This window comes from Ranitomeya imitator, chromosome 1 (genome assembly GCF_032444005.1).
Source record: "Ranitomeya imitator isolate aRanImi1 chromosome 1, aRanImi1.pri, whole genome shotgun sequence".
Lineage (NCBI taxonomy): Eukaryota > Metazoa > Chordata > Amphibia > Anura > Dendrobatidae > Ranitomeya > Ranitomeya imitator.
In genome coordinates this window covers 870,160,354-870,737,069 of record NC_091282.1, presented here as the reverse complement: position 1 = coordinate 870,737,069, position 576,716 = coordinate 870,160,354, and the positions used below count along the sequence as shown (strand labels likewise).

At 43.7% G+C, this 576,716-nt stretch overlaps 3 protein-coding genes across 3 annotated transcripts; 1 reads left to right on the top strand and 2 right to left on the bottom strand.

Moving 5' to 3' along the window:
• Positions 1-168,670: 168,670 nt before the first annotated feature.
• Positions 168,671-210,890, top strand: PAQR3 (progestin and adipoQ receptor family member 3). The gene is made up of 8 exons (XM_069742734.1): positions 168,671-168,776; positions 170,923-171,131; positions 174,466-174,628; positions 191,435-191,590; positions 194,971-195,168; positions 195,253-195,343; positions 203,600-203,743; positions 205,183-210,890. Exons 2-7 carry the CDS (start codon positions 170,947-170,949, stop codon positions 203,740-203,742), a joined length of 936 nt encoding a protein of 311 aa, XP_069598835.1. The 5' UTR covers positions 168,671-168,776; positions 170,923-170,946; the 3' UTR covers position 203,743; positions 205,183-210,890.
• An 18,938-nt stretch (positions 210,891-229,828) lies between these two features.
• Positions 229,829-570,916, bottom strand: BMP2K (BMP2 inducible kinase). The gene is made up of 16 exons (XM_069742721.1): positions 570,168-570,916; positions 440,726-440,844; positions 394,419-394,524; positions 385,043-385,185; positions 378,289-378,410; positions 355,490-355,571; positions 343,569-343,701; positions 340,196-340,299; positions 339,155-339,234; positions 336,930-337,090; positions 336,608-336,789; positions 331,727-331,822; positions 309,631-309,803; positions 279,931-280,091; positions 260,849-260,950; positions 229,829-234,667 (listed from the first exon to the last, which is right to left on the bottom strand). Exons 1-16 carry the CDS (start codon positions 570,313-570,315, stop codon positions 233,274-233,276), a joined length of 3,306 nt encoding a protein of 1,101 aa, XP_069598822.1. The 5' UTR covers positions 570,316-570,916; the 3' UTR covers positions 229,829-233,273.
• LOC138658178 (uncharacterized protein C1orf50 homolog) lies at positions 378,633-379,381 on the bottom strand. The gene has a single exon (XM_069745700.1). The coding sequence runs from the start codon at positions 379,366-379,368 to the stop codon at positions 378,817-378,819; it is 552 nt and encodes a 183-aa protein (XP_069601801.1). The 5' UTR covers positions 379,369-379,381; the 3' UTR covers positions 378,633-378,816.
• Positions 570,917-576,716: the final 5,800 nt, after the last annotated feature.

The window sequence follows — 576,716 nt, the reverse complement described above, 5'->3', positions numbered from 1 at the left end:
ATGTGCTTTCTTTTCCAGGAAGTTTTCGACCGCTGAGCGTAATTATGATGTGGGCAATCGAGAGTTGCTGGCCATGAAGTGGGCATTCGAGGAGTGGCGTCATTGGCTTGAAGGAGCTAAGCATCGCGTGGTGGTATTGACTGATCATAAGAACTTGGCTTATCTCGAGTCTGCCAAGCGCTTGAATCCTAGACAGGCCCGTTGGTCGTTATTTTTTGCCCGCTTCGACTTTGTGATTTCGTACCTTCCGGGCTCTAAAAATGTGAAGGCGGATGCTCTGTCTAGGAGTTTTGTGCCCAACTCTTCGGGTTTATCTGAGCCAGCGGGTATCCTCAAGGAAGGAGTCATTGTGTCTGCCATCTCCCCTGATTTGCGGCGGGTGCTGCAAAAATTTCAGGCGAATAAACCTGATTGTTGTCCAGCAGAGAAACTGTTCGTCCCTGATAGGTGGACTAATAAACTTATCTCTGAACTTCATTGTTCGGTGTTGGCTGGTCATCCTGGAATCTTTGGTACCAGAGAGTTAGTGGCTAGATCCTTCTGGTGGCCATCTCTGTCACGGGATGTACGTACTTTTGTGCAGTCCTGTGGGATTTGTGCTAGGGCTAAGCCCTGCTGTTCTCGTGCCAGTGGGTTGCTTTTGCCCTTGCCGGTCCCAAAGAGGCCTTGGACACATATTTCGATGGATTTCATTTCTGACCTTCCCGTTTCTCAAAAGATGTCAGTCATTTGGGTGGTCTGTGATCGCTTTTCTAAAATGGTCCATCTGGTGCCCTTGGCTAAATTGCCTTCCTCCTCTGATTTGGTACCTTTGTTCTTTCAGCATGTGGTTCGGTTGCATGGCATTCCTGAGAATATTGTTTCTGACAGAGGTTCCCAGTTTGTTTCAAGGTTTTGGCGAGCCTTTTGTGGTAGGATGGGCATTGACCTATCCTTTTCCTCGGCTTTCCATCCTCAGACTAATGGCCAGACCGAACGAACCAATCAGACCTTGGAAACATATCTGAGATGTTTTGTTTCTGCAGACCAGGATGATTGGGTGTCCTTTTTGCCGTTGGCTGAGTTCGCCCTTAATAATCGGGCCAGCTCGGCTACCTTGGTTTCTCCATTTTTTTGCAATTCTGGGTTCCATCCTCGTTTCTCTTCAGGACAGGTTGAGTCTTCGGACTGTCCTGGTGTGGATTCTGTGGTGGATAGGTTGCAGCAGATCTGGACTCAGGTAGTGGACAATTTGATCTTGTCCCAGGAGAAAGCTCAACTTTTCGCTAATCGCAGACGCCGTGTGGGTCCCCGACTTCGTGTTGGGGATCTGGTTTGGTTATCTTCTCGTCATATTCCTATGAAGGTTTCCTCTCCTAAATTTAAACCTCGTTTTATTGGTCCGTATAGGATTTCTGAGGTTCTCAATCCTGTGTCTTTTCGTTTGACCCTCCCAGACTCCTTTTCCATACATAATGTATTCCATAGGTCGTTGTTGCGGAGATACGTGGCACCTATGGTTCCATCTGTTGAGCCTCCTGCCCCGGTTTTGGTGGAGGGGGAATTGGAGTATATTGTGGAGAAGATTTTGGATTCTCGTGTTTCTAGACGGAAACTCCAGTATCTGGTTAAATGGAAGGGTTATGCTCAGGAAGATAATTCCTGGGTTTTTGCCTCTGATGTTCATGCTTCCGATCTTGTTCGTGCCTTTCATGCGGCTCATCCTGGTTGGCCTGGGGGCTCTGGTGAGGGTTCAGTGACCCCTCCTCAAGGGGGGGGTACTGTTGTGAATTCTGTGGCTGAATTCACTCCTGTGGTCACAAGTGGTACTGCAGCTTCTGAGCTTCCTCCCTCAGGTGTTCTGGTGAGCTCGTTAACTGCTTCATTACTTAACTCCGCCTGATGCTGCTATCCTTGCTCCTTGTCAATGTTTCAGTGTTGGATCTGAGCTTCTCCTGATTGTTCCTGTGACCTGCTGCTCTGTATAGCTAAGTGCTTTTTGCTTTTTTGTTGCTTTTTTTCTGTCCAGCTTGTCTTTTGTTTTGCTGGAAGCTCTGAGACGCAAAGGGTGTACCGCCGTGCCATTAGTTCGGCACGGTGGTTTTTTTTTTGCCCCCTTTGCGTGGTTTTGCTTTAGGGTTTTTTGTAGACTGCAAAGTTCGCTTTACTCTCCTTGCTCTGTCCTAGAATATCGGGCCCCACTTTGCTGAATCTCTTTCATCCCTACGTTTTGTCTTTTCATCTTACTCACAGTCATTATATGTGGGGGGCTGCCTTTTCCTTTGGGGAATTTCTCTGGGGCAAGTCAGGCCTATTTTTCTATCTTCAGGCTAGCTAGTTTCTTAGGCTGTGCCGAGTTGCCTAGGTAGTTGTTAGGCACAATCCACAGCCGCTTTTAGTTGTGTTTAGGATAGGATCAGGTGTGCAGTCTACAGAGTTTCCACGTCTCAGAGCTCGTTCTTGTATTTTTGGGTATTTGTCAGATCACTGTGTGCGCTCTGATCGCTAAGCACACTGTGTTTCTGGATTGCCTTCATAACACCTGTCATTAGCAAACATAACAGGTTGCCACGTAATAAAGAAATAATGATCTTAACTTGTTGAACTGGGTCACCAGAGGAGCGGGGTTTCAGAGCCAGAAATAGTTTACAATTATTTGTAAAATTCAAAAACTTTGCTCTATCGCCAGAAAATAACTCAGGAATAGGAATCTTAGGTTCTAACATATGATTCTGAACCACTAAATCTTGAATATTCTGTACATTTATAGCGAGATTATCCATCAAAGAGAACAGACCTTGAATGTCCATGTCCACACCTGTGTTCTGAACCACCCTGATGTAAAGGGGAAAAGAGAGACAGAACACAGTGCAAAGAAAAAAAAATGGTCTCAGAACTTCTCTTTTCCCTCTATTGAGAAGCATTAGTACTTTGGGCCTCCAGTACTGTTATGAACAGGTAATTCCGAACCACAATGGACATAGAAGTACAGAGCACACAAGTGACCTGACAATTACCAAAAATTAAGGACGAGCTCTGAGACGTGGGAACTCTGCTGACCGCAATCCCTAATCCTAACACACCACACTTGAGGTAGCCGTGGATTGCGCCTAACGCTCCCTATGCAACTCGGCACAGCCTGAGAAACTAACTAGCCCTGAAGACAGAAAAATAAGCCTACCTTGCCTCAGAGAAATTCCCCAAAGGAAAAGGCAGCCCCCCAACATATAATGACTGTGAGTAAAGATGAAATACAAACACAGAGATGAAATAGATTTAGCAAAGTGAGGCCCGACTTACTGAATAGACCGAGGATAGGAAAGATAGCTTTGCGGTCAACACAAAAACCTACAAACAACCACGCAGAGGGGCAAAAAGACCCTCCGCACCGACTAACGGTACGCAGGTGCTCCCTCTGCGTCTCAGAGCTTCCAGCAAGCAAGAAAAAAACAATATAGCAAGCTGGACAGAAAATATAGCAAACAAAAATAACACAAGCAGAACTTAGCTTATGCAGGATAGAGAGGCCACAGGAACGATCCAGGAGGAAGCAAGACCAATACTAGAACATTGACTGGAGGCCAGGATCAAAGCACCAGGCGGAGTTAAATAGAGCAGCACCTAACGACTTAACCTCGTCACCTGAGGAAGGAAACTCATAAGCCGCAGTACCACTCTCGACCACAGGAGGGAGCTTGGCCACAGAATTCACAACATTTCTGACAATACAATTCTGCCGCCTCTTGACCCTGAGACAGGGCCAACAAGGTCTTCTCAGCTTGATCCACAGAATTAGGTTCATCATATAATATTCTGAAAGCCTGAAAAAAGTAGTCAATATTAAGCAAAGCCGGATTCACAGATTCCAGGGAAAACGCCCAATCCTGCGGGTCGCCACGCAGCAGGGAGATTACGATTTTTACCCGCTGAATGGAATCACCAGAGGATCAAGGTCTCAGGTCAAAAAACAGTTTACAGTTGTTTTTAAAACTCAAAAATTTAGACCTGTCACCAGAAAACAAATCAGGAGTAGGAATCTTCGGCTCTAAAGGAGGAGTCTGAACAATATAATCAGAAATATCTTGCACCCTAGCAGCAAGCTGGTCTACACGAGAAGCTAATTCCTGAACATTCATGCTTGCACCAGGCTCCTCAGCCACCCAGATATTAAGAGGGAAGAGAACACAAAACAGACTGGAAAAAAAAGTGGCTCAAGAGCTTCCTTCCTTTCTTCTGAGATGCATTTAACTCATTGTGGGCCAGTTGTACTGTTATGATCCGGTGACCTTGGAGCTGCATGAGAACTTTCACTGGAGAAGGTGGCACTATACTGACCGCAATCCTGAACTTAACAGCGCAACTAGAAGTAGCCGCGGAGTGTACCTAACACACCTAGACACCTCGTCACAGCTGGAGGACTAAATACCCCTAAAGATGGAAATTGGAATAATATCTTGTCTCAGAGAAAATCCCCAAAGGATAGACAGCCCCCCACAAATATTGTCGGTGAGTCGGAGAGAAAAAAACATACACAGGCAGAAAAACAGGATTTCGCACAGGAGGCCACTCTAGCTAGATAGGACAGGATAGGACCGAGTTCTGTGCGGTCAGTATTAAAACCCTTCAAAATCATCTACAGCAGAAAATACAAAAAAACTTCCTACATCTAACTAAAAGGTGTAGGAGCGTAAATCTGCAACTCCAGTGAATCCTACAATCAGAGCAGGAATAAAACTGAAACAAGCACACAGCAGTGTGCCACAGATACAAAAAACCAAACACTTATCTTTGCTGAATTTGGCAGCAAGCAGGAGAAGCCAGAAAGTGATCCAACACTTCACAAGGAACATTGACAACTGGCAAGGGCTAAAGGATCCTGCACACCTAAATATCCCAGTCAGAATTGTAATCATCCGATACACCTGGCCGGGACTGCGAGTCAGAGACAACTGCATTCCCACCTACAACCACTAGAGGGAACCCAAGAGCAGAATTCACAACAGGGCGTAGCATGGAGGGACAGTGTAAGGGCACAGCCAGGAGGGGACAGTATGTGGGGGTCATATTTTGTGCAGACAATATAGTGAGGGGCAATTTTTTTTATTCAGGAGCATTATAATGACACTTCTATCTTTAAGGGCATCATGTGGAGATTTTCTGCAAAAGAGAGGAGAAGATGGAAGTCTGCAGAGATGGCTGTGGATTAGAAAACTCATCATGGAGTCTGGACAAGATGAAGAAAAGAAGAACGACTCCAGAGACAACGTCATCTATAAGCTACCTGGATGTAAATGTTATTTGTGATACTGACAAATTCTCATGTTTTTATTTATGTTAGGAGCATTGAAGGGGATGTCCAGGTTTGTAATGAGTCTGCAGTCATTCTTAGTGACTGTAGACTTCTGAATTCTCACAGTGCACACTGCACGCTGTCAGGATTCTGGCGATTTACATACATTTACATACATGTGGTCACGTGCTAGCAAATGCCAGAAGGGCCAGTGGCAGTCCGCCAGCGCCGACTCACCCCCCCGCCAGCGCCCCCGCATTCAACTATACCGGCGTCTATGATGCCGGTACAGTTGAATGCAATGATAGAGGAGAGAGCGTCTAAAAGCTCACCGACACAAGAAGAGGACTTAAAAATCCTCCAAAAAATTGAAAAAAGTCACAGAGAAAAATGCAGAGATGTTTACCTGCTGAAGCCTCCAACCAAATGCACTGCAGGGTGCAGCGGACCTGATTAATGATAGCAAACACACAGGTGCAAAAAATACCGATGAAACAACCACTTTCAATCAATTGTTGGCTGTTTGGCATTAGTGCACAGAAAGATAAGCGATAATAGTCTGTATGTGGCGTTGTTCACACAGGCAATGCAGAGCATCTGGTTTACAGCCTATTACTAACGCACATATATGCGGGCCGCCCAGTGCTACAAAATGCATGCTGTGCGAACAGGGGCCAACAGTTTACAGAGCCATCTTGGTCCGACTGCACCCTGCAAGATAAAGTGCAAAAAAATCACATATCAATGTATGTAAGGTATTAGTTTATATTGGGGCCTCAATACGTAAGCTGGCAACCCGCGTCAAGGGTCCTTACATTTTGCCAGCCCTAACGCTAAACATGGAATAAAAGCTCACCGACACCAAAAGAGGACTTAAAAATGTTCCAAAAAATTGAAAAAAGTCACAGAGAAAAATGCAGAGATGTTTACATGTCGCTCCCTCTCCCATCATTCTCTGCTCTGCCTCTAACACTGCGGGAGCGCGATGATGTCATATCATCGCGTACCTGCTGGGTGTCGGGCGGGCAGTTTGCAGCTGCTGAGACCGGAGCCGGGAGCAGCGCGGGGGACGAGGAGAGGTGAGGAGAGTGTTTTTTTTTTTCAAATACTGATGAGTGATAACTGGATTGTGGGGCTATTGGGGGGGCTGTATTACATTCTATGGGGGCTGTGCTGTATTACATTCTATGGGGGCTGTGCTGTATTACATTCTATGGGGGGCTTTTTTACATTCTATGGGGGGCTTTATTACATTCTATGGTGCTGTGCTGCATTGCATTCTATGGGGGCTGTGGTGTATTACATTCTATGGGGGCTGTGCTGTATTACATTCTATGGGGGGAATTTATTACATTCTACTGGGACTGGCTGTATTACATTCTATGGGGGCTGGCTGCATTACATTCTATGGGGGCTGTGCTGCATTACATTCTATGGGGGCTGGCTGCATTACATTCTATGGGGGGCTGTATTACATTCTATGGGGGAGGGCTGTATTACATTCTATGGGGGGCTGTATTACATTCTATGGGGGCTGTATTATATTCTATGAGGAGGTGGGCTGTATTACATTCTATGGGGGCTGTATTACATTCTATGGGGTGCTGTATTATATTCTATGGAGGGGCTATATTATATTCTATTGGGGGCTGTATCATCAGAATGAAGTTCCATAGCCTTTGGTCGTCTCATCCCTTCATTATCTACGAGATCCAGTTATGTAGGTAAAGTAGCGGCTTTCATTGGTACTGCAACTAAAAGCAATAAATAGGACTGAGCTGTAATGCTGGAAACAGCTGTGATTAAATGTTATATAGTCGTGTTACACTCCCCTCACTTCTTGTAACCTGCAAGTGTACAAAGATATTATACAGTCATCATGTGACAAGTGGGCCTGTGTGACTTCAAATGCCAGGGCTGAATTTTAGTCCCAGTCCGACCCTGCTGACTAGACATGTGTGGTCTCAGTCAATGAAAATGAACTGAGTGAGGCCGGGAACATCTAGTCGGAATGTGCGCAGAAGTATACAAATCACATGCTTGTGCTGACATGACTGTCCACCGGCAAGTGAGAATCCTAAAAGTGTGCAGTGCATTCGTTGTGACAATTCAGAGGCCTGCAATGTCAGGATTCAGCTCTGCAGGTTTCAGTAGTCATCACATGGACACTTCACTCATATGTGACTTTCATACTTGTGGTCCTGTGACATTGAGCTTCTCTTCTGCTTCTCTCAGTTTTTCACTGAATATTGAGAGCATTAGGGAGAGCGGCTCATCAGTACATGACTAACTGTGCAAATCGCATATGTTCTGGGGGGGGGGGGGGCGCCAAAATGAATTCTTGCCCCGGGTGCCAGAACATCTAGATACACCTCTGCTCCTACACATGGCAAAGCTAAGAGCTTGAATTCCACTATCTACAATCTGTTGGCCATGGAAATGTTGCCTTTTTCCGCCTTGTGGATACAGACGGTTTCCAAAAGTTAATGACCGCCGCAGTACCCCATTACCAGTTCACCAGTCACCATTGCTTCTCTAAGAAAGCTGTGCCTGCCCTACATCAGCATGTCGCTGACAACATCACCCAAAGGCCGTGTGTGATAATGGTGCAAACCTGGTGGCGTTTCTATGCCATGGCAACCTCACACACATGCCTTGCATGGCTCATATCCTCAACCGGGTGGTACATCAATTTCTCCATTACTATGCCACTATCCCACCCTGAAGGTCATTGACTTCCATCGCTGTAGAGATTTTTTGACCTACCAGTTAACAGTTTGAATAGCGATGTTCTGACATGGTGGAATTCCACTCTGCACATGTTGCAGCAGCTGTGGCAACAGCGACAAGCCCTGGCGCAGTATGTCCTTTTGCATAGCCTGGGCCAACGCAGTCCGGATGTGGTGCAAATCACGCCTGCGGAATGGGCAAAGGTGAAGGACCATTGCACCTTTCTGCACAATTTTGAAATTGCTACTAAGATGGTAAGTGAAGATGATGCCATCATCAGCATCACTATTGCGGTCATCCACATGCTGCAGCACACTTTGAAAAGTCTGCATGAGGAGGTGATGGTCGCAGAGGAAGAGATGGAAGAAGAGAAGGATGCGCAAGGGATAACAATATCTTACATTTCCAGACTGCTGTCGCACAGATGGGTACCATGCGTGGGTGGCTTACAGCGATCAACGGGGGCTCATGGTCCCAGACAAACTGTTAGTGAAGATACAGGAGCCAAGGAACAAATTGAGGACGAGGTGATGCACGCGCAACAGTCAAGAGATTAAGAGAATAATGATATGCTATCTGTTGTCTGTGGTTGTCTAAAAAAGGACAGGGGAAGCAACGTTGAGTGTTACCCCGCCACCCACACAGCATGGACTTTTGACCTCATGGAAGCGTCCGACACATGAGCACCTTCTTGCTGCACTTTCTTCAACATGATGCCTGCATTCTTAGGGTACAAATTGTACTGATTACTGGGTTGCCACTCTGTTAGATCCACGGTACAAAAGTTAATTTATCTAGATGCTTCTTCCCCTGGAAAGGGATGCACGTATGCTGGAGTATCAAAATACATTTGTAGACAATCTTAAGAGTGGTTTTCCTCAAGACAGAAGGGAGGCACACACCGTCCATCCCAGTTGTAGATGTCCAACCCCGGTTACGTCAAGGCGTCATCGCCTAAACATTAGCAGCAGCAGCAGGTTAAGTGGCATTAGTTTTTTCTGTGAGTCGCTTAACACATTTTTTAGACCAGCCTGTGCATGACTGCAGAAGATGGTGCAGGAGTATCTAGAGCTCAATATCAATGCCATCAGGGTGGGTTTGGATCCTTTTACATTTTGGTTGTCAAAAATGGAAGAGTGGCCTGAGCTCGCATGTCTCCCCCGGCAGCTAGCATTCTCTCAAAACATTCAGCTGTTCTCTTGAAGTGTAGACTGCCTAACTTTTATCAAAATTTACAGGTCAAGGATCTCCATTGACCTTTGCACCCCCGATTGCAGATTGGGCAGACTAGGCGATGGTGTTGTTTTTAGTGTAATGTATTGTTCTTGTGTTATTGAAGTCTGTGCCATCTTTGTGGTGTCTTCTGTGCCTGCTGTTGCTACTGCTGCTGTTACAAAAAAAAAATTTCAATGTGGAGACTCCAAGTTGGATCTCCATCTGGTGGGTTGCCTGTAGCAGAAGGTGTGTCAGAGGCTTATTTTACTGCTTCTACTCTGTGGAAATTGATGCCACTTTAGTGCTGTGTGACAATTATTTTTTGAAATGTGGAGACTCCAAGTTTGGTCGCCACCTGGTGGGTTGCCTGTAGTAAAAGGTGTGTCAGAGGCCTATTATAGTGTTTCTACTCTGTGGAAATTGATGGCACTTTAGTGCTGTGGGACAATTATTTTTGAAATGTGGAGAATCCAAATTGATACCCATCGACTTGTAGGATCATTGTATGTGGGTATATCCCCAAAAATTGGAGAATCTCGACATTTTATTGATTTGGAATAGCCTACTTTTACTATTGGCCTATTTTGGTGGTTACCAACAATACACACCATTTATAGTAGTAGTACCGTTATGTGGTCTCAATTATGGGTCAATTAGGATAGGACTTGTTCTTTTATTTCCTGCTTTCTCCTCAAACCTTAGGGGGTAATAGGGACATCAGGGACAGCCGCTGAGAAGCGGGGTTACCACTGTTGTCCTATGTAGGGTGCCAACCTTTGCAGGTAGGCAGGAAGTGAGAACAAGTCCCTGACTAGGGTCTTGGTAGCGAATCTTTATATTTCTTTCTATAGCTATAGATATCTATAGTGTATGCATTATGTCTGCTTGAGATAGCTATTTTTCCTGTTTTTTAAACAGTAACTAATAAAGATTTATTATTTTAAAGGTTTATACAAGTCGCTCTTATTTAGACCTCCGGTCTGTAATCCAATTCCCTTTTCAGTTATACTGAAGTGAAACAAATCTGTATCAAAAGTAAGGCGGGCCAGACCCTCTCTGTACTGCCAGTGAAAGCTCTGCTTCCTTGCACATAGGAGACGCTTTGCTGTATAGGAGTTTGTTATTGCTATTGGAGATTTATCTTTTTGTGCTGTGTGCTAAAGCTAAGTAGTTAAAGGTTGGAGAGGGAGTTGTAGTGTTCTGTAGTTTGCTGTTGTATGTGTTTGTTTATCCCCCATTCCCTTTTCCCATTTATTTTCCACTTCCTTGTCCCTATCTTTCTCCCTATTGTTGGATAGTGCTTTTGTATGATAGAGGTTTTCTGTTATCCCTGTCTGGTCTTTGTTTCTGGTTTACCAATCACTTCTGTCCTCTGCCTCATGACTTGGGGGAGGGGACAGATTGGAGTTTTTACAGAAGCATAGTAACATCAGAGACTCGGTCCTCTCTACCTTTAAGAGTACCCCCGGGATAGGGATAGTTAGGGTCCTAGCTCCAGGGACAGTTTGAGGCCCCTCTTCCTTACTTCAGACCGTCACCGGCTGACAAAATGCCTACCTGGTGCTGCATCTCAGATGTTCGCTTTTTATCTCTGTACATATCTTCTGGTAATAAATTTATTTCTCGGCTCAAATGGCTTTCTTCAGCATTTTACCGATGTCTGCATCCTGCTTGATACCTGTAGCTTTTGACATTCGTCTTTCTTGGATGATCTTTTGGGACTATTCTGTTAACCATTGCTGTGGGAGGTCACTTTTGATTCTTGCTTATTGTCTTTCTGGCTTCTTCAGTATAATAGTATTTAGGACAGCATGGTGGCTCATTGGTTAGCACTAGAGATAAGCGAACCTTTTAAGGTTCGATTCGGTTTGGATCGGCAAACATCCCAATGTTGGCCAAACATGAACTCCATTGGCTTCTATAGGAGGCAAAACAAAACGCATACACAACACCTTCAGGGGGCAAAAAAGCTAACAAAAAAACTAAAATCAGGGGCAGACACCAGGAAAAGTGTCATCTGTTGACCCATCAATTCCGATATAAATAAATAATTTTAAAAAAATGACGTGAGTTCCCCTGTATGTTTGATAACCAGCCATGCAAAACTGACAGCTGCGGGCTGCAACCCTCATCTGTTAGCTTCAGCAAGGCTGATTATCAAGAATAGAGGGGTCACCACACTCTTTTTTAAATTATTTAAATAAATAATTAAAAAAAACAGCATGACAACCAGCCAAGCTAACTCTGACAGTTGGGGACTGGTATTCCCACTCTGGCAAGAGGCTATGAATATTGGCTTCCCCATCTTAAAAATAGCAGCCTGCAGCCACCCCAAAAAAGGCTTAGATGCATCAATTCTGGCACTTTGCTCAGCTTTTCCCACTTGCCCTATGGCGGCTGTACGTGGGGTTCATATTTGTGGGGTTGATGTCACCTTTGTATTGTCAGGTGACATCAAGCGCACTGCTTAGTAATGGAGAGGCGTCTATAAGATACCTATCCATTACTAATCCTTTAGTTATATTGTAAATAAACACACAGCCAGAATAAAGTCCATTAATTAAAAAGATGGCACAGACACCTGTAATGAATCTAAATGAACACATACTCACGTAATCACTCAGTCCCAGAATCTATGGTCACCTGGTACAGAATTAAAATAACAAACCACAATAATCCTTACCTGTCCACTGAGAATATAAATGCTTGGGAATCCAAACACAAATCCAAATTGTTTGTGCTGAATTTTAGATTGGAGAACGTTTTCCAAACAAGTTCGCTCATCTCCAGTTAGCACTGTAGCCTTACATTGCTGGGGTCCTGGGTTCAAATCCATCCAAGGACAATATCTGCAAGGAGTTTGTATGTTCTCGTGTTTGCATGAGTTTCCTCCAATTTCCTCCCACACACACTGATAGGGAATTTAGTTGGTGATCCCCAATGGGCACAGTGCCGATAATGTCTGTAAAGCGCTATGGAATTAATGGCGCTATATAAGTGAGTAAAATAAATTAAAAAAAATATGTGTCCACAATTCCTCAGGCTTTCTTTCTTTTGTTGCCAGTGATATAAATCGGATGTGCAGATCATTCCAACAAGCAATAGTAATTTGCAAAAATTCAGGCATGCATTTTTTAACTATGTCAGTCTAAATGACTGCTGTGAAATTATTGCACATGCATGTCACCAGTAGCCCAACCCTATCTATGACAAAGTGAGACACAATGCATAGACCTGCAATAGGAGTTGTTTGACCCCGACAGGCTTAATTAGGGGTTCTGGTCTCTAATCATCTTAATGAATGATAGACGACAAATTGTGTTAATATGAAAATTCTGAATGTCATCTGGTAATCTCTGCTGTAATGGCAATCAATTCATCATCTTTCCCATCAGGACATTGTCAACTGTTTGTTCATTTAGCTTCCTGTTCATTCACAAACAGTGAAGATAGACAGCAGAGCCCAGTAAATATCATTTATCATTGCTTCAAGCAAAATGAAAATGGTGATACGAAGATACAAAAATAATTGGTGTCAAAAGACACAAATGTACTGAAAGTAAATAATTAGCACATTATTTGTCAGCATTGTAAAAGTTTCTAAGGTAAAAATATAAATACAATGATGTTTTAATGCTGCTTATTAGATAGAGCATAATATGCACGGTATATATTTTATGCATAGCATACTATATACATCATGTTAGATTAATTTAAATCATCTTTTGGATATGGTCACCTGACCGTATAAGTCCGAGTGCTGTTTGTAAAAAAAACTAACCTAACCCGAACTGCAGTAGGACCAAGGATATTCAATAGGCAGCATGCACTCTTCTCTTCCGTTTTTTTAGATGAGACTCGCCTATTGGAGTCTGTGGGGACGCAAAAGAAAGAGGATCCAATATGGGTCATCCAGAAAGCATCTGATTTTTATGGATACATTGCAATTCTTACCCAAGAAAACAATATTTGGTTGCTGGTTTACAAACAGAGATACAATACGGATTATCGGATGTAAAATAGGAACACATGTATGGCATATAGATGTAAAAAACAACAACATGAGAATAGCATATGGATGGAAATACAGAAGAAAAATTGTTAGTTTTTTCTGGATGAACATCAGACAATTTTTCTTAAACTCGTCTGAACCTTGAATTTGAGTGTGCTGCCAGACATATGCATTTGTCAGTGACTCACATTGTAAAAAAAATATACTGTTTGGTATACTTTTCCTTATCTTCTTGTTGTAAAATTGTAGCTAGTTTATATACAGTAAAAAGTAGGTGAGACAGCTTAACATATGACAGATGACAACACTATAGTCATAAAGTGGGTGCATTCACATCTACATTCCACCAATGTTTATAAGCTCAACAAAATATGCATATTGGCAGAAAGAAGAAACATATTATAGAGAACTGTGTTTCTCATTGCTAACTACATTGTATTCTTTTATATGATCACTTAAGAAGCATTTAAGGAACTGTTTCAACTTCTTAACCCTGCTGTTGTCTTCGGTCAAAAACGACCGACCTTGAACTTCAATATTCTTTAAAATATTCAAGATGCGGCTCTGAAACCCATGGCCGACCAACCCATCCTCATTTAAGTCAATCAACCACAAGTTTCAGAACCGCATCTTCAACACCCCCAAAAATACCAAAGTTCAAAATCGATCTCCCCAGACCGAAGACAACAGCAGGGTTAAAGGGAACCTGTCAGCATGTTTTCGGACCCCAGACTAACGTCCTCTATGTATACCTATAGTATAGACCAGAAAAAGAAAAAAAGTAAGCGGCACAGCTCGACTTTGCAGAGATTATAAACTCAATGTGAAGAGTTTCCCAACAAAAGGTAGTCCGATCAGGTGAAAGGCGGTGCTTGCGTGAAACAAAGTGTCCATGTAAATAAAAAAATAGAAAAAACGCAATAGCACTCACCAATCAGTGGCAATTCAAACGTCCTTTATTAGAACATGCAGCAAATCATCTTCACGGTTCAAGGGAGGGAGTGAAAGTAGGAGTGCGACAGGTAAGACGACGACGATCGTTTCGCGCTAATACCAAGCGCTTCCACGGCCGTGGAAGCGCTTGGTATTAACGCGAAACGATCGTCGTCGTCTTGCCTGTCGCACTCCTACTTTCACTCCCTTCCTTGAACCGTGAAGATGATTTGCTGCATGTTCTATACCTATAGTATACCTTTGTTTTATAAGTCCGTACCTTTGTTTTATAGAAATATAGAGCAAGCCCCTTCCTTCCTGGAGGCATGACACGTGCAGCAAGGTCTTGATGATGATCGAGATCTTGGGCGGGGGACCAGGTCACCGATAACAATTACTGAGAGTAGGCTGTAGGCAGCCGGGAATGAGGCAGAGTGGACAGAAAGTTGTAAATAGAGGTCAAAACCCCCGCTCTCATTTACATGAAAATGTACCCATAAAATCGAGACACAGACTTATAAAACAAAATTATGGAAGTCATCAACATTACAGGGACTTTACATAGATCATGCTAGTTTGTCGTCCAAACAATTACTGACAGATTCTCTTTAAATGAGTAAATTTGCAGAGTACTTGTAAAATTAACTAACTTTGCACTTTACCTCTTACTTACACTCCATTTTGGAGGAATTTTTAACTTTATAATTTACCGCATTATACCTAGGTTACAGGCCATTTCTTCAGTCTATCAGATCCCCTGATTAAACTATAAGCAAAACGTGCATCAGGGTATTGGGCAAGTGTGGTCTGTTTTTTTGGTCCATTAATTATGGCTTTGTCAAGGGTACTTTTGCTTTCGTACTGCTGGACATTGCCAGGAGCTCTCTCTTCTTAATTATTTTAAATTATGTTTATAACAATGCTCAGTTGCTTAATCGTGTTTTGAATTCTTACATTGTTTCTCACTATCATGAACTTAAGCTAGCACAGAGTTTGAAATGAACCCTTCTTTCCTGATTTGCATCAGTTAATATAAAGAACATGCCCACAACGGGGAACATGTAGTTTTCTTTTTATTGTGATTAAGGTCTGAGCTTTGACTAGGCCACTTCAAAACATTTACACGTTTCCCCTTAAACCACTCAAGTGTTACTTTTACAGTATGCTTTGGGTCATTGTCTTGTTGGAGGGTGAACTTCTGTCCCAGTTCAGGTTTTGTTCAAGAATATCCATTTTTTTGCACTATCCATCTTACCCTCAACTCGGACCATTTTCCTTGTCCTTGCTGCTGAAAAACATCCCCACAGCATGATGCTGCCACCACAATGTTTCACTGGGAGCATTGTGTTCTTGGGGTGATGAATTGTGTTGGTTCATTTTTCGGCAAACTCAAAACAAGTCTTACAGTTTTTGTGTGTAAGTAAAGGGTTTTTTGCCTACTCTTCAATGAATGCCACCTCTTTGGAGTGTGCGGCTTATTGTGGTTGTATAGACAGATCCCCAGTATTTCTTTGAGAACTCTTCAGCTCCTGAATTCAGGGTTACATTTGGTCTCTGTGCTGCCTCTCTGATTAATGCCCTCTTGCCTGGGCTGAGAGTTTTGGTTGGTGCCCCTTACTTGGCAGATTTGTCATGATGCCATGTTCTTTCCATTTGATAATAATGGATTTGATGGTGCTACGGGGGATCATCAGAGATTGGGATTTTTTTTTTATAACCCAACCCTGACTTTTACTTCTCAACAACTTTGTCCCTGACTTGTTTGGAGATCTCCATAGTCTTAATGGTGTTGCTTGGGTAGTGGTGCCTCTTGCTTAATGGTGTTGCAGACTCTGTGGATTTTCAGAAAGGGTATATTTACATTTGTGTGATAATTAGATTGCACACAGGTGAACTTCCTTTCACTAAGCATGTGAATTATGAGGGTAATTGCTTGCATTAAAAAAATGTAGGAACTTCAAAACAAAATTTGCACATGCAAATTTTGAGTTATTTAATTTAACTTAAGCCTATATTATTCTGACTTCACTTCACCAACTCATGCTGATGCATCACACACAAATCGGATTACAAAAATATTTAAACACAGGCTATAATGTAACAAAATAGGAAAAAAGCCAAGGGGGTGATTACTTTCCCAAGCCGCTGTATACACTTTTTCATCACATTACACCATTATGGGATGTACCACTTTCCACACTGTTCCTTTCTTTCTGGGCCTTATGGGGTGTTTTAAATTTTTTTCTTTAACCACTTAACGACCTTGGCTGTATTAGGCTGTGCGTGTTTGATGCCGCCAGGTGTCAGCTGATTCCAGGGCCGGACTGGCCATCTGGCAATTCTGGCAAATGCCAGAAGGGCCTGTCTGATCGTGGGCTGCCTTGTCTGCTACATTGTTAGAAGAATCGGTGTTCTCAAGATACCCTTAAGAGTTATGATGGAGCACAAAGTCGCTGATTCCGTCACTTACCCCAGCAGACCACGGGTATCATTAGAAATATTGGTCTTGTGGTAAATCTTGCTTTCCTCCATCCAGGGTAATATTAGTAATATATCCCATCTGGAGCTTGGGGATGGGGACAACATGAGCCTGTGTGATTTCAAATGCCAGGGCTGAATTTTAGCCCCAGTCCGTACCTGGCTGATTCTGACAGTAGTGCCCACAATTTAACCCCCTAAATACTGCAATCACTGATGATCGCAGCATTTAGCAGGCCTGCAGAGAGAGGGAGCCCCCTCTGCACTCTGATCGACGTCATCAAAGGTGACTCGATCGTTGTCATTGTGACCCGATGTCACCATGATGGCATCCTGGTCATCAGCCTATGGCAAGGCTTGTGTCAGTGCAGCCATAAGCCATTGCAATGCTCGTGCATCAAAAATTAAAAAAAGAAAAGGAAAAACAAAATTGTAAAACTATTTTTTATCTGAAAAGAATATAAATATAATATAATTCTAATATCTCCTCCATGCCACGCCATACTGATGCAGTAATTGATGCAAAAGGAGACACGACCAAATTTTGAGTGCATTTATTGAACATACATTTCAGTAGGCCAACATTTCGTATTTTAAAATCATATTTTAAGTTAGTGTTATAAAGCATTATAATTTACTGAGATAATGACTTTTTGGTTTTTATTGACTGTAAGCCATAATCATCAACATTAACAGAAATAAACACTTGAAATAGATCACTCTGTTTGAAATATACAGTATGAGTTTCACTTTTTGTATTGAAGAACTGAAATAAATTAACTTTTTGATGATATTCTAAATTTGTGAGAAGCACCTGTGTATACACTGGATATAGCAGCCACATAGTATATAGCACAGGCCACGACATATTCTTGAATACCCGATGCGTTAATACAGGCCACGCAGTATATAACAGTGGCCACGAAGTATATAACACAGTCCAAACAGTATATAACACAGCCCACGCAGTATATAACATTGCCCACATAGTATATAACACTGGCCACGTAGTATATAGCAGCCATCCAGTATATAACACAGGCCACACAGTATATAACACTGCCCACATAGTATATAACACTGCCCACGTAGTATATAGCAGCCATGTAGTATATAACAGACATGTAGTATATAACGCAGCCCACGCAGTATATAACATTGCCCACATAGTATATAACACTGCCCATGTAGTACATAGCAGCCATGTAGTATATAACGCAGCCCACGCAGTATGTAACACAGCCCACTTAGTATATAGTGGTTAAAAAAGACTTAAAATAAAAAAATAAACATATATTCACCTTCCGAAGGCCCCTTGTAGTCCTGGCGCCTGTGTGCGGTGTACGCGGAAACTTCCGGTCCCAGGATTGGTATGAGCGCAGGACCTGTGATGTCATCGCGGTCACATGACTGTGACATCATGGAAGGTCCTTCTCGCATAGCACGTTGGCCCCGGAACCTGCCGCTTGCTCTGCCGAGGACAGCGCTATCATGCCGTTCTGTCTGTATCTGGTTTTCGGCGTTACAATGCATATGTTTGCTTTAACCCTTTACTCTTTTCCCCCTAATTTGAGCACGGATACTGTTAGCTGTTACCTTTATGGGGCCTTCTCTGTTCCCTGCTCTGCTGCGCAGTCGTACATGGGTGTTTAGGTATTTGCCCTGCTGCATACCTTTCTCATGTGCTGTCCCTGGTTGCTGCTGTGAAGCTGTCTGCGGGTTGTGAGGTCATTTGCAGCTGGTGCATGATTTTCCACGTGGGTCAGTGCATGCGGTTTCAGTCAGGTGCCCTGAGCCTCAGATCCTGCACTGTGTGTGCTGTGATGGTTTCTGTTTGTGCTTAGGGTGTGTGCGGCCACACCTCCCCTGCTTTTATCAGGGTTAGGGTGTGTACTTGAAATGCTGTCCCCAGCCAATTGCTGAGGTGCAGCTCATGTATAAAGTTCCCCTGCCCTATGGGCAGGGCCTAAGCTAAACTCACAAAGCTCCTGAATTTTGCTATGTGTGTTTGCGTTCCTGCACCTCTCCCGTCTATGTTTTGGTACCAAAGTCCTTGCCTTGATTCCTGTTTTGTCCTGTTCTGGCGCCTGTCCTGGAGACGGTATATCCAGGCCCGAATCCTTGATCCTGTACCTGTCTGAACTGTGTCGGCTGTGATAATGTTCCTGGAATCCCTCTGCATCTGGAGCCTCACTCACAGTGACTTTGAGTCTCTTGAAACCGGTGTTTCTGCTGAGCATCTACTACTCTGTGCTCTGACTACCAGGCGGTGTTTACCCCGTCTGGCCCATGTCCAGTACGGCGGTGTTTGCACCATCACGCTTGAGTTCCTTCCTAGGTCCGATGCCCAGAGCCTGATGACCGCAGTCTGGAACCTGATGACCGCTGTCTGGAGCTGGGAGCCGGATGACTCTGGTGGTGCCTGTAGGTCTTTTCGGATGTCCGGAATAGAACGACTCCTGTTTGAAGTCTGCCGGTGACCCTGGGTCCAGATGTCCTGATGTTCTGTCGGTTCCCTGATGTCCTGCCTGTGTCTTGATGACCTCATGGACCCTGATGTCCTGATATCCTGTCTGTTCCCTTGTGTCCTGATGCCCTGCCTGTGTCCTGATGTGTTGAGGTCTTTCCTGAGTCCAGATGTCCTGATGTTCTGTTTGTATCCTGATGTCTTGCCCGCACCCTGATGTCCTTGTGTACCCTGATGTCCTGCCTGGGTCCTGATGTCCCGCCTATGAGTGCCTCGGTGATCCGTTGGTGCCTTGGGGTCCACTGGGTGGTACCCTTCTGAGGTGTGGAATCGGGAGCCTGACATCGTCATGTTTTGTTTATGTACTGCGTGACTTTACTTTAGTAAACTTTACTTTCTCTTTACCTGAAGTATCGGTGTAATCAAGTCCTACGTGTTTCTTTCTTTGTCCACATGCTCAGCTGCCACAGAACCCCGGTCTCTGCCATCCCCCTAGTTCGGATAGGCCCAGGTCCCCCTCTGCAGTTTAAAGGGTCCGTATTGCGTCCCCGGGGGATGCGCGCCCCACGCCTTCTGAGGTTGGTCGGCTTGGGGGCGTCTATGAGCTGGGTCGCATCTGCGGCTGCAGCTGACCGTCACAAGCGCACCACGTCGGAGGGTGAGAATAACCTTTTCTTTATTATTATTATTATTATTATTTGTAACATTAGATCTTTTTACTATTGATGCTGCATACACAGCATCAATAGTAAAAAGTTGGTCACATAGGGTTAATAGCTGCGTTAATGGAGTGCGTTACACCGCGGCATAACGCGGTCCATTAACGCTGTCATTAACCCTGTGTGAGGGCTGACTGGAGGGGAGTATGGAGCGGGCATTGACTGCGGGGAGGAAGGAGAGGCCATTTTGCCGCCGGACTGTGCCCGTCGCTGATTGGTCGTGGCAATGGTCATGGGCATTTTGCCACGACCAACCAGCGACTTGGATTTCCATGACAGACAGAGGCCGCGACCAATGGATATCAATGACAGACAGAAAGACAGCCAGACAGATGGAAGTGACCCTTAGACAACTATATAGTAGATGGATCCATTGGGGTTTCATCTGAATTACGTCACTCAGAGATTTAGATGGAAACCCCAATGAAACTGCTCAGCGTAGAATGTAGGGTAAATGTCATCCCAAGCATTATGTAAAATGTTCCCAGCAGCTTCAACTCAATCCACAAAAATAGCAAGTCCCCTCTCAGGTCTGTCATCTGTCAATGTAAATATAGGAGGAATCCAGATTACTGGAAGCACAAAGGCTCTAAAAAAACACTATGGCTCCTTGTACCCCAAAAGAAATCCAGGAAATTCTGGACTCCCAAATTCAAATGTCCCCCTACATTCTGAGCCTCACATTGTGCCTACCACATTTAGCATCCACATGTTTGCATTTCTGTAGTGATGAGAAGTCTCTCCTCTGTCTCCTGGGAACCAGAGACTCCAGGGTTAAGTCTTTGCAGTCTTTTCTCCCAGTGAAGCTGGAAGCAGGAAGTAACACAGCCACTCTGCTGCACAGTCTCTGTATATTAGCCTGGCAGTCTTTCTGCAGTAGCAATGCTACACACACACACTGAGCAGTTTACTTGTCACACTCAGGGGTCCTGCTTGTCACTACGGTCACCGGGGCTGCGCGTTCAGGTCACTGTCAGGGGATACGTCTTCTCTGATTATGGAGGCTTCCAAGTCCACACTCTCACATCCAGTCTTCACTACGGCAGGTAGCTCAGCCTCAGTGCCCTCACAGGGAGCACTCTTTCTCGGGGAGCGCGGCGCTGCAGCCTGCTCTCTCTCTGGCACGCTGTCCCCTCTGTCTCACACGCTCTGCTCTCCTGATCTTTTCTGACCACACCCCTCTCTCCTCCTCTCTGCCCCAGCAGTCACATGATCCCCTCTGTCCAGGGCAGAAAGTCCTCCCCCCACAACCCAGCTGTCCGACTAAGTGGTTCCAGGTAAGGAGCAGGGAAAGCAACCTCCTTACAGTAGTTTTCAACCACAAATGGGGTATTGTTGTTCTTGCACAGCAAATTTTGGGGTCCAATTTCTCCTTCTATTATTGTGAAAATGAAAAAATTTGGGGCCAAAACAAAGTGTTGTTGGAATTTTTTATTTCATTTTCACAGATCAACATATGTGGATTGTTAAGTATTTAATTTGGTTTAAGAAGTAATTTATAGCAGAGGCGTAGCTAGAGCTTTTGCCGCCCGGGGCTGCTCCCGAGTTTGGCGCCACCCCCTCCCCCCCCCCCCCGCTCAATACTCATAAAGTTTACTAAAAATAGTTTTCCTGTTTTGTAGAACTTAAACTGGGCCTAATGGTGTCACCCCCACATGCCAAACCTGTGACTTTTAATTAATTAATATCAGAGAGAACAAATGACTGCCATACACAACAGAATCCACTATACCAAGACCAATAATATCACATACAGGAAGAAACACCACCACACCATGACCAGACCACATAGTGACCGAATAATACTATATACGAGGGACAAATACCGCCTCACCACACCATGACCAGATCACATATTACCACCACTTGGTGACCAAATAGCACATACAAGGGACAAATACCACAACACCATTTCCAGACCACATATTACCACCACATAGTGACTGAATACTACAATACTGATCAGTAATAAAGAAAAAAAAAACACAATACTATCACCATAAGTGCCAGTATTCACAGGAGATCTGTACTTAGTATGCAGTGTCTGTGTAGAGGTAATACAAAGATCACTGGTGGTATTATACACAGGAGCTCTGTATATAATGTATAGGTAATACAGTGATCACTGGTGACATTGTACACAGGACCGCTGTATATAGTATATAGTGTATAGTGTCAGTGTATAGGTAACACTGACTCACCAGTGACGTCTCTAGATGAAGTCCTTCATTCATCTTTCATCCAGCACAGACCGCCATCATTTCTCCCAGCCAGCACTCGTTTCTGCAGGAAATAACACAGTTATCTCGAGCTCCGCTTGCAGAACACATTACTTAATTTTTAACAACTTCTACATTACACCACATGAAGAAAAAAAGGTGATATAGTGTCACTCTGCACAGTAACAGGACCGCCCCCCCATTTAAAACAGTATACTCAAAAAATAAATTAAATACATCACTGCAGTAATAACATCCCTTAATTAGCCCCTATGGTAATACTATTCCCCACCCTGGCCCCGTTTATCTCATTCCTGGCTCCAGCCATATGTTCTCCCATCCTGCCCTCATGAGTATCCATTCTACACCATATGATCTCCCCATCCTGCCCCATCAGTCTCCATCGTATCCATCCTGCCCCATGATCCAATCCTGCCCCATGTCTTTCATTCTGCCCCGTGTCTCCAATCATGCCCCGTATCTACATTCTGCCCATGCCTCAAGTCCTGCCCCCAGTGTGTCCAGCAATCTGCCCCAGTGTGTCCAGCAATCTGCCCCAGTGTGTCCAGCATATTACCCCCAGTGTGTCCAGCATATTACCCCCAGGTTGTCCAGCAATCTGCCCCAGTGTGTCCAGCATATTACCCCCAGGTTGTCCAGCATATTACCCCCAGGTTGTCCAGCAATCTGCCCCAGTGTGTCCAGCATATTACCCCCAGGTTGTCCAGCAATCTGCCCCAGTGTGTCCAGCATATTACCCCCAGTGTGTCCAGCAATCTGCCCCAGTGTGTCCAGCATATTACCCCCAGTTTGTGCAGCAATCTGCCCCAGTATGTCCAGCAATCTGCCCCAGTGTGTCCAGCATTGCCCCAGTGTGTCCTGCATTGCCCCCAGTGTGTCCAGCATTGCCCCCAGTGTGTCCAGAAATCTGCCCCAGGGTCTCCAGCATTACCCCAGTGTGTCCAGCATATTGCCCCCAGTGTGTCCAGAAATCTGCCCCAGGGTTTCCAGCATTGCCCCAGTGTGTCCAGCATATTGCCCCCAGTGTGTCCAGCAATCTGCCCCAGTGTGTCCAGCATATTACCCCCAGTGTGTCCAGCAATCTGCCCCAGTATGTCCAGCAATCTGCCCCAGTGTGTCCAGCATTGCCCCAGTGTGTCCTGCATTGCCCCCAGTGTGTCCAGCATTGCCCCCAGTGTGTCCAGAAATCTGCCCCAGGGTCTCCAGCATTGCCCCAGTGTGTCCAGCATATTGCCCCCAGTGTGTCCAGAAATCTGCCCCAGGGTCTCCAGCATTGCCCCAGTGTGTCCAGCATATTGCCCCCAGTGTGTCCAGCAATCTGCCCCAGTGTGTCCAGCATATTACCCCCAGTGTGTCCAGAAATCTGCCCCAGGGTCTCCAGCATTGCCCCAGTGTGTCCAGCATATTGCCCCCAGTGTGTCCAGCAATCTGCCCCAGTGTGTCCAGCATATTACCCCCAGTGTGTCCAGCATATTACCCCCAGGTTGTCCAGCAATCTGCCCCAGTGTGTCCAGCATATTACCCCCAGTGTGTCCAGCAATCTGCCCCAGTATGTCCAGCAATCTGCCCCAGTGTGTCCTGCATTGCCCCCAGTGTGTCCAGAAATCTGCCCCAGGGTCTCCAGCATTGCCCCAGTGCGTCCAGCATTGCCCCCAGTGTGTCCAGCATTGCCCCCAGTGTGTCCAGCGATCTGCCCCAGTGTCCAGCATTGCCCCAGTCTGTCCAGAAATCTACCCCAGTCTGTCCAGAAATCTGCCCCAGCCTGTCCAGAAATCTGCCCCAGTCTGTCCAGAAATCTGCCCCAGTCTGTCCAGAAATCTGCCCCAGGGTCTCCAGCATTGCCCCCAGACAGACAGAGTCAGACAAAGAAAAAAAAAAGTAAAATGCTCACCTCTCCCGTTCCCAGCGCAAGTCCGCTGCACTCCTTCCTACTCCACTGATTTATAGGTATTGTCTATCAGAAGTAGTTGGTCACCTAGGCAAGGAGCACTTGCTTGCAATCAATTTGCACAGATCTGAAGCTGACTAGACTGCTGGATCGGACCACCTTCAATGCCTGTGCGTTCCTCCGATGCTGCAGGAGAAAAGCTATCATTGCCTACAGCATGGCAAAGTACACAGTTCAAACTAATGGCCTAACCATTCCGCTGGTCTAAACTATTACTGATCAGCAGACCAACTTCCTCTCAGCAAGCAGAAAGCCTGGAAGCATGGGAGGAAAGATTAGGCAACTCTTTAAGATACTTTCTAATTATAAATTTTAATACGTAGCTATAGAAATCACTGCCTGTTTTATGAAAAGAATAATTTATCTCTAAATATCTTTTGATCTTTAAGTCTAAAGATCAAAAGTGGTTGCTTTACAAAGTCTGTGCTAAGCTCCCGAAGAATACAAGGATGTATTTTACTCAATTTTTACTTTTTGTTTTCAACTATCCACAACTATTGTTTATGAAGTAATATTTCAATAATAAAATGAAAAATATTATGCCCTTGCCAGGCTGTGTAATTTCAGAACCAAATTAATTTCCTGACATTTTCAGTAGATGAATGCTTTTATCACAATATTTTCTTCACTAAAATTACCTTAACCTTTTGAACTGCTTTCAGATGCCAATCATAGCTACACTATGGCTTTTTTTCAGTCAGGGGTCAAATAATGTATTTTTTTATTGAGGTTCTCTTTATAATATTATACTACACATGAAAACAGATATACTATTAATCAGTTTTTGCTTGTCTGCATTGTTAGATTTTTCAAGATAGCCAATAAGTGAACCTAGGCACATTTATTCTTTGGGGGATATAAACTCTAAAGGGCATTAATGTTATTTCAAAAATATGACCCTATTAAGATCTCAAAAAAGAAAAAAAAATAACCCACAGCATTACTGATTTTAATTCTCCAAGACACAATTTTATGTGCTGCAGAACATTGGTTTTATTGATATTTTATCCAGTAAAAGCACTTTTGTTCAGATCCCAACTGATTAAAATGATGAGCTCTGGTGCATTTTCTGAATCCCAGTATAATGATTCTTTAGCTAACAAGACATCTTTTGTGTGCAATGTGTTTTGTAGGAAAAAAAATGCCACAATGTACTTAGTTTACAGTTGGAGGAACATATACAGAACATATTACAGTAAAAAATGTATCACAAGTTTTACTTTCATTCTTAAGGCCCTCATAGGCCAACATCGGTGAGTCCGCAGATATAGAGACTAATGGTTAGATGACTGTCTTGGGAGACAAGGATCCAGCATGCCTGATTTTGGACTGCAAATTCTTTTGTTCTGTAAGAGATAAGCCTCCACATAGGCGGATTATATTGAGGGCAATCTGGGCTACCACCTGGTGCCCGAGGCTGCGGGGGGGGCCATGACCAGATTATAATAATTATGCTTTCTGCTCCGCCAATAGAGCGCACATATCCTGGTGGTGAGTTGTCATGGAGCTCCACTGCCGATGATACAGAATGGAAGCGCAGCTATAGTAGAGTTTCTGTTGCCTCTGCTATGTTGTGCAGCGCGATTATGTCATCAGCCAGTGCGCACCAGTATGTACGCAATGGCCACATGCAGAAGTATAGCCTCGGGGACTGGAGCAGAGTGCCGGGGGAACGGAAGCAAGGTGACTATGTACAGGTGCTTCTCACAAATTTAGAATATCATCAAAAAGTGAATTTATTTCAGTTCTTCAATCCATTGGCAAATATATGGCTGTAGTTTTTTGGTAACATAGTAACATAGTTATTAAGGTTGAAGGAAGACTTTAAGTCCATCTAGTTCAACCCATAGCCTAACCTAACATGCCCTAACATGTTGATCCAGAGGAAGGCAAAAAAAAACCATGTGGCAAAGAGTAAGCTCCACATTGGGGAAAAAAATTCCTTCCCGACTCCACATACGGCAATCAGACTAGTTCCCTGGATCAACACCCTAACAAGGAATCTAGTGTATATACCCTGTAACATTATACTTTTGAAGAAAGGCATCCAGTCCCCTCTTAAATTTAAGTAATGAATCACTCATTACAACATCATACGGCAGAGAGTTCCATAGTCTCGCTGCTCTTACAGTAAAGAATCCACGTTGTTATGCTTAAACCTTCTTTCCTCCAGACGTAGAGGATGCCCCCTTGTCCATGTCTCAGGTCTATGATTAAAAAGATCATCAGAAAGGTCTTTGTACTGTCCCCTCAAATATTTATACATTAACATAAGATCACTCCTTAGTCTTCATTTTTCCAAACTAAATAGCCCCAAGTGTAATAACCTATATTGGTATTGCAGACCCAACAGTCCTCTAATAACCTTGGTCGCTCTTCTCTGCACCCGCTCTAGTTCAGCTATGTCTTTCTTATACACCGGAGACCAGAACTGTACACAGTATTCTAAGTGTGGTCGAACTAGTGACTTGTATAGAGGTAAAATTATGTTCTCCTCATGTGCATCTATGCCTCTTTTAATGCATCCCATTATTTTATTTGCCTTTGTAGCAGCTGCCTGACACTGGCCACTAAATGTGAGTTTGTCATCCACCCATACTCCCAGGTCTTTTTCATTGACTGTTTTGCCCAGAGTTTTAGAATTAAGCACATAGTTATACATCTTATTACTTCTACCCAAGTGCATGACCTTACATTTACCCCATTAAAGCTCATTTGCCATTTATCAGCCCAAGCTTCTAGTTTACATAAATCATCCTGTATTATAAAATTGTCCTCCTCTGTATTGATTACCCTGCAGAGTTTAGTGTCATCTGCAAATATTGAAATTCCACTCTGTATGCCCCCTACAAGGTCATTAATAAATATGTTAAAAAGAAGAGGGCCCAATACAGACCCCTGTGGTACCCCACTGCTAACCGCTACCCAGTCCGAGTGTGCTCCATTAATAACCACCCTTTGTTTCCTATACCTGAGCCAGCTCTTAACCCACTTACACATATTTTCCCCTATCCCCATTATTCTCATTTTATGTATCAACCTTTTGTGTGGCACCGTGTCAAAAGCTTTTGAAGAGTCCATATACACTGGGTTCCCTTGGTCCGGTCCGGAACATACCTCTTCATAGAAATTGATCAGATTTGTCAGACAGGAACGGTCCCTGGCAAACCCATGTTGGTTGTTGTGAATTCTGTTGTCAGGCTCCCTCCTGTGGTCATGAATGGTACTTCGCATGCTTCTGTCCATGGACTTCCTCTGGTGGGTGTTTCTGAGTTTCCTTCCACAGGTGACGAGGTTAATTCGTTAGCTGGCTGCTCTATTTAACTCCACTTAGATCTTTGCTCCATGCCACCTGTCAATGTTCCAGTATTGGTCTAGTTCACTCCTGGATCGTTCTTGTGACCTGTCTTCCCAGCAGAAGCTAAGTTCCAGCTTGTATTTCTTTGGTTTGCTATTTTTCTGTCCAGCTTGCTATTTTTATTGTTGTCTTGCTTGCTGGAAGCTCTGGGACGCAGAGGGAGCGCCTCCGCACCGTGAGTCGGTGCGGAGGGTCTTTTTGCGCCCTCTGCGTGGTCTTTTTGTAGGTTTTGTGCTGACCGCAAAGTAACCTTTCCTATCCTCGGTCTGTTCAGTAAGTCGGGCCTCACTTTGCTAAATCTATTTCATCTCTGTGTTTGTATTTTCATCTTTACTCACAGTCATTATATGTGGGGGGCTGCCTTTTCCTTTGGGGAATTTCTCTGAGGCAAGGTAGGCTTTATTTTTCTATCTTCAGGGCTAGCTAGTTCCTTAGGCTGTGCCGAGTTACATAGGGAGCGTTAGGCGCAATCCACGGCTATTTCTAGTGTGTTTGATAGGATTAGGGATTGCGGTCAGCAGAGTTCCCACGTCCCAGAGCTCGTCCTTTATTATCAGTAACTATCAGGTCTTTCCGTGTGCTCTTAACCACCAGGTCCATTATTTTCTTGACCACCAGGTCATAACAGTACAGGTGGCCCAAAGTACTAATGCATCTCAATAGAGGGATAAGAGAAGTTCTGAGACCATTTTTTTTTCTTTGCAGTGTGTTTTGTCTCTCTTTTCCCCTTTACCTCTGGGTGGTTCAGGACACAGGTGTAAACATGGACATTCAAGGTCTGTCCTCTTGGATGGATAATCTCACTACAAGGGTACAAAACATTCAAGATTTTGTGGTTCAGAATCCGATGTCAGAGCCTAGGATTCCAATTCCTGATTTGTTTTTTGGTGATAGATCTAAGTTCTTGAATTTCAAAAATAATTGTAAATTGTTTCTTGCCTTGAAACCTCGCTCCTCAGGTGACCCTGTTCAACAAGTAAAGATCATTATTTCTTTGTTACGTGGTGACCCTCAAGACTGGGCATTTTCCCTTGCGCCAGGAGATCCGGCATTGCGTGATGTTGATGCGTTTTTCCTGGCGCTTGGATTGCTTTATGACGAACCTAATTCAGTGGATCAGGCAGAGAAAATCTTGCTGACTCTGTGTCAGGGTCAGGATGAAGCGGAGATATATTGTCAGAAGTTTAGAAAGTGGTCTGTGCTCACTCAGTGGAATGAATGTGCCCTGGCAGCAATCTTCAGAAAGGGTCTCTCTGAAGCCCTTAAGGATGTCATGGTGGGATTTCCCATGCCTGCTGGTCTGAATGAGTCTATGTCCTTGGCCATTCAGATCGATGGACGCTTGCGTGAGCGTAAAGCTGTGCACCATTTGGCGGTACTATCTGAGCATGGGCCTGAGCCTATGCAATGTGATAGGACTTTGACCAGAGCTGAACGGCAAGAACACAGACGTCGGAATGGGCTATGTTTTTACTGTGGTGATTCCACTCATGCTATCTCCGATTGTCCTAAGCGCACTAAGCAGTTCGCTAGGTCTGCCACCATTGGTACGGTACAGTCTAAATTTCTATTGTCCGTTACTCTGATTTGCTCTTTGTCATCCTATTCTGTTATGGCATTTGTGGATTCAGGCGCTGCCCTGAATTTGATGGACTTGGAGTATGCTAGGCGCTGTGGTTTTTTCTTGGAGCCCTTGCAGTATCCTATTCCATTGAGAGGAATTGATGCTACGCCTTTGGCCAAGAATAAGCCTCAGTACTGGACCCAATTGACCATGTGCATGGCTCCTGCACATCAGGAGGATATCCGCTTTCTGGTGTTGCATAATCTGCATGATGTGGTCGTTTTGGGGTTGCCATGGCTACAGGTTCATAATCCAGTATTGGACTGGAAATCTATGTCTGTGTCCAGTTGGGGTTGCCAGGGGGTACATGGTGATGTTCCATTTTTGTCTATTTCGTCTTCCACTCCTTCTGAAGTTCCAGAGTTTTTGTCGGATTATAGGGATGTATTTGATGAGCCCAAAGCCAGTGCCCTACCTCCTCATAGGGATTGCGATTGTGCAATTAATTTGATTCCTGGTAGTAAGTTTCCTAAGGGCTGATTGTTCAATTTACCTGTGCCAGAACACGCCGCTATGCAGAGTTATATAAAGGAATCCTTGGAGAAAGGCCATATTCGCCCGTCGTCATCACCGTTAGGAGCAGGGTTCTTTTTTGTGGCCAAGAAGGATGGTTCTTTGAGACCTTGTATTGATTACCGCCTTCTTAATAAAATTACAGTCAAATTTCAGTATCCTTTGCCGTTGCTGTCTGATTTGTTTGCTCGTATTAAAGGGGCTAGTTGGTTCACCAAGATAGATCTTCGAGGGGCGTATAATCTTGTGCGTATTAAGCAAGGCGATGAATGGAAAACAGCATTTAATACGCCCGAGGGCCATTTTGAGTACCTGGTTATGCCATTCGGGCTTTCCAATGCTCCATCAGTATTTCTGTCCTTTATGCATGACATCTTCCGAGAGTACCTGGATAAATTCCTGATTGTGTATTTGGATGATATTTTGGTCTTTTCGGATGATTGGGAGTCTCATGTGAAGCAGGTCAGAATGGTGTTCCAGGTCCTTCGTGCGAATTCCTTGTTTGTGAAGGGGTCAAAGTGTCTCTTTGGAGTTCAGAAGGTTTCATTTTTTGGGTGAATTTTTTCCCCTTCTACTATCGAGATGGACCCTGTTAAAGTCCAGGCCATTTACGATTGGACTCAGCCGACATCTGTGAAGAGCCTGCAAAAGTTCCTGGGCTTTGCTAATTTTTATCGGCGCTTCATCGCTAATTTTTCTACTGTTGCTAAACCGTTGACTGATTTGACCAAGAAGGGTGCTGATGTGGTCAATTGGTCTTCTGCAGCTGTAGAGGCTTTTCAGGAGTTGAAGCGTCATTTTTCTTCTGCCCCTGTGTTGTGCCAGCCAGATGTTTCGCTCCCGTTTCAGGTTGAGGTTGATGCTTCTGAGATTGGAGCAGTGGCTGTTTTGTCACAAAGAAGTTCTGATGGCTCGGTGATGAAGCCATGTGCTTTCTTTTCTAGAAAGTTTTCACCTGCTGAGCGTAATTATGATGTTGGTAATCGTGAGTTGTTGGCCATGAAGTGGGCATTCGAGGAGTGGCGTCATTGGCTTGAAGGAGCCAAGCATCGCGTGGTGGTCTTGACAGATCACAAGAATTTGACTTATCTTGAGTCTGCCAAACGGTTGAATCCGAGACAGGCTCGATGGTCGTTATATTTCTCCCATTTTGATTTTGTGGTTTCGTACCTTCCGGGCTCTAAGAATGTGAAGGCTGATGCCCTGTCAAGGAGTTTTGTGCCTGACTCTCCGGGTGTTCCTGAGCCGGCAGGTATTCTCAAAGAGGGGGTAATTTTGTCTGCCATCTCCCCTGATTTGCGGCGGGTGCTGCAAAAATTTCAGGCTGATAGACCTGACCGTTGCCCAGCGGAGAAACTGTTTGTCCCTGATAGATGGACTAGTAGAGTTATCTCTGTGATTCATTGTTCAGTGTTGGTTGGGCATCCTGGAGTCTTTGGTACCAGAGATTTGGTGGCTAGATCCTTTTGGTGGCCGTCTTTGTCACGGGATGTGCGTTCTTTTGTGCAGTCCTGTGGGACTTGTGCTCGGGCTAAGCCCTGCTGTTCTCGTGCCAGTGGGTTGCTTTTGCCCTTGCCGGTCCCGAAGAGGCCCTGGACGCATATTTCTATGGATTTTATTTCGGATCTCCCCGTCTCTCAAAAGATGTCGGTCATTTGGGTGGTTTGTGATCGCTTTTCTAAGATGGTCCATTTGGTACCTTTGTCTAAATTGCCTTCCTCCTCTGATTTGGTGCCATTATTTTTCCAGCATGTGGTTCGTTTACATGGTATCCTGGAGAACATCGTTTCTGACAGAGGTTCCCAGTTTGTTTCAAGGTTTTGGCGATCCTTTTGTGCAAGGATGGGCATTGATTTGTCTTTTTCCTCGGCTTTCCATCCTCAGACAAATGGCTAAACCGAATGAACTAATCAAACTTTGGAAACATATCTGAGATGCTTTGTTTCTGCTGATCAGGATGATTGGGTGTCCTTTTTGCCGTTGGCTGAGTTCGCCCTTAATAATCGGGACAGCTCAGCTACTTTGGTTTTGCCGTTTTTCTGCAATTCTGGTTTCCATCCTCGTTTCTTTTCAGGGCAGGTTGAGTCTTCGGACTGTCCTGGTGTAGATACTGTGGTGGATAGGTTGCAGCAGATTTGGACTCATGTGGTGGACAATTTTACATTGTCCCAGGAGAAGGCTCAACGTTTCGCTAACCGCCGGCGCTGTGTGGGTCCCCGACTTCGTGTTGGGGATTTGGTTTGGTTGTCGTCTCGTCATGTTCCTATGAAGGTTTCCTCTCCTAAGTTTAAGCCTCGTTTCATTGGTCCGTATAAGATTTCTGAGGTTATCAATCCTGTGTCATTTTGTTTGGCCCTTCCTGCTTCTTTTGCCATCCTTAATGTGTTCCATAGGTCGTTATTGCGGAGATACGTGGCGCCTGTGGTTCCATCCGTTGATCCTCCTGCCCCGGTGTTGGTTGAGGGGGAGTTGGAGTATGTGGTGGAGAAGATTTTGGATTCTCATGTTTCGAGACGGAAACTCCAGTACCTGGTCAAGTGGAAGGGTTATGGTCAGTAAGATAATTCCTGGATTTTTGCCTCTGATGTTCATGCTGCCGATCTGGTTCGTGCCTTTCATTTGGCTCATCCTGGTCGGCCTGGGGGCTCTGGTGAGGGTTCGGTGACCCCTCCTCAAGGGGGGGTACTGTTGTGAATTCTGTTGTCGGGCTCCCTCCTGTGGTCATGAATGGTACTTCGGCTGGTTCTGTCCATGGACTTCCTCTGGTGGGTGTTTCTGAGTTTCCTTCCACAGGTGACGAGGTTAATTCGTTAGCTGGCTGCTCTATTTAACTCCACTTAGATCTTTGCTCCATGCCACCTGTCAATGTTCCAGTATTGGTCTAGTTCACTCCTGGATCGTTCTTGTGACCTGTCTTCCCAGCAGAAGCTAAGTTCCAGCTTGTATTTCTTTGGTTTGCTATTTTTCTGTCCAGCTTGCTATTTTTATTGTTGTCTTGCTTGCTGGAAGCTCTGGGACGCAGAGGGAGTGCCTCCGCAGCGTGAGTCGTGCGGAGGGTCTTTTTGCGCCCTCTGCGTGGTCTTTTTGTAGGTTTTGTGCTGACCGCAAAGTAACCTTTCCTATCCTCGGTCTGTTCAGTAAGTCGGGCCTCACTTTGCTAAATCTATTTCATCTCTGTGTTTGTATTTTCATCTTTACTCACAGTCATTATATGTGGGGAGCTGCCTTTTCCTTTGGGGAATTTCTCTGAGGCAAGGTAGGCTTTATTTTTCTATCTTCAGGGCTAGCTAATTCCTTAGGCTGTGCCGAGTTGCATAGGGAGCGTTAGGCGCAACCACGGCTATTTCTAGTGTGTTTGATAGGATTAGGGATTGCGGTCAGCAGAGTTCCCACGTCCCAGAGCTCGTCCTTTATTATCAGTAACTATCAGGTCTTTCCGTGTGCTCTTAACCACCAGGTCCATTATTGTCCTGACCACCAGGTCATAACAGTTGGTATTGGGTTATGAGGTTATACCTCTTCAGATACTCCAGTATAGCATCCCTTAGCTTACCCTCCAGGATTTTACCCACAGTAGAAGTTAAGCTTACTGGTCTATAATTTCCGAGTTCAGTTTTTTCCCCCTTTTGAATATTGGCACCACATTTGCTATACGCCAGTCCTGTGGTACAGACCCTGTTATTATGGAGTCTTTAAAGATTAAAAATAATGGTCTATCAATGACTGTACTTGGTTCCTGCAGTACTAGGGGGTTTATCCCATCCGGGCCCGGAGATTTGTCAATTTTAGTGATTTTTAGACGCCGACATACTTCCTGCTGGGTTAAGCAGGTGACACTTAATGGGGAATTTTTGTTATCACTGATCATATTGTCTGCCATGGGATTTTCTTGTGTAAATACTGATGGAAAAAAGTCATTTAGCATATTGGCTTTTTCCTCATCCTCATCCACCATTTCACCCAGACTATTTTTAAGAGGGCCAACACTATCATTTTTTAGTTTCTTACTGTGGCAGCTGAAAAAATTGAATATATTTTGATCCATCAAGTATTACATTTTTAGCTCCTTTTTTGTGTTATATAACACACCCAAAAATCACTGAAACATTTTCCTGGGCTACATTTCTCAGCCATACAGGCATCAGGAAAGTTCCCAGCTACCCACCCACAGGCCAAAATGCTGCTTGCAATGGAAATGTTGCCATTTCAGCTGGTAGACACGGAGGATTTCCGCTGACTCATGGTGGCAGATCTCCCTCAGTACTAGGTCCCTAGCTGCCACTTTTTCTCTTGGTGTGGTGTCCCTGCCTTGTACCAGCACGTGTCCAGCACCGACACGTGGACAAGCGCTGGTGCTTTTGCAGCTGTGTTTTTCCTACCAAGAGATGCAGAAATAGTGCAGAAATTTTACTCAATGTGTGCACATATCCTTATCTGTATTATATTTTTCACCAACTACTTGATTTATTAAAAAAATCAATTTTGGTTTACTTAAATTATAGATTTTTTACATCCTTTTTAAATTTTGCTTTGCATACAAGCCATTATATAGGAAAAAAATGTTTACCTTTTTTTCCAGTAAAATGTAATTTCTCCTCAGTTTGGAATGTTTTTTGCCACTCTTTTAACCCCTTAGCGACCGCCGATACGCCTTTCAACGGCGGCCGCTAAGGGTACTTAAACCACAGCGTTAATTAACGGCGCTGTGGAAAAAGTGAATAGCGCCCCCCAGAGTCGGATTTTCTCCGGGGTCCCCCAGAGAACATGATTCGGGGTTTTTTTTACCGACACCGCATTTGCGATCGCCGGTAATTAACCGTTTACCGGCGATCGCAAAAAAAAAAAACGTGATCTCTTTTTAATTTCTCTGTCCTCCGCTGTGATCGCACATCAGAGGACAGAGAAAGGGGGTCCCAGATAGCCCCCCGATACTCACCTATCTCCCCCGGTGCTCCTCGTGGCTCCCGGTGGGCTCCGCCATCCTTAAAATGGCGGGCGCATGCGCAGTGCGCCCGCCGGCCGGCCCCGGCAGAATCTTTGGGGTCTCGGCTGCCGGGGGTAGCCGAGATCCCAAAGAGCATGATCGGGGTCGATTTTACCGACCCCTGTTTTGCGATCGCCGGTAATTAACTGTTTACCGGCAACCGCAAAAAAAAAAAAAAAGCAAAGTGTAATTCTCTGTCCTCTGATGTGATCGCACATCAGAGGACAGAAAAATAGGGGGATTCGGGGACCCTATCATACTTACCGGTGTCCCTGGGTCCTCCTGCTGCTCCTCCTGGCCGCCGGCATCTTCTGGGCAAAAGAAAATGGCGGGCGCATGCGCAGTGCGCCCGCCATCTGTCTCCATCTGCCGGCCGGCAGGAGAAGAGCAGTTGGGGCTAAAATTAGGGTTAGGGTTAGGGTTAGGGCTAGGGTTAGGGCTAGGGCTAGGGTTAGGGCTAGGGTTAGGGCTAGGGTTAGGGCTAGGGTTAGGGCTAGGGTTAGGGTTAGGGCTAGGGTTAGGGCTAGGGTTTGGGCTAGGGTTAGGGTTAGGGCTAGGGTTAGGGCTAGGGTTAGGGTTAGGGTTAGGGCTAGGGTTAGGGCTAGGGTTAGGGCTAGGGTTAGGGCTGGGGCTAGGGTTAGGGCTAAATTTAGGGTTAGGGTTGGGGCTAAATTTAGGGTTAGGGCTAAATTTAGGGTTGGGGCTAAATTTAGGGTTAGGGTTGGGGCTAAATTTAGGGTTAGGGTTGGCGCTAAATTTAGGGTTAGGCTTCTTTCACACTAACGTCGGTACGGGGCCGTCGCAATGCATCGGCACGACATACCGACGCACGTTGTGAAAATTGTGCACAATGTGGGCAGCGGATGTAGTTTTTCAACGCATCCGCTGCCCAATCTATGTCCTGGGGAGGAGGGGGCGGAGTTACGGCCACGCATGTGCGGTCAGAAATGGCGGATGCGACGTACAAAAAAAGTTACATTGAACTTTTTTTGTGCTGACGGTACGCCAAAACACTGATCCAGTGCACGACGGACGCGACGTGTGGCTATCCGTCACGATCCGTCGGCAATACAAGTCTATGGGCAAAAAACGCATCCTGCGGGCACATTTGCAGGATCCGTTTCTTGTCCAAAACGACGGATTGCGACGGATGCCAAACGACGCAAGTGTGAAAGTAGCCTTAGGGCTAGGGTTAGGGTTGGGGCTAAAATTAGGGCTAGGGTTGGGGCTAAGGTTAGGGTTAGAGTTGGGATTAGGGTTAGGGTTTGAATTAGGGTTGGTATTAGGGTTAGGGTTGGCATTAGGGTTACGCTTGGGATTAGGGTTAGGTTTGGGATTAGGGTTAAGGTTAGGGTTGTGATTGGGGGTGTATTGGGATTATGGTTAGGTTTGAGGTTAGGGTTGAATGTGTTGTGTTGGATTTAGGGTTTTGATTAGGGTTATGGTTAGGGTTGACATTAGGGTTGTTTTGGGGTAAGGGTTGTGATTATCGTTAGGGTTAGTGATTAGGATTATGGATCAGGTTGGGATTAGGGTTAGGGGTGTGTTGGGTTTAGGGTTGGAGCTAGAATTGGGGGGTTTCCACTGTTTAGGTACATCAGGGGGTCTCTAAACACGACAGCCAATTTTGCGCTCAAAAAGTCAAATGGTGCTCTCTCCCTTCTGAGCTCTGCCGTGCGCCCAAACAGTGGGTTACCCCCACATATGGGGCATCAGCGTACTCGGGATAAATTGGACAACAACTTCTGGGGTCCAATTTCTCCTGTTACCCTTGTAAAAATAAAAACTTGGGGGCTACAAAATCTTTTTTGTGGAAAAAAAAATATATATATACTCTGCATTATAAACTTCTGTGAAGCACTTGGGCATTCAAAGTTCTCACCACACATCTATATAAGTTCCTTGGGGGGTCTAGTTTCCAAAACAGGGTCACTTGTGGGGGGTTACTACTGTTTAGGTACATCAGGGGCTCTGCAAACGCAACATAAAGCCCACAGGCCATTCTATCTAAGTCTGCATTCCAAAACGGCGCTCCTTCCCTTCCGAGCTCTGCCGTGCGCCTAAACAGTGGTTTACCCCCACATATGGCACATCAGCGTACTCGGGATAAATTGGACAACAACTATTGCAGTCCAATTTCTCCTGTTACACTTGTGAAAATAAAAACTTGGGGGCTACAATATCTTTTTTGTGGAAAAAAAAATATTTTTTATTTTCACGACTCTGCATTCTAAACTTCTGTGAAGCACTTGGGCATTCAAAGTTCTCACCACACATCTAGATAAGTTCCTTGGGGGGTCTAGTTTCCAAAATGGGGTCACTTGTGGAGGGTTTCTACTGGTTAGGTACATCAGGGGCTCTGCAAACGCAACATAACGCCCGTAGACCATTCTATCAAAGTCTGCATTCCAAAATGGCGCTCCTTCCTTCCGAGCTCTGCTGTGCGCCCAATCAGTGGTTTACCCCCACATATGGGGTACCAGCATACTCAGGACAAATTGGACAACAACTTTTGGGGTCCAATTTCTCTTGTTACCCTTGTGAAAATAAAAACTTGGGGGTTAAAAAATCTTTTTTGTGGAAAAAAAAATATTTTTTATTTTCACGACTCTGCATTCTAAACTTCTGTGAAGCACTTGGGCATTCAAAGTTCTCACCACACATCTAGATAAGTTCCATGGGGGGTCTAGTTTCCAAAATGGGGTCACTTGTGGGGGATTTCTACTGTTTAGGCACATCAGGGGCTCTCCAAACGCGACATGGCGTCCGATCTCAATTCCAGACAATTCTACATTGAAAAAGTAAAACGGCACTCCTTCTCTTCCAAGCTCTGCGGTGCGCCCAAACAGTGGTTTACCCCCACATATTGGGTATCGACGTACTCAGGAGAAATTGCACAACAACTTTTGTGGTCTAATTTCTCCTGTTACCCTTGTGAAAATAAAAATTTGGGGGCAAAAATATCATTTTTGTAGAAAAAATGCGATTTTTTATTTTCACGGCTCTACGTTATAAACTTCTGTGAAGCACATGGGGGTTCAAAGTGCTCACCACACATCTAGATAACTTCCTTAAGGGGTCTAGTTTCCAAAATGGTATCACTTGTGGGGGGTTTCCACTGTTTAGGCACACCAGGGGCTCTGCAAACGCAACATGGCGTCCGATCTCAATTCCAGACAATTCTACATTGAAAAAGTAAAACGGCACTCCTTCCCTTCCAAGCTCTGCGGTGTGCCCAAACAGTGGTTTACCCTCACATATGGGGTATCGACGTATTCAGGAGAAATCGCACAACAACTTTTGTGGTCTAATTTCTCCTGTTACCCTTGTGAAAATAAGAATTTGTGGGCGAAAAGATCATTTTTGTGTAAACAAAAGCGATTTTTTATTTTCACGACTCTACGTTATAAACTTCCGTGAAGCACTTGGGGGTTCAAAGTGCTCACCACACATCTAGATAAGTTCCTTAAGGGGTCTAGTTTCCAAAATGGTGTCACTTGTGGGGGGTTTCCACTGTTTAGGTACATCAGGGGCTCTCCAAACGCAACATGGCGTCCAATCTCAATTCCAGCCAATTCTGCATTGAAAAAGTCAAACGGCGCTCCTTCACTTCCAAGTTCTGTGGTGCGCCCAAAAAGTGGTTTACCCCCACATATGGGGTATTGGCGTATTCAGGAGAAATTGCGTAACAAAATTTATGGTTACATTTCTGTTTTTACACATGTGAAAATAAAAAAATGGTTCTGAATTAAGATGTTTGCAAAAAAAAGTTAAATGTTCATTTTTTCCTTCCACATTGTTTCAGTTCCTGTGAAGCACGTAAAGGGTTAATAAACTTCTTGAATGTGGTTTTGAGCACCTTGAGCGGTGTAGTTTTTAGAATGGTGTCACACTTCGTTATTTTCTATTATATAGACCCCTCAAAATGACTTCAAATGTGATGTGGTCCCTAAAAAAAATGGTGTTGTAAAAATGAGAAATTGCTGGTCAAGTTTTAACCCTTATAACTCCCTAACAAAAAAAATTTTGTTTCCAAAATTGTGCTGATGTAAAGTAGACATGTGGGAAATTTTATTTATTAACTATTTTTCGTGACATATCTCTCTGATTTAAGGGCATAAAAATACAAAGTTTGAAAATTGCAAAATTTTAAAAATTTTCGCCATATTTCCATTTTTTTCATAAATAATCGCAAGTAATATCGAAGAAATTTTACCACTAACATGAAGTACAATATGTCACGAAAAAACAATCTCAGAATCAGCGGGATCCGTTGAAGCGTTCCAGAGTTATAACCTCATAAAGTGACAGTGGTCAGAATTGTAAAAATTGGCTCGGTCATTACGTACCAAATTGGCTCTGTCACTAAGGGGTTAAGTGGAGTAAAAGTGTGACACCATTGTTCTCAACAGTGATCTGGGAGTCAGAGATGCTTCCAGGGGTCTTCCCCATGCTGGTCTCCTTCCATTCAGCACCTATCTCATCCATTTGAACATTTTCACAGACCCCAAACATCTTTGTAGGGTCTACTGGAAAAAGCTTAGCTTTCCCAATGACTCCCATTATACTCATTATTCGAAATGAGCATGAGAGTATTAGGAATTGTTTGGTTTGAGCTGATGTGAGGGCTCATGCTGTATATACATGTAGGAGGCTATATGGGGGCTCTTACTGTTCATTGGGAGCTATGTGGGTGATCATACTGTATATAGGGGGTTATGTGCTGGCTCATACAATATATGCAGGCTATGGGCAGGTTCATACTGTATATAGGTAGCTATATGCCACACACTTTAAAAATAAGATCAACCAGACAAGGCAAGTCTTCATTGTCCAACCACCACAACCGCTTTGTATACCAGACCAATGCCCAAACCCCATAACCTCCCTATCCAACATCACTGAAGGGGTGCTTATTTGTCTCCTCTCCAAATCGCACCTCACCACCTGTGCGCTCGACCCCATCCCATCGTACCTCCTCCCCAACCTCACCACCGCACTTATCCCATCCCTAACCCACCTCTTCAACCTATCACTATCTTCTGGCACCTTCCCTTCTGCTTTCAAACATGCCACAATCATGCCTATCCTTAAAAAGCCAACCCTCGATCCAACTGCTATGTCCAGCTATTGCCCAATATCGCTGCTCCCATTCACTTCCAAACTCCTGGAGCAGCATGTCCACTCTGAACTTTCCTCCCACCTCTCATCTAACTTGCTCTTTGACAATCTACAGTCTGGTTTCCGCCCCATCACTCAACTGAGACAGCCCTGACCAAAATCACTAATGACCTACTTACCGCCAAAGCTAATGGACAATACTCTGTACTCCTCCTCCTAGACCTGTCCTCTGCTTTCGACACGGTTGACCACTGCCTCTTACTATAGATCCTCTCCTCCTTTGGCATCAAAGACCTCGCCATATCCTGGATCTCCTCGTACTTTTCCAACCGCACATTCGGCGCCTCTCACTCCCACACTACCTCCTCATCCCACCCTCTCTCTGTTGGAGTCCACCAAGGCCCCGTACTCTTCTCAATCTATACACTTGGCTTGGGACAACTCATAAAGTCCCATGGATTCCAGTACCACCTCTATGCTGATAACATTCAGATCTACCTCTCTGGCCCAGACGTCACCGCTCTGCTCTCCAGGATCCCAGAGTGCCTATCAGCCATATCCTCCTTCTTCTCCTCTCGCTTCCTCAAACTCAATGTGGACAAATCTGAACTCATCATCTTTCCTCCAGCCCATAGGTCTTCCTTACCTGACCTATCTATCACAATCAATGACATCATGCTTTCCCCCGTACCGGAAGTCCACTGCCTCGGAGTAACCATCGACTCTGCCCTGTCCTTCAAACCGCACATCCAAGCTCTTTCCACCTCCTGTCGCCTCCAGCTCAAAAATATCTCCAGAATCCGTCTTTTCCTCAACCGTCAATCTACTAAGATGCTTGTGCACGCCCTCATCATCTCCCACCTTGACTACTGCAACATCCTTTTCTGCGGCCTCCCTGCTAACACCCTTGTACCTCTGCTGCCTGACTAATTCATCTCTCTCCGTGCTACTCCTATGCTTCCCCCCTCTGCAAATCTCTTCACTGGCTCCCATTCCCTCAGCGTATCCAGTTCAAATTACTAATTCTGACCTACAAAGCCATCCACAACCTGTCTCCTCCATATATCTCTGAACTAATCTCCCGATATCTTCCCTCACTTGATCTCCGGTCCTCCCAAGACCTCCTTCTCTCCTCCACACTTGTTCTCTCCTCATCCAATCGCCTCCAAGACTTCTCCCGAATATCCCCCATCCTCTGGAATTCTTTGCCCCAACACGTCCGACTATCAAACACATTCGGATCCTTCAGACGGAACCTGAAAACCCATCTCTTCAGGAAAGTCTACAGCCTGCACTGACCCCGCTGCCTCCTCATCACTACCGAAGCCAACGCCTCACCAACACCGGAGCTTCTGCAACCCTCAACCTACTGTCTCCTTCCCCATAATCCTGTAGAATGTAAGCCCGCAAGGGCAGGGTCCTCGCCCCTCTGTATCAGTCTGTCATTGTTAGTTTGTTTACTGTAAGTGATATCTGTAACTTGTATGTAAACCCTTCTCATGTACAGCATCATGGAATCAATGGTGCTATATAAATAAATAATAATAATAATAATATGGGAGCTCATACTGTATATAGGGAGATATGTGCGGGCTCATACTGTAAATGTGGCACCCCTAGGGGTATTTGCCACAAAAAGAGTTACTGACACTGATTACAAATACTAAAATAGCAAGACTGCACTACCACCTCCGGCCAGAAGGGGGAGCTCCAGAGACTCCCCTTGATCCATTCTGGTCTGAGAGAAGAACTGGCAGTTGGGCTAAGGAGCTGAAAGTGAGAGGTCATACAGCTGAATTTCTAACAGCCCTATGACGGTTTCCAGGCCCAAATCACCGGCTTGAGGAGAAAAGGGACAGAGAAAAAGGACATTGTGAGAACCAGGTAGCATTAATCACTACCCAGAACAGGCGCAAAGACGGATACCGGATCCGTGGCTGTATTCATTATATATAATACAGCAACCGGAAAAACGTGAGGTGATATCAGCTTCACTAGGGCCGGACGCAGCAACAGACACAGAGTTCAGCGGTACTCCTGGAGGGGGTAAGCCGATAAATGGACTCGGGTTGCCCGTTGAACCAGGACCCGGAGGGGACAGATTGGGCCGGCAGCCAGTTCACATACAGCAGCAGGGCCACATAGAAACTGCATACAATAAGAGGCGAAGACCCTGGCAGGGTCAAAGTAACTCAGAGTTCCCATACAGACTCCGGTGACAGGACTGGTTGTAAATCCCTTTATGTTGAAGTAAACTGGTTAAACGTTTCAGTGCCTCAGTCTTTCATTTGGACAATAGCCATCTATCCAGGATCGGGATCATCACCGCTGGGAGAACCTGCTGCTGATCAAGTAAGTGCCTGTTCCCTCACGATACCCCTTACACTGTGCATTGCCTGAGACCACAGCACCGGGTCAAGCCACCCGTGACATCCCCCTCAAGAGACAGACCCCATTGGTCCGGTGCTGGGTACCCCGGTCTCCTGGGCGTCACATATATAGGAGAGCTTTGTGGGGGCTCATATTGTATATAGGAGGCTATATGGGGGCTCATACTGTATATTGGGAGCTATGTATGGGCTTATAGTGTATATAGGAGCTCTGTGTGGGGCTCATATTGTATGTTGGGGGCTATGTGGGGGCTCATACTGTATATAGAAGGCTATGTGGAGGCTCATACTGAATACAGGTGGCTGTGTGGCATATTGCCTGGGCCTGTGAACTGTTATATTCATTGCAGTATGGCTTATAGCGTAATTTTCTTGTTCTGATTGAAGGAATTCCCCAAATGACCAAAAGAGGGTGGAAACTAGTCAGACAAATATGCTATTAAGCTAAGTACACAATTGTTCAGGCCATATAGGGTATATGGATGTTTTGTGGTTTAAATTGCACTGCCACTTGTTCATTTATGATCTGAATAGTTATTATTTGTTTGACAAGGACATCATATATGGTTTTTTTTCTGGTCAGATTGTTGAAAATATTGATGATATACCCCTCAGCCAACTAGTATCTATGTTGTATATATTCATATATGTTCAATATATATTATCTGATCACCTATGGAGGATGCCTGGTCAGTTAGAGTAGTGGTGGGACTACTTAGGGGCAGTCAATGAGGAGCAGGGGCGCCATACCGTTTCAACCTAGGGTGCCAACCTCCGCTGTCAGGAAGGGAACTGTGGTGCGCTAAACTAGTCCCTATCTCCCCTCATTTCTGGTACCTGGGGGGGTCACATCTTCTAAATTGCTCAGTGACCTGGCTGCTGTTAATCTGCCTCTAAGTCTCAACAATAGAAGTCAGGCAGCGGCTTTCTCATAGAGGACACAGAGCAAGTGCTCATCTGTATGGGAAAATAGGTCAAGAAATCTAGAGGATGAATATTTTGTTAACTAAAGTCTATCTGGGGGACTTTACTCTTACTTACCCAGTTTTTGGGCTAATTGTATACAAGATTAAAATATTCATGTATATTACTGTATAAACAGTTGATAGTTTGCTCATATTTTTACAGATGTACAAGAATTTTTCAGACTATGTGATGTTGATTTCTTTTGATGCCACCTTTGAGAGTTGTGCTGTTCCGATCACAACTTTAAAGGGATTGTCCAATTTTTTTGGTTCAAAACTTGTGAATACTCATATTGTGGGTTTCACTATTGCGAAAAATTGTTATTTTTGCAAATATAAAGATGCAGAATATTTTGTAATGCCAATTTTCTAATATTTATTTAGTAGAAACTGAGCAACAATTCAAATAACTGTAACATGTCTAACACTATTGCGAATTTTAAACAGTTACAGAAATTGTACTACAAAATTTGGTCCTCATTCAGTGAAAACTTTTTCTTGCTTGTCTCTTGTGCTCCTGCATTATATCATCTCTTATATTTGTCCAATGTTCATCTGCAAGCATTGATGGATTCCATTTTCCTTGATATCCTTTCTCCATATCAGCAATATCTGAGTGGAATCTCTCACCATGTTTGTCGCTCACTGCTCTGCATTTTGGTGAAAAAAGTCTAGATTCAAATATAAGATATCAATCTTTAATCCTGGGTCAGATGCATCTCTGGCACTCCTGACTTTAGGCGCAGTGCACCTGGCAGGCACAGGTTAGCAAAACCACCTATAATATCTAATTATCAGTCAGCAGTGACCTTCATAGGGATGTATTAAAAGTGAGTAGAAATCGAACAAAGTCCAGCTCACCATGATCGACATCCTTGGAAACTCAGAGCACGGAACCGCTGTGTCAAGGCGTAGAGAAGTCAGGGAAGAAATGAGGAATCCAGCTCAACGAGATAGTGAAAAAACTCTTTTCTTTATTCACTTGAAAAATGTGTTCAGTGGAGGATAAAAACATCAGCCATTGCAAAGAATAAAATGCGATATCAACGCGTTTCTGGTGATCAAACACCCTTAGTCAACCTATTAAAAGTGAGTACACCAAATCTGATGCAAAACAAAAACCAATTACTAAAAATAAACATAATAAAACAAAAAGTACCCAAAATTCACAACTATTGCCAAATAACCTCCAGATTTCAGGACATAATTATTACTAAACATTAAAATTAAGAAAAAACTTAATTGTAAGGCTAAGTTGATCATATTCACTCAAATTCAGACATTAAAAGTTCAGCAGAAGAAATGCATTGGCATAGAGAAAAGCAAGGTTGGCAGATAATATTATCATATCATATTAGAGATTATTATTACTGTTCCGGCCACATAGTGGCTGAGAGGCCATTTCTAAGAAAACCCTCTTATTTGTAAAAAAACCCTACTTATTTCTCTGGAACATCTGCAAACTTGCATTATTCATTCATAAAAATAGAAAAATAAACAACTGTGATGAAAAAACCCCAGTAGGTACAAACCTTCAAAAGTGAGAACCTTCAGGCTCAATGAGCCTGAGAGGCCAGGGAGGTCACACTTACTCTCTGCAAGGACAAGGGTAAAACTGGGTGGGAGTCTTTCAAGCAGTACCTAAAGATAGGAAGGTACTGGGTGGGATGGGATCTCCTGCCATCTTGGAATGGGGGGGAACAAAAAGGTTGGAGCTGTGCCTGTCAGGCCTATTGCGCCTTATGCAGAGTTAAAGACATGTTACAGCCAAGTTCCTTATATATTTTGAGATTTTCCACCAACTCTTTATAGTTATCTGCTCTTGAGTTTCCTTTTTCCTTGTCCTGCAACAAAGAGAGAAACTCTTCATCTTCAAGAAGCTTACGAATCTGAGGTCCAATAAAGACTCGTTCCTTTTATCTTTGCGTCTTTCAACCTTGGAAATGTATCAATGAGATACTTAAATGCTTTTGCCTTTTTATCCATTGCCTTTGCAAAGTTCTTCATTAGGCCCAACTTGATATACAATGGTGGTAACAAAATCTTATGTGGTTCAACAAGTGCTGGATGCTGGACAATTTTACTCCATGGATGAAGTGAATGTCGGAGTGGCTAGTTTTTTTTATTATTTATTTTATTATGCACGACTATCCCGCTCACACAGAAAGCAGCAGTACTTTGTGTATCCACCCAGGAGACCAAGTAAGAGGGCCACAAATGTTGGTCATAGTTCGGGCACCTCAAGAACTGTTTCATGTTGTCATAGGTTTATTTCATGTGGACTGCATAACTGTAAGTGAATGTACGCATTGCCATTATGCAACAAGACGGCTTTTAGGCTTGTTTTGGATGAATCCATGAAGAGCCTCATTCTCTGGATTATGAGTTACCTTTAACTGTTGATGTTGTTGCATGCCACAAGATCTCCTTCCATGAAGAAGTATTGGACAAGATCTTTATCACGGTTGGGGAAGAAAGAAATCTGAACATCGTCTGTTAAGAGATTCCACTGCTGTAGCCTGGAACCAAAAGGTACCGTCACACTGAACGATATCGCTAGCGATCCGTGACGTTTCAGCGTCCTGGCTAGCGATATCGTTCTTTCCTGCACTGGCTGTGAGCGCCGGCCAGCCGTAAAGCACAGCAGTGACGTCACCGCTCTGCTTTACGGTTGGCCGGCGCTGACAGTGCAGGAAAGCACAGCACCGGAGGACAGACACCGGAATGTAAGTATGTAGTGTTTGTTTTTTTTTACGTTTACACTGGTAACCAGGGTAAACATCGGGATACTAAGCGCGGCCCTGCGCTTAGTAACCCGATGTTTACCCTGGTTACCAGGGAACCGACATCGTTGGTCGCTGGAGAGCTGTCTGCGACGCTGTCTGCGACGCTGCAGCGATCGGAATCATTGTCTAGATCGCTGCAGCATCGCTAAATGTGACGGTACCTTAAGAGATCAGCTTTACTCTTGGTCAGACCCAAATCTCTAACAAGATCATTATAACTGTGTTATAAGGTGTGGCACAGTTGAGATTGGTGACAGAAAGTCTGGGTTGTGAGTGTGCTTCATGACACCAAGCACCTTCTTCTTCCTCACTTGACTCCATTGAAAATGTCTCCAGTACTTTTGGAACTGGCAGATATTCTGTATGTGGTACTCAGCATATTGCAGATGGAATATTTGGATACTGTAAAGTACACTTCTTCTTTCTTGAAACTCCTTTCCTATTGGGGGGCACCATGCAGAAATAGCAATTGTTAGTGTGATTGGTTGTCTCTCTCCATATCATTGGGACTGAAAAAGGCGTAGATTGCCTCTTCCCATGCAACCACAAGGTATGATGTGATGCACATCTATTGTAGCATATGTGTGGAGCCCAACTCTTGTCATGATGTCCTATTCTGCAGCCAAAATAAAGGTGGTAGGCTTTCCTTATCATGGTAGTCAAGTTTTGCCTTTGTGGCGCAAAAGTGACTTCTCTGCATCAGCAGCAAAAACTATGCACCTTGTTAATGCAAGAACGAGGCATACTGCACACCTTACTCAGAGAGCATTTATAAATGCAGGTGATGCAATTGTAATTAGGATAATGCATCAGACCTGAGTTGGCGTTTTTCAATTCATCACCCTAAGAAGATAGAATACTGAAGGCTTAATAGACTATATAGACGATGTAATAGACCAGCTACTAGCAATGCAATAATGATGATGAAATAATAAAGACACCATTTTTCTATAAGCCCGTATGAAAGGTGTTATAGGTAATTACAACCTCTTCTGGATCTTGAAAATTAGAGCCAATCAGCAAATATAAGCATCATATTAGTTTTCAGCACCGCAAAATTAGTTAAGTTCAACTGTTTTCGTCTCTGAACCAGTTTGGCTGTAGGACAGTGTAATGTTTCAAATAGAAGACTCATTTTTAACTGCTGAATAAAGATGTAGCCAATCCCCACTTCCACGAAATATTAGGTTATTTATTTTTTCTTTTTGAGTTTTTAAAAATGTAATATTGATTCTATCAGCTATTCTGCTAAAAGAGGAGTGTCAAGCTTATCATTTTATGGTTAGTATCACATAATGTTTGGACTTCACTTTAAGCAGGACTGTTGCTGTTTTTTTTAGACATTAAATAGTCTTAAAGTATGATGAGTGGGGAGACATTTTTTGCATTACTCCTTATTGTTATTTCATTCCACATCTACACAATTATTTCTTAAAGTTCAACACCATTTGCACAATCATATATGGCCCCATTTTTTAATATGGTTTATGTTCTAAATACCTCAAGCCCCGAATGTTCCTGGATACTGTAGAAATGAAGTTTTGCTTCTAGAGCATTATATCTGTATATACAAGGCACTTGACAAAGGTGCAAGGCTAAACATCCTCTATGCACTTCCATAAAAGCTCTGAGGCTACTACTTTCTTGAAATTGTCAGTTACACATATATTCAAACATTTTGAATTTCAATTTGCGGGTCACAAAAAAATAATTGCGCTGGACTGTTTCCCACACTGCTGAAGCATTAGAGAGTTGGCTAACATCATTTTGCATTTATAGAAACTTGATTCCAGCTCACCCAGTTGCTCCATGCGCATCCACCTGGGGCCCAGACACGGGCCTCGCCCTGGCCTCACATCAAGGAAAATAGAAAAAATTGGAGTCCGGCTCAACAGGACTGGATTTTCCTTTTCTTTTTCAAAAGAAATTATAGTGCATACAAAAGAAAAATGTACATGGTCGACATGACCCCAGTCGACACATTTCGACTAAACTAGGCAGTCTTACTCATGACTCATTGCTGCACAGACCTCCCCATAATTCGCTGCAGCTATGACATATTAGTGAATACCATACCTTGTACAGTGGAGCACAGTTTGTACAGCAGAGCTGTTTTCCATCTACAGAGTCACTAAGTAAGTCTCTCTCTACTCTGTAGAGTGTAAGCTCTAAATGTCAGCAGAGTCCTCTCTCTGTCCTGTAGAGTGTGAGCTTTAATGGTGAGCCCAATTCTCTCTCTCGCCTTAAAATTGTAATCTCTTATGATCAGCGGTGTCCTCTCTCTCTCTCTCTGACCTGTAAAGTATAAGCTCTTATGGTAAGTGGGCTCCTCTCTCTCTTAGTTGTAAAGTGTAAGCGATTGTGGTCAGCATTGTCCTCTCTCTCCGGTGGAGTGTAAGCTTTTAAGGTCAGCAGAGTCATCTCTCTGCCTGGAAAATTGTAAGCTCTTATGGTCAGCGGGGTCCTCTGTTACTCGCATGTAAAGTGTAAGCTCTTATGGTCAGCGGGGTCCTCTGTTACTCGCATGTAAAGTGTAAGCTCTTATGGTCAGCAGGGTCCTCTCTCTCTCCTGTAGAGTGTGAGCTCTTATAGTCAGCCCAGTCCTCTCCGTGTCCTTAAAATTGTAAGATCTTACGATCAGCGGTGTCCTCTCTTTGGCCTGTAAAGTGTAAGCTTTTAACACTAGAACTACTGATGGAGTCATTTTGACTCCTTTCATTTTTTATTTCTCTTCTGTGACTACATTTTTCAGAATTCCGGCTTGAAACTCGGTGACTTTTCCTCAAATATGATGTGAAAAAAGATTTTGTGAGAATAAATAATTTTGGTAAAAAATGTGCGCGTTTTTTTCAAAATTTACCAAGAACTACTGAAGGGAGTCATTTTGACTCCCTACTATATTTTGAGGTCCTTTTGTCACTAAAGGTTGCTATAAAGTTTTGTGCATAATTTTTTTACTCTGTCTTATTTACCCTGATGTTCATATAGATGTAGTTCAATTTACATGTCAACTTTTCACATTTTCCTTGTGTTTTACCTGCTTGTATTACTGTGTAATGCTGAACAAAATAGCTTGTTTACTCTAGGCTCTTATCTTATGCTAATGAAGGGTGGTGTTTTTCTAAGGTCCTAGCAGGAGACAGTATTCTGGATAGTAACTTTACTTTCAGTTCAGCTGAAGAGACAAAGAGAACAGACGCAGACATACGAGCTCTGAAGACTCATACAGGTATGAATTGTTATGAAATAGTTTAGCTGTCTGTCAACTGATTCAGCCCACCTACTTTTGAAGGTGGCAGAACAGTTATTATTTCTTTTAGTTTTCATTTCATTTCTATTTTTCAGCAGGGAACTATATAGAATTATGGAATTTGTGAGGAATATGGAGAGAAGACGTTTGATAAAGCCTCAGGATATTCTGGCTCCTTTGCAATCCATACCGGAGGATGAATCGGAATCCGAATTGCAGGAACATGTATTTGATTCTGACAGTGATGAAGATTTCATTCCTCAGAACATATCAAGTGAATCTGAAGACTCAGAAGGAACAAATCCAGAAGGTAAGTAGTTATGTGTATTTATTTGTTCTTCCACACACTGAGTTAGGGCCTGTGCACACTAGCAGAATTCTGGCTGAATAGCCATCTGGATATTCTTGCCGCAATACAGGCCGTACCTGCCCGCTCATGCCTGAAGCTCCGCTCCGAACCCCGGGCTGGAGCCGCTGTCAGGGACAGAGCAGCGCTTGCTTACGCGCGAGCACGGCTCCGTCCCAGACAGCGGCTCCAGCCCAGGGTTCGGAGCGGAGCTTCAGGTATGAAACTCCGCTCTGTACCTGAGCGGGCAGGTACGGGCCGGATTGTGGTGAGAATATCTGGTCGGATATTCCGCCGCTAATCCAGCCAGTGTGCACGGACCCTTACAAAACAAAAATTCTAAATATTCATCAACTTTTTTCCAGATATTCCAAGCACATCAACTGGGGATCGGGCTCATGCAGTTATGTTGCCTCGTGACCATCCTCCTGGTCGTGGACAGAAAAAATCAGCAAAACGTCCCAGAAATGAAAGAACAACAGATAACGATGGCGGCGAAGGTAATGCAACAACAAACACCAGAGAAGGCAAATCTGAAGGAATACTAGTTTCAGCGGATGGTATTCAATGGAAACCTGTTGAAATTGGACAACACTTGCCTGGTAGGCGTGACAGCCAAAATATTCTTCGAGAAGCACCTGGCCCTACAGGATACGCCAGAAGAAATATCATTATCGATAGTCCTTTGAGCGCATGGCGTTTATTTTTTGATTCATATATATTGACACATATAAAGAACTGTACGCTTGCAGAAGCATGCAGGAACAATAATTTACAGTTTACTCTATCTGATGAGGAGCTAGATGCATTCATTGCGATATTCTATGCTCGTGGAATATCTGGCACGAACCGTCACTCGATTAGCAGTATTTGGTGTAATGACTGGGGAATACCGTTTTGCAAAGCGACAATGTCTAGGGACCGCTTTGTTGAAATTATGAGGTTTCTCAGATTTGATGAGAAATCTACTCGATCGGAGAGACTGCAAACGGACAAGTTTGCTCTATTTTCTACTGTGTGGGACAGGTTTATTGAAAATTGTATTGCGTGTTACAAACCTGGCCCATACATAACGGTGGATGAGCAACTTTTCCCAAGCAAAACTAGGTGTCCATTCACGCAGTACATGCCTTCCAAACCAGATAAATATGGCCACAAATATTGGCTAGCTGTTGATAAGGAGAGCAAATATCTGGCAAATGGCTTCCCTTATCTAGGCAAAGATGACACACGCCGTGCTGAGGACCGTTTAGCTGACCATGTGGTAATGAAGTTATTGGACCCGTTTTTGAAAAAAGGTCGCAATGTTACAACCGATAATTATTTAACTTAATTAAAATTAGCTAAACAGCTAAAAAGCAAAGGAACAACCATCGTGGGAACACTGAATAAGATAAGGCGAGAAGTGCCTAAAGAAATAAAATCCATGAAAGAGGAATTGTACAACACTAAAGTGTTTAGAAATGAAGACAATTTTACACTTACAGTATATCAAGGAAAGCCCAACAAAAATGTTGTCATTTTGAGTTCCGTCCATCCAGATGTTGTTGTTGCGTCTGATTCCGCTAAAAAAACTCCAGAAACGGTAAAGTTTTACAATGAAACAAAATATGGAGTAGATGTAGTGGATCAGATGGCACGAAAATATACCACACGAACATCCACAAGGAGATGACCTGTTCATGCATTTGAAAATGCCTTAGACTTTGCGGGTATAAATGCATGTATAATATTCAAGGAGATTACCCACCAAAAAATGTCACGCAAGGCATTTTTGCAAACGCTTGTGAGAGAGTTGAGTGGTCCTTATGTCACAGATAGGGAAAAGGGTTCCACGTCCCAAGTTTCTACATGTTCAGAAGTGATGGTTCAAACAAAATTTTGCCAGATCAAAGAAAAGTGCAAGAAAAATAGATCTGTCGGCAATTGTAAGACTTGTGGTAAGTCTTTGTGTGGGCAATGTACTGCCATAAATCAAAGGCAATGCCTAAAATGCGAAACACCAAATGTTTAGAAGGTGAATTCTGCGCCATATTTTCATTTTTATGCTCCTCCACCTACATTTTCTCTGCTTTTTGTTCTTCAGTTGTTGTTTATATGTGTGCACTTGAATAAAAAAAAATGTTTGAAAAACGTCTATTATAATTATTGTTATTTTCTGTAGAAAAATAAGAAAAGCAGAAAAAAAACAATCAAAAGCATTACTGTTGGATCTCACAATAATAATACATTACAAAAAATATAAATATTAATAAATAACCACAAATGAAACTCTAAAAATAAATGAAAACAAGCAAGGAGTCAAAATGACTCCTTTCAGTAGTTCTAGGCGGGGTCACGAGTCCAGTAGTCCTAGTGCTAAGGTCTACAGGGTCCTCTCCTTAAAATTCAGATCTTATGGTCAGCGTGCTACTCTCTTTCTCTCTCTCTTCTGTAAATTATAAGCTAGAATCGTCAGCAGAGTCCTCTCTCTAATGTGGAGGGTAAGATTATAAAGTCAGGGGTGTGCTCTCTCTCTTGCTGGTAAAGTGTAAGCTCTTCTGGTCAGCGGAGTCCTCTCTTTCTTTCTTGTAAAGTATAAGCTCTTATGGTCTCTCCCCATGTGTATTTTAAAAGCAATTTCAAGCTTTCCAGTAAGGAAATTTGTGGAAATATATTCACTGCTAATCAAATTGTGGGTGAAAATTCATCAAAGTAGGTAAATTCGAAATCCAAATGATTCACTCATTTCTACTACTAGCAAACAGAACATGACACACCATACTACTATAACTACTTATGGCTGCAAAAAATATTGAAAATTAGCATTTTTTAAAATTATATTAACGTTTTCCATTTTTTTTAATGCTATTTGCACAATGTTTGTTTTAGAATGTACATTTTGTTCTCATTGATATTATCTTTTTATTCAATGCATTGGAAATCAGAATAACACTCATGAATTCCATAATTGTTTAAATTCCCTGTATCTTTCTTTTGTCAGAAGCTTTGAAGTACCATATGCTTAGATTAAAATCTGAGGTCCACAGTTGGACGGCCTCTGTCTCGCCTTTATCAATTCAACAGAGGACAAAAGCCCTGCTGATTTAGATGATGAAATAAAGATGAGCTGCGAGGCTTTTTATGGAGAAGGTAATAGTTCCATTGTAAGCACATAGAGCAATGATACTGACACTGGAGATTTGATGGACTGCATAAGGAAACAAATAACAGACACATGTAAGTGTCACGTAGCACTCACATACACAGAAGTGCATTTTACTCATAAATGGGAGGACTTCCTTAGAGTCCTCCAAAACAATTAAGCAACATTTTGTTATCCTAGGCAGGGGGCCTGACTGAAGCAACCCTGCAGGCAGACATTGGCAGGCTGATTTATGCCAACCCTTTGCTTTATTAGCCGACGTTGCTCTGGCCAAAGAAGTAACATGCTCATAAATATTTTGAACTGCACAATACAGAATAATAGTTGCACGCTGTCCACACATGGAAAAAAAAAATGCAAGCCATAACTACCTCTTCTTTTAAGCTCATCTTGCTTTCAGCCAGCTGAATATAAATATTCCTCTATCTCATCAAGCTCTCACTGTTTGGCCTCCTCTGACTGATATTGGCTCATCATACTTAATCTAGGGTGAAATTTCCTCGTCTGAGCTAAATTACTTGCAGCCATCAAGGGATGCGATATTTATTTTTCGTGGGGCTAATGACCTGTCCCCCGGACCCACCCATTGATGGTTATTTACTAGGGCCCAGATGCTTGAGCTCAAAATGAGTGCTAATGTCAGCAGGTGCCATCCCTCATTCAGCTCTCTGATTGAATTGGAGCGATCCCATTGACATTGACTCTGTGACTTTTAAGGCTATTACCCTCAGCAAGAGATGAACCTCACATCATTGCAGCAGCACTGACAGCTGATTAGCGACAAATTACAAGCACGGTAAAGCTAAGATGCTATTCCATGTTGGTGGGACGCTCTAGAAGGCGCGTGAAATGAAATCAGCCACTGAACAGTAAGAACAATGCGTTTTGAATATGCTATATTCACATCTGTAAAACGAATGACAGTTTTTTCTTAGATTTGACATATATGCGCCAAGTGTTTTATTGTAATTACCAACAGCAACACAAAAAAGTTAAGCCCCGTCACACATAGCGAGATCGCTAGCGAGATCGCTGCTGAGTCACAAGTTTTGTGACGCAACAGCGACCTCAGTAGCGATCTCGCTATGTGTGACACGTAGCAGCGACCAGGCCCCTGCTGTGAGATCGCTGTTCGTGTCGGAATGGCCTGGGCCATTTTTTGATCGTTGAGGTCCCGCTGGGTAGCACACATCGCTGTGTTTGACACCTTACCAATGACCTCGCTGACAGGACGTCCCATTGAATCATCATGAAATAGCATCGTTCTACAGGTCGCTACAGGTCGCTACAGTTCGCCGCATCGCTGCTGCGTCGTTGGGGAGATCTCACTGTTTGACATCTCACCAGCGACCACATAGCGACGCAGCAACGATCCCTGACAGGTCGTATCGTTGTCGGGATCGCTTAAGCGTCGCTATGTGTGACGGGGCCTTTAGTCTGGGGCTGTTGGAACAACTACTAGCATTACAGAAGCCAGTCTTTACTATTACACTTTATTAGTGTTGTAAATCAAGTGAGCCTTATAGATTTATTCCCATTCTTACAGCCATGGTTCCTTAACACTTTATGAGCCAATATAAAATAGGTTCCAGGTATAAAAAAGATTGACTATCCCTAAGACCTAACTTACTCTTATCGTGTACCTGTGCCAAAAAGGGCTTAAATTACACTATTTCTATTACAACTCTACATTTTCACAAAAACTCAAGACATTTCCTTCTCAAAATTTGTATTCATTCTTCAGGGTGAGTATGGAGAAAAGAGGTTGAAATTATACTAAATGACAAGGTCAAAAACTTAAGTTAAAGAATACATGTCTCTAGTCATAAATATGAAATTATTACCTGTTATTGTTATTGTAAGGGGTCATTCTCATCTGTATATAAATTGGACAAGTACAGTGCGATATAAAATCATATTGCACTTTGACTAATGTTATTCAATGATTCTGTGCTTTTGTGCAATTTGTTTTTCTTACTTTGAATCTGGATGAGGAAAAATTGCAGCATGCTGCAAGTGGCCACACATATCGGACGAAACTCGCCAATGCAAGTCAATGGGTGCGAGAAAAAATTTGCAAGACACACAGACCATGCGTGTGCTGTCTGATTTTTACACACACATCTTAAAGTAAACCTGACATTTCATCAGTCAGGTACAGTAAATTCACAGCTCGAATCATCAGAATAGAATAGGTAGAATAGATATATAGATAGATAGAAATACGTCAGTGAGATATATAATTAGTATAGTGTCTGTGTAGTTTTCTGTACTTGTATTTAGCTAATAAATAAAAAATGAAAAAATGGTATTTTAATAACCAGCTAAGGGAAAGCAGACAGCTGTAAGCTGGTCTTATTAGACTGGTAAGGGGTCAATATCTATGGAACTTCCCAGCCTATTAACCCCTTCCCGACCTTTGACGCATACGCTGCGTCATGAAAGTCGGTGCCATTCCGACCCATGACGCAGCATATGCGTCATGGAAAGATCGCGTCCCTGCAGATCGGGTGAAAGGGTTAACTCCCATTTCACCCGATCTGCAGGGACAGGGGGAGTGGTAGTTTAGCCCAGGGGGGGTGGCTTCACCCCCTCGTGGCTACGATCGCTCTGATTGGCTGTTGAAAGTGAAACTGCCAATCAGAGCGATTTGTAATATTTCACCTAAAAAAATGGTGAAATATTACAATCCAGCCATGGCCGATGCTGCAATATCATCGGCCATGGCTGGACACACTAATGTGCACCCACCCCACCCCTCCGATCGCCCCCCCAGCCCCCCGATCTGTGGTCCGCTCCCCTCGGTCCTGTGCTCCGCTCCCCCGTCCTCCTGCCCGCTCCCCCTGTGCTCCAATCACACCCCCGCACAGCGATCCCCCCCCGCACAGCGATCCCCCCACCCCGTGCTCCGATCCACCCGCCCGCACAGCGATCCCCCACTTCGTGCTCCAATCCACCCCCCCATGTTCCGATCCACCCCCCCGTGCTCCGACGCCCCCCCCCCCCCGTGCCCTGATCTCCCCCCCCCCTTATACTTACCTGGCCTCCCGGGGACCGTCCGTCTTCTTTCCTGGGCGCCGCCATCTTCCAAAATGGCGGGCGCATGTGCAGTGCGCCCGCCGAATCTGCCGGCCAGCAGATTCGTTCCAGAGTGAATTTTGATCACTGAGATAGGTTATATCTCAGTGATCAAAATAAAAAAAAAGTAAATGACCCCCCCCCCCCTTTGTCACCCCCATAGGTAGGGACAATAAAAAAAATATTTTTTTCCACTAAGGTTGGGGTAAGAACTAGGGTTAGGGGTAGGGTTAGGGGTAGGGTTAGGGGTAGGGTTAGGGGTAGGGTTAGGATTAGGGTTAGGGTTAGGGGTAGGGTTAGGGTTAGGGTTAGGGGTAGGGTTACGGGTAGGGTTAGGGGTAGGGTTAGGGGTAGGGTTAGGGTTTCGGTATGTGCACACGTATTCGGGTCCTCTGCGGATTTTTCCGCTGCGGATTTGATAAATCCGCAGTGCTAAACCGCTGTGGATTTATGGCGGATTTACCGCGTTTTTTCTGCGCATTTCAATGCGGTTTTACAACAACGATTTTCTATTTGAGCAGTTGTAAAACTGCTGCGGAATCCGCAGAAAGAAGTGACATGCTGCGGAATGTAAACCGCTGCGTTTCCGTGCAGTTTTTCTGCAGCATGTGTACAGCGATTTTTGTTTCCCATAGGTTTGCATTGAACTGTAAACTCATGGGAAACTGCTGCGGATCCGCAGCGTTTTCCGCAGCGTGTGCACATACCTTTAGAATTAGGCTATGTGCACACGGTGCGGATTGGCCGCTGCGGATCCGCAGCAGAGTTCCATCAGGTTTACAGTACCATGTAAACATATGGAAAGCCAAATCCGCTGTGCCCATGGTGCGGAAAATACCGCGCAGAAACGCTGCGCTGTATTTTCCGCAGCATGTCAATTCTTTGTGCAGATTCCGCAGCGTTTTACACCTGTTCCTCAATAGGAATCCGCAGGTGAAATCCGGACAAAAAACACTGGAAATCCGCGGTAAATCCGCAGGTAAAACGCAGTGCCTTTTACCCGCGGATTTTTCAAAAATGGTGCTGAAAAATCTCATACGAATCCGCAACGTTGGCACATAGCCTTAGGGCTAGGGTTGGGTTGGAATTAGGGTTGTGGTTAGGGTTAGGGGTGTGTTGGGGTTACGGGTGTGTTGGGGTTAGGGTTGTGATTAGGGTTACGGCTACAGTTGGGATAAGGTTTAGGGGTGTGTTGGAGTTAGAATTGAGGGGTTTCCACTGTTTAGGCACATCAGGGGGTCTCCAAACGCAACATAGCGCCACCATTGATTCCAGCCAATCTTGTATTCAAAAAGTCAAATGGTGCTCCCTCACTTCCGAGCCCCGACGTGTGCCCAAACAGTGGTTTACCCCCACATATGGGGTACCAGCATACTCAGGACAAACTGCGCAACAATTACTGGGGTCCAATTTCTCCTGTTACCCTTGAGAAAATAAAAAATTGCTTGCTAAAACATCATTTTTGAGGAAAGAAAAATGATTTTTTATTTTCACGGCTCTGCGTTGTAAACGTCTGTGAAGCACTTGGGGGTTCAAAGTGCTCACCACATATCTAGATAAGTTCCTTGGGGGGTCTAGTTTCCAAAATGGGGTCACTTGTGGGGGGTTTCTACTGTTTAGGCACACCAGGGGCTCTGCAAACGCAACATGACGTCCGCAGACCATTCCATCAAAGTCTGCATTTCAAAAGTCACTACTTCCCTTCTGAGCCCCGACGTGTGCCCAAACAGTGGTTTACTCCCACACATGGGGTATCAGCGTACTCAGGAGAAACTGGACAACAACTTTTGAGGTCCAATTTCTCCTGTAACCCTTGGGAAAATAAAAAATTCTGGGCTAAAAAATTATTTTTGAGGAAAGAAAACGTATTTATTATTTTCACGGCTCTGTGTTATAAACTTCTGTAAAGCACTTGGGGGTTGAAAGTGCTCACCACATATCTAGATAAGTTCCTTTGGGGGTTTAGTTTTCAAAATGGGGTCACTTGTGTGGGGTTTCTACTGTTTAGGCACACCAGGGGCTCTGCAAACGCAACGTGACGCCCGCAGACCATTCCATCAAAGTCTGCATTTCAAAAGTCACTACTTCCCTTCTGAGCCCCCACGTGTGCCCAAACAGTGGTTTACCCCCACACATGGGGTATCAGCTTACTCAGGAGAAACTGGACAACAACATTTGTGGTACAAATTCTCCTGTAACCTTTGGGAAAATAAAAAATTCTGGGCTAAAATATTATTTTTGAGGAAAGAAAACGTATTTATTATTTTCACTGCTCTGTGTTATGAACTTCTGTGAAGCACTTGGGGGTTCAAAGTGCTCACCTCACATCTAGATAAGTTCCTTTCGGGGTCTAGTTTCCAAAATGGGGTCACTTGTGGGGGGTTTCTACTGTTTAGCCACATCAGGGGCTCTGCAAACGCAACGTGACGCCCGCAGAGCATTCCATCAAAGTCTGCATTTCAAAACGTCACTACTTCACTTCCGAGCCCCAGCATGTGCCTAAACAGTGGTTTACCCCCACATATTGGGTATCAGCGTACTCAGGAGAAACTGGACAACAACTTTTGCAGTCAAATTTCTCCTGTTACCCTTGGGAAAATAAAAAATTGCGGGCTAAAAAATCATTTTTGAGAAAAGAATTTTTTTTTTTTATTTTCATGGCTCTGCGTTATAAACTTCTGTGAAGCACTTGAGGGTTCAAAGTGCTCACCACACATCTATATTAGTTCCTTTGGGGGTCTAGTTTCCAAAATGGGGTCATTTGTGGGGGATCTCTAATGTTTAGGCACACAGGGGCTCTCCAAACGCGACATGGTGTCCGCTAATGATTGGAGCTAATTTTCCATTTAAAAAGCCAAATGGCGTGCCTTCCCTTCTGAGCCCTGCCGTGTGCCCAAACAGTGGTTTACTCCCACACATGGGGTATCAGCGTACTCAGGAGAAACTGGACAACAACTTTTGAGGTCCAATTTCTCCTGTAACCCTTGGGAAAATAAAAAATTCTGGGCTAAAAAATTATTTTTGAGGAAAGAAAACGTATTTATTATTTTCACGGCTCTGTGTTATAAACTTCTGTAAAGCACTTGGGGGTTGAAAGTGCTCACCACATATCTAGATAAGTTCCTTTGGGGGTTTAGTTTTCAAAATGGGGTCACTTGTGTGGGGTTTCTACTGTTTAGGCACACCAGGGGCTCTGCAAACGCAACATGACGCCCGCAGACCATTCCATCAAAGTCTGCATTTCAAAAGTCACTACTTCCCTTCTGAGCCCCCACGTGTGCCCAAACAGTGGTTTACCCCCACACATGGGGTATCAGCTTACTCAGGAGAAACTGGACAACAACATTTGTGGTACAAATTCTCCTGTAACCCTTGGGAAAATAAAAAATTCTGGGCTAAAAAATTATTTTTGAGGAAAGAAAACGTATTTATTATTTTCACTGCTCTGTGTTATGAACTTCTGTGAAGCACTTGGGGGTTCAAAGTGCTCACCTCACATCTAGATAAGTTCCTTTCGGGGTCTAGTTTCCAAAATGGGGTCACTTGTGGGGGGTTTCTACTGTTTAGCCACATCAGGGGCTCTGCAAACGCAACGTGACGCCCGCAGAGCATTCCATCAAAGTCTGCATTTCAAAACGTCACTACTTCACTTCCGAGCCCCAGCATGTGCCTAAACAGTGGTTTACCCCCACATATTGGGTATCAGCGTACTCAGGAGAAACTGGACAACAACTTTTGCGGTGAAATTTCTCCTGTTACCCTTGGGAAAATAAAAAATTGCGGGCTAAAAAATCATTTTTGAGAAAAGAATTTTTTTTTTTCATGGCTCTGCGTTATAAACTTCTGTGAAGCACTTGAGGGTTCAAAGTGCTCACCACACATCTAGATTAGTTCCTTTGGGGGTCTAGTTTCCAAAATGGGGTCATTTGTGGGGGATCTCTAATGTTTAGGCACACAGGGGCTCTCCAAACGCGACATGGTGTCCGCTAATGATTGGAGCTAATTTTCCATTTAAAAAGCCAAATGGCGTGCCTTCCCTTCTGAGCCCTGCCGTGCGCCCAAACAGTGGTTTACCCCCACATATGGGGTATCTGCGTACTCAGGACAAACTGGACAACAACATTTGTGGTCCAATTTCTCCTATTACCATTGGCAAAATAGGAAATTCCAGGCTAAAAAATCATTTTTGAGAAAAGAAAAATTATTTTTTATTTTCATGGCCCTGCATTATAAACTTCTGTGAAGCACCTGGGGGTTTAAAGTGCTCAGTATGCATCTAGATAAGTTCCTTGGGGAATCTAGTTTCCAAAATGGGGTCACTTGTAGGGGAGCTCCATTGCATAGGCACACAGGGGCTCTCCAAATGCGACATGGTGTCCGCTAACAAATGGAGCTAATTTTCCATTCAAAAAGTCAAAAGGCGCGCCTTCCCTTCCGAGCCCTGCCGTGTGCCCAAACAGTGGTTTACCCCCACATATGAGGTATCGGCGTACTCGGGAGAAATTGCTCAACAAATTTTAGGATACATTTTATCCTATTGCCCATGTGAAAATGAAAAAATTGAGGCGAAAAGAAATTTTTTGTGAAAAAAAAGTACTTTTTCATTTTTACGGATCAATTTGTGAAGCACCTGAGGGTTTAAAGTGCTCATTAGGCATCTAGATAAGTTCCTTGGGGGGTCCAGTTTCCAAAATGGGGTCACTTGTGGGGGAGCTCCAATGTTTAAGCACACAGGGTCTCTCCAAACGCGACATGGTGTCCGCTAACGATGGAGATAATTTTTCATTCAAAAAGTCAAATGGCGCTCCTTCCCTTCCGAGCCTTACCATGTGCCCAAACAGTGGTTTACCCCCACATGTGAGGTATCGGTGTGCTCAGGAGAAATTGTCAAACAAATTTTAGTATCCATTTTATCCTGTTGTCCATGTGAAAATGAAAAAATTGAGGCTAAAAGAATTTTTTTTGTGAAAAAATAGTACTTTTTCATTTTTACGGATCAATTTGTGAAGCAGCTGGGGGTTTAAAGGGCTCACTATGCATCTAGATAAGTTCCTTGGGGCGTCTAGTTTCCAAAATGGGGTCACTTGTGGGGGAGCTCCAATTTTTAGGCACACGGGGGCTCTCCAAACTTGACATGGTGTCCGCTAAAGAGTGCAGCCAATTTTTCATTCAAAAAGTCAAATGGCGCTCCTTCCCTTCCAAGCCCTGCCGTGCGCCCAAACAGTGGTTTACCCCCACATATGAGGTATCAGCGTACTCAGGACAAATTGGACAACAACTTTCATGGTTCAGTTTCTCCTTTTACCATTGGGAAAATACAAAAATTGTTGCTGAAAAATCATTTTTGTGACTAAAAAGTTAAATGTTCATTTTTTCCTTCCATGTTGCTTCTGCTGCTGTGAAGCACCTGAAGGGTTAATAAACTTCTGGAATGTGGTTTTGTGCACCTTGAGGAGTGCAGTTTTTAGAATGGTGTCACATTTGGGTATTTTCAGCCATATAGACCCCTCAAACTGACTTCAAATGTGAGGTGGTCCCTAAAAAAAATGGTTTTGTAAATTTCGTTGTAAAAATGAGAAATCGCTGGTCAAATTTTAACCCTTATAACTTCCTAGCAAAAAAAAATTTTGTTTCCAAAATTGTGCTGATGTAAAGTAGACGTGTGGGAAATGTTATTTATTAACTATTTTGTGTCACATACCTCTCTGGTTTAACAGAATAAAAATTCAAAATGTGAAAATTGCGAAATTTTCAAAATTTTCGCCAAATTTCCGTTTTTATCACAAATAAACACAGAATTTACTGACCTAAATTTACCACTAACATGAAGCCCAATATGTCACGAAAAAACAATCTCAGAACCGCTAGGATCCATTGAAGCGTTCCTGAGTTATTACCTCATAAAGGGACACTGGTCAGAATTGGAAAAAACGGCAAGGTCTTTAACCCCTTACCGGCATCGGACGTACTATACCGTCCGATGCCGGCTCCCCTGCTTTGATGCAGGGCTCCACGGTGAGCCCGCACCAAAGCCGGGACATGTCAGCTGTTTTGAACAGGTGACATGTGCCCATAATAGGCGCGGGCAGAATCGCGATCTGCCCGCACCTATTAACTAGCTAAATGCCGCTGTGAAAAGCAGACAGCGGCATTTAACTACCGCTTCCGGCCGGGCGGCCGGAAATGACGTCATCGCCGACTCCCGTCACATGATCGGGGGTCGGCGATGCTTGTGAATGGTAACCATAGAGGTCCTTGAGACCTCTATGGTTACTGATTGCCCGTCGCTGTGAGCGCCACCCTGTGGTCGGCGCTCACAGCACACGTGCAATTCTGCTACATAGCAGCGATCAGCAGATCGCTGCTATGTAGCAGAGCCGATCGTGCTATGCCTGCTTCTAGCCTCTCATGGAGGCTATTGAAGCATGGCAAAAGTTTAAAAAAAAAGTTTAAAAAAATGTGAAAAAAATAAAAAAAACATAAAAGTTTAAATCACCCCCCTTTCGCCCCAATCAAAATAAATCAATAAAAAAAATATCAAATCTACGCATATTTGGTATCGCCGCGCTCAGAATCGCCCGATCTATCAATTAAAAAAAAGTTTTAACCTGATCGCTAAACAGCGTAGCGGGAAAAAAATTCGAAACGCCAGAATTACGTTTTTTTGGTCGCCGCGACATTGCATTAAAATGCAATAACAGGCGATCAAAAGAACGTATCTGCACCGAAATGCTATCATTAAAAACGTCATCTCGGCACGCAAAAAATAAGCCCTCAACCGACCCCAGATGATGAAAAATGGAGACGCTACGAGTATCGGAAAATGGCACAATTTTTTTTTTTTTTTTTTTAGCAAAGTTTGGAATTTTTTTTCACCACTTAGATAAAAAATAACCTAGTCATGTTTGGTGTTTATGAACTCGTAATGACCTGGAGAATCATAATGGCAGGTCATTTTTAGCATTTCGTGAACCTAGCAAAAAAGCCAAACAAAAAACCAATGTGGGATTGCACTTTTTTTGCAATTTCACCGCACTTGGAATTTTTTTCCCGTTTTCTAGTACACGACATGCTAAAACCAATGATGTAGTTCAAAAGTACAACTCGTCCCGCAAAAAATAAGCCCTCACATGGCCAAATTGACGGAAAAATAAAAAAGTTATGGCTCTGGGAAGGAGGGGAGCGAAAAACGAACACGGAAAAACGAAAAATCCCCCGGTCATGAAGGGGTTAAGGTCAAAATAGGCTGGGTCATGAAGGGGTTAATACCAGCTCACAGCTTTCTGCTTAGCCTTTACTGCTTTACTGGTTATTAAAAAGGGAGTACCCTAAAAAAAAATGTGTGGTCCCCCCAATTTTTAATAACCAGCAATGGCTAAACAGGCAACTGCAAGCTGATATTAATAGGCTGGAAAGGACCATAGATATTGGCCTCTTCCCAGCCTAATAAGACCTGCCATCAGCCACCCCAGAAATGGCAAATCCATTAGAGGTCTATTAATTGACCTCCTACTCACTTGACTTTCCACTCTCCAGTCTATTCTTAATGCAGCAGCCAGGGTCATCTATCTGGCTAATCGGTATTCGGATGCCTCCGCTCTGTGCCAGTCATTGCACAGGCTGCTGATACATTATAGAATGCAATTCAAACTGCTTATTCTTGCCCACAATGCACTCCACAGTGCGGCACCCCCCTACATCTCCTCCCTCATTTCTGCTTATCAACCTACCTGCTCGTTACGCTCCGCAAGTGACCTTCGACTAACATCTGCACTAATCCATACCTCCCACTCCGAACACCAACACTTCTCCCGATTTGCATGTTCTACTTACATCGTTTTAAACGCTCCCTAAAATCACATCTGTTTAGGGCGGCTTATCACGTTCCCTAATCAAAGTCCTTTTATATATAGTCCATTCTCTACTTCTCTGATCATAACACTCCATCAAACTCCATCGCTCCCAAAAGCACTACAAATATTAGCTGGTGAGCAGTTCATGCAGCCTTTATCTACCTCACACTTCCTCAAGATGACTGGACCATTATTGTAAATAGGCTACTGTACTTTGTCCCCCCCACCTCATTGGAGATCGCAAGCTCTGAGGAGCAGGGTCATCATTATCTTTGCATTAATTATTGTATTATCATGACCGCGTATGGCAATACGGGTTTCTTTCTTTGACAAATACCCCATTCATCAACCAGAAACTATAAAAACATACACCCCCTGAAATAAAAACATTATTCAACAATTCTTTGGATAATATTGGCCACAGCAGCCAGTTTATTAACAAATGATAACATATAACAAATGCATATCAATAATTTGATATAAACTCTACATGAGGGGAAGGTTCTTGGAGCTAAAATATCTGGCTTATATTTGGCAATAACCAACGAACTTCAACCACCATGTTACCCTCAGCCGTAAACCACCAGCTCGAGGGCACCTCGAGGGCATCTCTCATTGAAAGTGACAGTTTTCCCGCACTTTTTTTTGCAATTACCCCTAAACACGCCCCTTTTCTTACCACCACCACCAATCCCATTTAAACCCCACAAAAAGCCTTTTTTGAAACCCTCTCCTAGCCAACAGCAGTCATGGGGGGCTTTCATTTAGCTTCGCCTATTCCCGCCCCCATCTTGACCGCGTATGGCAATACGGGTTTCTTTCTTTGACATATACCCCATTAATTGACCAGAACCTATAAAAACATACACCCCGATGAAATAAAAACATTATTCAACAATTCTTTGGATAATATTGGCCACAGCGGCCAGTTTATTAACAAACAATCACATATAACAAATGCATATCAATAATTTGATATAAACTCTACATGAGGGTAGGGTTCTTGGAGCTAAAAAATCTGGCTTATACAGTTAGGGCCAGAAATATTTGGACAGTGACACAAGTTTTGTTATTTTAGCTGTTTACAAAAACATGTTCAGAAATAAAATTATATATGTAATATGGGCTGAAAGTGCACACTCCCAGCTGCAATATGATAGTTTCCACATCCAAATCAGAGAAAGGGTTTAGGAATCATAGCTCTGTAATGCATAGCGTCCTCTTTTTCAAGGGACCAAAAGTAATTGGACAATGGACTCTAAGGGCTGCAATTAACTCTGAAGGCGTCTCCCTCGTTAACCTGTAATCAATGAAGTAGTTAAAAGGTCAGGGGTGGATTCCAGGTGTGTGGTTTTGCATTTGGAAGCTGTTGCTGTGAGCAGACAACATGCGGTCAAAGGAACTCTCAATTGAGGTGAAGCAGAACATCCTGAGGCTGAAAAAAAAGAAAAAATCCATCAGAGAGATAGCAGACGTGCTTGGAGTAGCAAAATCAACAGTTGGGTATATTCTGAGAAAAAAGGAATTGACTGGTGAGCTTGGGAACTCAAAAAGGCCTGGGCGTCCACGGATGACAACAGTGGTGGATGATCGCCGCATACTTAATTTGGTGAAGAAGAACCCGTTCACAACATCAACTGAAGTCCAGAACACTCTCAGTGAAGTAGGTGTATCTGTCTCTAAGTCAACAGTAAAGAGAAGACTCCATGACAGTAAATACAAAGGGTTCACATCTAGATGCAAACCATTCATCAATACCAAAAATAGACAGGCCAGAGTTAAATTTGCAGAAAAACACCTCAAGAAGCCAGCTCAGTTCTGGAAAAGTATTCTATGGACAGATGAGACAAAGATCAACCTGTACCAGAATGATGGGAAGAAAAAAGTTTGGAGAAGAAAGGGAACGGCACATGATCCAAGGCACACCACATCCTCTGTAAAACATGGTGGAGGCAACGTGATGGCATGGGCATGCATGGCTTTCAATGGCACTGGGTCACTTGTGTTTATTGATGACATAAGAGCAGACAAGAGTAGCCGGATGAATTCTGAAGTGTACCGGGATATACTTTCAGCCCAGATTCAGCCAAATGCTGCAAAGTTGATTGGACGGCGCTTCATAGTACAGATGGACAATGACCCCAAGCATACAGCCAAAGGTACCCAGGAGTTCATGAGTGCCAAAAAGTGGAACATTCTGCAATGGCCAAGTCAATCTCCAGATCTAAACCCAATTGAGCATGCATTTCACTTGCTCAAATCCAGACTTAAAACGGAAAGACCCACAAACAAGCAAGACCTGAAGGCTGCGGCTGTAAAGGCCTGGCAAAGCATTAAGAAGGAGGAAACCCAGCGTTTGGTGATGTCCATGGGTTCCAGACTTAAGGCAGTGATTGCCTCCAAAGGATTTGCAACAAAATATTGAAAATAAAAATATTTTGTTTGGGTTATGTTTATTTGTCCAATTACTTTTGACCTCCTAAAATGTGGAGTGTTTGTAAAGAAATGTGTACAATTCCTACATTTTCTATCAGATATTTTTGTTCAACCCTTCAAATTAAACGTTACAATCTGCACTTGAATTCTGTTGTAGAGGTTTCATTTCAAATCCAATGTGGTGGCATGCAGAGCCCAACTCACGAAAATTGTGTCACTGTCCAAATATTTCTTGCCCTAACTGTATTTGGCAATAACCAATGAACTTCAACGACCATGTTACCCTCAGCCGTAAACCACCAGCTCGAGGGCACCAAACAACCCATTCAGGGAAGATTAACCAGCAAAAAGATCCCAGGGTAATACCCCATCCAGAGCCCATAGCCGAATGCCAGATCAACCGCACCTCATTTTAACTGTCCAGAATTTCCTCAAAATTCCTTCCTTGATGAATCAGCCTCAACTCCAAGAACCCCGCCCCCCGCCAACCAAGAACAGCCCTGACCACCTCAGGCTCGTGAGCTCCCCAACACCGCCAATGCTCTCTCAACACCTTCCTGTATTGCGAGTGCCCACAAATCAATCCCTATGTCATTCAAATGTGTGTGCAAACTGTAAAGCGCTGTGGAATATGTTAGCGCTATATAAAAATAAAGATTATTATTATTATTATTATTCAAATCCACCCCATCATCCCTCCAAAAATTGCCAACCCCGGATTCCAGTTTGAAGTGTTTCACACTTATGCCACCATTCCTAGACACAAAACTCGACACGGCCCTATTCAACTTAACCCTCGCCCTTAATTCCCTTAAATGATCTGGCCGTCCTCCACGTCTTTCTAGGAACAATATCCGACGAAACTGTCCACACTCCCGGAAACGACATCCACAATCTTAGAAAATCAAAGCGAATATGCCTAATCAATTCTCTGATTGGCTTAGTTCCTAAATCGTTACCGCCCAAGTGCACGACCCAAATATCAGGAGCTCTATCCAAACCAGAAGCTCTCGAAAATTCACTTTAAACCCTGCCCCAGACCATGCCTCTAAAACCCAGCCAACGAATGACAACTTGATCCCTACCGAAGCCTAATTGCCTACCGTCGGGCTTCACGTCTGCCCGTACGGCCCCCCAGTGCACCAACGAATGTCCGAAGATCCAGGCTAAGAAAGGGGAGCAACACAAAAACCATTCACTTGAAAAAGCAATGACCATAACTGCCCCCATCTCCCCTCAATAGTACTAACACACATAAGTTAAATAATGATCAGAGTGCCATCTACCAATCTGCCGAATTGCCTCGGCCCCTAAACCCCTCCTATGCGCCTCTGATGCAGCCCCGATCCTAAAAGAATGAGAACCGTACATATCGGGTGGCAATCCCAACTCTTGTAACCCTTTATTCAAAATGGCAATAAATTGGAATCGGGACAGAAATGCTCCACCTGCATGACACAGCAATGGACCCACCCTTCGCGCCTACAAGCGCCAGTACAAATCCAGACATCTATGTGGGCACATCAGGGCCCCTTCCACCTTACCAAGCACTACACGCTTACCTCCTTCTTAAAATGGGCTCCCAAAGGGCCCTCAAAACACACATACACTTTGCCCTTTGCTCGATCGTCCAACTTAATCGCATCCCCTTTTTCTTTTTCAGTTTGTATGGACACGGATACAGCCGAACTTGAGGCCCACTCACCTACAACTGATACTGGCGGCTCGCTCGCAGGCTGTGATCCAACCGTTACACCCGGAAACCATGCCCTCACTGGCGTTGTCGCTGCTGTGCCCTGCGCCCCCGCATTGCCCAGTACCCCACTCTCCAATCTTTGCAAAACCTGTGCAATACTAATCAAAATTTTTCGAAGGCCCCGATCCCCATCCCCGCTATAACTAGCTAACAGCTGACCCTCTGACCCTGGGGCCCTCCTACCCACAACATCTTGTAAAGCAGCCCCTGTGGGTGACAAATCACACACATAATCATGCTCACCAGGCTGTATGGGTGCTGTGTCCCCGCCAGCTGTTAATCCGGATTCCAGACACCTTAGATCCTCTCGGCAGTCACTGTCCAAGTCAGAATCCCCCTCTTCTTCTTGAGGCCCCTGGCCCATTCCCCTGACCTCCACGTCATCAGAGGAGACTGGTGCCCTTGGAGTGCTGTGCCGCGGGCCCATGACGTCATCCGTGCAAGCCACCAAGAAGATGCGGCCTGCTCTTCCTGTCTCAGCTGCCCGTCTCCAGCAGCCTGTGAACCCGGTGAAGGCCGCACTTCCGGTCCAGCGTGCGCGCCTCTTTTTCCGACTCCGCTGCCCTGCGCCCGCAGGCCAGTTTGGTTGATTCCTGCCGGGGTGGGCACGTCGGGGCGAAGCCGCGCGACTGCGCCCGCTGTCAGCTGTCCGCAGGGTCGCTGGAGGGGCTCCTGAGCCTGCACCTGCTGCCCGCCACGATGTCCGGCGACAGTCTCTCCGGGGGTCTTGTCCTCCTGCCCTTCCTGCTCGACTCCTGTGAACCGGAGGCCCCAAGGATAGTATACAGCTCCTCCGGCAGCCACCCCCCACGCCGAGAGTGGGCCATGTCCAGGAGCCTATCCATCAGATCATCCACTGACTCAATAAGGTAAAACTCACGAATCTTCCTCTCAAATTTAACTTCCTCTCAGATTTTCCAGCTTGCTCTCAGATTCTCTCATTGAAAGTGACAGTTTTTCCGCATCTTTCTTTACAATTGCCCCTAAACACGCCCCTTTTCTTACCACCACCAATCCCATTTAAACCCCGCAAAAAGCCTTTTTTGAAACCCTCTCATAGCCAACAGCAGTCATGGGGGGCTTTCATTTAGCTTCGCCTATTCCCGTCCCCATCTTTAACTTTGTTATGACTGTTGTATATGAACTGTTAAATTGTAAAGCGCTGCGGAATATGTTGGCGCTATATAAATAAAGATTACTATTATTATTATACTCGCATGACACTCGTTCTTCTCTTCTGGATCAACACCAGAGCGATTTTTTTTTTCTTGCACAGATGAGGGAGCCCTAAAACTGGAGATTTCTTTCTATTTTTTAATTCCAGTGCCTCTCCATTTTTGAGAAATAGCCCTCTCTTCCTTGTATGTAAATCTAGTCTTAATCACAAAGGATGCATGATCCTCAATTCTTATTGCGGATCAAAACAAATAAATATTAATGGCAAGTGTCAAGTACTCCAACTACACGCGTTTAAAAATATCAAAATTCTGTTTTTATTGTTTGGTTTTTGATGGAGTAGGATACAGATGTGTCTTTTATATAATTTTAAAATAAGAAGAGTATTATAGAATCCTAGAACAGTATCTTAACTTTATCACTTGACTATCACCTCCATTAGTTAACCACAATTTTTAACATATTTCCTCTTACTGTCATGAATGTGACAGATTGGACAAGGGAAAACATAACTTACAAAACTTACAAACACAACCTATGAATGAGTGAACAAAAGTGGGTTATTCCCTTGTTGACACTCCAACATTTAGAGCAGATTTGCACACTTTGAAGCGGCAACAAAATATATTTGTAGGGACACGTGTGGAATCCGCTATGTAATCCAGCTTACATTTATTCTGGAAAAAACACTCACCAGCAAGATGGAATGGAGGAAGAACGCCAATATGCACTTGTTCAGCGGAGCCCTATGTCTGTTGGGGACTCCCAAAGTAGATGAGTTCCCTGAAGGTACCTTGCAAAATGGGATCACTTTTGGGGGACTTCTGCTATTTGGGCACTTTAGGGGAGCTGCAAATGGTGCCCACAAACTATTCCTGGAATCTCTGCACCCCGAAAGCCAAATGACGTTTTTTCTTTTCTGAGCCAGGCCATGTTCCCAAACACAAAAGAGAATAGTAAAACCAAAAACACTCAGTTTGAAAAAATGTTGCAGTAATCCGCAAGTGCTAGTAAAAGATGTAAAAAACAGGGTATTTGGTTGATACGTTTTTTGCAAAAAATGTATACTAAGCTGCTCTACCAATCTTCACGGTATACCCTTATCAGAGCAGTCCTAACTAATGTATGCAATCCCTATCTGATGTATTTAAAAACCTGATCATCTGTATATAACCTGTGTGAACAGGGTTCAGAGAGGAAAAATCCATGTGTGCATACAGGGTAGAACAGCTTTTGTGCAGATAGCCCAAGAGGAGTGGTGGAACTGTTCCCAAACAGTATAATTATATGACCATAAAGAGAGTATTACTGCAATGTAATATTTTATGGGGAACTTAATTCTTATTAGCAATAGTAAAGATGAAACATTTTGGGGACAATTCATTAAGACTGGCATTGGGTACACTAGTCTTAATGAAGGAGATCGCTGTAGTACAATGCACATAATTGAGTAAGAATCACATCTGCAAACTTGTGTGCACCACTACCACGTATTTAGTCCAGTCAGGGACTGCAGGATATTTCTAGAGTACCCTTTTCATAAATTTAGCATAACTGGCCAGCACTGGCATGTAAACACCAAATGTCACAATTTTTTTTTCTGCTGACACCCACAAACAATTATGGCTAGTTTTGCACTCTAAAAGCCAAATAGTGATTCTTCCATGTTGAGTCCTGCTGCGTGCACAAAAAAGTACTTTCTGACCGCATATTGGGTATTCCCATATTTGGGAGAAATTGCATAAAAAAGTGTGGGGTCCATTTATTCCTATTGCCCCATGTAAAATGAAAAATATTGTGGCTAAAACAACATTTAGTTGGAAAAAATATATAGTAATTTTTAATTTTGAAGTCCCAATTTTATCAACTTTTATGACACACATTTGACTCCACAAAGGGCACTACACCCTAGATAAAATCCTTGAGGGGTGCAATTTCCAAAATGGGGTTATTTGAGTGGGGTTTTGGTTGTTTCAGCACCTCAGAGGCTCTGCAAATTCAGCATGGTGACCACAATCAATTTCAGACAAAATGGAGCTCCAGAAATCAAATAGTGCTTCTTCTCTTTGAAGTCCTGCTGAGCACACAAACAGTAGTTTTGAACCACAAATGGCAGATTTATCTCCAAACACCATCCGCCTCACAGCATGGAAGAAGTCACTTATATAAAGTTATAAAAGAGGATTTCTCAGCAACAACACATCTGATATGAGGCATAGAGGTAAGACTGTTTTCAGCATTGTATAACCTGTATGCCCATATTAATAGTTTAGATAGGTGAGATATGATGACAGATTCCCTTTTATTTCTGTCTAGCAATCTGGCCTTCCAGAGACAATTCTGGGTTTATGTGATGAAAAACATCTATCTTAGTCTAGCTGTTCACGGGATTTGTAGAAGTCTTAACCTCTAAGGGTATGTGCACACGTATCTGTGAGGCCTGCGGATTTTTCCGCAGCGGATTTGATAAATCTGCAGTGCAAAACCGCTGCGGATTTTACTGTGGATTTATCACGGTTTCTATTGCGGATTCCGCTATGGGTTTACGCCTGAAGTTTTCTATTGGAACAGGTGTAAACCAGCAGCAGAATCCGCACAAAGAATTGACATGCTGCGGAATGTAAACCACTGCGTTTCCGCGCATTTTTTTCCGCAGCGTGTGCACTGCGGATTTCGTTTCCCATAGGTTTACATTATACTGTAAACGCATGGGAAACCGCTGCGGACCCGCAGCTGCAGATCCGCTGCGGATCCGCAGCAAAATCTGCAGCGTGTGCACATACCCTTAACGAGCACCACAGCTTAAACCTGCCAGCAGGAGTTTGCTAAATAAACTACAGGCATTGTTAGGTTGGCAGTGTTATACTGATTAAAATGATACTTTGGGTGAAGAAATCCTTCTTGTGGTTTCAGCTAATGATATGTCCGTGCTCCGAGGCGGGACTGTAGGCAGAGTTATCTTGGTGCACTAGGTCAAAGAAACCAAGGAAAGAGCTGCCCACAGGCTGCTCAAAAGCACCAACATGTTCTTCATCATAGAGACAGACTGTTTGTGCTTCGGAACAACAAATAATGATGAATTGAGACTGGAGAGTGGGTACGGCAAATCATGATGAATTAAGACTGGGTGTGGGTACAACAAATGATTATGAATTGAGACTGGGGGTGAGAGACAGCAAATGATTAAGAATTGAGACTGGGGGTGGGGTGCAACAAATGATTATGAATTGAGACTGGGTGAGAGCAAATAATGAACTGAGGGGGTATCCTGTTACTGTGCAGGGTGGCACTATATTGTTTTTTCTTCATCTGACGTAGTGTAGAAACTGGGGAAAAAGTGGGGAATGTGCTCTGGCACTGGTACTCTAGATAACTGTGTGTTATTTTCTGCAGAGGCGAGACCTGGCTGGAAGAAGTGATGGTGGTCTGCGCTGGATGAAGAAAAGCGAAGATGAAGGACTTCAACTAGAGATGTCACTGGAAAGTCAGTGTGTTACCTGTGCACTTACACTATACACTTTATACAGAGCTCCTGTGTATAATGTCACTGGTGATCACTGTATTACCTGTACACTGACACTATATACAGAGCTCCTGTGTAATCTCACTGGTAAGTCAGTGTGTTACCTGTACACTGACAGTATACTCTGTATACTATATACAGAGCTCCTGTGTATAATGTCACTGGTGAGTCACACTATTACCTGTACACTGACACTATACTCTGTATACTATGTAAAGAGCTCCTGTGTATAATGGCACTTAAGGTAATATATTAGCATTCTTTATAATGAGCTGCATTGTAGTATTCGGTCACTATGGGGTGGTAATATGTAGTCTGGTCATGGTGTGGCTATATTTGCTACTTGTATGTGGTATTATTCATTTATTATGTAGCGGTAATATGTGGTCTGGTCACGGTGTGGTGGTATTTGTCCCTTGTATGTTGTAGAATACAGTCACTATGAGGTGGTAATATGTGGTCTGGTCATTGTGTGATGGTTTTTGTTCCTTGTATGTGGTATTATTCAGTCATTATGTGGTGATAATATGTGGTCCGGCCATGTTGTGACGGTATTTGTTCCTTGTATATGGTATTATTGATCATTTTAAAAAATGTATGTGACACATTACCTTAAAGAAAAATATTTAAAAATATACATAAGAAGAGTATTGGGTATTTTAGGAAATGTTTAATAGGTTAGAGTAGAGTAGGTCCTGACCTAAAGAATCTACCTTGTCATGGTGGCGGCTTAAAAAATATTTTCACCAGATCAAAAACTGATGGTTATGTATGTGATATGGTGTTTGATGGGAACTCTTAATGTGTGATGACATGATGTAGAAGTGGAGTATTTCTAAGAGTGGGAGGTGGGACTGTGGAAGGTTTGAGAGGTGGAGGCAGAGCTGGGGTGAAGTCTGGGAGGAGTCTCAAGAGGGCCTGAAAATGTTGCTAGTATGGGCCTTGAAATTACTGGAGGCAGCCCTCACGTCGAATGTCCACACATAGCACCAGCCTAGCCAAATTCAAACAAATGGTATTTCTTCTACAACACCCACATTTATAAGCTAAAATGAGGTCAAGTATAGAACCATGTGATGATTATTTATTAACTTATTTTAAAAAGTGCATATTTCAAAATCCATCATTACAAAACAGAAAGACTACAAAAATCAATAGTGGTATATCACCCTTCAATGGTGCAACAAATTTTCTTTTCAATATACAACAGCATAGTCCCAAGAGTGGATCATGCATAATACAGTAACTTTAGATAACATACATATTCCAAATTGTTACCACATAGTGCAAAATGAACACCATATCCTATCATACTAAACAAACAGCCATAATATTTTGACATTTGACTACAAGTCCACTTGGACAGCACACACACTCTTAGGCCGGAGTCACACTACAGCGAGATACGGCCGAGTCTCGCAGGTTAAATACAAGCTCTGGCACCGGCACTCTGGAGCGGAGCGTGCGGCTCCATGTATTGCTATGCGGCCACACGCTCCTCTCTGGAGTGCCGTCACCAGAGCTTGGTTTTAACCTGCGAGACTCGGCCGTATCTCGCTGTGTGTGATCCCGGCCTTACTGCTAAACTGGACAGCTCTACAGGTCCCAGCCATCCTAGTCAGGTGGCTGGAAAGAGCCTGTGCCATCCATGGCAATTGTGTATTTTAGGCAGAGTATATTTTGCTACAAATTAACCCCTTCCCGACCCATGACGCCACGTAGGCGTCATGAAAGTCGGTGCCAATCCGACCCATGACGCCTATGTGGCGTCATGGAAAGATCGCGTCCCTGCAGATCCGGTGAAAGGGTTAACTCCCATTTCACCCGATCTGCAGGGACAGCGGGAGTGGTAGTTTAGCCCAGGGGGGGTGGCTTCACCCCCTCGTGGCTACGATCGCTCTGATTGGCTGTTGAAAGTGAAACTGCCAATCAGAGCGATTTGTAATATTTCACCTATTATAACGGGTGAAATATTACAATCCAGCCATGGCCGATGCTGAAATATCATCGGCCATGGCTGGAAATACTAATGTGCCCCCACCCCACCCCACCGATCGCCCCCCCAGCCCCCCGATCTGGCCGGTACACTGCTCCGGCTCCCCTCCATCCAGTGCTCCGCTCCCCCCCGTGCTCTTGTCCGCTCCCCCCCGTGCTCCAATCACCCCCCCGTGCTCCAATAACCCCCCTGCATTCCGATCCACCCCCCCCGTGCTCCGTTCCACCCCCCCGTGCTCCGTTCCAGCCCCCCCGTGCTCCGTTCCACGCCCCCCGTGCTCCGTTCCACGCCTGCCGCTCTCCGATTCCGCCCCCCGTGCTCCGATCCCCCCCCGTGGTCCCCCCCACCCCATCATACTTACCGATCCTGCCGGGGTCCCGTCCGTCTTCTCCCTGGGCGCCGCCATCTTCCAAAATGGTGGGCGCATGCGCAGTGCGCCCGCCGAATCTGCCGGCCGGCAGATTCGTTCCAAAGTGCATTTTGATCACTGAGATAGATTATATCTCAGTGATCAAAATAAAAAAAATAATAAATGACCCCCCCCTTTGTCACCCCCATAGGTGGGGACAATAAAAAAATAAAGAAATTTTTTTTTTCCACTAATGTTAGAATAGGGTTAGGGTTAGGGGTAGGGTTAGGGGTAGGGTTAGGGTTAGGGGTAGGGTTAGGGTTAGGGGTAGGGTTAGGGGTAGGGCTAGGGGTAGGGCTAGGGTTAGGGTTAGGGGTAGGGTTAGGGGTAGGGTTAGGGGTAGGGTTAGGGCTAGGGTTAGGGTTTCGGTATGTGCACACGTATTCTGGTCCTCTGTGGATTTTTCCGCTGCGGATTTGATAAATCTGCAGTGCTAAACCGCTGCGGATTTATGGCGGATTTACCGCGTTTTTTTCTGCGCATTTCACTGCGGTTTTACAATTGCGATTTTCTATTTGAGCAGTTGTAAAACCGCTGTGGAATCCGCACAAAGAAGTGACATGCTGCGGAATGTAAACCGCTGCGTTTCCGTGCAGTTTTTCCGCAGCATGTGTACAGCGATTTTTGTTTCCCATAGGTCTACATTGAACTGTAAACTCATGGGAAACTGCTGCGGATCTGCAGCGTTTTCCGCAGTGTGCACATACCTTTAGAATTAGGCTATGTGCACACGGTGCGGATTTGGCTGCGGATTGGCCGCTGCGGATTTGCAGCAGTATTCCATCAGGTTTACAGTACCATGTAAACATATGAAAAACCAAATCTGCTGTGCCCATGGTGCAGAAAATACCGCGCGGAAACGCTGCGTTGTATTTTCCGCAGCATGTCAATTCTTTGTGCGGATTCCGCTGCGTTTTACACCTGTTCCTCAATAGGAATCCGCAGGTGAAATCTGCACAAAAAACAATGGAAATCCGCGGAAAATCCGCAGGTAAAACGCAGTGCCTTTTACCCGCGGATTTTTCAAAAATGGTGCGGAAATATCTCACACGAATCCGCAACGTGGGCACATAGCCTTAGGGTTAGGGTTGGAATTAGGGTTGTGGTTAGGGTTGTGATTAGGGTTATGGCTACAGTTGGGATTAGGGTTCGGGGTGTGTTGGGGTTAGTGTTGGAGGTAGAATTGAGGGGTTACCACTGTTTAGGCACATCAGGGGTCTCCAAACGCAACATGGCGCCACCATTGATTCCAGCCAATCTCGTATTCAATAAGTCAAATGGTGCTCCCTCACTTCCGAGCCCTGACTTGTGCCCAAACAGTGGTTTACCCCCACATATGGGGTATCAGTGTACTCAGGATAAGCTGCGCAACAATTACTGGGGTCCAATTTCTCCTGTTACCCTTGTGAATCTAAAAAAATGCTTGCTAAAACATCATTTTTGAGGAAAGAAAAATGATTTTTTATTTTCACGGCTCTGCGTTGTAAACGTCTGTGAAGCACTTGGGGGTTCAAAGTGCTCACCACATATCTAGATAAGTTCCTTGGGGGGTCTAGTTTCTAAAATGTGGTCACTTGTGGGGGGTTTCTACTGTTTAGGCACACCAGGGGCTCTGCAAACGCAATGTGACGCCCGCAGACCATTCCATCAAAGTCTGCATTTCAAAAGTCACTACTTCCCTTCTGAGCCCCGACGTGTGCCCAAACAGTGGTTTACCCCCACACATGGGGTATCAGCGTACTCAGGAGAAACTGGACAACAAATATTGGGGTCCAATTTCTCCTGTTACCCTTGGGAAAATAAAAAATTCTGGGCTAAATAATTATTTTTGAGGATAGAAAACGTATTTATTATTTTCACGGCTCTGCATTATAAACTTCTATGAAGCACTTGGGGGTTCAAAGTGCTCACCACACATCTAGATAAGTTCCTTTGGGGGTCTAGTTTCCAAAATGGGGTCACTTGTGGGGGGTTTCTACTGTTAAGCCACATCAGGGGCTCTGCAAACGCAATGTGACGCCCACAGAGCATTCCATCAAAGTCTGCATTTCAAAACGTCACTACTTCACTTCCGAGCCCCGGCATGTGCCCAAACAGTGATTTACCCCCACATATGGGGTATCAGCGTACTCAGGAGAAACTGGACAACAACTTTTGGGGTCAAATTTCTCCTGTTACCCTTGGGAAAATAAAAAATTGCAGGCTGAAAGATCATTTTTGAGAAAATAATTTTTTTTTTTTATTTTCATGGCTCTGCGTTATAAACTTTTGTGAAGCACTTGGGGGTTCAAAGTCCTCACCACACATCTAGATTAGTTCCTTTGGGGGTCTAGTTTCCAAAATGGGGTCATTTCTGGGGGATCTCCAATGTTTAGGCACACAGGGGCTCTCCAAACGTGACATGGTGTCCGCTAATGATTGGAGCTAATTTTCCATTTAAAAAGCCAAATGGCGTGCCATCCCTTCCGAGCCCTGCCGTGCGCCCAAACAGTGGTTTACCCCCACATATGGGGTATCAGCGTACTCAGGACAAACTGGACAACAATATTTGGGGTCCAATTTCTCCTATTATCCTTGGCAAAATAGGAAATTCCAGGCTAAAAATCATTTTTGAGGAAAGAAAAATTATTTTTTATTTTCATGGCTCTGCGTTATAAACTTCTGTGAAGCACCTGGGGGTTTAAAGTGCTCAATATGCATCTAGATAAGTTCCTTGGGGGGTCTAGTTTCCAAAATGGGGTCACTTGTGGGGGAGCTCCAATGTTTAGGCACACAGGGGCTCTCCAAACGCGACATGGTGTCCGCTAACAATTGGAGCTAATTTTCCATTCAAAAAGTCAAATGGCGCGCCTTCCCTTCCAAGCCCTGCCGAGTGCCCAAACAGTGGTTTACCCCCACATATGAGGTATCGGCGTACTCGGGAGAAATTGCCCAACAAATTTTATGATCCATTTTATCCTACTGCCCATGTGAAAATGAAAAAATTGAGGCGAAAAGAATTTTTTTGTGAAAAAAAAGTACTTTTTCATTTTTACAGATCAATTTGTGAAGCACCTGAGGGTTTAAAGTGCTCACTAGGCATCTAAATAAGTTCCTTGGGGGGTCTAGTTTCCAAAATGGGGTCACTTGTGGGGGAGCGCCAATGTTTAGGCACACAGGAGCTATCCAAACGCGACATGGTGTCCGCTAACGATGGAAATAATTTTTCATTCAAAATGTCAAATGGCGCTCCTTCCCTTCCGAGCCTTACATGTGCCCAAACAGTGGTTTACCCCCACATGTGAGGTATTGGTGTACTCAGGAGAAATTGCCCAACACATTTTAGGATCCATTTTATCCTGTTGCCCATGTGAAAATGAAAAAATTGAGGCTAAAAGAATTTTTTTGTGAAAAAAAAGTACTTTTTCATTTTTACGGATCAATTTGTGAAGCACCTGGGGGTTCAAAGTGCTCACTATGCATCTATATAAGTTCCTTGGGGCGTCTAGTTTCCAAAATGGGGTCACTTGTGGGGGAGCTCCAATTTTTAGGCACACGGGTGCTCTCCAAACGTGACATGGTGTCCGCTAAAGAGTGGAGCCAATTTTTGATTCAAAAAGTCAAATGGCGCTCCTTCCGTTCCAAGCCCTGCCGTGCGCCCAAACAGTGGTTTACCCCCACATATGAGGTATCAGCGTACTCAGGACAAATTGGACAACAACTTTCGTGGTTCAGTTTCTCCTTTTACCATTGGGAAAATAAAAAAATTGTTGCTAAAAGATAATTTTTGTGACTAAAAAGTTAAATGTTCATTTTTTTTTCCATGTTGCTTCTGCTGCTGTGAAGCACCTGAAGGGTTAATAAACTTCTTGAATGTGGTTTTGAGTACCTTGAGGGGTGCAGTTTTTAGAATGGTGTCACTTTTGGGTATTTTCAGCCATATAGACCCCTCAAACTGACTTCAAATGTGAGGTGGTCCCTAAAAAAAATGGTTTTGTAAATTTCGTTGTAAAAATGACAAATCGCTGGTCAAATTTTAACCCTTATAACTTCCTAACAAAAAAAAATTTGTTTCCAAAATTGTGCTGATGTAAAGTAAACATGTGGGAAATGTTATTTATTAACTATTTTGTGTCACATATCTCTCTGGTTTAACAGAATAAAAATTCAAAATGTGAAAATTGCGAAATTTTCAAAATTTTTGCCAAATTTCCGTTTTTATCACAAATAAACGCAGAATTTATTGACCTAAATTTACCACTAACATGAAGCCCAATATGTCACGAAAAAACAATCTCAGAACCGCTAGGATCCGTTGAAGCGTTCCTGAGTTATTACCTCATAAAGGGACACTGGTCAGAATTGCAAAAAACGGCAAGGTCTTTAAGGTCAAAATAGGCTGGGTCATGAAGGGGTTAAGGATTTATCCACACCATTGGTAGTATTTATTGATGTATGAGATGCAAAAATTTGGCATAAATAATTATCAGTTCATGGAGTCCTTCAGATTGATTCAATATCTGTTTGACTAGAGGTCTAAAAAAATGACATTAATTTTTGATTATCTATATAAATGCTTTATGTTTAAATATTGTTAAAGTGGTTTTCCTAGAACTGACACATCACCTATTCACATGTGAGGTAATAAATGTCTGATGACAAATGCTTTGACTCCATCAACCCCTGGGACCTCTACTAATCACAGCAATGGAGTACAATTTCCTCTGTTGAAATAAAGTGTTGGTCGACCACGTGCAGTGCTGCTTCATATGTCTATGGGACTGCTAATAATCGCTTTGTGCTGTGCTAATTAAAACAAAGGGCATATGACCTTTTGATGATCAGTGGGGGGGTGGTTTGGACATTGGGGCCCTTAGTGATCGGACACATATATCCTGTAAATAGGAAATAAGTGTTGATTCTGGGCAAACCTTTTTAATAAATTCCTTTATTTGCACAAACAAAAAAAAAACTACATTTTTGTTTTTATGGAAATATAATTTATAGGATACAATAATCCACTTTTTTTTAATTTAAAGTAAACTCTCTCCTTGATTTAGAAAACGCTTAACATCTCTTTTCCAAGGAACGTTCATTTACATAAACAGACAATCCCAGATAAAAATTTCCATTAGACAGAGGTGAAATGGATCAATTTTCTCTGCCAAGACAAATCCTATATCTTGAGCAGATATGGTCATTATTGCAGTAGCCCCATTTCAGAAATAATGTATTAAAAAATCAGCAGATAGCAGCCATTTCCAGATTTCCAATTATCTTTAAGAAAAGCTTATTCTGTGGACAATAAAGCACATTATTGCACAATATGATACAGTCCATAAAGATCGCAATGTTTTATGAAAGGTTAAAGAAAGCTCAGCACATTTAGGAGAATGTCATAACCCACAAAGTCTTTGAAGACTTAGCTGTGTGCAAAGGTCTGCCTGGGAAAAAAAAACAATCTGCTTTACGGAAGGTAATATTCATGTTAATTGATTCCGTTTTTATTTTAGAAGAAGTTGATGAATGTAAAATAAAACTGTAAATATACCATAAAGCATGCCACACTGATCAAACAGTAATGTGAAAAGATAAAAGCACCTCGCTGAGAACCTCCAAACTATTTCCCTTTACGAGATTGTTCCAATTTATCTGTGAGTATAAATGGTCCAGAAAAATGTTCAAGATGTTGATATACAGACTGATATTTAATATACAGGAAGGCTAGTTCCAGTTGCTAAATATTTCCCAATGTCATGCACTATTAAATTGCGTATTCATAGGCGTTGTTTCTAAAGGATTTACAGAAAAAAAACCAGGACCATTTATCTTATCGTCGTAGGACTAGCCCATGTAACCGTATTTGTATCCCCTTGCTCGTCAACTTTTAAGGGACCGCAGTAGTATACAGTATTTCCTAACATAGGATTTATCAGTGGGCAAATTTAGAAAAGTAGAATTCGAAAAACAGGGCTAATTGCTTCCAAAAACATCATGGGGTGGATTCATCAAGAATCGGGTCACACACAATTGAACTACGCCAGTCTTTAATAGAGTAGAAGATGCTAAATTCATGAAGATGCGCACATTACTTAATGAATTCATCACATCTTATAGGCACCATCACTTTTACTGAATTGATCAGGCGGGTATGGCTGCGCCTCCTCCTGGTTCCTCCCCATATCCGCTCATTTCGGCAAAGCTGATTGAAACTGATGTGAAAATGGCAAAAGTTTTTGCGTAACGTGATTTTTTCGCCACTTTTCTGGAATACAATTTTTGATGAATTGTCCCCCTTATCTATCTATGGGTCTGGATTTTTTTTTTAGTTCAGAGTAGTTTTTAATCTTGCATGGTCGTGCTACTAGAAATCAGTCTAGTAACTAAAGGTACCATCACATTTAGCGATGCTGCAGCGATCTAGACAACGATCACGATCGCTGCAGCGTCGCTGTGTGGTTGCTGGAGAGCTGTCTGTTATGATCAGGTAATTCAGAACCACAATGGACCTTGAAGTTCAGAGCACACAAAGTGACCTGACAATTACCAAAAACATAGGACGAGCTCTGAGACGTGGGAACTCTGCTGACCGCAATCCCTAATCCTATCACACCACACTAGAGGTAGCCGTGAATTGCGCCTAACGCTCCCTATGCAACTCGGCACAGCCTGAGAAACTAACTAGCCCTGAAGATAGAAAAATAAGCCTACCTTGCCTCAGAGAAATTCCCCAAAAGAAAAGGCAGCCCCCCACATATAATGACTGTGAGTAAAGATGAAAATACAAACACAGAGATGAAATAGATTTAGCAAAGTGAGGCCCGACTTACTGAATAGACTGAGGATAAAGAAAGATAGCTTTGCGGTCAACACAAAAACCTACAAACAACCACGCAGAGGGGCAAAAAGACCCTCCGCACCGACTAACGGTACGGATGTGCTCCCTCTGCGTCTCAGAGCTTCCAGCAAGCAAGAAAAACCAATATAGCAAGCTGGACAGAAAAAATAGCAAACAAAAGTAACACAAGCAGAACTTAGCTATGCAGGATAGACAGGCCACAGGAACGATCCAGGAGGAAGCAAGACCAATACTAGAACATTGACTGGAGGCCAGGATCAAAGCACCAGGTGGAGTTAAATAGAGCAGCACCTAACAACTTAACCTCATCACCTGAGGAAGGAAACTCAGAAGCCGCAGTACCACTCTCATCCACCAAAGGAAGCCCACAGACAGAACCAGCCGAAGTACCACTCACGACCACAGGAGGGAGCTTGGCCACAGAATTCACAACAGTACTTCCCCCTTGAGGAGGGGTCACCAAACCCTCACCAGAGCCCCCAGGCTGACCAGGATGAGCCACATGAAAGGCACGAACCAGATTGGCAGCATGGACATCAGAGGCAAAGACCCAGGAATTATCTTCCTGACCATAACCTTTCCACTTAACCAGATACTGGAGTTTCTGTCTCGAAACACGAGAATCCAAAATCTTCTCCACTATATACTCCAATTCCCCTTCAACCAAAACCGGAGCAGGAGGATCAATAGATGGAACCACAGGTGCCACGTATCTCCGCAACAATGACCTATGGAACACGTTATGGATGGAAAAAGAAGCTGGAAGAGTCAAACAAAAAGACACAGGATTAAGAACCTCAGAAATCCTATATGGACCAATGAAACGAGGCTTAAATTTAGGAGAGGAAACCTTCATAGGAATATAACGAGATGACAACCAAACCAAATCCCCAACACGAAGTCGGGGACCCACACAGCACCTGCGGTTAGCGAAACGTTGAGACTTCTCCTGGGACAAAGTCAAATTGTCCACTACATGAGTCCAAATCTGCTGCAACCTATCCACCACAGTATCCACACCAGGACAGTCCGAAGACTCAACCTGCCCTGAAGAGAAACGAGGGTGGAACCCAGAATTGCAGAAAAACGGCGAAACCAAAGTAGCCGAGCTGGCCCGATTATTAAGGGCGAACTCAACCAAAGGCAAAAAGGACACCCAATCATCCTGATCAGCAGAAACAAAACATCTCAGATATGTTTCCAAGGTCTGATTGGTTCGTTCAGTCTGGCCATTTGTCTGAGGATGGAAAGCCGAGGAAAAAGACAAATCAATGCCCATCCTAGCACAAAAGGCTCACCAAAACCTCGAAACAAACTGGGAACCTCTGTCAGAAACGATGTTCTCTGGAATGCCATGTAAACGAACCACATGCTGGAAAAACAATGGCACCAAATCAGAGGAGGAAGGCAATTTAGACAAGGGCACCAAATGGACCATCTTAGAGAAGCGATCACAAACCACCCAAATGACCGACATTCTTTGAGAGACGGGGAGATCCGAAATAAAATCCATAGAGATATGTGTCCAAGGCCTCTTCGGGACCGGCAAGGGCAAAAGCAACCCACTGGCACGAGAACAGCAGGGCTTAGCCCGAGCACAAATCCCACAGGACTGCACAAAAGAACGCACATCCCGCGACAGAGACGGCAACCAAAAGGATCTAGCCACCAAATCTCTGGTACCAAAGATTCCAGGATGACCAGCCAACACCGAACAATGAACCTCAGAGATAACTTTATTCGTCCACCTATCAGGGACAAACAGTTTCTCCGCTGGGCAACGGTCAGGTCTATTAGCCTGAAATTTTTGCAGCACCCGCCGCAAATCAGGGGAGATGGCAGACAAAATTACCCCCTCTTTGAGAATACCCGCCGGCTCAGGCAAACCCGGAGAATCGGCCACAAAACTCCTAGACAGGGCATCCGCCTTCACATTTTTAGAGCCCGGAAGGTACGAAACCACAAAGTCAAAACGGGAGAAAAACAGCGACCAACGAGTCTGTCTAGGATTCAACCGTTTGGCAGACTCGAGATAAGTCAAGTTTTTGTGATCAGTCAAGACCCCCACGCGATGCTTAGCTCCTTCAAGCCAATGACGCCACTCTTCGAATGCCCACTTCATGGCTAGCAACTCTCGATTGCCAACAACATAATTTCGCTCAGCAGGCGAAAATTTCCTGGAAAAGAAGGCGCATGGTTTCATCACCGAGCAATCAGAACTTCTCTGTGACAAAACAGCCCCTGCTCCAATCTCAGAAGCATCAACCTCGACCTGGAATGGAAGCGAAACATCTGGTTGACACAACACAGGGGCAGAAGAAAAACGACGCTTCAACTCTTGAAAAGCTTCCACAGCAGCAGAAGACCAATTGACCACATCAGCACCCTTCTTGGTTAAATCAGTCAACGGTTTAGCAATACTAGAAAAATTATTGATGAAGCGACGATAAAAATTAGCAAAGCCCAGGAACTTCTGCAGACTCTTCAGAGATGTTGGCTGAGTCCAATCATAAATGGCCTGAACTTTAACAGGGCCCATCTCGATAGTAGAAGGAGAAAAAATGAACCCCAAAAATGAAACCTTCTGAACACCAAAGAGACACTTTGACCCCTTCACAAACAAAGAATTAGCACGCAGGACCTGGAACACCATTCTGACCTGCTTCACATGAGACTCCCAATCATCCGAGAAGACCAAAATATCATCCAAGTATACAATCAGGAATTTATCCAGGTACTCTCGGAAGATGTCATGCATAAAGGACTGAAACACTGATGGAGCATTAGAAAGCCCAAATGGCATAACCAGGTACTCAAAATGGCCTTCGGGCGTATTAAATGCTGTTTTCCATTCATCGCCCCGTTTAATACGCACAAGATTATACGCACCACGAAGATCTATCTTGGTGAACCAACTAGAACCCCTTCATCCGAGCAAACAAATCAGACAACAGCGGCAAGGGGTACTGAAATTTGACCGTAATTTTATTTAGAAGGCGGTAATCAATACAAGGTCTCAGCGAACCATCCTTCTTGGCCACAAAAAAGAACTTCGCTCCCAATGGCGACGATGACGGGCGAATATGACCCTTCTCCAAGGACTCCTTCACGTAACTCCGCATAGCGGCGTGCTCAGGTACAGATAAATTAAACAGTCGACCCTTAGGAAACTTGCTACCAGGAATCAAATCGATAGCACAATCACAATCCCTATGCGGAGGTAGGGCATTGGACTTGGGCTCATCGAATACATCCCGGTAATCAGACAAGAACTCTGGTACCTCAGAAGGGGTGGATGATGAGATAGTCAGAAATGGAACATCACCATGTACCCCCTGACAACCCCAGCTGGACACAGACATAGATTTCCAATCTAATACTGGGTTATGGACTTGTAGTCATGGCAACCCCAACACGACCACATCATGAAGATTATGCAACACCAGAAAGCGAATATCCTCCTGGTGCGCAGGAGCCATGCACATGGTCAGCTGGGTCCAATACTGAGGCTTATTCTTGGCCAAAGGCGTAGCATCAATTCCTCTCAATGGAATAGGACACTGCAAGGGCTCCAAGACAAACCCACAGCGCCTAGCATACTCCAAGTCCATCAAATTCAGGGCAGCGCCTGAATCCAGAAATGCCATGACAGAATAGGAAGACAAAGAGCAGATCAAAGTAACGGACAAAAGAAATTTCGACTGTACCGTACCAATGGTGGCAGACCTAGCAAACCGCTTAGTGCGCTTAGGACAATCGGAGATAGCATGAGTGGAATCACCACAGTAGAAACACAGCCTATTCTGACGTCTGTGTTCTTGCCTTTCAGCTCTGGTCAAAGTCCTATCGCACTGCATAGGCTCAGGTTTATGCTCAGATAATACCGCCAAATGGTGCACAGATTTACGCTCACGCAAGCGTCGACCGATCTGAATGGCCAAAGACATAGACTCATTCAGACCAGCAGGCATAGGAAATCCCACCATGACATCCTTAAGGGCTTCAGAGAGACCCTTTCTGAAAATAGCTGCCAGCGCACATTCATTCCATTGAGTGAGCACGGACCACTTTCTAAACTTCTGACAATAAATCTCTATCTCATCCTGACCCTGACACAGAGCCAGCAAATTTTTCTCTGCCTGATCCACTGAATTAGGTTCTTCATACAGCAATCCGAGCGCCAGGAAAAACGCATCAACATTACATAATGCAGGATCTCCTGGTGCAAGGGAAAATGCCCAGTCTTGAGGGTCGCCACGTAATAAAGAAATAATGATCCTAACTTGTTGAACTGGGTCACCAGAGGAGCGGGGTTTCAAAGCCAGAAATAGTTTACAATTATTTTTAAAATTTAAAAACTTAGCTCTATCTCCAGAAAATAACTCAGGAATAGGAATTTTAGGTTCTAACATAGGATTCTGAACCACTAAATCTTGAATGTTCTGTACATTTATAGCGAGATTATCCATCAAAGAGAACAGACCCTGAATGTCCATGTCCACAACTGTGTTCTGAACCACCCTGATGTAAAGGGGAAAAGAAAGACAGAACACAGTGCAAAGAAAAAAAAATGGTCTCAGAACTTCTCTTTTCCCTCTATTGAGAAGCATTAGTACTTTGGGCCTCCAGTACTGTTAATGATCAGGTAATTCAGAACCACAATGAACCATGAAGTTCAGAGCACACAAAGTGACCTGACAATTACCAAAAACATAGGACGAGCTCTGAGACGTGGGAACTCTGCTGACCGCAATCCCTAATCCTATCACACCACACTAGAGGTAGCCGTGGATTGCGCCTAACGCTCCCTATGCAACTCGGCACAGCCTGAGAAACTAACTAGCCCTGAAGATAGAAAAATAAGCCTACCTTGCCTCAGAGAAATTCCCCAAAGGAAAAGGCAGCCCCCCACATATAATGACTGTGAGTAAAGATGAAAATACAAACACAGAGATGAAATAGATTTAGCACAGTGAGGCCCGACTTACTGAATAGACCGAGGATAGGAAAGATAGCTTTGCGGTCAACACAAAAACCTACAAACAACCACGCAGAGGGGCAAAAAGACCCTCCGCACCGACTAACGGTACGGAGGTGCTCCCTCTGCGTCTCGGAGCTTCCAGCAAGCAAGAAAAACCAATATAGCAAGCTGGACAGAAAAAATAGCAAACAAAAGTAACACAAGCAGAACTTAGCTATGCAGGATAGACAGGCCACAGGAACGATCCAGGAGGAAGCAAGACCAATACTAGAACATTGACTGGAGGCCAGGATCAAAGCACCAGGTGGAGTTAAATAGAGCAGCACCTAACGACTTAACCTCATCACCTGAGGAAGGAAACTCAGAAGCCGCAGTACCACTCTCATCCACCAAAGGAAGCCCACAGACAGAACCAGCCGAAGTACCACTCACGACCACAGGAGGGAGCTTGGCCACAGAATTCACAATAGCTGTCACACAGACAGCTATCCAGCGACCAACGATGCCGGTCCCCTGGTAACCAGGGTAAACATCGGGTTACTAAGCGCAGGGCCGCGCTTAGTAACCCGATGTTTACCCTGGTTACCAGCGTAAACGTAAAAAAACCAAACACTACATACTTACATTCTGGTGTCTGTCCTCCGGCGCTCTGCTTCTCTGCACTGTCAGCGCCGGCCAGCCGTAAAGCAGATCGGTGACGTCACTGCTGTGCTTTACGGCTGGCCGGCGCTCACAGCCAGTGCAGGAAAGCACAGCACCGGGGGACAGACACCGGAATGTATGTAGTGTTCTTTTTTTTTACGTTTACGCTGGTAACCAGGGTAAACATCGGGTTACTAAGCGTGGCCCTGCGCTTAGTAACCCGATGTTTACCCTGGTTACCAGTGAAGACATCGCTGAATCGGCGTCACACACGCCGATTCAGCGATGTCTGCGGGAGATCCAGCGACGAAATAAAGTTCTGGACTTTCTGCTCTGACCAACGATGGCACAGCAGGATCCAGATCGCTGCTGCCTGTCAAACTGAACGATATCGCTAGCCAGGACGCTGCAACGTCACGGATCGCTAGTGATATCGTTCAGTGTGAAGGTACCTCTAGACCTTATTCCATACTTTCAGTGGGTAAAAAAGGTGATCCTTAAAAAATTTAGCAAAAGTTTTATTTCAAGTTTCAACTTTAGAGTATGGTCGCACGTAGTGGCTGTCTGATTGCCAAGGAGCTGTTTTCCCATTGACTTGATGGATGATTGATAATAGCTGTGTGGTTTACCCACAAAACCGCATGGACGTCATCAATTAACAATCAGTGTTAATGGGTAATTTGACAACTGTCAGGACTTGCATGTTTTTTTTCCTACAAAGTGGCTGTTAAGTTGGACCGTACCCTGAAACTTTGAAGTTAATGTTCCGCCAGTCTCAACAGCAAAACAGAATATCATATGTCAAATATGTTTCTAGATCTAATAACTTGTAGTAAGAGTTTTTCTTCTCTTTTTGAAGTATAGTTATAATAGATGCAGTTTTATTCTCTATATACCAAGTCATCTGATGATTTAGATTGTTGTCTTGTTAAAAAAAAGAAAAAAAGAAAAACTCACAGCTGGGTTGCTACATGGCTTAAGGCAAAAGGCAATTTGAAAAAAAATCCTGTGCTTTGGGAGGTGGATGTTTATTAAAATGTTGCAGCTATTAAAAATATATGAATCATCATTGGCCATTCTATGTGATCCAGTACCAACACCTTTCAGGCATCTAGCACGTGACATTAGCTAAAACATAGCAATTATGACTGTCAACTCGGCTGCTCAGTTTCACGATAAATCAAAAAGTTGTAGCTTACTTTGGATCAAACACAAAAGTCCTCGCTTATTTGGGATGTGTGTTTGCTAACAGCGCCCTGAAGTGTGCATCAGTGGCTAAAAATCTTATGCCAGATATAAAGTAAATTACAAATGGAACACAATCATATATTATCAAGGATATTAGATATTTAAAGAGTCCACTTTTGCTATATATTTTTTTCTTTACTAAATGTCCTGCAAAACAGTGGGAGGCCTGGTCCCGAACACTCACTGATTGCTCAAAAAATTGCCCTGAAGCGTGCTGCATAACAGGCAAAACCTCTGAGCGCTTGCAAGAAAGCACACTCACAGAGCGGTGGATAGGCTCAAGAAAAAGTCCATAAACCAAAAAATTGTGCCAATATTTTTCGTTCATCAGGTCTTCCAATAAATTGTATCAAAAGAGATCAGAGAGTTATATATATATCCCAAAATGGCTCCAATTAAAATTACCAATTGTCCCCCACAAAAAGCTCAGATGATGTAGAAATAAATAAATAGCCATCCAAAGAACATTATATTGTATTCACTTTTTATTCCTGTTTTCCTATTTAATGCTAGAAAACATGAAATTATTTTGTAGTAATTCAATGTTGGTGCCATGAAAAATGTCTCAAACAAAACATATATACTGTGTATATATATATATATATGTGTGTATATATATATATATATATATATATATATATATATAGTCTATGGAATAATACAAAAAAATTCATCTTTGAACATCAATACTTCTTTGCAGTGAAAGGGTTCCCTCTCGTCACAGGGAATCAGCAATACCTATGACAAAATATATACACTGTATACTTCTCTATGTACTGTATATATCTACTATATAAAGCTGAATGTGTGTATGTGTGTGTGTGTGTATGTGTGTGTGTATGTATGTCCGGGATTGGCATCTGCACCGTCGCAGCTACAGCCACAAAATTTTGCACAGTCACATGTCTGGACCCCGAGAGCGTCATAGGCTATATTGTGAGGCGAAATTTTAACCCCGCGCGTTCCAATTCACCAAACAATTTTGCCCCTATCTACATAATGGGGAAAAAAGTGAAAGGAAAAGTGTTGGAGGAGTCGCAGCTACAGCCACAAAATTTTGCACAGTGACATGTCTGGACCCCGAGAGCGTCATAGGCTATGTTGTGAGGTGAAATATTAACCCCGCGCTTTCCAATTCACCAAACAATTTTGCCCCTATCTACATAATGGGGAAAAAAGTGAAAGGAAAAGTGTTGGAGGCGTCGCAGCTACAGCAACAAAATTTTGCACAGTCACACGTCTGGACCCTGAGAGCGTCATAGGCTTCGTTGTGAGGTGAAATTTTAACCCCGCGCGTTCCAATTCACCAAACAATTTTGCCCCTATCTACATAATGGGGAAAAAGTGAAAGGAAAAGTGTTGGAAGCGTCGCAGCTACAGCAACAAAATTTTGCACAGTCACACGTCTGGACCCCGAGAGCGTCATAGGCTATGTTGTGAGGTGAAATTTTAACCCCGTGCTTTCCAATTCACCAAACAATTTTGCCCCTATCTACATAATGGGAAAAAAATGAAAGGAAAAGTGTAGGAGGCAAATTGACAGCTGCCAGATGTGAACAAGGGGGACTTAAAGAATGAGAGCGATGGCGCCAAAGAGTATATACCGATCAGTTTCTAAGGTGGGGCCCCGACATGGGATACTCACCACACACGGGGATATGAACACACACAAAATGCGCCACACACTACCACGTGCTTGAACACATATTACCCTCAGCACACATTTCACCACAAATACACCAACCTCGCCACATAAAAGTCAAAACACAAAAGTCGCCACTCAAAACTCGCCACGCGCAGAACTCGCCACATGCAAAAACTAGGCTCTTGCAAAACTCGCCACAAGTGCAAAATTCTCCTCATGAAAAACTCGCCACACGCAAAACTTGCACACGCGGAAAAATTGCCACATGCACAAAAGTTGCAACACATGCAAAAGTTGCCTCACACAAAACTTGCACATACTCAAAAGGCACCACACATAATACTCGCAACGCGCAAAACTCGCCATGCGCAAAACTTGCTGCACACAACTTGCTACACTAACCTGTCACATGTAACTCGACACACAAAAAGTTGCTACACGCATGTTGCTACACAAAACTCATCTCACAAAAGTCGCTACATGCATGTCGCCACACGCAACTCAACACACACAACTTGACAAACGAAACTCGCCCTAAAACACACACAAGTCTGGTATTATCCTTCAAAAATAAAAATCTGATTAATAAGCAGACAAACTACAACAATTGCACCATATAGGAAATACGGCAGCTGTCAGTCACATGACCTGTCTATTATGTGTATGTGTGAGCTAATATATACTGCCAGGGGGAGGGCTTCCTGTTGGCTGGGGATTTATCAGGCTGCCAATTTAGCTTACAAATACTGAGGTAAAAATACTGAGCAAATAACGTGTGAACGAGGTCTAATACAGGAGGAGATGACACACAGGTATATACTATATACAGGGGAGATGACACACAGATATATACTATATACAGGAGAGATGACACACAGGTATATACTATATAGAGGAGGAGATGACATATAGGTACATATATATATATAAGAGGAGATGACATACAGGTATATACTATATACAGGAGGAGATGACATACAGGTATATGCTATATATAGAAGATGACATGCAGGTATATACTATATGCAGGAGGAGATGACACTCAGATATATACTGTATACAGGGGAGATGACACACAGGTATATACTATATACAGGAGGAGATGACATACAGGTATATGCTATATATAGAAGATGACATGCAGGTATATAATATATGCAGGAGGAGATGACACTCAGATATATACTATATACAGGGGAGATGACACACAGGTATATACTATATACAGGAGGAGATGACATACAGGTATATACTATATATAGAAGGAGATGACATTCAGGTATATATATATAGGGGAGATGACACACAGCAGGTATATACTATATACAGGGGAGATGACATACAGGTATATACTATATACAGGAGATGACATACAGATGTATACTATATTTAAGGGAGATGACAAACATGTATATACTGAGGTGATGAGGTGAAAATGAGAGGTGTGAGGTGAAAATGAAATGGTGTGAGTGCAAAATGAGAGAAGTGAGGAAAAATAGTGGAGTGATCAGAAAATGACAGATGTGAGGTTGAAATGACAAGTGTTAGGGGGGAATGAGAGGAGTGAGGGAGAAAATGAGAGGTGTGAGGGAGAAAATCAGAGATGTGAGGGGGAAAATGAAAGATGTGATTGGGAAAATGAGAGGCGTGATGGGAAAATAAGGGAAGTGAGGTGCTATAACTAACCACAGATATTTACTATGCCCAGGCAACGCCGGGCTCTTCAGCTAGCATATATATATATATATATATATATATATATATTATGGTGTTGACTGCTTGAAAAAATATGTATAGATGTGTTTAAAACGTTCTACAATTAGAGAATTAGAGACAAGATAATTAATTTGCAGGACTCCAGTCCATTGCTCAAGTTAGTAATGTTGGATGGAAGACTAGCGAATTTCCTTACTGCCCGGCATTCACAGCTCTTCTTTTGATTAGCCGGACTGGTGCGACATCATTATTGCAGCATGAAGCACACATGACATCATGCCAGCTAATCAAAAGAAGAACAGGCCTCCAGTCAACTAGTCACAGATTACTGACCTGGTCATTGTACCAGAGTTTTATTTATTATTATTATGCTTCTCTTTCCTTGCGCAGGCATGTACTACGGAGGACAGAGAATGAAATTCAATCCAATATTGCAGCCAGCATGCAGCCAGCGGGTAAGGAAAGGGTGAATCAAACACCCGAAAACTCCACCCATATGACCGAAAACCAGTCCAAATTCAGGTGACAGGTTCCCTTTAACAGTTGTACCTAGCATTACAGCTCAGTCCCATGTAAGTGACTAAAAACAATGTCCAGCACCAGGAATGAAACTATGGGTCTGTCATTTGGCTGGTTATTCAGGGTCCTGGAAGATCACCTAAAAGGGAATCTGTCACCTAATTTTGGCCCTATAAACTGCTGCCACCACCATCAGGGGTTTATCTACAGCATTCTGTAATGCTGTAGATAAGCCCCCGATGTAACCTGAAAGATAGGAAAAGCAAGTTAGATTATACTCACCCAGGGGCGGTCCAGTGCAGTCCGGTCCGATGCACGTCGTGGATCGGGGCCTTCCATCTTCATTCGATGACGTCCTCTTCTTGTCTTCCTGCCGCAGCTCCTGCGCAGGTGTAATTCTCTGCCCTGTTGAGGGCAAAGTACTGCAGTGCGCAGGGAAAGTCAGAGAGGCCCAGCGCCTGCGCACTGCAGCACTTTACGCTGCCCTCAACAGGGCAAATCAGTACACCTGCACCGGAGCCGCAACAGAAGCAAAGAAGAGGACGCCATCGTATGAAGATAGGAGGCACCGGACCTGCGGCGCCCATCGGACCCTAATTGAACCAGGACCGCCCCTGGGTGAGTATAATATAGCCTCTTTTTCTCATCTTTCAGGTGACATTGGGGGCTTATCTACAGCACTACTGAATGCTGTAGATAAGCCCCTGATGGCGGTGGCCGCTATTTATAGGGCCAAAATTGTGTGACAGATTCCCTTTAAATATTTGCTGGTATAATGGATCTGGGATAGTAATTTTAATAGATGGTGGCAAGTGTTGCAGCCATGATATATACATACATATATTATATACAATACCATACAAACGTTTTAGGCAGTTGTGGAAAAAAGCTGCTTTCAAAAATAAAAGTAACAAAATGCAAAGTGAATGAAAAAAGAAATTTAAATCAAATCAATATTTGCTATGAACACTCTTTATCTTCAAAACATAATCGCTTCTTCTAGGCACACTTGTACACAGTTTTTAAAGCACTCAGCAGGGAGGTTGTATCAAACATCTTGAAGAACTAACCACCACAGATCTTCTGTGAATGTCGGTTTGGGCAAATCCTTCTGTCTCCTCATGTAGTCCCACACATAGTTGATGATGTTGATATCAGGGGAAGAGGCCACATCATCATTTCCAGTACTTCTTGTTCTTCTTTACACTGAAGATAGTTCTTAATGACATTGACTGAATTATATGTACTCTGACACATCTGTGTCATAATAAGGCAATGTTTCTCTAGAGCAAAATCTCTCTTCTGCAAGACTTCTTTCCTCACGGGAATACCTTTTTCTGTAATAATAATTTTACTTACGGTATATAGTATCGACATATTCCGTAGCACTTTACAATTCAGAGGATACATATGTCCTCTACTATTGTATCCTCTGCTATGTTGCTTTCTTGCAGATATATGGTTAGGGATGAGCGAACACGAACTATAATGTTTTGTGTCTGTACCGGACATAGTGTCCTGTACTGAACCACGAACACAAGCTTCTTACTGTACGTGCATTTTACTGTTTGTGTTCAGTAGACTAATAAAGCTTTGTTGAAAGGCTTTAACAACAAGCTTTTCCAGGGTAGGTACTTATGATACCAATTAAGTCAAAGGCGTGCAAATGGAAGCAAGAATAAAAAATAATAATAAATATATACATTTCAATAAAATAATCAATAAGATGTAGCTACCATAAACATAGGACAATAAGAGATGAGTCACGGACAATCGGAAATTGTCAAACGGGATAAAAAAGAGAAAACCGACCAAAAAGTCCAAGAAATATTTTTATTACTGACATAACATTTAAAATCAAAAGATGACAATGGGACAAAAATGTTCAAGTACAGTACCAGATTACAAGAAAAAATATATATAAAATCATATATAAAAAATGTATAAAAAATGGCAAGTACGCGCATCCACTTATGAACTATACCTAAGTTTCACATTTGCGTTAGAATCTGCAGAGTTTAATCCGCAACCGCAAATGAAGGAAAAACTGCATGGAAACGCGTACAAACGCAGCGTCATTTAGACGCATACGGTAACGCATGCGGTTTAAAAAACGCGGCGTTGTCATGCTTTTGCATGCGTTTTCGTTTTTTGTGCGCAAGGTGGAAAATTTTACAGGAGAAAAATCTAGATAACAGACACCGCCAATGGGACTACAGAGGGCGTGTATTATGGGATATCTATATATAGTCCCTAGGACTGCTGAAATCTTAACAGTGTGCTACTGTATCCTGTGTCATGATGGATCTTTGCATGGAGAGCTTTTATTTCAACCTGGATTTAAGCATCAAGCTGTTTCTTGCCTGTGCTTTTGCTTGGGAGCAACAAAGAAATCGAGAAAGACAGAGAAGGACACAGCGTCAGTGTTTTTGGCAACACCCCATTATTGAACTCCGGGAGAGCCGTGGAGCCTATCATACGCTATATGGCAACCTTAATGCCAACCAGGACAAATTCCCGGAATATACCCGGATGTCGCAAGACTCTTTTCGGGATTTGCTTGTTCGTGTCCAAGGAGACAGGACACCCAGCTCCATAGAGCGATTCCTGCAGAGGAACGTCTGCTGGTTACATTAAGGTACGTAATAATTCTAAACAAATGCCTGTCATAATTATTGTCTGCCATGTATTCTTTGTATTTTCCTTTATGTCTTTAGCAGAACACCACCATAAATAGAATTGATTGTAATTTGTTTTTTATTTATTTTATTACAGATTTCTGGCAACCGAAGAGAGCTTATCATGCCTCCACATCCAATACCAGCTTGGAATTTCCACCCTGTCTGGAATAGTTGTGGACACCTGCCGGGCTTTGTGGAACGTTCTCTGGGATGAATGTATACCCATACCCACGGAGGACATGTTTATGGGAATTGCAGAGAAATTCAGGAGTGTGTGTGATTTCCCCAACTGTTTGGGTGCGGTGGATGGAAAGCACATACGCATTATCAAACCCGCCAGAACTGGATCGGAGTACTTCAACTACAAAAAATATTTTTCTGTTGTGCTCATGGCAATAGCTGATGCGGACTGTCGCTTCATCGCCATGGACATTGGAGCTTTTGGCCGTGGCAACGATTCCCAGACTTTCAAGAACTCGGATATGGGCCGACGTGTGTATGGCAAAAATTTTAATTTTTCACGGCCACGACCTCTCCCCAACACTCAAGGCCCACCGATGCCATTTGTTATGGTTGGCGATGAGGCCTTTCAGATGTGTGAAAACCTACTGAAGCCATATTCCAGTCGGGACTTAAACCACACTAAAAAGATCTTTAACTACAGACCATCACAGCCCCCTGACGAAGCCCACACCAAACGTGCGTAGGGGTACACTTGCGGCAGACACTGCAGCTATGGGTAAGAGATACTAACTGTACACACACCTAGATTGGGAGCCATGGGATAATGTATTTAACATTACGTGTTACTATATGTCACTTTGACAAATGTACATGGCTTTCTCTATTACTGTTAGGATAATGTAGATTATACTTGAAGCATTGGCACTTTATCAGGTCTGACTCTTTCTTGCCTTATTGCGCTGTCTGTATGCACGTGGTTTGCTGCACCTGAGTCCTCATTCTAAGAGCTCTTGTCTTGATATGACTTTGTTATATTTCTGTTTCGGTGCCTTATATGTATGATTCAAATAAAAAATTATTGTGATTTTACTTTTTGGTGGATATGTACTCCATTTCTTTTCTGTTTAAAATATTGCTGTGAGTGGTTCTATGGCTAGTGCATGTGGTGGATGGGTTATTTAGGCCTGAGGCCACCCGTATGTATATTAATACTGTCCTGAAGATTTTGTTTGCTATGTTTTCCTGTGGTGCAACGCATGCGTTCACAAACGCAAGCAAACGCATGTGCTTGTGAACGCATATGTTCACATAGACAGCAATGCGTTTTTTTGCCGCATTCCTACCGCTAACAACCGCATACGGTTCTAGGCGGCAAATTGACGCCTCTAAAATTACTACATGTAGCGTTTACCGCGCCAAACTCCAGATGACGAGATGACGCATGCGTCGTCAAACGCGGCAAAACGCAACCGATCGCAGACACATGCGTCCTTAATGTTAAATATAGGAATACACGACACATGCGGATAATTGCGGAAGAAATGCTGCGTACACAACCGCAAATAAGTAACCAGCCTAAAAAATCCAAAAAACAAATGAAGAAAAAAAAATATATAAAATGTGAAAAAGAAAAAATTGTATAATGCGTAATACCATACCAAATTGAAAAAAATATTAAATATATATTAGTGAAAAAATTGACAATACAGATAAAGCAAACTGTGTTAGATATCAATAAGTGCAAGGATAAAGTGCAAGTGCAAAGGCAATAGAATTCGAACAAATGGAGGGACTAAGTTCAGTGAGATAAATTAAAAGTACACAAAAAAGTGTCCAGTAATATACTTACACCAGTGATGCAGTCCCTACCACTGTGGATGGTGTGCCAACCCAACGTGCGTTTCGCTTAAGCCTTCGTCAGGGGGTTGGGTTGGCACGCCATCCACAGTGGTAGGGACTGCATCACTGGTGTAAGTATATTACTATTCAGATTATCATGGCGGCCAATCATTTACATACACCTTCACACCTGCTTGTTTTCCATCCATCTCCATCCTTCTCTGACTCTATGAAGCCAGAGCTGTCAATCAAAGGGGGGTGGAGAATGATGGAATACAAACAGGTGGCAAGGTGAATGTACACAATTGGCTCCGCTGTGAAGCACTAAGCGGCAGGACTTAGTTTTAACAGTCATTCTGTACTGACAGAGTCCCTTTAAGGGTCACCTTGAGAAACACTATTTATCTGCAGATATAGGGTTAATCTGCAAGTAAATGGCTTTTAAAACCAGGTTAATGGAAAAGCATTGGCTGCAGAGAGAAAATGAAGCTTAATTCTCCCTTCCGCCAGTCGCTCCCTGTGATGGTGTCGGTGCAAGGAGGGAGACATTATAGTCACAAAATGAGCGTGCTGTAATAACGTCCTGTCACCTTGACTGTAACATCCAGTGAGCCCAACCTCAGGCTGAGCTTCACTGAATGACTAACATGGCAGCAACGCATGACACCCATCAGCCAGGGCCGGCTTCAGGTTTTTGAGGGCCCCGGGCGAAAGAGTCTCAGTGGGCCCCCCCTTTAACACATACCACGATTCATGATCGCTTATAACACAGCCATGTAGTATATAACACAGCCCACTTAGCATATAACAGCCCACGTAGTATATAACACGGCCCACGTAGTATATAGAACAGCCATGTAGTATATAGCAGAGCCCACGTAGCATATAACAGCACACGTAGTATATAACACGGCCCACGTAGTATGTAGAACAGCCATGTAGAATATAGCACAGCCCACGTAGCATATAACAGCCCATATAGTATATAGCACAGGCATAGTATATAACACAGGCTCTACACACAGCCTTCGTGCACCATCACACAAGCTTTATCCACTATCAGACAGGCTCTTTACATTGCTAGACAGCCTTCTTGCATAACCATACTGGCTTTATCCATTACCGTACAGGCTGCACACACTGCCATACAGCCGTTGTGCATCACCATGCAGGCTTTATCCTTTACTGTACCGGCTCTGCACACTGCCATACAGGCTCTACACATTGCCATAAAGCCATCATGCACGATCATACAGGCTTTATCCACTACCGTACAGGTTCTACACACTGTGGAAATCCTTACACTGCCATATAGGCTCCATGCACTGCAGTAATGGCTTTATACATTGCCATATAAGCTCAGTCCACTATACAGATACCCTGAGTTACCATTTAGGTTCTTTTAACTGATGGACAGACTCCACCCACAAGATCCATGCATTGGCATACTGGCTCCATGCACTGCCATACAGATTGCACTGCCATGCAGGCTTCATGCACTGTAATACAGGCTCCTTGTGTTGCCATGCACAGGCTTCTTGCCTAATGCAGAGGCTCCATTTGTGACAGTTCCAGCTTCATACACATGTACAGAATCGCAGCTTTGCCACACAGACTCTGTACACTGCTGTACAGTCTCTGTGCACTACCATGATTCATAGTTATTTTTTATCTAAGTGGTGAAAAAAAATTCCAAACTTTGCTAAAAAATATTTTAATGCAATGTCACGGCGACCTAAAAAACGTAATTCTGGCGTTTCGAATTTTTTTCTCGCTACACCGTTTAGCGATCAGGTTAATGCTTTTTTTTATTTGATAGATCGGGCGATTCTGAGCGCGGCGATACCAAATATGTGTAGATTTGATTTTTTTTTTTATTGATTTATTTTGATTGGGGCGAAAGGGGGGTGATTTCAACTTTTATATTTTTTTTATTTTTTTCACATTTTTTTTTACTTTTTTTTTTTACTTTTGCCATGCTTCAATAGCATCCATGGGAGGCTAGAAGCAGGCACAACTCGATCGCCTCTGCTACATAGCAGCGATCTGCTGATCGCTGCTATGTAGCAGAAATGGAGGTGTGCTGTGAGCGCCGACCACAGGGTGGCGCTCACAGCCACCGGCGATCAGTAACCATAGAGGTCTCTAGGACCTCTATGGTTACCATCCTGACGCATCGCTGACCCCCGATCATGTGACGGGGGTCGGCGATGACGTCATTTCCGGCCACCCGGCCGGAAGAGGTAGTTAAATGCCGCTGTCTGCGTTTGACAGCGGCATTTAACTAGTTAATAGGTGCGGGCAGATCGCGATTCTGCCCGCGCCTATTATGGGCACATGTCAGCTGTTCAAAACAGCTGACATGTCCCGGCTTTGATGCGGGCTCACCGCGGAGCCCTGCATCAAAGCGGGGCTTCTGACCTCGGACGTACTATCCCGTCCGAGGTCAGAAAGGGGTTAATGAGAAAAAAAATGAACTTTGTTGAATTTACCAAATGGCTGCAATGAAACAAAGATTGAAAAATGTAAAGGGGTCTGAATACTTGCCGTACCCAGTGTACATTGTAAAAGAAACTTCTGGGTCACACAGAGCGCAGTGTAACCGAGAGAATTGGCAGAGCGGTGACGTCGGAGAAGGCGGCAGTAGGTAAGTATATTAATACTCTCACACTGCACACCATACACATATTCATACATTTCATGATACAAATATACATAGGAGTGCTTCTTTAAGTGCTTGCAGTGTGCATTATTGTTTGTCAGGTGAATGAGATCCCCTGAAATCTTCCCATAACATATGAACGTAGCTTTATATTTTTTTTCCATTTAGTACAATAGTTTTTTATAGAAGCATTCAAAGCTGCTTATTCTAGAAATGTAACAAAAAACGAGACCATAATAACAGTGAAACTGCATTAAGAAGCCATTTAATGACATTAGTTTTGCAACATTCTTTCCTACAGTTCAAAAAACTGATACTCCTTTTTTACAAACTTTCTCAGTCCCTTTTTTTTTTAAAAGGATGAAAAGTTTTGGCCTTTATAAGAAGTGTAATAATTAGTGAAATATCAGAATTAATACAGTTGTATATATGCTGTTGATTTCTTTATCCTAATTATCAGTAAAAAGACAGAAGTGTTAATATGAAAGAAATCAGAAAAGTAGTTTAATACTGCCACCTAGAGGAATCCTATTGTTTAGGCAATGAGTATCAGATTTTCGGATGTAAGCGGTCGCGATTATTGAAGGTGTAGACATTTTAATGTTTTTCTATATTTATCTTGTCCATACAACCAAAAAATATGCCAATACCATATTCAGGCACCTGAGTTGGGGTGTGCTTGCTCAACCGTCCATGCCAGGAATGAGATAAACAGGCAAAAAGGTACTTTAGTTTCATACTTTTAAGGTTTAAATACACAAGTCCATCAAGTTTAACCTATCTAACATGTTGACCCAGAGGAAGGCAAAACCCCATGAGGCAGATTCTAATTGCCTCATATCAGTGTAAAATGTCTTCCTGACTCCACAAATGGAAATCAGACTAATTCCCTGAATCAATGTCCCATCTTAAAAATCTAATATTCATGCCCTGCTTATTTAGTGCCGAAGATATTTGAATATTCCACAACAATGGAAAATTGCTGGTAATATGGGCTTTTCTCTTGTGCTTTAAGGGCAACATGGGGAACACTCTTTTAAGTTAAAAACCTGTATATCCTTGAAGGATATTTACTTCATGGAGCAAGTCAGGGTATATGGAGCAGAGTCAGGAGAGCCGGATATACATAGGGCAGATGCCGGTTGTGTTACATAGCCATCACTGCCTCTATCAGCAGCGATCAGCGCTATGCGTTAGATCTCCCTCCTGTGATTGCGTCTTGCCCATAGGTTGCCAAGGCTGAAAAGTGTCTGCTGAAGGCCCCATCTCAGCCATATTGATTATCCTGTGATGTTTAGCCAAGGGTTGGGCTTCATAGGAGACTGTGATTTTATAAAGAGGGAAATCTGGACTACCAGCCAGGGCCCGGCGCTCCAGGGGGTCCATGGGCAGATTGCGCTCATTACAATGTAGTGTGCGCCGCCATTGGACGCGCACATTTCAGCACAGGGAGCTTGAAAAAAGATGAGACATCAGTGGTGAGTTACTGGATGTAAACATGTATTCAGTATAGGGGTATGTTTACACTGAGCCAGCAATGGCACTAAACGACCATCAATTGGTAAACAATTACTGGTCGGCAGTCATTTACTGTGGTCCGTCTGTTCAAACAGGCTATTAAAGAGTTGGTCTGAAATTAAGTTTTATTTCATATCAAAATCTAATCTTTTTTCTAATATACTTTAATTTAAATGTCACTATCCTTCCAACACTACACTATCTAACTACTGTATATACTTGAGTATAAGTCGACCCGAGTATAAGCCGAGGCACCTAATTTTGTCACGAAAAACTGGGAAAACTTATTGACTCGAGTATAAGCCGGGTATGCATTGTTCCCTCATCCCTATCCTGGTATGCATGGTTCCCCATCCCTGTCCCTGTATGCATGGCTCCCCATCCTCGTCCTTGTATGCATGGCTCCCCGTTCCCATCCTTGTATGCATGGCTCCTTATCACCTATCCTTGTATGCATGGTTCCTATAAAAAAAACACATCCAACTTACCTTCCCTGCGCGCCCCCGCTGTATCTCATTCCGGCGCCAGCAGCTTTTCCGGCTGAGCGATCACATGTCCCCACTCATTAATGTAATGAATATTCACCTTTACTGTTCCACCACCCCAACCACTCCATATACAAGACCTCTGCCCTTCCCTAATAACCTCCCTCTCCAACATCACTGAAGGAAAACTTACCTCCTTTCCAAATCACACCTCACCACCTGTGCACTTGACCCCATCCCTTCCCACCTGCTCGCCAACCTCAATAACATGCTCATTCCAGCCCTAACTCATCTCTTCAACCTATCGCTACCTTCTGGTACCTTCCCCTCTGCCTTCAAACATGCCACCATCACACCCATCCTCAAAAAATCTAACCTTGACCCAACTGGTATGCCCAGCTATCGCCCCATATCACTGCTCCCGTTTGCTCCTTAAGCAGCATGTCCATGCTCATCTTTCCTCCCATCTTTCATCTAACTCTCTCCTTGACTACCTCCAATCTGGCTTCCGCCCCACCACTCCACTGAAACTGCCCTGACCAAAATTACTAATGACTTATTCACAGCCAAAGCTAACAGACAGTTCTCCATCCTCCTCCTTCTTGACCTGTCCTCTTCCTTTGACACAGTTAACCACTGCTTACTGCTACAGTTTCTTTCTTCCCTTGGCATCAAAGACCTTGCCCTGTCCTGGATTGCCTCATACCTTTCCGACTCCCACACTACCTCCTCATCCCGCCCTCTCTCTGTTGGAGTCCCTGAAGGTTCTGTCCGGGGGGCCCTACTTTTTTCCCATCTATACCCTTAGCCTAGGACAACTCATAAAGTCCCATGGCTTCCAGTACCACCTGTATGTGGACAACACTCAGATCTACCCCTCTGGCCCAGATGTCACCTCTCTGCTGTCCAAAATCCCAGAGTGTCCATCAGCCATATCCTCCTTCTTCACCTATCGCTTCCTAAAATTCAATGTAGACAAAACCAAACTCATCTTCTTTCCCCCATCTCGCATATCCCTCCTACCTGATATATCTATTATGGCAAACAGCATCACGCTCTCTCCCGCTCCTGAAATCCACTGTCTCGGGGTAACTCTCGACTCTCCCCTTTCTTTCCATCCAAAGGTCACAACTCTTGCCACCTCCAACTCAAAAATATTGCCAGAATCCGTCCCTTTCTCAGCCCACAATCTACTAAAACTCCTGCACATGCCCTCATCACCTTCCACCTCGACTACTGCAACACCCTCATCTGTGGCCTCCCCGCTAACTCTCTTGCACCACTCCAGTCTGTCTTCATCTCTGATGCCCGGCTAATCCACCTCCCTCCTCGCTACTCCCCTGTTTCTCCCTTCTGCAAATCCCTTCACTGGCTCCCAGTTCCACAACGAATCCAGTTCAAACTACTAACACTGATCTACAAAGCTATCCACAGCCTGTCCCCTCCCAATATCTTCCCTCACGTAATCTTCGATCCTCCCAAGACCTCCTACTCTTCCTCAAACAACCGCCTCCAAGATTTCTCCCGAATATCCCCCATCCTCTGGAATTCCACACCTCAACATGTCCGATTATCCACCACCTCGGATCCTTCAGACGGAACCTGAAAACCCATCTCTTCAGGAAAGCCTACAGCCTGCAATAACCATTCTGCCGCCTCACCACCACCCAAGCTGCCGCCTCATCATCACCCGAGCTGCCGCCTTACTACTACCCCAGCTGCCACCTCACCACAAACCAAGCTGCTGCCTCACCACCACCAGAGCTGCCGCCTCTCCACCACCAGAGCTGCTCCAACCCGACCTTCTATCTATTCCCCAATATCCCGTAGAATGTAAGTCCACAAGGACAGGGTCCTTTCCCCTATGTACCAGTCTATCATTGTAAATTTGTTTACTGTAAACGATATCTATAACTCTGTTCGTAACCCCTTTCTCATGTACAGCACCTTGGAATTAATGGTGCTATATAAATAAATAATAATAATATTCACTTGATGCCTATGGGAGTGGAGAGGGGTGAATATTCATTACTAACTATATCCCTTCTTCTGATGAAGCTGCAGCAACCTTTCCCTATGCTAAGATCGGCAGAAGTAAGATGGCGGTCGGCGTGCACGCCCCTTTATAGCCCCTGTGACGCCGCAGAAAGCAAGCCAATCACTGTCATGCCCTTCTCTAAGATGGTGGGGACCGAGTCCTATGTCATCACGCTGCCCACACTCTGTGTCCTCCTTCATTGGCTGAACAATGGCGCTGAAAGCGTCATACAAAACGCAACTTTTGCGCGCAGATCGGCGACCTCATGGCTGATCCCACACTAGGATCGGGTCGGGTTTCTTGAAACCCGATTATGCCGAAAGTCAGCGATTTTTGAATTTGTCCGATCCGTTTCGCTCAACCCTATTCATTACCTTAATGAGCGGGGACCGGAACACTGGCACCCGAAGGAGATGCAGCGAGGGTGTGCAGGGAAGGTAAGTAGGCTGTGTGCTGGAAGCCGCGACTGTGGCTGTAACTGTGTGCGCTATAAGAGAAATTAATATTTACTGCCAGCGCATTGAATATTCATTTCTCTTCAGCAGTGGGCACAGTTAAAGCCGGCTCCTGCCTCTGTGACCCGCATCACCGCCGCTATAAGGGACTTTTTTCTACTACTTCCTCTTTGATGACGCTTCATTTGAGAATTCCAGTCCAAGATTAAATTATGGCATTAAATATAGTTTAGGATGAAAATACAATTTAGTCTCAGCCCACCCCTTTATACAATGCGCGTTGAGCGATCTGTCCCATATTATATAGCATTCCCTGTTATAAATAGCACTGTCCCTTATTGCATAACATTACTTTTTGTTATGTATAGTGCCATTGCATATTAAATAGCGTCCTCTTGTTATACACTGTATAGCGCTGTTTCTTATTACAAATTATCCTCTATTATGTATATTGCTATGCTATAGATATGGGACATTATTACTGTAGGGGTTAATTACTGCTGTGATGTTTTTTATATTTGAGGATATTGTTTTCATTGGGGGTGGGGGCTCCTGTTACTGTGGAGGGTGGCACTATGTCGCTTTTTTCTTCATGTGACGCAGTGTAGAAATTGGGGAAAAAGTGGGGAATGTGATCGGGAAGCGGTGCTGTAGATAACTGTGTTATTTTCTGCAGAGATGATTCCCGGCTGGAAGAAGTGATGACGGGCTGTGCTGGATGAAGAAAATTGAAGATGAAGGACTTTAACTAGAGATGTCACTAGTTAATCAATGTGCCACCTGTACACTGACACTATACACTATATACTATATACAGAGCTCCTGTGTATAATGGCACTTATGGTAATATTAGAATTGTGTTTTTTTATTAATGATCAGTATTGTAGTATTCGGTCACTATGTGGAGGTATTATGTGGTTGGGTCATGGTGTGGCAGTATTTGTTCCTTGTATGTGGTATTATTCGGTCACTATGTGGTGGTAATTTGTGGTCTGGTCATGGGGTGGCAGTATTTGTTCCTTGTATGTGATATTATTCAGTCACTATGTGGTGGTAATATGTGATCTGATCTTGCTGTGGCAGTATTTATTCCTTGTATGTGGTATTATTCAGTCACTATGTGGTGGGAATATGTGATCTGGCCATGGTGTGGCAGTATTTGTTCCTTGTATGTGGTATTATTCAGTTACTATGTGGTGGTAATATGTGATCTTGCCATGGTGTGGCAGTATTTGTTCCTTGTATGTGGTATTATTTGGTCATTATGTGGTGGTAATTTGTGGTCTGGTCATGGGGTGGCAGTATTTGTTCCTTGTATGTGATATTATTCAGTCACTATGTGGCGGTAATATGTGATCTGGTCTTGCTGTGGCAGTATTTGTTCCTTGTATGTGGTATTATTCGGTCACTATGTGGTGGTAATATGTGATCTGGCCATGGTGTGGCAGTATTTGTTCCTTGTATGTGGTATTAATCAGTCACTATGTGGTGGTAATATGTGATCTGGCCATGGTGTGGCAGTATTTGTTACTTGAATGTGGTATTATTTGGTCACTATGTTGTGGTAATATGTGATCTTGTCTTGGTGAGGTAGTATTTGTTTCTTGTATGTGGTATTATTCGGTCACTATGTGGTGGTAACTTGTGGTCTGGTCATGGTGTGGCGGTATTTGTCCCTTGTATGTGGTATTATTTGGTTACTGTGTGGTGGTAATATGTGGTCTAGTCATGGCGTGATGGTATTTGTCCCTTGTATGTGGTAATATTCGGTCACTATGTGGTGGTAATTTGGTAATATGTAGTTTGGCCATGGTGTGACGGTATTTGTCTCTTGCATGTGGTATTATTGGTCATTTTAAAAAATGTATGCAGCAAATTCCCTTGTGTCACATACATAAAAAAATAAATAAGAAAATACCTAAAAAGAGTAATGGATATTTTAAAAAATGTTTATAGTTTAGAGTAGACTAGGGCCCTGCCAATAGAGTTTACCTTGTTGTGGTGGCAGGATTAAAAAAAATCTCTGCCAACACAAAGTATTTGATGGTGTTTGATGGGAACTGTTAATGTGTGATTGGTGAGGCCATGGTGCAGAAGATGAATTTTTCCAAGAGTGGGTAGTGGAACTGTTGAAGGTTTGAGTGTTGGAGCCTGGGCAGAGTTTCAAGGGGGCCTGAAAATGTTGCCATTATAGGGCCCTGAAATTCCTGGTGGCAGCCCTGGTCACATCACAAACCTTTCCATCACTCTCATAGCACTGTCAGCTCTGCTGTACTGCCACTCACCCCCCACTGCTTGAGATTCATTAAAGCTTTTACTCCAGAAAAGTGGTATAAAAGCTTTGAAATGTCGCAAAGTGTTTGTGCAATGCAGAGTTTTCACGCCAATATGAATCATCTCTATGAAAATATGCGGAGCTGGGTGGGACACATGCCCATCAAATTCATCAAAAGTGCCTTCTGTTTTGTACAGAAAAAATGCTACTCCTGTCCCTGGAGGCGCATGCCAATCAGAAGATGCACAAAATTCATTAAGCGGTGTGCACCTCTTAGGGTATGTTCACACGTTCCTGATTTCCATCCTTTTTTTTTTCAGGACTGTTTTTTAAAAAACTGCAGCTCTTGGCAGAAAACGCAGGTCCTTTTTTGGTCCTTTTTTTGTCCTTTTTTGATGCGTTTTTTGATCCTTTTTTTGATCCTTTTTTTTATGCAGTTTTCTATGCAGAGTCTGTGTGTTTTCTAGGAAGTTTTTTAGGGTTAAAATGGCTGAAAATACCCTAACCCTAACCCTACCCCTACCCCTACCCCTAACCCTAACCCTACCCCTAACCCTACCCCTAACCCTAACCCTATTCTAACCTTAGTGGGGTGTCATTTACTATTTTTTTTTATTTTGATCACTGAGATAGATTATATCTCAGTGATCAAAATGCACTTTGGAACGAATCTGCCGGCCGGCAGATTCGGCGGGCGCACTGCGCATGCGCCCGCCATTTTGCAAGATGGCGGCGCCCAGGGAGAAGACGGCTGGACGGACACCGGGACGCCGGGTAAGTATAAGGGGGGGAGATTAGGGCACGGGGGGGGCATCGGAGCACTGGGGGGGGCATCGGAGCACGGGGCGGTGGGATTGGAGCACGGAGGGGCGGGATCGGAGCACGGGGGGGCAGCCACACTCCGCCCACGCACTTCTGCCCGCTTCCCCGCACTTCCTGCTGCAGCGGTTCTGCACCACAAACCGCAGTAAAACCCGCAGATATTTTTTTCATCTGCGGGTTTTACTGCGGGTTTGACCTCACAATGGATTTCAATGGGTGCAGAACCGCTGCGGCTCCGAAAAAAGAAGTGACATGGTACTTCTTTTTTCCCGCAGCTATTCAGCGCGGCTTTTTTTTTTATTTTCCGCATTGTGGGCACAGCAGTTCCTGTTTTCCATAGGGTACAATGTAATGTACCCTGCATGGAAAACAGCTGCGGACCCGCAGCGGGAAAATCGCGGCAATTCCGCATGAAAAAAAGGATCGTGTGAACATGGCCTTAAAGGGAAGGTGCCATCAAAAAAAATTTTTTTTCAGAAATTGTAAAAATGTAAAGAATTAATGATTACATTTTCTTAAAAAATATTATCATTTGTTTATAATTTAGTAAAATATGAAAAATAATTTGAAAAGTTTTGGAATTTCCACTTTTCAACACTAGGGGGAGCAGCTGCTGAAATTTCAGAAAAACCTAGTGTACAACTAGCTCACATTACAGCACTGCAGTAATTATGGGCGGAGTCTGCTGACGTGTGTGATGTCTACTCTCCTCCCCTTATGGGTGTTTGCTAAGGGATTAGAGAGGATGATATTCAGGAACCCAGTGAGCAGCCATTTTGTTGGTGACTGCAGAGTATGGCTGCCGTCACACTATCAGTATTTGGACAGTATTTTACCTCAGTATTTGTAAGCCAAAACCAGGAGTGGAACAAATAGAGGAAAAGTATAATAGAAACATATGCACCACTTCTGTATTTATCACCCACTCCTGGATTTAGCTACAAATACTGAGGTAAAATACTGACCAAATAATGATAGTGTGAAGGCAGCCTTATACTGACAAGTAGACAGTCACCAAGGATGGCAAGCAGCAAGGATTCTGGGAGATATGTGGTGGAGGGAGCAGGGTGACAGCAGCACAGAGTATTTCAGGAGAGCAGTGTGCTGGTCTATGGGGGCCCCCTGTTTGGTGCACGGAGCAGCCAGGGATTGTACATAGAGCGCTGTCTTTTATACACATGGATGGACCGTCTGCTCCACAGAAATCCAGGAAACATTTCTGCGGATTCATGGCCTGGTCTGATCCAGACTTTGCATGCAGACCCCATTCCCCTCCTCAGATCCTGTCTTCTCCATCCTGTCCTGGCGATGTGTGAAAGCGAGGCGCCAGGCGCAGTCCGGGGTGACGCTGGGAAGGAAATGTAGCCATATAGTAACGATAAAAATGAGACCCCTCTCTTCAGCTGCCTCACCAGCCCTGACTGCACCTAACTGGAGGTCATGCTGTCCCCTCTATTACCCCAGACCCACGTGCAGGTGCTCAGCCAGAACCACCATAGAATGGGTCCGCTTTCTGAAGATAATACTGCCATAGTGTTCTCGCATAATACCGCCATATAGATCACACACAATACTATCAAATAGATCACACAATACTGTCATACAGTTCTCACATAATACCACCATATAGATCACACATAATACCGCCAGTGTTCTCACATAATACCGCCATATAGATCACACATAATACCGCCAGTGTTCTCACATACCGCCATATAGATCACACATAATACCGCCAGTGTTCTCACATACCACCATATAGATCACACATAATACCGCCAGTATTCTCACATACCGCCATATAGATCACACATAATACCGCCAGTGTTCTCACATACCGCCATATAGATCACACATAATACCGCCAGTGTTCTCACATACCGCCATATAGATCACACATAATACCGCCAGTGTTCTCACATACCACCATATAGATCACACATAATACCGCCAGTATTCTCACATACCACCATATGCTTCTCACAAAATACCGCCATATAGATCACCCATAATGCCGCCACATAGATCTCACATGTATTGTAAATAAAGACTCGGCCAGAATAAAGTCCTTTATTAATCTTTTTTATACCATACCGAACGCATAATCCTCGACTCCCTCATCTCCCACAACAAAAATAATAAACCACAATGGGGAAAGACACGCAGGGGGGAGAGGAGTGCATAGGAGAGGATTAGATACTGACTGCTGAGCCGTGTATCTAATCCTGTCCTGTGTGATACTGTGCTGCGCCGTGTACCTAATCCTATCTTGTGTGATACTGTACACAGGACAGGATTAGCTACACAAGACTAGATTAGCTACACAGGACAGAGGTAGCAGTGGTAGATGGTATATAGAGGCAGGCAGCAGTGGTAGATGGTATATAGAGGAAGGCAGCAGTGGTAGATGGTATATAGAGGCAGGCAGCAGTGGTAGATGGTATATAGAGGCAGGCAGCAGTGGTAGATGGTATATAGAGGCAGGCAGCAGTCGTAGATGGTATATAGAGGCAGGCAGCAGTGGTATATAGGGGCTAGTAGCAGTGGTATATAGTGGCTGGTAGCAGTGGTATATAGGGGCTAGTAGCAGTGGTATATAGGAGCAGGTAGCAGTGGTATATAGGAGCAGGTAGCAGTGGTATATAGGGGCTAGTAGCAGTGGTATATAGGGGCAGGTAGCAGTGGTATATAGGAGCAGGTAGCAGTGGTATATAGGGGCTAGTAGCAGTGGTATATAGGGGCTAGTAGCAGTGGTATATAGGGGCTAGTAGCAGTGGTATATAGGGGCTAGTAGCAGTGGTATATAGGGGCTAGTAGCAGTGGTATATAGGGGCTGGTAGCAGTGGTATATAAGGGCTGGTAGCAGTGGTATATAGGGGCTAGTAGCAGTGGTATATAGGAGCAGATAGCAGTGGTATATAGGGGCTAGTAGCAGTGGTATATAGGGGCTAGTAGCAGTGGTATATAGGGGCTAGTAGCAGTGGTATATAGGGGCTAGTAGCAGTGGTATATAGGGGCTAGTAGCAGTGGTATATAGGGGCTAGTAGCAGTGGTATATAGGGGCTAGTAGCAGTGGTATATAGGGGCTGGTAGCAGTGGTATATAGTAGCAGGTAGCAGTGGTATAAAGGGGCTAGTAGCAGTGGTATATAGGGGCTAGTAGCAGTGGTATATAGGGGCTAGTAGCAGTGGTATATAGGGGCTGGTAGCAGTGGTATATAGGGGCTAGTAGCAGTGGTATATAGGAGCAGGTAGCAGTGGTATATAGGGGCTAGTAGCATTGGTATATAGGGGCTAGTAGCAGTGGTATATAGGGGCTAGTAGCAGTGGTATATAGGGGCTAGTAGCAGTGGTATATAGGGGCTAGTAGCAGTGGTATATAGGGGCTAGTAGCAGTGGTATATAGGGGCTAGTAGCAGTGGTATATAGGGGCTAGTAGCAGTGGTATATAGGGGCTGGTAGCAGTGGTATATAGGGGCTGGTAGCAGTGGTATATAGGGGCTGGTAGCAGTGGTATATAGGAGCAGGTAGCAGTGGTATATAGGGGCTAGTAGCAGTGGTATATAGGGGCTAGTAGCAGTGGTATATAGGGGCTGGTAGCAGTGGTATATAAGGGCTGGTAGCAGTGGTATATAGGGGCTAGTAGCAGTGGTATATAGGAGCAGATAGCAGTGGTATATAGGGGCTAGTAGCAGTGGTATATAGGGGCTAGTAGCAGTGGTATATAGGGGCTAGTAGCAGTGGTATATAGGGGCTAGTAGCAGTGGTATATAGGGGCTAGTAGCAGTGGTATATAGGGGCTAGTAGCAGTGGTATATAGGGGCTAGTAGCAGTGGTATATAGGGGCTGGTAGCAGTGGTATATAGTAGCAGGTAGCAGTGGTATAAAGGGGCTAGTAGCAGTGGTATATAGGGGCTAGTAGCAGTGGTATATAGGGGCTAGTAGCAGTGGTATATAGGGGCTAGTAGCAGTGGTATATAGGAGCAGGTAGCAGTGGTATATAGGGGCTAGTAGCATTGGTATATAGGGGCTAGTAGCAGTGGTATATAGGGGCTAGTAGCAGTGGTATATAGGGGCTAGTAGCAGTGGTATATAGGGGCTAGTAGCAGTGGTATATAGGGGCTAGTAGCAGTGGTATATAGGGGCTAGTAGCAGTGGTATATAGGGGCTGGTAGCAGTGGTATATAGGGGCTGGTAGCAGTGGTATATAGGGGCTGGTAGCAGTGGTATATAGGGGCTGGTAGCAGTGGTATATAGGAGCAGGTAGCAGTGGTATATAGGGGCTAGTAGCAGTGGTATATAGGGGCTAGTAGCAGTGGTATATAGGGGCTAGTAGCAGTGGTATATAGGGGCTGGTAGCAGTGGTATATAGGAGCAGGTAGCAGTGGTATATAGGAGCAGGTAGCAGTGGTATATAGGAGCAGGTAGCAGTGGTATATAGGGGCTGGTAGCAGTGGTATATAGGGGCTAGTAGCAGTGGTATATAGGGGCTGGTAGCAGTGGTATATAGGAGCAGGTAGCAGTGGTATATAGGGGCTAGTAGCAGTGCTATATAGGGGCTAGTAGCAGTGGTATATAGGGACAGGTAGCAGTGGTATATAGGGGCTAGTAGCAGTGGTATATAGGGGCTGGTAGCAGTGGTATATAGGAGCAGGTAGCAGTGGTATATAGGGGCTAGTAGCAGTGCTATATAGGGGCTAGTAGCAGTGGTATATAGGGGCTAGTAGCAGTGGTATATAGGGGCAGGTAGCAGTGGTATATAGGGGCTAGTAGCAGTGGTATATAGGGGCTGGTAGCAGTGGTATATAGGAGCAGGTAGCAGTGGTATATAGGAGCAGGTAGCAGTGGTATATAGGAGCAGGTAGCAGTGGTATATAGGGGCTGGTAGCAGTGGTATATAGGGGCTAGTAGCAGTGGTATATAGGGGCTGGTAGCAGTGGTATATAGGAGCAGGTAGCAGTGGTATATAGGGGCTAGTAGCAGTGCTATATAGGGGCTAGTAGCAGTGGTATATAGGGACAGGTAGCAGTGGTATATAGGGGCTAGTAGCAGTGGTATATAGGGGCTGGTAGCAGTGGTATATAGGAGCAGGTAGCAGTGGTATATAGGGGCTAGTAGCAGTGCTATATAGGGGCTAGTTGCAGTGGTATATAGGGGCTAGTAGCAGTGGTATATAGGGGCAGGTAGCAGTGGTATATAGGAGCAGGTAGCAGTGGTATATAGGGGCTGGTAGCAGTGGTATATAGGGGCAGGTAGCAGTGGTATATAGGGGCTAGTAGCAGTGGTATATAGAGGCTAGTAGCAGTGGTATATAGGGGCTAGTAGCAGTGGTATATAGGGGCTAGTAGCAGTGGTATATAGGAGCAGGTAGCAGTGGTATATAGGGGCAGGTAGCAGTGGCATATAGGAGCAGGTAGCAGTGGTATATAGGGGCTAGTAGCAGTGGTATAAAGGGGCAGGTAGCAGTGGTATATAGGAGCAGGTAGCAGTGGTATATAGGGGCTAGTAGCAGTGGTATATAGGGACAGGTAGCAGTGGTATATAGGAGCAGGTAGCAGTGGTATATAGGGGCTAGTAGCAGTGGTATATAGGGGCTGGTAGCAGTGGTAGATGCATAAGAAAATAAAAACCCTGTACTTACCTTCAGTCCTCTCCCAGGAAGTGCTGACTCATGGTCAGGGCAGAGCAGTGTGACGATCTCCCTGCTCTGCTCTGAACAGGTCGGCAGTGAGCAGTGATTGCAGCCTGTGCTGTAATACTAAGTACAGGCTGCAATCACAGCTCCTGGCTGCAGATACTCACCCCGACCCACGATGCTGAAGTTGGTTTCTTATTCGTTCAGTTTCTTATTCGGGCTGAAGTTGGTTTCTTATTCAGCAGTTTCTTATTCGGCTATTTTTTATTTTCTGTTTTTTTCAGGTTTTGGTATAAAAATAAACCATTCTGAGTATATAATAATATGCGGTCATGTGTCCTTTTGTGAATACACTTAAAAACAGATACAAAATTTAGAAGGCTGGCACAAAAATGGGCATCAAAGTGGGCACTGAGGTATGGTATTGAAGGGGTTAAATGCCTTTGTGCCACTGATTTAACACCTGATTTACATATTTACTGATGCCCCACATGAAATCCATGTCACTCCAGCCTGGCACAAATGGGTTCTGGGCATCAAAACTGGCATCAAAGAGGGCAGAGAACCAATTTTCACACATGCGAATAAGTAACAGCTATTTTTAAGGGGTTAAATGCCTTTGTGCCACTAATCTAACACCTGATTTACATACCTACTGATGCCCCACATGAAATCAATGTCACTCCAGCCTGGCACAAATGGTTTCTGGGCATCAGAACTGGCATCAAAGTGGGCAAATCACCCATTTTCACAGATTTGAATAAGTAACAGCTATTTTTAAGGGGTTAAATACCTTTGTGCCACTGATCTAACACCTGATTTACATACCTACTGATGCCCCACAAGAAATCCATGTCACTCCAGCCTGGCACAAATGGGTTCTGGGCATCAGAACTGGCATCAAAATGGTCAAATCGCCCATTTTCACAGATTTGAATAAGTAACAGCTATTTTTGAGGGGTTAAATGCCTTTGTGCCACTGATCTAACACCTGATTTACATACCTACTGATGCCCCACATGAAATCCATGTCACTGCAGCCTGGCACAAATGGGTTCTGGGCATCAGAACTGGCATCAAAGTAGGCAAATCGTACATTTTCACAGATTTGAATAAGTAACAGCTATTTTTAAGGGGTTAAATGCCTTTGTGCCACTGATCTAACACCTGATTTACATACCTAGTGATGCCTCACATCAAAGTCAAATCACTTCAGCCTGGCACAAATGGGTTCTGGGCATCAAAACTGGCATCAAAGTACTCAAATCACCAATTTTCATAGATTTGAATAAGTAACAGCTATTTTTGAGGGGTTAAATGCCTTTGTGCCACTGATATAACACCTGATTTACATACCTACTGATGCCCCACATGAAATCCATGTCACTGCAGCCTGGCACAAATGGGTTCTGGGCATCAAAACTGGCATCAAAGAGGGCAAATCGCCCATTTTCACAGATTTGAATAAGTAACAGCTATTTTTAAGGGGTTAAATAGCTTTGTGCCACTGATCTAACACCTGATTTACATACCTACTGATGCCCCACATGAAATCCATGTCACTCCAGCCTGGCACAAATGGGTTCTGGGCATATGAACTGGCATCAAAGTGGGCAAATCACCCATTTTCACAGATTTGAATAAGTAACAGCTATTTTTAAGGGGTTAAATAGCTTTGTGCCACTGATCTAACACCTGATTTACATACCTACTGATGCCCCACATGAAATCCATATCACTCCAGCCTGGCACAAATGGGTTCTGGGCATCAGAACTGGCATCAAAATGGTCAAATCGCCCATTTTCACAGATTTGAATAAGTAACAGCTATTTTTGAGGGGTTAAATGCCTTTGTGCCACTGATCTAACACCTGATTTACATACCTACTGATGCCCCACATGAAATCCATGTCACTCCAGCCTGGCACAAATGGGTTCTGGGCATCAGAACTGGCATCAAAGTGGGCAAATCACCCATTTTCACAGATTTGAATAAGTAACAGCTATTTTTAAGGGGTTAAATGCCTTTGTGCCACTGATATAACACCTGATTTACATACCTACTGATGCCCCACATGAAATCCATGTCACTCCAGCCTGGCACAAATGGGTTCTGGGCATCAGAACTGGCATCAAAGTGGGCAAATTGCACATTTTCACAGATTTGAATAAGTAACAGCTATTTTTGAGGGGTTAAATGCCTTTGTGCCACTGATATAACACCTGATTTACATACCTACTGATGCCCCACATGAAATCCATGTCACTCCAGCCTGGCACAAATGGGTTCTGGGCATCAGAACTGGCATCAAAGTGGGCAAATCACCCATTTTCACAGATTTGAATAAGTAACAGCTATTTTTAAGGGGTTAAATGCCTTTGTGCCACTGATATAACACCTGATTTACATACCTACTGATGCCCCACATGAAATCCATGTCACTCCAGCCTGGCACAAATGGGTTCTGGGCATCAGAACTGGCATCAAAGTGGGCAAATTGCACATTTTCACAGATTTGAATAAGTAACAGCTATTTTTAAGGGGTTAAATGCCTTTGTGCCACTGATCTAACACCTGATTTACATACCTACTGATGCCCCACATGAAATCCATGTCACTCCAGCCTGGTACAAATGGGTTCTGGGCATCAGAACTGGCATCAAAGTGGGCAAATCACCCATTTTCACAGATTTGAATAAGTAACAGCTATTTTTAAGGGGTTAAATGCCTTTGTGCCACTGATATAACACCTGATTTACATACCTACTGATGCCCCACATGAAATCCATGTCACTCCAGCCTGGCACAAATGGGTTCTGGGCATCAGAACTGGCATCAAAGTGGGCAAATTGCACATTTTCACAGATTTGAATAAGTAACAGCTATTTTTGAGGGGTTAAATGCCTTTGTGCCACTGATCTAACACCTGATTTACATACCTACTGATGCCCCACATGAAATCCATGTCACTCCAGCCTGGCACAAATGGGTTCTGGGCATCAGAACTGGCATCAAAGTGGGCAAATTGCACATTTTCACAGATTTGAATAAGTAACAGCTATTTTTAAGGGGTTAAATGCCTTTGTGCCACTGATCTAACACCTGATTTACATACCTACTGATGCCTCACATGAAATCCATGTCACTCCAGCCTGGCACAAATGGGTTCTGGGCATCAGAACTGGCATCAAAGTGGGCAAATCGTACATTTTCACAGATTTGAATAAGTAACAGCAATTTTGAAGGGGTTAAATGCCTTTGTGCCACTAATCTAACACCTGATTTACATACCTAGTGATGCCCCACATCAAAGTCAAATCACTTCAGCCTGGCACAAATGGGTTCTGGGCATCAAAACTGGCATCAAAGGGGGCAAATCACCCATTTTCACAGATTTGAATAAGTAACAGCTATTTTTAAGGGGTTAAATGCCTTTGTGCCACTGATTTAACACCTGGTTTACATACCTACTGATGCCCCTCATTAAATGCATGTCAATCCAGCCTGGCACAAATGGGGTTTGGGCATGAAAACTGGCATCAAAGTACTCAAATCACCCATTTTCATAGATTTGAATAAGTAACAGCTATTTTTAAGGGGTTAAATGCCTTTGTGCCACTGATATAACACCTGATTTACATACCTATTGATGCCCCACATGAAATCCATGTCACTCGAGCCTGGCACAAATGGGTTCTGGGCATCAGAACTGGCATCAAAGTGGGCAAATCGCACATTTTCACAGATTTGAATAAGTAACTGATGTTTTTAAGGGGTTAAATGCTTTTGGGCCACTGATAAGACACATAAAATACACAGATATTGATGTCCTGCATCAAACCCAGGTCCTTTCAGCCTGGCAGAAATGGGTTCTGGGCACCAGAACTGGCATCAAAGTGGGCAAACAGCCCATTTTCACAGATTTGAATAAGTAACTGATGTTTTTAAGGGGTTAAATGCCTTTGGGCCACTGATATGACACTTACAATACACATAAAGTGATGCCTTGCATCAAACCCAGGTCCAATCAGCCTGGCCCAAATGGGTTCTGGGCACCAGACCTGGCATCAAAGTGGGCAAACAGCCCATTTTCACAGATTTGAATAAGTAACTGATGCTTTTAAGGGGTTAAATGCCTTTGGGCCACTGATACAACACGTAAAATTCACAGACAGTGATACCCTGCATCAAACCCAGGTCCCTTCAGCCTGGTCCAAATGGGTTCTGGGCACCAGAACTGGCATCAAAGTGGGCAAACAGCCCATTGTCACAGATTTGAATAAGTAACTGATGTTTTTATGGGGTTAAATGCCTTTGGGCCACTGATATGACACTTACAATACACAGAAAGTGATGCCCTGCATCAAACCCAGATCCCTTTAGCCTGGCCCAAATGGGTTCTGGGCACCAGAACTGGCATCAAAGTGGGCAAACAGCCAATTTTCACAGATTTGAATAAGTAACTGATGTTTTTAAGGGGTTAAATGCCTTTGGGCCACTGATACGACACTTAAAATACACAGATAGTGATGCCCTGCATCAAACCCAGGTCCTTTCAGCCTGGCCCAAATGAGTTCTGGGCACCAGAACTGTCATCAAAGTGGGCAAACAGCCCATTTTCACAGATTTGAATAAGTAACTGATATTTTTAAGGGGGTTAAATGCCTTTGAGCCACTGATACCACAGTGCATATGTCAGGAAACAGGAAGAAGTCCTGATTACTTCAATTACACATACAGCACTCTGAGCTGCAATTTCCTCTGCCTGCCCACACAAGGCTGGAATTCTAAGCCACTCTTTCTCCCTCCCCCCGCTATACAGCCGTAATGTACGACGAGCCTGCCAGCGTCATTGAAGAATTTATATGGCCCTGTGCTGCTGTCACGATGATGCCAAAAAATGTCTTATTGTGAGTGTAGTTTCAGAAGGACATGGCTAACTACACACACACACTCACAATGCAGCTGCGACCCCTTTCAATTCCCCCCACCCCTCAGCTTCACTCCTACCCGAAACAAAGCCTATGATAGAGACTGGGCAACCTGATACTAATGGTGGGCAGGGTGTGGCTTTAAACTGCAGGTGACCAATCCGGCAAAGCCACCCGTTGTCCCTCCCCTCTCACTCAGGAATGCCTTTGTCTGAGACCTTGGAATAAGGTAAAGAACTGTCCGATCAGTGCATATCATTAACCAGCCCTTTAGTGATGTCACAAGCTCAGAAGTATAAGTCACTATACTCTTAGACCAGCCATCAGTCTTGGTCGGGAAGCGATCTACCACAGCTTGGCAAAGCTGTTCCATGCATCTGGATGTATTTATCCTCCTAAGGCTCCTTTCACACTAGCGTAGTTTTGGAGAAAAAACGCATTCTGCAAAGTTGTCTGCAGGATGCGTTTTTTCCCCATAAACTAACATTACCGACGTATTGCCACACGTCGCAACCGTCGTGCGACGGTTGTGCCGTGTTGTGGCGGATCGCCGGCACAAAAAAACGTTCAAAGTAACTTTTTTTGTGCGTTGTGTCCGCCATTTTCGGCCGCGCATTCGTGGCCGAAGCCACGCCCCTCCTCGCCGCAACTCACAATGGGGCAGAGGATGCGTGGAAAAAATGCATCCGCTGCCCCCGTTGTGCGGCGCTTCCACAGCATGCGTCGGTACCTGGGCCCGACGCTCTGCGACGGGCCGAGCCCGACGCTAATGTGAAAGTAGCCTAAGCCACAGGCCAGCCAAGATGATACCATGACATAACCTGTAAGTTCTCTTTTCAACGTTAATCCTTTTTTATTTTGTAATCTGTAATGTACCGTATTTTCCGGCGTATAAGACGACTTTTTAACCCCTGCAAAGCATCTCAAAAGTCGGGGGTCGTCTTCTATGCCGGGTCCGGCATGTGCAGGGATCGGTCCTGTATGGTTCCCAGAATCTAAAGGAGAGTAGACTCTCCTTCAGGCCCTGGGATCCATATTCATGTTAAAAAAAAAGAATAAAAATAAAAAATATGGGATACACTTACCCATCGACGGCCCGCGGCTCTCATCGGTGCAAGGGCCGGCCTCCAATCCTAAGGATGCATTGATCGAAGGACCTTCGGTGACGTCACGGTCACCCGACCGGTCACGCGACCGCGACGTCATCAAAGGTCCTTCGTTCAATGCATCCTTAGGAACGGAGGCAGCCTCTTGCGCCGCTGAGAGCCGCGGGCCGTCAGAGGGTAAGTATATCCCATATTTTTTAATTTTATTCTTTTTTTTACATGAATATGGATCCCAGGGCCTGAAGGAGAGTCTACTCTCCTTTAGATCCTGGGAACCATACAGGACCGCTCCCTGCACATGCCGTACCCGGCATATAAGACGACCCCCGACTTTTGAGATGCTTTGCAGGGGTTAAAAATTCGTCTTATACACCGGAAAATACGGTACATTACAGATTACAAAATAAAAAAGGATTAACGTTGAAAAGATAACTTACAGGTTATGTCATGGTATCATCTTGGCTGGCCTGTGGCTTAGGCTACTTTCACATTAGCGTCGGGCTCGGCCTGTAGCAGAGCATCGGGCCCAGGTACCGACGCATGCTGTGGAAGCGCCGCACAACGGGGGCAGCGGATGCATTTTTTCCACGCATCCGCTGCCCCATTGTGAGTTGCGGCGAGGAGGGGCGTGGCTTCGGCCACGAATGCGCGGCCGAAAATGGCGGACACAACGAACAAAAAAAGTTACTTTGAACGTTTTTTTTGTGCCGGCGATCCGCCAAAACACGGCACAACCGTCGCACGACGGTTGCGACGTGTGGCAATACGTCGGTAATGTTAGTTTATGGGGAAAAAACGCATCCTGCAGACAACTTTGCAGAATGCGTTTTTTCTCCAAAACGACGCTAGTGTGAAAGGAGCCTTAGGAGGATAAATACATCCAGATGCATGGAACAGCTTTGCCAAGCTGTGTTAGATCGCTTCCCGACCAAGACTGATGGCTGGTCTAAGAGTATAGTGACTTATACTTCTGAGCTTGTGACATCACTAAAGGGTTGGTTAATGATATGCACTGATCGGATAGTTCTTTACCTTATTCCAAGGTCTCAGACAAAGGCATTCCTGAGTGAGAGGGGAGGGACAACGGGTGGCTTTGCCGGATTGGTCACCTGCAGTTTAAAGCCACACCCTGCCCACCATTAGTATCAGGTTGCCCAGTCTCTATCATAGGCTTTGTTTCGGGTAGGAGTGAAGCTGAGGGGTGGGGGGAAGAGAAAGGGGTCGCAGCTGCATTGTGAGTGTGTGTGTAGTTAGCCATGTCCTTCTGAAACTACACTCACAATAAGACATTTTTTGGCATCATCGTGACAGCAGCACAGGGCCATATAAATTCTTCAATGACGCTGGCAGGCTCGTCGTACATTACGGCTGTATAGCGGGGGGAGGGAGAAAGAGTGGCTTAGAATTCCAGCCTTGTGTGGACAGGCAGAGGAAATTGCAGCTCAGAGCGCTGTATGTGTAATTGAAGTAATCAGGACTTCTTCCTGTTTCCTGACATATGCAATGTGGTATCAGTGGCTCAAAGGCATTTAACCCCCTTAAAAATATCAGTTACTTATTCAAATCTGTGAAAATGGGCTGTTTGCCCACTTTGATGACAGTTCTGGTGCCCAGAACTCATTTGGGCCAGGCTGAAAGGACCTGGGTTTGATGCAGGGCATCACTATCTGTGTATTTTAAGTGTCGTATCAGTGGCCCAAAGGCATTTAACCCCTTAAAAACATCAGTTACTTATTCAAATCTGTGAAAATTGGCTGTTTGCCCACTTTGATGCCAGTTCTGGTGCCCAGAACCCATTTGGGCCAGGCTAAAGGGATCTGGGTTTGATGCAGGGCATCACTTTCTGTGTATTGTAAGTGTCATATCAGTGGCCCAAAGGCATTTAACCCCATAAAAACATCAGTTACTTATTCAAATCTGTGACAATGGGCTGTTTGCCCACTTTGATGCCAGTTCTGGTGCCCAGAACCCATTTGGGCCAGGCTGAAGGGACCTGGGTTTGATGCAGGGTATCACTGTCTGTGAATTTTACGTGTTGTATCAGTGGCCCAAAGGCATTTAACCCCTTAAAAACATCAGTTACTTATTCAAATCTGTGGAAATGGGCTGTTTGCCCACTTTGATGTCAGTTCTGGTGCCCAGAACCCATTTGGGCCAGGCTGAAGGGACCTGGGTTTGATGCAGGGCATCACAGTCTATGTATTTTAAGTGTCGTATCAGTGGCCCAAAGGCATTTAACCCCTTAAAAACATCAGTTACTTATTCAAATCTGTGAAAATGGGCTGTTTGCCCACTTTGATGCCAGGTCTGGTGCCCAGAACCCATTTGGGCCAGGCTGATTGGACCTGGGTTTGATGCAGGGCATCACTTTATGTGTATTGTAAGTGTCATATCAGTGGCCCAAAGGCATTTAACCCCTTAAAAACATCAGTTACTTATTCAAATCTGTGAAAATGGGCTGTTTGCCCACTTTGATGCCAGTTCTGGTGCCCAGAACCCATTTCTGCCAGGCTGAAAGGACCTGGGTTTGATGCAGGACATCAATATCTGTGTATTTTATGTGTCTTATCAGTGGCCCAAAAGCATTTAACCCCTTAAAAACATCAGTTACTTATTCAAATCTGTTAAAATGTGCGATTTGCCCACTTTGATGCCAGTTCTGATGCCCAGAACCCATTTGTGCCAGGCTCGAGTGACATGGATTTCATGTGAGGCATCAATAGGTATGTAAATCAGGTGTTATATCAGTGGCACAAAGGCATTTAACCATTCAAAAAGAGCTGTTACTTATTCAAATCTACGAAAATGGGTGATTTGAGTACTTTGATGCCAGTTTTCATGCCCAAACCCCATTTGTGCCAGGCTGGATTGACATGCATTTAATGAGGGGCATCAGTAGGTATGTAAATCAGGTGTTAAATCAGTGGCACAAAGGCATTTAACCCCTTAAAAATAGCTGTTACTTATTCAAATCTGTGAAAATGGGCGATTTGCCTCCTTTGATGCCAGTTTTGATGCCCAGAACCCATTTGTGCCAGGCTGGAGTGACATGGATTTCATGTGGGGCATCAGTAGGTATGTAAATCAGGTGTTATATCAGTGGCACAAAGGCATTTAACCCCTTAAAAATAGCTGTTACTTATTCAAATCTGTGAAAATGGGCGATTTGCCCACTTTGATGCCAGTTCTGATGCCCAGAACCCATTTGTGCCAGGCTGGAGTGACATGGATTTCATGTGGGCCATCAGTAGGTATGTAAATCAGGTGTTAGATCAGTGGCACAAAGCTATTTAACCCCTTAAAAATAGCTGTTACTTATTCAAATCTGTGAAAATGGGTGATTTGCCCACTTTGATGCCAGTTCTGATGCCCAGAACCTATTTGTGCCAGGCTGGAGTGACATGGATTTCATGTGGGGCATCAGTAGGTATGTAAATCAGGTGTTAGATCAGTGGCACAAAGCTATTTAACCCCTTAAAAATAGCTGTTACTTATTCAAATCTGTGAAAATGGGCGATTTGCCCTCTTTGATGCCAGTTTTGATGCCCAGAACCCATTTGTGCCAGGCTGCAGTGACATGGATTTCATGTGGGGCATCAGTAGGTATGTAAATCAGGTGTTATATCAGTGGCACAAAGGCATTTAACCCCTCAAAAATAGCTGTTACTTATTCAAATCTATGAAAATTGGTGATTTGAGTACTTTGATGCCAGTTTTGATGCCCAGAACCCATTTGTGCCAGGCTGAAGTGATTTGACTTTGATGTGGGGCATCACTAGGTATGTAAATCAGGTGTTAGATTAGTGGCACAAAGGCATTTAACCCCTTAAAAATTGCTGTTACTTATTCAAATCTGTGAAAATGTACGATTTGCCCACTTTGATGCCAGTTCTGATGCCCAGAACCCATTTGTGCCAGGCTGGAGTGACATGGATTTCATGTGGGGCATCAGTAGGTATGTAAATCAGGTGTTAGATCAGTGGCACAAAGGCATTTAACCCCTTAAAAATAGCTGTTACTTATTCAAATCTGTGAAAATGTACAATTTGCCCACTTTGATGCCAGTTCTGATGCCCAGAACCCATTTGTGCCAGGCTGGAGTGACATGGATTTCATGTGGGGCATCAGTAGGTATGTAAATCAGGTGTTATATCAGTGGCACAAAGGCATCTAACCCCCTCAAAATAGCTGTTACTTATTCAAATCTGTGAAAATGGGTGATTTGTCCGCTTTGATGCCAGTTTAGATGCCCAGAACCCATTTGTGCCAGGCTGGAGTGACATGGATTTCATGTGCGGCATCAGTAGGTATGTAAATCAGGTGTTAGATTAGTGGCACAAAGCTATTTAACCCCTTAAAAATAGCTGTTACTTTTTCAAATCTGTGAAAATGGGTGATTTGAGTACTTTGATGCCAGTTTTGATGCCCAGAACCCATTTGTGCCAGGCTGAAGTGATTTGATTTTGATGTGGGGCATCACTAGGCATGTAAATCAGGTGTTAGATTAGTGGTATAAAGGCATTTAACCCCTTAAAAATTGCTGTTACTTATTCAAATCTGTGAAAATGTACGATTTGCCCACTTTGATGCCAGTTCTGATGCCCAGAACCCATTTGTGCCAGGCTGGAGTGACATGGATTTCATGTGGGGCATCAGTAGGTATGTAAATCAGGTGTTAGATCAGTGGCACAAAGGCATTTAACCCCTTAAAAATAGCTGTTACTTATTCAAATCTGTGAAAATGTGCAATTTGCCCACTTTGATGCCAGTTCTGATGCCCAGAACCCATTTGTGCCAGGCTGGAGTGACATGGATTTCATGTGGGGCATCAGTAGGTATGTAAATCAGGTGTTATATCAGTGGCACAAAGGCATTTAACCCCTTAAAAATAGCTGTTACTTATTCAAATCTGTGAAAATGGGTGATTTGTCCGCTTTGATGCCAGTTTAGATGCCCAGAACCCATTTGTGCCAGGCTGGAGTGACATGGATTTCATGTGCGGCATCAGTAGGTATGTAAATCAGGTGTTATATCAGTGGCACAAAGGCATTTAACCCCTTAAAAATAGCTGTTACTTATTCAAATCTGTGAAAATGTGCAATTTGCCCACTTTGATGCCAGTTCTGATGCCCAGAACCCATTTGTGCCAGGCTGGAGTGACATGGATTTCATGTGGGGCATCAGTAGGTATGTAAATCAGGTGTTATATCAGTGGCACAAAGGCATTTAACCCCTTAAAAATAGCTGTTACTTATTCAAATCTGTGAAAATGGGTGATTTGTCCGCTTTGATGCCAGTTTAGATGCCCAGAACCCATTTGTGCCAGGCTGTAGTGACATGGATTTCATGTCGGGCATCAGTAGGTATGTAAATCAGGTGTTATATCAGTGGCACAAAGGCATTTAACCCCTTAAAAATAGCTGTTACTTATTCAAATCTGTGAAAATGGGTGATTTGCCCACTTTGATGCCAGTTCTGATGCCCAGAAACCATTTGTGCCAGGCTGGAGTGACATGGATTTTATGTGGGGCATCAGTAGGTATGTAAATCAGGTGTTAGATTAGTGGCACAAAGGCATTTAACCCCTTAAAAATAGCTGTTACTTATTCGCATGTGTGAAAATTGGTTCTCTGCCCACTTTGATGCCAGTTTTGATGCCCAGAACCCATTTGTGCCAGGCTGGAGTGACATGGATTTCATGTGGGGCATCAGTAGGTATGTAAATCAGGTGTTATATCAGTGGCACAAAGGCATTTAACCCCTTAAAAATAGCTGTTACTTATTCAAATCTGTGAAAATGGGTGATTTGCCCACTTTGATGCCAGTTCTGATGCCCAGAACCCATTTGTGCCAGGCTTGAGTGACATGGATTTTATGTGGGGCATCAGTAGGTATGTAAATCAGGTGTTAGATTAGTGGCACAAAGGCATTTAACCCCTTAAAAATAGCTGTTACTTATTCAAATCTGTGAAAATGGGTGATTTGTCCGCTTTGATGCCAGTTTAGATGCCCAGAACCCATTTGTGCCAGGCTGGAGTGACATGGATTTCATGTGGGGCATCAGTAGGTATGTAAATCAGGTGTTAGATCAGTGGCACAAAGGCATTTAACCCCTCAAAAATAGCTGTTACTTATTCAAATCTGTGAAAATGGGCGATTTGACCATTTTGATGCCAGTTCTGATGCCCAGAACCCATTTGTGCCAGGCTGGAGTGATATGGATTTCATGTGGGGCATCAGTAGGTATGTAAATCAGGTGTTAGATCAGTGGCACAAAGCTATTTAACCCCTTAAAAATAGCTGTTACTTATTCAAATCTGTGAAAATGGGTGATTTGCCCACTTTGATGCCAGTTCATATGCCCAGAACCCATTTGTGCCAGGCTGGAGTGACATGGATTTCATGTGGGGCATCAGTAGGTATGTAAATCAGGTGTTAGATCAGTGGCACAAAGCTATTTAACCCCTTAAAAATAGCTGTTACTTATTCAAATCTGTGAAAATGGGCGATTTGCCCTCTTTGATGCCAGTTTTGATGCCCAGAACCCATTTGTGCCAGGCTGCAGTGACATGGATTTCATGTGGGGCATCAGTAGGTATGTAAATCAGGTGTTATATCAGTGGCACAAAGGCATTTAACCCCTCAAAAATAGCTGTTACTTATTCAAATCTATGAAAATTGGTGATTTGAGTACTTTGATGCCAGTTTTGATGCCCAGAACCCATTTGTGCCAGGCTGAAGTGATTTGACTTTGATGTGGGGCATCACTAGGTATGTAAATCAGGTGTTAGATCAGTGGCACAAAGGCATTTAACCCCTTAAAAATAGCTGTTACTTATTCAAATCTGTGAAAATGTACGATTTGCCCACTTTGATGCCAGTTCTGATGCCCAGAACCCATTTGTGCCAGGCTGGAGTGACATGGATTTCATGTGAGGCATCAGTAGGTATGTAAATCAGGTGTTAGATCAGTGGCACAAAGGCATTTAACCCCTTAAAAATAGCTGTTACTTATTCAAATCTGTGAAAATGTGCAATTTGCCCACTTTGATGCCAGTTCTGATGCCCAGAACCCATTTGTGCCAGGCTGGAGTGACATGGATTTCATGTGGGGCATCAGTAGGTATGTAAATCAGGTGTTATATCAGTGGCACAAAGGCATTTAACCCCTTAAAAATAGCTGTTACTTATTCAAATCTGTGAAAATGGGTGATTTGCCCACTTTGATGCCAGTTCTGATGCCCAGAACCCATTTGTGCCAGGCTTGAGTGACATGGATTTTATGTGGGGCATCAGTAGGTATGTAAATCAGGTGTTATATCAGTGGCACAAAGGCATTTAACCCCTCAAAAATAGCTGTTACTTATTCAAATCTATGAAAATTGGTGATTTGAGTACTTTGATGCCAGTTTTGATGCCCAGAACCCATTTGTGCCAGGCTGAAGTGATTTGACTTTGATGTGGGGCATCACTAGGTATGTAAATCAGGTGTTAGATCAGTGGCACAAAGGCATTTAACCCCTTAAAAATAGCTGTTACTTATTCAAATCTGTGAAAATGTACGATTTGCCCACTTTGATGCCAGTTCTGATGCCCAGAACCCATTTGTGCCAGGCTGGAGTGACATGGATTTCATGTGAGGCATCAGTAGGTATGTAAATCAGGTGTTAGATCAGTGGCACAAAGGCATTTAACCCCTTAAAAATAGCTGTTACTTATTCAAATCTGTGAAAATGGGTGATTTGTCCGCTTTGATGCCAGTTTAGATGCCCAGAACCCATTTGTGCCAGGCTGGAGTGACATGGATTTCATGTGGGGCATCAGTAGGTATGTAAATCAGGTGTTATATCAGTGGCACAAAGGCATTTAACCCCTTAAAAATAGCTGTTACTTATTCAAATCTGTGAAAATGGGTGATTTGCCCACTTTGATGCCAGTTCTGATGCCCAGAACCCATTTGTGCCAGGCTTGAGTGACATGGATTTCATGTGGGGCATCAGTAGGTATGTAAATCAGGTGTTATATCAGTGGCACAAAGGCATTTAACCGCTTAAAAATAGCTGTTACTTATTCGCATGTGTGAAAATTGGTTCTCTGCCCACTTTGATGCCAGTTTTGATGCCCAGAACCCATTTGTGCCAGGCTGGAGTGACATGCATTTCATGTGGGGCATCAGTAAATATGTAAATCAGGTGTTAAATCAGTGGCACAAAGGCATTTAACCCCTTCAATACCATACCTCAGTGCCCACTTTGATGCCCATTTTTGTGCCAGCCTTCTAAATTTTGTATCTGTTTTTAAGTGTATTCACAAAAGGACACATGACCGCATATTATTATATACTCAGAATGGTTTATTTTTATACCAAAACCTGAAAAAAACAGAAAATAAAAAATAGCCGAATAAGAAACTGCTGAATAAGAAACCAACTTCAGCCCGAATAAGAAACTGAACGAATAAGAAACCAACTTCAGCATCGTCCCCGACCCTCGCTTCCCAGCAGCAGCTTCTCCCTGGCAGCTCCTGCCATCGCAGGCACTGAGCTGTGTGTGCGATGACAAAGGAAAATAAAAAACAAAATGGCCGCGATCTCCTCTCACAGCTGTGACGTAGCAGCCCAGGGGGCGTGCCCAAGTCACAGCTGAGAGGCAGGAGGAGCGGTCGGAGCCCGACTGTTGGCTCCTATGCCCATGGCTGCCGTAAGTGAGGTGTGCAAGTGTCGTGTCCAGACACTTACACCCACACTAATGAAAATGGCGGCCTCCAGTGGCAAAAGTAAAAATGAATAAATAAAAAAGTATTAAAGTACTACATTTACTTTTGTATTAAAAATAATTGATTATATAATCAATAATTATTAATACAAAAATTAAAATCACGGCACCCTCCCTTTAATGTGGTCCAGCAAGTCTGGCATAGTGTGAGCATGTAATATGCCAGTCTTGACGAAACAGCCCCTATGGGTTTGTACGCTAGTGTTTGGGTACATGACAGGGCTCAGAAGGGAAATGTATTCTTTGGAAATGTATATTTTGCTAGAATGGTTTTTAGCAGCTATGTCGCATTTGCAGAGCCTGTGAGCTTGTGAAACACCAGTACAAAAGAAACATTTTACTTTTTTCTCAAAAAATATGCACTTTCAGCACAAAATGTATTCACAATGGATAATAAAAAATAATAAAAACAAACAAACCACAATTTATTCCAAATAAGGAAATATAGCATGTAGTCATAAAATACTGATTGGGCACACGGTAGGGGTACTTGGCTTTCAAAACACAGATTTTGCTGGTATGGTTTTCTGGGTGCTGTGTAACCTTTGCAGAACCCCTATGGTATTAGTATGCTTAAAATAAAATCAGAAGTCTTGGAATCTATTCCCATCATTTTGTAGTCATCATTTTGACTCCAAAGGTGTTTCCTAGAAATTAGTGCGTAATGTATATTGTAAGATGACAGGTGAGTTAAAATTGCAAAATTTCTTTAGAAATGCCACTGTAAAGACACAGCTCTCAATTATTATACTGTATTTCCCAAATTTTGAAACATCCCACCTGTGGTCTTAATCTTTTGCCTGGATGTACAAAAGAACTCAGGATTGGAAAACCGCCATGCAGATTTCAGACCTACAGTATGTACACATGGTTCCTAGCGATGACTATGCAGTAATGAAGTGGGGAGAACATCTTATCAGTGCGCACATTGGAGGTCACATTGATTCTCCGGAGCCTGCGCAGAAGAGCTCAGAATTTCGTGCCTGTATAAGGGAGGATGAGGTATGCATTTCTGAGGGTGTGCTGGGCGCAGGTGCAGGATTCCGGGGCCATAACTGATGCTGATGGGAGGGGTATTATAGTATTGCAATGAGGACAGGAGGCAGGGATTTCTACCAGGCACCGCAAGCCACGAAGCCTGGAAGAAATCATTAGCATAAAGACAGAATATAACATTTCTCCACAACAACATCATTAATATGAGGCATACAGGTAGGACTAGTGTAACATTTCTATTACCTGTATGCCCATATACATCTATACATATACATGTAGGGTCATATACATCTCGGAAGTGACAGATTCCTTTTAACCCCTTAGTGACAGAGCCAATTTGGTACTTAATGACCAGGCCAATTTTTGCAATTCTGACCACTGTCACTTTATGAGGTTATAACTCTGGAACGCTTCAATGGATCCCGCTGATTCTGAGATTGTTTTTTCGTGACATATTGTACTTCATGTTAGTGGTAACATTTCTTCGATATTACTTGCGATTAACCCTACCCCTAACCCTACCCCTAACCCTGCCCCTAACCCTATCCCTACCCCTACCCCTAACCCTACCCCTAACCCTACCCCTAACCCTAATTTTAGCCCCAACTGCTGTTCTCCTGCCGCCGGGAGATAGAGACAGATGGTGGGCGCACTGGGCATGCGCCCGCCATTTTCTTCTGCCGGCGGCCAGGAGGAGCAGCAAGAGGATCCAGGGACCTAGGTGAGTATGCTAGGGTCCCCGAATCCCCCTATTTCTCTGTCCTCTGATGTGCGATCACATCAGAGGACAGAGAATTACACTTTACTTTTTTTTTTTTTTTTGCGGTCGCCGGTAAACAGTTAATTACCGGCGATCGCAAAACAGGGGTCGGTAATACCGACCCCGATCATGCTCTTTGGGGTCTCGGCTACCCCCGGCAGCCGAGACCCCAAAGATTCTCCCGGTGCCGGCCGGCGGGCTCACTGCGCATGCGCCCGCCATTTTGAAGATGGCGGCGCCCACCGGGAGACACGAGGAGCATCGGGGGAGCTAGGTGAGTATTGGGGGGCCACCTGGGACCCCTTTTCTCTGTCCTCCGATGTGCGATCACATCGGAGGACAGAGAAATTAAAAAGAGATCGCGTTTTTTTTTTTTTTTTTGCGATCGCTGGTAAACGGTTAATTACCGGCGATCGCAAATGCGGGGTGGGTTAAAAAACCCCCGAATCATGTTCTCTGGGGTCTCGGCTACCCCCGGCAGCCGAGACCCCGGAGAAAATCGGCCTCTGGGGGGCGCTATTGACTTTTTCCACAGCGCCGTTAATTAAAGGCGCTGTGGTTTAAGTACCCTTAGCGGCCGCCGTTAAAAGGCGTATCGGCGGTCGCTAAGGGGTTAATCATCGATGGGTCCCACTGTGAGCAGCTCCCGAAATAGGCTGTTCCACAAATTAATAGTTATCATGCTAATGAAGCAATAACTGCAGCCAAATTGTTTGAAGGGGTTATCCATTAAATAAAAGTGCTGTTTAATCAACATATAATGGAAAATTAAGCAGTTCCACAATTAGATGTGTTTAAAAAAAGTGTTGCTTTACAAAGATAATTTACAATGGTGCCCCTGATGGATCCTTTGCAACTGCCTGCATCTGACCATGTTGAGGTGTTTTAGTTGCAGGTGAGGCATGCTGTTTCTATTGATTCCAAGGAAGTCAGCAAAGGGAGGCAATGTAAAGGTACCTTCACACTCAGTGACGCTGCAGCGATACCGACAACGATGCCGATCGCTGCAGCGTCGCTGTTTGGTCGCTGGAGAGCTGTCACACAGACAGCTCTCCAGCGACCAACGATGCCGGTAACCAGGGTAAACATTGGGTTACTAAGCGCAGGGCCGCGCTTAGTAACCCGATGTTTACCCTGGTTACCATCATAAAAGTAAAAACAACAAACACTACATACTTACCTTCCGCTGTCTGTCCCCGGCGCTCTGCTTCCTGCACTGACTGTGAGCACAGCGGCCGGAAAGCAGAGCGGTGACGTCACCGCTGTGCTTTCCGGCTGGCTGGCGCTCACAGCCAGTGCAGGAAGCAAAGCGCCGAGGACAGACAGCGGAAGGTAAGTATGTAGTGTTTTTTTTTTTTACGTTTACGCTGGTAACCAGGGTAAACATCGGGTTACTAAGCGCGGCCCTGCGCTTAGTAACCCGATGTTTACCCTGGTTACCAGTGAAGACATCGCTGAATCGGCGTCACACACGCCGATTCAGTGATGTCTGCAGGGAGTCCAGCGACGAAATAAAGTGCTGGACTTTCTGCAGCGACCAACGACATCACAGCAGGATCCTGATCGCTGCTGCGTGTCAAACTGAACGATATCGCTATCCAGGACGCTGCAACGTCACGGATCGCTAGCGATATCGTTCAGTGTGAAGGTACCTTTAGAGAATATACTATTCTTATGCTGCTGGAAAAGACTACAGTGCTGATTTACATTATGTTACTCTGTCTCCTTAAGCCCTTTACGACCTTGGACGTCATGGCGGATGCCCGAGCACAGAATCTGTGCATGCGATCGCAGCCAGGTGTCAGCTGATTCTAACAGCTGACACACGGCTCTCAGGGTCAGGACCTCTGTTGCACCACTCCCAGCACTTTAACACCCTAAATGCTGTGATCGATCACAAAGCTTAGAGAGCAGGCAGAGTGAGGAAGCCCCCTCTTCCCTTGGATTGGCGCTCCCGTGACATCATCGCCGGGGCCCAATCATTGCTATGGTAACCAGATGCCATCATGATCTAAAAAATTTGTCTTGTCAGTGCAGTGCTCACAGTTTGTACAGCATAGAAATGTGTGATCAGCCTACAAAAAGCGGCTTTTCTACATGCATTTGCATAGATCACTGCGTTGAGAAACACGTGATGGTGTCTCCGCGGTGTTGGATGTTTTGATCTTCCCTACAACTTGAAGAAACATTTTTAGCTTTCTATGTCATTTGTGGGCATTTTTTGAAATTCAAAAAGTTGATTAACATGATAAAGTGTTTATGTACATAGGTAATCTTGATGTAGCGCTGCTGAATAGTTTTTCGTACTCATACCTCGTCCAGAGGGGTGTTGACCCTGGTATTTGTTTTTACATAAATTTACACTTTAGGCTAATTATTTCACAAGGCATTTTATTTTCCTCGGCAAAATCTTAGCTAATGTATGTTTGCAAGGACAGGGTTCTCTCCCCTCTGTACCAGTCTATGACAGTAAAGTTTTTTTACTGTGACCGATATATAGACCTCTGCATGTAACCCCTTTATCATCTACAGCACCATGGAAATAATGGTGCAAGAAAAATAAACAATAAGAATAAGAAGAATATATCACTGACAACTGTAATAAGCTATGTGCATAATGATCTTGAACAATATTTCTGAACATGTAATTGCAGTGGATGATGTAATGACACGATGGCGCAGCATCCGGGACCAGTACCGGCGGGAAAGACAGCAGCGGGCAAGAAGTGGGTCAGCAGCCCCACTCAAAAAGAAGAAATATATCTATTATGACCGTCTTTCATTTTTGGATGGCAGTATGGATCTTAGGCAGTAAGTAATAACCTCACAACACATTTTTCCTGAAAATAAATATTATTAAGATTATTTGTTAGCTTTATTACATTGCGAATTACATGTAAGGATGTGTAAATCTAGTGCAAACAATATTGTAAACAAGCAAAAATTACAAAAGGGTCCTGGAGGAGAGAAGACCCTGCCCACAAAGCATCACAAGCTACAACAAGGGATGGGTGAGAATATAGTAGGCGAGGTTAGAGATGTTCATGCAGTGGTTTGTTGGATGGGTGGTTACTGCAGGTTATCTGATTGTTTGAAGAGGTGGGTCTTCATGGTTTTTGTGTAGCTTGAAATGGTATGCGACAGTATGATGTGTTGTGATAGTGGTTTTCACAATAGGGGTGATACACAAGATAAATCTTGTATATCATTGTGGGAATAGGAGATAAGAGGGGAGTAGAGAAGGAGATCTTGTGCTGATCTGAGGTTGTGTGTAGGTACTTTTTGTGATTATATCTCACAGATGTGTAATAAAAGAATGGCTACAAAAAATAACCTTTTAAATCTTTTTTCGTTTATTTTTTTTGTTAATAACAGAACACAGTCCAACCTCACAGAGAGGGAGACCGGGTCAGAATCGGAGGCTGTGATCGATCCTGTAAGTGTAGAGGAAGAGGTGGCAGGCCCATCTTTAGATTCTTCCACGTCTATCCTTGAGGACCCATCAGCATCATCATCACTGCAGGCAGCAGCAAGTGAGGAAGATGCAGCACCACCACCCTCAGCAGCACATGATGATGGAAGGCATGAGGAACATAGCCAGAGCAGCAGCCCTACAGGCCCACTGGTGTCATCCCCACAGGCAGCTGGGCCTTTACGGAGAGCCCACCGAAGGAGAGAGCTGCAAGCCACAAGAAGTGATGTTGACGCTGGGGTCCTCAATTACAGTATTTGGCCAGGGCAGCCACGGATGATGGAGAGGAGGCCTTTGCCCGCAGCCTTGCCCGTTACCTTAGACCTCTTCCCCGTGAGGTGAGGCTACGTGTGAGAGGGTGTATGCAAATCCTGATTGATCTAAGCCCCCCTCCAAATAACCCCCATGAGGTGTTTGAATATCTGGAGCGAAGGCAGCTTTCCCAAACAAACCTCTTGCGCCTTCAATTCCCTCAACAGGAGCAGGATCAATCAGGATTTGCAGCACCTACTCCACGTATACCTCCACCTCAACCCCTCCCACCCCAAAATCTACAAAGGCCATCACTTTTTCAAATGTCAGCCTACAACCCACATTCCCAATATGGCCACTTTTCCAGACCCAGTGATGTAGGCTGGTCCCAACCTGGGTTTGGACAACATGGCCATTTTGGGGTTGGGTATTATGCGAGCCAATATGTCCGTCAGCATGAGGGCCGGAGACAATTCGCTTATGGACAACACACAACTGGCCAATATGGACAAGGCCAGTATTCTGTGCCACAAGCCACAGCATCCTCACAGGGTGAAGGATAATTGGCCCAACAAAGGCCCCCTGACCAGGACCCTGATCTGCCGCCATCTCCCCCACCAACTTACAGGGATCTGTAATGTTTTTGTTTGTTTTTTGTATATTCTTTATTTTTGTGATCTGCCTACCTTGTTTTATCTTTGTTTGGGCACTAGTTCCACTTTGTTGTGGTTACTTGTTTGAAGAACCAAACCCCCCCAAAAAAACGATATGAAAAAAATATGGTATCAAGTTAACCAAAAAAGGATTTGGTTGTTCCTAAAAAATTATTACAAAAGCCAATTGATATTTGTGTACCAATCATTATAACATCACACTTATATTCTCTAAACATATGGGCATTAAGGAAACACAACACACACAGTACTGTTTCAGTGGATGAAAAAACTATATTTGACAAAGATATATAGAAAATAAGGAAATCACAACTGAGAAACAGCATAATCTTGCCAGGGAGTAGAACCCTGAGGTGAAACAAGAAAATTGGTCAAAACATCCCTAACTTTTAGGCCAGAAAGGGGACGGCGCGGAGGAGGGCCATGTGGTGTTGGCCTAATTACACTACGCAACATGTGTTCATCATTACCATCTGAGAAGCAATCATGTATGCGGGTATAGTTGTGCAAAATTACTGAGGCTTTGATAACTTCATTGACTGTAGCCTCACTGAGCTGTATGGCAGTCTGTAGGACACGCCATGTGGCCACCAGAATACCAAAGGCGCACTCCACCAGTCTCCGCACCCTAGAAAGGCGCAAATTAAATATCCTCCGCCGGTGGTCGAGGTTGCGCCGGGGATAAGGCCTCATGACGTGTCTGGTGAGTTGGAACGCCTCATCTCCAACAAAAAAAAAAGGCAGTGCTTCTGCAGTGGAGCCTGGGAGTTGTTGTGGTGGTGGGAGGTCTAACTGGTTGTCACGTAGCCGCCGACCCATAATGGACGAATCGAAGACCCTAGAGTCTCCAGTTCGGCCATAGGCCCCAATGTCTACAATTATAAACCTGTAGTTACTGTCAACTACAGCTAACAGAACTACAGAGAAAAACTGCTTATAATTGTAGAATTGGGAGCCAGAGTTCGGCGGCTTATGTATCTTGATACGTTTCCCATCCACCGCTCCAATGCAGTTTGGAAAGTCACAATTGTCCTGGAACCCACGGGCTATTTTGAGCCAATCAGCCTGTTTTGGCTTAGGCATCACAAGGTCCTTGAGTCTATCCCATATTTGCCTACAGGTTGACCGCACAATGCCAGAAATTGTTGATCGGCCAATCAAAAACTCCAGGTGGAGTCCAGCAAATGACAATCCAGTGGTCAGGAAGCTGAAAGTGAACAAAAAACAAATATTAGGTAGGTTTCAAGAGTGCACACAAAACATGAATAAGCACAATCATATTTGCTAGTTTCATAAACATGCTTAACGCTGGAAAGTGAAAAATGTCTTTAGGGTGCTTAAATATAACATTTTCCTAACTTTGTAACATCTGCTTGTGACCTAATGTACACATATTCCTGAAAAAACAAGATAGAAACAAACACATAAACTAAAAAAGATCATCAACATACAGTATGTGAGGATGTAGAATACATACCGTAAGGTAAGGAGAAGACGTTCCTCGGCCGATATGGCTTTTCGCATCCTTGTGTCCTGATATGTGATTCCTGGCCGTAATATCTCCAACAATCTGTCAAATGTTTGGATTGTCATGCGACAGTAGAGATAGAACTTTTCTGGATGTTCCCGCAGAGCTGTATATAGCCGATGAAAATGGCCTTTAGTGAGGCGTTTTGTCAAAAGAGGATGCACCCACATTCTTCTGCTCCTCCTTCGCGGATCCACAATCACAGGATATGGCTGGCCAAACCGACGCGACAAGACCCAGTTAAACAAAACTCGCTGCGTTGGGGTGAACTGCAGGAGGTCAGACATGGTGCAAATGTTACCACAACACTCCAACAGATGGCAAACCACAAAATGGCCATATGGGAGTGAGCCACCTGTTGTAAAGGCCTTAAATAGGGTTGATAATGGTGATTTAAATCAATTTCAGCCTCCAAAATCGTTAAATGTCCATTTTGTCAGGTTGCGTGAAAAATACGCATTACGGTGGGCATACGGATTACATACGCAACATTACATGCGCAAAATACGCGACCACACCTTGCCTACGGAGTACTTACGGATCACCGTATTTCGAATTTTGATGCGTACTGCGACCGTAGAATACGGACCGTATTTTTATACGCTGAGTGTGAGGCCGGCCTTATAGGCAGCAGGTGATAGAATAGTCCCATCACTCGACGCCTGCTGTCAATGTTATCAGTTGAATATAACTCTCATTACTCTCCCCTGCTCACGCTGATCACCAGCAGAGCAGGGGAGAATGATGAAAGCCGTCTTCAGCACCCAGGGCCAGGGAACAGCGCTTACTGTAGTGCTTCTTCCCTAGCGCCCGTCCGTGTGGTACTGAGGCGGCACATGGTTTCCACATGTGTGCCACAAGCATTACACACACAGACACTGTCATCTCCTGTACATTTTTTTCCCGTACCGGAAATATCAGGACGTGTGAAACCAGCCTAAAAGATGCTTTTTATTGCAAAAAATTGTTTTTGCATCACCATATTTTGAGAGCTATAATTTTTCCAGATTTTGGACCATAGGGGCTTGTTTTTTTCAGAACTAGTTGATATTTTTATTACTACCATTTTCGGCCACATGGCATTTTTTGATCGCTTTCTATTCTGATTTTTGCCAGGAATAATGGACGAAAACCAGCAATTCAGGATTTACTTTTTTTTTTGGGGGGGGGGAGGGGGCAGGGGGGTGGTTTATGCCATTCCGCGTGTGGTAAAATTGATAAGGAAGTTTTATTCTTCGGGACAGTATGATTAAAGCGATACCTCATTCATATAGTTTTGTTATGTTTTGGCGCTTTTACACAATAAAAACTATTTTATAGAAAAAAAATTATTTTTGCATCGTTTTATTCTGAGAGCTATAACTTTTTTATTTTTCACAGATGGAGCTGTAAGGCAGCTTGTTTTTTGAGGGAAAAGATGACGTTTTCATCGTTCCATGTTTATTTATATCTGTCTTTTTTATGTGTTTTATTCCATTTTTGTCTCGGCGGTATGATGATAAAGCATTGTTTTTTGCCTTGCTTTTTATTTTTTATGGTGTTCTCTAAAGGGGTTAACTAGTGGAACAGTTTTATAGGTCGGGTCATTGCGGACGTGGCTATACCAAATATGTGCACTTTTATTGTTTAAAAAAAAATATTTGCACCAATATTTATTTATAGACACACAATATATTTATATTTTTTTTATTATTTTTATATTTTTTTCAATTATTTTATAAAAGTTCTGTTTACTTTTGTTTACTTTGTCCCAATATGGGACTCTCATTTTTTGCACTAGTATCCCCATGCTGTAGAAACTGTCAGCTCTGTACTGAGATGGAAAGTTGCTGATCATGCGCTGCACATGATCAGCAACTTTCCTAGCTCTGGTGACCCGGATGTCATCATGATGACGATCGGGACCCTGCGTTAATGCACAATAATCTATATATATAATTGCCTAAGGGTTTTTCCATCTGTCTGTCTTTCTGTCTGTCTGTCTGTCCTGCAAATCCCACGTCTCTGATTGGTCGAGGCCGCCAGGCCTCGACCAATCAGCAACGGGCACAGCATCGACGTAGGAATCCCGCGTCTCTGATTGGTTGAGGCCGCCAGGCCTCGACCAATCAGGAACGGGCACAGCGACGATGATGTCATAAAGGACGTTGACATCCCGCGTCTGTGATTGGTCGAGGCGTCTTCTGATTCAGCGACGGGCACAGTATCGACGTAGATGTCATAATGGTTGCCATGGCGACGATGATGTCATGAAGGTTGCCTCGACCAATCAGCGACGGGCACAGTGTGCCGCGAATTCTGGAATCATCATTGTCCATATACTACGGGGACATGCCCGATGCGTTAGAATCGGGCCACAATCTAGTACAATATAACAGGTTAATACATTTGGATACTCTTCCTATAAATCCTGGTCTAAGTGGGTTATTTCTCTAGGTTATATATATTAGTAGCATTATGGTATGTATCGTTCAGTTCTTTGAAGTTACCCATCATTTCGGTTTTCAAAAATTGTAAATTTGGCCTGGTCATCAAGGTGCAAACAGCCTTGTGGGGTAAAGGGGTTAATCCAAGTAGTGATCGTATGAGCTACAACTAAGGACCTTTGAACTCACGCAAAAAAAATTACACAAGTGCAGTCCAACGAGATCAGTGGTTAGACATACAGTTTGGTCCAGAAACATGGACAGCGACTTCGTGATTTGGGGTCTGCAGGACACTAAACAAATGAGATGCAATTGAAGTGTAGACTTTCAGGTTTAATTATAATGATTGAACAAAAATATTCTGTGAAACATTTAGGAATTGCAACCATTCTTCTACAAAGCCTCCTTATTTCAGGGGATCAAAAGTAATTTGACAAATTAAATTTACTATAAATAACATATTAATTTTTAATACTTTGCACAGAATCCTTTGCATGCAATGATTGGTGACGCCCATGGCTTTCAGACTTCGCAAACGCTGGGTTTCCTCCAATGTACAGTAAAGCTATGCTAGACATTTACTGCAGCTGACTTCCGTTGTTGCTTGTTTGTGGGACTTTTTGCCTTAAAGGGGTTGTCCACTACTAGTCCAAACCCTTCTTGATCTAAATGTTTGGCCCGATAAAATAAAAAAACTATACTCACCTCCCGTGCCGATGCCGTTAGTGCGGTGTCGGCACTTACTCTCCCCAGGGCTCTTGTGTGGTGTTGTGACATGTGACCCCAACGCCCAATCAGTGATAGCGTCACTGTCCCTGCCTACGTATGGATTGAACATGAAGAGGAAGCCAGAGAGAATCTGCAGCCCTGGCTTCTTCTTCAATCTGTATGTAGGCAGGGACAATAACGCCAGAGCTAATTGTGCCCCGGGGTCACGTGTCACTACACTGCGAGAGCACCAAGGAGAGTGAGTGCTGACACTGCTAGAACGACACAAGAGGTGAGTATAGGTTTTCTATTTAATCGGGGCCAAACATTAGTGCAAGAAGAGGTTCTCCTAGTAGTGGACAACCCCTTTAAGTTTTGTCTTAAGCATGTGAAATGCATGTTCAATGGGTTTGAGATTTGGTGTTTGAATCGGCCACTGCAGAAAATTTCACTTCTTTGCCTTAAAACTTCTGGGTTGCTTTCACAGTATGTTTTGAGTCGTTGTCCATATATACTGTGACGTGCCGTCCAATCAACCTTACTGCATTTGGTTAAATCTGAGCAGAAAGTATCGCCCTGTACACTTCAGAATTCATCCGGCTGCTTCTGTCTTTAGTCACATCATCAATAAACACTAGTGACCCAGTGCCACTGGCAGCCATGCGTGCCCATGCCATCACACTGCCTCTACCATGTTTTACAGAGGATGTGGTATGCTTTGGATCATGAGCCATTCCAAGCCTTCTCCATACTTTCTTCTTCCCATCACTCTGGTGCAGGTTGATCTTAGTTTCATCTGTCCAAAGAATGTTTTTCTAGAACAGGACTAGCTTCTTTAGATTTTTTTTGGCAAATTTTAATCTGTCCTTTCCATTTTAAAAGGAAACTGTCACTCCCCGGGATGTATATGACCTATTAATATGGGCATACAGGTAATAGAAATGTTAAACTATGCTTACCTGTATGGCTCATATTAACGGTCTTTTTGCTGAGAAATTTTATTTTCTTATGCTAATGATTTCTTTTAGGCCCCGGGGCGTGCAGTAAATGGAAGAAATCCCTGCCTCCTGGCATCATTATAATTTCACCCCCCTACCATGCATGTTAGTTCTGGCCCCGGAATCCCGTGCCTACGCCCTGCACTCCCTCACAAATCCATACCTCTTCCTCCCCTCTGTGGGCACTGCAGGGATCTTCTGTGCAGGCGCTGGCGACTCACTCCACTTCCTCCTGGCATAGTCATCACTAGGAACTATGTGTACACAGTGATGACTATGCAGGGAGGAAGTGGGGAGAGCACATAGAAAGGGAGGATGAGGTATGTATTTCTGAGGGAGTGCAAGGTGCAAGCGCAGGATTCCGGGGCCATAACTGAAGATGATGGGAGAGGGGTGATACTACAATTAGGAGAGGAGGCAGGGTTTTCTAGTCTAGAAAAAATCATTAACATAAGGAAATATAAAGATTTCTCAGAAACAAGACCATTAATATGAGGCATACAGGTAGGAATAGTGTAACATTTCTATTACCTGTATGCCCACATAAATAGGTCATATACATCCCAGTGAGTGACCGATTCCTTTCAAAATGGAAAAGACAGATTAAATCTTGCCAAAAAAAAATTAAAAACCTAGCTCAGTTCTAGAAAAACATTCTTTGGATAGATGAAACTAAGATCAACCTGTTCAAGAAAGGAAGAAGAAAGTATGGAGAAGGCTTGGAACGGCGCATGATCCTCTGTAAAATGTGGTAGAGGCAGTGTGATGGAATGGGCATGCATGGCTGCCAGTGGCACTGTGTCACTAGTGTATATTAATGATGTGACTAAAGTCAGAAGCAGCCAAATGATTCTGATGTGTCATATAAGTCCCGGGGGTGACACATTCCCTTTAAGGCTAATTAATGGTTTGCATCTTGTGGATCACCCTCATGAAGTCTTCTCTTTATGGTAGACTTAGATACTAAAACACCTACTTCCCGGGGAGTGTTCTTCCCTTAGGTGGATGTTGTGAAGGGGTCTTTCTTCACCATAGAAAGCATTCTACGATTTTCCACTCCAGTTATGGTATCCAAGTATTCGGTCTACTGCTACTGAGTGAAACAGTTGTCGTGTGGCAGTAGATTCGTTCCAGTGTGCCGCTGTGATTTAATACATTGAGTGTTGTAATGTCTGTACATTGAGGATGCATCAAGGGCATTGTAAATTGGCCAATGTTTGCGTATGGAAGTTAGGTGATTAATTTCCACATAATAAGCTGCCATATAAATGGCTGGGAGGAGCCTTCAGCTCAGTGTACATACTTCCTGTGAGCTGGTTCAAAAAAGTTTAGTCCAGGCTAATCAAGGCAGAGGGTGGAAGCTCCACTGCTCCTGAATACATTCCAGTCCACGCTGAGGGGACATCATTCTCCATATAGTCGCCTCCACAAAGGAAGGAAGGCTTGTACAGTCAGGAGAGATGAGGCTGATTATGTGCTTTACTGCATACTGGTCTTCCTATGTGCTTCCAGCCACAAACCAGATCCACGTGTCTGCCATGCCACAAACTTTGTCTGACCTACCCCCAGTAAAAGGGAACAGTAGATTACTTCCACACTACTAGTGTGTCGCCACGTGGAGCCAACTCGTGAACGTCCCGCCATCAGTGTAGCATTACCTGGACTGTTCTTAATATTCTCTCCAGTAGCAAGTGAAAAGAACTGTGCTCCAGCCGCCCAGAGAGGCCCTAAATGTGCTTGTTTCATAAGGAGACACCTTATTTCGTGCGCACCATATGCAGTGTAACATACTGCAAATTACACACACTTTGTATATAAGAGAGAAACTGTATCGTTTTCTCCTTCAGTAAAGTGTTACATTTACAAGCTCACATATGTCTGGCTGCTTGTAATTACATGAACATCAGGGGTGCTCCAACAACTGCACGCAGACACCACCTCTCCAGGAGGGCCCACAGGGGGGTCTTATACCATCTAAGTAAGGGTATGTGCACATGTCAGGATTTCTGGCAGAAATTTTCCTGACAAAAACCTGATATTTCTGCCAGAAATCCGCATGCTTTTTTTTCGCGTTTTTTGTGTTTTTTCTCAAATGCATAGAATTGCGGGAAAAACGCAGAAAATCCGCAAAAATATTGAACATGCTCATTTTTTTACCGCAATGCGTTTTTTTCGTGGAAAAAAACGCATCCATGTGCACAAAACATGCAGAATGCATTCTAAATGATAGAATGCATAATGTATGCGTTTTTAATGAGTTTTTATAGCATTTTTAGCGCAAAAAAATGCGAAAAAAACGCGAAAAAACCTGAACGTGTGCACATAGCCTAAGTGTCACCTTCCACCTTCCCCTACTGATAATTGTTGTGGACCTGAGGGAAGTGCATAAGGGACCTACTTCAGCTACCCTGCCATTAAAGTCTGCTGCCAGCAGAACTACATTTCCAAGCTGACCGCACTGCAAGATCTGGAACCTCCCCCATGGCTCACTGCATTGTCTTCCGAGAATGTCCACCCTTTTTGTAGTTTCCAAGCTCATTAGAGCGCTCTTTTTTTGCCGAAAGAGCCAGACTGTTGATTTGGCCACTCCTAACATTTCTGCTATCTCTCTGATAGATTTCTTCATTTTTTTCTGCCTAATGATGATCTGTTTCTCTTCCACTGACAGCCCATTTGACAGCATGGTGTGGGTTCACAGAAACAGCTTCCAAATCCAAATGTCACACCTGGAATAAGCTCCAGACCTTTTACCAGTTTAAATGATGATGAATTTACAAGGGAAAAGCGCAGTCCATTAAAGAGCTGTTAAAAAAATCATCCGATTACTTTTGGTCCTTTTAAAATGAGGCAGTTACATAATAAAGAGCTGTAATTCCTACACCCTTACTCAAATTAAGATGTGAATACCCTCAAATTAAAGCTGAAAGTCTACACGTTAAGCCCATGTTGATTATATAACTGTAACTTGAACAGGTTTTAGTAAATAGATAAAATGCCAAAACTTGTGTAAAAGTCAAAATATTTGTAGACCTAACTATATAAACTGATTTTTCAGGTTTTTATGACATGGACACTGAGCAGCATGGAACAGTTCCTGCCAGTAGCATCAGCAGCAATGCAAATTATGTACTTTTTTCGATACTAAAGGACAAAAGGTGACATTTAATTTAGTTTATGTAGTTATTAATATTTTACAACTTTCAGTACACAACTTTTCTGATTCTTCTCTTGTGGGAGTGTCTCTCCCAGTAATGTAGGCTGGATGTGAGCTCTATGTGTATTGAGGATACTGTCTTCATTAGCTCCTATATCAGCATAGCTTCTTCCCTCCACTTAATATTTCCTCTGCATGTGCTTTTCTCATTTCCTTTTCTACAGCCTATTTTCTATGAGATACTGTCTGAACCAAAAAATAAAACTATAGGTATAAAACTGTACATAGACTTTAAAATATGAAAGGGTGAATTTTCTTTCCACTTGAATTTTTTTTTTTAACTTTTTTTTTCTTTTCACTTTACTTGCCTTTTACATGCAATCCTCTAATCTCTTATATAATACACTTCCAAACATTGTATTGTGTCTGTATGTTTTATTTTAAACTGGTGTATAGGCCATTATTCCCATGTAGAATATGAACCCTGAAGCCAATCTTAGGCCTCAGGCTGCAATAGCAACCTATCGGGACTGATGAAGTACAGAGACAACCCTTTATTTTTGTTAACCATTTAGATTCCATGTTCACTATTGACTGTGACATGGAAGGTATTGAAGGACTGGAATCAGAATTAGTTCCAACCTTAGTGGTTGCAGTGTCTCAGCTTTATATTACAGTTGATGTTTCTTGCTGATGACTGTTGTGAATTCTGTGGCAGAGTTCACTCCTGTGGTCACAAGTGGTACTTCGGCTGATTCTCTCTGGGATCTTCCGTTTGTGGAGGAAAGTGGTACTGCAGCTTCTGAGTTTCCTCCCTCAGGTGATCTGGTGAGCTCGTTAGCTTCTTCTCTACTTAACTCCACCTGATGCTTTGATCCATGCTTCCTGTCAATGTTCCAGTGTAGGACTTGTTTTTTCCCTGGATCGTTCCTGTGGCCTGCTGCTCTGCAAAGCTAAGTTTTGCTAATGTTATTTTGTTGCTATTTTTCAGTCCAGCTTGCTTTATTGGTTTTTCTTGCCTGCTGGAAGCTCTGAGACGCAGAGGGACCACCTCCGTACCGTTAGTCGGTGCGGAGGGTCTTTTTGTCCCCTCTGCGTGGTTATTTATAGGTTTTTGTGCTGACCGCAAAGTTATCTTCCCTATCCTCGTTCTGTTCAGCTAGTCGGGCCTCACTTTGCTAAATCTGTTTCATCTCTATGTTTGTGTTTTCATCTTACTCACAGTCATTATATGTGGGGGGCTGCCTTTTCCTTTGGGGAATTTCTCTGAGGCAAGGTAGGCTTATTTTTCTATCTTCAGGACTAGCTAGTTTCTCAGGCTGTGACGAGGCGCCTAGGTTCTGGTCAGGAGCGCTCCACGGCTACCTTTAGTGTGGTTTGATAGGCTTAGGGATTGCGGTCTGCATAGTTTTCACGTCTCAGAGCTTGTTCTATTATTTTGGGTTATTGTCAGATCACTGTATGTGCTCTGACCTCCATGTCCATTGTGATTCTGAATTGCCTTTCATAACAGTACAAGAAGCCAAAAGTGCTAATGATTCTCAATAGAGGGAAAAAAGAAGTTCTGAGACCATTTTTTTTTCTTTGCACTGTGTTTTGTCTTTTTTTTCCCCTAGACATTTGGGTGGTTCAGGACACAGGTGTAGCAATGGACATTAAAGGTCTGTCTTCATGTGTGGATCAGCTCACGGCAAGAGTTCAAAATATTCAAGATTTTGTGGTTCAGAATTCTTTGCTAGAACCGAGAATTCCTATTCCAGATTTGTTTTTTGGAGATAGAACTAAATTTCTGAGTTTCAAAAATAATTGTAAACTATTTCTGGCTTTGAAACCTCGCTCTTCTGGTGACCCAATTCAACAGGTTAGGATCGTCATTTCTTTTTTGCGCGGCGACCCTCAGGACTGGGCGTTTTCTCTTGCGTCAGGAGATCCTGCATTGAGTAATATCGATGCGTTTTTCCTGGCGCTTGGGTTGCTGTACGATGAGCCTAATTCAGTGGATCAGGCAGAAAAAAATTTGCTGGCTCTTTGTCAGGCTCAGAATGAGATAGAGGTATATGGTCAGAAATTTAGAAAGTGGTCAGTGCTCACTCAATGGAATGAATCTGCGCTGGCAGCAATATTCAGAAAGGGTCTCTCTGAAGCCCTTAAGGATGTCATGGTGGGATTTCCTATGCCTGCTGGTTTGAATGAGTCTATGTCTTTGGCCATTCAGATCGGTCGACGCTTGCGTGAGCGTAAATCTGTGCACCATTTGGCGGTATTACCTGAGCTTAAACCTGAGCCTATGCAGTGTGATAGGACTTTGACCAGAGTAGAACGGCAAGAACATAGACGTCTGAATGGTCTGTGTTTCTACTGTGGTGATTCCACTCATGCTATCTCTGATTGTACTAAGCGCACTAAGCGGTTCGCTAGGTCTGCCACCATTGGTACTGTACAGTCAAAATTTCTTCTGTCCGTTACCTTGATCTGCTCTTTGTCATCGTATTCTGTCATGGCATTTGTGGATTCAGGCACTGCCCTGAATTTGATGGACTTGGAATATGCTAAGCGTTGTGGGTTTTTCTTGGAGCCCTTGCAGTGTCCTATTCCATTGAGAGGAATTGATGCTACGCCTTTGGCCAAGAATAAGCCTCAATATTGGACCCAGCTGACCATGTGCATGGCTCCTGCACATCAGGAGGTTATTCGCTTTCTGGTGTTGCATAATCTGCATGATGTAGTCGTGTTGGGGTTGCCATGGCTACAAGCCCATAATCCAGTATTAGATTGGAAATCCATGTCGGTGTCCAGCTGGGGTTGTCAGGGGGTACATGGTGATGTTCCATTTCTGTCAATTTCGTCATCCACCCCTTCTGAGGTCCCAGAGTTCTTGTCTGATTACCGGGATGTATTTGATGAGCCCAAGTCCAATACTCTACCTCCGCATAGGGATTGTGATTGTGCTATCAATTTGATTCCTGGTAGTAAATTCCCAAAAGGTCGATTGTTTAATTTGTCCGTGCCTGAGCACACCGCTATGCGCAGTTATGTGAAGGAATCCCTGGAGAAGGGGCATATTCGCCCGTCATCGTCGCCATTAGGAGCAGGGTTCTTTTTTGTAGCCAAGAAGGATGGTTCGCTGAGACCTTGTATAGATTACCGCCTTCTCAATAAGATCACGGTTAAATTTCAGTACCCCTTGCCATTGTTATCTGATCTATTTGCTCGGATTAAGGGGGCTAGTTGGTTCACAAAGATAGATCTTCGTGGTGCGTATAATCTGGTGCGAATTAAGCAAGGCGATGAATGGAAAACTGCATTTAATATGCCCGAGGGTCATTTTGAGTATCTCGTGATGCCGTTCGGACTTGCCAATGCTCCATCAGTGTTTCAGTCCTTTATGCATGACATCTTCCGAGAGTACCTGGATAAATTCCTGATTGTGTACTTGGATGACATTTTGATCTTCTCGGATGATTGGGAGTCTCATGTGAAGCAGGTCAGAACGGTTTTTCAGGTCCTGCGTGCTAATTCTTTGTTTGTGAAGGGATCAAAGTGTCTCTTTGGTGTGCAGAAGGTTTCATTTTTGGGGTTCATCTTTTCCCCTTCTACTATCGAGATGGATCCTGTTAAGATCCAAGCCATCCATGATTGGACTCAGCCGACATCTCTGAAAAGTCTGCAAAAGTTCCTGGGCTTTGCTAATTTTTATCGTCGCTTCATCGGCAATTTTTCTAGTATTGCTAAACCATTGACCGATTTGACCAAGAAGGGTGCTGATGTGGTCAATTGGTCTTCTGCTGCTGTGGAAGCTTTTCAAGAGTTGAAGCGTCGTTTTTCTTCTGCCCCTGTGTTGTGTCAACCAGATGTTTCTCTTCCGTTCCAGGTCGAGGTTGATGCTTCTGAGATTGGAGCAGGGGCTGTTTTGTCACAGAGAGGTTCTGGTTGCTCAGTGATGAAACCATGCGCTTTCTTTTCCAGGAAGTTTTCGCCTGCTGAGCGAAATTATGATGTGGGCAACCGAGAGTTGCTGGCCATGAAGTGGGCATTTGAGGAGTGGCGTCATTGGCTTGAAGGAGCTAAGCATCGCGTGGTGGTATTGACTGATCATAAGAACTTGACTTATCTCGAGTCTGCCAAGCGCTTGAATCCTAGACAAGCTCGTTGGTCGTTGTTTTTTGCCCGTTTTGACTTTGTGATTTCGTACCTTCTGGGCTCTAAAAATGTGAAGGCGGATGCTCTGTCTAGGAGTTTTGTACCCGACTCTCCGGGTTTATCTGAGCCGGCGGGTATCCTCAAGGAAGGAGTAATTGTGTCTGCCATCTCCCCTGATTTGCGGCGGGTAGGGTTGAGCGACCTTGACCTTTTTAGAGTCGAGCCGTGTTTCGCGAAACCCGACTATCTTAGAAGTCGAGTCGAGTGGAATCGGCCGATTATCGCGAAAAGTCGGGTATCGCCCGAAACACGAAACCCAATGCAAGTCAATGGGGGAGCATAGTCGGCAGTGAGTGGAGGCCAGGAAAACACCTACACTGCCCATTTTAATGGCAAAAACATCCATTCTTGTTAAAGAAGCTTGTCAATCGTAATTTACCTTATAATAATTGGAAGGCATTTGAAATTGGGGGTCATTTGGCTAAAGTTGTGGGGGGTAGGGCTGGTTCAAGTAATTAGTGGGCCCAGTAAATCTGGACCACGTCACGGCAGTGGAGCAGGGAGAGGTAAGTATTTCAACTTTGCAAGTGCTGTGATCCTGAGCAAGCAGGGGGGGCCCACTCGTTGGCATTGGCACTGGCACTGGCACAGGGCCCCTCAAAGTACAGCGGTGTGTTTGCACGGCGGGGGCGCCTCCCACCGGCAGCAACACTTTTGCGTACTATGAGAGGCCCTGTGCCAGTGACGTCGCCAACTAGTATTCCTCCCCCCACCTGATGAAGGAACCTGCACTTTCATCTGCACCTTCCTCTTTGTCCCCGTGTAAGGTGGTATGGTATGCGGGAAGAGGAACCTGACTTTCAGCAGGGTCACAATCTTGCTGTGTAGCGTGCACGGGGAATTTTGCGTTATGGGTCAATGTACCAGCAGACTCATCTATCACTTGCTGGGCAATGGGCAGGATGAGGAGGAAACACAGATATAGGCCCAAAGAATAAAGTGGGCTAAATGCAGTTCAAAATTGGTAAAACAGGACTAACCAGGGGGCATTGCAGTGGACGACAACTGGAATGAGAGGCTGACACAGAGAGTAGGCCCAAATCAGTAAGTAGTCGACATGCAGTTCAAAATTGGCAACCGTAGTAAACAGGCGGCCCAGCTTTGTTCAGTTGAGGAGAACAGCAAGGAGTGGCAGACACCGATAGTAGGCCCCAACCCAACTAGTAGGCCAAATGCAGTCTAACATTAACAACTACTTAACGAGAGCCTGAAAATGGAATTTCAGGACAGGAAACCAGGAGAACAGCAAGGAGTGGCAGACACCGATAGTAGGCCCCAAACCAACTAGTACGCCAAATGCAGTTGTTCCATTTAACCACAATTTAATGAGAGCCTGAAGATAGAAGTTCAGGAAAGGCAACCTGGAGAACACCTTGGAGTGTAACACACCATCTCTCTACACCCCATACCCAATTTGTAGGCCTAATGCAGCGTAGTTTCCAACTACTAAACGAGAGCCGGAAGATCGAAGCTCAGGAAAGGCAACCTGGAGAACACCTTGGAGTGGAACACACCATCTCTCTACACCCCATACCCAATTTGTAGGCCTAATGCAGTGTAGTTTCCAAGAACTACAAAACGAGAGCCGGAAGATCGAAGCTCAGGAAAGGCAACCTGGAGAACACCTTGGAGTGGAACACACCATCTCTCTACACCCCATACCCAATTTGTAGGCCTAATGCAGCGTAGTTTCCAACAACTACTAAACGAGAGCCGGAAGATCGAAGCTCAGGAAAGGCAACCTGGAGAACACCTTGGAGTGGAACACACCATCTCTCTACACCCCATACCCAATTTGTAGGCCTAATGCAGTGTAGTTTCCAACAACTACTAAACGAGAGCATGAAGATCGAAGCATTGGCGAGGAAACCTGGGGAACACCTTGGAGTGGAACACACCATCTCTCTACACCCCATACCCAATTTGTAGGCCTAATGCAGCGTAGTTTCCAACAACTACTAAACGAGAGCCGGAAGATCGAAGCTCAGGAAAGGCAACCTGGAGAACACCTTGGAGTGGAACACACCATCTCTCTACACCCCATACCCAATTTGTAGGCCTAATCCAGTGTAGTTTCCAACAACTACTAAACGAGAGCATGAAGATCGAAGCATTGGCGAGGAAACCTGGGGAACACCTTGGAGTGGAACACACCATCTCTCTACACCCCATACCCAATTTGTAGGCCTAATGCAGCGTAGTTTCCAACAACTACTAAACGAGAGCAGGAAGATCGAAGCTCAGGAAAGGCAACCTGGAGAACACCTTGGAGTGGAACACACCATCTCTCTACACCCCATACCCAATTTGTAGGCCTAATGCAGTGTAGTTTCCAAGAACTACTAAACGAGAGCCGGAAGATCGAAGCTCAGGAAAGGCAACCTGGAGAACACCTTGGAGTGGAACACACCATCTCTCTACACCCCATACCCAATTTGTCGGCCTAATGCAGTGTAGTTTCCAACAACTACTAAACGAGAGCATTAAGATCGAAGCAATGGCGAGGAAACCTGGGGCACACCTTGGAGTGGAACACACCATCTCTCTACACCCCATACCCAATTTGTAGGCCTAATGCAGTGTAGTTTCCAACAACTACTAAACGAGAGCATTAAGATCGAAGCAATGGCGAGGAAACCTGGGGCACACCTTGGGGAGGCAGACACCGTTAGTAGGCCCTACCAAAGTTGTACCCCCAATGCAGTTTTAAAATTCCTAGAGGCTGAAAACAAGACTATTGACGCTCAGCTTTTTTCAAAGGAACACAGCTGAATTGAGTGGCGCAGACAGACACAGGTAGTAGGACTTAACCCAAAAATGTGGCTCACTGCAGCTTAAAAAAGTTACAGGGGTACACAAGCAGCAGTGCTCTGGGCAGTGGAGGACAATTTCAATAGTGGACCGCAGACAGGCTTTGTACGCCTACTATTAAAAAAAGGATGCTCTATGCAATTAAAAATAGGTTCCAGGGGTCCACGGGCAGCAGTGGTGTGGTCAGTGGAGGCCTAGTGGAAGGAGTGACCGCAGACAGGCATCGAAGGTCTAAAATAATAACACATGGCTGTAGGCAATTTTAAATTGGTTCCAGGGGTACACGGGCAGCAGTGGCCTGGTCAGTGTAGTAGTATTAGAAAGAACGGACCGCAGACAGGCATCGAAGGTCTAAAATAAAAAAATTGGGCTGGCTGTAGGCAATTTTAAATTGGTTCCAGGGGTACACGGGCAGCAGTGGTGTGGTCAGTGGAGGCATATTGTAAGGAGTGACCGCAGACAGGCATCGAAGGCCTAAAATAATAACACATGGCTGTAGGCAATTTTAAATTGGTTCCAGGGGTACACGGGCAGCAGTGGTGTGGTCAGTGGAGGCCTAGTGGAAGGAGTGACCGCAGACAGGCATCGAAGGCCTAAAATAAAAAAATTGGGCAGGCTGTAGGCAATTTTAAATTGGTTCCAGGGGTACACGGGCAGCAGTGGTGTGGTCAGTGGAGGCATATTGTAAGGAGTGACCGCAGACAGGCATCGAAGGCCTAAAATAATAACACATGGCTGTAGGCAATTTTAAATTGGTTCCAGGGGTCCACGGGCAGCAGTGGTGTGGTCAGTGGAGGCCTAGTGGAAGGAGTGACCGCAGACAGGCATCGAAGGCCTAAAATAATAACACATGGCTGTAGGCAATTTTAAATTGGTTCCAGGGGTACACGGGCAGCAGTGGTGTGGTCAGTGGAGGCCTAGTGGAAGGAGTGACCGCAGACAGGCATCGAAGGCCTAAAATAAAAAAATTGGGCAGGCTGTAGGCAATTTTAAATTGGTTCCAGGGGTACACGGGCAGCAGTGGCCTGGTCAGTGGAGGCATATTGTAAGGAGTGACCGCAGACAGGCATCGAAGGCCTAAAATAATAACACATGGCTGTAGGCAATTTTAAATTGGTTCCAGGGGTACACGGGCAGCAGTGGTGTGGTCAGTGGAGGCCTAGTGGAAGGAGTGACCGCAGACAGGCATCGAAGGCCTAAAATAAAAAAATTGGGCAGGCTGTAGGCAATTTTAAATTGGTTCCAGGGGTACACGGGCAGCAGTGGTGTGGTCAGTGGAGGCCTAGTGGAAGGAGTGACCGCAGACAGGCATCGAAGGCCTAAAATAATAACACATGGCTGTAGGCAATTTTAAATTGGTTCCAGGGGTACACGGGCAGCAGTGGTGTGGTCAGTGGAGGCCTAGTGGAAGGAGTGACCGCAGACAGGCATCGAAGGCCTAAAATAATAACACATGGCTGTAGGCAATTTTAAATTGGTTCCAGGGGTACACGGGCAGCAGTGGTGTGGTCAGTGGAGGCCTAGTGGAAGGAGTGACCGCAGACAGGCTTCGAAGGCCTAACATAACAAAAATGTCAATACAATGGTATTGTCAGTGGCAGGCATTGAAGGATGTCAGCGCATAGACTAAACATTGGTGGAGCTGTGAGATAATTTTGCAAGTGGTAGAGCACTGTTTGAGCTGGGGGGGGGAACTGTCTTGTGGCCGGCGGTACAGGCCCAGGGCCCCTCATATTACAACGGTGTGTCTGACGTTGGGTGCGCACCACCACCGCCAGAGACACTTTATTGTACTAGGAGGGACCCAGTGGCAGTGCCGTCGACCAAAAGCGGGCACACCCACCTCTTCAGACAAACAGCACTCTCACGGGTGCTGTCGCCAAGTGTCGATACCACGGCCCCGTGTGGGGAGTTTGGCCATTTAGTGAGGTGTAAACATGTCGTATGCTGGACAATCAGGTGCAGAAAATTACGAGATTGGTAAAGGCATTCAGAATAGTCCACAGGCAAGACCTTTTCATAGGAAAGCTAGGTGTCGGCCGGGCAAGGTGGGGCAAAAGATTTCGAAATCCAGTTGTGGTTCATTTTAATGAAGGTTAGATCATCTACATTTTGGGTTGCCAGACGAGTCCTTTTTTCTGTTAGTATTGAACCTGCAGCACTGAATACTCTTTCTGATAGGACACTAGCTGCCGGGCAAGCAAGCTCCTGCAATGCATATTCTGCCAATTCTGGCCAGGTGTCTAATTTTGATGCCCAGTAATCAAATGGGAATGACGGTTGAGGGAGAACATCGATAAGGGATGAAAAATAGTTTGTAACCATACTGGACAAATGTTGTCTCCTGTCACTTTGAATTGATGCTGCAGTACCTGTCCTGTCTGCGGTCATAGCAAAATCACTCCACAACCTGGTCAGAAAACCCCTCTGGCCAACGCCACTTCTGATTTCTGCCCCTCTAACTCCTCTGGTCTGCTGGCCCCTGCAGCTCGTGTGAGAACGATCACGGGCGCTGTGTGCAGGGAATGCCAGAAGCAAACGGTCAACAAGAGTTGATTGTTTGGTTGCTAATATTAGTTCCAAGTTCTCATGTGGCATTATATTTTGCAATTTGCCTTTATAGCGAGGATCAAGGAGGCAGGCCAACCAGTAATCGTCATCGTTCATCATTTTAGTTATGCGTGTGTCCCTTTTGAGGATACGTAAGGCATAATCCGCCATGTGGGCCAAAGTTCCAGTTCTCAAATCTGCGGTTGTGCTTGGTTGAGGGGCAGTTTCAGGCAAATCCACGTCACTTGTGTCCCTCCAAAAACCAGAACCCGGCCTTGCCGCGCCACCAATTTCCAGTGGCCCCGGAAAAGCTTCCTCATTAAAAATATAATCATCCCCATCATCCTCCTCGTCCTCCTCCTCCTCTTCGCCCGCTAACTCGTCCTGTACACTGCCCTGGCCAGACAATGGCTGACTGTCATCAAGGCTTTCCTCTTCCTCAGCTGCAGACGCCTGATCCTTTATGTGCGTCAAACTTTGCATCAGCAGACGCATTAGGGGGATGCTCATGCTTATTATGGCGTTGTCTGCACTAACCAGCCGTGTGCATTCCTCAAAACACTGAAGGACTTGACACATGTCTTGAATCTTCGACCACTGCACACCTGACAACTCCATGTCTGCCATCCTACTGCCTGCCCGTGTATGTGTATCCTCCCACAAAAACATAACAGCCCGCCTCTGTTCGCACAGTCTCTGAAGCATGTGCAGTGTTGAGTTCCACCTTGTTGCAACGTCTATGATTAGGCGATGCTGGGGAAGGTTCAAAGAACGCTGATAGGTCTGCATACGGCTGGAGTGTACGGGCGAACGGCGGATATGTGAGCAAAGTCCACACACTTTGAGGAGCAGGTCGGATAACCCCGGATAACTTTTCAGGAAGCACTGCACCACCAGGTTTAAGGTGTGAGCCAGGCAAGGAATGTGTTTCAGTTGGGAAAGGGAGATGGCAGCCATGAAATTCCTTCCGTTATCACTCACTACCTTGCCTGCCTCAAGATCTACAGTGCCCAGCCACGACTGCGTTTCTTTCTGCAAGAACTCGGACAGAACTTCCGCGGTGTGTCTGTTGTTGCCCAAACACTTCATAGCCAATACAGCCTGCTGACGTTTGCCAGTAGCTGCCCCATAATGGGAGACCTGGTGTGCAACAGTGGCAGCTGCGGATGGAGTGGTTGTGCGACTGCGGTCTGTGGACGAGCTCTCGCTTCTGCAGGAGGACGAAGAGGGGGTGCGAACGGCTACAGCCAACTGTTGCCTATACCGTGGGCTAGGCAGAACTGTCCCAAACTTGCTGTCCCCTGTGGACCCTGCATCCACAACATTCACCCAGTGTGCCGTGATGGACACGTAACGTCCCTGGCCATGCCTACTGGTCCATGCATCTGTTGTCAGGTGCACCTTTGTGCTCACAGATTGCCTGAATGCATGGACGATGCGCTCTTTAACATGCTGGTGGAGGGCTGGGATGGCTTTTCTGGAAAAAAAGTGTCGACTGGGTAGCTCGTAGCGTGGTACAGCGTAGTCCATCAGGGCTTTGAAAGCTTCGCTTTCAACTAACCGGTAGGGCATCATCTCTAACGAGATTAGTCTAGCTATGTGGGCGTTCAAACCCTGTGTACGCGGATGCGAGGCTAAGTACTTCCTTTTTCTAACCATAGTCTCATGTAGGGTGAGCTGGACTGGAGAGCTGGAGATCGTGGAACTAGCGGGGGTGCCGGTGGACATGGCAGACTGAGAGACGGTGGGAGATGGTATTGTTGCCGCCGGTGCCCTAGATGCAGTGTTTCCTACTACGAAACTGGTGATTCCCTGACCCTGACTGCTTTGGCCTGGCAAAGAAACCTGCACAGATACTGCAGGTGGTGCGGAAAATGGTGGCCCTACACTGCCGGAAGGGATGTTGCGTTGCTGACTAGCTTCATTGGCCGAGGGTGCTACAACCTTAAGGGACGTTTGGTAGTTAGTCCAGACTTGCAAATGCATGGTGGTTAAATGTCTATGCATGCAACTTGTATTGAGACTTTTCAGATTCTGTCCTCTGCTTAAGGTAGTTGAACATTTTTGACAGATGACTTTGCGCTGATCAATTGGATGTTGTTTAAAAAAATGCCAGACTGCACTCTTTCTAGCATCGGATACCTTTTCAGGCATTGCAGACTGAGCTTTAACCGGATGGCCACGCTGTCCTCCAACAGGTTTTGGCTTTGCCACGCGTTTTGGGCAAGATACGGGCCCGGCAGATGGAACCTGTTGCGATGTTGATGCCTGCTGCGGCCCCTCCTCCTCCGCTTCAGAACTGCTGCCGCCTGCACCCTGTTCCCCCAATGGCTGCCAATCGGGGTCAAGAACTGGGTCATCTATTACCTCTTCTTGTAGCTCGTGTGCAACTTCGTCTGTGTCACCGTGTCGGTCGGTGGTATAGCGTTCGTGATGGGGCAACATAGTCTCATCAGGGTCTGATTCTTGATCATTACCCTGTGAGGGCAATGTTGTGGTCTGAGTCAAAGGACCAGCATAGTAGTCTGGCTGTGGCTGTGCATCAGTGCACTCCATGTCAGATTCAACTTGTAATGGGCATGGACTGTTAACTGCTTCACTTTCTAAGCCAGGGACGGTATGTGTAAAGAGCTCCATGGAGTAACCCGTTGTGTCGCCTGCTGCATTCTTCTCTGTTGTTGTTTTTGCTGAAGAGGACAAGGAAGCGACTTGTCCCTGACCGTGAACATCCACTAACGACGCGCTGCTTTGACATTTACCAGTTTCACGAGAGGAGGCAAAAGAGCTAGAGGCTGAGTCAGCAAGATAAGCCAAAACTTGCTCTTGCTGCTCCGGCTTTAAAAGCGGTTTTCCTACTCCCAGAAAAGGGAGCGTTCGAGGCCTTGTGTAGCCAGACGACGAACCTGGCTCCACAGCTCCAGACTTAGGTGCAATATTTTTTTTCCCACGACCAGCTGATGCTCCACCACTACCACTACCCTCATTACCAGCTGACAATGAACGCTCCCGGCCACGACCTCTTCCACCAGACTTCCTCATTGTTTTAAAAACGTAAACAAACTAACGGTATTTGTTGCTGTCACACAACTTACACGGTGAGCTATAACTTCAGTATGATTTAGCTACCCCTTTACAGGTGAGTGAGACCACAACGAAAATCAGGCACAATGTTACACACTCTGTTGTTGGTGGCAACAAATGAGAGAGATGCCACACACGCAGGACTGTCACTGAAGCACAAATGTAAATATTAATCTCCCACTGATTTGTTTTTTGTTTTTTTTTTAGGGAGACTTTAGGAAAAAAAATTAATAGAATAAAATGATTTTTTCAGGAAGAATTTAGAAACCAAATAAAATAAAATGATTTTTTCAGGGAGAATTTAGAAAACAAATAAAACAAAAAAAGGCTTTCTATGGCCCACTGAGTGAGAGATGACGCACACAGGAGTCAGGAGTGACACACAAGCCCAGAGGCCAATATTTATCTCCCACTGATTGATTTAGTGATTTTTTCAGGTAGATTTTGGAACCCAAATCAAGCTAAAAAAATAATAGGCTTTCTATGGCCCACAATTGGAGAGAGAGAGAGAGATGGCACACCCAGGAGTCAAGACTGGCACACAAGCAGAAAGGGCAATATTAATCTCCCACTGATTTGTTTTTGTTTTTTTTTCAGGGAGACTTTAGGAAAAAAAAATAATAGAATAAAATGATTTTTTCAGGAAGAATTTAGAAACCAAATAAAATAAAATGATTTTTTCAGGGAGAATTTAGAAAACAAATAAAAAAAAAGGCTTTCTATGGCCCACTGAGTGAGAGATGACGCACACAGGAGTCAGGAGTGGCACACAAGCCCAGAGGCCAATATTTATCTCCCACTGATTGATTTATTGATTTTTTCAGGTAGAATTTAGAACCCAAATCAACCAAAAACATAAATAGGCTTTCTATGGCCCACTATTTGTGAGAGAGATGGCACGCTCAGGACTGGCACACAAGCCCAGAGGCCAATATTAATCTCCCACTTTTTATTTTTTTTTCAGGGAAAATTTATAAACCCAATAAAAAAATAAATAAATAGGCTTTCTATGGCCCACTATCTGAGAGAGAGAGATGGCACGCTTAGGACTGGCACACAAGCCCAAAGGCCAATATTAATCTCCCTTTTTTTTTTCAGGGAGAATTTATAAAACCAAAAAAAAATAAATAAATAGGCTTTCTATGGCCCACTATTTGTGAGAGAGATGGCACGCTCAGGACCGGCACACAAGCCCAGAGGCCAATATTAATCTCCCACTTTTTTTTTTTTGTTCCAGAGAAAATTTATAAACCCAATAAAAAAAATAATAAATAGGCTTTCTATGGCCCACTATCTGAGAGAGAGAGAGAGATGGCACGCTTAGGACTGGCACACAAGCCCAAAGGCCAATATTAATCTCCCTTTTTTTTTTCAGGGAGAATTTATAAAACAAAAAAATAAAAATAAATAGGCTTTCTATGGCCCACTATTTGTGAGAGAGATGGCACGCTCAGGACTGGCACACAAGCCCAGAGGCCAATATTAATCTCCCACTTTTTTTTTTTTTTGTTCCAGGGAAAATTTATAAACCCAATAAAAAAAATAATAAATAGGCTTTCTATGGCCCACTATCTGAGAGAGAGAGATGGCACGCTTGGGACTGGCACACAAGCCCAAAGGCCAATATTAATCTCCCACTGATTGATTTATTGATTTTTTCAGGTAGAATTTAGAACCCAAATAAAGCAAAAAAAAAAAAAAAATGGGCTTTCTATGGCCCACTGAGTGAGTGATGATGCACACAGGAGTCAGGAGTGGCACTCAAGCCCTGAGGCCAATATTTTTCTCCCACTGATTGATGTAGTGATTTTTTCAGGTAGATTTTAGAACCCAAATCAAGCAAAAAAATAAATAGGCTTTCTATGGCCCACTGAGTGAGAGATGGCACACACAGGGATGGCACTCTAGCAGAAATGTCAATCTTAATCTCCCACAAAAAAAAACAAAAAAAAAAACAGGGAGTGTCCAACAATTACTATCTCCCTGCAGTAATCTCAGCCAGGTATGGCAGGCAGCAATAAGGAGTGGACTGATGCACAAATTAAATAAAAAGTGTGGACAAACAAAAAAGATAGCTGTGCAGAAAGGAAGGAACAAGAGGATTTGTGCTTTGAAAAAAGCAGTTGGTTTGCACAGCGGCGTACACACAGCAATGCAGCTATCAAGGAGCCTTCTAAGGCAGCCCAATGAGCTACAGCGCTGAGGGGAAAAAAAAAAAAATGTAGCTTCCACTGTCCCTGCACACCGAAGGTGGTGTTGGGCAGTGGAAATCGCTACAGCACAAGCGGTTTGGTGGTTAATGGACCCTGCCTAACGCTATCCCTGCTTCTGACGAAGAGGCAGCAACCTCTCCCTAAGCTCAGATCAGCAGCAGTAACATGGCGGTCGGCGGGAACGCCCCTTTATAGCCCCTGTGACGCCGCAGACAGCAAGCCAATCACTGCAATGCCCTTCTCTAAGATGGTGGGGACCAGGACCTATGTCATCACGCTGCCCACACTCTGCGTTTACCTTCATTGGCTGAGAAATGGCGCTTTTCGCGTCATTGAAACGCGACTTTGGCGCGAAAGTCGCGTACCGCATGGCCGACCCCGCACAGGGGTCGGATCGGGTTTCATGAAACCCGACTTTGCCAAAAGTCGGCGACTTTTGAAAATGAACGACCCGTTTCGCTCAACCCTAGCGGCGGGTGCTGCAAAAATTTCAGGCTAATAAACCTGATCGTTGCCCAGCGGAGAAACTGTTTGTCCCTGATAGGTGGACGAATAGAGTTATCTCTGAACTTCATTGTTCGGTGTTGGCTGGTCATCCTGGAATCTTTGGTACCAGAGAGTTAGTGGCTAGATCCTTTTGGTGGCCCTCTCTGTCGCGGGATGTGCATACTTTTGTGCAGTCCTGTGGGATTTGTGCTCGGGCTAAGCCCTGCTGTTCTCGTGCCAGTGGGTTGCTTTTGCCCTTGCCGGTCCCGAAGAGGCCTTGGACACATATCTCTATGGATTTTATTTCTGACCTTCCCGTTTCTCAAAAGATGTCAGTCATTTGGGTGGTCTGTGATCGCTTTTCTAAGATGGTCCATCTGGTACCCTTGTCTAAATTGCCTTCCTCCTCTGATTTGGTGCCTTTGTTCTTCCAGCATGTGGTTCGTTTGCATGGCATTCCAGAGAATATTGTTTCTGACAGAGGTTCCCAGTTTGTTTCGAGGTTTTGGCGAGCCTTTTGTGGTAGGATGGGCATTGACTTGTCTTTTTCCTCGGCTTTCCATCCTCAGACTAATGGCCAGACCGAGCGAGCCAATCAGACCTTGGAAACATATCTGAGGTGCTTTGTTTCTGCTGATCAGGATGACTAGGTGTCCTTTTTGCCTTTGGCTGAGTTCGCCCTTAATAATCGGGCCAGCTCGGCTACCTTGGTTTCACCGTTTTTCTGCAATTCTGGGTTCCATCCTCGTTTCTCTTCTGGACAGGTTGAGTCTTCGGACTGTCCTGGTGTGGATACTGTGGTGGACAGGTTGCAGCAGATTTGGACTCAGGTAGTGGACAATTTGACCTTGTCCCAGGAGAAGGCTCAACTTTTCGCTAATCGCAGACGCCGTGTGGGTCCCCGACTTCGTGTTGGGGATCTGGTTTGGTTATCTTCTCGTCATATTCCTATGAAGGTTTCCTCTCCTAAGTTTAAACCTCGTTTTATTGGTCCGTATAGGATTTCTAAGGTTCTTAATCCTGTGTCTTTTCGTCTGACCCTTCCAGATTCTTTTTTTATACATAACGTATTCCATGGGTCGTTGTTGCGGAGATACGTGGCGCCTATGGTTCCATCTGTTGAGCCTCCTGCCCCGGTTTTGGTGGAGGGGGAATTGGAGTATGTTGTGGAGAAGATTTTGGATTCTCGTGTTTCAAGACGGAAACTCCAGTATCTGGTTAAATGGAAGGGTTATGCTCAGGAAGATAATTCCTGGGTTTTTGCCTCTGATGTCCATGCTCCCGATCTTGTTCGTGCCTTTCATGTGGCTCATCCTGGTCGGCCTGGGGGCTCTGGTGAGGGTTCGGTGACCCCTCCTCAAGGGGGGGGGGGTACTGTTGTGAATTCTGTGGCAGAGTTCACTCCTGTGGTCACAAGTGGTACTTCGGCTGATTCTCTCTGGGATCTTCCGTTTGTGGAGGAAAGTGGTACTGCAGCTTCTGAGTTTCCTCCCTCTGGTGATCTGGTGAGCTCGTTAGCTTCTTCTCTACTTAACTCCACCTGATGCTTTGATCCATGCTTCCTGTCAATGTTCCAGTGTAGGACTTGTTTTTTCCCTGGATTGTTCCTGTGGCCTGCTGCTCTGCAAAGCTAAGTTTTGCTAATGTTATTTTGTTGCTATTTTTTCAGTCCAGCTTGCTTTATTGGTTTTTCTTGCCTGCTGGAAGCTCTGAGACGCAGAGGGACCACCTCCGTACCGTTAGTCGGTGCGGAGGGTCTTTTTGTCCCCTCTGCGTGGTTATTTATAGGTTTTTGTGCTGACCGCAAAGTTATCTTCCCTATCCTCGTTCTGTTCAGCTAGTCGGGCCTCACTTTGCTAAATCTGTTTCATCTCTATGTTTGTGTTTTCATCTTACTCACAGTCATTATATGTGGGGGGCTGCCTTTTCCTTTGGGGAATTTCTCTGAGGCAAGGTAGGCTTATTTTTCTATCTTCAGGACTAGCTAGTTTCTCAGGCTGTGACGAGGCGCCTAGGTTCTGGTCAGGAGCGCTCCACGGCTACCTTTAGTGTGGTTTGATAGGCTTAGGGATTGCGGTCTGCAGAGTTCCCACGTCTCAGAGCTCGTTCTATTATTTTGGGTTATTGTCAGATCACTGTATGTGCTCTGACCTCCATGTCCATTGTGATTCTGAATTGCCTTTCATAACAGATGACATAACTAAAGAAGCCACAAAGCACTGTATCACAGGTCAGATGACCCACAGCGGCATCTGGAAACAGGAACACTTTGGTGCGCTTCTGGAAAGTTCTTCCATATATCTTTATGACAATTTGGGATTTATGGAAAACCCATTCAATGCAGCCCATATTTTCCATGAGATTTAATAAACAATGTTTTACCGAAGAGTTTTTGTATGAAAGCTGTAACGGGGTCTACCAAGCTGGGGTACCTCTTTCAGTACCACCCCGTGTTTCAGGAAGTCCACTCTGCTTTGACTGGAGTCTGAATGAAGGACGCTAGCTGGAATTACTTGGTTACATGGGCGCATATAAAAGATCACTGCTTCTCCATGTATTTCCAGTCTGACAACACTTTACTCACAGGACACAGAATATATCACACAGATAGAGGGCAGGCCAATAGAAAAGCGGCAGGCCAGACATACATTACAATAGCTGCAGGTGGCCGGAGCCTGACGATATTTACTGTAGGAATTACAAAGGTGGGGGGCGGACAAAAGGGGAATATCGTGTCCCCTCTGCCCAGGGGCGCAGCCTGTGGGCTGATGCATTAGGGACATGCATCTCACATGGAACCTATTATACATACATATAACTGCACAACATATTCTGGGTGCTGAGTGGTTCCGTAACACGTAACAAAAGCATTTTAGCTATCATTTTTCTAGGGCTGCCCTTTTCATTTCAGAACACAGCAGCAGACAGGTGAATTTACTAAATAGCATTAAAGGGGCTGTCTATGACTGGAAGCCCCCTGCTTGATCACTTCTGTGCCCCATATAAAATAAAAACAATCTTTACGCACCTTCCACAATGGCGCCGTTCCTGTACTGTTAGCACTGCAATTCTCAGCAGGTCATGTAAAATTTTAGGTCATGTGACCCCTGATTGGCAGCAGCCTTTATGAGGCCCCTTCATATTTCCATTTTTTATGTCCATTTTTTATGTCTGTATCTGGCGTGTTTTTTAAGGACTGCAAATATTCAATGGTTGTGCATACATGTCAGGTGTGAAAAACCCGCAAACATGCTGCACAAGTGTACACTGATGACATCAGTGTGTCATCAGTGTGACACGCACCAGCGTCTGGGAAAAAGCAATACAGTTCGCACTGTTCCCAGGCGCCGGGTGCTGAATCCAATTCTCATCTTCCTCACCTGGTCTCCCTGTGATCGACGAGACCAGTCGAGTCCGATGATAGTTGTAGTCAGCAGCCGCTGTCTGTGTATCGTGCGTCACTGATGTGACTGCTCACCAAAACATCTGGATCATTGTGGGACATGCCCATTATTGGATTATCCACATAAAGTATAAGGGTATGTTCCCACGGTCAGTAAAAGCTGCAGATTGGGTGCTGCGTACATTCGCAGCGTCCAACCCGCAGCGTCCAGATGTTACAGCATAGTGGATGGGATTTCAAGGAATCCAATCTCCTCTATGCGTGTGCCTGCGCCCGCAGCTTCCCTGCTGAGACGGACATGCAACGCCCAGTCTCCGCAAGATAAATATCACTCGTCCAATGTGTTGGGCGCAGTGATTCTGCACAGTTCAATGAACACATGCGGAATCACCTGCGTTAAAAAGCCGGCAGCGCTTTGGACGGAGTGGACATATGCTGCGTTCAAAGCGCTGCTGATTACTGACCGTGGGGATTTAGCCTAAGTTTGCTTTTTTATTTTTATTTTTGTGGAATAAATGGGTAGAAGAGGGTCGAGTAGTTTTTATTTCAGATAAAGGAATCTATGTGTTTATTTCTATTAAACTACTTTGCTCTGTGTGTGTTTTTATTACATTTGACTATGGGTTTGGAAATGGGGGTGTCTTATAGACTCCCCTCCATTAATAACCCTTGGGCTTGATGTCAGTGGCCATAAAACAGCTGACATCAACCCATTACCCCACTTGCCCCCGCACCAGGCCAAGTGGGAAGAGTGGAGGCTAAGTGCCAGAATTGGCGCATCTAATGAATACGCAATTTCTGGGGCACATTAGTGCTGATGGTCTTGGTATGGAAGGGGGACAATACCCATGGACTCTTCCTAGGCCTTTAATATCAGCGCTCAGCTGCCTGCATAGCCTTTGCTGGTAAGTAAATATAGGGGGTCCCCACGTCATTTTTTGGGAGGGTCTTCCCTATTATAACTAGTAAAGGCTAAGCAAACAGCTATGGAGCTGATATTGATAGCCTGGGAACCTTTATTGCTATAGGCGTCTTCCAGAATATTAATATCAGCCGCCAGCCGTTGGCTGTTTCTTAAGCTGGTTATAAAAATAAGCTGATTTTTTTATTTCTTTCTTTATTTAAAAAAATAAATACAAGTACAGAAAAATAAGATTTCAAAACATTGATTACAAATGACACTGACATATTTCTAATTATCCATCTATCTTTTTCCAGTACAGAAATCACCCTGACATGTGAAGAAGGCAGAAACTCTGAAGAGCTGCAGCCATTCAGCGTCCGCTCATTAGCTAAATAAAGCTGCTTTGTTTTTGATACTTCCTTTTATTTGACTTTGACAAAACTTTATTGATACAGTCGTGTGTGGATTACATGTATTTTTAGAGCGTTTCCGTAGCAGAAACACACTAATACGCTTATGCATTTTTAACCTGTAGATCTTCCACATCTAATACAATTCTGTGGAAAAAATGTGCACATAAACTCGGCAAGAGAAACTGACATGTTGCCGATTTCACATACGCACCGCAGCTCAGTTTACAAAATGTAAAAAACAGCACAGTGGGTGTGAGATTTCTATTAATCCCATCCACTTTGGTGGAACGGTAAAATGCTGCGTTTTCTGCTCAAAAACTCATCAAAAACTCATTGTGGCAACATAATCCAGTAGTACATTAATCAGAATGCATCTGCCCCCTGCTTTCTAAAATAAAGGGGCAGCCTCAAATAGGTATTCTTAAGATTTGTAAATGTATGACTAAAGAATGCTTTTAGCTATAAGGGCAATATATATTGAAGATTCCTGAGTAGCTGGATTACTAAGGATAGTGATGATGAACTAGGCAGAAGGCCAATGATGGACAGGTTTTACTACAGTAATTGCACATTAATTTCAAGGGCAGAGTGTAGGTGGCAGATTTATGGAAGGAGAATTCTCTTTTTTATTTCATAAATGATCATTTGATGAACAATCATTAAACATACATCCACATTATGATATGCCATTAACTTTTTACAAGTCTGAGACTGTGAAAGAAGAAAGGTGGAAGTATCCGGTAAAAGTGACAATATCAAAAATGCACTCAGAGGTCGAAATATAACCGTACGAGACAACTGGGAACCATGCAATAAATCCTGCTTCACATGTAGGACAATTCCACTTTTAATTTGCAGTCACATTGGGAGATCTTTGAGAGCTAAAAAATTAGGAAACTGATGTATGCCCTAATGTAAGTTGGAAAAGCATTGTTAGAAGACTGTGAAAAGCAAGAAAATAAAAAATGTACCAGCAGACCATATACCGGAAATCAATTAAGTAGCTTCTTATTGCCCAGCGGCTGATACATGGTTCTCCATTTACAAGAACGAGTGTAATATACTGCAAAAAAAAAAAAATGAATGAGGGGTAAGTTCACACAATGAGATAGTGTTGAGGGTGTTTGACATGACTTTCCAAAATCAAAGTAAAATTGGTACATTTTTGCCTAGGTTTTGGAAAATAAAAGAATACATACTGTGATCATACCCTTAACCCCTTCACCCCCAAGCCTGCTTTCACCTTTATGACAAGGCCAAATCTGACAAGTGTCACTTTATTTTGTAATAACTCTGGAACGCTTCAACGAATCCCACCGATTCTGAAAGAGCAGAGCAAGGGTTAACAGGTTCTTTATGTATAGGAACAGTAGTGGTACAGTAATGGTACAAGCAGGGGGGTAAAGGCTGTGATTGGAGAATGGGGGAAAGTCAAAATGCACAAGAATGTAACAGGTTAACTTATCAGTCTCTGTGCGCTAGAGGAAGGTGGCTGGAAGATCCCTCGGCGGCGCCTCAGGCGGCATGAGATGTCTCCGATCTGGTCCCTCAGATGAGCGATGCACTTTCTCCTTCCAACGACGAATCCTCCGGGTTCTTTGGCACGCAATCTCCTGATCCGTGCGCACGGTGGGGAGGAGGTGATGGTCGGCGGCACAGAAGTAGAAGCAGACAATTCAGTGAGCAAGGCTGCAGTAGGAACACACAGTCCAGCGGACACAGGCACGGGTTGGTCCTCAGCAGGCACCGCAAGGATGGGACTAAGCGGTGCCTCGGAGCAAAGGTTCGTACTCTATCATGTTTACTACCCAGGAGGCAGTCTCTCTGGGTTGAGGGTAGGACGTGTCAGCAGTCTGGCTAGCTGGGGGTATAGGCACAGCTAGCGGGCGTGGGTTCGTGAAGAGGGAGTTAACCATCTTACTACTCACTACTACTCCCCGCCAAATGTCCCGTTTTCCCGCTCAAACTGCTATTTATGTCCGATCCGCCCCCTTCAGTCAGGTGTTATGACCTGGTGGTTAGGAGCACCCGGAATGACCTGATAATTAAACCTCATACAGGACGAGCTCTGGGATGTGGGAGCTCTGCTGACCGCAAGCCCTAATCCTAACACACACACTAGAAATAGCCGTGGAGCGCTCCTGACCAGACCTAGGCGCCTCGTCACAGCCTAAGAACTATCACCACGCAGAGTGTGCAAAAAAAAAAAGACCTCCGCACCGACTCACGGTGCGGAGGGGCCACTCTGCATCCCAGAGCTTCCAGCTAGCAAGACAAAATCATGAAAACCAGCTGGACAAGAAAACAGAGAACAAAATAAGACTATAAGGAACTTAGCTTCTGCAGGAGAAGGCAGGTCACCAGAGAGATCCAGGAGCGAACTGAACGAATGCAAAAACATTGACAGCTGGCATGGAGTAACGATCTGAGAGGAGTTAAATAGAGCAGCCAACCAAAGGATAAACCATGTCACCTGTGTAAGGAACCTCAGAAGCAGCAGCTTCACTCATAGCCACCAGAGGGAGCCCATAGACAGAACTCGCCGAAGTACCATTCACGACCACAGGAGGGTGTTCGACAACAGAATTCACAACAGTCAGGTGCCCTGAACTGCTCCAGTCCACAATCTCTTCCCCCTGAAACACTGGTGAAAGCCTTGATGATTCCGGCCCAGATACGCTGGAGAGACCGTTAGCTTGGCTCTCCACCCTACAACTTCATGATAGTGATAACATTTCTTCAATATGACTTGTCTTTATTTGTAAAAAAAAAATCTGAAGTTTGTGTCACAGACTGATCCTTACTTAGCCATGTCGGCGTGCGCATGCGCCGTACGTAATGTCCGAGACTTGTAACAGCTGGTGCTCATGATATATATATATATCTTAGCTGACACACATATAGCCACGGCCCCGCGAAGAAGCCTACACGAAACGGGCATAGGGGCTGGTGGTCAAGAGATATCACGGTAACCGACATGGGTAAGGATCAGTCTGTGACCTTCTATTATATTGTCCACTACTTATAGGCACATTACATTATACAGCTAGGCCTGGTTGCCTTATGAACTTGATCCTGCCAGTCATTTACTGATGTTCTCCTGACTTATTATTTTATCCTGCGTCCTTCGCTTAAATTTACCTATAATATTTCTGTAATGACTGATTTTATAGATTACTCTGTGTGATTCACAATGTCTTTTTGTACTAATAAAATGATTTTTTTCTATATACTTTATGGCAGATTCTATGACTCCAATTTTTCATGAAGCAGCTGACGGTTAGACAGACTCTGTGCGTGACCCTGTCTGAGTTATACATGAGTTGAAAAATATAAAAGGAGAACTACCACGCTACAGACCTAAAAGACAGGCAGATGATTTGCAGAAATCGCAATTCGATCACTGGTAGAGAAGTGTGTGTGAGAGTTTGTCACTTAGGGTTCATACTCACTTGCGAGAAACTCAGATGAGTCTCGCACGTCAATACCCGGCACTGAACCCGGCACTCAGGAGCGGAGCGTGCGACAGCATGTATACCTATATGGCCGCACGCTCTGTTCTGACTGCCGGCAGCAGCGCCGGGTATTAACATGCGAGACTCATCTGAGTTTCTCGCAAGTGAGTATGAGCCCTTAGGGTATGTGCACACGTTGCGGATTCTCTGCAGATCCGCAGCGTTTTTTGAGGTGCAGAAATGCTGCAGATCCACAATTGATTTACAGTACAATGTAAATCAATGAGAAAAAAAAAATGCTGTGCACACTTTGCGGAAAATCCGCTGCGGAAACGCTGCGGTTTAAAAGAAGTAGCATGTCACTTCTTTTTTGTGAATCTGCAGCGTTTTTGTACCCATTCCATATTTTTCCCTTTTTTTTTTCTTCAATAAAGGTACATGCATAAGATCAGTAAATGCTGCAGGCTGGATGCTGCATACATCCGCAGCGTCCAGATGTTACAGAATAGTGGATGGGATTTCAAGAAATCCCATGTCCACTATGTGTCCATAGATGCCTGCAGATCACCAGCAGAGATGAACATGTAGAGCGTCTTACCAGACCGCAGTATGTCACTCGTGCAATGTATTGGACGGGGTGAATCCGCACAGTTCAATAAACACAATCGGATTCACCTGCGTTCAATAGCCGGCATCGCTTTGGACGCAGTGGACGTGCGCTGCATCCAAAGCACTGTCAATTCCTGATCATGTGCACATACCATTAGTTGCTCTATGGGGTTTTCACTTTGACAGCTCGGAGCGCTTATAAAGCATAGCAATGCACGAGCATTGCCATGCTTTGTAAACTGTCAGTGCTGCACTGACACACAATCTTAATACACAATGCTCTGAGCACGGTGTAACAAGTTTGCCTACTCTGGTGACCCCGATGTCATCAAGATGATGGCAACCATCGTCCCCTTGTGATAATATCGCGAGGGTGCCGATCGAATGGCAGAGGGGGCCTTCTAAATGCTGCAATTGATATCAATTGCAGCATTTAGGGGGTTAAATTGCTGCAAGCAGTGCGGCACTGCTTCTGGCAGTGAGTGCCAGGTGTCAGCCATCATACCAGTTGAACATCCGGTGGCAATCGCCCACGCATGACCTTTAAGTTTGGCGATCCCCATGACGTATATATACTTCATTGGTCAGAAACACCACAATATAAAACGCAAGTCAGTTAAACTTCTGGAATATCAATCTTACATTATATATATTATAGTATAGTATTATATTCTAGTAGAAGTGATTGCGAATCAACTTCACCTACCAAAGCAGGTGAATATCTTACACACACGTGATAGCCAACGGTATCTTGACTGCTGGGCTCAGGATTAAAATGGGACTGCAGACAGCGTGCACACGGCGTACTGTGAGGATTCTTCAGTGTCAGGGGCGGCAGGAGCACAAGATTGTGATTTGTATAAATGATGCGGTCACGTGCAGACTAGACATGCATGGAGTGAGGCAGGCATGTCTGGTCGGACTGTGGCCAGAAGTATGCAACTCGCAAACTTGCGGCCAGATGACCACCCGCTCCAGAGGATTCACAAGTCTGCGGTCACGTACTGACAAGATGCGACGAGTTCATTCGGCGGCGTGGGCCTCTAATGCCTTCGGCACATCTTATTCCTGCACGCATTTCATGAACATCGGCGTACAAAGCCCCAGCCCCCTTCTCATGCCTCATGATTTGCCCCATGAAATTAAAAACATCTTTACGCCATGCCCCACACTGCCTCAGCTCCCAGACCCCCATCTCACGCCGAATCTGGGGTGAGACTAACAAACGGTGCACATTTTTTGCGTCTTTTCATTTTTTGGGGGGGAAACATTTGGCCCCGATTCAGCATATAGTTTTTTTTAAGTACTGTATTTTTTTGTCTTGTGGCAATAGTTGCCAGTTTTTGCTCCAGATTCCTAAAAATGGTGCCCGCGATTCATTAGCTTGGCGCAAAGTAAAAAAAAAAGAAAGGACTTTGTTCCAGTCTCGGATTTTCTGACTTTTGGAGAAAAAACTCCCCCAAAAATGCTCCAATTTGATGGCGAACTTAAAAACGTACAAGGGGGGATTGGAGAAGGGTTGCGCCAAATTTGGCAACTTTTATGACAGTCGCAATTGACGAATCAGGAGAAAGCGTCCGGAATCGCTAAACTGCGCCCGGATAGCGGGGAACCAACGTTGATATGCGCCTGCTCGCCTGTAGCAGCAGCCCTGGGGGTCCGCAGCAGCCCTGGGGGTCCCCGCAGCAGCCCTGGGGGTCCGCACAGCCCTGGGGGTCCGCAGCAGCCCTGGGGGTCCCCGCAGCAGCCCTGGGGGTCCGCAGCAGCCCTGGGGGTCCGCAGCAGCCCTGGGGGTCCCCGCAGCAGCCCTGGGGGTCCCCGCAGCAGCCCTGGGGGTCCGCAGCAGCCCTGGGGGTCCGCACAGCCCTGGGGGTCCGCAGCAGCCCTGGGGGTCCCCGCAGCAGCCCTGGGGTCCCCGCAGCAGCCCTGGGGGTCCGCACTCCTGTCACAGTACACACGCCCCCTGTGCCTGGCAGCAGTAACAGCCGCCGCCACGTTACTCCTCGGGAGCTGTTCAGCCTCCCGTGTATCTGGGTACTGCCGCTTTAAACAGCTGGAGAAAGCGGCGGGGCGTGATGACGTCACGGCTGCAGCTGGCTGGCCACGTACGAGCAGACGGAGCAGGAGGCTACAGTCAGTGTTCTTATGTTCTATGAGGGCGCAGCGAGGAGCAGGGCAGAGACCGGAGGGTGAGTGTGGCCGGTGCGCTCCGTGCCCCTCCGGGGAATGCTGACACGTGCCGGCGCCATTGTCCGCCGCAGCCTCACCATGAACTTTGCTCTGGACTGTGCCCTGTGTAGCTGGCACTGTACCCGCCGTGCTCATCCTTGTCTCTGTTATACAGGAATGGGCCCGTTACATGAAGCATAACGGTGTATCACGTGTGCTCCCTCTCTGTGATGGATAGGGGATACCCCCCAATCTTTAGCGCCCATGGTGTGACTCCATCCATGTATATGGGCGAGCGCAGCGCTCCTCTATTTCTAGCAGTCCTATAAGAGTGAATGGAGCGGCTGATCAGCCTCTGCACAGGGGGCTTTTCAGTGCCCCAGTTCTCGGGATCAGTGGGTGGGGGCCCCAGCGATCAGGAAGTCCACACTTATGGGGTGGTCCGGTCTTGAGCGACGTGTTTGCAGTCACTGACCGCAGACTTGTGACTCGTCATATAGTGCGCACTGTGAGCGTTCTCCGGTGTCAGCCCTGGGAACGGCGGTCATGTGACTGAAGGGTACTCCCGGCCACATTCTGGCTAGGTGGGCACGGCCTCGCCCCATGCAGGTGTATTGGATAACACTGAACAGTCTAGTCGATTGTGGCTGGAAGTGCGCATATCGCTTATTTGTGGTCATGTGGCCGGCACTGTTACCGGAGAACCCTCCTGCACTCGGTGTGACTGCAAACTACTTCAAGACCAGACAACCCCTCTACGACCTATGACGTATAGGTACGTCATAGGTCGCCTCCCTCGCTTTGATGTGGGCTCTGGTTTCAGGCACTTGACAGCTGATCTGTACAGCTCTGATGTGCCCTTAACAGCCGCGGGTGGATCACGATTAACTTGGTTATTGCCGCTGTCAGTCACTAACAGCGGCATTTAACTTGCGTTTAAGGGAATCTCATCACAAACACCATCCTCTTTTTCAAAAGACTGACCGTCACATCCAAACATAGACTAAGTGTGAACAGGTGCTGAACCTAGAGTCGCCAACTCATATATAGTCAAGTAAATAAGGCAGCACACTGCAGCGCTAAAATATGCAAACATGAAACACGCAAATTGAACTGCATTACTGCACTAGAAATATGAAAAATGGAGCGTTTAGCGCATAAAAATGGCCAATTTTATGTGTACCTGGTAGCCCCTTTACGGCATCTCTCTTATACCAGGTCCTACACTTGCCTTAGGTCCAATACCCCTCCACAGAGAGAGAGAATTTTAGTCTAGGAAGAGGTTTCACATGCACCCATTCAGATGGAGACGTTTATTCTCAGCGAGGTAAGGCAAGTGTAGGACCTGGTATAAGAGAGATGCCGTAAAGTGGCTACCAGGTACACATAAAATTGGCCATTTTTATGCGCTAAACGCTCTCATTTTTCATATTTCTAGTGCAGTAATGCAGTTCAATTTGCGTGTTTCATGTTTGCATATTTTAGTGCTGCAGTGTGCTGCCTTATTTACTTAAATACCATCCTCTGGCGCCCCTGTCACATGATCGCGGTGTGCCGAAGGATTGGCATGACAGCCAGGGGTCAGCAGAAGACCCCGTGCCTGTCGCTGCAGATCTGCTGTGGACAATGGCTTCCTGTGTGCACTGTGTGATCGGTTAGTGATTGTTCAGTGTGCATCATAAATAATCTATTATACCACCAGCAAACAAGTTGCTGATCGCTGGTCTTCTAGTGCCTCAGGTGGTCAACTGTAAGCAGACCCTTACTCAGATGCAGCCATACACATTTAGCCCACCTGGGCTATTGCAGTCATTCAGCCCGGCCATTCATGTTCAGTGGTCAGGAAAGTCATTCAGGGACGAAAACTTTAAACACTGCAGACTTCTTACCAGACGATGGCGCTCTATCATCAGTAGTTTGTCACTCACAGATGAACCCCACCATTCTCATCATAATGGGGGTCTTGATTGCCTTAACCCATTTGATCATAGTCATCTATGTTATTAATAGGGCTAAATATATTTAGTGGGAAAACCCATCTCAGTGTTGACTAATGGAATGGAGCCGGTGCCCGTACAGTCAGACCTTTTACCTGTACCATTGTAGCAGGACAGACGGTGTGCGTTGTTTCCACTGATCTATGTGTTTTCATCTTCTGTTTTCTAGAACTGGTGTAGAAACTCTTCCACCATGCACCATAAACTGCTTAAGAGTGCCCATTACATAGAACTGGGCAGTTACCAGTACTGGCCAGTCCTGCTCCCCAGGGGAATCCGACTTTACACCTATGAACAGATCCCCATCTTCCTGAAAGACAATCCGTACATTACTGATGGCTACAGGGCATATCTTCCGTCCCGTCTGTGTCTGAAGAGGTCAGATAAGTATTGCCTGCTTTTAATGGGGCGGTTACTTACTACTGTTAGGGTATGTGCACACGCTGCAGATTTTGCTGTGGATCCGCAGCAGTTTACCATGCGTTTACAGTTCAATGTAAACCTATGGTAAATGCAATCCGCAGTGCACATGCTGCATGTCAATTCTTTGTACGGAATCCGCAGCGGTTTTACACCTGCTCCATAATAGAAAGCCGCAGCGGAATCCAAAAAACAAAAACCGCGGTAAATCTGCGATAAATCCGCAGGAAAACAGTGTTTTTGCACTGCGGATTTCTCAAATCCGCTGCGGAAAATTCCGCAGTGGACCATTTCTACGTGTGCACATAGCCTTATTGTGCCATGACGTGGTGAAACGCTGTAATGGGGAATCTCACCAGCAAAGTTTCCCTTTAATTTTCTTATCATCTGGTTTTTGCCACCTAATCTGAGAGCAGCATAATGTAGAGACAGAGACCCTGTTCCATCAATGTGTCACTGGGCTGCTTAGTGTAAGTATTTTGTTTTGTTTTATAAAATCACTGTTTTATCAGCAGGAGATTTCCACTAGAAGACTAGCAAACTTGCTGCCATGTAGTCCAACCAGACCTCCACCACTGATCGGCAGCTTTCTGCCTATGCACAGTGTACACACAAAGCTGCCAATCAGTGGTGTGGGTGAGGTTATACAGAGCTCAGCATTCAGAAACCTTGTAGATCTGTGGCAGATAAAACAGTGATGTTATCAAAGTTGCAGCAATGCAGCCCAGTAAGGCTACTTTCACACTTGTGTCGGTGCGGGGCCGTCGCAAACCGTTGGCCCGACGTACCGACGGACGTTGTGCTAAATTTAGCACAACGTGGGCAGCGGATGCAGTTTTACAACGCATTTGCTGCCCATTGTGATGAGCGGGGAGGAGGGGGTTGAGTTCCGGCCGCGCATGCGTTTTTGTGCGTCGCGTCCGCCAAAACACGACGGATCTGTCGCACGATGGATGCGACGTGTGCCCATCCGTCGCGATCCGTCGCTAATACGAGTCTATGGGCAAAAAACGCATCCTGCGGGCACATTTGCTGACGGATTGCGACGGAGCCCAGAAGACGGAAGTGTGAAAGTAGCCTAAGTGATGCAGAACTGGATTTGGGGTCTCTGAGAGGTTCAGGCAAGAATTCCAAACTGGCCATCATAGTGAGCTCACTGACGGATTCAGGTAGCTCTCTCTGCACCCAGCAGCAGATAGTGCTACATAGCAGCTATTGAAGGCAAACATTTTTACCAAAAACCCAATTGTAAATGATTTGCGTGTATTTAAATGGGTTGTCACATGAACAAAGTACATTTTAATTAATTTCAGAATACAAATAAACTCCACAATTGGATGTTTCACATGTTCCTGTGCTGAGATAATCTTCTATTTGGGCCCCTCCGTAATGGCTGTGTCTGACTGTGATGATACCACAGCTCCTAGGCAGGGGAGGAAGCAAACGAGTATACAGATAGGACAGTATAGGATCACAGCTGATTCTTTCTGTGAGGTTAAACAAGTTTTTAAACAGGAAAATACTTTACCACACAGAAAGCGGCAGCTGTGATCCCGTACTGTCTTGTCTGTATACTCTTTTGTTTCCTCCCCTGCCCAGGAGCTGTGGTATGATCAGGCCATGTTCCTGTACGGTCAGACACAGACATTACACAGTACACAGCAGGGGCATACTTATAAGATTATCTCAGCACAGGAAACTTATTGTGAAACTTATTTTTATTCCAAGATCTACTGATTAAAGTTTACTTTTGTTTGTGGGATAACCCCTTTAAGTAAGGAAAAAGGATCCCAAACATGGACAATCCCTTTAGTCTGCTAGCTTGCTGCAATAACATAACATGCAGACTCATTATGTCTCTTAGGGCCCGCTCATACAAACATATATTTTCTCTCACTCATTTTTGATCAGAGTGTCAGTTTACAGTGATCCAATTGTCTCGCATGAAAGAATCATGTCGCAGGTGTAGAGAGGATGGAGAAATTAAAGGGCCTCTGTCACCCCCTCCAGCCGTTAGAAACTAAAAGAGCCACCTTGTGCAGCAGTAATGCTGCATTCTGACAAGGTGGCTCTTTTAGTTATTGGTGCAGTCAAAGCAGAAATAAAGCGTTTTATAATTTCCCAAAAATACCTGTCTTTAGTCGTGGAGGCAGGTCTTAACCCCCCTGCTGCACACGCCACATTGCCGTCACTCAAGGCTTCTTCGGCGCCGGACGCCACCCCCTCCGCGCTGTTTTCAAGTCAAATCTGGCGCCTGCGCTGTTTGTTCTGCCTAGGGCAGGCGCAGTGAGCGCTGCCGTCTGACCTCAGATGCCGTCTCGCAGACTGCACCTGTGCGGCCACTCAGCTTGTGAATCCCAGCCCCGCAGTGTGCATAAAAAAAAAAAACGGATATCCTGCAGTTTTACAAAGATAAGAAGTATGCCTTATGAAAAAATCTGATTATTCACCATATTGAAAGGAATTTATTAAAACAAATTTATTAAAACTGGTGCAAAAGAAGACATTTCCACACACAACTCCTTATTTTTCTTTCCATTAATTTAGGTAAATCATACATATTATGTAAATAGTATTTTTTTTTTTTTTTTTTAAAGGGGACCTGTCAGCAGGTTTTGAGACCCTAAACTAAGGTCATCTATGTACACTGCAAGGTCACTTTCTTTTGAATTAGAAGTCTGTTTCTCTGTTTTAGGGAAATCCACCAGCAAATTTGTGTGCAAATGAGCCATCAGTGCAGGGGCTGGGACAGCATTTAATGCTCTCTGACCTCCTGTCAGTAAATGACATGTCCCTCTTCTCTATGACCTTCTCCCCACACAAGCACTGTAGTCCAGGGGGCGGTGCATGCGTAGATTTGTAGTCCTGGTCTGGATTATCAGGACCACCATGGGAATGACAGCTCTTGTGAGATATTGCAGGAAGGAGAAGGTCACGGAGACGAGTGCATGTCATTCACTGGCAGAGGCCAGCAGCAATGGAGAAGGAGGGAGAGAAAAACTCACCCATGGATTATCCAAAACGGAGACACAGATTTCTAAAACAAAGGTATGGCCATAATCAGCATTACAGGGACTTCACATTGATGACATTAGTTTGGGGTCTAAAAACCTGCTGACAGGTTCCCTTTAAATCCCTTATGTTACAGCAAACCATAGGACTCCTGCAATACAATTCATAACTGCACAAAATGCTGCGCTTATGAGGGCAGGGGAGTTTACGTCATGTAATATTGTGTGTACTAGTATTTCACAAATGTGTCTAATAGGCTAACATTGGGATCTTTCTGCAGCCTCTTCATTTTATCCAATGAGACTGTCAACATTTGGAGCCATTTGTTGGGTTTTTTGCTCTTCTTCACTCTGGGTGTTTATGACATGATGTCAGTTCTGCCATCAGTGAATGCTTCCAGGGAAGACTTTGTGATCTGTTCCATTTGCCTGTTTTGTTTCCAGGTAAGCACTTATTTGCTTTTAAGTTTTTAAAGGAGCCCATACCTACGTGATCACTGCAATTCCTCTTGCTCTGTATCTCAGGGATGATGATTCACTGTGTAGTGGCAAAACAAAGTTCAGCAGTGGATAGAGAGCCTAAATGAAGAGCCATAGGTTTAGTAAAGTGGAAGCCACAGTTCCAGAGGAAAACGGTCCTATGTGGTTACCATGTAGTGGGCACCTATCAGTTACATGGCTTGTTTTGTGATTCGAGTAGACACCACTCTATCCATTACACAGTACTAGCTCGGATAACATCGACTCGATCATAGTAGGCGAGCATGCCAAAGATTCCTAAGTATGCTCAGAAAACACCCTAACCAGGCACGTGCACTCAACAATACACAGCACTTTTCAAAACCAAGACCAATATCTATTTATTGGTCTCCTGTACAGTTCAGGTTGGGAAACGTAAGGATCAGAAAGTTAGAACTCAGTGGCCCTGGCTGTTCCGCTATCAGTTAAGCCAAGCTCCTGGTGGTGATTGTGCAGGCACAGCTCCATATAATCTCCATGACGTACTGGTACGTCCATTTGTGGGGACATACCTGAAAAGCTGACATACCAATATGTCCTACGTTGGGAAGGTTGTTAAATAGCCCAAACTGGCTAATACGTGGCTTCTCTAAATTCTACGCAAAATGTCAGTTTTAATGACTACTGCAGTCTCAGGATTATTCAAACCCTTCAAGACAGGCGTCTTTAGTAATTAGTAAAGCACATTTGGGTGTTATGACCTGCTGCAAATGACACATAGCCAGGCACCAGTTTCCGGCAGTGTTCCTGAGAAACCATGGCATAATTGCTGTTATTTTGCAATCCAGATGCATATGTCAGTCGCCAAATGTTTGTTTCCTGGAATAGCAAACAGATCTAAGCACGATTATAGATTCATATAATTGGGAAATTTAAATTTAATGCTGATGCTGCTCAAAAAGAAGTTAAAGGCGTACACCCGTTTCCAAGATCCTATCCCAATATGTAGTAGGTGTGATTATATTAGCAAATGCCTCCAACTAGGAATGTATAGTTTTTCTGATTTGCTATGTCGCTTTCCTTATGTGCAGGCATTGCAGGACCTTAGGTATCCATGGTTATGACTAATAGCAACTAGCTAACTAACTCACTATATCAGTGGTCGTAACCATGGATACCGAAGGTCCTGCAATGCCTGCACATGAGGAAAGCGAATTATTATTATTATTATTAATAATAATAATAATAATAATAATAATATTACACCTACCTACTACCTGTCACCGAAGAAGTGACTAGGTTCCTTTCTTCTTCTCGCCCTACAGCCTTCACCGGTGACCATATTCCTTCAAATCTCCTTCAATCCTTCTCCCCAATTGTCACTACCCACCTAACTAAAATATTTAACTTCTCTTTCTTCGGTATCTTTCACTATTCATTCAAACACTCCATCATAACCCCTTTACTTAAAAAGCCATCCCTGGACCAGAACTGCACTGCAAGCTACAGAACTGTCAGTAATCTTCCCTTTATCGACTCCTAGAACGCTTTGTCCACTCCTGTCTCATCTGCTAGCTCTCAGATAACTTCCTTCTCGACCCTTTACAATCTGGTTTCCACCCCTCACACTCTGCTGAAACTGCCATTGCTAAAGTCTCTGATGACCTATTAACTGCTAAATCCAATGGTCACCACTCTGCTGTTTCTCCTAGATCTCTCTGCAGCATTTGATACTGTGGATCACCAGCTCCTCCTCACCATGCTCCACTCTATCAGCCTCAAGAACATCGTCCTCTTACCTCTCTACCACTCCTTCACAATATCTTTTTCCGGCTCTTCTTCCTCTACTCTTCGAATTGCTATCTGGGTTCCTCAAGGCTCGATCCTAGGCCCTCTACTCATGTCTTTTATATACCTGCCCCCATTGGTCAAACTATCAGTCCATTTGGTTTCCAGTAGCATCTCTATGCTGATGACACCCAGTTATGCACCTCTTCACCTGATAGGACCCCCACTTTAATACAAAATACCAGGAATTGTTTGTCTGATGTCTCTACCGTCATGCCCTCCCTCTGTCTGAAACTCAATCTCTCCAAAGCTGAGCTCTTTTTGTTTCCTCCCGTTACTAACCTACTTATACCCAACTTTTCAATTTCCTTGGGTGGTTTAACCATAACTCTTATTCACTCTCGTCTGGACTACTGCAACCAACCCTCTTCTGATCAGTCTCCCTGTAACTAAACTTTCTCCTCAATAATCCATCCTGAATGGAGCACCTAGGGACATATTTTTGTCCAGCTTTATCACCAATGCGTATATTATTAAAAAAAATAAGGATTATTATTATTACAAGCCTATCACCTCGATTCACTAATCTAACGCTCTCCTGTGCCCTTCTTATAAGTGTTAACCCCTTTACCCCCCAGGGGGTTTGCACGTTAATAACCAGGCCAATTTTTGCAATTCTGACCACTGTCCCCTTATGAGGTAATGACTCTGGAACACTTCTGTGGATCGCGGTGATTCTTAGAATGTTTTCTCTTTACATATTGTACTTCACGGTAGTGGCAAAATTTCTTTGATATGACTTGAGTTTATTTGTGAAAAAAGACGGAAATTTGGTGAAAATGTATTAAAATTTTGCAATTTTCCAACTTTGAATTTTCATGCCCTTAAATCACAGAGATATGTCAAGCAAAAAATTACTTCAGATCCAACATTTTTTAAAGATAACAAGGAAAAACTGGACCCCAAAACTTGTTGTGCAATTTCTCCTGACTATGCCGATACCCCATATGAGGGAGAAAACCACTGTTTGGGCGCACGGCAGAGCTTGGAAGGGAAGGAGCATCATCTGAATGTAAAATTTCTTGGAATCATTAGCTCACGTCATGTCCCATTTGGAGAGGCCCTGATGTGCCTAAACAGTGGAAACCCCCACAAGTGACCCCTCAAGGAATGTATTTAGATGCATGGTAAGCACCTTGAACCCCCAGATTGTTCGCAAAGGTTTATAACATGGAGCAGGTAAAATACTAAAATCACATTTTCCTCACAAAAATGTTTTTACACCTAAGTTTTTAATTTTTGTAACGCCTAATAAGAAATTTTTTTCCAACAAACTGAGGTCCATTTTGTCCTGAGTGTGTCAATACCCCATATAGATCATAGAATTTTGTGCCATTGAGCAGTGAAGAAAAAATAACTACATTTTTACCACTAAAATTTAGTTTTAGCCCCAGATTTTACATTTTCACACAAGTGGGTTAAAATGGCACCAGAATTTGTCCCACAATTTCTACTGAACGTGGCAATCCCCCATATTTGGCTGTACAGTACTACTTATAAGGAGAGACTCGGGTGGGACGGAGCGCTATTTGCCTCCTGGAGCTCAGATTTTCCTAGAACAGACTCCACATACAGAACCTCTTATTGCTAGAAGAGCAGAATCCCCCTGAAGTGACCCCATTTTGGAAATTATACCCCTTTGGGAATTTATCTACAGATGTAGTGACGATTTTGACTCCATGGTTATCTTACAGAAACCAGCAGCAATGAATGTTGCCGAGTGAAAATTGCAAACTGCCGTTGTAGTCACCAGTATGTTATGCCCAGCCCGTGCTTCTGGAGACATGACCTGTAAGTTAGGCGGACTCTTATCACTACAGAAATGCCAAAGGCGAAATTATATGTGGTTTAGGTGCACTGGGGTATTAGAAGGGAGGGGTACATTTAGATTTGGGGGGCACAGAATTTGCTGAATTTCTTTTGGCAGGTGAAGAGCCATTTTGCTTTTCCAGAGCCTTTGTACTAGCAGTAACATGGAAGCCCCCTATGTTTCTGTTAACGGATCTGAGTGGGGACTTGCTTTTTTTGTGGATTGAGTTGAAGCTTTTATAGGGAACATTTTATATAACACTAGCTGAAGAGCCCGGCGTTGCCTGGGCATAGTAAATATCTGTGGTTAGTTAGAGCACCTCAATTCTCTTATTTTCCCATCACGCCTCTCATTTTCCCAATCACATGTTTCATTTTCCCCCTCACACCTCTCATTTTCTCCCTCACTCCTCTCATTTTCTCCCTCACTCCTCTCATTCCCGCCTAACACTTGTCATTTCGACCTCACATCTGTCATTTTCCGATCACTCCACTATTTTCCCTCACTCCTCTCATTTTGCACTCACACCTTTTCATTTTCACCTCACACCTCTCATTTTCACCTCAGTATATACATGTTTGTCATCTCCCTTATATATAGTATACACCTGTATGTCATCTCCTGTATATAGTATATACCTGTATGTCATCTCCCCTGTATATAGTATATACCTGCTGTGTGTCATCTCCCCTGTATATAGTATATACCTGTGTCATCTTCTCCTATATATAGTATATACCTGTATGTCATCTCCTCCTATGTATAGTATATACCTGTATGTCATCTCCTCCTGTATATAGTATATACCTGTGTCATCTCCCCTGTATATAGTATATATCTGTGTGTCATCTCCTCCTGTATATAGTATATACCTGTATGTCATCTCCTCCTGTATATAGTATATACATGTAGGTAATCTGCTCCTGTATATAGTATATACCTGTGTGTCATCTCCTCCTGTATATAGTATATACCTGTATGTCATCTCCTCCTGTACATAGTATGTACCTGTATGTCATCTCCTCCTCTATATAGTATATACCTGTGTGTCATCTCTCCTGTATATATCTGTGTGTCATCTCCCCTGTATATAGTATATACCTGTGTGATCTCCTGTATTAGACCTCGTTAACACGTTATTTGCTCAGTATTTTTACCTCAGTATTTGTAAGATAAATTGGCAGCCTGATAAATCCCCAGCCAACAGGAAGCCCTCCCCCTGGCAGTATATATTAGCTCCCACATACACATAATAGACAGGTCATGTGACTGACAGCTGCTGTATTTCCTATATGGTACATTTGTTGCTCTTGTAGCTTGTCTGCTTATTAATCAGATTTTTATTTTTGAAGGCTAATACCAGACTTGTGTGTGTTTTAGGGCGAGTTTCGTTTGTCAAGTTGTGTGTGTTGAGTTTTGTGTGGCAACATGCGTGTAGCAACTTTTTGTGTGTCGAGTTGCATGTGACAGGTTAGTGTAGCAAGTTGTGTGCAGCAAGTTTTGCGCATGGCGAGTTTTGCGCGTGGTGAGTTTTGTGTCTGGTGCCTTTTGAGTATGTGCAAGTTTTGTGTGAGGCAACTTTTGCATGTGTTGCAACTTTTGTGCATGTGGCAATTTTTCCGCGTGTGCAAGTTTTGCGTGTGGCGAGTTTTCCATGAGGTGAGTTTTGCACTTGTGGCGAGTTTTGCATGAGCCTAGTTTTTGCATGTGGCGAGTTTTGCGCGTGGTGAGTTTTGAGCTGCGACTTTTGTGTTTCGACTTTTATGTGGCGAGGTTGGTGTATGTGTGGTGAAATGTGTGCTGAGGGTGGTATATGTGTTCAAGCACGTGGTAGTGTGTGGCGCATTTTATGTGTGTGTTCATATCCCCATGTGTGGTGAGTATCTCATGTCGGGGCCCCACCTTAGCAACTGTACGGTATATACTCTTTTGCGCCATCGCTCTCATTCTTTAAGTCCCCCTTGTTCACATCTGGCAGCTGTCAATTTGCCTCCAACACTTTTCCTTTCACTTTTCCCCATTATGTAGATAGGGGAAAAATAGTTTGGTGAATTGGAAAGCGCGGGGTTAAAATTTCACCTCACAACGTAGCCTATGACGCTCTCAGGGTCCAGACGTGTGACTGTGCAAAATTTTGTTTCTGTAGCTGCGACGTCTCCAACACTTTTCCTTTCACTTTTTTCCCCATTATGTAGATAGGGGCAAAATTGTTTGATGAATTGGAAAGCGCGGGGTTAAAATTTCACCTCACAACGTAGCCTATGACGCTCTCAGGGTCCAGACGTGTGACTGTGCAAAATTTTGTTGCTGTAGCTGCGACGCTTCCAACACTTTTCCTTTCACTTTTTTCCCCATTATGTAGATAGGGGAAAAATTGTTTGGTGAATTGGAACGCGCTGGGTTAAAATTTCGCCTCACAATATAGCCTATGACGCTCTCGGGGTCCAGACGTTTGACTGTGCAAAATTTTGTGGCTGTAGCTGCGACGGTGCAGATGCCAATCCCGGACATACACACATACACACATACACACATTCAGCTTTATATAGTAGACTAGCTGAAGAGCCCGGCGTTGCCTGGGCATAGTAAATATCTGTGGTTAGTTATAGCACCTCACTTGTCTTATTTTCCCATCACGCCTCTCATTTTCCCAATCACATGTTTCATTTTCCCCCTCACACCTCTCATTTTCTCCCTCACTCCTCTCATTCCCCCCTAACACTTGTCATTTCAACTTCACATTTGTCATTTTCTGATCACTCCACTATTTTTCCTCACTCCTCTCATTTTGCACTCACACCTTTTCATTTTCACCTCACACCTCTCATTTTCACCTCATCACCTCAGTATATACATGTTTGTCATCTCCCTTATATATAGTATACATCTGTATGTCATCTCCTGTATATAGTATATACCTGTATGTCATCTCCCCTGTATATAGTATATACCTGCTGTGTGTCATGTCCCCTATATATAGTATATACCTGAATGTCATCTCCTTCTATATATAGTATATACTGTACCTGTATGTCATCTCCTCCTGTATATACCTGTGTGCCATCTCCCCTGTATATAGTATATATCTGTGTGTCACCTCCTCCTGTGTATAGTATATACCTTCATGTCATCTTCTATATATAGCATATACCTGTATATCATCTTCTCCTATATATAGTATATACCTGTAGGTCATCTGCTCCTGTATATAGTATATACCTGTGTGTCATCTCCTCCTGTATATAGTATATACCTGTGTGTCATCTCCTCCTGTATTAGACCTCGTTCACACGTTATTTGCTCAGTATTTTTACCTCAGTATTTGTAAGCTAAATTGGCAGCCTGATAAATCCCCAGCCAACAGGAAGCCCTCCCCCTGGCAGTATATATTAGCTCACACATACACATAATAGACAGGTTATGTGACTGACAGCTGCCGTATTTCCTATATGGTACATTTGTTGCTCTTGTAGTTTGTCTGCTTATTAATCAGATTTTTATTTTTGAAGGATAATACCAGACTTGTGTGTGTTTTAGGGCGAGTTTCGTTTGTCAAGTTGTGTGTGTTGAGTTGCGTGTGGCGACATGCATGTAGCGACTTTTGTGAGATGAGTTTTGTGTGGCAACATGCGTGTAGCAACTTTTTGTGTGTCGAGTTGCATGTGACAGGTTAGTGTAGCAAGTTGTGTGCAGCAAGTTTTGCGCGTGGCGAGTTTTATGTGTGGTGCCTTTTGAGTATGTGAAAGTTTTGTGTGAGGCATCTTTTGCATGTGTTGCAACTTTTGTGCATGTGGCAATTTTTCCGCGTGTGCAAGTTTTGCATGTGGCGAGTTTTCCATGAGGTGAGTTTTGCACTTGTGGCGAGTTTTGCAAGAGCCTAGTTTTTGCATGTGGCGAGTTCTGCGCGTGGCGAGTTTTGAGTAGCGACTTTTGTGTTTCGACTTTTATGTGGCGAGGTTGGTGTATGTGTGGTGAAATGTGTGCTGAGGGTAATATGTGTTCAAGCATGTGGTAGTGTGTGGCGCATTTTGTGTGTGTGTTTATATCCCCGTGTGTGGTGAGTATCCCATGTCGGGGCCCCAACTTAGCAACTGTACGGTATATACTCTTTGGCGCCATCGCTCTCATTCTTTAAGTCCCCCTTGTTCACATCTGGCAGCTGTCAATTTGCCTCCTACACTTTTCCTTTCACTTTTTCCACATTATGTAGATAGGGGCAAAATTGTTTGGTGAATTGGAAAGCACGGGGTTAAAATTTCACCTCACAACATAGCCTATGACGCTCTCGGGGTCCAGACGTGTGACTGTGCAAAATTTTGTAGCTGTAGCTGCGACGCCTCCAACACTTTTCCTTTCACTTTTTTCCCCATTATGTAGATAGGGGCAAAATTGTTTGGGTAATTGGAACGCGCGGGGTTAAAATTTCGCCTCACAACATAGCCTATGACGCTCTCGGGGTCCAGACGTGTGACTGTGCAAAATTTTGTGGCTGTAGCTGCGACGGTGCAGATGCCAATCCCTGACATACATACAGACATACACACATACACACATTCAGCTTTATATATTAGACTAGCTGAAGAGCCCGGCGTTGCCTGGGCATAGTAAATATCTGTGGTTAGTTATAGCACCTCACTTGTCTTATTTTCCCATCACGCCTCTCATTTTCCCAATCACATGTTTCATTTTCCCCCTCACACCTCTCATTTTCTCCCTCACTCCTCTCATTCCCCCCTAACACTTGTCATTTCAACTTCACATCTGTCATTTTCTGATCACTCCACTATTTTTCCTCACTCCTCTCATTTTGCACTCACACCTTTTCATTTTCACCTCACACCTCTCATTTTCACCTCATCACCTCAGTATATACATGTTTGTCATCTCCCTTATATATAGTATACATCTGTATGTCATCTCCCCTGTATATATTATATACCTGCTGTGTGTCATCTCCCCTATATATAGTATATACCTAAATGTCATCTCCTCCTGTATATAGTATATACCTGTGTGTCATCTCCCCTGTATATAGTATATATCTGTGTCATCTCCTCCTGTATATAGTATATACCTGCATGTCATCTTCTATATATAGCATATACCTGTATGTGATCTCCTCCTGTATATAGTATATGCCTGTAGGTCATCTGCTCCTGTATATAGTATATACCTGTGTGTCATCTCCTCCTGTATATAGTATATACCTGTATGTCATCTCCTCCTGTATATATATGTACCTGTATGTCATCTCCTCCTCTATATAGTATACACATGTGTCATCTCTCCTGTATATAGTATATACCTGTGTGTCATCTCCTCCTGTATTAGACCTCGTTCACATGTTATTTGCTCAGTATTTTTACCTCAGTATTTGTAAGCTAAATTGGCAGCCTGATAAATCCCCAGCCAGCAGGAACCCCTCCCCCTGGCAGTATATATTAGCTCACACATACACATAATAGACAGGTCATGTGACTGACAGCTGCCGTATTTCCTTTATGGTACATTTGTTGTAGTTTGTCTGCTTATTAATCAGATTTTTATTTTTGAAGGATAAGACCAGACTTGTGTGTGTTTTAGGGCGAGTTTCGTTTGTCAAGTTGTGTGTGTTGAGTTGTGTGTGGCAACATGCGTGTAGCAACTTTTTGTGTGTCGAGTTGCATGTGACAGGTTAGTGTAGCAACTTGTGTGCAGCAAGTTTTGCGCATGGCGAGTTTTGCACGTGGCGAGTTTTGTGTGGTGCCTTTTGAGTATGTGCAAGTTTTGTGTGAAGAAATTTTGCATGTGTTGCAACTTTTGTGCATGTGGCAATTTTTCCGCATGTGCAAGTTTTGCGTGTGGCGAGTTTTCCATGAGGTGAGTTTTGCACTTGTGGCCAGTTTTGCAAGAGCCTAGTTTTTGCATGTGGCGAGTTCTGCGCGTGGCGAGTTTTGAGCGGCGACTTTTGTGTTTCGACTTTTATGTGGCGAGGTTGGAGAATGTGTGGTGAAATGTGTGCTGAGGGTGATATGTGTTCAAGCACGTGGAAGTGTGTGGCGCATTTTGTGTGTGTGTTCATATCCCCGTGTGTGGTGAGTATCCCATGTCGAGGCCCCACCTTAGCAACTGTACGGTATATACTCTTTGGCGCCATCGCTCTCATTCTTTACGTCCCCCTTGTTCACATCTGGCAGCTGTCAATTTGCCTCCAACACTTTTCCTTTCATTTTTTCCCATTATGTAGATAGGGGCAAAATTGTTTGGTGAATTGGAATGCGCGGGGTTAAAATTTCACCTCACAACATAGCCTATGACGCTCTCGGGGTCCAGACGTGTGACTGTGCAAAATTTTGTGGCTGTAGGTTCAACACCTCCAACACTTTTCCTTTCACTTTTTTCCCCATTATGTAGATAGGGGCAAAATTGTTTGGTGAATTGGAACGCGCGGGGTTAAAATTTCACCTCACAATATAGCCTATGACGCTCTCGGGGTCCAGACGTGTGACTGTGCAAAATTTTGTGGCTGTAGCTTCAACGCCTCCAACACTTTTCCTTTCACTTTTTTCCCCATTATGTAGATAGGGGCAAAATTGTTTAGTGAATTGGAACGCGCGGGGTTAAAATTTCGCCTCACAACATAGCCTATGACGCTCTCGGGGTCCAGACGTGTGACTGTGCAAAATTTTGTGGCTGTAGCTGCGACGGTGCAGATGCCAATCCCGGACATACATACACACATACACACATTCAGCTTTATATAGTAGATTTGGGATCACATTTATCCGGCGCTCTATGATGACCACTTACTTTTTGGATTCCATCTAAATCTCTGAGTGACATGATTCAGATGAAACCCCAGATGGATCCATTCACTATAATGAGGCAGCAGAGTTACTGCGGACTCTTCCTGACCTCTGTTCCACGGTGTACTTTTCAGAAGTGCACAAAATTGTGGCCGACACCACTTTTATGCAATCTTAAAAGGACGGACACCGCTAGATCACAGGTCAGACGGCATCCACAGTGCCTCCATCTGCCTCATTATCCCCGTTCTGCCATTAGACGTACTATTCCGTCCATGTGACCCAGGCCCTACTTCCCACGGACTGAATAGTACGTCATAGGCGATCGGCCGCGCTCACGGGGGGAGCGCGGCCAATCGCCGCCAAGTGTCAGCTGATTATTACAGCTGACATCCGGCACAATATGCCATGAGCGGTCATGGACCGCTCCCTGCACATTAATCCCCGGAACACTGCGATCAAACATGATCGCAGCGTTCTGGCGGCATAGGGAAGCTCGCGCAGGGAGGAGGCTCCCTGCGTTCATCCCTAAGACCCTCGGAACAACGCGATGTGATTGCATTGTTCAGAGGGTCTCCTATGTCCTCCTCTGTACAGGCCCCGGATCCAAAATGGCCACCGGGCTCCTTTCGGGTCCTGCAGGGAGGTGGCTTGCAAGCGCCTGCTCAGAGCAGGTGCCAGCAAGCCTCCCTGCAGTGCCTGTCAGATCACTGATCTGACAAAGTGCACTACAAAGTGTCAGATCAGCGATCTGACCCTATAACATGATGCCTCACCCTGAGACAAAGTAGAAAAAAAAAATATTTACGTGTTAAAAAAAAAAAAAAAATCCAATAAATACATTTCTTTAAATAAAAAAATAAATAAAAGTACACATACTTAGTATCGCCGCGTCCGTAACGACCCAACCAATAAAACTGTCCCACTAGTTAACCCCATCAGTGATCACTGTAAGAAAAAAAAAAAAAAACGCTTTATCATACCGCTGAACAAAACGTGGAATAACATACGATCAAAAAGACAGATATAAATAACCATGGTACCGCTGAAAACGTCATCTTGTCCCGCAAAAAATGAGCCTCCATACAGCATCATCAGCAAAAAAATAAAAAAGTTATAGTCCTCAGAATAAAGCGATACCAAAATAATTATTTTTTTTATAAAAGTTATCGTATAAAAGCGCCAAAACAGAAAAAAATGATATAAATGAGGTATCGCTGTAATCGTACTGACCCGAAGAATAAAACTACTTTATCAGTTTTATCAAACGTAGAACAGTATAAACGTCCCCCCCCCCCTCCCCCCCAAAAGAAATTCATGAATATCTGGTTTTTGGTCATTCTGCTTCACAAAAATCGGAATAAAAAACTATCAAAAAATGTATCGTGCCCGAAAATGGTACCAATAATAACGTCAACTCGTCCCGCCTTAAACAAGACCTCACATGACTCTGTGGACCAAAATATGGAAAAATTATAGCTCTCAAAATGTGGAGACGACGAAAACTATTTTTTGCAATAAAAAGTGTCTTTTAGTGTGTGACGGCTGCCAATCATAAAAATCTGCTAAAAAACCCACTATAAAAGTAAATCAAACCCCCCTTCATCACCTTCTTAGTTAGGGAAATATAATAAAATGTAAAAAATGTATTTATTTCCATTTTTCTGTTCGGGTTGGGGCTAAGGTTAGGGTTGGGGCTAAAGTTAGGGTTTGGATTACATTTACGGTTGGGATTAGGGTTAGCGGTGTGTCAGGGTTAGGGGTGTGGTTAGGGTTATGATTGTGGTTAGGGTTGGAATTAAGGTTAGGGGCATGTTCAGGTTAGGGGTGTGGTTAGGGTTATGGTTAGGGTTGGAATTAGGGTTAGGGGTGTGTCAGGGTTAGGGGTGTGGTTGGAATTATGGTTAGGGGCATGTTTGGGTTAAGGGTATGGTTAGGGTTATGGTTAAGATTTGGGATTAGGGTTAGGGGTGTGTTTGGGTTAGGGTTTCAGTTAGAATTGGGGGTTTCCACTGTTTAGACACATCAGGGGCTCTCTAAACGCGACATGGCGTCCGATCTCAATTCCAGACAATTCTGCATTGAAAAAGTAACACAGTGCTCCTTCCCTTCCGAGCTCTCCCGTGCCCCAAAACAGGGGTTTACACCAACATATAGGGTATCTGCGTACTCAGGACAAATTGGACCACAACTTTTGCGGTCCAATTTCTCTGTTTACCCTTGGGAAAATAAAAATTTGGGGGGCTAAAAAAATAATTTTTGTTGGAAAAGAAATGATTTTTTATTTTCACGGCTCTGCGTTATAAACTGTAGTGAAACACTTGGGGGTTCAAAGTTCTTACAACAAATCTAGATAAGTTCCTTGAGGGGTCTAGTTTCCAATATGGGGTCAATTGTGGGGGGTTTCTACTGTTTAGGTTCATCAGGGGCTCTGCAAACGCAATGTGACGCCTGCAGACCATTCCATCTAAGTCTGCATTCCTTCCAAACGGCGCTCCTTCCCTTCCGGGCTCTGCCTTGCGCCCAAACAGTGGTTTACCCCCACATATGGGATATCAGTGTACTCGGGACAAATTGGACAGCAACTTTTGGGGTCCAGTTTCTCCTGTTACTCTTGGTAAAATAAATTGGAGCTAAAGTAAATTTTTTGTGAAGAAAAGTTAAATGTTCATTTTTTGTTAAACATTTCAAAAATTCCTGTGAAATACCTGCTGAAGGGTTAATAAACTTCTTGAATGTGGTTTTGAGCACCTTGAGGGGTGCAGTTTTTAAACTGGTGTCACACTTAGTTATTTTCTACCATATAGACCCCTCAAAGTGACTTCAAATGTGATGTGGTCTCTAAAAAAAATGTAAAAATGAGAAATTGGTGGTCAACTTTTAACCCTTAACTCCCTAACAAAAAAAAATTTTGGTTCCAAAATTGTGCTGATGTAAAGTAGACATGTGAGAAATGTTACTTATTAAATATTTTGTGTGACCTATCTCTGTGATTTAAGGGCATTAAAATTCAAAATTGGTAAATTGCGAAAAAATTTTCAAAATTTTCGCCAAATTTTGTTTTTTCACAAATAAACGCAGGTAATATCAAAGAAATGTTACCACTATCATGAAGTGCAATATGTCACGAGAAAACAATGTCAGAATCGCCAAGATCCGTTGAAGCGTTCCAGAGTTATAACCTCATAAAGGGACAGTGGTCAGAATTGTAAAGATTGGCCCGGTCATTAACGTGCAAACCACCCTTGGGGGTAAAAGGGGTTAAAGGGAATCTTCCGCCAGAGGTTCCGTCTGAATCACGTATTTCAGAGATTTACACGGAAACCCCGGTGTAAGTGCTCGGCGCAGAGCGCAGGATAAATGAGCGCCTAGCCTTACTATGATCTTTGGGAGGCTGAATGAAAAGATGAACAGCAGTGGTAAAACAGTGGTTTTATTCCACTTTTTGTACGGCGGTATGATGATAAAGCATTGTTTTTATTTTTTATGGGGTTCACTAAAGGGTTAACTAATGGGACCGTTTTTATAGGTTGGGTCATTGCAGACACGGTGATACCAAATGTGTAGAGAGAGATCTATCTATATAATTGTATAAGGGGTACTTCCATCTGTCTGTCTGTAATGGAAATCCCGCAATGCTGATTGGTCGTGGCCTCCCTACTCTCCTCCAGTCAGTGCCCCCTCCCTACTCCCCTCCAGTGAGCGCCAGTGTGTCACCCCATCCCAGACAAACTTTTTACTATTGATGCTGCCTATGTTGCTTACGCAGCATCAATAGTAAAAAGATATAATGTTAAAAATAATAAAACATTGTGCTATTCTCACCTTTCGACGTCCACCGAGACCCCTAAGTCATCTGGGTAATTTTGCAAAGCATCACTGGGAACGGAAGCTGGCAGCAGCATCGCGCGCATCGTCACAGCTTTGCTGGACGCCGGAGGGTGAGTGTATAACTATTTTTTTTTTAACAGGAATATGGTGCCCACACTGCTATGAACTACGTGATCTGTGTTCTATACTGCATGGGCTGTTATATGCTACGTGGCCTGTGTTATATATTACATGGGCTGTGCTATATATTATGTGGGCTGTGTTATATACTATGTGGCTGTGCTATATACTACATGGCTGTCTGTTATGTTGCCTGTGTTATATACTGCGTGGGCAGTGTTATATACTGCGTGGGCAGTGTTATATACTGCGTGGGCAGTGTTATATACTGCGTGGGCAGTGTTATATACTGCGTGGGCAGTGTTATATACTGCGTGGGCAGTGTTATATACTGCGTGGGCAGTGTTATATACTGCGTGGGCAGTGTTATATACTGCGTGGGCAGTGTTATATACTGCGTGGGCAGTGTTATATACTGCGTGGGCAGTGTTATATACTGCGTGGGCAGTGTTATATACTGCGTGGGCAGTGTTATATACTGCGTGGGCAGTGTTATATACTGCGTGGGCAGTGTTATATACTGCGTGGGCAGTGTTATATACTGCGTGGGCAGTGTTATATACTGCGTGGGCAGTGTTATATACTGCGTGGGCAGTGTTATATACTGCGTGGGCAGTGTTATATACTGCGTGGGCAGTGTTATATACTGCGTGGGCAGTGTTATATACTGCGTGGGCAGTGTTATATACTGCGTGGGCAGTGTTATATACTGCGTGGGCAGTGTTATATACTGCGTGGGCAGTGTTATATACTGCGTGGGCAGTGTTATATACTGCGTGGGCAGTGTTATATACTGCGTGGGCAGTGTTATATACTGCGTGGGCAGTGTTATATACTGCGTGGGCAGTGTTCTATAGTCCGTGGGCAGTGTTATATACTGCGTGGGCAGTGTTCTATAGTCCGTGGGCAGTGTTATATACTGCGTGGGCAGTGTTATATACTGCGTGGGCAGTGTTATATACTGCATGGCTGTGCTAAGCGCAACGTACATACATATTCTAGAATACCCGATGCGTTAGAATTGGGCCACTATCTAGTGTGTGCACACACACACACACACTTTTTTTTTTTTTTTTTCTTCACTCAAATATTTATTTAGAGATACAATATCTTTTGATTTTTTTTTTTTTTAATTAATTAATTTTATTTTTTACTTTTTTCTAACTTTTTTACTTTGTCCCACTATGGGACAATAATTTTTTGCAGGCTGATCACTTCTCCATGCTGCAGAATCTGTGAGCCCTGCACTGACAGACAAACTTGCTCATCACACACAGGTCATGGTCAGCAAGTTTGCTAAGTCTGGTGATTCGGATGTCGTCATGATGACATGGGGGTCACATGGCAACGATCGGGACCTCGCATCAGGCCGCGGGGTCTCTGATCCAAAGACAGAGGGGCTGTCAGCTCTCTGCCTGCTTGTGGAATGCTGCGATCGTGTTCGATTGTAGCATTTCGGCTGTTAAAGTGCCTGGAGCTGACACTGGCAGCGATCGCCTGCACCCCCGCCCGTGTATGTGGGTGATTGCTATCAGGGCTGTGGATTCAGTAAACCAAACCTCTGACTCCGACTCCTCAACTCCACCAAAATGGGCTCCGACTCCACGACTCCGACTCCACAGCCCTGATCGCGATGACTTAAAGTTCCGTCCACGGTCAAATAGGCCCATGGCACATAGAAGGAATATTACATCTGATGTCAGAAAGGGGTTACCGTAATCATAATGTGCTCCTTCCTATTCATCTGTCTCCACAGCCTCTATGCACCCAATAGCACACGGTAACATATTCTGGCTGATGTCCGGATCATGCAGCATAATATTAAAACCCTTATTATAATAATGATGGCTGGACCGTACATAACAGCACGTTCTACCTATTGTGTCCCCTATTTCCTTACAGATTGTAGGCTTGTGAGCAGGCCCTCACTCCTCCTGTAACTGGTGACATGTGTTACATTGTATTGTATTTATTGTCTGCATATGTTGATACTTAATTGTAAAGTGCTGCTGAATATGTCAATAAATATATATCAAAATTATTATTCCCACCTATTGTGATGGGATCTTGGAGATGGGAATACCCCTTTAAATCCTCCCTCCCCTATTTATGTTCCCATTGAAATTACTATAATTCAAAAATAAGTAAATGCATGAATTGTGAGATCCATATTCCGAGCAGACTCTGAAGATGAGATATTTGTCATTCTAATCTGCCGCACCAGATTATTTCTTTGTATCGATGTTTGGCGCATTGTCCTTACTACACAGAGTGCCCTTCATATCCTGTGTACGACTGTATGCAATGTCGTCGGCCCAGATCTATCCCGATTTCTTAGTTAGCGTCCAGCGTTCCTGTAGTGGCTGTGTGCGTTACATGTACATCTTTATCCTGTAGGTGTGCATGTTATGCTCGGTGGGATATCACCTCTTTTGTTGTCACCGCTCGGAGAAAACCAGCCGGCGATGGATGGCGCTGGACTACGCTGGCATTTCTATCGGCATCTTGGGCTGCTATGTCTCTGGGGTGTTTTACGCTTTCTACTGTAACAATGTAAGTAATCCTTCATTCCCAGTTTTCATAGTTGATCAGTGAAGGAAACCATTCATTTCCTGGCTCTAATCAATGAAGCCATCACATTGGTTCCCAGTGCCTGAGGCAAGGTTTTATTTTGTATTCTCCAGACCTTGAGTCTTATTTATCTTGCTAATGAGCACTGTTGGGAGCTGAAGTCCACATAATTTTCATGAGTGAATTTCCATATTAAAAATAATGAGTGAAGGGACATCTGAACTCGTGCCTTCTGTGTGTCCTGTTTGAACACGCTTTGCCAAGTGCATCTGCGGCAGGAGAGCTTACACAGCAGTGCTTCAAAAGGAGCCTTCATGGCAGCAAGACAAATGCCAGCCGAGTCATTTGGGGTTCATTAACTCTATTCTGTAATTGGGGACTGGAGTAGCTCAGTGGATTGTGATCGGATTATATTTGGGATGTGGCATGACTTACGTAATCCTTACTCTTGTTTCCTCTAAAAGGGTTTGGGGCAAAACCAATTTTTGTATACCACGCTGAACAGATCCCAAGCGTGTACAACTTTCACATGGCATAGAACATCTCGTAGTTCTCCTGGGTCCTGCTGTAACATTTGAATGCTGTGCTTTGTTACCAAGATGAGCTTATCTGTAATTAATTTTCTTTACATTATTGAAAATAAGAAGAAATCACTTTGATTTAATCTGTAGTTTGCAGCCTAGCACTAACCATAGTAATGTCACGTGTGCAGGTGCAGACAGTGACCTGGAAGAGAAATGAGGCAGAATCTCGTCTGTTGTGTATGTAGATAAATCTTCCACACCCCTCCAAATATCACTGCTCAAAAAAAAAAGGGAACACTAAAATACCACATCCTAGATATCTCTCAATGAAATATTCTAGTTGCAAATTTTTATTCATTACATAGTGGAATGTGTTCAGAACAATAAAACATAAAAATGTCAATGTACGGTATATCAAAATGAATAGACGAAGATCTGGATTTGGAATGATACTCAAAATCAAAGTGGAAAATCAAATTACAGGCTGATCCAACTTCAGTGCAAATGCCTCATAACAAGGAAAAGATGCTCAGTAGTGCCTGTATGACCTCCCTACGGTACGCCTGGGCATGCTCCTGATGAGGCAGCGGATGGTCTGAGTGATCTCCTCCCAGACCTGGACTAAAGCATCCGCCAACTCCTGGACAGTCTGTGGTGCAACACGACGTTGGTGGATGTTGCGAGACATGATGTTTCAGATGTGCTCAATCGGATTCTGGTCTGGGGAACGGCCGGGCCAGTCCATAGCTTCAATGCCTTCATCTTGCAGGAACTGCTGACACACTCTAGCCACATGAGGTCTGGCATTGTCCTACATTAGGAGGAACCCTGGGCCAACCACACCAGAATATGGTCTCACAAGGGGTCTGAGGATCTCATCTCTGTACCTAATGGCAGTCCGGCTGCCTCTAGCGAACACATGGAGGGCTGTGCAGCCCTCCAAAGAAATGCCACCCCACATCATTACTGACCCACTGCCAAACCGGTCATGCAGAAGTATGTTGCAGACAGCAGATCGCTCTCCACGGAGTCTCCAGACTCTGTCACATGTGCCCAGTGTGAACCTGCTTTCATCTGTGAAGAGCACAGGGCACCAGTGGCGCATTTGCCAATCCTGGTGTTCTGTGGCAAATGCCAAGCGTCTTGCACGGTGTTGGGCTGTGAGCACAACCCCCATCTGTAGACGTCAGGCACTCAGACCATCCTCATGGAGTCGTTTTGTAACTGTGCAGACACATGCACATTTGTGGCCTGCTGGAGGTCATTTTGCAGGGCTCTGGCAGTGTTCCTCCTTGCGCAAAAGCGGAGGTAACGGTCTTGCTGCTGGGTTGTTGCCCTACAAGGGCCCTCCATGTCTCCTGGTGTACTGGCCTGTCTCCTGGTAGCGCCTTCAGCCTCTGGACACTACGCTGACAGACACAGCAAACCTTCTTGCCACAGCTCACATTGATGTGCTATCCTGGATGAGCTGCACTACCTGAGCCACTTGTGTGGGTTGTAGAGTCCATCTCATTCTATCTCATTCTACCACAAGTGTGAAAGCATAACCAGCATTCAAAAGTGACCAAAGCATCAGCCAGAAAGCATTGGTACTGAGATGTGGTCTGTGGTCCCCCCCCGCAGAACCACTCCTTTATTGAGTGTTTCTTGATAATTTCCAATAATTTTCATCTGTTGTCTATTCCATTTGCACAACAGCATGTGAAATTGATTGTCAAACAGTGTTGCTTCCTAAGTGGACAATTTGATTTCACAGAAGTTTGATGTACTTGGAGTTATATTCTGTTGTTTAAGTGTTTCCTTTATTTCTTTGAGCAATGTATATATAAAAAACAGCATAGCCTTTATTTAACAGGGTTTCAGGTGCTGTCCCTTAAAGTATGACTATGTGGGACATGGACTAGGCAAATTCTGTTTTAAGATGCAATAAAAAAGTAATTCAATATTTTTAGATAAATGTGAAAAAAAAAACCATGGCATGAGCCATGCCTCATTGTAGAAACCACAATTGGCACAATGTAAAAAGGCCCATATCGCTAGTACCGTATGGCAGATTAAAATGAAATGGGAAAAAAAAAGAAACTCTTGTGTCCAGTTTTGACCCGGTGATTTGTCTTCATTAAGGCCTATTTTGGCCTTTAAGGCACAGATTTTGCTGTCATTCTTTGTACAGTATAACACTATAATAATAATTTTTTTTTACACGTTCATTACTGCACTACCACAATATGTGTAGTTTTGCACTTGCAAATGAAGGCAGCATTTTCCTTTCTTGCAGTAAGCCATTCTAAGAGCCACATTTTTTTTCCCTGTTGCTGTTGCACCATGAGGTATATTTTTCTTTGCCCAGCAAATTATATTTGTCTGTAGTGCAATTTAAGAAAATGGTGGTACGCCTTTATAATCTGAATGTAGTTTACCAGGGGAGGCTGCAGAGGATCGGGATCACAGGAGGCAGGGTCGCTGCTGCAGGAAGCTAGTGGCAGCAGGAGCGGGGTGATGCTCCGGGCTGGGAGGAGCGGGTGTTCAGGCTTCAGTGGGCCCTAGGCTTTCACAAAATGTCAGCGGTGTCTTCGCACTTCCCATTGTTTTCACGGCGGTGGATCTAGGGAAAATGGCAGCTGGAGGCGGCGCATGCGCATATTGAGATCAGTGCAGAAACATTATTTTTAAACACATCCAATTGTGAAACTTATTAATATTTCAATTGATTAAAATGTACTTCTTGGGAAAACTCCTTTAAGGGAAACCTGGCAACATCTGTAGATTTTATTCTATAGGTGTCAAGATTGCTTAGATTTGTTTTGTTATCTTCATTCCTTGTGTTCTTTGTTGCAGTACTGGCGGCAGGTATATTTAATCACGGTGCTCGCTATGATCCTGGCTGTGTTCTTCGCACAGATTCATCCTAGCTACCTCACCCAACAGTGGCACAGACTGCGCTCTGTTATATTCTGTTCTGTGTCTGGTTATGGCGTTATTCCTACTGTCCACTGGATTTGGCTCAATGGAGGGATTGGGGCCTCTATCGTCCAGGTGGGTACTTATTAACAAGTGGGTTTTCTACATCTTTGACATTGAGTGGATTCTCTTTACTGTCTACATTTCTTCTTTTTCTAGGAGTTTGCCCCTCGTGTTATTGTCATGTATCTGATCGCAGCATCCGCTTTTCTGTTTTATATTTCTAAGGTTCCCGAGAGATACTTTCCAGGTAACAAAACTATAAAATATAACCTTATTTTAGTCCTTGCAATTTTTATAGCTTTGGGTTTGTGCTTGCCCTAAATATGTATGTCCTGATTGGTTAATGTAGTCTTTTGCTACCCATTGTCATGGGCGTAGGTTAATTTAGGGCCAAAAAAAATGTCCTTGACTTACACAATGTGTTTTGTTTTATTTATTTTAAACTTGCGTAGCGCCATTAATTCCCAGCACATTACATACATTATCAGCACTATGCCCAATGGGGCTCACTATCTGATTTCCCTATCCGTATGTCTTTGGAGTGTGGGAGGAAACCCACGCAAACATGGGGAGAACATAGACTCCTTGCAGGTTATATGATAAGGAGAAAAATTGAGTCAAAACATGTCATAAAATTGCAATATTTTATTGAAAAACAATTCCAATGAATATTACAAACAATAATAACATGGGTTTCTTAATTAGAAATCAATGATAGAATCCATAGGTGTGAACATAGGCTGAAAAGAAGGTCAGGGAAAATGTGTAAATGGAAATTGTAAACAGAGGGAAAAATGTTGCAGATATAAAATTTCACCTATAGCAATTGCATGTGCCTGAAGGTATATATAAAGTGCATACCATGCAAACATTTCCATTCAGGTCACAGCACCATAAGTATATCAATACCTTCATCCCCTGAATATCTTTCCTTAAAACATCAATATAACGGGGAATAATTACCCATGTGCATAGAGTCCCGCCTTAGCCTCGGCTTTGTACCCTGACGCGCGTTTCGCATACAAATAGTATCGCTTCCTCAGGGGACATTGTCTGATTTTCTGCTGAAAATTGCAGACATGTCCGATCTTGATCTGAAGGTCAGATAAAAATCTGCAATGAAAGTCCTTGGGTCCGTGAAAAAATCAGTCTGCACTATGATTAAATGCTGATCAAAGTAATCCGTCCATTTTTTTTCTGCATGTGAGAAAAACGGACATCTGAATGAGGTCTTAATTTGTTTAATCATCGCTATATGCCGCTCTGTGGTATGCTGTTAAGTGTAAATCCTTTTACTTCTAAAACAAAGTGGTTTTATTTTGCAAAAGTGGGGAAAAACATCTTTGCCACACAGATGGCATGAGTTTAAGAATGTGAGACACACTGGCGGGATTGCTAGTTTATGTCCACACCCACCAAATACCCTTTAAAAAAAAAATTAAAGTTAGTCAGTGTTGGTCAGTAAATGGTACCACTGAAAATACAATTCGATCCTGCAAGAGATTAGCCTTCATATACATAATTTGATGGCAAAAAGAAGACATTATGGCTCTCAGAATAGCCATGCTGAACTGCGGTGACCTCAGTGAGATCCACACTAGCACCGTGACAATTTCTTGCAAGTTCACCGGGAGAATTTCACTGCTGTGAACTCGCATTGGGAATCTCACTGATTGTGATCCTTCTGTGGTGCCCCCGCTCTATTTACTAGGGAATCTCACTGAGGGGATAGATAGTTGGGATCTCGCAGAGGTCACCGCCGTTCAGACCGGTGGGGATCAGAGCCTCAGTGACCCTCAGTAACCTCGATGACATCACCGCTAGTCACTGACGCTGTGCTCGCAGCATCTCATTCCCCAGTGGTTCTCAGCCTGGACGGTTGCATCTTGGCACAGTCCTGGTTGAAAACTGTTTATCCCCTAGACGTGGATTACAGTGTGGGACAGAATGACGGACAGGTGAGGGATATTGTTTTTTTTTATTTTTGTTTTGTTATAGGAGACAAGGGATTCAGTTGAATTTGGTGTTAGTTGAGTATAATTGTGTTTGTTGTTTTTAAATAAAAAAGTGTGTTTTGTTTCTAATAAAGGATTTTATTCTGGCTGAGTCTTTATTTACCATACAACTATAGTATTAGTAATGGAGAGGTGTGGTATAGACGCCTCTCCATTACTAATCCGTGGGTTTGCTGTCACTTGACAATACAAGGATAACGTAAATGCTCTTCACATCACATGCCGATGAGCAGTGCAGCCGGGTTGTAGAACAAAGCGTGCAGTGCACTGCTCTTCAGGTGCACGCTATTGCGATATCGGGCAGACACAGGGACTACACCACAGATAAGCAGTGTTGCTATGCCTGGGCCCACCTGAGTATCCTCCGATTATCCAGTGGGCCAGAACGACCCTATGCTTACCTTTGAATCATGTTCAGTTGTCTTTTTATTTTCTGCTGTAAGGTCTGGTCGAGCACGTACAGATGTATCCTATACCTGTAATGAATGGGCTATGTGTGCTGATCACACGTACCCTACTATGAGAATGGCTCATAACCCTGCCCAGACAGAAAATTGGACTGTTCTTATGAGGTCGACAGCTTTGTTCTATGCAGCTGTCTGCCTGTACGATCACAGAGAACACAGTGAGCGCATCTTCTATGAGAGGAGTGACTGACTGGTGGATGCGTGGTGCAAGCCAGTAGGCAGCCTTGTTTTATACAGCTGTCTGAAGAGTATGTGCCAGCAATCGCAGACCGTCACAGAATAAAGCTTCACTGTCCCTTCTCGGAGATATTACAAGAAGACCGTGGCACAGAACAATGTGCTTCCTGAGCAGACGTTATCCACACGCACCATGTGTCAGTATATCGATCATAGCATATTTGCGAGCCTGTACATTCATTTTATGCTAAAGGTGTTTGAGCCCTTTAGCATAAAATGAATGTACAGGCTCGCAAATATGCTATGATCGATATACTGACACATGGTGCGTGTGGATAACGTCTGCTCAGGAAGCACATCGGAACGTGTGAGTGAGATGGGGTCGTTGGCAATATATGCAGCCATCTGGTAATGAACCTTTCATCATGGCCGCTATATAGGACAATGTTGTCTGACTGCTGCATGCGCAGTACAAAGCAGCAGTCGCACACAATCGCAAAAAAGCGCTCACTATTTGTTCCCGGAGATGATGCCTGCATATAACATCGATGTGTCTCCGTCATACGCACTGTCTGATTTTCATTCGGAGCAGCATTATGAGTGCTGCTCCAAAGTGGGTTATGTGTTCTGCCCAGTCTATCTATACATAACCCATTTATTAAAGAAAGTATCTGGCCTGCTCAACCAGACCAAGCAGCAAGTAAGAAGACAAGTGATCAGGCAATGCAGGTTATTATTATTATTTATTTATATAGCACCATTGACTCCATGGTGCTGTACATGAGAATGGGTTACATACAAGTTACAGATATCACTTACAGCAAACAAACTAACAATGACAGACTGATACCTAGGGGCGAGGACCCTGCCCTTGCGGGCTTACATTCTACAGGATTATGTGGAAGGAGATAGTAGGTTGAGGGTTGCAGGAGCTCCGGTGTTGGTGAGGCAGTAGCTTCGGTAGTGGTGAGGATGCAGTGGGGTCATTGCAGGCTGTAGGCTTTCCTGAAGAGGTGGGTTTTCAGGTTCCGTCTGAAGGATCCGAATGTGGTTGGTAGTCGGACGTGTTGGGGCAGAGAATTCCAGAGGATGGGGGATATTCAGGAGAAGTCTTGGAGGCGATTGGATGAGGTGCGAATAAGTGTGGAGGAGAAAAGGAGGTCTTGGGAGGACCGGAGATTACGTGAGGGAAGATATCGGGAAATTAGTTCAGAGATATGTGAAGGAGACAGGTTATGGATGGCTTTTGTAGGTTAGTATTAGTAATTTGAACTGGATATGCTGAGGGAATGGAAGCCAGTGAAGAGATTTGCAGAGGGGGGAAGCGGAGGAGGAGAGAGATGAAATAGTCGGGCAGCAGAGTTAAGGATGGACTGGAGAGGTGCAAGGGTGTTAGCAGGGAGGCTTCAGAAAAGGATGTTGCAGTAGTCAAGGCGGGAGATGATGAGGGCATGCACAAGCATTTTAGTATATTGATGGTTGAGAAAAGGACAGATTCTGGAGATATTTTTGAGCTGGAGGCGACATGAGGTGGAAAGAGCTTGGATGTGTGGTTTGAAGGACAGGGCAGAGTCGAAGGTTACTCCGAGGCAGCGGACTTCCGGAACAGGGGAAAGCATGATGTCATTGATTGCGATAGATAGGTCAGGTAAGGAAGATCTATGGGATTGAGGAAAGATGAGTTCAGATTTGTCAACATTGAGTTTGAGGAAGCGAGAGGAGAAGGAGGATATGGCTGATAGACACTCTGGGATTCTGGACAGCAGAGCGGTGACGTCTGGGCCAGAGAGGTAGATCTGAGTGTCATCAGCATAGAGGTGGTACTGGAATCCATGGGACTTTGAGTTGTCCCAAGCCAAGTGCATAGATTGAGAAGAGTAGGGGTCCTAGAACAGAGCCTTGGGGGACTCCAACAGAGAGAGGGTGGGATGAGGAGGTAGTGTGGGAGTGGGAGACGCTAAATGTGCGATTGGAAAGGTACGAGGAGATCCAGGATAGGGTGAGGTCTTTGATGCCAAAGGAGGAGAGGATCTGTAGTAGGAGGCAGTGGTCAACTGTGTCGAAAGCAGAGGACAGTCTAGAAGTAGGAGTACAGAGTATTGTCCATTAGCTTTGGCGGTAAGTAGGTCGTTAGTGATTTTGGTCAGGGCTGTCTGTTGAGCGATGGGGGCGGAACCAGATTGTAGATGGTCAAAGAGCAAGTTAGACGAGAGGTGGGAGGAAAGTTCAGCGTGGACGTGCTGCTCCAGGAGTTTGGAAGTGAATGGGAGTAGCGATATTGGGCGATAGCTGGACATAGCAGTTGGATCAAGGGTTGGCTTTTTAAGGATAGGCGTGATTGTGGCATGTTTGAAAGCAGAAGGGAAGGTGCCAGAAGTTAGTGATGGGTTGAAGAGGTGGGTTAGGGATGGGATAAGTCTGGTGGTGAGGTTGGGGAGGAGGTGGGATGGGGTCGAGCGCACAGGTGGTGAGGTGCGATTTGGAGAGGAGACAATTAAGACCCCCTTCAGTGATGTTGGATAGGGAGGTTATGGGGTTTGGGCATTGGTCTGGTATACAAAAGGGTTGTGGTGGTTGAACAATGAAGACTTGCCTTGTCTGGTCGATTTTATTTTTAAAGTGTGTGGCAAAGTCCTCAGCAGAGATGAGGGAGGTTGGAGGGGGCAGTGGGGGGCGGAGGAGGGAGTTAAAGGTTTTGAATAACTGTTTAGGGTTGTAGGATAGGGAAGATACGAGGGTTGTGAAGTAGGCCTGTTTAGCAGAGGTGAGAGCAGATTTAAAAGTGAGTGTTGCATGTTTGAATATAGTGAAGTCATCTTGCGAGTGTTTTCTTCCAACGCCGCTCTGCAACCGTGGACACTTGCCGGAGCTTTTTAGTGGTGTTATTGTGCCAAGGTTGTCTATTGATACGTCGCACTCTGCCATGGATGAGAGGGGCAACCTTGTCAATAGCTGATGCAAGAGTGGCATTGTAGAAAGCGGTGGCAGTGTCTGTCGTGGAGTGAGGATATGGATGCCAGTGGTAGGATGGAGTCAGAGAGTGTGTGGGTGTCTAGGTGTGCAAGGTTTCTGTGGGGGTGCGCATGTTGCTGGACATGGATGACTGGTGAGGAGGACAGGGATGAGAAGGTGAGCAGATGGTGGTCGGATAGAGGGAGAGGGGAGGTGGTGAAGTTAAATAGAGAGCAGAGACTGGTGAATACCAGGTCTAATGTATGTCCGTCTGTGTGGGTGGCTGCGGAGGACCACTGAGTAAATCCAAAGGATGAGGTAAGGGACAGAAGTTTGGAGGCTGTTGACTGAAAGGTATCAATGGGGATGTTGAAGTCACCTATGATGATGGTGGGAATCTCAGCAGGGAGAAAGTGAAGGAGCCAGGAGGAGAATTGGTCAATAAAGGCAGTGGCCGGGCCTGGAGGTCCGGTAAGGCTGTTATACAAAAATACCATTTTGAAAATAAATTGTACTTGAAAAGTTTGTATAGAATGGATTTATTACTGTGGTGCACCCATTAGTGATAGTGCAGCACTGGGAGACCCTTTCTGCAGCCAGTTGTTGTACAGACAAACACGAGCCCGCTTCACACGTCCTGCATACTATTATGGTGCACGGTAGAGCGCTGCAGAGCGCAATATTTCTCTCCTGCAGTGTATGAATACCTTCAGGCAGACAATTGAAGGTGCCCTTATCAGCTACATATAGAGATTCTTTTAATTTAACATATTCTGATTTACTGGTAAAATGAAATATATAATTAATGTAATTGTTATAGATTGTGTTAAGTGGGAAATTTGCAGTAATTCTGACAGATAAGAACATGGCTCTTCCATTATATGTCCCTTTTGTAGTAATTTTTTTTGTGTCACTGACTGTAGTGGACTCAAAATATTTTCAAAAACGTATACATTTTATTAGATCCAGATAAAGGGATATGCAGTACTTTTCCCACCAATGACTTGTTCTCTCATACAAATAGTATCGCTTCCTCAGGGGACATTGTCTGATTTTCTGCTGAAAATTGCAGACATGTCCGATCTTGATCTGAAGGTCAGATAAAAATCTGCAATGAAAGTCCTTGGGTCCGTGAAAAAATCAGTCTGCACTATGATTAAATGCTGATCAAAATAATCCGTCCATTTTTTTTCTGCATGTGAGAAAAACGGACATCTGAATGAGGTCTTAATTTGTTTAATCATCGCTATATGCCGCTCTGTGGTATGCTGTTAAGTGTAAATCCTTTTACTTCTAAAACAAAGTGGTTTTATTTTGCAAAAGTGGGGAAAAACATCTTTGCCACACAGATGGCATGAGTTTAAGAATGTGAGACACACTGGCGGGATTGCTAGTTTATGTCCACACCCACCAAATACCCTTTAAAAAAAAAATTAAAGTTAGTCAGTGTTGGTCAGTAAATGGTACCACTGAAAATACAATTCGATCCTGCAAGAGATTAGCCTTCATATACATAATTTGATGGCAAAAAGAAGACATTATGGCTCTCAGAATAGCCATGCTGAACTGCGGTGACCTCAGTGAGATCCACACTAGCACCGTGACAATTTCTTGCAAGTTCACCGGGAGAATTTCACTGCTGTGAACTCGCATTGGGAATCTCACTGATTGTGATCCTTCTGTGGTGCCCCCGCTCTATTTACTAGGGAATCTCACTGAGGGGATAGATAGTTGGGATCTCGCAGAGGTCACCGCCGTTCAGACCGGTGGGGATCAGAGCCTCAGTGACCCTGACGTCCTGCATACTATTATGGTGCACGGTAGAGCGCTGCAGAGCGCAATATTTCTCTCCTGCAGTGTATGAATACCTTCAGGCAGACAATTGAAGGTGCCCTTATCAGCTACATATAGAGATTCTTTTAATTTAACATATTCTGATTTACTGGTAAAATGAAATATATAATTAATGTAATTGTTATAGATTGTGTTAAGTGGGAAATTTGCAGTAATTCTGACAGATAAGAACATGGCTCTTCCATTATATGTCCCTTTTGTAGTAATTTTTTTTGTGTCACTGACTGTAGTGGACTCAAAATATTTTCAAAAACATATACATTTTATTAGATCCAGATAAAGGGATATGCAGTACTTTTCCCACCAATGACTTGTTCTCGCATAGATGACGCTACTACCAGTTATTGACACATTACTAGTTAGTCCTGGAAGGTGGAGAAGATGCCGATAGAGGAAAGCTGTGCAGATGAGAAAGATTGTCTCTGCCCTAGAGCCGGCTGTGTTCTGGATACAGACTAGCTATATTTCTGTCAGGAATAATTCCAACAGCTCCATGGCACCTGTACGTGTTTCATCCAGCACAGTGATTACTGGGCATATCTTATGCACTTATTTTACTCCCTTACATAGCGCCATTAAATTCCACAGCACTATACAGACATCACCGCCGTCCCCATTGGGGCTTACTATCTAATTTCCCTATCAGTATATCTTTGGATTTTGGAGTGTTGGAGGAAACCCACGCAAAAAAGGGGACGAACATAGACTCCTCGCAGATGTTGTTCTTGGTGGGATTCGAACCCAGGACTCCAACACGGCAAAGCAACAGTGGTGCTCAATATCATAAGATGTTGTAACAACGACCCCACACCCTTGATGGTAGACTTTTCTGGCCACCAACTGCTGCTGAGGGGGTTCAGTTGTGTGGATGTTATGTCTGAATTTAGCGATAGGGTGATTAACACAAATCATGGGATGTAATGCTGAGAATTAGAAACCATGCTTTTATTTTTTACTGTGTTGTAAAGTGTCTTTTGTATTGTATTACATTTGTAAAGCTGCTGGTGACCATTTTTTTTTTTTTTTTTTTTTACACAGGACAGCTAAACTACCTTGGTTCCAGTCACCAGCTGTGGCATATTCTTGCAGTGGTCATGTTGTATTGGTGGCACCAGTCTACAGTCTACATCATGCAGTACAGGCATAGCCAACCGTGTCCTCCTCATGTGGATCATTTGTGAGGTAAGGGAAGTCACTAGAATTAAAGGAGTTGTCAGTGCCAATTATTGTCTTAACACTGTCTTCACGTGGGCACACAAGCATTAGCGACTTTTGTTAGGAACTTAAAACATTCAGTAGTCTCTAACAGTGAGCAGATCTAGAACAATTTTTTTGGCTGTGGAGTTTACATATAATTTTATCCTTGCAACTTGTGCAGTGTAGATAATTAGTCCACATCCCAAAAGCCAGACTGCAATTTTAAATATAGAGTTGGACAGTCTGAAATCCCCATAGCAAAAAAGAACGACCTTAAAAACCCAGATATAACAAAACTTCTGCAACATATTTTATTGATAATGAGTTAACAACAAGAAAGATTACAAACCAATAACCATAAAAACAAGGGGCGCACACCCAGGAAAGTCTTAACCAATGTCCAGAGGGAGTAAATGAACCATATAGTTATTAAATATACACCATTATCAGAGCATTTCATAATTGATATCCTGTATATAAGTTTGAGAAGGGTCTACAGTGCTAGTGCATCATCACACTGATATCCTATATGAGTCCAGACGTTATATAAAGTGCTAGTGCAATATGATGCATATTGTCTCAGGCAATGCTCATGGCGTAATCTCGTACACAATATCAACGTAACAAACAGGCAATCCCCACATGTATTCAAGCTTTCTAGCAGCCACAAATCATGCAGCTACAAAGACAGAAACTAAATCTCCGAGCACATCCAAATACTCGGAGACCACCCGAGCATGCTCGGGAAATCTCAAGTAATGAGTATACTCGCTCATCACTAGTAGCCATGAATGTATACCATTAGCATCATGATCTTGACTATTATATTGAACTTATACCTATGATCATATATCATCACCATCATGATGTTGTGTATGAGATTAAGCCATGAGCATTGCCTGAGACAATATGCATCATATTGCACTAGCACTTTATATAGCGTCTGGACTCGTATAGGATATCAGTGTGATGATGCACTAGCACCGTAGACCCTTCTCAGACTTATATACAGGATATCAATTATGCATTGCTCTGGTAATGGTGTATATTTAATAACTATATACGGTAGTTCATCTACTCCCTCTGGACATTGGTTATTACTTTCCTGGGTGTGCGCCCCTTGTTTTTATGGTTATTGGTTTGTAATTTATTTTTTTTTCAATAAAGTATTATTCGGTTTCACAAGTTTTGATATAGCTGGGCTTTTTTGGTTGTTTTATTTTTTCTTTTCTTCTTTAATAGCGAGCAGAATAGGATGTTGGAGAATATCCATCTCTACTTGTCATTTTATGTATTACTTAAAATGTGTCCCAATTAAATGAATAATTTACTCCAATGTTAAAGGCACAGTCTGAAAACCGTACTAATGCAGACTGGTTGCTTATTTTCATTAATAGTGTTTCATAATTTTTATTTTTCTCCAGAATCCTCTCATTTCTATTTGAGAACTTGCAGAAGAAATCCTGAATATGGATGCTGTTTTTTTCAGTTTCTTGAGAAACCCATGAGGCATCCATTCATCTGAAGGTTTGCTTGTGGAAAGTCAGCCGGCGTCCTAAGGTGACTGCACTGAGGAACGAGACGGCATTACCGCATGCTTCTTAGGGCCGGTGGGAATGAAGACACTATGGGAGGAACTGTAATGATGCGTCAGTCATAACTTAAGGACACTTCTCACTCTGACTTACAGTCACGTTATGGCTTTGGGAAGACGGTAATGTGAAACATTCCATATCTGTTGTACTTTAAGAAATGTTGCTTCATTTCAGTCTATTGGACAATGTATACAGGCCTGTATATATGTGCCAAATCGGCATGTGAAGATTATTCTCTTTCTTGCCACATCTCACTGAATACAGTAGCTCAAACATATTCGCGTTCCATCATTGAACAAAAGTAGAAAGTCCTGCACCTTTATACAAGTGAGTGTACTGGAAAGCTTGAACACAAGTTAACCTTTTATTTATTAATGTTGGGTGTGCCTTCCGTATTTATTAACTTAATTTACGCTAAATCAGATGAAGTATTAACAAATACATAGATTTCAATAAAGGTTTTTTTTTTTGTTCCCTAGATTTTTTTCCTCTGTTGAAGCAGAGCATGTGCTAGAATCTAGTTTTCCCATTTCAGCTTATTTTATTTAAATCTAATAGAAAAATGCAGGCGGAGCAGGGAAAGCGCCCGCCATTCGTTCTTCCTGCAATGTACAGCTTTCTAATACTCGCTTTTCTAACTTGCTATGTACAGTGCTGCTGCCTGTCTTAGTACCATGTAGGCATCTGAAAATATTATGACAAAGGAAATTGTTTCCCAAACGATCGCCATATATAACTTGCACATTGTAGTGACCACAGTACGCATGACACCTGCAAAGAAGGAACATTTTCAGGCAATCGACAGGTTGCTCAAGTAGATCTAATTTGCAGGTGATCGCCAATTTGGGTTTTCAGTTCCATTGGACAGCTACCTTTAAAATGCGGCCTACACAATACAGATGACACAACCCGCCCTGGTAATAAGCTGATGTTTCCAAAGAAAGATTTGGGCAAAATATTATAACTAGACGTCCCTTCTAGTGGTGGTCCACTCTCGGTAATATAGGAGGGATGCATCCCAAAGAATGTTAAATGTAAATGGACATATTGAGGATAACCATTAATTAATGTAGTAAGCAAAAACTTTTTTTTTAATGAAATTACACTTTTTTAGTTTTGAATGAGAACTATACATCTAAAATATCTATAGGAGCCGAATGAATACATTCTGAATTCCCTTGGTTTAGCAAGTATGTGGTGGTACAAACAGTGCGGGACCCACCGGTCAGTAAGCACATGGGGGAATGTGTCCAGGCTCCATTTAATACTGATCTCGTGAGAGTGGATTTTTGTGTAGATTACCTTTAAACTGCAATGATGTACTGCTGTATTGTTGGGACTATAGGTTCTCACAGTATAAAATGACAGTATAATTAATTGTCTCTCATTGCCATGTTAAACATAAGGTATATTTATATTGTAGGGCTATCATCAACGAGCATTATTAGGAAAGCCGGTTTTCCCAATAATCGTGCGGTGTAAAACAGGCTGACGATCACTCAGTGAATCTGGGTGAAATGATCTTTTTCCCTCTGATCATAGTTCTTGGCGGTGCAGGACCTGTACCTAAGGCTTCTTTCACACTTCAGTTGTTTGGCGTCAGTCACTTCCGACATAGTGACGGATCCGTCACAATTGTTGAGAAAACAGTTCTAACAGATCCGTTTTTTTGACGGATCCGTTACTTGGGGATTGTCTGGGAAAAGAATCTACTTTTTGAGCATGCGCAATTGAAAAAGCGGATTGGGGCGACGGATCCGCCGAAATGACGGTCGCGACGGATCCGTCGCCCATAGGCGGCCATTCTATGGAATGGCGGACGCGACGGATCCATCGCGATCCGCCATTTCGGCGTTGACAAAAAACGTTAGAATGTCCATCTATGTCTAGATGACGTCCGCCAAATTTCGACGGATCCGTCGCATGGCGGATGGAACAGACGACCATCCGTCACAATCCGTCGCTAATGCAAGTCTATGGGAAAATAACGGATCCGTCAAAAAAAAAAAGACGGATCCGTTATTTGAGGAAAATGGCGGTTTTAGACTGACGCCAAACAACTGAAGTGTGAAAGAGGCGTAAGAAAAATGGCAGCCTAAGCTTAGTGAATGATTTATTACACTGCTTGTTTTTCCTGTGTAATAAAGCTGTCTAACCACTGCTGATCAGCAAACATGTTGCCACTCAGTGGTCGTTTAATTCTGCGCGTCACTCTGTAAACTCCACATAGTTTAAGAAGGTTTGTGTGGCCAAATAAATATAGGAGGCACAATGGTGAACAGTTTTTAATCAAAGATCCTGGATCCTAAGACGCCGTCAAACTACTGATTACGTTGGGAATAAAGGCTGTTGGTTTCTTATTGCCTCCTGCAATGTCTTAGAATGTTTTCACATTGCATTCTGGCACCCATTTGGGTCGTGCATCATTTTCAGACATTTGCACCTACTGGAGGTGGACACCCAGACCCAGTCTGCTACATCTGGGTATTCGCCTCCAGTAGCCGTACAAGCTCGAAAATTATGCAGACTGTGCGTTCGCTCTGCCTTCATCATTATAGTCTACTGTATGTCCTCTTCAGCACACACAAGTGCTTCTCACTAAATTAGAATATCATCAAAAAGTTAATTTATTTCAGTTCTTCAATACAAAACGTGAAACTCATATGTTATATAGAGTCATTACTAACAGAGTGATCTATTTCAAGTGTTTATTTATGTTAATGTTGATGATTATGGATTACAGCCAATGAAAATCCAAAAGTCATTATCTCAGTAAATTAGAATACTTTATAACACCAGCTTGAAAAATGATTTTAAAATCCGACATGTTGGCCTACTAAAATGTATGTTCCGTAAATGCACTCAATACTTCGTGTCTCCTTTTGCATCAATTAATGCATCAATGCGACGTGGCATGGAGGCGATCAGACTATGGAACAGCTGAGGTGTTATGGAAGCCCAGGTTGCTTTGATAGCAGCCTTCAGCTCATCTGCATTGTTGGGTCTGGTGTCTCATCTTCCTCTTGACAATACCCCATAGATTCTCTATGAGGTTAAGGTCAGGCGAGTTTGATGGCCAATCAAGCACAGTGATACTGTTGTTTTTAAACCAGGCATTGGTACTTTTGGCAGTGTAGAAAGGTGCCAAGTCCTTCTGGAGAGTGAAATTTCTATCTTCAAAAAGCTTGTCTGCAGAGGGAAGCATGAAGTGCTCTTAAATTTTCTGGTAGACGGCTGCGCTGACTGTGGTTTTGATAAAACACAGTGGACCTACACCAGCAGATGACATGGCTCCACAAACCATCACTGATTGTGGAAACTTCACACTAGACCTCAGGCAGCTTGGATTATGTGTCTCTCCACTCTTCCTCCAGACTCTGGGACCTTGATTTACAAATGAAATGCAAAACTTACTTTCATCTGAAAACAACACCTTGGACCACTGAGCAACAGTCCAGTTCTTTTTTCCTTGGCCCGGGTAAGATACTTCTAGCATTGTTTATTGGTCATGAGTGACTTGACACAAGGAATGTGACACTTGTAGCCCATGTCCTGGATACGTCTGTGTGTGGTGGCTCTTGAAGCAATGGCTCCAGCAGCAGTCCACTCCTTGTGAATCACCCTATATTTTTGAATGGCCTTTTCTTAACAGTTCTTTCAAGGCTGCAGTTATCCCGGTTACTTGTGCACCTTTTTCTACTACACTTTTTCCTTCCACTCAGCATTCCATTAATATGCTTGGGTACAGCCCTTGGTGAAAAGACAGCTTCTTTAGCAATGACCTTTTGTGGCTTACCTTCCTTGTGGAGTGTGTCAATGACTGCCTTCTGGACATCTGTCAAGTCAGCAGTCTTCCCCATGATTGTGTAGCTACTGAAACAGACTAAGGGACCTTTTTAAACACTTAGGAAGCCTTTGCAGTTGTTTTTTTGTCAATTATTCCAATTTGCTGAGATAATGACTTTTGGGTTTTTATCAGTTGTAGGCCATAATCATCAACATTAACAGAAATATGCACTTGAAATAGATCACTCTGTTTGTCATGACTCTATATAATGAGTTTCACTTTTTGTATTGAAGAACTGAAATAAATTAACTTCTTGATGATATTCTAATTTAGTAAGAAGCACTTGTATGTCCGAATGCTGTTTTTGCAGAAGGTTCAGACATAAGCCCCGACAGGGTCACCGAGCTGGTACCAGAATGCACTGTGACGGTACCCTTAGACTTTAGCAGCAAACTGTTCACTGGCAGTCTACAAATCCTGGCCACTGGGAGATCCATGAAGGTAAAAATGGCTTTAGCAATGGGCAAACTGCCACATTCAGTTTGAGAACCTAAATTACTGACTTTTTCTGTAACCTAAAATCAGTAATATTTGAATGCTGCCACACACAATGTAATGCACATAATGCAAAATGTACAAGGCAAAGGACAATGTGAATGTTTGCTTTTAAGTTATGTTTACATATGGAGATAACATGCAAAACAAGTGTTTATTTGTACATGTATAAAGTTTCTGAAAAAAGTATTCACCCATTTTGGATTTTTTTGGTTTATTTTGTAACAACAAAATTGTAATTACCGTAAGTTGCCATGCAAAGGGTTGTCTAGTAGTTGCTGACTTCTCCTTCTCACTCGGAAGGTTTAGGTAGTGGCTGGGTATACATAGTGTGCAGAGCTAGAACACCACAGTTCCATATACTGTGTAGTGGCCAGTCCCGGCGCTGCAGCAGGGCTCATATTCACTTTTATGGGAACCTGACAGCAGTTACATGCTGCCCCATCTATGGCCGGCTCTCAGCTGCCTGCTCAACTAGCCTCCCATGCGGCTCTGTCCCTGGGGAGTACATCTTTTCTGAACCGCCGCAGCATTTCGGAGTCCAGCATACCTGGCTGAGATGATACGTGCATTTTTGCTATGATGTATTCTTTGATTTGTCGTGCCAAATTCTTTAAATTAGCCTTTCACCTTTTTTTTCCACCCCTACCCACAAAACGTTCTACATTTTGCAAAAATTGTGCCAAAATATCTGGTGTACATAAATTCCTCGGGGGGAGGGAGATGAAAGAGAACATTTTTCGACTTTTTCAAGAGTCACAAATTGGGCAAAAACATACGGAATACCTAATAGAGAACCTTAAGGCAAACGCCATGCTCGGGTCATGCCCTAAAAATGGGATGGAAAGTTTCCTGCCATGAAAACCATTGTGCCCTAATAAAAGGTGAACAATTCACAGGGGAATGAATACTTATTGTCGGCATTGTGTATGTACATGTCATGTTTTTTGCCTACTTAAGTTCCTGTTTGTCTAATTTATTCTCGTTGTAGAAAGCACTGCTTTTTGGGACTGTACATAATTTCCAATTGTTTAATATTTTATAAATTGTAATTTCAGTGTATTTATAAATGTGTGGTTACTGTGCAATAATATATATTTATGGTACAGTTATGGAAACCGTTGATTTTCACTGTAGCCCAACCGTTGTGTACACTTTTTTTTTCTCTAATACCAGTAAAAATATACTGATGTACAACAATAAATCATCCAGAGTCATACCAAATCATGTACAATGCTGGGGATATTAAGTGTGGAAAATGGTGTAGAACACAAAAATGCTGATGTACACCTCTGGTGTAAGTGGTATAACTGATGAATTTGATGGACGAGTGTTGCCGCATCCCGTTCTGCCCATATTGGCGTAACTGGCCAGGACTGGTGTGTAAACGTCAAGTAACAATATTTTTGAGCACCTGAAGACAGTGCAGCTGTGAGGCTTTGAGGTTGTTTTTGCTGTATCTCATTAGAACGAACATTCAAAAGATTCCCATGTCTCTTTAGCAGGGCACTGGATTGCCCCCAGTGCTATGGTCAGTTTCTATAGCTTTCAAAGATTGTACTTCCCACTCAAACCTGTTAAAATTGACTATTAAAGTGAATCTGTTCCTCACTTATTGCCACCTAATCTGAGGATCGATTAATGTAGAGACAGAGACCCTGAATCCAACAATGTGTCAATTATTAGACTGCTAGCTGTAGTTTTTATACAATCACTTAGCAGGCGATTCACTAGTGAACATCCATATTCATGCGTTCTATATAAACCCCGCCTCACCACTGATTGGCAGCTTTCTGTGTACACTCTGCATAGGCAGAAAGCTGCCAGTCAGTGCTGTGGGTGGGATTATACAGAGATCAATATTCAGTGAACTGGTAGATCTGCAGCAGAATAAAGAGTGAATATGTAAAAACTGCAGCAAGCAGTCCAGTAAGTGATACACCACTGTAATCAGGGTCTCTGCTCCTACATCATGCTGCGCTCAGGCGGCTTGGCAAAAACCTGGTGACAGATTCCCTTTATGGACACAATCATTATGTGTCAAACTTTTACCTGCGATAGTAAAATTGATATGCCACCGGTTACTATGATGAGAACACCTCTCTAAGTATGGCTTCTATTGCTTAGTCTGGGAACTGGTAAGGGTATTATTGCTTCCAATTTATAGAGTTGTAACTGCTTCAACTACTTAAAGGGAACCTGTCACCAGTTTTGTCATATCAACTAAAACTTTTCCCTTTATTTCAGTGCCAGTGATAGATTCCATAAATGCTTATATATCCCCCCCCTAAACATTTAAGTTTGCCCACGGTGTATGGTAATCAGGTCGGTCCGGATCGATGGGCATGGTTTTGTGCCTCTCCATCCCTCCTCCCCCCAGCTGCTCCTCGCTGTCCTCCTTCTTTCATTGACGCAGATGCCTCCATGCATCTTCCACATTGCCAGGCGAAATCTTGCGCACATAAATCGTAGCTTGCGCCTGTGAACTATGCTTTGACCTACTGGGGGCGCATGCACACTTATGTTTTTGGCTCAAGGTCAAAGCATAGTGCACAGGCGCAAGCTACAATTTGTGCTCAGGTGCAAGATTTCTTCCATCAATGTGGATCACGCAAGGAGTCATCAACGTCAAGTAAAGGAGGATGGCGAGCAGCAGCTGGCGCTAGGGATGGAGAGGCCCGAAACTATGCTGACCGGATTACCGTACAGAGCGGGAGAACTTAGATTTTGGAGAGTATATAGGGCAGTCAGGGGGTTATATATAAGCATTTGTGGAATGCAGCACAGGCGCTGAATAAAGCGATAGTTTTAGTTGATATGTGACGAAGCTGGTGACAGATTACCTTTAATGGGTATATGTTATACAACATTTTCATATCTGTGCAGATCATCTGAATGTGAATAGTTAAAGGGGTTCACCCTTGAACAAAAGTTGATTTTAATCAATAGATCTTGAAATTATATTAACTTGGTATGATCAGGCCATGTCCCTGTACTGTCAGACACGGCCATTACACAGTACACAGCAGGGACACATTTCTAAGATTATCTCAGCACAGGGACGTTTGTTTAACAAATCCAGTTGTTAAAATGATTATTCCAAGATCTATTGATTAAAGTCAAATGTTGTTGTTGGGAAAACCCCTTTTAAGACTGCTTTCACACATCAGTTTTTTGTAGTCTGGCACAATCCGTCGAATAAAAAAAAATGGATCTGTCGGAAATTGTGAAAAACTGATGCGACGGATCCAAATTTTTGCCGGATTCGAGTTTGTGGATCTGCCGGCTATTTTGGATTCCGGGGAGGAGCGGGAGAGAGATGGAAAATGATTATTATTATTTATTATTATAGCGCCATTTATTCCATGGCGCTTTACATGTGAGGAGGGGTATACATAATAAAAACAGGTACAATAATCTTGAACAATACAAGTCACAACTGGTACAGGAGGAGAGAGGACCCTGCCCGCGAGGGCTCACAATCTACAATGAAATGCCTGATTCTTTGAGAAAAAAAATGGAATCGGTCTCCGGATTCCATCATTTTACTTCACGTTTCATCCATTTTTCGCCGGATCTGTCGCTGTGCATTTTTTCGACGGACACAAACGTTCCTATGTCCTTTTTCTGTGGCCGCCGGAAAACAAATTTTTGACGGATCCAGCAAAAAACAGATGAAACGTGAGGCCATCCGTCGCAATCTGGCGCTAATACTAGTCTATGAGAAAAAAAAACTGATTTGGCGGCAACTTTTGCTGGATCCGTTCTTTTCCAAATTCGCCGGATTGTGCTTGACGGCAAAAACCTGATGTGTGAAAGCAGCCTTAGGAGACCATAAACATTAGCCAAAACTTTGTAAGATCAGAAGACAATCTACTATTGGCGCAGATGTTGGAGGAAAGCATACAGCATGTTGGATATCAGAAGTATAAAGCCGCTGCTAATTCCGCTCAACCCATCGAAATCACAATCTTTTTCTCTGTCAAGTGTTTATGGTGGAGTTGGGAGAAAGAGTTGTTGCTCAGGCACCCAGTTATTTCACATGATCTATTTCTAGGTCAATAAATTTAGGTAAACTGGAATGCTTATCTTTTATATCTCATGGCTCCCCTACCTTTATGAAAATGGGCTGGTGAGCGATCGTTCCTTAATCTCATCACTGACTACATCTTGGAATTTTGGATTTTTATCCACTGATGTTATTGTCAGGGCAGGTCATAGGCTGAAAAACGCCCAATCCAGTGTTTAGAACGGTCACAGGCGTTCAATGGTCAAAATAACTTGCTTCAAGGAACCGGCTAAAGAGCATTGTTTTGTTTTTTTTTCATTATGTTTTTGAATCAGATTCTGCTTCAAAATCCACTGAAAAAATACTTCAAATCTGCTTGAAACAAAATTAACATTTATGAGTATGACAAACTGCTTTAACCCCTTTACCCCCAAGGGTGGTTTGCACGTTAGTGACCAGGCCAATTTTTACAATTCTGACCACTGTCCCTTTATGAGGTTATAACGCTGGAACGATTCAACGGATCCTGGTGATTCTGACATTGTTTTCTCGTGACATATTGTACTTCATGATAGTGGTAAAATTTTGTTTGATATTACCTGCGTTTATTTGTGAAAAAAACGGAAATTTGGCGAAAATTTCGCAATTTTCCAACTTTGAATTTTTAGGCAATTAAATCACAGAGAAATGTCACACAAAATACTTAATATGTAACATTTCCCACATGTCTACTTTACATCAGCACAATTTTGGAACCAAAATTTTTTTTGTTAGCGAGTTATAAGGGTTAAAAGTTGACCAGCAATTTCTCATTTTTACAACACCATTTTTTTTTAGGGACCACATCTCATTTGAAGTCTTTTTGAGGGGTCTATATGATAGAAAATATCCAAGTGTGACACCATTCTAAAAACTGCACCCCTCAAGGTGCTCAAAACCACATTCAAGAAGTTTATTAACCCTTCAGGTGTTTCACAGGAATTTTTGGAATGTTTAAATAAAAATGAACATTTAACTTTTTTCACAAAAAATTTACTTCAGCTCCAATTTGTTTTATTTTACCAAGGGTAACAGGAGAAAATGGACCCCAAAAGTTGTTGTACAATTTGTCCTAAGTACGCTGATACCCCATATGTGGGGGTAAACCACTGCGCACATGACAGAGCTCGGAAGTGAAGGAGCGCCGTTTGACTTTTCAATGCAAAATTGACTGGAATTGAGATGGGACGCCATGTTGCGTTTGGAGAGCCACTGATGTGCCTAAACATTGAAACCCCCCACAAGTGACACCATTTTGGAAAGTAGACCCCCTAAGGAACTTATCTAGAGGTGTGGTGAGCACTTTTACCCACCACGTGCTTCACAGAAGTTTATAATGTAGAGCCGTAAAAATAAAACAAAAATTTTTTCCCACAAAAATTATTTTTTAGCCCCCAGTTTTGTATTTTCCCGAGGGTAACAGGAGAAATTGGACCCCAAACGCTGTTGTCCAATTTGTCCTGAGTACGCTGATACCCCATATGTGGGGGGAACCACCAATTGGGCGCATGGGAGGGATCGGAAGGGAAGGAGCGCCATTTGGAATGCAGACTTAGATGGAATGATCTGCAGGCGTCACATTGCGTTTGCAGAGCCCCTAATGTACCTAAACAGTAGAAACCCCCCACAAGTGACCCCATATTGGAAAATAGACCCCCAAGGAACTTATCTAGATGTGTTGTGAGAACTTTGAACCCCCAAGTGTTTCACTACAGTTTATAACGCAGAGCCGTGAAAATAAATCTTTTTTTTCCCACAAAAATTATTTTTTAGCCCCCAGTTTTGTATTTTCCCAAGGGTAACAGGAGAAATTGGACCCCAAAAGTTGTTGTCCAATGTGTCCTGAGTACGCTGATACCCCATATGTTGGGGTAAACCCCTGTTTGGGCACATGGGAGAGCTCGGAAGGGAAGGAGCACTGTTTTACTTTTTCAACGCAGAATTGGCTGGAATTGAGATCGGACGCCATGTCGCATTTGGAGAGCCCCTGATGTGCATAAAGAGTGGAAACCCCCCAATTATAACTGAAACCCTAATCCAAACACACCCCTAACCCTAATTCCAACGGTAACCCTAACCACACCTCTAACCCTGACACACCCCTAACCCTAATCCCAACCCTATTTCCAACCGTAAATGTAATCCAAACCCTAACTGTAACTTCAGCCCCAACCCAAACTGTAGCCTTAACCCTAATGGGAAAATGGAAATAAATACATTTTTTAAAATTTTTCCCTAACTAAGGGGGTGATGAAGGGGGGTTTGATTTACTTTTATAGCGGGTTTTTTAGCGGATTTTTATGAGTGGCAGCCGTCACACACTGAAAGACGCTTTTTATTGCAAAAAATATTTTTTGCGTTACCACATTTTGAGAGCAATAATTTTTCCATATTTTGGTCCACAGAGTCATGTGAGGTCTTGTTTTTTGCAGGACAAGTTGACGTTTTTATTGGTAACATTTTCGGGCACGTGACATTTTTTGATCGCTTTTTATTCCGATTTTTGTGAGGCAGAATGACTAAAAAACAGCTATTCATGAATTTCTTTTGGGGGAGGCGTTTATACCGTTCCGTGTTTGGTAAAATTGATAAAGCAGTTTTATTCTTCGGGTCAGTACGATTACAGCGATACCTCATTTATATCATTATTTTATGTTTTGGCGCTTTTATATGATAAAAACTTTTATAGAAAAAATAATTATTTTTGCATCGCTTTATTCTAAGGACTATAACTTTATTTTTTCGCTGATGTTGTATGGCGGCTCGTTTTTTGCGGGACGGTACCATGGTTATTTATATCTGTCTTTTTGATCGCGTGTTATTCCACTTTTTGTTTGTTTCAAGCGTTTTTTGCCTCGTTTTTTTTTTTTTCTTACGGTGTTTACTGTAGGGGTTAACTAGTGGGACAGTTTTATAGGTTGGGTCGTTACGGACGCGGCGATACTAAATATGTGTACTTTTATTGTTTGTTTTTTTTATATAAAGAAATGTATTTATGGGAATATTTTTTTTTCTTTATTTAGGAATTTTTTTTATTATTTTTTTTTTTACACATGTGGAAATTTTTTTTTTAACTTTGTCCCAGAGGGGGACATCACAGATCGCTGATCTGACAGTTTGCACAGCACTCTGTCAGATCAGCGATCTGACTTACAGCACTGCAGGCTTACCAAGCGCCTGCTCTGAGCAGGCACTTGGTAAGCCACCTCCCTCCCTGCAGGACCCGGATGCCGCGGCCATTTTGGATCCTGGCCTGCTGCAGGGAGGAGAGGTAAGAGACCCCTGCGGGGGTCTCAGGGAAGCCCGCAGGGAGCCCCCTCCCTGCGTGCTGCTTCCCTATACCGCCGGCACTCCGCGATCATGTTTGATCGCGGTGTGCCAGGGGTTAATGTGTCGGGGGTGGTCCATGACCGTTCCTGGCACATAGTGCCGGATGTCAGCTGCGATAGGCAGCTGACACCCGGCCGCGATCGGCCGCGCTCCCCCCGTGAGCGCGGCCGATCGCGCTGGATGTACTTTTCTGTCCTTGGGAACTAGGGCCCACCCCACATGGACGGAATACTACGTCCAATGGCAGAAAGGGGTTAATGCATGTCACATATTTTGTTCCCAACAGGTAATGTTTTCTGGATTGCCCAGGTGATGGAATTAATGCTTGAACAGGTGATGAAATTATCACCTGTGCAATACTAAGGAAATCCTAAAAACATGACCTGTTGGTGGGTCTTGAGGACTGGAGTTGAGTAACACTGGATTAAAGGGTCGTATCAATTCTTAGAATATACATCAGAGTGTATATGGCAGTAGTTTCTTCTGCAGTTATTGGTCTTTATGGAGAGGTGTCAGCAACTGAAATGTACAAAAACACATCCTATACCTACATCTCCTAATTAAAAACTTATTAAACCGTGCTAAAATAATGATTCGAAAACCCATGTAAAAAAAGTGTCTTTTCGTAGCGTTATTTTTTTTTTTACATGTTTAGCTGCTAATATTAAGGCCAAGTTCACACAACTGTATATTTGGTCTAAGTGAGGTCTGTGAAAAAACAAACAGCACTTGGACAAATGTTATTGAATGAAGTAGAGCAGATGAGAGATTTTATTGAGGGACCTAATCTGTGTTAAAAAAAAAAATAGAAGATTACAGCATGCAGTAGTTTCATCGGTGCAATGGGTGAGACTTGCCCAATCAAGTCTGTGGTTCAAAAAAAAATTGGATTCTATACAAAGCCACAGTGTAGCATCCAATTTTTTACTGACACATTGCAATTCTTTAACATCGAAAACATTATTTAGTCTTTATTTTATTTAGTTGCTTGATGTATAATAGCGGATGCCATGAGGATAAGGAACTTGAACATTATTTTTTCTTCTTCTTTTTAATGCTTATGTTAACCTACCCTTGGGAACAGCCTCAACGACACACACAAGTGCTTCTCACTAAATTATAATATCATCAAAAAGTTAGTTTATTTCAGTTCTTCAATACAAAAAGTGAAACTCTATATGAGTGTTCTATTTCAAGTATTTATTTCTGTTAATGTTGATGATTATGGCTTACAGCCAATGAAAACCCAAAAGTCATTATCTTAGTAAATTAGAATAATCAACAAAAAACACCTGCAACGGCTTCCTAAGGGTATGTTTCCACGTGCAGGAAACGCTGCGTGTCTGACGCTGCATAGAGCCGTCAGACACGCAGCGTCCAGATGTTACAGCATAGTGGAGGGGATTTAATGAAATCCTGTCTCCACTATGCGTGGTAACACGCACGCGGCAGCCCTGCGACTCCGGACATGCTGCGCGTCTTTTCAGATCGCAGCATGTCCGTATATCTTGCGGCGACGCCGCAAGATATAGCACAGGGCCCTATAGTGGAGAGCGATGATCCCGGATGTGTGCTATGAACACATCCGGCATCATTGCGTCCCAGAAAGGGGGCGGGGCTTACCGCAGAGCGGGTTTGCCGCTCCGACGATACCGCCGGCCATCCTGAACGTGGACACGCAGCCTCAGCGTTTAAAGGGACTCTGTCACCTGAAATTGGCGGGACTGGTTTTGGGTCATATGGGCGGAGTTTTTGGGTGTTTGATTCACCCTTTCCTTACCCGCTGTCTGCATGCTGGCTGCAATATTGGATTGAAGTTCATTCTCTGTCCTCCATAGTACACGCCTGCGCAAGGTAATCTTGCCTTGCACAGGCGTGTACTACGGAGGACAGAGAGTGAACTTCAATCCAATATTGCAGCCAGCATGCAGACAGCGGGTAAGGAAAGGGTGAATCAAACACCCAAAAACTCCGCCCATATGACCCAAAACCAGTCCCGCCAAATTTAGGTGACAGGTTCCCTTTAAAAAGGTCCCTTAGTCTGTTTCAGTAGGCTTCACAAACATGGGGAAGACTGCTGACTTGACAGATGTCCAGAAGGCAGTCAATGACACACTCCACAAGGAGGGTAAGCCGCAAAAGGTCATTGCTAAAGAAGCTGGTTGTTCACAGAGTGCTGTACCCATGCTTATTAATGGAAAGTTGAGTGGGAGGAAAAAGTGTGATAGATAAAAAGTGCACAAGCAACTGAGCTAACCGCAGCCTTGAAATGATTGTTAAGAAAACGACATTCAAAAATTTGGGGGAGATTCACAAGGAGTGGACTGCTGCTGGAGTCATTGCTTTAAGAGCCACCACACACAGACGTATTCAAGACATGGGATACAAGGGTTGCATTTTTTTGTGTCAAGCCTCTCATGGCCAATAGACAACGTCAGAAGCATCTTTCCTGGGCCAAGGAGAAAAAGAACTGGACAGTTGCTCAGTGGTCCAAGGTGTTTTCAGATAAAAGAAAATTTTGTATTTCATTTGTTAATCAAAGTCGCAGAGTGGAGAGGCACGCAATCCAAGCTGCTTGATGTCTAGTGTGAAGTTTCCACAATCAGTGATGGATTGGGGAGCCCAGTCAGCTACTGGTGTAGGTCCACTGTGTTTTATCAAGACCAAAGTCCGCGCAGCCCTCTGCAGACAAGCTTTTTGGAGATGGAAATTTCATTCTCCAGCAGCACTTGGCATCTGTCCACACTGCCAAAAGTACCAATGCCTGGTTTAAAAGAAACAGTATCACTCTGCTTGATTGGCCAGCAAACTCGTCTGACTAGTGATGAGCGAGTGTACTCATTGCTCGGGTGGTCTCCGAGTATTTGTTAGTGTTCGGAGATTAAGTTTTCATCGCCACAGCTGAATGATTTACAGCTACTAGACAGCTTGATTACATGTGAGGATTCCCTAGCACCCAGGCAACCCCCACATGTACTCAGGCTGTGTAGTAGCTGTAAATCATTCAGCTGAGGCAATGAAAACGTAATCTCCGAACACTAATACTCGGACATCACCCGAGCAACGAGTACACTCGCTCATCACTACGCCTGACCTTAACCCCATTGAGAATCTATGGGGAATTCTCGAGAGGAAGATGAGACACCAGACCCAACAATGCAGATGAGCTGAAGGCTGCTATCAAAGCAGCCTGGGCTTCCACAACACCTCAGCAGTTCCACAGGCTGATCGCCTCCATGCCACGCTGCATTGATGCAGTAATTGATGCAAAAGGAGTCCCGACCAAGCATTGAGTGTATTTACGGAACATACCTTTCAGTAGGCCAACATTTTGGATGTTAAAATCATTTTTCAAGCTGGTGTTATAAAGTATTCTAAATTACTGAGATAATGACTTTTTGAGTTTTCATTTCTTGTAAGCCATAATCATCAACATTAACAGAAATAAACACTTGAAATAGATCACTCTGTTTGTAATGTCTCTCTATATAATGAGTTTCACTTTTTGCATTGAAGAACTGAAATAAATTAACTTTTTTTTTTAATTCGTTTTTATTGAAAATATAATACAACATTAGCACAAATGTGCAACACAGGTCAAAGTAACAAATGCGTAATTATACAGCCATTGCAGTGTAAACAAAGAGCTCCAGTTTCAACCCTCTCCTCCCCAGTGCTCGCCCCCATCCTTTGACTGGTCAACTGTGACTCGCTGACTGTACGGCTTCCCAAGCCTGCCAATTAGTGATGAGCGAATATACTCGTTACTCGAGGATTTCTCGAGCATGCTCGGGTGTCCTCCGAGGATTTTTTAGTGCTCGGAGATTTAGTTTTTCTTGCCGCAGCTGAATGAATGGGGGTTGCCTGGTTGCTAGGGAATCCTCACATGTACTTATGCTGGCTAACAGGTGTAAATCATTCAGCTAAAACTAAGTCTCCAAGCACTAAAAAATACTCGGAGGACACCCGACACGCTCGAGAAATCTCGAGTAACGAGTATATTCGCTCATCACTACTGTCAATCCTTGGTGAACTTCTGTAATGCATTATTTTTGTGGGCTAGCATTTAAAAAAAAATAAACATGGTATTAACCACTTGAGCTATGTCCTCTTTCTTAGGAATAACATCTGTTTTCTTATCTTTAGCTAATAGGAGTCTTGTCGTTAACACAATATGAGCCATTACCACTCTAGAGGATGGGGAGAATGCATGTAGGTTTAAGAGGAGGAGCACCACCTCGGGAGTCGGCTCAACGATCTGTCCCACTGGAAGTGAAATAAGTCTAAAGGCGTGGTCCCACAAAGAAGTTATAAGTGGACAATCCCAAAACATATGATATAAGGACCCCACCTGATTACAGTTTCGGCAACATAGGTGTGAGGTGTTGGGAGCCATCGAATGGTGCTTCACGGGAGTAAAATACCAGTGAAAAACAGCTTGAAGTGTGATTCAAAGTGGGCCAAACGGCTGCCCTGCCAATTGAATTGCTCTTAACCAGTCCTGCTCAGGTATGGCCTTACGAAGGTCTTTATCCCAGGATATGAAGGGCATAGATTTTATGAATCTGCTCCTATGTCCCAAGGAATCTTAAAGGGCTCTCAAGCCCATATCTAGGGATGAGGAAGATGAGAGGGTCTTAATAATATCACTATCGACCCTATATGGGAAGTTTAGAAATTTCTTTAAAATGTATTGTACCCGGAGATATGAGAAATGGACTTTAAAAGTCAAGCCAAACCTATTTTGCAATTGGGCACAAGGTAAAAGAGTGTGATCTTCAACTACATCATTTAACCCCTTTACCCCTAAGGGTGGTTTGCACGTCAATGACCAGGCCAATTTTTACAATTCTGACCACTGTCCCTTTATGAGGTTATAACTCTGGAACGTTTCAACGGATCCTGGTGATTCTGACATTGTTTTCTCGTGACATATTGTACTTCATGATAGTGGTAAAATTTCTTTGATAGTACCTGCGTTTATTTGTGAAAAAAACGGAAATTTGGCGAAAATTTTGAAAATTTCACAATTTTCAAACTTTGAATTTTTATGCAATTAAATCACAGAGATATGTCACACAAAATACTTAATAAGTAACATTTCCCACATGTCTCCTTTACATCAGCATAATTTTGGAACCAAATTTTTTTTTTGTTAGGGAGTTATAAGGGTTAAAAGTTGACCAGCAATTTCTCATTTTTACAACACCATTTTTTTTTTAGGGACCACAACTCATTTGAAGTCATTTTGAGGGGTCTATATGATAGAAAATACCCAAGTGTTACACCATTCTAAAAACTGCACCCCTCAAGGTGCTCAAAACCACATTCAAGAAGTTTATTAACCCTTCAGGTGTTTAATAGGAATTTTTGGAATGTTTAAATAAAAATTAACATTTAACTTTTTTACACAAAAAATTTACTTCAGCTCATTTGTTTTATTTTACCAAGGGTAACAGGAGAAATTGGACCTCAAAAGTTGTTGTCCAATTTGTCCTGAGTACGCTGATACCCCATATGTGGCAGTAAACCACTGTTTGGGTGCATGGGAGAGCTCGGAAGGGAAGGAGCGCCCTTTGACTTTTCAATGCAAAATTGACAGAAATTGAGATGGGACGCCATGTTGCGTTTGGAGAGCCACTGATGTGCCTAAACATTGAAACCCCCCACAAGTGACACCATTTTGGAAAGTAGACCCCCTAAGGAACTTATCTAGAGGTGTGGTGAGCACTTTGACCCACCAAGTGCTTCACAGAAGTTTATAATGCAGAACCGTAAAAATAAAAAATCATATTTTTTCACAAAAATTATATTTTTGCCCCCAATTTTTTATTTTTCCAAGGGTAAGAGAAGAAATTGGACCCCAAAAGTTGTTGTCCAATTTGTCCTGAGTACGCTGATACCCCATATGTGGGGGGGGGAACCACCGTTTGGGCGCATGGGAGGGCTCGGAAGGGAAGGAGCGCCATTTGGAATGCAGACTTAGATGGATTGGTCTGCAGGTGTCACATTGCGTTTGCAGAGCCCCTAATGTACCTAAACAGTAGAAACCCCCCACAAGTGACACCATTTTGGAAAGTAGACCCCCTAAGGAACTCATTTGAGGTGTTGTGAGAGCTTTGAACCCCCAAGTATTTCACTACAGTTTATAACGCAGAGCCGTGCAAATAAAAAATATTTTTTTTCCACAAAAATATTTTTGCTCCCAGTTTTGTATTTTTCCAAGGTTAGCAGGAGAAATTGGACCCTAAATGTTGTTGTCCAATTTGTCCTGAGTACGCTGATACCCGATATGTGGGGGGGAACCACCGTTTGGGCGCATGGGAGGGCTCGGAAGGGAAGGAGCATCATTTGGAATGCAGACTTAGATGGATTGGTCTGCAGGCGTCACATTGCGTTTGCAGAGCCCCTAATGTACCTAAACAGTAGAAACCCCCCACAAGTGACCCCATATTGGAAACTAGACCCCTCAATGAACTTATCTAGATTTGTTGTGAGAACTTTGAATCCCCAAGTGTTTCACTACAGTTTATAACGCAAAGCCGTGAAAATAAAAAATCTTTTTGTTTTCCCACAAAAATTATTTTTTAGCCCCCAGTTTTGTATTTTCCCAAGGGTAACAGGAGAAATTGGACCACAAAAGTTGTTGTCCTATTTGTCCTGAGTACGCTGATACCCCATATGTTGGGGTAAACCCCTGTTTGGGCACACGGGAGAGCTCGGAAGGGAAGGAGCACTGTTTTACTTTTTCAACGCAAAATTGGCTGGAATTGAGATCGGACGCCATGTCGTGTTTGGAGAGCCCCTGATGTGCCGAAACAGTGGAAACCCCCCAATTATAACTGAAACCCTAATCTAAACACACCCCTAACCCTAATTCCAACGGTAACCCTAACCACACCTCTAACCCTGACACACCCCTAACCCTAATCCCAACCCTATTCCCAACTGTAAATCTAATCTAAACCCTAACCCTAACTTTAGCCCCAACCCTAACTGTAGCCCCAACCCTAACCCTAATCCTAACTCTAGCCCTAACCCTAGCCCTAATCCTAACCCTAGCCCTAACCCTAGCCCTAATGGGAAAATGGAAATAAATTCCTTTTTTTTTTATTTTTCCCTAACTAAGGGGGTGATGAAGGGGGGTTTGATTTACTTTTATAGCGAGTTTTTTAGCGGATTTTTATGATTGGCAGCCGTCACACACTGAAAGACGCTTTTTATTGCAAAAAATATTTTTTGCAATACCACATTTTGAGAGCTATAATTTTTCCATATTTTGGTCCACAGAGTCATGTGAGGTCTTGTTTTTTGCGGGACGAGTTGACGTTTTTATTGAAAACATTTTCGGGCACGTGACATTTTTTGATCGCTTTTTATTCCGATTTTTGTGAGGAAGAATGACCAAAAACCAGCTATTCATGAATTTCTATTGGGGGAGGGGTTTATACCGTTCCGCGTTTGGTAAAATTGATAAAGCAGTTTTATTCTTCGGGTCAGTATGATTACAGCGATACCTCATTTATATCATTTTTTTATGTTTTGGCGCTTTTATACGATAAAAACTATTTTACAGAAAAAATAATTATTTTTGCATCGCTTTATTCTCAGGACTATAACTTTTTTATTTTTTTGCTGATGCTGTATGGCGGCTCAATTTTTGTGGGACAAGATGACGTTTTCAGCGGTACCATGGTTATTTATATCTGTCTTTTTGATCGCGTGTTATTCCACTTTTTGTTCGGCGGTATGATAATAAAGCGTTGTTTTTTGCCTCGTTTTTTTTTTTTTTTTCTTACGGTGTTTACTGAAGGGGTTAACTAGTGGGACAGTTTTATAGGTCGGGTCGTTACGGACGCGGCGATACTAAATATGTGCACTTTTATTTTTTTTTTTTATTTAGATGAAGAAATGTATTTATGGGAATAATATTTTTTTTTTTTTCATTATTTTGGAATTTTTTTTTTTTTTTTTTTACACATTTGGAATTTTTTTTTTAACTTTTTTACTTTGTCCCAGGGGGAAACATCACAGATCAGTGATCTGACAGTTTGCATAGCACTCTGTCAGATCACTGATCTGACTAGCAGCGCTGCAGGCTTCACAGTGCCTGCTCTGAGCAGGCTCTGTGAAGCCACCTCCCTCCCTGCAGGACCCGGATCCGCGGCCATCTTGGATCCGGGCCTGGAACAAGCAGGGAGGGAGGTAAGACCCTCGCAGCAACGCGATCACATCACGTTGCTGTGGGGGGCTCAGGGAAGCACGCAGGGAGCCCCCTCCCTGCGCGGTGCTTCCCTGCACCGCCGGCACATCGCGATCATGTTTGATCGCGGTGTGCCGGGGGCGGTCCGTGACCGCTCCTGGCACATAGTGCCTGATGTCAGCTGCGATAAGCAGCTGACACCCGGCCGCGATCGGCGGCGCTCCCCCCGTGAGCGCTGCCGATCGCTATGACGTACTATCCCATCCAGGGTCAGATAAGCCCAGGGCACCTCGACGGGATAGTACGTCTAAGGTCACAGAGGGGTTAATACAGTGATCCCACCTATCTTCCAATGGTACAGGTCAAGGTCCTCTGATAATACCTCCAGAAGTTCTAAAGGTGCTTCCAGAGGCAACGCAAGGATGTGTGTCTGGGTGGAGAAGTGAACCTGAAGCCAATTTGACAGGGAGTGCCTAGTCAGTGGAAGGAGGGCACCCAGGTTCCGTGGGTTAACCAGAGCTGCCCATAGCACCGCCCTGAGATCGTGTTTGGGTCCAAAATGTGCCCCTATTTCCGACTACCTACTTCGGGGGTCGCGATTGCACCAGTTCTTCAACCGGCTGAGTTGAGTTGCTATATAGTAATCATTGACATTAGGGAGTTGTCCCCCACTGGCTTCGCACGTTGCAACAAATGTCTTGACAACCAAAGTTGTTTTCCCCCCAGATGAAGGTATTTAGGAGCTTATGAGAGCATTGAAAAAACACCTTCAAAGGTGATATCAGCACCGTGCAAAATAAATATAACATTTTGGGCAGTAATAACATCTTAAACCGTGCAATACGACCCAACCAGGAGACTTCGAATTTCCGGAGTCTGCACATCTCATTCTCAATATCTGCTAATAGGGGAAGGTAATTGGCTTTGTACAAATTAGTGGAGAATGATGTTACCAAAGTTCCCAGGTGTGAAATTTGCTCCATATGCCAGTCCATCTTCATAGTGGCCTTAAGGTGCTTCCAACTGTGGTAATGGAATGTTAAGTGGTAAAATTTGAGATTTGTTCTCATTAAATTTGTAGTAAGACAGGAGGCCAAATTTTTAAATAATCTCTAGAGCTGCCGGCAAAGACTCCAGGCGGCATGCTAATGTAAATATCACATCATCAGTATGCAACATGATGCAATGAGATTGTTTCCCCACTTCTATGCCCCAGATATCTGGGCTTTGTCTAATTGCTTGGGCAAGTGGTTCAAAAGCTAAAATGAACACTAGAGGGGAAAGAGGACACCCCTGCCTAGTGCATATGTACAGGTCCTTCTCAAAAAATTAGCATATAGTGTTAAATTTCATTATTTACCATAATGTAATGATTACAATTAAACTTTCATATATTATAGATTCATTATCCACCAACTGAAATTTATCAGGTCTTTTATTGTTTTAATACTGATGATTTTGGCATACAACTCCTGATAACCCAAAAAACCTGTCTCAATAAATTAGCATATCAAGAAAAGGTTCTCTAAACGACCTATTACCCTAATCTTCTGAATCAACTAATTAACTCTAAACACATGCAAAAGATACCTGAGGCTTTTATAAACTCCCTGCCTGGTTCATTACTCAAAACCCCCATCATGGGTAAGACTAGCGACCTGACAGATGTCAAGAAGGCCATCATTGACACCCTCAAGCAAGAGGGTAAGACCCAGAAAGAAATTTCTCAACAAATAGGCTGTTCCCAGAGTGCTGTATCAAGGCACCTCAATGGTAAGTCTGTTGGAAGGAAACAATGTGGCAGAAAACGCTGTACAACGAGAAGAGGAGACCGGACCCTGAGGAAGATTGTGGAGAAGGACCGATTCCAGACCTTGGGGAACCTGAGGAAGCAGTGGACTGAGTCTGGTGTGGAAACATCCAGAGCCACCGTGCACAGGCGTGTGCAGGAAATGGGCTACAGGTGCCGCATTCCCCAGGTAAAGCCACTTTTGAACCATAAACAGCGGCAGAGGCGCCTGACCTGGGCTACAGAGAAGCAGCACTGGACTGTTGCTAAGTGGTCCCAAGTACTTTTTTCTGATGAAAGCAAATTTTGCATGTCATTCGGAAATCAAGGTGCCAGAGTCTGGAGGAAGACTGGGGAGAAGGAAATGCCAAAATGCCTGAAGTCCAGTGTCAAGTACCCACAGTCAGTGATGGTGTGGGGTGCCATGTCAGCTGCTGGTGTTGGTCCACTGTGTTTCATCAAGGGCAGGGTCAATGCAGCTAGCTATCAGGAGATTTTGGAGCACTTCATGCTTCCATCGGCTGAAATGCTTTATGGAGATGAAGATTTCATTTTTCAGCACGACCTGGCACCTGCTCACAGTGCCAAAACCACTGGTAAATGGTTTACTCACCATGGTATTACTGTGCTCAATTGGCCTGCCAACTCTCCTGACCTGAACCCCATAGAGAATCTGGGATATTGTGAAGAGAAAGTTGAGAGACGCAAGACCCAACACTCTGGATGAGCTTAAGGCCGCTATTGAAGCATCCTGGGCCTCCATAACATCTCAGCAGTGTCACAGGCTGATTGCCTCCATGCCACGCCGCATTGATGCAGTCATTTCTGCCAAAGGATTCCCGACCAAGTATTGAGTGCATAACTGATCATTATTATTTGATGTTTTTTTTGTTTGTTATTAAAAAACACTTTTATTGGATTGGATGGGTGAAATATGCTAATTTATTGAGACAGGTTTTTTGGGTTATCAGGAGTTGTCTGCCAAAATCATCAGTATTAAAACAATAAAAGACCTGACAAATTTCAGTTGGTGGATAATGAATCTATAATATATGAAAGTTTAATTGTAATCATTACATTATGGTAAATAATGAAATTTAACACTATATGCTAATTTTTTGAGAAGGACCTGTAATGGGCAATGCCTCTGACATGGTATCATTCAAGTAAACCCTGGCTGACGGAGCAGAATACAGCTTTAATAGCAGGCAGCACCTGACCCCCAAACCCCATACGCTCCAGAAATGAGAAGACAAACGACAATCTCAATCGAATGCCTTCTTGGCGTCCAAGGCCACCACCTCCACCGGTGTCCCCCTTCTATTTTTATTACATCTATCAAATCAATTACTTTCCTGGTGTCAGCTGCAGTCCACCCTCACACAAAACCAGCCTGGTCTGGATTAATAAGGGAAGGAATGATAGGTGCCAATCTCAGAGCAATACACTTAGCATAAATTTTTACATCAGTGTTTAACAATGAAATCGGGCGGAAGTTTTGGGGCTCCTCCGATGGTTTTTCCTGTTTCGGGAGTGTGATCACAGTAGCTGTCAGCATTTCTTTTGGAAAGCTCCCATCATTTGTAGCTAGTTGTAGGGTTTTGCATAAGTGTGGAAGTAAGGTCTTCTGGAAAGCTTTATAATACAAATTTGTAAGACCGTCCAGGCCTGGGGCCTTCGCCTCTGGGAGAGAGTTGATCACTGTGATCAATTCAGTCTCTGTCAATGGTGCGTTTAAGAATTCTAACTGCTCTGATGCAAGAGTTGGGAGATTAATGCTTGACAGAAACAGATTCGTATCAGGGCCTGACTGGCTGTGGAGGTCTGCTCTTGGATCCAAGTTATACAAGATAGCATAGTAATCCTTAAATTTATTGGCGATTTCCCGAGGAGTGTATATCTTAGAATAGGGGGATAAGTTGCTCAAAAAGGGATCTTAGTTTTAGAAGTTTTAATTTTCACTCTGGATGCTAGCAGTTTACCCGCTTTATTATTTTGGGAATAATAATGGGCTCTGGTGATCATAAGAATTTATTTCATAGTTGTGTAAGAGTAATTCCCGCAATGGCAGTCGAAGATCACGTAGTTTACACATTTGGGCAGAGGATGGGGCTCTTTTGTTCATGTATTCCAGTGAACTGATCGACGCAGTAAGGTCTGATAAGCGGTTTTCTCTTTGCTTTTTAAGGATATGGCCTATTTTAATAAATTGACCCCTGAGTAACGCTTTATGAGCATTCCATATGTGGAAGTAATTAGTGACCGAGTCCACATTGAGCTCAAAGTATTCTTTCAGAGCTACTTGTGTTTGTGCCACCAGATGGAGGGTTTTTAGAATAAAGGGATTCATCCTCCACGGGGAGTAAAGGGGGCACTCAGTGCACATGATGTAGAAAAAAAACGCATCATGTGCACAAAAATTGCGGAATTCATTCTAAATGATGGGATGCTTAATGTATGCTGTTTTTTTTTGCGGTTTTATAGCGAAAAAAAAAACCGCGAAAAATCAGCAACGTGTGCACACAGCCTCAGACAGCCGCGAAACATACGGCTGCAGGGACTCGAGCACTTGCACTTATCACAAATAGTTCACTACATTTTGCATGAAGAAGGTAAGAAGAATCTGTGCTTGTGTGGTAAGTAGAATAACATTACATTGGTTTCTTTATTATGTAAGGATAAATAAATACTTTCTAATACCGTCTTATATTATTTAGAATGAATACACATGAATTTCACTCACTGAAAACTAAAAATCCAGGATCTTTTCAGAACTATTTTATTAAAAAACAAAGAGCAGGGTACAATCTTCTGCATGTCCAACATCTAGGATAATTCAATTAAACACATATCCATAATAAATGCTGAATCTTTAAAAAATCGTCTGAGTTCCTTATTGCTGTTTCCCTTTGCAAAGCATTACGGTACTTTAAGAAGAATTAAAACTAAACATTTGCTAGTTTGTAATTACTACTTTTTCTAGTTTCTGGGGAATCCATAAAAATGTGGTTGCTCCAAAATGTTCTCATAGGACTTCAATAGATTTAAAACGCAAAACTACTTTGACAGAATACAAAAATAAAAAAGCACAGTCTAGGTGCATTTGAAAAAATAATGCCAGTGATCCAGCTAAATGATGTTTAGTCTTGTCTAGTATGATTTTTTTTGTGGTATACTCAATAAGCTGATTAATGGTTTATTGGTCCATCGGGATTACTACATGACCAGTGCAAAGTGGAAGAAATAGGCCACATTCACACAAATGTATTTTAATACGTTGTTAATTATAAAAGTTCTGACAAAATAGTCTATAATTATATATTATTTTGTTACCATTTTGCACTGAGCTTTTAATACATGTGCCATATTTTGTCCCATTACTTAAAGCTGAATATTCTCCATAGGCTTCACTGATCTTTATGAGAAGAATATAGGCCCTGATTCATCAGTTTGGCGTATCTTTCAGCTAATGTTCGCCACCACAAGAAATCTTCTGCAGTTGACAGGAGTACATTTCTGTTGTAATCTTAATGGTGTAAATTGTGAGAATTTTATCACACACACTCCGTCATGCCCACTCCTAGCTAAGCTCAGCCAACTTTTCAAAAAATTGATGGAGCTGGCCAAAATTTTACATTTAAAATTATTTTACAACATAATTCTGGCGATAACAGTTTGATGAATCTGCCCCCTAGAGCTATACATTCTAGAAACAGACCGGTATAGTCTATGGGCTTGGCTTGCCTGGAATTGTAGTTCCTGCAACCCTTTTTATAATTTGGCACTGCTTTGTTGGATTTTACATGTAAATGGCCTAAAAGAGGACTCCACATACAGAATGTATCAGCATGTTACACCTCCTTAAGTCGGCTTCACACATCCAACATTCGTGATCCAGGTACGGACCATATATGAGGCGGTTTTGGGCCACGAAACCGCTACTATACAATTTGTATTTGGACTTTCCTAATACATTTGTATATAATGGCTCTCTTGGGTAGGAATAAAAAAAAATCGTCTTTTGGCTATAGAAGTTTTTCAGAGCAGATATGGAGTGGAAACTGATAGTAAACTCTCCAAATCCTCTTCATCTCAAAACAGTTTTTGCTCCAACAATTCAGCAAGAAGACTGTGTGTGTACATAGCCTTTCAAAGGTTTTGAGATTTTCTGGAGGTACACATACCTAGAACATAGAGGAACACATTATGGGAATGTTTAGAATTGTTTCAGATGAGCTCTTTCCATGTTCCTGTACTACAGCAGATGAAAAATGGAGCAATAACTGGCTTTGAAAGTTTTTTGAGAAATCTGTTGACGAAGACTGACATTTTTCTTATGACAGAACTACTTGTTAGACGTTATTATGTTATATTAGAATCTATGCAAAGCATGGAATGATAAAAAAATCTATTTGCAGAATACGTTGTGTATAAGACTATAAAAAAGAATGTGTGGCATCATTCGCATTACACTCAGACGTGTGTCACATTTTTCAGGTATCGGAAGTAAACAGTTATAGTGGTACCCTGGATATTGGCTAGAACACATTATGGTTTCCACATATCATAATTACAATGATTTGATAAAGACATTACACTTACACTAATGATTAAACAGACACTCCGCAGTGGCTCTCCAGACCGTAACTTTTCATGACAATGAATGTCACAAGTTGTAGTGGTATCAGGAAACCATACACAGTTCCCGTCTTTTAGTGAAAAATATATAATTGTAGCAAAATATTAATATAAAAACTTAAACGCCATTTGGCAACATTCATGTTTTAAAGTCTCCATGTGATGATAATTGACAATTTATGACATGCAGTGGATTCCTGGAGTGTGGGACACACATTGGTCCTCCATTGTGTGCAAACGCTACATGTCATGTACTCTATGCAATAGATTGTTTGAGCAAACATTTGTTAAAGGGGTTGTTCTCTTTCAAATATAATTTGGCCCTCGCTGCTGAACTCAATTTCTCGGGGTCCACCGGCAAGTGTCCGCCGCTGCTCCCGATGTCTGACATTGGCTGTGGTGCAGATGTCACATTGACTGTCAGCAGCCAATAGATAAGCTCCGCACCTGTGAGGGGGCATTCCACTGAACTCGGAGATTGGCCGTCCATGTCACATCAGCGCCGCGGCCGAAGCCAAATAATGGGAGCAGCCACAGAGACTTACAAGTGGACCTGGGAAAATGAGTACAATGTATTTTTGTTTTTTAAACAAATGTAGCACGGGACAAAATATATTTGCAAAAAAAAACCTTTTAAATGTGCCATATTCCAGTTCTCTCATTTAGGCCACTTCGGTATTTGGTCTTTTTTCACCTCCGTATCTGTAAGCCAAAACCAGGAGGGGAACAATCACAGGAAAAGTATAATAGAAACATATGCACCACTTCTGTATTTATCACCCACTCCTGGTTTTGGCTTATAGATACTGATGTAAAATACTGACCAAAAACTGAATGTATGCACGTGGCCTTAAATGAGTTTCCATCTCTAACAAATACACATTTTAATTACCCTAGATCTCCTCAAGTGTTCATCTGGGATTCCAGAAACAGACAAGTATGGTCTATAGACTGGTCTGGAATTGTAGCTTGTACTTATACAATCCATTTTCTAATTCTGGGCTCCTTTTAATGGATTTACATGCAAACGACCAAAAAGGCAACTCAACATACAGAATATATCATGATGTTAAACCATTCTTAGGTCAGCTTACGCATACAATATTTATGGTCCCTGTATGGACCATATATGAGGCTCTCGAGTTCGGGTTAGGAGACACACAGCTAGTCTATACTCGAATCATGTATGTTGGCCTTTGTAATTTACACAAAGAGGCCACTATAAAACAATAGTTAAAAAAAAACCCTGATGAAACCACCTCATTTTAGAAGGGTCATACACCTTTGTGTGGTTCTACATATGTGTATGTTATGCTAAAAAATAAGAACTACTTCAGAAGTGCAAGTAACAAGGAGGAATGTGTTCTCTTGCGAGACATATATTAAAGCTATTATACTTTTGCCATAGTATTTAAAATAAAAATATAAATAGGTTTCCAGACATTGTCTGGGTGTTAAAATTGTGCTAAAGAGTAAGATAATGCTTTTGTGTTATTGAAGACATCTGTAAAGTTTAGATTTAAAAAGAAAGTCGTATATAACAGCTTATATAGTCAATAAAACTTGTATTCTACTGCTTTGAAGGAAAAGGGGCTGCACCAAATGGATCTAAATCTAATGCTTGTGGGGGAGGCTGCTGGCTTTGTTGTTGTGGTAAACTTTGTAACACTAGTTCAGTAAAAGGCACGGCACCAAAGTCATCCATTTTGGCATTATCTCCACTGAGGTAGGCTCCATGCAATGAACTCTGCCTTGGCCTGCCAGCTGCTGCTGGGTGATGATCTCCACGGTTGTCTCCAAGCCCATGATGTTGAGGTTGCCTCATATCTTGAGGATGGAAGGGTTTGGCACCAAAAGGGTCCACCATGCTTTCATCTGTTTGCAAAATATTGTTGCGATCTTTAACATCATTTAGCGGAATGCTAATGTTTTCCTTTGAGTCGGATATAGTAAGAAATTCATTGCTGCTCTGCGAGTCGCGTCTTCCTCCTTTTTTGTGACGGCGGACTTTTTCAGGAGTGCGGTAATTGGGCTTGGCTGTCTTTTTTGTGCTTGATGGAGTGCCGTGGTGACGCTTTCCATTGCCGTTGGCTGATTCCTGTTTTGTGCGTCTCTGACGAGATGACATTTTTTGCAAATTGCGTTGTAGCTTTACTTTTTGCTGGGACTCATCTCCAGCTATCTCTTCAAATGGCACCAAACCAAATACGTCTTCTCTACTGGAAATCTTTTCTTCCTGCATGGTAAGAGGCTGAAAGGGTGAGCAACCAAAGACATCCACATTACCTGTAGGAAAAGGAGGTGCGATCTGACAATCTGGCATGTCTAATTTTCGATTAAAAGGTGCTTGAGAAAATACATCAAATTCATCCCTCCCTTTTTCATACATTATATTTGGTCGACCTTCCTTCATGCTTTGTTCTTCTGGAACTTTTTGTGTATTAAGACAAAAAAATGGTATAGCCCCAAATACATCCAGCTGTGGAGTAGATGACTGCTTCACATTGTCCATCCTAAGTGCCTTAGTGGTATTTTCTCTAGGGTCACTCTCATTGGAACACGCAGGTTTATTTAGCTTCACATTGGATTTCTTAGTTTTTGTGCGGTCATAATCGGAATCTGAACTGTGCTTTTCTTCATCCTCTTCATCTGAATTCATTAAAAGAGGCCTTTGTCCAATAATCTCTGGCTCTGTGTCATTGTCTTCATGGAAGATGCCTTTGTCTCCACGTAAAGTTTCTTCATCCTCTGGGTCATCATCCTCGCTGCTCTTAGGGGAAGGTGGGTCTGACTCAAAGTCGCTTTCAGAGTCTATGCCCTCTCTTGATGCCCGTTGCGAAGACTTTACCTGGACATTTTGCTGTTGTTTTTGCTCTTTTAGAGACATGTTTTGTTTTTCATTTTTGGTTGATACTTTGGAATCTTCCAAACCTATTAATGTGTCTGATATTTTTCCAAGTGAACCTATAATGAAATGAAAACAATTTAGAAACTATGGCCAGTAACACAAAGAATAAGTATATTAGTACTTCTTACATATAATCTTCCCAATAGACTTTAAACAAAAAGAATGGCTTTATTTATTTCGTATGTTTTACAGTAGGTAAAAGGATTTTTTGGAGTGTGAATGATTTGTAGCAACTAATAACCTTTGCCCCATCTTTTTAGGCATATTTTAGACAACGCTTACTCTTGTTACAGTGGCATGTAAAAGTTTGGGCACCCCTGATCAAAATTACTGTTATTGTGAACAGTTAAGCAAGTTAAAGATAAAATGATCTCTAAAAGGGCTAAAGTTAGAAATGACACATTTCCTCTGTGAGGTGATACAAATTTCCAAGCTTTATAAAAAGCCAGCCTCCTCTAACCTTGTGTTGAAAAAACAGCAGCCATGGGTTCTTCTAAGCAGCTGCCTAGGACTCTGAAAAAAAAATGGTGGAGGCTCACAAAACAGGAGGATACATAAGAGCATGGCAAAGTGTTTCCAAGTTGCCCTTTCATCAGTTTGAAATGCAATTAAGAAATGGCAATTTCAGTGAGAGATGCTCGTAGGACTGCTATAGAGGCAAATCAGAACCCCAGCTTGATTGCAAAAGACCTTCAGAAAGATTTAGCAAACTCTGGAGTTGTGATACATTGTTCTACTGTTCAGAGACACATAGCCTTCAAGGGAGAGTCATCAGAAGAAAACTTCTCCTGCATCCTCACCATAAAATTTAGCATCAGAAGTACACAAAAGAATATCTTAACAAGCCTGATGCATTTTGGAAACAAGCCCTGTGGACCAATGTGGTTAAAATAGAACTTTTTGGCCACAATGATCAAAGGTATGTGTGGGGGAAAAAGGGCACAGAATTTCAGGAAAAGAACATCTCGACACCCATTAATAGTGGGGGTGGATTAATCATGCTTTGGGGTTGTGTTGCAACCAATGGCACGGGCAACATTTCATAGGAAGAGGGAAGAATGGATTCAATGAAACTTCAACAAATTCTTGATGCAAACATAACACCATCTGTAAAAAAGCTGAAGTTGAAGAGGATGGCTTCTACAAATTGATAATTCTAAACACATGTCAAAGTCCACAATAGAATACTAGACTACGCAAGCTGAAGGTTTTTCGTGCAAATGGGGGAGTTACTAGGTACTAACCATGCAGGGTGCCCACACTTTTGCATGCCACTCTACTTAGGCCTCATTCAGATATCAGTTTTTCAGATATGTGCTTTATCTGTGTTTTTCAAAGTCTATGGTGCAATTCACATGTATGTGTCTTTTTGCAGACCATGTATCCAAAAAAAATCACAGAGATATGTGAATTATTGATCCCAGTTATGGATCAAAATTACCTATAGAGGTCTGTGGGTCCGTGAATATCGCGGACAGCACACAGATGCCATCCATCTGCGTTCCAAGTGCTGTCCTTTTTTTAACATAGCAATGGGTAGGAGAATCTATGCAATTTTTTTCTTTTCGCATACAAGAACATCACCAAAGAAGCACTGACCAAACAATGATGAAAATCTGATCTCAAACACGAATGAAAATTGGTCCATTTTTAAAAAAAAAAATGGATGTCTGAATGGTGTCTTTATAAAAGTTGTCTACTTTAAAAAAAAAACAAAAACAAACTGTTCTTCATTATTAAACCCATATTAAAGGGATTTTCCATTGTAAAGAAAAGTGAACCAGCCCTGTTTTACCCTGCTATGATCCACCCAGTGTACATGGTTTGAACAGTCATTCTTTGCTGACTGTCCCTTTAATTAATTCTGAAATAACATTCATTAGCCAAAGCAGAAAATTACTAGAAAGTTAATGCCAAAGAGCTCAATTTTTGTCTCATCAGACCACAGCACTTTCTCCCAATCACTCACAGAATCATCCAGGTGTTCATACTTACACTTATAAGAAGTACTTATTTCTCATTGCAAAATGCAAATAAATTTATAGAATTTATACAATGTGATTTTCTGGATGTTATTTTTGATATTATTTCCTTCACTGTATGTATGGGAGTCGGGGAGATAGTGGATTGCTAGAATATTACACAGTAATGCAGAAATATTGCGGTGTATTTCTGTCAGCGTAAAACTGACATGCAGCCTATTAGACCATGCTGTTTCCATAGACCGCAAACCTGGGGTGGCATTGGTGGGTCCCCTGGCTGACACAGCACCCCATTGGCAATGCGACTGCACCGAGTGGAGTGACAGCAGGAGCCTTCTCGCTGTCTAACCACTCTGATGCTGCAGTCAGCTATGACCATGGCAGCAAGGCCATTAAAGGGACAGCACCAAAGATAGCTCCAATCCTGGCTGATGGCATGGGCACCGAAGTCAAGAGCTATGTAGTTCATGGGATATAGAGTCACAAGCTGGAAAGGGGGTTAAATGTGATAAACTACTTTAAAGTATACTGTCACTTCCAATACCATGTCTTGGTAGAATTATAACCCAAAGATAATGTTGCTATTAATAATATACAAATTCTTGCATTATGAAAATGTAGCATCCATTTTAGTTTCTATTATTAAAATGCATTAAAAATGAAGAAACTTTGCCAAAGGTCTCGATTACACATTTCCTAACAATTTGATTCTATTGTTCATACATGATTTTGTGTCTCCATTATAAAAGACTATGAACAAACCTTTTGGAGGCCGGTTTTGCTGTTCTATTCCCTTTTTTAATGCGATTACTTTGTGCTAACATACCTTCTGTACTCCAGCAAGTGTAAGAATATAATGGAAGGAGAATGTGACTATATAAGGTTCAATTGTGAACTACTTATGGAGAACGGAGTTGCAGGAAAGATTGGTCATGAAGATCTGTTATGAAATTGCATCATTTTAGATGTAAGGTGGAAGATAGCCTTCAAGCACATGTTCCTGTCATTTCTAAAGTAGCAATTTGAAGGAAGAGCTGATCTATGCATTGTAATAATGTGGGATTTTGGAAAGATCATGTACAGATCTTTAAAACTGCTAATGACATTTATTACTCTTTTTTTTTATATCCTTCTAATTGAATATTTGATATTATAGAATTGATGCAGTCTTCAGAATGTGTATTTCCTTGTTTTTACAATCTTGTTTTAACCTTTCCCATGTTCATAAGTTCTCGATGTCCATCAGTAATAAGGAAGAAAGGCACGATGGTCACAGTTATTATGCGACTATTTCTCTTGTTTCTTTTGTTATTAAGCTGCTAGCTTTAATATAGCTGCACATTTGGTTTGCAGTATTAATAACACCAGGATTATAAACCTGCTTACTTTAGATTTCCCCAAGGCACAAGAACATCAAGCTGTACATTTGGTATCACTCCAAACCGGAATCGCTTATATTTAATTGGAAGCTCTAATATTTACATCTAGATTCTCAGTCCTATCTCTGACAAAGGACATTCAAATCATTAAGTAAGAACTTGCAATATTCTTTTCTCCAGCTATTCTTTTTCCAAATACTTTGGTTATAATTTGGCAGACTCAGAATTTTCTATAGCAGAATTCTGTACTATGCATCTAGATGAGATTTTGCAAACATAATTCCGAATTATGGGTCAGATTTCTGCCTCAGCCATTTTTTAAATAAAAATATGCCATTGCAGTGTTATTTCCAGTGCTGATTTAGTCATATGGCAGCAGGTTTCAGTACAGTATGAGGAGGTCCAGGCTCCTCACTTCCCTACAGGCCAGACGGGACCTATCTTGCGAAGACTCATCCTTCATTTTGCAGAAACAAATCTATAGCAGGTAGTAGAATTCTAGCTTTCCCCTTCCATGGTGTGGCCCATGGCTCCGATCCCTCTTTTACAGACGGCCTTGGAGCCTAATGCCTGAAGCCACCATCTTTACAAGTTAGTGCAGGGATTAAAAAAAAAAAGTTACTATACCTCTACAGTACACAACATAATCTATCTGTAAACTGGTGTTGATTGTTTCATCTCTGACTGCTGTTATTTGTCTCCTTTCCTTTCATGTGCATCACTACTTTTGTGTATTTTTGTGTTGTGTTTGTGTGCTAGCCTTTTTTTTCTTTTTCAAAAACAGCTTGTTCTTGATATGCTATCTTGCTCCATAGATTACGTTAAGTGCTTGAAACTTGAAGATTTTTCTTGTGATTTTTTGAACAGCCTAAACAAGTTGTTAAGTTAATACATTTATCTAGCGAACGGGTACTAAGGTAGAACCACTAGATTTCAAAATTAGGCTAGCAGATACTGGTAGATAATGAAATATAACTTTTAATCTATACTATTACCACTAAATACAATATTAGTATATATTAAAATGCTTGTCCCCAGGAACATAAAGTCCAAAGGCAGAAAAGGAAATACCTACAAGAAAATCACCAGCACCAGACTATAATGCATGTACGATAACCTCTACAGAGTATGTGAATCCTGTCTCAGTAATGATTAGTCACTAGTGATGAGCGAGTATGCTCATTACTCGGGTTTCTCCGAGCATGCTCGGGTAGTCTCCAAGTATTCCGGCGTGCTCGGAGATTTAGTTTATGTCGACGCAGCTGCATGATTTGCAGCTGCTAGACAGCTTGAATACATGTGGGAATTCCCTAACAAACAGGCAATCCCCACATGTATTCAAGTTGTCTAGTAGCCGCAAAACATGCAGCTGCGTCGACATAAATTAAATCTCCGAGAACACTGAAATACTCTGAGACCACCCGAGCATGCTCAGAGAAACTCTTGTAACGAGCACACTCACTCATCACTATTAGTCACCATTATGTCTCACTGTAATCAAAACATATATCATAGGTAGAAATATAAAGGAAGTGGGGAAAGCTCCTAAAGTGAGGATCATTCACAAAAACATTCCATTAATATATATTGGAACAATCTCACTATTAGATGTATCAGAAGTCAGATGTCCCTTCCTGTCATGGTCCTGTAATCGCCCTATGTGGCATCACCATGTCCTGGGCTGTAAATAATACACAGTGCATCACTACTGTTGTGAATTCCGCTCTTGGGCTCCCTCCGGTGATTGTAAGTGGCACTTTTGTGAGTTCTGCTCTTGGGCTCCCTCTTGTGGTTTCAAGTGGTATGGCTGCTCCTTGGAGTTAGCTGTCATCAGCTGCCTCCACTTATCGTCTCTTCTGCTCGGCTATTTAGGCCTGGCTGTTCCTTCAGCCAGTGCCACTTGTAAATGGTTCCTGGTTGGATTCACATCTTTGGATTTCCCTGTTATCCTGACCAGTTCAGCAAAGCTAAGTTTTTGCTTGCGCTTTTCTGTTCACAGATTGTGGACTTATCCGTTCAGTGCTTTCTAGGTTTGTCCAACGTTATCAGTATGAATTAATTCTGTCTTGCTGGAAGCTCTGGGAAGCAGATTTACCCTCCACACCTTTAGTCAGGTGTGGAGATTTTTTTTGTAAACTCTGCGTGGATTTTTGTAGTGTTTAATACTGACCGCACAGTATTCCATCCTGTCCTATCTATCAAGCTAGACTGGCCTCCTGTGCTCATCCTGGTTTCATTCTGTGTATGTCTTTTTCCTCTCCACTCACAGTCATTATTTGTGGGGGGCTAATCTATACTTTGGGGATTTTCTCTGAGGCAAGATAGTTTTCCTGCTTCTGTCTTTAGGGGTAGTTAGCTCTTAGGCTGTGACGAGATGCCTAGGGAGAGTTAGGAGCATTCCACGGCTACTTCTAGTGTTGTGTTGAGCTTAGGGACTGCGGTCAGTACAGTTACCACTTCCTGCAGAGCTCGTTCCATGTTGCTCCTAGACCACCGCATCATAACACACTCCCTATGCATTTCCTCTTGAGTAAGATTCTTCACGGGAGACTACAGGGGCTGGTTAGTCAAGAATAGCATCATGCCCACAGTCTAATGTCGCCAGTCGTACTCATCTGACTATGCGCAACACTATCAGCCTAATGCCTGATATCAAATCTTACCATGCTTCCTCATTGCGGTTAAGTCATCTCCAGGAACACCTCTACTACAGTACTTGTGTAAGTTGGAGCGAACTAACGGTGGTGACATGCAGACGTCACATCCGGGCCGCGCAGGTTCCTGATGTGCAAGAACCTCACTGCTGGTGAAGTAATCACAGGGGCTGAAATTATGGGCAGTTAATAGATAACTGTGCCACACAGACAAACGCCCTCAGGACAGAAAATGTATTTGAGTGGCCTTAACTGCTTGCATTGCATTGCTCTACACATAGGTACAATTATGTTTTAATAAGGATGGGGCAAGCAATATATACACTGCTCAAAAAAATAAAAGGTAACACTAAAATTCCACATCCTAGATATCACTGAATGAAATATTCCAGTTGTAAATCTTTATTCATTACATAGTGGAATGTGCTGAGAACAATAAAACCTAAAAATTATCAATGTAAATCACAACTAATATCCCACAGAGGTCTGTAGTTGAATGATGCTCAAAATCAAAATGGAAAATGAAGTTACAGGATGATCCAACTTCAGTGGAAATGCCTCAAGATGAAGAAATAATGCTCAGTAGTGTGTGTGGCCTCCACGTGTCTGTATGATGTCCCTACAACGCCTGTGCATGCTCTTGATGAGGCGGTGGATGGTCTCCTGAGGGATCTCCTCCCAGACCTGGACTAAAGCATCCGCCAACCCCTGGACAGTCTGTGGTGCAACGTGACGGTGGATGGTGCGAGACATGATGTCCCAGACGTGTTCAATCGGATTCAGGTCTGGGGAAAGGGCGGGCCAGTCCATAGCTTCAATGCCTTCATCTTGCAGTAACTGCTGACACACTCCAGCCACATGAGGTCTGGCATTGTCCTGCATCAGGGGGAACCCAGGGGCCAACTACACCAGCATATGATCGCACAAGAGGTCTGAGGATCTCATCTCGGTACCTAATGGCAGTCAGGCTACCTCTGGCAAGCACATGGAGGGCTGTGCGGCCCTCCAAAGAAATTCCACCCCACACCATTACTGACCGATTGCCAAACCGGTCATGCTGAAGGATGTTGCAGGCAGCAGGTCGTTCTCCACGGCGTCTCCAGACTCTTGTCACGTCTGTCACATGTGCTCAGTGTGAACCTGCTTTTATCTGTGAAGAGCACAGAGTGCCTGTTGTGAATTTGCCAATCCTGGTGTTCTGTGGCAAATGCCAAGCATCCTGCACGGTGTTGGGCTCTGAGCACAACCCCCATTTGTGGACGTCGGGCACTCAGACTATCCTCATGGAGTCGGTTTCTAACCATTTGTGCAGACACATGCACATTTGTGGCCTGCTGGGGGTCATTTTGCAGGGTTCTGGCAGTGCTCCTCTTGTTCCTCCTTGCACAAAGGCTGAGGTAGTGGTCCTGCTGCTGGGTTGTTGCCCTCCTACGGCCCCCTCCACATCTCCTGGTGTACTGGCCTGTCTCCTGGTAGTTCCTTCAGCCTCTGGACACTACGCTGACAGACATAGCAAACCTTCTTGCCACAGTTCCCATTGATGTGCCATCCTGGATGAGCTGCACTACCTGAGCCACTTGTGTCGGTTGTAGAGTCCGTCAAAACATCAGAAAGCATTGGTACTGAAATGTGGTCTATGGCCCCACCTGCAGAACCACTCTTCTTCACTTTATTGAGAAAGTCTTGATAATTGCCAATAATTTCCATCTGTTGTCTATTCCATTTACACAACAGCATGTGAAATTAATTGTCAAACAGTGTTGCTTCCTAAGTGGACAGTTTGATTTCACAGAAGTTTGATTTACTTGGAGTTATATTCTGTTGTTTAAGTGTTCCCTTTATGTTTTGAGCAGTGTATATATAATGCAAGCAGCCATGGATAACTTCATTAACCACTTGCAGTACATACAACCCTATCAGGAGTATTAGCAGAAAATTAGTAACAGCATCCAGAAAAATGGTAAAATAGAGACATGATATTCCTGATTATTAGACGTTCATCCCAAACAGTAAAATTGATAACAAGTAAAGGGTTATCTCCAGTCGAGCCAGGAATAATAGATTAGGGGTATGGGGGGCAGATACAGGAAAATTGCTGTCTGAAGGCAGTCAAGGAAGTAGGGGATAGTTCTACCTGTGTGCTAAGTTATGCCTATAATTAATCAAGTTAAAATATCTTCTAGTCTATCCCCTATCAGTGGTGGTTGGCTCCCTATTACCTGCGCAAATGGCGTCCCTGCTCCTGTCCAACCTTGATGCATGTTGTTGATGTGTCTTGCTAACAATGTGTCTCTTTTAATTACGGTAGTTATATCCCGAAAATGTTCTCCCACCCTCCTTCTCAGCTGTCTTTTGTTTTTTCCCACACACTCTATGCCACATTAGCATATGGCTTTATATATGACATCTTTTGGATCTGCAATTGTTTACTAGGGCAGCACGGTGACTCTGTTTAGAACTGCAGTCTTGCAGTGTTGGGGTCCACTAAGGACAACAACTGCGAGGAGTTTGTATGTTTGCCCCATATTTGCGTGGGTTTCCTCCGGGTACTCCGGTTTCCTCCAACACTCCAGTCATATTGATAGGGAATTTAGATTGTCAGCCCTATTGGGGATAGTGATGATAATGTCTGTAAACTGCTGTTGAATATGGTAGCACTATATAAGCAAAGCATAATAAATGGTCTAATCAAAAAGGTTTCTCCCATAACATTGCTCTTAAAACTCTAGCTTTGAGTTATCGACTTGCATGCCACACGGCCACTGCACCTATGGCATCCTTTGGTGGTAGACTGCAGAAAGTTGCTGTCATCTTGCGATGTGTAATGGACAGCCTGTCTTTTAATGATCTACACCTTTTGTAGGTAATTTGTGGAAATGATTTAACTAATACACTGATATCCTCATCCATTTGCAAGATAGGCCAGTGTTTTTGGAGTATTTTCTTGACTTTGTATGCTTTATTCGAGAAGGTGGTGATAAATCTGGTATTATTGTCCTCAGTGCATCCTGGGGATGGATTTAGAAGGGTGGTCCAGTCTTTGTCCAGTGTTTCTCTGTATGTTTTAGATAAAACCTTTTTTTGGGTATCCTCTCTCTAAAAACCTGTCCTTCAACTCCGTTGCCTTTTTTCTCGAATCTGGTGTTATCAGGGCAATTCCTGCGGAGTCTTATAAACTGACCCTTTGGGATCCCTCTTTTAAGAGGAGGGGGATGATTACCACCTTAGTAGTGAATTTGTGGCCTTGGCTTTCCTTTATGTTTGGGTCATTACCTCCCTATTTTCTTTCTTTTGAATCAGAATGTCTAGTAATGGCAACTTATCTGTACCTATTTCATCTGTAAAATGCAAATTCGGCTCATTCTAATTTAATTTACTCAAACTCTCCGAATTGTGCCGGGTTGCCCTTCCGCGCTGCTGAATAAAACATTAATCCAGATATGATGAAATAAAAGATGGTGGTTTAGATTACCACGTGGTAATTTCCTGATGAAGAAGTAACTTATACTTTGAAACATGTAGAATAAACCACCATCTTTTATTTCATCATATCTGGATTAATGCTTTATTCAGCGGTGTGGATAATATCCACATTCCACTACAGTCTGGTTCTGATACGGTCACTTGCTGACCCGTGGATCTGCTCTGCTGCAGCTATCTCCCACATTATATTTTTTCCTTTATTCAAAGGATCAAATCAGGTTAGTATAAGCTGATGACATACTTGTAATATAGCGTATTTTTCGGATTATAAGGCGCTCCGGATTATAAGACGCACTCCAAATTTTGAGGAGAAAAATAGGAAAAAAAATTTTTATTCAATAAAATGGTGGTGCTTCTTATAATCCATGCATCTTATTGCTTACAGGGGGTGGTGGCTGTGGTGAAGCAGGGTGGCTGCTGGAGGAGGCAGGAGTGGGGTGATGCTGCAGGCTGGGATGAGGGGGTGTTCCGATGTTCGGCGCGCCGCTGCGGGTGTCCGGTGCGGCTGCGGGGGTGTCTGGCAGTGCTGCGGGGGTGTCCAGTGCTGCTGCTGGTGTCTCCAATGTTGTTGGGAGCTCTGCCGACATTTTGTGAAAAGCCAGAGCCCCATCAGTTCCATGGTTTCCTGTGGAAAATGGCTGCCGGAGGGCGGCGCATGTACAGATGGAGATCTTGGCACCAAGATCTTGGGAGATGAGATCTCAGCACAGAGCCCCTGCAGCACCGGAGATACCGGCAGCAGCATCTGACACCCCCTGCAGTGCCAGACACCCCGGCAACATTGACGGGCACCCCCTCATCCCAGCCTGCAGCAACAGTACCGGTAAGGTATATCCGCATTATAAGACGCACCTCCATTTTCCCAAGTTTGGGGGGGGGGGAAAGTGCGTCTTATAATCCAAAAAATATGGTATATCGGATAAGACCCAATTTGCTCTTATTTCTCCTACAGCTTTATCGTTGGTCCATAAGATCAGACACACCAAGTTCCGAGCAAGTTATTTTCCCTAATAAAGTGTTTATACCTTTTAAGTTTATGTGTAAACAAATTTACATCTTTTACCAACTCAAAAGAGTCAATCTGTTGTAGGGACGATTGAGAGATCCTTATTTAAAACCGCCATTTCAGTAGGTGTTTGTTTCCTATAGGAGAGATTCAATATCTGTGGATTTCCTGGGAGCTGTGGAGGTTGGAGAGGTTGAATTGACTCCTTGAGGGGATCACATTCTTCTAAAAAATGTCCTCTTTGGGGGGATCTCCTATTGTTTTTTTTCCTACCTTGGTTCTGGCCTCAGAGTCTGATATCTCTGTGTGAGTTGATGATAAATCTGTCTAGATTTCTAAAGCCTTTGCTAGTTGGAAATGTGTATACTTTATCTTTGAACTCTTGGAAATCTCTTATAAGGTGCTTATTCTTTCTTTAAGATGATATTAGAATCTTTCCAATGTATTTTCTAAAATTGTCTCTTTGGCTGTCAAGTCCAGATCTGTGGAAATTTTTTTTTAGATTTCTATTTGGGTTTTTAATGTTTTATATAAACTTAATAAAGTTTGTTCCTCTTCTGCTAGTAATAATTGCATAAATCTAACGGAACTATGTGTGGCTTCCTTCTCCCATTTGCTCAACAGACTAGGAGATTTCTGGGGACGATTCCTGCCTTGATATAACTTTCTAAGGTTTGAACCTCCCACCATGCTGTCTGATTTTTGAAAGCTTTGGTTAGTTCCTTAAATGCGGTAAAGAAGCCTTTCACTATGTCCCTGGGGACAATCTTTTTAATATTTACTAACATAGTAAGTTTAGTTTTAATAGTATAGATTGAAAGTTATATTTTATTATCTACCACTGACTGCTCTCTATATCGCTATCTTATATGTATCTTCATAATGGTCTCCAAAATGGTCGCCCCCTTGGTCTCCTCTAAAATGGTTGCTGATTGTGCTCATGCGCACTGTGGTCCCCTACCGTGTCACGTTCCCGACGGCTATCTGTATAGTGCCGTGCGCATGTTTTAATGGCGTCATTGGGTCAAAGTTTACCCCTTATGCACACGGTGCAATGACGACTGATGACGAAGTGACTGAACAGGCGTGGGGTCCGGGATGCAATAATTGGCACCATGTTGCCGGTGCACATATATACACTAGAGGCAGGACAATTGTCAACACCCCTTTGAGAAGGCAGGTAAGCGAAACACGCATCAGGGTCATGAGGAAGGGTTTCTGTGGTCTGGACATACTATGGGTGAGCACTAAATAATCTATATTATAAATTCACTGTGAATGGTTCACTCTTTCTAGTTAATCTGATGTCTATCAGGAGGCAAGTAATGACATTTGATTGTCCCTTTCTTATCTAGTCTTTGTTAAATACACGGAGGCTTTCCTAAATGGCTTTCCCATGTCCTATTGGACTTTAACCTTTTCCTTGCATGTTTCTATGTCTCCTTTGCATGTAAATTTTCACATCCTATATGGCTTATATACGTGTGTATTTTATACGATAGAGTCTCTAATAAATGTGGCTTTTTTTATCTTATACTCCTGCTTGGTGTTTAATGGTTGCTCCGATTACTCTGTTTCACTGTCTGCTAGCCCAAATTAATACATTTGTTTGTATTGTGAAAAGCCCAAAAAATGAAAAGAAAATTACCATATACTGAGTAAAGTTTAGCCAAACTGTACCAACTTTCTCTTATAACAATAAGAATTTCCAAATCAGTATTAAATATGGGTAAATGTTCATGAAATGTTTAGCTTTGATAAAGGGATAAAGGGCTGAAATATAAGTATTGGTTTTCTCAAATTATTACAGTTCGTTCTAGCAGCCAAGGTCTTCCTTTATTTCACAAATGCAGCTTTCACTGATTATTAAAAAATATGAGAAAATATAAGTGAAAACAATTTAGAGTCAACATCTGCTGACAACGAAGAGCTTAAATTTCTCCACTTATAATCACGTCTGCAGCCCTTCAAGGACAATTGCTCATCCCTCCAGCAACAGTCAGGGGAACATCTTTAATCATACAAGATCATCCCAATCTTCAAGGAAATGTTATGTTCTGATGTTCTTTTTCCCAACATCCGATTAAACCTGATTAATGCCTTGCAACTAGTAATTACATGCCTTCTGCTGCATCGTCATCTGGGGGGTGGGAGCAACAAGCTTTAGGTCTTCTCTCAATTGGTAACATACTGATACCATCTTTTCACAGCAATTGGCCACATGTCAGGCTTAAGGATTACCGAGACATTTCACCTAAATCTACACAATTTCTTTGAGGAATGGCGGAGAAGCATCTGCTCAACATTGCTGGAGATTTGTGGCACGGATGCTGTCGGTTTTCAAGACATACAAAGACTGGAAATTAAAAAATGTCTCTGAGGTTTATATTTTGTAATATAAATCTTTGATGTAGGTCAAGCATAAAATACACAAGATCATTAAGAAAGCTGCTTGTTCAGAGGGTTTTAAGAATTACGCATTCAATTTCTAACATAGGAGATGACAAAATAAATTGGTTTGCCAAAGTATTATTTCATACAGATGCACTTTGTCACATGATGATGAACGAGGGTCTAGTATGTCACTAGAATTTCCATATAAAAAATGGGTAAAGAGTAGATTTAATCTGCGCTGCTGAATGATTCAAGGTCCAGATATGTAGCCATTAAATTGTGGATTTATTCAACACGTTTCAAAGTATAAGACTTCTTCATCAGGACAACCAAGCAGCAGGACCGCTACCTCAGCCTTTGTGCAAGGAGGAACAGGAGGAGCACTGCCAGAGCCCTGCAAAATGACCTCCAGCAGGCCACAAATGTGCATGTGTCTGCACAAACGGTTAGAAACCGACTCCATGAGGATGGTCTGAGTGCCCGACATCCACAGATGGGGGTTGTGCTCACAGCCCAACACCGTGCAGGACACTTGGAATTTGCCACAGAACACCAGGATTGGCAAATTCGCCACTGACGCCCTGTGCTCTTCACAGCTGAAAGCAGGTTCACACTGAGCACATGTGACAGACATGACAGAGTTTGGAGACGCCGTGGAGAGCGATCTGCTGCCTGCAACATCCTTCAGCATGACCGGTTTGGCAGTGGGTCAGTAATGGTGTGGGGTGGCATTTCTTTGGAGGGCCGCACAGCCCTCCATGTGCTTGCCAGAGGTAGCCTGACTGCCATTAGGTACTGAGATGAGATCCTCAGACCCCTTGTGAGACCATATGATGTTGCTGTTGGCCCTGGGTTCCTCCTAATGCAGGACAATGCCAGACCTCATGTGGCTGGAGTGTGTTAGCAGTTCCTGCAAGATGAAGTCATTGAAGATATGGACTGGCTCGCCCGTTCCCCAGACTTGAATCCGATTGAACACATCTGGGACATCATGTCTCGTACCATCCACCAACGTCACGTTGCACCAAAGACTGTCCAGGAGTTGACAGATGCTTTAGTCCAGGTCTGGGAGGAGACCCCTCAGGAGACCATCTGCCGCCTCATCAAGAGCATGCCCAGGCATTGTAAGGAGGTCATACAGGCACGTGGAGGTCAAACACAATACTGAGCATCATCTCCTTGTTTTGAGGCATGTCCACTGAAGTTGGATCAGCCTGTAACTTCATTTTCCACTGATTTTGAGCATCATTCCAACTCCAGACCTCCGTAGGATGTTAGTTGTGAGTTACGTTGATAATTTTTAGGTTTTCTTACAACTGGAATATTTCATTCAGTGATATCTAGGATGCGGGGTTTTAATGCTCCCTTTATTTTTTTGAGCAGTGTATATAAGTATACTATATATATATATATATATATATATATATATATATGTATACTATATATATATATATATATATATATATATATATATATATATACAGACACACACAGTACAGACCAAAAGTTTGGACACATCTCATTAAAAGATTTTTCTGTATTTTCATGACTATGAAAATTGTACATTCACACTGAAGGCATCAAAACTATGAATTAACATATGTGGAATTATGTACTTAACAAAAAAGTGTGAAACAACTGAAAATGTCTTATATTCTAGGTTCTTCAAAGTAGCCACCTTTTGCTTTGATTACTGCTTTGCACACTCTTGTTGGCATTTTCTTGATGAGCTTCAAGAGGTAGTCACCGGAAATGGTCTTCCAACAATCTTGAAGGAGTTCCCAGAGATGCTTAGCACTTGTTGGCCCATTTGCCTTCATTCTGCGGTCCAGCTCACCCCAAACCATCTCGATTGGGTTCAGGTCTGGTGTAGCACCCCATCACTCTCCTTCTTGGTCAAATAGCCCTTACACAGCCTGGAGGTGTGTTTGGGGTCATTGTCCTGTTGAAAAATAAATGATGGTCCAACCAAACGCAAACCATATGGAATAGCATGCCGCTGCAAGTTGCTGTGGTAGCCATGCTGGTTCAGTATGCCTTCAATTTTGAATAAATCCCCAACAGTGTCACCAGCAAAGCACCATCACACCACCTCCTCCATGCTTCACGGTGGGAACCAGGCATGTAGAGTCCATCCGTTCACCTTTTATGCGTCGCACAAAGACATGGTGGTTGAAACCAAAGATCTCAAATCTGGACTCATCAGACCAAAGCACAGATTTCCACTGGTCTAATGTCCATTCCTTGTGTTCTTTAGCCCAAACAAGTCTCTTTTGCTTGTTGCCTGTCCTTAGCAGTGGTTTCTTAGCAGCTATTTTACCATGAAGGCCTGCTGCACAAAGTCTTCTCTTAACAGTTGTTGTAGAGATGTGTCTGCTGCTAGAACTCTGTGTGGCATTGACCTGGTCTCTAATCTGAGCTGCTGTTAACCTGCGATTTCTGGATAAACTTATCCTCAGAAGCAGAGGCGACTCTTGGTCTTCCTTTCCTGGGGCAGTCCTCATGTGAGCCAGTTTCTTTGTAGCGCTTGATGGTTTTCGCCACTGCACTTGGCGACACTTTCAAAGTTTTCCCAATTTTTTTTTCAGACTGACTGACCTTCATTTCTTAAAGTAATGATGGCCATTCGTTTTTCTTTACTTAGCTGCGTTTTTCTTGCCATAATTCAAATTCTAACAGTCTATTCAGTAGGACAATCAGGCAAGAAATCCCACTTATTAAACCTGACAGGGCACACCTGTGAAGTGAAAACCATTCCCGGTGACTACCTCTTGAAGCTCATCAAGAGAGTGCCAAGAGTGTGCAAAGCAGTCATCAAAGCAAAAGGTGGCTACTTTAAAGAACCTAGAATATAAGACATAATTTCAGTTGTTTCACACTTTTTTGTTAAGTATATAATTCCACGTGTTAATTCATAGTTTTGATGCCTTCAGTGTGAATGTACAATTTTCATAGTCATGAAAATACAGAAAAATCTTTAAATGAGAAGGTGTGTCAAAAATTTTGGTCTGTACTGTACATCAGTGAGGTTTGTTCACTTTGCAAGGCCTCTTTTTCTAGGCTCACCCATTACTTCTCTTTTATTGATGGAACCAGTTAAGGATATACTTCAGTCAGTTGTTTCACCATCCAATACAGTGTAATGTCCGGTAATCATATGCACCCGATGGCCTTGGGTTTGATTATGATTTTAGAGACAAGCCTCAGTTTAAAGTCTGACCATACAACAAGTTTATGACTTTGAACTTTAACTTCAAGAAGAAATGTGTATGTGTATGGATTGGTGGGGCTTGCATTAGGTATAGGGCTGTGGGAAGATATTCATTTTTAACTCCTTTACCATCTTGGATGTATAAATACTTCCAAGATGGGCTCCCCGTTTGTTGCTGTCTCCGTCGATGAGCCCGAAACTTTTCCAGCACGACAGCTCATTTGTACAGCTGCCATGTGCCCCTATACCAGCCACATGTGGAATCGCGTTCCACCCGCGGCTGTTAACATGTTAAATGCCGCTGTCAATCTCTGACAGCAGCGTTTAACATGCACGCACCGGAAGCGTGTCACTAATCCTGCCCATCAACGCCCATGTCACATGAACATGGGTCGCCGATGGGTGGGAATGCCAATCCGGGGTCTGCAGCAGACTCCTGTTGCTGTTATTGCCGGATTGCTATGAGCACCACCTAGCGGTTGGCGCTCATAGCATGTGATAATTTTAGCTACATAGAGCTAAAAAACCCACATATTTGGTATTGCCGCGTTCAGAATCACCCGATCTATCAATATATAAAAATAATTAATCCAATCAGTAAATGGCGTAACGAGAAAAAAAATCAAAACGCCAGAATTAAATTAATATAATGCAAAAACGGTTGATCAAAAGATTGTATCTACACCAAAATGGTATCAATCAAAATGTCAACTCAGCGCACAAAAAGTCTCAGTCTCAGATCCTGAAAAATGGAGACACTACGGGTCTCAGAAAATGGCAACTTTTTTTTTCTTAAGAAACTTTGATTTTTTTTACCACTTAAATAAAAAAGAACCTATACACGTTTAGTATCTATCAACTTGTAATGATCTGGAGAATCATAACGGCAGGTCAGTTTTAGCATTTCGGGAATATTGTAAAAAAAAACAATTGAGAAAATGCACTTTTTTCAATTTAATCGCACTTTGACTTTTTTTCCCGTTTTACAGTACATCATATGGCAAAACCAATGGTGTTGCTCAAGAGTACAACTCGTCCTTCAAAAAACAAGTTCTCACATGGCCATATTGACGGAAAAATAAAAAAAGTTATGGCTCTGGGAAGGGTGAACAAAAAATGGAAACTCAAAAATGGAAAAAAAACAAGGTTGCAAAGGGGTTTTAAAGGAATGGATTCTCCCAAACTATGAAAATGGTGTTCAACTTGGACAGATCGGATTTAATATTTTGTAATAAAAGAGCAAAGTTTGGGGAATAAAGGACATCATGGTTTGCAGATATCAGAGTACCCAGATAGATGATAGCCTGAGATGTCCATATACAGTGACATGAACAGTCTATAATTTTAAGGGTAGGTCAAATTTAACATTGAGAGATTGAATATCAAAAATAAAATCCAGAAAATCACATTGTATAAATTATATATGTATATAAATGTATTTGCATTTTGCAGTGAAAAATAAGTATTTGATCCCTCTGGCAAACAAGACTTTATACTTGGTGGCAAAACCCTTGTTAGCAAGCACAGCAGTTAGATTTTTTTGTAGACGATGATGAGGTTTGATCACATATCAGGAGGAATTTTGGTCCACTCCTCTTTACAGATCATCTCTAAATCTTTAAGATTTTGGGGCTGTCGCTTGGCAACTTGGAGTTTCAATTCCCTCCTTAAGTTTGCTATGGGATTAAGGTCTGGAGACTGGTTAGGCCACTCTATGACCGACCTTAATGTAATTTTTTTTGAGCCACTCCATTGTTACCTTGGCTGTATGTCTTGGGTCATTGTCTGGCTGGATAACCCAGCCACGGCCCATTGTTAATGTCCTGGTGGAGGGAAGGAGGTTGTCACTCACAATTTTACGGAACATAGCTCCATCCATTCACCCATTGATGTGGTTAAGTAGTCCTGTGCACGTAGCGAAGAGACAGCCTCAAAACATGTTTCCATCTCCATGTTTTACAGTGGGGATGGTGTTCTTTGGGTCATAGGCAGCATTTCTCTTCCTCAAAACATGGCGAGTTGTTAATGCCAAAGACCTCAATTTTTGTCTCATCTGACCACAGCACCTTCTCCCAATCACACACAGAATCATCCAGGTGTTCAATGGCAAACTTCAGACAGGCCTGCACATGTGTGTTGTGATAGGCAATTCAGTATCACAATGGACATAGCGGTCAGAGCACATACAGTGATCTGACAATAACCCAAAATAATAGAACGAGCTCTGAGACGTGGGAACTCTGCAGACCGCAATCCCTAATCCTCTCCAAACAACACTAGAGGCAGCCGTGGATTGCGCCTAACTCTGCCTATGCAACTCGGCACAGCCTGAGAAACTAACTAGCCTGAAGATAGAAAATAAGCCTACCTTGCCTCAGAGAAATACCCCAAAGGAAAAGGCAGCCCCCCACATATAATGACTGAGTTAAGATGAAAAGACAAACGTAGGGATGAAATAGATTCAGCAAAGTGAGGCCCGACTTTCTTAACAGAGCGAGGATAGGAAAGATAACTTTGCGGTCTACACAAAAACAAGTCCAACACTGGAACATTGACAGGAAGCATGGATCAAAGCATTAGGTGGAGTTAAGTAGAGAAGCACCTAACGACCTCACCAGATCACCTGAGGGAGGAAACTCAGAAGCCGCAGTACCACTTTCCTCCACAAACGGAAGCTCCCAGAGAGAATCAGCCGAAGTACCACTTGTGACCACAGGAGGGAGCTCTGCCACAGAATTCACAACAGTACCCCCCCTTGAGGAGGGGTCACCGAACCCTCACCAAAGCCCCCAGGCCGACCAGGATGAGCCACATGAAAGGCATGAACAAGATCGGGAGCATGGACATCAGAGGCAAAAACCAAGGAATTATCTTCCTGAGCATAACCCTTCCATTTAACCAGATACTGGAGTTTCCGTCTTGAAACACGAGAATCCAAAATCTTCTCCACAATATACTCCAATTCCCCCTCCACCAAAACCGGGGCAGGAAGGTCAACAGATGGAACCATAGGTGCCACGTATCTCCGCAACAATGACCTATGGAATACGTTATGTATGGAAAAAGAATCTGGGAGGGTCAGACGAAAAGACACAGGATTAAGAACCTCAGAAATCCTATACGGACCAATGAAACGAGGTTTAAACTTAGGAGAGGAAACCTTCATAGGAATATGACGAGAAGATAACCAAACCAGATCCCCAACACGAAGTCGGGGACCCACACGGCGTCTGCGATTAGCGAAACGTTGAGCCTTCTCCTGGGACAAGGTCAAATTGTCCACTACATGAGTCCAAATCTGCTATAACCTGTCCACCACAGTATCCACACCAGGACAGTCCGAAGACTCAACCTGTCCTGAAGAGAAACGAGGATTGAACCCAGAATTGCAGAAAAATGGTGAAACCAAGGTAGCCGAGCTGGCCCGATTATTAAGGGCGAACTCAGCCAAAGGCAAAAAGGACACCCAGTCATCCTGATCGGCAGAAACAAAGCATCTCAGATAGGTTTCCAAGGTCTGATTGGCTTGTTCGGTCTGGCCATTAGTCTGAGGATGGAAAGCCGAGGAAAAAGACAAGTCAATGCCCATCCTACCACAAAAGGCTCGCCAAAACCTCGAAACAAACTGGGAACCTCTGTCAGAAACGATATTCTCTGGAATGCCATGCAAACGAACCACATGCTGGAAGAACAATGGCACCAAATCAGAGGAGGAAGGCAATTTAGACAAGGGTACTAGATGGACCATCTTAGAAAAGCGATCACAGACCACCCAAATGACTGACATCTTTTGAGAAACGGGAAGATCTGAAATAAAATCCATAGAGATGTGTCCAAGGCCTCTTCGGGACCGGCAAGGGCAAAAGCAACCCACTGGCACGAGAACAGCAGGGCTTAGCCCGAGCACAAATCCCACAGGACTGCACAAAAGTACGCACATCCCGCAACAGAGATGGCCACCAAAAGGATCTAGCCACTAACTCTCTGGTACCAAAGATTCCAGGATGACCAGCCAACACTGAACAATGAACCTCAGAGATAACTTTATTCGTCCACCTATCAGGGACAAACAGTTTCTCCGCTGGACAACGATCAGGTTTATTAGCCTGAAATTTTTGCAGCACCCGCCGCAAATCAGGGGAGATGGCAGACACAATTACTCCTTCCTTGAGGATACCCGCCGGCTCAGATAAACCCGGAGAGTCGGGCACAAAACTCCTAGACAGAGCATCTGCCTTCACATTTTTAGAGCCCGGAAGGTACGAAATCACAAAGTCAAAACGGGCAAAAAACAGCGACCAACGAGCCTGTCTAGGATTCAAACGCTTAGCAGACTCGAGATAAGTCAAGTTCTTATGATCAGTCAATACCACCACGCGATGCTTAGCTCCTTCAAGCCAATGACGCCACTCCTCGAATGCCCACTTCATGGCCAGCAACTCTCGGTTGCCCACATCATAATTTCGCTCAGCAGGCGAAAACTTCCTCGAAAAAAAAGCGCATGGTTTCATCACTGAGCAAACAGCCCCTGCTCCAATCTCAGAAGCATGAACCTCGACCTGGAACGGAAGAGAAACATCCGGTTGACACAACACAGGGGCAGAAGAAAAACGACGCTTCAACTCTTGAAAAGCTTCCACAGCAGCAGAAGACCAATTGACCAAATCAGCACCCTTCTTGGTCAAATCGGTCAATGGTTTGGCAATACTAGAAAAATTGCAGATGAAGCGACGATAAAAATTAGCAAAGCCCAGGAACTTTTGCAGACTTTTCAGAGATGTCGGCTGAGTCCAATCATGGATGGCTTGGACCTTAACAGGATCCATCTCGATAGAAGGGGAAAAGATGAACCCGAAAAATGAAACCTTCTGCACACCAAAGAGACACTTTGATCCCTTCACAAACAAAGAATTAGCACGCAGGACCTGAAAAACCGTTCTGACCTGCTTCACATGAGACTCCCAATCATCTGAGAAGATCAAAATGTCATCCAAGTACACAATCAGGAATTTATCCAGGTACTCTCGGAAGATGTCATGCATAAAGGACTGAAACACTGATGGAGCATTGGCAAGTCCGAATGGCATCACTGGATACTCAAAATGACCCTCGGGCGTATTAAATGCAGTTTTCCATTCATCGCCTCGCCTGATTCGCACCAGATTATACGCACCACGAAGATCTATCTTGGTGAACCAACTAGCCCCCTTAATCCGAGCAAACAAATCAGATAACAATGGCAAGGGGTACTGAAATTTAACAGTGATCTTATTAAGAAGGCGGTAATCTATACAAGGTCTCAGCGAACCATCCTTCTTGGCTACAAAAAAAACCCCTGCTCCTAATGGCGACGATGACGGGCGAATATGCCCCTTCTCCAGGGATTCCTTCACATAACTGCGCATAGCGGTGTGCTCAGGCACGGATAAATTAAACAGTCGACCTTTTGGGAATTTACTACCAGGAATCAAATTGATAGCACAATCACAATCCCTATGCGGAGGTAGGGCATCGGACTTGGGCTCATCAAATACATCCCGGTAATCAGACAAGAAGTCTGGAACCTCAGAAGGGGTGGATGACGAAATTGACAGAAATGGAACATCACCATGTACCCCCTGACAACCCCAGCTGGACACCGACATGGATTTCCAATCTAATACTGGATTATGGGCTTGTAGCCATGGCAACCCCAACACGACCACATCATGCAGATTATGCAACACCAGAAAGCGAATAACCTCCTGATGTGCAGGAGCCATGCACATGGTCAGCTGGGTCCAGTATTGAGGCTTATTCTTGGCCAAAGGCGTAGCATCAATTCCTCTCAATGGAATAGGACACTGCAAGGGCTCCAAGAAAAACCCACAACGCTTAGCATATTCCAAGTCCATCAAATTCAGGGCAGCGCCTGAATCCACAAACGCCATGACAGAATACGATGACAAAGAGCAGATCAAGGTAACCGACAGAAGAAATTTTGACTGTACTGTACCAATGGTGGCAGACCTAGCGAACCGCTTAGTGCGCTTAGGACAATCAGAGATAGCATGAGTGGAATCACCACAGTAGAAACACAGCCCATTCAGACGTCTGTGTTCTTGACGTTCAACTCTGGTCATAGTCCTATCGCACTGCATAGGCTCAGGTTTAATCTCAGGTAATACCGCCAAATGGTGCACAGATTTACGCTCACGCAAGCGTCGACCGATCTGAATGGCCAAAGACATAGACTCATTCAAACCAGCAGGCATAGGAAATCCCACCATGACATCCTTAAGGGCTTCAGAGAGATCCTTTCTGAATATAGCTGCCAGCGCAGATTCATTCCATTGAGTGAGCACGGACCACTTTCTAAATTTCTGGCAATATACCTCTATCTCATCCTGAGCCTGACAAAGAGCCAGCAAATTTTTTCCTGCTGATCCACTGAACTAGGCTCATCGTACAGCAATCCAAGCGCCAGGAAAAACGCATCGATATTACTTAATGCAGGATCTCCTGACGCAAGAGAAAATGCCCAGTCCTGAGGGTCGCCACGCAAAAAAGAAATGACGATCCTAACCTGTTGAACTGGGCCACCAGAGGAGCGAGGTTTCAAAGCCAGAAATAGTTTACAATTATTTTTGAAACTCAGAAATTTAGTTCTATCTCCAAAAAACAAATCTGGAATAGGAATTCTCGGTTCTAACAAAGAATTCTGAACCACAAAATCTTGAATATTTTGAACTCTTGCCGTGAGCTGATCCACACATGAAGACAGACCTTTAATGTCCATTGCTACACCTGTGTCCTGAACCACCAAAATGTCTAGGGGAAAAAAAAGGCAAAACACAGTGCAAAGAAAAAAAAATGGTCTCAGAACTTTTTTCCCTCTATTGAGAATCATTAGCACTTTTGGCTTCCTGTACTGTTGTGATAGGCAATTCAGTATCACAATGGACATAGCGGTCAGAGCACATACAGTGATCTGACAATAACCCAAAATCATAGAACGAGCTCTGAGACGTGGGAACTCTGCAGACCGCAATCCCTAATCCTCTCCAAACAACACTAGAGGCAGCCGTGGATTGCGCCTAACTCTGCCTATGCAACTCGGCACGGCCTGAGAAACTAACTAGCCTGAAGATAGAAAATAAGCCTACCTTGCCTCAGAGAAATACCCCAAAGGAAAAGGCAGCCCCCCACATATAATGACTGTGAGTTAAGATGAAAAGACAAACGTAGAGATGAAATAGATTCAGCAAAGTGAGGCCCGACTTTCTTAACAGATCGAGGATAGAAAAGGTAACTTTGCGGTCTACACAAAACCCTAAAGAAAACCACGCAAAGGGGGCAAAAAGACCCTCCGTACCGAACTAACGGCACGGAGGTACACCCTTTGCGTCCCAGAGCTTCCAGCAACAAAAAGACAAGCTGGACAGAAAAAATAGCAAACAAATAGCAAAGAAGAACTTAGCTATGCAGAGCAGCAGGCCACAGGAATGATCCAGGGAAAAGCAAGTCCAACACTGGAACATTGACAGGAAGCCAGGATCAAAGCATTAGGTGGAGTTAAGTAGAGAAGCACCTAACGACCTCACCAGATCACCTGAGGGAGGAAACTCAGAAGCCACAGTACCACTTCCCTCCACCAACAGAAGCTCACAGAGAGAATCAGCCGAAGTACCACTTGTGACCACAGGAGGGAGCTCTGCCACAGAATTCACAACAATTATGAACCTCACACTTGTGAGAGTTTACTCTATAGTTGCTAAGGTCTCCAAAGGTCCGGAATTCTGACATAATATTAAGGAAACTTATTTCTGGGTTAGAAGTGTGCATCCTTAAGTAATAGGTATACATAGCTGTGTAATAACATATTTTGCCCACAAACACACCTTGGAAGTATTGTCTCTACCAGTCCTGGCCAGGCATTTCATGGGGACAAGGAACAAATGGGAAATAACTGGGAAATTTTGCTGCACACACTAACATGTGCTATTGGGGATGTATAGAGTGCCATGATATCATAATTTTGGGTTCACCAAGCCCTACATGTGCCCCAATCAACCATAGGAAATCCCACTGGACCCTGTTGAAGGTCTCTTCAACATCTACTAGCAGGAGCCACAGTATTGCCACTTTGAGCTTAGTGTAGGAGATCAGAAACAGTGTTTTGATAGAGTTATTCCTTGACGTGCCTCTCTTGAAAACTAATCCAACTTTGTCTACATGGACAAGTGCATAACTGACTTCTTAAACAACTTGTGCCTATGAGCTAGATAATGTAGAAATCATCAAGTGTCACTTACAGCAATCTGTCTTTGGAGAGATTTCACAAAAATTCAGACAGTGGGCAGCATGTTAGCATAAAGTGAAATACTCAATGACTGACAATTGAGTGATTTGTCGGCACAAAAACTTCACTTTCAGTAAATAAAATTATCTGCACTTTTCAATGCAACATCTCAGTATCATTTAGGTACTTAAACTACGGGCACTAGACGCTATGTTAATACAATGCTAAATATGCTCCTGGTTAACAGGTTAGCTCCGGGTTAGCCACACCACTTCTTTAATTCAACTGGGTGGTGTTGAAGTGCTGAATAGGTGACAACTGAGCTCACTGACAAACCATCCAGCAAATGTATATAACAATAGTAAAGTATATTACTGCTTGTGAATGTGAAATACACAAACACATGTTCAAGTATACCGAAGGTATGCCTTCATAGAATCCTAGATTTCTCAGTCAGTCCTGCTGAGCATGATACTGGGGACAGAAATCAGATGAAACACCTGACAAAATCCAAAGATGAGAGTGAATTGTGTTTTGTAAATGAGAATTTATTTTTATAATCTTTTTTTAACTTCTAAGTCTATTTTGTACACATTCAACTTTCATGGTCAAAGTACAGACACCCATATTTTGGACAACCTGTGGGTATCCTAAACCTTATTTGGACTTCATGTATTTGGACTGTGAAAGTTGATGTGTGAAACTAGACTTAAGAGGGTGATAGGTTGCTCAAACCTAGTGTTAGGCCACGTTCAGTATTTGATCAGTAATTTTACCTCAGTATTTGTAAGCCAAAACCAGGAGTGGGACAATCAGAGGAAAAATATAATAGAAACATATGCACCACTTCTGCATTTATCACCCACTCCTGGTTTTATCACCCACTCCTAGTTTTAGCTTACAAATACTGAACGTGTGAACCTGGTCTTAAGCACCTGCTTAATTTTCTCTGTGCTGATGCTGAAAACAAACAAACAAACAAACTGAACATTTACTTCCAGCTATCACACCTGATAGGATCTAATAGGAGGAATCTTATGGAATCACTTTGGGACTAATTAATTAAAGCTTTTACTCCAGAATTCTGGTGTAAATGGTATGAAAAGTCGCAAAATTAAGGCGCCACTCAGAGTTGAACCAAATGCGACTTTTCGTGTTTTCTCACCAGCTTCTCCAAGCTCTGACAAAGTGGGCAGAGCTGAGGCAGGAAGGGGTTGTTGTGGGAATGGATGCCACAGCTTGACTAATTCATGACTAGTTGTAACTTGGCTACAACAGAAATATCACTCCAGTACCGGGCTGGAGTAAGATTTCTGTCATTCATCAGACGCTCAAGATTCATGAACGGGAGCATCTGACTTCAACACGTCTTCTCATCAAGAACGATATGAATAATGATGGTTTTGATGAATTGAGTCCTGTGTATGCAAATTGGAGAATCCTTTAAAATCCTATAAAGAACGTCAATATTATCAACATTAAACTCCTTGTATAGCATGTGATGGATTGTGGCCCTTTTTTTTAAACCCTCCGTGTATACCCATATAAAAGTCAGAGTTAAATACTGAATCTTAAAACGGTGCGATCAAGGCCTTCTGTGGAGAAAACAAAACATCAGATAATGGAAAAGCCCTTATTGTTAATGCTGTTAAGTTTTATATGTACCCAAATAGTCTTCATATATTCCATTATATGTCAGCAGTCGCAAAAAAAAATCTAGATTTTCTTTACATTACTTCTAAACATGAGATAATGAGTTGAGAAGCCAATAAATTCTAATTACTTATGAATGAACTCAGAAACTTTGTTATAAGCATTCAGCCATTGTAGTAAACAGATGCACTTGCCTGAAGCAGAAATAAATGGAACAGAACCAAATGCATCTTCAGAATATTTGCTTTGTGAAGCAGGAATTGTGACTGAGCATGGCCTGCACTCCTCTAGTTTATCTGCAAAGGAAAATGAAAAATACAACAAAAAATAAAATAAAAATGGAGGAATGCATGCATGTGTGGAACATAAAAGTAAAACCTAAGCAAAGCTAAAAAACAGACATTTATATCAAAAGATAAAGTAGATATAAGCATCAATGAAAAATTTCAAGAGCGGCATGCAACATATAAACGTCTGAATTTGTGGGTTTAGGTAGGAGTGTAAAGTGTATACCAAAGAGACAAAAATTGTAAATGAATGATATGCAGCTTTTATTTTATTGTGATTTCAGCAATCAAAAGTACACTAGGTGAGTACGGTGCTTCCATTGTGAGTCAATTTTTAGAAACTTTAAATCCACGTGACTTCTAGAATATATTTGTCTCTGATACTGAAGTCAAAGGTAGCCTTCAACTAAAACAAAAAGGATCCACTTTTTTTGCTTAAGGAACTGTTACCACTTTTAGACATAAGCTGTGTTTTCTATTCTTGTACCTTCATTATATGTAAATTTTTACTTTACTGTTTCTATTTTAAAGATTATTCATTCCTATTATGGAGAAAAACAGAGAAAGGAAGATATCTGATGATCGCAACTGCCATAGTGGTTATTAAAAAAAAAATGACAAAACATGCTTATTTTGTAAGTAATAATTTACCGTATATACTCGAGTATAAGCCGAGATTTTCAGCCCTTTTTTTGGGGCTGAAAGTCCCCCTCTCGGCTTATACTCGAGTCATACCCAGGGGTCGGCAGGGGAGGGGGAGCGGGGGCTGTCTAATTATACTCACCTGCTCCAAGCACGGTCCCTGCACGTCCCTGTCTCCCCAGCTCCTTCCTGTACTGAGCGGTCACATGGTACCGCTCATTACAGTAATGAATATGCTGCTTCACCTCCCATAGGGGTGAAGCCGCATATTCATTACTGTAATGAGTGGTAACGGTGACCGCTCAGTACAGAAAGAAGCTGCGATGGTGGGGAACCAGGGACTGCACAGCGCCAGGAGCAGGTGAGTATAACGGGGAGGGGAGCGCTGCGCAATATTCACCTGCTCCTCGTTCCGGGCGCCGCTCCGTCTTCAGCGCCTTCTGCAGTGACACTCAGGTCAGAAGACGTGCGACTCGCGACACGGGAAGATGGAGCGGCGCTGGAACGAAGTCAGGTGAATATTGAAAGTGCTGGGGGCCTGAGCGACGGAGAGGTGAGTATGTGATTTTTTTTTCGCAACAGCAAATGGGGCAAGTGTCTGTATCGAGCCATAACGTTTGTGCAGCACTATATGGGGCAAGTGTCTGTATGGAGCATCTTATGGGGCCATAATCAATGTTTGTGCAGCATTATATGGGGCAAATATCTTTATGGGTCATCTTATTGGGCCATAATCAACATTTGTGCAGCATTATATTGGACAAATGTCTTTCTGGAGCATCTTATGGGGCCATTATTAACCTTTATGCAGGATTATATGGGGCATATTTTAATATGGAACATCTTATGGGGCCATCAAACTTTATGGAGCAGTATATGGGGCTCCTGATTCAATATGGATATTCAAAAACACTTAACCTATTGATGTCTGAATTCATTTTACTTTTATTGGTATCTATTTTTACTTTTGACATTTACCAGTAGCTGCTGCATTTCCCACCCTAGGCTTATACTCGAGTCATTAAGTTTTCCCAGTTTTTGTGGCAAAATTAGGGGGGTCGGCTTATACTCGGGTCGGCTTATACTCGAGTATATACAGTACTTACATTTGGCACCTACAATCATTCAACCTGGCCTTACATGTTCAATCACACGATCGGCAAACATGGAGTGATCTTTCTGGAGATAATAAATCTAACTACTAGACAACAAAATTCATACATGACCAATTTCATCTCAGACGACTGAAATATTAAGTTAAAATGATCGTCCGTTTACCTTTACCCGAAGAATGATAATTTTAGCTGGGGTAGTACATTTTCAGTATCTAAAGTGTAATGCAACTTTAGGCATAAAAGGGTCACACTTAGACTTAGCAAAACATGTCAATGTTGCATACCACTTTCTGGGGGCAGCATAAAAGAGCTAACTTTTTACTAATCTACTGTAGTAACTATTTCACTTTTCATCTGCAAATAATCCAAAATTCATTCGAAAATCTTTATATTTTATACTAGAATTAGGGCTCTTAGTAACAACCATATTTTGGGTCCGCGTGCGATCCGACAAAACATCAGATTGCATTTGGACCAATGTTATTCTACAGAGCCGTGGGCATGCTTTGATGACATCTGAGTGCAGTCCGTTTTTCACGGAGAAGATAGAGACATTTTTCCCACCCTCTCCCCATCTCCCTATCAAACCCTCGGCCCGATTCTTTCAGATGAGAGAAAATACTATTGTGTGATTCTAGCCTTATTTTGAAAATCATTCTGCTTGAATTTTTTTTTAAATTCAGGCTGAAGATATCAGAATTAGTGATGAGCGAAGCTGCTCTGATATGGAGTTATTGAACCATGCTCGGTTGCTAACCGAGTATCTTCAGTAATCGTTGCTTGTATTGTGGCTGTCGACCAGACATGAGACATGCAGCCGGGGGGATTCCAACATATTTTTAGTGCACGTGCTCGCTCATCACTATTCAGAGTATATAATTGCTTACTTTTGGCAGGACTAACACTTTTTCTTTTTTTTATAAAACTACTTGGGGGTCCATTGTTCCCATATGTAAAAGCTACTGCAAACAAACTGAAAAATGTGTCAATCACTATCAATCAATTCTAAGCAATAATAAGTTAATAACCCCTCTTTCTGGCCTACATTAGCTTTATGCTGGACTTACTGTATATAGTACATAAACTCAAAATATGTTGTAATACAAAGGCACTTAACAAAATAGAATGAAAGAAACACTTCTTTACATAAAAAGTCCTTTTAATTTTCAGTAAAAATACAAGACGGTTTCACAAAGTTGGCGATAATATACAATATTGCATTGCATCTTGCACATCAGCAGTGTAACACATTGTACAGAGAATTCATCCTATTCGACGTCTACTCTTAACATTTCAGAGCCAGTAAAGCTAAAGGTAATTTGTATCATTAAAAGTGATTTCTCAAAATAAATCCATTTGTTAAATAGCCTGCAAACATCGGAAAAAGCAGGGCTTACCCTCTTGGAAATAAAGGCTGTCTAAAAACTACCGGTACTACCAGTATTGGGACTGTACAAAAACCTATTACCCAACATCCAACCTGTAAAAACTACAGACAACTTTGGGTCATGACGGTTTTGATACTCTGGAAAACAACTTGTACTTCAGCTATACTTTCCATGGTCTGAATAGCTGCAGTGACTTCGTATTATAACAAAGCAGAATTCCAATAAAATGTGACTCGCTCGGGAAAACCAGAAGCTATACCACAAGAAAATGTCGGTGGGATTATCAGTAGTTGAACAGAAGCCCGGGTATGTTCGCTATAGAGTGAAACAATTATGTAATGAAAGAAAAATCCCTCAGGCAATTGGAAAGCTCGTTAACCCTTTCCTGGCATGGCTATTTTCTATTTTTTCGTTTTTTCTCTTCTTCCTCAAAGAGCCATAACTTTTATTTTTCCATCGACACAGCCATAAGACGGCATCTTTTTTGCAGGACAAGTTTTACCTTTGAATGACACAATTCATTTTGTCATGTGATCTAACAGAAAGCGGGAAAAAAATTACAAGGGCGGCAAGATTCCGAAAACCGTAGAATTCCACGATTGTTTTTAATTTTATTTACCATGTTCACTATATGGTAAAATTAATCTGGCAACATGATTCTCCAGGTTAACATGATTACGGCGATACCGAACATGCATTGTTTTTTTTCTTATTTAGGTGTCGGAAAAAAATTCAAAAATGAAAATAAAAAATGTTGCTTATTTTTCGAGAGCCGTAATGTTTTCAATCTTAGGAATATGGGGCTGCGTGAGGGATTATTCTTTCGCGACCTGAGCTGGCGATTTTACTGATACCAATTTGATGTAGATAAGATGCTCTGATCGCTTCTATTGCATCTTTTTGCAATGTTGTGGTGTCCAAAGAAATGTAATTCTTGCATTTAAATTTTGTTTTCTCATCACACCATTTACTAATCGGGTTGATTAATATTATATTTTGATAGATCGTACTTTTACGAATATAACGATACCAAAGATGTGTATCTTTTGTTTCTTTATTTTTAAAGGGGCAAAAGGGGGTGATTTCAACTCTTACATTTTTAAAAACATTTCTTTTTTTTATTTTCACTGTACTTGTTACTCTCCTTAAGGGGTTTAACTTGCATTCATCCAATTGATTGTGTCATGTACAACAATACCACAGTATTGCTGACCATACCAAAAATCACAGTCTCCTATAAACACCAGCCAGAAGCTGATGATCACAGGAGGACAGTCACGACAGACAACAGACCCCAGCTGCCATGGAAACTCTGTGGTGGATCACGATCAAATCACGAGGGGGCAGATGGAACACTGTAAATGCCGCTGTCAGAGATTGACAGTTGTAATTAACAGGTTAATAGCCTAGGGTGGAGCTTCAATCCACACGCAGATGATGGCTGAACATCATATCTATCATCTGCCGGGAAAGATGCAGGATTAATTCCTGAGCCCGCATTAAAGTCAGGGAGCCAACATATAAAATAACTTTACGTCATAAGTTGGTAAAGGGTTAAACATGTAACTGTTGGCCATGCACTTGTATGTGCATACAATAAAGTGCTGCACAAATACAAAGTACACATTCCATAAGGAAAAACATATTGATATAATGGTTGCCTTTAGGTATAGAAAAAAACAATACTATTGGTCACTCCCAGAAAAACCATGGATCACATAAAAGAACAGTATTTCGAACGCTTCTGACCTCCCATGTACCAGTAGGCCCTGCTTGTTCTGTGTCTACATGGACCATACTGCCAATTTGTATTTTGCAATAAATCTCTTGGCAAGTAACGCGGAGTGCGTGAAATTGTACAATCTGTAGGTATAAGAAATTATCCAAGTATGAGGATTTTGAAAGCATCTCTTCAAAGGAACATGTTGTATGATTCATACTTTCCGTACCAAAGACACCATGAATCGTTACAAATGATGATGTTATGACAAAACCATAGTTGAAAACGGGTCAGAAACAAGGTAACTGGTCGTAGATTTAAAGTACGAAGTGTGTTTTAATTGACCCCTTACCAACTTACTGGTACGTCATATATTACCGGTACACAGAAACTGAGCCTGCATCTATGCCGGCAGATGATGAATTAATTATTCAGCCATCATCTGCCTCTAACAGACAAGAGTTGGAGCAAAACACTTGCTCCTGTGATAAAATAGACAGGGAAATGTGTTACCTGCTGCGAGCCCCTGCTGTCTTATCTGTAGCTGCCCCGTTCCCCAGCCCCAGAAGATGTGGTATCTACTGACCATGAACTGGAGCAGCTCTGCATGGTCAGACACAGCCATTACATAGTACACAGCAGGGGCACAATTATAAGTTTATCACAGCACAGTAACTTAAGTTTAACAAATCCAAATGTGCAAAGATCTATTTATTACAATGTACTTTGCTCATGGGATAACCCATTTTAAGTCCCTCTGGCTTTTCCACACCCAATAAACTAGAATGACAGGTCTTTTCTTCTGCAACTAGCGAGCTGGTCTCTAATTTATGCTGCTTACGGCTCGCGCAGCAAGAATCAAAAGAAGAGTTAGCTTTATTATTAATAAGCTTTAAGGCAAGATGAATCTAAGGTAAGTAATGTAATGGATTTTACAATGTTACTTAAAGGGAACCTGTCACCCCGAAAATCCGGGGTCAGGTAATCCCACCGGCATCAGGGGCTTATCTACAGCATTCTGTAATGCTGTAGATAAGCCCCCGATGTATCCTGAAAAGGGAGAAAAAGACGTTAGATTATACTCACCCAGGGGCGGTCCCGCTGCTGGTCCGGTCGGATGGGCGTCTCCGGTCCGCTGCGGCGCCTCCTATGTTCTTTCCATGACGTCCTCTTCTGATCTTCAGCCACGGCTCCGGCGCAGGCGTACTTTGCTCTGCCCTCTTGAGGGCAGAGGATAGTACTGCAGTGCGCAGGCGCCGGAAAGGTCAGAGGTCCGGCGCCTGCGCACTGCAGTACTTTGTCTGCCCTCAACAGGGCAGAGCAAAGTACGCCTGCGCCGGAGCCGTGGCTGAAGATCAGAAGAGGACGTCATGGAAAGAAGATGGGAGGCGCCGCAGCGGATCGGAGACGCCCATCCGACCTGACCAGCAGCGGGACCGCCCCTGGGTAAGTATAATCTAACGTCTTTTTCTCCCTTTTCAGGTTACATCGGGGGCTTATCTACAGCATTACAGAATGCTGTAGATAAGCCCCTGATGCCGGTGGGCTTACCTCACCCCGGATTTTCGGGGTGACAGGTTCCCTTTAACTTTCCTATGCATGTAAACATGTTTAAATGGTAAATCTGCTGCTTAGGATGCCAAAAGGATTGATTTTCACATTATTTTACTACATTTATATACATATTAATGAAGTGAAGTGTAGGATATACAGTATATAGAACGTTACAGCGAGTAGTAATTGAGAAATAAGATTTAGTTTGCTGCCATCATGTGGGCATAGTAACAAACAGCACGCAAACTTAGTTTCCGGGCTTTCACCCATCAAATTAACATTCCCTTTTTTAACCTTACAATTTTAATATATGACCATTGGGGCTGAATTGTAGTATCTAGCAATAAATAATTGCAGGGATTGTCCATCAATTTATTTTGTTTAAATGCATGTATTTGGGACTAAAAATGATCATTCCTGGCTATAGAATGAATTTACTGAGAAGTGTGTTTGTTCTAACAGTCTAAGCCTCAAAAGTTTGGAGATCTTTTATCTGTATTTTAGGAGTGCCTCTTAGATGCTTTATGACAACAGACTACATTAAAGTTGAATGTGTAGGAAAACAAAGCCTGGAAATACCAAACGGTGCAAAGGTTTTAATGAAACCTAATTGCAAAAATTATTTTTAGCGATAAATACATGCAAATAAGTAACAAAAAAATAAATTGTCCCCAAAAGGTGGACAACGCCTTTAACCCCTTCCCGACCTGTGACACAGCGTATGCGTCATGAAAGTCGGTGCCAATCCGACCTGTGACGCATATGCTGTGTCACAGAAAGATCGCGTCCCTGCAGATCGGGTGAAAGGGTTAACTCCCATTTCACCCGATCTGCAGGGACAGGGGGAGTGGTAGTTTAGCCCAGGGGGGGGGGGGTGGCTTCACCCCCCCGTGGCTACGATCGCTCTGATTGGCTGTTGAAAGTGAAACTGCCAATCAGAGCGATTTGTAATATTTCACCTAAAAAACTGGTGAAATATTACAATCCAGCCATGGCCGATGCTGCAATATCATCGGCCATGGCTGGAAATACTAATGTGCACCCACCCCACCGATCGCCCCCCCCCAGCCCCCCGATCTGTGCAGCGCTCCCCTCCGTCCAGTGCTCCGCTCCCCCGTCCTCCTGTCCGCTCCCCCCGTGCTCCAATCACACCCCCGTGTTCCAATGAAACCCCCCCATGCTCCGATCCCCCCCCGCACAGCGATCCCCCCCGTGCTCCGATCCACCCCCCTGCACAGCGATCCCCCACCCCGTGCTCCAATCCACCCGCACGCACACCGATCCTCATCCATGCTCCGACGCCCCCCCCCCCCCTTTGTCACCCCCATAGGTAGGGACAATAAAAAAAAAAAATAATTTATTTTTTTCCACTAAGGTTGGGGTAAGAACTAGGGTTAGGGTTAGAGGTAGGGTTAGGGGTAGGGTTAGGGGTAGGGTTAGGGGTAGGGTTAGGGTTCGGGATGTGCACACGTATTCTGGTCCTCTGCGGATTTTTCCGCAGAGGATTTGATAAATCCGCAGTGCTAAACCGCTGTGGATTTACCGCGGTTTTTCTGCGCATTTCACTGCGGTTTTACAACTGCGATTTTCTATTGGAGCAGTTGTAAAACCACTGCGGAATCCGCAGAAAGAAGCGACATGCTGCGGAATGTAAACCGCTGCGTTTCCGTGCAGTTTTTCCGCAGCATGTGTACAGCGATTTTTGTTTCCCATAGGTTTACATTGAACTGTAAACTCATGGGAAACTGCTGCGGATCCGCAGCGTTTTCCGCAGCGTGTGCACATACCTTTAGAATTAGGCTATGTGCACACGGTGCGGATTTGGCTGCGGATTCGCAGCAGTGTTCCATCAGGTTTACAGTACCATGTAAACATATGGAAAACCTAATCCGCTGTGCCCATGGTGCGGAAAATACCGCGCGGAAACGCTGTGTTGTATTTTCCGCAGCATGTCAATTCTTTGTGCGGATTCCGCAGCGTTTTACACTTGTTCTTCAATAGGAATCCACAGGTGAAATCCGCACAAAAAACACTGGAAATCCGCGGAAAATCCGCAGGTAAAACGCAGTGCCTTTTACCCGCGGATTTTTCAAAAATGGTGCTGAAAAATCTCATACGAATCCGCAACGTTGGCACATAGCCTTAGGGTTAGGGTTGGGTTGGAATTAGGGTTGTGGTTAGGGGTGTGTTGGGGTTAGGGTTGTGATTAGGGTTATGGCTACAGTTGGGATAAGGTGTAGGGGTGTGTTGGAGTTAGAATTGAGGGGTTTCCACTGTTTAGGCACATCAGGGGGTCTCCAAACGCAACATGGCGCCACCATTGATTCCAACCAATCTTGTATTCAAAAAGTCAAATGGTGCTCCCTCACTTCCGAGCCCCGACGTGTGCCCAAACAGTGGTTTACCCCCACATATGGGGTACCAGCATACTCAGGACAAACTGCGCAACAATTACTGGGGTCCAATTTCTCCTGTTACCCTTGAGAAAATAAAAAATTGCTTGCTAAAACATCATTTTTGAGGAAAGAAAAATGATTTTTTTTTTCACGGCTCTGCGTTGTAAACGTCTGTGAAGCACTTGGGGGTTCAAAGTGCTCAGCACATATCTAGATAAGTTCCTTGGGGGGTCTAGTTTCCAAAATGGGGTCACTTGTGGGGGGTTTCTACTGTTTAGGCACACCAGGGGCTCTGCAAACGCAACGTGACGCCCGCAGACCATTCCATCAAAGTCTGCATTTCAAAAGTCACTTCTTCCCTTCTGAGCCCCGACGTGTGCCCAAACAGTGGTTCACCCCCACACAAGGGGTATCAGCTTACTCAGGAGACACTGGACAACAACTTTTGTGGTCCAATTTCCCCTGTAACCCTTGGGAAAATAAAAAATTCTGGGCTCAAAAATTATTTTTGAGTAAAGAAAACGTATTTATTATTTTCACGGCTCTGCGTTATAAACTTCTGTGAAGCACTTGGGGGTTGAAAGTGCTCACCACATATCTAGATAATTTCATTTCGGGGTCTAGTTTCCGAAATGGGGTGACTTGTGGGGGGTTTCTACTGTTTAGTCACATCAGGGGCTCTGCAAACGCAACGTGACGCCCGTAGAGCATTCCATCAAAGTCTGTATTTCAAAACGTCACTACTTCACTTCCGAGCCCCGGCAAGTGCCCAAATAGTAGTTTACCCCCACATATGGGGTATCACCGTACTCAGGAGAAACTGGACAACAAATATTGGGGTCAAATTTCTCCTGTTACCCTTGGGAAAATTAAAAAATTCTGGGCTAAAAAATTATTTTTGAGGAAAGAAAACGTATTTATTATTTTCACTGCTCTGTGTTATGAACTTCTGTGAAGCACTTGGGGGTTCAAAGTGCTCACCTCACATCTAGATAAGTTCCTTTCGGGGTCTAGTTTCCAAAATGGGGTCACTTGTGGGGGGTTTCTACTGTTTAGCCACATCAGGGGCTCTGCAAATGCAACGTGACGCCCGCAGAGCATTCCATCAAAGTCTGCATTTCAAAACGTCACTACTTCACTTCCGAGCCCTGGCATGTGCCCAAACAGTGGTTTACCCCCACATATGGGGTATCAGCGTACTCAGGTGAAACTGGACAACAACTTTTGGGGTCAAATTTCTCCTGTTACCCTTGGGAAAATAAAAAATTGCGGGCTAAAAAATCATTTTTGAGAAAATAAATTTTTTATTTTAATTTTCATGGCTCTGCGTTATAAACTTCTGTGAAGCACTTGAGGGTTCAAAGTGCTCACCACACATCTAGATTAGTTCCTTTGGGGGTCTAGTTTCCAAAATGGGGTCATTTGTGGGGGATCTCCAATGTTTAGGCACACAGGGGCTCTCCAAACGCAACATGGTGTCCGCTAATGATTGGAGCTAATTTTCCATTTAAAAAGCCAAATGGCGTGCCTTCCCTTCTGAGCCCTGCCGTGCGCCCAAACAGTGGTTTACCCCCACATATGGGGTATCTGCGTACTCAGGACAAACTGGACAACAACATTTGTGGTCCAATTTCTCCTATTACCATTGGCAAAATAGGAAATTCCAGGCTAAAAAATCATTTTTGAGAAAAGAAAAATTATTTTTTATTTTCATGGCTCTGCATTATAAACTTCTGCGAAGCACCTGGGGGTTTAAAGTACTCAGTATGCATCTAGATAAGTTCCTTGGGGGGTCTAGTTTCCAAAATGGGGTCACTTGTGGGGGAGCTCCATTGCATAGGCACACAGGGGCGCTCCAAATGCGACATGGTGTCCGCTAACAATTGGAGCTAATTTTCCATTCAAAAAGTCAAAAGGCGCGCCTTCCCTTCCGAGCCCTGCCTTGTGCCCAAACAGTGGTTTACCCCCACATATGAGGTATCGGCGTACTCGAGAGAAATTGCTCAACAAATTTTAGGATCCATTTTATCCTATTGCCCATGTGAAAATGAAAAAATTGAGGCGAAAATAAATTTTTTGTGAAAAAAAAGTACTTTTTCATTTTTACGGATCAATTTGTGAAGCACCTGAGGGTTTAAAGTGCTCACTAGGCATCTATATAAGTTCCTTGGGGGGTCTAGTTTCCAAAATGGGGTCACTTGTGGGGGAGCTCCAATGTTTAAGCACACAGGGTCTCTCCAAACGCGACATGGTGTCCGCTAACGATGGAGATAATTTTTCATTCAAAGTGTCAAATGGCGCTCCTTCCCTTCCGAGCCTTACCATGTGCCCAAACAGTGGTTTACCCCCACATGTGAGGTATCGGTGTACTCAGGAGAAATTGCCAAACAAATTTTAGAATCCATTTTATCCTGTTGTCCATGTGAAAATGAAAAAATTGAGGCTAAAATAATTTTTTTGTGAAAAAAAAGTACTTTTTCATTTTTATGGATCAATTTGTGAAGCACCTGGGGGTTTAAAGTGCTCACTATGCATCTAGATAAGTTCCTTGGGGCGTCTAGTTTCCAAAATGGGGTCACTTGTGGGGGAGCTCCAATTTTTAGGCACACGGGGGCTCTCCAAACGTGACATGGTGTCCGCTAAAGAGTGGAGCCAATTTTTCATTCAAAAAGTCAAATGGCACTCCTTCCCTTCCAAGCCCTGCCGTGCGCCCAAACAGTGGTTTACCCCCACATATGAGGTATCAGCGTACTCAGGACAAATTGGACAACAACTTTCATGGTTCAGTTTCTCTTTTTACCATTCGGAAAATAAAAAAATTGTTGCTGAAAAATCATTTTTGTGACTAAAAAGTTCATTTTTTCCTTTCATGTTGCTTCTGCTGCTGTGAAGCACCAGAAGGGTTAATAAACTTCTGGAATGTGGTTTTGTGCACCTTGAGGGGTGCAGTTTTTAGAATGGTGTCACTTTTGGGTATTTTCAGCCATATAGACCCCTCAAACTGACTTCAAATGTGAGGTGGTCCCTAAAAAAAATGGTTTTGTAAATTTCGTTGTAAAAATGAGAAATCGCTGGTCAAATTTTAACCCTTATAACTTCCTAGCAAAAAAAAATTTTGTTTCCAAAATTGTGCTGATGTAAAGTAGACGTGTGGGAAATGTTATTTATTAACTATTTTGTGTCACATAACTCTCTGGTTTAACAGAATAAAAATTCAAAATGTGAAAATTGCGAAATTTTCAAAATTTTCGCCAAATTTCTGTTTTTATCACAAATAAACACAGAATTTATTGACCTAAATTTACCACTAACATGAAGCCCAATATGTCACGAAAAAACAATCTCAGAACCGCTAGGATCCGTTGAAGCGTTCCCGAGTTATTACCTCATAAAGGGACACTGGTCAGAATTGCAAAAAACGGCAAGGTCTTTAAGGTCAAAATAGGCTGGGTCATGAAGGGTTTAATTAGGTTGACAAGAGGTAGTGATAAATGTTAATGCTTATAGAAATACACATATGTACATTTTACATAGCGGATTATTTTAGACTTTTAATATGGCTTTATGTTCACACTTTGTTACACGTCACTACTAAAATTGGTCCGGTCAGTACTGCTCATCTGTTATACAAGGCAGGATTTGAATTTAAAGAAGTCGCCCGCAAATATATTTTAAGAAAAATGATCACTGGGATATGAGTTGGCCAATAATCTGTTTTTCTCAGCTGTATGGTGCAATCCAGCGTTGATTAATAAAGCAGAGTAATTATTCTGACTGATAAAAGCTCATTAATAGGCTTTCCCCTAATTCCACAACCAGAGAGGTCAAGCAATTGGACCCTTACTGATTGGATAATGATGACACTCGTAAACTTGTCTACTGGGTAAAATGGTACGCCATCCTAAAGCATTATGTTACATAAAAAATAAATACAAAAATGAGTTAAGATTGCCTAGTGCCGTCGAAACTCGTCGACTGGGTCATGTCGACCATGTACATTTTTCTTTTGTATGCACTATATTTTCTTTTGAAAAAGAAAAAGAAAAGGAAAATCCAGTCCTGTTGAGCCGGACTCCAATTTTTTCTATTTTCATTTATATTTCTGGCATCAAAAGGGGAATGCACAGCATACTGATTTATTTGGCTCTGTTCACATTACATTCATGGAAATTGTATTTGAAATGTCTATTCTCTTTTGTTGTATACTAGTCGGACTGATGCTAAAACTAAACTAATCTTATGGCACATGAAATCCATCCAGTGGAAACCCCAAACCATACTCACAGTGTTGAACATTAAAAAAATAGATGAATACATATAATAAACAAATATATGCAAAATAAACTATTAAAAAAAATATGCAAGATAAAGCAAGAGTTAGGTGCAAATCAATAATAAGTGAAAAATGCCGAAAACTCAACAAGGAAAAGACAATGCAATAATGAATTGGCCCCACAGCTCCCTATTCATTAAGGTGCTTACTCCAGAATTCTGCCATAACACATGTGAAGTCGCAATATTTTCGCAAAAACGTTGCAATATCTGGCTTTTACACTCCCCTCTCAGCAAGTTAAGCCAATATGGGTGTCACATTGGGTGGGATGTGGGCGTCATGTTGTGTGGGATGTGGGTGTGGCTATGCACGCCTGTCAAATACTTGAAAAGTTACCACACTCTAGTGCCATAACTTATTCCAGGGTCCGAGCTGACTGGAGTAACATTTCCTACTTCAGTGAGCCCCTTCATTAATCCTAATGTGCACAATGCCAATCTTAAGGTACCGTTACACTAAACGATTTACCAACGATCACGACCAGCGATACGACCTGGCCGTGATTGCTGCAGCGTCGTTGTGTGGTCGCTGGAGAGCTGTCACACAGACAGCTCTCCAGTGACCAACGATGCCGAAGTCCCCGGGTAACCAGGGTAAACATCGGGTTACTAAACGCAGGGCCGCGCTTAGTAACCCGATGTTTACCCTGGTTACCATTGTAAATGTAAACAAAAAACACAACATACTCACATTCCGGTGTCTGTCACGTCCCACGCCGTCACCGTACCGCACTGACTGTCAGCGCTGGCCGGCCGTAAAGCAGAGCACAGCGGTGACATCATGACGTCACCGCTGTGCTCTGCTTTACGGCCAGCCGGCGCTGACACAGTCAGTGCGGGAAGCTGACGCCGGGGGACGTGACAGACAATGGAATGTGAGTATGTACTGTTTTTTTTTTTGTTAACTTTTACAATGGTAACCAGGGTAAATATCGGGTTACTAAGCGCGGCCCTGCGCTTAGTAACCCGATATTTACCCTGGTTACCAGAGAAGACATCGCTGGATCGGCGATGACAGCGGGTGATCAGCGACCAAAAAAAAGGTCCTGATCATTCCCAGCGACCAACGATCTCCCAGCAGGGGCCTGATCGTTGGTCGCTGTCACACAGAACGATTTCGTTAACGATATCGTTGCCACGTCACAAAAAGCAACGATATCGTTAAAGAAATCGTTATGTGTGACTGTACCTTTAATGAATCCGTCCAATGTGTCTATGTTGGGAGCTTTCTTGGCACATAGCATTAAAGAGGTTCTCCCCTACTTGGACAACCCCATTCTGAACAGTTACACCCCCCCCCCCCCCCCCCAGTAAAATAATAGCACCTATACCCATCTCTGGTGCTAGTGACATTCCAAAGGTCTTGGCATTGGCTCTCCCAGCGCTTGCATGACATTGTTATGTCACGCAATACCTGTGGCCAATCAGCGTTGGCTTCACTCTACTCTCCTACAGAGATGATTGACAACAGGAGGAAAAGAGAGGGCAGCCACAGGGACCATGTAACACTGTTATGCATGGGGAGAGAGAGTGCCGACACTGCTGGAATGGAGCCGGCACTGGAGCTGAGCATAAGAGTTTTTATTTTACTGGGGGATACATAGTGATTCAGAAGGGGTTGTCAGAGTAGTGGACAACACCTTTAATGTACCTCATTATAGTGATGTGGACCTAGTCTTGTTGTGTTAATGGGAGCATTAGAAATCTCATTGCAGTAAGCTCCTAGTGGTTGCTTAAAACAGAATTTTATCATTTTGATATATGGTTGTGTGAAAAGATACCGTATACGAGATTTGTAACTCTGATTCAGAAAGAGCTGCCCCCATAATGAACACTTGATCATGAAGATTAACTAAAGTTAATATAAATATAAATAAAATAAAATTCTAGCTATAAATAATTTCACGGGGACACCGGCATTTTCTCCGCAATGTGAGTAGCTGGATCACATACTATCTTCTGTGTGCACTTAGGAATGCAAGGAGAAATGACACTGAGTGAGCGACTAGTCACATTGCCAATCACTTGGAGCAGGAGGAGGAGAAGGCCAGATCAGGACCAGAAATAACCCCAAACCAATGTAGACCAGCAAAGATAATGGAGATCAATATTCATAACGCTAATCATTTTATCAGTCTAGCTACCAGAAATATTAGGCAGTAACCAGTGAGACTGAAATGCTAGCAATCACGCCTTAACCCAGGGGGGTGCACAACCTTTTTTGTTCCGAAGGTTACATTCTCAGACGGAAGCTCTTCCAAACTATAGTGGTTGTTCCCATTCAGAATATTCTGGCCCCCGTCACAGATTGTTATCCTAAAAAAATGGACTTTACTCACAGTCTTTGGGTGTAGCGCTGAGTCTTCACCACAGATTGAAATGTACGATATTGGCTGCCACGTTGAAGTCTACAGAGCGGCAGTCAGTGAGTTAAGCAGCTAGGCCTGTGATGGAGAAGCCCCACTCAGTGTTGTTGAGCTGTCAATGTGACATTAGTGATGCAGCCAATATCAAACACCAGGAGCCATGGTGGACCTGGGGAGGGTGAGTAAAGGGCATTTTGATTTTTTTTTTTTTTTTTTCAGTGATGTTAACTTCGGAGACATGTCTGATGGTTGGGAGTCAATGGCGCCGGGACCTATCTGAAAAGGGGGGCTCCCTAAATTCCTCATGCAATCCAGAAAAGAGACCATGGGGTTTGCACCTCAAATATAGAAGTTGCAGAAACAGCATAGCATTTTTCAACTATCATACGCTAAAATGGAAAAGCGACATGTCTACAGGCCACCTTCGCACCGAATCTACTCCTTTTTAGAGTGCTAAACAGGGGTCACGGCACAAAATGTCTCTATATATATCATCTTCTTGACATGAAAGCTAAAGGCGAGCAGATGTCAAACACAGAAAAGTTTGTGAGCAGAATGGCATCACAGAGCATCTGTGCCCTTAGGGTTCCCATCACTACACTGCCCAGGTTGTGCACCACTGCATTAGCCACGTTATTGATAGTAGAGGGGGTAGGAGAAGGATTTTGCCAAATCTCTTTTAAGCATCAAAGTATTCAAAACTTCCCCTATAAAAGCCTTACTCTTGATACTATCCTAGTGTGAAAAATTGTTCAACAAATAGGGTGTTACCTATTATGTTACCTACACATTACCGAACACTTGTTAGATAACTTTATATATGGCTCTATTAATTGGTCACTACATGTTTCAGCACGTCAAGGTGGTTTTTACATAGTGTGGTACTCTTGCTTAAAGGTAATACGTCACAAGAAAATGGCATACAGATCAATTTTGTATTTTAAATACGATTATTAAACAAGGTTTTTTTTTTGTTTTGTTTTTTAATTTTCCATATAAAAAAATAGAAATTCAAAAATCTTTCATTATTCACACTCGGGACTAGGCCTAATACTAGACTCCCGTTTCCTGCTCTGTGAAGATCACTTTTCAGTAGTCTCATAATCATCACAGACATGAATACAATAATTAATGGTAACTTCTAAATAAGGTAGCTAACACAGAATCATAGTAGCCAAAAAGCTAGTTTTATTTACCCATACAACGTTTCAGCTGTGTATGATACTACTAAAAAGCCATCAGCTTTGCAAGGACCTGTGCTGCTTGTTTTTCCTTTGTTACTGCTCACCTCACACCCCCCCCCCCCCCACTTCGCAATGACCTTTACCAATATTAGAGCATGCCCAGAAAACTCTCTGAAAAGCCAATGAGTCAGAGCCAGTCAGTAACAGCCCATTTCCACATGGTTACTAAAAAAATTAAAAAAAAGAAGTAGGAGCCTAATATTAGGCTTCTGAGCATTTTGGACATTGCACAATTTCTGAAATTTGTTTACATAAATATGGTATTTAAAAAAAATATATATATACATCATGAAGCCTTGATTTAAATAATGTAAACTCCTGATGACAGAATACCCTTAAAAAGCACCTTTCATCACATTTTTCATGTTGAACTGGACACACAATGAAATAAAACTTTTTGTTCATATATTTCACCTTTCCATTGTATAGATATGAGCAATCAAAGTATTTGTCACCTGACGAGATAAAAAAATAACGTCCTAATGTGTGTCATCAGACAGTTTTCAACTGGGGGCGAGCCTTTTTTCTCCCTGTTTGATGCTGATCAATCATAAGCAGACAGCAACAAGGAAAGAAGAACATGTCCACACAATGTATAGAGCAGGTTTCTGTCTCTGTGAGATATAATGATACCACCCTGATCTCCCGGTCTAACATCCTGGTCTAATCATCCTGATTAGAAAGCACAGATGAGTAACACCCTTCAGATAAAATCCCTGTAGAACAGGGGCAGCACAGCAGAGTTTAGCTGTGTCACATTACAAACCCTTCTACCAGCTCTCCTCCTTTAGCTTCAGTTAGCTTTACTGTTCTGTTGCTCCCAACACTGCCTGTCTTGTGTTGTCTGTAATATAATTACACATATCGGTTGTGCTCTTATTTCTACTGTTTCTGTGGTATCTGACACAACAGTAGCCCAGAACAGACTGCTCCTGCGTGTGAGACATAATGACAGCCTGCTCCCACTGCAGAATGAGTACAACTTGCTTGAGCACAGCATATATGAGTGATTACACCTCACATACTGTGAATCCTGCATTAAGCTATGGCGGGGGCATGTACTTATTTAAGTGTTACTGCCTGCTTATGATTGGTCAGCAACATACAGGGGGAAGAAGTACACGCCCCCAGGGACAGAACCTATGTGGAGTTAAAAAAGTGAAGTCATTAGGTGACAAATACTCTGATGGCTAAAATTTCTGAAACAAAGAGACAAAATATAAAAATACTCTACAATGCAGCCACTATTACATTCTGTGTTCAAATCTCAACACGAAAAATCTGGTGAAAGGTCATCTATAAGCACTGTATTATAACTCTATGCAAATGTTATTTTGCCAAGATTAGGCCACATGAAGGTGTCAACTGGTTAGAAGAGACATGTAGTCAACTTGAGGCTGGCCCAATCTAGAATTACATTGCCTCAGAAAAATGTAAGATGACCCAAGCTGAAAGCAAAGGAGGGTTGTTCATGCTGCAAGACATGTTGTCCTTCTCTTAATGCCATATTAATAAGATTTTTGTTAAAATACATGTAGATGGAAGCCTCTTTAGATATCTGTATTTCGAGATTTTGCTCATGCATTCGACTACACAACACTGTAGGAAAAGAAGATTTCATATTGTTTGGTGTAGCCTGATTAGTAAGTAGAAACATAGATAGACATCAAGTGAAAGCAAGAGGCACCGTTTGCTTGTCAGAAGGTGGAAATCTAGATTATTTTGAGAGACAGTAGATCATTAACTATTCATGAGTATAAGATGAAAAGATTAGATTAGAGTCTATTAGATGCAAGCAAAAAACATAACAGAAGATGAACAGGTTTATTGAACATATTATGGAACACGAAAAGTGACTCTTACAGTCAGAGACATATCAGATGGACATTGCAATCATTAACGTAATGTGAAAAAGGGTTATCTCTTCTTTCAGGCGTCGTCATAGGGCATTACTGGTCTGAATGAAAATGGTGTAGAAATAATGCTAAAAAAAATAAAGCAAGAGACATAAATGTCCCTCCTTTTACATCCCATTTATAATCAATGTCTTCTCTTGACAAGGCCTTTCCCTTGTCCTTTACATCTAATAAACCTGGACACAATGTTGCCCCTCAGACACGTAGAAAGAAGTTTTACGTTTAATTGTGGTCCATAAGTCAGAGCAAATTCTGGCTGAGGGGATTGTGTGTCCAAGTTATTGTGAAGCAAATTAAGCCTTCAATGTCCCCTTACTTGATCTCAGGAGGTCAAATTCCCTGTCCAGCAACTCTTCTTCTGTTAACTTGGAGAAGTTATCATCTCCAAATGGGTTCCAGCCTGACATGTCCGGGGGGTTGTTGCTGCTCTGTTTTGGTTGGGTTGGAGGGGGTTCCTTTTCAGATACACCTGTAGACCTGAAACATTGACAAATACAGTTAATGGAGATTTAGATTATTTTCACCTTATTAGCATTTCAAAAATTGAATCTGTTAGGTCACATGACTGATGCGCAAAATGGACCTAAACCGCTGTCTAGTCTAAATGCAGTTATGTGTATGAATGAAGAAACTCAACACAGTTATATCAAAGCAAAGTTACTTTTTAGATTACTAATGTAAAATGATGCAGAAAGTTTGAACTTAACCCCTTCATGACCTTGGGATTTTCCGTTTTTCCGTGTTCATTTTTTGCTCCCCTTCTTCCCAGAGCCATAACTTTTTATTTTTCCGTTAATATGGCAATGTGAGGGATTATTTTTTGTGAAACAAGTTGTACTTTTGAACGACATCATTGGTTTTAGCATGTCGTGTAGTAGAAAACGGGAAAAAATTTCCAAGTGAGGTGAAATTACAAAAAAAAGTGCAATCCCACACTAGTTTTTTGATTGGCTTTTTTGCTAGGTTCACTAAATGCCAAAACTGACCTGCCATTATGATTATCCAGGTCACTACGAGTTCATAGACACCAAACATGTCTAGGTTTCTCTTTTATCTAAGTGGTGAAAAAAAAAAAAAAAAAATTGTGCCATTTTCCGATACCCGTAGCGTCTCCGTTCTTCATGATCTGGGGTGGGGTGAGGGCTTATTTCTTGCGTGCTGAGCTGGCATTTTTAATGATAGCATTTTGGTGCAGATACGTTCTTTTGATCGCCCGTTATTGCATTTTAATGGTCGCGGCGACCAAAAAATGTAATTCTGGCGTTTCTAATTTTTTTCTCGCTACGCTGTTTAGTGATCAGGTTAATCCTTTTTTTTATTGATAGATCGGGTGATTCTGAACGCGGCGATACCAAATATGTGTAAGTTTGATTTTATCTATTTTTTTATTGATTTATTTTGAATGGGGCGGAAGGGGGATGATTTAAACTTTTATATTTTTATTATTTTTTTCACTTTTTTTTTTTACTCTTGCCATGCTTCAATAGCCTCCATAGGAGGCTAGAAGCTGGCACAACGCGATCGCCTCTGCTACATAGCAGCGATCATCAGATCACTGCTATGAGGCAGAAATGCAGGTGTGCTGTGAGCGCCGACCACAGGGTGGCACTCACAGCTAGCCGGGATCAGTAACCATAGAGGTCTCAAGGACCTCTATGGTTACTATACAGAAGCATCGCTGACCCCCAATCATGTGACGGGGGTCGGAGATGCGCTCATTTCCGGCCGCCCGGCCGGAAGCGCAGGTTAAATGCCGCTGTCAGTGTTTGACAGCGGCATTTAACTAGTTAATAGCAGCGGGTGAATCGAGATTTCACCCGCTGCTATTGCGGGCACATGTCAGCTGTTCAAAACAGCTGACATGTCCCGGCTTTGATGCGGGCTCACCGCCGGAGCCCACATCAAAGTGCAGTATCTTACCTTGGACGTACTATCCCGTCCGAGGTCAGAAAGAGGTTAAAGAGTAGCAATTGTTAATGTTTTTTCATAAATCAGTAGTACACATGAAGATATGAAATTTTGAAATATATTTTATCAGAGAAATCTGCTTCTTTCTCCTCCTGGACTCATCATTTATTCTTAAAATTGTCAATTCAAGAGTAAAATCTGTATTCAGTGAAGACAGATTTTGACATTACTGAGAGAGAAGATGACAGTCCCTACTGATAAGGTTCTATGTAAACGGGAGGCGTTCTGCCTCTAGCTTCTCCTTACCTTCTCCCTTCTACATAGACTCTTATCAGTAGCAGATCTCATCTGTCTCAGTAATGTAAATCTCTGCCTTCACTGAATACAGATTTTACCCATGAATTAAGAATTCTGAGTGAATGATCAATCCAGGAGGAAAAAGAAGCAGATTTCTCTGATAAGATACATTACAAGGTTGCTTATTATCACGTGTTTTATTGATTTAAGAATTAAAAAGAGAAACAAATCTTTAAATTAAATGTATATTGCCATACTACTTGGTTACAAACCAAAAATGGCGAAGCGGCCATTTATAGCTATGGAGCATCACACAGAATAATACATTCCATAAAGGTCATGGGCAGGACCCCTTACAGAGAACGCACTGTCATTCTCTGAACGCCAACTTTTAGCATATGATTTGGTCTTGCCCCCCAATATCCTCTCTTTTGGATTAATGTTGTTAGGTTGCTATCACCTCTATTGTCAATCATTATATTATGTCAATCTAAACTGGCATTATTTGGCTGGCTAGACGAAGAACATTGGCAGCAACACACCCGGATCTTTGTCAGGGAAACATTATTCTTGGCTAGGAAAAAAATTGCTCTTCACTGGATGGCTGACAAGCCCCCTATATTTGGCAGATGGAAGTCCCTGGTAAACAGTACTATTTCATATGAGAAAACGGTCTTTTAGAATAGGGGATGCCCAGCTACATTTCAGAAGGTCTGGAGTTTTGGGGTGGATAGTCTCTTAACCCCTGACCTTCAAGTATGTTCCTTTTCTGCTATATGTATTCCATTTTTTCCTCCCCTCATCTCAGCTTGAAGTATTGTGAAAGTGATACCAGCACTCCTCTGGCATTGTTCTCATGGCTTGGGTCTCTGATAATTCAGTCCTGATGTCTTATCTAGCCGGAGAGTCCTTTATATTTCTCTGTTCAAAGTATACGTTCTCCCAGGCTGTAATAATATGACTTATGTTTTGTACATTTAACCACTTAATTGCTATGGGATTAGTCAATCCTCACAGAAAAAAGTCACATATTGGTGTGCACCACCTGCATATTTGAAATTACAAAGATAGAAAAAGAGAAGCTAGTGTGTGACTAAAATTTAACCTTTATTTTATAAATTAAAAAAAAAATATTTACATACATCACTGGATGTATATTGGGTCACTTATGACATACGTGACCCACTAATTCCAATAGGCGAAATAAAGACCTTTTGCTTGAATAGTATAAGGGGGTTCAGACCATTGTCCCCATAAAATATTGGTCAGATAATTCCCTTAGATACCATATATACTCGAGTATAAGCCGAGATTTTCAGCCCAAATTTTTGGTCTGAAAGTGCCATTCTCGGCTTATACTCGAATCACGGTCGGCGGCAGGGTCGGCGGGTGAAGGGGAGAGAGGTCTGTCGCATACTTACCTGCTTCCGGGGCTCCTGGTGCTCCCCCTGCCTGTCCCATGGTCTTCGGGCAGCCTCTTCCCCTGTTCAGCGGTCACGTGGGACCGCTCATTAAAGTTATGAATATGGACTCCACTCCCATAGGGGTGGAGCCGCATATTCATTCCTGTAATGAGCGGTAACGGTGACCACTGACAGAGGAAGAGGCTGCGGCAGACCATCTGTCCGGGAGAAGGAGCCAGGGACGCCGGGAGCAGTGTTGTGAATTCAGCTTTTGGGCTCCCTCCGGTGGTTGTAGAGGGTAATGCAGTTGGACCTGGATTGCAGGAGTGGACATGTGTATCTACTAATTGCAGGACTGACTGGGGTATATAGCTTTGCAGAATCCTTTAATCAGTGCCAGTTGTCCATTGTTCTTGGAGGATTCACTTCCTGCTGGTCTTTCCAGTTTGCTGTGTTTTTCTACAAAGATAAGTCCTGGCTTTGTTTTTGCTGTCCACCTGCATTGGACCTTATAGTTCTGTGCATTTTCATGTTTTTGTCCTGTCCAGCTTGGTCTATGAAGGATTTTTTGCAGTCTAGCTATTTCTCTGGAGATGCAGAGTTTTTATACTGACCGCATAGTACTCTGTTATATTCTTTCTTTTTAGCTGGTATGGCCTCCTATGCTAAAATCTGATTTCATATCTGCGTATGTTTTTTCCTCTCCTCTCACAGTCAATATTTGTGGGGGGCTATCTATCCTTTGGGGATTTTCTCTGAGGCAAGATAGGTTTCCTGTTTCTGTCTTTAGGGGTAGTTAGATCTTAGGCTGTGTCGAGGGGTCTAGGGAGTGTTAGGTACCCCCCACGGCTGCTTTTAGTTGTGCTGCTAGGTTCAGGGTTTGCGGTCAGTACAGGGACCACCTTCTCCAGAGTACGTCTCATGCTGCTCCAAGGCCACCAGATCATAACAGAGCAGGTAAGTATGTCATATTTACCTGTCCACGTTCCCCCCGCCGGGCGCCGCTCCGTCTTCCCGTCCTCTTGCAGTGACTGTGCAGGTCAGAGGGCGCGATGACGTACTAGTGTGCACGCAGCCCTCTGCCTGAAGTCAGTGCGGAGAGACAGGACGCTGAGGAGCTGCGGGCAGCAAGAGAGGTGAGTATGTCGTTTTTTTTTTATTGCAGCAGCAGCATTATATATGGGGCACCGCTTTATATGGCACATCTATGGGGCAATAATGAACGGTGCAGAGCATTGTATATGGGGCACATCTTTATATGGCACATCTATGAGGCATTAATGAATGGTGCAGAGCATTGTATATGGGGCACATCTTTATATGGCACATCTATGGGGCAATAATGAACGGTGCAGAGCATTGTATATGGGGCACATCTTTATATGGCACATCTATGGGGCAATAATGAACGGTGCAGAGCATTGTATATGGGGCACATCTTTATATGGCACATCTATGGGGCAATAATGAACGGTGCAGAGCATTGTATATGGGGCACAGCTTTATATGGAGCAATAATGAACGGTGCAGAGCATTGTATATGGGGCACATCTTTATATGGCACATCTATGGGGTAATAATGAACGGTGCAGAGCATTGTATATGGGGCACAGCTTTATATGGCACATCTATGGGGCAATAATGAACGGTGCAGAGCATTGTATATGGGGCACAGCTTTATATGGAGCAATAATGAACGGTGCAGAGCATTGTATATGGGGCACATCTTTATATGGCACATCTATGGGGTAATAATGAACGGTGCAGAGCATTGTATATAGGGCACATCTTTATATGGCACATCTATGGGGTAATAATGAACGGTGCAGAGCATTGTATATGGGGCACAGCTTTAAATGGCACATCTATGGGGCAATAATGAACGGTGCAGAGCATTATATATGGGGCACAGCTTTATATGGAGCAATAATGAACGGTGCAGAGCATATTATATGGGGCACATCTTTATATAGCACATCTATGGGGTAATAATGAACGGTGCAGAGCATGTATATGGGGCACAGCTTTATATGGCACATCTATGGGGCAATAATGAACGGTGCAGAGCATTGTATATTGGGCACAGATTTATATGGAGCAATAATGAATAGTGCAGAGCATTGTATATGGGGCACAGCTTTATATGGCACATCTATGGGGCAATAATGAACGGTGCAGAGCATTGTATATGGGGCACAGCTTTATATGGCACATCTATGGGGCAATAATGAACGGTGCAGAGCATTGTATATGGGGCACAGCTTTATATGGAGCAATAATGAACGGTGCAGAGCATTGTATATGGGGCACATCTTTATATGGCACATCTATGGGGCAATAATGAACGGTGCAGAGCATTGTATATTGGGCACAGATTTATATGGAGCAATAATGAACGGTGCAGAGCATTGTATAGGGGGCACAACTTTATATGGCACATCTATGGGGCAATAATGAACGGTGCAGAGCATTGTATATTGGGCACAGATTTATATGGAGCAATAATGAACGGTGCAGATCATTTTATATGGGGCACAGCTTTATATGGCACATCTATGGGGCAATAATGAACGGTGCAGAGCATTGTATATGGGGCACATCTTTATATGGAGCAATAATGAACGGTGCAGAGCATTGTATATGGGGCACAGCTTTATATGGCACATCTATGGGGCAATAATGAACGGTGCAGAGCATTGTATATGGGGCACATCTTTATATGGCACACCTATGGGGCAATAATGAACGGTACAGAGCATTGTATATGGGGCACAGCTTTATATGGCACATCTATGGGGCAATAATGAACGGTGCAGAGCATTGTATATGTGGCACAGCTTTATATGGCACATCTATGGGGCCATAATGAACGGTGCAGAGCATTGTATATGTGGCACAGCTTTAAATGGAGCATCTTATGGGGCCATAATGAACAGTATGGAGCATCTATTATTATTTTTGAAATTCACCGGTAGCTGCTGCATTTCCTACCCTAGGCTTATACTCGAGTCAATAAGTTTTACCAGTTTTTTGTGGCAAAATTAGGGGGGTCGGCTTATACTTGGGTCGGCTTATACTCGAGTATATACGGTAAGTATGGCAGAGAACCATACACAGTTAGTAATCAGCAATAGTTGGCTCATATCTTATAGTAACTATGATTGCATGAATAAATTAACCCAGCCAACTTAAAATAACCCTAGCCCTAACCCTTAAGGGAAAATGGAAATAAATACATTTTTTTAATTTTTTAATTTTCCCTAACTAAGGGGCAGAATGACCAAAAACCAGCTATTCATGAATTTCTTTTGGGGAGGAACTTATACCGTTCCGCGTTTGGTAAAATTGATAAAGCAGTTTTATTCTTCGGGTCAGTACGATTACAGCGCTACCTCATTTATATAATTTTTTTATGTTTTGGCGCTTTTATACGATAAAAACTATTTTATAGAAAAAATAATTATTTTTGCATCGCTTTATTCTGAGGACTATAACTTTTTAATTTTTTTGCTGATGATGCTGTATGGCGGTTGGTTTTTTGCGGGAGAAGATGATGTTTTCAGCGTTACCATGGTTATTTATATCCGTCTTTTTGATTGCGTGTTATTCCACTTTTTGTTTGGCGGTATGAAAATAAAGCGTTGTTTTTTTGCCTCTTTTTTTTTTTTTTTTTTTTTAACGGTGTTCACTGAAGAGGTTAAATAGTGATATAGTTTTATAGGTTGGGTCGTTACAGACGTGGCGATACTAAATAAGTGTACTTTTATTGTTTTTTTTATTTAGATAAAGAAATGTATTTATAGGAACAATATATATATTTTTTGGGGGGGGAATTTTTTTTACATTTTTTTTACTCATTGGGATATTTTTTTTAATACTATAACATTGCCCCGGGAGGGGGGGGTGGGCATCATGTTATAGTGTAAGATCGCTGATCTGACACTTTGCTGTGCACGGTGTCAGATCAGCGATCTGACGTGCACTTTTCCTATGCTTCCCGGCGCACCTCCTTGCAGGACCCGGATGCCGTGGCCATCTTGGATCCAGGCCTGCAAGGAGGAGGAGAAGGAGGTAAGATACCCTCGCAGCAACGCGATCACATCGCGTTGCTCCGAGGGTGTCAGGGAAGCCCGCAGGGAGCCCCCTCCCTGCGCGATGCTTCCCTATACCGCCGGCACACTGCGATCATGTTTGATCGCAGTGTGCCGGGGGTTAATGTGCCAGGGGCGGTCCGTGACAGCTCCTGGCACATAGTGTCGGATGTCAGCTGCGATAGGCCCCCGTGAGCGCGGCCGATCACTATGACATAATATCCCGTCGGTGGTCATACGGGCCCACCCCACCTCAACGGGATAGTACGTCCAATGTCAGAAAGGGGTTAATGAAGCCCTCCCATGAAGATTTCTTTTTCTAAAATAGTGTACACAGTGCCTTGCGAAAGTATTCGGCTCCTAGAACATTTCAACCTTTTCCCACATATCATGCTTCAAACATAAAGATACCAAATGTAAATTTTTGGTGAAGAATCAACAACAAGTGGATCAAAATTGTGAAGTTGAACGAAATTTATTGGTTATTTTAAATTTTTGTGGAAAATCAAAAACTGAAAAGTGAGGAGCGCAATATTATTCGGCCCCTTTAACTTAATATTTTTTTGAATATGCAAATGACACTCTGATCAAACACTGATCAGAGTTTGATCAGAGTGTAAGCACAGCTTGAGCGGATTCGCTCAGATGAAAGAATTGAAGCACACTGAGGAGAAGATGGAGAACAAAATCTCTCCATCTTTTCTATTGTGTGAGTGAGTGGATGTAATCTGAGTGCAGTCCAATGATTTGGACTCATTCACTTGCATGGCTGACTGCAATCAGAATATCAAATGAAACTCTGACATGCAGCTATTTTTTTCCTTCGACAGACTTTGAGGGAAAAAAATCGGACATGTGGAAGGCCCCATAGACTAACATTGGTCCAGGTGTGATCTGATTTTTTGTTGGATCGCACTCGGACCGATTATACAGCCGTCTGCACCTGCACTTTATATTTAGTACTAATTTTTATAACGGACCATATTTCTGGAAACGTTTGATGAATTTAAAAAGGACATTCTTAGGGCATAAGTGGAACAAGTGGAATTAAAGGACAGATCGAAGCTGGCAACTTTTGATATAATGACTGGTCCTCTTGAAGCGTGATGTCTAATAAATAATATTTGTGTGTATAAGAAATACGGTAGTTTATTATGAGTAATGTGCAAGATAGCTTGAAATTAAACTATGAAACTTAGTGACAAATGCAGTTGGATGTATTACCTAGCACCAAGGACCAGGACCAATGGTAAATTCCTTAAAGAGGTGGTCCACTACAATGTAGAATTTGCCCATTGATTTAAACCTTTTAAATAAGTATTTCTGTAAATCGCTGCTCACTCAGTCTGCATCACGTGACCTCGGCTGAAGCTGCCACTGACATCCGCTGATGTCACGTCAAGCAGGAGCTTGCGGCCAATGAAAGCAGGTGAGAGAGGGAAAGTGGATATACTGGGCTGTGACAAGCGGTGACCCGGTCACGCCTGGGTGAATCAAGGGAGTCCGGAAATTGACATGACATCAGTGGCGGCTGCAGTCGGGGGTCACGTGATGTGGACTGAGCGAGGAGTGATAGCGCTGCTCACAGGCGCATATGGCAACATAAAGCATTAGCAAAAATACTTCTTTAAATGGTGTAAATCAATGGTGAATGATACATGGTAGTGGACCACCTCTTTAACAATAGCGTCAAGAGTAGTGTTGAGCATTCCGATACCGCAAGTATCGGGTATCGGCCGATATTTGCGGTATCGGAATTCCGATACCGAATTCCGATACTTCCCGCGTATCGGATACCGGAATCGGAAGTTCCCAGAATTCAAATTGAACGCAGCAGCCAATGAGGAATGAATGAAAGTGTGGGCACATCCTGTTTAGCATGGTGGGCATGTAAGTACTGGCAAGGCTGGGATTGGCTGCTGAAATGATGTCACTCTGCACTATAAAAAAGCGCTGCCGCCATTTTGCGCTCACTCTGCTGTGATTTCAGTTAGGGACAGGACGCTGTGTTCTAACTGAGGGCCAGTTGAGCTTGCTAATTGCTTTATTTTCCTTTCCAAAGGCTAATTTAGCAAAACGCTGTGTGTTCTTCACTGTTCACCTTGCTCTTGCCTTGCAGCGCTGTTTTAACAGCGTTCTGCAAGGTCTCTGTGTGTGTGTGTGTGTGCAGCTCACTCTGTAGTCTGTGTGCAGCCATATACCCGGTTGTATTCAGCTCAGGGGGGGTTCACACTGCCTCACACAGTTGTTCTTTTTTGCTCTTAGTGCAGCCTGCTGCACATTTTTTCTCAAATTTCCTATTAGTGTTTTTCCACCAGTCTCCAGCTCTATTGTGGAAAAACACTACATAGGATAACCTAGAGGGGGGTTTTTGGGCCTTGCAGCGCCGTTTACGGCTGTCTGCACGGTCTCCGTGTGAGCCCAGCTCGCCCTGTAGTCTGTGTGCAGCCATAGCCGGTTGGATTCAGCTCAGGGTTCGTTACTGGCTCATACCTTGAGAAAAATTTTCCTTTTTTTCAAATAGTGCAGCCTGTTTAAAATTTGAAAAAAAAAATTCCTATTAGTGTCTTTCCACTCGTATCCAGCTAAATAGTGGAAAAACACTATATAGGATAACCTAGAGGAGGGTTTTTTGGCCTTGCAGCGCCGTTTACGGCTGTCTGCACGGTCTCCGTGTGAGCCCAGCTCGCCCTGTAGTCTGTGTGCAGCCATAGCCGGTTGGATTCAGCTCAGGGTTCGTTACTGGCTCATACCTTGCGAAAAATTTTCCTTTTTTTTCAAATAGTGCAGCCTGTTTAAAATTTGAAGAAAAAAAAATCCTATAAGTGTCTTTCCACTCGTATCCAGCTAAATAGTGGAAAAACACTATATAGGATAACCTAGAGGAGGGTTTTTTGGCCTTGCAGCGCCGTTTACGGCTGTCTGCACGGTCTCCGTGTGAGCCCAGCTCGCCCTGTAGTCTGTGTGCAGCCATAGCCGGTTGGATTCAGCTCAGGGTTCGTTACTGGCTCATACCTTGAGAAAAAATTTCCTTTTTTTGAAATAGTGCAGCCTGTTTAAAATTTGAAAAAAAAAAATTCCTATTAGTGTCTTTCCACCAGTCTCCAGCTCAATTGTGGAAAAACACTACATAGGATAACCTAGAGGGGTTTTTTTGGGCCTTGCAGCGCCGTTTACGGCTGTCTGCACGGTCTCTGTGTGAGCGCAGCTCGCCCTGTAGTCTGTGTGCAGCCATAGCCGGTTGGATTCAGCTCAGGGTGCGTTACTGCCTCATACCTTGAAAAACAATTTCCTTTTTTTCAAATAGTGCAGCCAGTTTAAAATTTGAAAAAAAAAATTCCTATTAGTGTCTTTCCACTTGTATCCAGCTAAATAGTGGAAAAACACTATATAGGATAACCTAGAGGAGGGTTTTTTGGCCTTGCAGCGCCGTTTACGGCTGTCTGCACGGTCTCCGTGTGATTTAAACTAGCTCTGTAGCCCGATCTGCACCAAAAAAAAAGTTTTGTTCACCAAACACAACTTAACACTTGTGTAGGCCACATTTGAAAAATAATAAAGTTTAGTCCACAATTTACAACATTAGTGTTTCTTACACCTGTTAGGAGGAGCATTACAGGAATAAGCACACTAAGGCCTTAGTACTTTTCTGCTTATCTTTATCTGTCAACCAAGATGAAGAGGGCAGGGAGTAAGGCACGTGGGCGTGGGCGCGGAGCAGGGAGAGGAGCAGGGAGAGGACGTGGTGATTCTGTGCCTGCTGCGGGCGCCGGTGACTCGTCATCACTCAGTTTCAGCAGGGAACAGTCCTTCATGCGCAGCTTTGTCGGAGAGCGCCGTGCACCGCTGCTGCGTGAAGACCAAATTGAAGCCGTTGTCGGGTGGATGGCAGCTAACGCCTCGGCATCGACTTCAGTTAGTGCCACATCCTCTCAGGCACAGAGCACTGGAGAGCAGCCATCTGTCTCTTCACCACCTGCCAAATTGGCCAGGCAGTCAGAGAGCCCAGGACAGGAGCCGTCTCTACTTCTGTTCTCTGAATCTCTTGGCTTGGAAACAGGGGGCCAGCCAAGCAGCATTGGAGAAATGGAAGAAGAGGCAGTGTGCAGTGATGCCCAACACCTTTTTCTCTCTGACTCTGAAGAGGCAGGTGGGCCAGTGCCTCCGGTGACCACAGCGCAGTACGCATCTGATGATGAAACTCAGGTGCCGCTTTCTCGTGCGTACTGTGCTGCTGAGACTACCCAGGAGGAGCAGTTGGTGGCAGAGGGTAGTGGAGATGATGAGGTCCTTGACCCATCGTGGCGTGAGGAACAGGAAGGTGGTGGGAGCAGCTCAGAGGAAGAGCTTCCTCTTACGGGCCAAAGAGGGAGAGGGAGGGGGAAGACTGCGGAGCCTGTAGCCTCCACTTTGGCACCCGTTAGGAGCCTGTCTCTTTCCAAAGCCAAAAAGGGCGCTCCCAAGACTTGCAGTGCCTGGTCCTTTTTTGACACAGTTGCAGATGACATTTGTTTTGTCAAATGCAAGCTGTGTCATCATAAAGTAAAAAGAGGGAAAAATGTCAGCAACCTCAATACCACAAATATGTGGAAACATGTGCGGACCAGGCACGCGGTGGAGTTACAGAAACACACTGAAGATGTAGGCCAACCAACAGCGGCAGCTACCACCTCTTCAGCTCGTGTTGCCTCTTCCTCCAGCTCACGCACAGCTGGTTTGGCTTCCTCCCAGAGACCTTGTGTAATTCCACCCACAGCACCACCTTCCCAGTCATCCTCACACTCCCAGTCTACTCTACAGCCATCGGTAGTACAGGCATGGGAGAAAAGGCGGGCATTCTCGGCCAACCACCCCCGAGCACAGGCTCTGAATGCAGGCATTGCCAAACTGTTGTCCCTGGAAATGCTCTCGTTCAGGCTGGTGGAGACTGACAGCTTCCGTGACTTGATGGCATTGGCAGTCCCACAGTACAAGGTGCCCAGCCGCTTTTACTTCAGCAGGCAGGCTGTCCCTGCCCTGCACAGGCATGTTGAGGCAAACATAAAACATGCGCTACTGAACGCCGTCAGTAGCAAGGTCCACCTCACCACCGATGCGTGGACCAGTCAGCATGGACAGGGGCGATATGTTTCCCTCACTGCCCATTGGGTTAATGTTGTTGAGCCAGGTACAGATCGTGCGAGTGGCGCAGGACGTGTCCTGCCCACTCCAAGGATTGCAGGAATCCAGTCTGTACGCATCGACTCCTCCTCTTACACCAGTTCCTCTGATTCCTCTCTGCAGGATCCGTCACAGTCCACCCCCACATGGACCCGTGAACGTTTACCTATGACCGACATGAGCACAGCCGTGGCCAAACGTCAGCAGGCCGTCTTGAAACTAGTTTCATTGGGGCATCGAAGCCACACAGCGCAGGAGCTCTGGAATGCCATAAAGCAGGAGAGCGATGTGTGGTTACTGCCAGCGAATCTCCAGCCAGGCATGGTAGTGTGTGACAATGGCCGAAATCTGGTGGCAGCTTTGGCCCTTGGCAACCTCACTCACATCCCATGTCTGGTACATGTGCTCAATTTGGTTGTGCAGAGTTTTCTGAGGGACTATCCGGATCTTGATGCCCTGCTGCACAAGGTCCGCCTAGAGTGTGCTCACTTGCGGCGTTCCAGCTTGGCCAGATCCCGCATTGCTGCTCTGCAGCGCCGATTCCGCCTTCCGGAACACCGCATCATATGTGACCTACCTACCCGGTGGAATTCCACGTTACATATGTTGGAGCGGTTGTGTGAGCAGCAGCAAGCAGTTATGGAGTACCAGCTGCATCAGGCGCAAAGAAGTCGCAGTCAGCGCCGATCAGACTTCACAACCACAGAGTGGGCCACTATGAAGGACGTCTGCCAGGTTTTGCGTCCTTTGATTATTCCACGCGGATGGCAAGTGCAGATGATGCACTAGTCAGCATGACTGTCCCCCTTATCTGCCTGCTTCAGCAAACTTTGCAAGGGTTAAGGGATGATGTGGTGGAAGAGGTGGAGGATGAGGAGTCACCTTTTCCATCAGCTTCTGGAGAGTCAGCGCCACGTGGTTCCTCACAAAGGGGTACGCAGGGGCCAATTTGTGAGGAGGATGAGGAGGAGTCAATGGAGGAGGAAGAGCTCCGTCCAGAGGAGGGAGCGACACAATTGTCCAGTGGTCAGTGTGTACAGCGAGGGTGGGGTGATGACGAGCGGGCAGAGATCATGTCTCAAGCAGGGGACAGCGTTTCTGGGCCAGTTGGCACTCTGCAGCACATGGTGGATTTCATGCTGCAGTGCCTGAGAAACGACCGCCGCATCGACCACATTCTCAACATGCCTGATTATTGGGTGTTCACCCTCCTCGATCCTCGCTACCGGGACAACGTCCAAAACCTCATCCCTGCGTTGACCCGGGAGCGTAAATTGCGGGAGTACCACGACACACTGGTGAATTCCATCATCTTCTCCTGTCCAACTGAGAGGAGTGCTGCTAGTGCTTTACAAAGCAGCTCAGTGCGTCGAGGCAGTGGGGGAGGCTCTGCCCAAAGAGGGAGCAGAAGCAGTGCCTCTGCCCAAGGCAAGCCCAGTATGGCACAACTCTGGCACACTTTTGTGTGCCCGCCCCAAATGTCTACACCATCACCGGCGGCTCCAGTCAGCAGGAGGCAACGGTTCCGTCAGATGGTGACAGACTACATGGCTTGCCCTCTTACTGTACTCCCAGACGGCTCTTCCCCGTTCAAGTTTTGGGTCTCTAAGCTGGATACATGGCCAGAGCTAAGCCAGTATGCATTGGAGGTGCTGGCTTGCCCTGCGGCAAGTGTCTTATCGGAACGTGTCTTTAGTGCCGCAGGTGGTGTACTAACAGACCGTCGCATGCGACTATCCTCCGATAACGTTGACCGGCTTACTTTCCTGAAAATGAACCAGGCCTGGATCTCGCAGGAATTTGCCACTCCTCTGCCTGATTAAGTAATTGGGTGTCATCCAGGTCTCCTGCTGTGTTCATCTTTCTACCACCTGAACTGCTATTCCTGGGCTCCAACACCGCCAGTTGCGGCTCAGAAGTGCAGGCTGCACAGTAAAAACATACGACCCAGTGTTATTGGGTTTCAGTAACGTCAGCTGATCCCCAGCTGTGTAGCCGGCAATGTGTCCTGCGACCGCCACGCTGGCACAACAACCTAAATGTAAGGGAACCTATCCCCCCCCCCGTCGTTTGTTACTGAAAGAGCCATCTTGTGCAGCAGTAATGCTGCACAAGGAAAAGGTAGCTCTTTTTTTTTAGCTCTTTGCACACGCAGAACTTAACACTTATAAAATGTGTTCACTGATACCGTTATACCGTCCCGGAGCTGGGACTTTCCTTCGTAATGTGACGCAGCACAGCCGTCATTCCTACCCCCTTGGTGCCATGCGCTGCCTCCTCAGCGTTGTTTTAAGCTGTCACGGAGCCTGCGCTGTTCTGTTATCCCTTGGGCATGCCCTATTTGCGCTGCCTGTCTTCTGACATAATTTGGTGTCAGGCTGGCTGCGCCTGTGCGGCCGCGGTGCCCGAGATCCCGCCTCGCAGTGTCTTCTGATTGAGTCACACTGCGGGCCTGGGATCCATGGGCATGCGCAGTGCATATCTTCCCCTCGGGCTCTCGCTCATTTCCCTCCGCCTTCTTTAGACTGTGCGCCGTCAGCTGATCCCTAGCATGCCACGGCCGTGACACCGCACAGTCTGAAGAAGAGGGAAGGAGGGGAGTGAGAGTCGAGGATATGCACTGTGCATGTCCATGGATCCAAGGCCCGCAGTGGGATTACAATAGACGACACTGCGAGGTGAGATCTGGAGTCGCGTGGACGCACAGGCACTGACAGCCTGACACCAAATTATGTCAGAAGACAGGCAGCGCTAATTGGGCATGGCCAAGGGCTAACAGAACAGCGCAGGCTCCGTGACAGCTTAAAACAACGCTGAGGAGGCAGCGCACGGCATCAAGGGGATAGGAATGACAGCTGTGCTGTGTCCCATTACGAAGGAAATTCGCACCTCCGGAACGGTTTAACGGTATAAAGGGACACATTTTTAGTGTTTACTTCGGTGTTTGCAAGGAGCATAATTAAAAGAGCAACCTTTTCCTTTTGCATCCTTAGTGCTGCACAAGATGGCTCTTTCAGCTACAAACGTCTTGGGGGGGGGGGGGTTAAAGGTTTCCTTTCAACTTGCTCCAATCAGGCTTCGGCCTACACTCTGTTCCTCTGCTCCTCCTGCTGTCCCTGGGCTCTAACACCGCCAGTTGGTGCCTGGAAGTGCTGTGTGCACAGTCAACAGTCGCTCCTCTGTTATTGGGGTTCAGTAACGTCAGCTGATCCCCAGCTGTGTGTGCGGCAATACCTCCAATCTGCTCCTCCTGCTGTCCCTGGGCTCTAACACCGCCAGTTGGTGCCTGGAAGTGCTGTGTGCACAGTCAACAGTCGCTCCTCTGTTATTGGGGTTCAGTAACGTCAGCTGATCCCCAGCTGTGTGTGCGGCAATACCTCCAATCTGCTCCTCCTGCTGTCCCTGGGCTCTAACACCGCCAGTTGGTGCCTGGAAGTGCTGTGTGCACAGTCAACAGTCGCTCCTCTGTTATTGGGGTTCAGTAACGTCAGCTGATCCCCAGCTGTGTGTGTGGCAATACCTCCAATCTGCTCCTCCTGCTGTCCCTGGGCTCTAACACCGCCAGTTGGTGCCTGGAAGTGCTGTGTGCACAGTCAACAGTCGCTCCTCTGTTATTGGGGTTCAGTAACGTCAGCTGATCCCCAGCTGTGTATCCGGCAATGTGTCATGCGACCGCCACGCTGGCACAACTAAAATGTAAGGGGACCTGTCCCCCCCCCCCCCTAGGCGTTTGTTACTGAAAGAGCCACCATGTGCAGCACTAATACTGCACAAGGGAAAGGTCGCTCTTGAAATTATGCTCCTTGCAAACGCTGAACTACACACTCATGTAATGTGTCCCCTCACACCGTCCAACCGTCCCGGAGGTGGGACTTTCCTTTGTAATGTGACGCAGCACAGCCGTCATTGCTACCCCCTTGGCACCGTGCGCTGCCTCCTTAGCGTTGTTTGATTCCGTCATGGACCCTGCGCTGTTATGTTATCCCTTGGCCATGCACAGTTTGCGCTGCCCGTCCTCTGACATCATTTGTTGTCGTCCTGGCTGCGCCTGTGCGTCCACGCTGCCCGAAATCACACCTCGCAGTGTCGTCTAATGTGATCCCACAGTGGGCCTGGTATCCATGGCCATGCGCAGTGCATATACTAGCCTCTCACTCCCCTTCTTCACGCTTCTTCAGACTAGGCGGCGTCAGCTGATCCCTAATAGCATGCCACGGCCGTGACGCCGCACAGTCTGAAGAAGCAGGAAGGAGGTGAGTGAGAGGCGATGATATGCACTGCGCATGCCCATGGATCCCTGGCCCGCAGTGGGACTACATTAGATGACACTGCAAGGTTGGATCTCGGGCAGCTTGGACGCACAGGCACTGCCAGCCTGACACCTACATGATGTCAGAAGACGGGCACCGCTAACTGTGCATGGCCAAGGGATAACATTACAGCGCGGGCTCCGTGACAGAACCAAACAACGTTGAGGAGGTGGCGCCCGGCACCAAGGGGGTTGGAATGACGGCTGTGCTGTGTCACATTACAAAGGAAAGTCCCACTTCCGGGATGGTTTGACGGTGTGAGGGGACACATTATATGAGTGTGTACTTCAGCGTTTGCAAGGAGCATAATTTTCGGAGCCACCATTTTCCATGTGCAGTATTACTGCTGTACAAGATGGCTCTTTCAGCAACAAATGCCTGGGGGGGGGGTTAAAGGTTCCCTTTCAACTTGCTCCACTGCAGGCTTCGGCCTACACTCTGCTCCTCTTTGATTCCCTGGGTTTCAACACTGTCAGTTGCCACCTGGAAGTGTTGTCTACACAGAAAAAACACTAGGTGATGTGTCAGTGGGGTTCAGCACCGCCAGCTGTTCCCCTGCTGTGTAGTCGGCAACGTGTCCAGCACAAGCCACGCTGGCACAACAGAACAAAAGCTGCCACCAGTGCAGGCTTCGGCCTACACTCTGCTCCTCTCCTCCTCCTGCTGACCCTGGGCTCAAACACCGCTAGTTTTTGCCCGGAAGTGCTAGCTGCACAGAGAAAAACACCAGCCAATGTGTTAGTGGGGTTCAGCAACGCCAGCTGTTCCCCTGCTGTGTAGCCGGCAACGTGACCTGCAAACGCCATGCAGGCACAGGAACTGAAATTAAAGGGAACCTGGCCCCACCCCCCCAGGTGTTTCTATGTATAACAGCCACCTAGTACAGCAGTACTGCTGCATTTGTACAAGGTGGCTGACTTTTTCTCCTTGCCCACGTGGAACTCAACACGTACAAAATGTGTCTCATTGAGACCATTCCACTGTCCCTGAGGTGTGACTTTCCTTTGTAATGATACGCAGCACCCCCCTTGGTAGCGTTTCCCGTCTTTTGTCATCATGGTTAGCTGGCTGCGCCTGTGCATCTGCCCTGCTAGAAACAACGCCCCTCGTTGTCATATTTATTTTGTCAGCGAGGGTGTGGTTTATGGGCACGAGCAGTGCATATGTTCGCCTGTCTTAACTCATCTCCTTCCGCCTTCTTCAGACTGTGCGGCCTCCTGGCCGTGGTAGGCGATAAGGGATCAGCTGAGGCCGCCCAGTCTGGAGCAGGTGTAAGGACATGTGTAAGCGGCAAACCTATTTACTGCACAAGGCCACGAATCCCAGCCACGCAGTGTGATTTTTTGAAAACACACTGTGGGTCTGGGATTCATGTCCATCGCTAACCGCAACGGCCGACATGAAATGAGGTCAGAAGACAGGAAGCGCTCACAGCGCATGGCCAAGGGATCACAATAGCGCAGACTCCTGTACAGCAAATAACAACGCTCAGGAATCTGCGCCCAGTACCTAGGTGCAAATTTTGACACCTGTGCTGCGTCTCCTTAAAAAGACAAGTCACGCCTCCACAACTGTTTGACAGTATAATGGGCTAAATAGTGTACGTGTTTTAGTCAGCGTGTGCAAGGAGCAAAACAAATAGAGCAACCTTTTACTTGTGCAGCATTAATGCTGCACAAGGTGTGGCTCTTGTACCTTGCAACACCTGAGGGGGGTTAAAGGTAACCTTTGAAATTGGTTCAACTAGGCTTCGGCCTACACTCTGCTCCTCTCCTGCTGACCCTGGGCTCAAACACCGCCAGTTTCTGCCCGGACATGCTAGCTGCACAGAGAGAAACACCAGCCAATGTGTTAGTGGGGTTCAGCACACCAGCTGTTCCCCTGCTGTGTAGTCGGCATCATGTCCAGCACAAGCCACGCTGGCACAACTGACCAAAAGCTGCCACCAGTGCAGGCTTCGGCCTACACTTTGCTCCTCTCCTCCTCCTGCTGACCCTGGGCTCAAACACCGCCAGTTTCTGCCCGGACATGCTAGCTGCACAGAGAGAAACACCAGCCAATGTGTTAGTGGGGTTCAGCACCACCAGCTGTTCCCCTGCTGTGTAGTCGGCATCATGTCCAGCACAAGCCACGCTGGCACAACTGACCAAAAGCTGCCACCAGTGCAGGCTTCGGCCTACACTTTGCTCCTCTCCTCCTCCTGCTGACCCTGGGCTCAAACAACGCCAGTTTCTGCCCGGACATGCTAGCTGCACAGAGAAAAACACCAGCCAATGTGTTAGTGGGGTTCAGCACCGCCAGCTGTTCCCCTGCTGTGTAGCTGGCAACGTGTCCTGCAAACGCCACGCAGGCACATGAACTGAAATTGAAGGGAGCCTGCCCCCCACCCCCCCAGGTGTTTCTATGTATAACAGCCACCTTGTACAGCAGTACTGCTGTATTTGTACAAGGTGGCTGACTTTTTCTCCTTGCACACGTGGAACTCAACAAGTACAAAATGTGTCTCATTACAGACCATTACAATGTCCCTGAGGTGTGACTTTCCTTTTTAATGACACGCAGCACCCCCATTGTTAGCGCTGCCCGTCTCCTGACATCATTGGTTGGCTGGCTGTGCCTGTGCATCCCCCCTGCCCGACACAACACCCCCCGTTGTCTCATATATTTTGACTGCGAGGGTGTGATTGATGGGCACGAGCAGTGCATATGTTCCCCTGTCTTCACTCCCCTCCTTCCGCCTTCTTCTGACTGTGCGGCATCATGGCCGCGGCATGAGATAAGGGATCAGCTGAGGCCGCCCAGTCTGAAGCAGGTGAAAGGACATGTGTGAGCGGCGAACATATTTACTGCACAAGGCCACGAATCCCAGCACCGCAGTGTGACTTTAGGAAAAGCCACTGTGGGTCTGGGATTTATGGCCATCGTTAACCGCACCGGCCAACATGAAATGAGGTCATGAGACGGCCTGCACTAACAGGGTATTGCCAAGGGATAACACAAGAGCGCAGTTTCCTGTACTGCAAATAACAACGGTAAGGAATCTGCGCACAGCACCTAGGTGTAAATTTGTACACCTGTGCTGCGTCTCCTTAAAAAGACTAGTAGTCACGCCTCCACTACTGTTTGACAGTATAATGGGCTAAATAGTGTACGTGTTTAATTCAGCGTGTGCAAGGAGCAAAATTAAATAGAGCAACCTTTGACTTGTGCATCATTAATGCTGTTCAAGGTGTGGCTCTTGTACCTTGCAACACCTGAGGGGGGGTTAAAGGTAACCTTTGAAATTGGTTCAACTAGGCTTCGGCCTACACTCTGCTCCTCTACTCCTCCTGCTGACCCTGGGCTCAAACACCGCTAGTTTTTGCCCGGAACTGCTAGCTGCACAGAGAAAAACACCAGCCAATGTGTTAGTGGGGTTCAGCAACGCCAGCTGTTCCCCTGCTGTGTAGTCGGCAACGTGTCCAGCACAAGCCACGCTGGCACAACAGAACAAAAGCTGCCACCAGTGCAGGCTTCGGCCTACACTTTGCTCCTCTCCTCCTCCTGCTGACCCTGGGCTCAAACAACGCCAGTTTCTGCCCGGACATGCTAGCTGCACAGAGAAAAACACCAGCCAATGTGTTAGTGGGGTTCAGCACCGCCAGCTGTTCCTCTGCTGTGTAGTCGGCATCGTGTCCAGCACAAGCCACGCTGGCACAACTGACCAAAAGCTGCCACCAGTGCAGGCTTCGGCCTACACTTTGCTCCTCTCCTCCTCCTGCTGACCCTGGGCTCAAACAACGCCAGTTTCTGCCCGGACATGCTAGCTGCACAGAGAAAAACACCAGCCAATGTGTTAGTGGGGTTCAGCACCGCCAGCTGTTCCCCTGCTGTGTAGCTGGCAACGTGTCCTGCAAACGCCACGCAGGCACATGAACTGAAATTGAAGGGAGCCTGCCCCCCACCCCCCCAGGTGTTTCTATGTATAATAGCCACCTTGTACAGCAGTACTGCTGCATTTGTACAAGGTGGCTGACTTTTTCTCCTTGCACACGTGGAACTCAACAAGTACAAAATGTGTCTCATTACAGACCATTACAATGTCCCTGAGGTGTGACTTTCCTTTTTAATGATACGCAGCACCCCCATTGTTAGCGCTGCCCGTCTCCTGACATCGTTGGTTGGCTGGCTGTGCCTGTGCGTCCCCCCTGCCCGACACAACGCCCCCCGTTGTCTCATATATTTTGACTGCGAGGGTGTTATTGATGGGCATGTGCAGTGCATATGTTCGCCTGTTTTAAGTCACCTCCTTCCGCCTTCTTCAGACTGGGTGTCCTCATGGCTGCGGCATGCGATAAGGGATCAGATGAGGCCGCCCAGTCTGAAGCAGGTGTAAGGACATGTGTGAGCGGCAAACATATTTAGTGCACCAGGGCACGAATCCCAGCACCGCAGTGTGATTTTTTAAAAACACACTGTGGGTCTGGGATTCATGTCCATTGCTACCCGCAACGGCCAACATGAAATGAGGTCATAAGACAGGAAGCGCTCACAGCGCATGGCCAAAGGATCACAAGAGCGCAGACTCCTGTACAGCAACTAACAACGCTCAGGAAGCTGCGCCCATGCAAAAAGGTGTTGTTTTCGACACCTGTGCTGCTTTTCTTTAAAAAGACAAGTCACGCCTCCACTACTGTTTAACAGTATAATGGGCTAAATAGTGTACGTGTTGCATTCAGCTTGTGCAAGTAGACAAATTAATAGAGCAACCTTTTACTTGTGCAGCATTAATGCTGCAGAAGGAGTGGCTCTTGTACTTTGTAACACCTGAGGGGGGGTTAAAGGTAACCTTTGAAATTGGTTCAACTAGGCTTCGGCCTACACTCTGCTCCTCTCCTCCTCCTGCTGACCCTGGGCTCTAACAAAGCTAGTTTTTGCCCGGAAATGCTAGCTGCACAGAGAAAAACACCAGCCAATGTGTTAGTGAGGTTCAGCACCGCCAGCTGTTCCCCCGCTGTGTAGCCGGCATCGTGTCCAGCACAAGCCACGCTGGCACAACCGACCAAAAGCTGCCACCAGTGCAGGCTTCGGCCTACACTTTGCTCCTCTCCTCCTCCTCCTGCTGACCCTGGGCTCTAACACCGCTAGTTTTTGCCCGGAAATGCTAGCTGCACAGAGAAAAACACCAGCCAATGTGTTAGTGAGGTTCAGCAACGCCAGCTGTTCCCCTGCTGTGCAGCTTGCAACGTGACCTGCAAACGCCACGCAGGCACATGAACTGAAATTGAAGGGAGCCTGGCCCCCACCCCCAGGTGTTTCTATGTATAACAGCCACCTTGTACAGCAGTACTGCTGCATTTGTACAAGGTGGCTGATGTTTTCTCCTTGCCCACGTGGAACTCAACACGTACAAAATGTGTCTCTTTGAGACCATTCCACTGTCCCTGAGGTGTGACTTTCCTTTCTAATGATACGCAGCACCCCCCTTGGTAGCGCTTCCCGTCTTCTGACATCATTGGTTGGCTACTTGCGCCTGTTCGTCCGCCCTGCCTGAATAAAATGCTCCTCGTTGTCTTAATTATTTTGACTGCGAGGGTGTGATTGATGGGCACGAGCAGTGCATATCTTCGCCTGTCTTAACTCATCTCCTTCCGCCTTCTTCAGACTGTGCAGCCTCATGGCCGTGGCATGCGAGAAGGGATCAGCAGAGGCCACCCAGTCTGAAGCAGGTGTAAGGACGTGTGTGAGCGGCCAAAATATTTACTGCTCAAGGCCACGAATCCCAGCACCGCAGTGTGGCTTTATGAAAAGACACTGTGGGTCTGGGATTTATGGCCATCGTTAACCGCACCGGCCAACATGAAATGATGTCATAAGATGGGCAGCGCTAACAGGGCATTGCCAAGGGATAACACAAGAGCGCAGACTCCTGTACAGCAAATAACAACGCTCAGGAAGCTGCGCCAAGCACCAAGGCGTTATTTTGGACACCTGTGCTGCGTCTCATCAAAAAACCAAGTCACGCATCCACTACAGTTTGACTGTAGAATGGGGTAAATTGTGTATGTCTTTCATTCAGCGTGTGCAAGTAGACAAATTAATAGAGCAACCTTTCACTTGTGCAGCATTAATACTGCACAAGGTGTGTCTCTTGTACTTTGTAACACCTGAGGGGGGGTTAAAGGTTTCCTTTGAAATTGGTTCAACTAGGCTTCGGCCTATACTCTGCTCCTCTCCTCCTCCTCCTGCTTCAACACGGGCTCTAACATCGCTAGTTTTTGCCCGCAAGTGCTAGCTGCACAGAGAAAAACACACGCCATTGTGTTAGTGGGGTTCAGCAACGCCAGCTGTTCCCCCAGTGTGTAGCCGGCAAAGTGTCCTGCAAACGCAACGCAGACACAAACCTGCCTCCAGTGCAGGCTTCGGCCTACACTCATCTCCCCCTGCTTACCCTTTGCTCCAACACCGCTAGTTGGGGCTCTAGGAAGACAATCTTTAATAGGCAAGGCAACGCATCCGGGTTCCAGCACCGCCAGCTGGTTCTCGGCAGTGTTCTTGTCACAGGTACTCCCTCGTGCCAAGCCTGGTTTCAGCACCGTCAGCTGTTTCGGGGTTGTGTCAACTTCACTGAGACGCCTATGCTTGCCCCGTCGTGGTGCGGTCGAGTTAGCCAACTCCAGGGTGCCTCCAGTTTAGGAGCTTCCTATGTGGGCTGCGTGAACTGGTAGTCAAGGCTGGTTCTGTAGTGCCAGTAGGCCCAGCTCCCCCTGTAGGACTGTTGGGGTTCGGTAACTGCGGCTGCCTCGCGGCCTAGCTGTTCTCTCCTCTCCTGTGGACCTTCGGGTCCACCACCTGGTTCCAGCACCGTCAGCTGGTTCCGGGCCGAGCCTTTGGCTTAGGTGCCTCCTCCTGGGTATCCGAGTTCCGCCAACGCCAGGCGGTCCTTGGTAGTGCTTTTAAGCGCGGGCACCTACAGCTTAGTAACCGGGTTCCAGCACCGTCAGCTGGTCCTCGGTCGTGCCATTGGCTCTTGCACACTGGGGCAACGCATCCGGGTTCCAGCACCGCCAGCTGGTTCTCGGCAGTGTTCTTGTCACAGGTACTCCCTCGTGCCAAGCCTGGTTTCAGCACCGTCAGCTGTTTCCGGGTTGTGTCAACTTCACTGAGACGCCTATGCTTGCCCCGTCGTGGTGCGGTCGAGTTAGCCAACTCCAGGGTGCCTCCAGTTTAGGAGCTTCCTATGTGGGCTGCGTGAACTGGTAGTCAAGGCTGGTTCTGTAGTGCCAGTAGGCCCAGCTCCCCCTGTAGGACTGTTGGGGTTCGGTAACTGCGGCTGCCTCGCGGCCTAGCTGTTCTCTCCTCTCCTGTGGACCTTCGGGTCCACCACCTGGTTCCAGCACCGTCAGCTGGTTCCGGGCCGAGCCTTTGGCTTAGGTGCCTCCTCCTGGGTATCCGAGTTCCGCCAACGCCAGGCGGTCCTTGGTAGTGCTTTTAAGCGCGGGCACCTACAGCTTAGTAACCGGGTTCCAGCACCGTCAGCTGGTCCTCGGTCGTGCCATTGGCTCTTGCACACTGGGGCAACGCATCCGGGTTCCAGCACCGCCAGCTGGTTCTCGGCAGTGTTCTTGTCACAGGTACTCCCTCGTGCCAAGCCTGGTTTCAGCACCGTCAGCTGTTTCCGGGTTGTGTCAACTTCACTGAGACGCCTATGCTTGCCCCGTCGTGGTGCGGTCGAGTTAGCCAACTCCAGGGTGCCTCCAGTTTAGGAGCTTCCTATGTGGGCTGCGTGAACTGGTAGTCAAGGCTGGTTCTGTAGTGCCAGTAGGCCCAGCTCCCCCTGTAGGACTGTTGGGGTTCGGTAACTGCGGCTGCCTCGCGGCCTAGCTGTTCTCTCCTCTCCTGTGGACCTTCGGGTCCACCACCTGGTTCCAGCACCGTCAGCTGGTTCCGGGCCGAGCCTTTGGCTTAGGTGCCTCCTCCTGGGTATCCGAGTTCCGCCAACGCCAGGCGGTCCTTGGTAGTGCTTTTAAGCGCGGGCACCTACAGCTTAGTAACCGGGTTCCAGCACCGTCAGCTGGTCCTCGGTCGTGCCATTGGCTCTTGCACACTGGGGCAACGCATCCGGGTTCCAGCACCGCCAGCTGGTTCTCGGCAGTGTTCTTGTCACAGGTACTCCCTCGTGCCAAGCCTGGTTTCAGCACCGTCAGCTGTTTCCGGGTTGTGTCAACTTCACTGAGACGCCTATGCTTGCCCCGTCGTGGTGCGGTCGAGTTAGCCAACTCCAGGGTGCCTCCAGTTTAGGAGCTTCCTATGTGGGCTGCGTGAACTGGTAGTCAAGGCTGGTTCTGTAGTGCCAGTAGGCCCAGCTCCCCCTGTAGGACTGTTGGGGTTCGGTAACTGCGGCTGCCTCGCGGCCTAGCTGTTCTCTCCTCTCCTGTGGACCTTCGGGTCCACCACCTGGTTCCAGCACCGTCAGCTGGTTCCGGGCCGAGCCTTTGGCTTAGGTGCCTCCTCCTGGGTATCCGAGTTCCGCCAACGCCAGGCGGTCCTTGGTAGTGCTTTTAAGCGCGGGCACCTACAGCTTAGTAACCGGGTTCCAGCACCGTCAGCTGGTCCTCGGTCGTGCCATTGGCTCTTGCACACTGGGGCAACGCATCCGGGTTCCAGCACCGCCAGCTGGTTCTCGGCAGTGTTCTTGTCACAGGTACTCCCTCGTGCCAAGCCTGGTTTCAGCACCGTCAGCTGTTTCCGGGTTGTGTCAACTTCACTGAGACGCCTATGCTTGCCCCGTCGTGGTGCGGTCGAGTTAGCCAACTCCAGGGTGCCTCCAGTTTAGGAGCTTCCTATGTGGGCTGCGTGAACTGGTAGTCAAGGCTGGTTCTGTAGTGCCAGTAGGCCCAGCTCCCCCTGTAGGACTGTTGGGGTTCGGTAACTGCGGCTGCCTCACGGCCTAGCTGTTCTCTCCTCTCCTGTGGACCTTCGGGTCCACCACCTGGTTCCAGCACCGTCAGCTGGTTCCGGGCCGAGCCTTTGGCTTAGGTGCCTCCTCCTGGGTATCCGAGTTCCGCCAACGCCAGGCGGTCCTTGGTAGTGCTTTTAAGCGCGGGCACCTACATTTTAGTAACCGGGTTCCAGCACCGTCAGCTGGTCCTCGGTCGTGCCATTGGCTCTTGCACACTGGGGCAACGCATCCGGGTTCCAGCACCGCCAGCTGGTTCTCGGCAGTGTTCTTGTCACAGGTACTCCCTCGTGCCAAGCCTGGTTTCAGCACCGTCAGCTGTTTCCGGGTTGTGTCAACTTCACTGAGACGCCTATGCTTGCCCCGTCGTGGTGCGGTCGAGTTAGCCAACTCCAGGGTGCCTCCAGTTTAGGAGCTTCCTATGTGGGCTGCGTGAACTGGTAGTCAAGGCTGGTTCTGTAGTGCCAGTAGGCCCAGCTCCCCCTGTAGGACTGTTGGGGTTCGGTAACTGCGGCTGCCTCGCGGCCTAGCTGTTCTCTCCTCTCCTGTGGACCTTCGGGTCCACCACCTGGTTCCAGCACCGTCAGCTGGTTCCGGGCCGAGCCTTTGGCTTAGGTGCCTCCTCCTGGGTATCCGAGTTCCGCCAACGCCAGGCGGTCCTTGGTAGTGCTTTTAAGCGCGGGCACCTACAGCTTAGTAACCGGGTTCCAGCACCGTCAGCTGGTCCTCGGTCGTGCCATTGGCTCTTGCACACTGGGGCAACGCATCCGGGTTCCAGCACCGCCAGCTGGTTCTCGGCAGTGTTCTTGTCACAGGTACTCCCTCGTGCCAAGCCTGGTTTCAGCACCGTCAGCTGTTTCCGGGTTGTGTCAACTTCACTGAGACGCCTATGCTTGCCCCGTCGTGGTGCGGTCGAGTTAGCCAACTCCAGGGTGCCTCCAGTTTAGGAGCTTCCTATGTGGGCTGCGTGAACTGGTAGTCAAGGCTGGTTCTGTAGTGCCAGTAGGCCCAGCTCCCCCTGTAGGACTGTTGGGGTTCGGTAACTGCGGCTGCCTCGCGGCCTAGCTGTTCTCTCCTCTCCTGTGGACCATCGGGTCGACCACCTGGTTCCAGCACCGTCAGCTGGTTCCGGGCCGAGCCTTTGGCTTAGGTGCCTCCTCCTGGGTATCCGAGTTCCGCCAACGCCAGGCGGTCCTTGGTAGTGCTTTTAAGCGCGGGCACCTACAGCTTAGTAACCGGGTTCCAGCACCGTCAGCTGGTCCTCGGTCGTGCCATTGGCTCTTGCACACTGGGGCAACGCATCCGGGTTCCAGCACCGCCAGCTGGTTCTCGGCAGTGTTCTTGTCACAGGTACTCCCTCGTGCCAAGCCTGGTTTCAGCACCGTCAGCTGTTTCCGGGTTGTGTCAACTTCACTGAGACGCCTATGCTTGCCCCGTCGTGGTGCGGTCGAGTTAGCCAACTCCAGGGTGCCTCCAGTTTAGGAGCTTCCTATGTGGGCTGCGTGAACTGGTAGTCAAGGCTGGTTCTGTAGTGCCAGTAGGCCCAGCTCCCCCTGTAGGACTGTTGGGGTTCGGTAACTGCGGCTGCCTCGCGGCCTAGCTGTTCTCTCCTCTCCTGTGGACCTTCGGGTCCACCACCTGGTTCCAGCACCGTCAGCTGGTTCCGGGCCGAGCCTTTGGCTTAGGTGCCTCCTCCTGGGTATCCGAGTTCCGCCAACGCCAGGCGGTCCTTGGTAGTGCTTTTAAGCGCGGGCACCTACAGCTTAGTAACCGGGTTCCAGCACCGTCAGCTGGTCCTCGGTCGTGCCATTGGCTCTTGCACACTAGGGCAACGCATCCGGGTTCCAGCACCGCCAGCTGGTTCTCGGCAGTGTTCTTGTCACAGGTACTCCCTCGTGCCAAGCCTGGTTTCAGCACCGTCAGCTGTTTCCGGGTTGTGTCAACTTCACTGAGACGCCTATGCTTGCCCCGTCGTGGTGCGGTCGAGTTAGCCAACTCCAGGGTGCCTCCAGTTTAGGAGCTTCCTATGTGGGCTGCGTGAACTGGTAGTCAAGGCTGGTTCTGTAGTGCCAGTAGGCCCAGCTCCCCCTGTAGGACTGTTGGGGTTCGGTAACTGCGGCTGCCTTGCGGCCTAGCTGTTCTCTCCTCTCCTGTGGGCCTTCGGGTCCACCACCTGGTTCCAGCACCGTCAGCTGGTTCTAGGCAGTGTCTTTTGCTCTTGTACCTTCTGCTCCCCATCCTGATTCCAGTAACGTCAGCTGGTTCCGGGCAGAGCCTTTGGCTTAGGTGCCTCCTTCTGGGTATCCAAGTTCCACCAACGTCAGGTGGTCCTTGGTAGTGCTTTCAGGCACGGGTACCTCCTGCTTAGTAACCGGGTTCCAGTAACGTCAGCTGGTCCTCGGTAGTTCCATTGGCTCTTGGACCTTCGGCTACCCATCCGGGTTCCAGTACCGTCAGCTGGTTCTCGGCAGTGTCTTTTGCTCTTGTACCTTCTGCTCCCCATCCTGGTTCCAGTAACGTCAGCTGGTTCCGGGCAGAGCCTTTGGCTTAGGTGCCTCCTTCTGGGTATCCGAGTTCCGCCAACGTCAGGCGGTCCTTGGTAGTGCTTTTTAGCACGGGTACCTCCTGCTTAGTAACCGGGTTCCAGTAACATCAGCTGGTCCTCGGTAGTTCCATAGGCTCTTGAACCTTCGGGTAGCCATCCGAGTTCCAGTTCCATCAGCTGGTTCTTGGCATTTTCTCAGCCTCCTTGTACCTTCTGCTACATTTCCAAGTTGAAGACCCTAAAGTCGACGACCCGGAAGACCACCCCGATGACGACGACGACGACGACGACCCGGAAGACCACCCCGATGACGACGACGACGACGGCGGAGACGACGACGGCGGAGACGACGACGGCGGAGATGACGACACTGAAGACGACGACCCTGGAGACGACGACATGGAAGACCGAGAAGCAGAAGAACAAGAGGCTGCAGAACAAAGAGCAGAAGAACATTAAGCATAACACTTAATATCAGAGCAAAAGATATTATCTAAATTATATGCAGAAGAAGACTAAGCAGTGTATGGGGGTGAGTCCGTTCCTCCTCGTGGTGCCCCTGGATAAAGCCTGATGCTGCAGGCCAAACTGAACGCGGACAAATGTAACTTTTGTGACTGGCAGAACGGAAGGTGTAATCTTCCAACTTTTATAGATAACAACTACGGGAATGCCTGTCACAAATGAGAATATGATGAAGAAGTAGAATAGGAAGAATAATAACAGTGGAATAAAAAGAATATGTAGAATAGGAAGAATAATAATAGTTGAAGAAAATGAATATGAAGAATGTAATAAAAAAAAAATAGGTAGAAGATGAAGAAGAAGATGAATAAGGTGAAGAAGTTGATGTCAAAGATGCTGATGATGATGAAGATGAAAGTGTGGGAAAAGGAAAAAAAAGAAGGGGAAGGTCGTGGAATAGTGAAACATCAATATCTGACAAAATAAAAAAAAATTTACATAGTCAATATCTTTTTCAATCCGAACGTCTTTAAAAAAAAAAAAAATCATGCTATTCTATTTGATTGGACTAATCCTCATTGCCTTTAATGTCTCCGCCACCTCCCCCATACATCCTACATTATTCTTAGTTGTTTTCCTTCATGTAGAATGAACCTACAAGGAAAGAAAGGGTTTATTTTAATTCCGATATTTTGGTCCCATTGACTTGCATTGGGATCGGGTATCGGTATCGGCGATATCCGATATTTTTTGAATATCGGCCGATCCAAACCGATACCGATACTTTCCGATATCGGAAGGTATCGCTCAACACTAGTCAAGAGAATACATGTTCTGTGTCATCTGACTGGGCTTTCATGCTTATTGTTCATGTGCAGTAGCATTTAAAATATACTTACATTTTAGTATTACACAAGTTTCTCATGGCTCCCACATGCTGTTGCTGGGTAGCGGGATAGGACACTAAGGCTGGAGTGAACTCCTGAGGAGAGGTCATATACTGAGGAAGGTAAGACTGGTGATGAAGCAGGGCTTGCTGTTGTTGTATCTGAATCTGTTGATACTGGTGAACCTAGTTACAAAAGACATACATAAGCTATAAGTTACAGTTAATAACTTTCTTAGAGGGGTTGTCCACTATTCGGACAACCCATTCTGATTCGCTATGCTTCACCCCAGTAAAATAATAACACTAATACTCACCTCCTTTGCCAGCGCTATTTGAGCGGTGTCAGCGCAGTATCTCCTTCATACAAGACATTCGAAGGAAGTAAGAGATATGGCTGCGCTCTCACTTCCTCCATATATCAATTACGCTCGTAGGACAGGAGAGTTAAGCTACTGCTGAATGGCCGAATGGATTGAGCCTAGGGAAAGCCATTGCCGACACCGCTGCAAAAGCATAGGCACCGGAGGGTAGAATAAGTGTTATTATTTAATTGGGGAAAAACTTAGGGATTCAGAAAGGTTTGTATGAGTAGTGGACAGACCCTTTAAAAGAGGACTTGTCAATAGTGAGCAATTTGTTCCCTTATCTAATGTCTGCTGCTCCCTAAGTATTCTGGGTTTTTTTCATTAGTCTTTTTAAATTATCATATGGTTCCAGAGATTTGGACTTATTTATTTAGTGTTAATTTTTTTTGGTGTCTACAAGAGGGGCATGGCTCACAGGATTTTATGGGGACGTGTTTTTTTTTTAGGTACCGCTGTATAACTACCCTGTGAGCTACGTTCCCCTTGTAATGACAATAAAAATTAGAACTAAATAAGAAAGCTCACATCCCTGGAACCATATATCAGATATATTTAAAAAAACAAGCAAAAAAAAACAACAAACTGATTACTCAGGGGAGCAGAAGGAATAAAATATGTTAAAAAACTGGCCATTCTTTACCTGGTGACAAGTCCTCATTAAGGCTACGTTCACCTTTGCGTTGGGCAGAGTTGTGGAGGGCTGCGTACTTCCTCTGTTGTGTTCGACGCAGCGTCAAAACGATGCATGCAGACGCATCTGCATAATTCGCATGGCCTGCGTACCCAATGTTAACCCCTTCACCCCAAAGCCTGTTTTCACCTAAGTGACAGGGCCAATTTTTACAATTCTGACCACTGTCACTTTAGGAGGTCATAACTCTGAAACGCTTTAACGGATCCTGGTGATTCTGACACTGTTTTCTCGTGACATATTGTACTTCACGATAGTGGTAAAACTTCTTCGATATGACTTGCAATTATTTGTGAAAAAAACAAAAATTTGTCGGAAATTATGAAAATTTAGCAATTTTCAAACTCTTAGTTTTTATGCCCTTAAATTAGAGAGTTATATCACATAATATAGTTAATAAACAACATTTCCCACATGTCTGCTTTACATCAGCACAATTTTGGAAACATAATTTTTTTTTGTTAGGGAGTTATAAGGGTTAAAAGTTGACCAGCGATTTCTCATTTTTGCAACAAAATTTGCAAAACCATTTTTTTTACGGACCAACTCACACTTGAAGTGACTTTGAGGGGTCTATATGACAGAAAATGCCCAAAAGTGACACCATTCTAAAAACTGCACCCCTCAAGGTACTCAAAACCACATTCAAAAAGTTTATTAACCCCTCTGGTGCTTCACAGGAATTTTTTGAATGTTTAAAAAAATTGAACATTTAACTTTTTTTTCACAAAATTTTTACTTCAGGTCCAATTTGTTTCATTTTACCAAGGGTAACAGGAGAAATTGGACCACAAAAGTCATTGTACAATTTGTCCTGAGTACGCAGATACCCCATATGTGGGGGTAAACCACTGTTTGGGCACATGGCAGAGCTCGGAAGGGAAGGAGCGCCATTTGACTTTTCAATGCAATATTTGCTGGAATTGAGATCGGAGCCCATGTCACGATTGGAGAGCCCCTGATGTGCCTAAACAGTGGAAACCCCCACAAGTGACACCATTTTGTAAAGTAGACCCCCTAAGGAACTAATCTAGATGTGTGGTGAGCACTTTGAACCTCCAAGTGCTTCACAGAAGTTTATAATGTAGAGCCGTAAAAAAAATTTCATATTAATTTTCACAAAAAATGATCTTTTTGCACCAAATTTTTTATTTTCCCAAGGGTAACAGGATAAATTGGACCCCAAAAGTTGTTGTGCAATTTGTCCTGAGTACGCTGATACTTCATATATGGGGATAAACCACTGTTTGAGCGCATGGCAGAGCTCGGAAGGGAAGGAGTGCCATTTGACTTTTCAATGCAAAATTGGATGGAATTGAGATCGGACGCCATGTCGCATTTGGAGAGCCCCTGACGTGCCTTAACAGTGGAAACCCCCCACAAGTGACCCCATTTTGGAAAGAAGACCCCGTAAGGAACTTATCTAGATGTGTGGTGAGCACTTTTAACCCCCAATTGTTTCACTAAAGTTTAGAATGTAGCATTGTGAAAATTAAAAAATAATTTTTTCTTTCCACAAAATGATGTTTTAGCCCGCAATTTTTTTTTTCCCAAGGGTAACAGGAGAAATTGGACCACAAATGTTATTGTCCAATTTGTCCTGAGTACGCTGATACCCCATATGTGGGGGGGAACCACCGTTTGAGTGCATGGCAGAGCTCGGAAGGGAAGGAGCACCGTTTGAAATGCAGACTTAGATGGAATGGTCTGCAGGTGTCATGTTGCATTTGCAGAGCCCCTGATGTACCTAAACAGTAGAAACCCCCCACAATTGACCCCATATTGGAAACTAGACCCCCCAAGGAACTTATCTAGATGTGTTGTGAGAGCTTTGAACCAACAAGTGTTTCACTACAGTTTATAACGCAGAGCCGTGAAAATAAAAAATATTTTTTTTCCTCGAAAATGATATTTTATCCCCTATGTTTTTATTTTCCCAAGGGTAACAGGACAAATTGGACCCCAAAAGTTGTTGTCCAACTTGTCCTGAGAACGCTGATACCCCATATGTTGGGGGGAACCACTGTTTGGGCGCACAGGAGAACTCGGAAGGGAAGAAGCACTGTTTTACTTTTTCAACGCAGAATTGGCTGGAATTGAGATCGGACGCCATGTCGCGTTTGGAGAGCCCCTGATGTGCCTAAACAGTGGAAACCCCCAATTCTAACTGAAACTCTAACCCCAACCCTAACCCTAACCCTAGCCCCAACCCCAACCCTAGTCCTAACCCTAACCGTAGCCCTAACCCTAGCCCTAACCCCAACCCCAACCCTAGCCCTAACCCTAGCCCTAACCCTAGCCCTAGCCCTAACCCTAATGGGAAAATGGAAATAAATACATTTTTTTACATTTTATTATTTTTCCCTAACTAAGGGGGTGATGAAGGGGGGTTTGATTTACTTTTATAGTGGTTTTTATGGCGGATTTTTATGATTGGCAGCTGTCACACACTAAAAGACGCTTTTTATTGCAAAAAATAGTTTTTGCATCACCACATTTTGAGAGCTATAATTTATCCATATTTTGGCCCACAGAGTCATGTGAGATCTTGTTTTTTGCGGGACGAGTTGACGTTTTTATTGGTAACATTTTCGGGCAGATGACATTTTTTGATCGCTTTTTATTCCGATTTTTGAGAGGCGGAATGAACAAAAACCAGCAATTCCTGAATTTCTTTTAGGGGGGGCGTTTATACCGTTCCACGTGTGGTAAAATGGATAAAGCAGTTTTATTCTTCAGGTCAGTACGATTACAGCGATACCTCATTTATGTAATTTTTTTTATGTTTTGGCGCTTTTACACAATAAAAACTATTTTATATAAAAAAATAATTGTTTTTGCATCGCTTTATTCTGAGAGCTATAACTTTTTTATTTTTTTGCTGATGATGCTGTATGGCGGCTTTTTTTTGCGGGACAAGATGACGTTTTCAGCGGTACCATGGTTATTTATATCCGTCGTTTTGATCGCGTGTTATTCCACTTTTTGTTCGCCTGTATGATAATAAAGCAATGTTTTTTGCCTTGTTTTTTATTTTTTTTTTTTGCGGTGTTCACTGAAGGGGTTAACTAGTGGGATAGTTTTATAGAGCGGGTCGTTACGGACGCGGCGATACCAAATATGTGTACTTTTATTGTTTTTTTTAATTTACATAAATAAATGGATTTACTGGGAAAAGTTTTTTTTTTTTTTTATTTGTGGATTTTTTTTTTTTTTCTTTTTACTTTCTACCATTGTCCCAGGGTGGGACATCACTGTATTAGATCAGATCGTTGATCTGACAGTGTGCATAGCACTCTGTCAGATCAATGATCTGACAGGCAGTTCAGGAGGCTTTCCGGCGCTTGCTCTCAGCAACTTTCAGCAGGCGCCGGCTAGCCAGGTCATTTCATGACCCGGAAGGAGTCCGGCGGCCATCTTGGATTCGGGGACTCCTTCCGGGTCACCGGACCAACGCGATCTCATTGCGTTGCTCCGGTGGGAGAGCGCAGGGAGCCCCCGTCCCTGCGCGATCCCCCTCTATGCCGCTGTCACTACTGACAGCAGCATCAGAGGGGTTAAATGCCCACGATCGGCAATAGCGCCGATCGTGGGCATTGCTGCGGGGTGTCAGCTGTCATATACAGCTGACACCCGCACCCGATCACCGCGGCGCTCAGCGCGAGACCGCGGTGATCGGTGCGCCGTACTAGTACTGCTGCTGGCACAAATGCAGTGCCGGCAGCGCAGTACTAGTACGGCGCATGGCGCGAAGGGGTTAAAGATAGGTACAGCAGGACGCATGCAGATGTAGGCGGAGCAGAATGGAAGAGGTACGGCAGTGGGCGGGGCTTAACTGAGGAAGTAAGAGGAAGTATTAAGTTCTCCGCAGCTCTGCCCAACGCAAATGTGAATGTAGCCAATATACTTCTCAACATTAAAATTGTATCACCAATAAGGAAAAGGTCATGGAATTATGGAAATCACAGGATGATTAGACATGTTAATGATCTGTGAATGATGAAAAAATAAAAACAAAATTTTCAAAACATCCTGATTTATTTATTGTCAAGTATGAGCTCTACGAACAGATATAAATACACTTATATGCCTTGCATGGTATTAATGAGGTTATTAACGGTTCTCTGAGGAACATTCTGCCATGCTGCATGCACTTGGGCAAATCATCAAGATCCACTGTAGGTGACTCCCTTTCCAATTGCCGACCAATGATGTTTCAGATGTGGTTGATGGGAGACCTGTCTGGAGACACTGCAGGCCATGGCAACACTTTTAGACCATCTAGGCTGCTAATAATAGCAGGAACAACATGTGGCCTGGCATTGTTGAGTTGAAAAATGGACCCTGGGACACATTCATGTTTCTTTGTGAAAGGCTGTGAATGAATTTGCCTACTTGTCTCCAGACCAATCTCTGGCTATCACTGCATCAAATACGAAAGCAGGACTCATCATGAAAAGGATAGGCCTCCATTGCTGTCTTGCTCTGCAGCATTATAGCCTTTGACAGGGGTTCTATGAGCTCAATGGATGAACAGTACCTGGATGTCTGTCTTACAGCCTAATGTCGTGTAAATGCCTTTTGATGGTTTGGGTAGACTTGGTATGTGATATATAATTTTCACTTGCAGTACACAACGGTTCACTAAGAACATTCTTCGAATCTGACAAGAGCATGTAGGCAACGTCATGAAGAGGCCTTCACAAGGGTACATCACACCGATCCTATACCCAGGATTATAGTTTGGCAAGACAAAGTATGGTAGCTGGACGCCTTTAGTCTTTCAGGTTTCAGGTGCTCTAAGAACTTGGCATTACATTGATTTAGTTGTGGAACCAGTGGTATGGACATATCTCCAAAGTTTCCCAGGCGCCGTTTTTCAACACAATTCCAGGCCTCATGTTTTTTGTGATATCGTGAGCAGTCTTAGAGGCCTAAATTTACTGGCATAGCCTGTATTATCTCTAGGACGTTACTGGTTGGCAATTATAACAGTAGCAGCAAGCAGTCAATCTTGATGTATGCCCAAGTGCATTCAGAGTGGCAGAATAGTCTTAAAACAACCATTAATAACCTTGTTGATAACATGCCAAGGTGTGTAAGTGCAGGGATTTCTGTGCTTGGCACTGATACTAGATACTGAATACATTAATGTTTTGAAAATTTGGTTTCCATGTTTTCATCATTTGAATATCATTAACGTGCTTATCCATCCTGTGTTTTCCACAATTCCATGACTTTTTCTTCCTGGTATTGCAATTTAATGTTAGGGAGTGCATGAGTTCATTTTTTTTTTTTATGAAAAAAATCCAAAACTCTGTGCTGATCTTAAGCATGACACTATAAGGAGGTCTAACTAAAGAAAGATTTATAGAGCTACCATGAAAAAAGTAACTAGGTCAAAAGTAGGCAAATGTTACTCTTGTTTGATCCCTTCTGCTTTAGAGTATTCCATCACTTATTATTACTTTTTTTTACTCCGCTTTACGGTTCTAGAGATAGGAGCCTTTTTTATACATTGCATCCAATATGCTAATTTTATGGCCCTTACAAGGGGACATTGCTCTCAGAATTCTTTAGGGATGTGTCTTTGGGCTGTCTTGCATAACTATCCTGTGAGCACAGACCCCTTGGAAAACACCATAAAAATTAGCATATGGGCAGTACTAAAGATTAAGTACTAAGAAGAGCAGCATGAATAAAATTAAAGCAAAAACTGGCAACTTTTGACATGATGACAGGTTCTATTATAATCAATGATTATCATGTTGTAAGCTCTTAAGCTTCTCCTAGTGGTGACTGCAGGCACTCAGGGGTCTATTATCTAATATAACTCTAAAGGTCTGTGACTTCAAGCAGATGATTTGGCGCTTTGTGACAAAAAGATAAATTATGAAAAAATAAATATAAACCATACTGAATGACAGCTCTATACGTCCTTTGCACCGATTACCTCTGTCTCAGCCTGCGTATTGAGGTGTTGTGTTAGAGAGAGTGTGGCCATGCGGAGATTCTGAATCCTGACAGCAGTTACTTAAAACTCACTTATACAGTGATGAGCCGCCTAGCCTACTGTCAGGTGCATCACTGTCCATCTCCGAAACGATCTCCGAGACTGGCAGGAGACAAAAATTACCGCTGGAGCCGCAGGAGATTGGGAAGGGGAGGATACTGTTGTGTTTGTTGATTTTATTTTAAACTGGTTTTTATTTTATGTTGGTCTGGACCTGTGGATTTTGCAGGTAATCAGCATCAAAATCACGCACCAATAAGATTTGTAGGTAGATTTCATCATTCCAATTTTTGCTCATTCTGCAATTTAAACATCTGCAGGTCAATTTTTGAGTAGAAAAATTCTGCCGCACATGGTTGAAATTTGTTCAGCTCTAATCAATTTTGGGTCTGCAGTGTTTTGTTGTATTGGTAGTACAATTTGCTAAAGAGGTGTTCTTGAACTGACATATTAATGACTCAGGTAGGGGTCAAACACCCGACAGCATTGCTGATTAACTATTACCTACTCTGGTGTTTAACAGATATAAGCAATGTATGGCGAACACAGACCAATATATTGATTAGAGGCTGTGGACAAGTACTGCACCTTATTGCCTTTTCAAAACAGTTCATCAATATATAAGTATCAGACAATGCCCTCTCTTTTTTCTCTTTAAAAGTAAGCTTCTTTTCTTCCCAATTTACTAAGGACAGACAGACTGCAGTATAACTCGTGCGAGGATGGCATTGAAACCTTATTCTGTCTGTCGGCTCTCCTGACCTGAGCTTGACAACTGCATAGAAATACATCACGCTGTCATGCTCCGGTCAGAAGAGGTGTCGGGCCAGTCCGTGCAGTGCGGGATAGTCCGTGCAGTGCGATGCAATCATTGCACGAGTTATATGGCAGTCTGTCTCTGCCCTAACCGGAAGTTGTTCTCTTCTACAAATGACAAAGTGGAGCTTCAGCCAAGTCCAATGAAAAGGACTAATTTGTCTACAAGCTCACAGCACACTTGCCATCTCTTTTAACCCCTTTTTGCCATTAGACGTACTATTCCGTCCATGTGGGGTGGGCTTTACTTCCCACGGACGGAATAGTACGTCATGGGCGATCGGCCGCGCTCACGGGGGGAACGCGGCCGATCGCGGCCGGGTGTCAGCTGCTTATCGCAGCTGACATCCGGCACTATGTGCCAGGAGCGGTCACGGACCGCCCCCGGCACATTAACCCCCGGCACACCGCGATCAAACATGATCGCGATGTGCCGGCAGTGCAGGGAAGCATCGCGCAGGGAGGGGGCTCCCTGCGGGCTTCCCTGAGACCCCCGCAGCGCTCCGGGGGTCTCCTACCTCCCTCCCTGCAGAAAGTCCCGGATCCAAGATGGCCGCGGATCCGGGTCCTGCAGGGAGGGAGGTGGCTTACCAAGTGCCTGCTCAGAGCAGGCACTTGGTAACGCTGCACTGCTCTCAGACAGATCGGTGATCTGTCAGAGTGCTGTGCAAACTGGCAGATCACCGATCTGTATTGTCCCCCCCTGGGACAAAGTAAAAAAGTTAAAAAAATTTACAAGTGTGTAAAAAAAAAAAAAAAATCCTAAATAATGAAAAAAAAAAAAAAAAAATATTATTCCCATAGATACATTTCTTTATCTAAATAAAAAAAAACAAACAATAAAAGTACACATATTTAGTATCGCCGCGTCCGTAACGACCCGACCTATAAAACTGTCCCACTAGTTAACCCCTTCAGTAAACACCGTAAGAAAAAAGAAAAAAAAACGAGACAAAAAACAATGCTTTATTATCATACCGCCAAACAAAAAGTGGAATAACACGCGATCAAAAAGACAGATATAAATAACCATGGTACCGCTGAAAGCGCTATCTTGTCCCGCAAAAAACGAGCCGCCATACAGCAACATCAGCAAAAAAATAAAAAAGTTATAGTCCTCAGAATAAAGCGATGCAAAAATAATTATTTTTTCTATAAAATAGTTTTTATCGTATAAAAGCGCCAAAACATTAAAAAAATGATATAAATGAGGTGTCGCTGTAATCGTACTGACCCGAAGAATAAAACTGCTTTATCAATTTTACCAAACGCGGAACGGTATAAACGCCTCCCCCAAAAGAAATTCATGAATAGCTGGTTTTTGGTAATTCTGCCTCACAAAAATCGGAATAAAAAGCGATCAATAAATGTCACGTGCCCGAAAATGTTACCAATAAAAACGTCAACTCGTCCCGCAAAAAACAAGCCCTCACATGATTCTGTGGACCAAAATATGGAAAAATTATAGCTCTCAAAATGTGGTAACGCAAAAAATATTTTTTGCAATAAAAAGCGTCTTTCAGTGTGTGACGGCTGCCAATCATAAAAATCCGCTAAAAAACCCGCTATAAAAGTAAATCAAACCCCCCTTCATCACCCCCTTAGTTAGGGAAAAATTAAAAAAATGTATTTATTTCCATTTTCCCATTAGGGTTAGGGCTAGGGTTAGGGCTAGGGCTAGGGTTAGGGCTAGGGTTAAGGCTAGGGATAGGGCTAGGGTTAGGGCTAGGGCTAGGGCTAGGGTTAGGGCTAGGGCTAGGGTTAGGGCTAGGATTAGGGCTAGGGCTAGGGTTAGGGCTAGGGTTAAGACAAGGGTTAAGGCTAGGGTTAAGGCTACAGTTAGGGCTGGGGCTAAAGTTAGGGTTAGGGTTTGGATTACATTTGCGGTTGGGATTAGGGTTAGGGGTGTGTCTGGGTTAGAGGTGTGGTTAGGGTTACCGTTGGAATTAGGGTTAGGGGTGTGTTTGGATTAGGGTTTCAGTTATAATTTGGGGGTTTCCACTGTTTAGACACATCAGGGGCTCTCCAAACGCGACATGGCGTCCGATCTCAATTCCAGCCAATTCTGCGTTGAAAATGTAAAACAGTGCTCCTTCCCTTCCGAGCTCTCCCGTGTGTCCAAACAGGAGTTTACCCCAACATATGGGGTATCAGCGTACTCAGAACAAATTGGACAACAACATTTGGGGTCCAATTTCTCCTGTTACCCTTGGGAAAATACAAAACTGGGGGCTAAAAAATAATTTTTGTGGGAAAAAAAAAGATTTTTTATTTTCACGGCTCGGCGTTATAAACTGTAGTGAAACACTTGGGGGCTCAAAGTTCTCACAACACATCTAGATAAGTTCGTGGGGGGGTCTAGTTTCCAATATGGGGTCACTTGTGGGGGGTTTCTACTGTTTAGGTACATTAGGGGCTCTGCAAACGCAATGTGACGCCTGCAGACCATTCCATCTAAGTCTGCATTCCAAATGGCGCTCCTTCCCTTCCGAGCCCTCCCATGCGCCCAAACGGTGGATCCCCCCAACATATGGGGCATCAGCGCACTCAGGACAAATTGGACAACAACTTTTGGGGTCCAATTTCTCCTGTTACCCTCGAGAAAATACAAAACTGGGGGCTAAAAAATAATTTTGGGGGGAATTATTTTTTTTTTTTCACGGCTCTGCGTTAGAAACTGTAGTGAAACACTTAGGGGCTCAAAGTTCTCACAACACATCTAGATAAGTTCCTTGGGGGGTCTAGTTTCCAATATGGGGTCACTTGTGGGGGGTTTCTACTGTTTATGTACATTAGGGGTTCTGCAAACGCAATGTGACGCCTGCAGACCATTCCATCTAAGTCTGTATTCCAAATGGCGCTCCTTCCCTTCCGAGCCCTCCCATGCGCCCAAACGGTGGTTCCCCCCCACATATGGCGTATCAGCGCAGTCAAGACAAATTGCACAACAACTTTTGGGGTCCAATTTCTCCTGTTACCCTTGGGAAAATACAAAACTGGGGACTAAAAAATAATTTTTGTGGGAAAAAATTTTTGTTTTATTTTTACGGCTCTGCATTATAAACTTCTGTGAAGCACTTGGTGGGTCAAAGTGCTCACCACACCTCTAGATAAGTTCCTTAGGGGGTCTACTTTCCAAAATGGTGTCACTTGTGGGGGGTTTCAATGTTTAGGCACATCAGTGGCTCTTCAAACGCAACATGGCGTCCCATCTCAATTCCTGTCAATTTTGCATTGAAAGGTCAAACGGCGCTCCTTCCCTTCCGAGCTCTCCCATGCGCCCAAACAGTGGTTTACCCCCACATATGGGGTATCAGCGTACTCAGGACAAATTGTGCAACAACTTTTTGGTTCCAATTTCTTCTCTTACCATTGGGAAAATAAAAAATTGGGGGCGAAAACCGGTTTTTACGTACCGGTAATAGGATTTTACGGAGCCACGACAGCACCCCTACGAGAGAGGGGATCCGCCCACCTTCCGGACAGGAACCTACAGGATTTAAAGGGGCGGTCCCCCTCACCACTCCAGTTTGTGTTTCAGAGTATAAGGGACACCGCCATTGAGTTAGTACATAAACATATATACTTAAACATTACTAAATACTATCACCTTCTAAAGAGTGATTTTTAACAAGCACACTTTCCCCAAAGGGTGCAGAAACCAGTGAATAACTACGGGGGGGAATGTGCGGGTGCTGTCGTGGCTCCGTAAAATCCTATTACCGGTACGTAAAAACCGGTTTTCCTATCGCCACGACAGCACCCCTACGAGAGATTTTCAAAGATCAATCACCTGGGAGGGACTACAGCACTAAGTACTGTACGGCCAAAAACTAAATTGGCCTCTGAAGATAAATCAAGACGATAATGTCTATAAAAGGTGGAAGGAGATGACCAAGTTGCCACCTTACATATTACGTCTATGGAGACGTCTGCTCTTTCCGCCCAGGATGAGGCCATGGCTCGAGTGGAGTGGGCCCTGATGCCATCTGGTGGTGTCTGGCCTTTAGCAGTATAAGCAAGATATATGGCATCTCTTATCCATCTGGCGATAGACGCTTTAGTTACACTCGCCCCTTTCCTTGGATTCTGAAAGGAAATAAACAGAGCCCTACTCTGCCTCCATGGTTCTGTTTGTGTAGGTACTCTAATAGAGTTCTTCTGACATCTAACATGTGATATTTCTGCTCGTCAGCTGAATTCGGATTGTTACAGAAAGATGGTAAAATTATTTCTTGACTTCTATGAAATTTGGAAGCTACTTTTGGTAGGTATGCTGGATCAGGTTTTAACACTACCCTGTCCTGAAAGACCATTAAATAAGGAGGGTCTATCGACAAAGCTTGTAAGTCACTCACTCTCCTAGCAGAGGTCAGGGCTACTAGGAAGGCTGTTTTTAAGGTTACATTTTTTATGGAGACAGAATCTAATGGCTCAAAGGGGGGTTCTGTTAAGGCGTCTAAGACCAAATTTAGATCCCATGGTGGTAATCTAGGAATATATACTGGGTTACTACGTTCAGTGGCCCTGATAAATCGGGAAACCCATCTATTTCCCGCCACATCACTGTTATATAACGCTCCCAAAGCTGATACTTGGACTCTAAGGGTATTTACCGCCAAGCCCAATTCTCGGCCCTTCTGTAAAAACTCCAGAATAGCCGGAATTGGGACCTTGCCAGAAAAGGGATTTTGGTAGAAGGCAAGGAACTTTTTCCAAGTTTTAGCATAGATTTTAGTGGTAACTTCTTTCCGGCTATTTAAAAGGGTAGATATGAGAGCTTCTGAAAACCCTCTTCTCCTCAATAACTCCCTCTCAAATTCCACGCCGTCAGATGCAGGGATTCCACATTGGGGTAACGGAATGGACCCTGGAGAAAGAAGCTCCGGGCTGGTCGGCAGTACCCAGGGGTCGGACACAGACATTGCCCTGAGTAACGAGAACCATGCCCTTCTGGGCCAAAAGGGGGCAATCAGGATCACTCTCGCCCTGTCCTCCCTGATCTTCCTGAGGACTAACGGGATCAGACACATTGGAGGGAACGCGTAAGCTAGAGGAAAATTCCAGTGTATTTGAAGGGAGTCTATTATACAGGGCCTGTCCGCCACCCGAAGAGAAGCGAACTTCCTGGTCTGCCTGTTCTCTCTCGTTGCGAATAGATCGATAACGGGCAATCCCCACAGGTCTACTATCTGTCTGAACACCCGTCGATCTAGAACCCATTCTCCCTGACGTAGAGAATGACGGCTGAGGTAATCTGCCTCTGTGTTGAGCTCTCCCCGAATGTACACAGCTGATAGAGAGCGAAAGTGGGCTTCGGCTATTTCGAGTATGTCTGTGGCGGTGTTCATTAGGGATCTTGACCTTGTACCCCCTTGATGGTTGAGATACGCCACTACTGTTGTGTTGTCTGTCTGGACTCTTACATGTGAATCCTGCAGAGATGGAAGCAACCTGAGTAAGGCCTTCTTTACTGCTGTGAGCTCTTTCCAATTTGAGGACTCTTGAGCCTCTAAGAGAGACCATTGCCCTTGAGTCCAAACATCTCCTATGTGAGCTCCCCAACCTATTGGACTGGCATCGGTTGTGACCGTGTTGTCTGGTACTACACTCCAGCGTACTCCTTTCCCTAAATGTCTTCTGTTTAACCACCATCTCAGACTGTGTAGAGTGGTGGTGGAGAGCCTGAGTCTTCCGCCTAATTGCCCTTGAAGACTTCTCTCTGTATCCAAGACTTGGGCCTGTAACACTCGAGTGTGGAATTGAGCCCACTGGACGGCTGGTATGCAGGACGTTAGAGATCCCAGAAGGGACATAGCGTCTCTTAAAGTCAGATCTGGCTTCCTTGTTACCGTACTGACTTTGTGCACAACCCTCTGCTTTTTCTCCTCCGGAAGGAAACATTGTTGCACTTCCGAATCCAGCAGAATACCTAGGAAAGTCTGAGTTGTTGATGGGTCGAGTCTTGACTTCTCCATATTGACTATCCAACCCAAGTCCTGTAAGGAAGATATGACATGATTTAGGCGAGTACTACACTGGCCGAAGGAATTTCCTACTACCAGGAAGTCATCCAAGTAGGGTATAATTAACGTATCCTGTTCTCTGACATAGGCCATTACTTCTGCCATGACTTTAGTAAACACCCTCGGTGCCATAGATAGACCAAAGGGCATTGCAGCAAACTGAAAGTGTCTGACCTGGTCGTTTAAGCGCACCGCCATTCTGAGGAATTGTTGGTGATCCTGGTGAATGGGCAGATGGTAATACGCATCTTTTAAATCCAGGACTGTCATATAACATCTGGGAAAGAGAAGATTAGTTGCCGTTTTAATAGATTCCATCTTAAAGGCATGATACTCTAGATGTTTGTTTAATCTCCGTAAGTTTATGATGGTTCTAAAGGATCCATCTGGCTTGGAGATTAAAAATAAAGGGGAATAGAACCCTTTCCCCTGTTGATGTTTTGGAACCTCCACTATGACTTTCTTCCGTCTTAGCATTTGGACCTCTTTTTCAAGGGCCTTTTGTTGGTCTAAGGAATCAGGGGCAGTTAAGATATAAAATTCAGAAGGTCTTTCCCGGAACTCTAATTTTAACCCTGAATTGATTATACCTAGAACCCAATTGCTCGAAGTTATTTTGGCCCATTGAGCATGGAAGTATTTTAACCTGCCCCCTACTGGAAGATCTCTATTAACGATAGGAAGATGACGAAGCGTTAAAGTCCGAACCTTTCTTTTTTGGGTCTGATGGTTCCCAGTCTCGGTTGTGGTAAGGTCTTCGGTATTGGAAGCGTCTCCTGAAGGTATTCCTAAAGGTAGGATTGAAAGCTTTAGGAAAACCTTTCTTCCTATCCTCAGCCTTAGCTAGGATATCATCCAATACCGGGCCAAACAGGTACTCACCCCTACACGGTATTGTACACAGTTTAGCTTTCGCCTGGGCATCCCCTTTCCAGGTCTTAAGCCATAGGGCTCGGCGAGCAGCATTTGAGAGACCTGCTGATCTTGCCGCCAATTTTAAAGAATCCACTGATGCGTCCGCTAAATACGCCACCCCTTCACGTATTTGCGAAAGTGAGTTCAACATCTTGTCTCTGGGCACCTTGGACTTCAGCTGTTCTTCCAGTTGGGATATCCACACCATGACGGATCTAGCCGTACACGTGCTAGAGATAGCAGGTTTGAACGCCCCTGCAGTTGATTCCCATACTTTCCTCAAAAACATGTCCGCCTTCCTATCTGATGGGTCTTTCAGAAGGCCCACGTCCTCCAGCGGCAAGGTACCGGCTTTAGATGTAGAAGCCACCGCTGCATCCACTTTCGGGACTTTCATCCACTCTGCCAGCTCATTATCTTCAAAGGGATACCTTCTTTTAGCTGATGATGGAAGGAAACCCTTATCCTGCTTATCCCATTCTCTTTTTATAAGAGTCTTAACCGTATCCACCACCGGGAACGCCTTACGACTCCTCTGGCACAAGCCCACAAACATTATGTCCTGTGCGGACCTTGGTTCCTTGCTCTCTGCAACACCCATGGTAGCTCGGACTCCTTTAACTAACCTGTCCATGTTGTCCACCGAGAAACAAGGCCTTCCCTCTTCATCTGAGGAGGATGGAGATGAGGAGCGGGAACATTCCCCTTCTTGCAGGGACAGGCTAGATCCTGGCGATATGTCCCTGCCCGACCTTTCCTGGCGGCTGCCTCTAAGGGAATAGCTAATTTCTTCCCTGATGACCGCTCTAAGGTCTGATGACCGAAGGGGAGCTTCCTCTTCTAAGGTCTGAGATATGCACGCCTGACACAGCCTTTTGGTATAACTGTCAGGCATTGGTGTCATGCATAGAGCACATTGCTTGTGCTTAGATTTTGTGGTCTTTTTTCCCTAAAACAAAGCACAAATAACAGACCATATCAGCACCAGGTGTCTGATTTAACACTCACCATAAGGCTGATCCTGTGAATACCGGTTCTGGAGGAGTAGGATCCAAATGTGACGCTGGGGCGCTCGGACGCTGCTGCCCCCGTACCACGCTGCTGCTGCTTCTCCTTGAGCGGCCGCTACCGCTCTTACTGCGCTGTTCCGTTCCCTCTCCATGAGGGTGCTCGGCGTCCCCTACTGAGGACATGGTTGCGCGCCTCCTATCCTAGGCGTCGCTCTTTTACAGCGCTGCAGCGCTCCTCCCCCGGCTTACCCCGGAAGCGTACCAACTACTTCCGGGTTCACCAGCGCCGGTGTGGACGCTGCACACCGCGCTCAACCGCGGACCAGGACGGCACTGCCCGACTCCTGGGACGCGCTCCTCATGGCCAGACGAGGGGGGGTCTGCACGCAGGACACCCCCGACGCTGCTTCCGAGCCCCCGATTCCGCCGTTCCTAAAAGACACCGCGCGGAGGCATGGAGGCCCGGGTAAGACTGCTGATCCTGCAGGCTCCCGCCGTCCGGACAGGAACCCAAACTGGAGTGGTGAGGGGGACCGCCCCTTTAAATCCTGTAGGTTCCTGTCCGGAAGGTGGGCGGATCCCCTCTCTCGTAGGGGTGCTGTCGTGGCGATAGGAAAAGATAATTTTTGTGAAAAAAAATGATTTTTTATTTTTACGGTTCTGCATTATAAACTTCTGTGAAGCACTTGGTGGGTCAAAGTGCTCACCACATCTCTAGATAAGTTCCTTAGGGGGTCTACTTTCCAAAATGGTGTCACTTGTGGGGGGTTTCAATGTTTAGGCACATCAGGGGCTCTCCAAACGCAACATGGCGTCCCATCTCAATTCTAGTCAATTTTGCATTAAAAAGTCAAATGGCGCTCCTTCGCTTCCAAGATCTGTCATGCGCCCAAACAGTGGTTTACCTCCACTTATGGGGTATTGGCGTACTCAGGACAAATTGTACAACAAGGTTTGGGGTCCATTTTCTCCTGTAACCCTTGGTAAAATAAAACAAATTGGAGCTGAAGTAAATTTTTTGTGAAAAAAAGTTAAATGTTAATTTTTATTTAAACATTCCAAAAATTCCTGTGAAACACCTGAAGGGTTAATAAACTTCCTGAATGTGGTTTTGAGTATCTTGAGGGGTGCAGTTTTTAGAATGGTGTCACACTTGGGTATTTTCTATCATATAGACCCCTCAAAATGACTTCAAATGAGATGTGGTCCCTAAAATAAAATGGTGTTGTAAAAATGAGAAATTGCTGGTCAACTTTTAACCCTTATAACTCCCTAACAAAAAAAAAAAATTGGTTCCAAAATTGTGCTGATGTAAAGTAGACATGTGGGAAATGTTACTTATTAAGTATTTTGTGTGACATATCTCTGATTTAATTGCATAAAAATTCAAAGTTGGAAAATTGCGAAATTTTCAAAATTTTCGCCATATTTCCGTTTTTTTCACAAATAAACACAGGTAATATCAAAGAAATTTTACCACCATCATGAAGTACAATATGTCACGAGAAAACAATGTCAGAATCACCGGGATCCGTTGAAGCGTTCCAGAGTTATAACCTCATAAAGGGACAGTGGTCAGAATTGTAAAAATTGCCCGGGCCATAACATGCAAACCACCCTTGGGGGTAAAGGGGTTAAAGGTGCTAAATCTGCTTATTAGCTTGCAAGTCCCCTTTACAGATAAACATGCATGACTCTCTCAGCATGGAGAAAGTAAACAGCTGCAGTATTTCAAATCTTCTACTTCTGTGTCCCATAACCAAGTGAATGATTTGATATGACATGAGGATGTACAGCAGATCAGTAAAGGATGGTAAGTAGATCAATGGAGTTAAGTTTTAAAGAGAATTAGACTTATTTTTATATATCAACAGTACACGTCAAGATAATCTTTGTAGTATATCTTAGAATTAAGATAAAGAGCATTTTTTCTAATAAAAGTCACCTCTCCCAATGCACTGATCATTCACTCTCTAAAACTGCTCAATTCTATCTTAACTGTGCGAGTCAAATTACAGCTGCTGCCTATAAACATTTATGGAAAAAGGAAAGGAGGACACAAGCAAAGAGACCCAAAAATAAACTCCTTTACCTAGTAACTAGAGCCTGAATAAGTGAAAACCCTCTAAAAAGCAAGCTATAAGATATACACTGCTCAAAAAAATAAAGGGAACACTTAAACAACAGAATATAACTCCATGTAAGTGAAGCTTCTGTGAAATCAAACTGTCCACTTAGGAGGCAACACTGTTTGACAATCAATTTCACATGCTGTTGTGCAAATGGAATAGACAACAGATGGAAATTATTGGCAATTATCAACACACACTCAATAAAGGAGTGGTTCTGCAGGTGGGGACCACAGATCTCAGTACCAATGCTTTCTGGCTGATGTTTTGGTCACTTTTGAATGTTGGTTGTGCTTTCACACTTGTGGTAGCATGAAACGGCCTCTACAACCGACACATGTGGCTCAGGTAGTGCAGCTCATCCAGAATGGCACATCAATGTGAGCTGTGGCAAGAAGGTTTGCTGTGTCTGTCAGCGTAGTGTCCAGAGGCTGGAGGCGTTACCAGGAGACAGGCCAGTACACCAGGAGACATGGAGAGGGCCACAGGAGGGCAACAACCCAGCAGCAGGACCACTACCTCAGCCTTTGTGCAAGGAGGAACAGGAGGAACACTGCCAGAGCCCTGCAAAATGACCTCCAGCAGGCCACAAATGTGCATGTGTCTCAACAAACGGTTACAAACTGACTCCATGAGGATGGTCTGAGTGCACGACATCCACAAATGGGGGTTGTGCTCACAGCCCAACACCGTGCAGGATGCCTGGCATTTGCCACAGAACACCAGGATTGCCAAACTCGCCACTGGTGCCTTGTGCTCTTCACAGCTGAAAGCAGGTTCACACTGAGCACATGTGACAGATGTGAAAGAGTCTGGAGACGCCGTGGAGAGCGATCTGCTGCCTGCAACATCCTTCAGCATGACCAGTTTGGCAGTGGGTCAGTAATGGTGTGGGGTGGCATTTCTTTGGAGGGCCGCACAGCCCTCCATGTGCTTGCCAGAGGTAGCCTGACTGCCATTAGGTACTGAGATGAGATCCTCAGACCCCTTGTGAGACCATATGATGTTGCGGTTGGCCCTGGGTTCCTCCTAATGCAGGACAATGCCAGCCCTCATGTGGCTGGAGTGTGTCAGCAATTCCTGCAAGATGAAGGCATTGAAGCTATGGACAGGCTCGCCCATTCCCCAGACCTGAATCCGATTGATCACATCTGGGACATCATGTCTCGCACCATCCACCAACGTCACGTTGCACCACAGACTGTCCAGGAGTTGGCGGATGCTTTAGTCCAAGTCTGGGAGGAGATTCCTCAGGAGACCATCCGCCGCCTCATCAGGAGCATGCCCAGGCGTTTTAGGGAGGTCATACAGTCACGTGGAGACCACACACACACAACAGAACATAATTTCCTTTTTTTTAGGCATTTCCACTGAAGTTGGATCAGCCTGTAATTGGATTTTCCACTTTGATTTTGATCATCATTCCAACTCCAGACCTCTGTGGGATATTAGTTGTGATTTACATTGATCATTTTTATGTTTTATTGTTCTCAACACATTCCACTATGTAATGAATAAAGATTTACAACTGGAATATTTCATTCAGTGATATCTAGGATGTGGAATTTTAGTGTTCCCTTTATTTTTTTGAGCAGTGTATAATGGTCATACATAGTGTTATTCCTCAAATACACACAAGTCAATGACAGGGAAGCTTTAAAACACTGGGGAAAGTGATAAGAGGGAACCTGTCACCATGAAAGTGCAATCCAATCTGCAGTCAGCATGCTATAGAGCAGGAGCAGCTGAGCAGATTGGTATATCATTTTATAAAGATTCAGTATTACCTGTTTTTTCTTCATTCTGAGATGTTTGGTCCAGTGGACGGTCCTATCAGTGTTATGATCTGGTGGCCTAGGAGCAGCATGTGACGTACTCTGGAGAAGGTGGTACCTGTACTGACCGCAGACCCTGAACTTAGCACCGCAACTAGAAGTAGCCGTGGGATGTACCTAACACTCCCTACACACCTCGACACAGCCTAAGAACTAACTTCCCCTAAAGATAGAAATGGGAAAACTATCTTGCCTCAGAGAAAATACCCAAAGGATAGACAGCCCCCCACAAATATTGACTGTGAGAGGAGAGGGAAATGACATATGCAGACTGAAATCAGGATTTAGCAAAGGAGGCCTTTCTAGCTAAAAAGAAAGAATAGGACAGAACTATGCGGTCAGTATTAAAACACTAGAAAATATCCACCACAGAAAATACAAATCTCCACACCTGACTAAAGACATGGAGGGTATATCTGCATCTCCAGAGATACAGCTTGGCTGCAAAAAATCCTTACACAGACAAAGCTGGACAAGACAAAACATGAAAATGCACAGAACTATAAGGCCCACAGCATGTGGACAGCAAAAACAAAGCCAGAACTTATCTTTGTTGAAAAGAACAGCAAAACAGGAGAGACCAGTCAGGGATGTGAATCCTCCAAAAACAATGGACAACTGGCACTGACTAAAGGATCAAGCAAGACTTAAATAGCCCAGTCCAAATTGCAATAAGTGGACACACCTGATAAATGCTGCGATCCAAAGACAGCAGCACTCATAACCACCGGAGGGAGCCCAAGAGCAGAATTCACAACAATCAGTGACTGACAGCTTTCTTGTATAAGTGTGCATACCGAGATAGCTGTCAGTCACTGATAGGACCACCCATTGGACCGAATATCCTAGGAAGAGCAGAGGTTTAAATGGTTAAAAATAGGTTATACTAAATCTTTTCTCAATAAACTATATATTAATCTTCTCAGCTCCCTTGTGTCTATAATATGCTGCCTGCAGATTGGACAGCATTATCATGGTGACAGGTTCCCTTTTAAAAGATCATACATGAAACAAGGAACCCATAACAGCCAATGAGGCTGGTGCTTTTACTTTGCACAGGGCCTCTGAAAATTAAGCGGCAAAATCTGATTTGAGAAACATTTACCATATTTTGCGGACTATTAGACACACCGGACTATAAGACGCACCCAGATTTTAGAGGTGGAAAATAGGGAAAAAAATATTTAATAACATAAATAACATACTATTATATGTGGTGTTATTATATATAATAGTATGTTATGTTGGAAGCTATGGGTAGAAGATGATGCTGCAGGACCAGTGTGGTGTCTGTAAAGTACTAGAAGACGCTGGGGGGTGAGTATAAGAATGGGGGCACAGGGCTTATATTTAAAGCACCACTCCAGCACTGAAACATAACACTGGAGTGCTGCTTTAAGATCCCATGGGAGAACTATAACTCCCAGCATATCCTGCAGATCCTATGGCAGGCTGGGAGTTATAGTTCACCACAGGGAGTGGCAGAGTGCATTTTTATGTGTTATTACTAAACTTTTAAAATAATTAATTCTTACTTGTGCAGGCTGTGCTCAGTGCAGGTCCTGCAGCCAGCCACCCTAGAAAACCGAAAGTCTCTCTCTACAGCTCACAGGACCTGTGGTGAGGTAATGAAGGGCTAGAGCATCACATGACTGCACAGAGCCAGCTTCCCTTACCTCAGCACAGGTCATGTAAGAAGAAGCTGCATTGTTTCTAGTGCGGTGTCTGAAGGACCTGTGATGACATTGTGAAGAGGGAGGGCTCTATGCAGTCATGTGATGCTCCAGCCCGCCCTCTTCATTATCTCACACAGGCCCTATACTGGAGCACTCAGTCAGCATCAGCAGAAGCCTGGGCTGTGCTGTCAGGTATGCGGCGATCTCTCCTGTGGCACCCTGCTCCTGCCGCCTCTTCCACCAGACACACGATCTCCCCAGCCACTGCAGGAATCTGGTGCTGGGGAAACCATGTGGGTCCGCTGTTTAAGTGAAGGAATATTTGCTGCTCCCCACCCACTGCTCGGCGCTGACAGGTGGGCGGGGAAGCGGCTAATGAATATTCCTTCGCTTTAAGCATCAGGCCCAAGTGGTTTCCCCAGCACCGGATTCCTGCAGCAGCAGCGACATTTTCCTGCCTCCCGCAAGTGCGATCCCAGTGCTATTCCACTCCGCTGCTGCCCCTTCCCCACATGTTACATTCGAACTTGAAGATGCGCCCCACACTTTCCTCCCAAAATTGGAGGAAAAAAAGTGCATCTTATGGTCCGAAAATTACGGTAGTAAATCTGTGATATTACGCCGACTTACCATATATGGATGCTGAGGTGGGATATGTTGCTGCTGGTATAGAGAGTGCATCAAATATTGTTGATGGAGAAGTTGCTGTTGAAATGCCTGCTGACACTGCATACAACAAAGACACTGGTGTTCAGTGCAGTATAATAATAATAATAATTTTATTTAAATAGCGCCAAGATATTCCGCAGCGCTTTACAAATTAGAGAGGGGACTTGTACAGACAATAGACATTACAGCATAACAGAAATCACAGTTCAAAATAGATACCAAGAGGAATGAGGGCCCTGCTCGCAAGCTTACAAACTATGAGGAAAAGGGGAGATACGAGAGGTGGATGGTACAATTGCTTTAGTTAGTCGGACCAGCCATAGTGTAAGGCTCGGGTGTTCATGTAAAGCTGCATGAACCAGTTAACTGCCTAAGTATGTAGCAGTACAGACACAGAGGGCTATTAACTGTATAAACTGTATGAGAACATGATGTGAGGAACCCAATTATGTTTTTTTTTTAATGGGCCACACAGGGATAGTTAGGTTAATGCGTTGAGGCGGTAGGCCAATCTGAACAAATGAGTTTTTGGGCACGCTTAAAACTGTGGGGATTGGGGATTAATCGTATTAACCTGGGTAGTGCATTGCAAAGAATCGGCGCAGCACGTGTAAAATCTTGGAGACGGGAGTGGGAGGTTCTGATTATTGAGGATGCTAACCTGAGGTCATTAGCGGAGCGGAGGGCATGGGTAGGGTGGTAGACTGAGACCAGAGAGGAGATGTATGGTGGTGATGAGCCATGGAGTGCTTTGTGGATGAGGGTAGTAGTTTTGTACTGGATTCTTGAGTGGATGGGTAACCAGTGTAATGACTGGCACAAGGTAGAGGCATCGGTGTAACGGTTGGTGAGGAATATGATCCTGGCTGCAGCATTCAGGACAGATTGGAGCGGGGAGAGTTTGGTAAGAGGGAGGCCGATTAGTAGAGTTACAATAGTCCAGACGAGAATGAATAAGTGAAACAGGAAGAGTTTTTGCAGAGTCGAAAGTAAGAAAAGGGAGAAATCTAGAAATGTTTTTGAGATGCAGATAAGAAGAGCGAGCCAGTGATCGGATGTGGGAGGTGAATGAAAGCTCGGAATCAAGTATGACCCCAAGGCAGCGGGCATGTTGCTTTGGAGTAATGGTGGAACCGCAATGTCAGGCAAAGGTAGGTTAATAGAGGGAGAAAACACGAGGAGTTCAGTTTTTGTCAGGTTCAGTTTTATATAGAGGGAGGACATGATGTTAGAGACAGCGGTATCTATCATTCATCACTATCATTCATTTGCCATATATACCATGGAAATGGTTAAAACTCACATTTGTTACATTTTCACTGCGAACATGAGGACATTATCTGTAAAATGTTCCATCAAGGAAAGCATATTTCCATGTAATAATAGACAGAGGAGCTATTGAACTGTGTCTTGTAAACAATGAAGGAGATACAACCTTTTCCAAAGCCTCAGGGTCCTTGTTAATACCTAAGACGCTGAGAGTTGGCCACTAAAATCTAATATTAATGATCTTTTCTGAGAATAAGCAATCAACGGTAAATATAATAACGGAAAAGGGTTACTCCCATCATTATTTGTCTTAAAACTCATTTTATTGCGCTCACAGCCGCGACCAATGAATATCCAGGACAGACTGAAAGATGGAAGTGACCCTTAGACAATTATATAGTAGATATATATACAGTGGGGCAAAAAAGTATTTAGTCAGTCAGCAATAGTGCAAGTTCCACCACTTAAAAAGATGAGAGGCGTCTGTAATTTACATCATAGGTAGACCTCAACTATGGGAGACAAACTGAGAAAAAAAAAAATCCAGAAAATCACATTGTCTGTTTTTTTATCATTTTATTTGCATATTATGGTGGAAAATAAGTATTTGGTCAGAAACAAAATTTCATCTCAATACTTTGTAATATATCCTTTGTTGGCAATGACAGAGGTCAAACGTTTTCTGTAAGTCTTCACAAGGTTGCCACACACTGTTGTTGGTATGTTGGCCCATTCCTCCATGCAGATCTCCTCTAGAGCAGTGATGTTTTTGGCTTTTCGCTTGGCAACACGGACTTTCAACTCCCTCCAAAGGTTTTCTATAGGGTTGAGATCTGGAGACTGGCTAGGCCACTCCAGGACCTTGAAATGCTTCTTACGAAGCCACTCCTTCGTTGCCCTGGCGGTGTGCTTTGGATCATTGTCATGTTGAAAGACCCAGCCACGTTTCATCTTCAATGCCCTTGCTGATGGAAGGAGGTTTGCACTCAAAATCTAACGATACATGGCCCCATTCATTCTTTCATGTACCCGGATCAGTCTTCCTGGCCCCTTTGCAGAGAAACAGCCCCAAAGCATGATGTTTCCACCACCATGCTTTACAGTAGGTATGGTGTTTGATGGATGCAACTCAGTATTCTTTTTCCTCCAAACACGACAAGTTGTGTTTCTACCAAACAGTTCCAGTTTGGTTTCATCAGACCATAGGACATTCTCCCAAAACTCCTCTGGATCACCCAAATGCTCTCTAGCAAACTTCAGACGGGCCCGGACATGTACTGGCTTAAGCAGTGGGACACGTCTGGCACTGCAGGATCTGAGTCCATGGTGGCGTAGTGTGTTACTTATGGTAGGCCTTGTTACATTGGTCCCAGCTCTCTGCAGTTCATTCACTAGGTCCCCCCGCGTGGTTCTGGGATTTTTGCTCACCGTTCTTGTGATCATTCTGACCACACGGGGTGGGATTTTGCGTGGAGCCCCAGATCGAGGGAGATTATCAGTGGTCTTGTATGTCTTCCATTTTCTAATTATTGCTCCCACTGTTGATTTCTTCACTCCAAGCTGGTTGGCTATTGCAGATTCAGTCTTCCCAGCCTGGTGCAGGGTACAATTTTGTTTCTGGTGTCCTTTGACAGCTCTTTGGTCTTCACCATAGTGGAGTTTGGAGTCAGACTGTTTGAGGTTGTGGACAGGTGTCTTTTTATACTGATAACAAGTTTAAACAGGTGCCATTACTACAGGTAATGAGTGGAGGAAAGAGGAGACTCTTAAAGAAGAAGTTGCAGGTCTGTGAGAGCCAGAAATCTTGATTGTTTGTTTCTGACCAAATACTTATTTTCCACCATAATATGCAAATAAAATGTTAAAAAAACAGACAATGTGATTTTCTGGATTTTTTTTCTCAGTTTGTCTCCCATAGTTGAGGTCTACCTATGATGTAAATTACAGACGCCTCTCATCTTTTTAAGTGGTGGAACTTGCACTATTGCTGACTGACTAAATACTTTTTTGCCCCGCTGTATATACACACATATATATATATATATATACACATACATATATATGTACACATACATATACCGGTATATATATATATATATATACACACATACATGTACAGTTGTGCTCAAAAGTTTACATACTCCAGCAGAATTTTTGCTTTCTTGGCCTTTTTTTCAGAGAATATGAATGATAACACCAAAACTTTTTCTCCACTCATGGTTAGTGGTTGGGTGAAGCCATTTATTGTCAAACTCCTGTGTTTTCTCTTTTTAAATCATATTGACAACCTAAAACATCCAAATGACCCTGATCAAAAGTTCACATACCCCATTTCTAAGTACCGTGTATTGCCCCTCTAACATCAATGACAGCTTGAAGTCTTTTGTGGTAGTTGTGGATGAGGTTCTTTATTTTCTCAGATGGTAAAAGCTGCCCACTCTTCTTGGCAAATAGCCCCAGTTCCTGTAAATTCCTGGGCTGTCTAGCATGGACTGTGCGCTTGAGATCTCCCCAGAGTGGCTCAATGATATTGAGGTCAGGAAACTGAGATGGCCACTCCAGAACCTTCACTTTGTCCTTCTGTGGCCAATGACAGGTCGACTTGGCCTTGTGTTTTGGATCGTTGCCATGTTGGAATATCTAAGTACGTCCCATGTGCAGCTTCCGGGCTCATGAGTGCAAATTTGCCTCCAGTATTTGCTGATAACGTGCTACATTCATCTTTCCTTCAACTTTGACCAGGTTTCCTGTGCCTTTGTAGCTCACACATCCCCAAAACATCAGCGATACTCCTCTGTGTTTTACAGTCATGGTGTTCCTTGCATCATAGGCCTTGATGCCCTCTCTCCAAATGTAACGTTTATGGCTGTGGCCAAAAAGTTTTATTTTGGTCTCATCACCCCAAATTTCCTTGTTCCAGAAGTTTTGAGGCTTGTCTCTGGCCTTTTTTGCGTATTGTAGGTCAGATACTTTGTGGCATTTGCGCAGTAATGGCTTTTTTCTGGTGACTTGACCATGCAGCCCATTTTATTTAAAGTGCCTCCTTATTGTGCATCTTGAAACAGCCACACCGCTAGTTTTCAGAGAGTCCTGTATTTCAGCTGATGTTATTTGTTGGTTTTTCTTTGCATCCCAAACAATTTTCCTGGCAGCTGTGGACAACATTTTTGTTGGTCTACCTGACCGTGGTTTTGTTTTTACAGAGCCCCTGATTTTCTATTTGTTAATCACAGTTTGAATGCTGCTGACTGGCATTATCAATTCCTTGGATATCTTTTTGCATCCCTTTCCTGTTTTATACAGTTCAACTACCTTTTTTCGTAGATCTGTTGACAATTCTTTTGCTTTCCACATAACTCACAATCCAGAACTGTCAGTGGCTGGATGAAAGATGCAAGAGTCTTGGTGTTAACATTCATATTCTCTGAAAAAAGGCCAAGAAAGCAAAAATTCTGCTGGGGTATGTAAACTTTTGAGCACAACTGTACATATATATACACACACACACATATATATATATATATACACATACATATACATATATACATAAGTACACACACGTACAAAGCAGACCTGCTTTATGTAGGCATCCTGGTGCAGTTGCTGTGGCTGGAATTGATGCAGCTGCTGTAATCTCCAGTCCCCTGGCTGAAGCTGCTGTAAAACTCTGTGCTGCTGTGAGGACTGCTGACTATTTTCCTGACCGAACAGTGTGCTAGGCCCGTTGCCAGGTCGTGGAGTTGTATCTGTAGTTGCTGGAATGGGATATGACAAATGTTTGTTAATCAGTAATCATTTCTTTTATATATACGTATATAATCACAGCACTGATATAATTGTCCATTCTATGATCATCATTTTTCTCAGTGTCTGTATAAAGAAGAAATGGTCGTACCGCTGTGAATCTGCTGACTTGGGGCACTCTGCACGGTCATCTTAACAGGGGTTGCAGCATTCTGAATATTAAGCACCTTTGACTGGGCTGCGTTGGAAAATGCCTTGGGTCTCTGTCTTGGAGCAATGGATGTTTCCGTGGGTCCAAGTGAATCAGTTATTCTGTGTCATGAAATCATAAGTCATTGTGACTCAATTGCCATTTTTTCATGTATCCATTTAGCAAGAATACTGTGATGATACACTACATAAAACATTATAGAACAAATAAACGTTCTTATGGTTTTTCATATTTAGCAGGTACTCTAATTGTCTGCAGATTATTGAGGGTCCAGGTCCTGAGACCCCTAACAATTGTTCAATGGACTTCTGAACAGCGCGCAGCTCAGCAGATAGGAGCACACAGCGAAGGAGACAGACTCAATAGAGACCATAAGCTTGGTAGCTGTGCGCTCATATCTGAGCTGTGCACCATTTGGGGTCTGTTGAGCAATCGATGGGGGTCTCAGGACCTCACCGATCTGCAGGTAGTTAAAAGTGCCTTCTAAGTATGAAAAAAACCAAAGTTTAGTTACTCTTTAAGTGTGCTGTCAACTTTCGGAAAAATATTTATATTTAAATAAATACAAGCATTTTTGGCTAAAAATCATCTTTTGCAATGGGCTTTCATTAACAAATTTGGACCAATTTTCTTTTAAAGGCTCATTCTTTCCTGGAACATTCAACTTTGATGTGGTCTTTCACGACATACAACACTCTGTTTGGGGCTAAGGGTTTTTTCATTGCCACATTATTAATAATATATAGATTTATACCCTCACTTTAGATCCTATGTTCAAAAAAGATAAGCGGGTACTGAACATAAGAAGTTCTACTGTTAAGTATATATTTGAAGGTATTTTCTCCTAAAAGTATTGCTATGCATGTACTGTAAGTACATGACATTTGTAGTTGCACATGGGGAGAACATTTATAAAGGACCTTTTTGCTCTTTTTACACCACGCTTAGCACAGAAAATATACTGTAAGTATACACTAAACAAAAGTAAAATATGTAATGCCTAAAAACTCTGCAAGAACAAGGTCTTCTTGAAATGGATATCAATTACCACAAGATTACAGAACAGCATTCACATTTCCCAATGGACATAAATCCTCCTAAGTTTTAAGGCCCATGTGGTTTGTACCATGTGGCCCAAAAATATACAAACCCATACCGAACCTAAATTTGTCTGATTCCATATTGTTACAAAATAATCTTTCTAGAAAACTTTGGTAGGCTTTACTGCTTCCCATATTATGAAAGTATTTTCCAGTTTCCGTGTACATAGTCCCTTAGTGCAACGAGCAATTTGTCTTATGACTGATAAATAAAATGCATACTTATTTCCTACCACTAGGTGCTGCTGCAAGTCCATGTTTCATATACCTAAAATGTATTGTTTTCCTGAGGCTTGGAGAAGAGGCACGCACGCGTCATGCGCCCCTATGTTTAAGGCTACGTTCAGACTAGCGTTGCGCGCCGCTGCGTCGGCGACGCAACGCACACAAAAACGCGGCAAAACGCACGCAAAAACGCTGCGTTTTGCGACGCGTGCGTCGTTTTTTGCCGAAAATCGGACACAAGAAAAATGCAACTTGCTGCGTTTTCTTGGTCCGACGCTAGCGGCAAAAAAGACGCAAGTGTTGCAAAACGCAACACACAAAAACGCATGCGTCCCCCATGTTAAACATAGGGGCGCATGACGCGTGCGTCGCCGCTGCGTCGCCCGACGCTAAGGCGACGCACACTAGCAGAACGCTGGTGTGAACGTAGCCTAACATGGGGGACGCATGCGTTTTTGCTTGTTGCGTTTTGCGACAAATGCGTCTTTTTTGCCGCAAGCGTCGGACCAAGAAAACGCAACAAGTTGCATTTTTCTTGCGTCCGATTTTCGGCAAAAAACGGCGCCCGCGTCGCAAAAAGCAGCGTTTTTGCGTGCGTTTTACCGCGTTTTTCGTTGCGTTGTGCGTCGCGTCGCCGACGCAGCGGCGCACAACGCTAGTCTGAACGTAGCCTAAGCTGAATTTGGCTATACAGGTCTATTAGCACGGCTCTATATTTACTACTCTATTTAAATAGTAGAAGAAAAAACGACACATAAAAGCCTACAAGTATAGCAGTCAACTGTATTGCAAAGACACGGCTTTATTAACTCTTCTACATACCGCCAATCAGAAACAAACCTAGTTTTTATCTGAGTCTTTTTAGAGGCAGCCTCGCTTGCAGTCAGTGGTTCTGGAAGAGCTTGAGGGATTATAGTATTCTGCAAAACAATTCAAAAAATAAGTGTTCATCTACAGTGATTTACAATAGTTTTTAATGAAAACTTAAATTCCGAGGTTTCAATTGTCATAAAATGAGACAGGGTTAGAGCTAGGCAAGGCTTGTGTGGTTCGGCCAGTGCGAACAACTAGCTTCTTCTATCCTGTGCATTTACATCCAAACTATTGCTCAGGCACCGAGAGGGCTGTTAAAGAGGACCGTCCATAAATGCTCATTAGAGTTCAAATATCGAGGGAGAGGAGGCCACAACTCATTCATTTCTACAGAAAATCGAATCTGGATATGTAGGTGGTCTTCCAGAATGATTCGAGCTTTATATGTTATTGCACTTTATGTCTCCCGGTCATTTTCACTTGATACAGTACCTTTCACCACATCAAAAGTGGTCAGATTCTGCTCCTATTTTACTCCTGCTGCAACCCTGAATGTTGGGCTTTTGTCTTTAAAAAATCCACCAAATGGTTCCGAATATATGGCCTTTTATATTTAGTGGTGATTTTTATGGCTCACATGGTAATAATACAGAGCAGCCAAAACACACGTCCCAGAGAATCCTGTGAGCAACGCCTTCTTGGCAAAGACCATAAGTAACACTGAATAAAATGATCCATATCTCAGGAACCAGAGTTAAAAAAAAATACTTCGGGGAACAGGTGAATAAAATAAGAGCAAACTATGTCCACTATTGACTTTGTGATAGGTCCTCTTTAATCCCATGAAATGCGTCAGCAACATGGTTACAAGAACATTCTTACCAGGGAGGGGCAGAGTTACATTTCTTTTGAGCGGAAGAAAATGGGGTGACCTTAGACTACATGTACAAAAATAGCAAGCCCCCTAAATAAGAGATGTGTGAGAATGAGAAGTCCCCTTGGAATGTTTTGAGAAAGCATACATTACTAGAGGAGTGTTCTGTAAATCATGTAGAAACATAGACTCACATAGACATTGGGGACTGGACATTCTTTCTTGGCTAATTTGAAAGCAAAATGGGAAACCTGATAGATGTCAGGTCTTCGTTCCTGATCAGGTTCAAGCATATATCCTGAAAAACCAAAGTCAGAATTACTACAGAGGTGACAAGTCTCGCCAATTCTCATATTATGGCCTTCTGTGGGTCATAGCAAGAGATTGTTTTCATATTTATGAAAGTATTACGGCAAGAAAGCTGGAAGAGAAAATGATAATTATGATGAATGTCCACTAATCGTTAGAACAGGTCCCTTTCATCCCTGTTAGAAAGGAGATCCAGTATACATGCCCCATCGCCGCGCCATTCATTCCCTCTGAACTCGGCTTTTTCGGACAGCCTAGAGGGAATGGCGTGACGGTCGGATTTAATCACCGTTATCCATTTTAACGGTGATAAAAGTACATTCTATTTAGCAATAATGCCGGTCAGATCTCACGTATTCAGTGGTTGTATAGAGCTTGGCCCTTTTATGTATGTTGTGCAGCCATTGCAGCTTGCACCTGTTCACACTATATGGAGGTGCTGGTCAGTTTTTTTTTTTTTTGCAGTTTACTATTGGAGGCTATGACTAAAGATAAGCGGACATCGTCAGCTCCCTCCTAATTAGGCAAGCTCTAGCGCTTACCGAAGCTGCATCAGGAACCCGCATCCCTGGAGCGCTCCCAATTATCAGGTATCCGGCATCGCAGCTGCATGTGTCGCGGCTGTGTCACTGTCACAACACATGCACGGAGAGCCTGGGGGTAGTGACTGTCACAGCCGCGAGCGATGGACACCTGATTATCGGGAGCGCTCCAGGGATCCGGGTTCCCGCTGTAGCGTCTTCGGTAAGTGCTACAGCTTGTCAAATAATGAGGGAGCCGACGATGTTCCCTCATCTTTAGTTCTGAGTCTGACTGCCTCCTTTTCTGACTTTGCACTCCTCCCATCACCCCATGAGTGCTTTTAATTAGTGCTGGCTCTAATCTGCCCATTTAAATGTAGGCTTATAGCCCGGGAGAGGCATGTTTGATAAGTATTCGGTACCCATCAGAGAAAGGTCACCTTGCCATGGCTGATGGGCTCCCATGATACACCAAGAACTTTTATTTTTGTAAGTACAATCTATTTAGCAATAATGTAGTTCAGATCTCGTGTAGTCAGTGCTTACATACATGTTGGTCCCTACAGAGAACTATGTTCTTTTTTTTTTTAAACTTCTATGGCGGTCAAAACACCATGCTATTAACCTGCAGATATGAGGTTAATTTGCAGGTTAATAGTGTTATTAACCTGCCCGACTCCCACACTTAGCTGACCGCTGGGGGAAGAAAATTAACTTTAAACTTTATCCCCCCCTCCCTGGCAGCCTTCTTGGTCCAGTGACGGGGCGGTGTCGGCGCAGGTTCAGCCATCGCTGCGAGTATACAATACAGTGGCGGCCGCTGGCAATGACTGACAGTGGGTCCTAATGCATAAGTCAGTACTGGGGGCGCCGTGACTCTTGCCACTCTGTATTCTCAGAGCAATGGCTGAACCAGCACTGGAACCCAAACACTGCTGGGGGAATAAAGTTTATTTTCTCCTCGCAGTGTTTGGCTAATTGCTGGCGCGGGGCAGGTTAGTAACGCTATTAATCTGCAGATTAACCCAATATCTGCAGGCTATCAGTGTTTTTTGTGGTGACAAGTTCCCTTTAATTAGCAGCAATCGACTCTTTTGGAAGGCCGGCATTCATTAGTGTGTCCTAATCATTAGGATTACAGTAACGAGTCATTTCTAATGGTTTGTGATGAACATTAAGGTTGTAGGCTTAGGGTCAATAGTGAATGAATTCTTATGTGCTTGATTGGTGCTCGTTATGGGACGAAATCTGCCCATTTAAATGGTCCCAAATTTGGAAATGAAGGTTGCCACCTTACCATCTACGAAACATAATTTGGTTAAACTACATAACGATCCTTGCTCAAGACTCATTTAAAATCGTACAGAACACTGTATCAGGGGCTTGTTCATACGTAACATTTTTCGATGCATTTTTTTCCATGAACTTTAACATTTGGAAAAACATTTTACTGAAACATCCAAGTTGCGTTGTTTTTCCTTGAATTTTTTTTTTACTGTGGTGCGTGTTTTAATTCTTTTGGTGTTTTTCCTACGGTGTTCCCTCATTGTGATTAAAATTACTTTGCACCAAAAAAAAGCCTCAAAACTAAATACAAAATACAAATTTTCAGACATAGAAGTGAATCTGTGAGCAGCCTGATGTAGGCAAAGAGAAGACGAATCCAATGATGTATCACTTAGATTACTCAGTGCAGATACAATGTTTCTGATACAATCAGAGCTTTCAGATTTAGAATGAAACAGAGCTGAAAAAGCTAACCCCGCCTGATTCCAGTGATGTGTCGCTTACTAGTTGCTGTTTCAAGAACATTAGTGTTTTAGCAGAAGGAGATTATCCTGTAGACTAGTTGTCTCGCGCCTACTGGTCAACTGCGGTGTATAACCCTGCCCCCACCACGGATTACCAGCTTTCTATCAATTTACAGAGCACACAAAAAGCTGCAATCAATGATGTGGGTGGGGATACACAGAGCTCAGCATTCTGAGAACTGCTAAATATTCAGAAGAGAAAATAGGGAATGTATCAAAATGACAGCAAGTAGATCAGAAAGTGCCACATCACTGGAATCAGGGTCTTCGTCCCTACATCATGTTGCTCTCAGATTACACAGCAAAACCGGAAGTCAGATTCACTTTAATAAACCCTTATAATCAGATTTTCAGGCCTCAACTATACTACAGAACGGTCAGGATCATACATTTCAGACATTTACAGAACTATTTTCTGTCAATATATCAAACATTCTCCACCCCTCTTTATTCCCGCGTTCCTTTGATAATGAAATCACATATCAAGCTTCTGATATAGTTAAGGTGCCATTTTTATCACAGCCAAAATTATAAAAGTACAAAAGTCTTTCCTTTCTTTCATACTTGTGTTCCTGGCTTTGGATGATATAAAACTGCATCAAAACGCATGTGTGATTCTAGCTTAAGAATAGGAAAAGCAAACTACAATGGAGCCATAGTATCTGAAACCAGCAAAAGAGATTTTCCATAGGCTGGTTTCATAGGTCCGGAATTCACGCTGCAAATCTAGACTGCAATGTCCACATTGGCAAAGCCCAACATCTTGATCATAAGCATACATGAGGCTGTTATGTTTGGGTGTGAAGACCCTTGGCCACTTTGGATACAGTGGTCCTTATTTGGACTGTGAATGTCAGACCTGTGAAACCAGCTTCGCAGTGCGTAATTCACATTGTACTTTAGAATGATTAACAACAGGGACTTACTAATTAAACAATGCAACTTGTGGTCAAATCTAGAATGGTCTGGTATGGTGAAACTCCCATCGCAGATAGCAACCTGACTTTCTCCAAACGGAAGGGTGAAAAAGCAAAGCTTGTATAATAAGCAGCCCAGGGCCTGAAAAACAATATAAAATAGAATGATTCCCCATAAGTGACATACAGGCTGACAAATTACTGCCAGTTTACACAGATAGTGCTGCGATACAAAACAAAATACAGAACATTTCTAGAGGGCTGAGAATTAAGTGGGTAGCTCAGTATAAAAGACTACTAAATCTTATTCTTAAAGGGAATCTGTCGCCGGGTTTTTGTAGGTTTGAGAGCAACATAATGCAGGAAGAGAGACCCAGATTCCAGTGATGTATCACTTACTGGGCTACTTGCTGTGCATTTGAGTAAATCTCGGTTTTATCTGCACCACTTCAGTAAACACTGCGGGTTGGATGCTGCGTACATGTGCAGCGTCCAACCCGCAGCGTCCTGATGTTACAGCATAGTGGATGGGATCTCAAGAAATTCCGTGCCTACTATGCGTCCACAGATGCCCGCGGATCACCTGCTGACACGGACATGTGGCGCGTCTCTCCAGACCGCAGCATGTCTATTTATCTTGTAGAGACACGAACCTGGACACACAGTTCAATGAACACATGCGGAATCACCTGCATTTAAGAGCCGTCAGCGCTTTGAACACAGCGGACAAGTGCTGTGTCCAAAGCGCTGCCAATTACTGACCGTCTGCACACACCCTCAAAGATGAGCTTTGTACATCCTTGCCCAGACCACTGATGGACATCTTTCTGCCTATGCACAGTGTACACAGAATGCTATCAATCAGTGGTGTGGTTATACAGCGCTTGTGAATATGGAGGTCTACATGGAAGCAGGTTTACTAGTCTTCTAAGTGATATTCTTCTGCTTATAAAACACTGTTTATAAGTGCAAGCAGCCCAGTAAGTAGCACATCTGATAGTAGCACATTGTGCTGCTATCAGATGAGATAGTGAAAAGCTGGTGACAAAGTCTCCTTAATGTGCACACGTTCAGGTTTTTTTTGCGTTTTTTTTCGCGCTAAAAACGCTATAAAAACTCATTAAAAATGCATACATTATGCATTCTATCATTTAGAATGCATTCTGCATGTTTTGTGCACATGGATGCGTTTTTTTCGCGGAAAAAATGAGCATGTTCATTATTTTTGCGGATTTTCTGCGTTTCTCCCGCAATTCTTTGCATTTGGGGGAAAACGCACGAAAAACGCGTCAAAAACGTGAAAAAACGCATGCGGATTTCTGGCAGAAATGTCCGGTTTTTGTCTGGAAAATTTCTGCAAGAAATCCTGACGTGTGCACATCTCCTAAGTAGCATTACAATGTATAGCCTCACTCTACCAAATGTGGGAGAATGTAAAATCTATACTACAAGCAATGCGCAATAGTCAAACTGTTGAGGGTGGGGAAAATAATGAATGTCTATTCACAACATTTGCACCTTTATCTCCCCTAATACCAATATGTTGTTGTAATATATGAAAAAGTACACATTGTTGCTGATAATATCCATGTGTAAATCTATTTCTGGAGGAAATGCCCTCTATATACAATTTCATTACGTTCTATGCCCCCTTGCATGGGCACAGAACGTCTTGAAAAATGCCGGCACATGCGCAATAGTGATTTTATGCTTTGGCCACAGTTGGGCAAAGCACACTGCGCAGGAGTGAGAGGCCACTTCAGTGTGCACGTGCAGAAACTGTACGGCATCTGCGCTATTCACAGATCTCGTTACGTCAAGCACGCCGAGGAGTGGGGGAGAGACAGCGAATAGGCCCCGCCCATCTGACCGGGGTAATTTACATATGAAAATGGAGAGATTACAAAGGTATTTTATCAGCAAAGTTTGGGAATCGGGTGATATGAAAGGTACTGCTGTAAAGCAGAGCTCAGGCACAATTGAACCATATTTTATCTGAAATCAATAAATCTGGCAAATCCATGAACACCTCAAAAGTGGACAACTTTTAAAATTGAGAATTGCTTTAAAAATAAAAATAAAAAATCAGATATGGAAGGCACATGTCCCTTGAGCCAAAAATCTACTATATAAAATTGTACAGTACATATCATTAACTCACAACTGAAAATAAAGATTACACAACAACCACAAGATGGATTTCATCACTCAGGTATCATTGTAATCAGTATAACGGCGCCAACCTGACACTGGCTGTAGGTTACTGTGCACAATCCTGCTGACAGGTTCCCTTTTGTATTTGACTGCTGTAACATTGACATTAGCTTTCAGTTCAACATCATAGCAGTTCACCTTCCAAATTTAGATTAGGCCCTATAAATTCCAGTAGGTAGAGTTTTCAGGGCACCCGCCAAACTCACATTCCTCCATGAGATTGTCAGCCTAGTGAAACAAACACTTTTGCGATGCTCTAGAATCCAGTGGTAGAGTGTTTTATACCACTCCAGGTGGCTCAGTAGTTAGCCCAGTAACCTTGCAGAGCTTAAATCCCACCAAAGACATCATCTGTAAGGAGTTTGTATGTTCTATCGGTGTTTGCGTGGGTTTTCTCTGATAGATTAACAATTGTCACGGATCGCTGCTCCGTGGTGTCACTTATTCGTCATGTGCCTGCTCTCACACATGACTTTGGGTTGTGCCTGCAAGGGTTAATCTATCTCCCCACTCTCAGTCCAGCATTCAACCTCTGTCCTATGCTGTAATGGGAGCATAAATCACACACCGACCCAGGCCACACACCCGCTCATACACGCTGCCACCACTCATCGAATACAGGGGCGATGAGTCCCAGAAATAACTAATCAAAATATGTTTATCACTCATAAGGTTCACACACCTGTAGGCTATGGATTCTTTAGAACATTCAAGGTTCAACTTATTAAAGTTTATACTTTAATAGAAAAATGTTCAGTGCTTACAAGAAAAAGGTATAAAAATATGATAATAAAAAGACATACAACTTATGCAAAACAGTATAAAATAAAGAGGAGAAAACTTACAGAAATCATCTAACTTGTAGTCTGCTTTCTGCTCCCTGAGGGGGGGTGAATGTAGTTGTGGAACACATCAGCTTTTCAGGCTGCCCTCATCATGTGAAAGACATGTCCAAAGACATACTGATAGGGAATTTAGATCGTGAGCCCCAACAGGGACAGCGATGATAATGTGTGCAAAATGTAAAGCGCTGCGGAATATGTTAGCGCTATATAAAAATAAAGATTATTATTATTATTATTATGTGACTTTTATGCTTCTGCACTTGCTCTGTGCCGTGAGTTTGTGTGGTGTACTACTTTGAGGCAGGGCTGTAGTTTCCCCTAGATGCTCCCACATCACTAGAATAGTACTGACAGTTACATAGCGCAGTTACGGCAAACTTTAATTTAAAGTCACTGTGTAAACTGGCTGTGTCACTGATTTTATGCACCTATTTAGGGAGGCACGGTGTCTCAGTGGTTAGCGTCATTCCTTTGCTGCGGTTCTGGGTTCAAAGGGTTCACCAAAAACAACATCTGCTAGGAGTTTGTATGTTCTCACCATGTTTAGGTTGGTTTCCTCCGGGTTCTCCGGTTTCCGCCCACTACCCAAAGACATACTGATAGGGAATCCAGATTGTGAGCCCCAATGGGTTCAGTGATAATGATGTGTGTGAGGGTATGTGCACACGTCAGGATTTCTTGCAGAAATTTCCCTGACAAAAACCAGACATTTCTGCTAGAAATCCGCATGCGTTTTTAAAGCGATTTTCACGTGTTTTTGATGCGTTTTTTGTGCGTTTTTTCCCAAATACATAGAGTTGCAGGAAAAACGCAGAAAATCAGCAAAAATAATTAACATGCTCATTTTTTAACCAAGATGCGTTTTTTTCGCGGAAGAAAACGCATCCATGTGCACAAAACATGCAGAATGCATTCTAAATGATAGAATGCATAATGTATGCGTTTTTAATGAGTTTTTATAGCGTTTTTAGCGCGAAAAAAAACGCGAAAAAACCTGAACGTGTGCACATAGCCTTACGCCGGCGTCACACTGGCGTTTAAAACGGCCGAGTGCAATGCGATAAAAAATCGCATTGCACTCGGACCAATATTAAGTTATGGGGCCGCTCCCAGCAGCCGACTTTGTCGGCCGTTTTCCTCGGTCCGAGACAATCGCAGCATGCTGCGATTGTCTCGGACCGAGGAAAACTCGCGGCTCACTCGCACCCATATAAGCCTATGGGTGCGAGTGAGACAGTGCACACCACTCGGATAACATCCGAGTGATGTGCGCTATAAGCGGACCCCAGCAATGGAGGAGATGGAGAAATTCATTTCTCCGCCTACTCCGCAGCTGTGCTCCGATCCTCCCTGTGCGAGAGAATCGGAGCACAGACGCATGACACTCGGCTCCTGCTCTGCTGCGAGCAGGAGCCGAGGGTCATTAGCATATCGCATCCGATGATCTCGCATCGGATGCAATACGCTAGTGTGACGCCGGCCTTAGCGCTATGTAAGCGTAATAAATAAATTCCTATTTACAACAGGTTTGGCTGACAAACCTGAAGTCAATCATTAGGAGGGGGTAGGTCCACATACTTTTGGCCATATAGTCTAGCTTGCTGTTATTATTGATTATGGTCATTGGTATATGTATAGTTGCAGCCTCCTGAGATCAAGCAGATTTTCAAGGCTAAATACGGTAAATGTATGAAAGCAGTAACTGCTGAGGTCACAAGGGACCCTTGTTTGGCGGTCTGTAAGCAAGTTTTAGCAACAGTCATTTAACAGCTGATCAATCTACAAGACAACGCGGAACCAGCCTTTGTGTTCGCAAACTTGCTGGCAGGAACAGGAATCAGTTCAGCTGAAAGGGGAAAAGCCGTGCCAGACTCACAAGCATCTGAAATCCAGCAATTACCATGTACGGGAAAGAACACATTGTAAAACCCAAATAGGCCTGATTTACAGATATGTCACCTCTATAATTACATTACATACAGCTCAGCTGATTCATTTCATAGGTCTGCGCTTCCCAAAGTACAGTCCGGAGCCATGTACAACATAAAAAGAAAATGACCTCTTGGTAATGTTTTCTTCATGCCGCCAATCCACTTTTTATCTGGATTGGCAGAGGGTCTGAGGCTGGGAACCATTTTGCTTGACAGCAAAGGGCATTATAAGATCACTGCACATTCGGCATAATAAACAATGATTCATACAGCGGTTGCATCTGGAAAGGTTCATGGAGGAGTCAAAGTCCACCAAGGTCCTTTTACAAGACGGAGCCTCTGATTAGAAGCTGCAGAGTTGGGCAGCAGGCTCACTTTAGAGGAGCGATTTATGGCAGCTTGCATTTTCACAATGTGCTGAGGACACAGATCTCCTCTAATGAACAACTCTGTATACGTTGAAAATATTGCAGACAGAGACCATGTATAAACCTATTCATTAACTACAACATCCTGTCATCAGAGTCCACACACTACAGAGATTAATACATTCATCTGTTTGACTTTGATGAGGCTGGTATACTCACTCTGAAAATTGATTTCAGAACAGATAGAAGAAAGCTTTTTGAAAACTTTTGATTAGTTCAGCTTTATACAGCCACTCTAACTATGTAGAAAGTGTAAACAGTTAAAAGATTCCAAAATACTAACACAAAGACTGGTGGGTGAGCAAATTGCACGAGTGACAGTGTTGCGAGACCCTAATCAATCATGTATATATCAAATACATTGTTAAAAATAATCCACAAATGCATCAGGGATTATGATAATACATCCATTAATAAAGAACATTGGAGGCACAGGAGGACTCAATCTCACAGGAAAAATCAAAGGCTAAAGAAAGCACAACCAAAGTGAAATTAATTAGAATATCAGAGAAAAATTTAAATCCATACAGACATCTCCAGGAAGGGGACAGGTTACCATTACATTCACCATATCGGATTAATTGTGGCTGAGAAGAGAGAAACTAAATAAAACAAGGGAAATGAGAGAAAGAGCTGACACTTCAATCGTTATTAGAGTAGAGGCCCCCTGCTGTGACCAGGTAATTACAGCAGAGAAATGCTTGGAGAAGGCGGCACTAAATCTGAGATTTGTTTATGCAGAGGCAGGGAGGAACAGGAGCTTCCTCTGATCAAAGAAGGCTATGGGCACACGTATAATGGTCCACTGCGCATTTTTCCGCAGCGGATTTGATAAATCTGCAGGGCAAAAACGCTGCGTTTTTGCTGCAGATTTATCGCAGATTTACAGCGGTTTTTCTGCAGGTTTCACTGTGGTTTTACAACTGCGGTTTTCTATAGGAGCAGCTGTAAAACCGCTGCAGAATCCGCAGAAAGAAGTGACATGCTGCGGAATGTAAACCGCTGCGTTTCCGCGTGTTTTTTTTCCGCAGCATGTACACAGCGTTTTTTGTTTCCCATAGGTTTACATTGTAATGTAAACACATGGGAAACTGCTGCGGACCCCCAGCTGCGGAAACACTGCAGATCCGCAGCGTTTTCCGCATCGTGTGCACATACCCGAACTGTTGTGAGACTTTTTGTCTCCGGTATCCAGATATTAAGGGAGATATATTTTTGGCGTTGCAGCGAAGGGACGAACATCACACATTCACTCACATCACATTACTCACATCACCGTAGGGCCATTAGAACCCCTCCAACTTAATATTGGTCCACTTTATGGTACTATAAATGTCATGTATCATCTGTATAACAGATAAAATAACGATAGGGAACATGACAACAATATCTACCTATGGGACCTCCATGGAGGGACGATATCCTGTAAGTTGGGGATCTCATAAAATTCTAAGGCTGGGTGCACACGATGCGGAAGTGGCAGCACTTTGAACGCAGCGCATGTCGCTGCATCCAAAGCAATGCCATCAATTGAACGCAGGTGAATCCACATGTGTTCACTGAACCATGAAGACTCACCGCATCCGATACATTCTATTGGTGAAATTGACATGCTGCGGTCTGGAGAGACATGCCGCATACTGGGTATGGGATTTCTTGAAATCCCATCCACTATGCTGTTGCATCTGGACGCTGAGGGTTGGACACTGCACAACTACAAAGAGTCCAACCCGCAGAGTATACTGATCATCTGCACATACCCTGAAGGACCTAGCACATCTCACAACCAGCCCCAATGTGAGCTTACCAAGGGGGGTATATGGGTGTAGCATTGAGCTAATAAAAATGAAAGTTTGGGTCTCTGTTCTTGTTCATTTTGAAAGACCTAGTTTGCTGTGCGAGTATTCAGTTTTCCTAATCAGAGTGTGTCCCTCCACTGAGATCTGAACCATTTCCGTGACAACAAGTTTAGTCATTTTCTTTATTGCTTTTATTCCATGCAATTGTATATACCGTATTGTTTTGTTCCCATTTTGTATCATCCTTGTTGTATATCTTCTATAAACACTGCCTACCTTTCTGGATTAAATATGTAAAATTCAATAGCTCTGTACCTCTTGCTCTGTAAACCACACCCCTGAAGCCATACGCTATGTGTAACGGGTATGCAATCGGCCTGTACCGATGTCAATTTTAATGCTTTGTACCTAATAAGGTTTTTAAATCAATTTTTGCTTTGAATCTTGGTCCTGGCACATATCTTGCAAACGGTTTTCTATAGATTATCACAAGAGACTGAGGTCTCACCTAAGGTGAAAGGTTGGAAAGTTGGGGTTGTTTAAAATGATTTTCAACCTGTATAACTATGTAGACACATATGTATTACTATAGCCTTTCTTTTGGTCAACATGATACAGTCATTCTCTCTTCAGAAAGCTATGACATGGTATGGAATTGGTACTTTTCCACATGCATGTGCACAGTATTCATGTATCAGTCACATAAGAGCACTTTAAGGCTCTTTCCTATCAAGAAAGGAATGTTCTCCCTTCATATGAACCCATCTCAAAGATTCCAGTGCCTCAGCATTGTACATTCTCAAAGAATAATTATCTTCCCATACTATATTATACAGTAGCTGAAAACGCTGTCTCACAGGTCGGAACAAATATTAACCCAATACTGACTGATATAAGAGGGATGCTTTCATACAGTAAGCTGCTTTACATCTCAAAATCATAGCTACATGGCTCCATGACAGCCAGAGGCTCCACAGAGGGAAAAAAAACAAACATGTAAACTTCTATGTATTGCCTCTCAAGAGTTATAGCAACCCAGGTCAGAATGTGACAGTGCCTACTAGATGACCATAATGGAAGTGAAGTAGCTAAACCAACAAGAACCTCATGGAGATCTGACCATGAAAACAAAGCCTTCCAATTATAAGGGGCTAAATCTTACATTTTAGTCATCATAATAAAGAGGAAAATTTTAGTTATAGGAAAATCTTGGCGTCATAATATTCTGTAAGGCAGATGTGGAGCCATGATACTGTGTGTGGGGGACATCATACTATGTGGTGAGAGACATTACACTGTGTGTGCTGGACTGCGAGGGCTTTCATACTGAATAGAGGACTCTGGGGATCATCATATTGTGTAAAGGACTGTGTAAAGTCATCATACTGTGTGTGGGGGACATCATACTATGTGGTGAGAGACATTACACTGTGTATGTTGGGCTGTGAGGGCTTTCATACTGAATAGGGGACTCTGGGGATCATCATATTGTGTAAAGGACTGTGTAAAGTCATCATACTGTGTGTGGGGGACATCATACTATGTGGTGAGAGACATTACACTGTGTATGTTGGGCTGTGAGGGCTTTCATACTGAATAGAGGACTCTGGGGATCATCATATTGTGTAAAGGACTGTGTAAAGTCATCATACTGTGTGTGGGGGACATCATACTATGTGGTGAGAGACATTACACTGTGTATGTTGGGCTGTGAGGGCTTTCATACTGAATAGGGGACTCTGGGGATCATCATATTGTGTAAAGGACTGTGTAAAGTCATCATACTGTGTGTGGGGGACATCATACTATGTGGTGAGAGACATTACACTGTGTGTGCTGGACTGTGAGGGCTTTCATACTGAATAGGGGACTCTGGGGACCATCATATTGTGTAAAGGACTGTGTAAAGTCATCATACTGTGTGTGGGGGACATCATACTATGTGGTGAGAGACATTACACTGTGTGTGCTGGACTGCGAGGGCTTTCATACTGAATAGGGGACTCTGGGGACCATCATATTGTGTAAAGGACTGTGTAAAGTCATCATACTGTGTGTGGGGGACATCATACTATGTGGTGAGAGACATTACACTGTGTGTGCTGGACTGCGAGGGCTTTCATACTGAATAGAGGACTCTGGGGATCATCATATTGTGTAAAGGACTGTGTAAAGTCATCATACTGTGTTTGGGACTGTAGAATCATTATACTGTGTGGCAGGATAGTGGGGTGTTAATACCATTTGGGAGATATACTCTGAAGGAGATGTGTAGGCCACCATACTGTGGGGGCATCATCCTGTGTGTGGTGGACTATAGGAGCTATCAGACCTCGTTGAGTACTGTGGGCCAGCATTCTGGGTGGGCATCCTGCTGTATGGGGGGGGGCACTTTAAAGCCATCATACTATGGTTGCAATGGGGAGATAAAAATAATGTGTTTTGAAGAGTTATGGTGGATATCCTAGTGTGTTTGGCAGAACTGTGGCAGTGACATACTGTGTTAGGGGCACTGTGGGATCATTATACCTTGCTTAGGGCATTATGAGGTCATGTACATATACGTGTTAGGGGTACTGTGGAAAAAATTATATGAGGTAATTCACTGTGGGGGAATGATACTGTGTGAGAGGACATTTTGGGAGACAACATATGCTATTCATGTCATGAAAACGGAATCGTAGTTGGGTGACAATAGAAAAGGTCATAAATACTGTGTTCGAACTACAGTATATGTCACTTCTCCCTGTTGTTAAAAGTTGAGATGTATGCCATTCTGTGACTGCTCCAACATGCTGAGACCCGTTCTAATTCACCAAATATTTTGCTATGAGGCACTATGACTTCTATATACACCCCTGAATAGGGTATAACTTACATACTAGTAAGGGTCTGGCTGCTTGGTACTGTATATAATCCTGCGTCAAATTTATCAAACATTGGGTGACACTTTGATAAATTTAATGCAAATAAAGGCAACAAAACGACAAACAAAACTGATTTTTAGAAAATCACTCATGATAAATTTGTGTTTTTGTGTCGTATGTTTAGATTTCTTAGCATGGTCTGGCAGTGGCATTTTTTCAGGATTTTTTTTTTCCATTGTGGTTTCCAAATGTAACAAAATAAAATGTACCATTAAATAATATTTGCAAAAACCCACTGAATAAGACTTGAAATGTATTGAAAGCATTTCAAAACTACCAATGGAATCCATAAAAAGGAATCCATCAATAGAATCTACCCTCCAAGCCTTCTGTATGGGCATGTAGGTTATAGAAAGTGGAACAAATTGATATCTGCGATCCAATGTCTTATTTCCAAGAAATCCACATTTTTCTAGGTATTTAACCCCTTCACATCCTGGGGTTTTTCCGTTTTTGAGCTTCCGTTTTTCGCTCCCCTTCTTCCCAGAGCCATAACTTTTTTATTTATCATCAATAAGGCCATGTGAGAGCTTGTTTTTTGAGGGACGAGTTGTAATTTTGAACGACACCATTGGTTTTGCCATATAGTGTACTATAGAACGGGAAAAAAAAATCAAAGTGCGGAGAAATTGCAAAAATTAAGTAATTCCACAATTGTTTTAAGTTTTGTTTTTTTACCATGTTCACTAAATGCTAAAACTGACCTGACATTATAATTCTACAGGTTATTACGAGTTCATAGATAACAAACATGCATAGGTTCTTTTTTATTTAAGTGGTGAAACAAAATCCAAAGTTTCTATTAAAAAAAAGTCACCATTTCCCAAGACCCATGCTCTGTGTAGAAGAAATGCTCACTTGCTATGAACGCCAACTGCTGAGCGGCACTCATAGCTATCCGGCAATGACAACCACAGGAGTCTGCTGCAAACCCCGGGTTGTCATGCCAACCCATTGGCGATCCACGGTCTTGTGACATGGGCGCCGATGGGTGGGATTACCGACGCGCTTCCGTTGCGATCGTGTTAAATGCCGCTGTCAAAGATTGACAGCAGCATTTAACATGTTAACAGCCAGGGGTGGATCAGCTGACATGTGCCAGAAAAGTTGCCAGCTCATCACCAGATAAGATGAGTTGCCAGCTCATCACCAGAGCCCGGAGAAAACAGGAGGAGGCCACCTTAGACGTAACTATATATCTAAGTTGGTAAAGGATTTAAATTAGTAGTTAAAATCTATAGGCCGGAAATAGATCTCTCTGAGAATCTGCCTCCAGAGCTTATTTTAAATGAGAGGGGAGTTACCAGTGTGAGACATGTGAAACATGAAAGAGCAGACTGTCAGTCATTACATGTTTTACAGTACTAATGCCCTCTTTCATTTAAAATAAGCTGTGGAGATGGACGCTCGGGGAGATCGGTGTCTGACCCATAGAGCTTAACAGCTCATTTACATATTAGGAAAAACATGCAATTCTCAGGAATAAGACATCAGACTGCATACCGTATATCAAAGTATCACTTTTTTATCCTACTGACGCATTCCCTTTAATTCAGGTTCCACCTTTATACAGCAAAAGTGTTAAAATTGTTGCAATACCAGAGCCAGTTAGGAGAGTCAATGTCAAATATTCAGTGTGCCCTCTCAAGAGATACCAAAAGTTTGCAAAACCAGGAATTAAAGCTGGAAAAAAAAATCACAGAAATATGAACATCAAGATAAAAATAGCATTACTTGTCAGTGCAACAAATGATCCTCATCTATATTAATATGATCCATTTCTTACCCATATATCAGCCTTTGTGGTAATTGGTTTTCCCCCATAAAGGTTGATCATTTCAGGCGCTCTGTATGAGAGAGTGGTATATCTGGAAGACAGTACAAATAAAGCAGTGTCATTGCATTAGAAGTGACAGGGCAGCATTTCCCAATGCAATAAGTGTGAGGTTTCAGTCACATACTATGATATTATTTGAGGTTTTTTTTTAGTTTGACCAGTTCTTGTATGATGACCAGGCACTAAGCACATTTTCATATTTTATTTTAGTACATGGAATTTGAAATCTATATCATCTTTTTTTTCTCATTTGCATCCTTTTTCATGGTACATAGGAATTTACTGTTTTAGCATTGTTATAGTCATACTCTTAATTTGTTTGTCGATATAAGAGAAAAATGTCAAGAAACTAAATATCATTTTTCCCTCAAATCCTTTTGAAATTGCTTTCCCTTCTCTTTACAGTTTGTACAGGGAAAATACGTTTTCTATAGATAGGGCATACAAGAAGCTGTGGACCACGCTTTTTTTGCTTTCATTTAATTTTGTCTTTATTCTAATTATTGATATTTTATGCCCCATAGGGACCTAAAAGATCACTGGGGCATTTTAATATTACTATAATCAAATACACTACATCTGGGTCTGCTAAGACTCAGCAGCACCGATAGCATTACGACAACTGGTGTCCATATGACCGCTGTACTAACAGTGTTACAGGGGAAATTAGGTAAAAAAAAAAAGTATTTAATTGCTGTAATGTTCCCCAAAGGTCTTTTATAACCTAATAAGGACTACATTGTATGAAATAAATGAAAATAGATAAGATTTTAGTTTTTTTTAATGCACTGGCAATCCAAATCGCTTCTACAAGCAACACCCCAGTCAAAAAATAAATCAAATATAGAAAACCAATAGTTACACACAGGGGAACAAATTTTAAAATGTATTTTTGTGGTCATAGGAAAATGTTAAAAACAGTTACGTGTTTCTTTTATTTTCCCACTGATATCGGAAAAAAGAAAAAAAAAAAGCATGAAAATAACATAAAACTTAAACCCCTCATTTCATGAAACAAGAATGCAAAAAGTATTTCAATATCATAGCGATAAAAACAGCTCTTTAATATACAAATTGCCTGTTCAGAGAGGAAGAGGACTTGAACTCTAAAGTGCCACCTGTTGGAAGCAGCAATCCTACAAGTCATTATCGACCTGTTAACGAGCCTTGCAATATGACTTAGGCTGCCGTCACACTAGCAGTATTTGGACAGTATTTTACATCAGTATTTGTAGCCAAAACCAGGAGTGGAACAATTAGAGGAAAAGTATAATAGAAACATGTGCACCACTTCTGCATTTATCACCCACTCCAGGTTTTGGCTACAAATACTGAGGTAAAATACTGACCAAATACTGCTAGTGTGACGGCAGCCTTAGGAGAAAAGCCAAATCAGAATCTCAATTTACAGACACAGTGTTTCAGGGGTATTGCACCTCGTCTGTGCAAAGTGTGAGAACTGTTTTGGCTCGGTGAGAGGCTTAAGGCTGGGGTCAAAGGGGGTAAGGTTTCTCCTTGTGAAGCGTGACATACCGGCCCTGGCATGCCAATGTAAGGAGGCTTATTCGCCATGCAATGCTTCTCTGAGAAATTTAATATGCAAATTGCGTCTTCAGAGAGGGAGAGGACTTAAACTCTACAGTTCTTTAAAAAACATATGCTAAAAAAACTGAAAATGTGCCTGGTCAGAAAGGAGGAAATCAACCTGGTTTTAAACTGGTTAATTTTATAGCTGGCCTTGAAATCCCTCTTTAAATTAATAAATGTGATTTACACTAGTACCAAAACCTATAGGTCAAAAATACTGTAAATATCAAGTACTGCAGGAGAATTTTCCATACTACACTATTCCTGACATCAGACAGGTACATCTTCAAAACATTTCATCAGAGTCAACATCAAAATTATGTGACATGCTGAAGACATTGATGTCTAGCAAGGTTTAAAGAAAGCAAATATGTTTTCAATCTTCTGATAACTGCCCATAAGAATTATTGAGAGGCCAGGCACGAACATTTGCTGCCAAATCTGCAGGACACAGTTACCCGATATTAAAGGAAAAAATGTGACAACAAAAAGGTAGAGAATAGTGATGAGCGAATATACTCGTTACTATGATTTACATCTGTTAGCCAGCATAAGTACATGTGGGGATTCCCTAGCTACCAGGCAAACCCCACATGTACTTATGCTGGCTAATAGATGTAAATCATTCAGCTGCGGCAAGAAAAACTAAATCTGCGAGCACTAAAAAATTCTCGGAGGACCCCCGAGCATGCTCGAGAAATCTCGAGTAACGAGTATATTCACTCATCACTAGTAGAGAAATGTAAACAGCAGGAAGAGCAGAAGTCACATAATGTTTGACATCTTCTAATCATCTGCAAGTATGGTGTAAATGTAAGGATAACGGCATAAAAAATACAAAAAACTGGATCCATGTCTTTCTGTGTACCACTACACGTCGAAAAGAACAAAAGAAAACTGCCTACATCTAAAAACAGTAATCAATTTTTTTCCTTAATAAGGCTGCTACATGATTGCTTTTTAGGATCCCACCATTCTGCTTAAAGCAGGTGGTTAGCTGGCAAGCATCGTCATTATGCCATTGTCCAAACTCTGCTCTTTGGCACTTGGACATCTGCAGCATCAGAAGAACACAAGGGCACTGAAGATAGCCGATTCCAGTGACCAAGCCAGCTTAACGAAGTTGTCCACTACTAGGACAACTTCTTGTCATACCCATCGCTTGGACCCCATAAAATAATAAAGCCTATACTTACCTCTCTCTTTGGGCTTCTGTGCTGTTGTTGCGACACGTGATGCCGGCGCCCAACAGCATGAGCGTCACTGTCCCCGACTCCTGTCGAATTGAACATGAAGAGGAAGTCAGAGATCACCCAAAGCTCTTCATGTTTGATTTCTCCGAAGGACAGTGATGCCAGGGGGCGTGATAACATGCTAAATTGGCCAACTAGTCTGGGGACACTAATTCCCCATCAACTAGTCAAAGACCACATTTACATATCATAAAAAGACCTTAGAAATACTTTTTCAAAGATCTGTTTGTGTGTGTAATATAACACAGGGACTGTTAGGCAGTGTGGTCTACATATGCAGACACAACTGCTATTGTTTCCGTGGGCACGGGGGACCTGACAGGTTCCCTTTTAGAACTTGAGAATAACCCTTTAACCCCTTAGTGACAGAGCCAATTTGGTACTTAATGACCGAGCCAATTTTTGCAATTCTGACCACTGTCACTTTATGAGGTTATAACTCTGGAACGCTTCAACTGATCCCGCTGATTCTGAGATTGTTTTTTCGTGACATATTGTACTTCATGTTAGTGGTAACATTTCTTCGATATTACTTGCGATTATTTATGAAAAAACGGAAATATGGCGAAAATTGTTAAAATATTGCAATTTTCAAACTTTGTATTTTTATGCCCTTAAATCAGAGAGATATGTCACGAAAAATAGTTAATAAATAACATTTCCCACATGTCTACTTTACATCAGCACAATTTTGGAAACAAAATTTTTTTTTGTTAGGGAGTTATAAGGGTTAAAAGTTGACCAGCAATTTCTCATTTTTACAACACCATTTTTTTTTTAGGGACCATATCACATTTGAAGTCATTTTGAGGGGTCTATATAATAGAAAATACCCAAGTGTGACACCATTCTAAAAACTGCACCCCACAAGGTTCTCAAAACCACATTCAAGAAGTTTATTAACCCTTTACGTGCTTCACAGGAACTGAAAAAATGTGGAAGGAAAAAATGAACATTTAACTTTTTTTTGCAAAAATCTTAATTCAGAACCATTTTTTTTATTTTCACATGTGTAAAAACACAAATGTAACCATAAATTTTGTTATGCAATTTCTCCTGAATATGCCAATACCCCATATGTGGGGGTAAACCACTTTTTGGACGCACCGCAGAACTTAGAAGTGAAGGAGCGCCGTTTGACTTTTTCAATGCAGAATTGGCTGGAATTGAGATGGGACGCCATGTCACGTTTAGAGAGCCCCTGATGTGCCTAAACAGTGGAAACCCCTCAAGTGACACCATTTTGGAAACTAGACCCCTTAAGGAACTTATCTAGATGTGTGGTGAGCACTTTGAACCCCCAAGTGCTTCACAGAAGTTTATAACGTAGAGCCGTGAAAATAAAAAATCGCTTTTGTTTACACAAAAATGATCTTTTTGCCCACAAATTTTAATTTTCACAAGGGTAACAGGAGAAATTAGACCACAAAAGTTGTTGTGCAATTTCTCCTGAGTACGTCGATACCCAATATGTGGGGGTAAACCACTGTTTGGGCGCACCGCAGAGCTTGGAAGAGAAGGAGTGCCGTTTTACTTTTTCAATGTAGAATTGGCTGGAATTGAGATCGGACGCCATGTTGCGTTTGCAGAGCCCCTGATGTGCCTAAACAGTGGAAACCCCCCACAAGTGACACCATTTTGGAAACTAGACCCCTTAAGGAACTTATCTAGATGTGTGGTGAGCACTTTGAACCCCCATGTGCTTCACAGAAGTTTATAACTTAGAGCCGTGAAAAAAAAAATATTTTTTTTTCCACAAAAAAGATTTTTTTAGCCCCCAAGTTTTTATTTTCACAAGGGTAGCAAGAAAAATTGGACTGCAATAGTTGTTGTCCAATTTATCCCGAGTACGCTGATGCGCCATATGTGGGGGTAAACCACTGTTTGGGTGCACGGCAGAGCTCGGAAGGGAAGGAGCGCCGTTTTGGAATGCAGACTTTGATAGAATTGTCTGTGGGCATTATGTTGCGATTGCAGAGCCCCTGATGTACCTAAACAGTAGTAACCCCCCACAAGTGACCCCATTTTGGAAACTAGACCCCCCAAGGAACTTATCTAGATGTATGGTGAGAACTTTGAATGCCCAAGTGCTTCACAGAAGTTTAGAATGCAGAGTCGTGAAAATAAAAAATATTTTTTTTTTCACAAAAAAGATATTGTAGCCCCCAAGTTTTTATTTTCACAAGGGTAACAAGAGAAATTGGACCCCAGAAGTTGTTGTCCAATTTATCCCGAGTACGCTGATGCCCCATATGTGGGGGTAACCCACTGTTTGGGCGCACGGCAGAGCTCAGAAGGGAGGGAGCACCATTTGACTTTTTGAGCGCAAAATTGGCTGTCGTGTTTGGAGACCCCCTGATGTACCTAAATAGTGGAAACCCCCCAATTCTAGCTCCAACCCAACTCCAACACACCCCTAACCCTAATCCCAACCTGATCCATAATCCTAATCACTAACCCTAACGATAATCACAACCCTTACCCCAAAACAACCCTAATGTCAACCCTAACCATAACCCTAATCAAAACCCTAAATCCAACACACCCCTAATCCTAATCTCAACCCTAACCTCAAACCTAACCCTAATCCCAATACACCCCTAATCACAACCCTAACCTTAACCCTAATCCCAAACCTAACCCTAATCCCAAGCGTAACCCTAATGCCAACCCTAACCCTAATACCAACCCTAATCCAAACCCTAACCCTAATCCCAACTCTAACCCTAACTTTAGCCCCAACCCTAGCCATAACTTTAGCCCCAACCCTAACCCTAAGGCTACTTTCACACTTGCGTTGTTTGGCATCCGTCGCAATCCGTAGTTTTGGACAAGAAACGGATCCTGCAAATGTGCCCGCAGGATGCGTTTTTTGCCCATAGACTTGTATTGCCGACGGATCGTGACGGATGGCCACACGTCGCGTCCGTCGTGCACTGGATCAGTTGTGTTTTGGCGGACCGTCGGCACAAAAAAAGTCCAATGAAACGTTTTTTTTGTATGTCGCATCCGCCATTTCTGACCGCGCATGCGTTGCCGTAACTCCGCCCCCTCCTCCCCAGGACATAGATTGGGCAGCGGCTGCGTTGAAAAACTACATCCGCTGCCCACGTTGTGCACAATTTTCACAACGTGCGTCGGTATGTCGGGCCGACGCATTGCGACGGCCCCGTACCGACGTAAGTGTGAAAGAAGCCTAACCCTAAATTTAGCCCCAACCCTAACCCTAAATTTAGCCCTAGCCCTAACCTTAGCCCTAACCCTAGCCCTAACCCTAACCCTACCCCTAACCCTACCCCTAGCCCTACCCCTAGCCCTAACCCTGCCCCTAACCCTAGCCCTAACCCTAATTTTAGCCCCAACTGCTGTTCTCCTGCCGGCCAGCAGATGGAGACAGATGGCGGGCGCACTGCGCATGCGCCCACCATTTTCTTTTCCCCGGCAGCCAGGAGGAGCAGCAGGAGGACCCAGGGACACAGGTGAGTATGCTAGGGTCCCCGAATCCCCCTATTTCTCTGTCCTCTGATGTGCGATCACATCAGAGGACAGAGAATTACACTTTACTTTTTTTTTTTTTTGCGGTTGCCGGTAAATAGTTAATTACCGGCGATCGCAAAACAGGGGTCGGTAACACTGACCCCGATCATGCTCTTTGGGGTCTCGGCTACCCCCGGCAGCCGAGACCCCAAAGATTCTCCCGGTGCCGGCCGGCGGGCACACTGCGCATGCGCCCGCCATTTTGAAGATGGCGGCGCCCACCGGGAGACACGAGGAGCATCGGGGGAGACAGGTGAGTATTGGGGGGCTACCTGGGACCCCTTTTCTCTGTCCTCCGATGTGCGATCACATCGGAGGACAGAGAAGTTAAACAGAGATCGCGTTTTTTTTTTTTTTTTTTTGCGATCGCCGGTAAACGGTTAATTACCGGCTATCGCAAATGCGGGGTCGGTTAAAAACCCCCCGAATCATGTTCTCTGGGGTCTCAGCTACCCCCGGCAGCCGAGACCCCGGAGAAAATCCGACTCTGGGGGGCGCTATTCACTTTTTCCACAGCGCCGTTAATTAACGGCGCTGTGGTTTAAGTACCCTTAGCGGCCGCCGTTAAAAGGCGTATCGGCGGTCGCTAAGGGGTTAAAAAGCTGACGTGTCACCAGGTGAAAAGCGAACACTTTTTGCTCTTCATTCCCGCTGCTCCCCCTACGTAAGCAATTTTTTTCTTTTTAAAAAAAAAAAAATCTACCATAAGGTTCTGGAGATATGAGAATATTTTTTTAGTGCTAGTTTTTATGGTCTTTACTAAGAAGCCTTGTCTCACAAGATAATTAAGATAATTATTAGTCAAGACATGCCCCAGAGAATCCTGTGAACCAGACCCTCTTATGAAGGCCATAAAAATTAGCACTCAATTATAAGACTCATATTTCTGGAGCAGATTTAAAAAAAACAAAAAGGCAGAATAATAAATAGCAACCAGAATAAAATAACAGGAAAAAATGGTCACTTATGACCTATTGATGGGTCCTTTATAAGGACGGAAATTAACATACCGTATATACTCGAGTATAAGCCGACCCGAGTATAAGCCGACCCCCCTAATTTTGCCACAAAAAACTAGGAAAACTTATTGACTCGAGTATAAGCCTAGGGTGGAAATGCAGCATTTACCAGTGAATTTCAAAAATAAAAATAGATCATTATTTCCCCATAGCTGTGCCATATAGTGCTCTGCACCGTTCATTATTGCCCATAGCTGTGCCATATAGTGCTCTGCACCGTTCATATTTCCCCATAGCTGTGCCATATAGTGCTCTGCACCGTTCATATTTCCCCATAGCTGTGCCATATAGTGCTCTGCACCGTTCATGTTTCCCCATAGCTGTGCCATATAGTGCTCTGCACCGTTCATATTTCCCCATAGCTGTGCCCCATATAGTGCTCTGCACTGTTCATTATTGCCCCATAGCTGTGCCATATAGTGCTCTGCACCGTTCATATCTCCCCATAGCTGTGCCATATAGTGCTCTGCACCGTTCATATTTCCCCATAGCTGTGCCATATAGTGCTCTGCACCCAGGGCCGGCGTCAGCACCCGGCACAGCGGGCAAATGCCGGGGCCCTGGGGAGAGAGGGGGGCCCACTTAGCTGTCATAGATACAGCTGGGAGAGCAGAGCAGGAGATAACATGCTCTCTCCCCCCCACAAAGTCACTGCTGGCTGCGTTCTCTTAACCCCTATGTGCCAGCTCTGACACAAGCATCTTCTCACTCAGTCAGTGCAGCCAGGCAGGCACACATAGGGGTTAACAGAAGGCAGCCAGTGTGACATTGTGGGCGGAGAGAGCACATTCTCTGCTCTCCCCCTGGGTGGCTGCAGACAGTGCTGAAGTTTATCAGGCAGATTCCGGAGCTCCGTCCTACTAGTGCCTGAGTGCAAAGGTATCTTGCAGTTGTGGCTCAGTCTGCTGCTGTCTGTCTCCGCTGCCTAAAAATGTGGGTGATGTCTGGAGGAGCAGCTGGTGGGGTGCAGCCTGTAGCCGCCCAGCTCACCCAGAATACATGCATGCTGCACCAAACCTGCACCAGTGGGGTAGGAAGAAGCTTAACCCCTTCCCATCTGTATGAAGGCTATTGCTGAACCTTAAAGATAACAATCCTACCCGCATAAATGGGGTTAACCAGATGCCAGGAGGAAGGGGAGCTGCTGCCATGGATAACACTAAGCTGTGGGCTGTACGTTGGGGCCCCGTGGCCCCAGGCTGGTGACTGGAGGGACTCTGCCCAGTGCTGGCATGTGGGTGATTTCTGCGTCTCAGCTTCTCTCCTCCACATCACACTGTGCAGTCACAGCAACATTGGTTGTCTCTGTCCAGGTCCCAGCAGCTGCCACTGCTCCCACCAAGGACATGGCATCACTTAACCCTTCCCCTGCAGCCACCGGCAACAAATCCACATTATTCCTTGATTAAATCAGGTTCCAACCCAATAGAGGAGCAGACATTTCCTGCTGCCATTAGGGTCCGGGAGGGGGTGACATTGGCTGCCCTGCTACTCTGTAGTGGGGGGTGACAAGTGTAACATGGGGTAACGATGACGGAGAAATGCATAGGATAATAGTGAGCGCGACAGGGGGCAGTGCATGGTATGGAGCAGTCAGGGGGTGGGCTGCAGGATCCCCCCAATACTGTACATGACTGCTTGGGACAGGGAGGCATTTAATGAGCTTCTAATGATAGGGCACTAATTGGGTCATTAAGGTTTGTGGAAAGGATTCAGCATCAGGTCCCTCATTAATGCCCGAGCCGCCTGTTACTTTGTAGCACAGATCTGTTGGGGCCGCAAAACCAAACAACGTTGTTTATGTAGAAAAGTCTTTGTTTCATAGAAAAACTCAAAACAGAAAAGCACCTCTCCTGTATATATACACTGCACAGCACCTTTCCTCCTGTATATATACACTGCACAGCACCTCTCCTGTATATATACACTGCACAGCACCTTTCCTCCTGTATATATATACACTGCACAGCACCTCTCCTGTATATAAACACTGCACAGCACCTTTCCTCCTGTATATATACACTGCACAGCACCTTTCCTCCTGTATATATACACTGCAGAATCTACAATAGCTGTCACTCATGTAAGAAGTGAAATCTGGCATTGTACTATACATTTCTCTGCCGTATCTGTGCATCATAAATTAGGGTATGTGTTAAAGGGGGGGGCCCACTGAGACTCTTTCGCCCGGGGCCCTCGAAAACCTGGAGCCGGCCCTGTCTGCACCGTTCATATTTCCCCATAGCTGTGCCCCATATAGTGCTCTGCACTGTTCATTATTGCCCCATAGCTGTGCCATATAGTGCTCTGCAGCGTTCATATTTCCCCATAGCTGTGCCATATAGTGCTCTGCACCGTTCATATCTCCCCATAGCTGCCATATAGTGCTCTGCGCCGTTCATATTTCCCCATAGATACTCCATTGAAAGCTGTGCCATTGCTGCTGCTGCAATAAAAAAAAACAACACATACTCACCTCTCTTGCTTGCAGCTCCCGGCGTCCGGTCCCGGCGTCTCTCCGCTCTGACTGTTCAGGCAGAGGGCGGCGCGCACACTATATGCGTCATCGCGCCCTCTGACCTGAATAGTCAGAGCGCAGAGACGCCGGGAAGATGGAGCAGCGCCCGGCGGCTGGAACGGGGACAGGTGAATATTACATACTTACCTGGTCCCGGCGTCCGGCTCCTTCCCCCGGACAGCTGTCTTAGGTGCCGCAGCTTCTTCCTCTATCAGCGGTCACCGTTACCGCTGATTACAGAAATGAATAGGCGGCTCCACCCCTATGGGAGGTGGAGCCGCATAGTCATTTCTCTAATGAGCGGTCCCACGTGACCGCTGAAGAGGGGAAGAACTGCAGCACCGAAGACCGTGGGACAGGCGGGGAGCGTCAGGATCGCTGGAAGCAGGTAAGTATGCCTCAGTCCTCACCCACCGACCCTGCCACCCACCTTGACTAGAGTATAAGCCGAGAGGGGCACTTTCAGCCCAAAAATTTGGGCTGAAAATATCGGCTTATACTTGAGTATATACGGTATTTGTTTACTGGAAAGATTTTTGGTACATTCTGGTATCCTCCATTTTGATACAGGAAAGCCATCAACCACTGAGGACTCTCAATTCTAAATATTTTTCTATATTTGTTTAGAAATTCTCCTAAAGAAATCAGCATTGTGGTACCAAATTTTATTTTCACATGCATCTTTCTTAGGCCCCCTTCACACCTGTGCATAAAAACACATCTGTGTGGGACGTTCCATTTTCATAATCCTTGTTCTTTTTTTTCAATCCGTGTGACATCCGTGTGTGTCCTCCATGGGGCATCGGTGTACCATGTAAAGGAACATAATGCATTTTAGAAATAACTGTTTTTTTAAGTGTGTGACAGGGTCATTGGAGCCACATGTGAGGGGAGATAGGTTTCGCAATGGTTGTTATCCTGCATGATGTGAAACCCAAAAGTTTCCATATGTGCTGAGAGTAGACCAGTCTGTCAGAGATTCAATACTTGTCAGGACTTCACCCCTTCACCCCCGCAGCTTTTTTCAGTTTTGTGTTTTTGTTTTTCGCGCCCCTCCTTCCCAGAGCCATAACTTTTTTATTTTTCCGTCAATATGGCCATATGAGGGCTTACTTTTTGCAGAACGGGTTGTTCTTTTGAACGATACCATTCGTTTTATCATGTTGTGTAACAGAATGCGAGAAAAAAATTCCAAGTGTGGTGAAATTGCAAAAAAAAGTGCAATCCCACACTGATTTTTTGTTTGGCTTTCTTGCTAGGTTCAATATTTGCTAAAACTGACTTGCCATTGTGATTCTCCAGGTCATTATGAATTCATAGACACCAAACATGTCTAGGTTCATTTTTATCTAAGTGGTGAAAAAAAATTCCAAAGTTTGCTAAAAAAAAATAAAAAAAAATGTGGCATTTTAAGACCCGTAGCATCACCATTTTTCGTGATCTGGGGTTGGGTGAGTGCTTATTTTTGCGTGCCGAGGTGATGTTTTTAATTATACCATTTTTGTGCAGATACGATTTTTTTGATCGCTCGGTATTCCATTTTAAAGCAATGTCGTGGCGACCAAAAAAACGTAATTCTGGGGTTTTGGTTTTTTTTTCGCTATGCCGTTTAGCGATCAGGTTAATCCTTTTTTTTTTATTGATAGATAGGGCAATTCTGAAATTCGGTGATACCAAATATTTCTATGTTTGAGTTTGTTTTCATTCTATTTTGAATGGGGCGAAAGGGGGGTGATTTGATCTTTTAGATTTTTTTTTTTTTTCATATTTTTAAAAACATTTTTTTTTTTTTTTACTTTTGGCATGCTCCAATAGCCTCCGTCGGAGGCTAGAAGCTGCCACAAATTGAACGGCTCTGCTACACAGAGGTGGTGCTCAGATCGCCTCTATGTAGATGAATTGCAGACTTGATATGAGCACCGACCACAGGGTGGGGCTCACAGCAATCCGGCATCAACAGCCATAGCGGTCTCAAGGAGACCTCTGGTTGTCATGCTGACGCACCGATGACCCCCGATCATGTGACGGGGGTCACCGATGCGCGCATTTCAGGACGGATGGCCGGAAGCTCTTGTTACATTCGGCTGTCAGAGTTTCACAGCGGCATTTAACTAGTTAACAGGCATGAGTGGATTGCGATTCCACCTGCGCCTATTGTGGCACATGTCAGCTGTTCAAAACAGCTGACATGTCCCGGCTTTGAGGTGGGCTCACCGCCGGAGCCCACATCAAAACTGGGAATACTGACATCGGTGTAATAGTAAGTCCGATGTCAGTAAGGGGTTAATCTCACAAATCCCTGATATCACAGTCCAAGAAGGTCACGAGTACCACCCACTGTGATCTTTGGAGCGAACTGCTCTCTGCAGCCCCCTATCATCCGGACAATTACGCGACTGGCCGACGATCAACGGAGAAGGAAGCAGCCTGTTCGCACCACTAGGCCGCCTATCGGAAAATTAACATTGAGCGTATGGCATATACATCTCCGGATTTCAACACATGGAATATATATATATATATATGTGTATGGTTTATGAAGCAATAAACCACCCAGAGACTTTACTATAAAGTCTTCCTGTGTCTACCTCGGGAAGCAGGTGAGTGAACCAAGTGTTAAAGACATGCAAAGATAAAAGATAGCTAGATACTGAGTAGATAGATAATAGTTAGCTTGTAGAGCTATTAAGCCACATAACTATTAAGGCAAAACAGACAGCTGTGTGCTGATATTATCAGGCTGGAAAGTCTCTGGTTTTGGGTCCTTCCAGGCCTAAAAATACCAGGCGGCAGCCACTCCCGAACGCGCATCACAGGAAATGTTCAACTTCTGGCACCTCATCTTCGCTTTTCCAGATTCCCCTGTTGCTTTGGAAATTAGGGTAAAGGCTTTTGGGGTTGATGTTAGCTTTGTAGTGCCCAAAAATACAGCGGACATCAATCCCTGGTGTTAGTAATGGAGAGGTGTCTATCAGGCACCCGCAGTACTTTCCCAGAAGAAAAAAAAACACAAAATACATTAATGAAATTAAGATTTCCCACACTCTACCCCATTCACCACTTTATTCAAAAATGAAAAACAAATCCCACGCATGTCCATCGTATTCCATCGAATCCGATGCAGTCCAGCAATTCTGACAAACAAAGGGTATGGAGCCTCGTTCTGACGCTCCATAGTTTTTGTCTACAGCCACTGTTGGGTCACGCTGAACAGCAAGAGACCCTGTGGTTCAAGAGAGGGGTGACATCAGTAACATTACCTCTCTTCAGTCGCGGGGTCACGCAGATTACAATGCGAGACCTGGAATCTCTGAAGAGCGGTAATGTTAGTGATGTCACAGCTGGTAAAGACGGACAAGTCTACGTGTGGGTCACATGTGCACAGCCCCATAGATTATAATGGGTGTGGTATGTAAAAGTCTCCAGTATGTGTGAAAACGGATGCCACACATACACGGACGTGTGAAAGGGGCCTTACCTGTATTTTAGCACCAAACTCAGTTGCAAAACAAAAGCAACAAAAATAATAAAAATATATATATATAAAATGGCATGGATATCTCATGAAGCCATATGAAGAAAAAGCACCAAATTTTATAGAGCTAGGCCTCCGTGAAAAAAAATTAATTACATTGTCTATAATAGGCTGGGGAAACAGAGTGACTTTGACCAAGTAGCCAAAGATTGCGGTATGCCACTGCTAGCATGAACCATATGCAGTCTAATATATGTTTATACTTGGTATCAACTATCTCCTTATTTTTGGTTAGAACTAGAATTTATGGCTCCATTTACCACAGCAAGTCTTCCAAGTCCGGTAGCAGAAAAAAGCCCCAGAACATCACACTACCACTGCCATATTTTAATGTTGGTATGATGTTCCTTTTCTGAAATGCTGTGTTACTTCTACACCAGAATGGGACATACAGCTTCCAAAAAGTTCAACTTTTGTCTTGGCAGTCCACATAGTATTCTCCCAACAGTCTTGGGAATCATCAATATGTTTTCTGGCAAAACTAAGATGAAATGTAATGCTTTTATTGCTCAGAGGTGGTTTTCATCTTAGAACTCTGCCATGCAGGACATTTTTGCTCAGTTTCTTATAGTGGAGTAATGAACTCTGACCTTAACTGAGGCCAGGTCTGCGATTCTTTGGATATTGTTTGGGGCTCTTTTGTAACCTCTTGGATGAGTCGTCACTGTGCTCTTGGGGTAATTTTGGTCAGCCAGCCACTCCTGAAAGGCAGGCCACTCTTGTTCTATGATTTTGCCGTTTGTGGATAATGGCTCTCACTGTGGCTCTCAGGAGTTCCAAAGCTTTAGAAATGGCTTTATAACCTTTTCCAGACTGATGGATCTCAATTACTTTGTTTCTCATTTGTTCCAGATTTTCTTTGAATAGCGCCATTATGTCTAGGTTTGAGAATCTTATGGTCAACTTCACTTTGTCAGGCCGGTCCCATTTAAGTGATTTTGTGATTGAGAACAGGTGTGGCAGTAATAAGGACTTGGCCAGGGATATTTAGCTTAGCTTCCCAAAGATCTGACAAACCACAGTTAATTTATGTTTTAAAGGGAACCTGTCACCCCGTTTTTTGAGATTGAGATATAAATACTGTTAAATAGGGCCTGCGCTGTGCGTTACTATAGTGTATGTAGTGTACCCTGATTCCCCACCTACGCTGCGCAATACATTACCAAAGTCGCCGTTTTCGCCTGTCAATCAGGCTGGTCAGGTCGGGTGGGCGTGTTCACAGCGCTGTTTCTTCCTCAGCTTTACGTTGGTGGCGTAGTGGTGTCCGCACGTTGAGGTGACTAATCCACTGTGGGCACGTGAACAAGGAGCGCGCGATCTGCGCTATCACCCCCTGTCATCGGTGGGGGCGGCCATCTTCCTGGGGCCGCGCGTGCGCAGATGTAGTGCTCTGCTGCACGGGGCTTCAGGAAAATGGCCGCGGGATGCCGCACGTGCGCACAAGAGATCGCGGCGGCCATTTTACCAAAGCCGAGTTTGCATCTTGGCTTTGGGAAAATGGCCGCCGCGATCTCTTGTGCGCACGCGCGGCATCCCGCGGCCATTTTCCTGAAGCCCCGTGCAGCAGAGCACTACATCTGCGCACGCGCGGCCCCAGGAAGATGGCCGCCCCCACCGATGACAGGGGGTGATAGCGCAGATCGCGCGCTCCTTGTTCACGTGCCCACAGTGGATTAGTCACCTCAACGTGCGGACACCACTACGCCACCAACGTAAAGCTGAGGAAGAAACAGCGCTGTGAACACGCCCACCCGACCTGACCAGCCTGATTGACAGGCGAAAACGGCGACTTTGGTAATGTATTGCGCAGCGTAGGTGGGGAATCAGGGTACACAAAATACACTATAGTAACGCACAGCGCAGGCCCTATTTAACAGTATTTATATCTCAATCTCAAAAAACGGGGTGACAGGTTCCCTTTAAGGGGATGGCGGGCAATCACTTTTTCACACAGGGCCCTGTAAGTTTGGATTTCTTTTTCTCTTAAAAATAAAGAACTTCATTTAAAAACTGCATTTTGCGTTTACTTGTGTTATCTTTGTCTAATATTTAAATTTGTTTGGTGATCCGAAACATTTAAGTGTGACAAACATGCAAAAGAAAAGGAAATCAAGAAGGTTCCAAACACTTTCACACAACTGTATGCTCGATTTAATCTAATGGATGCCCAATGAATTTCTGCCTTTTTATTCATTATGGCAAACTTCTCTTGTTGGTCTGCTTCTGGATGCCATTTTTGGTAAGGTTATATTGCTGGTGGAGTCTACACATTTATTTTTGTGGGAAAATTATCTGAATGCTTCGTAGGCTCAAAAAGTCTTACATACATCATCATCACTCCTCTGACTGGATTAAACAGCTAGGTCCGAGACAGACACAGAGTGCCTGCATCAGTGTTATACCAACAAACTGAACAGTTTTGTCATAAAATATTATTATCGCAAAGATTAGCTTTGCTAGTGAGATGTGGTTTAAAGGTGCATAATGAGATGTTTTCAGAACAGAATTGGGTAATATACCTAGACATTATAGGCAATAGCAATTATCGGTAAACAGTTAATTTACAGGATGCTCCTCTATTTGTGAATCTATCAGAATTGATGACTAATATATTGTCAGAAAATTGAATACTATATTAAAGTGAAGCTGTCACATTGTTTATGCAGTCTGATCTGTGGACAGTTATTCAATGAAGTGTGTGTGTGTGTGTGTGTGTGTGTGTGTGTGTGTGTGTGTGTGTGTGTGTGTGTTTGTGTGTGTGTAGATGTATAGTTGTGGCCAAAAGTATTGACACCCCTGCAATTCTGTCAGATAATACTCAGTTTCTTCCTGAAAATGATTGCAATCACAAATTCTTTGGTATTATTATCTTCATTTAATTTGTCTTAAATGAGAAAAACATAAAAGAGAATGAAGCAAAAAGCAAAACATTGATCATTTCACACAAAACTCCAAAAATGGGCCAGTCAAAAGTATTGGCACCCTCAGCCTAATACTTGGTTGCACAACCTTTAGCGACCAACCGCTTCCAGTAACCATCAATGAGTTTCTTACAATGCTCTGCTGGAATTTTAGACCATTCTTCTTTGGCAAACTGCTCCAGGTCCCAGATATTTGAAGGGTGCCCTCTCCAAACTGCCATTTTTAGATCTCTCCACAGTTGTTCTATGGGATTCAGGTCTGGACTCATTGCTGGCCACCTGAGAAGTCTCCAGTGCTTTCTCTCAAACCATTTTCTAGTGCTTTTTGAAGTGTGTTTTGGGTCATTGTCCTGCTAGAAGACCCATGACCTCTGAGGGAGACCCAGCTTTCTCACACTGGGCCCTACATTATGCTGCAAAATTTGTTGGTAGTCTTCAGACTTCATAATGCCATGCACACGGTCAAGCAGTCCAGTGCCAAAGGCAGCAAAGCAACCCCAAAACATCAGGGAACCTCCGCCATGTTTGACTGTAAGGACCATGTTCTTTTCTTTGAATGCCTCTTTTTTTCTCCTGTAAACTCTATGTTGATGCCTTTGCCCAAAAAGCTCTACTTTTGTCTCATCTGACCAGAGAACATTCTTCCAAAACATTTTAGGCTTTTTTAGGTTAAATTATGGCAAACTCCAGCCTGGCTTTTTTATGTCTCGGGGTAAGAAGTGCTGTCTTTCTGGGTCTCCAATCATACAGTCCCTTTTCATTCAGATGCCGACGGATAGTACTGGTTGACACTGTTGGGCAGCTTGAACTTGTTTGGATGTTAGTCGAGGTTCTTTATCCAACATCTGCACAATCTTGCGTTGAAATCTCTTGTCAATTTTTCTTTTCCGTCCACATCTAGGGAGGTTAGCCACAGTGCCATGGGCTTTAAACATCTTGATGACACTGCGCACGGTAGACACAGGAACATTCAGGTCTTTGGAGATGGACTTGTAGCCTTGAGATTGCTCATGCTTCCTCACAATTTGGTTTCTCAAGTCCTCAGACAGTTCTTTGGTCTTCTTTCTTTTCTCCATGCTCAATGTGGTACACACAAGGACACAGGACAGAGGTTGAGTCAACTTTAATCCATGTCAACTGGCTGTAAGTGTGATTTAGTTATTGCCAACACCTGTTAGGTGCCACAGGTAAGTTACAGGTGCTGTTAATTACACAAATTAGAGAAGCATCACATGATTTTTCGTACAGTACCAGTACTTTTGTCCACCCCCTTTTTCATGTTTGGTGTGGAATTATATCCAATTTACATAGTTACATAGTTATTAAGGTTGAAGGAAGACTTTAAGTCCATCTAGTTCAACCCATAGCCTAACCTAACACGCCCTAACATGTTGATCCAGAGGAAGGCAAAAAAAAACCCATGTGGCAAAGAGTAAGCTCCACATTGGGGAAAAAAGTTTCTTCCCGACTCCACATACGGCAATCAGACTAGTTCCCTGGATCAACGCCCTATCAAGGAATCTAGTATATATACCCTGTAACATTATACTTTTCCAGAAAGGTATCCAGTCCCCTCTTAAATTTAAGTAACGAATCACTCATTACAACATCATACGGCAGATAGTTCCATAGTCTCACTGCTCTTACAGTAAAGAATCCGCGTCTGTTATTATGCTTAAACCTTTCCTCCAGACGTAGAAGATGCCCCATTGTCCCTGTCTCAGGTCCATGATTAAAAAGATCATCAGAAAGGTCTTTGTACTGTCCACTCATATATTTATACATTAAAATAAGATCACCCCTTAGTCTTTGTTTTTCCAAACTAAATAGCCCCAAGTGTAATAACCTATCTTGGTATTGCAGACCCCCCAGTCTTCTAATAACCTTGGTCGCTCTTCTCTGCACCCACTCCAGTTCAGCTATGTCTTTCTTATACACCGGAGACCAGAACTGTGCACAGTATTCTAAGTGTGGTCGAACAAGTGACTTGTATAGAGGTAAAATTATGTTCTCCTCATGAGCATCTATGCCTCTTTTAATGCATCCCATTATTTTATTTGCCTTAGTAGCAGCTGCCTGACACTGGCCACTGAATATGAGTTTGTCATCCACCCAAACACCCAGGTGGTCTTTTTCATTGACTGTTTTGCCCAGAGTTTTAGAATTAAGCACATAGTTATACATCTTATTACTTCTACCCAAGTGCATGACCTTACTTTTATCCCCATTAAAGCTCATTTGCCATTTATCAGCCCAAGCTTCTAGTTTACATAAATCATCCTGTAATAAACTTGTCCTCCCCTGTATTGATTACCCTGCAGAGTTTAATGTCATCTGCAAATATTGAAATTCTACTCTAAATGCCCCCTACAAGGTCATTAATAAATATGTTAAAAAGTAGAGGGCCCAATACTGACCCCTGTGGTACCCCACTGCTAACCGCGACCCAGTCCGAGTGTGTTCCATTAATAACCACCCTTTGTTTCCTATCCCTGAGCCAGCTCTCAACCTACTTACACATATTTTCCCCTATCCCCATTATTCTCATTTTATGTATCAACCTTTTGTGTGGTAAGCTTTTGAAAAGTCCATATACACTACATCCACTGGGTTCCCTTGGACCAGTCCGGAACTTACCTCTTCATAGAAGCTGATCAAATTAGTCTGACATGAACGGTCCCTAGTAAACCCGTGCTGATACTGGGTCATGAGGTTATTCCTCTTCAGATACTCCAGCATAGCATCCCTTAGAATGCCCTCCAGGATTTTACCCACAGTAGAGGTTAAGCTTACTGGCCTATAATTACCGAGTTCAGTTTTTGTCCCCTTTGAATATTGGCACCACACTTGCTATACGCCAGTCCTGTGGCAAAGACCCTGTTATTATGGACTCTTTGAAGATTAAAAATAATAGTCTATCAATGACTGTACTTAATTCCTGCAGTACTCGGGGGTGTATCCCATCCGGCCCCGGAGATTTGTCAATTTTAGTGATTTTTACACGCCGCCGTACTTCCTGCTGGGTTAAGCAGGTGACATTTAATGGGGAATTTTTGTTATCACTGATAATATTGTCTGCCATGGGATTTTCATTTGTAAATACAGTAATCTCTCCTCCCGATCAGCGATGTGTCGGACTCGAGCGCCAGGTAGGCAGCACACCGTTCGACGATCCCTGACTGTGACAGATTGCCCTATCTGTTCCCCTAATAATTGAGTCGCCCACTACCAGCACCTGTCTGGCCTGCCCTGCTCTCCTATTTCCCTCCTTACTGGAGCAGTCACTCCTCTGGCTTTCAGAGGACATGCCTGGCTGCAGCAGTGCCACCCCTGTACTGGCACCCCCCTCATCTGCCAACTTAGTAAACTTATTTGGGTGTGCCAGATCAAGACTAGCCTCCCTGGCACTCTTCCCTCTACCCTGCTTCCTAACTGTCACCCAGCTTGCTACTTCACTGTCCTGCGGCTCCATCCTATCATCCCCCCCCCTCATCTATCCCATTGAGCGTCTGCTCAGTGAGCAGAAGACTCCTCTCCATATTGTCTATGGATCTCTGTTTCCAGCTGCACATTTAGATCCAGAATCTGGGTTTCCAAATGCACAACGTGCTCACATCTCGCACAGCAGTATGCCCCCTCGACTGGCTGATCAAGGACTGCATACATGTGGCAAGATGTGCACTGGATGGCATTAACAATAGTGGAGCACATTTCCTAATGGGGATTGCACCAGACAAAAGCTTTAAATAAAAATAAATACAAAGTATTAATAAAATACAGACAGCAATTCCTCCCTTGGAAACTCCCTGACTCCAAAGTCACTGAATCACAAGTCACACTTACCGCTGTTCACACTTACACTCAGGTCACACTCCGCTCGCTCACACTCGCTAAGCTGAAGATTTAAAGATTTTTTTTTCTTCTTTTTTCCGTTCAGCTGCAATCCACCTTGCTGCTCAAAGCACTTCCAATTTGGCTTTAGGACAATTATTTTTGTGTTTTTTCATTTAAGACAAATTAAATGAAGATAATAATAACAAAGAATTTGTGTTTGCAATCATTTTCAGGAAGAAACTGAGTATTATCTGACAGAATTGCAGGGGTATCAATACTTTTGGCCTCAACTGTATGTATATGTATACAAACGTGTGTGTATATGTATACGTGTGCGTGTTTGTATATATGCCCACATATTTGTGTATGTATATATACACATTTGTGTGCGTATGTATATGTACACATGTGTGTGTGCGCATGTATATATACATTAATATACAGTATATACACACACACACGTGCGTGCATGCGTTCGTGCGTGTACCCACATACATACACACACACAAATACCAAGTCCAATGGACGGTACTATTCCGAGATTGACAGATACACAGTATCTGCATGCAGAGTCATGCAAGGAAGTGTCAATCACTGAATAGACCAATCCACTGGAATCATGCATACAAACACCTAGGAATTTCAATGAATAAAATATATATTTTCCCACAATTATGTATAACAATCTTCTGCCTGAAGATTAAAGGGACACTGTCACCTGAATTTGGAGGGAACAATCTTCAGCCATGGAGGCGGGCTTTTCGGGTGTTTGATTCACCCTTTCCTTACCCGCTGGCTGCATGCTGGCTGCAATATTGGATTGAAGTTCATTCTCTGTCCTCCATAGTACACGCCTGCACAAGGCAAGATTGCTTTGTGCAGGCATGTACTACGGATGACAGAGAATGAACTTCAATCCAATATTGCAGCCAGCATGCAGCCAGCAGGTAAGGAAAGGGTGAATCAAACACCCGAAAACCCCGCCTCCATGGCTGAAGATTGTTCCCTCCAAATTCAGGTGACAGTGTCCCTTTAAATACCATTTTCTACATCTAATATGTTTCCAAGCTAATGTCTGTGATCTTGGCTCACACAAATTGCCTGGAAAGCACTATAATCATCTTTACTACTAGCTGTAGTTTATTCTTGTTTTGTAGCACTCTATATAAATGAAAGTCTCAAATTATGTACAGATACAGGAAACAGTGGACTCTCTACTACTCTCTGCAACTCTCTACTTATCAGGCTCCCTCGTAATAAACTCTCCCCTCTCCAATCCATCCTGAAGGCAGCAGCCAGGATCATATTCCTTTCCAACCGCTAAACCAATGCTTCTTGCTGTGCCAGTCATTGCACTGGTTGTCCATCCGCTACAGAATCCAATAAAAAACTTCACGTGTGCTGCACCAATTCTTTGGAATGCACTAACCAGGACAATTTGATTAACTCCCAGCGCAACAATTTTAAGCGTGACATAAAAACGCATTTTTTATTTAGACTCACAAAAATTAACACACCTTCCAAGCACATAATAGCCTTCTGTGTCTGTATTGTACAGATAATAGCTGGTGAACTGTTCAGTGTTGTGTAAATATCCTTATATTGGTGGCTGGACCTTAGGCCTCTTTCACATTTCCGTTGGTACGGGGCCGTCACAAACCGTCGGCCCAACGTACCGACGGACGTTGTGCAAATTGTGCACAACGTGGGCAGCGGATGCAGTTTTCTGACGCATCCGCTGCCCATTATGAGTTCCGGGGAGGAGGGGGCGGAGTTCGACGGACGAAAAGATGTTACATTGAACGTTTTTTGTCACGACAAGCCGCAAAATCACGACTCATCCGTTGCACGGCGGATGTGACGTGTGTCCATTCGTCGCAATCTATCATCAATAAAAGTGAATGGCAAAAAAACGCATCCTGCGGGCACATTTGCAGAATCCGTTTTTTTTTGCCAAAACGACGTATTGCGACGTAAGGCTAAAAACGGAAGTGTGCAAGAGGCCTTACAATACAAGCACTTTTACCTGTTGTGTTCCCCCTATTTCATCATAGATTGTAAGCTTGTGAACAGGGTCCTCACTTCTTTTGGTATCTGTTGAGTTATGTGTTATTCTGTAATGTTTTTTTGTTTGTGCAAGTTCCCTCTGAAAAGTAAAGTGCTGTGGAATATGTTGGCGCTAAAGAAATAAAAATTATTATTACTATTATTACTATTAAACTGTAACCACGACAAGCGGTGAGGCTCAGAAGTGTAGAGAACATTGCAAACTTAATCAAAGATTGGGTAATATGTTACCCTAAAGCAATGTGAGAGCAGATTAACACTTGTATAAAATGGAAATTCTCCAAAATTCATGTCCAGCTTCTGGACAAATACCAGAAGTCTGATCAGAATCATTCTATGCAACCATACCTGTTTTTTTGCCAGATGTGCATGATCAATAACCCCAAATTATTCACTTGCTTTTAGGACTGATTTTAAATATACAAATAATAGCTGAAATTACGTACAAGCAACAACAGGAATATTTCAACAACTTACTTTTTAATTTCCTCTTCTACAATGTTTACTCCATCATTTTGAGGGTTGAGAAATCGGTTTGTTGCGCTACCAAAGTCGCAGAGCACATAATTCCCATTGTCATTTAACAAAATGTTCTCGACCTTAAATGAAGCAAAAAGATAGATTAGATAATGCTGGATGAAATGATAATCGGCTTGCAATGGCAAATACATCAACTGCAGGTAATTATGTTTCTAAGCATGAAACACATAAGTAAACTACAATTAAAAAAAGAATTAAACTGAAAAATTGTCAGTGGAAAATGTGATTCTGTCAACATAAAACCATTAAAATGTGCATATAATGACATAAAATCAGGTCCGCAGTCTCGGCCATCATCGCCATATACATTTATAGGCAGAATTCTCTATATAAGGAGGTCGTATTTAAGATCAATCACTAGATCCCATTGCTGGTAAGGGATCGCCGTCCATGGGGCCGGGGAGGAGATAAGGCCTTGGGTTTGGTAAAGGGTCCACATGGACGTCGTTGCATACATAGGTCAGGTCAGTTAGTCAGCCCCTTAAAGTTGGGCTCCGCACTTGACGGAAGAGCGATCTGGTCATTGAGTAATTTATCAATAATGTTAATTTCTGCATCTCGCTTCTCAATGTTCTCGAAGGGCATCCAGGACATGTCATGTTGGAGTTTGTAAGCGGCAAGAAATTCATGAGGACAACTCGGACCCCAGTCCTTCGGAGAGAGAATGGAGAAGTATCTCTGCCCGCTTTCCCGCTTGTACAGGTAGTAGATATTCCCCGGTTTCTTCACCACGTTACAGGCGGCGTGGTGCAAATCAGCGTCTCTCTTGGCTTCTTCGAATACCTTCCTCGCCTGCTCCTGCAGAATCCGGATCTGCTCCGCTATAACCGTTAATCTGTTGCAGGCATTGGCCCGTATGAAGTCGTCTGCCTTTTGCACCTGCTGAGCCAGTTCCACAAGGTTGGAGGGGTCCCCTATACGATTGGTTTGATAGGTGCTGACAAGTTGGACCCCGGATGGATTTGAACTACTTTCTACGAGACTCACTGTAGTCACATGCTGGCTGCGGCTCTCCATGTTTCCAGTCCTGCACTCGGAGCAGCGAGCGCAGGACTGGAAACATGGAGAGCCGCAGCCAGCATGTGACTACAGTGAGTCTCGTAGAAAGTAAAGAAGAAAACGGAAGAAAAAGAAGATAAGGGGTTTGAAGCATGAGCAATTACATTATACTAGATGGTGGCCCGATTCCAACGCACTGGGTATTCTAGAATATGCACGTTAACGTAGTATATTGCCTAACCACGTAGTATATTGCCCAGCTACGTAGTATATTGCCCAGTGACGTAATATATTGCCCAGCCACGTAGTATATTGCCCAGTCACGTAGTATATTGCCCAGTCACGAAGTATATTGCCCAGCCATGTATGTAACAGGTTAAAAAATAAAAAAATAAACATACACTCACCTTCCGAGGGCCCCTTGTAGTCCTGTCATAGTCCTGTCGCCTGTGTGCGGTGCACGCGGCAGCTTCCGGTCCCAAGGTTGGTATGAGCGCAGGACCTGTGATGACGTCGCAGTCACATGACCGTGACGTCATGGCAGGTCCTTCTCACATAGCATCCTTAGCACCGGAACCTGCCGCTTGCACTGCCGAGGACAGCGCCACGTCGGAGGGTGAGAATAACCTTTTTTTATAGGACCTATGTATGCAACGACGTCCATGTGGACCCTTTACCAAACCCAAGGCCTTATCTCCTCCCCGGCCCCATGGTCGGCGATCCCTTACCAGCAATGGGATCTAGTGATTGATCTTAAATACGACCTCCTTATATAGAGAATTCTGCCTATAAATGTATATGGCGATGATGGCCGAGACTGCGGACCTGATTTTATGTCATTATATGCACATTTTAATGGTTTTATGTTGACAGAATCACATTTTCCACTGACAATTTTTCAGTTTAATTCTGTTTATAAAGCTGGTTACCCATTGAAAAGGGTATATCAATAGCTACGTGCCAAGATGGGGAGGGTGGTCTTCATCCTTCTGCCTGGTATAACAGCGGAATGTAAGCCTTGCTATTTTATGAAGTGAAATAGGGGGTGCAGGTTTTGTATTACAATTAAAAAAACCCTGCTCCAAAAATCATCTTTGAAGAACCATCATCAAACAAAAGAAAAGAAGATAACGGGTTTGAAGCATGAGCAATTATATTATACTAGATGGTAGCCCGATTCCAACGCATTGGGTATTCTAGAATATGCACGTTAACGTAGTATATTGCCTAACCACGTAGTATATTGCCCAGTGACGTAGTATATTGCCCAGCCACGTAGTATATTGCCCAGCCACGTAGTATATTGCCCAGCCACGTAGTATATTGCCCAGCCACGTAGTATATTGCCCAGCCACGTAGTATATTGCCCAGCCACGTAGTATATTGCCCAGTCACGAAGTATATTGCCCAGTCACGTAGTATATTGCCCAGTCACATAGTATATTGCCCAGTCACATAGTATATTGCCCAGTCACGTAGTATATTGCCCAGTCACGTATTACATTGCCCAGTCATGTAGTATATTGCCCAGCGACGTAGTATATTGCCCAGCCATGTAGTATATTGCACAGCGACGTAGTATACAGCACAGAGCCACGTAGTATACTGCCCAGTCACATAGTATATTGGCCAGTCACGTAGTATATTGCCCAGCTACGTAGTATATTGCCCAGCCATGTATGTAACAGGTTAAAAAATAAAAAAATAAACATACACTCACCTTCCGAGGGCCCCTTGTAGTCCTGTCATAGTCCTGTCGCCTGTGTGCGGTGCACGCGGCAGCTTCCGGTCCCAAGGGTGGTATGAGCGCAGGACTTGTGATGACCTCGCAGTCACATGACCGTGACGTCATGGCAGGTCCTTCTCGCATAGCATCCTTAGCACCGGAACCTGCCGCTTGCACTGCCGAGGACAGCGCCACGTCGGAGGGTGAGAATAACTTTTTTTATTATTCTTATTTGTAACATTAGATCTTTTTACTATTGATGCTGCATACGCAACTACATGAATCATCCTTTTCAGAAACAACAAACAGGTTCGAGTAGAACCCCTTGAACCTCTCTGGGGGAGGGACCATTAAAATTTCGCATCTTTGAAAAAGTGATGTTATAGCCTGCCTGAAAGTAGCTCTTAAGCTGATGGATCTGGGGAAACGGGATCTAAAAAAAAACAATCCTGTGGAGGGGTATCAGACTCTATTCTGATCCCTGAGGAAATGACCTTTATGACCCAATGATAGTGGATCGCCCCAAGCCAAGTCTCTTGGGAGAGAAGCAGACAACCCCCCACCTGGAGAGTATCCCCGAGTGATTATGGCACGTCAAGCATTGGCTCCCTTACCGTCTCTAAAACCAAAGGCTCTTCCCTTCTCCAGAACCCGCGGCTGTGCTGAGGGAGTGGACCTAAAAGATGTTGTTCTCCTGCCCTGAAGACTGGAGTCATCCTGTGTCATAAAGGGGCACAAATTAAGGGCTCTGCACGCTTACTCCTGGTTGCGTCAGCAATCATCTTGTTTAATGTGGTCCCAAACAGATGAGAACCTGGAAGGGCAAAGCTGTAAAAGATTTCTCTGAGGCAAGATCTGCCCTCCACACTTTGAGCCACAAAATTTACAAGACAGCTATACTATCACTAGCAGCTTGAGCAGCACTTTGCTGCTTGCAAGGAGGCAGAGAACAAACACTTGCCTGTTTGGCGAATGGGGTTCGCTACCTCTTCCAGTTCCTCACCCTGGGAACCGACAAGGATACTGTGCCGTAAGTGTTTAGCCCGAACCATAACCGCTTTAGACTTCCAAGTGGTGGCGAAAGCAGAACACAATGCAAACCCTGCATCCTCAAAGGCTGACTTGACTATAGCCTCTGTACTCCTGTTCGAAGAGTCGCCCAGCACTGTCACCTCAAACAGAGGTAGGGTGGTAGATCTGGAGAAGTGGGATATAGGCGTGTCCACCAAACATGGGCCATTCCAAGATTTAACAAGTTTCGCCAGGAAGTGGTACACTTCCATGAGACTGCATCTCTGAAACCGCCTATCCATATGCTCCCAGGACTTCTGCAAATCCCCACAAATTCCTCATGGTTAGAAAAAACCTTAGGCCAGAGTCACACTAAACGTACAAAAAAAAAAAAAAAAAAAAATCGATCCGAGTCTTCTTGCCAAGGGTCGCACGAGTGTAATGCAAGTGTCATGTGAGTGTCATGCGATTTTACACTTCGAGGTTGCGGAATTGCCAGCTTTTCATCTATCTATCTATCTACGAATATATATATATACATATATACATGTGTCTCACTGACATCTTTATATCTATTTTATGTGTATATACAGTTATGGCCAAAAGTATTGACACCCCTGCAATTCTGTCAGATAACACTCAGTTTCTTCCTGAAAATGATTGCAAACAAATTCTTTGGTATTATTATCTTCATTTAATTTGTCTTAAATGAAAAAACACAAAAAAGAGAATGAAGCAAAAAACAAAACATTGATCATTTCACACAAAACTCCAAAAATGGGCCAGACAAAAGTATTGGCACCCTCAGCCTAACATTTGGTTGCACAACCTTTAGCCAAAATAACTGCGACCAGCTGCTTACGGTAACCATCAATGAGTTTCTTACAATGCTCTGCTCAAATTTTAGACCATTTTTCTTTGGCAAACTGCTCCAGGTCCCTGATATTTGAAGGGTGCCTTCTCCAAACTGCCATTTTTAGATCTCTCCACAGGTGTTCTATGGGATTCAGGTCTGGACTCATTGCTGGCCACCTTAGAAGTCTCCAGTGCTTTCTCTCAAACCATTTTCTAGTGCTTTGTGAAATGTGTTTTCCGTCATTGTCCTGCTGGAAGACCCATGACCTCTGAGGGAGACCCAGATTTCTCACACTGGGCCCTACATTATGCTGCAAAATTTGTTGGTGGTCTTCAGACTTCATAATGCCATGCACACGGTCAAGCAGTCCAGTGCCAGAGGCAGCAAAGCAACCCCAAAACATCAGGGAACCTCCGCCATGTTTGACTGTAGGGACCGTGTTTTTTTCTTTGAATGCCTCTTTTTTTCTCCTGTAAACTCTATGTTGATGCCTTTGCCCAAAAAGCTCTACTTTTGTCTCATCTGACCAGAGAACATTCTTCCAAAACGTTTTAGGCTTCTTCAGGTAAGTTTTGGCAAACTCCAGCCTGGCTTTTTTATGTCTCGGGGTAAGAAGTGGGGTCTTCCTGGGTCTCCTACCATACAGTCCCTTTTCATTCAGACGTCGACGGATAGTACGGGTTGACACTGTTATACCCTCGGACTGCAGGGCAGCTTGAACTTGTTTGAATGATAGTCGAGGTTCTTTATCCAACATCCGCACAATCTTGCGTTGAAATCTCTTGTCAATTTTTCTTTTCCGTCCACATCTAGGGAGGTTAGCCACAGTGCCATGGGCTTTAAACTTCTTGATGACACTGCGCACGGTAGACACAGGAACATTCAGGTCTTTGGAGATGGACTTGTAGCCTTGAGATTGCTCATGCTTCCTCACAATTTGGTTTCTCAAGTCCTCAGACAGTTCTTTGGTCTTCTTTCTTTTCTCCATGCTTAATGTGGTACACACAAGAACACAGGACAGAGGTTGAGTCAACTTTAATCCTTGTCAACTGGCTGCAAGTGTGATTTAGTTATTGCCAACACCTGTTAGGTGCCACAGGTAAGTTACAGGTGCTGTTAATTACACAAATTAGAGAAGCATCACATGATTTTTCAAACAGTGCCAATACTTTTGTCACCCCCTTTTTTATGTTTGGTGTGGAATTATATCCAGTTTGGCTTTAGGACAATTCTTTTTGTTTTTTTCATTTAAGACAAATTAAATGAAGATAATAATAACAAAGAATTTGTGATGGCAATCAAAACTTAGGAGCCTGCAGCTAGCAGGCGAGGTATAGTCTGTCGGGGAGGAGCGAATTTTCAAATTGGATTAATAAAGTTAGCCTCCAGGTGGCAGCAGATTATTCCAGTTACTGTGTTCCCCAATAAGGCGTACAAGAAACAGTTATTAAGAAGGGGGTTGTCTGAGTAGTGAACAACCCTTTTAAAACGATCTGGATTGTAACATCCATGCCAGTGCCTGTCCCCTCTGTTTCCACTTCGGTGACTGGGACGCAGTTATGGGGTTAATTCCTGGCCCCATTCTGTGAGCCCAAGCAGCTCTTCTTTTAAAAACCCTGAACCTCTGACTCTTACTGCCAGTTAAAATACTTCTCTGGCTCCGTGCCATCAACTTCTGCTTTACTATTTTAAATTCTGCCATCAGACCGCACCCTTTCCTAACCATTCCTTGTCTTTTGATTTTGTACCCTTACTGCCCTACTGGTTCTGACCCAGCTACCTTGATCTTCTTCCCTTTGGTTTCCTCCTCTGGCCAACAACTCTTCTCTAGAAGCAATCCAGTGGACTCTAGTGTAAGACCAGATCCCTGTAAAGGGTTTAAAGGCTTCCATTGGTATATGCCAGAGTGGCTAGGACCAATTCTGTTGAGACAACCTTTTTGATCTTATGGCCTTTGATAGACTTTATGCAAACAAAACATCAAATTATGCAGTTATATTCTGATTTATGACATTTGTTTCACCATACATTACCTCTATGTTATAAATTATTTGATTTGATCAGCAAGAGATTAGATTGAAAGATATGCAAATTCTGACCTTTAGATCCCGATGAACTATTGGCGTTTTGCATTGGTGAAGCCTGGCAACAGCTTCACAAGAGTCACAGAATATCCTTAAGACCTCTGCTTCAGAAAATCCGGACTGCAGCCTCTGATTCATTTGGTTTACAACTTGTCCAGCTAGTAAATAGAGCAGGTATAAAATATGCCGTTTAGCTCATTTGCCATGTATGAATGGACAGATGGATATAAAAATGCAGACAAGCGCACATATAAAGGCATGATGTACAGAGAGATACATTACATTTAGGAAATGAATCCAATTTACATCACACATTATTGGATCTGCATGCTCTTTTATACAAGGCAATTGTATGTGCAAATACTTGCAATAACACTCTATAAAAAGGGCTTCAGTTATAGTATGTCCTCAAAGAATACGAACAATGGTAAGTGTGACGACACAGCATTTTATCTTAATTAACCAGACGTCTATTTTCAGCAAGCCAAGACGAATAGACTATTATCTATATGTGGACTTTTGAATTTTTTGCGTTTTTTTCTTGTTGGCCAGGAGTCTGAAATGTTGCTTCTTCTTGTAGGTTAAATTGGTCTTTCTAAATGGATGAACGGCTAATGTTTTTCATCTTATATCAGCTCCTACAACTTAAGGTACCTTCACACATAACGATTTAGTTAACGATATCGTTAACGAAATCGTTATGCGTGACAGCGACCAATGATCAGGCCCCTGTTGGGAGATCGTTGGTCGCTGGGGAATGATCAGGACCTTTTTTTGGTCACTGATCACCCACTGTCATCGCTGAATCGGCGTGTGTGACGCCGATCCAGCGATGTGTTCACTGGTAACCAGGGTAAATATCGGGTTACTAAGCGCAGGGCCGCGCTTAGTAACTCGATATTTACCCTGGTTACCATTGTAAAAGTTAAAAAAAAAAAACAGTACATACTCACATTCCGATGTCTGTCCCATCCCCCGGCGTCAGCTTCTCGCACTGACTGTCAGCGCCGGCCGGCCGTAAAGCAGAGCACCGCGGTGACGTCACCGCTCTGCTTTACGGCCGGCGCTTACACAGTGCAGGGAAGCGGACGCTGGGGACGTGACAGACATCAGAATGTGAGTATGTACTGTTTTGTTTTTTTTACTTTTACAATGGTAACCAGGATAAATATCGGGTTACTAAGCGCGGCCCTGCGCTTAGTAACCCGATGTTTACCCTGGTTACCCGGGGACTTCGGCATCGTTGAAGACAGTTTCAACGATGCTGAAGTTGTTCCCCGGATCGTTGGTCGCTGGAGAGAGCTGTCTGTGTGACAGCTCCCCAGCGACCACACAACGACTTACCAACGATCACGGCCAGGTCGTATCGCTGGTCGTGATCGTTGGTAAATCGTTTAGTGTAACGGTACCCTTATTGTCTGCTATCTTTGTAAGACAGTCATGCAGGGTCATAGAACAATGATGTTTGCTGATATGCTGATTACACATTGTCCAGGCCAGTTGGTTTGTTGACTTGCAAAACAGAGGAGGAAAAACTATGCAAATAGATTACATAATCAATGAGAGTTGGTCTTATCATCTTTCTTCCCCTTTACCTGTGAATGCTGGATGAAGGACAGTTGTTAACTATAAAAAGGATAGATTCAGCCAAGACATCCAAACATCTAACCAGAGACTTTGTACAGGACAGCAGCCAAGACACCATGGCTTCATCACAAGGGACACAGATTTGTCATTCTACAGGATGCAAGCTGGAAGAATACAGATCTGCTCCATTGACCATCGCGAATCCATGGATACGTTTGGGGTAGTCAGGATTTCGACCCATCGGTAGCCTATGCTTCATGGATACCTTTGTGGGGGCCAGGAATGGGACCTGCTGGTCGCCTGGCTCCATGGAAATGTTTGGAGAAACCAGGTTGTAACAGGTTGGGTACATGCACATGATGTCTTAAACTTAGACAGTTTCCGAGTCACCAGAAAATTACAATGTGAGTACATATCTTCACCTAGAATTTACTACGGTAATAGGCTACATGTGCTCTCATAACCAAGCACTTTACTGTACAAGGACAAGATCTGCAAAGAGTGTGCATGTTCTGCCCATGTTTGCGTGAGTTTCATCTGGGTTCTCCGGTTTCTTCCCACACTCCAAAGGCATACTGATAGGGAATTTAAATGGTGAGTCAATGTGGGGATGGTGATGATGATATCTGTAAAGTGCTGCAGAATATGATGGCGCTAAGTAAGCATAATGATCATATTAAAACTGAGCATAACAAACAATAATAATAATAATAATAATAAATATATATATATATATATATATATATATATATATATATATATATATATATATATATATATATATATATATATATATATATATATATATATATATATATATAGTCATGGCCAAAAGTATTGACACCCCTGCAATTCTGTCAGATAATACTCAGTTTCTTCCTGAAAGTGATTGCAAACACAAATTCTTTGGTATTATTATCTTCATTTAATTTGTCTTAAATGAAAAAAACACAAAAAGAATTGTCCTAAAGCCAAATTGGATATAATTCCACACCAAACAAAAAAGGGGGTGGACAAAAGTATTGGCACCATTCAAAAAATCATGTGATGCTTCCCTAATTTGTGTAATTAACAGCACCTGTAACTTACCTGTGGCACCTAACAGGTGTTGACAATAACTAAATCACACTTGCAGCCAGTTGACATGGATTAAAGTTGACTCAACCTCTGTCCTGTGTCCTTGTGTGTACCACATTGAGCATGGAGAAAAGAAAGAAGACCAAAGAACTGTCTGAGGACTTGAGAAACCAAATTGTGAGGAAGCATGAGCAATCTCAAGGAAGACCCCACTTCTTACCCCGAGACATAAAAAAGCCAGGCTGGAGTTTGCCAAAACTTACCTGAAAAAGCCTAAAATGTTTTGGAAGAATGTTCTCTGGTCAGATGAGACAAAAGTAGAGCTTTTTAGGCAAAGGCATCAACATAGAGTTTACAGGAGAAAAAAAAGAGGCATTCAAAGAAAAGAACACGGTCCCTACAGTCTAACATGGCGGAGGTTCCCTGATGTTTTGGAGTTGCTTTGCTGCCTCTGGCACTGGACTGCTTGACCGTGTGCATGGCATTATGAAGTCTGAAGACTACCAACAAATTTTGCAGCATAATGTAGGGCCCAGTGTGAGAAAGCTGGGTCTCCCTCAGAGGTCATGGGTCTTCTAGCAGGACAATGACCCAAAACACACTTCACAAAGCACTAAAAAATGGTTTGAGAGAAAGCACTGGAGACTTCTAAGGTGGCCAGCAATGAGTCCAGACCTGAATCCCATAGAACACCTGTGGAGAGATCTAAAAATTGCAGTTTGGAGAAGGCACCCTTCAAATATCAGGGAACTGGAGCAGTTTGCCAAAGAAGAATGGTTTAAAATTCCAGCAGAGCATTGTAAGAAACTCATTGATGGTTACCGGAAGTGGTTGGTCGCAGTTATTTTGGCTAAAGGTTGTGCAACCAAGTATTAGGCTGCGGGTGCCAATACTTTTGTCTGGCCCATTTTTGGAGTTTTGTGTGAAATGATCAATGCTTTGCTTTTTGCTTCATTCTCTTTTGTGTTTTTTCATTTAAGACAAATTAAATGAAGATAATAATACCAAAGAATTTGTGATTGCAATCATTTTCAGGAAGAAACTGAGTATTATCTGACAGAATTGCAGGGGTGTTAATACTTTTGGCCATGACTGTATATATATCTAACATTCTGTTATATGTTACATGACTGTTATATATATCTAACATTCCATAGCACTTTACAATTAAGCTGGGACATGTACTGAAAATAAAAACAACACAATGTAACACATTTCACCAGTTACAGGAGTAGCGAGGGCCTGCCCACAAAGGCTACAATCTATACTCTACAATAGACATTACAATAGTTATGACATTCTATCTACTGACCAGAACAGAGAATGGCTACAAAAACCATCTCCTTCTGTTTAACCACTCATGCCCACTTGTAATAGCTGGAAAACCCTATTTTTCCTTGCCCATTTCTTTTGTCTTCCTGGAGATAAACCTCAAACAGGTCTCAATTCCGCCTGGCAACCTTATCAGTCATAATAATGGTATGTTAGAAATCAAATGTTTCAGGCTGCAATTACTTTTAGTCTGTAACTAGCCTGACCTGACATATATTCTATTGGCAGGCAGGAGGTAGTTAAAAACCCCTGAGGCATTTTAAGATTGAAAGCCCTTTTGTGCTTATTATGATCCAATCATCCTCACAGTCTTCTAAGAAGCCAACAGCTTAGATATACTGAGTGGATTTGTCATTTCAGAAACAGTTCATCAGTCAAGATTTTAAAGGCTGGTTCACACTTTATTATCTCTGGCTGTCGTGCTGGATCTCATCTAACACACCTACATAAAAATGCAAAGCACCGATGTGCAGTTTAAAGTGATGGGCATTTCAATAAAAGACTCTCACAAAAAAACATTTTTTTATTTTAAAGGTGCATTTTACGTGGACTGAAAGCTTTATATGTGTCTGACTATGGATGAAGCTGGCATAACAAACATTCAGTGCTCAGCACACAGACGTAGAATGCTTGCCCAACAAAGGTACCTACAGAATACTGGACATACTGTATAAATGTAAGTTCTTCACTTACCAGCCAACTGCTTATTTTCCATGTTTTATGTAATAGGAAATTATATTTGGGTGAATTTTTAAGACTTTTTGTTGTTTAAAGCAAACTCAATATCAATCAACTAAATACTTTGGATTTCTTATTGAATAGCAGCTAAAAAAACCTAGCTTCTGAAACGATAAAACAGATTCCTAATATCTATTGTAGTTTGTTGGCCATTGTGATAACACATCTAGGATTGAACAACATCTGGCCAAAAAATAAAGGGGTTGTTCAGTTAGTGATGAGCAAACGTGCTCTGATAACATGATATCTGGGCATGCTCAGGTGTTATCTGAGTATCTTTGGCGTGCTCGAATATCATGTTCGAGTCCCTGCAGCTGCATGTTTCACAGCTAATAGACAGCCGCAACACATGCGGGGATTGCCTAAAGGCCCCTTCACATTTAGCGACGCTGCAGCGATACCGACAACGATCCGAATCGCTGCAGCGTCGCTGTTTGGTCGCTGGAGAGCTGTCACACAGACAGCTCTCCAGCGACCAACGATGCCGGTAACCAGGGTAAACATCGGGTAACTAAGCGCAGGGCCGCGCTTAGTAACCCGATGTTTACCCTGGTTACCATGCTAAAAGTAAAAAAAAAACAAACAGTACATACTTACCTACAGCCGTCTGTCCTCCAGCGCTGCGCTCTGCTTCTCTGCTCTCCTCCTGTACTGTCTGGGAGCCGGAAAGCAGAGCGGTGACGTCACCGCTCTGCTTTCCGGCTCACAGACAGTACAGGAGGAGTGCAGAGCGCAGCGCTGGAGGACAGACAGCGGTAGGTAAGTATGTAGTGTTTGTTTTTTTTTACTTTTAGCATGGTAACCAGGGTAAACATCGGGTTACTAAGCGCGGCCCTGCGCTTAGTTACCCGATGTTTACCCTGGTTACCAGTGAAGACATCGCTGGATCGGTGTCACACACGCCGATCCAGCGATGTCTCCAGGGAGTCCAGCGACTAAATAAAGTTCTGGACTTTCTTCAGCGACCAACGATCTCCCAGCAGGGGCCTGATCGTTGGTCGCTGTCACACATAACGATTTCATTAACGATATCGTTGCTACGTCACAAATAGCAACGATATCGTTAACAATATCGTTATGTGTGAAGGTACCTTAACAAACAGGTCTAAAGCTGCGAATTATGCAGCCACGGGAACTAGAAGATAATGTTCGAGCACACCCAAGAAACTCAGATAACAACCGAGCATGCTTGGATAACACGTTATCCGAGCAAATTCGCTCATCACTATTAGTTATTAAATAAAAAAAAAAAAAAAGAATTTATTCACCCTATCAGGGAAGTCACGTATGCGACGTTTATGGTTCGAGTATGGAACTCAATATACGGACAGGCCACGTGTCTGCTGACCCAAACAGCCTTGTAGGCATATATGAGGATGTTGAGTTCAGGTCAAGAGATCCAATGGCAAGTCCGTACTAGAACCATTAATGTCATATGTGTGACGGCAGTTCCCAGTTCAGAAATCCTATTAGCCAGAGCAGAGAACAGCTACTAAAACAATATTGTTCTGGTGGACCCAGTCTGTGCATTACACATTTCTGTACAAGGGAATGCCTTGAAATAGCCCTCAAGTCTGAATATTAGTGGGAGTTTTGTAATAGGATTCCTACAGATCAACAGTTAATGGTACATACTTGCAATCTGCCTTCACTTGTAATAGCAGGAAAACCCTATTAATGGTTTATTATTACAGGAGTTAGGGGGTGTACATAGCATAGTTTAAATGCTGACATACCATTGAGTTTTTCCTGCAAAAGTCACTTCATGAAAACGTAGACTGTTTTTCCCGAAGCGTCTTTTTCAGCATGTTTTGCAGCATATTTATTGTAAATTGCATGTACGGTAATAGTTATTGGCTTCTAAGCAGAAGCCGCCTTAAAATGGAGCGGTCACATCTTGTAACTGCTTCGCAGCTTTGGAAGCCTAAATTGGCTGAAAGAAACTCAAAGACACTAAACATATGAACATCAAGTTGTTTTACGTTGCGGTGCATATGTTCATTCTTATTGGCATTTTACTAGTGCTTCTTCAGGCAGGCTCCAGGCTACATCCAATAACTTATCGTGTACACAGCCTACCATGATATGGGAATGTATAAAGATTGATTTTCAGCAAGTTATTGCCACAGTTCTGTGAATTTGGAGAATTTCCTATTCACATGTTGACATGTAAATTGTAACATCTGGTGCAACAATTCTTTTTCCAAAATTGGAAGTCCAATTACTGTTTTCAGCATATGACATTACAGCATGTTTTATCCTCTGCATGATCAAATTAGAAATGGTTATAGCCAATATGGAAAGAAAAAGTAGGTTTTACGTGTAGGCTACGGAACTTCAATGATAATACATAATGTGGTTGTACGAGATGTGTTACAGTTCTGAGACCATGTATTTAAGGTCTCGTGCACATGTTTAGTATTTGGTCAGTATTTTACATCAGTATTTGTAAGCCAAAACCAGGAGAGGAGCAGTCAGAGGAAAAGTATAATAGAAACATATGCACCACTTCTGTATTTATCACCCACTCCTGGTTTTGGCTTACAGATACTGAGGTAAAATACTGACCGAGCACAGAGGTACAATATTGACCAAATACCGAGTAAAATACTGACCAAATACTAAGGTAAAATACTGACCAAATACTGAGGTAAAATACTGACCAAATACTTAACATATGAATGTGGCCTAAAAGTTAGAGAGAAACTCGAGGTGTAAGGCCACAGGCTCATATTGAGTATTTGGTGATTTTTTTACCTCAGTATGTGAAAGCTAAAACCAGTAGTGGCACAACCAGAGGAAAAGTACAATAGAAACAAGTCACCACTTCTGTATTCATCACCCACTCCTGGTTTTGGCTTACAAATACTGAGGTTAAAAAAGAAAAAATCAACAAATACTCAACATATGCACATGGCCTTCTAGCATATTCCATCAGTTACTCTTATTCCCACTCATATATACATACAGACACCATATTTTTTCCATATCAATACTTACATTAAAAACAAAAAAACAACAAATTGTGCCCAGTTTCACACTGTCCACTAAACTTAATATTAGACTAATATTTCCTTTTCTTTTCAAGAACCCAAAAGTACAGGTAGCTATAAACTGATTTTGACTGTATTGAGTTGTATACAAGCATAAATCCTCGCTCACACTGGCGTATAACACGGCTATCAGATGTTTTATCAGATAGCACTCTGCACAGTGCTATACTATGGGGCAGAGCAGATCTGTGTTTTTTTTTTTCTCATGCCAGTTTAGCATGAAAAAAAAAAAAATCACAGCATGCTGCAAGTGGCACCGCAAATCGGATCACACACACCCGTAAAAGTCTATGGGTGGGTGTAAAGCATTGGACTACACTCGGAGGTCCTCTGAGTGCAGTCTGATTTATGTGCACAGACATAATTGAGAAATTAAGTTCTTTGTCTTTTCTGACCCTTTCATGTGAGAGAATGGGATCCCAGTAACCGGACAATTGGTCAGAGAGCGAAAAAAATGCGAAAAAACCTGAACGTGTGCACATAGCCTTAAGGTACCTTCACACAACGATATCGTTAACGATATCGTTAACGATATCGTTGCTTTTGGTGACGTAGCAATGATATCGTTAAGGAAATCGCTATGTGTGACAGCGACCAACGATCAGGCCCCTGCTGTGCCATCGTTGGTCGCTGAACAAAGTCCAGAACTTTATTTCGTCGCTGGATCTCCCGTGGACATCGCTGGATCGGCGTGTGTGACACCGATCCAGCGATGTCTTCACTGGTAACCAGGGTAAACATCGGGTAACTAAGCGCAGGGCCGCGCTTAGTAACCCGATGTTTACCCTGGTTACCATCCTAAAAGTAAAAAAAACAAACAGTACATACTTACCTACCGCTGTCTGTCCCCGGCGCTGTGCTCTGCACTCCTCCTGTACTGGCTGTGAGCGTCGGTCAGCCGGAAAGCAGAGCGGTGACGTCACTGCACTGCTTTCCGGCCGCTGTGCTCACAGCCAGTACAGGAGGAGTGCAGAGAAGCAGAGCGCTGGGGACAGACAGCGTTAGGCAAGTATGTACTGTTTGTTTTTTTTACTTTTAGGATGGTAACCAGGGTAAACATCGGCAGGGCCGCGCTTAGTTACCCGATGTTTACCCTGGTTACCGGCATCGTTGGTCGCTAGAGAGCGGTCTGTGTGACAGCTCTCCAGCGACCAAACAGCGACGCTGCAGCGATCCGGATCGTTGTCGGTATCGCTGCAGCGTCGCTTAATGTGAAGGGGCCTTTATACTCATACTCTGATATGGGCAAAGGTATTTGTGAAGGGAAAGGAAGCAGATGAAATATCACCCACTGTGAACGATGGATCCGGTTTCATCTGTAGAGGTTTTGCCTTTCATTGTAATATTGTGTGTACCATAATTAAAATGAGACTGATAAAAAGTCATCTGTACAGAAGAGGAAGTGTGAGAGTAGTATAAGACCGAGTGTAACTATAGTAAGTCACCACACGTACAGAGCTGCGAGATAGGTCAGTGCTGCATGAATAATTATAAACCGTATGTAATAAACCATATGTAATCAAGATATTGAATGATATTACACAGCGATTTGTACATTAGGTTTTTTTATTTTTCCAAAAAAAAAAAAAATAGTTGGTGCTTACATCTGCAGTACTCCATAAGGATAAGGATCTCCCAAACATTATCACTAGTAGAGTTAATTGCGCAGTCCATATATCCAACAATATTCTTATGGCCGGATAGCTCCTTCTGCAAAAGATGAAGAAAATATTGTCAGAAAACACAATCAATGTTTGTTATCAAAGGGGAAAAAATGGAAAGTTTAGTGTTAAGACTATAATGTAACATTGAGGCACAACTGAGAACAGAAAGTGTTAGCCCTACAGACCATTATCTACTCCAACACCATGCAAATTTGTTAATTGGCATATTACCGTACAAAATCATCATATTAGGTGTTAGATTGGTTAGATTTTGAGCCCAACCTAGATTGTGAGCCCCATTGGGGACAGCAATGATAATGTGTGCAACCTGTAAAGCACTGCGGAATATGTTAGCGCTATATAAAGATAAATATTATTATTATTATTAACCAGATAGGCCAAAATCCTATTAACATAGTAGATATTCCAAAATTAATGACCATATTGACAGATACTAAAAGCACACACACATATCTATCTATCACACATTTCTTCAATATGTGCACTATCTACAGTATATAGGGTTAAAGCATATGAGAAATTACCTATTGTTTAACTTAGGCTTTAATTGTATTTTAAGTGTTAATTTTTTTTTTAATTTTTACAATGTTTTATTCCCTATATAATGTTCTTAATTAAAAATACAAATTGTGCAATGTGCACCCTGGCCTCTAGGGCTTTTTTAGACTCAAACTTTTTGTTTCAGGAAATCCACATGTAGATTAGCCACAATGTAAAGACCCTATCTTTTGTAATGAAGCATTAAATGAGTGTGTGTAAAGGTCATTGTGAAAGGAAGGGTAGCAAGGATCAGCTGTAATATCGTCTATCGTAAACGGCAGACCCTGTGCCATCAACTGTGTACAGAGGTGTCATAATTCATTGTAATACTGCCTTTATTTACAAGGAACATGCTGTAAATTCTCCCTGAAAAGACAGGAAATATCTAAAATACCTCTAGTGACCTGTGTGAAAATTGAAAGATTGCGAATTGTGATTTGTATTTAGTTTTTAACCAAGAGTGGGATATTGAGGAAAAAAAAACTGCCAAAGACATGTAACACAAAAACCTGATTTAAACAATAGGTACCGTAATTTTCTGATGACACATTCCCTATAAATCAATCAGCCAACGAGCAAAGGGTCACACACATTGTTGTGTGTTTTCTACATAATGAGTCATGAATTTTCTGATTTTGCGCGTTCAACATCAACTTCATCAAGCTGAAACTCACATGAAGCGCCATTAAATAGAGTGGTGTCTACCTGAAATTGCAGTAAACCTGTACAATATGCCCAATCAATAATAACAACAGAAGTCAAAATTCCTAAGGTTTCTTTTCAAGTTTCTATAGACACAGCAACATTTAGCTGCAAAGGAAAAAATACATTCTTCTTCAGTGACATCAATCACCAAAAGGCAAATCATTTTTTCCAGCCTCTAGGAGTGATACAAAATACAGTAACTCATGTTTCTCTAATCCTGCAAATGAATAGATTAATCATAAGTCCATCTACAATAGTACATGCAAACCATTTTAACAGCAAGACTTAGGCTACCTTCACACTAGCGTCGGATTCGGCCCGTCGCATTACGACGGTTGCGACGTGTGACAATACGTCGCAATGCGTCGGTAATGTTACCCTATGGGGCAAAAACGCATCCTGCAAACAACTTTGCAGGATGCGTTTTTTCCCCTAAACGACGCATTGCGACGTATTAAAAAAAACGCTAGTGTGAAAGTAGCCTTAATCCTTGGGTAGCCTGGGTCTTCTCACCCAGCGTCATATACATTAGTCTAACGAATAATATAGATATTTAACATTTTTGTATACTGGTGAAGTTTTTGTTTTTCCTTATATAAAAGATGCTGATATAGCTAAGAGCTGCTTTTGATCCGCCACTTGAGGAAGCGACGGCGAAACGTGTCATGTGTGTATATGAGGGAGGACAATCCATAAACAGCTGAGATTATTATATATTCTATCTTGCATGTGAGTCTTTTGTGTCTAGTTTTGATGTCAAACAAGATCCACCTGCAGTGATTTATTACTAATCTGTCATTTTAGGATGGTATTCTTGTACTCCATCAACTTTTGTATGTACTTAAGCACTTATCTATATTTCTCTGTAGTTTTCCTGACGGATATTCAATTTTGAATCATTTGCATGTATGTGTCTATTCTTTATTTACAAAACACTTGCACCATTGAGGAATCTTTTATGTATATAAAAATCCTCAGCATATGAGCCCTTAACATATGAACTTTATGATCATGTATGACCAATAATTACCCTTAGACTTCTGGTAACATAACATTTCTCACTATTTTTTTAATTGGTTTTAAACACAAAGATTGATTACGGTGTTTGTATTGCATTCTGTTTGTGGTAGTCAGTTTTATAGGTTTATAAGAATTTTAATATTTCTTTATTTTTTTATGTATTTTTTTTTACTCTATTTTGTAGTCCTTTCTTGTGATCATTTGATCGCTTAATACTATACACTGCAATAGAAGTTAAAAAAAATTAAGAGTTTTGGAAGAAGGGTAGGGTAAAAAGCAAATGTAAAAATGAAAAGAGTATGTATCAATATGGGGGATGGGAATGCACAAACTGGACAGATTTGCCCAGAAGCATGCTTCACAAATTTGTAGGCACATGGGTAATATAGTCTATCATGTGCTGATGAGGTCATTCTGACCACTTAGTTCATGCTCCTAATAAACTTCTATGGGTTTCATTTTCTACTTCCTTCAACTCTAACAGAGGAAAAAACACAACAAAATCCAAAGTGGATAAAAATTAAATTCACAGTCATGAGAAAAAACTAAATACACATTCTATGGTTTTATGCATCAGGTCTTAAAGGAGTATTCCCACAAACAAAAGTTCACTATAATCAATAGATCTTGGAAAAATAAAAAGAGGATACAGGCATTACAGCAGGGGATCGCAGCTAATTCTTTCTATGCAGTAAAACATTGTTTAAAAACAGGCAGGTAAATGTTTTTCTTCACAAAAAGAATCAGCTTCGGTGCTGTCCTGTCTGTATACTCTCTTTTGCTTCCTCCCCTGCCCAGGAGATGTGGTATGATCAGGCCATGTCCCTGTACGGTCAGACACGGCCATTACACAGTACACAGCAGGGGCATACTTATAAGATTATCTCACCACAGGAACATTTTATTTAAACACATTTAATTGCAGAAATTATTATTATTCCAATATCTATTGATTAAAATTAACATTTGTTTGTGGAAAAACCCAAGTGATAAAAAACAATCTGATCCTTAGATAAAATAAGGTAAGCGCATCTTCCGGTAACACATGAAAAATTACACAGGATCATTATTTATTTAACAAAAGGAATTAAAGGGCACCACTCAAGTGAAAAAATGCTATTAAACTGCAGATGTGGGTTAGCATTCTGAACCTGCCCAGCGATGGCACTTAGAGCCCTGCTGCTAGGAGGAAATTAACTTTATTTGTCCGGTAACGTTTCAGTTACGGAGACGAAGGCAGTACCAGCACAGCTTCATTTGCCACGTGAGCAAGGGCTGCAATCAGCACTAACTGATGGCAGGCACTAATGATGAGCTGCTGACAGTCCGCGCAGAGGCCATGGTTACAGCCACTGCTCACTATGCACAGAGCGGTGACTGAACCTGCGCAGGAGCCGCCCCGGTGATTGAATCAGGAATGCTGACCTGAAGAATAAATTTTATTTCTGACTGGCAGAGAGTAAATGCTGGCACCAGGCAAGTTCAGAACACTTTTAACCTGCAGATTAACCTCACATCTGCAAGTTAATAGCGTTTTTTTATCTGACAAATTCCCTTTAAGAGGGTAAGTAGCTGCCAGGTAATAACAGTCAAATACCCTTGATTACGGTAATTGTGCATCAGCAAGTGTCACTACCTATTTAAAAGCAGAAGTTTTCTCAGATTACTGGACTGGAGAATTTTTTTATGTGTTAACAATTTCAAAGAGAAAATAAATCCAAAGTAGTAATTGTTGCTGCCTGCCAATCTGCAAAAATTATAGTGCAATTTTCAAATAATATGGAGCCTTTTCTTCTACAGCGAGAATGATTATTTGCAAGTGGAAAACATTCAAGACAGTTGACTATCTTCCAGGGACATTCCACCAAATTCATCCCAAAGTCAGACCACGCAGTGCTTAGGAAATTGAAAAATACCCAATACCCATGATATTTTAGCCTCAAATTTTGCATTTTCATAAGGGTAAAAGGAGAAATGGCACCATACAATTTGTAGGGCAATTTCTCTTGAGTACACCAATACTCATATGAGACAGAAAACTACTGTTTGGGCGCATGGCAAAGTTCAGAAGGGAAGGAGCATCATTTGAAATTTTCTGGAATCATTAGCAAACGTCAGATCTCATTTGGAGAGCCCCTGAAGTGCCTAAACAGTGTAAAACACCCCACAAGTGACCCCACTTTGGAAACTAGACCTCTCACCACATGTATTTAGATGTGTGGTGAGCACCTTGAACCACAAGGTGCTTCACAGAAATTTATGATGTTGAGCCGTGAAAATAAAAAAAATCCCATTTTCCCCAGAAAAATTTTATTTTGGCCCAAAATTTTGCATACTCATAAGGGTAACAGGAGAAATTGCACCAGTTTGTTGTGCAACTTCTCCTGAGTACGACGATACCCCATATGTGGGGGAATACTACTTTTGAGGCAAAGGGCAAAGCTCAGAAGTGAAGAGGTGCCATATTGGAGTTCAGGTTTTGCTGGAATTGTTTGAGGGTGCCATGTCACATTGGCAGAGCCCCTGAGGTGCCAGAACAGCAGAAACCCCCTATCTGTGCACTCATTTTACAAACTACACTCCCCAATGAATTCATGTAGTGGTGCAGTGATCATAATGACATGTTCCTCACAGAATTGTATATCACTGAGCAGTGAAGAAAGAATAAATTAAATTTTTACCCCCAAGTTTTTAATTTTTCTAAGGGCTAATAGGAATTTTTTTTACAACAAACTGAGGTCCATTTTTTCTGAGTGCACCAATACCCTACATGTAATCGGGAAGAATTTTTCAGGAACAGTGCAAAGCTCAAAAGGCAAGGAGGGCCAGATTTTACAGTTATGGAGAGCCCATGAGGTGCCAGAACAGCAGAACTCCCCAAAAGTGACCCCAATTTACAAACTACTCTTCTCAATGAATTCATCTAGGGGTGCAGTAATCATATTGACACCACGGGTGTGTCACAAAATTTTATATCATTGGGCAGTGAATAAAAAAGTAACTACATTTTTACCACCAAAATTTTGTGTTAGTCCCAGATTTTACATTTTCACACAAAAAGTGGGTAAAAATGGCACCAAAATTTGTCCCACAATATCTGCTGAATGTGGCAATACCCCATATGTGGCTGTACAGTACTACTTTGCCATTTGGAGAGACTCTGGAGGGACGGAGCGCTATTTGCCTCATGAAGCGCAGATTTTCCTAGAACAGACTCCATACAAAAAGCCCCTAATTGCTAGAAGAGCAGAATCCCCCCTCAAATGACCACATTTCAGAAACTATTACCCTTGGGGAATATATCTACAGGTGTAGTGACAATTTTGACTCCATGGATATTTTCCAGAAACAAGCAGCAATGAATGTTGCCAAGTGAAAATTGCAAACTGCTGTATTGACCAGTGTGTTGCAGTCACCAGTACATTATGCCCAGCCCGTGCTTCTGGAGGCATGCACCTGTACGTTAGGTGGGCTTTCATAGCATCAGAAATACCAAACATGGACGCAATATCTGGTTTAGGTACACTGTGGGGCTCATAAGGGAAGGGGGCATTTGGATTTGAGAGCAGAGAATTTGCTGCACTTCTTTTGGCGAGTGAGGAGCCATTTCACTTTTCCAGAGCCTTTGTGCTACCAGTAACGTGGAAGCCCCCTATATTTCCATTAACCCCTTAATCCCATATGACGTACTATCCCGTCCAGGTGACCTGGGACTTAATTCCCAGTGACGGGATAGTACGTCATATGCGATCGGCCGCGCTCACGGGGGGAGCGCGGCCGAGTGTCAGCTGCCTATCGCAGCTGACATCCGGCACTATGTGCCAGGAGCGGTCACGGACCGCTCCTGGCACATTAACCCCCGGCACACCGCGATCAAAGATGATCGCGGTGTGCCGGCGGTGCAGGGAAGCATCGCGCAGGGAGGGGGCTCCCTGCGTGCTTCCCTGAGACGATCGGTACACGGTGATGTACTCACCGTGTACCGAGCGTCTTCTCCCTGCAGTCCCCGGATCCAAAATGGCCGCGGGGCTGCATCCGGGTCCTGCAGGGAGCACTTCCTCCTGCCCGGCTGTATGTAAGATCACCGATCTGACAGAGTGCTGTGCACACTGTCAGATCGGTGATCTGTGATGTCCCCCCCTGGGACAAAGTGAAAAAGTAAAAAAAAAAATTTCCACACGTGTAAAAAAAAAAAAAAAAAAAAAAATTCCTAAATAAAAGAAAAAAATATATATTATTCCCATAAATACATTTCTTTATCTAACAAAAAAACAAAAAAACAATAAAAGTACACATATTTAGTATCGCCGCGTCCGAAACAACCCGACCTATAAAACTGGCCCACTAGTTAACCCCTTCAGTGAACACCGTAAGAAAAAAAAAAAAAAAAAAACACGAGCCAAAAAACAATGCTTTATTATCATAACGCTGAACAAAAAGTGGAATAACACGCGATCAAAAAGACGGATATAAATAACCATGGTACCGCTGAAAACGTCATCTTGTCCCGCAAAAAACGAGCCGCCATAAAGCATCATAACCAAAAAAATAAAAAAGTTATAGTACTCAGAATAAAGCGATGCCAAAATAATTACCGTATATACTCGAGTATAAGCCGAGATTTTCAGCCCAAATTTTTGGGCTGAAAGTGCCCCCCTCGGCTTATACTCGAGTCACGGTAGTGGTGGGGTCGGCGGGTGAGGGGGAGAGGGCGCTGAGGTATACTTACCTAGTCCCAGCGATCCTCGCGCTGTCCCTGCCTTCCTCCCCGTCTTCTGTGCTGCAGCGTCTTCCCCTCTTCAGCGGTCACGTGGGACCGCTCATTAGAGATATGAATAAGCGGCTCCACCTCCCATAGGGGCGGAGCCGCCTATTCATTTCTCTAATCAGCGGTGCCGGTGACCGCTGACAGGAAGATGCTGCAGCACAGAAGACGGGGAGGAAGGCAGGGACAGCGCGAGGATCGCTGGGACTAGGTAAGTATGTTATATTCACCTGTCCGCGTTCCAGCCGCCGGGCGTCGCTCCATCTTCCCGGCGTCTGCGCTCTGACTGTTCAGGCAGAGGGCGCGATGACGCATATAGTGTGCGCGGCGCCCTCTGCCTGATCAGTCAGAGCAGAGACGCCGGGAAGATGGAGGCGCCGGGACCGGACGCTGGGAGCTGCAATCAAGGGAGGTGAGTATGGGTTTTTTTTTTTTTTATTGCAGCAGCAGCAGCGGCAGCACAGATTTATGTGCAGCATCTATGGGGGCAGTATGAACGGCACACAGCACTATATGGGGGCAGTATGAACGGCACACAGCACTATATGGGGGCAGTATGAACGGCACACAGCACTATATGGGGGCAGTATGAACGGCACACAGCACTATATGGGGGCAGTATGAACGGCACACAGCACTATATGGGGCAGTATGAACGGCACACAGCACTATATGGGGGCAGTATGAACGGCACACAGCACTATATGGGGGCAGTATGAACGGCACACAGCACTATATGGGGGCAGTATGAACGGCACACAGCACTATATGGGGGCAGTATGAACGGCACACAGCACTATATGGGGGCAGTATGAACGGCACACAGCACTATATGGGGGCAGTATGAACGGCACACAGCACTGTATGAGGCATCTGTGCAGCATCTATGGGGGCAGTATGAACGGCACACAGCACTATATGGGGGCAGTATGAACGGCACACAGCACTATATGGGGCATCTGTGCAGCATCTATGGGGGCAGTATGAACGGCACACAGCACTATATGGGGCATCTGTGCAGCATCTATGGGGCAGTATGAACGGCACACAGCACTATATGGGGCATCTGTGCAGCATCTATGGGGCAATATGAACGGTGCAGAGCACTATATGGCACAGCTATGGGGAAATAATGATCTATTTTTATTTTTGAAATTCACCGGTAAATGCTACATTTCCACCCTAGGCTTATACTCGAGTCAATAAGTTTTCCCAGTTTTTTGTGGCAAAATTAGGGGGGTCGGCTTATACTCGGGTCGGCTTATACTCGAGTATATACGGTATTTTTTCTATAAAATAGCTTTTATCGTATAAAAGCGCCAAAACATAAAAAAAAATGATATAAATGAGGTATCACTGTAATCGTACTGACCCAAAGAATAAAAGTGCTTTATCAATTTTACCAAACGCGGAACGGTATAAACGCCTCCCCCAAAAGAAATTCATGAATAGCTGGTTTTTGGTCATTCTGCCTCACAAAAAATCGGAATAAAAAGCGATCAAAAACTGTCACGTGTCCGAAAATGTAACCGATAAAAACGTCAACTCGTCCCGCAAAAAACAAGACCTCACATGACTCTGTGGACCAAAATATGGAAAAATTATAGGTCTCAAAATGTGGAGACGCAAAAACTTTTTTGCTATAAAAAGCGTCTTTTAGTGTGTGACGGCTGCCAATCATAAAAATCCGATATAAAAAACGCTATAAAAGTAAATCAAACCCCCCTTCATCACCCCCTTAGTTAGGCTAGGTTCACCTTGCGTTATTGGGTTTACGCTAACGGACAGCGTTGCACGGCGAAAATGTCACAACGCCGTGCAACGGGTCCGTTAGCACACCCATTGACAGCAATGTGATTTTCGGGTGTAGCGCATCGCTAGAGCGTGCCATTTTCGGCTCGCGCTAGCAAGGTGCCGTTCTTTTGTGGCGCGCCTCGGACGCTGCTTGCAGCGTCCGCGGCGCGCCCGAGGTCCGATCCCCGATCTTCCAGAGCGGGGACGTTAACGCGACCACTAAACACGACACCTAAAAAGACATTGCGTTAGGGAAATTCGTTTAGCGCTAGCGGATTGCGCTAACGCAATGTGAACCTAGCCTTAGGGAAAAATAATAAAATTTTAAAAAAATGTATTTATTTCCATTTTCCCATTAGGGTTAGGGCTAGGGTTAGGGTTAGGGCTAGGGTTAGGGCTAGGGTTAGGGTTTGGATTACATTTACGGTTGGGATTAGGGTTGGGATTAGAATTAGGGGTGTGTCGGGGTTAGGTGTGTGGTTAGGGTTACAGTTGGGATTAGGGTTAGGGGTGCGTGTGTGGTTAGGGTTACAGTTGGGATTAGGGTTAGGGGTGCGTTTGGATTAGGGTTTCAGTTATAATTGGGGAGTTTCCACTGTTCAGGCACATCAGGGGCTCTCCAAACGTGACATGGCGTCCGATCTCAATTCCAGCCAATTCTGCATTGAATAAGTAAAACAGTGCTCCTTCACTTCCGAGCTCTCCCGTGCGCCCAAACAGGGGTTTACCCCAACATATGGGGTATCATCGTACTCGAGACAAATTGGACAACAACTTTTTGGGTCCAAGTTCTCTTGAAATCCTTGGGAAAATAAAAATTTGGGGGGCTAAAAATCATTTTTGTGGGAAAAAAAAAGGATTCTATATTTTCACGGCTCTGCGTTATAAACTGTAGTGAAACACTTAGGGGTTCAAAGTTCTCACAACACATCTAGATAAGTTCCTTGGGAGGTCTAGTTTCTAATATGGGGTCACTTGTGAGGGGTTTGTACTGTTTGGGTACATCAGGAGCTCTGCAAATGCAACGTGACTCCTGCAGACCAATCCATCTAAGTCTGCATTCCAAATGGCGCTCCTTCCCTTCCGAGCTCTGCCATGCGCCCAAACAGTGGTTCCCCCCCACATATTGGGTATCAGCGTACTCAGGACAAATTGGACAACAACTTTTGGGGTCCAATTTATTCTGTTACCCTTGTGAAAATACAAAACTGGGGGCTAAAAAATAATTTTTGCGAAAAAAAAAAAAATTATTTTAACGGCTCTGCGTTATAAACTGTAGTGAAACACTTGGGGGTTCAAAGCTCTCAAAACACATCTAGATAAGTTCCTTAGGGGGTCTAGTTTCCAAAATGGTGTCACTTGTGGGGGGTTTTAATGTTTAGGCACATCAGGGGCTCTCCAAACCAACATGGCATCCCATCTTAATTCCAGTCAATTTTGCATTGAAAAGTCAAATGGCGCTCCTTCCCTTCCGAGCTCTGCTATGCGCCCAAAAAGTGGTTTACCCCCACATATGGGGTATCGTCGCACTCAGGACAAATTGGACAACAATTTTTGAGGTCCAATTTCTTCTCTTACTCTTGGGAAAATAAAAAATTGGGGGCGAAAAGATCATTTTTGTGAAAAATATGATTTTTTATTTTTACGGCTCTGCATTATAAACTTCTGTGAAGCAATTGGTCGGTTAAAGTGGTCACCACACATCTAGATAAGTTCCTAAGGGTGTCTACTTTCCAAAATGGTGTCACTTGTGGGGGGTTTCAATGTTTAGGCACATGAGGGGCTCTCCAAACGCAACATGGCGTCCCATCTCAATTCCTGTCAATTTTGCATTGAAAAGTCTAATGGCGCTCCTTTCCTTCCGAGCTGTGCCATGCGCCCAAACAGTGGTTTACCCCCACATATGGGGTATCAGCGTACTCAGTACAGATTGTACAACAACGTTTGGCATCCATTTTATCCTGTTACCCTTGGGAAAATAAAACAAATTGGAGCTGAAATAAATTTTGTGTGAAAAAAAGTTAAATATTCATTTTTATTTAAACATTCCAAAAATTCCTGTGAAACCCCTGAAGGGTTAATAAACTTCCTGAATGTGGTTTTGAGCACCTTGAGGGGTGCAGTTTTTAGAATGGTGTCACACTTGGGTATTTTCTATCATATAGACCCCTCAAAATGACTTCAAATGAGATGTGGTCCCTAAAAAAAAATGGTGTTGTAAAAATGAGAAATTGCTGGTCAACTTTTAACCCTTATAACTCCCTAACAAAAAAAAATGTTGGTTCCAAAATTGTGCTGATGTAAAGTAGACATGTGGGAAATGTTACTTATTAAGTATTTTGCGTGACATATCTCTGTGATTTAAGGGCATAAAAATTTAAAGTTGGAAAATTGCGAAATTTTCTAAATTTTCGCCAAATTTCTGTTTTTTTTTCACAAATAAATGCAAGTTATATCGAATAAATGTTACCACTAAAATGAAGTACAATATGTCACGAGAAAACAATGTCAGAATTGCCAAGATCCGTTGAAGCGTTCCAGAGTTATAACCTCATAAAGGGACAGTGGTCAGAATTGTAAAAATTGGCCCGGTCATTAACGTGCAAACCACCCTCGGGGCTTAAGGGGTTAAAAGATGACAGACCTGAGTGAGGTCTTTTTTCGTAGATTGAGTTGGAGCTTGTATTGGGAGAATTTTATATAACGTTTTGGATCACAGTTATCCAGCGCTCTATGCTGAGCACTTACTTTGGGGTTTCCATCTAAATCTCTAAGTGACGCGATTGAGATGAAACCCCCCAGAGATCCATTCACTATTCTGAATTACACGCAAGCGTAATAATCCATTCCTGGTCAGACAGACCCAGGTCACATTGATGGATTATTATGTCTCATGTCAGAAAGGGGTGGGGTTAATACTAGAGGTTTGACCATCCCGAATTTGGGTACACCTTGACGCTGGTGGGATGGCTTTTACACTTTTGTTAATCAAATACGGTATTTACGAAGTAACCTATATAATTTATATGCACTACTGCTCTTAATTACTTACAGCAGGGTATATGATCATTATGTTTCTGTTTTGGGTTTCGTTTTGTTTTATTACAGTTTGTAAAAAGCACCCTGTGAAACAGAAAGTATCATTTCATAGAATAACTCTAGGGAAACAAAACAAGTCAACCCTAGATAAATGCAAACTTTGTGGTTAGATTTTACAGAGGAAGAGTAGACTAAATCAAGGAAAATTCAAGAGGGAGTTTTTGTAAGAGGAATTAAAAGAAATATAGCAAAGTGGTTGTCCACTACGTTTCCATTGATGACCTATCTGCTCGGAGCAGCTTGATTGCAGATTTCTGATAGTGGCTGCAGCAGGTTACTACACATCCGCCTCCTATTGTTTTGAATAGGAGGCAGATATGTAGTACCCTTCTGCGGACACTATCAGAAGATGGAGCAGCTCCGCAATTGAGAAGTTCGACGAGTACAGCTGGGCGTCACATCCGCACGATCAGACATTGGTAACCTATCCTGAGAATAGGTCATCAATAAAAAGTAGTGGACTACCTCTTTAAAGCTCAAGGTTTAACAAGAAATCCTTCTGTATCTTGATGAGAAATACACACAAGAACTTAAAAAAGAAAACAACTAGTTCATTAATGTGGATTCTGTGTGCAGAAGGCCCAAGGAAGTGAATTGGGATTGGCAATTCAGAATGGTTCTGATCATTTTTAAATCTCATTACACACAAAGCGGAGTATAGTCAATGGGCTGTAGCACGTGGCTTTTGACAGCTATAGGCCAATGATTGGAAATTATTTTTTAACTCATTAGCGTTTGTAATTCTGGCAAAGGGTTTAAGCAAGGCTGTCTTCAAACTTGCAATCTGAGCATCATAATGGACTGAGTGAGATGTCCAAACTAGCTGAGGGTCTCCTCACCTGAACTCAGAAGTCTTAAGTTGAGTAGAATCATGGCCCCTGCAGACATCAGGATCCATACTCAGACCATAAATGTCGGAAATGTGAAATCGGCCTAAGTTCAGTCCAATTATTTGAATGTGCTAGAAAATGTGTGACCCAAATGCCAAATGTCTTTATTCCAGAAAACTAGTGTAAATATATTGATAAACATTTCAACTTTTTATCCTACAGAAAATGATTGATATTTAAAAAAAAAAAAAAAAGTTAATTTTTCTCTTTAGTCTACTGTTAACGCCTTCATGACCCAGCCTATTTTGACCTTAATGACCTGGCCATTTTTTTGCAATTCTGACCAGTGTCCCTTTATGAGGTAATAACTCAGGAACACTTCAACGAATCCTAGCAATTCTGAGACTGTTTTTTCGTGACATATTGGGCTTCATGATAGTGGTAAATTTAGGTCGATAATTTGTGTTTAATTGTGAAAAAAAAAACGGAAATTTGGTAAAAATGTAAAAAATTTCGCAATTTTCAAATTTTGAATTTTCATTCTGTTAAACCAGAGAGTCATGTGACACAAAATAGTTAATAAATAACATTATTTACACATGTCTACTTTACATCAGCACAATTTTGGAAAAAAATTATTTTTTTTGTTAGGGAGTTATAAGGGTTTAAAGTTGACCAGCAATTTCTCATTTTTAGGCTACGTTCACATTAGCGTCATGCGACGCAGCGTCGCCGATGCACGACAACGCATGCGTCATGCGCCCCTATCTTTATCATTGGGGACGCATGCGTTGCGTTGTCGTGCGTTTTCGGTAAAACGCACGACGCATGCGTCGTTTCACCGCACCTGGGTGGCGTCGGAGACGCTACCTTGTTGCATTTTTCTAGCGTCCAAAAAACGCACGCGTCGCACTTGCGTCGCTCGTGCGTCGTCAATGCGTTCAATTTCCCATTGAAACCTATTGACAACGCACTTGCGTCGCGGGTGTGCGTCGTGCGTGCGTTGTGCGACGCATGCGTCGTTAGATAAAATGAAACAAAAAAGTGTCTAGACAGTGTCTAGACAGTGCAAACAGTGAGAAAAACATCCCCCATATATAAAGAAAATGTTGGATTGTTTGTCACTTCTGCTGCAGCATCTTGAGGCAAGACACCAGAGGCACATCTCCAGAATATCTAGAGGCATCACACCAGAACACCAGACGACTTCTACTATTCATCCGCTGTCCAGAGATGTAAGTATAGAATGATTCTGTGCATTTTCTACATGTTTTTTTTAATTATTTTTGCAAGTTGTGTATTATATTCTGCACTGTGGTTAAAGATATTGTGGTATTTTTAGTCTGGTTGTGATGTATGGCGTGGTATAGGATGGCGTTTCATTGTCTGCGGCCTTGATTATTGTTCTTTCCAGGATAGATTTTTAGTTTCCATTTTTTGGTTTGGTGGTGTTTTTTGTATTCAGTTGTGATGTTTTATTCTTGCGTTATATGATGGCGTTTAATAGTCTCCGGCCCTGTCGGTTTTATTGTTAAGTATGGTAGTATGGAATGATTCTGCGCCCTTTTATTACATTTATTAATTTTTTATTGCAAGTTGTGTATTATGTTCAGCACTGTGGTTGTGTAAAGACATCGTTGTATGTTTATGGTTGTGATGTATGGCGTTGTATGGCCCTTTTATTGTCTCCGTCCCTGTCGGTTTTATTGTAAAGTATGGTGTGTTATTAATTTTTCTGCCCTTAATTTTTGGGGGTTGTTAATTTTTTACTTTCAAAAAACTATTGTGTTTTTTGTGTTGCTCCGTGCATACTGTACTTTTAAAAAAAAACAAAAACCTTTTGGGATTACTACATAGGGTCTGTCTGTTGTAGATTAGTTTTCTTATCTTTAGGCTTTTGTACTCTGCCATTGGGTTGTCTCTGCCATTGTTTCTTTAATTTAATCAATGTGGCCGTGTTGTTTGCTCAGCGTTAAGGCCCCTTCACATTAAGCGACGCTGCAGCGATACCGACAACGATCCGGATCGCTGCAGCGTCGCTGTTTGGTCGCTGGAGAGCTGTCACACAGACCGCTCTTCAGCGACCAACGATGCCGGTAACCAGGGTAAACATCGGGTAACTAAGCGCAGGGCCGCGCTTAGTAACCCGATGTTTACCCTGGTTACCATGCTAAAAGTAAAAAAAAAAAAAACACTAGATATTTACCTACCGCTGTCTGTCCTCCAGCGCTGTGCTCTGCTTCTCTGCTCTCCTCCTGTACTGTCTGTGAGCCGGAAAGCAGAGCGGTGACGTCACCGCTCTGCTTTCCGGCTCACAGACAGTACAGGAGGAGTGCAGAGCACAGCGCTGGAGGACAGACAGCGGTAGGTAAGTATGTAGTGTTTGTTTTTTTTTACTTTTAGCATGGTAACCAGGGTAAACATCGGGTTACTAAGCGTGGCCCTGCGCTTAGTTACCCGATGTTTACCCTGGTTACCAGTGAAGACATCGCTGGATCGGTGTCACACACGCCGATCCAGCGATGTCAGCAGGGAGTCCAGCGACGAAATAAAGTTCTGGACTTTATTCAGCGACCAACGATCTCCCAGCAGGGGCCTGATCGTTGGTCGCTGTCACACATAACGATTTCATTAACGATATCGTTGCTACGTCACAAATAGCAACGATATCGTTAACAATATCGTTATGTGTGAAGGTACCTTTAGTTCGGTTGGAGTGCAATGTTCTTTGTGGTTTAAATGACTTTTTTTTATATATTGCTGGATTGTGCATAGGAGCATAGGATCAATGTTATTTTGTTCTTTTTTCAGAATTGCATTTGTCATGGCCAGCGGCAGCGATTCCAGCCACACCCCACCGCTGAGGAGTCCGGTGAGTACATGATCTACTATTGCTTACTATATTCGCTGTCATTTGTAGATGGGTCACTCAACTTTTTGGTAAACTATTTTGCAGGCTTCTTCAAGTGAGGAGGAGAACCAGGAGGAAGAGAGGGAGCAGCAGCAGGGACCACGGGGCCAAGCTGTGGCTGCAGGACGGAGAGTAAGTATTTATTTCAAACCTATTAATTTTTTTTGTTTAATTTTTTTGTTTTTGCGGTTATGGGGGTTGGTGGGAGGTTGTGGTGTTGTGTGTAGTAGGTGGCGGTGGAGGAGGTAGGGACAATTTTTATTATCTTTCAAACATTAATATTTTCCATTTTTTCTAGGTTTCACAACGGGCCCTGAATGAACCACTCAATATTGACATGATGGTGGCATCCATTGAAGCACGGGGCCCGTTGTGGGACAGCCGTGACCCCCGGCACGCGGACCAGGGCATATTGCGGAGTCTGTGGAAAGAGGTGGCACAATCGCTGTGGGATGGCTTCGACAGCGCTTCCCCCAAGGCGAAAGCTAGTTTCCGTAAGTATTTCCAAAATGCTGCTGTGACCCATCATGCCAGGATTACACAACCGTCTGTGATGTCTTCTATTGGGATTGCACACGGTTGCGTAATCGTTTTCAATATATTATCTAAAACCTTTTTTATTTTTTCAATTTATACACAGTTAAACAATTGAAGACCAGATGGCGCTCCATGAAGGACCGCTTCAGGAGGGGCCTGAAAAAGGAGGGACAGACTCGTAGTGGTGCTGCCGCTTCAAGGACCTCGGTGTACAAGTATAACCGTATACTGCAGTTCTTGCGACCGGTCCTTGAAAGCAGAGAGTAAGTATAGTACCTATGCACACACCTAGTTTTTACAACATGCATATTCACATACTACATTACAGCCACGTAGCTTATTGCCCAGCCATTTATTTTGGCAAGTCCCAAGTATAGAAATGAAGAAAAAAAGGCAAGTTCACCGAGGTGTAAAAAGTAAAAAATACATACTTTTATCCACTTCAATCATAAGCAGAGGATGAAACATCAGCACAATACAATAGACACTATCTACGCGTTTCAGGTGACAGGGAACATCAGACCTGAAACGCGTAGATAGTGTTTTTATTGTATTGTGCAGATGTTTCATCCTCTGCTTCTGATTGAAGTGAATAAAGTATTTTGTTTTTACTTTTCACGCCTCGTTGACCTAGAATTTTTTATTCATTTCTGGTCTTCTCACACTTGACACAGCGGTTCCGTGCTCCGAGCCTTCTGGGATTACTACAATGTTGAGCTTGACTTACTAGCAATTTCACTGAAATCTGAAGTATACAGAACACAGAAAAATAGTAGATTGGCCATGCCCAGCCAATATTTAATAGTGTAGTAGTATAGTGGCTATCCCGGTGTATCCCCGATTTTTTATACCCAAAATAGTAGATACGGCATACATTCCACTGCAAAGCAGGTTATGTTCCCATGGTTGCTCAGCTCGCAGGACCTGTGATGACGTCTCGGTCACACCAAGTACCCAGGCTGGGTCTACACGGAGTACACCCAGTACCCAGCCTGGGTCTACAAGGAGTACAACATCACAGCCTGGGTCTACCCGGGGCCGGAGTAGCCAGCCAAGGACACTGGTCGTCCCTCCTCCTCCCTCACCTCCTGCTTTGCTAGTCTCGCCACCATCCACTGCCTGGGTTGATGTCGGCATCCCGTCTAGTGTCATAGAGTATGCTACTTCCTCCCCCTCGTCGTCCTCCTCCTCGGTCTCCTCAACACCCCCAAAAAGTGGGGGATATCAATCCCCTTTAATTGCGGATGTTGGTACCCCCTAATAACATTTCCCAAATTTCTTTTTTTGTACCCTAAATAAATGTTATTTTTTTAAAAAAAATTAGTTTTTATTGTCTCAAATAAAGTTTGCACCAAATCACACCTTGCGCCGTATACACAATTATTGTCTTTGTAACACCTGATGTGCAATGTCTGATAATATTTATCAATTTGTTTTTTTCATTGTTTTATAGGGCTGTCGCTCAGTGTACTATCAGATGTTACAAACACAAACAGCATTGCTCAATATGTCAAGTTTACAATGTACCAGCACACAACAATTTCAGTATAGATAAAGTTGGTTTTTGTGTGTAACCAACGTTATCTTTTCTGAAATCGTAAAACGATTGAGCCCCTGCTGTGAGTTTTTTGGTGTCAGCGAATGATTTGGAATTTTTTTTGGGTAACTGATCAGACGCTGTCATTGTTGGATCGGCGAGTTTAGACCGATCCAGCGATGTCTTTGTTTTAAACAAGGGAATATTGGGTTACTAGCGCACTGAACACTCAAATAAAAAAGTGAACAATACCCCACAAATATAAAAAGGTGTCTACCACGTCCCTCGCCGTCATCTTTCCGCACTGACACTGATTCCCGCCCGTAAAGCTGAGCACACCGTTGACTTAATAAACGCTGTGCTGTGCTTTAGGGCTGGCACAGTACAGGAAGTTGACGGCGATGGACGTTTCACACACCGGAGTGTAAGGGTTTTTTGTATTTTTTAAAATTACATTTACAATGGTAAACATCGTGAGTGTGGCAAAGCGCTTCATAACATTACCCAGATTACACGGGACTTGCTCTTTTTTGGTCGCTGGAGAGCTGTCTGTGTGACAGCTCTCCAGCAACCACGCGACAACTAAACAACGATCTCGGTCCAGTCGTATCACTGGTCGGTATCGTTGGATAATAGTTTTATTATTATCAATGTACCTTAAGATTATTGGTCAGGTGAGGTGGAAGCAATGTTCACAGTGTCGCCACTATTTGACTCTGGACGAATTCTAGCATCCTGAGTACAATAGTGTTAACTGTAGAGTTTTGCAAACATGATCGTCTCCCTCCTTGTCAAGCCTGGTTCCATATGCAAATAGTCTGCAGGATTAAAAATGGTTGACAAGGTGGGAGCCGATTATGTTAGACGTCAAAACTATGGAACAAACAAATTTTGTGTGACACACATTACTTTCAATAAAATTGGATTTTACAATTCTATTACTATGGAAAAACGTATGGGAGATTTGTTTGGTGAAAACGGAAAGGCACAAGAACTTTATTTCAAAACACAACGCATTATACAATCAGGGGACATTTTAACAATAACCTTACATAGTATGGTTAAATGACATGGACTCCACAGTGTTTACATGACATCATAATAACACGAAGAATTAAACCATTTGATCTTGCCATGAAACACAGCCAACATCAGAAACAAAGTATGCAGCAAATTGGTCCCTCATATGAGCAATCTCCACAGTTGTCCGCAGAGGATGAGCTTGATAATCAGGCAATGGATTTGGTATGGGTTCATCGAGTTCCACGTTGACTCTCTCTTTATCAATAATAAAATTGTGGAGAACCACACACGCCTTCACCACCTCATCCACTGTCTCAATTTTCAAATTTATGGCGGATCCTAAGATACGCCATTTGGAGACCAGGATGCCAAAGGCGCACTCCACAGTTCTTCTGGCCCTGGACAGTCTATAATTAAATATAGTCTTGGTGCGGTCCAACCCACGACTTAAGTACGGTTTAAGTAGGTTGCCACTCATTTGAAAAGCCTCATCACCAACAACAACAAATGGCAGGGCCGGGCCGTCGGTGTTGGGAAGAGGTCGTGGATGGGGGAAATTAAAATTGTTATTGTACAATCTTCGGCCCATATCAGACTCCTTAAATGTCCGTGAATCATTTGCACGACCAAACGCTCCAATGTCCACAGCGAGAAACCTGCAGTCCGCACCTGCAATTGCCATCAGCACGGTGGAAAAGTATTTTTTATAATTAAAAAAAAAAAGAGATCCACTTCTTGAAGGCTTGGTAATCCTAATGTGCTTCCCATCCACGGCTCCAATACAGTTAGGGAAAGAACACACTTGTTCAAATTTTTGGGCGTTGGCAAGCCATATTTCTCTTGTAGGGATGGGTAAAAATTCCTCCCGGAGGTTGTCCCACAATGAGGCATGTGTCGGCAATAATACCCGACAGTGTTGAGACTCCAATCCGAAACTGGAAATGCAGTGATCTCAATGTCTCTCCGGTAGCCAGGAAACTGACAAGAAGAAAAATAAATAAATATAATTAATAAAATTGTTATGAAAGAATTTTTCATTTTTAATAACAATCCCCCCACCCCACAAAACAAAAACACGTTACTTTAAAAAATGGCAAGAACATATAAATCCTTCACATTCCATTACGTACCGTAGAGTCACCAGCAGACGTTCCTCAGGGGAAATCGATTTACGGAGCTGCGTGTCCTGCCTGGAAATGGTTCCTTCCACCAGACGCAGCAGATATCGGAAGCTGTCTTTTGACATCCTGGTGTATTCAAAGTATTTGTCCTGGTTCTCATTTAATTCGCCAAACAGACAATGGTAGGCTCCACGACTCTCTCGGACTTCCACTATAGGGTGTAGCCAAAAACGCCGACGACTCCTTCTCCGTAGTTTGTCTCTTTTCCTCTGTTCATGACAGGCAATAGCATAAGCAATAGCAAGGGCTAATTCCAGCTGAAAATTGGGGTAGATACTCTCCATGGGACGATCCATCTTGATGCTCTATGGTTGGAAATAATCTATGCCGGGGTATATATACCACTATTACATTAATACCCACCCCCATCTACCCATTGGTGGCATCATCGATTGTCTAGACACTAGACCCACCCTCTTCTATTCATTGGTGGTGTTATCTAGTGTCTAGACACTAAATTGTGTGTAAAGATCTAATCAGTGTTTGACAACGCATGCGTCGTAAAACGCTGCGTTTTTTGTAAAAACGCAACAAAAACGCACCAAAAACGCTGCGTTTTACGACGCATCCGTCCGACGCTTGCGTCAAAAAAGGTGCATTTTTGCGTGCGTTTCCGATGCATCGTGCGTTGCGTCGGCGACGCTGCGTCGCATGACGCTAATGTGAACGTAGCCTTACAACACCATTTATTTTTAGGGACCACCTCACATTTGAAGTCACTTTGAGGGGTCTATATGATAGAAACTACCCAAGTGCGTCACCATTCTAAAAACTGCACCCCTCAAGGTGCTCAAAACCACATTCAAGAAGTTTATTAACCCTTCAGGTGTTTCACAGCAGCAGAAGCAACATGGAAGGAAAAAATGAACATTTAACTTTTTAGTCACAAAAATGATTTTTTAGCAACAATTTTTTTTAATTTTCCCAAGGGTAAAAGGAGAAAGTTGTTGTACAATTTGTCCTGAGTACGCCAATACCCTATATGTGGGGGGAACCACTGTTTGGGCACACAGCAAGGCTCAGAAGGGAAGGAACGCTAATTGACTTTTTGAATGAAAAATTGGGTCCAATCGTTAGCGGACACCATGTCGCGTTTGCAGAGCCCCTGTGTGCCTAAACATTGGAGCTTTCCCCCCAAGTGACCCCATTTTGGAAACTAGACACCCAAGGAACTTATCTAGATGCATAGTGAGCACTTTGAACCCCCAGGTGCTTCACAACTTGATCCGTAAAAATGAAAAAGTACCGTACTTTTTTTTTTTCACAAAAATTTTTTTACCTCCCTTTTTTCATTTTCACATGGGCAACAGGATAAAATGGATCCTAAAATTTGTTGGGCAATTTCTCCTGGGTACACCAGTACCTTACATGTGGGAGTAAACCACAGTTTGGGCACACGGCAAGGCTCGGAAGGGAAGGAACGCCATTTGACTTTTTGAATGAAAAATTAGCTCCATTCGTATCGGACACCATATCACGTTTGGAGAGCCCCTGTGTGCCTAAAATGATTTGTTAGCCCGCAATTTTTTATTTTCACAAGGGTAACAGGAGAAATTGGACCCCAATAGATGTTGTCCAGTTTGTACTGAGTACGCTGATACCCCATATGTGGGGGGAACCACTGCTTGGGCACACGTCGGGGCTCGGAAGGGAAGTAGTGATGTTTTGGAATGCAGACTTTGATGGAATGGTCTGCAGGCGTCATTTTACGTTTGCAGAGCCCCTGATGTGCCTAAACAGCAGAAACCCCCCACAAGTGACCCCATTTTGTAAACTAGACCCCACAGGGAACTTATCTAGTTATGTGGTGAGCACTTTGAACCCCCAAGTGCTTCACAGAAGTTTACAACGCAGAGCCGTGAAAACAAAAAATCATTTTTTTCCTACAAAAATCATTTTTTAGCCATTTTTTTATTTTGCCAAGTGTAACAGGAGAAATTAGACCCCCAAAGTTGTTGTGCAATTTTTCCTGAGTACGCTTATGCCTCATATATTTGGGTAAACCACTGTTTGGGCACACGTCGGGGCAGGGAACGGAGGGAGCACCATTTGACTTTTTGAATGCAAGATTGGCTGGAATCAATGATGGCGCCATGTCGCATTTGGAGACCCCTTCATGTGCCTAAACAGTGGATTCCTATTGAAAAACAGGTGCAAAATGCTGTGGAATCCGCACAAAGAATTGACATGCGCGGAAAATACAACGCAGCGTTTCCACGCGGTATTTTCCGCACCATGGGCACAGCGGATTTGGTTTTCCTTAGGTTTACATGGTACTGTAAACGTGATGGAAAACTGCTACGAATCTGCAGCTGCCAATCCACTTGGGATCCACAACCAAATCCGCACCATGTGCACAAAGGCTTAAGCTGGAGTCACACAACGATATCATTAATGATATCGTTGCAACGTCACGCTTTTGGTGACGTAGCAACGATCCCGCTAATGATCTCGTTATGTGTGACAGCGACCAACGATCAGGCCCCTGCTGGGAGATCGTTGGTCGTTGGGGAATGATCAGGACCATTTTTTGGTCGCTGATCACCCGCTGTCATCGCTGGATCGGCGTGTGTGACGCCGATCCAGCGATGTGCTCACTTGTAACCAGGGTAAATATTGGGTTACTAAGCGCAGGGCCGCACTTAGTAATCCGATATTTACCCTGGTTACCATTGTAAAAGTAAAAAAAAAAAAAAAACAGTACATACTCACATTCTGATGTCTGTCACGTCCCCCGGCGTCCACAGGGTTAAAACTGCTTTCGGCAGGAGCGCTGCTAATGCACGCGCTCCGGCCAAGATCTTCCCTGCACTGACTGTCAGCGCCAGCCGTAAAGCAGAGCAAAGCAGTGACGCTACCACTGTTACTGCCGGCGCTGACACAGTCAGTGCAGGGAAGCTCTCGGCAGCAGAGCGTGCATTAGCAGCGCTCTTGCCGAAAGCAGTTTTAACCCTGTGGACGCCGGCGGGTGACGTGACAGACATCAGAATGTGAGTATGTAGTGTTTTTTTTACTTTTACAATGGTAACCAGGGTAAATATCGGGTTACTAAGCGCGGCCCTGCACTTAGTAACCCGATGTTTACCCTGGTTACCTGGGTGCTGCAGGGGGACTTCGACATCATTGAAGACAGTTTCAACGATGCCGAAGTCGTTCCCCTGATCGTTGGTCGCTGGAGAGAGCTGTCTTTGTGACAGCTCCCCAGCGACCACACAACGACTTACCAACGATCACAGCCAGGTCGTATCGCTGGTCGTGATCGTTGGTAAGTCGTTTAGTGTGACTAAAGCTTTATTCTAACCTTAACCCTAATTCTAACCCTAATCCTAATTGCAACCCTGACCCTAATTGCAACCCTAACCCTAATTCTAACCATAACATTAATTGCAACCCTAACCCTAATTCTAACCCTAACCTTAATTGCAACCCTAACCTTAATTGCAACCCTAACCCTAATTCTAACCCTAACCCCAGTGGAAAAATAAATATATTTTCTTTATTTCATTATTTTCCCTACCTATGGGGGTGATAAACGGGGGGTTTATTTACTATTTTTTTTATCTTGATCACTGTGATAGGTTCTACCACAGTGATCAAAATGTACCTGGAATGAGTCTGCCGGCCGGCCGATTCGGCGGGCGGACTACGCATGCGCCCGCCATTTTGGAAGATGGTGGCGCCTATGGAGAAGACGGACGGACATCAGGACTCGGTAGGTATGGGGGGGTGAGATCGGACGGCGGTGGGAGCGGAGGGGAGAGGAGGGCAGCAGAGGACAGGACGGAGGGGAGGAAAGACTGACGGCGGCGGCAGATCGCCGTCGTCAGTCTGTGGGGAGGGCCAGATCGGGGTGTCCAGCCGTGGCCGATGATATTGCAGCATCGGCCATGGCTGGATTGTAATATTTCACCAATTTTCATTGGTGAAATATTACGATTGCTCTGATTGACTGTTTCACTTTCAGCAGCCAATCAGAGTTTTTGTAGCCACGGAGGGGGGGGGCAAAGCCACCCTCCTGGGCTCAATTACAACTCCTCCTGTACCTGCAGGGCAGGTGAAATTTCGATTAACCCTTTCCCCCGACCTGCAGGCGTGCGATCCGACCATGACGCATATGCTGCGTCACAGGTCGGATTGGCACAGGTTTTCATGACGCATACGCAGCGTCACAGGTTGGGAACAGGTTAAAATAACTTATGCTCGGGCAGTTTGTGCAAACTATGTAGACAAATTTATTGCAGTGAACTTGCATGTGATGACCAACTACAGCTGCTTCCCTCTCCACCCATAGTTTCACTCTCATAATGAATACCCGCAGAACTCACTTTCAGGAACACTGTATAACAATTTAAAGAAGGAAGAGATGCCTCAAAAATCCCCTCCTCAGATGATCAACAGTGTGTATATAAGTATATGTACAGAATTCATCAGAAATGAGTACACCCTCTTTGAAAAGTAAGATTTTAATCAACATTTTACTTAATACAAGAATTTGCAAAATTTTGTCAAGACTTAAGTTTCATAAAACATGTTTTAACCCATAACATGATAGTAAAGTTAATAATATAACTTTAATTACAAAATTTTCAGTTATACTCAAATTAGTTGATGGAAAAACGACTACACCCTATATCAAAAACTACTGCATCTAACACTTTGTACAACCTAAATTATCTTTAAGGATCCAATAGATACATATACCGTATATACTCGAGTATAAGCTGACACGAGTATAAGCCGACCCCTTAATTTTGCCACAAAAAACTGGGAAAACATAATGACTCGAGTATAAGCCTAGGGTGGGAAATGCAGCAGCTACCGGTAAATTTCAAAAATAAAAATAGATACCAATAAAAGTAAAATAAATTGAGTCATCAGTAGGTTAAGTGTTTTTGAACATCCATATTGAATCAGGAGCCCCATATAATGCGCCATAAAGTTCATGATGGGCCCCGTAAGATGCTTCATATTAAAATATGCCCCATGTAAAGCTTCACAAAGTTTGATGGCCCCATAAGATACTCCATAGAATATTATGTCCCATATAATGCCGCACAAAGGTTGATGGCCCCATAAGATGCTCCATAGAATATTATGCCCCCTATAATGCTGCACAAATGTTGATGGCCCCATAAGATGCTCTATAGAATATTATGCCCCATATAATGCTGCACAAAGGTTGATGGGCCCATAAGATGCTCCATAGAATATTATGCCCCATATGCTGCTCCATAAAGGTTGATGGCCCCATAAGATGTTCCATAGAATAATATGCCCCGTATGCTGCTGCGATAAAAAAAAAAAAAAATTACATACTCACCTGGCCAGGTGCCGGTGTCCTGAACAGGCGGGGACACTGGCGCGCTATGGGGGCCTGGTGCGGGAGTCGCCTCTGGCTCAGGCCCCCGGCACTTGCGATATTCACCTGTCCCCGTTCTACTATCGCGCGCCGCTGTGTCTTCCGGGTCTCTGCAGTGACTGTTTAGGCAGAGGGCGCGCATTAACCAAGTCATTGCGCCCTCTGACCTGAACATAACAGCCAGAGGACATGGAATACAGAGCCTGGTGGTGGAACGGGGACAGGTGAAAATTACATGGCTCACCCTCCCCCGTCATACTCACCCCATCCTGGCACGGTCCCTGCTTCTCTGACGGTCTCTGGCGCCAGGAGCTTGTTCCGGTGTTCAGCGGTCACATAGTACCGCTCATTAAAGTAATGAATATGCTCGCCACACTTATGGGAGTGTAGTCACCTCCATATCCATTACTTTAATGAGCGTTACCACGTGACTGCTGAACACAGGAAGAGCTGCGGGCGCTGGAGACCATCGGAGAAGCAGGGAAGTGAAGAGACTGCGCCGGGAGCAGGTGAGTCTGATGTGATAGCCGCCACTTCCGCTCGATGTGCAGCAGTGTGATGAAGTCATCACGCTGTGACTTCATTGCACAGCTCTGTCTACATCCCTGTTTCATAGAGGAGACAATGATGTGGCTAGAAACACTAAGCACTCCCTGGAGGAGACAAAGATTAACTTTCCTTTTGTAGGAGGAGGGGGGTTGGTGTTACTATGAGTGAATAGTAAAAAGGAAAGAAAAAAAAACAGCTCTCAAAGTAACTCGATCTGAAAAGAAGCCCGCGATCCACGCAACTGCATGGTGTTAGGACCAGGAAGGAAGAAGTTGATCCAGCTTCTGATCCACAATCCCAAGAGACGAATTTTAAAAGCATGAAGTCTATATTTCCAGAAGAGTTAAAAATCAATAAAAAAAAAATCAAAAATACAAAATATAGGAGACAAAATCCTCTGTGATGGAGGAGTAGTGGGTGGATACAAAAAAATTGAGGCTACCAGACACGTTTCGAATGCAAATGCGTTCTTAGACTTGGTTTAAACACAATGCTGCAAAAAGGAAGAAACTGAAAAATCCTCAAAACTTAGTTTTCGTGTTATGAGGATTTGGTTGAGTTTCTGGTCCAAAAACTCAGTGTAAGTTTGGGTGTGTTCACCATGATTTTTTGCAGCATAAACTTTCCAAATCATTCAAAATTGGTTCTGATAATATATTAATGTACTGCCAGTCGTTTTGATTATGCATTCATATAAGTACCCCTTTACATTTTTTTGCAGCCCTTCGGATAGGTTCAGAATGACAATGTGGCCCTTGGACCGAAAAATGTTGTGCAGACCTGGTTTAGAACAAACTGTTTTCTGAAACTTGAAAACCAGTTTAAACTGTACTACAAATAAACTATTGTGACCCTTTCAATCCAAATAAACTACTGTGACCCTTTCAATCTGTACCAGCTATATCTAGGAAATGTGATTCACCACATAAAGCTGATGTGCTCTATATGGGTTTCCTGATAGAAAAATCAGCTATTTTTACAAAATATTTGCTGATCTGACATTGAAGTTATCAGCAAAAAGAGCAAGCAAGGGCACAAAAGATGAGGGCCTAAAGCTATACATAAAGTGCAAGGGTAACATTAATGTATCAGCATATATACGATCCTCAATCCTCTAAATATTAAAATAAAGATTATTTTCGCCCAGTTCATCACTAATGGAAGTTTAGCTACATCCAACAACTATTGATTTAGCAGCTTAATTTAGCATCAAACTTAATAGAAGCCATCTGCCAAGAGAATATTCAAAATATGTATGCAACCTTCTCAGCAATGTCAACTGTAGGTGATCATCATTCATATCTGGGTACTGTTAGTGCCAAAAAAAGTTTTGTAGGGGGTTCTCCAGACAAAATAATTTGCCCATGGGACTTGATATGGAAAGTTAAACTCAGTGAGACCTACTCGCCACCCATCTTAACGTACAATGCACCGCTCCGTGGTCTGTGGAGAGAAGGTAGTGGTGATGTCCATGTTACGCGAGTCGCCAGAACGCTCTGTGATTGGCTAGGCTAGCAGTCAGGTAAACTGAGCAGTGTGTTAACAGAATACAACTGTACGGCAGGTGGAATGGCGATATCAACGCTAATCATCTCTGTACAGACCACATAGTGTCTTGTGCTGGATCCAGGTGGATACTGGAAGGTGAATATTACAGTTTGTAACTTTTTCCATATACAATCAACCACAAATATTACACCCAGTTGTCAATTTATAGGAAGAAAAACTAAATGATATCACAACATAAGTAGGAATGTATTAAGGGATTCTTGCCAGTTTTCTGGATTAAAAAGTTGGGAAATTCTAGCGCAATCCCATATTTGAACAATTTTCCTAGTTCTCACTTTCAAAGTGTCAGGAGAAGTAGGTTAGAGTTAAGCAAAGTGAGCGTAGCCAGAAATATTTTAATCAATGTATTGATTTTAAGGGACAGAAGGTGCAGCCTAAAAAAAGGGACAAATGTATTAAAAGGTGTGCACCTCTTAATTTATTTAGCACAACTGACTCTAACTGTCTATATGAAAATGCAGTCTTAATAAATCTGATCCACAGAGTTGTAAGGACAGATGCTCCCCCATTGTTATTTCATAAGGAACACAATGATTCACTAAAACATCTAGGGTACATCAGGGTGCTGACAGGTTCTCCTTACAGCGGATATGCAGACTCCACTCTCATTGAGGCTTATTTGCATCACTATATGTGATAAGCTTTATGGGTGACTTCTTGTAGTTTAAGGTCACTTTATTCTTGATATAATCAATTTTTATTAAGCTAATTTTATTTACCGTAATGTTCTACTGACATTACCCAATCTGATTAAGCAGTACTGCAGTGCAAATCGCAGAAAGTAACGTAACACCAGCCTAATCTCAAATACACCAGACCTAAGATACTGTTGACCCCCTGCACAATGATTGAAATATATAACGTGGTGATGATGACTGCACAGCTCCGTGGGCTATAGCATGTAAGTACAGAGAGAACAGTTGTGTGTCCTACAAATTTGATAGGAGGTGCATCAAGCATCAAAATTAATACAAAGGCTTAAAAGAAGACCTGTCAAAAGTTGTTGTTTTTTTTTTTTTTTTAAATACACCTTACATACTAAGAAGTATGGGGCTAGAACAGTATGGCAGATGAAAAAAACATATGAAATAATACTCCAGGCAGCACAAAGAATTCAATAAGAACAAAAACTGTCTACACTTGAAATGGTGATAGCCCTTATAGAATTATGACATACAGTTACGGTATGTCACTTGCAGGCTCAATGACTTTGATGCGGACTCAAAAGCTCAGCAAGCAAGCATCAAAGTGGGGCTGTAAGCTCAACATTAGAGCCTGCTGTCAGTCAGTGTCGGGACGTGGTTACAGACGCCACTCCCTGTACACCGAGAGGTGACCGAAGCCGCTGACCGTACCCCTAATGACTGTAAGCCAGAGGCTGCCAAACGGAATAAAGTGTATTTCCTCCCTAGAGAAGAGCTCTCAATGCGTCAGGCACACAGCCTCAGAACGCAATTAACCTGCAGATTAACCCCATATCTACAGGTTAATTGCATTTTTTTTTTACATGACAGGTTCCCTTTAAAGGAATTTAAATTTATGTTGCAAAACGTTGCTGAAACATTTTTTATGAGAAAACAATTTGTTGTTGTTAGCTTTGTTAATTTAATGTTTTATAGCAACAGGACCAATTACATTGGAATATTTATGAAATATATTATTCCTGATGGAATAGTTGTATTCGTATATGTTATGTAGAGACATTTATTACTATCATTCCGCTTCCATTTGGGTGCTATGAGAAGTTTTGTAGCTGGCAGGATGTGAATGTTAATGGACCTGATTTTTGAGGCATTTCATCGATGTTCCGTTATTTGTGGGATAAGATCTTGATCTTTTTTTTTTCCAGAACTGATTTCTTTTTGGACAATTCAGAAAATGGTTTACAGTATCGCTTGTTTAGTAGCAATTCAGCCAACACATTTTTGGAGTACTTGAGTATTATTATGTTTAATTTAACTGCTGTGAAATAGAATCTGGAAAATATTTTATAGTGGGCCTCCTGGAGGGAGGCATGTTGTGAGTTCTGTTTTTGGGCTCCCTCTGGTGGTTACTGATGGTACTGGGTGACTTGTGTTCTCTGCGGTCTCTGGTGTCCACCTGTTCCATCAGGTTATGGGAGTTTCCAATTTAACCTGGCTTTTTTGTCATTTCCTCGCCGGCTATCAATGTAATCAGCGTGTCTTTACCTCTGCTACCTGCGTCTGTTATCTTCAGGACAAGCTAAGTTTTGATTTTCCTGTTCCACGTTTTGCTTAATTTTTGTCTTAGTCCAGCTTGCAGATATGTGATTCCTTGCTGCTGGTTGCTCTAGTGGGCTGAAATTACTCCTCATGTTCCATGAGTTGGCACATGAGTTCAAGTAATTTCAGGATGGTTTTTTGAAGGGTTTTTCGCTGACCGCGCAGTTCACTTTTGTATCCTCTGCTATCTAGCTTTAGCGGGCCTCATTTTTGCTGATTCTATTTTCATAACTACGTATGTGCTTTCCTCTCATTTCACCGTTATTACATGTGGGGGGCTGCTATTTCTGTGGGGTGTTTCTCTGGAGGCAAGTGAGGTCTGTGTTTCTTCTAATAGGGGAAGTTAATCCTTCGGCTGGCGCGAGACGTCTAGGAATCATCATAGGCACGTTCCCCGGCTACTGCTAGTTGTGTGTTTAGGTTCAGGATCGCGGTCAGCTCAGGTTCCATCACCCTAGAGCTTGTTTTGTTTTTGTGCTTGTCCTTTTGTGATCCCCTGCCATTGGGATCATGACAGTATAGCCGGCCATAAAAAAAATTGGTCATCGCTTTGGCTGAAGTAGGAGGAAAAGTAGTCTGAGGAAGTTTTTTTTTTTTTTTTCCCTCCTCAGTGTTTGCTGCTAGCCTTAATTGCAGCTTGGCTGCTTCTTTCCTCCTCTTAATCCTTGAATGGCTCTGACCTCAGCTGTTTATCATGGACGTCCAGAGTTTGGCTTCCAGCCTGAATAATCTTGCTGCTAAGGTTCAAAATATACAAGATTTTGTTGTACATACTCCTATGTCTGAACCTAGAATTCCTATCCCAGAGTTTTTTTCTGGAGATAGATCTAGTTTTCTGAATTTTAGGAACAATTGCAAGTTGTTTCTTTCCTTGAAATCTCGCTCCTCTGGAGACCCTGCTCAGCAGGTCAAGATTGTTATATCTTTCCTGCGGGGTGACCCTCAGAATTGGGCATTTGCATTGGCACCAGGGGATCCTGCGTTGCTCAATGTGGATGCGTTTTTTCTGGCATTGGGTTTGCTCTATGAGGAACCTAACCTAGAGATTCAGGCTGAAAAAGCTTTATTGGCTCTCTCTCAGGGGCAAGATGAAGCAGAAATATATTGTCAGAAATTTCGGAAATGGTCGGTGCTTACTCAGTGGAATGAGTGCGCTCTGGCTGCAAAATTCAGAGATGGCCTTTCTGAGGCCATTAAAGATGTTATGGTGGGGTTCCCGGCGCCTACAGGTCTGAATGAGTCCATGACTATGGCTATTCAGATTGATCGGCGTTTACGGGAGCGCAAACCTGTGCACCATTTGGCGGTGTCTTCTGAACAGGCACCTGAGATAATGCAATGTGATAGAATTCAGTCCAGAAGTGAACGGCAAAACTATAGGCGGAAAAATGGATTGTGTTTTTATTGTGGTGATTCAGCTCATGTTATATCAGCATGCTCTAAACGCACAAAAAAGGTTGATAAGTCTGTTGCCATTGGTACTTTACAGTCTAAGTTCATTCTGTCTGTGACTCTGATTTGTTCATTATCATCCATTTCCGTCGATGCCTATGTGGATTCAGGCGCTGCCCTGAGTCTTATGGATTGGTCATTTGCCAATCGCTGTGGGTTTAGTCTGGAACCTCTGTAAGTTCCTATTCCTTTGAAAGGAATTGACTCTACACCTTTGGAAATGAATAAACCTCAGTACTGGACACAAGTGACCATGCGTATGACTCCCGTTCATCAGGAGGTGATTCGCTTCCTGGTACTGTATAATTTATATGATGTCTTAGTGCTTGGTCTGCCATGGTTACAAACTCATAACCCAGTCCTGGATTGGAAAACAATGTCTGTGTTAAGTTGGGGATGTCAGGGGGTTCATGATGATGCATCTCCGATTTCTATCGCTTCATCTACTCCTTCTGAGGTTCCGGTATTTTTGTCTGACTATCGGGAGGTTTTTGAGGAGCCTAAGCTCAGTTCGCTCTCTCCTCACAGGGATTGCGATTGTGCTATAGATTTGATTCCTGGCAGTAAATTCCCTAAAGGTCGTTTGTTCAATCTGTCAGTGCCAGAGCATGCTGCTATGCGGAGTTATGTTAAGGAGTCCTTGGAAAAGGGACATATCCGTCCATCTTCGTCCCCTTTGGGAGCAGGTTTTTTTTTTCGTGGCCAAAAAAGATGGTTCCTTGAGGCCTTGCATAGATTATCGTCTTTTGAATAAGATTACAGTCAAATATCAGTATCCTTTGCCATTGTTGACTGATTTGTTCGCTCGCATTAAGGGGGCTAAATGGTTCACTAAGATTGATCTTCGGGGTGCGTATAATCTTGTGCGGATAAGGCAGGGTGATGAGTGGAAAACCGCATTTAATACGCCTGAGGGCCATTTCGAGTATTTGGTGATGCCTTTTGGACTTTCTAATGCTCCTTCTGTCTTCCAGTCTTTTATGCACGATATTTTCCGTGAATATCTGGATAAATTTATTATCGTGTATTTGGATGATGTTTTGTTTTATTCTGATGACTGGGAGTCTCATGTTCAGCAGGTCAGGAAGGTGTTTCAGGTCCTGCGGGCCAATTCTTTGTTTGTAAAGGGTTCTAAATGTCTCTTTGGAGTCCAGAAGATTTCTTTTTTGGGGTATATTTTTTCCCCTTCTACTATTGAGATGGATCCCGTCAAGGTTCAGGCTATTTGTGACTGGACGCAGCCTACATCTCTTAAGAGTCTACAGAAGTTCTAGGGCTTTGCTAATTTTTATCGTCGCTTCATAACTAATTTTTCTAGTGTTGTTAAGCCTTTGACGGATTTGACTAAGAAGGGTGCTGATGTTACTGATTGGTCTCCTGCGGCTGTGGAGGCCTTTCAGGAACTTAAGCGCCGGTTTTCTTCTGCTCCTGTGTTGCGTCAGCCAGATACGTCGCTTCCTTTTCAGGTTGAGGTTGATGCTTCCGAGATCGGAGCGGGGGCGGTTTTGTCACAGAGAAGCTCCGATGGCTCAGTGATGAAGCCATGTGCGTTCTTTTCTAGAAAATTTTCGCCCGCTGAACGGAATTATGATGTTGGTAATCGGGAGCTTTTGGCCATGAAGTGGGCATTTGAGGAGTGGCGTCATTGGCTTGAGGGTGCTAGACATCGTGCGGTGGTCTTGACTGATCACAAAAATCTGATGTACCTTGAGTCTGCCAAGCGTCTGAATCCTAGACAGGCTCGTTGGTCACTGTTTTTCTCCCGTTTCAATTTTGTGGTTTCGTACCTGCCAGGTTCAAAGAATGTGAAGGCGGATGCTCTTTCTAGGAGTTTTGTGCCTGACTCCCCTGGAAATTCTGAGCCCACTGGTATCCTTAGGGATGGGGTGATTTTGTCAGCTGTCTCCCCAGACTTGCGACGTGCTTTGCAGGAGTTTCAGGCTGATAAACCTGATCGTTGTCCGCCGGAAAGACTGTTTGTTCCGGATAATTGGACCAGTAGAGTCATCTCCGAGGTCCATTCTTCTGTGTTGGCAGGTCATCCTGGAATATTTGGTACTAGAGACTTGGTGGCCAAGTCTTTTTGGTGGCCTTCCTTGTCGAGGGATGTGCGTTCTTTCGTGCAGTCTTGTGGAGTTTGCGCTCGGGCTAAGCCTTGCTGTTCTCGGGCCAGTGGATTGTTGTCACCTTTGCCTATCCCGAAGAGGCCTTGGACGCACATTTCCATGGACTTTATTTCGGATCTCCCTGTCTCTCAAAAAATGTCCGTCATATGGGTTGTGTGTGACCGCTTTTCTAAGATGGTTCATCTGGTACCCTTGCCTAAGTTACCTTCCTCCTCTGAGTTGGTCCCTCTGTTTTTTCAAAACGTGGTCCGTTTGCATGGCATTCCGGAGAACATCGTTTCTGACAGGGGATCCCAGTTTGTGTCTAGATTTTGGCGGACGTTCTGTGCTAAGATGGGCATTGATTTGTCCTTTTCGTCTGCATTCCATCCCCAGAGGAATGGCCAGACGGAACGAACTAATCAGACTTTAGAAACTTATTTAAGGTGTTTTGTTTCTGCTGATCAAGATGACTGGGTTTCCTTTTTGCCGCTTGCCGAGTTTGCCCTTAATAATCGGGCTAGTTCTGCTACCTTGGTTTCTCCTTTCTTTTGTAATTCGGGGTTTCATCCTCGTTTTTCCTCTGGTCAGGTGGAGCCTTCTGATTGTCCTGGAGTGGACATGGTGGTGGATAGGTTGCATCAGATTTGGAGTCATGTGGTGGACAATTTGAAGTTGTCCCAGGAGAGGGCTCAGCAGTTTGCTAATCGCCGTCGCCGCGTGGGTCCTCGACTTCTTGTTGGGGACTTGGTGTGGTTGTCTTCTCGTTTTGTTCCTATGAAGGTCTCTTCTCCTAAGTTCAAGCCTCGGTTCATCGGTCCCTATAGGATCTTGGAAATTCTTAACCCTGTGTCGTTTCGTTTGGATCTCCCGGCATCGTTTGCTATTCATAATGTGTTCCATCGGTCGTTGTTGCGGAAGTATGAGGTACCTGTTCCTTCGCTTGAGCCTCCTGCTCCGGTGCTGGTGGAGGGTGAATTGGAGTATGTTGTGGAGAAGATCTTGGATTCTCGTGTTTCCAGACGGAAACTCCAGTATTTGGTCAAGTGGAAGGGTTATGGTCAGGAGGATAATTCTTGGGTGATTGCCTCTGATGTTCATGCTGCCGATTTGGTCCGTGCTTTTCATAGGGCTCATCCTGGTCGCCCTGGTGGTTCTCGTGAGGGTTCGGTGACCCCTCCTCAAGGGGGGGGTACTGTTGTGAGTTCTGTTTTTGGGCTCCCTCTGGTGGTTACTGATGGTACTGGGTGACTTGTGTTCTCTGCGGTCTCTGGTGTCCACCTGTTCCATCAGGTTATGGGAGTTTCCTATTTAACCTGGCTTTTTTGTCATTTCCTCGCCGGCTATCAATGTAATCAGCGTGTCTTTTTACCTCTGCTACCTGCGTCTGTTATCTTCAGGACAAGCTAAGTTTTGATTTTCCTGTTCCACGTTTTGCTTAATTTTTGTCTTAGTCCAGCTTGCAGATATGTGATTCCTTGCTGCTGGTTGCTCTAGTGGGCTGAAATTACTCCTCATGTTCCATGAGTTGGCACATGAGTTCAAGTAATTTCAGGATGGTTTTTTGAAGGGTTTTTCGCTGACCGCGCAGTTCACTCTTGTATCCTCTGCTATCTAGCTTTAGCGGGCCTCATTTTTGCTGATTCTATTTTCATAACTACGTATGTGCTTTCCTCTCATTTCACCGTTATTACTAGTGGGGGGCTGCTATTTCTGTGGGGTGTTTCTCTGGAGGCAAGTGAGGTCTGTGTTTCTTCTAATAGGGGAAGTTAATCCTTCGGCTGGCGCGAAACGTCTAGGAATCATCGTAGGCACGTTCCCCGGCTACTGCTAGTTGTGTGTTTAGGTTCAGGATCGCGGTCAGCTCAGGTTCCATCACCCTAGAGCTTGTTTTGTTTTTGTGCTTGTCCTTTTGTGATCCCCTGCCATTGGGATCATGACAGAGGCAGAAGCAATTGATTAATATGAATGATTACAGTTTAACCCCTTCCCGACATTTGCAGTACATACAGTATACATCATGGTTGGAGCGGGAGTTCTAAGCCAGGTGTCAGCTGAAATGACAGCTCACACCTGGCACTCACTGCCAGGAGCGGTGCCCGCAACGCTCCCGGCGGTAGAATGGGAGCTTTCAATCAGCACCGCCGCGATGTCATCGCGAGGGGCCGATCATTGCCATGCTGACCGGATGCATTAGGATCACCAGGCACTAGCAGCTTGCTTGACCATGCGCAGTGCATGGTCTAACAAGCTTGTGTCTGGAGCACTGCCAGGATATAAAGTATAGCAATGCTCACACATTGCTATGCTTTATAACTGATCAGACTGCCGAAAGTGAAGACGAACGTAAATAAAAATGGTATCGCTAAAAACATCATCTTATCTCGCACAAAATAAGCCGCCATTCAGCTCCATGATCGAAAAAAATAAAAAGTTATAGCTCTCAGAATAAAGTCATGTAATAATAATTACCATATTTTTTCTATAAAATCGTTTCTACTGTAAAAAAAAAAAAAATCTATTTTTTTCTGTTCAGTGGCTAGTGTGAATATGCGTTTACACGTTACATGCGCACCAGCTTAAATCCCAGTTCATACCTTGGGATATTTTCTGTCTGTTTGCATCACGTGGATATAAGGGTGTGACCTGCCTTTCATGTGGTCTCCCTCAGCTGCGTTTCCACTACTTGGGTCCAACCTGTCTCAGCCCTCATCTACATGCATGTCACTTGACAAATGGTAAGGTTTTTAATAATAGAGTTAGGACTTTGCCAATTACAATTGCAGTGACGAGGAGGGATGGCTTTCGCATTTTTGTTTTGTAAAAAAAATGTTAACTAGATACTGTATATTATTCACTAAATTAGAAGATCATCAAAAAGTTAATTTATTTCAGTTCTTCAATACAAAATCTGAAACTCATTCTAGAGTCATTACAAACAGAGTGATCTATTTCAAGTGTTTATTTCTGTTAATGTTAATGATTATGGCTTACAGCCAATGACAACCCATAAGTCATTATCTCAGTAAATTGGAATACTTTATAACACCAGCTTGAAAAATGATTTTAAAATCCGAAATATTGGCCTACTGAAATGTAAGCTCAGTTAATGCACTCAATACTTGGTCGGGACTCCTTTTGCATCAATTACTGCATCAATGTGGCGTGGCATGGTGACGATCAGCCTGTGGCACTGCTGAGGTGTTATGGAAGCCTAGGTTGCTTTGACAGCAGCCTTCAGCTCGTCTGCATTGTTGGGTCTGGTGTCTCATCTTCCTTTGACAATACCCCATAGATTCTCTATGGGATTAAGGTCAGGCGAGTTTGCTGGCCAATCAAGTCCAGTGATACTGTTGTTTTTAAACCAGGTATGGGCAGTGTGGACAGGTGCCAAGTCCTGCAGGAGAATAAAATTTCCATCTCCAAAAAGCTTGTCGGCAGAGTGAAGCATGAAGTGCTCAAAAATTTCCTGGTAGACTGCTGCGCAGACTTAGCTCTTGATAAAACACAGTGGACCTACACCTGCAGATAACGTGGCTCCCCAAACCATCACTGATTGCGGAAATGTAACGCTAGACCTCAAGCAGCTTGGATTGTGTGCCTCTCCACTCTTCCTCCAGACTCTGGGACCTTGATTTCCAAATGAAATGCAAAATTTACTTTCATCTGAAAACAACACCTTGAACCACTGAGCAGTCCAGTTCTTCTCCCAAGAAGGTCCTAATTCTGTTTAACCAATAATAACAGCTACGGCTATGGCCAACATTTCATCCCTTGCAGGGGTTTTCAGTTAGATTTCTGAAGCTGGTCAAACACATGATATAACTGTCCACTGAATATTTGGTTGACAAACCGCTATCTTTTCTGACTCCCCCATACAAAGCCGAGCATTCTCAAGAGAGTACAAACTTATTTCCCCTAAAAACTAAACAATCTGTTGAAATTCCAATGGACTGGTCCTTCTTTCTCTCTCGAAAACCAGATTTTCATGTAACATGCATATGGGTCTTAAGAACAATGACAACAACATATGTAAGTGATCATTTCCTGATGAAGAAGTGCTCGACAATTTGAAACACGTAGAATAAAAACCACAAGTTTGAATAAATCACTGAAATTGACATACTTCATACACAGCAGCGCGGGAGGCATCCACAAATTATTACCATCTCCAAGCGCAATATAAACATAGCCATGGACTGTCAGCTGCCCCCATCAAAGTAGTGTTTGGTCAAGATTCATATAATATGTATGGTACACTAAAGTCAGTTGAACCCGCTGATATCAGTGCAATCGGCCAACAGTCTAATGTGTATGGGTCCTCTGGACTCTCCCCAACAGATCATGTCGGAGAGAAGAATCCGATACTTTGAATTTCCAGCAGCTGATACTTTTGTTCTCTGGGAGTTAAGCTACAGCCAGAGGAGTGTCAGTGTCTCCTTCAAAAAGAAAACTGTAAAGATTTGGGCAAGATGGCTGTTAGCTGAACAATTGTTTATCCAAATCCCCAATTTACTCTCAATTATATGTTTTCCTACCACCATAGCCCAATGCATTATAATTACATGTCCTCTCTCCCCCCATTTATTACAACTTTATGTCCTCTCCTAACACACAATTAATTCCAATTCCAGGTCTAACTCTCCTATCCTATTAAATGTCCTCCCTTCCACTTCTACCCCCAATTCATTGCAATTCCATGGCCTCACTTCCAATTCATTGCAATTGCATATCCTCTATCACCCCAATTCCACTCCACCACCCCAACCTAATTCATTACAATTATATGTTCTCCCTCCGCAAACTCATTACAATTCCATGCCCTCTCGCCTACCATTTAATTCATTGCAATTACATCCTCTCTCCCAATTCAATACAATTCCATGTCCTTCCCCTCTATTCAATATTATTTCATGTTCTCTCTCTTCCCCAATTTATTGCAAGTCCATATCCTCTTTCACATCCAATTCATTGCAATTCCGCTCCTCCACAATCAATTAACTAAAATTTCACAATTCAATGCAATTGCATGTCTTCTCTCCCCCAACACAATAAAATTAAATATCTTCTCTCCCACCCCTATTCACCCTGCATATTGTGTTCTCCCCCACTATAGGTACCGTCACACTGGACGATATCGCTAGCGATCCGTGACGTTGCAGCGTCCTCACTAGCGATATCGTCCAGTGTGACAGGCAGCAGCGATCAGGCCCCTGCTGTGATGTCGCTGGTCGGGGAAGAAAGTCCAGAACTTTATTTCGTCGCTGGATCTCCCGCTGACATCGCTGAATCGGCGTGTGTGACACCGATTCAGCGATGTCTTCGCTGGTAACCAGGGTAAACATCGGGTTACTAAGCGCAGGGCCGCGCTTAGTAACCCGATGTTTACCCTGGTTACCATCGTTAAAGTAAAAAAAACAACCACTACATACCTACCGCTGTCTGTCCCCGGCGCTGTGCTTCTCTGCTCTGGCTGTGAGCACAGCGGCCGGAAAGCAGAGCGGTGACGTCACCGCTCTGCTTTCCGGCTGCCCGGCGCTCACAGCCAGAGCAGAGAAGCTGAGCGCCGGAGGACAGACAGCGGTAGGTAAGTATGTAGTGGTTGTTTTTTTTACTTTAACGATGGTAACCAGGGTAAACATCGGGTTACTAAGCGCGGCCCTGCGCTTAGTAACCCGATGTTTACCCTGGTTACCGGGGACCTCGGGATCGTTGGTCGCTGGAGAGCTGTCTGTGTGACAGCTCTCCAGCGACCAAACAGCGACGCTGCAGCGATCCGGATCGTTGTCGGTATCGCTGCAGCGTCGCTTAGTGTGACGGTACCTTATGTTACGGAAAAAAAAAATCACACATCTCCAGATGAACCATGACAGAGGCACTCTTGCTAGAAAAGTGTTAAATGATGTACGCTGCGAAATAACACTATTGCGCCAGCTGAGTCATAGAGAAAACACCAGGCAGGAAGCTGGGACTTGCTATTGTCTCAGGTATGCTCCCTGGCCGGTGCTCCGCGCTGCCAATGGTGGCCAAGAGGGCTATAATGAGGGTAATATGGCCCTATAGCCCCTCCAGAACCCTGAGCCCCAGGTGGATGCCCACACGGCCCTCAATATAATCAGTCCCTGCCTACGGGCGGACCCCTGTCTAATAACATATCTTGCGCTTGAAAACAATCAATAAGGTATTGACTGTGAAAAGCATTAAGCTACTTACTGGTAGCGGCATTTTTCGGAGGCCCATGACAGCACATGAGAGAGAGGGGATCCGCCCTTAAGGAACAGGAAACCTACAGATACAAAAGGGCAGCACCTCTCCCCATGCATCAGTTGTATTTCAGAGCCTGAGAGGACTGCCGCGGTTAGTGGTACACAAAAATACATTATATACATTTTGAAACAAAATAACCCATTATTGTAATAAGACACCATACGTGAGATTTACATATTACGCTATATACATATCAGGAAGTGCTACCCCCACGTGAATAGGGAGGGAACTAAGGGTGCTGTCATGGGCCTCCGAAAAATGCCGCTACCAGTAAGTAGCTTAATGCTTTATTCGGACTCCCATGACAGCACACGAGAGATTTACAGAGATGTAAGCTACCTTAGGGAGGGACTATAGATTGTAGCACCCTTAACCCAAAGGAAAGATCAGAGGAGGACCCCAAATCCAACCGATAGTGTTTAAAGAAAGTGGAAGGGGATGACCATGTGGCCGCCTTACATATCTGCTCCACTGACACTCCAGATCTTTCCGCCCAGGATGACGCCATGGCCCGGGTGGAATGTGCCTTTAGATTCTGCGGAGCTGGCCCCCCACCTGCTGTATAAGCTAGAGAGATAGTTTCCCTAATCCATTTAGCCAGTAAATATTTTGATACTCTAAACCCTTTCCTTGGACCTTGGAAGGAAAGAAGCAGTGCCCCATCTTTCTTCCAATTATCAGTAGCTGAAATATACTGAAGAAGAGATCTCCTGACGTCTAACGTATGAAGCTCCTGCTCTTTAGGATTAGAGGGATTAGGAATAAAGGATGGCAAAACTATCTCCTGTGATCTATGGAAACGTGTCGCCACCTTTGGTAGATATGCTGGGTCTGGTCTAAGGACTACTCTGTCTGACAAGATTTCAGTGTATGGAGGAGCTCTGGAAAGCGCCTGTATATCCCCTATCCTGCGAGCTGAGGTTATGGCAATCAGGAAAGCTGTCTTGAGTGTCAACATTTTGATCGAGGCCTCCTACAGAGGTTCAAAGGGGGGTTTAGTGAGAGAGGACAGAACTAAATTTAAATCCCATGGAACTGTTCTGTCTTTATGCACTGGTGTGGATCTACTAACTGCCTTCATAAACCTTGCTATCCAGTAGTTATTAGTTATATTACAGGAAAACAGGGCACCTAAAGCGGAGACCTGTACTCTAAGGGTACTAGGAGAGAGTTTTAACTCAAACCCCTTCTGTAGGAACTCTAAGATTTGTTGTATTGGCACCCCGTCTTGGATATTAAATTTTGAACAAGTCAAGAACTTTCTCCAAGTCCTAGAGTAGATTCTCGTAGTTATTTGCTTTCTACTCTTTAGGAGTGTCTCTACTAAGTTTGGAGAGAAGCCTTTCCCCACTAATAGTGACCGTTCAAACTCCACGCCGTTAAATGGAGCTCCGCCACTTGTGGATGGGAGATCGGTCCCTGAGAAAGCAAGTTCGGGATCTCTGGCAGTACCCAGGGGACCGCTATGGACATTGTCTTGAGCCAGGCAAACCAGGTTCTTCTGGGCCAAAAGGGGGCGATAAGGATGACTTTCGCTCGATCCTCCCTGATTTTCCTCACTACTAGAGGCATCAGGTTCAGTGGTGGGAAAGCATAGGCCAGTGGAAAATCCCATTTTATCAGAAACGCGTCCACCGCCAGGGGATTCTCCCTGGGATTTAGGGAGAAAAAGAGTTTTACTTTTCTGTTGTTTCTGGTGGCGAATAGATCCACCACTGGTTGACCCCATCTGCGGACGATAAGATTGAAAATGTCCTCGTTGAGAGACCATTCTCCCTGTTTTAACACATTTCGGCTGAGGAAATCTGCTGCCACATTTTCTTTTCCTTTGATGTGAAGAGCTGTCAAAGATAGAAAATTGAGCTCTGCCACCTGGAACAACCGACCCGTGATCTGCATTAAAGTTTCGGAACGAGTTCCCCCTTGCCGGCTTATGTAAGCGACCGCCACTCTGTTGTCCAACAGAATTCTGACGTGCTGGCCCTGCAGATATACGAGGAATTTTTTAACAGCCAATTCAACCGCCAACAACTCTCTTTGGTTTGATGAGAATGTTGTGAAGGGTTCCCACTGTTCCTGGACCACCATGTCCCCCATATAGGCTCCCCACCCTGAAGAGCTGGCATCTGTGGTTATCACGTGGGTGACATCTACCATCCAGGGAACCCCTGCTGATAAATTCCGTTTATCTAGCCACCACCTAAGGGAATTCAATGTTATCGGCCTCAACGTCAATTTCCCATTCAATGCGCCTCCTAAGGCTCTGTCATGGAACAGGACTTCTTTTTGTAGGGACCTGGTGTGGAACTGAGCCCACTTAACTGCTGGAATGCAAGATGTGAATGACCCAAGTAGAGACATTGCTTGCCTAAGTGTCATGGAAGGTGTATTGATTGCTCTTAATACAAAACTCTGAATTTGGTCTATTTTCTCTATAGGGAGGAGACACTGCTGTGTCACTGAATTCAACATTAACCCCAGGAATTTTTGAACATTTAGGGGCTGTAATTTTGATTTTTCAAAGTTTATGATCCAACCCAACCATTCTAGTTTGGTTTTAGCAAACTCCCATTGTGACAGAAAATGATCTACCGAGTTACCTACAATGAGGAAATCGTCTAAGTAGGGGATTATAAGAATATTTGACTCTCTTAAATGCGCCATGACTTCCGCAATTATTTTAGTAAACACCCTAGGTGCCGAGGTGATCCCAAAGGGGAGCGCTCTGAATTGAAAATGTTGAATCCTACCCCCCATTAGTATCGCTACCCTCAGGTATCGTTGGAAATCAGCATGAATGGGTACATGATAGTAGGCATCTTTCAAATCCACTACTACCATGAAACAGTTGTTGAAAAGCATTTTTATTGCCGAATTAATGGACTCCATTTTGAAAGTATGTTTCACCAAAAACTTATTGAGACACTTAAGATTTATAATGGTCCTGTAAGATTTATCAGGCTTCTGGATTAGGAACAGGGGAGAGTAAAACCCTTTCCCTGCCTGAGAATACGGCACTTCTACCAAAACATTTTTGGAGCAAAGAGTCCTCACTTCTTCTTCTAGGGCGAATTGTTCAGTGGGAGATGAGCGCCAGGGTGTTAAACTAAATTTGTCCTGTGGAATATGAACAAATTCCAGCTTGAGACCATGGGAAACAGTGTCTTTTATCCAAACGCTGTTTGTGATTTTCGACCACTCTGCCGAGAATTGCAATAGTCTCCCTCCCACTGGAATTGCCAGTCATTGGTCTTGTTTTTTATTTTCCGTTTGGTTACGGCGAAACATGAGACCTGTACCTCGTTTTCGCCTATCCTCCCATCTGGGACGATCTCTCCCTGGTGAAAAGGCGCGCTTTCCTCCCCGGTTGAACCTTCTTTTGTTGAAGGGACGACGGTATGGATTGAACAGGTTGGGAAACTTTTTCTTATCATCTCCTGCTTTCTCCAGGAGTTCATCCAGGGTAGGCCCAAACAAATACTCGCCTTTACAAGGGATAGCGCAGAGCTTTGTTTTTGCCTGCATGTCCCCCGGCCAGCATTTCAGCCATAGGGCTCTCCTTGCAGCATTAGAAAGTCCTGCTGCTCTAGCTGCCAACTTTACGGAGTCAATTGAGGCGTCCGATAAAAAAGCCGCCCCCTCCTGGATTACAGGTAATGCTGCGAGTATGGAATCTCTAGAGGCCCCTTTTTTTAATTGGGTCTCTAACTGGTCGAGCCAGACCATCATTGACCTTGCCGTGCAGGTTGAAGCTACCGCAGGTCTTAAGGAGCCAGCTGCCATTTCCCAGGTCCCCTTTAGGAAGGTATCTACTTTCCTATCCAGGGGGTCTTTAAGCGTTCCCATATCCTCAAATGGGAGAGAAGATCGTTTCGCAACCTTGGCAACTGCTGCATCCAGCTTTGGTGCTTTCTCCCAGTTACCTACTGCTGGGTCATCAAAAGGGTACCGACGTTTTTGCGCAGGTGGTAAGGAGCCTTTTCTCTCCGGTTTTCTCCACTCCCTATTAATAAGATCCTGTATTTTCTCATTTAAAGGAAACACTCTGCGCTTTTTCTGCTCCAATCCACTGAACATCATTTGTTCTTTGGATAGTTGAGGCTTGGGTTCCGATATACCCATTGTGCCTCTGACCGCCCTTACCAATTTGTCTATTCTTTCTAGGGGTAGGCAAAACCGAGCAGCGTCTTCTTCCGAAGAGGAGGATGATGCTGCTGAATCGTCCGATTCTTCAGACTTGTTCTTTTCCACAGATGAATCAGATGCCCACTCAGTTCTCTGCCTAGAACCTCCTGACTGTGAAAGGTTTTTAAAGGACTCCTTAACCTCCATTCTAATCATCTCTTTGAGACTGGCCGTAATAGAGGAGGATTCTTCGGCTACCTGCGGGGATAAGTAAGGTAGACTAGAGTGTAAAATCTACATGCTATACCCCCTCCCCTCCTTCCAGAACCTCACCGTCTGCTGGATACAGGGGTCACATAGTTTTTTAGGGTGTGAGTCAGGCAAGGGAACCCCGCAGATTGCACATTCCCTATGCTTCGCCTTACTGACGTTTTTCCTTCCCTGCATAAGACATATGAGGGGAGACTAGTCACTAAGTGAACTTTCTCCAAGATCACTTACCAGTGGCTGTTCACACCCAGAAATACCGAAGCACGAGGGGGATCCTTTTTGGCTGACCCTCCAGACCCCTGTCTGGAGGAGCTTCTGCGGCCCGAACCATCGCTCCTCTTTTCATGTTCCTTCTCCTTGGGTTTCTGGGATGCTTGTTCCAGCAGCACAACCTGCTGATCCTGATTCGATTCCATCTTTAGTAAATTGGAGCCAGAATCCGGGAACATGCTGCAGGAGCCTCTTTATAAAGCCCCTCATTCGGTCAGCTCACCTTGCCCAGCTTGCTTGTTTAATTTTCCCGCCCTCCCGCAGCTGTGGGGGATCAATCGACGCTCAGGAGGGATTGCGGCATGAAGAACTTCTATAGGCATCCAGTCCCTTCAGGAACAGGAAACCAACTGATGCATGGGGAGAGGTGCCGCCCTTTTGTATCTGTAGGTTTCCTGTTCCTTAAGGGCGGATCCCCTCTCTCTCGTGTGCTGTCATGGGAGTCCGAATAAATGTTTCAAATACAGTTACCATTGCGATTTTCAAGCCTGCTCATTACACAGCTCAAATTATCTGGGTTATTTGAAGACATATTCTTGGACTCTTTACAATTTTCATAGCATTAAGTGCTTTGGATTTTAACTAACTGCAATGCAAAATAACTCAACTTCAACCTCCCTGAGAAAGACCTTCAAATATTTTCACCCAGAATTCAGCAAAGATGAATAATTCATGTGATTTTATTTATTCTGCTCTGAAGTTAAAAAAGAAAAAAAAAAAAGAATGCTATGAAAAGACAGGTAGACTAGATTTAAACGGCCATTAAATTGTGCTATTTCACCGATGGTAATGTCTAAGAGGCTTTTGTCTTTGAAGCAATGACAGCACTGTACTTGGAGAGTACTTTGTTTGTAGGTGATGTAATAAGCCATAGATTTTAGCACAATATATTGTTTAGGTTAAAATAATGTATTTATATTTAAATTCCATTATTGTTTCATTCAGACAATGCAGTGCGTACAATTACAAGCAAGTCAAGCATAAACTGAAAATGAGAGGGGTTTCGAAAATCAGGGTATTCTAAGATATGGATGCCAGACCAGAACAAAGCAAATTTTTTTTGTTCAACTGTGTATCCTCCAAACCTAGCTCAGATTAAAGGGATTGTACAAGAGTAATATATTGATGACCTATCTCTAGGTCAAGTTCCATACAGCCACCACAGAAGATAACAACTGATTGGTGCAGGCACCGGATGTCGATCCTATGGATGGGTTTTTCCAGAACAACCACTAACTATTGCAGAGTAAGGGTACCGTTACACAGTGGCACTTTGATCGCTACGACGGCACGATTGGTGACGTTCCAGCGATATCCTTATGATCTCGCTGTGTCTGACACGCTACTGCGATCAGGGACCCCGCTGAGAATCGTACGTCGTAGCAGATCGTTTGAAACTTTCTTTCGTCGCTGGATCTCCCGCTGACATCGCTGAATCGGCGTGTGTGACGCCGATTCAGCGATGTCTTCACTGGTAACTAGGGTAAACATCGGATTACTAAGCGCAGGGCTGGCTGTGAGCGCCGGCCAGCCGGAAAGCACAGCGGTGACGTCACCGCTCTGCTTTACGGCTGACCGGCGCTGACAGTGCAGAGAAAAGCACAGCGCCGGAGGACAGACACAGAAGGTAAGTATGTAGTGTTTGTTTTTTTTTACGTTTACGCTGGTAACCAGGGTAAACATCGGGTTACTAAGCGCGGCCCTGCACTTAGTAACCCGATGTTTACCCTGGTTACCAGGGGACTTCGGGATCGTTAGTCGCTGGAGAGCTGTCTGTGTGACAGCTCTCCAGCGACCACACAGCAACGCTGCAGCGATCGACATCGTTGTCGTATCGCTGCAGCGTCGTTTCAGTATGACGGTACCCTAAGGATACAAGTATATGGATCGCTTTCAAAATCCACACCATGTCTTTAATTGTAGTTGTAAAATCTCATCTATACATTGCCGAAGTTTTCCAAGTCTCATCTAAGCTGTCGATTTTCCTCCACAAATACCCTTATATAGGCATGCAGACTAAGAGTACAGATAACTTTATTTTTTAAGGTATTCTCAGTTGCTAAAATGTGACTTACCATAATAGTTATTTCTCTCTTGCAAATGTTAAGGTCAGGCACATTGTTCACATACATTCTCTTCAGAGCACATCGCAGTCCTCCATGAGTTCGAACAAGAAACACAGTTGAAAAACCACCTAAAATTACAGAGGTGTGAAGAAGGTCAAAAGTAGGTCAGAAAGCATGAAAAACACACAATATTTTAGTTAATATATTGATATATATTTATTGTAAAACCTTTTATGGGGTTGCCTGGTTAAAACAAGTTATCCCCTATCCTGAGGGACCCACACCTATTGGTAGATATGGTAATTTATGTAACAGTTACAATGGCGTGGCAGGTCAGAAGCTCAATGGCTGCTCCATTAAATCGCTACTGACTACTGGAAAAAGTTGTGCGAAGCTCCAAAATGAATGGTCCATTCTAACGGGGATAAAAGTTTCACTTTCTGCTAATCGGTGCTGATATGTAACTGGAAGACCCCTTTAAGCTGCAAATGAGAACCATGGAAAATCAGATTCTAACCCTGGCAGCATTACGTAAGCCATAGATCTAAAAAATGAAAAGGAAAGCAAAAAATTACTTTATAGCATAATTATGAAAGTCCAAGATAAATGGACAACCAAAAAACATGAAAGATGTTAAATATTAGAATTATTATTTTACTTAAGCTGCCAAATTTAAATACTGTAATGTAACCAGCTTGAAATGACTGGCCAACTCATATTGCAGAACCCATTAATGAATACTTTAGATCCTAAAGTTGGTCACCAGGCTAATATTTCTAAAATTCAAAACAGCCTTTTACATACAGCTACATGTTAGTATGTGCGCACATTTACATCTAAAGACATTTCATTCAACAATATTCTTTATGCAAACAGAATTTTTACATAGGTTTAGCTAAACCAGTCACAAAGCTTTGTATAGAATCCCAAGCTCTATGGTATTTTTTCTCTATTCTCATAGAATTGTTTTGGTTTTGCAACAGAAATTTTAATTCTGAAAAAAATTAATCAAACTAAAATGAACCCCCCAAAAATATATCCTATTAAGTTTCTATTGAGACTTCCAATATAGCAAAGTCTGCAGCACTATAGCGCAATCTATCAATGCCTTATAATTGCAAGAATCCTTAATGCTAATATGATCAGTGCCTAATATAGTATTGTGAAGACCAGTTCTGGGCAAAAAATGTTTTCATTTATTTTATTTACTCACTTATATAGCGCCATTAATTTCACAACGCTTTGCAGACATTATCTTTGTAAGCATTTGGGGTTAAAAACATTTTTTTCAAATTGGGTTTCATTAAAAAATATTACCTTCTAAAGGCTTTGTGTTTGGCTATGTGCACATGTCAGGATTCTTTGCAGAAATTTCCTGAACAAAACCGGACTTTTTTGCGCGTTTTTCTCGCGTTTTTTGTCCTTTACCCCCAAGGGTGGTTTGCACGTTAATGACCGGGCCAATTTTTACAATTCTGACCACTGTCCCTTTATGAGGTTATAACTCTGGAACGCTTCAACAGATCCCAGTGATTCTGACATTGTTTTCTCGTGACATATTGTACTTCATGATAGTGGTAAAAATTCTTTGATAGTACCTGCGTTTATTTGTGAAAAAAACGGAAATTTGGCGAAAATTATGAAAATTTTGCAATTTTCCAACTTTGAATTTGTATGCAATTAAATTACAGAGATATGTCACACAAAATCTAATATATAAAGCTGAATGTGTGTGTGTATGTATGTGTATGTGTGTATGTATGTATGTATGTCCGGGATTGGCATCTGCACCGTCGCAGCTACAGCCACAAAATTTTGCACAGTCACACGTCTGGACCCCGAGAGCGTCATAGGCTATGTTGTGAGGCGAAATTTTAACCCCGCGTGTTCCAATTCATCAAACAATTTTGCCCCTATCTACATAATGGGGAAAAAGTGAAAGGAAAAGTGTTGGAGGCGTCGCAGCTACAGCCACAAAATTTTGCACAGTCACACGTCTGGACCCTGAGAGCGTCATAGGCTATGTTGTGAGGTGAAATTTTAACCCCGCGCTTTCCAATTCACCAAACAATTTTTCCCCTATCTACATAATGGGGAAAAGTGAAAGGAAAAGTGTTGGAGGCAAATTGACCGCTGCCAGATGTGAACAAGGGGGACTTAAAGAATGAGAGCGATGGCGCCAAAGAGTATATACCATACAGTTGCTAAGGTGGGGCCCCGACATGGGATACTCACCACACACGGGGATATGAACACACACACAAAATGCGCCACACACTACTGCGTGCTTGAACACATATACCATCCTCATCACACATTTCACCACACATACACCAACCTCGCCACATAAAAGTCGAAACACAAAAGTCGCCGCTCAAAACTCGCCACGCGCAAAATTCGCTACATGCAAAAACTAGGCTCATGCAAAACTCGCCACAAGTGCAAAACTCACCTCATGGAAAACTCGCCACACGCAAAACTTGCACACGTGGAAAAATTGCCACATGCACAAAAGTTGCAACACATGAAAAAGTTGCCTCACACAAAACTTGCACATACTCAAAACGCACCACACATAAAACTCGCCACGCGCAAAACTCACCATGCGCAAAACTTGCTGCACACAACTTGCTACACTAACCTGTCACATGCAACTCAACACACAAAAAGTTGCTACACGCATGTTGCCACACGCAAATCGACACACACAACTTGACAAACGAAACTCGCCCTAAAACACACACAAGTCTAGTATTATCCTTCAAAAATAAAAATCTGATTAATAAGCAGACAAACTACAAGACCAACAAATGTACCATATAGGAAATACGGCAGCTGTCAGTCACATGACCTGTCTATTATGTGTATGTGTGAGCTAATATATACTGCCAGGGGGAGGGCTTCCTGTTGGCTGGGGATTTATCAGGCTGCCAATTTATCTTACAAATACTGAGGTAAAAATACTGAGCAAATAACGTGTGAACGAGGTCTAATACAGGAGGATATGACACACAGGTATATACTATATACAGGGGAGATGACACACAGATATATACTATATACAGGAGAATATTATTCAACGGAACACAGGAGTAAAAACCAGGTGTATATAAACAAGATAGATAATATAATGGCTATATAGATAATATACCCATAGATAAGTGTCAATACTAAACCCGGCTAAAAAAAAGAAAAGCAAGGGGAACATTCACCGAATCTGGATCAGACCAAGAAGGAAGATGATGACAGGGAATATTTGAATAAATTACTTTTATTTGTGTGTAGCAACAGCAAAGAAATCAATAAAATAAAAGAATAAAAATACTATGTATATGTATTTACTTATGTGCACATAAAAACATATAATTACATTGGGCAGGTCAAAAAATCTATATAAATATATAAGCTGGATACCCCAAAAATCTTAAAAGTATAAAAGCTGAGATCATATATGTAAAAAACAATATTTATATAAAATTGGAATGGATCTGAAAAATATATATATTCTCCAAAAAAATATATAAGTATGTCCAGAAAGTGCTTAGTGCTGATAATATAGAGATAACTTTCTATATATATGTTGTATGTAGAGTTCACATGCAGGAATTACTGGCAAAAAAGTGCAAAGTGTAAACCAAATACTACATAAAATCGCATGAAAAAGTAAGAAAGTGCACAGTGCTATATTATATATATATAAAAAAATTATTGATACGTGACAAGCTCACAAGTAAACAATTTTGACTAAAGTGCAGTGTGTATAACAAGGATAAAATGGTATGCCAGGTATACCATACACTCTCTACATGGGACAATGCTCAATCCAGTATTACTTACTACATAAGGCTGAGGGGAAAATATCTCCAGGACCGCCAAATATATCAAGCTGTGCACAAATACACCACACAGTTGTTTTGAGGAGCCCATGATGCCACTCTTCAGAGGAGATTCAAACAGGAGAACAACTTGCAAGTGGCCACTTTAAGTAGCTTTTCTCATGATTGCATACACCTGGCTATGAAGTTCAAAGCACAATGAGGTTAGAAAACCAAAAAAAGTGCTTTAGTAAGTCAGTAAAAAGTAGGTAGGAGTATTTAAAACAAGAAAATGCTAAGGGTGCCCATACTTATGCACCTGTCAAATTTTGTTTGAATGCAGATTGCACATTTTCTGTTAGTACAATAAACCTCATTTCAAGGCAGAAACATTACTGTGTCCAACAGTTATTAGCTATATGAAACTGAAATAGCTGTTGCAAAAAAAAACTATTTTTATAAAACATTAAGCTTAAGATTAATAGGGGTGCCCAAACTTTTTCATATAACTGTACATAATTCCACATGTGTTAATTCATAGTTTTGATGCCTTCAGTGTGAGGGTATGTGCACACGTCAGTTTTTTTTCCTGACAAAATCCGGAGAAATCTGCCAGAAAATCGCGTTTTTTTCCGCGCGTTTTTCTCGCGTTTTTCTCGCGTTTTTTGCGCGGATTTTTTGCGGATTTTTTGCGGATTTTTTTTTTCTTTTTCCTGAATGCATGAAATCCGCAGAAAATCCGCAAAAAGAATGAGCATGGCCATTCTTTTTGCGGATTGCGTTTTTTTTGCGGAAAAAAACGCATACATCTGCACAAAAAATGTGGAATGCATTCTAAATGATAGGATGCATAATTTGAGCGTTTTTTATGTGGATTTATAGCGTTTTTATCGGGAAAATCCGCAAAAAAAACGCGAAAAATCCGGACGTGTGCACATACCCTGAAGGTACAGTTTTCATAGTCATGAAAATACAGACAAATCTTTAAATGAGAAGGTGTGTCCAAACTTTTGGTCTGTACTGTAGATGTCCGGCAGATTCTCCAACAGCTTTTTTCCAAACACATATTGTTTTTTTTTTCGTTTGTTTTTTTATGTATGATAACTTCTTACCCCTTGGAAAACTGGTTTACTTTACCCATTTGAAGAAATACATTTTCAAATTATCCAATCATAAATAGGAAGTTCATACACTTTATAAAAAAAAAAATTAAAAAAAAAAAAAAAAACACAAATATAATGGGTGTCCAACACGGTTAATCGGTGGCTACAAATACTGATGTAAAATTCTGACCAAATAATGATAGTGTGACGGCAGCCTTGAGTTTTTGATGCTGCAGATTTTCTGCGCCTTATAAGTAAATTTGTTTTTTTCTTGGAGTATTTTTCTATTTCATATGTTTTTATCTCGGGTTTTATCTCTTGTTGGCTTTCTTGTTTCAAATGCTTTATGTTTGATACTTCCTGATATTTGGATTTGACAAAACTTTATTGACACAGTTATGTGCAGATAATGTTTCCGCTGCAGGTGTGCATGTGTGTTTTTTACTGCAAGTCTATGGGAAATATCTGCAGATAAAACTCGGCGTACCCAAAGAGAAACTGGCATATTGGGGATTTCAAACACGCACCGCAAGTCAGTTTACACTGCGTGAAAAAGCAAAGTGGGCCTGTGATGTCTAAGCCCCGTCCACTTTGCTGGAACTGTAAGATGCTGTGTTTCTGAGGCAGCAAAAATACGCAGCGTCAAAAACTCATCGAGGGAAGACAGCCCAAAAGTGCATACAAAGAAGAAAAAAATATTCTTCTAGAGATTTCTGGCAGTGATGGCCGCAGGGTTTCTAAATCAACATTTGACGTGTAATATTAATAAGCATCTATTTTACATAGAATAGATTCATCTGCATATTACAGCTATAATCCAGGAGCGCTGCAGATCCAGACATCATTAAATGCTCCGACTCGGTCAGCTCTACTAAAACTGGGTTACTTCTTGCTCAGTACAAGAATGTCTATTCTTTTCCGAGAGCATGTGATAAAAGAGCAGAGCTTCACAAACAGCTAGAACTGTCCTCAGCAGCTTCACAGCATGTCTCTGGCAGGACACTGGAGTGCAGGAGACAAAGGGCACATTGATGGCCTCCTATCACGCCTCTATGAATGGGGAAAACGTTCTGCAGCCAAGAAAAGCTGAAATCGAGATATTTAAAAGGTAAACTAAAAAGGAAAAAGGGACATTTTTATTTTCCACAATTTCCTTGTAAAGGTTCTTTCAACATGCAATCACTTCTGGACAGTTCTATGTTGTAATGATCTAATCAGTAAGGGTTTACTGTATAATAACAGTTTGCAGAACACTGGCTCATGATCCTACACTTCAAAGAGGGCAATGATTTCATCCGTAATTTATTTTGCTTAAAGGGAATCTGCCACTGAATGTTTGTTATTCCATCTGTGTGCACCAACATGTAAGGGCAGATACCCATATTCCTGCAATGTATCACTTACTGGGCTGCTTGCTGTCATATTGAAAAAAAAAAAAATCACAGTTTTCTCTCCTGCAGATCTAACAGTTCTCAGAAAGCGGAGCTCTGTATGACCCTGCCCACAGCACTGATTGGCAGATTTCTGTGTACACCGTGCATAGGCATAAAGCTGTCAATCACTGATGGGGGTGAGGTTATACAGAGCTCGTGAATAGGGAGGACTACACAATAGCATTTTTACTAGTCCTTTAGTGATAAAATCATGGTTTTATCAACAGGAGTGTATCAAAACAGCTTCAAGCAGATCAGTAAGTGACACATCACTGGAATAAGGGTGTCTGTCTCCAGATTATGCTGCTCTCAGATTAGTTGGCAAAAACCTAGAGATTATTTTCCTTTAGGTTTAGTATGCATAAATGTGGAGGATATTGTCACTTGCATTCTACAAAATTTGGCGGCAGAAAATCCATCATATCCAACTATAATCATGTTGTTTAAAGGGATATTCTCATCTCAGTCATTTGTGCTAGCCGACATTGTAATAACACTTTAAAGTGTTAGAGACGGGATTTCTATTCCCACTCAGGCTTTCTCTGTCTTAGGTACCCAAGCTATGAAGAAATAATCAGAGAGACACACTGCATTGTCTTTCCAAGTAGTATCTCTGATTATTTGTTCATAGCTCTTGGGTACCCAAGACAGAGAAAGCATGCGTAGGAATAGAAATCCTGTATCTAACAAAAGGAATTTCCAGCCATCAAACTAATTAAAAATGGCTCTGTATGGGTTAAAATAAGAATTCATCCTCGCCTGCCCTTTACCGATCACCCCTCCCCATCACTATTCACCCGTATGCTATACTTCCCCATGCTGCAATGGCTTCCCATCATGTGATTGCTGCAACCAGATTTGTTGTGATTCACTCCGTTATGATTATGGTCTTAATTTTACTGTACTGAAGAGCATGTTTTTCTTAGGTCAATGGGTGACAGTTGAGAAAAATGATGTAATCTAGTATTAGCGTGTGATTTGTGTCAGTTTTGTAATCAGTTTAGATCAGGATAGCTGATCTATTTAACATCAGATGTTCTTCGGACCTCAAGCACCCACAGGAGGTTGGTTGTGAAGGAGTCCCTTCACCATTACCAATGCTGCATGAAGTGCTGCCAGTGCAGGGAGATCTTACTACTTGCCCATGTGTAGGGTGGCAAACTATCCAGGAATTACAGGATAGTCCATAAAAATAGGGCACATGAAAACACTTTAAGGCATTTGTGATTCTTCTGAAGCAACTTATAAAGATTTGGACTGTAAATATTGTTTATTATAGGCTGTAGACATTTATCACTTATAATCATAGTGATTTATTATGGCTTTCCAATGTGCCCGTGATTTTATTATAAGCTATCAAGAAAAAAAATAAAAACTGGCAACCCTAACCATATGTGATTATCAAGGTTGAAGCTTTCATATAGACAGACCGAGGACTAGCATAGCCCTGTAGGGCAGCCCAGTAATAATGGTTGGGTTCTTTAAAGGAGGTTGTCCAACTTTGTGTTTGTTTCCTTACTTAGGTCAAAGCATTTGTAGCTAAAAATCATTTTTGAAATTGTGTTTTGTAAACATTTTATGGCATTTTGCTTTAATATACGCTTGGTTTCAATTGAACATCCAACTTTGATGTGGTCTGTGGACATAAATCAGTAGAGGGCAGAATGGTGGCTCAGTGGATAGCACAGCAGCCTTGCAGCGCTGGGGTCCTGGGTTCTAATCCCACCTTGGACAACATCTGCAAGGAGTTTGTATGTTCTCTCCGTGTTTGCGTGGGTTTCCTCCGGGCTCTCTGGTTTCCTCCCACATTACAAAGACATATTGATAGGAAATCTAGATTGTGAGCCCCATCGGGGACAGCGATGATAATGTGTGCAAACTGTAAAGCGCTGCGGAATATGTTAGCGCTATATAAAATAAAGATTATTATTAGAGGGGCTCAGGAAAAGACAGATAAAAGTAACAAACTACCTGTCAGACTTCATTACAAGCTCACTGCTGGACTCTCAGTTAACTTATTCCGTCAATTAAAAGTGCATCACATCGGCTATAAAAGGCAAACAGTGCAACATTTTTAATGAAACACAATTACAAAAATGATTCTTTAGCCCCAATACATGCAGTTAAAGGGATATTGTCAAGTTTTCTCTTGAGTAGCTCACAGCTCTGCAGTCTCCATACTTCATGGTTCCTGGGGGCAGACACTTCTTGAGTGACAGTTCTGGTCAGTTTCATTCGGCTACTGATTGCTCTGAAGTCTACACTGTAATCACTGTATTTACATATAAAGAACAGTATGCTCAGGAAAGTGAGAGCAGTGATTAGGATAATAATAATAATAATCTTTATTTTTATATAGCGCTAACATATTCCGCAGTGCGACAGTTTGCACACATTAGCATCACTGTCCCCGATGGGGCTCACAATCTAAATTCCCTATCAGTATGTCTTTGGAATGTGAGAGGAAACCCACTCAAACACGGAGAGAACATACAAACTCTTTGCAGATGTTGTCCTGGGTGGGATTTGAACCCAGGACTCCAGCGCTGCAAGGCTGCAGTGCTATCCACTGCGCCACCGTGCTGCCCATGATTAGATCTGTTCTGGAAACTTCTGGTACTGGGGCCAGGAATTGCGACTATGCAAGATTCATTAGAGCAGCTCAATCAGGAGTAGAGAGTAGGAAATCAGTAGGTTGGATTACGGTGACTCTGATCTTAGGAGGTAACTCCTCTGCTGGAATGTAACTACTGCGCACACTCAGCCGGGGTCTTGTGGTTGATCTAACACTATGTAAGATGAAAACCTCTAATCGTTGAGAGAATAAATAAGTTCAACATGGATGTCTGAATGAGGCCTAAAATACGGGATGTGAGTTTAAAGGGAACCTGTCACCCCCCTCAGGCATTTGTAACTAAAAGAGCCACCTTGTGCAGCACAAATGCTGCATTCTGACAAGGTGGCTCTTTTAGTTATGATGCCTGCAAACGCTGAAATAATCACTTATAAAATGTGCCCCCTCTTACCCTGAAATGATCCCGGAGGCAGGTCTTTCCTTGCTAATCAGACGCAGCACAGCCGATGCACGCGCACGGAGCACAGTCTGTGCGCGCCGGGCGCCGCCTCCTCGGTGCTGTTCTCAAATGAGCCGGCGCCTGCGCTCTTTTCTCATGCCTTGGGCATGTGCAGTGAGCGCTGCCCGTCCTCTGTCCTCATTTGCAGTCTAGCTGACTGCGCCTGTGCGGTTTCCCTGCCTGAATAAATCAAAAGACACTGCGGGACGGGATGTACAAAAGCAGCAACTGACAGCACTCAGATGACTGAGATGCACGCTCCAAAGTCCATGGATCCCAATGGACCAATACTCTCAAATATAGAAAAAGCAGCATCCGTTCCAGGTGAAGAAAGTATCAAAAAAGTCTTTATTCTGCCATCACATCATACAACGTTTCGGCCAAACATGGCCTTTGTCAAGTAAACAATATGGTTCAAATGGCCACCTTAAATTGTTGAAGGATAGATTCCGTAACACTGGATTCAATAAACTGTCCAGTGTTGAGAGACAGGCTCTTGGCAGATTATCAGATAATGCTGAAAGGAGGAATTTTTTTCCTCTTTGGGGATGACCAGTACCTGCAGTTACGGGGTACCGCCATGGGGTCCAATGTGGCCCCCACTTATGCTAACATCTATATGGCGGTACTCGAGGACCAATATGTGTACATGTGTACAGTTCCAGCTTCTGGCGCCATGTCCGATCCTGGTGGCGCTACATCGATGATATTTTTTTGTATATGGGAAGGGACCCAGGTAGACCTTTTCGATTTTTTGTCTGAATTGAATAATGTGCATCCGGAGGTGAAATTTACCATAACACATTCTGCTGATAGGATACAATTCCTGGATACCATGGTGTACAAACAGGGCGAGAGATTGTGTACTGATTTGTTTACAAAAACAACGGATAGGAATAGTCTTTTACATTATGGTAGTTATCATCCAAGAAGGATGATGGATTCTCTTCCCTGGAGTCAGTTGGTACGAGTACGACGGATTGTCTCTGATGATGAAATATGTGACACTAGATTGGATGAAATGTGAAACAAATTTGTCCACAGAGGTTTCCCTAGGAAGGTGATTTGCCATAAAAATAGGATGACCAATTTAATGGATGAGGAGCTACAAGCTCAAAGAAATAGGGTTAAACAGAAACGTGTTCCATTTGTTTCAACACACTGCCCAGCTAGTAATGGTATTGCAAACATTCTGAATAAACATTGGGGTTTTTTTAACAAAGGTTTGCCTCAAGTTCAGGATTTTTGCTCACGTCCTATTCTTTCTTATAGGCGTGGACGAAATCTGAAGGATAGATTGGTGAAATCAGATGTGGGTACAATGAAGGTTGCCCTCCAAAGGACTCTGCGTCCACCTCGGATGGGCAATTTTCCTTGCCTCAACTGTGCCTGCTGTGGTAACATGTTAAAGGGTGACAGTTTTCATCACCCTCGAACTGGAAAAAAATTTCTGATCAAAGAACGCTATACGTGCTCCTCCAGTTTTGTTATCTATTTGGTAGTATGTCTGTGTGGACTTATGTATGTAGGTGAAACTACTATGGAGATTAGAGAACGTATTAGCAAACAAGAGTATCATTAGGACCAAATTACTTGAATTACCGATCCCCAAACATTTTGATGAGTGTAGGCACTCTGTGAACCAGCTAAGATTTAGAGTTATCGGGGGGGTTCCTATGTTGAGAAGAGGGGGTAACAGGTTACAGAAATTAAAACAAAAGGGACTTAGATGGATCTCTATATTGGAGACTTTACAGCCGAAGGGGCTCAATATTGAATATAATCTTCAGATATGCATGCCCTGATCCCCCTCGCTTTACAGTTAGCGTCTGATTTTGCAATTTTATGTGTTAATATTTGTTTTTCTTTTTTTACAGTGTATCTGGGATTTGACATCCAGGGAAATTTGGAGGTTATGGAGGCTATGGTTCCCCTTTCTTTTTGGTTTACACACTAATTGTTAATATGTCCTTTTTTCCTTCCTCTTCCCCTTGTGTGCCAAATCACCATGCACGAGATGCCTTTTTCTATATATCTGTAAACTTATTGGTTGCCATGGAGTTGGCTGGGTCTGGGTCCTCCTACGTGAGCGTGAGTCCTGTGCTTCCTGTGGGTGTTCAGGGGGTGTGTCTGGGCGGTTTCCCGCTCCGGCACCTCCCTGGTACTCATGTGGAGGCATTGTGGACTTAAGGGCTTCTGGGATGACGTGCGGCTATGTACCGCTGCGCTGTGGGCTGCGGTCATGTGACCGCATGCACGTGGTGTGTCTTGTGCGCACGCGCCAGCGTTCTCTGGCCGGCGGATATAGCGGTTCAGGTATATGTTGTGATACATAGGGTGATTAGCTGGAGCGGCTTGAAGCACCGACATGAAGACTTCCTTGGATTGGATTGGAAGCTTGTTTACAAATGAGGAACTGTTCATTGGTGGAACGTTACCATGACAATTAGATAGCCGTGCTATGATTGGGGCACATTTTTGAGAATTATATTCTTCTTGGACATTGTATATATTTTCTATGTGTCATATATGGTATTGTTTGTTAAATAGCTAGAATTTTAATGTTGATATATATTGCGCATGTATTGTTTTTTAAAAGATTTAATAAAGGCCGCCCTTTGATGGTGATTGGTGCTGGATTTGGCTCCACACTATTTAAGTTGGCCATTTGAACCATATTGTATACTTGACAAAGTCCATGTTTGGCCGAAACGTTGTATGATGTGATGGCAGAATAAAGACTTTTTTCTTCACCTGGAATGGATGCTGCTTCTTTTTCTATTACTGCGGGACGGGATGTCTGGCAGGGCGCCGCACAGGCGCAGTCAGCTAGACTGCAAATGAGGACAGAGGACGGGCAGTGCTCACTGCGCATGCCCAAGGCATGAGAAAAGAGCGCATTTGAAAACAGCGCTGAGGATGCTATTGCAGCATCGGCCATGGCTGGATTGTAATATTTCACCAATTTTCATTGGTGGAATATTACCATCGCTCTGATTGAAAGTGAAACGTCACTTTCAACAGCCAGAGCGATTGTAGCCACGGTGAGCGAAGCCACCCCCCTGGGCTCAAGTACAACTCCCCCTGTCCCTGCAGGTGGGGTGAAATTACAGTTAACCCTTTCACCCGGCCTGCAGGAGCGCGATCCGACCATGACGCATATGCTGCGTCACAGGTCGGATTGGCACAGGTTTTCATGACGCATACGGTGCGTCAAAGGTCGGGAAGGGGTTAAATGGGTTGCAATCCCAGGCAGCACAACTTAGGCTACTTTCACACTTCCGTCGGTATGGGCCAGTTGCAATGCGTCGGGCCGACATACCGACGGACGTTGTGAAAATAACTGCACAACATGGGCAGCTGATGCAGTTTTTCAACGCATCCGCTGCCCATTCTGCAGTCCAGGGAGGAGGGGGCGGAGTTTCGGCCGCGCATGCGCGGTCGAAAATGGCAGACGTGATGCACAAAAAACGTTACATGGAACTTTTTTTGTGCCGACAGCCCGCCAAAACACGACACATCCGTCACACGACGGATGCGACGTGTGGCTTCGCTGGATCCCGGCGGGTGAGTATTTAACTATTTTTTATTTTACTTTTTCTTTCTTTTTTTTTTTACAGGGATCTGGTGCCCACACTGCTATGTACTACGTGGGCTGTGTTATATACTGCTTGGGCTATGTTATATATTACGTACCCACTGTTATATACTGCGTGGGCTGTGCTATATATTACGTGGCCTGTGTTATATAATACGTGGGCAGTGTTATATAATACGTGGGCAGTGTTATATACTACGTCGCCTGTGTTATATACTGCGTGGCTGCTATATGCTGCGTGGGCTGTGTTATATACTGTTTGGCCTGTGTTATATACTGTGTGGCCACTGTTATATATTGCGTGGCCTGTATTAACGCATCGGGTATTCTACAATATGTATGTATGTATATAGCAGCCACATAGTATATAGCACAGGCCACGTAGTACTCCTATATACTAAGTGGCCTGTGCTATATACTATGTGGCTGCTATATACATACATACATATTCTAGAATACCCGATGCGTTAGAATCGGGCCACCATCTAATAAATAAATAAATTGCTCTCATTATAACTAAATATGTCGAATATGCAGCCAATCTTTCAAGTCAACAGGTATGAATTCAAAGCAGGCATTACTGAACTGGCCCTGTTAGTTCTGGTATTTACCATGCCTGAATGAGCTCAGGACAATGTCTAGAGAGCACTGACAGTAGAGGGCAAAGGTTTACTACCAAGATACATTTCTACCAAGTGATTTTATAACTTACTAGTGATTCTACAAGCTTCCATTCTGCTAGGTGAGGCAACCAAATCCAGACTAAATATACAGGTGTTCATGTCCATGTATATGCAATTTGCTTGGATATCTTAATTACCATCAAAGACATCAAAATGTGAGAACCACCACCTTTGCCACTTTGTCTGATAGAATGGGGTCAAGGGGACCATGTTCTTCTGAGAGATAGATATTTAACTATCCAACAGTTAGGAATACATGGCAGCTGTCGTACTAAACTGAGAAGGAAGAGTATTTTTGCTAACCAACATTCCTATGCTTAAATGAACCGATCTGTGTTAAAGAAATCTGTCACCAGGTTTTCAATACCTAATTTGACAGCAGCATATTCCAGGGTCAGAGACCTTAATTTCAGTGATGTCCACTGGTCTTCTGGCTGTAGTTTTTAGGAAATCATTCATAAAATAATTGCTTTATCACCAGGATACACCATCACCGATTGTCAGATTTCTGTATACCCTGCATGAACAGAATGCGGCCCAATTATCAAAATGCGTCACATGACCAGGGGGCGCCGATGGGTTGGCATGGCAACCCAGGGTCTGCAAGCGACCCATGTGATTATCATTGCGATCTGCTATAAGCGCCACCCTGCAGATGCAGGAAAGTTATATATCTTGGTACCGTGTTAGCCAGTGGATAGAAAAATATTTAGAATTGAGAGTCCTCAGTGGTTGATACCTTTTAATGGCTAACTGAAAAGATGGTAACAAATTGCAAGCTTTCGAGACTACAGAGGTCTCTTCATCAGGCAAAGACTAAAAGAAATTCTGAATTTCTGAGTGGGAGCTGAGTAGTCTCGAAAGCTTGCAATTTGTTACTATCTTTTCAGTTAGCCATTAAAACGTATCAACCACTGAGGACTCTCAATTCTAAATTTTTTACTCTGCAGATTATCATTTTAGTTACACACAGCAGGACTCAAGCTCAGCTATGTGAAGCACAGGCGATCGGATGATCGCAGCTTCCAGTCTCTCATGGAGGCTATCAAAGCAAAGTAAAAAAAAAGTTAATAAAATTATATATATATATATATATATATATATATATATATATATATATATATATATATATATATATATATATATATATATATATATATACACATACATACACACCAAACCTCAAATGTAGGAATCCAAAAAAATGGAGGCAGCACACCATTAGTAGAGGAAAAAGCAGGAGCTACTTGGTCGAGGCAACCTTGGTCGAGGCTTGCTGATTGGTCGAGGCAACCTTTATGACATCGTCGCCATGGCAACCATTATGACATCTACGTCGATACTGTGCCCGTCGCTGAATCAGAAACGTGAGATGTCTACGTCCTTTATGACATCATCGTCGCTGTGCCCGTTGCTGATTGGTCGAGGCCTGGCGGCCTCGACCAATCAGAGACGCGGGATTTCCAGGACAGACGGAAAAACCCTTAGACAATTATATATATATATATATATATATATATATATATATATATATATATATATATATATATATATACATACATACATACATACATACACACCAAACCTCAAATGTAGGAATCCAAAAAAATGGAGGCAGCACACCATTAGTAGAGGAAAAAGCAGGAGCTACTTCTATTAGCCCATCTCGGCAACGTTTCGGTTCTAGTGGATGTGAACCTTTTTCAACCCCAAAAAAGCTTGAAAAAGGTTCACATCCACTAGAACCGAAACGTTGCCGAGATGGGCTAATAAAAGTAGCTCCTTCTTTTTCCTCTACTAATGGTGTGCTGCCTCCGTTTTTTTGGATTCCTACATTTGAGGTTTGGTCTATGCCTGGGGGGCTCTGCACCTGACTGTTTTTTGTGCTGCTCTTATACTTCATATATATATATGTTCAAATCACCCCACTTTCGCTCCATTCAAAATAAAACAATAAAAGAATCAAATATACACATATTTGGTATCGAAGATTTCAGATACACCCGATCTATCAAAATCTGAAAAGAATTAATCCGATCAGTAAATGGCGTAACAAGAAAAGAAAAAATCTAAACTTTTTTTTTTGGGTCAACATTGCAATAAAATGCAATCACAGGTGATCAAAAGATTGGGATAGATACAAAGTAGTATCATTAAAAACGTCAGCATGGCACGCAAAAAATAAGCTCTCACATAGCCCCAGATAACAAAAAATGGAGACGCTACAGGTCTCAGAAAATGGTGTTTCTTGGGGTTTTTTTTTTGCAAACTTTGGATTTAAATAAAAAAAGAACCCACACATCAAACTCGCAATGACCTGGAGAATCCTAATGGCCGGCAGTTTTAAGGCTATGTGCACACGTTCAGGAATTCATGCAGAAAATTCCTGTGAAAATCCGGACATTTCTGCCAGATTTCCGCATGAAATCCGCATGCGTTTTTTTGCGCGTTTGTTGCGCGGTTTTCACGCGGTTTTGACGCAGTTTTTGCGCGTTTTTTTCCGGACATTTCCCAATGCATTAGACAGTGGGAAAACCGCCAAAAAAAAACGCAAAATTAATGAGCAGGTTCATTATTTTTCCGCAATGCGTTTTTCATGCGGAAAATCGCACCTCATGTGCACAGAAGTTGCGGATTTCATTAAAAATTATAGGATGCATAATGTATGCAGATTTGCGGTTTTATAGCGTTTTTATAGCGCAAAAACGCTAAAAAACCGCAAATAATCTGCAACCTGTGCACATAGCCTTAGAGTTTTAGCATTTAGTGAACATGGTAAAAAAAATAAAAATAAATACATTTTCCAGTATGGTAAAACCAATAGTGTCATTTAAAAGTATAACTCGTCCTGCAAAAAACAAGTCCTCACACGGCCATATTGACAGATGACACAAAAACAGAAAACCCCAAGGTTGTGAAGGGGTTAAAGGAACCCTTCCACCTACTACTACTCCAATACTGTGTATGTATGACTATGGCCGGAGTCACACATGCGAGAAACACGTCCGTGTCTCGCATGTGAAAACCAAGCTCTGGTGCCGGCACTTGGGAGCGGAGCGTGCGGCTCCATGTGTTGCTATGCGGCCGCACGCTCCGCTCTGGAGTGTCGGCACCAGAGCTTGCTTTTCACATGCGAGACACGGACGTGTTTCTCGCATGTGTGACTCCGGCCTATGCTGTAGTATGCACTAGAAGCCTGGGGTATTCATTGCATTTTTTTTAAAGGGAACCTGTCACCCCGTTTTTTGAGATTGAGATATAAATACTGTTAAATAGGGCCTGCGCTGTGCGTTACTATAGTGTATGTAGTGTACCCTGATTCCCCATGTATGCCGAGAAATACATTACCAAAGTCGCCGTTTTCGCCTGTCAATCAGGCTGGTCTGGTCAGGTGGGCGTGTTCACAGCGTTCTTTTCTTCCCCAGGTTTCCGTTGGTGGCGTAGTGGTGTGCGCATGTCCAAGGTCCGGATTCCCTGTGCCCACGTGAAGACACAGCGCGCGATCTGCGCTGTCATTCCTTTCATCGGTGCGGGCGGCCATCTTCCTGGGGCCGCGCGTGCGCAGATGTAGTGCTCTGCTGCACGGGGCTTCAGGAAAATGGCCGCGGGATGCCGCGCGTGCGCAGAAGAGATCGCGGCGGCCATTTTCCCAAAGCCGAGTTTGCATCTCGGCTTTGGGAAAATGGCCGCCGCGATCTCTTCTGCGCACGCGCGGCATCCCGCGGCCATTTTCCTGAAGCCCCGTGCAGCAGAGCACTACATCTGCGCACGCGCGGCCCCAGGAAGATGGCCGCCCGCACCGATGAAAGGAATGACAGCGCAGATCGCGCGCTGTGTCTTCACGTGGGCACAGGGAATCCGGACCTTGGACATGCGCACACCACTACGCCACCAACGGAAACCTGGGGAAGAAAAGAACGCTGTGAACACGCCCACCTGACCAGACCAGCCTGATTGACAGGCGAAAACGCCGACTTTGGTAATGTATTTCTCGGCATACATGGGGAATCAGGGTACACTACATACACTATAGTAACGCACAGCACAGGCCCTATTTAACAGTATTTATATCTCAATCTCAAAAAACGGGGTGACAGGTTCCCTTTAAATCACACAAGTGTTTGTGATTTTACTGAAGACACTACGAATGCATTCATGATTTTACGATTTACGGCACTTTATGTAAGCTCACAAGAAAATGCTTTCTATACTTCAAGTAGAACTTTCATAGACAACAAAATATTCTCCATGCCCCTTGAGGATATATGGTTTGTCACTTGCAACTACACAAACACAATGGAGCAGCAATAATGGGACTCAAGATAGGCAAAGTATTAGTTACTAATAAAAAACAATAAATACCAAAATGATTACATTTGTAAGTATATTATAGGCTACACACAGATACTTGAGGATCTATTGAGACATCTGTGAAAATCAGGTTCTATACTGATCCATGTTTGCGGCTCACACTCAGCTCTTCAAGTCTATGGGGATCCGTTATACAAGGATGCAAACTGGAATGCTTCCCAGTTCTTTCCGTGATCTGTGTTTACTGATGAATATGAATAAGACTATGTATCCTTCCTGGATTCCTTTTATTTGATCAGAAACAAGCATTCTTCAGAAAAAAAGGAAGAGAAAATAATGGAAACATCTAAGATGTGGTGATGTCACCGAGCAGAGGAGCAGAACACCGCTGGATACACTACATGCACATATACGTACAAAGATTTAATGAGATCAAAACTCATGGGAGAACTTCTGGGGATGCATATTTCCTTTTATAAGAATTAAGGAAAATCTAGAAATTGTAATCAAATCATGAAATATGTTCTAGCAATTTAAAGGGAATGTCACTAGGATTTTGCTACCCCATCTGAGAGCAGCATGATACGGGGTAGAGACTCTCATCCCAGTGATTTATCACTTACATTACAGAGTGATGCTGTTTTGATTAAAACTGTTTTTCTCTGCTGCAGATCTAGCAGTTCTCTAAATGCTGAGCTCTGTATAACGCCGCCCACACCACTAATTGACAGCTTTATGTGTACACTGTGCATAGGTAGAAAAATATGGTGGGGGCAGTGGAGTTATGCAGAGTTCATGAATATGAAGGACTACCTGGCAGCAGGTTTACTAGTCCTCTAATGATAAAATCATTCATTTCTCAGCTGGAGATTATCAAAATTAAAGCAAGCAGCCTAGTAAGTGAGACATCACTGCAACAAGGGTCTCTTACCCTACATTATGCTGCTCTCAGATTAGGTGGCAACAGTCTGGTGACAGATTCCCTTTAAGGCCCTTTTTAGCATTTTTAAACAGTAGTGATTTTAGCACTTATTTTCATACATTAGCCATTTTTGAAGTAGACGGTGTTGGACTCGGGACTGAAGGCAGAGTGTGGTAAAAATAAGTGTAAGTTTTGCTGAGCACCTCCACAACCCAGTTTATATTCCATAAATGACGCTTCTCCCTCTTTTGTCACAACATGCATGTGCCCAGTTATCAGCATGGCACATCGACAGGGAGGATTATGCCAGTGCACAGATGAGCATGCTAACACCTGAAGGCATTCCGAGCTGCAATGGAAATGTGCGCTAAATATAAGATACAGGCAAATAGATCAGGAATTTAATAGCTCATTGTAGGAATATTTCTTTTCCACTGTGACGTGGCCTCTAAGTACACTGGAGCTGTTCACAGGCCCTGGCAGGAAAGGCGCGCAGTCACTGGACGGGTCTGTGTGTTCCTTCCATAACGGGTCTAAACCAGATCACTTCCTTTACAAGGCTTTTTTTACCCTGTCAAGCAAAAAGCATGCAGCAACAGTAAAATAAAACAAAAAACAAAGAAACCTAAAGCAAAGGGATGCACATCTAACATCAATGTAACAATTTATATGCTGGGTGTAAAGTATTCTAGCAGAGGTTACAGCAGGCACCTGCTGTGTATGGCGCGGGCACAGCTACTGAGCCTGTGCGCTCTACTGGGGAAAAGGTTAAAGTGAGGGTCTCAAGTTCTGAAATGGTTAAAATAGCAACAGTTTAGGAAACACAAGGAACTTTGCAATAAACCCCTTATTAAAAACCCTCTCTGCTCTCAACAACAGAGGGATTTTCACTTCTATTACTTACTGCACTTTGCCTAGGTTACCGACCAACCTGCGGTGTCAGAGTGGCTGGTTACCTAGGCAAGGAGTCCGCGACACCAATCCTGTCACACGTAGCAACTGCCAAATCAAGCAGCAGACACGTAAGGGGTTGTCGGCTTCCAGGAAAGTGGGCTCTAATCTGTGTACAATACCTAAAATAAACTTAGCAGGTACTCACCCTCTCCATGTCCAGACTTTGTCCCCCCTGCTTCTTCAGTCCCGATGTTTGTCTGCAGCGGTCACGTCACAGAGCTCAGTGACTGGCTAGAGTGGGGACACAATGTTGACATGACAGCAGCACTGCAGCCAAAACACCAGGACCGGAGGCAGCCCAGGATTCAGGGAGGGCGAGTTTATTAATTTAAGCATTTTACACAGTTTAAGGGCCACATTCCTGAAAGCCTACAGCCCTTTTAACCCCTTCATGACCCAGACTATTTTGACCTTAATGACCTGGCCGTTTTTTGCAATTTTGACCAGTGTCCCTTTATGAGGTAATAACTCGGGAACGCTTCATCGGATCCTAGCGGTTCTGAGATTGTTTTTTCGTGACATATTGGGCTTCATGTTAGTGGTAAATTTAGGTCAATAAATTCTGCGTTTATTTGTGATAAAAACGGAAATTTGGCCTTTACAAAACCATTTTTTTTTAGGGACCACCTCACATTTGAAGTCAGTTTGAGGGGTCTATATGGCTGAAAATACCCAAAAGTGACACCATTCTAAAAACTGCACCCCTCAAGGTGCTCAAAACCATATTCAAGAAGTTTATTAACCATTCAGGTGCTTCACAGCAGCAGAAGCAACATGGAAGGAAAAAATGAACATTTAACTTTTTAGTCACAAAAATGATCTTTTAGCAACATTTTTTTTATTTTCCCAAAGGTAAAAGGAGAAACTGAACCACGAAAGTTGTTGTCCAATTTGTCCTGAGTACGCTGATACCTCATATGTGGGGGTAAACCACTGTTTGGGCGCACGGCAGGGCTTGGAAGGGAAGGAGCGCCATTTGACTTTTTGAATGAAAAATTGGCTCCACTCTTTAGCGGACACCATGTCACGTTTGGAGAGCCTCCTTGTGCCTAAAAATTGGAGCTCCCCCACAAGTGACCCCATTTTGGAAACTAGACGCCCCAAGGAACTTACCTAGATGCATAGTGAGCACTTTAAACCCCCAGGTGCTTCACAAATTGATCCGTAAAAATGAAAAAGTACTTTTTTTTTCACAAAAAATTTCTTTTCGCCTCAATTTTTTCATTTTCACATGGGCAATAGGATAAAATGGATCCTAAAATTTGTTGGGCAATTTCTCCCGAGTACGCCGATACCTCATATGTGGGGGTAAACCACTGTTTGGGCACACGGCAGGGCTCGGAAGGGAAGGCGCGCCATTTGACTTTTTGAATGGAAAATTAGCTCCAATTGTTAGCGGACACCATGTCGCGTTTGGAGAGCCCCTGTGTGCCTAAACATTGGAGCTCCCCCACAAGTGACCCCATTTTGGAAACTAGACCCCCCAAGGAACTTATCTAGATGCATATTGAGCACTTTAAACCCCCAGGTGCTTCACAGAAGTTTATAACGCAGAGCCATGAAAATAAAAAATAATTTTTCTTTCCTCAAAAATGATTTTTTAGCCTGGAATTTCCTATTTTGCAAAGGGTAATAGGACAAATTGGACCCCAAATGTTGTTGTCCAGTTTGTCCTGAGTACGCTGATACCCCATATGTGGGGGTAAACCGCTGTTTGGGCACACGGCAGGGCTCAGAAGGGAAGGCACGCCATTTGGCTTTTTAAATGGAAAATTAGCTCCAATCATTAGCGGATACCATGTCACGTTTGGAGAGCCCCTGTGTGCCTAAACATTGGAGATCCCCCACAAATGACCCCATTTTGGAAACTAGACCCCCCCAAAGGAACTAATCTAGATGTGTGGTGAGCACTTTGAACCCCAAACTGCTTCACAGAAGTTTATAACGCAGAGCAGTGAAAATAAAATAAAAAAATTTCTTTTCTCAAAAATGATTTTTTAGCCTGCAATTTTTTATTTTCCCAAGGGTAACAGGAGAAATTTGACCCCAAAAGTTGTTGTCCAGTTTCTCCTGAGTACGCCGATACCCCATGTGTAGGGGTAAACCACTGTTTGGGCACACGTCGGGGCTCAGAAGGGAAGTAGTGACTTTTGAAATGCAGACTTTGATGGAATGGTCTGCGGGCATCACGTTGCGTTTGCAGAGCCCCTGGTGTGCCTAAACAGTAGAAACCCCCCACAAGTGACCCCGTTTTGGAAACTAGACCCCCCAAGGAACTTATCTAGATATGCGGTGAGAACTTTGAACCCCCAAGTGCTTCACAGACGTTTACAACGCAGAGCCATGAAAATAAAAAAATCATTTTTCTTTCCTCAAAAATGATGTTTTAGCAAGCAATTTTTTATTTTTACAAGGGTAACAGGAGAAATTGGACCCCAGTAATTGTTGAGCAGTTTGTCCGGAGTACACTGATACCCCATATGTGGGGGTAAACCACTGTTTGGGCACACGTCGGGGCTTGGAAGTGAGAGAGCACCATTTGACTTTTTGAATACAAGATTGGCTGGAATCAATGGCGGCGCCATGTTGCGTTTGGAGACCCCTGATGTGCCTAAACAGTGGAAACCCCTCAATTCTACCTCCAACATTAACCCCAACACACCCCTAACCCTAATCCCAACTGTAGCCATAACCCTAATCACAACCCTAACCACAACCCTAATTCCAACCCTAACTCTAAGGCTATGTGCCCACGTTGCAGATTCGTGTGAGATTTTTCCGCACCATTTTTGAAAAATCCGCGGGTAAAAGGCACTGCATTTTACCTGCGGATTTACTGTGGATTTCCAGTGTTTTTTGTGCGGATTTCACCTGCGGATTCCTATTGAGGAACAGGTGTAAAACGCTGCGGAATCCGCACAAAGAATTAACATGCTGCGGAAAATACAACGCAGCGTTTCCGCGCGGTATTTTCCGCACCATGGGCACAGCGGATTTGGTTTTCCATAGGTTTACATGGTACTGTAAACCTGATGGAACACTGCTGCGAATCCGCAGCGGCCAATCCGCTGCGGATCCGCAGCCAAATCCACACCGTGTGCACATAGCCTAATTCTAAAGGTATGTGCACACGCTGCGGAAAACGCTGCGGATCCGCAGCAGTTTCCCATGAGTTTACAGTTCAATGTAAACCTATGGGAAACACAAAATCGCTGTACACATGCTGCGGAAAAACTGCACGGAAACGCAGCGGTTTACATTCCGCAGCATGTCACTTCTTTCTGCGGATTCCGCAGCGGTTTTACAACTGCTCCAATAGAAAACCGCAGTTGTAAAACCGCAGTGAAATGCGCAGAAAAACCACGGTAAATCCGCCATAGATCCGCAGCGGTTTAGCACTGCGGATTTATCAAATCCGCTGCGGAAAAATCCGCAGAGGACCAGAATACATGTGCACATATCAAAACCCTAACCCTAACCCCAACCTTAGTGGAAAAAAAAAAATCTTTATTTTATTATTGTCCCTATCTATGGGGGTGACAAAGGGGGGGGGTCATTTACAATTTTTTTTATTTTGATCACTGTGATATAACCTATCTCAGTGATCAAAATGCACTTTGGAACGAATCTGCCGGCCGGCAGATTCGGCGGGCGCACTGCGCATGCGCCCGCCGTTTTGGAAGATGGCGGCGCCCATGGAGAAGACGGACGGACCCCGGGAGGATCGGTAAGTATGATGGGGTGGGGGGAGCACGGGGGGAGGGGGTGGATCGGAGCATGGGGGGTGGATCCTAGCGCAGGGGGGTGGATCGGAGCACGGGGGTGGATCGGAGCATGGAGGGGTGGATTGGAGCACGGGGGGTGGATCAGAGTGCAGGGGGGTTGGATCGGAGCACGGAGGGTGGGATTGGAGCACGGTGGGAGCAGACAAGAGCACGGGGGGAGCTGAGCACAGGACGGAGCGGAGCGGGGCAGTGTGCAGGACTGATCGGTGGCTTGGGGGGGCGATCGGTGGGGTGGGGGGGCACATCAGTGTTTCCAGCCATGGCCGATGATATTGCAGCATCAGCCATGGCTGGATTGTAATATTTCACCAGTATAATAGGTGAAATATTACAAATCGCTCTGATTGGCTGTTGAAAGTGAAACTGCCAATCAGAGCGATCGTAGCCACGGGGGGGGGGGGGTGAAGCCACACCCCCCCCCCCCCCCCCCCGGGCTAAACTACCAATCCCCCTGTCCCTGCAGATCGGGTGAAATTGGAGTTAACCGTTTCACCCGATCTGCAGGGACGCGATCTTTCCATGACGCCACATAGGCATCATGGGTCGGATTGGCACCGACTTTCATGACGCCTACGTGGCGTCAAAGGTCGGGAAGGGGTTAAAGCAGTCACAGCATATTGATGACCTATCCAGTCGTGCTGTTCAGCACCATTCAATGCTCAGACTTAAGGTTCCTTCACACTCAACGATATCGCTAGCGATCCGTGACGTTGCAGCGTCCTGGCTAGCGATATCGTTGAGTTTGACAGGCAGCAGCGATCAGGATCCTGCTGTGCCATCGTTGGTCGGAGCAGAAAGTCCAGCACTTTATTTCGTCTCTGGACCTCCCGCAGACATCGCTGAATCGGCGTGTGTGACGCCGATTCAGCGATGTCTTCACTGGTAACCAGGGTAAACATCGGGTTACTAAGCGCAGGGCCGCGCTTAGTAACCCGATGTTTACCCTGGTTACCAGCGTAAACGTAAAAAAAAAAAAAAAAAAAAAACACTACATACTTACATTCCGCTGTCTGTCCTCCGGCGCTGTGCTTCTCTGCACTGTGAGCGCCGGCCAGCCGGAAAGCAGAGCACAGCGGTGACATCACCGCTGTGCTTTCCGGCTGGCGCTCACAGTCAGTGCAGAGAAGCTGACGGCGAGGGGAAAGACACTGGAATGTAAGTATGTAGTGTTTGTTTTTTTTTACGTTTACGCTGGTAACCAGGGTAAACATCGGGTTACTAAGCGCAGCCCTGCGCTTAGTAACCCGATGTTTACCCTGGTTACCAGGGGACTTCACATAATTGGTCGCTGGAGAGCTGTCTGTGTGACAGCTCTCCAGCGACCAAACAGCGACGCTGCAGCGATCGGGATCGTTGTCTGGATCGCTGCAGCGTCGCTAAATGTGACGGTACCTTTAGAGCTACTAACAGCTGATTGTTGGAGGTGGATTTACCTATCCTATGGACAATCCCTTTAAGGGTTTTTTTTAGTCAAGCAGAAGCATTTCATTTGTGGCATTGCAATTCTATATATTTTTTTAGCCAAAGCACTATTGAATTATGGAAGGGCCTTGATATGTGAAAGGTAGATGTTAGTTAGGTGGGCTTTGGGGCGCTAATTGGAAGGGGCATTTCTACTAATGCATTTCAACAAATGGGTGTTCCCATTTTAGCTAACGGCATGTTTCACATGCCATAGATACAGGTCTCCCTGGTCACGGAGTATAATATATACGAAACTTGGCACTTAAAAGTGATGAAAGGTGGAAAGTTCATGAGAACCAGCAATTCAGAAATCTCTATAAATGTTTCGGTCTCTATACCAGACTTTCATCAGTGTATGAATTACCCAGGATAACTGCTTAGTCACAAGACATAGCGCAATGATAAAGCAGCAGTATCCACTGCTGTGTGCAAGACAAAAATTGTGTGGCAGACATTACCATGGACACACCATTATACAATCACACTTTATCTACATCAGAAACGTGGGTAAGTATAAATATACCCCTACTGATTCCGCTTAGAACTGTATTCTGTATATCTGTTATTTCTAATGAAAGGGATTTTCCACTGCTTTGATATTGATAACATATCCTTCACATAAGTCATCAATATCAGATTGGTGGGGGTCCACAACCTGCCCCCTCACCAATCTATTGTTACCAGCTCTGGCATACACCATTACTCCATAACACTACTTATGGTTTTAAAGACAGCAGCCTTTCTCTGCATGGAGCTGGCTCAGGAGCTGAGCAAGCTCTCTACAGCCTGTGTGCCAGCTTATAGCCAGTAGCTGATGAGCTGGTGTCAGCTTCAAAACATAATTGCCACTGTAGAGGATGACAGTGGTATGTAAGAGGATTTAACAGGGTGGCTGTCACTTCTGATGGCCACCAGTACCCAGCATGACACGATCATGGGGTGCCGATCGGTTACCATGGGAAGGAGGTCTTCAGACATCTTCACGTAAAATCTCCTGTGATGCCCTCCTGTACCACCGAAAATCTCCTGTGATGTTCTCAGCCGCACATTGTCCTATGTAAACAAAACCTGTGCTGCCGAGAGAGAAATGATAGTCTATGCAAAAAGAAGAATACCTGGACGTGGTAAGGGGCCAGGTATTACACAATACACTGCAATGCTATGGTTTCACACTGTTCTATGCTTTACCGAAGCTACATAGCCTTTCATACAGACAGACATATGTAACCAGCACTGAAGTTACAATGGACACAGTACGGCACAAAAAGTAAAGCTGAACATTCACATATCATACCTGATACATTTACCCTGTGTTAGTGAAGAAAAGGAGATGGCCATTAAGGCAATTCCCACTTCCTATAGATGTGATATGAGAGCTAGTTTTTCTAGACTGTTTAGGTGTGTTCATATATACACTTAGTGCACACAGTATATGATACATTTAGCGAAATTGCCCAGACTTGCTCTCAATATCACCTGCATTTCTTTCATGTGGAAAACATATCAAAGTGTGGAATCAATTCTGCAAGTATTTGTATTGCCCGGCGGGTGTCCAAGCACGCTCTGCAACAGGCAAGCAATATGCTGCTCTGTTCAGAATTATAAAAGGGGCAGCATTGGAAATATGGATACAAAACAAAATATTTGCAGCAATGATCAATGGTTACTATAGCAAGCAGAAGTAACTTCCTAACAATAATGATAACTGTACACACTACTGTTACCCAATTCTTTATTTTTAATTGCAAATTACAACAAATTTATTTATTATAGTACACTGCTTGGAAATATATATACCCTATATACTCGAGTATAAGCCGGCCCGAGTAGAAGCCGAGACACCTAATTTTGCCATAAAAAACTGGGAAAACTTATTGACTCAAGTATAAGCCTAGGGTGGAAAATGCAGCAGCTACCGGTAAGTGTCAAAAGTAAAAATAGATACCAATAAAAGTAAAATTATTTGAGACATCAGTAGGTTAAGTGTTTTTGAATATCCATATTCAATCAGGAGCCCCATATAATGCTCCATACAGTTCATGATGGGCCCCATAAGATGCTCCTTACAAAATACGACCCATATCATGCTCCATACAGTTTACGATGGGCCCCATAAGATGCTCCATAGAGATATTTGCCCCATATAACGCTGCACATGGCCCCATATAATGCTGCACAAATGCGGATTATGGCCCCATAAGATGCTCAATAGAAATATTTGCCCCATATAACGCTGCACATGGCCCCATAAGATGCTCCATAGAGATATTTGCCCCATATAATGCTGTACATTGCTCCATAAGATGCTCCATAGCAATATTTGCCCATATAACGCTGCACATGGCCTCATAAGATGCTCCATAGAGATATTTGCCCCATATAATGCTGCACATTGCCCCATAAGATGCTCCATAGAAATATTTGCCCCATATAATGCTGCACATGGCCCCATAAGATGCTCATTAGACCAAAGCACAGATTTCCACTGGTCTAATGTCCATTCCTTGTGTTCTTTAGCCCAAACAAGTGTCTTCTGCTTGTTGCCTGTCCTTAGCAGTGGTTTCCTAGCAGCGGTTTCCTAGCAGCTATTTTACCATGAAGGCCTGCTGCACAAAGTCTCCTCTTAACAGTTGTTGTAGAGATGAGTCTGCTGCTAGAACTCTGTGTGGCATTGACCTTGTCTCTAATCTGAGCTGCTGTTAACCTGCGATTTCTGAGGCTGGTGACTCAGATAAACTTATCCTCAGAAGCAGAGGTGACTCGTGGTCTTCCTTTCCTGGGGCGGTCCTCATGTGAGCCAGTTTCTTTGTAGCGCTTGATGGTTTTTGCCACTGCACTTGGGGAAACTTTCAAAGTTTTCCCAATTTTTCGGACTGACTGACCTTCATTTCTTAAAGTAATGATGGCCACTCGTTTTTCTTTACTTAGAATTTGTATTATGGCAAGAAAAAAAAAGCAGCTAACAGTCTATTCAGTAGGACTGTCCGCTGTGTATCCACCACTGCTGCTTTATCATTGCGCTATGTCTTGTGACTTCTGCACAACACAACTGATGGTCCCAACCCCATTTATAAGGCAAGAAATCCCACTTTATAAACCAGAAGTAACTAATTAAAATAAACTACCTAAACAAGTGCTATGTTCCATATTTCACACATCTGACATTCATGGTTCAGGTAGCTACTGACTTTGCGATCACCTTAACAGCCTATGTCTGAAGCAGATAAGACAACCTATGGTCGGTCCGGATATCGCAGATCATGCAAGCACCATGAATTTTGGAAGTATAAAACCAGCTTTAAAAGGGCTTGTCTTGTGAAAACAAAATATCTTTGATCTGCTTGATAGATGATAACTTGCTGATTCGTTCATTTCTCATCTCTGGCACCTGCACCAATCAACAGATCAAGGATTTATTTTTTTTTTATCCCCAAGGGGGAACTTTTAGCCCAGTCAGAAAACAGCATTACTGGTGAAACATCCGACCGCTGCTCTATTCCTTCTTTACAGGGCTGCAAGAAAAAGCCTAGCACAGCCCCACAATTCTAATGGGAATACAAGTTCCTCATTCTGGTGAAAGGTGAAAAAAACGGACCCAGTGCACCCATTTTTTACAATCTGCACAGGATCCGTCTTTTCAACATTTTGATGGATTGTGACTGATTGTAAAAAAACGGAAGTATGAAAGAGGCCAATCGGCCAGTGTGAACTGGCTGCTAATCATCAGATGCAATAAGCAAAACGCCGATTCGTCGAATGCTGTGCTGTGCTTGTAACGTTGATCGCAGCGTTTTGGACCCAGCGCAGGTGAGCTATTCCGGACTGTGGGCACATAACGTTATGAATATGTTATTACGTGGTGCTGTACATCTAGTGCAAATATGATAATAATCTGATCTAAGCCTGAGCACAGGCAGAACAGTGGTGATAAAGAACGTACGTAATGTAGCCGCAGACCTCCGTCCGGTAACGCCAAGAAGTAATAGCCAGTTATTCAAAATGGTTTCTCATATTCTGCCAGCCTTTTTTAATATTTCTTTTACTAGGTCTCCTTTGGCAAAAGTAAGTAAATACACTGAATAGTGCAAGTAGATTGTATGCAAAAAAGTACATCTCCCATGACATAATGACCCTTAGTATAAGTAAATTATAATGTAAAAGTTTAGGAATTTTCATAAAGATCTGTTTAAAAAAAAAAGTACACCCATACATACAAAGAAACATTCCTGTGGCTTCACTGTCTCTGACCAAAAAAACTCCATCCATTTTAACCAAAACTAAGGCATGTAATTCCGGGACCGCATAGCTTCTGAAGAAATGCTGCTGCTCAAAATTATAAAGATCATGAAGGTCATTCATTAAGAATAAAAATTACATTTAACTCATGGATGAAAGTTTCCAACTGATGAGCAAATTCCCTTTATTATACTTTGCATTTAATTTTAGATTTGTATGGACCATCTTTAATCAATGTACAATGACAATTGCTTTGTGTTTAGGAAAGGACTGTGTAACCTAAAAAATATAAAGACTTTTTAACTTTTGGGGTAATTCTCCATTTTTTTGGTCAAATGTAGATTTTTTATATACAATCTAAAACTTAACATTAAGACAGTTTAAAAAACATAATTAAAGTGAACCTGACAGCAGGATTGTGCACAGTAACCTACAGTCATTGTCAGGTCAGTGCCATTATACTGATTAATATGATACCTTGGTTGGTGAAATCAGTCTTGTGGTTGTTGTGTAATCTTTATTTTCAGTTCTGAGTTGATGACATGCTCGTGCTGTGGGGCAGTCTGTGGGGGGTCTTCATGTGGTGCTCTGATTAGCTATTCATGTGTATGGCTTCTGACAGGTCAATGATCCCACATATTGAAAAAAAAAAAACCTTCTGCAGACAGGTGTCAGCCGTGGCACCTGCGCTGCAGCATAATCGCATGAGTAATGTGCATATAATTAATATGGCTGACGTTCTCCGGATATTAAAAAAAAATCCATTTGAAAATGGTGCCTGCTTTGCCAGCGCAGTAGCAGCTATCGGTGTATATAGAGGTGATTCGATAGCTTCTACTGCACAGGTGCGCGCCATCTTGGAGTAGTAATTTTTTTTCTCTAGCTAGAGGGCGCCGCCTGTGCATGACAAGTAGCAGCTATCGGATCACCTCTATATACACTGATAGCTACTGCGCAGGCGCCATTTCAAATGGATTTTAATTTTTTTTGAATAGCAGGAGAACCTCAACCATATTAATTAAATACACAGGACACATGCGATTATGCTGCAGCACAGGTACCACGGCTGGCGCCTGCCTGCAGAAGACCTTTTTTTTTTTCAATATGTATATATAATATTCATTATGTAAACTAGGGATCAGTGACCTGTCAGCAGCCTGTAGTATGAATATCTAATCAGAGCACCACATGAAGACCCCCCACAGACTGCCCCCCAGCACGGGCATATCATTAACTCAAAACTGAAAATAAAGATTTCACAACAACCACAGGATGGAGTTCATCAACCCAGTTATCATTTTAATCAGTATAACGGCGCCGACATGACACTGTAGGTTACTGTGCACAATCCTGCTGACACGTTCCTTTTAAATTCAATTAACGGTAACATTTTTATCTTTGAATTGTTGTCAACTGGACAGCTTCTAAACTGTTCTATTGATGTAAAGGAGCCGGCGGCTTCCAGCACACATTATACTCACCTACCTGCGTGCCCTGTTTGCTGGCACTGCATTTTGTTCCAGCTGGCGCCTGCAGCTCTTCCTGCCGAGCGATCACATGGTACCGCTCATAAAGGTAATGAATATGGACGCGTCTCCACTTCCATAGACGTGGAGCGCATATTCATTACCTTAATGAGCGGTACCACGTGATCGCTCAGCAGGAAGAGCTGCAGGCAGGTGCCGGCGGCTGAAACTAGATGCAGTGTCAGCACCGAGGGCCCGCAGGTAGGTGAGAAGGATGTTTATTTTTTCAATAGGAAACATGCACACAGGGATAGTAGAGAAGGATGCATGCTTACAGGGACAGAACGGGGGAGCCATGCATACAGGGATGGATTGAGGAGGCATGCACACAGGGATGGAACGGGGGAGGTTTGCATACAGGGACAGGGACGGGGGTGGCTTGCATACAGGGACGGAACGAGGAAGGCATGCATACAGGGGCAGGGACGGGGAGGAAGTCATACCAGGACAGGGAAGTGGGAGGCATGCATACAATGACAGGGACGGGGAGGCATTCATACCAGGACAAGGAAGGGGAAGCCATGCATACAATGACGGAAAGGGGGAGGCATGCATACAGGGGCAGGGACGGGGAGGCATTCATACCAGGACAGAGAAGGGGGGGCATGCATACAATGACAGGGATGGGGAGGCATCCATACCAGGACAGGGAAAGGGGAGGCATGCATACAATGACAGGGACAGGGGAGGCATGTAGACAGGGACAGGGGAGGCATGCAGACAGGGACAGGGGAGGCATGCAGACAGGGACAGTGATGGGGAGGCATTCATACCAGGACAGGGAAGGGAACCACGCATAGCAGGACAGGGATGGGGGGACAATGCATACCCGACATACTCGAGTGAATAAGCTTACCCAGTTTTCCGTGGCAAAAGTAGGTGCCTCAGATTATACTCGGGTCGTCTTATACTCGAGTATATACGGTAAGTGATTTTAAATATGTTCCTACATATGAGGATGATCAAACATGCAAGTGCACATTAGCAAAGATATGTACGCATTAGAGCTAGTCTTTGCAAAAATGTATTTATTGTCCTAGTCCCCCTTACAGATTATAAAGAGGAAATGGGAATGTATACCGTTGAGAGACGATGACAGTAAAGGTCAAGGAGAGGGCTTATGACAGACTACTTGAAATAATGTTCTTGCCGTAGCTTTGACCACTTTCCTAGGAGCCCTGCTTGACGCGCCTTAGATGGATGCGGATATGTGGTTGCCACATTCAGTGCAGGCTCCAGGTTTTTGTGGGCCCTGGGCAAAAGAGTCTCAGTGGGCCCCTTGAACACGTACCACAATTTATGATGCACAGATACAGCAGAAAATATAGGTATTCTACAATGCCAAGGATTTATTATGTATTATTATTATTTATTTATATAGCAACATTATTTTCATACATTACATGAGTGATATCTATTGTAAATTGTACAATAGCTCAGAAACCGCACAGTATAGTGCTCCATACAGTATTATGGGCACCACATAGTGCTCCATACAGTATAATGAACCCCATATATTGCCCCATACAGAATAATGGACCCCATATATTGCTCCATACAGGTTAATGAGTCCCATATGCTTCATTCAGTATATGATGGGCTCCATACATTGCTCTATACAGAATGGGCCCCATATAATGCTCCATACAGAATAGGCCCATATAATGCCCCTTACAGTATATGATGGGCCAGATAAAGCCCCAATGGGCACAGTGCCGATAATGTATGAAAAGCGCAGGCACATAGAGATACAGTAACAAAGGAAATGCAATGCCATAATCAGGAGAACAGTAGTATTTAACCGAGGTATAGAAATGACAAATTTCTGACAAGGAACTATTCCTCTTTAAAATGGATTGGATTTAATAACCTAATTCTATTTAACTTATGCTTTTGATGACTCATCACTTTCAAAATCGTAAACTGCAATCACTAAATGGTAGCATTCATGGCCTAAATTCACATGGTGGTCCTGTTCACTGAAGCTGTAACAATACAGGCTATATGATCAGCAGACATACAAAGGCCTCTCAACATCGGCCTACCCATGGCTATATCACAGACAGATACATGTGTGACACAATATTTACTCATTTCTGAATTTCTTCTTCTTATGGAGCACAGATTCAACTCCTTTAACCCCTTAGTGACGGAGCCAAATGTTTGAAATCTGACCAGTGTCACTTTATGTGGTAACTAGCTGAAGAGCCCGGCGTTGCCTGGGCATAGTAAATATCTGTGGTTAGTTATAGCACCTCACTTCTCTTATTTTCCCATCACGCCTCTCATTTTCCCCATCACGTCTCTCATTTTCTCCCTCACACCTCTCATTCCCCCCTAACACTTGTCATTTCGACCTCACATCTGTCATTTTCCGATCACTCCACTATTTTCCCTCCCTCCTCTCATTTTCACCTCACACCTCTCATTTTCACCACAGTATATACATGTTTGTCATCTCCCTTATATATAGTATACACCTGTATGTCATCTCCTGTATATAGTATATACCTGTATATAGTATATACCTGTATGTTATCTCCCCTGTATATAGTATATACCTGCTGTGTGTCATCTCCCCTGTATATAGTATATACCTGTATGTCATCTCCTCCTATATATAGTATATACCTGTAGGTCATCTCCCCTGTATATAGTATATATGTATGTGTCATCTCCTCCTGTATATAGCACATACCTGTATGTCATCTCCTCCTGTATATAGTATATACCTGTAGGTCATCTGCTCCTGTATATAGTATATATGTGTGTGTCATATCCTCCTGTATATAGTATATACCTGTATGTCATCTCCTCCTATATATAGCATATACCTGTATGTCATCTCCTTCTGTATATAGTATATACCTGTAGGTCATCTGCTCATGTATATAGTATATACCTGTGTGTCATCTCCTCCTGTATATAGTATATACCTGTATGTCATCTCCTCCTGTATATAGCATGTACCTGTATGTCATCTCCTGTATATAGTATATACCTGTGTGTCATCTCCCCTGTACATAGTATATATCTGTATGTCATCTCCTCCTGTATTAGACCTCGTTCACACGTTATTTGGTCAGTATTTTTACCTCAGTATTTGTAAGCTAAATTGGCAGCCTGATAAATCCCCAGCCAACAGGAAGCCCTCCCCCTGGCAGTATACAGTGGGGCAAAAAAGTATTTAGTCAGTCAGCAATAGTGCAAGTTCCACCACTTAAAAAGATGAGAGGCGTCTGTAATTTACATCACAGGTAGACCTCAACTATGGGAGACAAACTGATAAAAAAAAATCCAGAAAATCACATTGTCTGTTTTTTTAACATTTTATTTGCATATTATGGTGGAAACCGGTTTTTACGTACCGGTAATAGGATTTTACAGAGTCCACGACAGCACCCACAACGAGAGAGGATCCGCCCACCTTCCGGACAGGAACCTACAGGTTAAAAAGGGGCGGCCCCCCTCGCCCTCCAGTTTGTGTTCCAGAGTACAAGGGATACCGCCAATGAATCAGTACATGACAATATTATCTTAAACATTACTAAATACCACCACCTCTAAAGAGTGATCTTTAAGGCACACCCTCCAACAGAGTGCAGGAATAAGTAACTAAGTACGGGGGGGAATGTATGGGTTCTGTCGTGGACTCTGTAAAATCCTATTACCGGTACGTAAAAACCGGTTTTCCTATCGCCACGACAGCACCCACAACGAGAGACTTTCAAAGACTATTTAACTGGGAGGGACTACAGCACTAAGTACTGAACGGCCAAATTGTAAGCTGGAATTAGCAGATAGATCAAGGCGATAGTGCTTATAAAAGGTGGAAGGTGATGACCAAGTTGCCGCCTTACATATCATTTCAATGGGGACATCTGCCTTCTCCGCCCAGGATGATGCCATGGCCCGAGTGGAGTGCGCCCTGATGCCTTCTGGTGGTGTTACTCCCCTGGCAGAATAGGCAAGACATATTGCTTCTCTAATCCATCTAGCGATAGAGTTCTTCGTGACCCCAGAACCTTTTTTCTGATTCTGGAAAGAAACAAACAGAGCCCTACTCTGTCTCCAGCTTTGTGTCCTATCCAGGTATTCTAATATCGCCCTCTTTACATCTAGAGTATGATATTTTTTCTCCTCTTCTGAACCTGGATTTTCATAGAAAGATGGTAAATAAATCTCCTGACTTCTATGAAATTTAGTTGCTACTTTTGGTAAATATGCAGGATCGGGTTTTAGGACAATCTTATCCTGGAGAATTATTAGATAGGGAGGATCTACTGATAACGCGTGTATATCACTGACCCTCCTGGCAGATGTTAAGGCTAAGAGTAGAGCTGTTTTTAAGGTTAAATTTTTTATAGAAATAGAGTCTAATGGCTCGAACGGAGGTTCAGTCAATGCCTCAAGAACCAAATTTAAATCCCAAGGGGGTATTCTTACAATATGGATTGGGTTCGAAAGCTGACATGCCTTAATAAATCTAGCAACCCATCTATTACCAGCTATATCACTGTTATATAGAGCTCCCAAGGCTGAAACATGAACTCTTAGAGTGTTGACTGCTAAACCCAATTCCCAGCCTTTCTGAAGTAATTCTAGAATAGCTGAAATCGGAGCCTTATCTCCTAATGGTTGCTGATGAAACATAAGGAATTTTTTCCAAATTTTTGTATAGATCTTTGTAGTAATCTCCTTTCTGCTTTTCAATAAGGTATTTATTAAAGCATTGGAGAACCCCCTCTCCTTCAGAAGCTCCCTCTCAAGTTCCAAGCTGTTAAGTGAAGAGTCTCCAAATTTGGATGACGAAACGGACCTTGAGAAAGGAGCTCCGGAACCACTGGCAACACCCAGGGATCCGTCACTGACATTGTTCTGAGGAGAGAGAACCAAGGCCTCCTGGGCCAGAAGGGGGCGATTAGGATCACTCTGGCTCCTTCTTCCCGGATCTTCCTGAGAACTATCGGAATCAGACACATAGGAGGAAAGGCATAAGCCAGCTGGAAGTCCCAACGGACACGAAGGGAATCCACTATGAATGGTTGGTCTGCCATGTGTAAGGATGCGAACCTCCTGACCTTCCTGTTCTTTCTCGTAGCAAATAGGTCTATTATCGGTACACCCCACAGATTGACTATTTGATCGAATACCTGTTGGTCTAGGGACCACTCTCCCTGACGAAGGGAATGGCGACTGAGATAGTCCGCCTCTATATTGAGTTCTCCTTTTATGTGAACTGCCGACAGGGATTGTAAGTGATTCTCGGCCAGAGACAATATCTGTGCTGTAGTGGTCATTAGGGATCGAGATCTTGTCCCCCCCTGATGATTGATATAGGCTACCACAGTCATATTGTCTGTTTGTATCTGTACATGTGCATTCCTCAGGGATGGTAGTAAGCAAAGAAGAGCCTGTTTGACTGCCACAAGCTCTCTTAGATTTGAGGAATACTGGGATTCTTGAATCGACCATTGCCCTTGGGTCAGAATGTCCTCCATATGGGCTCCCCAACCGAACGGACTGGCATCTGTTGTAATTACATTGTTCGGAGTGATGGTCCAGAGAACCCCTTTTGACAGATGTGCCAAATCGAGCCACCATTTTAGATCGTGAAGAGTGGCGGGTGATAGATCGAATTTTCTGTTCAGAGCACCATGAAGATCTTTCTCCGCTTGAAGAACCTCGTATTGAAGCATTCGAGTGTGAACCTGAGCCCATCTCACTGCCGATATACATATATACACGCGGTTAAAGATCCTAGTAGAGACATTGCGTCTCTTAGACTTAAGTTTGGAGTTTTCCTTACAGCCCTGATTCTTTGAATAATCTTCTGCTTCTTCTCTTCTGGTAGGAAGGATGACTGGTCTTCTGAGTCTAGCAGAACTCCTAGAAAGGTTAGACGTCTTGTGGGTTCTAGTTTTGATTTTTTCCAGTTGACTATCCAACCGAGTTCCTGTAGGGATGATATTATGGCATTTACCCTATATGTACACTGAGCAATTGAATTTCCAATTATCAAAAAATCATCTAGATAGGGCACTACAAGGGTTTCCTTTTCCCTAATATGGGCCATTACTTCCGAGATAACTTTAGTAAAAATTCTAGGTGCCATGGACAGGCCAAAGGGCATTGCCAAATATTGGAAATGTTTAATCTGATGGTTTACCCATACTGCCATCCTGAGGAATTGCTGGTGATTTCTGTGAACTGGAAGATGGTAGTATGCATCTTTTAGATCCAAGACCGACATGTAGCACCTAGGAAACAAAAGCTTAGTTGTTGACTTAATGGATTCCATCTTAAAAGCGTGGTACTGAAGATATCTATTCAATTTTCGTAAAGTTATGATAGTCCTAAAGGACCCATCAGGTTTAGAGATTAAGAATAGCGGAGAATAAAAGCCCGTCTTCTCCTGATGTTTTGGTACTTCTTCAATAACTCGCTTTGTAAGCAATTGTTGAATCTCTATTTCTAAGGCCTGTTGTTGGGCCGGAGTGTCCAGTGATGTTATCACAAAATGATTTGGTGGAGTTCTCAAAAATTCTAATTTTAATCCTGACTCAACCACCCCCATTATCCAGGCACTAGAAGTAATCTTTTCCCATCTTTCTGAGAAGAACTTTAGTCTTCCCCCTACTGGTAGATCAGTTTTATCTGTAATTACGTCTACGTCTTGAGAAAGATGGAGGGTTCTTATAGTATCCACCTTTCTTCTTTTGATCCGATGTTTCCCAGTCGCGATTATTTCCCTGCTGGTCTGACTGGAATCTTCTGAAGGGCATGCGTCTCCGGAAGGCATTCCTAAAAGTGGGATTAAATGTTTTAGGGAATCCCTTCTTTCTGTCTTCTGCCTTTGCCAGGATGTCATCCAGCACCGGGCCGAATAGGTACTCACCCCTACATGGAATGGAGCACAATTTAGCTTTTGCCTGAGCATCCCCCTTCCAGGTCTTCAGCCAAAGTGCCCGTCGGGCTGCGTTTGAGAGACCCGCCGATCTTGCAGCCAATTTCAGGGAATCAATCGATGCATCCGCTAGATAAGCCGCTCCTTCCCTGACCTGAGACAGGGAGTTTAACAATTTATCCCTGGGTACTTTTGCTTTAAGCTGCTCCTCCAGCTGAGTCACCCAGACCATAACTGATCTTGCCGTACAGGTGCCTGCGATTGCGGGCTTAAAGGCTCCAGATGATGCTTCCCACACCTTCTTAAGGAGCATGTCAGCCTTCCTGTCTGAAGGATCTTTAAGGAGTCCTACATCCTCCAATGGTAGTGAGCCTGTTTTCGAGGTAGAGGCTACTGCCGCATCTATTTTTGGGATCTTCATCCACTGGGATAAGGTGTCATCCTCAAAGGGGTACCTTCTTTTTGCGGCCGAAGGTAAGAACCCTTTATCCAGCTTGTCCCACTCCCGTTTGACCAGATCTTTAATGGTCTCTACTACCGGGAAAGCTTTGCGACTTCTCTGGCTCAGCCCTGCGAACATGATTTCCTGGGTTGTCTTAGGCTCTTTACTCTCAGCTACACCCATCGTCGCACGGACTGCCTTAATTAAAGCCTCCATATTATCTGTGGCAAAGCAAGGCCTTCCTTCCTCATCTGAGGAGGATGGTGATGAACTCGCCGAGCACTCGCCCTCCTGCAACGAAGGGCTGGAATCGGATACCAATTCCATACTAATCTTCTCCTGCCGTTTAGATTTAAGAGAAGATTTTATCTCTTCCCTGATAACTTCCCTCAAATCCGATACACGAAGGGGGGCCTCTTCCTCTAACGTGCGGCATATACACGTCTGACATAATTTCTTTACATAGGTGTCAGGTAGTGGTTCCATGCATAATGCACACTGCTTATGTTTGGATTTTGAGACCTTCTTCCCCTATAATAAAACATAGTATAGAAGACAATTGTATCAGCCAGTGGCTCAGATGTAACACTCACCACTGCTGATGAAATTAGAGTACCGGTTTCTGAGGAGGTGAGGTGCGATGTGGCGTGCCAGGATCCTGCTGCCCGCGTGCCACATCTCCACTCTGAGATCTGCTGCTGCTCCTTTGCTGCTCTCCTTTTCGGTGTTCGGCGTCTCCTGTGGAAGACATATCACCGCACACCACTCACCAAGCGCTGCCTTCTTTTCAAAGGTCCCGCGCTCCTCCTCCCGGCCTCCTCCGGAAGTCGTTGGTTCACTTCCGGGTCATAAGCGCCAACCTGCTCCCGCAGTGTCGCGCACGTGTGGACGGCCCAGGGCGGCGTGCCTTCCCCTGGGAACGCCACTTCAGTGTTCAGCCGCTCCTTGCCAGACGAGGGGGGAAGCTGGACACAGAACTTCCCCCGACGCTGCTTCCGGGCCCCCGACTCTGCCGTTCCCACCTGGACACCGCACAGAGGCTTGGCGGACCCGGGTAGGTGAAAAACGACCTGTAGGCTCCCGCCGTCCGGACAGGAACCCAAACTGGAGGGCGAGGGGGACCGCCCCTTTTTAACCTGTAGGTTCCTGTCCGGAAGGTGGGCGGATCCTCTCTCGTTGTGGGTGCTGTCGTGGCGATAGGAAAAATAAGTATTTGGTCAGAAACAACATTTTATCTCAATACTTTGTAATATATCCTTTGTTGGCAATGACAGAGGTCAAACGTTTTCTGTAAGTCTTCACAAGGTTGCCACACACTGTTGTTGGTATGTTGGCCCATTCCTCCATGCAGATCTCCTCTAGAGCAGTGACGTTTTTGGCTTTTCGCTTGGCAACACGGACTTTCAACTCCCTCCAAAGGTTTTCTATAGGGTTGAGATCTGGAGACTGGCTAGGCCACTCCAGGACCTTGAAATGCTTCTTACGAAGCCACTCCTTCGTTGCCCTGGCGGTGTGCTTTGGATCATTGTCATGTTGAAAGACCCAGCCACGTTTCATCTTCAATGCCCTTGCTGATGGAAGGAGGTTTGCACTCAAAATCTCACGATACATGGCCCCATTCATTCTTTCATGTACCCGGATCAGTCGTCCTGGCCCCTTTGCAGAGAAACAGCCCCAAAGCATGATGTTTCCACCACCATGCTTTACAGTAGGTATGGTGTTTGATGGATGCAACTCAGTATTCTTTTTTCTCCAAACACGACAAGTTGTGTTTCTACCAAACAGTTCCAGTTTGGTTTCATCAGACCATAGGACATTCTCCCCAAACTCCTCTGGATCATCCAAATGCTCTCTAGCAAACTTCAGACAGGCCCGGACATGTACTGGCTTAAGCAGTGGGACACGTCTGGCACTGCAGGATCTGAGTCCATGGTGCGTAGTGTGTTACTTATGCTAGGCCTTGTTACATTGGTCCCAGCTCTCTGCAGTTCATTCACTAGGTCCCCCTGCGTGGTTCTGGGATTTTTGCTCACCGTTCTTGTGATCATTCTGACCCCACGGGGTGGGATTTTGTGTGGAGCCCCAGATCGAGGGAGATTATCAGTGGTCTTGTATGTCTTCCATTTTCTAATTATTGCTCCCACTGTTGATTTCTTCACTCCAAGCTGGTTAGCTATTGCAGATTCAGTCTTCCCAGCCTGGGGCAGGGCTACAATTTTGTTTCTGGTGTCATTTGACAGCTCTTTGGTCTTCACCATAGTGGAGTTTGGAGTCAGACTGTTTGAGGGTGTGCACAGGTGTCTTTTTATACTGATAACAAGTTTAAACAGGTGCCATTACTACAGGTAATGAGTGGAGGAAAGAGGAGACTCTTAAAGAAGAAGTTACAGGTCTGTGAGAGCCAGAAATCTTGATTGTTTGTTTCTGACCAAATACTTATTTTCCACCATAATATGCAAAAAAATGATAAAAAAACAGACAATGTGATTTTCTGGATTTTTTTTTCTCAGTTTGTCTCCCATAGTTAATGTCTACCTATGATGTAAATTACAGACGCCTCTCATCTTTTTAAGTGGTGGAACTTGCACTATTGCTGACTGACTAAATACTTTTTTGCCCCACTGTATATTAGCTCACACATACACATAATAGACAGGTCATGTGACTGACAGCTGCCGTATTTCCTATATGGTACATTTGTTGCTCTTGTAGTTTGTCTGCTTCTTAATCAAATTTTTATTTTTGAAGGAAAATACCAGACTTGTGTGTGTTTTAGGGCGAGTTTCGTGTGTCAAGTTGTGTGTGTTAAATTGCGTGTGGCGACATGCATGTAGCGACTTTTGTGAGATGAGTTTTGTGTGGCGACATGCGTGTAGCAACTTTTTGTGTGTCGAGTTGCATGTGACAGGTTAGTGTAGCAAGTTGTGTGCAGCAAGTTTTGCGCATGGCGAGTTTTGCGTGTGGCGAGTTTTATGTGTGGTGCCTTTTGAGTATGTGCAAGTTTTGTGTGAGGCAACTTTTGCATGTGTTGCAACTTTTGTGCATGTGGCAATTTTTCCGCATGTGAAAGTTTTGCGTGTGGTGAGTTTTGCACGTGTGGCGAGTTGTGCGTTAGCCTAGTTTTGCGCGTGGCGAGTTTTGCGCGTGGCGAGTTTTGAGCGGCGACTTTTGTGTTTCGACTTTTATGTGGCGAGGTTGGTGTATGTGTGGTGAAATGTGTGCTGAGGGTGGTAAATGTCTTCAAGCACGTGGTAGTGTGTGGCGCATTTTGTGTGTGTTCATATCCCCGTGTGTGGTGAGTATCCCTTGTCGGGGCCCCACCTTAGCAACTGTACGGTATATACTCTTTGGTGCCATCGCTCTCACTCTTTAAGTCCCCCTTTGTTCACATCTGGCAGCTGTCAATTTGCCTCCAACACTTTTCCTTTCACTTTTTCCCCATTATGTAGATAGGGGCAAAATTGTTTGGTGAATTGGAAAGCGCGGGGTTAAAATGTCACCTCACAACATAGCCTATGATGCTCTCGGGGTCCAGACGTGTGACTGTGCAAAATTTTGTGGCTGTAGCTACGACGGTGCAGATGCCAATCCCGGACATATATACATAAACACACACACATACACACACACATTCAGTTTTATACATTAGACTAGCTGAAGAGCCCGGCGTTGCCTGGGCATAGTAAATATCTGTGGTTAGTTATAGCACCTCACGTCTCTTATTTTCCCATCACGCCTCTCATTTTCCCAATCGCATCTTTCATTTTCCCCCTCACATCTCTCATTTTCTCCCTCACTCCTCTCATTCCCCCTAACACTTGTCATTTCGACCTCACATCTGTCATTTTCTGATCACTCCACTATTTTCCCTCACTCCTCTCATTTTGTACTCACACCTTTTCATTTTCACCTCACACCTCTCATTTTCACCTCAGTATATACATGTTTGTCATCTGCCTTATATATATTATACACCTGTATGTCATCTCCTGTATATAGTATATACCTGTATGTCATCTCCCCTGTATATAGTATATACCTGCTGTGTGTCATCTACCCTGTATATAGTATATACCTGTATGTCATCTCCTCTTATATATAGTATATACCTGTATGTCATCTCCTTCTATAGTATATACCTGTATGTCATCTCTTCCTGTATATAGTATATACCTGTATGTCATCTTCTATATATAGCATATACCTGTATGTCATCTCCTCCTGTATATAGTATATACCTGTAGGTCATCTGCTTCTGTATATAGTATATACCTGTGTGTCATCTCTCCTGTATATAGTATATATCTGTGTGTCATCTCCCCTGTATATAGTATATACCTGTGTGTCATCTCCTCCTGTATTAGACCTCGTTCACACGTTATTTGCTCAGTATTTTTACCTCAGTGTTTGTAAGCTAAATTGGCAGCCTGATAAATCCCAAGCCAACAGGAAGCCCTCCTCCTGGCAGTATATATTAGCTCACACATACACATAATAGACAGGTCATATGACTGACAGCTGCCGTATTTCCTATATAGTACATTTGTTGCTCTTATAGTTTGTCTGCTTATTATTAATCAGATTTTTATTTTTGAAGGATACCAGACTTGTGTGTGTTTTACGGTGAGTTTCGTTTGTCAAGTTGTGTGTGTTGAGTTGCATGTGGCAACATGCGTGTAGCAACTTTTCGTGTGTCGAGTTGCATGTGACATGTTGGTGTAGCAAGTTGTGTGCAGCAAATTTTGCGCATGGCGAGTTTTGCGCGTGGCGAGTTTTATGTGTGGTGCCTTTTGAGTATGTGCAAGTTTTGTGTGAGGCAACTTTTGCATGTGTTGTAACTTTTGTGCATGTGGCAATTTTTCTGCGTGTGCAAGTTTTGCGTGTGGCGAGTTTTCCATGAGGTGAGTTTTGCACTTGTGTCGAGTTTTGCGTGAGGCTAGTTTTTGCATGTGGCGAGTTCTGCGCGTGGCGAGTTTTGAGTGGCGACTTTTGTGTTTCGACTTTTATGTGGCGAGGTTGGTGTATGTGTGGTGAAATGTGTGCTGAGGGTAATATGTGTTCATGCACGTGGTAGTGTGTGGCGCATTTTGTGTGTGTTCATATCCCCGGGTGTGGTGAGTATCCTATGTCGGGGCCCCACCTTAGCAACTGTACGGTATATACTCTTTGGCGCCATCGCTCTCATTCTTTAAGTCCCCCTTGTTCACATCTGGCAGCTGTCAATTTGCCTCCAACACTTTTCCTTTCATTTTTCCCCATTATGTAGATAGGGCAAAAATTGTTTGGTGAATTGGTAAGGGCGGGGATAAAATTTCACCTCACAACATAGCCTATGACGCTCTCGGGGTCCAGACGTGTGACTGTGCAAAATTTTGTGGCTGTAGCTGCGACGCCTCCAACACTTTTCCTTTCACTTTTTCCCCATTATGTAGATAGGGGCAAAATTGTTTGGTGAATTGGAAAGCGCGGGGTTAAAATTTCACCTCACAACATAGCCTATGATGCTCTCAGGGTCTAGACATGTGACTGTGCAAAATTTTGTGTCTGTAGCTGCGACGCCTCCAACACTTTTCCTTTCACTTTTTTCCCCATTATGTAGATAGGGGCAAAATTGTTTGGTGAATTGGAACGCGTGGGGTTAAAATTTCACCTCACAACATAGCCTATGATGCTCTCAGGGTCCAGACGTGTGACTGTGCAAAATTTTGTGTCTGTAGCTGCGACGCCTCCAACACTTTTCCTTTCACTTTTTTCCCCATTATGTAGATAGGGGCAAAATTGTTTGGTGAATTGGAACGCGCGGTTTTAAAATTTCGCCTCACAACATAGCCTATGACGCTCTCGGGGTCCAGACGTGTGACTGTGCAAAATTTTGTGGCTGTAGCTGCGACGGTGCAGATGCCAATCCCGGACATACACACATACACACATTCAGCTTTATATATTAGATAACTCTGCAACGCTTCAACAAGTCCCAGTGATTTTGAGATTGTTTTTTCCTGACATATTATACTTTATGATAATGGTAAATTTAGGTTAATATGTTTTGTTTTTATTTATAAAAAATATCAAAAATTTGAGAAAAATGTTAAAAAATTAGCAATTTTCAAACTTTGAATGATTATCCCTTTAATCCAGATAGTCATACCACAGCAAACCATTAATAAATAACATTTCCCACATGTCTGCTTTACATCAGCAACATTTGTAAAATGTTATTTTATTTTGTTAGCATTTCAGGAGGATTAAAAATGCAGCAGCAATTTTTCATTTTTTCAAGGAAATTTACAAAATTTATTTTTTTAGGGACTTATCCATGTTTGAAGTGACTTTAGGGATCTCATATATAGGGAAACCCCTAAACGTGATACCATTTTAAAAACAGCACCCCCAGACATATTGAAAACTACAGTCAGGTAGTTTATTAACTCTTCAGGTGCTTCACAGGAATTAATGCAAAGTGGAATTATAGGAATGAAAATGTGCATTTTTACCACCTAAATGTCTCTAACTTCTGAACAGATTACTACAGCAATCAGACTCTAAGGCCGCTATTTGGTCATGAATTGCCTTGGCAAACATCAGGACCACAAAATCAAGATCTGAGGGCATCAATTTGGTTAAATAGGAAGCACCCATACTCTGTCAACCATTTATAATGATGTAGTCACTATTGACAGCAGTATCTAAGGGGTTAAGCAGAGTTTATTACAGCCACTTAACCTGCATTTCCATTACATAAGCTCAATGCTTCTTAAATGCATTTCTCTATATAGGCTAAAATCAAATTAGAAGTCTTTCCAAACGGAACCATTCAAACAGTAACATGATCTTCTATTGATAATCTAGCAAGATATATGATGAAAAGGCACAGCTAACACAACATAATTTCATTGACTCAATGTATCTGATTTCATCTTTTTGCAATCATAACTATCAATCACAATCAACTTTCAAACACAACTGGCCTAAAGACAATGTGAATTTGCAGACATGCTTCAATTAATTATACTCACTTCGTTTTTCCTTGCAGACTAATGCTATAATGAAATTTTAATTAAGACCAGAATCCCATCATTGTAGTCAATCTCATTACTTAGGACGGCGTCAAAACTTAAAAGCAAACTCCCCTTATGAACATTTCTCAGGGAACAAAAGGAATTGTGCAGAGGCCCGCATATGTTAAGATGGCTATATACAGGTGCTTCTCACTAAATTTCGTCAAAAAATTATTTTATTTCAGTTCTTCATTAGAAAAAGTGAAACTCGTACAGTATATTATATAGTCATTACAAGCAGAGTGATCTATTTCAAGTGTTTATTTCTGTTAATGTTGATGCTAATGGCTTACAGCCAAAGAAAACCCAAAAGGTCATTATCTCAGTAAATTAGAATAATTAACAAAAACACCTGCAAACACTTCCTAAGCCTTTAAAAAGGTCATAACGTTCGGACCACTTCTAACATTTTAGAAGTGGTTGTACCTGCTTTTTCCAACACCACTTTTTTCTCTCATATTTTTTTATTATTTCCCCAAAACTAAGAGTAGATAAAAATAAATAATTAAAAAAGGAGGTAAAGGCTATATTTTGCATTACATAATTTAGGCTCTCTGTCTTCGTGATAAATTGAATAAATAATGTATTTTTAGATTGTGTTCTTCAATATGCTACTTGGAAATCACCACTGCTTGGCAATCATAAATATACCTATATGGAACGACACGATCTATAAAACTGTCCCACTAGTTAACCCCTTTAACCCCTTTACCCCCAAGGGTGGTTTGCACGTCAATGACCAGGCCAATTTTTACAATTCTGACCACTGTCCCTTTATGAGGTTATAACTCCGAAACGCTTCAACGGATCTTAGCGATTCTGAGATTGTTTTCTTGTAACATATTGTACTTCATGATAGTGCTAAAATTTCTTCGATATAACTTGCGTTTATTTGTGAAAAAAACGGAAATTTGGCGAAAATTTTGAAAATTTCACAATTTTCCAACTTTGAATTTTTATTCTGTTAAACCAGAGAGTTATGTGACACAATATAGTTAATAAATAACATTTCCCACATGTCTACTTTACATCAGCACAATTTTTGAAACAAACTTTTTTTTTTCAAGGAAGTTATAAGGGTTAAAATTTGACCAGCAATTTCTCATTTTTACAACCAAATTTACAAAACCATTTTTTTTAGGGACCACCTCACATTTGAAGTCATTTTGAAGGGTCTATATGGCAGAAAATACCCAAAAGCGACACCATTCTAAAAACTGCACCCCTCAAGGTGCTCAAAACCACATTCAAGAAGTTTATTAACCCTTCAGGTGATTCACAGCAGCAGAAGCAACATGGAAGGAAAAAATTAACATTTTACTTTTTAGTCACAAAAATGATCTTTCAGCAATAATCTTTTTAATTTCCCAAGGGTAAAAAGAGAAAATGGACCTCAAAAGTTGTTGTCCAATTTATCCTGAGTACGCTGATACCCCATATGTGGGGGGGACCACTGTTTGGGCGCATGGCAGGGCTCAGAAGGAAAGGAGCGCCGTTTGACTTTTTCAAGCTAAATTAGGCTGGAATTGAGATCGGACGCCATGTCGCGTTTGGCGACCCCCTGATGTGCCTAAACAGTGGAAACCCCCCACAAATGACCCCATTTTGGAAACTAGACCCCCTAAGGAACTTATCTAGATGTGTCATGAGCACTTTTATCCCCCAAGTGCTTCACGAAAGTTTATAACGCCCGGGCGTGAAAAAAAAAAATTCCTATTTTTTCCACAAACATGATCGTTTAGTCCCCAATTTTTTATTTTCTCAAGGGTAAAAGGAGAAATTGGACCCCAAAAGTTGTTGTCCAATTTGTCCTGAGTACGCTGATACCCCATATTTGGGGGGAACCACTGTTTGGGCGCATGGCAGGGCTCAGAAGGAAAGGAGCGCGTTTGACTTTTTCAAGCTAACTTTGGCTGGAATTGAGATCGGACGCCATGTCACGTTTGGAGAGCCCATGATGTGCCTAAACAGTGGAAACCCCCCACAAGTGACCCCATTTTGGAAACTAGACCCTCTAAAGGTACCGTCACACATAGCGACGCTGCAGCGATACCGACAACGATCCGGATCGCTGCAGCGTCGCTGTTTGGTCGCTGGAGAGCTGTCACACAGACAGCTCTCCAGCGACCAACGATCCCGAGGTCCCCGGTAACCAGGGTAAACATCGGGTAACTAAGCGCAGGGCCGCGCTTAGTAACCCGATGTTTACCCTGGTTACCATCCTAAAAAGTAAAAAAACAAACGCTACATACTTACCTTCCGCTGTCTGTCCTCGGCGCTGTGCTTCTCTGCTCTGGCTGTGAGCGCCGGGCAGCCAGAAAGTAGAGCGATGACGTCACCGCTCTGCTTTCCGGCTGACCGACGCTCACAGCCAGAGCAGGAGGAGAGCAGAGCACAGCGCTGGAGGACAGACGGCTGTAGGTAAGTATGTATTGTTTGTTTTTTTACTTTTAGGATGGTAACCAGGGTAAACATCGGGTTACTAAGCGCGGCCCTGCGCTTAGTTACCCGATGTTTACCCTGGTTACCAGCGAAGACATCGCTGAATCGGTGTCACACACGCCGATTCAGCAATGTCTACGGGGAGTCCAGCGACGAAATAAAGTTCTGGACTTTCTTCCCCGACCAGCGATCTCCCAGCAGGGGCCTGATCGCTGCTGCCTGTCACACTGGACGATATCGCTAGCGAGGACGCTGCAACGTCACGGATCGCTAGCGATATCGTCTAGTGTGACAGTACCTTAAGGAACTTATCTAGTTGTGTGGTGAGAATTTTGAACCCCCACGTGCTTCACTAAAGTATATAATGCCCAGGCGTGAAAATAAAAAATCCTATTTTTTCCTACAAAAATGATATTTTAGTCCCCAATTTTTAATTTTCCCAAGGGTACCAGGAGAAATTGGACCCCAAAAGTTGTTGTCCAATTTGTCCTGAGTACGCTGATACCCCATATGTGGGGAGGGACTACTGTTTGGGCACACGTTGGGGCTCGAAAGGGAAGTAGTGACGTTTTGGAATGCAGACTTTGATGGAATGTTCTGCTGGCATCATGTTCCATTTGCAGAGCCCCAGATGTGGCTAAACAGTAGAAACCCCCCACAAGTGACCCCATTTTGGAAACTGTACCCCCTAAGGAACTTATCTAGTTGTGTGGTGAGAATTTTGAACCCCCACGTGCTTCACTAAAGTTTATAATGCCCAGGCGTGAAAATAAAAAATCCTATTTTTTCCCACAAAAATGATATTTTAGTCCCCAATTTTTAATTTTCCCAAGGGTACCAGGAGAAATTGGACCCCAAAAGTTGTTGTCCAATTTGTCCTGAGTACGCTGGTACGCCATATGTGGGAAAAAACTGTTTAGGCATACGTTGAGGCTCGAAAGGGAAGTTGTGACTTTTGGAATGCAGAAATTGTCTGCGGTCGTCATGTTCCGTTTACAGAGCCCCTGATGTGCCTAAACAGTAAAAAAAAACCACAAGTGACATCATTTTGGAACCTAGACCCCCCCCCCAAGGAACTTATCTAGATGTGCCCCCTTTTTGGAACTAATGTACGCTTTCTTGTAAAGTAAATTAGTAGTGCATGGAGGTGTGGTACAATCTGAAGCAATCCTTCATACACAGGCCAGGTTTTTCGGGGCAGGTGTCGCATTGATAAATGGTGTCCTTGCGTATTCCCCTTTTGTAACACACTCGGCACCTTTTTTGCGGCTTACCTTTTCTGCCGGTTGGCGGGACCACCCCCGGAAAATGCTGGCCTGGTACGATACGAGCACCTTCAGTTCCGGAAGTACTGGGGCCCTCTCCTTCCGGAGTACCAAATATCAGGGCCTTAACCACTACCTCCTACCTCCTGGAACTGAAGGTACGACGTATCGGTGTGGCGTGCACATCGTAACAGCAGGAAAGCGTTGAGCATTGCCATTTGTACGATGTGGACGGCCAACTTTTTGTACCACACCTTGGCCTTTCTCAAAGCACTGTATGGTTGGAGGAGTTGATCAGAGAGATCAACCCCCCCCCATGCTTTTGTTGTAGCCCAGTACACAGTCCGGTTTGCAGACCTGTGTAGAGGTTCCCCGTACAGTGCTGAGGGCTCTGCCATCACCATGTATGGTGGTCAAGAGAAGGACATCCCTCTTGTCCTTGTACTTGACCACCAGCAGGTGGTCGCTACATTGGGCCTTGCTCTCACCTTTTCTGAGCATCTGCCGAAGTAGCGTCTTTGGGAGGCCTCTCTGATTTTTGCGCACAGTACCGCAGGCTGCGGTACCTCGCGCAGAGAGGGATTTGTAGAGTGGGATGCTGGTATAAAAGTTATCAGTATAGAGGTGATAACCTTTATCCAGCAGTGGGTGCACCAAATCCCACACGATCTTCCCACTCACTCCCAGGACAGGAGGACACTCAGGGGGTTCAATCCTGCTGTCCTTCCCTTCATACACTCTAAACCTGTGGATGTACCCTGAAGCACTCTCACACAGCTTGTAGAGTTTGATTCCGTACCTGGCCCTTTTGTTGGGCAGGTATTGACGGAATCCGAGCCGCCCCTTAAAATGGACCAAGGACTCATCCACGCAGATGTCCCTTTTGGGCACGTACACTTCAGAAAACTTTTTGTTGAAGTGTTCGATGACCGGCCGAACTTTGAACAGACGGTCAAAGTTGGGGTCATCTCGTGCGGGACACTGTGCATTATCGGAATAATGCAGGAATTTATGGATGGCCTCAAAACGTCTCCGAACCATGGCCATTCGGAATACTGGAGTGTTATATAAAACATCTACACTCCAATATTGCCGCATTTCTGGCTTCTTCACGATCCCCATGTGGAGGACCAGGCCCCAAAACTGCATCATTTCAACTGCGTCTACAGGAGACCAGTTGGAAAATGATGTACCGGGGTTTTGCTCCAAAAATTGACGAGCATACAAATTAGTTTGCTCCACCATGAGGTTAATAAAATCCTCAGAGAAAAAGACTTTGAAAAAGTCTGTTTCTGTGAGGCCCGTGGTGTCAAACTTGATTCCTGATTCTGCCACAAAATCAGGAATCAGTGGCTCGTAATTTTCGGGGGGCGAGGTCCATGTGGGTTCCGCAGTGGGGAGCGCTGGTTCAGGAGTGGTGGGGGCTGCCTCATCTTCTGTCCTGGGGCGTCTGCGTGGTGGTTCCGCAGGACCCGAGGAGGAAGATGAGGAGGAAGAGGAGGAGGAGGAGGAAGAGGATGAAGAATCAGAAAAGTGAAGAAAAGTGGGATCCTCTCCCTCGCTATCAGTGTCGGAGGCAAGGAAAGCATATGCCTCCTCCAATGAATAGCGCTGTTGGGACGAACGGGACGAGCGGGACATTTTTGTGTGAATATGGTGATTGGATGCACTTTATTGATAACTGTATGTGTATGTGTGGGGGGATAGTGATTTGTGCAAACTTATCTGAAAAGAAAATGCTAAAAGGAGAAGAAAAACCTGTAAAAAAAAAAAAAAGGCAGGCACAAACTCTGATAAGAGAACTGCGTCACTTATCAAAGTTTGGCGGCTGCGGGATGTGTGTACGGAAGTTGCGCAAAAAGGCTGAAGGGAAAAAAGCGAGCGCGAGAGTTGATCGGTGAACTGCGTCACCAATCAACGCTCGGCGGCTGTTAAATGGGCGCACGGAAGGAGGTGCAAAGGGGGGTAAAAAGAGGGGGAAGGGAGATGGGGGTGGAAGTGGGGATTGGGCAGGGATCAGTGATCAAAACGTACGGTTGTAGTCAGGTGGCGCAAAAGGGGGGTGAAAAAAAAAAAAAAGGAAAGCGGCAGGCACAAACTCTGATAAGTGAACTGCGTCACTTATCAAACTTTGGCGGCTGCGGAATGTGTGTACGGAGTTGGCGCAACGGGGGTGAGGGAAAAAAAGCGAGCGCGAGCGTTGATCGGTGAACTGCGTCACCAATCAACGTTCGGCGGCTGTTAAATGGGCGCACGGAAGGAGGTGCAAAGGGGGGTAAAAAGAGGGGGAAGGGAGATGGGGGTGGAAGTGGGGATTGGGCAGGGATCAGTAATCAAAACGTACGGTTGTAGTCAGGTGGCGCAAGAGGGGGGTGAAAAAAAAAAAAAGGAAAGCGGCAGGCACAAACTCTGATAAGTGAACTGCGTCATTTATCAAACTTTGGCGGCTGCGGAATGTGTGTACGGAGTTGGCGCAACGGGGGTGAGGGAAAAAAAGCGAGCGCGAGCGTTGATCGGTGAACTGCGTCACCAATCAACGTTCGGCGGCTGTTAAATGGGCGCACGGAAGGAGGTGCAAAGGGGGGTAAAAAGAGGGGGAAGGGAGATGGGGGTGGAAGTGGGGATTGGGCAGGGATCAGTGATCAAAACGTACGGTTGTAGTCAGGTGGCGCAAAAGGGGGGTGAAAAAAAAAAAGGAAAACGGCAGGCACAAACTCTGATAAGTGAACTGCGTCACTTATCAAACTTTGGCGGCTGCGGAATGTGTGTACGGAGTTGGCGCAACGGGGGCGAGGGAAAAAAAGCGAGCGCGAGCGTTGATCGGTGAACTGCGTCACCAATCAACGCTCGGCGGCTACTAAATGTGCGCACGGAGGCGGCACAAATGGGGGTGGAGGGGGTAAAAAGAGGGGGAAGGGGGGATTGGGGTGGATGAACGGGGATTGGGGTGGATGAACGGGGATTGGGGTGGATGAACGGGGATTGGGCAGGGATCAGGGATAAAACTTACGTTTAGTTGTCTTCTTTCTTTAGCAGGGATTGTGGTGCTACAGGCTGCTGTGGCACCACAATACCCAACACGGCAGGGAGATCCAGGCACAAAATCCAGCAGGGAGATCCAGCAGTATGACCGCTCTGTAGGAATCCTCAGCTAGAATGAGGACCCTGCAGAGCGGTCATACACAGGTCAGGCAGGTGACACAGACAGGTCACAGAGCGGTCATGCTGCTGCTGTGACCTGTCATTGGTGGGATCGACCATAACATCGATCCCACCAATCAGAGCTTTCCTGGTGACCTGGCTGTGACCTGCCTAGGATCGGATCTGTTCGCGCCATCCTAGGCAGGTCACAGCCAGGTCACCTGCAGGGCACAGAGCGGTCACAGCGTGATCGCCGCTGCGCCCTGTGATTGGCGCGATCGACAATGACATCGATCGCGCCAATCGGCTCCTGCAGGCCCTGCTGGGCCTGCACTGTGTCCTATCCTAGGATCGGTGCTATTAGAGCACCGATCCACGCAGGTTCCGGCAGGGCACAGCGCGGTAATACCGCGCGGCGCCCTGCGATTGGCGCGATCGCGCCAATCCGGGGTGTTCTTGCCGGTGCCTGGCGTTGCCAGGCACCGGACCTAGGATCGAGTACATCGGTACTCGATCCTAGCCTGTGACCTCATTGTTTCAGCCGCTCCGATTGGCTGAAACAATGAGAATGGCTGTGATTGGCTGTTCAGAATTGAACAGCCAATCACAGCGATCGAGAGGGCGGGTGGGCGGCGACAATGCCCTGGATGCCGAGGCCATCTCCCCCCAGGTGAGATGGCGTCGGAATTTTAATGCGATACCGCGACTTAAGTCGCGGTATCGCATTAAAGGGCAGGACGTACTATCCCGTCAAGGGTCAGATAGGCCCAGGGCACCTCGACGGGATAGTACGTCCAAGGTCACAGAGGGGTTAATGAACACCATAAAAATAAATAAATAAATAAAGCATCTTTTTATGCCTAGTTTTTTTTATCATACCGTGGCACAAAAAGTGGAATAAACGTCATGGCTGCAGCATTACAGTGTGAGGCAGACAATCCCTGCATGTTCATTGGCTCTCTAAAAACCTCCAAACATGCAGGGAGAGGACCCGAGCTCCCGCCGAGCAACTCCAGAAATATTCGGCGAGCTCCGAGCATCTCAAGCAGTGAGATGCTCGGGCATGTACCCAAGTAGTGGCGGGCATGATCGTTCATCACTATAGGCTATACATCTAGTATATTCATTTATTTGATCAGTTTGTTCATTTTCAGCTCACAACCCTCTGTTACTACTGTTCAAAGCCCTGAAAATTATTGGATCATTGAGAGTATGATTTCTGTAGCTCTTTGAAATGGACTGTCTTTTTAGAAACTAACTTACGTAATTCAACAAGCATGACTTTTACAAAATATATCAACTATTTACATTCTAGAATCTTTTTTTTATCATGCTTATATTCCAACTACAAACATGGCACAACATCTATGACAATTAATGGTTCTGTCTACTTTGCTGCCAAGTGAAAGAAACAAATGATGCATCTCATGTCCGACCTAGACTGAGCTTAGCCATGTGCTGTCCAGACGGAGCTAATTGGTATTTTTAAATTATGTAGTAATTTCAAATCATGAAAAAAAAAAAAAAAAAGTATACAAAAAGGTTAAAACCAACTTTGCTTAGCTTTTATTGCTTAAATGTACCCCCCCCCCCCAAAAAAAAAAAAATTGAAGCACCTTCTTAAATAAATGTCATACAGTTTTGTGTCTGTAGTCAAACGCAACATTACATAGAAGTTGGGATAAATCGTCGATTTGAATGGGACCAACTGAGCATCTAATGTGTATGGGTCCTCCACACTCCTGACAAATTATGATAATTAACCCCGTAATGACCGCCATACACCTTTTAACGGCGGCAGTTAAGGGTACTTAAACCACAGCGCTGTTAATTAATGGCGCTGTGGAAAAAGTGAATAGCGCCCCCCAGAGTCGGATTTTCTCAGGGGTCTCGGTTGCCAGGGGTAGCCGAGACCCCAGAGAACATGAATCGGGGTTTTTTTTACCGACCCCCGAGTTGCCATCGCCGGTAATTAACCGTTTACCGGCGATCGCAAAAAAAAAAACAACGTGATTTCCCTTTTAATTTCTCTGTCCTCCGATGTGATCGCACATCAGAGGACAGAGAAATGGGGTCCCCGATAGCCCCCCGATACTCACCTGTCTCCCTCGGTGCTCCTGGTGGCTCCCGATGGGTGCTGCCATCTTTTTCCGGCAAAAAAATGGCGGGCGCATGTGCAGTGCGCCCGCCGGCCGGCACCAGGAGGATCTTTGGGGTCTCGGCTGCCAGGGGTAGCCGAGACACGAAAGAACATGATCGAGTCAGTTTTTACCGACCCCTGTTTTGCGATCGCCGGTAATTAACTGTTTACCGGCGGTCGAAAAAAAAAAGGCGATCTGTCATTCTCTGTCCTCTGATGTGATCGCACATCAGAGGACAGAGAAATAGGGGGATTCGGGGACCCTATTGTACTTATCGGTGTCCCTGGGTCCTTCTGTGTCCTCTCCTGCCCGCCGGCTTCTTCATTGGGAAAGAAAAAGGCGGGCGCAGGAGAAAGGAGTTGGGGCTAAAATTAGGGTTAGGGTTGGGGCTAAATTTAGGGTCAGGGTTAGAGCTAGGGTTAGGCCCGATGTACATTGTGAAAATTGTGCACAACGTGGGCAGTGGATGCAGTTTTTCAATGCATCCGCTGCCCAGTCTATGTCCTGGGGAGGAGGGGGCAGAATTACAGCCACGCATGCGCGGAAATGGTGGACGCGACGTACAAATAAAAGGTTACATTGAATGTTTTTTTTGTGACGACGGTCCACCAAAACACAACGGATCCAGTGCATGACGGACGCGACATGTGGCCATCCGTCGGCAATGCAAGTCTATGGGCAAAAAAGGCATCCTGCGGGCACATTTGCAGGATCCGTTTTTTGTCCAAAACGACGGATTGCGACAGATGCCACAAAGACGCAAGAGTGAAAGTAGCCTTAGGTCTAGGGTTAGGGTTGGGGCTAAAGTTAGGGCTAGGGTTAGGGTTAGGGTTTGGGTTGGGGCTAAATTTAGGGCTAGGGTTGGGGCTAAAATTAGGGTTAGGGCTAGGGTTGGGGCTAAAGTTAGGGTTAGGGCTAGGGTTGGAGCTAAAGTTAGGGCTAGGGTTGCAGCTAAAGTTAGGGTGATAGTTGGGATTAGGATTAGGGTTTGGATTAGGGTTGGTATTAGGGTTAGGGTTGGCATTAGGGTTACGTTTGGGATTAGGGTTAGATTTGGGATTAGGGTTAAGGTTAGGGTTGGGATTAGGGGTGTATTGGGATTAGGGTTAGGTTTGAGGTTAGGGTTGAGATTAGGATTAGGGGTGTGTTGGATTTAGGTGTTTTGATTAGGGTTATGGTTAGGGTTGAGATTAGGGTTGTTTTGGGGTTAGGCTTGTATTTATCATTAGGGTTGTGATTAGGATTATGGATCGGGTTGGGATTAGGGTTAGGGGTGTGTTGGGGTTAGGGTTGGAGTTAGAATTGGGGGTTTCCACTGTTCAGGTACATCAGGGGGTCTCCAAACACGACAGCCAATTTTGCTCTAAAAAAGTCAAATGGTGCTCCCTCCCTTCTGAGCTCTGTCGTGTGCCCAAACAGTGGTTTACCCCCACATATGGGGTATCGACGTACTCAGGAGAAATTGCAAAACAACTTTTGTGGTCCAATTTCTCCTGTTACCCTTGTGAAAATAAGAATTTGTGGGTGAAAAGATCACTTTTGCGTAAACAAATGCGATTTTTTATTTTCACGGCTCTACGTTATAAACTTCTGTGAAGCACTTGGGGGTTCAAAGTGCTCACCACACATCTAGATAAGTTCCTTAAGGGGTCTAGTTTCCAAAATGGTGTCACTTGTGGGGGGTTTCCACTGTTTAGGTACATCAGGGGCTCTCTAAACGTGACATGGCATCCAATCTCAATTCTAGCAAATTCTGCATTGAAAAGTCAAACGGCGCTCCTTCACTTCCAAGCTCTGCGGTCCGCCCAAACAGTGGTTTACCCCCACATATGGGGTATCGGCGTGCTCAGGAGAAATTGCATAACAAAATTTATGGTTACATTTCTGTTTTTACACATGTGAAAATTAAAAAAAATGGTTCTGAATTAAAATGTTTGCAAAAAAAAGTTAAATGTTCATTTTTTCCTTTCACATTGTTTCAGTTCTTGTGAAGCATGTAAAAGGTTAATAAACTTCTTGAATGGGGTTTTGAGCACCTTGTGGGGTGCAGTTTTTAGAATGGTGTCACACTTGGTTATTTTCTATCATATAGACCCCTCAAAATGACTTCAAATGTGATGTGGTCCCTAAAAAAAAATGGTGTTGTAAAAATGAGAAATTGCTGGTCAACTTTTAACCCTTATAGCTCCCTAATAAAAAAAAATTTGTTTCCAAAATTGTGCGTAAAGTAGACATGTGGGAAATGTTATTTATTAACTATTTTTCATGACATAGCTCTCTTTAAGGGCGTAAAAATACAAAGTTTGAAAATTTCCATTTTTTCATAAATAATCGCAAGTAATATCGAAGAAATGTTACCACTAACATGAAGTACAATATGTCACAAAAAAACAATCTCAGAATCAGCGGGATCTGTTAAAGCGTTCCAGAGTTATAACCTCATAAAGTGACAGTAGTCAGAATTGTAAAAATTTGCTCGGTCATTAAGTACCAAATTGGCTCTATCACTAAGGGGTTAAAGGTGTAGTCCAGTCTTCTGATGAAAGTCTGCAGTCACTATGAGACTACAGACTACTGAATGTTTACAGAAAGCACACCACACAGTGTCAGGATTCTCCGGAGTTTCCAGTAAGAGTGTGCGGTCATATGACTGCAAGTATGCCATTTGAATACTTCTGGCCACAATCCTACTAGACGTGCACAGGTTCGCTCTGTAGTGAGTGAGGCTAAGCATGTCTAGTCATCAAAACGCAAACCTGCGGTCACGTGACCACCTGCTCTCAACATCAACACTGGAGAATCCCGACAGCATGCAGTGCACATACCATAATGAGTCAGAAGACTTTTTTACTAGAATACGGGATCAAGCAGTGGAAATCCAATAACCAATACTATTTTCACTAGGGAGATAACCTAGAAAACACACAAGTAATCCTGTGCATTGGACAGTTATGATAAATAGCGTTATGGCTAGCTATTACAGTCTGTCTTTCCTATCTGGAAATCGTGGAGTGTGTGGGAATATAATAGCAAGATATCCCATTGTAAGTTTGGTATGGTACCTCTGCTGCTTTATGTAAACATATAGCTCTTAAAAAAAACCTTTTTCTTTTCTGTCTGTCATGGAAGGGTTAATAGCTTACTATGACTTGTTAGCAGGTTTTCCCTATGTAATCTGAAGACAGCCTGCTGTAGGGGTTAAAACACAGATTTCAGGGATCCAGGTTTTGTTTTCCTACAATGATTGTTTTAACATCAATAGCTTATCATTGCTGTGACTAGCTGGTCCTGTGAATCCTGGTCGAACACACCCCCTCCTGTGACAGGCAGCTCACTGTCTATGGACATTGTATATACAGATCCTGGTGGGCTGGTGCAGCTTCCTCAACTCTGCTTCATTGCTAAATCTAAAAACTTGTGCAAAAATGGCTGCTTGCTCCAATAATCTAAACTATTTAATATATTGTTGGATTTAGCTTCTCTTTGCCTCCATTACCCTGGTGTCAGATGAGGTAGCAAAAATCTCCTGACAGATTCCCTTTAAATACAAAACGCTATGAAAACTTTATTTTGTGAACATTCTGTAAGTTGTTATTTTAGAATTTGAATTTTCGGCAACCCTATGAAATATAACTACGGTATGTAGTCAGTTGTGCCATTCCTTCTGGTACATGACTCAGTTCCTGTGAACCAATCTACTTTGGTAGACCACAGGACTTTTACATCTGAGAGCGACATAATCTGCTATGCACACATGAGCCCAAGTAAGAAGCTCAACCGTATACCACACAATTCTGCCTTCACCATGATTTTAGCAATGCTAACTGGAAAAGTAAATTAGTGAGCTAACCCCATGACACATAAAAGCCGAGGATTAAACGACTTTGAAATGTAATCTCCTGATTTTGAGAACGGTCTTCAAAACGCACCGTGATACATACAGTAAATGGATCTGATTTCAAGGCCTTGAGCTAAATAAAAAGACATTGAAAATAAAATAAAAGGTTAGTCTAGAAAACATTCATTAGATCTAATTACACTAAACACCCTGATATACAGAAATAAACAAATAGATGTAATCAGAACCTGTAAATGCTAAATTGCCCTATTGTTAAAACATATAAAAAGTGTGATGCCATAGTATTTGTAGTCCAATAAAGTGACTAAATTATGTGAGAGCTTATACAAAAGCTAAAAATAAAATACAAAGGAAAATGCCCATATCTGAGGCTTCACAAAAAAAAAGAAAAAAAAAAAGAGATAGAAAAAAAAGACACAACAAGCTAATAGCAATCAGTGGGAATATGCCAGTGTTTCCAGATTCTGTGAAGTTACAATCCGTCACGGGATTCGGTCACCAGGTTAATGCCACATAATCTGAGAGGAGCATGATGTAGGGACAGATCCTGATTTCAGCGATATGTCACTTACTGGACTGCTTACGTTTTGACAAAATCACTAATTTATCAGCGGAACTAGTAGACCTACTCCATATTCCTTAGCTATGCATATCCACGCCCCCATCAATGATTGCCAGCTTTCTGGCCAAATGCCAGAAGGGCCAGTCTGGTTGTGGGGCTGTCTTGTGTGCTATGTTGTTAACAGAATCAATGTTCTCAAGACACCCATACTGTTAACATTTGTGACGGGGCACAAAGCCGGTCACTCCGTCACTTACCTCAGCATGCTGTGGGTATAATTTGAAATATTGGTCTTGTAGTAAATATACCTTTCCTCCATCCAGGGTAATATTAATAATATATCCCGTCTGGTTATTGGGGACGGGGACACCATGGATCTGTGTGATTTCAAATGCCAGTGCTGAATTTCATCCCCAGTCCGTACCTGTTTCTGGCTATGTACAGTGCACACAGAAAGCTTTCAAGCAGCAGCGCGAGTTATAGGGTTATACAGAGATCAGCATTCAGAGAAGCCCACCCGGATTCCAGTGGCGTATCACTGCAGCCCCTATATCATGCTTTTTTCGGATGGGGTAGCAAAAACCTGATAACAGATTCCCTGTTACCACATGTATAGTGATCCACAATCAAAAAGAAAAAGAAGAGTTCTTACTTAGAGTAGAACAAAATTAGAATATCATCAAAAAGTTAATTTATTTAAGTTCTGCAATACAAAAAGTGAAACTCATATTATATAGAGTCATTACAGAGTGATCTATTTAATGTGTTTATTTGTGTTAATGTTAATGATTATGGCTTAGAACCAATGAAGACCAAAAGTCATTATCTCAGTAAATCAGAATAATTAACGAAAAACACCTACAAAGGCTTCAAGGTCACTTAAAAGGGTCCCTTAGTCTGTTTCAGTAGGCTCACAATCATGGGGAAGACTGCTGATTTGACAGATGTCCAGAAGGCAGTCATCGACACACTCCACAAGTAAAATACATTTTGCATTTCATTTGGAAATCAAGGTCCCAGAGTCAGGAGGAAGAGTTGAGAGACACACAATCCAAGCTGCTTGATGTCTAGTGTGAAGTTTCCACAATCAGTGATGGTTTGGGGAGCAATGTCATCTGCTGGTGTAGGTCCACTGTGTTTTATCAAGACCAAAGTCAGCGCAGCCATTGACCAGGAAATTTTAGAGCACTTCATGCTTCCCTGTGCCGACAAGCTTTTTGGAGATGGAAATCTCATTCTCCAGCAGGACTTGGCACCTGTGTACACTGCCAAAAGTACCAATACCTGGTTTAAAAACAATAGTATCATTGTGCTTGATTGGCCACAAAACTCGCCTGACCTTAACCTCATAGAGATTGAGAATGTGTGTCAAGAGGAAGATGAGAGACACCAGACCCAACAATGCAGACGAGCTGAAGGCTGCTATAAAAGCAACCTGGGCTTACATAACACCTCAGCATTTACGCAGCAAGTGATGCAAAAGGAGCCCCTACGAAGTATTGAGTGCTTTTACTTAACATACATTTCAGTTTGCCAACATTTCAGATTGTATAATAATTTTTCAAGCTGGTGTTATAAGTCACTTTGTACAGCTATTTTACGAGCGGCGTTCCAGACAGAATTAATCCACAGAATACTATCCAAGAAAGTGAAAAAGAAAAAAATTACATTCAGTGTGGGGGATAAAAAAAATAAATTAAGGCACAGGATTTGGGAAATTCGGGTGAACAGAAGAATAACTAATACGGTCAGTTAACTTGTGGTGCACCTAGTCGTATGGATAATCAGCAAATAAGAATTGTTAGGGAGACTTATTCCCCACTATCACTGTGTAATCATGCCGGCTAACAGAAGAATAAGCAAATTGCTCGTTTGAAGGATGGTATGGAGTATGGAGAAAGAATGATCGTATTAGCAATTGATAGGACCCGTGGCAATATACATAGGGGCACATGGGAACATTGAGCCTAAGCAAATGGTTACATAATTAATGGTACGATCAGTGACTACTTATATTTTTGAGTTATTTTAAAGGTGAATTTTAAGAAGACACTACCTTAGCAGGTTTCGGGGCAGATTTGAAGGCCTAAAGGCAAACTTCCTGCATAAATTGGTGCCTCTGGTTTGGTGTAGTTGGCTTGAAAAGCGTTAAGAAGGTCAATATAAACCCTTGGATTCTGGTGTCGTGCTCATTCTGCATCCAATAGAGCTGAAAATGCCCTCTCGTATTTAAACTGCTAATATTTTGTCATGCCGTATGCATTTTAGAGGGAGGAGACACTCAGCCCTCAAATTTCGGTTGGTAATTGGCTTGAGCCAAATAGGAACGAGCAGTTATTGGATTTTAATTGTTTATTTATTGAATTTGTAATGACCCTCAATAAAGAAATGCGCCCAGTTTATGCACTTTAATGCTTTGTGTCTTTTATTTAACATATGTTCCCATGTTCTGTCTCTATCACTGCATGAATGACTTGTATATAGTTGAACAAAGCCTTTTATCTACTTCCAGACCACACAGACAACTATGCAGGTGATCCACATTCAACTCTGCAGTGACGTTCTAAAATGTTAATGCATAGTAGGCAAGCTGCATGCGATTGTGTAACTGCTACAGCAGGAAACTGGACACAGCCAAACTCCCTATAAAGAAGGTAGAGATGGTCTATTATCGTTTCTGCCTTCTATATCGCTGTATACACAGCACTGAACAAGTGCTGTGCATATAGTGATAGAAAGCAGTAGCTTCCTTCTTTGGACCCAGCAGTCATGTGATCATAGGATGTAGGGAGGGAGCAGGAGCCGCTTCATCCTAGAGACAGAGTCAATTCTGCTATGGAGGAGGCTGAATTTCTCATGTATTTGAGGCTACCCCTTTAGGCTATGTGCACACGTAGGAAAAGTGGTGCAGAATTTTCTGCACAAAATCCGCATCTCCTGGCAGAATCCGCAGCTGCGGTTTTTATGCGGATTTTGTGCGGTTTTTATGCAGAATTGATGCGGATTTTGTGCAGAGTTTCTGCGGTTTTTGCCACTGCGGATTTTTAACATGGAGGGGTGCAGAAACGCTGCAGATCCACGCAAAAGAAGTGACATGCACTTCTTTGAAATCCGCAGCAATTCCGCACTGATTTTTCCGCACAGCTTTTTTTTTATCCCATTGATTTACATTGTACTGTACATCACAGACCGGATCTGCAGCGTTTCTGCGCGGAAAAATCCGCTGCGGATCCGCAGCAAATCCAAATCGTGTCCACATAGCCTTACAGGGTCAACTAGGTTAACCCCTTTACCCCGAGGGTGGTTTGCACGTTACTGACCAGGCCAATTTTTACAATTCTGACCACTAACCTTTTATGAGATAATAACTTTGGAACGCTTCAATAGATCCCGGTGATTCTCATCACATATTGCACTTCATGATAGATGTAAAATTTCTTTGATATGACTTGCGTTTATTTGTTAAAACAAACGGAAATTTGCCCTTAAAATCACTGAGATATGTTACACACAATACTAAATAAGTAACATTTCCCACATGTCTACTTTACATCAGCATAATTTTGGAACCAAATTTTTTTTGTTAGGAAGTTATAAGGGTTAAAAGTTGACCAGCGATTTCTCATTTTTACAACACCATTGTTTTTTTTAGGGACCACATCACATTTGAAGTCACTTTGAAGGGTCTATATGATAGAAGATACCCACAAGTGACACCATTCTAAAAACTGTACCCCTCAAGGTGCTCAAAACCACATTCAAGAAGTTTATGAACCCTTCAGGTGCTTCACAGGAATTTTGGAATGTTTAAAAACAAATGAACATTTAACTTTTTCACCAAAAATTTACTTCAGATGCAATTTTTGTTTATTTTCCCAAAGGTAGCAGTAGAAATTGGACTCCCAAAGTTATTGCGCAATTTGTCCTGAGTACACTGATACCACATATGTGGGGGTAAGCCACTGTATGGGCGCATGGCAGAACTCGGAATTGAAGGAGTGCCGTATGACTACTTCAACTGATTACTGATTTACTACTGATGTGCCTAAACAGTGGACCCCATTTTGGAAACTAGACCCCCCCCCAAGGAACTTATCTAGATGTGTGCTGAGCACTTTGAACCCCCAGGTGCTTCACAGAAGTTTATAACTTTGAGCAGTGAAAATAATAAAATCACATTTTCCTCACAAAAATGTTATTTTAGTGCCAAATTTGCATTTTAATAAGGGTAACAAAAGAAATTGCACCATAGAATTTGTTGTGCAATTTCTCTTGAGTACGCCGCTACCCCATATGTGGAAGTATACTACTTTTGAGGCACAGTGCAAAAGCAAAGGGAAGAGGTGCCATATTGGAGTTCAGATTTTGCTGGAATGGTTTGAGGGTGCCATGTCACATTGGCAGAGCCCCTGAGGAATTTTGAGGAAATGAAACTGAGTGGTATCTAGGATTGCTGTGAGATGCCTGTTTTTAGCTACGTGACTTTTGTGACTTTGGATACACCAGCATAAGAAAGGGGAAGTGTGTGTGTCTGAGTGCATCTGAGCACAGATAGAAGTATTAGAAGCTGTTTCAACTTTTTACTTTTTGAAGTTTTTTCCTTTTGAATGAGGAGTAAGATGGACATACAGGAGTGTTTTTATAAATTCCCGAAGAGAAAACTGCCCCCCAGATAGTGGCAGAACAAGAAGGTGTTAAGTATGTGAAGAATTTTAGAAGGTATAAAGTATGTGGGATTCATAAGAATGGCAGACTTCAGGCTGCGGAATGGCATGACGTATTGAGAAAAGGTAAAAAAAGGGAAGCATTAGTTGATGTTAAATTGCTGAATGCTAATACATGGTATAAAGTAGCAGCAAACTTACATCGTTTAGGAGGTACAGAAAGATATGTGAACAATCCAGGAATTGATTTTTATGTGTACAAGATGGGAAAAGGTGTTATGCCATCTGTACCTCCCCCATATGGGGACGGGAGATATTAGACATGTGCAGTCTGCTCCCAAGAGAATCCATGGTATAGGGAGTTTGGCGCAGTATGTGAGCGCTCCCCGTACCTCCCTACAGGGAGAAGGCATTATTGTTCCAACCATGCCCTCTCAGACTGCACAGAAGGGGGAGGAATTCACTCCTCTATCATTCTCCTCTTCTTCTGTCACTCTTTCTCTCCTCCTCCTTCCTCATTCTTCTCTCTCTCTCCTCCTCCTCTCCTTTTCCTTCACACCTCTTTTCTCTCTCCACCTCCTTCACACCCATCTTCTCCTCCTCCTCCTTCTCTCCTAACCTCTTCATACTTCTGACTTCTTCACTCCCCTCACCACCCCTCTCTCCTTCTCCTCTTTCTTCACCACACCTCTCTCCTCCTCATCTTTCTTCTACACCTCTCCTTCTTCCATCTCTTTCTTCTCTGCCATGGCTATCTTCTTTTTCACACCTTCGTTCTTCTACTCATTCTTCTTCTTTGTTGCCAGCTGGGCCAGCGCCCAGTTCAGTGTGGTGTCTCTGTATCCAGTGCTGACAGCACAAGGCACCTTCTATGTCCCAAGTACAGTCCACCCTTTGCCAGTCATGATACCGGGGGAAGAAGATGAAAATCCCCTCGTAAAAAGTACCCCACAAGCTGCAGCAGGCTGCTCCCACACTAATCAGGCAGTGGGCAGCTCAGGCCCGGGGGCAGGGGGGGGACCACTGTTACCACAATCGGAGGATGATGACGATCAATGTCCCTGGCCAGAGCAGCCAACATTTACAACCATCATGGAACTATAAGCCCCCACAGTTTCAGCAGGGGGGACATCCTCTCACAGAAAGCCAACTTCTAAGACCAATTATCAGCCAGTCCTTGACCCCAGTACACACTATCACAACTATTCCTCTGATGAAGATGAAGAGGGAATGTCATACATGCTGCCTAGTACTAGTAAAAGAAACCCACAGGCACCAAGAAAGCAAGGGCAGGTAGAGGCACTGCACTTCACCCCAAGTCAGGTGACCAGCATTCTGAATAATCTGCCAGACCCATAGATGCACCCCATGCCATTTTACAGAAGAATGCAGCAGAACCAGCGGACATATGCAGCCACCTAGAATGATCTCTGGGCTGTAATGGAAATAAAAGCCGGAGATGCATTCTGGCCAATCATGCAGGAACACTTCAAGATTTCAGCAGACTTAGATGTACACGCCTGGGAGTCAGGGCCGAAGCTGATTGAACAACTCAGAGAGTGGGCCAAAGGCACGTTGGCCGGACAAGCCCTCAGTTTACATGACATGAGCCAGGAAAAGACAGAGTCTGTGGAGAAGTTTCATGACACAGTAATGCAATTTTTCCAAGACTTGGGCTTCACCATTCATGACCAGATACACAGGCAAATGTTGGCACAGGCCTTTGTGCATGGAGTAAGATAGCCAATCAGGAAACCACTGATAGTGGCCAGGCCCGACTACAGGTCAACAGCAATAGACACCCTTCTCACAGTAGCCAAAGGGATCGAGTCCCAACCAGGAGTGAGGAAAATGGCCCCCCTCATGGTGGCCAGACTCTGATGAGCAACCACAGTATAGGGACAGAAGAAGTGTCAAATGTTTCAACTGCGGCAGATTGGGCCATTACCGGAACCAGTGCAGAGCACCACTGCAACGCAAGACCCTGCCCAGAGGAACATGCCAAGGAAAAGGCACAGGAAGCAGTGAAGTACCCCGTCCATAGGACAAGGGCAAGCCAGGTCCGCAAGACACCATGCTCCTGACATGTAAAACCCCATCTGTGGGACCAATACCCCAAGTTACCCTGAAAGTGGATGGCGTTGTCAGATCTTTTCTTGTAGACACGGGTGCAGCAGAAGTGTGATGAGACATGTGGAACTCCCCAATCCCACCTGCTTATCAGAATCCTCTGTGTCTTGCGTGTGGATTGATGGTCAAGTCAGACATTCCCAGCTTACAAAGCCTCTGAGCATGTGGACTCAGCCAGGACACTCTATTCTGTCCCAATTCATGGTGTCAAGGACCTGTCCACTCAACCTGATGGGAGCGGACCTACTACAGAAGCTAAAGGCGACCATAGTGTTCCAGGAATTTGGGACCGTGACACTTTCTTCACCCCTGACCCAAGAAGAATCAATCATGCTGGCGGCCCTACAAGAACCTCAAACAACCGATGGAGGCCTACCCAAGGAGGTACTGGACGTAGTACCAGAAAGTCTATGGTCTAAGGGACCCCAGGACGTGGGAAAACTTCAAGTTGCCCCAGTATTGGTGTCACTCAAGCCAAGTACCCCATATCCTCGCAAGGCCCAGTATCCCCTGTCCATCGCCCAGAGTCAAGCTGTGTCTGACCAACTGAAGGTCTAACTGGAAATAGGAGTCATTATTCCTTGCACATCGCCTTGCAATACCCCACTTTTCCCGGTCAAGAAAAAGACTGTGAAAGGGGAGCCAGCCAAGTTCAGAATGGTGCATGACCTGAGGGCTGTGAACGAGGCTACGGTATTTGAAACCCCAATTGTGCCAAATCCGCACACTCTGCTCTCAAATGTGCCGGCCACAGCAACAGTGTTCACAGTGGTCAATCTGGCCAACGTTTTCTTCAGCGTTCCCCAGACGACCAGTACCTGTTCACCTTCACGCACCAGGAGGCCCAGAACAGCCCTTCACAGTTCACCAAAGCAATGTCCTCCATCCTTGCCAACTGGATTACAGAACATGCTGAGGTTACTCTACAATACGTGGATGATCTCCTTTGTGCAGCTGATATCGATACCTGCACAGCCCATTCCGTGTCTCTCCTGCTCTACTTGGCGAAGCAACACTGCAAGGTCTCAAAGGACAAGGTCCAGTGGTGCCTAAAGTGAGTTACGTTCCTGGGACACTGTATTGCTCACCAGACGAAACACCTGACAGATGACCGGAAGACCACAGTGGAGAAGATGGCTCCTCCAATGACTCCAAAGGTGCTACAGGCCTTCCTTGGTCTAGTTTTGTATTGCAGGACACGGATCCCTGATGCCTCAGTCCTAATGCAGCCTCTGTACGATTGCATCAATGCAACCCCGTTCCTCTTGTCAGATGCAGCCTTCAGCTCGTTCAAGAAGTTAAAGGACTCTGTAGTCTCAGTGCCAGCACTAGGCCTACCTGACTACGAGAAGCCATCTCATCTATACCTGATGGAAAAAGAAGGCCATGCCACTGGAGTCCTGATGCAGATTCACGAGAAGCAGAGACCTCTAGGCTACTTTTCAGCTCACCTGGATCCAGCTGCAAGGGGAGCCCCCTCGTGCATGAGGGCAGTACTTGCAGTGCACGCCCTCCTAGACAAGACTGCTGACATCATTCTTGGACATTCAAAGGAGATCCTGGCTCTGCACGACATCTCAGCAATCCTCAACCAAACCCAGCTGAAACATCTCTCCCCCGCCAGGCATCTTCGCCTCCAGTGCTCTCTACTCTTGCCTGACAATGTCACCATCTCCAGATGCACAGTCCTCAACCCGGCCACTCTACTTCCACTCCCAAGGGGGGATGCGGGTACGGACCCTTCAGATCAAAATCTGCATGATACCTTTCACAAGGATCTTGATTTGCTCTGGACAGATGACCATGATTGCTTCAGCATCATGCAACAGGAAACAGCAGGATTACCCAATGTGGCTGATGAGCCACTGACCAACCCAGAGTTGATCCTCTACGTAGATGGCTCCAGATTTGCAGATGATGAAGGAAGATTCCACATGGGATGTGCAGTAACCAGCAATCAAGAAATCCTGTGGTCCAAAAGTCTGCCGCCAAGCCTGTCAGCCCAGGAAGCAGAACTGATAGCGCTGACGAAGGCCTGCCAGATTGCAGAAGGCAAAACTGCAAACATATATACCGATTCAAGGTACTCGCATGGCATAGCACATGACTTTGGACCCATCTGGGCTGCAAGAGACTTCCTCACAGCAAGCGGAACAACTGTAAAGCATCATGGAGCCATCAGGGACCTGCTAAAATGGTGGCAGTACTAAAAGTCAAAGCGCATAGAAAACTAAACACAGTAGAGACACGGGGCAACAACATGGCAGATATGGCAGCCAAAGAAGCAGCCAAAGGAAGACAATATGGAGAAGTGGGAGAGGTCGTAGAGCCGGACGGCTACTACATGGCAACTGAGGACAAGACACCAGAGAAGATGACGTCCTGGGACCTGTTTAAGAAGTTGCAGGAGCAAGCTCCAAAGGAGGAGAAGGAAAGCTGGATGTGGAAGGGGGCAACACATCAAGAAGGAAGGGTATACTCAATGGACTACAAACCCTGTTTACCCCGAAGCACATACCCTATGGTGGTTCAATGGGCACATGGGCCCACACACAGATCAAAGACACAGATGAATGATCGGATAGGTGCCTACTGGTTCGCTCCAGGGATCTCCACCCTAACAGCCAAATACAGTAGCAGCTGTTTGACAGGCGGCAAATGCAACCCTGGAAGAATGGAGAAAGTTCCTACACATCATCTTGCCAGACCCCTTCCAGAGGATCCAGATCGACCACATCCAGATGTCGCCAAGTGAAGGATTTGAATATGCCCTTGTGGTCGTGGATGTGTTCTCAGGATGGCCAGAAACTTTCCCAGCAGGAAACCAGTCGGCAAAGACTACTGCAAATAAGCTACTCTTAGAGATAGTGTGCAGATATGGGGTTCCAGAAGTGACAGAGAGTGATCAGGGACCCACATTCACAGCAAACCTAACACGAGAAATCCGGTCAGCAGTAGGGTCAGATTCAGGCCTACACACTCCCTACCAGCCCCAGAGTAGCTGGAAAGTAGAAAGACTAAACGATACACTTAAAAACAGGATGTTGAAAGTTTCCCAAGAGACAAAAACCATGGCATGAGACACTCCCAATCACACTATTTAGTGTAAGGCACACTCCCTGACCCCCAGAAAAGCTGTCACCATATGATATTTTGTTTGGGTCAAGTCCCAGGTTAGGGGTACCTGGGAACTCACCAAGAAACTTGCTAACATCCATTCTCAAGTTTTTTTGTTCATTGCCAGATCCAGATTCAGTATCTGGTACACACTCCTTGAAGCCAGGAGACTGGGTGTTGGTGAAAAAGTTTGTAAGGAGAACACCACTTGATCCCAGATTTGATGGTGGTTTCCAAGTGCTGCTGATGACACCAACCTCTGTGAAACTGGAGGGAACACCCACTTGGATCCACGCATCGCACTGCAAGAAAGCTCCCGTTCACCCAAGCCAGAAAGATGTGGACGCCCTGCCTGCCCGGATAGATGATCTACCCGATAAAGAATACACACCGCTGATTACACATGCTGTTGACTAAGAGACTATATTTACAATGCCATGAACCTCTGTTAGGGACAGATCTCCTGACCACCATTTGCGAAAGTCTGTACGGAGTGGGGTGTATGCCCTAGGCATGCATCAGCTCACCGGCAGCACAAAAGAGTTGCAGCGCTTTGGGACAGGTGGTTAAGATTAGGGCAAGTGATATCTAAGGGGGGATTGTGATGGAAATATATATATATTTCATATAGATCTCACTTGCATATAAACTCATATATACTCACAGCTAATATATACACTATAATCAAGTGCTTAAAATGGCTGACATAAACTGATATAAGCCAGACAGACTGTTTGGGGCTTTCCAGGCAAAAGCGGAACAGCACCAGATGTACTAAGTGATGATCAGATGCCTCAACTTTGTCCTAGATGCAGAAAAAGGAGACAGCAATGCTTTAGTTGCTTAAATCAGCATTCATACATGCATTAATCACAATATTCCATGTATATTTAAATAACCAATAACAGAGGAGCTTGACAATACGGTAATTAACTAACCCCCTTTCTATATGCAATTATAAAACCATGTATGTACAATAAACAGCCAGTATTGATGGAATGCTATTCTGTCACCATGGTATACAGTCTCATTCTTGATGAGTGCTCAAAATACTCAGTCTTATTGGGGACGGCTGCAGCACACACAGGGATAGATTTATCCAAACCAAATTTCCATAACAAGGTGCCAGAACAACAGAAATCCCCTATATGTGAACTCATTTTACAAGCTACACTCCCTATTGAAATCATCTAGGGGTGCAGTGATCATATTGACACCACATGTGCCTCACAGAATTTTATGCCACTGAGCGGTAAAGAAAGAATAAATTACATTTTTGCCACTAAAATGTTGTTTTAGCTCCAAGTTTTTAAATTTTTACAACAAACTGAGGTCCATTTGTTCCGGAGTGCGCCAATACCCTACATTTAAAGTGCAAAGCTCAGAATGCAAGGAACGCCAGATTTTACTGCTATGGTTTGCAGGTGCCATGACCCTCTGGAAGAGCCCATGAGGTACTCACACACAAAAAGTGGGTGAAAATGGCACCAAAACTTGTCCCACAATTTCTACTGAATGTGGCGATACCCTATATGTGGCTGTACAGTACTACTTAGCGCTCCGTTCCTCCCAAATCTCTTCGTATGGCTATTTGCCTCCTGGAGAGCATATTTTCCTAGAACAGTTTGCGGACTCCATATACAGAGACCCTAATTGCTAGAAGAATCCCCCCTCATGTGACCCCATTTAGAAACTATACCCCTTGGGGAATTTAACTGCAGGGGTAGTGACGATTTTGACTTCATGGGTAATTTCCAGAAACAAGCAGCAATGAACATTGCCGAGTGAAAATTGCAAACTGCCCAACCCATGCTTCTGGAGGCATGTACCCGATTAGCTTGAAAGCAGGGGAGAATGATGAGAGTAATATTTAAGTGATAAAAAAAGGCAGCAGGCGGTGGCTGATGGGACTGTTACTCCTATCAGCCTACCCCTACTACCACTATTAACAGTGACAGCAGGTGTGACTAATGGGGGTATTCATCAGCTGCTGCCTGGACTATAAATAAGTAAATGAAAAAAAAATGGCATGGGTTCCCCTGTCTTTACTATAACCAGCCAGGCAAAACTCACAGCTGGGGGTTGCACCCCTCAGCTGTCAGCTTCAGCAAGGTTGGTTATCAAGAATAGAGGGGTCCCCACATAGTTTTTTAAATTATTGACAACCAGCCTTGCTAAAGGTCACAGCTGGGGGCTGATATTCTCAGGCTGGTAAGGGGCCGTGGATATTGACCCCTCCCAGCCTAAAGATAGCAGCCCGCAGCTGCCCAGAAAAGGCGCAACTATTAGATGTGCCAATTGTGGCGCTTTGCCCGGCTCTTCCCACTTGCCCTGTAGCGGTGGCAAGTGGGGTTCATATTTGTGGGGTTGATGTCACCTTTATAGTCAGGTAACATCAAGCCCATGCCTTAGTAATGGAGAGGCATCTATAAGACACCTATCCATTACTAATCCAATTGTAATTTGGTAAATAAAGGCATCAAATAAAAATTTGATGGGAGATTTCTAATATCAGTGACATTCCCAACTTGTTTTTTTATCGATACAGTTTTCAATGTTAAAGAATTATACTGTATTACTTTTTGTACATTTTAATAATTGTCATACAGATGCCATATGATGACAATACTGATGAAAAACAGACCATTGTTTTAAACAAACATGTGAACTTAGCATTCATACAAACTTTTATTGTATAACACTGATGCAATTAACAGAGTCAAGTCACACAGTTACCGCCTGCAGCTGAAATGACAATTGACTGGTAATTAAGAGGAAACGCATGTGCTGCGCAAGAACAGGAAACTTCATCCAGCTGCAGGAAGTGAGGGCTACACTGTTAGCTGACATTAATAGGCATTAATCTGTGATGACGGCCAAGGATCCTGCTGTAATACTAATGGCAAATTTAGCAATGGATTTACGACAGTTTCCTGCCAAAATGACATACAAATGGGTTTTTTAATTGCAATCTGGACAAAATATGCATACTATTCATGGTCTTTAACTTCATTTATTGAAATCTAGAAAAAAAAAAACAAACACTAAAATGGTGGCAGTGCAGCCTCATAATAATTCTGTCTCAGAGTTTTTTAGTAAAATATTAGGGAACCACAATAATAGCAATACTATATCATCAACGGATATGCACCATTTAAAAGCACCACTTCAGTGTTTTTTTTTTTTTATATCAGAGCTGGAATGGTGCCATTAACATAATGTCCCTGATCCTAGCATCATACTCACCACCTGCAGTCTTCAACTCTTCTTTGCACCACTCCCATCCTGCGCTGCCATTTTGTGACCATAACATCTGAATGACCGAAGGTCAGAGGTAAGAGTCACAGGATGTCAATGCAAGGCACTTACACATTGAGTTGTGACTGCAAACACTGGAACGAGCCAACAGGACAAGACCGGAGTAGCCCCAGTGCCTACTAATTTTACAGTAGGTCCCACCGACTGCAGATTATTGAAATCCACTTCAAACTACACTAAAGGGGTTGTCCAGGCTTGGAACAAAAGGTTGAAGTAACTATGCGACTGACGAATGCCTAATTCTGATGCTATCATCAGTGTGCAAGCCTTCACAATCCCTCCGAATTACCGGAGCGAGAGGGCAGTCATGTGAACGCAAGACACGTCCAATTTTGCTCCAAGTCACAGATCAATATTCTCCATACAAGTCTATAGGTCTGTAGGTGCCAGTTTTTAAGACTTCAATGGGAAGGAGAAACTGTTTCTTTTTCTTCATACATGAACACCAGATGAAACAACAATGGTAAAAACTACCCACTGACCAAACACTGATTTTCAGACAGTTCTTTCTTCAATATGAGAAAAATCACTGACGTCTGAAAGAGGCCGCAGTGTTCTTTATACATATTCTCCAATCAATAGGCCGTTCTGATGTTATAAATGTTCTTTCGCAAATGGATGATGTTTACGTAATAAAAAGGAACACCCAACATTTTTCATTTCCCAGAAAAACAACAATTTCTCTTTTACTGTCCTTTTATCTGTGATGTACAACTGGACAGATAATGAAATATTAGTCATTTTCACCAGAAGATTTCCTTTGTTTTTTAGTGAGCTGTATAATGATTTAGAGCTCCCAGCTGTTTCCTCTACAACTCCTCCATACAATGTCTGCTATTGCTGCAAAATCACAAGACTCCAGCAAGCTTTTATGTGCATCCCGGAGAAAAAAATTACTATGTCTGTATTCAAGGAGAAAAGAAGCGACTTAAATGCCCTTTAGAAGGACCATTGGTATTTTACAGGGCAGAAAACTATTCTCAACACATGCAAAAGCCATACACGCAACACTTACTAGGATACCTTCTTGTTACTAGATCTCTTTCTATTTGAGTAAAGCAATAAAAAGATAAAATATAGATATAATAAATAAATTAACTATAGTGTATCCCTTTTCTATATTTTTTTTAACAACAGATTTTTAATAAAGAATTATTCAATTAATAAACAAGTATATTGTAGTGATATATTTAAAAAAAAGGAACATTTAGTTGGGTGGAATACAAGGGGAGGGGCTAACGTAACTGACGGGAAGGAATAGAGGGTAAAGGAGGGAAAAGGAGCACGAGGCGGGGGGGACAGTTGAGTCTAAATTCAATATAAAGGATTAGGACGAATCTGAGGAGTTGGGAGCATATAGACGAAGTGAAGATGTGGCAAAGGGAGTGTGGTTGGTGTATTCCACCCAGGGAAGCCAAATTTTAACAAATTTATGGACATTATCCATGAATATGGCAGATAATTTTCATTCATCACATACCAAGAAAGGCATCTCTTGATTTCTGTTAAATCTAAACCGGATTTTTTCCAGGCCAATACTATACTTTGTTTGGCCTCTAGGAATATGAGATGAGAATTTGGGAGTGTTTACGAATAATAGGGATGCGTTTGTTAGAGGCTCCCCAAGGGTTTTTTTTTTTAAGATTAGTGTCTGTGACTGAAAGAATAAAGTGATATACCCTAGTCCAAAATTTGCGCACCATGGGGCACATCGATCAAATATGGTACATATCCCTGTCAGAATCACAACCTGTAAAACATCTGGGAAAGTAGCCGGGGTTTAATGTAACCCTTTTCTAATGAATAAAAGGTTTGGGAAAGCAATGGGTAAGTAGTTCTGTGATGGGCTAGGAGGGAGCTTGCTGTCATAAATGAAGTATATCGTGGCACAGCTGTGTTGGTGCACAAAATAGGTTCCCAAAACCAGTGAACATATAGTGTAATAATTTGACACTCAGTCACTCACTGAGTGCCAAATTATTACACTACTTGCGGTCATAAAAACCTGACCACTGTTTACCATTGGAGATGAGCAAACCTTTGAAGGCCCTGTTCGGCAAATGTCCCGATGTATGCCGAGCTGTTCGTCGAACGTACCCGAACCCCAATTAATTCAATGGGAGGCAAAACCAAACGCACAGACAACACCTTAAGGGGGACAAATAGCGTATCAAACAACTCTAATTAGGGGCAGTCACCAGGAAAAGTGGCATCACTTGACCCAGAGTACAACACACATGAAGGAGACCCAACATCCAAACATTTACAAAAATTAGGGGCAGACACCAGGCTTCAATTAAGACAAGGTGGGTGAGGGAGGACAGTAAGTCTTCTTTGCTGGGAGCCCTGATACCTCACGCACAAGCTCAAACTTTTTGCTTAGCCACACTCAAGTGGCACAAACATCAGTTTCGTAGACTACTATAGGTAGAAAAATGTAAGGATAGTAACACAGTTGACTGAAAGTAAGTGCAGACCTGCCGGTCTGGGAGCCCCACTGCTACAGGCAACACACAAGAAGGAGACCCAACCTGGAGTGCGAACATTTAAAAAAAATCATTGCCACCCACCACTAAAGTGGCATCAATTTCCCCAGAGTAGAAAGAGTTTAATTGGCCTCTGACAAACCATCCACTACAAGCAATCCAACAGATGGAGACACAACTTGGAGTCTCCACATTTAAAAAAAAATAGTTTGTAACATCAGCAGCAGCAGCAGGCACATAAGCCACGATAAACGTGGCACAGACAGCAATAATGCATGACAATAAAAATGACACCATCGCAACTGGGGTGCAAAAGTAATTGGAGATTCATGACTTGTTCATTTTAAAGGGAACCCATCACCCCCAAAATCGAAGATGAGGTAAGCCCACCGGCATCAGGGGTCTATCTACAGCTTTCTGTAATGCTGTAGATAAGCCCCCGATGCATCCTGAAAGTACTGAAGTGCGCAGGCGCCGGGAAAGGTCAGAAAGGCCTGGTGCCTGCGCACATCAGCACTTTGCTCTGCCCTCAACATGGCAGACAATGTACACCTGCGCTGGAACCGCAGCGTGAAGACAAGAAGAGGACGTCATCTGATGAAGATGGGAGGCCCTGGACCGGACCGAGATGCCCATCGGACCGGACCGCCGCGGGACCGCCCCTGGGTGAGTATAATCTAACCTCTTTTTCTCATCTTTCAGGATACATCGGGGGCTTATCTACAGCATTACAGAATGCTGTAGATAAGCCCCTGATGTCGGTGGGCTTACCCCATCTTCGATTTTGGGGGTGACAGGTTCCCTTTAATGAAAGTTAGGCGGTCTACACTTTCAAGGGACAGCCGGTTGTGCTTATCCATCAGGACATCACCAGCACATAACTGATAGAATGCTGGCTGCCGGGCATGACAAAGCCTACAAGGCGTGAAAGGTAAGCTCAAGCCACTCTTCCATTTTTGAAGACCAAAATGCAAAACAAATTCCCCCAGATGGCATTGATATTAAGCTCGAGATACTCCTGCACCATTTGATGGTCACATGTCAGACTTGAACTCTTTTCTGCTGATGCATGGGCTAGTGTAAAAAATGTGTGAAATAACTCACAGAAATAAATTATGCCACTTACACTACTGCTAATGTTTTTGCGTTGATGCCTTGACGTTCTCAGGGTTGGAAGTCTATAACTGAGATGCACACTATGTGCCTCACTGCTGTCTTGGGGAAAACTACTCAAGATTGTCTATAAGCGTGTTTCGATTCTCCAGCATGCATGTATGCGTCCCTTTCCGGGAGAAAATTATCTGGCAAAATTTACTCTTGTACCGTGTATCTAACAGAGTTGCTACTCAGTAATCAGCACTATTTCTAATCCTAACAATACGGGGATCATGTTGCAGTGCAGCAAGAAGGCACTCATGTATTGGGCGCTTCCATGGAGGTCCAAGTCCATGATGTGTTGGTGGCAGGATAACACTCAGGGTTGCTTCCTCACTCCCCTCCAGCCAACCATGGACAACAGAGAGGGGATCAATATCCTTTTCATCTCCTAACTGTTGCGCGCCCATCACCTCTTCCTCCTCCATTTGTTCCTCGGCTCCTACACCTCCATTAACAGTTTGTCTGCTACCATGCACCCCCCACCTTGATTTCAAAACTGTGCAGAAGTGCCCATTGTGCCAACTCTGCAAGCGTGATTTGCACCACGTCCGTACTTAACTGGTCCAGGCTATGCAAAAGGACATACTGCATCAGGGCTCGTCACTACTGCCACAGTCGCTGCAACATGTGTAGAGTGGAATTCCAACATATTGGCACATGGCAAATCAAACGGTTAAATGGTAGGCCGAAAGACCTCTGCAGCGATGCAAGTCGATGACCTGCATGGTGCGACCAGCAAATGTAAGCATACAGTGACAGTGCTTTTTGCAGTAGCGCATCCAGGCCAGGATAGTGGCGGAGAAATTGCTGTACCACCAGATTGAGGACGTGAGTCATGCAAGGCATTTTTTTGAGGTTGCCCGGCGTAGGGTTGCCACCAGGTTCACACTGTTATCACACACGGCCTTCCCTAGTCCTGATTGCATTGAGCCCTATCTCCTCAGTATGGAGGTGGGGAGATATTCTCTGCACTGTTGGAAAGCGTATCTCATTAAGGGAGAGGTTGAGAATGCAGGTGGAGCCAGAAGCAGTGGCGAAAGTGTTAGATACACAATTCTGTCCTGCAAGCTTTGGGGATTCCAAGACTTGTGGAGCTGCCCCTTCATGGCCTGTCCCCACAGCCACTATAGTCACCCAGTGCCCTGTCAGCGAGGTGTAACACCCTGCCGATGCTTGCTTGTCCAGGTGTCAGCGGTGAAATGCACCCTGGCAGACAAAGATTTTTTTGGGGGAACAGGTGATGTCTGTAACATGCTGATGTACTTCTGGCACAGTTTTCTTACAGAGGTAATGGCCTACACCCTAATATTAGCCCTAAGGATTTTGATTAGCAAACGGGGACCCCTTAGTCCTGACTGCAGCACAGTATAAGCCTAAACGATATTGATCAGCAAATGGGGCTTCCTGGCGGCATCCCAATATTAGCCCTGACAATTTTGATTAGCAAATGGGGCCTCCTTAGTCCTGACTGCAACACAGTATTAGTCCAAATGATTTTGAGTAGGAAATGTGGACTCCTGCCTGCACAACACTGTTAGCACAAACTAGTTAGAAGCTGGAAGGTCGATTTCACACAGGACAGGATTCTATCTATATGACAACTTGCAGCAGGAGCAGCCTTTCTGCGCTGTTTCACTGAGAAAATGGAGCCAGCAAACAATGTAAGCTTTTTATATGGATAGGGACATGTGAATTCAGCAGTCAATCACAGAAGCCATTGTGCCATAACGCTGTGGATAGTTTCTGCACCCTAATAGGCTGTTGGAATGTACACACAAAATTATGAAAAAAAAAAATTAAACTCCAGAGCTCCTCTGACCTATACACATCCCCTCCCCTAATAAAACACCTCCCCCCCTCCACTCCTCATACAGAACCACTATCCTAGCCAAAGCACTAACAAAAGCATTAGTGGAAACGTGATTATTTACCAAACTGTGACCGAATTTTGCCGACTATGACAGAAATGTTCCGTAAACCGAACACGAATCCTAATATGCTACACTACCGTTCAAAATTTTGGGGTCACCCCAACAATTTTGTGTTTTCCATGAAAACTCATTATTTTATTAATCAACTGAGTTGCCAAATGAATTGAAAATCTAGTCCAGACAATGACAAGATTCAAAAAAAAGATTTTTATTTGAAATAATAATTTTCTCCTTCAAACTTTGCTTTCGTCAAAGAATGCTCCCTTTGCAACAATTACAGCATTGCAGACCTTTGGCATTCTAGCAGTTAATTTGCTGAGGTAATCTGGAGAAATTTCACCCCATGCTTCCAGAAGCCCCTCCCACAAGTTGGTTTGGCTTGATGGGGACTTTTAGCGTACCATACGGTGAAGCTGCTCCCACAACAGCTCAATGGGGTTGAGATCTAGTGACTGCGCTGGCCACTCCATTACAGATAGAATACCAGCTGCCTGCTTCTTCCCTAAATAGTTCTTGCATAATTTGGAGGTGTGCTTTTGGTCATTGTCCTGTTGTAGCATGAAATTGGCTCCAATCAAGCGCCGTCCACAGGGTATGGCATGGCTTTGCAAAATGGAGTGATAGCCTTCATTATTCAAAATCCCTTTTACCTTGTACAAATCTCCCACTTTACCAGCACTAAAGCAACCCCAGACCATCACATTACCTCCACCATGCTTGACAGATGGCATCAGGCACTCTTCCAGCATCTTTCCAGTTATTGTGCGTTTCACAAATGTTCTTCTGTGTCATCCAAACACCTCAAACTTGGATTCGTCTGTCCATAACACTTTTTTCCAATCTTCCTCTGTCCAAAGTCTGTGTTTTTTTGCCCATATTAATCTTTTCCTTTTATTAGACAGTCTCAGATATGGCTTTTTCTTAGCCACTCTGCCCTGAAGGCCAGCATCCCAGAGTCATCTCTTCACTGTAGACGTTGACACTGGTGTTTTGTGTGTACTTTTTAATGAAGCTGCCAGTTGAGGACCTCTGAGGCATCGATTTCCCAAACTACAGGCTCTAATGTACTTGTCTTGTTGCTCAGTTGTGCAGTGGGGCCTCCCACTTCTCTTTCTACTCAGGTTAGAGCCTGTTTGTGCTCTCCTCTGAAGGGAGTAGTACACACCATTGTAGGAAATCTTCAGTTTCTTTGCAATTTCTCGCATGGAATAGCCTTCATTTCAAAGAACAAGAAGAGACTGTCGATTTTCACATGAAAGTTCTTTTTTTTCTGGCCATTTTGAGATGTTAATGGAATCAACCAAGGTAATGCTCCAGATTCTCAACTAGCTCAGAGGAAGGTCAGGTTTTTAGCTTCTCTTATCAGCCAAACTGTTTTCAGCTGTGCTACCATACTTGTACAAGGGTTTTCAAGGGTATTCTAACCATCCATTAGCCTTGTTACACAGTTAGCAAACACAAAGTACCATAAGAACATTGGTTGTTGGAAATGGGCGTCTATACACCTATGAAGATATTGCATTACAAACCAGACGTTTGCAGTTAGAATAGTCATTTACCACATTAACAATATATAGAGTGTATTTCTGAATCATTTAATGTTAGCTCATTGGAAAAACTGTGCTTTTCTTTCAAAAATAAGGAAATTTCTAAGTGACCCTAAACTTTTACATGGTAGTGTACATTCATGCCAAATTTGAGATTTCCAAACAAGTTCACTCATCTCTATTTACTATATTAAACAAAATGAAGCCACTCACTTTGGGCTAGGACCACCCTTAGCAATACGACCACATACTAGGCCATAAATGAAAGGTTGGAAAGTCAGATCGCTCAACAATTATCTTCTTTCAGATAAAGTAGTTTGGGGCCACAGCAGCTTGTTACGCCATGCGAAGCAGACATTCCACCAGCAACAGAAGATGTAGCATTACATGGTACACATTAAGATTAAATACTAACTGATCATTCAGGTGACACATACTTACAGATTGCATAGATGGTCTTAAAAGATTTGTAACTTAATACGATGATTTTAATGATCTGTTCCTTAACCTCTTACCGACATAGAAGGTACTGGTATGTCATATGCCCCCCCCCCTGACTTTGATGCGGGTTCACACACCAAGCATGAATCTTTCACATCAGATGATGGCTCTGTTATTCAGCCATCATCTGCTTTTAACAGCTGGGGATGGAACGAAACTCCATCCAGTGATATTATCCTGTTAAATGCCGCTACTAATCACTGACAGCAGCATTTAACTAACACTGACAGGGGGTGGTACGCCCATGGCATGCCTGTGGGACCTCAATGGATTGCCATGACAGCCAGGGATCTGCTGAAGATCCCTGGGCCTGTTATCACCAGCCTGTGGGTTGCGTTCGCAGCTTGTGGGTTGCGTTCGTAGAAGATCGTGATTTTTGTTATACATATCAGTGCTGATGTACTGCTATGAACAGATACCACTGATACATAACTTAGAAAAAATGCCGGGATAATATCCCATATTAATATGGACACTATAATAGTCACCAGGACACTCCAGAACTACCAATCCTATAACAACCAAGGAGTAAAAAGTCCCATACTCAGGTATAAAACAACAAATAATAATTTTATTAAACACGTAAAGTACATACAGACTGACAATACAAAGTCCAGAAAGTGATGCATATTCAGAAAACACTACCACTGTAGTAACACAAGGGGCATAACAAGCGGATAACCAGAGGTTAGACGTAATGTGGCATATACCAACAAAGTGCTAAGTGCCGTATAAGGTGCCAAGGTATATGCAACCAAAACACTATCTGTATACTAATCTCCACATACTTACTATCCCATATGGGGTTAAACGGTAGCAGATAGGGAAGGTACACCACTAGTCTTACCCGTATTTATGTGCCAGTGTGTGTCGCCAGCAGCCCCAGCAGCTGCTGGCGACACACACTGGCACATAAATACGGGTAAGACTAGCGGTGTACCTTCCCTATCTGTTACCGTTTAACCCCATATGGGATAGTAAGTATGTGGAGATTAGTATACAGATAGTGTTTTGGTTGCATATACCTTGGCACCTTATACGGCACTTAGCACTTTGTTGGTATATGCCACATTACGTCTAACCTCTGGTTATCCGCTTGTTATGCCCTTTGTGTTACTACAGTGGTAGTGTTTTCTGTATATGCATCACTTTCTTGACTTTGTATTGTCAGTCTGTATGTACTTTACATGTTTAATAAAATTATTATTTGTTGTTTTATACCTGAGTATGGGACTTTTTACTCCTTGGTTGTTATAGGACTGATGTACTGCTATGTACAACACAAGATATCGGATGATCGCAGCTTCAAGCAGGGATCAACAAGTACAGCAAAAAGTCCCAAAAATGTTTTAAAAAATATGAAACAAATGTAAACGTTCAAAGCACTCCCTTTCCTATCCCTATTAAAAAGTAATAAATATTTACGGTAAATTAAAAAATACACATATTTGAAATCACTGCTTTGTAAAAGTTCAATCTATTAAAATATAAAATAAATGAATCCAATGAGTAAATAGTGTAACGAGAAAAAAAATCAAAATACTACTACGTTTTTTTTTTTTTGGCTGCTGCAAGAACACAAAAAAATGGTAATAACAGGCGATCAAAACATCGTATCTACCGCAAAGTGTTATCAATGAAAGCATAGAATGCTGCAAATCAACCAATTGTCTGAAAACTGAGCTCTGCATAAGGCCACGTGCACACACTGAGCATTTGGTCAGTATTTTACCTCAGTATCTATAAGCCAAAACCATGAGTGGAACAATCAGAGGAAAAGTACAATAAAAACAAGTCACCACTTCTGTATTCATCAACCACTCCTGGTTTTGGCTTACAAATACTGAGGTAAAATACTGACCAAATACTGAGGTAGAATACTGACCAAATACTGAGAGTGTGAACTTGGCCTAACCCTGTTTGTCATGTTATCAGTGAAAAGTCATAAGGTGCGATCTATGGTGCCTTCCCTGGACAGTCTGTTTCTATCTATGCCGACCTACAGCCTCTGCTCTTAAGTAGTGACCATTACTTATAGTGTGTTCTCTAAGAACTGCTGCGATGACTCTTTTCCAGATTAAAAAAAATGCTTATATAAGATACATATAATGATTCGATCAATGCTTTTACACAATGCACAGGGTCGGGGGAATAAAAGGCGGTATGCATCCCACCCACCCTTTCCACATGCATTACGACTTTTCCTTTACAAACACATAAACACACATTCATTGTCGTCTAGCCCCAATAGAAACTAGCTGAAAAGTGACAGATGGGGTTTAGCTGTGTTGTCTAGTGCTGCCAGACTGTTATGGCACATGAGGAGACAGTTTGCTCAATAACTGCTACTTGGAAAAAATATGCTGACATACTACGCAATCCAGTACTAAGAAAAAAAGAAGGTAGAAGAACTAATTGGCAGTTCTTGGCAATTGGTAGTTTCAGAAGAGTTTTCAGGGTTGGCAGTAAAAATACTGTGTAAAATATGTGCGTTTTTGATGCGTCTTTACATGCGTTTTTAACTTTCATTAGATTGGGTGGATTGAAAAAGTGATGGTTCAAATATGCAAGGAAAAAATAAGTAGCGTGGCCATTAGATTTCAGAGCCCATTCACTTTGCTCGTACTGTTAACTGGAGTTTTTTTTTCCTCTGGAAAGATGCAGTGTGTGAACAATCAGTGAGGCCAAAACACGCACACACAGTAATTATTTCTAGTCATAAGTACACTAAAACCACTTTGAGACATGCACTCAAAACTGAATTGAAAAGTTTTCTTCCGGGAGGTTGGACCTCTCAAAAGAAAAGAAAAAATAAATAAAGATACTACAGAATATGCAGTAAAACTGAAAAACTTGCCATAGGAAACCTGGTCTCCTCGGAGAGGTGGACTGTCGGTGAAGTTCCACTACTGTATCTGTTTCCAAACTTTGGTAGCAAAAACATTCAGACGCCAAAGATCAAAGTAAATCAACACTTGTGGCATTTGTATGAAATCAGATTACTTACATTTTGTCGAATATTGGTCTAAATGTGCTGTAATATTTCATATTCTATAGTTTGTACTAATTTTATTATGCACCACGATACTGTTTTTTTCTTTGTTAATGAGTAACCAGCATTTTAATGTTTATTACATTAATCAATAGTACATATGAAATAAGAAACTTTGTAATATATCTTATCATTTAGTAACTGGACTTGTTCTTCTTTAGCATTGATCTTTCATTCTCAATTCAAGGATAAAATCTGTATTCAGTGAAGATAGGGGATGACAGTTGGTGCTTTCAAAATTCAATGGACAATGGAGGCGTTTGAGGTGGACATTCTGCTATAAGTTCTCCTGAAACACAGTTACAATGCTCCATAGAACTTTATGAGTACCAATGGTCATCTCTCAATGAAAGGAAAATCCGTATTCACCCCAATTACAGATTTTGCCTGATATTGTGAGATTGAGTGGCCAGTCCTGGGAGGAGATAGAAGCAGAGGCTAGAGGCAGACACACACATTCTGCTGTAGGACAGTTACAGTTCTCCACAGAACCCGATAAGAATCAACTGGTAATAGGAAAATCTGTATTCACTGAAGGCACGTTTGACATGTGAATTGAGAATTGTGAGAATGAATGAACAATCCAGGAGAAATAAGAAGTAGGTTTTTCTAGTAAGATATGTTACAAAGTTTCTTATTTTCATGTGTACTGTTAAGCTTAGAGAAAAAAATAAGACGACAGTTATTCTTTAAGGCTATGTGCACACAATGCGGATTTGCTGTGGATCCGCAGCGGATTTTTCCACGTAGAAATGCTGCAGATCCGCACAGTGATGTACAGTACAATATAAATCAATGGGATATAAAAAGCTGTGCAGATGGTGCGGAAAAATCAGTGCGGAATTGCTGCGGATTTCAAAGAAGTGCATGTCACTTCTTTTGTGCGGATCTGCAGCGTTTCTGCACCCCTTCATGTCAAAAATCCGCAGTGGCAAAAAACGCAGAAAATCCGCACAAAATCCGCATAAAAACCGCGGCTGCGGATTCTGCCAGGAGATGCGGATTTTGTGCAGAAAATTCTGCACCTCTTTTCTTACGTGTGCACATAGCCTTACGTCTACTGTAGTATTTTTTTGCATTTAATTTGTCAACCCAACTCCTAGAAAGCAACAGCATATACGTGAGAGCTAAGAACACACTCTCGATACAATCTTAGTATAACCAAAGTTCATGCTGTTTGTGTAATCTTGTAATAACAATCATAGGCGTATAAACATTGTCAAGACACACAAGCAGATTTCATGTAGGACATTCACTTTAAGTTATTTAAAGAGGGTGACTAATTTTGTCTTTTCACAATGCATCACTCATCTGCCCTGGCTTCCTGCTCTCCGTGGGTAGGGGAGGAAGGTGTGCTTTTTCCTTTTTGGACCAGTGACCATGGTGGAGCTGAACTGCACGCTCTCAAATGATGCACTTGCACTGAAGCTGTTTTGTAAGCAGCACTTACTAGCTCTATTGACAAGCGCTTGTAAACACCCCTCGTTGCCTAGGAGACCAGTCATTACTGATAGCTCACCAAGCACTGCTGTTGTCTAAGAAAAAGGCAGCTAAAGGTACCGTCACATTAAGCAACGTACCAACGAGAACAACAACGATTCGTGACGTTGCAGCGTCCTGGATAGCGATCTCGTTGTGTTTGACACGCAGCAGCGATCAGGATCCCGCTGTGACATCGCTGGTCGTCGCTGAAAGTCCAGAACTTTATTTGGTCGTCAGGTTGGCGTGATTCGTCCTGTTTGACAGCAAAAGCAACGATGCCAGCAATGTTTTTCGATGGAGCGAACAACCAGCGAGAACGATAAGTACGTCACTGGATCGCTCCTGCATCGTTCTGGTGTTGCCGTGTTTGACGTCTCTACAGCGACCTAAACAGCGACGCTGCAGCGATCGGCTCATTGTCTATATCGCTGCAGCTTCGCTTAATGTGACGGTACCTTAACAATAGAATTCTAAATCACTTCATTTTTGAGAATGGAGGACGTTTTTACAAGCACTTTTCAATTTTAACCATTGATAATCATGAGGCAATCCTCAAAGTAAAAGCGATCACCGTAATTTCTTATTCGAGCAGAATGTCATATTTTGTTTTAGACAAGTAGTCACCCAGTCAATTACCAGCCAGTAAGGTGCCTAACAAAGAGGCAGACTACATTACTGATTCATGTTGAGGAGGTGGTGGAGACTCTGCCCACTGTTCCGCTCCCACAGCCATTTTCACATGGTCACAACAAGGGGTATTTTGATTGTCAGACGTGTATGGCATATTCACAGGATATGCAATAAATGTGTCATAGAAATGAGTTCTAGAGAGAATGTCTCTCCCTATACATGCAAACTGTCGCTTCAGGGAGAAAGAGGACTTGGACTCTTGTGCCACCTATTGGAAGTAGCAACCCTAAAAGTCAATATTGCCCCTTTAACAAGCCTTGTCATATGACTTAAGATAAAAGCCAAACCAGAATCTCAATTTGCAGACACGGTGTTTCAAGGTATTGTCCCTCGTCAGTGCAAAGTATGAGATCTGATTTGGCTAGGTGAGAGGCTTAAGACTGGGGTCTAAGGGTGTTTCTTCTTGCGAAGAGTGACAAGCCAGACCTGGCATGTCAGAGTAAGTAGTTCAGGGCAGCAGGCGGGCAATACCACTGGGGACCAGTCCAACTCCTCACCTGTGCGTCTCGGTCTTTGTTAGCTTTTAAACGGTTTTTCTCTAAAATGACACAAGGTTTCAGAGTTAATAAACAAATATGGCAGAAATCATGTAACCAGTGGCGGATACATGCAGCCTGTGGTCCAGACAGTATGTATCAAGTTGTCAGGTTCTCTTGAAGATGCTGGCAAACCTTGGATAACTGACGGAACACTTTTCAGATTAACGGCTTTCGTTCCCAATTCCTCCATACACATGTACACTTGGCTGAACAGCTGATGACAGACAAGTCTAAGGGTACCGTCACACAGTGCCATTTCGATCGCTACGATGGTACGATTCGTGACGTTCCAGCGATATCGTTACGATATCGCTGTGTCTGACACGCAGCAGCGATCAGGGATCCTGCTGAGAATCGTACGTCGTAGCATATCGTTTGGAACTTTCTTTCGTCGCTGGATCTCCCGCTGTCATCGCTAGATCGGTGTGTGTGACACCGATCTAGTGATGCGATCTAGCGATGCGTTCGCTTGTAACCAGGGTAAACATCGGGTTACTAAGCGCAGGGCAGCGCTTAGTAACCCGATGTTTACCCTGGTTACCAGCGTAAATGTAAAAAAAAAAAAAACAGTACATACTTACATTACGGTGTCCGTCAGGTCCCTAGCCGTCTGCTTCCCGCACTCACTGACTGCCGGCCGTAAAGTGAAAGCAGAGCACAGCGGTGACGTCACCGCTGTGCTGTGCTTTCACTTTACGGCCGGCAGTCAGTGAGTGCGGGAAGCAGACGGCAAGGGACAGACACCGGAATGTAAGTATGTACTGTTTGGTTTTTTTTACGCTGGTAACCAGGGTAAAAATCGGGTTACTAAGCGCGGTCCTGCGCTTAGTAACCCGATGTTTACCCTGGTTACCCGGGGACCTCGGCATCGTTGGTCGCTGGAGAGCTGTCTGTGTGACAGCTCCCCAGCGACCACACTACGATTTACCTACGATCACGGCCAGGTCGTATCGCTGGTCGTGATCGTAGGTAAATCGTATAGTGTGACAGTACCCTAACAGTGGGTTATCTAGCTGGAAATCAAATGGATCAGTAGTTTAAATTCAATAGGTCCATCCATCTCTTTGACAGATGATAAGAATGCACTTTTGATGGACAACCAATCCCACCAGAATGGGCAAGATCAGCTGATTTTAATCTAATCTGTATAGTAGCCATAAGGAAGTTACCATAATTAGTAAATATCTATGAAGGGTATTGTAGAGCAAAGGTAGACAAAAAAAATCCAATTTTTTAAGGCTCAAGTCAGACAACTCCTCAAACCAGCTGGACATTTTAAAACATAGATCTTGGAAACTAGTAATGGAAACTCCTGCTCATAATAATGCTTCTCACAGCTTGAATAGAATAGCTAAAAAATATGAACAGACAAGAGGCACATTAATAGAAAAAGTGGCGGTATTCTTTTTTGTATCAGTACTGCACAAACAAAAGTACTAAAACAAAAAAGCAACCAAAAAGCTAGTATCAGAAAAGGCACATTTCACAGGGTATTTTGTACGATCTCTCTAAAAAAAAAAGGGGGTTATTTTCGAAAAGAACAGATTCTGAATAAATTCTTGACTGCCAGAATCCAGATCATGCGGGCCGAGGCCTGCTTTGTACAAGATGCCCGCTATGAAAGAACTATTCTATTCGTGAATGGCAAGGAAAAGGCACTCAATCTGCACTGAAAGAAATTCCCAAACATCTGAATCGCCAGGGATTTTTATCAATGGTGAAGCTGCTAACATACTAATGTGTATATAACAGAATGTTCTGAACTCAGAATAACAATGAAATATGCAACGTGCCAAATCATAAAAGCAGGTCCACCCCCCACACCAAGTTGCCCAGATCATATAGTTGTTTTAGGCTATGTGCACACGTTGTGGATTAGGCTTAGGAATTTCTGGTGCGGATTCTGCCTCTCCTGGCAGAAAACGCACCTGCAGATTTGTCGCGTTTTTTGTACGGTTTCGCAGCGTTTTTTGTGCATTTTTGCTGCGGTTTTCTTGCGGATTTGCTGCATTTTTTACCCCTGTGGTTTTCAATAATGGAATGGGTACAAAAACGCTGCAGATTCACAAAAAAGAAGTGACATGCTACTTCTTTTAAACAGCAGTGTTTCCGCAGCGGATTTTCCGCAAAGTGTGCACAGCATTTTTTTTCTCATTGATTTACATTGTACTGTTAATCAGTTGCAGATCTGAGGCGTTTCTGCACTGCAAAAAAACGCTGCGGATCCGCAGAGAATCCGCAACGTGTGCACATAGCCTTAACCAGAAATTCCTTGCCTTTCACAGACTTTATACAAAATAGGCCAGGTTATACAGCAGGTGAATAACAAACACTACTAGAGGAGAAAGACAACCTATTTCCAAAAGCCATCCACAAATACAGGTGTAGCTAGATGCAACAGGGGTTAACATCAAAAGATCCGAAGCATTCAGATTTGCTATTCACCTGAGGATATGAAGATCTAACAATACCTCAATACTCCCTGTGAAACAGAAATCTGACAGCAAACAGCCTGAGAATGGTTTGACAGGAGGAAACCCCTCAGGGAAAGGCTTCCTTGTTTGATCAGCAGAAGCCAGTTTTGCGAGTGCGGCTGTGGTTGGATTTGTTCACTTCGTACAGCACTTGGATTTACATTATGATTTGGTTTTTTGCTAATGTCTAGACTGAATTATTACGGTAAAATAACTTTTGTTTGAAATCCATTTTCAAATGTGAGAAAAACTGCAGCCGCGCAATATTGATTATTAGTTATATCATTTAGAGTGACTTTTTTGTTAATTTCCAATTCCATTTAGAAAATCCAGACTCAAAGCTTTTTTGCCATGTATAAAAAAAAGCTGCATCATCTCTTTAACCCCTTCATGACCATGGGATTTTTCGTTTTTCCGTGTTCGTTTTTTACTCCCCTCCTTCCCAGAACCATAACTTTTTTATTTTTCCGTCAATTTGGCCATGTGAGGGCTTATTTTTTGCGGGACGAGTTGTACTTTTGAACGACATCATTGGTTTTAGCATGTCGTGTACTAGAAAACGGGAAATAAATTCCAAGTGCGGTGAAATTGCAAAAAAGTGCAGTCCCACACTTGTTTTTTGTTTGGCTTTTTTGCTAGGTTCACTAAATGCTAAAACTGACCTGCCATTATGATTCTCCAGGTCAGTACGAGTTCATAGACACCTAACATGACTACGTTATTTTTTATCTAAGTGGAGAAAAAAAATTCCAAACTTTGCTAAAAAAAAAAAAAAAATTGCGCCATTTTCCGATACTCGTAGCGTCTCCATTTTTCGTGATCTGGGGTCGGTTGAGGGCTTATTTTTTGCGTGCCGAGATGACGTTTTTAATGATAGCATTTCGGTGCAGATACGTTCTTTTGATCGCCCGTTATTGCATTTTAATGCAATGTCGCGGCGACCAAAAAAACGTAATTCTGGTGTTTCTAATTTTTTTCCCGCTGCGCTGTTTAGCGATCAGGTTAATGCTTTTTTTTAATTGATAGATCGGGCGATTCTGAGCGCGGCGATACCAAATATGTGTAGATTTGATATTTTTTTATTGATTTATTTTGATTGGGGCGAAAGGGGGGCGATTTAAACTTTTATATTTTTTTTATTTTTTTAACATTTTTTTCAACTTTTTTTTTTTTTACTTTTGCCATGCTTCAATAGCCTCCATGGGAGGCTAGAAGCAGGCACAACGCGATCGCCTCTGCTACATAGCAGCGATCTGCTGATCGCTGCTATGTAGCAGAAATGCAGGTGTGCTGTGAGCGCCAACCACAGGGTGGCGCTCACAGCCACCGGCAATCAGTAACCATAGAGGTCTCAAGGACCTCTATGGTTACAATGGAGACGCATCGCCAACCCCCGATCATGTGACGGGGGTCGGCGATGACGTCATTTCCGGCCGCCCGGCCGGAAGCGGTAGTTAAATGCCGCTGTCTGCGTTTGACAGCGCATTTAACTAATTAAAAGGTGCGGGCAGATCGCGATTCTGCCCGCGCCTATTACGGGCACATGTCAGCTGTTCACAACAGCTGACATGTCCCGGCTTTGATGCGGGCTCACCGCGTAGCCCTGCATCAAAGCAGGGGATCTGACCTTGGACGTACTATCCCGTCCAAGGTCAGATAGGGGTTAAAGCGAACCCATCAAGTGAAAAAAACATGCAGATAAGGGGTTAATCTCCAGGCTAGTGTTCTGAACCTGCCAGTTGCCCGCACTTAGAACCCTGCTGCCGTGAGAAAGTGAACTTTATTCCCTTTGGCAGCGTTTGGCGATCACTCATGGGGGTGGGGCAGTGTGGGCTCAGTCGCGGCTCTGTGTCTGTGCCCCCTGCACTGACTGACAGCAGCTCAGCATTAGGGCCAGCTGTCATTCGGTGCTGGAGGCGGCGCAGTTGAGCTGCAGTTTTCTATACACAAAGTGGTGTCTAAATTCACGCCAACGCCACCCCCATGAGTAAGTGGGACTAAGTGTAGTAGGCGGGCAGGTTCATAAATCTATTAACCTGCAGATTAACCCCATATTTGCAGGTTAATAGCACTTTTTCACTTGACAGTTTCCCTTTAGGGGAGCAGTGATTACATCTATAAGTAGTCCTAAAGATTCAGTGTAGGCCCTATGCATTTTCTTAAGTAGCTAGAATGACCTTTAAAAGGGGAAGAAGTCTCCATATAATGATTGCAATGTTGTAATGTGTAGTTATTGGGCCACTCGCCGACACAGACATAAGAAGACCATAAGCAAGAACAATATATTGGCCTTTTAGAGCCAAATAGCTCATTATAATGCACAATTCCGCCTGCTTTGGAGATAGAAATGGGCCCCCTTATCTCTTGGCCCCTGTGTGACCGCACAGTCTGCATCAATGATATGTCCGCTACTGCATTGGGCCCTGTAGTGACACGAAGACTGTTAGGACCAATGTGTAGCACTGGCCGAAGCAGATTCATGCATGCCGATCAGTACCCTCAGTAAACTATCTGGAAACGCACAGGGTGCTTGTTCCTCCCAAACTTGAGTCAAGAATATCACAATTTTTTCGTTATACTCTTAAGGGCCAAGATAAAAAAGCAGCCAATCACAAACCTCAGTGGTAAAAAGACCAAGCAATGGAACTTCATCGCTGCCTGTCCCTCCAGGGAACATCAATGCTGAATTGACTATAATGAGTGAGTGAGTATATATAATTTTATTTATTAATATGGACAACCTGTTTAATTTCAGATCAATGTCATCAATTCTACAGGATATTAAAAAAATTAAAAATTCCAATGCGTTTTGAGTTGAACACTGCTCTTGTTCACAGCATAAATGACAAAAGACAGCTACTTATAAAAACATGGATGCCAAATTATCAATCCAGAACAGTGGATATCTTCCATCCAATTAGTACTGTGACCAGGAATTGGGAAGTATGGATGCTTTTTTTCTGTGATGTTTCTTGGATTTGATGTCCTTTCTGGTGAATTGCTTTTATTTTCAGTAGCAGTACTACATGAATTCAGCTGTATATTAATATAGACCAAAATGTTTTTGCATTACTAGCGCCAGCCTTATTCGCTGTGGTCGATGTTCAAAAAAAAAAATTAAATTTTGCTGAATTTATGTTTCACTTTCCTCCAAAATTCAGTATAACATTTTAGGAGGAACAAAAGTCAAATATGATGCTGAAAGATTGCCACATCCAGTGAATGGCCTGAGTGATATTTTCTGTGGACACTGCCTTCCCAGCTGCGTATCACCGAGGGGGTCTGCCTCGCGGTTTAAGAACTTTACGATATATAGAAGGCTTCCTTATGAAAAATACATGACATACGGTCTGCGGACTATGAAAAATATTACTAAAGGAAGTCTACCATTTTCATCATTGAAGGAAAACAGTGTATGAAGCAGCATTAACCCTTTCATGACCTTGGGATTTTCCGTTTTTCCGTGTTCGTTTTTCGCTCCCCTCCTTCCCAGAGCCATAACTTTTTTATTTTTCTGTCAATATTCGTCATATTCCGATACCCATAGCGTCTCCATTCTTCATGATCTGGTGTCGGGTGAGGGCTTATTTTTTGCGTGCCGAGCTGGCGACCACAGGGTGAAGCTCACAGCTAGCCGGGATCATTAACCATAGAGGTCTCAAGGACCTCTATGGTTACTATGCAGAAGCATCGCTGACCCCCAATCATGTGAGGGGGGTCAGCGATGCGCTCATTTCCGGCCGGATGGCCAGAAGCGCTGGTTAAATGCCGCTGTCAGCGTTTGACAGCGGCATGTAACTAGTTAATAGCGGCGGGTGAATCGCGATTTCACCCGCCGCTATTGCAGGCACATGTCAGCTGTTCAAAACAGCTGACATGTCCCGGCTTTGATGCGGGCTCACCGCCAGAGCCCGCATCAAAGCGGTGGTTCTGACCTTGGATGTACTATCCCGTCCGAGGTCAGAAAGGGGTTAACCATATGTACATTAGCTATAGCTGTTATCTTAGAGGTTCTACACATATGTCCCGTTGTAATTCCAATGATGATAAAAATACTAAGCTCTCTGCGTTCACGCCGATCGATGACATACATAAGAAACAGGACATTTCATAGAAAACAGCGCAGGCATAGGACTCATCTGAGATAAGGCTTTACAATCTGGTAGTGAATTAAACTTGAAAACATTTAAGAAGCCGAGTCCAAACATGTCATGCTGACTAATATTCCATATGGTATCAAACTGGATATCCTACACTACATTATGTAATCAGCGTTACAACAATGAACACATGCTAGCTTCCCTTCCTCCCACGCTGACACAACCATTTCTCTACTCCCTGGAGAGGCTTATGGCTGAGAAAGGACAAGAAATTCAAAGATTTTAATAAAACTATAGACCAGAATATATTTATTAAATATTGACCAGGTTCCAATTGCTGCTTATGAGGAATGGGATATAGATACATATGGCATTCCTCATAAGCAGCTATTGGAAGCTGGTTAATATTTAATAAATATATTCTGGTCTGTAGTTTTATTAAAATCTTTGAATTTCATGTCCTTTCACAAAAACTTCTCTCAGCCATAAACCTCTCCTGGGAATAGAAAAATGGTTGTGTCAGCGTGGCAGGAAGGGAAGCTAGCATGCTTTCATTGTTGTAACGCTGATTACATATTATAGTTGATATGTGTATATACAGTATGTACAGGGTGGGCCACGTATATGGATACACCTAAATAAAATGGGAATGGTTGGTGATATATACTTCCTGTTTGTGGCACACTAGTATATGGGAGGCAGGGCCGTATTTGCCACTAGGCACTCGAGGGCACGTGCCTAGGGCGGCGACATTGCGGGGGGGCGGCACCTGGGCAAGGATTTTTTTTTTTTTTTTTTTTAAGTCACAAACGCGACCGACGCAAAACCCCGCCCCCCCGCCTGCCTCCCCGCGCCCCTCCCCGCCTCCGCATCCCACCCACCCTCCATGAAGAGAGACGATACTCACCTCCTGCTCCAGCCTCCAGCGATGCCTGTTCTCACCGTCTGTAGCGCGTCCTGAGTGAGCGGTCACATGGTACCGGTCATTAAGGTCATGAATATGCGCATATTCATGACCTTATTGAGCAGTATCACATGACCGCTCACTCAGTCAGGAAGAAGGCACTGCGGCGGGACAGAGCGCCAGAGGGATGTCGGCGGCTGCGGCGCGCGCAGTGTGTGGGACAGGCAGCTGAGCTGAGTGACAGGTGAGTATGAGGACGGACGGGGGCGATGTTCTGCAGGGAGGGGGGGCGATGAAGCTCTGCAGGGAGGGGGGGCGATGAAGCTCTGCAGGGAGGGGGGGCGATGAAGCTCTGCAGGGAGGGAGGGAGGGAGGGAGGGGGGGCGATGAAGCTCTGCAGGGAGGGAGGGAGGGAGGGGGGGCGATGAAGCTCTGCAGGGAGGGAGGGAGGGGGGGCGATGAAGCTCTGCAGGGAGGGAGGGAGGGGGGGCGATGAAGCTCTGCAGGGAGGGAGGGAGGGGGGGCGATGAAGCTCTGCAGGGAGGGGGGGCGATGAAGCTCTGCAGGGAGGGAGGGAGAGGGGGCGATGAAGCTCTGCAGGGAGGGAGGGGGGGCGATGAAGCTCTGCAGGGAGGGAGGGGGGGGGCGATGAAGCTCTGCAGGGAGGGAGGGGGGGGCGATGAAGCTCTGCAGGGAGGGAGGGGGGGGATGATGAAGCTCTGCAGGGAGGGAGGGGGGGGGGCGATGAAGCTCTGCAGGGAGGGAGGGAGGGGGGGGCGATGAAGCTCTGCAGGGAGAGAGGGAGGGGGGGCGATGAAGCTCTGCAGGGAGAGAGGGAGGGGGGGCGATGAAGCTCTGCAGGGAGGGAGGGGGGGCGATGATGAAGCTCTGCAGGGAGGGAGGGGGGGCGATGATGAAGCTCTGCAGGGAGGGAGGGAGGGGGGGCGATGATGAAGCTCTGCAGGGAGGGAGGGAGGGGGGGCGATGATGAAGCTCTGCAGGGAGGGAGGGAGGGGGGGCGATGATGAAGCTCTGCAGGGAGGGAGGGGGGGGCGATGATGAAGCTCTGCAGGGAGGGAGGGGGGGGCGATGATGAAGCTCTGCAGGGAGGGAGGGGGGGCGATGATGAAGCTCTGCAGGGAGGGAGGGGGGCGATGATGAAGCTCTGCAGGGAGGGAGGGGGGGCGATGATGAAGCTCTGCAGGGAGGGAGGGGGGGAGATGATGAAGCTCTGCAGGGAGGGAGGGGGGGCGATGATGAAGCTCTGCAGGGAGGGAGGGGGGGCGATGATGAAGCTCTGCAGGGAGGGGGGGGGGCGATGATGAAGCTCTGCAGGGAGGGAGGGGGGGCGATGATGAAGCTCTGCAGGGAGGGAGGGGGGCGATGATGAAGCTCTGCAGGGAGGGAGGGGGGGCGATGAAGCTCTGCAGGGAGGGAGGGGGGGCGATGAAGCTCTGCAGGGAGGGAGGGGGGGCGATGAAGCTCTGCAGGGAGGGAGGGGGGGCGATGAAGCTCTGCAGGGAGGGAGGGAGGGCGATGAAGCTCTGCAGGGAGGGAGGGAGGGAGGGGGGGGCGATGTTCTGCAGCTGTCACGGTCCTGTAGAGTTATCGGACATGTTTGTCTTCTCTGTTGGGCGCAGATGGAGCAGATAACGGCAGGCGACCCCCATCCTCCGCGGAGTCCCGTCCACACTGGGAGATCCCGTGTCCGCAGTCGCTTGTGCCGGTGTCACCCGCGCGGATCAGCGCCGTCCTCCCGCGGAAATATCCGGTGATCAGACAGCGAGGCTTCTACTCTGATATTCTGACCTATAGCGCCGCTCCTCTGGTGAAAGTGAGTGCAGGCGTCACATGATCGGCAGCCGCGTGCTATACTGCACGTGTCCACGGCTACAGAGCGCTCTGTCCCCGCCGTTCTCCGGTGTCTCCTTGTGCTGCAGCTTCAGCCGCCATTTCCATTATATTGCAGGATGTCAGCGCCGGACCGAGCGTTCAACCGAATCTCCTGAGACAAGTGGACGAGGAGCGCAACACCCCGAAAGGTGAGCGGAGGATACTTGTAACAACCACAGGAAGGTAGACCCCGGCAACCAGATCCAACAGTCACAATAGGAGATGTCACAGCTCACCTCCTCCTTAAAGGGAACCTGTCACCGCCAAAATCGCGGGTGAGGTAGGCACATCGGCATCAGGGGCTTATCTACAGCATTCTGGAATGCTGTAGATAAGCCCCTGATGTATCCTAAAACATGAAAAAAAGACGTTATATTATACTCACCCAGGAGCGTTCCCACTGTTGGTCCGGGTCTGGCGCCTCCCATCTTCATCAGATGACGTCCTCTTCTGGTCTTCACGCCGCAGCTCCGGCGCAGGCGTACTTTGCCTGCCCTGTTGAGGGCGGAGTAAAGTACTGCATTGCGCAGGTGCCGGGAAAGGTCAGAGAGGCCCGGCGCCTGCACAATGCTGTACTTTGCTCTGCCCTCAACAGGGCAGAGCAAAGTACGCCTGCGCCGGAGCTGCGGTGTGAAGACCAGAAGAGGACGTCATCTGATGAAGATGGGAGGCGCCGGACCCGGACCAACAGCGGGAACGCCCCTGGGTGAGTATAATATAACGTCTTTTTCTCATCTTTTAGGTTACATCGGGGGCTTATCTACAGCATTCCAGAATGCTGTAGATAAGCCCCTGATGCCGGTGGGCTTACCTCACCCGCGATTTTGGGGGTGACAGGTTCCCTTTAACACCCTCCCATAGAAGTGAATGGTCCCCACAATACAGTCTGATGTTACTTACATATTACAGTGTCACCCGGGCTCAGTACATGGGGTGTCTCGCCCGTCACTCGGGCTCAGTACATGTGGTGTCTCGCCCGTCACTCGGGCTCAGTACAGTCATGGTCAAAAGTATTGACACCCCTGCAATTCTGTCAGATAATACTCAGTTTCTTCCTGAAAATGATTGCAAACACAAATTCTTTGGTATTATTATCTTCATTTAATTTGTCTTAAATGAAGAAACACAAAAGAGAATGAAGCAAAAAGCAAAACATTGATCATTTCACACAAAACTCCAAAATTGGGCCAGACAAAAGTATTGGCACCCTCAGCCTAATACTTGGTTGCACAACCTTTAGCCAAAATAACTACGACCAACCACTTCCGGTAACCATCAATGAGTTGCTTCCAATGCTCTGCTGGAATTTTAGACCATTCTTCTTTGGCAAACTGCTCCAGGTCCCTGATATTTGAAGGGCGCCTTCTCCAAACTGCCATTTTTAGATCTCTCCACAGGTGTTCTATGGGATTCAGGTCTGGACTCATTGCTGGTCACCTTAGAAGTCTCCAGTGCTTTCTCTCAAACCATTTTCTAGTGCTTTTTGAAGTGTGTTTTGGGTCATTGTCCTGCTGGAAGACCCATGACCTTTGAGGGAGACCCAGCTTTCTCACACTGGGCCCTACATTCTGCTGCAAAATTTGTTGGTTAGTCTTCAGACTTCATACTGCCATGCACACGGTCAAGCAGTCCAGTGCCAGAGGCAGCAAAGCACCCCCAAAACATCAGGGAACTTCCGCCATGTTTGACTGTAGGGACCGTGTTCTTCTCTTTGAATGCCTCTTTTTTTTCTCCTGTAAACTCTATGTTGATGCCTTTGCCCAAAAAGCTCTACTTTTGTCTCATCTGACCAGAGAACATTCTTCCAAAACGTTTTAGGCTTTTTTAGGTAAGTTTTGGCAAACTCCAGCCTGGCTTTTTTATGTCTCGGGGTAAGAAGTGGGGTCTTCCTGGGTCTCCTACCATACAGTCCCTTTTCATTCAGACGCCGACGGATAGTACGGGTTGACACTGTTGTACCCTCGGACTGCAGGGCAGCTAGAACTTGTTTGGATGTTAGTCGAGGTTCTTTATCCAACATCCGCACAATCTTGCGTTGAAATCTCTTGTCAATTTTTCTTTTCCGTCCACATCTAGGGAGGTTAGCCACAGTGCCATGGGCTTTAAACTTCTTGATGACACTGCGCATGGTAGACACAGGAACATTCAGGTCTTTGGAGATGGACTTGTAGCCTTGAGATTGCTCATGCTTCCTCACAATTTGGTTTCTCAAGTCCTCAGACAGTTCTTTGGTCTTCTTTCTTTTCTCCATTCTCAATGTGGTACACACAAGGACACAGGACAGACGTGGCCATTATACAGTATGGAGCACTGTGTGGCCATTATACAGTATGGAACATCATGTAGGGCCATTATACAGTATGTGGAGCACTGCATAGCCATTGTACAGTATGAAGCACTGTGTGGCCATATTTTTTTTTTGTTTTAATGTATATGAAACAGTGTGATCAGCAGTGCTAAATGGGTGTGGTTGGGACTTGGATATGGGTGTGATTAGTTGTGAAATGGGTGTGGTCAGAGGCGTGGCCTAAAATTTGCCGCGGCGCACTACGTGCGCCGCAACCTTTAGACCTTTTTCCCTTCAAAAGTTGGGAGGTATGGCACCGCATTTCCCAGATCACATCAAGTACCGCGAATCCCATAAGGAATGAATGAAACCAAACGCAGTGTTGCCGTAAGTGATCCGTTACGTGGCAGATGCAGAAAAACTGCCCGATCTGCTGCAAACGGCAACTTTCACATCAGTGATTCTTCCCAAAGTCACTGCCGATAGTGTCATACTCACCAGAGGGGGAGGCAGCGCTAAAAGTGCCTAGGGCAGCAGAAACTCTAAATACGGCCCTGATGGGAGGGGGAAAACTTTTCAAGATGGGTGGTGACCATGGCGGCCATTATTTTTTCCAATGGGAAGAGGGTCATGTGACATCAAAATTATTGAGAATTTCACAAGAAAAACAATGTAGTGCTTGGTTTTAACGTAACTTTAATCTTTCATGAGTTATTTACAAGTTTCCCTTTGTTTACAGCCATTGACATGTCGCAGAGGTTAACACGTGAGGAGCGGATAGAAATTGTGTTGATATCTGGTGAACGCAGTACCCGAGTCATTGCAGCAGATTTCAATAATAATAAATAATAATAATAATTTTTATTTATATAGCGCCAACATATTCCGCAGCGCTTTACGAATTATAGAGGGGACTTGTACAGACAATAGACATTACAGCATAACAGAAATACAGATTCAATGCCAGACACACTACGCAAGACAACTGTCACTATTCACATGATATTTAGGTGTATCCATATAAATGGACCACCCAAAAAAGTTTGCCTCATCACTGAACTCATCACTGTGTAAACTGAGGGTCTTGTTCAAATTTTTGTTTTGCCCATTCTGCAAATTCAGCGCGCCAATCTGGCATCAGTCGAACATCCCTTCAGTGGATATTAGCTACTCACAAATGGCACCCTTACAAAATCCAACTGCTACAGCATCTCAACGAGGACGACCCAGATCGGCGCGCTGAATGGTACCATGGCACTTACTGTATCTCTACCTGAGTAAACACAAGTACTTTGACATTTTTGTGTTTAAAAAAGTGTTCATACATATAAAAAAGACAGCCATTTGCTCATTCAACCATTTGCCATCTCCCCAAACTCCCCCATATACATGAACATTTGGTTGGGGTCAAGCATTTACGTCTTTTCAAGGGGGAAGAAGTTATGGCAGTCTGTCTTTCTTCTGAAAAAAAAAAAAGGTTTGGGAAGTCAAATTCAGACTGCCGGGCATTTATCTTCCCCAACAGTCATCTGTCAGAAGACACTCGAGGCCCCCATACACAGTAGACTTTCAGCCGATTCTGCAGATGTAGGCAGGTTTGGCTGACTTTAGTCCAAGATGCATGGTCACCTTCAACCTACGTGTTCTACCTGTTCAGGGTACAGTTAGTGCGGCCATTTTGTTATGATTGAGAATGAAAAGCAGCATTTTTCAGCTATGACTTATGGTCACCCAGCCAGTCAAATCCCTGCAAATATGAACAGACAATTGCATGCTTTCTTCTACCACCTTAAAAGGAATCAGTCAGGTGGTTTTATTCTCTTTTTAAGATGGATGCCACGGATAACGGCATCATACTCACAATATCTGTTCCAAAAAAAAAAACCTGCATAAGGCCGATTTCACACGTCCAGATAATTCCAGTACCGGAAAAAAAAAAAATCGGTACCGGAATTATCCGTGTCCGTGTGCCCCTACGTTTCTGTGGCACATCAGTGTGGCACATGTGCGGCACACGTGTGCCGCCCGTGTGCCCACTGGGTACCACACGCACCGTGCTGGGTACCACACGTACCAGCATCTGGTGCTGAAGCCGCGATTCATATCTTCCCTGCAGCAGCGTTTGCTGCAGAGAAGATATGAATAATAGTGTTTAAAATAAAGATCTATGTGCCCCTCGCCCTTCCACCCCCTGTGCGCCTCCCCCCCCCCCCGCTGTTCTGAAAATACTCACCCGGCTCGCTCCCTCGCCGGCGCTGCTTCCTGTTCTGGCCGCATCTTCTCCTGTATGCGGTCACGTGGGGCTGCCGATTACAGTAATGAATATGCGGCTCCACCCCTATGGGAGGTGGAGCCGCATATTCATTACTGTAAATGAGCGGCCCCACGTGACCGCATACAGGAGAAGATGCGGCCAGAACAGGAAGCAGCGACAGCCAACGAGGGAGCCGGGTGAGTATTTTCAGAACAGCGGGGGGGGGGGGGGGCGCACAGGGGGTGGGGGGGGCGCACAGGGGGTGGGAGGGCGGGGGGCACATAGATCTTTATTTTTAACACTATTATTCATATCTTCTCTGCAGCAAACGCTGCTGCAGGGAAGATATGAATAGCGGCTTCAGCACCAGTGGGGGGGACAGCGCTTAATGTAGCGCTGTCTCCTGCACGGCACACGGACTGCACACGGACAACGTCCGTGTGTGGTACGTGTTTTACACGGACCCATTGACTTTAATGGGTCAGTGTAATACGTGCGCTCCCACGAACACTGACATGTCTCCGTGTTTGGCACATGGAGACACGGTCCGCAAAAAAATCAATGACATCTGCACAGATGCATTGATTTTTATGTGTCTACGTGTGTCAGTGGCTCCGGTACGTGAGGAAACTGTCACCTCACGTACCGGAGACATGGACGTGTGAAACAGGCCTAAGAAACAGCATAGCCACTATCATAGCTTTGGTATTCACATTCTTTTCGCTTAACCCCTTCACCCCCGAGCCTGTTTTCACCTTCATGACCAGGCCAAATTTTACAATTGTAACCAATGTCATTTTATGTAGTATTAACTCTGGAAGGCTTCAATGGATCCTACTGATTCTGAGACTATTTTATAATGACATATTGTACTTTATGACTGTCGTAAAATTTCTTCGATATGACGTTTTGTTTGTGTGAAAAAATAATGGAAATTGGCCAAAAATTTGGAAAATTTGGCAAAAGACCAAGAAAAGCTTGTTAATCCTTCAGGTGCTTCACAGAAATTTTTGGAATGTGGAAGGAAAAAAATGAACATTCAACTGTCACAAAAATGTTACTTTAGACCCAAACTTTTTTATTTTTGCAAGGGTAACAGGAAAAACTGGACCCCAATATTTGTTGTGCAATTTCTCCTGAGTACGCCAATACCCAATATGTGGTTGAAAACTACAGCAGGGCTTAGAAGGAAAAGAGCGCCATTTGACTTTTTCAGTCCAAAATTTGCTGGAATAATTAGCGGATGCCATGTTGCATTTGGAGAGCCCATGATGTGTCTAAAAAGTGACAGCCACCTACAAATGAAACCATTTTAGAAACTATATCCCTCAGGGAACTAATCTGGATGTGCGGTAAGCATTTCGAACTCCCAGGTGCTTCACAGGTTTGAGGGTGCCATGTCACATTGGCAGAGCCCCTGAGGTGCCAGAACAGTAGGGCCCTCCATAAGAGACCCCATTTTACAAACTACACCTCTCAGTAAATTCATTTAGGGGTGCAGTGATCATAATGGCACTACAAGTGGGTCACAGAATTTTATAACATTGGGCAATGAAGAAAAAAAATACTTACCGTATATTTTTACCACATTTTGTTTTAGCCCCAGATTTTACATTTTCACCAAGGAAAATGGGTAAAAACGGCAAGGTAATTTGTCCCACAATTTCTGCTGAATATAGAAATATCCCAAATGTGCTTGTACAGTACTGGTTAGCCAATGCAGCGAGACTTGGCAGGGACAGAGCGTTGTAGGGACTAGTACGCTGTGACCAGCTCATGCACCTGTAAATTAGGCGGGCTCTCATTGCTACAGAAATGTCAAACATGTGGACTCTAAATGTGGATTAGGCACACCGGTGTTCAGAAGGTAGTGAGACATTTGGATTTGGGACCGCAGAATATGCTGAATTTCTTTTTGGGGGGGGGAGAGGAACATTTCCCTTTTCCATAGCGCTTGTGCTACGATTAACGTGGAAGCCCCCTATATTTCCGTTAACAGAATGGGAACTTGTCTTTGTGGATTGAGTTGAAGCTTTTATCAGGAACATTTTACATAACAGTTTGGATGACATTTATCCGACACTCTACGCTGAGCATTTACATTGGGGTTTCCATTTAAATCTTCGGGTTAAATAATTCAGATGAAACCCCTGGCACTCACCATAATCAGGCAGAGTTATTTTGTAATTCTTGTGTCCTCTGTGTAGTAGTCCTTTTTTCCCCCAGAGGTGCAGAAAACTGTGGCCAATGGCACTTTTATGCACTCCTAAGAAAAAGACAGACACCGCCGGATCACAGGTCAGACAGCATCCACAGTGCCTTTATCTGCCTCATTATAGGGAATTTTCCACCAGGGATTATGTCTGAATCACACATTTCAGAGATTTACACAGAAGCCCCGGTGTAAGCGCTCAGCACAAAGCGAAGGATAAATGTAAGCTGAGCCTTAGGGCAGTCCCACACGTCCAGATAATTCCGGTACCGGAAAAATCGGTACCGGAATTATCCATGTCCGTGTGCCCGTGCGTTTCTGTGGCACATCAGTGTGGCACACGTGCGGCACACGTGTGCCGACTGGGTACCACACGCATCGTGCAGGAGACAGCGCTAGAGATAAGCGCTGTCCCCTGTATCTGGTGCTGAAGCTGCCATTCATATCTTCTCTGGAGCCGCATAATCATTTCTGTAATGGGCGGCTCCACGTGACCGCATACAGGAGAAGCTGCGGCCAGGACAGGACACTGCGAGGGAGCCGGGTGAGTATTTTAATAACAGCGGGCGGGCGCACAGGGGGTGGGAGGGGGATGGGGACAGGGATCTTTTTTTTAAACACGAGAAACAAAAAAAAAGGATTTTTCATATCTTCTCTACAGCAAACGCTGCTGCAGAGAAGATATGAATCGCGGCTTCAGCACCATGTGGGGGGGGACAGCGCTTACTGTAGCGCTGTCCCCTGCACGGCACACGGACAACGTCCATGTGCGGTACGTGTTTTACACGGACCCATTGACTTTAATGGGTCCGTGTAATCCGTGCGCTCCCACGAACACTGACATGTCTCACGGTCCGTGAAAACACACCAACATGTGCAGAGACACATTGATTTCAATGTGTCTACGTGAGTCAGTGTCTCCGGTACGTGAGGAAACTGTCACCTCACGTACCAGAGCCACTGACGTGTGAAACCGGCCCGGCCTTATTGCGAGTTTTGGGAGGCAAAATGAAAAAAAAAAAAATCAACCCCTTTTCTCATGCGGTATAAGTGATTAGACGACTTTATTCTTGCGATTACAGCGATACCAGATTCAGAAATCGGGTTTTTTATATTTGTTTGCTGTCACACACTAAAAGATGCTTTTTTCGTTTTCAAAAACTAGTTTTTTACATCACCATGTTTTTAGAGCTACAATTTTTCCACATTTCTGCGGACAAAGTCATTTGAGGGCTTGTTTTTGCAGTACGATTTGACTTTTTATTGGCACCATTTTCAGGCTTTCGATTTCGATTTTTTTTTTAAGGCAGAATAAACGAAATCCAACAATGCAGGAATAGTTTTTGGGCTTTTTCTTTTTAACCTCTTACTAACAGAGCAGGCACCGGCAAGCCTCCTGCAGTGCCTGTTTGATCGCTGATCTGTCACTGTAACATGATGTCCCCCCCCCCTTCCCGGGCCAATGTTACAAAGTAAAAAAAAAAAAAAAATTTACCGTACATGTGTAAAAAAATAATAATAGTGATTCCTAAGGCTGTGTGCACACGTTGCGGTCTTTTCGCGTTTTTTTTCGCGGCTTTTCCCGATAAAAACGCTATAAAACCGCATACAATAAGCATCTCATCATTTAGAATAAATTCCGCATGTTTTGTGCACATGATGCGTTTTTTTCCGCCAAAAAACGCATCGCGGTAAAAACCGCAGCATGTTCATTAATTTTGCGTTTTTTTGCGGATTTCCCACTACAAAATGCATTGGGAAAATGGCTGGAAAAAAATGCGGCAAAACCGCATGCAGATTTCTTGCAGAAAATGTCCGTTTTTTCTCAGGAATTTTCTGCGAGAAATCCTGAACGTGTGCACACAGCCTAAATAAAGAAAAAAAATATTGTTCCAATAAATACATTTCTTTATCTAAATGAAAAAAAAAAAAACCAATAGAAGTACACATATTTAGTATCACCACGTCCGTAACGACCCGACCTATAAAACAGTCCTACTAGTTAACCCCTTCAGTGAACACTGTAAAAAATAAAAATAAAAAAATAAAAAGAGGCAAAAAACTACACTTTATTATCATACCACCAAACAAAAAGTGGAATAACACGCGATCAAAAAGACGGATATAAATAACCATGGTACCGCTGAAAACGTCATCTTGTCGCGCAAAAAACGAGCTGCCATGCAGCATTATCAATGAAAAAACATAAAAGTTATAGTCCTCAGAATAAAGCGATGCAAAAATAATTATTTTTTATACAAAATAGCTTTTATCGTATAAAAGCGCCAAAACATAAAAAAATGATATAAATGAGGTATCGCTGTAATCATTCTGACCCGAACAATAAAACTGCTTTATCAATTTTACTAAACATGGAACGGTATAAGCGCCCCCCCCCAAAAGAAATTCATAACTAGCTGGTTTTTGTTCATTTTACCTCACAAAATAAAAAGCGATCAAAAAATTTCATGTGCCCGAAAATGGTGCCAATAAAAACGTAAACTCGTCCCGCAAAAAACAAGACCTCACATGACACTGTGGACCCAAATATGGAAAAATTATAGCTCTCAAAATGTGGAGATGCAAAAACTATTTTTTGCAATAAAAAGCGTCTTTCAGTGTGTGACAGCTGCCAATCATAAAAATCCACTAAAAAAACTCGCTATAAAAGTAAATCAAACCCCATTTCATCACCACATTAGATAGGGAAAAATAATAAAATTTAAAAAAATGTATTTATTTCCATTTTCCCGTTAGGGTTAGGGTTGGGGCTAAAGTTAGGGTTAGGGTTGGGGCTATAGTTCGGGTTGGGGTTAGGGCTAATGATAAGGTTTAGGGTTGGGGCTAAAGTTAGGGTTGGGGCTAAAGTTAGGGTTGGGGCTAAAGTTAGGGTTGGGGCTAAAGTTAGGGTTAGGGTTGGGTCTAAAGTTAGGTTTTGGATTACATTTACGGTTGGGATTAGGGTTAGGATTAGAGTTAGGGGTGTGGTAAGGGTTATGGTTGGGATTACGGTTAGAGGAGTGTTTGGGTTAGGGTTTCAGTTATAATTGGGGGGTTTCCACTGTTTAGGCACATCAGGGGCTCTACAAACGCGACATGGCGTCCGATCTCAATTCCAGCCAATTCTGCGTTGAAAAAAGTAAAACAGTGCTCCTTCCCTTCCGAGCTCTCCCGTGCGCCCAAACAGGGGTGGGTGCACTGCTCTGCATTATAAACTGTAGTGAAACACTTGGAGGTTCAAAGTTTTCACAACACATCTAGATAAGTTCCTTTAGGGGGTCTTCTTTGTAAAATGGCGTCACTTGTGGGGGTTTTCAATGTTTAGGCACATCAGGGGCTCTCCAAACGTGACATAGTGTCCTATCTCAATTCCAGTCAATTTTGCATTCAAAAGTCAAACGGCGCTCCTTCCCTTCCGAGCTCTGCCATGCGCCCAAACAGTGGTTTACCCCCTACATGTGGGGTATCGGCGTACTCAGGACAAATTGTACAACAACTTTTGGGGTCCATTTTCTCCTGTTACCCTTGGTAAAATAAAACAAATTGGAGCTGAAGTAAATTTTATGTGAAAAAAAGTTAATTAAATGTTCATTTTTTTTTTTATAACATTCCAAAAATTCCTGTGAAACCCCTGAAGGGTTAATAAACTTCTTGAATGTGGTGTTGAGCACTTTGAGATGTGCAGTTTTTAGAATGGTGTCACACTTGGTTATTTTCTATCATATAGACCCCTCAAAGTGATTTCAAATGTGATGTGGTCCCTAAAAGAATATAGTGCTGTAAAAATGAGAAATCGCTGGTCAACTTTTAACCCTTATAACTCCTAACAAAAAAAAAGTTTGGTTCCAAAATTGTGCTGATGTAAAGTAGACATGTGGGAAATGTTACTTATTAAGTATTTTGTATGATATATCTCTGTGATTTAAGGGCATAAAAATTCAAAGTTGGAAAATTGCGAAATTCAAAATTTTCGCCAAGTTTCCATTTTTTTCACAAATAAACGCATGTATTATTAAATAAATTTTACCACTATCATGAAATACAATATGTCATGAGAAAACAGCGTCAGAATCATCAGGATCCGTAGAAGCATTCCAGAGTTATAACATCATAAAGGGACAGTGGTCAGAATTGTAAAAATTGGCCCGGTCATTAACGTGCAAACCACCCTTGGGGGTAAAGGGGTTAATGCCATTCCACGTGTGGTAAAACTGATAAGGCAGCTTTATTCTTTGAGTCCGTACGATTACAGCGATACCTCATTTATATAATTTTTTATATATTTTACCGCTTTTACACAATAAAAATTATTGTGTAGAAAAAGTATTTTTGCATCGCTTTATTCTAAGATCTAGAACTTTTATTTCTCGGCTGTTGTAGCTGTATGACAGCTTAATTTTTGAGGGACAAGATGACTGTTTCAGAGATACTATTTTTATTTACGGTACATTCGTCTTTTATTCTACTTTTTGTTCGGCGGTATGATAAAGCATTGTTTTTTGCCTTGTGCTTTATTTATATATTTCTTTACGGTGTTCAATAAAGGGGTTAACTAGTGGGACAGTGTTATAGGTTGGGTCGTTCCAGATTCGGCGATACCAAATATGTGTATTTTTATTGTTTATTTGTGTTTTTTCATAATACTATTTATTTATGGGTACAATATTTTTTATTATTATTATTTTGTTACTTTTCCCAAAAAAAAATTGCAGCTTTTTTACTTTTTTTTTTTACTATTTTAATTATTCCCACTATGGGACTTTCAATTTCTGCAGTCTGATTACCGTTATAAGGCATAGCAATTGCTATACCTTTTAGCTTGTCAGGCCTGAAAACGCAAGTTAGTTAGAGCTCAGAGAGAAGAAAGAAGACAAAGTTCATTTCTCCTGTTCTGTGTTAGTTACTTGTCTCACACTGGTAACTCCTCCTTCATGTAAAACCATCAGGCACAGTTATCTTCCAATGACAGAAAAAAAGACTGGCACATCCAAACTAGTGTGAATAGGTGCATACCAGGATCAGCTACCTCCATATACAATATACAAAAAAAGGTTGCACTCTATCGTGCCAAAACTCGTCAAATATGAAATACATGAAATATGAATAGCAAAATTGCTTTTTGAACATTAGGAAAAAAAATTTTGAGACGCTTAGCACAGAATTTGGCCAAATAGTGTGAGCCCATCAACCATCGTCAATGCCCATAATTATAGTTTAGATAGTTCAAATGTGTGCCGCATGTTGTTGGGGCAGAGACCCTGATTACAATTATGTATCACCTGCTGCGCAGCTTGCTATACTTATGATAAAATCACTGTCTGATGCAGATCTACCAGTTTTCTGCAGGCGGAGCTGTGTATAACCCCGCCCACAACACTGAGTGGCCGCTTTCTGCCTATGCAAAGTGGACACAGAAAGCTGCCAATCAGTCGTAGGGGCGGAGTTATACAGAGCTTTTGAATATTGAGGACTGCAAGTTTACCATTTCTTTAGGGATAAAAGTTATTTTATCAAAACTGCAGAAAGCAGCCCAATAAGTAACCCACTGCTGGAATCGGTCCCTGTCTCCACATCATGCTGCTTTCAGGCAAAAACCTGCTGACAGATTGTCTACGAAGTTGGTCGATAAGTCATGTGGTAGCTGTTATAGTAGACATATTGGCTTCTTAGAAACGGATAGTATTCCTGAGTAGCTGAAAATAATTTAAGAGTTTTTCTTTTTGTTGCACCGTGCCAATGTATCGCCCAAGAAAAATAAATGGCCAAACACTTATCAGTCACTCGTATCGTGTACTGTAGCTTGCACGGAAGCTTTTGTTTTCCTGTTGGAAAGTTTTTATCAACTTCCTGATTATGAAATGGACTTAAACTGCTGATGTACAAGAAGTAGAAAGAAGAGCTGCCTTCACAAAATATATTAAAAGCCAAACATCCTTGTGAATGTCTCAGCCTAAAGGCATGACAATAGCAAATATCTACCCAAACCAATATCCGGATGCGCACAAAGAGAAAAAAAATGTGGAGCTTTCAGAAAAACAAATACCGTACATCCTGACTCTGAAAAGAGAAGTTCATATACCACGTCCAATAAGGTTGGAAGGGGCCCGCAAAAAATAAATAAATTGTGAAATAACAAAATTTGGAAAATGTTTAGCGAGATCTGCACAAAGCAAAGACAATTAAGATTCTGCTAAGAGCTGACAGGCAACGACTTGGATGATTGAAGAAGATTAGGAACAAGATTTGTGTCATTTAAAAAGAACAATAATAATGAAAGCCAGAAAAGTAGGTAGCACACTGCAGGGGTATTTCTGCGCACACAGCCCTGCTTTCATGCCACACTGGCGCTGTACGGATGAGTGATAACCTCCTATGTCACAAATGCCCTGCAATCCTCCCAGACGCTAATTATTTCTAGCACAACTCTCTGGGTGGGTGGAAAATGTAAGTGGGAATTAAATGATATCATGCACATGAACACGCTCAGATTTTTATGCCTGAAACATGAACCAGTGTTTACACCTCTCGCTTCCTTATTTATGAATCATATCTTCTACCTAGAGCTTTATAAAGGAAAGAAAGCTACCAAGCTGCTTAGATACACCATACTGAGTGCAGCAACTCCTGACCAGTTGTAGGTGACATGTTAGAGCATATCCCCATCTGGAAGAGTGCGGAGAAAAGAGGTATAACATGGTCACCCATTCACACCAAAAGATTTTATTCTGACCTAAGGAATAGTCTTGCTGAGATAACCCCTCAAAAGTGAATGTTCACCCTTAAAACACTTGCTTTTTTTTTTTAACTCTCCGAAGGTCCTAATGTAGTTTATTAGGCAACTTACGGTAATATCTGTCAGATAATACAGTAAGCTCATAAACGTAATGGGAACTAATTAAGGTAAAATTATTTCCTGTAATGGCACATGTCTATGAAATGGGCTGGCTCTTTCAAATAGCTAAGCCAGCCCCCTTCTCTGGCCAAACATTTCAAGTGATGTAGAAGTGGACTGGCTAGCCATTGAACTGAGTCAGTCGGTTAGTGCCCTTTTAAGCTCATCATCATTAGTCAGAAGACGACACAGCAAGGGAAGCATCATTGCCTTCAGTGTCAGGACAAATGCAGAGGCCACAAGAGAGGTGCCATTAACAGCAACTCACTGCAAATTTGAATAATAAAAGGGGTATTCCCATGCCCAAGATCCTATCCCAATATGTAGTAGGTGTAATAATAATATCAGCACCAACTACCTATTAGAAATGTAGTACAGTTTTTCAGATTCGCTCTCTTTTCTCATGTGCATGCATTGCAGGACCTTGGGTATCCATGGTTACGACCACTGATATATTGACAGCTAGTTGCTAGTGGTCGTAACCATGGATACATAAGGTCATGCAATGCATGCACATGATAAAAGAGAGCGAATCTGAAAAACTGTACTTTGACATTACATTGAGAATTTTCTAAAAACTGATTCAAATTTACATATAATATGACATTTGCACTGTTTATCTAATGAAGTTAGTGCATGCGTGGATATACACAACTTTAGGACCTTGTCCTCCCTACTTAATAGTTTAATATAGTGTGTATCCTCAGGTGCTTTCTTATTTGGACGGTACCTGTTGGAAGAGCTGTCTTACTATCCCCAGATGTGTAACAATCTTTGTATATGTTCTCCACTCTTAACATTTTTTATTGTTGTTTTTTTTTGTATGAACAAAGAATTTACATATTAACCCCTTTCTGACCTCGGACGAGATAGTACGCCCGAGGTCAGAAGCCCCGCTTTGATGCGGGCTCCGGAGGTGAGCCCACATCAAAACCGGGACATGTCAGCTGTTTTGAAGAGATGACATGTGCCCGCAATAGCGGCGGGTGAAATCGCGATTCACCCGCCGCTATTAACTAGTTAAATGCCGCTGTCAAACGCAGACAGCGGCATTTAACTACCGCTTCCGGCCGCGCAGCTGGAAATGCGCGCATCGCCGACCGCCATCACATGATCGGGGTTCAGCGATGCTACTGCATTGTAACCATAGAGGTCCTTGAGACCTCTATGGTTACTGATCCCCGCTAGCTGTGAGCGCCACCCTGTGGTCGGCGCTCATAGCACACCTGCATTTCTGCTGCATAGCAGCGATCTAATGATCGCTGCTATGTAGCAGAGCCGAACCAGTTGAGCCAGCTTCTAGCCTCCTATGGAGGCTATTGAAGCATGGCAAAAGTTAAAGAAAAAAAAGTAAAAAAAAAAATGTGAAAAAAATAATAAACATATAAAAGTTTAAATCCCCCCCCCCCCCCATTCGCCCCATTCAAAATAAAACAAAAAAATCAAACCTACACATATTTGGTATCGCCGCATTCAGAATTGCCCGATCTATCAATAAAAAAAAGCATTAACCTGATCGCTAAACGGCATAGCGAGAAAAAAATTAGAAATGCCAGAATTACGTTTTTCTGGTCACCTCGACATTGCATTAAAATGCAATAACGGGCAATCAAAAGAACATATCTGCACAAAAGTGGTATCATTAAAAATGTGAGCTCGGCACGCAAAAAATAAGCCCTCACCTGACCCCAGATCACGAAAAATGGAGACGCTACAGGTATCGGAAATGGCGCAAATTTTTTTATTTTTTTTTTAGCAAAGTTTGGAATTTTTTTTCACCACTTAGATAAAAAATAACCTAGACATGTTTTGTGACTATAAACTCGAAATGACCTGGAGAATCATAATATTAGGTCAATTTTAGCATTTAGTGAACCTAGCAAAAAAGCCAAACAAAAAACAAGTGTGGGATTGCACTTTTTTTGCAATTTCACCGCACTTGGAATTTTTTTCCTGTTTTCTAGTACACGACATGGTAAAATCAATCGCTCAAAAGTACAACTCATCCCGCAAAAAATAAGCCCTCACATGGCTATATTGATGGAAAAATAAAAGAGTTATAGCTCTGGGAAGGAGAGGAGCGAAAAACGAACACGGAAAAATGGAAAATCCCAAGGTCATGAAGGGGTTAAAGTTGATTGGGCTTGAGCTTCCCTTCTTCATAGTTTTTAGCAGCTATTTTTTTTAGTGCACCTAGGACCTTGTTGGGTCATTATTTTGGTTAAACAATGCTCTTAGGCTACGTTCACATTTGCGTTGCGTCGGGCGCAACCGTGGCGACGCATGCGTCATGCACCCCTATATTTAACATGGGGGGCGCATGGACATGCGTTGTGCTGCGTTTTGCAACGCATGCGGGTTTTTTGCCGCAAGCGTAGGGCGCAGAGGACGCAGCAAGTTGCATTTTTTTTGCGTCCAAAATTCGGCAAAAAAGGACGCATGCGTCGCAAAACGCTGCGTTTTAGCGTGCGTTTTGTTGCGTTTTTGTTTGCGTTGTGCGTTGCGTCTCCGATGCAACATCGCACAACGCAAATGTGAACGTAGCCTTAGTCTGCCAATACAGAAGAATTGTGGCAGTCTGCACATTGCACACGGTCATGATTCAGCATTCTGCAATTTATACAATTAGGCTGGGGTCACACTAGCGTATGGCATCCGATGCAAAAAAGTTTTTGCGTTTGTTGCCATTTTCTGAAACCCACAGCATTTCCAGTTTTCGGGGTCTTGGGTCGTGATGGCCTATTTTTTGCGCACTAAGCTGCCGTTTTTCTATTTATGTTTTGATCGCTGTCATGTGCAGTGAAAGGTGCGGGGTCAGCATCACAGCCCACATGAAAGTTAGCGACAAGACACATGATGTAAATATATGTCATATGTCCTGAAGGGGTTAAAGGGAATCTGTCAGTAGGATCAACCATCCTAAGCCGTCCGTATGGGCACCAAGGTAATTGTCGAACAAAGTGATACCTTGATATCTGCAATCCAATGTTTTATTCCAGAGAAATCCACATGTTTCTTACTATGTAAATTAGCTTCTAATATCTATGGGCCGAATACTGATCTCCCCAAGAATCTAAATCCAGAACTTATTTTAAGGAAAGAGGGTGTTACCAGTATGAGACATGGAATGACTGACAGTCTGCTCTCCTAATGTACATGTCTAAAACTGGTAACGTCCCCTTTCAATTAAAATAAACTCAGAGCAGACTCTCTGGGAGATCAGTGTCCAGCCCATAGATCTTAACAGCTCATTTACGTATTTAGAAAAATGTGGATTACTAAGAAATAAGACATCGGATCACAGTTGTCAAGGTATTATTATTTATTTATAATTTTATTCAACTTTCTGTGACCTACATAGCCATATAAACAGCAAAGGGGGGTTGATCCTACCGACAGGTACAGTTGAGCGAATTTGATCAGGTCCCTGCTTATTTGGCAAGCTATTTCAGTTATCTCATGTGCATATTGATAAAGTTTAGTGGCCCCCCCAAAAAAAAGTATAATTTAACTTCCTAAAATATTTTGCACCAAAAGCACAGCAAAAACGGAGAACTGCACTTACCTATTGTTTCCTAGGGATGAAAAAACACCGCAAACACGCTGAAAAAACACTGAAAGAAGTGACATGCTGCAGTTTGCAAAAACGCAGACGTCTTGCAAATCAGTCAGGAAAATCAATGTGTGTGCATGAGATTTCTAAAATCTCATAGCCTTTGATGGTACTGTAAAACACAGCTTAAAATTTGCATAAAAAAGCATGGCAAAAAAACGCAATGTGTGGACATAGCCTAAGGTAGGTTTCAAAACTCAGAACAAAGGCTTGGAAAGGAAATACGGTGAAAAACTATTTCAGGACTTTTCAGAACTTATGTTGCACTTACTAAGTAACAAATGGCTTCATAATTTATACATAATTATTCTGGTTTGTAATTGTACACAGTAAAGAGGTCTTTACAGTACGATGACAGCACAAATTATTTCCCATTAGTTTGTCCCAGTTATGAATTAGTAATGCGATTATAAGACAGAGACAGAAAAAAGTGCAACAAAGGGAAGATCACAAATGAAAGCCTGCAGTGGAAAACATCCATAATGGCATATTTGGGGACTGGGGGGGATGCGCCTGTCTCCATACAGGAATGCCCTTGTTTGGAGTGACCTCACATTTCAATGTTTATTTCACTGTGTCCTTCTTATCAACAGACATTCCAAAAAAAACCACAATGAATCCAACAAATATGTTCAGCTTGAACATACAAATCCATACTGCATAATCATACAATATAATGCAGCCTATCCTCAAGGCAAACATTATTAAAAGAGAAACGTCTTCTTAGAATATCCCACAATGTAATGATACATATGATAATGAAAAAGAGAACAGGATATTTATGCCCAAAAATACAGAATAATAACATGCAGACCTTATTACATATTGTACATATACAATAGAACAGCTTCTAAGAACGTGACATAAGTGATCATAAATCCCTAAGTTTGAAAAATAATTGACTGGAGAAGGTTGCTACCACACCAGGGTTTATAGAATCCTCTTGGGGATGTTTGCAGTGGCGTATCTAGGGGGCGCAGTCGGGCCGCCTAATGCGGCGGTCCGCAGTGTCTCCCCTGGCAGCTTCATTCTGCCGCCCCCCAGACTGGGTGTCAGCTGTTCTCTGTGCCGACTGTCAAGCTGACAGCCGGCCGACTCCCAGTGTTCAATAGTACTGCATCTGAGATCGGAGTACAATTGAAGCTCTGACTGCCGGGTCAGAGCGACGCCAGCAGCGTGATCAGGTCATGCGATCACGCTGCTGACGTCACTCGCCCGTGCTGCAGAGCAGAGGCACTGAGACGCAGATCGGTGGTAAGTGCTCCAGTGGAGCTGAAGACACCGAAGGTGCAGGGGGGGGATTTAATGTGAATGGAGATGGGGGGATTTATTGTGTGTGGGGAGAATTGGAGTGGAGATAGGGGATTGAATGTGTGTGGGGGGAGATTTGTCATGGGGATGGGGGATTTAATGTGTGGGGTGATATTTGGAGTGGGGATGGGGGGATATTTGAGGACACAAAATGAAGAGCAAAGGGGGAGATAGGGGGCATGTATGAGGAAACAATACCAGGGAATGGGGGGCATATATGAGGAAACAGTATGGGGGATGGGTGCAGACAGTTTGGGGAGCAAACGGGGGAATGTATGTGGACACAGTACAAGTAGCGATGTGAAAAACTTATGTGGACAGAGTACGGGGAGTGAGGGTGTTGGGATGTGTGCATGCGTAGCATGGGGGGACAGTGTAAGGGCACAGCCAGGAGGGGACAGTATACCAAGGAGGGGAAGTGTGATGAGAGAGTACAGTATAAATATTGGGCCCTAAAGGGGGGACACAGTTTGAGAGGACAGTGTGAAAATGGGGGCCGGTATGGAAAGGGGAGGTCCATGTAAAGAGCATGTACCATAAGAGGGACAGTGTGGGGGGTCATATTTTATGCAGACAATATGGTGAGGGGCAATTTTTCATTCAGGAGCATTATAATGACACTTGTATCTTTAAGGGTATCATGTGGAGATTTTCTGCAAAAGAGCGGAGAAGATGGAAGTCTGCAGAGACGGCTGTGGATGAGAAAACTCATCTTGCGGCTGGTAGCTGCTGATCTCAAAAGGAGACGTTACATTAGATTCTCAGGCTAGGCAGGATGGCCACTTGAGACAAGTTCACACAAGACGGCCTCTTGGGACAAGTTCACACAGGATGGCCTCTTGGGACAAGTGCACACAGGACGGCCTCTTGGGACAAGTTCACACAGAATGGCCACTTGGGACAAGTTCTCACTGTGCAGACAGGACAGCCACAGGGATAGGTTCAGTTCTGACCTCGGTATTCAGCCCCCAGAGTGGCAGATAGGTACTGTCGATGTGGCCACGAAGTACAGGTACCGCAGATGTGGATTTGGACACCTCCAAAAGTGGTCACAGGAAACAAGGACTAACTAACTATGGTGGACCAACGGGGACACAGGATACTAACATACGAGGGATGGGGGACCTGGCAACATGCAGTTGCATACACACCAACCTCAGAACTATATGAGTTTCTCAGGCACTTCCCAATAGCGAAGGGTCTCAGCAATTAGCTGGGAGACATCTTGAAGGTGAACACACATTTAACTAAATGCCTAACAGTAGTTGCTGGGAGCATTTACCATGTGCATGCTGCACCTTTAAGAACAGGGGAGCATACGCGCCCTAGGCACACCACCGGGACACAGTGCGGCGTACACAGAGGAGGCAGGAGCATGAAGGGGATCGCTCTGAGGACAGGGGTAGTGAGTAAACCGGCGTCCCTGCATGGAGAGGAAAGGTGAAACCATGCAGGAACGCAAGTAATAGCACTACAGCTGCCTGCATATGACTGAGCAATATCATACAGGGGAGAGACATCCCCAAGGCAGACTCTCTGGGAGACATATGTCCTGCCCTTCGATCTTAACATCTCATTTACAAAAACATGGATTTCTCTGGAATAAGACATCGGATCACAGATATCAAGGTATCATTTTATTCAACTTTACATGACCTGCATGCCCGTATAGATGATAGGAGTACATTTCAAAAACCTGACCTGCACATCCAAACATAGACTAAGTGTGAACAGGTGCTGAACCCAGAGTCGCCAACCTAGCTTCAGGTGTTTTAATTATAGTAGGTCCAATACCCCTCCACAGAGAGAGAGAATTTGAGTCCAAGAAGAGGTTTCACATGTACCCATTCAGATGGAGACGTTTATTCTCAGCGAGGTAGGTCAAGCGTAGGACCTCGTATAAGAGAGATGCCGTAAAGTGGCTACGAGGTACACATAAAATTGGCCATTTTTATGCGCTAAAAGCTCTCATTTTTCATATTTCTAGTGCAGTAATGCAGTTCAAATTTCGTGTTTTCAAGTTTGCATGTTTTGGCGCTGCAGTGTGCTGCCCTATTTACTTAACTATATACGAGTTGGCGACTCTGGGTTCAGCACCTGTTCACACTGAGTCTATGTTTGGATGTGCAGGTCAGGTTTTTGAAATGTATTCTCTAGCCTTCTGATCGTGCACTCCCCGCCTCCTAGCTTCAGGTGTTTTAATTATAGTAGGTCCAATACCCCTCCACAGAGAGAGAGAATTTGAGTCCAAGAAGAGGTTTCACATGTACCCATTCAGATGGAGACGTTTATTCTCAGCGAGGTAGGTCAAGCGTAGGACCTCGTATAAGAGAGATGCCGTAAAGTGGCTACGAGGTACACATAAAATTGGCCATTTTTATGCGCTAAAAGCTCTCATTTTTCATATTTCTAGTGCAGTAATGCAGTTCAAATTTCGTGTTTTCAAGTTTGCATGTTTTGGCGCTGCAGTGTGCTGCCCTATTTACTTAACTAGATGATAGGAGTGTCGGTGAAGTGTCCCTAAAGTGTAGTATGTGAATACACCTTTAATAGATGTCAGGTGATTGAGGGGTGTCTTGAGATGAGCAAGCACATAGCTTGAAAGAAGCAGCTGTTAGTCGCCTCTTGTGTGGACTTACCTCTCCCGAGAACAAAAAAGATTGGGGTTAAAATTACAACACATTCAATTCTTTTTACTCTGACATTGGCTGTTAAAGGAGATGTTGGATGCCCCTATATACACCGTGACCACACAGTGAGTGAATCCTCCAAAAATCAAGGAGGTTCAACTGACTTGGCTCTAATATCTATAGGGAATATTACTCATATAATAGGTCTATCATAGTTGAATATGTATTGTGATACATAGTTCTCTGGATATGTGGAATGGAAACAGTCATGGAGATGAATGGATATGTTCAACTATATATCATCCATTATTCTCTGTGCAAGACTGCGCAACATAAGCATCAAAGCAGGGAACCTGTCATTTCTCACATAACTGCAGACATGGATACAATATGCGCCACAAAGGCCTATCAAGAAATCACGTTTTAGGTCAATTAAAGTAAATCTCAAACGACCAAGTATTATATTAATAATATTTATTATAAAATTGTGTAAGTACTGCCGACCCACCTTGTATTCCCCTCCCAAAGATTAAAACAAATCTGGCCTTATGGTAAACAAATGGAGAGACAGCATTCAAGGCATGGCTTGCATGACATCTCCTTATGTCAAAAAAAATCTTTGTGAGTAAGGCTTTGTATCCATAGCAACCAGACATTCTCAAATAATTTCAAGCAATATTGGGGAAAAAAAAGCAGACCAGTTTGGCAGGAGTTTAAAGATAACCTCAAAGTCGACTCAACAACGGGCAGGTTGAATCAGGGTCTGGCTACATGACTGCATACAGGTACGTCTTACTCTAAAGTGCTCCAGCATTTCAGAGAACTTCCACCAGGATTTATAGGGAGAAACCTGACTAGTCCTGTGCTCCTAGCTCCCAGCCGGCTTCACCCCACACCGCTAAATTGATTGACAGGTCTCTATCATATGAGAACATATGTAAAAACCTGTCTATGAACTAGAACGGCGTGGCACCGGGATAGTCTCTTTTCTGAGTATGTCTCCAGAACGGCTCTTCAGAGTGCTTCACAGAAAAATATACCAAGTTGCAATTGTGCAGCCAAGCTCTGATTCATGCTGCCTGTGCACTGGGCAGCATAGTTTTACCTTTAGCAATTTAGGAGTCAATTATTTAAAAAAAAATTGAGTACTACAAATGTTAGTCCATGAGAAACATGGCCCTGATGTCCACCTCATTCCTTCTCAAAATATCCTTCTTATGTGCCCAACGTCAGTAGTCACATAGGCCAAAGAGCCAATATCAGTACCTTGTACGTTAGCGGTAAATAATCCAGAGAGTAAATTACCACTGCAGTCAATCACTGGGCTACATTGTCTCGTCACGACTACCTCAGCAATTACCGATGCAACCTGTTAACACATCTGAGACTTACCGCTGCAGCCTGTTAGCATCTGAGGAACACCTGTCTATGGATCAAGATGCAGCTTTCTCCTTCCTCCCTGCAGTTTAAATACAAGTCTAAGCACATGGAGGCCAGGTTTCCATTACGGCAAGTGTAAAATAATTAAAAAATACAAGATTACTAATCTACCAGTCAGGCAAAAATCAACATCAGGTAATAGCTGAACATATACCAAGACAAATGAGCCTTAATAATGGGAAGCCTGGAGTGATAATTCAATGTAAAAGTTCACATCATAGAATTTTGGGGAGCACATTATCAATCAGACAACTGTCTATAAAGCAAATCTCAAAATGCTTAGCCATAAGACTCAGGACAGGTACGGAACGATAAAGTAAAGAAACTGACCACCCTGGCTTTAAACACAATTGCTCAAATTCATCATTGTGAATGCTCCTGTTTTTGGTTTCGTTTTGTGCGTTTTTTTTTTATTTTGCACTCAATTCATTATTTTGCTATTTTACATATGCTGACCCGATTTTGTTTTTGCGTTTTTCTCCCTTTGAGGGCAGAGTCTAATAATTCCAGATGTTTTAGCTTCATTTATAAATTGCAACTTTTTTAAAAGTCGCAAAATTTGGCACAACTTCACTCCACTCTATGCCTTGGTCTATTTTTCAGTACACCAAGGTTTTTAAAAGTAAAAAACACTTGAAAATAGGATGCACCAAATTCATGAATAGAGTACGTGATTTTGAGGAATTTTGGGCCACAAATAGCAACTAATAGCATAAGACAAAAGAGGTACGTAACTTTAAAGAACAAAAACAAATGATAACTCAAGGTCAATGATTTTCACCGTAATCCAGCATTCTCAAGAGGACTGAAACGATAACCTTTATGTCACATTATGAAAATAATGATACTTAGGTAGCCAGTTCAGTATATGACATAAATTAAAAGAATTAGATGGTTTTGATATTGGTAAAAATTCACACATATACGGTACTTTTTTATATCCAGGAATATCACGGATTATGTCAGCACGCTCTAAAAGGGTTCTTATACCGCCATCATTTATTATGCAGATAATGTCAGATACACAGAAGAAAAAGCAGATTACTAGCAAACTCCTAAAAGGCTGGCGTATTGTGTTTTTGCACCATTGGACGGAGCACTTTTTGGTTCTTAAAACCTATAAAAATCCAAATGAGCCATTTAAATTTATAACCTAAATCTCTAGACAACCCACAAGTACGGTACAACAGATAATTCATCAAATATTCATCAAAACTGTAGCCAATACTATATCCCATGATAGAATGTTATATACAACATTAAAAACAATATGTAAAAACCAATAGAATAAATCTAAGTAAGTATTATAAAATGAAAACAATCTTCACAGTTCTTTGTTCAGAAAAAAAATATGTAAAGCAGATTAAAAAAAAAAACAAAGCACTATATAGCAAGTATAAAGTAGATAAGGTACCGTAGTTTCCACTGGAAAATTAGCAATTGTAAACAATGCTATATAATAGGATTGCAATATATTAAAAAGGATAAAAATTGTGATGGGAGGACTTTTATAAACACAGCACCTTGGACGCATCGCAAGGGAAGTATTGGTTCTCCATGTAATTTGATATTCCATTTTTTACTATTTTTTCATCAACTACTGAAAGACGTGTGCTGTCTTGAGAGCTGGGGTACACTTTTAACCCCTTCCCGACAAATCGGTATATATTTATATGGCGCCATGATCGCGTGGGCTCGCGATCAAATGTGGGTTTCAGCCCTATGTGCAGCAACGCCCACGATCACCTCTAGTACCAATCGCGGGAGGTTAATCCCAGTGATGTCACTGTCAATAGTGATAGAGTCATCTGCTCGCATGAGCGCAATGCGATCGAGTTATGCCAGTGGCGACTCAGGGCTGAAAGATGGCCGCCATGGTCATCAAGGGATGGTGGTCATGCTCAAAGCACAAGCTGACATGCCTGCTCCCTGCTTGTCAGACGCTTATCTAATGCTTTGCAATGCATGAGTATTGCAGATTATTAAATAAGTGATCTGTCAGTAGAAAGTTGATGTCCCATCCTGAGACAATGCAAAAAAAAAATATAAAAAAAATAAATAAATCACAAAATAAAGAACAAAAAGAAAAAATACATTTATGTAAAAAAAAAGTACACATATTTAGTATCACAGTGTCCGGAAAGACCAGCCCTATGAAACGGTCAACTAGTAAACCCCTTCGATGAACGTGGTTTTTTGTTTCTTTTTTTCCATTTTTTTAAACTATGCTTTATCATCATACCACCGAACAAAAAGTGGAACAAAACGATCAAAAAGACGTATGTGAATAAAAACAGCTATCTCTGAAAGCATCACAAAAAATAAGCCGCCGTTATAGTTCAGAATATAGCAATGCAAAAATAATTCTTTTTTCTAGAAAATATTTTTTATTGGGTAAAAGCACTACAACATAAAAAAATATCAATGTCGTATCCCTGTAGCCGTACTGACCCGAAGAATAAAGCTGCCTTAACAATCTTACCACATGCAGAATGGCATTAAAACATTTTAAAAAACAATTCTTGCATTGTTGATTTTCATTCATTTAGCCTCCCAAAAAACAGGATAGAAAGCGATCAAAAAAATGTCATGTGCTCAAAAATGGTACCAATAAAAATGTCAACTAGTCCTGAAAAAAACAAGCCATCACATGACTCTGTGGGCCAAAATATGGAAAAAGTATAGCTCTCAAAATAAGGCAATGCAAAAACGCAATGAAAGGAGTCTTTTAGGGAGTGACAGCAGCCAAACCTGATTTAAATCTGGTATTGCTGTAATTTCACAACCCAAATAATAAAGTCATCTATTCACTTAGACTGCACAAGAAACTGTGTAAAAAATAAATTAAACCAATTCTTCATCTGCTGCTAATTTTTTAAATTCTGCATCCCAAATATCACATTAAGGCTAGGCTCACATTTATCCTGGGCTCTACACTGAGCGCTTACACCGGGGTTTCTGTGCAAATCTCTGAAATACATGATTCAGACAGAAACCCCAGTGGAAGATTACAAATAATGAAGCAGATGGAGGAACTGCGGATGCCGTCTGGCTGCTTATGATCCTACGGTGTGTCTTTTTAGGCGTGCATAAAAGTGCATTTCTGTAGCGATGACAGACTGCCTAAATTACAGCTGCGTGTCTTCAGAGGCATGAGCTAGGCACTACCACATACTGGTGACTGCAACGTACTGGGGACTACAATATACTGGTCACTACAATGTACTCGTCACTTTCCAGAAACAAGCAGCAGTGGATGTTGTGGAATGAAAACTGCAAACACCCATGGAGTCAAAATCTTCACTACTCCTGTAAATAAATTCCCAAAGAGGTATACTTTTCAAAATGGGGTCACTTGAGGGGTGATTCTGATCTTCTAGCACTTAGGGGCTCTGTATATGGAGTCTTCGAAGGATTCTAGCAAAGTTTGTGCTCAAGGAGAAAAATAGTGCTCTATCTCTCTTGAGTTTTACCGTATGGCTAAGCAGTACTGTACAGCCGCATATGGAAAATTTCCAAATTCAACAGAAATTGTGGGACACATTTTCGTGCCATTTTTACCCATTTCCCAATGTGAAAATGTAAAATCTGAGGCTAAAACAACATTTTGGTGTTAAAAATGTAATTTTCATGGCTCAACGATATAAACTTCTGTGAAGCACCTGGGGGTTCAAGGTGCTGAACACGCATCTAGATACATTCTTTGAGGGGTCTACTTTCCAAAATGGGGTCACTTGTGGGGAGTTTCCTTTGTTTAGGCACATCAGGGGCTCTCCAAACGCAACATGACACTCGCACAACATTACATCAAAATCTGCATTCCAAAACGTCACTCCATCCCTTGAGCCCTGCCATGCATCCAAACAGTAGTTTACCCTCACATATGGGGTATCTTTGTACTCAGGAGAAATGCACAACAAATGTTGGGGTTCATTTTACCCTATTAACCTTGTGAAAATAAAAACAAATTGGAGCTAAAAAACATTTTTGTGGGGAAAATGTGATTTTTCTTTATTTTCACCACTCAACGTTATATTAAACCCTTATAACTTCCTAACAATTTTTTTTTCTTCGAAAATTGTGTTGATGTAAAGTAGACGTGAGAAATGTTATTTATTAACTATTTTGTGTGACTTACTCTGTTTTCAGGGCATAAAAATTTAAAGTTTGAACATTGCTAAATTTTTGACAAACTTCGGATATTTTCACAAATAAATGCTAATGTTATCTAACAAATTTTACCACTATCATGAAGTACAATATGTCACAAGAAAACAGTCTCAGAATTGATGGATCCGTTTAAGCGTTCCAGAGTTATTACCACACTGGTCAGGATGGTGAAAAAAAAGGCTTCAGGGTGAAAGGGTTAGCTACAATAATCTACAATATGAACCCTTAAGGGTTATTAAATGAGGTTCACTTTTAATAAGTTTATCTTATAAAACTATTAAATGTTGTGGCTAGATTATTGCACACACAACATTAAATACTACTTCAAGTCTTGTTCACAAACTCCTTCAAGGCAAATTAAAGGATCTAGCGAGGACAGATGCATACTGCAATAGATATGCAGCATGTTATTAGCCAGCAGGAAGTCATCAAGTTGAGATGTAAACATACTAGCTGAGTAGGGTGCCTCTGATGGTAGCGCCACCTGTGTCCTCATCAAGTATGCTAACTGAACGACATTCAACAGGTAGTAAAATAGTTGTGGAATTTTCATGAGTAAAAAACCTAATCTCACATACTATAAATAAGAAAAATATTTAGAATTGAGAGTCCTCAGTGGTTGATACCTTTCCTGTATACTATAAATAATGCAGCCTTTTCTTTGCTTATGTCGGCTTCTGGATGAAAAGAAAATAGCTCATCATTAACATATAATCCTGGAGTTCCCTATGAACATATTCCAACTTTGTACACAAGAATGAAAAGTTACCATTAACCACCCACTAAAATTATACTCAATACCGGCTTTGACAAAGTACTTTAGCACAGGGGTGTCAAACTGCATTCCTCGAGGGCTGCAAACAGGTCATGTTTTCAGGATTTCCTTGTACTGCACAGTTGATAATTTAATCACCTACACACATAATGATTGCAGCACCTTGTGCAATGCTAAAGAAATCTTGAAAACACGCATGGTTTGCGGCCCTCGAGGAATGCAGTTTGACACCCCTGCTTTAGCAGACACTATATGCAAAGCTTAACAGGGTGTCCCATAAAAATACAACCACTGTCCATATCCACTGCTCAGGACCTAGCTTTGTCACCACATCTGTACAATATATGAATATTAAAAGCACTGATCAGGCTTATTGCCACGTGTAAGAAAGTAAAGGTAACAGATGGGAACGGAAAAGTGATTCCATACATTCCTTTCATGTGCCTACATTTATTACCAGTTTCCATGCTGTGTTTCCTTCTATTTAAAAAGTAGCAACAATTAAATAGACCGAAAAAAGATGTAGCATTCTTTTACAAAAATCTCATCCCATCAATGCAACTATGGTTATTAGACATGAAAACAATAGAGCAAGGATGGTGGCAGATCCTAGAACATGGTCACACCATCCACATAACTGCTTGGAGACCAAGACTAGGGCCAGTTTCATGGCATAAGTACGAACAAGCCAAGATACAGTACTGGCCAGTTTAGACACACCTGATCATACAATGGTTTTTCTTGTACTAATTGAAATGAGCATATTGCAGATGCAGACAGCAAAACCATTTTTGGAACACATGAAAACAGAGTAAAACACACACGAAACAAACCTGAATGTGTGTTCAACTATAAGATTCCTCAAAGTACAATCTATTTACTCTGATGACAGCTTTACACATGGTTTGCATTAGCTCAACCAGCTTCATCAGGTAGTTATCTAGAATGGCTTTCCAATAGTCTTCAAAGAGCTCCCAGAGGTGCCAAGTACTTTTTGGCTGCTTTGTTGCCTTCTTTCTGAAGTCAAACTTTATCTCAATTCAGATGAGGATGGGAAACTATAGAATCCATGTCATCTGACACAGCACTTCCTTGGTGATCATTTTGCCCGGAGCAACAGACCTCTCCCATCTGGGGGGTCTGGCACTGCCCCGTCTGTCTGTACATCTGCACTGGTCAGCGATTCCGGCAGTTCTGAGGACGTTACAGCTTCCTCTCTCCTCATGGCTGCAAGTCAAGCCTCTCTACTGCTGCTGGACCAGCCCCAATTTTAACTATTTCTGTCCCTGACTCTTTATATAGTCATTAAAGGGGAACTTACACAATACAAGGTATAACAATTACAGCACATGAATTGCACAGTATAACACAAATACAGCTCAACATAATACATGTACATAAAGTGCTCGGGGGGGGGGGGGGGTCACAAGAGAGGAGGAGAGGGCACTACTGAGGGGACCGGCCACCTCTTTACAATTTCACAAATAAACATTTGACGAGGCATACCTGGTCATTGGCAGTCATTCTAAGAAACTACCTAATGAAAATGACTCTGAAAATGCCAAGAGTTTGAAAAGCTGTCAGAGTAAAAAGGAGGTGCTCTAAAGATTTAAAGTTTAAAGAGAACCTGTCACCCCCAAAATCGATAGTGAGGTAAGCTCACCATCATCAGGGGCTTATCTACAGCATTCTGTAATGCTGTAGATAAGCCCCTGATGTAACCTGAAAGAGGAGAAAAAGAGGTTATATTATACTCACCCAGGGGCGGACCTGCTCTGATGGATGTCTCAGGTCCGGAACAGCACCTCTCATCTTCATTCCATGATGTCCTCTTCTGGTCTTCACGCCGCAGCTTCAGGATACATCGGCGGCTTATCTACAGCATTACAGAATGCTGTAGATAAGCCCCTGATGACGGTGAGCTTACCTCACCATCGCTTTTGGGGGGTGACAGGTTCCCTTTAACACATTTTGTTTGGTTAGTTTAAATCCAAAATAAGCCCATTTCATGGTCACCTGGACTAATTACTAGGATGCTGCATTAACCAGTTTAGGAGCTACATACAAACTTTTGTAGTTTAAAGCCATATTCATCTAAAGAACCATCTTAGAAATAGTTGAAAAATCACCAGAATTTCCCTTTCAACTTGTGAAATCTCTAATTTATAGCATACTAAAACAATTACATTGTTTGGAAACTTCAGTGCTATTTCCTTGAAATGGATGAAATTAGAGACAAACTGGCAGATTTCCCATATTTAATCATAACTCCTAATTCCACCATGATGTAATGCTGTGACTTTTATATTTGGACAATAAGATTTATACCTAGAGAACAAAAATCTATAAAACGCTACCCAACTTGCTAAATGACATGAATCTGAAAACATGGTGTAAATGATACCTTTAACATGTAGATTCTCAGGTATTAAAAACTAAATATTTTGCAAAGTGTGAAACTCGACAAAGTTTAGTGAGGTTCTATTCGCAGGGAACATTGCTCTTGCATGTATTCAAAAAGAATGTAAGATGTTTGAAGGGGTATTCACAAAAATCCCAATTTGGTATCACAATAATGTAAACATATATTTACTCATTTGTGCTAAGGGTGACCCTCAAGGCTCCATTTACCCTTCAGTTACCATTGAAACCGTCCTTTAGTAGTTGCAGTTTATGGCAGATCAAGTCTCTCTCGGCTAGCTTTTAGCCAGCATACCTTAGCACTGGGTGTGTCCTCTGTAGAATGGAGCTTCTACTGTGAGGGGATGATGCCACAGATAGGATTGGAGCCCCCTTCATTAATATGTGGGAGTTCATAATAGGAAGCAGCGGTGGAGGAGTGATATAGGGTAGGATGGGCTGTATACAGGGGACTGAGAAGACAGTTAGCAAGTCAGTAGTGTAATACACATGAACCTAAAATAAAAAAATCGCAGCATTCGCTAGTCTGATTCGTCTTTTAGTTCTGACTCCTACTTCCAGCTCAATGGGTGCATTAAAAAAAAAAAAACAACAATTATATAAACCATCCATTTTTTACTGATCCACTCCATTTATTAACATAGAAAACTGTATGTGGACTATTATTATATTTTACATTGCTTATGTATAATACGTCAAGAAGATGTAAAAAAAAAAAAAAAAAAAAATCACAAACTGAAGGCAACACAGATGAAAACGTCTTTTTTTTCTGGATGAAAAATGGAAAATATTTACATACAATCTTCTGAATACGGCGTTAGTGATATCTTTTTCTACTACTGACAAGCGTATATTTGACCAGTGTGCAATAATAACCAGTGTGCACAAGTGATTTTTTTTCATATCAGTCTACATGAAAAAAAAAAATAGCTTTTTCTCATGCGGACTAATGTGAAAAAAATGGTTGCATGTACCTTTAAGAACCAGGTTATGGCATGTCAGTAGCATCCATCTGCTATACTGATGAGCACACGGAGCCAGTCATGTCCACAATTTACAGACATAACAGTCTCTTAGATCAGCTTTAGGCCAGAGTCACACTAGCGTGGAATACGGGTGAGTGCTATGCGAGAAAACATCACATAGCACTCGGCCCAATGTTAATCTATGGGGCAGCTCACATCACTGTTTATTTTCTCAGGTGTATTCAACGTGCGTTTAAAATCGCAGCATGCTGCGATTGTCACCGAGACTCACCAATGCAAGTCTATGGGTGCGAGAAAAAACGTTGCACAGCATTTGGACCATGCAAGTGCTGTCCGATTTTTTACGCATCGGTGTCCTGTGAAAATCCGGCAATTCATATGCCGCATACAGTAAAATCACAGAGTGACAGGTTGGAATAGAATAGATATATACACATAAAATACATAGATATGTATAGTCTGTATAAAATGGACTGACTCCGACAATATATAATCATTTGGTCCAGTAGTTCAATGCAAGATGTGCTGTAAAAATTTTTCGGAAGAATGTCCTGTAAATGTCTGCTCTGTTCCAGATCTATGGATCTTGGCTTTTAGTTGAGATGAATCTGTGCTGCACTTTATGTACATGCTCAGTAGTGACCAGTGCTAGGGGGGTTGGGAGTCAAGGAATTTGAGGAGTCAGAGTCAGGGGTTTTTTTTTACCCACTCCACAGCACTGCATACAGCAGAAGATGATCATGAGTCACATGCATCTATAGAGCAAATTTTGTAGCTTCACAACACTGATCTCTCAGGTCCAGGCAACAAGCGGCTCAATTAATCTCAGCCCCTGTTAACAGCCCATCCTCCAGTATATCCTTTCAGCCTCTATATATTACATTCCATCCTGCAACATTGCTCCTCTCAGCCCCCTAATTGGTGTGCTGTCTGTAAGGCTACTTTCACACTCCCGTCGGTACATGCCCGTCGCAATGCGTCGGGCCGACGTACCAACGGACGTTGTGAAAATAACTGCACAACGTGGGCAGCGGATGCAGTTTTTCAACGCATCCGCTGCCCATTCTGCAGTCTTGGAAGGAGGGGGCGGAGTTTCGGCTGCACATGCGTGGTCGAAAATGGCAGACGCGACGCACAAAAAAAGTTACATGGAACTTTTTTGTGCTGACGGTCCGCCAAAACACGACACATCCGTCGCACGTGTGGCCATATGTCGCAATGCGTCGCTAATGCAAGTCTATGGGGGAAAAACGCATCCTGCGGGCAACTTTGCAGGATGCGTTTTTTCTCCAAAACGACCCATTGCGATGGAGGCAAAACAACGGAAGTGTGAAAGTAGCCAAAGCCGTCCATTTTACAAAAGTGCAGCACGCGAATGTATAATAATAAATCCACAGAAGGTCCATTTATGGTGCAGATGTAACTGTACCATTTCCCCAATGAAATCTGATGCAGCAATTGATGCTTTGACTTTTGCTAGAATTTTCAAATATAATAGAGCTAATCCCTGCTACACCGATGCCTCTACCTTGTGCCAGTCATTACACTGGCTACCCATCCACTCCAGAATCCAGTACAAAACTATTACCCTCATCCACAAAGCACTCCATGGCTCAGCACCACCCTACATCTCCTCCCTGGTATCAGTCTACCACCCTACCCGTGCCCTCCGCTCCGCTAATGACCTCAGGTTAGCATCCTCAATAATCAGAACCTCCCACTCCCGTCTCCAAGACTTCACACGTGCTGCGCCGATTCTTTGGAATGCACTACCCAGGTTAATACGATTAATCCCCACAGTTTTAAGCGTACCCTAAAAACTCATTTGTTCAGACTGGCCTACCGCCTCAATGCATTAACCTAACGATCCCTGTGTGGCCTATTTATAAAAAAAAAAAAAAAAAAAAAAACAATCAGGTTCCTCGCATCATGTTCTCATACACTTTATGCAGTTAATAGCCCCCTGTGTCTGTACTGCTACATACTTAGGCAGTTAACTGGTTCATGCAGCTTTACATGAACACCCGAGCCTTACACTATGGCCGGTCCGAATAACTAAAGCAATTGTTACCATCCACCTCTCGTGTCTCCCCTTTTCCTCATAGATTGTAAGCTTGCGAGCAGGGCCCTCATTCCTCCTGGTATCTGTTTTGAACTGTATTTCTGTTATGCTGTAATGTCTATTGTCTGTACAAGTCCCCTCTATAATTTGTAAAGCGCTGCGGAATATGTTGGCGCTATATAAATAAAAATTATTATTATTATTATCCCTGTGTATTGACTGGAAAATCAGCGGCAAAGATCAAGGTTCTCAAAAACGAAATCTCTGGCAGATTTGCCGATGGCAAACCCATGGCTTGTGACCATGACTCGAGAGACTACTGATGGCCCTCAAAGTAATGACAAGAAATATTTCAAAACTATACCAATAAATAGTTATATTTTGTCATGTAAATAAATTCTAGATGTTCTGATTGATAAAACATAAAAACTATTTCATAAAAGGGGTATTCTCAAGTTTTCAAATTACGTAAATGATAGATCTTCGGCAATCAAGAAGTTATCTTCTATCTATGAGGACTCCACCTCTCACAAGAACGGGGACTCTGAGGAGCCATGTGAATGGAGTGGTGGTCAATCATCTGGACTTTTGTTACGCTTAGCTCGTCTTTGGCTCTCCCATTAGAATGTATGGAGCGGAAGTGTGAACGTTCGAACACCATGCCATTTACACAGGGCTTCCTGATTCTCAGGATCAGTGGAGGTCCCAGTGGTCGGACCCCCAGCAATCAGGAAGTTATCCCGTATTCATGGAATAGGAAATAATTTCCAAAGATGAGAATTCCCCTTTAAAGCAAACCTGTCAGCTGATTTATGCAGTCTGAACCAGCATGAATCAGCTGACCAGTTCCCTAAAGTCTATGCTCAAGTTTGGAAACTATCCCATATGCGTTCTTGCATCTCTATATGTTATACTCTAAAATGATGTGGCTTTTCAGAGAAAAGATATTTGAAAAACTGGTAGGGAGCAATATGCAGCTTCTCCTGCCCTGCTCCCCATGACTGATAGGTCTCGCCCTATTTGTGCGTATAGGGAAAGACCTGTCAGTCAAAGGAATCAATAACCAATGATTCGGATTCATGCTACCCATAGTTCGGGCAGCATTATAATAGATAACAGCCAGTTCTCAATCTTTTTTTATATATATATATATATTTTGGGGTCCAACCTGTGATCTACTGCAACATGATTTTTTCAGTAGACATAAGAAAAAAAAAATGGGGATCTAAGCATGCAGTCTACACTGATAAGTCATCAATAAAAGTTCCAAATTCAATGTATAGAAGAACCCACCTCCTGATCTACAGCCAAGACCCCCGATTGAGAACTCAGGCCACGCATGTTACAGGCACAGTTACTAGTGTCACGCAGAACATATAGAACCTCTTTATCTACATGGTCATTTGTAAGATTCCTATGGTGATGTTGAGCGCCTTACTGAGGGATGGAGGGGAGAGGAATCTGTGTTATAGAGGTTTCTGCTTTATGTGTCAGTACGTCTGTAGCAATATTACAGTACAATGGAAGAACACTCCCTGGCATTGCACAATCACACAGTGCCACAGGGTTACTTGCTGCACTGAAACTTGAAAGGAACTAATATATATATATATATATATTTAGTTATTCTTATTTTTCCATCCTACTATAGCAGTATATATGACACATAGATAAAATAACCATAAAGTTACCTTCTGCCACCAGCTCTTCCACGGTGACTTGGTGACGGCCAACAGTGAACCCTCTGCCCACAGTCACCCCTCCAGAAGATCCAGTACCCAGGCTCGGTCCACCGCCTCCACCACTCTCTGATTTTGGCATCCGAGAAAACTTCTTCATGGTGCCTTATCCTTATGCAGCACCAACAGATAACACACCAGCAATATTGGCACCAAAGCTGGCAGAGTAAATAAAAAAAAGCTCCCTGGCACACTCAGCAAATATGCCCAAGCACAAAGCTGTCACATACACACAAAGGCTGCGTAACACACAGCAGCAGCAATCACACTAATATAAAAAAGGGAATCACAGTGTCTTACAGTAGCAGCCAAAGAGGGCACTGCCTACATACACAAGAGAAATGCAAGATAATGCAACTAGGCAGGAGAGGGTGCCACACTGCACCAGCAGCATGCCAAGCACCAGTGCCAGCCACTCACATCTGTGACCCACAGCTAGGGAACTGCAGTCTGCATGCCCTGCACACAAGGCAGTGCCCCATCACCTCCCCTGCAGCCTGTATGCCCATCTGTCACACACACTGGGTATAGGTGCGCCTGCGCCCTCCCTCTGCCCGCAGTCCTGTGTCCTGGGTTGCTCACTACTAGTAGTTGTTGGTTTCTCTGGCTGTTGAAGTGCTGGAAACGGAAGAGGAGAATCCTAAGTTCATCCATTCAGAGGCCAAAAACCTCCTCCTCCTCCTGCTGCTGGTGGCAGCTCCTCCCCATGGCCGCCCAGGAAACTGACAGCAGCAGGGAGGGGAGAGGGGCACACGTACTGTACATGACAATGCTGAGGAGACAGGAGCGCAGCTCCCCTAGTCCACTCCTAACTCCTTAGCCTGTACCGTCTGACGAGAAATGGAGCTCTGCCCAGTAATTGCTGGGCTAATGCAGATGGAAGGGCCCATTGCCATCAAACCAGGAACTGTGGTGGGCACCAGGGTGGTGTTAAGTGACTTTTGGACCACTTATCTCACTTAGCAGGCATAAAAGGGTATTTTACATAATATTTAGTTAGGTCTAATCTAGCCCGATATGGTTCTGGGCATAAAAACTGGCAGAAAAGTGGGGAGCTGGCCAACTTTTAGGCTATATTCACACTTAGCGGTTTTTACCGCGGAACCGCCGCGATTTTGATGCTGCGGGTCCGCAGCAGTTTCCATAGCGTTTACAGTAACATGTAAACCCTATGGAAACCGCAAACCGCTGTGCACATGCTGCGGGAAAAACCGCGCGGGAACGCAGCGGTTTACAACCCGCAGCATGTCACTTCTTTGTGCAGAATCGCTGCGATTCTGCACCCATAGGAATACATTGAACCGCTTACTTCCCGCATGGGGCTGTGCCCACGTTGCGGGAAGTAAGCGGATAATGTGCGGGTGGTACCCGGGGTGGAGGAGAGGAGACTCTCCTCCAGGCCCTGGGAACCATATTTGGGGTTAAAAAATAAAAAATCTGGTTATACTCACCCTCTGATGTCCGGAGCTCCTGGGCGCTGCACGCGGCTGTCCGGTCAGAGTTGCTGTGCGACCAGGACCTGCGGTGACGTCGCGGTCACATGACCGTGACGTCACGAAGGGTCCTTCTCCCACAGCATCTTAGGAACCGGACCGCCGGGTGCAGCACCCAGGAGATCCGGACATCAGAGGGTGAGTATAACCAATTTTTATTATTTTTAACATTACTATTGATGCTGCATATTGCTGCATATGCAGCATCAATAGTATAGGCGGAAACCCGCAGCGGAAAACGCGGAACAAACCGCGATAAATCTGCAGGGAGAACCGCAGTTGTTTTGCCCTGCAGATTTATCAAATCCGCTGCGGGAGAACCCGCAGGGACCCGACGCAAGGTGTGAACATAGCCTTAGGGCTCATGCACACATTAAGTATTTGGTCAGTATTTTACCTCAGTATTTGGTCAGTATTTTACCTCAGTAGTTATAAGCCAAAACCAGGAGTGGAACAATCAGGAAAAGTATAATAGAAACACGTCACCACTTCTGGTTCTGGCTTACAGATACTGAGGTAAAATACTGACCAAAAACACTGAGGTAAAATACTGACCAAAACACTAAGGTAACATACTGATCAAAACACTGAGGTAACATACTGACAAAATACTGAAGGTGTAAATGTGACCTCATGCACACGCGGGTATAAGTCGGACAAGTGCTATCTGATTTCTATGTTGGGCAGCACTCGGGCCAATGTTATTCAGTGGGGCACTGCTGATGACCAATTTATTTCACTAACAGTTTCTATATGTGAAAATAATGGCAGATTAGTCTCACTGCCTCAAGTCCATGGGTGTGAGAACAGAAATTGGATGACAGTATAGCATTTTTACAGACACATTACAATCCTGTAACATAGCATCCCAATCATTTACAGGACAATTTACAGTTTCTGAGTATAAAAACGCATACTGCACACGGACGAGAAGTGAGAAAAAAATCGTCCCACTTTTCTGGATGAGAATGGGACGGATTTTTTACACGTTCGCGTGACCCTAGACTAAGGTTATGTGCACACGTTGCGGATTAGTCTTAGGAATTTCTGGTGCGGATTCTGCATCTCTTGGCAGAAAATGCAGGTGCGGATTTGACGCGTTTTTTGTACGGATTTTGTGCGGTTTTGCTGCAGATTTACTGCGTTTTTTACCCATGCGGATTTCTATAATGGAATGGGTACAAAAACGCTACAGACCACACAAAAGAAGTGACATGCTACTTCTTTTAATCCGCAGCGTTTCCTCACGGAATTTTCCGCACCATTAGCACAGTATTTTTTTACAATTGATTTACATTGTACTGTAAATCACTTGCGGATCTGCAGCGTTTCTGCACCGCAAAAAACGCTGCGGATCCGCAGGAAATCCGCAACGTGTGCACATAGCCTTAGGCCGGCCTCACACTAGCGTGTTTTACGGACGTAAGAGAGGTGCTGAAAATACGGATTGCATACGGTACAATGCTTCTCTATGCCCCTGCTCCTATCTGCCGTATTTTACTGATCCGTATTATACGGACTTCTACTACGGCCGTAGAAAATCGCAGCATGCTGCGTTTGTCACCGTATTGCGCAAAAAATCCGCCAATAAAAGTCTATGGGGGCCAATAACCATGGACCCTCTCCAGGCTATTAATATCTGCCCTCAGTCACTGGCTTTACTACTCTGGCGGAGAAAATTGCGCGGGAGCCCACGCCAATTTTTCCGCCATTTAACCCTTTAATTTAATAGCTAGAGCGCCCAAATTTTGCACATACAAACTACTAACATTAGTAGTATGGAATATGCAAAACAAATGGGGATATGAGATGGTTTACTGTATGTAAACCATGTCTCATATCATGTCGGGTTTGGGAAGGAGAAAGCAAAAGCCGGCAATAGAATTACCGGCTTTAAAGCTATCTCGCGCTGGATGAAATATTAATATATATATATATATGTGTCTCACTGACATATATATATATATATATATATATATATATATATATATATATATATATATATATATATATATAGACAGTACATATGTTTTTATGTTTTTGGGAGCACATGGATCCATTGTATGTCCATATGTCGGTTTTGCAAGCCTGCGAGAAAATCTCGCAGTACGGATGCCATACGGATTACATACGGAGGATGCCATGCGCAAAATACGCTGACACACCCTGCCTACGGAGGAGATACGGACCACTATTTTGGGGACTTTTCTGCGTATTACGGCCGTAAATTACGGACCGTATTTTTACACGCTGAGTGTGACGCCGGCCTTACTGTGATTTTTTAAAAGCTTGTTCACATGAGCATGTGAAAAAATCATTTCATCCAGGACAGCAGGACAATATTTTTTCTCACTTGTAGAGATTTGCGGACACCTGGATGTTCGGGTCCAGCGGGTTCGGCCGAATAGTTACAAAAAGTTCGGGTTCGGGTACCAGAACTGTAACCTGACCCCATTCAGTTGAATGGGGGCCCAAACATCATGAGAGATAATACTCTTCTCTATCCATTTTGTTGCGGTGGCTAAATGTTACTTACATCTTCATATACTTGTTCGGTATGACTTGTTCGGTATGTGTTTGCTGCTCTGACATGTGCATAACATGTCAGAGAGCCGCGGTTCCCATGCTGTTAAAAGACAGTGTGAGCGCTCAGCTGTGATCGGAGGTATAAAGTTTACCTCCGGTTACTGGTGTCAGCTGATGGGACAACTGCTCTCATCATCCGACACCTGCTGCCGCTAATAACAGTGAGAGCAGGAGCTTCTGATGGGAGTATTCATCAGCCGCTCCTACGCTGTAAATACATTTTTTTTAAATAACGACGTGGGTTCCCCTGTAATTTTGTTGCTCAGCCAGGCAAAACTCACCGCTGGGGGCTCCAACCTTCAGCTGTATGCTTCAGCAAGGCTGGTTATCAAGAATGGAGGGGTCCCCACGCCATATTTTTTAAATAAATAATTTAAACAAACAGCGTGGAGTCCCCCCTATTTTTGACAACTAGCTTTTCTAAAGCAGACAGCTGGGGGCTCGTATTCTCAGGCTAGTAAGGGGCCAAGCATATTGGACACCCCCAGCCTAAAAATAGTAGCCCGGAGCTGCCCAGAAAAGGCACATTTATATAAGATGCACAAATTCTGGCGCTTTGCCCAGCTCTTCCCACTTGCCCTCTAGCAGTGTCAAGTGGGGTTCATATTTGTGGGGTTGATGTCACCTTTGTATTGTCTGGTGACATCAAGCCCACAGGTTAGTAATGGAGAGGTGTCTATAAGACACCTATCCATTACTAATCATATAGTTGTATTGTAAATAAACACTCAGCCAGAATAAAGTTCTTTATTAGAAATAAAAGCACAACACACTTTTACTTTTTTATTTAAAAATAACAAACACAGTTCTCTGAAGAGACAATAAACACAGTTAGGCCGGCTTCACACTTGCGAGTTTTACGGACGTAAGAGCGCAGAAACTACGTCCGTAAAACTCGCAAAAAATACGGCACAATTATTCTCTATGCCCCTGCTCCTATCTGCTGTATTTTACTGATCAGTATTATACGGCTTTCTACGGCCGTACAAAATCGCAGCATGCTGCGTTTGTCACCGTACTGCGCAAGAAATACGCCAATGAAAGTCTATGGAAGCGTGAAAAATACGGATTACACACGGACAAGCAGTGTGACTTGCGAGAAATACGCAGCGCTGTTAGAGAGAAAAGCCGGTAATTCAGTGCGGTGTACAGTAAAATCACACTGACAGCTTACAGTAGAATAGGTAGAATAAATGTGTACACATAGAATAGGTATATATATATATATATATGTCAGTGAGACACATATATGTATATATATTAATATTTATTCCAGCGCTATACAGCTTGAAAGCCGGTAATTCAATTACCGGCTTTTTCTTTCTCCTTCCTAAAACCCGACATGATTTGAGACATGGTTTACATACAGTAAACCATGTCTTCTCTCCATTTTTTTTGCAGATTCCACACTACTAATGTCAGTAGTGTGTATCTGCAAAATTTGGCCATTCTAGCTCTTAAAATAAAGGGTTAAATGGCGGAAAAAATTGGCGTGGGCTCCCGCGCAATTTTCTCCGCCAGAGTAGTAAAGCCAGTGACTGAGGGCAGATATTAATAGCCTGGAGAGGGTCCACGGTTATTGGCCCCCCCTGGCTAAAAATATCTGCCCCCAGCCACCCCAGAAAAGGCACATCTGGAAGATGCGCCTATTCTGGCACTTGGCCACTCTCTTCCCATTCCCGTGTAGCGGTGGGATATGGGGTAATGAAGGGTTAATGCCACCTTGCTATTGTAAGGTGACATTAAGCCTAATTAATAATGGAGAGGCGTCAATTATGACACCTATCCATTATTAATCCAATTGTAGTAAAGGGTTAAATAAAACACAAACACATTATTTAAAATTATTTTAATGAAATAAAAACAATGGTTGTTGGAGTATTTTATTCTACGCCCAATCCAGTCACTGAAAAAACATAATAAACCAACAATATACTTACCCTCCGCAGATCTGTAACGTCCAACGATGTAAATCCTTCTGAAGGGGTTAAAACATTTTGCAGCAAGGAGTTCTAGGAAAGTTCCCACGATCTATGAACATCCAGCAGAGGGCGCCTCACCGCAAATGAAGCTAAATATAGATCATTGATCTATATTTAGCCTCATTCCCCGGGGTTTTGCAGCGAGGAGTAGCATTGCATTAGCAAAGCTCCTTGCTGCAAAATGTTTTAACCCCTTCAGAAGGATTTACATCGTTGGACGTTACAGATCTGCGGAGGGTAAGTATATTGTTGGTTTATTATGTTTTTTCTTTCACAGAACGAGGGTCTTCAGTGACTGGATTGGGCGTAGAATAAAATACTCCAACAACCATTGTTTTTATTTCATTAAAATAATTTTAAATAATGTGTTTGTGTTTTATTTAACCCTTTACTACAATTGGATTAATAATGGATAGGTGTCATAATTGACGCCTCTCCAT

Excerpts from the sequence above, each read along its gene's own strand:
- PAQR3 (XM_069742734.1), top strand. The coding sequence starts at position 170,947 with ATGCACCATAAACTGCTTAAGAGTGCCCATTACATAGAACTGGGCAGT. Across the intron at positions 174,629-191,434 it reads TTTGCCTGTTTTGTTTCCAG|GTGTGCATGTTATGCTCGGT; the intron begins GTAAGCACTTAT and ends TTTATCCTGTAG. Across the intron at positions 195,344-203,599 it reads TCCCGAGAGATACTTTCCAG|GACAGCTAAACTACCTTGGT; the intron begins GTAACAAAACTA and ends TTTTTTACACAG.
- BMP2K (XM_069742721.1), bottom strand. The coding sequence starts at position 570,315 with ATGAAGAAGTTTTCTCGGATGCCAAAATCAGAGAGTGGTGGAGGCGGT. Across the intron at positions 394,525-440,725 it reads AGAGAGAAATAACTATTATG|AAGGAGCTATCCGGCCATAA; the intron begins GTAAGTCACATT and ends CATCTTTTGCAG. Across the intron at positions 385,186-394,418 it reads CCTTATGGAGTACTGCAGAT|CTGGACAAGTTGTAAACCAA; the intron begins GTAAGCACCAAC and ends TCTATTTACTAG.
- LOC138658178 (XM_069745700.1), bottom strand. The coding sequence starts at position 379,368 with ATGGAGAGCCGCAGCCAGCATGTGACTACAGTGAGTCTCGTAGAAAGT.